The 576,716-nt window shown below is 44.5% G+C and overlaps 4 protein-coding genes and 2 non-coding genes across 10 annotated transcripts; 4 read left to right on the top strand and 2 right to left on the bottom strand.

Annotated features, from left to right (window-relative positions):
• Positions 1-6,624: 6,624 nt before the first annotated feature.
• LOC119088120 lies at positions 6,625-35,055 on the bottom strand. Its single transcript, XM_037206487.1, has 6 exons — positions 35,012-35,055; positions 28,783-28,881; positions 28,252-28,713; positions 26,798-26,922; positions 23,200-23,294; positions 6,625-7,086 (listed from the first exon to the last, which is right to left on the bottom strand). The coding sequence occupies exons 1-6, from the start codon at positions 35,053-35,055 to the stop codon at positions 6,976-6,978; spliced, it is 936 nt and encodes a 311-aa protein (XP_037062382.1). The 3' UTR covers positions 6,625-6,975.
• On the top strand, positions 28,109-54,666 carry Tram1 (translocation associated membrane protein 1). The gene is made up of 11 exons (XM_028864595.2): positions 28,109-28,400; positions 37,341-37,404; positions 38,701-38,822; positions 38,947-39,063; positions 40,335-40,393; positions 42,260-42,344; positions 46,386-46,456; positions 46,554-46,658; positions 47,644-47,787; positions 48,121-48,281; positions 53,163-54,666. Exons 1-11 carry the CDS (start codon positions 28,278-28,280, stop codon positions 53,234-53,236), a joined length of 1,125 nt encoding a protein of 374 aa, XP_028720428.1. The 5' UTR covers positions 28,109-28,277; the 3' UTR covers positions 53,237-54,666.
• Positions 54,667-260,077: 205,411 nt separating this feature from the next.
• Ncoa2 (nuclear receptor coactivator 2) lies at positions 260,078-526,893 on the top strand. Of its 5 annotated transcripts, none has more exons than XM_028864589.2 (23): positions 260,078-260,174; positions 354,041-354,097; positions 428,330-428,434; positions 430,895-431,067; positions 469,581-469,684; positions 472,909-473,086; positions 475,404-475,592; positions 478,519-478,620; positions 479,688-479,831; positions 483,018-483,165; positions 484,847-486,116; positions 494,940-495,150; positions 496,897-497,103; positions 499,907-500,122; positions 502,358-502,487; positions 507,530-507,695; positions 511,253-511,531; positions 512,065-512,142; positions 513,311-513,545; positions 515,250-515,427; positions 515,940-516,138; positions 517,614-517,703; positions 523,162-526,885. In XM_028864589.2, exons 3-23 carry the CDS (start codon positions 428,349-428,351, stop codon positions 523,171-523,173), a joined length of 4,395 nt encoding a protein of 1,464 aa, XP_028720422.1. In that variant the 5' UTR covers positions 260,078-260,174; positions 354,041-354,097; positions 428,330-428,348; the 3' UTR covers positions 523,174-526,885. The 5 variants fall into 5 exon arrangements, with proteins under 5 accessions (XP_028720422.1, XP_028720426.1, XP_028720423.1 ...); XM_028864590.2 differs by lacking the exon at positions 260,078-260,174 and adding an exon at positions 260,458-260,564 and having other exon boundaries at positions 523,162-526,893; XM_028864591.2 differs by lacking the exon at positions 260,078-260,174 and adding an exon at positions 261,784-261,889.
• On the bottom strand, positions 292,076-292,182 carry LOC114690150. The gene has a single exon (XR_003734037.1). It is a non-coding gene; the product is annotated as a U6 spliceosomal RNA (small nuclear RNA).
• On the top strand, positions 303,265-303,367 carry LOC114690151. Its single transcript, XR_003734038.1, has one exon. It is a non-coding gene; the product is annotated as a U6 spliceosomal RNA (small nuclear RNA).
• An 18,139-nt stretch (positions 526,894-545,032) lies between the features above and the next one.
• Prdm14 (PR/SET domain 14) lies at positions 545,033-558,413 on the top strand. Its single transcript, XM_028864645.1, has 7 exons — positions 545,033-545,711; positions 546,317-546,370; positions 546,464-546,621; positions 548,111-548,378; positions 552,427-552,629; positions 554,461-554,562; positions 558,186-558,413. The coding sequence occupies exons 1-7, from the start codon at positions 545,033-545,035 to the stop codon at positions 558,411-558,413; spliced, it is 1,692 nt and encodes a 563-aa protein (XP_028720478.1).
• The last annotated feature ends 18,303 nt before the right edge of the window (positions 558,414-576,716 follow it).

The raw sequence follows: 576,716 nt of genomic DNA, 5'->3' as shown, positions 1-576,716 counted from the left end.
AAGAACAGAGAGGGAGAACAAGGAATAAAAGACCACGGTAAATGAAGACCACATGAGAATAGGAAGAAGCAAAGTGCTAGAGAGGTCCACAGAAATCCACAAAGATAACTCCACAATAGACTACTGGCAATGGCCGAGAGACAGACAGGACTGACCTACTCTGGTGATGGGATGGCCAAACACCCTAATAGTCATACCAGAAACCCCATCCAACGACTGAGGGATCTGGATGCAGAGATCCACGGCCAGGCCCCAGGTGGAGCTCCAGGAGTTCAGTTGGCAAGAAAGAGGAAGGTTTGTATGAGTGAGAATTGTTGAGACCAAGATTGGAAAAAGCACAGGGACAAATAGCCAAACGAATGGAAACACATGAACTATGAACCAGCTGAGGAGCCCCCAACTGGATCAGGCCCTCTGGATAAGTGAGACAGTTGATTAGTTTGATCTGTTTGGGAGGCATCCAGGCAGTGGGACCAGGACCTGTCCTTAGTGCATGAGCTGCCTGTTTGGAACCTGGGGCTTATACAGGGACACTTTGCTCAGCCTGGGAGGAGGGGACTGGACCTGCCTGGACTGAATCTACCAGGTTGAGCTGAATCCCCAGGGGAGTCTTTGTCCTGGAGGAGATGGGAATGGGGGGTGGGTTGTAGGGAAGGCGGATGGGGGGGCGGGAGGGGAGAGGACAAGGGAATCCATGGCTGATATGTTAAATTATAAAATACAAAAAAAAAAATACAAAAAAAAAAAAGAAGAAAATGGAATTACTGTATCATTGAGCATTCTACTTGGAGAATCCTTCCAAAAAGCTGACTTAAACAGATATCTGTGGGGCTGACAGAAAAACATCTTAACAACAAAAGAAAATTTGACATACGCTCATCATGCATGAATTCCAAAGGCATAACACTAAGTGAAACAAGACACTAAAAAACAGATACTGTGATTCTCCTTGCATGGAAAACACACAGCAGCTAAGTTCATAGAGACAGAAGGTAGAATGGAGAATGCAGTGATCTGGAAGAAAAGGAATGGAGAATTACTCATTTCAGTAAGGGACAACATAAAAAGTTCTGGGCATGAATGGTGAAACCGAGTGGTATGCCTAAAATGATTAGTAATAATCATAAGTGTCCCCCATAATACCACCACAAAAAAAAATGTGAATGCATATCAATACTCTTTAGGCTAAGAGACTATAATTTTATTGGTATGTGAATAATTAGCTTACCTGTTACCTTGCTTTTTTCCCAGAGGATTAAATACAAATACCATTCAATTGATTAGATCAGAAAGGAAAAAAATCAGTCTCGGTTTGCCTCCGTCCCTCATGTCCCACTCTTCCTAGTCTACCTCCCGAATTCATCACTCTTACCAATCAGTGCTGCTTAGTCCTGGCCATCATCCTTTCTTCCTGGATCAGTAAAATGCCTGCTCACTTTTAGCTCCTCCTTCCATTTTTGAAAGAGGTTGGGGAAGAAGATGAAAAGGGCATTCTGAGTTGAGGAAATCTCATTTAAAAATCCATACAATTGTTACATTGCCCTAGCACACTTCACATACTGCACATTGCAATTAGATCTTTTCAAAGTCGGGGAAGGATGGGAAGCTACTAAACTATCAGTCATTAGAGAGCCTAGCAGAGCTCTAACAAAAGCAGTGACATACGAAATGCTCTGTGCTCGGGACTGTGCCAGATACCAAGGAGACAAAGGTGAACAGAACAGCATCTGGACTCTCAGAGTGAGCTCATCATCTTGTTGTCAAGACAATGTAAGTAGTGTTAGGTTTGTTTGAAGCAAAGGAAGAATATCTAACCTGTTGGGCTATAGAAAGCTGCTAATGGAAGGCTGAGCTCAGGCTATACAAAGGAAGTGGTAGCCATGTGAAAATGCAGTACTTGTTTAGATGAGAAAAATCGTTCCAGTTGGAATAAACTGTGTGTGCACATAAACAGAAAAAGGCATCCTGTGTTTGAACTAACTTATATAACCAGAATATATGGTATTTGTAATGGAGACTACAGTAGACTACAGTACTCTAGCTGTAGGGAATACATTCCAACACCTCTAGTGGATATCAGGTGATACCACAGATGGTATTGAAACACACACACACACACACACACACACACACACACACACACACACACACCCCTACAATAAAGTTTGATTTATAAAAGACAGTAAGAGGTTCACAACAATGACTAGTAATGCAGTGGAGCTGTACCAGTGTAGTATAATAAAGATAGGTGCACAGCCAAGCGTGGTGACACATGCCTTTGATCCCAGCACTTGGGGGGCAAAGGCACATGGAGTTCTATGTGTTTGAGGATACCCCTAGAGCTCCAGATCAGCCAGGGCTGCATATTGAGACCCTCTTCAAAAAGAAAAGAAAAAGCTAAGTCCCCTCCTCCAAGTATCTCACTGTATTTTCTCTGAAAAGCAGCTCTCTCCATCCTCTCTGGGCCTCATCTGAGTCGCCAGCATCACTACTTTTACTTTGAACGTGAGTAAGTAAAATAAAGGTTACCTATACACAGGCACCGATCGCAATCCTGTGGAGATCTGACATTCTCCGGAGCCACTGAGTGACTAACAGTCATGGCACAGACAGTGCCCATGATGGGATCAAGGATGATTCATGTCCGGAGCCGCTCCGAACAGGACAATGTGAGGTTTCACCTCATTACTCAGAACAGCATGCAGCTCAGGTTCCAGGGCCTAGCATGATTAGTATAATCATCTAGTATTATTTTGCCTCAGGAGCCAACTGCCATTATAGTCACGCCGTCCCTGGTTCTAGTACTTTCCTCCCCAGTCAGCACACCCAGGAGCCTTGGATTACTCACCTGCTACTTCCTCATGTTCTGTTTATTCAAGTTTTTTTTCCTTTTATTTATTTTATTTTACAATACTATTCAGTTCTATATAACAGCCACAGATTCCCTTGTTCCCCCCCCTTCCTGCCCCCCTCCCTTCCCCCCAGCCCACCCCTTTCAGCACCTCGGCCTGCTCTCTACTCTAACCTCAGGTTGTTTGCAACTGAGTAGCTCTTCATGTCTCACACAGAACCCAGAGGAATACCTAGACAGATAATTATTTTAGTTCTTCTCATGTTCTCTCATATGTTACTGGCCAGCCTTTTGATACCTGTTCCAAACAGCCATCTGGCCCAGAACCTTATAAACAGAGGCACTGGGCAGGGTGAAGTTTGGAGATTGGATTTTGCAATGCAGAATGTGAAGGACAAAAGCAGAGAAGGATTTCAGAGGAACAGAGGACAGCAGGTATGAGTGCTACTTAAAAGGAGAAATAACACCCAGAGGAGTTGGGAGCATGGCTCAGTGGCAAAGCATGAAAACCTTGAGTTTGGATCCCCAGCGCCCACTCAAAAAGCCAGGCATGGTGGTAATTACAAGGTGCACCTGTAACCCCAGCATCAGAGAGGCAAACGCTGAGGATCCTTAGTCTGTTGGCTAGCCTGTCTATCCAGTCAGTGAGGTTTGAGTTCCGTGAGAGACCCTGTCTGAGAAATAAGATGGAGAAGAGATCGATGAGGACACCCACCATCAACCTCCAGCCTCCACACACAACCAGATGACCCCAGGTACACACTTTTAAAAAAGAAAAGAAAGAAGAGAAACAGTACCCAAATGGATGTTTAATCTCTGAGAATGGGAGTCAGGTAGAAAGAAGTCTTGAGACAGCTGGGATGTCTGACTTGGCACTGCGTAGATGTAGATAAGCAGTGGAAAGGCTGTAAGGCGCTGGTCCGCTACACACTGCATGGAAAAGAAAAGCTGAATTTCCTTCTAGAGACACCCAGCCAGAAGACAGAAGCGGAGCTAAACAGATGAGGTATATTTTGTTCTCAACTGGAAGCTCTTGTGCTCAGGCAAAAGGCTGGTCAGTGCAGGTAACTGAGCATCGGGAACGAGAGGGAGCCAGGCTTGAGAACAGGAATCTCTCTTACCTTCCCATCTAGTTTGCAGATCAAAGACTCCAGGTGGACTGGCTTACCCACAGGATGGGGGACTTGGCCATGGGCAGCTCAGAGCTGTTGCCCTGCCCAGCAGGAATAGCTGGTTCTTCCAGCTGTGCTATGGAAGGTCTTAGGGAAAAGATTCAGTGATTTCTACAGGCTCACTACCCTGACTTCGGGTGGTGCTGCCTTTGGCCCCAGGTTAGTGGCATGGCCTCCCCTGATGGCTGGAGTGAGGAAGCCACATTCCCAGAAACAGTGTCACAGGAAGACTGTGGACAGACACCGTTTGCTTACTGCATAGGTCTCCTTTCTGAATGTGTGAGCGATACTTCATAAGTCAGTTGTATGCTGCAGCTCAGAGGCTGAGCAACCTGAGTCTTTTTTAAGACAGGGTCACTTATGTAACCCAAGCTGACCTTGAACTCTCCATGTAGCCCAGGCTGGCCTGAAACTGATCTTCAGGCCTCACTCAATCTCTGAGTACGGGAACTGCAAGCTTATGCTACCATGCCTGGCTCTGCAACCCAACTCGTGTGTGTGTGTGTGTGTGTGTGTGTGTGTGTGTGTGTGTGTGTGTGTGTGTGTGTATGTGTGTATGTGTGTGTGTGTGTTTTTCTGGGAACTTTGAGCCTTTTTATCTCTAGGTTGTCACTTCAGGGAAAAGTTTGTGAAATGGCTAAGAGTGGAAAACTAGAATTCTGAAAAAAGCGAGAAAAAATTCATGTGCTAAGATTCTGAATTCTGTCAGTTACCAGCGCCCCCTCCCTCCAAGTCTACATGTTTATCAGGGGGACAAATTACAGTGAAACTTGCCACCAAATTTTGAAGAGTAATATTCTCATCGCTGTCGGTCTTTCTACCCTATTCTGTTTTTAAAGTGTTGGAATGTTTCGTTTTAGTTGGGAAACAAAGTTCAGAATTTGAAGTACTAACCAAGAAAATCAGTTCTACCTCTGGGCTGGAGAGACGGCTCAATGGTTACTTGCTCTAGCTGCTCTCACAGAGGACTGGGTTTGATTCCTAGCACCCACATGGTGGCTCACAACCATTTGTAACTCCAGTTCCAGATGAGATGCCCCCTTGTGGCCTTTGCAGGCACTGCACACATGTGGTACACAGACATATGTGCAAACACCCATGCATAACCATAAATAAAAATAAATAAATCTTTAAAAAAGAAAGATCAGTTCTTCCTGTATGAGTAGACAAATTCAGAATGAAAATGAGAACCTGTGAGGGATACATACATATGTGTATTTGTTTTGTTTTGTCTTTGAGATAGGGTGTGGTGATATTGTGTTCCCCAATATATCATGCACCCTAATAAATTTATCTGGGGTCAGAGAACAGAACAGCCACTAGATAGACATAGAGGCCAGAAAATGGTGGCACTCACACCTTTAATCCTAGCATTCCTAGGGCAGAGATCCACTCAGATCTCTGTGAGTTCAAAGTCACACTGAAAACAGCCAGGCATGGTGACTCACGCCTTTAATCCTAGGAAGTAAAGGCAGGAAGAAAGGTATATAAGGCGTGAGGACCAGGAACTAGAGCTAGTTAAGCTTTTAGGCTTCTGAGCAGCAGTTCGGCTGAGATTCATTCTGGATGAGGACTCAGAGGCTTCCAGTCTGAGGAAACAGGACCAGCTGGGGGATTGGCAAGGTGAGGAAGCTCTGGCTTGTTCTGCTTCTCTGATCTTCCAGCAGTCACCCCAATACCTGGCTCCCGGGTTTGTTTTTATTAATAAGACCTTTTAAGATTCGTGCTACAATGGGGTCTTGTGTAACCCAGGTAGCCTAGAACTTACTGTGTAGCTGAAGGTGACCTTGAACTTCTGGTCCTCCTGCCTTTACCTCCCAAACGTTGGAATTAGATGTCTCAGGTGCCACACTAGTTTTATGCTGTGCTGGGGATGGGACCCAGGGCCTCATGCATGCATGCATGACAAATGCATTTGCTTCTATATGAATACTGTCTTGGGGAAAATACCCAAAATATCAAGAAAACAATAGCATTGCTTACATCTCAGTAGAACTTACAGGTGGCTACAAGAAAAGAGAGAGCTCTGGAAACTTTATAGTATACACTTATTTATCATTCTGAAATTTTAATTGTTTTAATGTGTTTTATATTTAAGATATAAATGATAGAACATTTTAATCAAAATAAAAGGCCCATGCAGGTATAAGGACTACTTCCCATAATCCCAGTACTCCAGTGGCTGAGGAAGGAGGTGCACAAGCGTGGCTAGCGTGAGCTATTACAAGCTGGCCCACACCAGCTCTGTGACTCTAGTGAGAAAATCCACATCCCACAACAGCGGAGAAGCATAGGACCTGTGGGAAATGGAACATACCAGCCTCGGGTATTGAGAAGCTCATGGAAGAGGTCTGGATCAGAGATGGAGTGGGAAGTCCAGGCTGAGACTGCAATTAAAGGAATGGGCAAGTGTGTGTAGCCAGCCTTGGATGGCTGCACTGCAAACACTGTTGGGAGACTTAGAAAGACCTAACAGGGGCAGTCACTGGGCAGTGGTGCCACAGCAAGGGGTACCAGGTGTCTAAAAAAGGAAGATCAATGTAGATGAAGCACTGTTCCTTGGAAATTTTATTTTATTTTATTTTTTTTTTTTGCTACTGGTTATTTATAATAGATTGGCCACATGCTTATCATTACTCCTTTCCAAGATCCATTTTTTAAAAAAAAACAGTAAATAGGGCTTTAGCTATAGTCCAGCGGCAAAGCATTCAAGCGTGCCTGAGGCTCTGGGATCAGTCCCAAACACCACAAAACAAAACAACAACAAAAACAGCAAGTACATAGAGGTATGTATAAAAGCAGAAGTAAAAATTACAAGCCTGTGTGTTAGTTTCCCATCACTGTAACTAACACCTAAGGTAGTCAAATTAAAAGAAGAAACAGCCTGGGTTTTACCGTTTTCAGCCCATGGTCATTTGGTCTGTTTCGTTGTGGCTGTGGCGAGGTGGTACTTTATGGAGGGAGCACATGGTAGAGGAAACTGCTTACCTTCCTTCCACAAGACCCCAGCTCATAAAGGTTCCAGCACCTCTCCAGAGGCTGATGAGCTTCTAGCACCTGGACCTGTGGGGGAATTTCATCCTCAGACCATCACAGCATGCCCAGAGTCATCCAGATTAAAGCAAGAGGAAGGGGTTTCCAAGAGAGATCTCCAAGGGGTCAGGAAGTGGACTATAGGTTACCTATTTGAACATGCAAGGGAAAGCAGTGATGGTCATACAGAAGCCATGCTAAGCATCTGAAACTGGTGGTGAATTCATAGAAAGCCAGACTGGTAGATAAAATGAAGCAATTATTGATCCCAAGAAACAAGTTATGCAAGAAAGGAAATAAATATAAAATGATTCCTCTGCATTTTTATGGGCAAGTATAAATAGACTACAATTTTTACCATAAAATAACAAGATTAATGAAGTGGGGTTTCAAAGTTCTTTATTATCTCCTATGATAGCAGAGAGTCTGAAATTGGCAAATAGAGCCAAGAAATGGCTGTATAGGGTTGGAAAGATGGCTCGTTGGGGTAGAACCGCCACGATTAAATCACGAAGAATTTGTAGCAAGTGAGAGAGACCAGGAGAAAGAGAGACACACACAGCACCTTGCCATGTAATGTCCAGTCCTGGCTTTAAACTCTGCTAGCAAGGAGGATCTGTACCTCCAGAACAATGAGTCAAATAAACCTCTTTTCTGTGTATCTCTCTACACTGTTAATTTTGTGCCAACTTGGCACAAGCTAAGGTGAGTCATCAGCAGGGAGGCAACCTCAATTGAGAAAATGCCACTATGAGATCAGCCTGCATGAGCTGGAGAGATGGCTCAGTGGTTAAGAACACTGGCTGCTCTTCCAGAGGTCCTGAGTTCAATTCCCAGCAACCACATGGTGGCTTACAACCATCCACAATGAGATCTGGTGACCTCTTCTGACCTGCAAGCATATATGTAGGCAGAACACTGTATACATAATAAATAAATAGATCTTTAAAAAAAAAAAATCAGCCTGCAGGCAGTCCTGTAAGGGCACTTTCTTAGTGATTGATGGAGGGCCCAGCCCATGGTGGGTAGGGTCACCCCAGGAAGGTAGTCCTGGGTTCTATAAGCAGACTGAGCAAGCCAGTAAGCAGCACCCCTCCATGGCCTCTGCATCAGCTCCTAACTCCAGGTCCTTGCCCTGCTAGAGTTCCTGTCCTGGCTTCCTTCAATGATGGACTACAATGTGGAAGTATAAGCCAAATGAACCCTTTCCTCCCCAATTTGCTTTTTGGTCATGGTGTTTTTGTCAGAACAATAGAAACCCTAACAAAGACACTCATCCAGTCTATGAAATTGTGCCGGCAGCAAAAAACAAAAAACAAAAAACAAAAAAAAACTTTACATAAATTTAAAAAATTATATTTCCTCTGTCTTCTTCCCTAGGCTAATGCTCAGTTCCCAACTAAAATAAACTACTAATCAGTATTTCTGCATGTGGCCTTTTTGTGTTTCTGCTGGTCGTGGTAGTTCATCTGTCCAGGCAACTCCTCCCCTGTACAGAACAACAGCAGCACCTCCTTCAACAACCGGTTGTCAGAGTGATTCGCTGTGTTTAGTGCAGGGGGTTGGTACCTAACAATTCTTAGTCTCTTGCATTTTGTTATCATTCACAGTATTTTATTATTTCCATTTCAGTTGGAGCTAAGTGCCACAATGTGACAGATTTAGTCTTCACATTTAGTCCTCCACATTTTATGAAATAAAATTTACATTCCTCATACTGAAAACTTAATACAACAGTTTTCAGACCTTACACGAGTGGTTTTCCTTAGCCTGTCTCCTCACTTGGAATGGGCAAAACACCTTCTGTATTGATAATAAGGTTAAAACTAATGATGTGTGTGAACTGTGCTTCAAGGAGATGCGTGTGCTTTAATTTATCCCCTTGTGCTGTGAGCTCTGTCCGAGAGCCCATGGGCTGATGCAGACAAGGGAAGAGCTCCAATAGTCCTCGGCCACGCTGCCAAGGCCTTGCTTCTACTAGGCACTGAGCCATGTACCATCTTTTGATGATTACAGGATATCTGCTTCATTCCATCACTCATAAATTCCAGAGGCACAACTCCCTCTCACTGTGGAGGCAGTTTAGGGCCGCACTCTGCTGAGATGATGCACTTCATGCTCATTGGGACCCCCTAGGTAGCCTCCCTGGCCGAAACTGAAGCATCCTCAGAAGCTGCTGCTGCCTCCAGCATGTGCCAGCCTTCCCAGGAAGCAGTCACCTACCACCATGTTCCTGTTCTATTCAGGAGAGCCAGGGCTTTCTTAAAAGCAAATCAAATCCAACTACGTCTCTCTGTGATGGCCCACTGTCTTGCAGACCCACCCTGCCACATACGACCTCCCTTGGCCATTTTCCTCATATCTGAGTTGTTCCGTACTTCTTTCGCTTACTCGTGTTCATGTTACAGCAACGTTTTTATCCCGCGTCTCACTGTCCCTTTCCTCTAGAACCCTTCATCCTGTTCTGAGACACCTGGAGTGTCTTGTTGTTTGCCCAACACAGCTTCCTCTGTGTTTTACTGATTGGGCAAAGCACATGACCAGGACGGACCCCAGTACGTGACCCAGTTATCCCTGTTTCAGACGAGGTGGGGTTCGTTCAGGCTGGGATGGCCATAGACTATTATCACTGTTTCAAACAAGAACACAGGCTCAGTGAAATCCCTTGTTCAAGGTCTAACAACTATTACATTAACTTTTAACTTCCATCATGAAGACTGTGAATTTTGTGAAAGTCAGTAGGATTTTACTAAAGGGTGGGTATTGTAGTTTGTGGCAGTTAACTGCGGAGGTTAAAGTATCATAAAGGAATATGTGAATGTCCTGTTAACAATGTAACTACAACATCTGATGCCTGTGCTAAGCACCTGAAACCACCTATGTAATGCACGTCACTGAGTAAGGTCAGTCAGCTTCTCATCACGGCAACACCGTGCCTGAGATGAACAACTTTAAGAGGTAAAGGCTCCACATTGGCGTCAGGTTTCAGCCAAAGGGGACCTTAGCTGCTCAACTGCTTAGTCCTGTGGTAATTTTCTCTGTAAATCGGGCTAAAGGCAGCCAGTAATATCCTTGGTTGGGTCTGAATGCTGTGATACTTTTAAATTTCCTTGGTTCACTTTCAAACCCTGCCTCGCAGTGTCTCTGGCTATGGACGACAGGTGAGTTCTTTGCCAGTACAGCCAGAATGGCCTACTCCAGTTCCCAGTGGAGTTCATTTCCATCCGACACTCAGGATCACTCTCACCATTTGAAGTCCTGCTAGCGGTGTGTTCTGAGCTCACACCAGAGTTACCCAACCACCCTTGCTTACTACAGTTTTAGATTTTTTTCTAGCCAGCTTCTCCAGACTTCTCCAAATTCCTTCCACAAACCAGTTCTAAAATCTCCCGACCCACATAGTCACTCAATAGTCACGGCAGTGATCCGACTGCTCGGCACCAACTTCCTGTCAGTTTTCCTTGCAACTACAAATACCCGAGAAAACTAGTTTAAAGGAGGACACATTTATCTTGGTCCACGGTCTCAAAGGTTTCAGTCCATGGTGGCTCAGTGACGTCACTGTCTGTGGACCGGTGCTGAGGCAGAAGGGAAGTGAGAAGCAGAGAGGAGAGGTTTATCTTAGGACAGCCGGGACACAGGAAAGCAGGGCACGAGACCAGAAGCAAGCTATACCTTCCTGCAGAGGCACAGCCCAGTTCATACTTCCTCCAAGTGGATCACATAGTCTAATGAACTTCCCATAGCACTGGACCATCTGGGGACAACCCAGGAAGCCTTTTGAGGGATACTTCATATCCAAACCACAATAATATGTAACTAGTCCTTTTCAACAAACGGGTTGATTGACCAGATAATGTTACTAAACTGTTACCACCATTACCATGATAAAGAGAAACAGGGACAGGGGACATAAAGAGAAACCAGTTACAGAAGTCCAATTAATCATTGGGGGATATGTTATAAGACCTCCATGTATACCTGTAACCATGGGTAATCTGAAGTGCTGTGATTTAATTCCTTTTCCATCCTAACTAAGTACTTATCACACATTATAGCCATATTTTTGTGGCTAAGGTAACCCAGCCAAGCTGGCATAAATTTCTTTTTCAGGGATAAAAGCAGTCTGGGGCTTTCTTTAATTTATCTAAATTTCCAGCATTCATTATTCACACAAAATGCAGCCATTAGAAAATAAAGTTGGGGTTACTTGAACACAAGTTCTGATGATCTGATAACCAAAATAGCTAAGACAGATGGGTAGTGTATACTGCATGGAAACACTGCATAAAAGATAATTGACACCCTGTCAGGGATAGTGTAGAACAGCATGATGTTACATCAAGTTAGCTGGAATGGATCCTATTTAAAACTTATGAGTTATTTCTGGAATTTTCCATGTAGTAGTTTCAAACTGTGGTTGACATCAGATAGTTGAAACCACAGAAAGTAAAGATGCAACTAACAGGTGGACTACTAAAGTAGTAGTCTGTTTTAGTAAGGGTCCCCAGTATTGGAGCTTTTTGAAAAGCAAAGGCAACTGGTTAGTTTAATCTCAAAAAAAAAAAAAAAAAAAAAAAATCATGTTCTCGGAGGACAACTTTTAGGAGTTAGTCCTCTCTACCATGTGAGTTCCAGAGACTGAGCTCAAGTTGTGAGGTATGGCAGCAAGCACCCTCACCTGCTGAGACGTCGTCCAGCTACCTCCAAGATTTCGGTTTTAAGCATACCGGGTTTCCCCATGCTTGTGTCTGATTTTAGAAGACAACCAAATAAAGGGTCCCCGTAGAGAGCAGAAGCCGCAGGCCCCAGCCGGGCTGATGAATCATTCCTGGACGGCACACAGGTGGAAATGGCTCAGCCCGGCAGGAAGAGTCAACACCACTAAAAATGAAAAGCAGCAGCTCTCCGAGGTGGCGAATGCAATAAAGAGGAGCAACAAACTGAGCGAGCGCATCCATGTCATCGAGGCTGATGGGGGGAGGGGGTGCTTAATTATGTAGATGGCACTTGAATGGCAGTTACTTTCAAACAATAGATTCTTCCGGATCTCCAAGAGTCTGGATGATGAAGCTTTGTAAAGCTCATACTAGCCTTTCATGCTAGAACCCTAACAACTGCTTTATTCTGGGCTCAGCTGCCATTGTGCCGAGTTAATCTAAGTTATAGCCTCTGAATCTGAAATGTATTAAAGACACACTGAATAAGTCAAGTAGTAAATGGGAAGAAGAAAAGGATAATAATTATATTAAAGGACTTAATCCAAAGGGGAAAAAATGTGCTAGAAGACTAGCTTCTGTGAAGCCAGGGCCAAAAGTGACAGCGTACATCAACTAGATGGTGTTCCAATCAATCCCAGCCCAGGGCAACCAAGTGCAGGTCTCATCTTCAAATGTCTGATAGCGCTCGAAAGTGATCACATTTTCTGTTATGTAAATAAAATCTATTTACGCCGGGCGTGGTGGCGCATGCCTTTAATCAACCAGCACCAGGGAGGCAGAGGCAGGCGGATCTCTGTGAGTTCGAGGCCAGCCTGGTCTATAGAGTGAGTTCCAGGACAGGCTCCAAAGCTACAGAGAAACCCTGTCTCAAAAAAACAAACAAAAAACAACAACAACAACAAAACCTATTTACAACAGAGAAAAATGAAGCCACGTAGGAGAGAGACACAGAAGAGAGCCCGTGAGGTCAAATGTAGAGTTCCAATTTAAGATCCACAATACATCCTGGCTCCTGCAGCTTTGGTCCAATATATGCCCTCTGTAGTCATTTACAACTAAAGGGATCACAAGGAATATAACCTAGGCCATTAAAAGGAGAAAACTGTCTCCTCCCCCCCCCCCCTCCAGTGCACCAAAACTTGCTTCCAACAAGCTGCTGCTTCTGTGTCCTGGACCTCCAGTGGCCTCCTTCACCCCTGTTAAATGAACACTGGTCCTGATCTTGAGGTCTTCCTGTCTGGAGTATGGCTGACAGATTCCGCCATCTCCAAAACATCCTCTGATCTCGGTACTGGACCACTCCAGCCCTGCAGCCTCCTTCCTTCCCCCTTCTTCCTATCTCTCTTTTTTTTACTCTACCAGAATAGTTCTTGGGAGGCCATTCAGCTGAGACGGCTCCAGCCACCCCTGAAGTTCCTGCGGAAACAAACCAGGAACCCAACTTTAGGCAACACTAAGATGCAGCGTAAGCTTAACCACTTAAAAACTGCCAGCTAACCTCGGGCTAGGGGCTGTACGCTGACTGCCACAGTGCAGATGGGCAGATCAGAAGAGGGCCTGTGGAGTCGGCGATCTCCTTTAGGTGGGTTCTGGGAAGTGAACTTGCGCCTCCAGGTTTGTGTGGCAAGCTCCTTTACACACTGAGCCATCTTACCTGCCCAAAGACAAACTTCTTAAAAACACTGCCTACACTTCCTGTTTTCCTTTCTCTGTTACCCATCGCTTTCTGAAGATGATCTCTCTTTCATCAGAGAAACATTAACTCGGGCTCTGAGGTGCTTCATACTAGTAAGGTTAAAAAAAAAACCAACTCCATTTTGAGTTCATAAGGTTCCTTAGGCCCCAGGGTCTCAGACGACCCAGAGGAGTTGGGGGGGGGGCACATGACTCTCATGATCGTAACCAGCCAATGGGCTTGTTCAATTGTTGGGTCCCCCTCTAAGTGTGTGTCACCCCTGGCAGTCTGACATGCGTAAACTGCAGAATACTTACTCCAGGAAATTATGTCATTTCAAAGGCAATGGAGTGGTTTGCTTCCTCAGAGAAACGATTTCTATGAGTTTAATTTTACACGGTTACTAGTTATAATGATAACATGTGAGCAGATACATAACCTGCTTTCTAAAAAAAAAAAAAAAACAATCTTGTGAGGGCAAAAAGCAATTTCCTGAATGGGTTAGGAATGAAATAAGATTAAGAATAACTGTAGCAAATGAAACCCAGAGGACTATTTATTTGCATGGACTAAGAATTAGTTCGAAGCCAGGCAGAGGCAGTGGTGGCACCCACCTTTAATCCCAGCACTCAAGAGGTGGAGGCAGGCAGATCTCTGTGAGTTCGAGGCCAGCCTGGTCTACAGAGCAAGTTCCAGAACAGCCAAGGCTACACAGAGAAATTCTGTCTTGGGGGGCGGGGGGGGGGGTAAAAGTTTGATAGAAAAGCATGTTTCTAGCCCTATTATCTTGGGCAAGTGTCTTTCTGAACCTGTTTCCCCCATTTTTAAAACACTTTACTGTGTATGTGTGTTGTGTGTATTTGCCATGAGAGAGAGAGAGAGAGAGAGAGAGAGAGAGAGAGAGAGAGAGAGAGAGAGAGAGCCCAGAGAGGCCAGAAGGAGGACCAGGACTACCTGGAGCTGGAGTTACAGGTGACTGTAAGCCCTGGCCATGGGGCTGGGAACTAAACTCACTCGTCTGGAAGAGCGGACAGGCGTTTACCGAGCATCTCTCTGACCTCCTGTTCTCGGTTATTTTTATGGGCGCTTTTTCCGCACTTACTATCACATCATCTCAGAAGTACTTGTCTGCTCTTCCGTCTGTCTCTTCCAGCTTGAGTGTGTGATGTTGCCCCACAAGCTCAGGTATTTGAAGGCTTAATTCCCGACACTGGTCCCAGGCCTGCTTTAGAAGGCTGTGGAACTAAGGAGATAGGATCTAGCTGGAGGAAGTGGTTCACTGGTGGGCAAATCGGAGGGTCATAGTTCAAGCTTGCTTCCCACCAGCTCTCTGCTGCTCTTTGGTCCACTGAGATATGAACAAGCCACACGTTACATTCCCCACCGCCATAAATGGGAGCCACCATGAATCCCTTCATGCCTTCTCCATCATAATGGACGGTAGCCTTCTCCATCATGATGGACTGTAGCCTTCTCCATCATGATGGACTGTATCCTCTCTAACTATAGGTTAAAAGCAAGCCTCCCCTAAGCTGCTTCTTTTGGGCATTCATCACAGTGACAAGGACAGAAACTAAAGCAGCATCGCATATAGCCAGGTAGACCTAACTTCTCTGTGTCAGGTATTTTGTTACAGCGACTGAAAGGTAACTAATACAGCCACCTTTCCTTATACACTTCTTATGAAGATGCTCTTTAAAAAAGAAGCTAAAATTAGAAGTCATTCAGTTCCCAGTAAGGCCACAGCTAATTCCACCACGCTCAAAACCCTTCCTACCTGTAGAAGTTCTCAGTATCAAGTAAAGTCAACCATGTTGAACCCTAACAAGATGGCGCTGAGCGACCATGAAAAGGAGGCCTCTCTCATACACATGTGCCTATGGTGGAACCTACGCAAAGAACTCCTCCTCAGAGCTGCAGTATCCAAGGTGGCTAGCACAAGGATACTGACTAACCGTGACTGTCTCTGCTAACGCCACCTCCTGCAGCCCCCCTTGGAAGCAATGTTGCCTGAAGGTAGCTTGGGTAGACCTCTTTCTGTCTTTTGTCGCCTCAAGTGTGCCTGCTCCACCAGAGCAGTGTATCCCGGATTTCAGTCCCCTGCTCTCCCATGTAAGTGCTATGCAGTGGAGAGTCAGTCTCTCACACGTGCATTTGGGGTTGATACACCTTCCTCATGTCCGAGGTCAAACCTCTTGTGTCACCCGGTATCACCACATTCTCTCCTACATGGTTCTGTTCATCCCTCTGACTTCAGCTCAAAGTCCCTTCTCTGTCTCCAAACCTTCCCGCGGCGTCCCCCAGGGTGTGCCACCAGCAAAGTCCTTCAGAAGCCCTTTCTGGACATTTTCTTCATTGTCTTTCTTAGAAGTCAGGCTACGGCCCTAACTGGAAACCGAAACCTGTTTTCCCTAGAGCATTCTCAAGAAGCGGTTGTTTTCCCCCCTCCCACGCCCCACATACCACAGAGCCCAGGGGCAGAGCAAGTGTCCTTCATGGCCCCCATTGCTGCTGACAGACAGTTCTTCTCCAGCTGAAAAACCCCAGTTCTTCTGAAAACCCACACCCTCAAATTCCACCACCCACTCAGCCCCGAGGCAGTCATCTGCCAGCCTCCTCTTCCTGGTGCACGGCAGACGTTAGTGTCTGGCTCACGAGCTGCCTCCCTTTCCATCCCGCTCTTTCCGACATTCTCTGTGGCTTAGTGGCCACCTAAAATGTGTGCCAGGCGGTTAGTCTCCTCACCTCCACTGCTCTCTCCTCCTCGACCCACCTCAACCACCACCACCCCCACCTCCTCCTGTAATCCTGCCCAGTCAATCTCATGCTCAGGGGGCAGCGTCTGCAAACATGTCCAGCATCCCCAGCTCTGGCCATGCCCTCCCAAAGAACCCACAACGGCTCCTCAGCCTCACAGGCGCCGCCTATCTAAAAGGCCCAACACCAATTCTCTAGGCCGCCGTCTCTTGTCAAAGAAATGGCATGGAAAAGATGACCCACACCCAACGACTTGAGTGGAGTTTCGTGAAGGGCTTGTTCACATAGACCAAGGGACCCAGAAGAGATGATGGAGTGTTGAGAAACAAGGCACGTGGTGCGCCGTTGCCACCAACAGCCTGAACAGGAGAGGAGGAGGTCACTGGACTCCAGGGATTGCTGAGTGAGGGGGGGTTGACAAGAGAATCATCCCGGAAGCACAGTAAGCGGAGGACATATGGAAGGGAAGTACATACCCCACTCCCTTTGACTTCCGGTTCTACCCAGCTGGAGGCCAAGAGCCGAGAGCCCCAGTGATGCAAATGTTTGTCTTTCACCACAGTGAACACTGTGAGGTCGTGGAAATGGGACGTGGTGTTAAAAACTATGGCCACTCCTCTGCGGCCCTTGCTTCATCGTCCCCGTCCTCATCTGCATACATATTTAATATCCTTGCTCCTGTCACACCGGCCTGACAAAAACATTCCTACCTCCTCTACACCTGTATGCAGGCAGGAAAGTGTGGCTACAGAAAAACTATGTGTATCTGCTTATGAGTTCACTTTCATTGCATATCCAAAACTCTCAAGAAGGCCCAGCTGTCTGGTTATGTTCCTCTAATCCACTCACCCTCCCATGAGTTTTCCAGTTCTCTTCCCAAATACCATGACATTGACTCTGGGCCTAGTACTTTTCCTGAGAAAACAGAAACCATCAAGGAAAGAAAACTGCATCTGGGCATTGCCGTATCCCTCTAAGGTATGGTGCAGGCGCATCCTTGTCATCACAGGTGAGTGACTGGATGTCATCACCTTTGACCCACTCAAGGGCTTTTCTCCTGCAGTCACTTGGGTAGAAGAATGACTTCCTCGTAGGCCATTCCACCGGGATCCATGATGTCATACTACAGAATAAACAAAAAGAAAAGCAAAACCTGCCTTCGGTCCTCATGAGCTTCTGGCTCACTCCTCTGCTTCGTCTTCCAGAAGAGAAGCCCTCACTGACTTCTTAGACTCGTGCCTCCATCACTTCCCACTCTAGCCAGCCGTGTGTGTCTACTGTTCCTGAGAAACCATGATCTTGGTATCAGTTAGGTTGCTACCAGGAACAGGCTAGCATTCAAATCGATGATTTGGGCAAATTTCATAAATGGTATGGGCAGGGGGAAAGGAAGCCATACGGGATAATGCAACGTCTGAGCCTTCTGACATGTACAGAAGGGACAGAGGCAGAAATGGCAAAGAGGTCTCCTGACAGAAGCAAGTCTGCGGCAGATGGCTGGCCGCAGGGCTGCGTGGAACCTTCAGTCTTTAACTGGGGACAGCAGGAGCCCAGTGACTGACCATCTCTTGCAGGGTGGGACTTCTCCAGATGCTCTCCCCGGGCTGGCTGCAACTCCTTCGGCCTCACCTCCGTCTGAAGTCCTTCCTGCCTTTCCCGAATCACGGTCAGAAAGCTTTCCCTGCTGACCCTGCTGCCCACTACAGCTGCCATAAATGATACCACCACCAAGCTAGGCGTCTAAATCAGGGATGCTGACTGGTGACAAACAGATGACCCAAACTGACATTCCATCTTGCCGAACCCCAAAACCATTTAAAGTGTTGTTTTTGTGTGTGTGTGTGCTGAAATGTGATTTTATTTGTATGTTAATAAATAAAGTTGCCTGGGGGTCAGAGCTAATAGCAAGCCATAGCAGAAGCCAGGCGGTGGTGGCGGCGCACGCCTCCATTTAAAGTCTTTTGACTAATCAGATGTGGTATGTTGAAGCAACTGAAGTAAAAGCAGCATGGGGTATTTTCTCGGAAATACAAGGGTAAACATAAGTACATTTCAAGTTGGTACAACTGAGTTCCTAACTTAACGAACGCAAAGTCAAAGCAAGCACAGCCCAGTAGATAAAGGGCAGAGGAAGGATTGCCTACGACAGGTAAGGAGAGCACAGGAGGAAGGCAGGGACTTTATTCAGGAAGCGTGTGCATGCGTGCGTGCGTGCGTGCACACGCGCATGTCTTAGTAAGGGTTTCTTTTGCTGTGGAGAGACACCATGACCATAGCAACTCTTATAAGGGTAACATTTAACGGGGTGACTACAGTTGCAGAAGTTTAGTCCCTTATCATGGTGGGACATGGTGGCATACAGGCAGACATGGTGCTGGAGCTGAGAGTTCTCCATCTTGATCAGCAAGCAACCAGAAGTGAACTGTCTCACTGGGCATGGCTTCAGCATGTATGAGACTTCAAGGCCCACCTCCACAGTGACACACTTCTGACAACAAGATCACACCCACTCCAACAAGGCCACACCCTTTGGGGGCCATTTTCTTTCAAACCAAGGTATTCCTCTCCCAGGCCCACAAAGGTTAGGAGTCATGTCATAATGCAAAAATGCATTTAGTCCAACTTCAGAAGTCCCCATAGTCTCCAACAATCTCAAACTTATTTAAATGACTAAAGTTCAAAGTCTCTTCTGACATTCATGCAATCTCTTAACCGAAATCCCCTATAAAATAAAAATGAAAAAACAGATCACATATTTCTAATATATAATGGCACAGAATATCCATTACCATTCCAAAACATAAGGAAGGGAGCATAGCGAGGAAACATTGGACCAAAGCAAGACCAAAAACCAGCTGGGCAGACTCCAAACTCTGCATCCCCATGTCTGATATCAAAATGTTCTTCAGATCTCCAACTCCTTTCAGTTTTGATGAACACAACACACGTCGTTCTCTTGGGCTGGTTCCACGCCTTGTTCAGCAGCTTTCCTCTCCAGGTGTCCCATGGCTCTGGCATCTCCAAAATCTTGGGGTCTCCTAGCCAATCCAGGCTTCAACTTCACAGCTTCATGAAATGGACTCTCTAGTTCTTCATTCGGCTTTACTTAGGTGCAGAGGCAAATTCCATAACCTCTTTCTTCTACCCTTAACTCTAAAGCCAGGACCACGTGGCCAAAGCTGCCAAGTTCTGCTGTTTGCTGGGGCTGGAACATGGCCACATTGCTCAGTTACATCTTCACCAGATTTCTGGTGTTGATGGTTACTTTCGCTGCCTAAGCTTGGCTGTCCTGGAACTCATTCTGTAGACCTCAAACTCAGAGATCTGCCAGCTTCTGCCTTCCAAGTGCTGGGATTAAAGGCATGAGCCGTCACTGTCCAGTTTTTATTCCATTTCTTAATCTGTTTATCTCCTTGAACACAGGACTTAGGTCTTAGCTCCATTCCACTTTCTGATGTTCCTTTTCTCCTCAAATTTTACATTTTGTAATTGAGCCCGCTCAGCTTGCTCCTTTTCAATATAAATCTTCGTTAGAGTTCCCACCAATAACCACACAGCAGAGTCTATACTAGGCTATTTGGAGATTTCCTCTGCCAAGAGAATTAATCCAAAACTCTCTAATTTAGCCTCTGGTAGACTTTGCAGATAAGGGCAAAACGCAGCCACGTTCTTCACCAAAATATCCCAAGAACAATCTCTAGGCAACAGACTAAAATTCTTCTCCTCTGAAACCTCTTGAGCTAGCCTCTGGCAGTTCAAATAACTCTTAGCACCACTGTCTTCCATGTTCCTAATAGTATGACCCATTAAGTAGCACTTAAAGCATCCCACTGCTTTCCTAACTCAAAGTACCAAAGTCCTAATTCCTCCAAACAAAACCATGGCCAGGTCTATCACAGTAATACCCCAGTCCCTGGTACCAACTTATGTCTTTGTTAGAGTTTCTAGTGCTGTGACCAAGCACTGTGATCAAAAAGGAAAGGGTTTATTTGGCTTACAGTTCCATATTGCACTTCATTACTGAAGGGAGTCAGGACAGGAACTCAAGCAGGGCAGGATCCTGGAGGCAGGAGCTGATGCAGAGGCCATGGAGGGGAGCTTCTTACTGGCTTGTTCCCATGGCTTGCTCAGTCTGCTTTCTTATGGAACCCAGGACCACCAGCTAGAGATAGCACCACCTACCATGGGCTGGGCCCTCCCCTATTGATCACTAATTGAGAAAATGCCTTACAGCTGAATTTCATGGAGGCATTTCCTCAACTGAGGCTCCTTCCTCTCTGATGACTCTAACTTGTGTCAAGTTGACACACAAAACCAGCCAGTACAGCATACACACACACACACACACACACACACACACACACACACACACACACACATATACGTGTGTGTATGAGCAAGATGAAAGGAAGCTATATGGGATACTCCAATATATATACACACACCTATAGGAAAGCATTGTTAAGCATTGCCACATCCTTGAGCATGCTCAGTTAAGAAGTACATTTCCAAGCCCAGCAGTGGTGGCCCATGCCTTTAATCCCAGCACTGAGAAGGTAGAGGCGGATGCTAGAGGTTAGCCTTGTCTACAGAGAGAGTTCCAGGACAGTCAGGGCTACACAGAGAAACCCTGTCTTGGAAAAAAATGTACATTTCTGAGAATGCTCAGCTTAAGGTCATACTTGAAGACTGATGCATATTTTGACATGCTTTGCTCCAGGTCATGGAGCATATTTGTAAGGCTGTTAACATTTTAGGCAGGAATGCTTCTGGGCATAGTCGGCTTGCACTGTAACGTTTTAGCTGAAAATAAAGAACACTGATGTAGAAGTCTGTCCACGATGGCTCCTGCCTCGCACAGCAGGTGGTAGAAAGATGGTTAACAGTTTGAAAGAACAAGCACCAGCTTTAAAACCAGTGTCAGTAGAATGGCTACCCTTTCACTTTGCACTGACCCTTGGAGAGCACCCAGCCTGTTAGCAATGACTTAACCATCACTGTCAACTTGCAGAGACTAGGGATCACCAAGGAGACACATCTCCAAGGCTATCTCAGGGAGTTTTCAGAGTTTAGCTGAGGGAAGACCTACCTTGAATGTGGGCGGCACCAATCATGAGGCTGGGATCCCCGATGAAATAAAAGGGACAAGAGCGGAGCCAGCAGCATACCAGCATTCGCCTCTCTCTGCTTATTGCCTGTGGACGTGCCAGGACCGGCCACCTCAAGTTCCCACAGCCACACACCTTCCTTGTCGTGACGGACTCTGTCCTCTCCACTCGGGTGCCTAAATAACCCCTTTCCTCCAATAGCTTTAGTCAAGTATTCTATCACAGCGAGGACAAAAGTAAAAAGCTACAGAAAACCCGCCCAGAAGTAGGGCTGTGGTCGGGACTGTTGACCGTATGTTTGTAGGCCTTTGGGACTGGTTTGAGAGAGAAAATGACGGTACGGACCTGTGGGTCTCAACCTGTGGGTCTCGACCCCACTGGGAGGTCAAATGACCCTTTCACAGGGGTCACATACCAGATATCCTGCACATCAGACATTTACACAAAGATTCATAACAGCAGCAAAACTACAGTTATAAAGTAACAATGAGAATGATTGTATGGTTGGGGGTCACCACACACAAGGAATGGTATTACAGGGTCGCAGCGTCGGGAAGGGTGAGAACCACTGCTGTGTAGTGTTATAAGCAGAGCTGAATGGGTTGTGCTGATGGGAGTGTGGGAGAGTAGGTCAGAATGCCAACAGAAAGTTTAGACACTACGATTCTGGCTCATGAGGCTTCAGAGAGTAACAGGGACTGTATTGGAAACTGGACTAGAGGCTATTCGTGACATTCGGGCAAGGAATACGACTGCAGCCCGCCTGTGTCCTGAGAACTCAAATGAGACTGAATTCAAGTGGTCAGCCCTGAGATCGTATACATCCAGCTAACATTATACAGACTGAGCAGGTTATATTTATGTACTTAGGAATACGTATATGTAGACAGGTAACAACGAAAGAAGAGAGGCCAGGACTTTCCGAGACAGAGGAGAGGGCTTAGAGGGAGGAAAGAGAATACAGGAAATTATGTAATTATGGTTAAAAAATGAAAAAAATTATTAAAAAGGTAACGAACGAATTTGTTTGGCAGAAGAAATTCCAAGACAGCATAGGACTCAGGCTATGATATGGCTATGGTTCACTACTACTTAAAAAGATGCCTTTTTAATTGTGTGTGTGTGTGTGTGTGTGTGTGTGTGTGTGTGTGTGTGTGTGTGTGAGGGTACATGCATTTGAGTACAAGCACCTGCCAAGGCAAAAGGTTAGAAGCCACATGCTGTGGGGATGGTAGCCAGACTCCGGTCTCCTAAAAGAGCAGTCCAGTTCTTAACTGCTGAGCCGTATCTCCAGCTAAATCACTGCTTTTACTTACGTTTTCTATAAGAAAAAGCAGCGAGCAGAGCCAGAAGGTGAGAGGGTGGGGGAGGGGTACGGGGGGAGGGGCGCCAGGGGGAAGGGGAGTACAATTTGGCAAGAAAAGGAGTATCTTAGTTACTTTTCTATTGCCATGATAAAACACAATGACCAAGGCAACTTAAAAAAGAATGTGTTTAATCTGGGCTCCTGTTTTCAGAGGGTGAGAGTCCATGATGGCATGGCAGCAGGGACAGCTGAGGTCTCACTGCTTGATCAGAGAGTAGGAGAGAGAGAATGAGTCACTGGGGACGGCAGGCAGCGCATGTCCTTTGAAACCCTAGAGCCCCTCCCCTGTAACACACCTCCTCCAGTGAGGCCACACCTCTAACCCTTCCCAAACAGTTCCACCAAACAGGGACCAGCATATGAGGAGCCCAAAAAGTCATTCTCATTTAACCCACCACCAGGGGCTGCAACACGTTTACAGTTGCACACGAGGTAGGTGCCAGGAAAGGAGCTCTAATGGCTGGCATGGTGCTGGGGGCTGATCTCAACTGTCTACTTGATAAGATCTGGACTCACCGGGGAGATTGCGCTTCTGAGCATGCCTTTGTAGGCGTTATCTTCATCAGGCTGTGGGAAGACACACCTGCTCGGGGTGGCACACATTCCCTGAACTGTGTGAAAAGAAGAAAGTGAGCTGAGCACAGGCATTAATCTTTCTCTGTTTCTTGGATATTTGTTTTATGTTTGTTTGTTTGTTTGTTTGGTTGGTTGGTTTGGTTCTGGTTTTTTGAGACAGGGTTTCTCTGTGTAGCTCTGGCTGTCTTGGAACTCACTATGTGGACCAGGCAGGCCTTGAACTCACAGAGATTCACCTGCCTCTGCCTCCCCAGTGCTGGGATCAAAGGTGTATGTTACCACCGCCCAGTGACTGTGGATGTTTGTAGCCAGCTTCTGCAAACTCAAACTGCAAGCCATAGCCCTTCCTTCCTTCTTTAAGGTGCTTTAGTCAGAGTATTTTATCACAGTAACAAAAAAATCAACTAAGACAGGTGCCCTGGAGCAGGACCACCCTGGAAGCTCCAACCTGTAAAACTGCCCATCAGTGTGAAAGGAAAGAGACTGGAGACAACAGCTGGAGGGGCCCCTGCTTGAAAACAAGCACCCAGAGGAACGTTTCCAGTGTTCGGTCACCACGGTGGAAAGAGGCCAGTAGTACTACAGTAGAAGGTGCCAGAGCCGGAGCACAGCTTAAGCTGGCAAAGGAGCCTGGCAGCACAGTCACGGGGTGCTGCTTTTGCAATTGTGCAAAACTCAAGAATTACAGGGTCATGAGGGCTTGCATCAAGGTTCCAGAACAGTGGCCAAGAACTGGCAATGTGTGGCGGGCTTGGACTTCCTGCCAGGACTCCTTGAGAGGAGGCAGAAGTAGGCAGATGTCTGTGAGTTCAAAGGCATCCAGAGCAGCGTAAGTGAGATCCCGTCTAAAAGCAAAGCCACTTGACAAGACAGTGCCAAACCTTAGGAGACGCAATGAAAAGATGCCATGTTCCTTTGGATCACTGGTCTAGCGGGAAGGCAGATTTTCGATTAGAATACAGCACGCCACTTCATAAAAACGAGTATGCTAACCAGCTTCCTGTCATTGTAGCAAACAGCTGGCATAGACAACTTCGCCTCCATTCCAGTTTCGGGAGTTCCGGTCTGTGATTGCTTGGCCTCATCACGTCTGCCTCGTGCTGATGTGGGACACAGGGGGTGGGGTGGAGCAAAGCCTCTTATCTCAGAAGAGAGAGGACAGGAAGAGGAGGAAAAAGAGGGAGAGGGACAGACTGAGACCTGGATGTGGTGGTATTGTGTTCCCCAAAATATTGTGCACTCTAATAAATTTATCTGGGGTCAGAGAAAAAAAAAAGTCTTCAGGGAACCATGACCACACCTAACAGTGACTTTGAAATCTTCAAAAGGATGACAGGATCCCACAGTGATGATTCCACATGGACTATGGTAAAGCCATTAAGCTGATTAACATCATAGAAAGACTGCTCAGGACAATTTCGAGATGACTAGCTGAGATGATCCCACCTAAAAGACTACTCGAACAAGGACTTGTGACAAATGATACAGGACTTGACAATTAGCCTAATTTTTTTCTTTTCAAGATTCCCTAAAGATATCTTCACCCCTCGGGGGAAAAAAAGAAAATATAGACATGAGATCGATCATCAAATCTACTCTGAGAAAAATAAAAAAATATAATAGGATAAATAGGTAGATCACTGAATCTACACTAAAAAAAGGGAAAAGATATAAAAATAACAAAAGGTAGACTACTGAATCCATTATAAAAAAAAGAGAGAATATGGTCATGATAAAATAAAAAGAGAGATTATAACATCTACTTTTAAAAAGGAGCTACTTGTTTTAAATAAGATAAGTAATAAAAATTTTTTGTCTGAGTTTATCAAATGCTATTGGACTGGACATTGTAATATATATAATAGAATTTATCTGAATCTGTCAAATGTTAATGGACTAGACATCATTAATGTAATCTTGACTGTGTATATTGTATATACTTATTGGACATAATTTTTCTTGTATTAGTTATAAGCTTTTTTTAATTCTAGACAAAAAAGGGGAAATGTGGTGGTATTGTGATCCCCAAAATACTGTGCACCCTAATAAATTTATCTGGGGTCAGAGAACAGACAGCCACTAGATACAGAGGCTAGAAAATGGTGGCACTCACCCCTTTAGTCCCAGCATTCCAGAGATAGAAATCCCTCTGGATCTCTGTGAGTTCAAGGCCACATTGGAAATGGCCAGGCATGGTGACACATGCCTTTAATGCCAGAAAGCGAGCCTTTAATCCTAGGGAGTGGTGGTAGAAAGCAAAAAGGTATATAAGGCGTGAGGACCAGAAATTAAAGCATTTGGCTGGTTAAGCTTCAGGCTTTTGAGCAGCAGTTCAGCTGAGAGCCATTGGGATGAGTACACAGAAGCTTCCAGTCTGAGGAAAAAAGACCAGCTGAGAAGTTGGCCAGGTGAGGTGGGCTGTGGTTTGTTTTGTCTCTCTGGTCTTCCAGAATTCACCCCAGCCACAGGTTTGATTTTATTAATAAGACTCTTTAAGATTCCCTGGAGGGAAAGGAAGCAGGGACTTGGGAAGGGCAGCCCCATGCTCTCCACCAACCGGGTTTGGTGGTTCATGCCTATAATCAGCATTCAGGAGGATAAGGCAGGAAGGCTGCAGTGGCTTTGAGGTCAGCCAAGGCTATAGAGTTTGAAGCCAACTTGTGTTAAAGAGTGAGACCCAGTCTAAAATACAAAACAAAAGCCACAAAAATAGGAATCTCCCCATGACATACTTCTTCCAACCAGGCCTCCCCTCTCAGGGTTTCTATTGCCTCCTAATAGCCCCAGCAGCCCTGGGCGAAACTTTTAGCACACAGCTTTAGGGGGCATTTATCATCAACACCAAAACATTGGTAATCTGCACAAGGTTACTTTCAAAGATTTTATATATATATTCTAAAATTAAGTTATGGTGACAGTTGTGCAATTCTGTAAATATACAATAAACCAATCAGATTATACACCCCAAATAAGTGACTTCTATAACTTTTATATCCAAGCTCCTTTAGAATACAGCTGAATCAGAAGATAAGGTTCGTTATGTCAGCCATGAAATCTGTGAAAGTTTTCAAAAATGTCACTCATCAGCTAGACTTGAAGGCACCACAAACTCTGCTAAGTAGAAAAGACAAGCAAATGTTCCAGACAAAGAGAGGAGCCCACACAAAGGCAGAAGGGAGCTTGGGAAAGCATGCCATGGCTTCTTAGTATGAGTATTCAGCAATGCAGGTCAAAGAGACAGGGGTCACAGGGTGTGAAGGACAAGACCACGCCTGTTTGGTAGGCAGGACCAGTCATGAAGGCAGATTTAGTCAAGCTGGCTTTCCACAAGGAAAAGGCGGAAACAGTGAAGAATAGTGCTTTCTCAAAGAACATTCTAGAGGGGGAAAAAATTGAAAGGTGGGAATCCCTGGAGGGAAGTGAAACGCATGGTTTTAACCAGAAAGGAAAATAATAATAACAGCCTCTCTACTAAGCACTTCCCTTGAAGGTAGCACCTTTAATTGCTAGAGCGAGCCTCCCAACAGAGGAAACTCACCTGCTTTGTTTCCTCTGCTGGTCTTGGGGAAATACAGCTTCTGCATGCCCTGGTCCTTGTTTTTCTCCGGTGCTTCAGCTCCATTTAACGTTCCGCCTTCAAAATCCTTTTTAAAGATTCTCTCTCTGCACGAGAATGAAAGCCCGTAAAAATAGGTTAGTTTGAAATTTTCCTTCAGTTCTGAATCCTCAAGTTAAGTTCCTGGTACTGGGTCGACTCCCAGTCCATACTTTTTGAGTAAATGGATACATCAATAAGGAAGTTGAGTCTCATTGAAGTAACTTATCTGTGAAAATGCAGATAATAAATTGAGCATTGGTTCAACAACCACCTTTTTAAAACCACTATGAATACACCAGAGATGTAACATTCCAGGCCAGGTCCCCTCCTGGGACTTCTGAGAGTGGCGATAGGGGAGACCGAATTGCCTTGGTTTAGTGCTGGAATGGATGTCGAAGGATAATAAAAAGATGCAACATAAATTGATTTTGGCTTCTAGAGTGGGTAAGTAGTGCAGCTTTTCAGGAAAAATAAAGACCCGGGGTTCAACAGAAGCAGGAAAAAGGAGGATGTGGCTGGGAACCTTTTTTTCCCTCACAATTTCCTAAATAGCATAAATACCATGGAACAAGTAAACGTAAACTCCCGGTGGAGTGGAGGGTGGAAAGTCACAAAAGAGCTGGAGGCAAGCACGAGTTTAAACCCGGTCTTTTTTTTTTTTTTTTTTTTTTTTTTTTCCTACTTCCAAACAAGATGTTGCTCTGTAGCCCTGGATGGTAGTAAACTCGCAGCGCTTCTCCTGCCTCAGCCTCGCAAACCTTGGGATTACAGCAGCCAGCCACAATCCCTGGCTGGACCGCTGCAACATCTGAAGGCGGATGCTCACACTATCGAAAGAAAAACCCTTAAATGGGCAGGCTACTTCGTTTTTCCAGGTTTTCTGGGCAGCGACTGTGGCTTACACAACTGCCCATCCGTGCGGAAGGACGCCGTAGCCGCCCCGGCCAGGGTGGGCCAGGAGGGGCGCGAAGGCACCCCGGCGGGCGGGCGGCGGTGCAGACCGCGGCGCACGCGACCGCGGGGACCCTGCCCAGGACACGCTCGCGCCCGCGCGCGCGCGCGCTCCAAACGACTCCCAACCCCGGCCGGGCGCGCCACCCTGGCCTCGTGGCCTCCAGCCCGCGGGGGGCGCTGTGGGCCGCCGGGCGCGGCCACGGCGCGAGGAGCGCGCGGCCTCTCCGCGGTGCGCATGCTCGGCTCCGCTGCGGGCTGGCTTTTTTTTTTTTTTTTTTTTTTTTTCCGGGCCGCCCCGGCGGCTGCGTACTGGCCGTGGGATGGGAAGTGAAGCCCCAGCGAGCGGCTGCGGCGGCGGGGCTGTGCGGAGCAGCCAGCGGGAGGCGGCGGCGGCGCGGCGGTGAGCAGCCGAGAGCGCGGAGCCCGGAGGAGGGGAGCACCTGCAGGTCCAGGCGGCGGCTCCACCATGGCGATTCGCAAGAAGAGCAACAAGAACCCGCCGCTGCTGAGCCACGAATTCGTGCTGCAGAATCACGCGGACATCGTCTCCTGCCTGGCGATGCTCTTCCTGCTGGGGCTCATGTTCGAGGTGAGCCCTCCGTCCCGGCCCCCCCCGAAACCCCCGGGCCCCGGCCGAGGCAGGCGACCCCGGAGGAACCGACCAGCGCCGCGCAACCCCCCGCAACGCCCCGCGGCCCTGCGGCCCCGGCCCGGCCCGCCGCCCCCTCCCGCGCCGCGCAGTTCCTGCTTCCCGCGAAGGGTTACGTGGCAGCCGGCGAGGGGCCGACGGGGGCGGCGGGCGCGGTCGTGGCGCTGGCCCTGCGCGGTGGGCGGACCCGGGGCCGGGGCAGCAGGGCCGGGTGACGGACAGGGACCCCCCGACCCACCCCGGCGGCTGCCGCCTGCGCGGAGGGCGGGGACGGGGTGCCCACCACCCGGTGGCCCCCCTCGCCCCGCCGACGGCCACTCACCCAACTTTCCGCCTTGCCTCTCGGTTCCCCGAGGAGGATCGGGTCTGATCCCGACCGCGGCTCGCAACAGCTGTGTTGAGGAGTTGAGCGCTTTCGTTTCTCGAAGCAGAGGCGACGAGACTGTCAGGAGTGTGTAAATTCTCTTCCCACAGATCTCAGTATTTTGATGACTTATTTAACAGCTGTTGAATGTGGGTAATGAAGTTTGCAAGGTGAACCTGTAACATCCTACGGGTTTTTTCCACCCTCCTCGGTACATCCGCCCACTCCCCCCCCACGTCTAATTTTTTTTTATCTGTAAGCCTGAGTTTCATTAAATATATTGATGATTACCATTTTGTCTCCTCTCCCCTTGGCATGTAACCTAGTGAGGATATTTTATTATTCATTTTTACTAGTTTTTTTTTTTTTCTACTGTCGAGAATAAAGCTTAAAAGATGTGAGTGAAAGCGAGAAACTAATGGAATTGGGTTTTGGTTTTCCATTGAGCCCATTTGTGTGTGTGTGTGTGTGTGTGTGTGTGTGTGTGTGTGTGTGTGTGTGTGTGTGTGATCATTAGATAACTTTATGTTATGCTTGCTTCTCTTCTAATAGACTTTTCTGAATCTACATATGGGCACTACTTACAGTGTCACATGGAGTTGTAGCCACTACTGAGGGGGTGACAGAGTGAAGGGAAAGTAGAACCACCTTGTCAAAAAGCTTACTAGCAACCCCAACCTGAGACGTAATTTGTCTCCCCTAACAAACGAGGTAGAAATCACTTGCACAGGCCACACAGCTGTTGTTGAAGAGTCGATCAGATAATGTGGCTTGTGGAAGTCTGACAGTATTATATGATTGGGTGGTATTTAAAATGGGGGGGTTGGTGCGCGCCCTGTGGTCAAATGCCTGCTTTAGTTATTTATTCAATCTTGAACCCAGGGCTGGTGCAGGTTGGGCAGGAGCTCTAGACCTGACCTGTACCCCCAGTCCCTGGTGCTTGCTTGTTTCTGCGTGTGTCAGAAGTATGGCTCTGGGCTCAGTATCAGCCACACACGATGCTAAATGTTTGTAATCTCTGAATTTATGACATTTTTTTTCCTGCTATGATATTAAAAGTAATACATCAAAGTAGTTGGTAGATGCTTGTCATGAGTCTGAGGCAGAAGAGTTGTGAATTCCGAGTCCCTCCCTGTCTTAAAAATAATAGTAATAAAAATAAAATGCAATCCTTTCTTGTGCACAGTGTGCACAGCCGTTTGTTATGACTGGCCATCTCCAACTCCTCATGGTAACAATTCCTAACTTGAGAGGCATAGTTTAGGGCTGTGATGATCTGTAGAACATATTTGCAATGCTTTAAGTGAAGTGAAGTATAAACCAGAAATTTGGACACCACAAGCTCTGTTTTTATGTAAACTGCTTGGTATTCTTTTGCCACATTTTTTAGGGAAAGTCACTCTTATGTTGATGATTATTTGGGGAGGGGAGACAGCGTCTTTCCGTGTAGCCCTAGCTGTCCTGGAATTTGCTATGTAGACCAGGCTGGGCTCGAACTCACAAGAACCACCTGCCTCTGCCTCCCAAGTGCTGGGACTAAAGGTTAAACAGTAAGTGGATTGTTTTAATACTACATAGCTTTTAAAATCACTCCCAAAAGGAGTGAGTGCTAAAATGGTAAACAGAACAGAGCATTTGTGCAAGTCATTCATTTTCCTTAACCATATGTTAAAGATTTAGGTTTTGAAGGCACATTATTTATACGCAGGAGAAGCTGGCTGGATGGGTTTTTGCTGTTTGACTTTTAAAATAATTACCGCTAAATCTCAGTCAATCTAATTATAGAAGTACAGTATGCATGCTGAAATAATTGGAAGGCTGCTATTTTACAGAACTGTTAAGCCTTTTGTGGAAGAATATTGAGGAAATATTAGGGGATTTATGGTGAAACCAGGAAGAACTGACATGGTGTGTTACTAGCCAAACCGACAGGCACACAGGAATCCTCCAGAAGTCTGCATTCTGCAGCTAATTCAAGTTAGGGACTATCAGAACTTAAGAGTCCTTATCTAGAAATGGGTTATTCCAAGACTTAAATTACCTATTATATGTAGTGCCTCACTCAATGTTTGACTTATAAGAAGGTAGCTATGGTAATTCCTTAGAAATTCATCCAGGTTGGAAAACAGATGGCTGAGTAAAAACAGAAGTCTCTCTCTCTCTCCCTTTCCCTTTCTCTCTCTCTCTCTCTCTCTCTCTCTCTCTCTCTCTCTCTCTCTCTCTCTCTCTCTCTCTCAAGATTGAGGAAGAAGTAATCTAAGGGAAATGTTTAATTGTAGGACCTTTTTATTATACAAATCTTGTAAATAATAATGTTTTCTTTTTACAGCCGTTGTTGATCTACAGAATGCAAATACTGTTAGTGATTTTGTATTTAAGGTAGGGAAAAGGGAACAGTATAAAAGGATGTAAGGCTTCTTTGGAAGCTTCCTGGAAGGGATACTAAGGAAGAGTAAAGGGCTCCACAGAACCCTTGAGAGGCTAGACCTTGAAGATGGGCGGTCAGGGATCCATAGGCTATTTGGCTGTTTGTACCTGATAGGTTTGTGGATATTGATATTTACAGTTATCATGGGACAGTATTAAAGGATCACTTAATTTATTTCTAGATTTATTGATGCATTGTGTGCGCATGCACACACAAGTCTTTGTACCACAGCACATGTGTAGAGATGAGAGGACACCTTTGTATTTGGTTTTAGATTTTTTACATGTAAGGATGTTTTGCCTGCATGCATGTCTATGTACTACTTGTATGCCTGGTGCCCTTGGAGACCAGAAGAGGGTGTCAGATCCCCTGGAATTGAAGTTAGTTGTGAGCTTTGTAGATGCTGGGAATAGAACCTGGATCCTCTGGAAAAAACAGCAAGTGCTATTAACCACTAAGCCGTCTATACAGTCCCACAAGTTTTTATTTATTTATTTATGGATAGGGTTTCTCTGTGTAGCCCTGGCTGTCCTAGAGCTCACTCTGTAGACCAGGCTGGCCTCCAACTCAAGAGATCTGCCTGCCTCTGCCTCCTGAGTGCTGGGATTAAAGGTGTGCGCCACCACCCGGCCAGGTTTTATTTGTAAACATAGCTTGCTTTAATGGCATTACCCCATCTTTTAAAAAACAATTGTATATAAACAATGGAGAAGTAGAATTTGATAGTCAGAAATTCACATGGCTTTAGGAATCCCGTGTGTACAGTAATCATGCCTACCTCTAACAGTACAGAATAGTTCTCTTTATAATATAAAGACACCAAGCCCCTACTGATAGCCACTCAAAAAAACCACTGAAATCTTATGACTTTGCATATGTAGACTTGGATCTCTCATTAGATTGTGGTAACCTATGTAAGATAGATCTAAATTAATTTAACTTTTTTTCTTATAAGTGGATAGTAGTATAAATGTCCAAAACGGCCATCTTTACTATTTAAGTCATAAGCACCAAGGTGGCATGTTTATACTCTACATCTTCCTGCCAGCTTGCTGAAGCAGTGCTGGATGGGATGTGAAGTTTAGGAAGCCGGAAGTGGCAACAGATGACTTCCACTGGACATTTTTGGTGGGTAGAGCCCTTATTTTTCCCTCTTGCCTAATATCCCATGCTAAGCCAGCTGGAAGCCAGATCTTAATTTTATTTAGAAGCCTTGCATAAAAGGATAATCTAATTTTTGTTGTGTTTGGAGTTTGGTACTATATTTATCTTTGAAGACTTACATTTGCCATGTATAATGGAAAACAAAGTTTTCTCTAGCTGTGGTATTGATGACCTCATATTAGAAACTGAAAATGGGGGCCATGGAGGCAGCAGAAGAGACAGAGGATAGATATTGTGCACGTATACGTGCCCAAATACCCAGCGCACGTGTGTCGGGGCCAGAGGACAGCTGTGCAGAATCGGTTCTCTCCTTTCATTGTATGTGTTCAGAGAATCAAAGTTGTCAGCCTTGAACCTCTAAGCCATCTTGCTGGCCCCACCAGATCTCATTTTATTTTAAATCTTTTTTTAGCCTTGTATTGAGAGAGACAGACAGACAGACAGAATGAGAATGTTGGGGAGGTGTCAGAAGGTGACTGGCAAGAGCCGGTTTTCTCCTTCTAGCATAGGCATCCCAAAGATTGAACTCAATGTCAATCTTGGCAACCAGCAGTGCCCCCCCCCCAGCCGCCTCCCCAGGTTTTAATGCTCTCCCTTCGTTAGCTCTTGTCTTCATAGCCTCCCCGCTCAGTAACTCACTTTAGTGACCATATTCTAGACGGGTTTGTTTTGTTTCGTTTTAATCATAGGCCTGAGTTATCTCTAGATCATGAGTCCTAGGGTAGCAGAGTTCAGACACAGCCCACACAGTGTTTACTGCCCCACGCCCCCATCCCCCATCCTTCTGCCAACTCTAGCTGGTCCACGCTGCTGGAGTCACCTTGCCTCTTCCTTTCCTCCCGTGTCTTAGCTCTTGCTGCTTCATTTTTCTTCCTGTAAACTTAGCTAAAGGACACCCGCTGCACCCTCTCCACAGGGCAGTGGTAGAACCCCAGGGATGCCTGCAGCCTCATCTTTTACTGTACTGTGGGTTCCGTGAGTTTGCTATATGCAATATCTGTGATGGTTTAATAAGCCGAGTGTGATGAAAGATTAACAACAGTAATAAGATAGAACAATTACACTCTAATACCAGTTACAGGGAGGCGGCCTCTCGTTATCCTCTTAGGTTGTGTCCACCCTTCTGAGGTGAGGTGAGATGAAATGAGGTGGATGATGCACGTGTCAGGCTACGGTGTCAAGGTCACCGGGCACGAGCCCTGCCCTGAGTTCATCCAGGAGCCACAACAGCCATAGCAGGCCAGCAGTGCCTGCATGGTGAATGCACTGGACGGAGGTGGTTGATGGCCTGGGTTAGACAGTGAGACAGCACAGGACTCACCACACTGCTAGGATAACACAGGTTAAAACTGACCTCCTGTCAGTCTCCGTGTCTTCAAGGCTGCTATTGACCACAGATACCTGAGAGCCGTGCCTAGGCGGGGACTGCTGGTCCTTGCTGTGCCTTGCCTTTTCCTCCGTCTTCTCCCCCTTTTCCTGTGTAACGCAGGCTGGCCTTGGGTTTGTAATCCTTCTGCTATACCTGAGTCCTGGGATTGCAGCCTGCACCACATAACCCAGCTATTTCTGCCTTTTACATGCATCTCACTTTACATTGTTGAGGGGTTCTAGAAACAGTCATGCACGTGTTGATATCACAGAATTTTGCCTCAGACATGATCTGCCATCTTGTGCTTGTCCTGGCCAGGCAGCATTGCATTATATATACCCCCACGCCCCTGCTTGCAAGTAAAACAAGTTTTATCAGATGTCAGCTGCTGTGGTAGTACAGCCTTGTAATGCTAGGGCTGGGGAGGCTGAGGAATGATTTTAGTTCTGAGGTAGCCTTAGCTGCATGTCAAATACCGGAGCAGCCTACCTCGTGTGTGTGTGTGTGTGTGTGTGTGTGTGTGTGTGTGTGTGTGTGTGTGTGTGTGTAAGGCGATGGGTGTGTGTGTGTGTGTGTGTGTGTGTGGCGATGGGTGTGGGTGTGTGTGGAGAGATACAGATACACAGAGACTGGGTGGGCTGATGGGTGGATCCTCGTTCATTCATTCTCCCTTCACTCCCTTGAATATAAATTTCTTCAGTTCACTTAAGTAAGACAATAAGTCCACCCCTGACTCATGACAAATTAGAGGCAAACACAGGGTCCACCCCATATACGGTATATAAGAAACATGAAGGAATTCCGTGCTTAGAGCTGAGTCCCATCTGCAAAATATCCCGTGGCATTTACGCAGACACCCCAGAATGTAAAAACAAAAAGCCAAATTGCTACTGATCTCAGGCATGTGGATAAGGGAGACTTAGCCTGTGCTACCGTCACAGCTGAGGAGGAAGCAGGCAGGAGAACTCTGCTTGTAGTTCTCTTCCTAACACATCTTCCCACTGTTTTCCTCTTTGTATTTAATTCCTCCTTTTCCCCAGGGAACTGTCCTTTGGCACAAACTTATTATCTGTCCACTCCTAAAAACAGCATCGTCGTGACTGTCAGCTAAGAGAATCTGGTGCCATCTTGTCACACTTAGGCTTCCAGTCCACTGCAGTTTGACGTCTCCGAATCCTTCACTGACATCTCGAAAGCTGTGACCTGTGAGGACTTCCTTATCTCACCTTTCGGAAACGTGACTCTGTAACTCCTCCGTTTTTTCAGACATTCTCTTCCAGGTTTTGGGGATGTTCACTTTCTGTCACTGACGTTTCTTTTTAGGTTAGGAGACCGCTGGCTTTCCCATGATGTCACAGTGTGGGAAGTCGGGCCGTCCTGAGGTGACCCAACTGCTCTGGGTCTGTAGTGGAGTGAACACCGGACGGAGCAGCAGCTGTTCACATCCTGACCGAGAAGCAGGAGACAGGGGACAGTGGCGCCTCACGGGCCAGGTGACCAGGAAAGCTCCCGCCAGACTCCACGAACTCTTGGTCCTAGTAGTCATGGGCTGAGGGCCAGGCTTTGGCACACAGGCCTTTAGGAGCCACCCACGCATAGCAGGGACTTGAGTCTTGGCGTTCTCTGTCCGCTCTACACAGTGCACACTTGTGTCGATGATGAAAATGCTCCCATAGTTCAGCTTCTGTCCAGAAATAGCAATTCCCGAGTCTTTAAGCTCACTTCTGCCCGCCGGGTTCTAGATTTGGATGTAAGTGGCCAGCAGCCATTTGCAACCATGCATCTCCCAGGAATCTCAGTTAGTTGATCAGTTTCTTCTCTTCCATTCAAAACCTGCTCTTCTTGTACTCCACGTTTTTATTAGCGTTTGCCACCGTCTTGTGCACGCTGTAGGCACTGGTAAGTAACGTGGGACCCTTTCTTTTGCTTACCAAGCATTACTTGGCCTCTTAAGTGCCTCCTCTATCCCACCCCACCGTCCTGGTGCCAACTCTACTGTCCTTCATTGGCTGTCTTGCAGAAGTCTTATACTTGGCTTGCATGTTTACTCTGTGGTGTTTCACCTTCTGTTTATCTGTCATATGGGCAACTTTCCTAGTATATTTCTAGGTCCCATGCTGTGCCCTTCTTCACCATTGCATTCATACCTTACTGTGGAGGTCAGAAGACAACCTCCAGGAGTCAGTTCTCTCCCTCTACCGTGTGGGCTGCTGGGGTTGGGTTCAGGTCGTCAGGCTTGGTGACAAGGCCCTTCCCGGCTGAGCCGCCTCTGCAGCCTCCCCATACGAGGTTCTGAGCACACAGTGACTGGGTGATGTTGGCAGGACCCCAGCTCAGACGGCACTTATTTCGTAATGGGGACGGTAGAAGTGAACGCAGTCCCGCCGTGTCGTGTGCCTGGAAGGAGAGGGGCACCCTTGGGGTGGTCTGACAGAGGAGCGCCCCGCTCTGAGAAGACAGATGTGATGGAACTGAGCTTTCACAGGAGGAGACTGGAAGGGGCCAGAAAGCAGAGGGGACCTTTGGAGACAGGGAGGCGCGTTGGCCACACTGTGCCAGGAAGGTTGTCCGCAGGTAGAGCAGGGAGCATAGTAAGATGATGGTGGTGGCGGAGGTGTGGAGAACCCAAGGGGGCATGAGACCCATGTAGGTTACAAAAGGAAAAAACACCCCTCCTTAACAATCTTGGGGTCACACTGAAGCACTTCAGTGCTGTTTGTGTTTTTCGGCCTCTGGTCTGTGTACTGTGGCCTGACCTCAGGTTTACCTTGTTTCTGCCTCTGCTGCTCTCTGCACCCCCTGTGCACCTCGGGGACGTCAGACAAGCTCTTGCCCACACCTCTGAGAAGCATTTCCTACCCCAAGGACCAGCAGAGAGCCTGGTCCTGGATCCTGAGTGTCTAGTGGAGACGGCTGGCACAGATCCTGCAGTATCGGAATAGTCTGTTTACCACCCCTGACGCAACCCAGCCTCTTGTCATGGGATTAGTTCATTCATCAGTATTTGAGCCTTTCTGGTGGGGCGCTGGCCTTGGTGCCTGTGAGTGCTGAGTAAACAGTCCATCCTGTGTTCTGACCACTTTACTTTGACCAGTAGTCAAGTTACTGAGATACCTGCTGACCAGTTAACCAGGCATGCGAGGAGGGGATGAACACATAGACCCTGCACGTGGTCCATCCTCAGTTACACAAACTCTGCTTCCTTTTATTAATTTACACGTTTTCCTTGATGGGAACTTCAGTGAGTGTTCTGTAATAGAGAATCGATATTTGAGAAATCATTATTTACTGGGTCAACTGAAGCCATTGTTTTATTTTTGAAATGTCAACAGTACACATGGGTTATGTGATCGGAATTACAGAAAAATCCTTCAATGACTTGTCCTAACTCCAGACGCTACTTGTGATCAGAAGTTCCCACTGTGTCTACCCAAGGTGCCACGGAATCGGGGGCCTTGCTTCGTGAAGCTGGGGGCAGAACCTGTGATCTTTCTGCCCTTGATGTACTCATTTGGGAGAGTGACAGCTGACGTTTCTTGTTCTTTCTGCCCCCAGATAACAGCCAAAGCAGCCATCGTCTTCGTTGCTCTTCAGTACAATGTCACTCGGCCTGCGACAGGTAGGTCTTTATGCAGACATGCCATTGAACAAATCGGGAGGTATCCATGGACACTAAAATCTATGTTAATCTCTAGTGTCTGGGCTTTCTTTTATCCTAAGCAGGGTACGAAACCTGGTTTTATGTGTTGATTGTTTCTTATATATTTTGTGCATGGTCTTGAAATTCCGTCGGAGACTTCTTTGTATTGCTTCCTCTAATCCTCTCCTGAAGGAACTCCTGAGAGTCAGTGAGCTCATGCAGGTTGTTGGGCATGCGGACTTCTCGAAGTGCGCTGTTCTGGCTCAGTTTTTCTGCCCTTTGTTATATTTTAGGCCAGGGATAATCCCTTCAGACTTACTCTTTTCATTTTTTTTTTTTTATTCTGCCTTAAGCAAGTATTTTGCCTAGAGAAAATATTAGTAAATTCTAGGAATTCTCAGAAAATTGTGTCCACGTTATGCTTTCATTTTAGAAAGGTTTGTTTCCAAGTTATGCTCTGTAAAAGTGAAGCTGCAGTGGGAAGTTGGCTGCGGCAGAGTTCTGTGGTTGGCTCTGGGAAGCAGAGAGAAGATGCCGCTGCCTTAAGGAAATGGGAATGTGTCTGCCAGGGACCTGCTCCGGGCTTTCCCACCCTGGCGGAAGACCAGAGGGACTTCAGAATCAACAGGCTGAGTTGATTCTATTGTGTGTAGTTGCACAAATGCTTGGTTGAGTGGCTGGGAAAACAAGTTGCTCGAGACTGTATGTAGTGTTGTGTGGCATTGGAGATGCCAGAATGATGTTGTCACCTAAATGCCCCTAAACAGGCCTCAAAACTCCACGAACAGATGCCAGCAACTCATAAATACGAACGTTTATTTTGAAAAACTGAAAGCAAATTCAAAAATTAACGTAACTTTTAAGTAGTAGCCGCATCTCTCTGGTGCTTGGAAACCAGAACCAAAGCAAACAAGTCAAATTACCTTCAGTGAGAATCATAATGGAGGGCCAGTGCAAGTCCAGCCGGAGGGCACGGAGGCTCTCCGGAAGATGAGAGAGTAGGCTAGGTGAAGGCCGCCAGGTAGTGGTGGCTCCCTGTGTTTGGTTTCTGGTGGCCGTGACTAACATATGTCAGGTCTTCTGTAAGTATTCCGTGGAGCTTTGGGTGGCAGATGGCCTCTTGAGCTTCCGTTCCCCATGGCTGGGGACACTCAGGAGAAACCGTGATAGCGCTGTAGAAGTTTACTCAGTTAATCTCCTTTTGTTTGTTTCCATAACTATGTTGTACCGAGTGCTGTTTTCATAATCTCACATAATATTTTTTTGTGCCTTCAGAAGAACAAGCTACTGAATCAGCGTCCCTTTATTACTATGGTTTCAAAGATTTGGCTACGGTTTTCTTCTACATGCTAGTGGCGATAATTGTTCACGCCATAATTCAGGAGTATGTGTTGGATGTAAGTATACACTCTTAGAAATCCTATTTTGTAGAGCACTGCTCATTCTCCATGCTGCATTCATGGTATGTTAGGTGTGTTGTGTGCTGTGTTCTTGAGTACTAATACCTGCCTTTGTTTTTAGAAAATTAACAGACGAATGCACTTCTCCAAGACAAAACACAGCAAGTTTAATGAGTCTGGTCAGCTTAGTGCATTCTACCTTTTTGCTTGTGTTTGGGGCACGTTCATTCTCATCTCTGTAAGTATGTCACTCGACGGTCTTAAACCTCATTCACACTAAGCCCTCTGCTCGGGAAGGAGGGTAATTAAGAGTACTTTCCCGAGAGCGGAAAGTCTGAGCTGCTGACTGGGGATGTCATCCTGAGATCTTGGCACTTGCAGATCTCCCCATTCACAAAAAGGATCCCATGTCAGCCTCAGCTTGCCGGGATTAGAAAAGCAGAAATGTTGTCAGTCAGTTCCTCCTTGAAACAGTCCGGGCGGCTCCCAAGCAACTTAAGCATATAAATGTTCAAGTAAGACGATCAGGACCTTCAGCTCTCTTTAGTGAGGAGAGGGAGGCCAGTGTCAACTTCAATGTTAAATAACAGCATCCTTCATATTCCATTATGTGGATTTCCACACTTTTGAGATTGTTAAGCACATGATTCTTTTAAATCTTCATGGTGGAGATTAATAAGAGCCAAAGTAAGATGCCTGGGATCTAGACTTAATGTCAGAGGTGTATTAAAACTCAACTTCTCAATCCAGTGTCCAGCCCGTCTCACTGATGTAATGGACATAAAGGAAATGTCAGCTTAAAACCTGTTTTATGTAAGCTTTTAGTGTAAGAATTACATTGGGCTGGGCAGTGGTGGCATGGGCTTTTAATCCTAGCACTTGGGAGGCAGAGGCAGGTGGATCTCTGAGTTCGAGGCCAGCCTGGTCTACAGAGTGAGTTCCAGAATAGTCCAGGCTACACAGAGAAACCCTGTCTTGAAAAAACAAAAAAAAAGAGTTGCACCAGGGACACATAGTCTTCTTAAAGTTGTCACTTTAGGTTTTGGAGAGTTGGGTTTTTTCGTTTTTGGGTTTTTTTGTTTTTTTTTTTGCTTTGTTTGTTGTTAATTTTTCACCAAATACATCCAGTTTTCTGAGAACAAGATTTGCAGAGCATTGTGTGCATTGCCTCATTGTGGACTTCTGTCAAGAAGCGCTGTTTTCCGTTCTCTGATTACATGGATAAAACCCATCCTCACAAAGCTGGCCCACAGCTGTCACGTTCTGTTGCTGTTCATTGCACACCGTTAGTTTGCGGTACTTCTTTCTCTCCTGTACAGCGCGAAGGATACTTGAATTCGGGTACTGTATCCTACCCGGTTTATGTCTCATACTTAGCTTAGCTAGCATAGGCCGTTCAGATCACATTGGAGAGCTACAACATTGGATTTTAGCTTGCTCTTTGGAACCTTTTGTGGGGAATTGTAAATGTTTGCATGGTACTCATAGGCCAATTTTCCTGTCTCTTAGGAAAACTATATATCAGATCCAACTATCCTGTGGAGGGCTTATCCTCATAACCTGATGACGTAAGTTATTTTTTAATCAGGCCTTTCTTAACTAAATACTGTTCCTGTCACAAACGAGCCGAACCCATTCCTGTTCCTCTCTTCCGGACTTGATGCTACTACATGGAGTGGGTGCATTCCCTGCAGCAGCAGGACAAGGGCATCACCACTGTCCTGAGGAAGAAGAGCCGCCGTGTGCTGGTCTCTGCATTACCTTTGCCAGCATGAGGCAGCTGAGCTTAACCATTCTTTTTAAAGATCATTTTATGTCTACGACTTTTTGCCTAGATGTATGTACGTGTGCCACCTGTGTGACTGGTGGAGAGGAAGTCAGAAGGCGGCTTCAGATCCCTGGAACTGGAGTTGTGGGTGGCTGTAAGCCGCCGTGGGTGTGCTGGGAATCAAGCCCGGCTCCCCTGTAAGAGCAACAAGTGCTCTGAACTGATAGGCCCTCCATCTCCCCAGGCCCTGATTTTAACCATTTCAGTTTGGTGTTCTCTTCCCTTCCTACACCCTTGTCCTTCCCATCTGCGTGGCTCCATCTTTCCGTGGTTTTCTTGGCTTTCCCGTGCCCACTCCGTCTCTTCGTTCCTTCATTTCTGTCTGTTCTGGACTGTTCCCGAGGCCGTGGTTCTCCTTTATCTTGCTGGCATCCTGCGGGTCTGTAGCTTGTTTCCGGGAGCTTAGTGGACGGGACACAGTGAGCTGTTCTTGATCTTCAAGCCTCAACCTGCCTAGTGCCCCTGCTGCACGTGGGTTCTCCTCGCTGCTGCGCCTGCAACGAGTCCCTCGTACCTCATGTTGTTCAGCTTATATTTATATAATTTAGGTTGCTCTCTGGTCATCTCACATGTGTGAGTTCTGCTTTGTGTCCAGACCCACCAAGACGGTACCTTTTCAACAGTGGAGCGCTCTCTTTCTGATGTTGTTTGTATATTCTCTCTCTGCTTAGAAAGTTCTAGGTGCTTCCCACCTGGAAAGTACTCACTGAGTACTTGGTGATCTAAAAACTAGAGAAAAATTTATGAAGGAAGGGAGTCACATGGCTGTGCGTGTATTTGAATTAAATGCAGCAGTAATATCCCCCTTACTGAGTCATTCTCTGATTTAAAAGAAATAAACTAGAGTGATGTGTTGACCTTTTGTAAGATGTAGTTATCAACATCATACTTACATGCAGCTGTATTACCTCCTGGAAATGTCTTCAGATTGGCTTTGTGGTCTCCATTTTAACGTATAGAGAGCATGAGAAGGGAGATGATCAGTCAGAAGGGCAGAGGTTTCTAATGTAAAGAGGAGCCTGTGAGTGACTGAGATGCATCTCCTGGGAACCCTCCTGCACCTCTGTCCTGCCTTTAGTTCTGCCTCAACCTCCACGTGTTTGCAGCCGGATGGAAACCATATTTCACTAAGGAAACAGCGGGGTATTTGATGCTGAGAATTGCCCGTTTCCGGTGACAGTTACTCTATGAGCCATTGCTCTGCATCAGCCCCTCCCCCTTTTGGCATGTATTTGATACAAACTAATGGGTTTCGTTGTGACGTCCGTCGGGTGGTCTCTTGCCCCATTTCCCCGTTGGTGGAGCCTTCTAGGTCTGTGGGTCAGCCGTGCCCCGGTGGATGCCCATCGCTGGCATGACCTACTCCTCAGCCTTCAGGAACTGACAGGCAGGCGGCTCTGCTCAGCGTTGCGGCAGCGGGGTGGACTGCACGGTGGGCAAACCCAGCAAGCTCGGCCGGCTGCGCAGAGATGGCTCAGCCTCGTGAAACGACAGCAAAAACATGGCTGCCTCGTCTACCCCGGGCTCTCACGCCTGTTCGTTTTGGGGTGCTTTTGTTTCGTTTTAAATACTGTACTTTAAAAGATACGTTTGCTTTCTCACACAGCTTTCAAATGAAGTTTTTCTACATCTCCCAGTTGGCATACTGGCTCCATGCGCTCCCTGAACTCTACTTCCAGAAAACCAAAAAAGTAAGCTGGCTGTGGTTTAACTTTAGGGATTGTCTTGTCGTTTCTCAAACGGAATACCCCATCCAGGGCCTCAGCCTTCTTTCTGCCGTTCCCCACCCCTTCATTCGAAAGCCAAGATTCCTAAATATTTCTTTTAAAAATCAACGATTTTGTTTAACTTTTACATTTAACATGCTGGTTGCTCACTTTTAAATTAGTGGTAACTTAAATTAAAACTTAAGCAAGATTTTAAGATGTGTTAGTTTCCTCTTACTGGTTTCTGGGTTTTGGGGATGGTGGTGGTGGTCAGCAATTTATTTCACAAGTAACTAGTTTGGTGTCCAATTAACAGTTCTATGTATAAGTCCAAAATAAGAGTTCAGTGTTGACAGAAAAGTAAACCACAGTTGAGTTTCCACCAGGGCAGCCCTTCCTGATGGGTGGGGTGGGGCAGCCCCTTTAGCCTGTGGGAAAAGGCGTTTGCTTAGAGAAATGGGTGAAGTACGGGCGCTCTTGGTGCCCCCTTTCTGGAAGCCGGCCTCCATGGCATTGCACAGTCAGGTTCCTTTATTTTAGGGACCTCTTGTTCCTCTGCCCATCATCGCTTGAAGCCAACGCCGCCGACCTGTGCTCTGGGAGGCTCCCTCTGTACCGTCTCCTCCTCTCTCTGTACGCCATGCCTTAGCCGCTACACCATATTCCCTAAGTTTATCATTGTCACGGGAGGGTTGCGCTTTCAGGATTTCCTTTTCCCCGTGATTAATCAAGTATCTTTATTTTTGTGTAGATAGATTTTTTTTAAAAAAAAAAAAAACTCTGGGATTTATTTGAAAATAATGTCAGGGAGGGATAAATCGGTAGAAATGTAGATGAGACAGACAATTTCTGTCTTTAATTAATCACTCTGAGCCTGTTCCAGCTGCACATGAGTTCATCTTACTCCTTGTTGGTTGTGTGCAGATTTATGTTTGCCACAGTTAGAAGGTTCCTGACTGATTGATCTCTGCCCTCTCATAATGCACAGGTAGTCTTTGAAAAGTGCATACCAGTCGGCCCTCTATCATCAGACTGTGCCCGCTGTCTGCTGGGATCAGGAAACAGTACCAAGTAGAGGCCATGTCCTCTGGCACATGTTGCTGTTTCTATAAGGTGGAATGCTTTTCCGGTTACTACACAGATTAGGTGTAATTGCACAGGTCTCTGCTTTTGAATGCCTAGGAATGAGTAGGCCCACAGTTTCCAGGAGCTCTTCCCTGTCTGCTGAGCTCCTTGGAGTCTTAGGTGTCCCAGCCGCACTGATCAGAATAGTAGCTGCTGGCCCCCGGTCAAATCAGTACAAACACAGTCCCGCTTCCTAGTCAGACTGGCCTTGGTGCCTTTTATCCATGTGTGGCTACCAACGACCGTGTGGGGTAGAAGGTGTACACACACACACATATTCTTTCTCTCTCTCTCTCTCTCTCTCTCTCTCTCTCTTTCTCTTTCTCTCTGTCTCACTCACTCACTCACTCTCACTCACTCACTCACTCACTCACTTTTTAAAAGATGGTTTTTCTGTGTGGCTCCAGTCTGGATAATAACTCATGATCCTCCTGCCTCGGTCTCTCCTGAGTGAGGGAAGGCGATAGGCATGTGCCACCATTTATGGCCTGCACAGAGATTTAGGGAACATTTGTGTCATTGTGGAAAGCTTTGTTGGACAACAATACTGAGAGTGTCATAGTTTCTTGATGCTTTACTGCTGGACATGGCTCAGCTGTTTGAAGCTTTCTTCGGGTGTTTGCATACCCATGAGAATAATACTTGTAGATTTCGTTATTAATCCGTGTCTGCATCTTGCTCGCTGACCCTAGTAAGTAAGAAGGAACATTTCAAACAGTTGTGCATTTTAGCCTCCAAAGCTTCTTTCTTATCAGTTCTTGCCAGATGGCATCTCTCCAGAAATGCAGTCTAGTTTTTAGGGAATAATTTGCATAACTTAGAACTTAAACTATTTTTAACACTTCCACGTGACAGTTGAAAGTAACTGTTTCAAGTAATTAGCATAATTTGAAAGTAACAGCTGCATATGTGTTAAAGAGTTTCTTAAAATTTCCTCTATGAAATGTATTTTGGGAAGAACTCTTTACTGGAAGACAGTAGTACGGTGCTTGTTGTGAACCAGTCTCCCGGGCGGATGAATAAGAAAGGAACGCAGTTAACGGGTGGAGAGGTGTGGTGGGTGGAGAGGTGTGGCGGTGGCAGAGAGCGAGCTCAGTGCCCTTGATTGGAAGAGTTCAGTCATGTAACTGGAGTGTGAACATATCTCCATTTTGCCCGGGAGGAGATTGAAAATGGCCTTTCTTAGCCAGGCATTGTAGGGTGTCCCACAGTCCCAGTTCCTGGAGGGGCTGGAGCAGGACTGCTGAGTCCAGCCCGAGCAATGTAAAAAGAGACCTCATCTCAGAGAGAGTAATTGCTTGGCTAGTTTGACCTTGCAAGATTTGAAGGAAGTCGAGAATTAGTCAAATGTTTTGTTGCTGATAATCAGACTGGCTTTGATTTTAGATAATATAATTGATTATTATTAGAATACTAGAAATGTTTCCCCATCCCTGCTTCTTGACAGCCAGAGTTGCTTTTCCAATTCCTGTCATTCACCACTAGCGCTTCCCTTTGAATTATTGCAGAGCTTTCTCATAGTCTGTCCTTAGGCCTGCATCCGGGATTTAAAGAAGCAGTGGGGGAGTATTTTAAGGCTCTGTGCCTTTCACAAATACTTCTTATTACTCAAAACCATCAGTATAGATCCCTGTAATAGGAGAGCTTTTTAAAAATGTCAGTTTAAGATGAGATCCTCGACTAACAAGTAAAAAATGTTGCTTAAAGTTATTTATAGTTTCGGAATTCATAACTTAAGCATACTAATTAGATTTTCCATGAACACTGAGATTATTCAAGTTTTGTGGCATTCCACAATTTCCTTCTCCATAGCTGCATGGACGTTAGTGCTGAGGACACACATAGCCAGATGTGGCGGCGCACACCCTGAATCACCACAAAACTTCCTCCGAAAAGTTTTTTAAAAGTAAAATGACTGGGAAATTTTATTAACTGACTCGTTGTTGTAAGTGTTTTAGTGTGTTAATCATAAGCAAAATCTTGACCGTGGCTTCTGGTGGAGAAAGGTAATCCCCACAACAGAATCATAGGACTGCGAGTGAGTCTGTGCTCAGCAGCACACCTGCTTCTCCGTTCGCCTTCGCCAGGCCTGGAGCTCCCATAGCTGGGAGGGGCCGTCCTGGGACAGCTGGCGGACCCCCAGACTGCCCAGCAAACTGGTTTGGTGAAGTCCTCCCTTCTCAGAAAGCCAAGTTCTCCCCAGTCCCCTTGCTCCTCTCCCTTCCCCCACACCCTCGGTGACTGTGAGCACCAGAGCCTGGTGCCAGACTAGCGTTTGCTTATCATCTCCAGACATGTGAGCTCCAAACCACATGGCTTCCTCCCACGGACTGCAGGATGACGGGGGAGTGTGACCCGGGACAGTACACTGAAGCCATCATTTTTTAGATAACACTGTCTCCAGTTAGTCTCACCGTTCTTACCTGGGGGGGGGGAGGGTGTTCTCCAGTGGCTCCCCGTGGTTGTGTGTGTCTCCTTGGTTCTGCTTTCTTTCATGGTGTTGGTCTGTGGGGCAGAGATGAGCTGCCTTGCCCAAGCCCACACCTATGGGAAGCGCAGAACTTGTTTTCTTAGTTACTTACGCTTTTCCTGTGGTGCTCCTTGAGGGAACAGGCCCTGCTTTGGAAATGCTTGTTTGTATGCATCTAAGGGAACTTTTACTTAGGAAGAGGTTCCTGGATAACTGGCCTTTGGAAAGCAGTTGACACCTTTTAGCAGCTTGGGGAGTTACTGGTTTCAGTGAGGGCGGGTTTCAGTGAGGGCGTTTTATCTGCCATCATTACTGACCTGTTGGTTCTAAGACACAAAGTCAGCTGGATATAAGAAGGACACAGGGTGGGCTGTGCTGTTAAAAATGAAGTGTTGCCGTGTTTTTCATCTCTGGTGCCTCTGTGCTTGCAGGAAGATATTCCTCGCCAGCTTGTCTACATTGGTCTTTACCTCTTCCACATCGCTGGGGCTTACCTTTTGAAGTGAGTTGGGGTTTGCTTGGGTCTGTGCGGAGCAGCAGATAGCGTGCTAACTTCACGGAGCTGGCAGTTAACCGTTCTTCGTGTCTTCTGTCCACAGCTTGAACCACCTGGGCCTTGTTCTTCTGGTGCTGCACTATTTTGTTGAGTTCCTTTTCCACATTTCTCGTCTGTTTTATTTTAGTGATGAGAAGTATCAGAAAGGGTAGGTACTGTCTTTTGCTTGTTCACCAGTTGTTTGAAGTCAGGGGATTGTCAAAGCCTGTGTCCTTGAATTCTACAGTTTTCTTAGTACTACCCTAAAAGAAAATGGAACCACTTGGCAATGTTCACGCTCTGTATTTTATTCTTTAAAGTGGAGTCTGTCTTGGCTGGAGAACACACATAAAGTGTGAGAAAAGAAGCAAATCCACAGAGTTTCTCTGATCTCCATACATGGGCCATGGCCTACATGGACCCCTCACCCACCCCGCACAGCATACATACAACAAATACAATTGTTAAAAAAGAAACAAAGGAATAGGTAATGTAGCCCTAAGAATATGCAAAGATTTCAATAAAGAATCAGATTGGAAAGAAAAACCCGAAAGGTGTCACTTGTTAAGAGTGTGACGCCTGTAAATGCTGAAAGGGGATTGTTGGCAGCGCCGCTCCGTCTTGGCTTCTTCCAGCATGTTTCAGCCCTTCAATGGATAAGTTCTGAAGCACATGGCAAGTATTTAACAATGAACAAAAATGTTCAGTGGTTGTCTGCTGGAGTTGTGAAAACCGAAATGAGGTCATCGATGCCATGGACCTCTGACAGTACACCATTTTTGCAGAGTAAGAAGTGCTGTTTTAGGAGGTGGAAAGAGCTTGTGTAGAGCAAGCGTGAGGACCTGGGTTCCGATCCCCAGCCTCGGGGGGGAGGGGGGAGAGGGGGGGAGCCAGGTATGGGGTGGCAACAAGAGAGGACACTGGGTCTGGGCAGGCCAGGCTGGCCAGTGGCCGAGCGACCTTGTCTCTCCCCGTCCTGAGAATGACTGAGGAAGACCCCCTCGCTGATTTCGCCCTCCACAGCAGGCTCAGCACACACGCACACTCATGACACAGACGTGCTGCTTGAATATGCATGTGCTCAGGAGGAATCCATTCCGGTAGAACCGTCTCCTCTTGATTTTCTTCCGTGACTTTGCACATTTCTCTTACAGGTTTTCCCTCTGGGCGGTTCTTTTTGTTTTGGGAAGACTTCTGACCTTAATTCTTTCAGTCCTCACTGTTGGTTTTGGCCTGGCAAGAGCAGAGAATCAGAAGCTGGATTTTAGCACTGGAAACTTCAACGTGCTGGCGGTTAGGTACAGTCCTCTCATGTCCCACCGTTACTAAACATGCCACCGCTTGGCTGTGTTAGCACATCATCACTTAAGTTCAGGGTCTCAAATCTCCACTTAACTTGAGGCTAGGAAGTCCTGGACTTGGTTTCATGCCTGCTGCAGTTCCTTTCTACATTGAATGATAGTACTAAGACCCCTTTTAACTTCTCAGATTAATTTCTCGATGGAATGATCATTTCTTAACATAATCTTGCCAACAGAGTGAAAGTGTTAGCCATAGTCATTACCGTCAAATCACAGTAGGATGCGTTCTCCTCATCTCTAATTTTTTGTCGTTTTCTGCATGCTTTTCAGGATCGCTGTTCTGGCCTCCATCTGCATCACACAGGCCTTCATGATGTGGAAGTTCATTAACTTCCAGCTTCGGCGGTGGAGGGAGCATTCTGCCTTCCAGGCCCCACCTGTGAAGAGGAAACCGGTCGTGACCAAAGGCAGGTCTTCCAGAAAAGGAACAGGTTGGTACTGACTAAGCCGTGGAAACACCTGGAAGTGAAAGCCTGGGGAGCCATAGCTACGGGGCGTTTAGTTTCCAAATCTTACAAAGACAGCTCTGTTACCTTTTGTTTTAAAAGAAGGAAAAACATGTTTATGGAGTACACTTCAAGGACAGTGGTCTAGCCAACGACAAGAGTGCCTGCCTCTCTTTATCCAGCTGGTTAACAGGACTGGAGGCAAGGTGACCCTCTGGCGTTCCTCTCCTTGAGTGAGGGGTCAGTCACTCTCAGGAGCGGTCGGCAAGCTTGAGCTGCAGCAGAGCGAGAGCCTCACTAGTGACTAGCCGAGTGGGTGTGGCTCGGTGGGTTGTCGGCATCTATCTGTTCAGGGTTTCAAATCTCCAGCCCCTTCCCGACTGTAAGGAGATCAAGTTTTTATGTACACAAAACTTCTGATTGCTTGGCGCTTTAACTCTGCACAGCCTGCATCCCCTGCTCTCTCCCGTTGGCTTGTGACTGAAACACATTGACCCTGCAAATGATATTTCCGGTGCATGTGCTTCTTGGAAGCCTAGGGAGTCGCGGCTGTAAAGACACATCCGCATTGGCTTGTTCCTGCTAAGTCCTGGCTCCCCTGGGTTCCGTGCTCCAGCTTTGTCCAGCAGTTCTTGAACCTGTGGATCTCATTCCTCTCTCTCCCCTCAAACAGCTTAGATGCTGGACTGAGCTGACATCACCTCTGTAGACGGATGTAAAGATCATTTGTATTTCAGTACATGAGTATCCTACACGCCTGCGTTACTGAGGTTATTTTGAATTACAGTGATACTTCGCAGTTCTTCTTTACAGTCATTGTGTGTGTGTGCATTTGTGCCAGAGCATGCGCAGAGGTCACAGTAGCTCCTCTCCTTCCACCATGTGGGGCCCGGGGACCAAACTCCTCAGGTCATCAGGATGGGCGGCAAGCGCTTCCACCCCTGAACCGTCTCGCTGGCCCCCAGTAATGCCTTTCAGCGGTGACTTTATTGGGATGTAACCTCCACGTCATACAGTTGGCCTTGGAAGGGTACATATCACCATTTAAAGCAGAATTGGGCATTTATCTGTTGAGCGTGTGTGCAGACTCATTGATGTCATGGAATACGTGCAGCGATCACAGGAGTACCTGGAGGTGTTGGCCATCCCCCTCCACCATGTGGGTCATCGTGATTGACAGTGGGTGCCCTCACCCTCTGAGCCATTTGGAGGAATACAAACGTTTTTAAACTATATTTGCTAGCTGGGTGTGGTGGTGCACGCCTTTAATCCCATCCCTGGGGAGGCAGAGGCTAGTGGATCCCTGAGTTCAAGGCCAGCCTGGTCTACAGAGCAAGTTCCAAGACAGCCAGGACTACCAAAGAAATCCTGCCTCAGGATGGGGGGTTGGGGGAACCACAATGTTTACAAAGTGATACGAACTGCTACCTAATTCCAAAACATGTTATAAAAGCTTCCCAGAAAGAGCCAGGTGTGGTGCTGTGGATGCCGTTAATCACAGCGCTTGGGAAGCAGAGGCAGACAGGCCGTCAGCCCAGAGAAAACGCCTGTACCTGTGGCTCCTTCCACTTCCTGCCCGAGCCCTTGGCAGCCACTGTTCAATCCTGTGTCTCAGTGGTTAGGGCCTAAGCCCTACTCAGTCTTGTGTGGATATACCATACTTTGTTTATCTGGTTGATGGACACTTGGGTTCTTTGTACTTTTAACAATAAGGTGATGTAAGCACACCTATACATGTCTTTGTCTGCACACCTGTTTCTGCCTCTTAGATATATATATGTGGGGGGGGGGGAACTGCAGGGTCATTAGGGAGAGTACTCAGACTGTTACCTCAAAGTGGCATCGTTTTAGTGAGCTGAGTCTCAGGTTTATACACAGTTATTCTTGTACTGTTTTCTGGGAAGACTAACCTCTCTCTAATGAATTTTGAAAAATCAGTCAGATCTGAGCTCCAGATTTTGCCAGATGTATTTAGGTGCCTGTCACTGTGCAGGGAGACACTGCCTTGCTTGGCATGTGGGTAGTGTACTGCCCTTTTTCTGTAGTGGGTGGGCCGCTCACTGCATTGCTTTGGTGGGTGGGCCGCTCACTGCATTGCTGTAGTGGGTGGGCCGCTCACTGCATTGCTGTGGTGGGTGGGCCGCTCACTGCATTGCTGTGGTGGGTGGGCCGCTCACTGCATTGCAGTGGTGGGTGGGCTGCTCACTGCAGTGCTGTGGTGGGTGGGCAGCTCACTACATTGCTGTCTTTCTGTGGCTTTGGAAGCTTTGTGAACGGGAGATGGAGGGTCTCCAGTTTTCTTCTTTTTCACAGTTTGGTCGTTTTAGGGGCCTAGCATTTCTGTGTGAATTTTAGGATCTGCCTTTCAGTGTCTGCAAGAAGCACCTGGAGTTTTGATTCAAATTTCCTTTAATCTGTAAATTGCCTTGGGGAGCATTAACATGGATGTCTTTTCATTTATTCTGCTCTTTAATTTCTTCCAATTAAATTTTATAGTTATCAATCTAAATGTCTAGTACGTGATTAAATTTCTTCCTAAATATTGTACTCTTTTGGATGCTGCTATAAAATAGAATCCTCTCCTTAACTCCATTTTCAAGGTGTTCCGTGTGAGTATGGAGGTGCAGTTGGTGTCTGCATGGTGCTCTGTTCCAGGTTATTGGGTGTGTATGTACAAGTGCAGTTGGTGTCTGCATGATGCTCTGTTCCAGGTTGTTGGGTGTATATGTACAAGTGCAGTTGGTGTCTGCATGGTGATCTGGATCCTGAGACTTTACTGACTGACTTTAAAAGTGCTTTAGTGGGTGTGGGTTCTTTTGGATCATCCACAAGTGAAAGTAGTTTATTCACCTTTCTGGCCAATCCAGGTGCTTTATGTTGCATTCTCTTGCTAAATTATCCTGACTTAAGAACAGGTATGGGCATGGTGCATGCATAGAGTTCAACAAGTGTAGGAGACCAGCTCCCACATTTATTTACCCCAGGGACTCTTGAGGAATGAGGGATAAGAGATTTAGATAGAAATAAAGAGGACAGAGAAACAGAGAGAAATGCAGGATAACCTCAGGTGGACCTGGATCCTTATCCACCAGCCCAGAACTTTATTCCAAAGGGCTATTTATAACAATGCCAAGGGGAGGGGCAAAGGACAGCCCCCTTACTAGATACAACCAAGTGTAGACCCTTAGAAATACCTGGTCCTCGGGTCCGTGGTCCAGTCAACCTTTTATGCAGTCCTGCTGGGCACAGCCACTAGGGAACATAGATGGGCTCCAACAGACAAAGATGCCGGTGCCTTGCTCCTTGCCTTTCTCTCTCAGATGGTCTCTTACTGAACTGGAGTGAGGTCATGACAAGCAAGCTCCACAGTTCCCTGTCTCTACCTTCTGAGTGCTGGAGTCACACGCTAGTGGAGTGTGTGGCCACGAGCAGCTTTCCTGTGGCTTCTGGAGATTTGAACTCGGGTCCTCAAGCTTGTGCAGCAAGTACCGTTGCCCACTGAGGCATCTCCCAGCCCTCCTCCTCTTGATAACAAATTGCCTTCATTCCTGGCATGCACCCACATTAGGGACGGATGATAACGCAGCTTTGCTGTGTTGGGTTTGAATTATTTGGTAGGATTTTTCCGTCTGTGTTCATAGAAAAGATTGGCCTGTAATTAGCCCTTTTTTTTTCAGTATCCTTGTCAGGTCTACTAGCCTTGTAAACAGTATTAAATAGATTTTCCCTTGGTTCCATGTCAGCATTGTTCTGTAAGTCACTGGAGGACTCCACGGTGACTCCATCTTTGTAGATTTGCACTCAAGATAATGAAATTATTAAGACTTCTGCTTAATTTCTCCCTTTCAGTAACTTGTGATTTTCAAGGAATTTATGCCTGTTTTCCTTGTCAGTCAGAACCAGCATTTAAGAGCTAAGATGTAGCTCATGGGTAGAGCACCTACAGAATGCATGAACCCCAGTGTACAATTTCTAGCACTGTTAAAAAAAAAAAGAAAACTTTTTAAATCTTGTTGTTGTTGTTGTTTTACTTTTTATTTATTTGTATGTCTTTTCTGTGTCATCAATTCCTGCTCTTGCTTCCAGGCTTCGGTCTGGTTGACTGTTTAACTGGTCTTGAGATGGCTCCTGGTCAGGGATCTTCACATCTCCTCGTGAATCACCCAGAATTCACTGCAGACTTTCTCCCTCATCCCTGTGTTGGGTAGACTCCTCAAACCTTGAACACTATTCAGTTGCAGACATTTTAGAATTGTAATTTGAGCTCTCTTTTGAACCGTGACTGTTTTGTGGGTCCATTTGATGTAGTAGATGTCTGTCATTCGGTGCTTGTCTGTCTGCTGGTGTCTGACTAAATCCCATCATGACTAAAGACGGCTCCAAAGGGTCTCCCTTCCTAAACTCTGCTGAGACTTTGATTACAGTTCAGCCTGTCCCCGGGTTCAGTGAATGCTCCTTTTACACCCCCAAAAGGACATATATTCTGCATCTACGGGGTGTGATTCACAGAAATCCACCTGCCTCTGCCTCCCCGGTGCTGCTGGACCTGGCACACCAGCAGAGTTTTAAGGAAGAGGCTGCAGTCCACCTTTAACTGGAATAGTGACCATCCCTAATGACACTTGTTCTGTGCTTTAAAGAAATACCTTAAAGGCCTGTGCCACCCAGTGGGGACAGTTGCAGACCTTGTGACCTGACAGCAGTCCTCCACCCGACCTCCTCTTCCCTTTTTCTAGTAGGGACTTTCTGTTGATTCGCTGCCCGGTTCCCGGTGTGCTCAGCCTCTGACCTGCAGATACCTCGTGCGTAGCGATTACGACTCAGTTTGCTTGTGAGACAATGATACCTGTGCTTCTCTCCTTTCAGAGAACGGTGTGAATGGAGCGGTCACATCAAATGGAGCAGACTCGCCCCGTAATAGGAAAGAGAAGTCTTCATAGTGGATCGTCAACTGATGGATTAGTGGCCCCCAAAGAATCTGCTTTCTGCTCTGTCTTTCGGCACTAGCGATTTTTCTGTTCTTGAAAATACGGTTTATGCTCTTTGATTTCTGCTGTTGTACTGTTCCTGCATTTTAAAGGGCATTTGAGGGGAGGATGATTACCGTGATTGAGAAAAGATTTTAGCTTAGACTCAGCTACCTGCCTTCAGAATAGTTTAGGGACCACCACATATTTTATTTTGCTTTTTGTCTTGAACGTTTTTTCTAATGGTTCGGGGAAAGACCATTTACAGAAACCCCGAATAACCAGTGAAAATTTTTCTTGCTCTCACCGATTTTTTATAATATTAGCAAGGTGACCTGTTCTAAGAAGGTCCTATTTTTTAAGTTGTCTTTCAGGGTAAAATGGAAATACTATAAAGTCAGATGTCAAACTTTTAATGTTTTCAGTGTTCTCTAATTTTTAGGAGTTTTTTGTAGCCTTTACACCTGGAAAAAAGATTTGTAAAATCACCAAAATAATTGTGTGCTTTATTTTCTAGGTAGTGGTTGTAGGTGTTACATCCCATAGTTATTGCAAGATTTATTACCATATATTGGAGCAGATGTCTTACTAACATAAGAGTACTTAGGAAGTGAAGTCTTGTTGTGCATTTTCAACATATGTCAACTGGCAATCAGAAAATGTTTACTGTGAAGAGGAATATCAACTTACATAGCCCTTTTTGGTATGTTTATTAATTCTTAATGGGGCTTGTAAGTTTGATAAGCATAGCATCTTAATGAAATACCATTTAACCTGCAAACCCTTTGAAAATGTAATGCCTACTTGATTTATATCTATAAAAAGGTGTCAGGTAATTATATTTGGAAAACTAATGCACTAACTTTAAAGAAATTGAAAATTCAGGTGGTTAGTCTTAACAGAAGACATGCTTTATGTTATACTATAGCTTTGGACCCATCTTTAATTGAGAAACATTTATCTGTATAAAACATATTTTTGGATAAATATATATATATATATTTGTATCTACAGAAAGGCTCTAAAAAGCATTTGAGTAAAATATTGGTTCCCTTTTCTATGGTTCTCCTTCCACCCCTTACGTTTGGTCTGTCCGCTGTCGCTCGTACAGTACACGCAGTGCTCCGTGTGGTGTCCACGTCTTGTTCCCATCTCTCATCTGTCACCAGCTGAAAACTGTTCGTGCCATTTTGAATAGAAAAGCTGCGGGGCCCCAGGCCTGTGGCTTAAGTTGCCATGCTGCTAGGAAGTTGTGCTTTCTCTTTCCAGCTGTTAGCCTAACTTCCTGGGGAAAGTAGTAGCTCTCTGTAGCATTACCAAGTGTCTGTGGAACCAAATTTCTGCCATTCAAACTGGCATTATATTGAGAAATCAATCAAAATAAAAAATTTTTACTTTCAAAAGCTGCTTCCTGTCCTTCACTGTTATGTTCATGCTATTTTGAGCATATGTTCTCATTATAATGTACTATTAAAGTCCCTGTTTTTCATACGCAAATACGCTTCCTGGTACCCAAGCAGTGGTGGCTGTCGGGAATAGTGAGTGTTCCCTCCTCGTGTAACTGGAACTTTTTTGATGTATTTGCAACACTGTGTTCAATACAGTAGACTGCGTTTCAGGACAGGAAAAAGAGGGCCTTAGTGTGTGATTAGAACTTCACAAGCCACACAGAGAGACACAGTCTAGTTGTAAATTATGCACCCTGGATCCCGGCTTCCTCAGACCCTGTAGAGGGTGCCCTTGCTGTCTTCCAGTCCTGCTGAGACTGGTGCTATCAGCTGGACAGAGTGAGCTGTGAAGCCTGATGGGAAACAGATCTGTGAACCGTGAGAGCTGCCGTTAGCTCCTAGGCTCCGAGTGGCCTTGAACTAGCCATCCTGGGATTCACTTTCTCCCTAAAAGTCTCTTGCCTGATATTAGAATGTAGTTGGGAATAGTTGGAATATTCAAGGATAAGATATTAACCACATTCTGCTAAACCTAAACAATCTCCCGAAGGAAGTCCTTAGGTTCAGAACTTGTGGGCCCAGCTTGTGTAGGAAATGGGAGGCTCTCGGTGGCAAAGCTGTGTGTGATGAGCAAGACCCTCGATCACTGTTATCTCTGGGGTGTTGTCGGGCACGTTCTCTGAAAAGGAGTTCTAATTGCCTACGAACGGACAACAGTGAACAGGTCTTTTAAGAGGAAAAATCCCGCTCACTAATCACCTGTTTGCGTATTGCGAGCCTGGGTTTAAGAAGTAACCCTGGAGAAAATTCTAGGAGATAATGCTTAAGCAGATGGCACAGGAGAGCCACATTGGCACACAGCCTGTTTCATTTGAAGAGGGACTCAGAGCAGCTTTGGAGTCGTCTTAAAGCTCCCGGCCATTTACAGAAGACGGCCCAGCCACGCACAGCTCCAGAGCACACAATGGAAACGATTTACAAAGGCAACCCGGTTCTGTTTGTTCAAGAATGAGCTGCTTTACGGAAAGTTACACCATAACCAAATGACACATTAACAAGGCTTGTTGAATGCTATTTGGGGAGAGGCTAAACCAGTTTGTCTAGCTCAACCATCTATTGAAAAGATTATTAATGTATTTATCCAACCTGCAATCAAAGTCTGAAGAGGCCAGGCCATGACGTTCACGACCATTTATAACCTAAGTAGATCATAAAAAAAAAAATCTAATAGGCTTCATATTTTAACCAATTTAAATAACCGATAAGCTCGTTAGGTTCAGCTGACTAATAGTTACACTAGTAAGATTAGTTAGCTGGCACTCGAGCCTGACTCCACTAGTCAGTTCTACAGATGTCTGTCACAGCTCTCAGTGGTAAATCCTTGACTTGGAAGTTTTCAACCTTACAGTGATTCAGAAGCTTACCCATCCAACCATTCTGTGTCTTCCTTTGGGGACAGTAATTAGTAAAGTCATATGAACTACTCAATGCTTTATTATAAAACAGGTCTTGTGTTAGGTGATTTTGCCCACCAGTAGGCTAGTGTAAAGCATTCTAAGTTAGGTGGGTTAAAATGCATTTTACTGTTTATAGATTTCCAACTTGCAGTAAGGTTATGGGGATGAGGTCCCACAAGTTGAGTAATAGTAATAGAAGCTATCCCTCTGGGTAGTTCCTGTACCCAGGTTACTGACACCCTGTCCATCAAGGGTACAGATGACTCTGCCCGTGTTCTTTAAATCTCTGCTCACCAGGTTGGGGGCCAATGTAGTGAACATTGTGAGTTGAAGTTTTACAACTTGTTGGGCATGATGCTTTGGCTTGCAACTCCAAGGTTCCACGGTGGCTGCTCTTAGACCAGTAGAGTGACCAGCTTCACAGCCAGTGGTTACAGCAAACCATTGAAATACTATGACCATGTTTAACAAACACATCTCCATAAACATCAATATCTGTCTGGAGTCTTAGAAGGATGTGACGTAATCATAAAAGCCAATTCCATGTGTAGTTTATCTAAAGATGCTGTTAAAATGGGGATATAGTTAACGAAGCCACTGTCCTATTGGCCGGTTCATAAAATGTCCTGAGTTTACTGCTGCTTGGAGTCACTGCCCTTCCTACTAGAAAGAAACTCCAGGTTAGAAGGACATGCATGATATTTTACTGAGTTTGAGCTGACCTTGGAAAATGTCCTGGAAATCACATTTCAGCAAATGGGTGAGAAGGCCTGGACGGGACAGCTTTTGTGGGATCATTCATGGTAAGAGCCCTATGAGAGCACTTAAGAATGCAGTTTAAGTGCTAAGGACACAGGTCATGGAGACATTTGTGTAGCCTCGTTGAGGAGTTCAGTCCCCAGCACCACAGGATAAAACAATGCAATTGAATTGAACTGATTTAGATCACTAATGAGCTCAAGAGCAAATAGAGTAGCCCTTTTATACATCATGCTGATGATTCAAAATCAAATAATAGTTCTTTGTAACAGGCCAGAAGGCAAAGTGTCTATGCTGTATCTACTAAACACAAGACGAATGAGAAGTAGGGTTCTGAAGAACGAATTTAGTTCTCTGGGACTGGGGTTGGAAGACTACCCAATTGGAGCGATGGGTGATTTATGTGTTTTTATACGAGGCTTTGAAAAAATGAGACTATGTATAGCTGGGTTGAACTTCATCTTCAAAGAAACCCTTTCAGAACTGTAGCATCATCAATCATTCTCAGTGGACAGAGGGCCCGTTTCAAACCTAGAAGGAATTTCTTTGTTGATACAGTACGGTGGGTCAACTTAATCTCCACACAGAAGCGCTGGTACAAGAAGAATGTGACACGGAGAGACAGCCACTTTCACAAGGGCAAAGCTTCCAGAAGAGAATGTTATAGACTGTCTGCTGGCCGTCAAATAGCAGCCTGCCCTCTCCTATAGCACAGCAACTTAATTTTGCAGGGCCTGTGGGTTTGTTTGTGTTTTTTTTTTCTCCCTCTCTTTTTTTATGAATGAAGAACTTTAAAAGCCGTCTTGTGGAATGCAGCTTCACGTTTAAGTAATCAGTGTTCTTGTTTGGCTGTTTTGATGAGCACTGTGTTCTAATTTGAGTCCAGCGGCTCTTGTTTAGAAGGCCACGCCAATCACGCCCCATTATGTATGTATTGCTGTAGAGTAAGTGCCCATCGGGGCTGCTGCAATCACCACCCTGGTTTTCCGCTCCGCTCCGTCCACGTCAGCGCCCCGGCCTCCAGAGGTGAGAGCAGCGCACTGGCTGTACTCATTAACCCAGCCGTCCTTGACATTTGTTCCTTTATTTTTCCCTAATGTCACAGATCCTCCGCTTCCAGCCTGCAGTGTTTTAGATTGATTACTTCGGCTGTTTGCTATGCAGGATCTGTGCTTCATCTCCAATCATGAGAGTCACAAGGCCAGAGAGACCCATGTTCTAAGCGCGCGTGGCCAGCATGGGGGCCAAGTTGAAAGCGCGTCAGACCTTACCTTGCTGATCTGAAAGCTTGCATTTCGGAATGATGGGAATGAGTTTCTCTTTGGTGTCCCCAGCGGCATGAACAAACAAGTTAGCGTTTGCATTTGCAATTATTTTTATTTTAAGAGGTTCTTGCTCTGTAATGCATGCCAGCCTCTAAAACCCGTGACCCACTTGCCTCAGCCACCGAAGGGCTCAGTTTGTCACCACACCTGGGAGGAACATGTTATACTCAGTCTCATTTCAGGAAAAATGCATGGCAATGGGTTCCATCCCTGATAGGCTCGCATTCCCTTTTAGCTCAGCAAGTGTCAGTTCATATCCAGACATGCTCCGGCACCATCGTTCCCGGCATGGTCACGGGAAGAAGTGGGAGAGGGACGTTCATTTTCATATCCTGTTACGTTACACAGGACCAGCCTCCTGAGAATCCCTGAAATCCCCTCCACAGCCCAAATGCCATAAACTGGGTGCCTCGTAAGCAACAGAAATTATTTCCGTCACTCTGAGCCTGGGAGCCCAGGATCAAAGCACGGCATATCTAGTGTTGCAGGGACCTCTTGCTATGGATGCTCTTACCTGGGGGAAGCAGCTCCATCGGGCCTCTGTGAGACGAGAATAATTCACTCACAGAACCCATGAGACCCAGTTATCTGCAAATTCCCCACCTCAGCACCATCACCCCGGGGGGATTCCCACGTGAGTCCGGGGTGGAGCAGAAACCACACTCAGACACAACACCAATAATATTGTTGATTCTAAAATACACTCCCTTTGTACACTGGCACATTTTTCTTGGTGGTACATAAAAGAAAGATAGTTCCGATGTTTATCTGAGTGCTCCGCCCTCACGGATGCATTTGTGTTCGTGTTACAGGAAACATATATGTTCCAGACCCTCCCTCCCCTGCCAGCTCTGCCATTTCTGCCACGTGATGATGCGGCCGGAACATTTACCAGATGGGACCCCTAGATCTTGTGCTTCCCAGTCTCTCCAACCCGGACCCAATAACTTTCTATTTATTGTGAATTACCCAACTTCACATTCTGTTAGAGCAGCATGAAATTAACAAATTCTTAAACTGTCTGAGGTAAAACAAGAATTGCTAACATTTATCGAGAGAGTTGCCAGCCTCAGCATCTCAAGTGCTAGCTAGTCCCCTCACTGACACTCTCCCTGCACCCTATGAATATGTGGCGACCATGGTCAGCCCCCTTTTCTAACTGAGGAGTCTCAGTGGTGTCAAGGGATTGGCAAGGGGTAAAACTAGGCTTTCCAGCATGCGCATGTTTGATGCTACCTCTGCCCTTCACAAGGTCCTACTTCACAAGTTATATGCTTTAGGGGGGAGACAGGGTGGGTGTGGGGGAGGGGAAGAAAGGAAAGAATCGAGAAGAGAGGGTGGGAGGGGGGCTCTCTGAAAAGCAAGTAAGCCAAGAAGCCCGGGTGAGGGTGATTTGGGCAGGAGCAGAGGGAAGAAGCATTTCTTAGAACTTAGGACAGGAAGTGCCTTGAGCCAAGGGAGGCGGCAGGGGCCAGCAGGACAAAGTCTGAGCCTGGCTTCCTGACTCCTCATGTCTATAGCCTCCCTTTGAGGTACCGTAGCAACCCCAGCATCCTTTCTTGAGGTATTCTAGCATCCCTCCTCCCACAGTGTCCAGCAGGAAGCTTAGCCAGCAGAGCCTCTACAGAGCTGAACCTAGAAAAGGAGTATATTCACCCTCCCACTACCCAGTACCATGCCGGCCCTCCACAAGACACAGGCGAGAGCGAAATCTCTTTGGACTCCCCAAGCAAAGTCTGAAAGCCTGATTGTAAAGCGCTCAGTTATTTTCCAATATGTTAAGTGAGCCTGGACACCACAGGACTAGTCCTGAGGGTATGGATATGGTCTGCATCTCTCCGAGAGGCTAAGAGGAACAGCCACTGACTTCCATGAATATGCAAGGGGGGTCACACTAAGTTTCCGAGCTCTGATTTAAAACAGTCAACTGCAGAGGACCTGTGCTCTACCTGTCCCTGCTGTGAGAAATTCTTGTCCTGTTTGTGATTCATATGCCTTCTTAAGTTTGGCTTGAGACAGGGTCTCCTTATTTGCCTTAGACTGGTCCTGATCTTGTGACTCTTTTGCCTCTGCCTCCCAAATGTTACGATTACAGGCAGACAGCATTAGCTGTGTGGATCTTTTAGATTTCATTTTCATCTACTTTGAAAAATATTTATCCATGATAGATTCATATCCTTATCTCAGTCCTCCCCCACCCTGCCCAGCAGTCTGAGGAATATTATTCTGAGCCCAAGTGGACTTCCAAAGCATCCCACTCAGGCAGCATCCAGAAGGACCTAGAAGTCAGAAGGGAGCTATCACCACCCTAGAGTCTCCCATTCAAATCCAGACTCTGAATTTCAGCCAGCAGGAGGCGTAGGTTCGGAAGCTTTGGGAGGCCAGCACACTCCCCTTGAAAGTCAGGCCTTAAACCAGCTCATGGCTTCTTTCTCCCTGAGTGAAAGCTCAACTCATGAAGTGGTAAGCCCGTAACAGCCACAGAGAGCTTGGGGATCCCCAGGATATCTTTAGAGCCACATGTCAGGTCGGCTGCTTCTCACTGTAAGACATCGAAAAAGTCTTGAGCTCACAGAGGATGATGTCTAATCTTGATTGTCAATTTAGTAGGGTTTAGAATCACCTAGAAGGCAAATCTCCGGTCTATCTGTTGGGGTGTTTCCAGTGACGTTTAACTGGGGAGGAAAGATCCATGATGACCACCAGTGGCACGTTCCGTGGGCTGAGATCCCTAACTGAATAAAGAGCAGCAAGTGAGCAGCAGGTGTCTCTCGCTGCTTCCTGACTGTGGATACAATGTGGCCAGCTGTCATGCCTTCCGCTCCACTGTGGACTGTACCCACACCGTGAGTTCACTTCCTTAAGTCTCTTTGCCAGGTATTTCACTGAAACAGTGACATGAGTAACTAACTACTATGTGTCAAACAGTAGGATCCTTCCTCACACTTTCAAAGTTCATTGCTTTTCTTTGCTGGGTACTGTATTGTTTAAGGCTCTATGAATTTAACTTAAAATTCTAGAAATGAGCCAGGTGGTGGGGGCAGAGGCAGGCTGATCTCTGAGTTCAAAGCCAGCCTGGTCTACAGAGCGAGTTCCAGGACAGCCAGGGCTACACAGAGAAACCCTGTCTTGGAAAAAAAAAAATCTAGAAATGAAAGGATACGAAAAAAATAAATTTAGTTCTCGTGTGCTCAAGTGTCTCAGCACATAAGTTTCAAAAGCCAACTTTATGAAAAAAATAAATTTAGTTCTCGTGTGCTCAAGCGTCTCAGCCCATAAGTTTCAAAAGCCAACTTTGCTCAGGTAAAATCCAGGCTACTTATCCACTTGAGAAAGACTAAAACGATTAGGTTTCTCTAAGTGGAATTCAGAGATCATAACCTAGAATCCATACTCTTTTACATTCCCCTTTAGAGTCTCGTAACAAAAATCCGCAAGACCAAGTTAGAAAATGGATGAGGTCTGTCCTATAACAATCAAATTGGACTTCAACCTCCAGTAGGCAAGGACCTCCTCTCCTCTGAGGGACTCTGAAGGAAGTGAAGTCTATGTGACCAGGCCCCAGGGAGACACCCAAAGGGGGAAAGTGCAGTCTATGGAAGAAACCACAGGCCATCACTGTTGACATGAGTCCATTTTATGAAGACTTGACCAGACCAAAGCAGCTGGGCCTGGAAACCTGCCTGGGAGCCACAGGGGAGTAAGAGAGACAGACACAAGTAACATTGCAGCTGGGATCAGGTAGGCTGTTGTTGGGGTTTTTTTTTTTTGTTGTTGTTGTTTGTTTGTTTGTTTTCACTCTTTTGCTCTTTTGAGGGGCCTGTCACCCAGCTCCCAAATAAAACACACACAGAGGTTTATTTATTCTTAATTACAAATGTCTGGTCTTAGCTTGGCTTGTTTCTTGCCAGCTTTCCTTAACTTAAATTACTCCATTTACCTTTGGCCTCTGGGCTTTTCCCATTCTCTTACTTCTGTAAATCTTATTTTTACTCTGTGGCTGGCTATGTAGCTGGGTGGCTGGCCCCTGGAGTCCTCCTCCTTCTCTGGCTTCTTCTTTCTTTTCTTCTTTTACCTTTCTCCTTCTATATATTGTCTCTACCTGCCAGCCCTGCCTATCCTTTCCCCTGCCTTGCTATTGGCCATTCAGTTCTTTATTAGACCATCAGGTGTTTTAGACAGGCACAGTAACACAGCTTCACAGAGTTAAACAAATGCAACATGAACAAAAGTAACACACCTTAAAACAATATTCTAAAATATTTCCCCCTTTTTGTCTAAACAAAAAAATGAAAAAATTTTAACTTTAACATAATAAGACTGTATACAATAAGAACAATTTTCAAGGAAAGATTACATTCACAATGTAATGAATTCCAGTTCATTTGTATCTGGCAAATTAAAGGAAAATACTCCTAATTTTACTCTCTATCATAATGAAGGAAAACTGCAACTGTAACTACCTAGTCTTCAACTCCATCAAAGACCCCAGAAGGATAATATTATTTGAGTAAACAAAAGGTGCATTGCAAACGACTTCCAAAACTCTAGAAATGATAGAGACATCTGACTCCCCGAACAGTCACCCAAAAGTTCCTCTGCAATGTTAGGACATTGATCTTCAGCCTACAGGCCCAGAGTATCTGTCAGACTTTCCAGTCAAGTAGGAATTTTGAAGGACTGTCCTGCTTTGTATTGGAAAAATTCACCAGTCACTTTCCTCTGTGTCCTGAAGAATGTTTGCCAGACTCTTCCATGAAGCAGGAATCTCAGAGGACTGTTCTGCCTTGTTTTGGCAAAGTTCAATAGTCTTTTTCCTGTGTATCCTACATGTTCAGTCTGCACAGCACATTGTAAGCAGTCAAAGGCAAGAGCAGTTTGTCTGGTGGCTAACACTACTGCAATGAAAGCAAACTCCATAAGGAGTTTCTTCAATGCCTATCATCTTCTCTGAAGTAAATTGTGCTGCCAGAAGCAGAAGTCTCATTGTTATGAAAAACCTTAAGTTAATAAAACATTTTAACTGCCATATAATATATCTATTTAACCTAGAAAATACACCTAACATATCTATAATTTTGATTGTTATAAATGACTAACTACTGACCTATGTTTCTTGATTAGTTTATAATAATAGGTTTCAAAAACTAGAACTTTACCTTACATTTTTAAATGAACTGCATAGGTACAATATATTAAACAAGAGTCGAAACAAATATACAAAATGCGGTAACAAAAACAACTTTAAATTTGTATTGATATATAAAACCCCTTTAGATGAAAGTAGAAACATATACACAGTGTAACAAAAATAACCTTAAATTTGTATCAATACTATATTCCCCTAAATTATAACAAACATCCATAACTGTCCAAATATCCATTATCAGGAGCTATTGCAGGCTGCAGGATTATGCAGTGAGAAATTCAGCTGTCATAAAAAGGTCAACCCACCAGAGCCAAGGGTATTGGCATTATTGCCTTTTGAATGAATTGGCTGTTTCTTTATTTTTGTTTTTGTTTTTCCAAGACAGGGTTTCTCTGTGTAGTTTTTGTGCCTAGAAATATTGTCCCATAAGACTGTAGATACTTAAAGGGAAGCAGATGGATTCAAGAGCTAGGCTTACACTGTTTATGACAGCTGACCTCACAGGAGCTAACTGGGATGCCCTGAGAACTCCCTTAACCCTTTCTGAGGGTGTACCATATGACCTAAGTACCCTGCACTACGTCCCCCTGTTAAACAAGTCCTGACATTCTCATCATACTGCCTCACTGGAGAGCATACTTCAAGCACATGACCTTTGGGGGACACACTGAAACCATAGGCAAACTACAGCACTTTCTTGTAGAGAAAGAGGACAACTCTTTTGGCTGGAGACTGAGAAGCGGCTTGCTTTAGGTTTCTAATCAGGTGTTTCATTTGGTGTAATTGTTGTCTTTTTATTCCCTTGCAAGTCCAGGGGGATAGGGTCTAATCACTCATTTGAGGAAGACTGAAAACTCTTCAAATGCAATAAGCTGCAATATCCCCAGGTAAGATTATTTCTATATTAACTAACTCTTTTGAGAACTACTGCTGTCTTTTAGAATCTTTTTATAACTTCTCCCAGAACAGACAACTTACATATTTGGTGGTGTCGCTGAAATACCATTTGGCAATGTTGTTCAAATAATAATGAGCCCAGGCTATGGAAAGAGAGTACAGCTCGCTCTCTCTCTCTCTTTCTCTCTCTCTCTCTCTCTCTCTCTCTCTCTCTCTCTCTCTCTCTCTCTCTCTCTCCATTATATACATTCAGAATCAAATGATGCTATGAAAATTAAAAATTGGGAAATGGGAAGGTGAGGGATAAAACCAAGAAATAGGTTTCCTATTCTTTCCTGTTTCTTTTATTCGATGTCTTAGATACTTTTCTACTGCTATAATAAAACACCCTGAAAAGCAACTTAAGGTAAAAAGCATTTACAATTACAGAGGGACACAGTCCATCATAGCAGGGAAGGCAGGGTGGTGGGGGCATGAGGTTAGCCCATCATATTGCATGGGCATCGTGGAAGCAAGGAGAGAACAGGAAGTCGGCCAGGCTGTAAAACTGCCACATCCATACCAGGTGGTATAATTCCTCCAGCAAGATTCCACCTCCTAAAGGTTCCATAACCCTCCCAAACTGCACCATATGTATGTCTGTTCACCATATGTGTGCCTGGTACCCATGGAGGCCAGAAGAGGGTGTCAGATCCTCTAGAACCAGAAATACAGATGGTTTTGAGCCACTGTGTGGCTGCTGAGAATCCAACTTGGGTCCTCTAGAAGAGCAGCCAGTGCTCTCCACTGCTGAGCCAAATCCCCAGCCCCCAAATATTACACGATTAAGAAAACCAAATACTCCCACCAAACCACAGAGCAGAGCTACAAAAGCCAAAAAGCATCCCAACCTACTGTGCCTAGAGGTTACTGTGCATCAGACTCCAACCCACAGAGTTCAGTGGCTGAGCTCTCACAGGGACTTGGAGCTGCCTTGTTCAAGCATTATTTTATTTAGCTAACTCTGGAGTACTCTCCATGCTCTAGCCATTGGCCCAGAAGCTCAGACCACAGCTGGGAACAAGGTGAAATGCCTGCTTTCTTTGTAAGTTGCCTTAACCATCTCATAGAAAAGATGGAAGGAAACGTAAGTAGGTAGGTAGATAGATGATAGATAGATAGATAGATAGATAGATAGATAGATAGATAGATAGATAGATAGATGATAGATAGATAGATGATAGATAGATAGATAGATAGATAGATAGATAGATAGATAGATAGATAGATAGATAGATAGATAGAAAAAGATGGGAGAACCAGCGCCCAACCCCGAGGATTCCAAGAGAAAATGATGTTAAAAAAACAAAACAAACAAACAAAAAAAAAACCACTACACTCTGTCAGAAGGTGATGAGGGCTGAGGGCAAATATAAAGGAAAGAGGGAGAAGGAAGGCTGTAGAGTGTGTAAGTTTTACAAATATAGTTGACAAAGTAGAATTATTAGGCTAGAAATCATAAAAATATTTTAAAGCCTGGTGATGGTGGTGCACACCTTTAATCCCAGCACTCAGGAGGCAGAGGCAGGCGGATCTCTATGAGTTCTAGGCCATCCAGGGCTACAGAGTAAGTTCCAGAGCAGACTCCAAAGCTACACAGAGAAACCCTGTCTTGAAAACCAAAAGCAAAACAAAACAAAACAAAAGTAAAAGACGTTATTCTGACTCTGATGCTGTGTACAGATGTGAGACTTAAGATATTTATTTACTTATTTATTTATTCTTATTTTTCACTTTTGGGAGAGAGGGGAATTGAAGGTGTGCACACCACATCCAGCATGAAAATAGTTTTAAAATACCAGTGTCTTACAGTGTGTTATGGTTTTAATGAGAAATGTCCCCCATAGGCTCACATATTTGAACACGTGGTGATACCACTTGGTTGGGGGATGTCGGACACAGCCTTGCTGGAGGAAATGCAGTGCAGCGTTGGGCTTTGGGAGTTCACAGCCTCCTCTCACTTCCAGTTTTACTCTCTCTGCATCTTGTATGCAGTTGAGATGTGATCTCTCAGCTTCCGGTTCCTGTTCCCATGCCTTCCCTGTCGTTCAGGCCATCTGGTCCTCCGGAACAATAAGCACATATAAATTTGTTCTTAAGTTGTCCTGATGTTTAATAATGGCAATAGACTAGCAACTAATACAGAAGTGAACTTTTTAAAAACTACTTTGAAAAGTGTTTATCCATGGGGAGTGCGTGTGTGATGGGGTATGTGTAGAATCTGTTCTCTACTACCTATCATGTGGGTTCTGGGATTAAAAACAATCAGGCCTGCAGTGAGCACCTTTACCTACCCAGCCGTTTGACTAGCACCCAGAAGGCAATACTTATACCTTTAAACAACTCAAGTATCTAGTAAGTAAGGAAAACAGAAACAAACAAACAAAAAACCCTTTGATTCGTCCTATGCATGTGTTCTGCATGCCATGCCCATCCCCCATCTCAGCATCTGCAGGGTCCCTGCTGTTCTGGGGACAGTGGCTCCCACTCATACTATCTTTTTCCCTGTATCACTGAGCGACAGTGGCCTCTGCTTGCCTTAATCCTCACACACTGTTTCAGCCTCTTCCTGGGAGTCTTTGCTCTGTGAGCATTTTGCTTTCTAGGACTCTTCCTCCATTTTGGTCCACAGAGACTCTCACCAGCTGCCCCCGTGTTGAAGTCCAGGGGAAGAGTACAGTCATACACATTGTGCCGTATGCTACGCGTCTAAACACTTTCAAGTCTACGTCAAGCTAATTGGTTGTTAAATAAAACATGCTCTACAGTCTTAGCTAGCTTGTGTACTTGTAGGCAGACAGAGACCAGGCTTGCATTTAGGATGCTTGCATGCCTTGGCATCCTTCATTTAAAGGGGTGAAGAAGAATGGTCATCTCCAGGTCCTCATGGCCTCCCGACACCCACTTTTCTTCCCATTCCTCACTGTGCCCCAGATCCAGCTCACTACATTTCTCCCCGCTACTGGGCCTACCCTGTACCAGTAGCTCCTCCTCATTCCCAGCCCGTGTGTTCCCAGCTCAGTCCAAACCATGGCACACAGCCTCCTCTTAGCTAGATGCATACCTAGAGCAGGGCTCACTTCTGGGGTGGTACACCTAATGTAGGTAGGCCCACTCTGGAATAACTCGACCAGGAATTTCAGGAGCACCAGATGCCTGAGCATGACAAAGAGAATTTCAGGAGCGCCAGATGCCTGAGCATGGCAGAGGGAATTTCAGGAGCCCCAGATGCCTGAGCATGGCAGAGAGATCAGGGAGTACAGACTCTGGGTAGTCAGTCTTTGACTAGGTGGACTCTTTATCTAGTCAGGGGTGTGGACAGAAAAGAGTAGGCCCAGGGGAGGTATCCTCTTGTCTCTGGAAAGAGCACGAAATCCAGTGCGTACAATATAGCATCTTATGCTAAAACCTGATATGATTATTATCGGTGCTGGCCAGTTGTTATTGCCATCATTGTGATCGAGAGTGGCCTGGCAGTATACACAGGTGATTTTTTGATCTCTCTATCATCAACTCAATGTCTTTCAAGTAACAGAAACCAAGCACCTACTGTGACGGTTGAGTTGAGAAATATCTAGAAGGTTTGTAAAACACACCCTGGCATGTCTCAGGGCTTTTTCTAGAGAGGATCAACTTCGGGAAGAATGGTACCTTGGATGGAGGCAGCAGCATCCTATAAACTGGTCCAGATGGAATAAGAGGGGACAAAGGAAAGTCCTCTAGAGCAGGTGTATTTTCCATCTCTGTCTGTCTCTGTCTCCCTTACTCACTGTCTCTGTCTGTCTCTCTGCTTCTCTCTGTCTTTTTCTGTCTGTCTGTCTGTCTGTCTGTCTGTCTCTCTCTCTCTCTCTCTCTCTCTCTCTCTCTCTCTCTCTCTCTCTCGGTTCTCGTCTTCTGTGAGGTGACTAGCCTGTGCCATGAATTCTGCATCACCATGGACCCATATGCAATAGCCAAGGACTATGGAGAGAGATCTCTGACACCAAGAGCTAAAATACAGCTGCCATGAGTAAGTTGTTTTTCTCAGGTATCTGTCACAGCTATGAGAAAGTAACTGATACATACTTAGCATTTCCATACTATATTTATGTAGTGTAGAGTCTTTGAATAAATTTAGCTGTAAAGTGTGAGCATGCCTGTGTACGTGTGTGTGTGTGTGTGTGTGTGTGTGTGTGTGTGTGTGTGTGTTCATGTGGGTGCATATGTGTGTATAGGAATGTGGGACCAGAGAGCAACCTCACAAGTCATTCTTCAGGGCTCATACCCACCTTATTTTTGTGGATGTCTTCATTGACTGGCCCGGAGCTTGTTGATTGGCTAGGCTAAGCCCCAGGGGTCTGCCTGTCTCCACCCATTACACCCAGCACTTACAGGTGCATGCCACCACACTCAGCCTTTTTTTCTTTTTAAACACGGGTTCTAGAGATTAATTGGCCAACAATATGCCAACTGAACTTGCCTCCTAGCCCTTTGATGTTTCACTCTGGGTGTGATTTTCTTTTCTTCATTTCATTGATTCTGTAATCTAGTTCATTGTATAATCTAGTTTGTCACTAATTAAATCCTACAAGAGAGCTGGTGAGATGTCTCAACAGGTAAAAACACTTGTCCTCAAGCCTGACAGCTTGAGTTCAATCCCCGAGTCCCACACAGTGGAAGGAGAGAAAAGATTCCCGCAAGTTGTCCTCAGACCTTCATATGTGCATCACGGCACTTACACACCTGCAACACACACGCTGAACAAATGTTATAAAAAAAGACAAGGAATTTTTCTGCTGTAAGTATATAAAGAGAAATGAGCAGGGCCAGGCGGTGGTGGCAGGCCTTTAATCCCAGCACTCAGGAGGCAGAGCCAGGTGGATCTCTGTGAGTTCAAGGCCAGCCTGGTCTACAAAGTGAGTTCCAGGACAGCCAGAGCTCTGTTGATAGATCCTGTATCAAAGAAGAGAGACATGAACAAATTATTCTGACACTACAGAGTATCTGTCTGTCTACTTTAAGTATGTGTAAGACAACGTTATTTGAAAACTCCTGAAAAACATGTCAACAAAAGTAACAACTCCCCAGAGGCTCACCACATTTGAAAAAGCAATTGTATGGAATGTGGGGAAGTTCCCACTCTCTCCCTCTGAATCCATTTCTTTTCTGTAGCTGTGATGAACAACACCATTCATCTTATAGTCCATCAGAAGACAACTCAGAACAGGAACTGAACAAAACTCATGGAGGAATGCTGCTTACAAGCTTGCTTTCCGAGGCTAACAACCCTACCCAGCTTGCTTTCCAAGGACCTCATACCCGGGGAGGCACTACCTGTGCTGGTCCTGCCCATATCAGTCATCAATCAAGAAAATTCCAAATTCCCCCACAGTCTTACCTACAGACCAATCTAATGGAAGTGTTTTCTCAGTTGAAGTTCATCTTCCCAGACGACCAAGTATGTGCCAAGTTGACCAAAAAACAACCATCACACCTTCCTAGAGAATTCCCTGGGATTCTCATAGTCTACACCCTTCCTGAATGTATTCTCAGTTTGCACAGCTATATAAAACTACAAGCGGATTCCTTTGTGTGGTTAGTTACCCAAGCTTATATCACATCGTCTGCAATTTGCCTTTTTTCCCATTTAATGACGTATTATAGTTATGTCTTCAGGTCAGTATCTATAGAAATGCTATATGGTTCTCCTAAGATGCTTAGTTTTCCCTTTGATGGATATCTGCAAAGATCACCATTTAAATCACTTCCATTGCCTGAATGCTTACAAATAATTCTGCAATGTATGCCTCCACATGCATGTGTACATAGGTATTTATACCTGTGCCTATATTCTGGTGGACTAGAGTCCAGGAAAGAGGACTGCTCATCCTTCTAGTATAATCTTTCCAACAGGAGGCGTTCTTTTGCACCCACATCAGTTAGAAATCATGTGTATTTTGAATTATTGGCAATCTGACAGGCATAAGGTACAAAAATTATCCTTTTCATTTGCATTTCTTAAATTGCAAAATTAATTACTATGTTTCTTGGCTTCTTATGGACTGAACATTTAGTGTCCTTCCAAATTCATACACTGCTGTACTCACTGCTAATTTAAAGGTGTTTAGAAGTGGGGCTCTGGGAAGTGATCAGCACGTCCAGTTGGGGCTCCCATAACTGGAGTCACTACACCCGCAGAAAAGATATGAGGAGCTACTCTTTCTCCTTCTGCTCTTCTTTTGTGGAGCCAAATAGGAAGATTTGAACAGGAAAGCAGTCTCTTACCAATACTAGATCTGCCCAGAGTCGGCCCTTGGATTTTTCATCCTTTAGAACTGTAAGAAATAAGTGTATGTTTTAAACCTAATATTATAGCAGACTGAACTAAGATAAGGCTGTGTGTGTGTGTGTGTGTGTGTGTGTGTGTGTGTGTGTGTGTGCTAGACCAGCCCTCTACCAACCATTAAGCTACATCCCTGGCCCTACTGTAAAGCTATTAATCTTGTCTTTGATATTCGTCATCAATACTGTCACCTCATTGGTTACTGATTTTCATACTTTGGTTTTGCTAAATAAAAGGTCTGTAATTTTTGAGTCTGACCTGTTGATCACCTCTACGTGGTTTCTGGGCCTCAAGCCTTAGGCAACTGTGTCCTCTTTCCTTTCTTTCTTTTAAGATGCTGTGTAGCTTGTTCCGCTGGGTTGGACATGACCGTCAACAGCTTGAATCAGAGCAGCTGCAGCCACTCTTATGAGACCCTCATGACGTTGGGTCTGTGGTGGTTTGAATAAGAATGGCCCCCATAGGCTCATGTATTTGAATGCTTAGGGAGTGGCATCATGTTGGGGTGTTCTGTGTTTCGTAAGTCAGTCGAAGAAAGAGGTCACTCCAGGGTGAAATTTTAAGGCCTCTGTAGCAGCAGGAAGGTCCTGCCTCAAACAGCCATACAAAGGCATATTTATTGATTGTTACACAAAGTTATTTTTTGGGTAAAGTATTTCATCATAATAAGGTCTCTAATCTGTTCTACGTGTTTCTCTAAAGGAAAGCATCACATACCCCATGATTTTAGTCCTTCCTGTCTGCCGTTTGCAGACTGAAGTCAAGCAAAGGCTGCACTGCCCCCTTGGAAAAACAATTCTACAAATCATGGAAAACAATCACTGTTTTTTCAAATGATTCTTCAAGGTTAAAGTACTTCTAGAAATTAATTATTTTTTTTTATGTTTACTCTAGATACAGTGATGCTGCTAGATTCCTACAACAGCATTATTTGAAATGATTAAGAGACCAGGCAGTGGTAACACATTCCTTTAATCCCAGCACTCAGGAGGCAGAGGAAGGCAGATATCTGAGTTTGAGGTCAGCCTGGTCTACAGAGTGAGTTCCAGGACAGCCAGGGCTACACAGAGAAACCCTGTCTCAAAAAAAAAAGAAAAGAAAAGAAAAAAGAAAAAAAGGAAGGCAGGAAGGATTAGTAGGTGTGGCCTTGTTGGAGGAAGTGTGTCACTGGGGGGTGGGCTTTAAGTTGTCAAAAGCCCATGCCAGTCCCAGTATCTCCCTCCTTCTTCTGCTGCCTGTGGATCTGGATGTAGAACTGTCAGCTACCATGTCTGCTTGCATGCCACCATGCTTCCCGCCATAATGAGGATAATGGACTCAGCCTCTGAAACTGTGAGCCAGCCCTAGTTAGATGTTTCCTTTATCAGAGCTGCCATGGTCATGGTGTCTCTTCACAGCAAGAGAACACTGCCTGAGACAGAAGTTGGTACCAGGAGTGAGGTGCTGCTGTGACATTGTTGGCAGAATGTGCATTTGGGGAATTTGCATTAGGAAAGCAGTTGAAGGCTTTAAGTGGGGCTTAGTGGGCAATATTAGCAGGAGTGTGAAGACAATGGTGCTGAGAACAATGTAGATCATGACGGCCTGGATCAAGAGGTTTCAAAGGAGAAGAATATTAGTAAATGGCCTTGAGACCATTCTTGTGATGCTCTGGTGAAAAATGTGCTTTCAAATTTCTGCCCTTGTCCAAAAAAAAAAAAAAAAAAAAAAAAAAATCTTCCTGAAGCTAAATTGAAGAGTTTTGGATTGATGGCATTGGCAGAGGAGATTTCAAGACAGCCTAGTATTGACTGGGTTGCTTGGTTATTAGTAGTCAACCTTCTTTTTTGTTTTATTTTTTGAGACAGGGTTTCTCTGTGTAACTGTCCTGGGACTCACTCTGTAGCTCAGGGTGGCCTCAAACTCAGAGATTCATCTGCCTCTGCCTCCTGACGGCTGAGATTAAAGTTATATGCTACCACATTCAGAAATACCCTCATTTTTTTTTTATTCATCTGCTGCTCAAAACTGGGATTGGAATAAATAAGCTCTCTTCCAAGGAACTAGACCTCTTCAAACCATGCTGCTGATCTGCCTCTCCTAAGGTGTGTATGAACCCTTTGTTTCTGCTGGCTCCTGGCACCCACCATATTTGATTCCAGATTCTAGAGTCCATCTCTTTACCTGCTGTCTATCATTCACCTCTCCTCATTTTCTTGTTTGTGCATTTTTGTTTTTGTTTTTGTTTTATTCATTCAGGGGCCACATCCCAGCACCAGGAAGCAGAGAAACATGGTAACTTCAACCATGTGGTTCTGGCTTAAAGAGTCAAGAATACAAGAAAGGGGCTGTGGAATCTTCCTCTGTAGCTAAGGAAAGCACTGAGGCCAGGTATGTGTCAGGGGTGTCCCAGAATGGAGGCCCAGAGTGGCCATTGCACGAAGCTGTGAAAGCGGAGCCTGGATTTCACTGGATACCCCAAAATGTTGGAGATGCCAGAGCTGTGGGATATCTGTTGAGAAAATTGTTAACAGGGAGTTGGAACCAGCCTAAAAGAAAGAAGTGTGTTGTAGTCAGCAAAGCTGAAAGGAATTGGAGATCTGAAGAGTGCTTTAACATCAAACATGGAGATGCAGAGTTTGGAGTTTGCCCAGCTGGATGTAAGTCTTGCTTTGGTCTGGTATTTCCTCACTATGCTCCCTTTCCTCCCTTATGGAATGGCAATGTATATCCTGTGCCATTATATATTGGAAGTATGTGACCTGCTTTTTAATTTTGATGTTACAGGGGATTACAGTTAAGAGATTGCCATGAGTCTTAGAAGAGACTTTAGACTTTTAAACAAGGTTGAGACTGTTATAGACTATGAAGACTTTTGAAGTTGGACTAAATGCATTTCTGCATTATGACATGGCTATAAGCCTTTGGAGGCCAGGGAATCAAATATGATGGTTTGAATAAGAATGGCCCCCATTGGCTCACATATTTGAATGTCTATAGAATGGCTTTATTAGAAAGTATTAAGAGGTATGGCCTTATTGGCACAGGTATGGCCTTGTTAAGATAGGTGTGGTCTTATTGGAAGAAGTGTGTCACTAGGGGTAGGCTTTGATATGTCAAAAGCCCATGCCAGTCCCAGTGTCTCTGTCTTTCTTCCCGCTGCTGTGGATCTGGAAGGAGAACTCTCAGCTACCATGTCTGCCATGCTTGCCACCATGAGCGTAGTGGACTAAACCTCTGAAGCTGTAAGCCAACCCTAATTAAATGTTTTTCCTTTGTAAGATTTGCTATGATCTTGGTGTCTCTTCACAGCAATAAAACACTGGCTAAGACAGGGTCTATTAACATTCCTTCATGAAGGACAGAGAGACAAGTGTTATAAGGTTCACAGAGCTCTGGCGTAAATTCAGGAGACTTCCTGAAATTCTCATGAGGTCCCTCCCTCACTAGGTTATCTGTATGAGAGGTAAACAAGTGAATGGGAATGGGGACTCTTCAATGGTGTAGCTGCCTGTAAGTTGTCCTTGAGGTAAGTGACTTGAGTTATCCATGCTCCCGTAAGTGACCCTAACAACTTAATCATTCACCAAGTTGGATTTGGATGGCATTCTTTCTTTGGTCTCTTGGTGACCTTGGGGTTTCTTGGTGTAGTCCTGTTATGTAGACCAGGCTGACCTTGAACTCATAGAGATCAGCCTGCCTCTGCCTCCTGGGTGCTTGGATTAAAGGTATGTGCCACTACCACCAGGCTCAGGTGCCTGTTTTCAAAATCATGTCAATAGCACTCAAACTCATGCTCAGATCATTCAAACAACACAGATGAATAATTAGTGGGATTATTTCCAGTCCTCATTCTTCCCATCTCACGTTGTCATAACCGCCATTGCTGTGGACAACATTGTCCTTGTCATCTGGGTTCACACATTATCTCCTTTCTAAAAGGATCAAGACTGTTTTCAAAGACATAAGCCACACAGAGATAGTATACATCCTAAATGCCCTAGGAGTCGGAGTTACAGAATGAGCCATGTCTGTGTTCACAAAGGAGCACACAAACCTCACACTCAGGGAAACGATTCTGAGATTGGAGATCAACGTCTTGTTTGGAGGACACACTAATGTGATGGACAAGATCCTCATGGTAATATCGGTCCGTGGTTTCCTGGAGCTTTTCTCATAACAGCATCCAGGGTCCATGGCAGTGTGCCATTTGATCAATTTAATGTGGGCCAATAGCAAACGCTCTCGGCTGGTTTCTCCTGCACAAGGCTGAATTCTGGGTGATCGGCTCTGTGACTCAGCATGAATGATGGAGGGAATCAGGGGAGAAAGCAGAAGTCAGAGCACTGCGGTCCTCCTGTTTCATAACGAGTGAGTCAATGTCATTGTTTTCATTATAATTTTGATAATTAGACAGGCTTATGAGAATGTTCATGAAATGCTTTGTAGTAACTATTAGTAAAATTAAAAACAGATCTTTCCATCCTCCAAATTATTGCAAAATACAAGAGAAAACAAAGTTCTGTTTATACTAAAAAGAAAACTAAATTTAAAAATCAAAGAAGCCAAAAGCAGAACCATAAAATTATACGGCAGTGGTCATAGCAATTATAATTAAAATTTTCTTATTAAAAAAAAGATTTATTAGAGCAAATTGGCACAGCCACTTTGTAAAGCTATTTATCAGTGCTTTCTAAAACTGAAAATATGTGTATCTTGCAATTGAGAACTTTCACTTTGATATATATTCCCAACAAAAATGTGTATGTTAGTTTACCAAAACCCATGCACAAGAGGGACGTGGCAGTGCGTGAGACTGCTCTGTACTGGACAATACACAAAAGACCATCAACAACAAATGTAAGGCTACTCAGCCTTGGAAATGAGCAAAGTACAGCTGTATCAGCCCGTGTGAATGAATCTCAGTCATGAGCTTGTGCAAGAGCACACAGACATCAGCATGCACACACTGTACAACCCCATTCACTCAAGTACCACAGAACTCGCCCATCAGTTGTTAGAAGTAGTCACTCAAGGCAAAGCCAATGACTGGAGAGAAAGAGTGAGGACTTCTGTGATGCTGAGTCCTCAGCTTTTCTTCTTTATGAAAAATCATTAAGGAATAAACTTAACAATATGTGTACTTCTCTGGATGTACACCGTTTTCAATAGAACTGCATTTTACAGGGGCAGTACTCACAAGAGCCAAAGTGAGTACTTATAGAATAAACTAAGTCTTCATCAACAGATAAATGAATAAAAATATGTGTTATACACACAATAAAGCTTTACTCACCATAAAGAATGAAATTACACAGTTGGCCAAGTAGTGGATGCAGCTGAGTATCATCATATGAAGTGGAAAAAAAAGACCCAGAAAAGGCAATTTTCTCATCTTTTCTCTCATTTGTGGCTTCTGGATTTTTTTTTCTAGTTTCTATCATGCCAGTCTTGGGGGATAATGTCTCAGATATGGGACATAAAAGCGTGGGCAACTGGGAAAGGAAGAAACTAGTGTAAGAAGACTAAAGGAAAGGACTGAGGAGGGCACTGGGGTCGACTTACGCGGATTTGACAGACACGGTGTTTGTGTAGACACTGAGACATGTCTAGGGCCTGGGGATCCACTTCAGTGGGTTGAGTGTGCTGCACAAGCACCCACGTAAAAGGTAGGCCAGCAGCATGGGAAGTAGGAGGTGGAGACATGCCAGCCCCAGAGGCTCGCTGGCCGGCCAGCCTGGCCAGACATCAAGCTCCGGGCTCGGAGAGAGACACGGTCCCAAAATAAGGTAGCAAGTGATAGAGTAAGACATCTGACCTTGACTTGTGGCTTGCATGCTGAGACATAGATTTCCTTTATATACGTCCGAAGGACAGTTTTTGACAAATGGTCGGATATTAGGGCCAAAAATAAATTCTGAAAATGAAATTTTTAGTAATTGAAAAGGCAAAACCAGGGTTACGAGTGCAGCTCGGCTGGTAAAGGACTTGTCTATCATGCACGAAGCCCTGGGTTCGAGCTCCAGCACTGCACAAAATGGGGAGAAAGCACATGCCTATCATTGCAGCACTCAGCAGGCAGAAGCAGGTAGAGCTCTGTGGGATCAGGGCTAGCCTGATCTACATTGTGAGTGCCTGCCAGAGCATATAGTGAGTCCCTGTTTCAAAAATAGAAAAGGGTTCAGGACCAGCCTGAAATGTTCATAGCAAAATGACAGATTCTGGACCAGCCTGGGATATGTGAGATTCTCTCTTAAGACAAATAAATAATAAATAAATAAATAGAATAGAGTATTCACAGAAAACATTTAATCTACACTAATAGTAATAACAACTCACATTTGAAAAATATATTCTAAGTCTCCTATCCTTAATGTAGAGTTCACAAAACTCTACTTAGAGGAGACCACATGGCTTTATAATAAAAAAGAAAGAAAGTGAACTAATAATTACTTACAAATTTTATGTAAAAATCAATAACTTTCTTTTAAACCACTATTAGACTGTTAAAAATGAAGTACAGGGGGAAAAAACACAGTCCATTACCAAAAGCAAAGTAATCAAATGTGAATGGCCGCCTAACAAGCTGTGCATGGGGTATATGAAGGCAATTATATCACCAAACAGGAGGACCTTAAGCACTGTGAACACCATAAGACTGTGAGAGGCACTCCACGGTAGCACGTATGTGATCGGTACTTCAAAGCCCTGGAGAGGGGCGTTCCATGGTAGCACGTATGTGATCAGTACTTCGAACCCCTGGATCCAATCCCAGCATTAAAAATATCCAGAAACTGAAAGACATTGTCTTAGTTATTTTTCTATTGCTCTGATGATACACCATGACCAAGGCAACTTACAGAATAAAGAGTTTATTGGGAGCTTAGAGTTTCGGAGGGTTAGAGTCCGTGACCAGTGTGACGGAGAGCATGACAGCAGGCAGGCATGGTCCTGGAGCAGTAGCTGAGAGCTCACGTCTTGATTCACAAGCACAAGCAGAGAGAGCTAACTGGGAATGGCATGGCCACCCCAGTAACACACCTCCTCCAACAAAGCCACACCTCCTAATCCTTCCCAAACAGTTCCACCAACTGGGGACCAAATATTCAAACACATGAGCCTATGGGGGCCATTCTCATTCAAACCACCACAGATATACATTTCTCAGTGTAAATGTTATAGGATTATTAATCCTCCTCACATTGATTTACAATTGCAATGTAAGTTTAGTCACATTGTCAAATAAAATGTTCAAATTAAATTAGGACTGGCAGCAAATATCTGTAGTCCTAGAACCTGGCAGGCACAGATAAGAAAATCCTAAGTTCAAGACTAGCTTAGGCTACATAGAGAGTTCCTGTCTCAAAACAAAAATGAAACAAATAGTTTTCTTTAATAATTTATTTATTATTATATGTGCATTGGTGTTTTGTCTACATGTATGTCTGTGTGAGGGTGTCAGGTCCCCTAGAAGTGGAGCTACAGACAGTTGTGAGCTGCCATGTGGGTGCTGGGAATTGAACCCGGGTCCTCCTGAAGAACAGTCAGTTAGTGCTCTTAACCACTGAGCCATCTCCCCAGCCCCAAAACAAATAGTTTTAAAAAGTCAATAAGGACCTGTGATACAGCTCAGAGATAGAATGCTAATATGTAACACGGGCAAGTCTCAGAGTTCAATCTCTAGTAACACACACACACACACACACACACACCAGTTTGGAAAAAAAATCGCCCCTCAAAAACGCCAAATGGAAATTTCTGTAGGAAAAGGGAAGGGGAGGGCAGAGATGGCACATATGAGAGAAGCTGTGGGAGGGAGGGGTGAAGAGAATTGTATGAAATTCTCAAAGACCAAACAAAATGCTTTTGAGACAGGATCTCTCTATTACAGAAAAATAAATCAAGTGTAGTTTATGGACCACATTTAAATATGAGCTGTCTGTCTTCTCTACACTCCTTTTTTCCCCCCCTTTCATTTAGAAAATTATTTATAAAAAATACTTTTACTAATTCTGTTTCCCTACGTCAGGTGGCTCACAGCTACCTGTAACTCCAATCCCAGGGCATCTGGCCTTCCTAGGCATGCACATAACACACCATACACTCACACAGACACACACACTTTCACACAGAGACACACACACACAGAGACACACACACACACACACAGAGACACACACACACACACACACACACACACACACACACACACAAAGCCAGGCATGGTGGTGCACACTGGAGGGAGTTAGGTGTATCTCTGTGAATTTGAGGCCAGGCTGGTCTGCCTAGTGAGTTCCAGGACCTCTAAAACTGCCCAGACACAGTAGGTCCTCCTTCTGTGAGCAGGAAGGGTTACTGAGAGGCGTGCTCAGACCAGCCACGTGGCCCAGCAAATGCACAGTCGGTTTGGTCTCTCTGACCTCTGCGCTGCCTGCATGCTTTGCAGGGGGCTTCGGGGGCCCAGCTTTGTGAGCTGTCCTCCGGACCAGGCCTTCAGCGCTGCTGCTCCTGACTCATTCCCGTTCCCGGAAGACCCCCCACCCCCACTCCAAGTTGCACTTTGGCATCTTGATTCCTTATCTGTGTTTATATAGTATATGTTTGATCAGCTCTCCTCAAGAACAGTGTCACACAACAGAAGGTCAGAGGCCAGCTTGTGGACAACAACTGCTCTGTCCTGCCATGTGGGTCCCAGGGACTGAACTCAGGTCAGCAGGCGTGGAGGCAGGTGACTAGACCCACTGAACCATCTTGCCTGATTTCTTCTGTCAGAAGCTACAGAAGTCAGAACGCAATGGGATCTTTAAGGTACTGAAAAAAAAAAAAAAAAAAAAAAAAAAAAAAAAAAAAAAAACGAACACAACATTCCACCTGGAACTCCATAAGCAGCAAAAATTCAAGTTGAGAGTGAAGGTGAGCGCCAGACTTACAATGCCAGCACCGGGAGGTAGCAGGCGGGATGCCCGTTCAAGGCCAGCCTGGGCTCTGTGGTACCATCCTATTTTAATGAAAATCAAAACGGTGAGTCAAAGGGACCAGTAAATACGTGGAAGTAAGTCTTAGCACTAGAAGAGCAAACTAGTGAAAAAAAATCTTGAAGATTATCTCTGGACAGACGGACGGACGGAAAGCTAGAAACGCAGGGGCAGCGGAGCACCCAGGCTGGTGCCACGTGGGTAACTCTAAAGGAGCACTGATAGCACAGAACAATAAAAGGGATGGCTTAAGAGAATCCTCACCAACAGAGAACCCCAGCCCCAGGGCCAAAACACGGACGGAGAACGTCTACAGAAACAAAGCATCCTACGGTCCCCGGCATTGCCTGAAAAGAGGTCACAGGACCAATGCACACTGGACTTTGAAAGGGAAAGACAAAAAGCTCTTCTCATTAGAGTAATTACCTAGGAACCTCAGATACCACACAAGCACACACAGAAAGGATAATTAAAGGTGGACAGTTTCTAATAGAGGGACAGAATAATGAAAGGACAGGCGAGGACCAGAAGTAATAGAACAGACAGAAAGACAATCCACTCGAGAAGAAGGTGGGTTTAGTCTCCACGAAGTAGTAACTAATTAAGTGGATGGGATACTATAATTGAAGACAAAGGCCGCCAAACTGGATATATGAGCATATATTTATAATATAATTTGATGCCATCATTTTAGATATGGGTAAATACACTCACATGCTGAATCTTTTCTTTTTATAAAATAAAAACACAGAAACACAAAGTAAAAAGGATTGTCTAAAACCCAAATTGGTTCTTTGAAAACACGTATAAAGTTAGTCAGAGGGGTCTGAGGTGGATGTCTGAAACACAGAGGTGTAGCTCGAAGAGCGGACACCTAGCCTTGAGGCTGGGAAGTCTGGAGAATGACCACTGAGGTACATGGCAGGAGAAAAAGAGGTAGAAAGGGGCATTCGAGGTCCTCTTAGGGGCCCTGGACACGGAAGGACCATCACGGTGCGTCAGAAACACGAGGGATAGCTAGACGTGGTAGCACACAACTTTTAATCCTAGCAAGGCAGAGGTGGGTGGTTTTCTGTGAGTTTGAGATCAGCCTGGTCTGCAGACCAGCCTAGGTCTAGGCTAGCCCCGGCTAATACACAGAGAGACCCTGTCTCCAAAAACAAACTAACAAAACAAAAACCACCCACCAGGGATAGACAGGAGCAGTGTCAGAGAAATGGGCAGTAAACTAGATGGCAACATGTTGGAGACATCGGAGCCAACCCTCAGCCCTCCGTGAATGTGACCACAGCAAGGTGCTGTTGCCCAGGGCACAGGAGAAAGGTCTGCTTCAGATGAAAGCTGGATGATTTGGGGGACGATGTGTGTGTGGGGGGGGGCTTAGCTGAAGTACCACCAAGGAGGAAGGAGGATGGTCCGGGTTCAACGGCACAAGGTGAGGAGAGGGTAGAGCAGAGGCAGCTGGGAGCAGCCATACTTTAGAGCAGGAATTTGAGGAGAACGTTCAGGAAGGAGGTTCAGGGATTAGGGTTTCCTGGCACCGATGGCCGGGATGAAAGGTGGCAGGGTGAGAGGTATAGACAGAATAAAGGAAGTCTGACCCACCAGGAGGATAGGAGGGAGCAGGCATCTGTGGGTTCCGGGGAATAAGGAGGTGGGGCGTGACAGAAAAAGGCAGGCCTAGGTACGGAGACCACCAGCGGCTACTTCTGGGGTTGATTTCCTCAGGAGCTAAGCTTGCTTACTTTCCTGTGTGCGGTGCCGTTCGCTCCCTTCCTTCGGGTTTTGTGTGTGGAGCTGGCTTACCCTCCTCCCCACCCTATGGTGGCTTTGCTGTGGCTACAGTGGGGCCACAGGACACCCCCCCATCTCAGCGCCAGGTCAGGAGAGACAATGGAAAGCTAAGGTCACACTGGCTGTGACAGTCTGTCCTTGCTACCCTCTGCTGCATGGGGCTCTGTCTGTGAGCTGGAGCCGCAAGCAGCAACCCCTCTTCCAACGGAGGAGCCAGGCTCTGTGGGCTTCATCCAGAGCCCCCCTCTTCCAGCGGAGGAGCCAGGGCCTGTGGGCTTCATCCAGAGCCCCCCGCTTCCAGTGGAGGAGCCAGGCTCTGTGGGCTTCATCCAGAGCCCCCGCCCCCTGCTTCCAGCGGAGGAGCCAGGCTCTGTGGGCTCCATCCAGAGCCCCCCTCTTCCAGTGGAGGAGCCAGGCTCTGTGGGCTCCATCCAGAGAGCCTGTCCTCGGCCTAGGCCTCAACAGCGCTCCTGGCAGGCTGGGGGGATGCAGTCATAGCATGCCGCTGTGTGCCCGGCGATGCCTGAGCACACGCCAAAGATTTCAAATAAATGAGGTCCCAATTTTCTCTAATAATCCTAAGAGTTTGGGAAAGGATTCTATAAGTTGCTTTAAAAAAATAAAAAAATAAAAAAATCTGAGCTCAGTCAGTAAAGTGCTTGCTACCTCAAAAGCGTATGGACCCCAGCTCCAAGCACATTAAAAAGTAAGAGAAAGCTGCGTGTGGTCGTGCCTTTAGTCCCGGGGCTGGAGAAGTGGAGCAGCCAGCCTCACCTAATCAGTCATGCCAGTGGTAGATACTGGGAAGAAAAAAAAGAATGGTTCCTGAGGACAGATGCACCAGAGATTGACCTCTGACCTCCACACCCACACTTACACACACACCCCCACACACCCCAAAAGCTATGGCTGTGGGGCAAGGGTGTAGGTGACTTGTAAATTGTAATGTTTAGCAGGTGTAAGACTCTGGCCTCCGTGCCCAGCAGCAAAGGAGAAAGAGAGAGGGAAGCTGAGCGATCCTCCAAGGACCCACCCACACTCACACACTCGTTAGTGAAATCAACAAGTGTGAGCAGCCCGCGGCGGGGGGGGGGGGGGGGGGCACGACACGACACGACACAAACGCATAGTTCAAATATGTAATCTAAAAATGCCACTGTGGAGAAAAGCAAATGAAAGCTCTACTGAAATATCATTTTAATTTGTCAGTGTCTGGCTGGTGATGATGCTGACCTACCCAGAAAAGCAGATGACTCAAAAACACATTCCACATATTTTTGGCATTTCGCGTTCCTGCATCTCTTGTTCCCTCTACATAGGGTGCCCTTTGACCCTTTGCCATTGGCAGCTGTACCCCTAACTCCAACTCATGTTTCAAAACGCTGCTCACCTCACCTCCATCAGAAACCCCTGCCCGCCGGACTGGGCTGACTAATCCATCTGTTCTTTGTTTCCACGTAATCTTTTTTTTTTTTTTTTTTTTTATAATCTGATCATATTCGTGTCGTGCTGGTTTCAGTGTTGGCGTGCTTGTCCTTCCCAGCCACCCTGCGAGAACACCGAGTCTAATTCGATTCCGCGTTCCCAAGGCCGAAATCGTTGGAAGTACTCAAAGATTCTTTGTTGGACAGATGAATGCAGAACTTGTTACTACCCCCTCGGAGAATGCGCTCGGTGGGCTTGGTGAGGCTGGGGCTGTGTGCAGCGCGCTCCGCCGGGGGGCAGTGTTGTGCAGAGAAAGGAAGGCCGGCCCCAGCAGCTTCTACCTGCCCGATGGGGGGCACACAGTCGCCAGAACACGTTAGCAAAAAACCTCTAGGAAGAGCGGGAAGATTAAAGAAAGTGCGAGCCGTTTAAGATAAAAAGCTCGTATAGTTGGTTGTTTTATCATAAGATAGGTTTTGGTTGCTTGGTTAAATAATATTAGAAACAATCACAGGAAAAGGTCCATTTCAAAGAAGTACTTGTAATTTAAGAATTGGGCTACAGAATCTCACTCTGTAGCCCAAGCTAACCTGGAACTCACTGGGCTACAGCCGAGGCAGTCTTTGAACTTGTGGCAATCCTCCAGTCTCAGCCTCCCAAGTTTGTGGGATTAAACCCTACCCAGCTTTAAGAAGTTTTTTGGGTTTTTGTTTAGTTGTTTGGGTGGGTGGGTGGGTGGTTTTGGTTTTTGAAGACAGTTTCTCTGTGTAGCCCTGGCTGTCCTGGAACTTGCTCTGTAGATCAGGCTGGCCTTGAACTCAGAGATCTGCCTGTCTCTGCCTCCAGAGTGCTGGGATTAAAGGTGTTTGCTACCACCACCCGACTCAAGAAGTATTAAGATCACTCTGCAAATGATTGGCTCTCTGAAGCTGTAGACACAATCCCCACCTCCCCCCATGTCCCTTAGAGGGTTCAAGTTTGGGTGCCAGCACTGGGCGCTCTTTTGAATTGGGTGTCCCATGGGTTCTAAGTGGGTCAAACATTTGAGGGACTCTCCTTGCCAGGCCCTGATTCAGCTCCAAGTGCATTAAATAGATGTCTGTGCACAGGCCTGGGAAACTAGCCACCATCTATAATTCTGTTTCTATGGGGAAAGGCTTTCTGTGTTCCAAACAACCAAGTTACTAATGAACTCCTGGAACACAACCTATTTGTCCATGGGACTGGCTGACTGGGTTGACATGGCTGAGCCCGCCGCCCAAGTGGCTGCACAGTGTTGATTTAATTATAATGAGTTCTCTACAGTGACTAATCTAGCTGTGGTCTCCACAACTGACATGGAATTCTGAGAAACAGAGGAGGGTTCTGTAAAGAACCACAAGGATGATTAAAGAAGTACAAGAAAACCCAGTCTGGTCTCTACAGCGAGAAGAGGCTTGTAGAGACTCATTTAATAATGGCTCTCAAACAAACAAAGGACACTTGATTCTGCACTGTGGCAAGCACGTTGGTCCTTTGCTAACTTGCCGTGGGTTTCTGCAAAAGGGATTCGGTGTTTGCTGCCATACCTGACTCTCTCCAGCAACTTCATGAGCGGTAATGAACTTTATCTTCATAGCTACCTTGCCAGATGGATGCGAGCACCTCAGCTTAACAGATAAGGAAAGTGATGGAACTAACTTGTTGAAAGAAGATTTTCTGCATGTGAGCATATGGTGTGTGTGAGTGTGTGTGCTTGTTTGCATGTGTATATAGTGTGGGTGTTGTGTAGGTGTGAGTATGCTTGTTTGCATGTGTGTTTATGGTGTGGGTGTAGGTGTTGTGTGGATGTGAGTTTGCTTGTTTGCTGGTGTGTAGGTGCATGTACGCCTGGGTGTGCACGCAAATGGAGGCCAGAAGTAGGCTTTGGTCAACTTCCTCAACCATTTTCTACCTTACTGAGGCTGGTTCTCTTAACGACTCTTGAGCTTGTCACTTTGGCCAGTCTGGTCACCAGGCTTGCCCCCAGAATCCCTGGTTTCTGTCTCCTAGGATTACAGTTGACCTCCACCCTCAGCAGCCTCTGTGTGGAGATCCTAGCTCCCGTCTTCATGTTCCCAGAGTCTCCCCTCTCCCAGCCCTGATGAAATATCTGAAAACTGCTCTTACAGGCTGTAGACTCAAGTTCAAGTCAGATGAATATCCTCTACCCAACTTTCCACAGGGTTGCTCAGCACAGTGTTGAGGGTCTGTAATTCTAGCACTGGGAGGCAGAGGCAGGAGGATCAGAAGATCAAGGCCAATCTCAAGGCCAGTGTGGTCTATGTGAGACTTTGCCTTAAATTAATCAACCCTACAAATAAATAAAAACAAGCAATCAAATAAATAAATAAAAGTTCCATCCAGCAGTCAGAGCAATTTTTCCGGACTATAGATCATCCTTTCCCTACATGAAATAGTTCCATACCATTCTCTGCTCCTGAGATGAAATTCAAGTTTGTTAACATGGCTGAGGTGGCCTCCTAGTGTTTTGGCCCCCTACCATTAGCTCCTCCCACCCTGCCTGATGCCCTGCTCAAAGATCCTGCCATTTTCCCATTCCTCCACACGCAGCCAGCCTCCAGCTATCCCACGGACAACTCCAGCCCTTGCTGCCTCAACTGCTCTCTTGGCTCACAGTTTTCTGCCCATCCTTCCTAAGGGCAGGTTTTCAGGCTCTCATTGCTTGTTACATTTACACTGTGTTTGTTTTTTTGAGACTGAGTGCATGTAGCCCTGGCAGACCTTGAACTCAGACCAGATCCGCCTGCCTCTGCCTTGAGTACTGGATTACCACCACCATGCCTGGCTTACATTTCTGTTATAGTAGCATTTATTACAGAGAATTATGCATGTATTTCAATTTTGCCAGGTGGTGGTGGCACATGCCTTTAATCCCAGAACTCTGGGAGGCAAAGGCAGGTGGATCTCTGTGAGTTCAAAGCCAGCCTGGTCTATAGAGTGAGTTCTAGGATAGCCAAGGCTACACAGTAAAACCCTGTTTTGAAAATAAGTAAATAAATAAATAATGTCACTTTAGTAATAGACATTCCCCAAACCCAGCTGCCTATTTCCCTTTAAAACTGTTAAATAAATGTAAATAATCACATCCCAAATTACTTTTACAATGAATGAAGGACTGACATAAATATTTACCTCTTCCACCCCATCCCTGGCCTGTCTAAGACGAGGAGCTGAAATTGTACCTCTGACCACATGCCTCTCACTTATCTTTGCCTGAGTTTCCTTGGTGGGAAGAGGCTTGCAGCTGCCAGGAAGATGCTGAGGATTATGGGACAGGTCAGCTTAGCAACAGGAAGTGTTCCACAGCAGGCCTCACACAGGCCATTGCCAGAAGAGCGAGCGAGTACTTTCCTTCCCCGTAAGTTTAAGAAATCCCCAGGAGGGCGCTCACCAACCTAAGACAGAGCGCCTGTATGGCCTGGGCAGGCGTCTCCATGATGGATAAGGTGACTTGCCATGTCCCACGCAACCTAAGTCAGAAGCTCATTTATTAGTAAAAGGGGGACCTGGCCCGTTTTGGGTAACTGTTGCCTTGCTTGCTGACCTTGACCTTGATGTCCTCCCTATGCTAATTCCCTGCTGGGTTCCACCCTCCTGAATGCTTAAGGGAAGCTCCTTGTCTGTGTATCCTGCATATGGGGTGTTAACAGCTTAGATGCAAGATTGTAAAACATTGGTAGCAAACTTCTGCACTCTGGGATTCTCCCATTGTGCTGTAAGCCTGTATTTAAGACCTCCTCCCTCTTTCAATAAACGACATTCAGCATTAAAAAACAAAAAAACCAAAAACAAACAAACAAAAAAAAGAACCCCCCCCCCAAAAAAAGAAAGAAACCCTCAGGAATCCACAACATTGAAATAAACGCTGTTCCTCGTAAGTATCTCCAGACACATCTCCATTCTGTCTGGTATAGGACAAACCTGGGGTCAAGAAATTACATTTTTTTTGTTTGTTTTTTTCCAAGATGGAGTTTCTCTGTGTAGCTTTGAAGCTTTGTAAACCAGGCTGGCCTTGAACTCACAGAGATCTGCCTTTCTCTGCCTCCTGAGTGCTGGGATTAAAGGTGTGCGCCACCACCACTGCCTGGCAAGAAATGACTTTTTTAACTTTATTAAGCCCATTCTTTTGGTGTCCTTGGCAACAGAGAAGGAAACAGCCATCATACTTGCAGGGCTCTTGTCAAATTCAAGTCCAACCCTAATGCTTCTTAAGTTACCCCAGAGGCACCTGACCTCTACATTCAGGGATCCCAGGTCCTCGGGCTGTTTGCTGGTCATGGAATGATAGCCGCCTTCACTCTGAAATCTCCTCATTCAGTTTCTACTGAACTGTGGAGCCTGGACCAGCCCCATCTCTCTGCCGCACAGCGCTCTGGCCAGTGCAGAGAGCACTGGAACAATTACCTCATGATGCAGACATGCTTTTCATTTGCCGCAGCTCTCTGCTTGCATTTTTTTCAGTCCACAGAACTGCAGGATTGTGACAATTCCTCCCGGTCAACTGGCGATCCACTAAAGCTATACTTTCCATTTTCCAGCCAACCGCCTTTGAGTGCTTGGCACCTCGCCTCTGAACATGCTCACTTTCGATTCCAAGTACACAACCACGAATTTTTCTATTTTTCTACAAAGCCGTATCCATTACGTCTATGGACCAGACAGCATCGCCTTCTGTGATGACTCTTGTTCTCTGAGTTTGTCCCCTTTGGTCATATCTCAGGGGTTGTGTTATTAGCCACTGGCTTCCTGGGCAAATTTCTTTTCAATCAGTGCATTAGTCAGATGGTGCTAAAATAGACTGCAGCAGGCAAATCATCCCGTACCTCAGAATCTTAAGTCATAGTTTGGGGGTGTGGCTGGGGAGTGCTGCTGTTTGTGTTTCCTTTATATTTCCCTTTCCTTTTTATGGTGTGTGTGTGTGTGTGTGTGTGTGTGTGTGTGTGTGTGTGTGTGATGAATTCATGCTGCAGGGGCCATGTCGAGGTCAAGTGACAACTTTTAGGAGTTCTTGGTTTCCCCCCTTCCACCTTGGGTTCCCAGGACGTAACTCAAATCCGCAGGCTTATGCTGCAAGGGTTTCTGTCCACTGCGCCCATGCACAGCCTTCTTACACTGAGCACCAAAGGGGCTCTGATGGTCATGTTCACTCTATCATCCAGGGTGGCAGATGGACCATCTGACATCACCGTAAGATACAAGGCTCCAAGATCCACTGCAAAAGAACAAAGGATGAAGTGAGAAGCTTTCAACCATCCATCACGTGTGGGTGTGGTACACACCATGGGTGCTAAAATTTCATCAGCCAGGACAAGTCCCATGGTTGGAATTAATCTCATAGGACGTGTGTTCCGGAGGATGGAAGAATTTGGGAGAAATCTTGGCACCCATTACTAAGACCTCCCACATCAAATGAAATTCAGATTTGCCCAAGGACAGTGATCTTGCTTTTGCTCTTGTCCTTACGTCATCCATGGGAGCAGAACACGGATTCTCAGCCCATTTTTTTCCCACACAATGTGTCCTATAAAAACAGGAGCATTTTTCTATCCTGTAGTCTAGATTGTATATGAAAACATTAGGCTAATGACCAGATTTTGCAAGAAGTTGCTAGGCAGAATGATAAAGACCAAGGCAGTGAAAACATGCCTTCTCTCTACTGATGAGAATGCCTTTTTCAATTTTCCAGCCAACTGCCTTTGAATGCTTGGCATCTTGCCTTCCAACATGTTTGCTATAGATGGCAGAATTGTGAGAAAACCAGGGTCCTCAACTTGTGAGATACATGTTTCTCATCTACAATCTATTGCTCAGCCCAGATTTACCAATACAACTGATAGCATGTTCAGCACGTTCCGATACAAGAAGGAGGTGTGACTTTCCTTGGTGGCATCTAAGTTACACAAATGCGCTGAGGTTGTCCAGGAGTAGAATGCACAGTCAGCATGTATGAGGCCCTGGATTCAACCCACAGTACCCTCACCTCCAAAAATCTGAGTTAAACCAGTCTTCAAGAGAAAAGTACTGTCTCACTTTTTTTCCCCTGTTGCCATGACAAAACATGTTAGGAAGCAGCATGAGGAAAAGCATTTATTCTGGCTCCAGGTGTCAGGGTACAGTCCATCAGTGTGGAAATCCAAGTGTCAGGGGATTGAAGCATCTGGTCATGTGGCATCAACACTCCGAAACAGAGCAATGAACACACGCCTCTGCTCCACTCTCCTGGTCTACTTAAACAGTCCAGGATCCTAGCTAGGGAAAGGTTCCACCTCAGTTAGCATCATAAAGGTAATACCCAAAGACGTGCCCACAAGCCCATCTCTCAGGTCATCCTAGATTCTGGCAAGCTGACAATTAACACTGACCCACACGGAGATGAGACCCACAGGGCAAATGCAACAGTGGCTAGGAGGCTGCCTCCCTCAGCTCCTTGGGAGCCGTGTGATGCTCCGAATGTTCTCCTGCATCATTGGAACTCAAGTGTATATGGACCATGGTTAGGCTTGGTGGGTGTTCTCCGTTCTTGGTGCCTAGCAGAAGGCCCTGAGGAGACAAACATGGCTTCTTAGCTTCACCCAGGTCTTTCAAAATCTATTCATAGCAGGCGAGGTAACATCAAAGGATGCCCTTTGGTGTGTAGTGCCTGGCCACTCTCCTTGACCTTCCCTTCTTAAGACATTTTTATCTTCAGTTCAAACCTTAGGAGCACAAAATTCAACTCATCATTTCATTCAGCCCTGACCTACTTCTGTTACTATCCACAAGTCTGATAGGTGAGCGTGCACTGATGTATTTAGTCAAGGAATCCTGTGAAACTCGGGTTTATTCGAGTCTTCCCTCTGCCGACCGGTTCATCTTCGAGCTGTGAACAGTCCTTCCTTTGCTTCCAGAGCCCTTCACCATCTGTTGCCTAGACAACCGCATCAGTCTCCCTCTAGATTAACCCGACTTGAAGTCCACTGTTCCTTGTCAGAGCCCCACCCTAGTCTTCAGTTCCAGGCTGATTTTGCTAACAACAGTAAGAACAACAACAGAAGACCTGCTAAAAATCACCTATGATTTAGTTTAAAATCTAAGATCCCTTGCATGGGGTTCAAGAGCCTTCCTAATGCCGCAGCATTTCAGGGCCGTTGGCCATTCCCTCTTCACTGGTACCCTGCCCCGCCCAATCATTCTCAGTCATTAGTTCTCACTCAACTGCTTTTTCTTGAGTTGGAGGACATTTCTGTTCATCAGTAAGACCCAGCCATTGTCCACTTTGGAAGCCTTCAGCTTCTTCTTCCAGATGGATGAGCCACTTTCCCAGGCTCCCAATGCACACCGCTCACACTCCTCCAGTACAGAGTTTATTTCTTTGTTCTACAGCGGTTTCTCTTCACCTCTATCTCCATCACTAGAGCAGAAGCAACCAGAGGGCCCAGGCAACACATGGCCAAAGCACCTAGGTGAAGACTACAAGTAACAGATGAGCATCCCACTACTCCAGGCACCCGGATCTATGAGTACAGTACAGAATATAAAGGACGGTATGAAATCCCAACATTAACACCCGAGCCGTGATCGGCATCAAGGAGAGAACAACGGTGTTCTAAGCAAGACAGTCAAAGAATGGGCAGGAAGGATGAGGGAAGGGAAGACCGACAGGAACCACCTCAGTGAGACACAGAGGAAATACTGCCCGGATCCCAGCAGCAGGCTGTGCCATCTATGGTACGAAGGCATGCTAGTGGATCTGGCAGAAAGTGACATAGGTAGGGTCTACTCACCTTAAAGTCACAGCATCGTGCCTGCTTCCCCAGAAACGCTGCCAATGTTCTTCTCTCATTACCAAATACGTTTCTTTTCTAAATGGACACACACACACACACACAGGAATCGTTTGAATTCTGAAAGCAAGGCATTTTCAATTTCAACTGCTTTTCTCTGAGCCCCTACTCAAGTACTGACATGCAATGAATCTGAAAAGGCCAAAAATATCCCTTAAAAAACAAAGAGATGAACAATTTCCAAAGGGAGGAAACTTTCCAGCTGGCTTTTCCCTGGGGTAAAGATTCCTGACAGGCTCCTTCATGCTCCTGCAGTGACCAAGACTTGGCCGTGGGTCCTCTTTGGCCAAGGGTAGGACTGCCATGAAGGATGCCTCTCTTTTACATGTTTCTCCTCCTCCTCCTCCTCCTCCTCCTCCTCCTCCTCCTCCTTTTCTTTCTCCTTCTTCTCTTCTCCTTTCCTGAGACAGAGTTTTGTTGTGGAATATCACTTTAACTATGTAAAGATGTGTTACATTTGTTTACGTTGCCTTTGTTTAATGATGTAAGGATGAGTGTTTAACTATGTAAAGATTCATTGCTGCTTCACTTTGTCTGCCTAAGGCACCTGATTGATCTAATAAAAAGCTGAATGGCCAATGGCTAGTCAGGAGAGGGATAGGAAGGGCTGCCAGGCAGAGAGAATAAATAGGAGGAGGAATCTAGGCTCGGAAAAAAGAAGAAGAGAGAGAGGAACAAGAAGGAGGAGGAGGAGAGAATGAAGGAGAAAGAGGGGCACACCCAGGACAGGAAGCCAGCCAGCCATGGGATGTGAAAGTAAAATACACAGAAGGAAAGAAAAGTAAAAATCCCCAAGGTAAAAGGTAGATAAAGAGAAACAGGTCAATTTAAGTTAAAAGAGCTAGCCAGAAACAAGCCTAAGCAAGGCCGAGCATTCATAACTAATATTAAGTCTCTGTGTCTTGATTTTGGAGCCCCAAATCATGGTTGTAGCCCCAAGAAAAAGCCTGGTACAAGGTTTCTCTGTGTAACAGCCCTGGCTGTCCTGGAACTCACTCTGTAGCCCAGGCTGGACTCCAACTCACAGAGATCATCTGCCTCTGCCTCCTAAAGTGCTGGAATCAAAGATGTGTACCACCACCTCCTGGCACCATATTTCTTATTTAAACAAACCTTAGAGAACTGTTTGATGCTGGGTGCTTAAGACCAGTTGCGCACTGCATTTTTTTCTCTCAGCATTTATGCTGCTCAGCTTACTTAACACAGAACATTAAGAGGTAGGATTGCAGATGAATGGGGATTTTGTGTGTTTACTCAAAACTGAGGCTATGAAGAAAAATATTAAAAACTTATTCAGAATAACTGATTTGTCTAGTAACAGACAGTGAACTGGCTCGTTTTATATCAGCTTAACACAGGTTAGAATCATTTACCTGTGGTGATCTTCTTAATTAATGTTTGATGTGGTAGGGACCAGCCCATTGTGGCTGGTGCTAGGGAGGAGGTCTGGGATAGTAGAAAGCAGGCTCAGCAGGCCACGGGGAGAAACCTGCAGGCAGGAGAGCTGACGGCCTCTCCTTCAGGGTCTGCCTCCAGAGTTCCTGCCCTGACTTCCCTCATAAGGGAGGCTGGCCCAAGAGCTGGGCACTGCAATAGACTCACTCCTCTCTAGGCTGCTTTTGGATATGGTGTTTATCCCAGCAATAGAAACTAACTAAGACGGACAGAAACTATACAGGAAGAAGTGACAAGTTGAAAGAAAGAAAGAAAGAAAGAAAGAAAGAAAGAAAGAAAGAAAGAAAGAAAGAAAGAAAGAAAGAAAGAAAGAAAGAAAGAAAAAGAAAGAAAGAAAAACACAAGATGACATCTATGGGACCAACAGAGCAAAAGTCAGTCAAAACTGACACCTGAGAATCAAACCAGCAGTTCATTCACAGAAAGAAGCCACCAACCGGCTCTGTGTCTTTTAACACACACACATCTGTATACATACACACATATACATACACATGCATAAATGCATACAAAACAATACATACACTTGCATATACATGCACATACATAAACACATACATACCTATACTCATACATGCATATACATTCACATACATAAACACACATATATATACAAGCACACACACACACCTGTACACATACATAAGCACACACATACACCAACACATACACCTATATACATACACCCATATACACAAATATATATAAACACATACATATACTCATCTATAGACATACATGTATATACATGTACATATATAAACACACACATATACAAACGCACATGCACACACACACACCCTACGAATAGAATTTTGTCAATTAGAACCTCATGAGAGCAGATTCCCTTTTGCTTGACATTTGAACTTTTCAGTGGTTTCAAATATAAAATCCTCAGGACTCTGGGCTAAGAATATTGTGGGCCTCGTGAGGGAAGTTAGGCCTAATCTAAAAGGCGGTAGGTGTGGTTCAGCCTGACCCACGAGGTAGCCCTCCCTTTGGACTTCAAACAGGGTCAGGAATTCCTCCTCCCTCCCTCCTTCCCTCCGAGTCTCCCCCAGTGCCTGCCCTCCACAGCGAAGGAGCAAAACGTGCAGCCCCGGAGATCACGAGACTCTTGGCAAATCAGCCTCTGCCCGGAACTGAGCTTGGTCAACAGGAACCAAAGTGTCCTTTGACCTCAGCATTTTTCCACTCTCTTTTTCAAAGACCAACTGGACTTTGGATGGGGGTGAGGTCCTGTCCTGGGTGTGGCCCCTGCCGCAGCTCCTTCACAGAGGGGGAGCAGTGGGTTCCGCAGCGGCTGGAGTTGCTGCGTTTCCTTTCCTCCACTAGGAACTTGCAGTTGTTCAAGGTGACTTATTAAAAAACCAAAACCCAAAACCAGCGTCTTTAGTATGCAAACTCCGATGAGGCCATGACGAAAGAGTACAGGCGTCTAAGGAGACGCCCACACACCCGCACGTGCACCGCACAGCACGTGCACCGCACAGCACGCACCGCACAGCGAGCCACCTTTACCGCGGTTTCTCCGCTCTCCCACGCAGCCTCCTACCTGCTGTGTTGACACGCTCAGACTGCCATCAAAATGCCAACAACCAGTGACTGCGTCAATAAAAATACTGACATTTCCTGTGCTTAATTTCTATCACTCTGAACTGTTTAAGATCCATGTGCCATCAGGGCACTCAAGACCTCTTCTTTTTAGTTTTTTTATTTTTTTAATTTTGTTGTTGTTTTTGAAACAGGGTTTCTCTGTGCAGTCTTGGCTGCTCTGGAACTCACTCTGTAGACCAGGCTGGCCTCAAACTCAGTGATCCGCCTGCCTCTGCCTCCCGGGTGCTGGGATTAAAGGCGGGCACCACCACACCCTGCTCAACCTCTTCTTACCTCCCACAACAGAGACTCTTTGCTGTTTCTTCCTCTTTTTATAAGGGCACTAATCTTATTGGATGTAGGTCCCACTCTTAAGACCTCCTTTGGCCTTAGTTACCTCCACAAAAGCCCTGTCTTCAGCCAGGTCACACTGGGAGCTGAGACTTCAACACGTGAATTCAGGAGAAATTAGTTGAGAACACCCACTCTTGCTTCCTTTCTGCTGTTTAGCAGCCTACAGCTTACCAGTTGTCTAGAGACCAGGTGGCAGGCCTGGGGTAGATACAGCTAGAAGAAGAACCAAGCAGAGTTGACCTCACAAAGAGAGGAATTTAGAGACAGGAGAGGGATTACTGAAGTGAAAGGCATCACTATGACTTTCATTCAGCAGATTGAAAGCCTAAGAATCGTTTTTCACTCATGGTAAAAGACAGGTATCATTCCATGACAACAGCCCAAGTCTCATTCTTTACAACAACACTCAGCAGAGGATGTAGCTCGGTTGGTAGAGTACTTGCTTACCACACAAGCTGCCCAGGTTCAATCCCCAGAACACAATCTGCAATCCCAGATTTTAGGAAGTGGAGGCAAGAGGATCAGAATTATAATTTATAATTATAATATATTATAAATTATAATATAATCTATAATTATAAAAGCACAGCTGATAGTTTAGGCTTGTTTCTAACTACCTCTTATAACTTAAATTAACCCATTTCTATTAATTTATTTTCTGTCTCATGGCGTTATTCCCTCATCTCTGTAGTGCCCATCCTGCTTGCTCTGTATCTTCTGGTGACTCCTCCTTCTTCCCAGCATCCTCTGTGGCTGGAAATCCTAAATTAGCAATTGGCCATTCAGTTTTTTATTAAATCAATCAGCATGACACAGCTTCACAGTGTACAAAAATTTTATTCCACAACAAAACTCTATCTCTAAACATATACATTCCATACATATATGCATGATGAAAGAATAAAATACTTATCACCATTCAGACATCTAGAAGTTGGCTGCACCTCCACTGACCCAGGCTGGCCTCCTCTGGCAGATGTGGCCCGAGTGACTCTGGTTCTTACTGTAGGACTGTGGATGACTGTCCTCCAAACCTCTCGTCTATCTCAGGAGTGGATATTGACATGATCCTTTCATGATGATGGCTGAGGTTCAACAACCAGAATGGAAACACGGAAGGTCTCCTGAGTGTCAGTCTTAGAATGGCATGCCGACATTGGTCTATGTCACAAACTGAAGCAGGCCCCCAGTCTATCACCAGGGAGGCCCCGTTGGTGTGGAACGTCACCTGTCAGCTCGGTGCAGCTCTACCAGTAAAGCAGTTCACTAGATCTGTTTCTCCTGACCAGTCAGAATGCAGGGGAAAAAGGGCAAGTGCTCAGCCCTAAAGCAGATACCCACAGAACGGCGGTTTCTCGCTGTTCATCACCCCTAACCCTCCCGCTCCCCCACCCAGCCCTTATAAGGCTCAGGGAACACTGAGGTAGAGGAGGTGGGAAGAATGTAAGAGCCAGCAGATGGGAAGGGGTGCTGTAAATCCTGTCTTCTGGATCCAACATGGCAGTTGCAGATGGCTAACTTTATCTGGACCCTGCAATAGACTCCTCACTTGGCCTTGGGTTGTCCAGTCATAATCCTGACCCCAAAGAGATCTTATAAACTCACAGATCTGTAGTACCCCTTCCCATGACTGATCTTTGTTCTGAGGTTAAAAACAAAAGTCTCTTATATGGCCAAGAAGCCCGGTGGAATCTGAGAGCCATCAGCCCTTCAGTATGGCGGTCCGTTTCCGGCCCCTCTCTGGTCTTTCTATCGGTTCTTCTAACCGCTCCGCTCCTCCCTCTTCAGGACCTGTGCAAAACCATTTTTCTGGGAGCTGGAGTCCGCCTTACTAGACACACTTCAGCTTGAACATCTTTAATGCTCCAGACCAGATCTGCCCTTTGCTTTGGAGCATTTTGGGTCACCTTCTATGACGCATTTGTGTGTTTTTATATCTTGTCATGATGCACTTGCTTGTGAGATTCTTTGCGTCTTATTTCCTAAGTCACAATAGTAAGCTCCACAAGAGGAGGACTGCTTTCTGTGTTTGCTGATCATTGCCTCTTGGGGCCCAGTGTGGTGCTTGGCAAAGGGCAGGAATTCGTTGCATTGTTACTCAGTGAATGAATGAATGAATGAATGAATGGACCAGTTCAATAAAAACGAAGACAAGCTGGGTAGTGGTGGTGAATGTCTTTAATCCCAACACTCGGGAGGCAGAGGCAGGCGAATCTCTGTGAGTTCGAGGCCAGCCTGGTCTACAGAGTGAGTTCCAGGACAGCCAAAGCTATACAAAGAAACCCTGTCTGGGGGGAAAAAAAGACTAAGACAAAACTAGATTCTCTCTCTCTTTCTCAAGAAAGAGGAAATGCACACCTTTTTAAAAACCATGATTTAGGACAGACACATTTTAAAGATTTATTTTTATTTTTTATGATTATGTGTGTGTGTGTGTGTGTGTGTGTGTGTGTGTGTGTGTGTGTGTGTGTGTATGCACACTTGAGTGCAGGTTTCCATGGAGTCCAGAAGAGGAAGTCAGATTGCCCGGAGCTAGAATTACAGGCAGTTGTGAGCTGCCGCGTTGGGGTGCTGGGAACCAAACTCAGGTCCTCTGCAAGAGCAGTACGTATTCTTAACCTTAGAGCCGTCTCTCCAGCCCCATAAATGTCCTGACAGCAGCCAGGGGTCCTCTTTAGGGGACCCACTGCCCTCTTCAGAGGATTCGCTGCCCTCCTGGTTTCCTCTGGCCTCCTGAGTACTAGGCATACACATGATCCATACACATATATGCATGCAGGTAAAACACTCATACACACAAAATAAATCAATGTATTGTTTTTTATTTTGTTTTTCAAGACAATGTTTCGCTGTGTATCCTTAGCTGTCCTGCAACTCACTCTGTAGATCAGACTGGCCTTGAACTCACAGCGGTCCACCTACCTCTGCCTCCCAAGTGCTGGGATTAAAGGTGTGTGCCATCAGTGCTCAGTGTTTAAAAAAAAAAAATAAACTAATTTAAAAAAAAAGAAAATCACAGTGTGTTCAGGTCTTTGGTTGAAGATTATTGTTACTATTTTCAGTTCTAATCAGCATTTCTTAGCACCAATGGAAGATGGATTGCATTCACTGTATGAATGTAACCCAGTTAGTGATCTCTTTGTACCATGAGTCTTCGCAAGATGACTCTGTGGTTCTTGAAGATATGGAATCTGTTTCTCTGCCTTAAACTTAGTCCTGGTATTTACTTCTACCAATACAATAAGGTACAAGTGATTATGAACCTCAAGACGCCTTTTGTAAATAGGCTTGTTGGTACACACCTGTAAGCTTAGCACACACAAAGCAGAGGCAGGAGGACCACAGATGTGAGGCCAGCGTGGGCGACATAAAGCAACCCTTCCTCAAACACAGCAGCAGAAAGCCTCTCATGACATGGATCTCCTCCCTGGACCTCTGCTCTATCACAAGAACAACTCAGAACGGGGCATAGCTTGGTGAAATGAGAGGGGCCAAGTGGAGCAATGTCAAATTCTTCTAAGCCAGGGCCATGAGGCCAGTCAGCTCCTTGCCAGTCTCCAAGCAAAGATCAGCGGAGATTTGTGCAGATTCACGTAAAGGATCAGGGGCGTTAAGCACATTCATTGTTTATGTTGGAGTGTTACATTGTAGTAGCGACATACTCAGTCTCTAGAAGAAATCAGGAGCGCTCCTGCCCGGCTTGCTCCCGTCAGACAGACAGGTATCATTTTAAATACTCTCATTTATCAACAAAACAACTTTGGGGACTTTAAAACTTGTAAGACTCAGGTTACTAACTTAGAAAACAGAGCTATTTGGAAGTGGCATGGGAGGAATCTAGTTACCTCCAATGTGTTGTCCTCTCTCCAAGTTTTAATTTAGGTCCTAAGAGTTTTAGCTGGTTAAGTAGTCACCTTCCCATGCATGTTTATGTGACCAATGAGATCAAAGGAAAACATTATGAAAACAAAAAAGCTTTCTAACAAAGCAAATACATTTTCTCTTTGAAATTTTATTTATTAAATTTTATTTAGGGAGACAAGGTCTTGCTCTTTTACCTACCCTGGCCCCAAACTGGTATGCTCAAGCCATCTTCCTGCCTCAGCCTTCTTAATATGGGGGACCACAGATCCTGGTCACCGTTCCTAGCCCTGCAGTAATTTTCCGGGCTCTTTCTTGCCTATCATCGATCCAGCAGCAAACAAGGGGAAGGAGCTTTGTGGAGGAAGGTGAGACCAGCCCACTGCTGGCCTCGGGAGGGTCGTGTGCAAAGAAAAAAACTCTCTCTTGCTTAATACTTTATTGCTTCAGGTTTCTGTTACAATTGAACCCAGTCTTGGCTAATCTAAGTAGTCTTTAGTCTTTGGTCTGGATTACCCAAAGCGATAAACACCTGGTCTTATCTTGTGTACTCAGCAAGTAAAGATGAGAGGGGAGCTGTTTTCCTTTTACTTGATGAGAAAGCAGAGGAATCTCAGTGGTTCCCTGGCCAGTGGTGATGAGACTCAGCAAGACTGCTGACGCCAGCTGAAGGCGAGGCTCGAGCTGCATGGTTTGCCTGAAACTGCAGGCCTGAGGCCCGCGACTGTTGATGCTTGCACGTTACAGACTGTCCTTCTAGGGGCCAGTGAGATGGCCCGCTGAGGAACAGTGCTTGCTGCTCAGCCTGGCACCCTGAGTTGGACTTCTGCGGCCATATGAAAGAGGAGAGGACTGACTCCCACAAACAGTCCTCAGCCTCCACACAAGTGCCGTGCGTAAGTTCTCCTGCCCCACCAAAAACATAAATAAAAATCTAATAAAATTTTTTAAGACTTTTCCGTCTCAACTCATCCCACACTAAGAAAGTTTTATTTTAGCCAGACACACGCCTTTCATCTCAGCACTCAGGAGGCAGAGGCAGGCAGATCTCTGTGAGTTCGAGGCCAGCCTGGTCTACAGAGTGAGTTCCAGGACAGCCGGGGCTACAGAGTGAAACTCTGTCTTAGGGGGAAAAAAAGGTTTATCTGCTGAGATTTGGGAGCCAGATGTACGTTAACTCTGTGAGAGTAATGCTTGCTCTGTGAAAGTCTACCTCTTCTACATAACAGCCTCTCAAATACAGCAACACACACAGGTCTTGAGCATGTTTTAAATAATCCTCATTTCCTCAGAGACACCTGAAAACTTTATTAAGAAAACATAAGCACCTATAATTGAAAGTTAATGTCATATATGTAAAATGCTATGTGTATTATGGTAATACAGTTTCTTAACAAAACATTATACATCGATACATCATTCTTGAAACATTAAAATCATTATTTCGGGTATTAGAAAGGGAAATAGTTTGTAGAATCTATTAGCACAGACCCGTGCCACTAGCTGCTTAGAACTCCCCGCTGGGAAGATCATTATTCTGAACCGTGGAATGTCAGCAAAAAGGCCTACAGAGCCTCTCCCAGCACTGCATCAAAGTTTTAAAGACAAATTTCCCTCAGAAATATGCTGAACACAGAGAAGTCATTCATAATAAGTTCCTCATGCAAAAATTCTTTTAAATTATTCTGACATTGGAGAAAGGCCTCACAGGAAAAGACTGTTCAGAGTGGACTCCGTGTCTGACAGCTATGTGTCTGTGTGACCAGGGTAACCAGCAGCCTCAGTGTAATGGGAACAAAGCTTTTGTTTCTGTTAAGGTGTTTTGCAAAAGTTAATCACAGAAGTTGGTTATGGAGGCTTTTTGATAAGCCCCATGCTATGGAAATCAACAGAAAAGTTTGCAAATAGCTGTTAAAGAAAATTGGTAATACTGCAAGAAAGCCCAGCCAGGCAGTGGTGGTACACGCCATTGATCCCAGCACTTGGGAGGCAGAGGCAGAAGGATCTCTGAGTTCGAGGCTAGCCTGGTCTACAGAGTGAGTTCCAGGATAGCCAGGGCTGCACAGAGAAACTCTGCCTGGAAAAACAAAAACAAAAAATTAAAAATGACAGAGAGAGAGAGAGAGAGAGAGAGAGAGAGAGAGAGAGAGAGAGAGAGAGAGAGCCATGCTGATGCAATGGTAGAGTATAGCAAAGGTTCCCAGGCGTTGGTGACTTACAGCCATCTGCCTAGGGAGACCCGGAAGGACTAAGAAGAATTAGTCTCGGCGAGTCTACTGGTGGGAGCAGGTGGGCGGGTTGTAGCAGCGTGAGGAATTGGACTTGCTCTTGGTAACACATGCTAGGAGATGCCAAGTAATGGTAATCATTCAGATTTGTTTGTTTGTTTGTTTTGTTTGAGACAGGTTTCTCTACATAGCCTTGGCTGTCCTGGAACTCACTCTGTAGACCAGGCTGGACTTGAACTTAGAGATCTGCCTATCTCTGCCTCCCAAGTGCTGGGATTGAAGGCATTTGCCACCACTGCCTGGCCATTTGAGGGTTTTTAATGAGAAGATGGGCTTTTTTGTTGTTTGTTTTTTGTAAGTGTGTGTGTGTGTGTGTGTGTGTGTGTGTGTGTGTATGTGTGTGTACATGTGAGAGCATGTGTGTATATGGATTCATGCATGTGAATGCAGTCTCTGAAGAGGCCAGTTGTTGGATCCCTTGGTCTAAGAGTTACAGGCCCCTGTGAGCTGTCTGCTGTGGGTTCTGGGAACTGAACCCAGGCACTCTGGAAGAGTGAAACACAATCTTAACCTGAGCCATCTCTCCAGCCAAGGAGGGTTATTATACGTTTTTTTTTTCTTTTAAGCATTTTATTTTATTTGTATAAATGAGCTTGTGTGTGTGTGTGTGTGTGTGTGTGTGTGTGTGTGTGTGTGTGACACGTTTGGTACATGCTGCGGCTGTGCATACACGTGAAAGGCCCATGGCCCTCAGATGTCATCCTCTTCACTCTCTGCCTTCTTCTTCCCTTCTCTCATAGAACTGGAAGCTGAGCAATGGCTAGGCTGGCTGGGCCCTGGAGCTCTGGAGATCTTTTTGTCTCCATCTCCCTCTCTCCCCCTGTGCTGGGGTTAGAGGCATACGAGGCTTAGCTTTTGTGGGTGCTGGGGATTTGAACTCAGGTCCACCTGCTTCCAGGGCAAATGGTTACACCCTGTGAGTGCCCCCCTAGCCCTGAACACTTACACTCACTCTTTGATCTGTGATACTAATAGGTGCTAACATAATGTGAAAACTGGAACCTTTGCACATAGCTCGAGTATAAAATCTAGTGGCCACACTGGAAAGCAATGTGGCATTCCTCAAAATTTAAAGACTTGCCACATGCTCAAGCAATAGCACTCTATGTATATACCCAAGAAAGATGTGTGTGTGTGTGTGTGTGTGTGTGTGTGTGTGTGCGCGCGCACGTGTTTATAAACAAATGCTTATCATAACTACTCATAATAACCAAAAAGTATAGGGAAACACAAAATATCCATCAGTGGATAAAAGTTGTGAGTCAGTAAAGTCACACAATGTAAAACTAGTCAGCCATAATAAAGGATGAAATATCGAGTCATATTGGAGCTGGCTGGATCTCGGAAATATTATGCTAATGAAAGATGCCAATCAGAAACACCACATCGTCTATTGCACTTATATTAAATGTCTAGACCAAGGAAATTCAAAGAGACAGAAAGTATTTAGCCATTGTCTGGGTCCGTGTGGGAGGACCAGGAGGTGACAGTTAAAGGGTGTAGTGTGGTAGGGGAGGTGAAACACACCACTTAAATCTGTGCTTGAAGGCAGGGCACGGTGGCAGTACTCAGGAGGCAGAGACAGGTAGATCTCTGAGTTCGAGGCCAGCCTGGTCTACAGAGTGAGTTCCAGGACAGCCAGGGCTACACAGAGACACCCTGTCTTGAAATACAACACAACAAAACAAACAAACAAAAATCTAAGCCGGATAAAAATGAATCATGGGCTGTAGGGTGGGGCTCAGGAAACAAGGACACTGGAAAGGAGTTCTCATATTCTACCGATCTGTCTGTCTATCACTTCTCTTCTTACTTACCGAGATAAGCCATGGCTCTGTAGCACAGGCTATCCTTGAACTCATCATCTCCCTTGTCTCAGCCTCCCCAGTTTACAGATTACAGGCTTACACTACCTTGCCTGGCTATTTTTTATTATTGAAATAACCAAATGAACAAGGTTCATTTCTCACTTGTTTAAAGTCACAACTTTAAACTGTGTTGATGTGGCAGCCCAGACTAAATAGTGAATGACTTTTTTTTCTATTTGATATTCAAGTAAAGAGATTTTAGAGTAAGAGCAGACTGTATATATATATATGCATATGTATACACACATACACATATATATATATACATACACACATATATATTACATGTTGTATCCATGTTCAAATTCACATGAGTGTATGCAGATAAGCATATACAGGTGTGTGCCAGATGTCTTCCTCAATAGCGCACCTCTTGATTTCCTGAGGCAATCTTTTACTCAACCTGAGGTTCACAGATTGGCTAGTCACTCTAGGCAGCTTGCCTCTGGGATCCCCTCCCTGCCTTCTGAGCACTGGGGTTACTGTGGGCTGCATCTCCTGGGGATCTGATCCCAGTCCTCAGGCTTGCATGGTGAGGGCTTTATCTACGGGGCAGGCCATCTTTTTGTTGTTGTTTGTTTTCTGAGACAGGGTTTCTCTGTGTAGCTTTGTGCCTTTCCTGGAACTCACTTTGTAGTCCAGGCTGGCCTTGAACTCACAGAGATCCGCCTGCTTCTGCCTCCCAAGTGCTGGGATTAAAGTTGTGTGCCACCACCGCCTGGCCAGGGGCCATCCTTTCAGCCCTCCAACAGCCTTTACGGGAGTGTTACATAAAGAAGAAATCCACTGCCTGACAAGATGGTAACAGAATCTGAAACTTGTGATAGAGGAAGAAGTACAAAAGAAAAAAAAGAATGCTCTCCATTTAACAAAACAGGAAGCCTCTGAGATGTATGATAAGCTGCCTCCAAGGAAGTACAATTGGGAAAAGGAGAGAAAAAAGAAATGGCATTGTTATGTAAAAGAATTAAGCTATTGTACCGGAGAACACAAGAGGATAAAAAGCAAACATGTATCCCATCAGACTGAAAAAAAATCATATGAATCAACCAAATCCAACAGCCATTTATGTTTGAAAGCAAATTAGGGCTACAGAAGTATTTCCTCAATTTGACTAAACAAAACTAAAAGGGAAAGTATGTGACTCAGAGGACAGAACCCTAAGGACACAAGGGGAGCACGCTGCTCCTTACCGGAAAGTTGCTAACCAAGCAGTGAAGATGAGAGAAGAGGTTAAAGGAGATAGAGAAGGACCGCAGAGACGGCTCAGTCGCTCCTGATGCTCTTCCTGAGGACCTGGGTTCGGGTTCCACCACAGGGTAGCTCCCAACCATCTGTAACTCCAGTTCCAGGAGGTCTGATGCCCTCCTTTGGCCTCCTCTGGCAGCAGGCACACATGTGGTGCGCATACATACGTGCAGGCAAAATGTTCACACACATAAAATGGAATAAAAAAATAAATCTGAAATAAAAAACATCACTGGGGAAAAAGAATAAGAAAGTGAAAAAATGGATGGAGGAAAGGGAAGAGAAGAAAAGGAAGAGGAGGAGGAGGAAGTTTTTTGGGGAGAAGATCTATCTTTGTTATCCAAAGTGTTCATTTGAAAGCATTGGCCCCACCTCCCATTCCAAATTCCGCACCTCTCAGAAAACCTGCCAAACAGCACCTGCTCCCCAAGAGCTGCTCTGTGCCTTCAGGGTATTTAGGCTCTGGTCCCTAGACCTGCCCTGGGATTTCTCCTCCTCCCTCCCCCACCTCACTTCTGGGGGTCTTGAGAGTCATCCGGGGTTGCTTTGCTCATTAAACCTGGACTTTTAATTTGGCTTGATCTGGATTATTGCATGGGCAGAGAAATCTAGTACTGGGGATCCAAAAATAGTTAGCATCTGGTGCTGAACCCAGATAGAGCTGAGTCTTTCCCGAGACCACCTGGCCATGGGAAGTCACTCTCCCTTTCATCCTGCCCTCTGCCAGACCTGATCGGCTTTTGGCTCAATAAATAACTGGTTCCAAGTCTTTGCCTCCAGAGGTCCAGGACCTCTGCTGACCCTATTTTCAGGGTACCCTGCCAGGATGTGGCCAGGCCAAGGTGTAAGGATTATGTCCTTAATTATGTCACCAGCCTGCGATGGCATCCCAGCCTAAAGAGCGGGCATGCCCTCTGTGCGTTCTCTCTTTCCACACTCTCTCCTTCCGTTCTCTCTGTTTTTCTGTTTTTTCTCTCTCTCTCTTTCTCTCTCTCTCTCTCTCTTTCTTTTTCTCTCCCTCTCTCCCAATAAAGCTCTAGAAAGGTAACTATGACTCCTGACTCTTCCGCCACCGATAAGCACTCTTCTCTGTCGGCATGGCCACGAGCGCCACCGCTTAACAGCATTGGTGCCGTAACTCGGATGGACCACTGAGGACCTACTGTGACCTCTGCTGCTTGCCACCTCCTCCCCCATCCAATGAGACCCCGAGACCACGAGCGCATGCGCGTCCCTCGACTCCGCTGGACCCCCACACAGCTTCCTCTACTGCTACCGCCGTGATTCTTCCCCACAGTGAGTCCGCCGTTCGCCGCTGTAGTCAGAGCTATATTCTTTGTGACAGACACCCCAGGGTTTGTCCTCGGGCTGTGCTGGCAACAGCAAGCACATTTTCGCTCCTGACGAGGGGGTCAATGCTGTCTCGGGTCCACCGTGGACCAACTGCAGCACAGCTGTAGCCCTTCCCATCCCTTGACAAAGAGGATGGCGAACTTGAGCTGATGCTTAGATCTCTCTTCATTCTCGGGGACGCCCAAGACTAGAGTCTGATCCCGGTTTGTTATTTTAATTTTTAATTTTTTTTCTCGGCTACAGCCATGGGACAAAGGGATGGATACGTTTAGCACTCTTGTTTCAGGATTTTTAAGTTGGTCATCTGGCATGGTTCCCCACAGAAAGTTTTGTTTGTCTTCCTGTTAAAAAAAGTCCCATCTAATTTTCTGTGTATGGATGGAAATGTATGTGGCCACTGCATGCTTGTTTCTGACTGGTCTTGGGTGCTTGAGTTTACATGTTCTGTGTATCTTGGTAACAGCTCAGTTGTTATTACAACTAGCTGCCCAGGCTCAGAATTTGACTCTGGGTTTTTTTAGCCCTGAATTTGATGTGATGACGGAGACAGTTATTTTACACTGTTCTACCTTATTTAAAAACAAAACAAAACAGCTAAGGAGTTGGGTATGGCTAAAAAATCATTAACAAAAAGTTAACTTAAAACTTTTAACTCCAAATTGGAACAGCTCTGAGAAGCAACTCATGGTCTGCCACCACCTTAATTAAGTACAGTCATGTGCGAAGCCACTATTTTGACTTAGGATGGAGAAGAGAGAGGTATGTGACTTCACTGCCATCTTAAATAAAGGTGACCACATGGAGTGGGCCTACCAAGGAGACATTAGGTCTCTGAGATATTTTGGATTAAGATAGATTTCTATATGATAATTCCTGTCCTGTCCTAAAACCTAGGTTTATGAAAGATGGGACTTAAAACAGTGCTAGTTTACTTAAATATTCAAACTACACCTCCATACATCCATGTGCAGCATCGTATCTTGTTGGCAGCCAGATTTTGTAATATAAGGGTAATTCCTTTGATAATGATTTTAGAAACACTAAATTGTTTACACTGTGAGAACTGGGTTTTGCCTTCTAGAGATGCTAAACTGCTTATACCTAACAGATAATGATCCCCTGATCCTCAAATGCTTCAGAGATCTGAGAATATGGCATTTCATAAAAAAGCTTCTCATAATAGAGACATGCCAGCTCCTGGCAGTACCCTGTGTCTCTTCCAAGGAAGACGGATGGCCGGGGAACAGCTTCCACCTGAAGCTTGCTTTAAATGTAGCAAAACCAGCCACAGAGCTGAAAACTGCCTTCTGCCTTAACTGCTGCTAACACCCTGTCCAGACTGTGGACAAGCAGGACACAGGGGGGGGGGGATTGATTGCCCCACTTTGCCAAACAAGGTAGGCCAGTCTCCCCAAATTCCTACACCACAGGAAAGTCTGTCCTTCTGGGCCTGGCAGCTGAAGACTGATGCTGACCTGGGACCTCTGTCCCCAGGGACCATGGAGGAACCTGGGGTGGCTGTCTAGGGAGCTGGAAAGCTGTGTCATTTCTGCTTACTCAGGAGAAATTTATCCTTCTCAGACCTGATGGTGTTTGAAGACTAGAGTTCTTCTGATAGAGTTACCAGTTTAACACTCTGCACTCAACCCCTCAAGGCTACAACCACCGTGGGAGCTCATTAGTTCATTAGTTTCCTGTTAAAAATACAGACAGGTTTGCCTTGTTCACAGGCTTCATAGTAAAGAATGAACAGGTTTCAGATGTAACTCCCCACTTAAGTATGTAACGATATTTCAGACTTCTGTCCCCTTTCTGTGCTATTACTACAAGGGAATTTTGGAGGTTCAGCATTGGTAAATGAAGTTTTGATGAACTGACAGAGCACTGTCTATGAGCAGTTTTCAGAAGTTCTTACATTTCTATGGATTAAGACCCAGCTTTTAGGACTGCATAGAGGCTTTTTCAGCATTACTGTATTGTCTCCAGCCACATACGGCAAAACTGCTGAAATGCCAACTCCTCCCCCTCTGAAAGAGGTTAGTATTAAAGAGGGTATGGAAGCCTGTAGGCTTGTTCAACTCCATTCCTCCCTCGCTCCTCAGCCTCTTTCCCTCCTCCTCTGCTCGCTCAACCTCTTTCATTCAGTTAGTTTCCTCTGGTTGTCTTCTAAGTATAGACTTAAAGGTGTATTTCATCAGCTAAAAACAGGCCTTAGGAAAAATGTTCATGCCTTTTAACCCAAAGCTATAGCCTTGGCTATGACACCAAGGTGTAAATCTGTTCCAGATGTTTTACAGACACCTGCATGTTCCTGGGGAAAGAGTTCTGCTACTGTATCAAGAAATCTGGCCTGGAGAAACTAATACCAGTCTCTGGAGCCCTTCTTTGACTCCACCCATGTTCCAACCCATATTTTACAGGCCCACCCCTCCTGCCAGACATGTTCCAAGGCCAACCTGCAGGACGCCCTCCAGATACACCAGCCCCTGCACCAGCTCTGAGGACTCCAATCAAGTGGTACTGGCAGGTTGACTTCATCCACATGCTCACTCATAAAAAGCTTCTTTATCTCTTAACTCTTGCTGACACCTTTACAGGATGGATGGAGGCACTCCTTACCTCCAGGGAAACAGTGGATGTGATGGCTCAGGTACTCCTGGAACACATCATCCCTCAATTTGGCTTGCCAAACCCCCACCTCTTCACAATCCCCATGAGAGGTGACTGCGGGTACCACCTCTCCAGGCTCAAGCAGGCACCTATCCAGGATAAATGGTCTGTCCAGCAATTGGAACCCTCCACCCTCTGGTTTTTCAAATGTCCCAATGAAGGGTCCTCTGGTCTTCTGCTCTTCTGTCCTGCTCATTCACCTTTGGCATTCACCCTTGCCTCTTCTCTACACCAGGGTACACTCTGTTCTATTCTTTCTGACAGTCTTCACTCTTCCCATGGCTAGCCTCGTTCATAGGGTCAATGTTAATAATCTATTTTTTTTTCTCCTTGCCTTCTCTGCTTCCTCAAGAAACAGATTCCTGGGGTAATGGCAGTTACCAGATGCCTCTTGACCCATACCTCCCACTGAGCAGCCCACTGACTCCCAATTCCCCTCCCCACATCATCCCATGCCAGCAGGAAGTAGCCAGACTTGAACCAGAGCCCATATATTCAAGAAGGTTGGAATGTTCAGTTGGAAGCTCCACTTTGGCCCCTCACCCCCATTCCAAACCCTGTCCATCTTAGAAAATCTGCCAAAGCAGCGGCTCCTCCCCAAGAGCCGCTCTGTGCCTACAGGATATTTAAGCTTGGGTCCCTAGACCTGCCCTGGGATTTCTCCTCTCCCCCCACCTCACTTCTGGGGGGCTTGAGAGTCATCCGGGGTTGCTTTGCTCATTAAACCTGGACTTTTAATTTGGCTTGATCTGGATTATTGTGTCGGCAGAGAAACCTACTTCTGGGGATCCAAAACTGCTTATCACCAAGTTGAAAGTCTTGGTCAGACATCAGAAACTTCACTCTGGACTGAATGTGATCTCTTATTCCAGTTCAAGCCCGAGAGCTCTGGTTTCTCCTATCCAGAGAGCTCCTGCTTTTGTCTCAGGAAATAATTAGGAAGCTAAGAAGAATTAAACCCAAGATTTAGGGCTTACTAAATGCTGTCTCACAAGAATGATGATTACAACATCATGATTAGGAGCTGAGGACCTTTAGCCCCCGGGAGCGCTGATTACAAAGTGATTAGCAGGGATTACCCTGAGATTAACTGTCTTTTCGGAGAAGACGACGTGATCATCGTTCCAGGCGTTAAGGGACAGGGGTGGCAGATGGCTTTGCTACACCCACAGAAACTGTAAAACGCAGAGTAAAGGACAGTCAGGCTTTCATTTTTATCCCCTTTGAAAAAGGAGAGGGCGGGGAGGAAAGCACGGATGCTTCCAATTGAGTAGGTTTCTGGCACGTCCTCAGAGTGGCGCGGCAGCAACAGCCTGTGATCGCTGCTTCCAGACAATGAAAACTTGAAGACGAGGGTGCTCGCTTGGACTTTTATACAGCAATTAAAGCCTTTGAAGAGAATTTATGATGTGACCTAACCTGCCTGGCTCACAGTTGAGGCATGCGCAGGACATGGAGACTAAATGCTTACTCTAGTACTCACATATGCAGATGACATGTTAATGATTGCACCAACTGATGCGGCTGTGAAAGCCATCTCTTGAATGTCTGAGGCTCATGTCCCAGCAGCTGGTTCTAAAATCAGCAAAGGAGCAGCTCTCTGTGGGCTAGCACAGGCAAGTGGGAGCAGGTGACTGCCCCGGAAGGACGATCGTTTCAGTGAACCAGTGGGGAGTGTAGGATTTTTTTTTCTTTTTTTTTTTGTGAGTCAAAACAGTGAAAAATCATATTGGAAATAGATGTAGCAGATAAGTTGGTGTCCTCTGGCAGATTTGGAAGCAATTTTATTGTAGGGAATGTGTTATTAATCAAAAATGTTTCTCATTGCTTTGAGCCATATGGAAGTAATTCACTATGTTTTCCTTGCTGTCCACTTGCCATGTGTTTGAGGGAACCGGCAAAGTTCCCTTAAAAAAAATAGCAACCCACTATCTTCCCAAAGTTACCTTAATGAGCCCATTGCAAGATTCTTTGCAGGGCCATGAGTGGTGTAGTTGTCTTAATTTGTATGAAGAATCCATAGAAGAAAAAAGTGACTAAACATTTTCCGCCCAAACAGTTCCGTTATCCTACAGCACACCTAGGAAGCATGCATGCTTGGGACACTAGTTAGAGTCCTTCTAGGCAGCAGTCTGTAAGCATTATTGTGTAATCTTCGGAACCCTTCAGTGTGATGGAGACTGAGCTGCAGGAGACGAACCGGCTCCAGGTGCTCTGGAGAGAAACTAGTGTAAGGGGAAGAGCCAGCACAAGGGAGTCAAGAGCCGGCATTTCTTGGATTATGTCCATAAATGCTTTCCATTCCATCTTCCCTGACTTAATTTCTTCACCCGAAAAAGCTATTAATAGTAACCGATGCATATAACAACGCTGTCTATATGTCAGACAGTGTAAACATTTCCAGCAAATTATTTCATCTTCCACAAGACTCTTGTCAATACTGCTATCATTCCTGTTTTATAGAGGGGTAAACAGAATGGTGGTAATAAAATAGATGAAATCTCTGTAATGATTTATCATAAAAATGTAAGCTGTGTCAGGTGTGGTAAGACGCACCTGTAATCAGATAGAGACTTTCCTGTTGGAGGTGGCTGGCTTCAGCTACAAAGCTAAATTCTGTCTCCCAAAAAGTAAGTTTTGTTTGGTTTTTTGCTTTTTTAATATATAATCCTGACTATAGAGTAGTTTCAGTCCTATGTAGACTAAGAACGGAGGAGCTAGCTGGATGTGGTGGAACATGCCTTTTATCCCAGCACTCTAGAGGCAGAGGCAGGTATATCTCTGTGAGTTTGAGGCCAGCCTGGTCAACATGGCAAGCTCCAGGTCAGCTGGAGCTACATAAGTGAGACCCAGTATCCAAGAAAGGAAAAATAAAAAGGAAAAGAAAGAAGGTATTAAAGTAACAGTTTCTTTCTAAACTTGGGGGAGGGGGCCATGAAAGTAGAAGCCCACTACCAGGAGGAAGAAAGGGGACCATGGGGAGAGGAAGGGGCAGGCAAGAACAATGGGAAAACACATACGATCATAGTATGCCACACCAACTCCAGTGTCGTCCGTGTGACATGAACAATTATGTCAATAATAGCGGACGGCAGATACGTGTCCCACGGGACTAAGCTCCCTGGAGGTCCCTGGCAGAGTGCCCGTGTTATGCCTCCTTCTCGAAGGAGACGTGCTTCACAGATCATGAGCTCCCTGGGCTATGGGTTCTGTATAACTGCTTTTCTGATAATGTTCTAATTAATCTATAAAACACAGCCAAAATTAATGAATGCTTGGGTTGTGAACTGTGGAGGAAAGGGGAAGCTGGACATGGACCTTATTTAGATATAGCAGAATGAACTATTCCTTAAAGACCCCAAGCCTCAAGCCGCTAGATAATAGAAAGTATAATACTTCAGGCACTTCTAGGGAATGAACACTCACCCACTAGGAATCCTTTAGGAATCCCAACTAAAGTGATTTATGGCAGAAAACATTATCTCATAGGAGGCAGATAGTGGGCCCCTCTGTTGAGGAAGTTCAGCATGGAAAACTTAAGGACTACAGCAGAACCCCTTCCCCTTACAGGTGTAAAAGTACAAGAGTCCATATTCCAGCAGGTAAAAAGATTTTATATTAAAAGAGATATATGGTAAAGAACTGAAGAAAGACTTAGGGAGGATCTGCAGCATCCAAATTGGCTAAATGGGTCATGAGAACCAGAAAAGTAAAAATGAATAATAAACTAGTGAGTGGCTGAGATAAAGATGAAGGACACAGCTGCAAGAAGCATACACAAGTCTAGGAACTGTATTAAGTTTAAAAAACAGACTGCTCTTTGGGGCATAAAGTTCTTGTGAGTGAAGGGATATGTCTAGCCCCGATTAGTAACTGTGTGCTTGATTTTTTTGAAAGATGATGTAATTGAATTATTGCCAAGCTCTTGTTGTTCCCTGTATGACTTGATAGTTTTCTTTTCTGTATATAAACTACTGATTTGCAGAAGTAAAATTGCAGCAGATTCAAACCACTTTTGAGTGTGTTGTCTGTCTGTCAGTCGCCGAATCCTTGCCTTCCTGACTACCCAAGCCCTGGTTCTCCTACGGTCGTGGTACTCCCGGTGGGCCAGTCCGTGGCAATAGTAAACTATACGCATATGTTAAAATAGCACAATAAAACCCAATACTTAGTACAATGAATTTGTGCTATGAGGAAAAAAATCACATTCTATCCCATAGATATATCTTCAACAAGACTCTTGTCAATGCTGCTATCAATCCTGTTTTATAGAGTAGTAAACAGAATGGTGGTAATAAAATAGATGAAATCTCCATAATGATTTATCATAAAAATGTAAGCTATGTCAGGTGTGGTAAGATGCAGCACCTGTAATCAGATAGAGACTTTCCCATTGGAGGTGGCCAGCTTGGGCTAGTCGGCATTCCTTGGATTATGTCCATAAATGCTTTCTATTCCATCTTCCCTGACTTCATTTCTTCACCTGAAAAAGCTATTAATAGTAACCAATGCATATAACAAGCTGTGTAAACATTTCCATAAACTTCAATAAAGAGTAGGATTTGGGGAGCAGGGGCACAGATGGTTCAGTGGGTAAGGATATTAGAGCCTCCATAGAGGGCTGGGTGTGCCACTGTACATCCACAGTCCTGGCACTAGGTGGAGACAGTAGAATTTCCTGAGGGCCAGCCAGCCTGGTGTGTGCAGTGCAGCCACGGAAACAGCACAGACCTGCTCAGCCAGGTAGAAGAGCCCACTCCTGAAAGTAGCCCTCTGACTTTCACACATGCTGGACACAATGGCACACACAAGCCTGCACTCAGACAAGTGCACACACACACACACACACACACACACACACACACACACACACTGCCATAAAGGTAAAGACTGATGAGTTGGATCGTATTAGAATGAAAAGTGATGTGTGTTAAAAGACAAGACACTAACATAATAAAAAGGAACGCCATCAAGTGGGAAAAATGAGTGATGCATACATTTCAAATGGAATCATATATATATAGTATCCAAAGCTTCCTGTAAAGCAGCGGTTCTCAACCTTCCTAATGTGACCCCCCCACACACAGGTTGGGGACCACTCTAAAGCAATAGAAAAATGCAAACAACCCAATAAAACATGGGCAAACACTTAAAAGACACTTCATCAAAAAAGATAACCACCCAGGTGATGCTGGCTCATGCCTTTAATCCCTTGGGAGGCAGAGGCGGGTGAATCTCTGAGAGTTCAAGGCCAGCCTGTTCTACAGAGTGAGTTCTAGGACAATCAGGGCTACAGAGAGAAACCCTGTCTCAAAAACCAAAAACTAAGGGAAAAACAAAAACAAAAACCCAAATAGTCGATGCAAATACAAGAAGGTGCTTAACCTTACTAATTGCCTGGAAATGCACATTAAAACCAAACTGCAAATCAAAGCTGTGGCATGTCCATTAGAATAGCCAAGATGAATTAAAAACCAGCCAACATCTTAAGTGCTGTCCAGACCATGCATCCATTTAACTTCCATGTGCTCCTGGAGGAAATGCAAATGTATACAGTTTGAGAACCTCTTTGAACATATCTGTGAGAACTGGGCACACCCAAACCCTCCAATATGTTATGGATAGCCGAGGGAAATTTACACAGACGTGTGCCAAAAGTCACTTACAAAGGTTCATAGCAGAGGATTAATAAAATCTCAGAATTCAAAACAACTCAACTATCCATCAACACTGAGTGGATATACTGCCACTGAATAAATGAGTACATTGGTCTCCTAACAATGGAGCAGTTGGAGAGACAACCGTTGCTTCATGAGATACTACATATGATCATTACTAACTTGAATGCAGAATGAAAGACAAATTAAACATCAACACATATTTGTTCTGCTTTGCTTTTGATGTTGGTGTTGAGAGAGTTACACTATGCTGTCCTGGTGGGCCTGAAATTTGCTATATAGACCAAGCGGACCTCGAACAAGCAGAATCTTCCTGCCTCTGCCTCCCAAGTGCTGGAGTTTCATTGCACCACCACACCTAGAATCCCAGAATACATATTCTTGACAAGGACGACATCTGTGAAGAAATCAGAACAATAGTGTCCTTTATAGTAAGTGATGGTGACCCATTTTCTTTTCTTCTTTGTGTGTGTTTATGCATGTGTGTGTATATGTCTGTGTGTTGTCCTCATCTGTGCTGTGTTTATTGTGTGTATGTATGTGTGCGTGCAAGGTGCCCTCATTTGTGCCTATCCATGTGAAGGCCAGAGCTGCCCTTTGGTGGTTTCCTGTATGGCTCTTCACTTTTTTTTTTTTTTTTTTTTTGGTTTTTTGAGACAGGGTTTCTCTGTGTAGCTTTGGAGCCTGCCCTGGATCTCACTCTGTAGCCCAGGCTGGCCTCGAACTCACAGAGATCCGCCTGCCTCTGCCTCCCGAGTGCTGGGATTAAAGACGTGCGCCACCACTGCCCGGTTCACCTTATTTTTGAGACAGGGTGTCTTAGGGTTTCTATTCCTCTGATAAACACCATGACCAAAAAGCCACTTGGGAAGGAAAGGACTTATTTCAGCTTACAGTTAGAGTCAAGACAAGAACTTGGAGGCAGGAACCTCCACTTTCTAAAGCCCCGGGGTCCATGTGTGCACTGGACTCTGTAAATGTTGCTTTTGATTTTCTTTTCCTTTGGCCAGCTCTTCTCACTGCTGAGTGGCAGGGGCCCTCCTCAGCTGCCCGGTGTGACTTCTCAGGACAACAGCATAGACGGTTTCTCAGTCTCCTCTGATACTGAAGGAAGGCTGGTACGTTCGGGGCAGCATTCCAAAGACCCTGATCCCTGGACCTGAGCTCAAAGGGTGGAAAGGAATCCAATTCCCAATGTTCTAAATCAAAATCCTGTTTCAGAAACTCATAGACACTAACATCAGGTTTGCCTGGAACCCTGGCTTCTGATTGTCTTACCTGAGACCTAAGGAAATCACTAGAAAACTATCCCAGAGCGGGCTCATTGTACCACAGAGAGCGTGGACTCAAAAGACCAGGCTAGTACACTTCTGCTTGATTACCATGTCTACGTGCAGGACTTCTGAGCGCGCAGGGTTTCTGAGAACTGGGGATGGCGGCTGGCCTAAGAGCTACCTCAGATCTGGTAAACAAACAAAACCTTCCCTTCTCCTAAGCACGGTTTGCTAGGAGCAACATTCTTTTTTGCGTTGGATTGGAATCTCTCCAGGGAGTAATCAAAGGTTTCTGACTTTTCAAAATTTGCCAGTGACCCGGGGCAAAACCTGTTTCCACCCACGCTGGGACTCAGATATAGCCATCCACTTTATTTTTGGATGGGAGAGGTGCGGTGCTAGGCTTTGAAACCTAGGCCTCTGGCGTGCTGGCCAGGTGTTCGAACACTGAGCCGCGTCCTTTGACCCTTGACTGTGCGTCTTCATGCCCCCCCCCCCCAGGCCCTTGGGCATATGTTAATAAGGCGACTACAAGGTGAAGCTGAAATTCCACCAGGGACTGATCTGTAGTCATCGCAGCAGCTCTACACAGGTGAAAACCCACATCATCAGATTTGAAGCCAAATGGAAAGTGGTGCGGCCTCCTTTTCCCTCTGTGCCATCCAGTTTATGTGAAGGTTGTTCCGGCCCGTGAAGTGCATGCAGGCACACAGAAGAAGCAGGAACTCCTTCGCATCTTTCTACATCCGCCCTTTCTCAGGCGCTATGAGGAACGGGATGGGATTCTGGACGCAGACTTACTCAACCTCCTCACATCTGTGCAATCTACACTGTGGGCATTGCTTTGCTTGTGCAAATGTTAACGCCTTGATACGTATTAAATGAGCTGTAAACATTCTAAGAACTTTGGGTTATTTGCCAAGTTTGAAGAGGAGAGAAGAGTTCACCATGCAAAGCTCTAAAAACAGGGATACCTTGTCCTGTCTGCACCTGCCCTACTCACACATAAGGGACTTTATGCCTGCCCCCTATACCATTCTCTTGTTACCCCATTTTAAAATTGAAGAGAGAGGACGCATGTGAGCTGGCTGTGTTCCAGCTACTAAATTTCGATGATCCTAAAAATGAATATTTTCTCATTTTTCATAATCTCTAAAATTGGAATGTATCTGACAATTGGTACCAACACACACTCACTGCCAACGTTTTAAATAAAATACATAAAATAACGACACCTCCCGGCTTTAGCCGTGACTCAGAGCCGGTCAAGCGTGGTAGAAGTAAATGAAACAGTTCCCCCAGATGCCAAACCATCTTTCCAGGAGCATCATTTAAATATGTCCTGTGACATAAACGGTGTAGATTAAATCAGCCGAAATCATGGATTTCAACTGGATTGTGATTTGAATTGTAGACTTAGCAGGGGGAGGGGCCGAAAGATTTGAATATTTCCTGGATAGTAAATGATAACAGGAAATTGTTCTTAACTTTAAAACTTGTGACCATAGTATTGAGAGGCCGGTGAAAAATCCCTTATCTTGTTTAGAACATTAAACTGAAATCATGGACGAAATGATATAATGTCTGGGTTTTATTTTTAAAATAAGGCCAGGAAGGGGTTGGGACTGGGGCATGAGGTAAAGAGATCCCCCATAGGTGGTTAACTATTAAAGCCCGCCTGTATGCTTGTTCCCCCTCTCTCTGTGGGTGCTTACAGTTTTCCACAATGAAGAGCTTTAAAGATAGTGCTGTCCAGGCTCCAGGCTGTAGGTTTTGTTTGTGTGCCTTTCCATGAAGTGCACCATATACACCCACCCCCCTCATTTTGAAATGCATTTGAATTGTCTTCCTTACTCCTCCAAAGTTCCTACCTAGAAATGACATCCCCATGAAAATGCAGTTTCAACTCCCATAACTTTTTTATTGAATGCCCATAGACACACATACTCGAATTACCTATCCCCTGGAAGTCCTAACACGCAGCTTTGTGTGCTGAAGGTGTACACAGACCGGAGTCAGGCGAGGCAGAGCACAGTGTCGCCTGTGGGCCAGATCAGCAGATAACGTCCGAGCACCTGGGGCCTCCCCCTTCTCGCCACATCCACATCGGCAAGCCATCTGACCTGAAGCAAGCCAATCAAGCCTCCGGGCTTCAGTTTCTTTTTTGTTTGGTTTGGTTTTGTTTGTTCAATTACAATAATGTGAGCAGATCTAATTGCTCTACAGGGCGTTTGGGGATCAAATAGATAGTAAATATTAAAAAAAAGTTAGAGTGCTCTTTGTCACAAGGTTACAATCTGTGGCAGTGTCAACATAGCATTTGGGGGGGAAAATAATCAGACATCTAACTGATTGCTTTGTTATGTGATACCGACCTTCAGTCACGGCTGCAGCACCGGAAGGCCAGCCTTCACCAGGCCCAGCCCTCCGCTGGGCAGCAGGCAGGCGTTGTTCTGCAAGGCTCTAGGTAGCTGCTAATTAGGCCACAGGGAAGGGTGACTGGAAGTGGGTTCCACCTTCACCTATGCAGCTGGATCCGGACTTTGAAAGCTCAGTCGCCAGGACCTCTGCGGGCAGAGTGGAAGCACTCTACCTGTGTTAGCATGTACGTGCTCGCGTGGTTCCCGGGAGTTTTAACGGTTGGCGGCTTTCTGAAATATAAGTCCTTGAAGCCTCTTTTCTTTCTTTTTCCTTCATCCCCATTTGGAAAGCATTTAGTTCAGTCTTGGCAGGAAAGCCTCCCTGGTGTGTCGCGGAGAGGTGTCCAAGTGGCTGAAACTACGAAGCGGTTTCAGCTCTACACATACAGGGAGGGTGAGGCAGTTGGAATGGAAAGACTAGGGAAACTTGAGCCCAGCCAGGTTTTTTTTCTCCCTCAAAGAAGACAACAATGTCTTCACTAAAATTCTTATATCACTGGTTGGCAAAATTCTCAGTTTTAGAGCCAAACAACTATTCTCACTCTTCATGGAATCAAGATGATACGCAGCAGAAGGGGGACTCTTTCCTTTGGATCCCCCAAACCTTGCCACCCACGTGCGCTGGGGTCACCTTCCCAATCTGTACAAAGGACAGTCACTCACCGATGCTATCGGCTTCGTGGCTTCTGAAGTTCCGCCCTCCTGCTCCTTCCCAGGCCGCCTAGGAAACAGGTGGTTTGAATGATGGTGTTTTCTTACCAACGGAGGTTTAATCCATAAATAATTTTTTCTTAAACAAATTCAAATGCCAGCAAGTTAACTCTGGCAGAATATTAGAGGGATATTAAATATCAAATCCAAGTAAAGTTTATTCCAGGAGTGCAAAAACCGGCTTGATTTTGGTAAGCACAAATCTGTGTGCCTGAGAGAAGGAACACAATTATCTTGATAAAAAGACAATGGTGAACTTCATCGTTTTTATAATTTTTAAACTAGTAACATAAGTAAACTTTATTAACATGATTATACAAATTAGTTGTAACGTCAAGCCAACCTCAGTTTTTATAATAAAAACCATCAGTGTGGTCTGTAGTCCTTGGAAGCAAAATTTTGTATATGACTTTTTCTAGAGTTTTGCATTTGTTTTTAGAAGTTTTTTTTTTTTAAACAAACTCTCAATAAAAAAGACATATCAAAATGGTCTAGCACTATTATTAATAACAAAAACAAGAAAAGCATGATTGTTGTTACTACCATGATATAATAATATACCTGAATGAGAAGATAAGCACACAACCGCTCCCAGGTACGGTGGCAGAGAAGGTTGAATTGTAGATACGAGGGAGAAAACAGCCAGAGGCATCTGCAACAGCCTGGACTGACCTGGGCCAGCAGACTGTACTGAGCCATAAGATGAGATACGGAGAGAGAGGAAGCAGAAGCCAAGAGACCAGAGATGGCCGGCCTGCTGAGGTTATGTAGGGACCAGAGCATGGGGGGGGGGAGGGAAACCCAGCCCCTGGGCTAGAGAGTTTAGGGTAGGGGGTGGGCAAAAAATGCTGGGAAGAGCCAAAGGTACTGAGTGAGAGTTGTCCAGGGTTTGGGACCTAGATATACCCAAATTCTTTTTAACACCATGAAAGAAGAGAAAGACTAGACTAGCGATTCTCAACCTTCCTAACGCTGTGACCCTTTAATCCGGTTTCTCATGTTGTGGTGACCCCCCAACTATAAATGCACTTCACTGCTACTTCATAACTGTAGTTTTTGCTACTGTTATGAATCATAATGCAAATATCTGATATGTGACCCTTGTGGGGTCTTGACCCACAGGTTGAGAACCACCGGGTTAGGCTATCCTTTTTTGAGGTAATTTGGTTGTAGGAAAGCAGCAACTAGACCAGGCATCCACACTAACTACACCCTTCTCACTTTGGGTGTTCTAGCATTTGGAGGGCTGTGTGGCCTTCACAGAAGCCAGCCAGCCTCCGTGAGAGTAACCCATCACTCCGGGAGCTGGCACATCCAGACTCCTTTCGCCTCAGTCAGTCAGGACCAAGCCTTGTCTTCACTTGGTCTTTACGTCTGCCCAGTGTAGGAGTCAGCTCATCCTCTGCAGCCCATCCACTGGTCACCCTGGGGGCTACCCTCAAGGTTTGGGCCAGGTATCTGAGAGAGTCAGAAGTCGACCTACCAGTAGATGGTAGGGATCTCCTGAGATGGGTGAGTAACAATGTTAGTGAGGAGCTTCCCTTCTGAAGCCACTTGGAAAGGAGGTGTGCCTTCCATCCAAGTGACATCCAGTATGCGATCAATAAACACTAGCTCCATATTTTAAGAGTCCATGAAATCTAAGCCAAATGGAAAGCTGTCCAACGTGGGGCTTGAACCCACAACCCTGAGATTAAGAGTCCCATGCTCTACCTACTGACCTAGCCTAACCCTACAAAAAGTCTGACTGCTCTTGGATATAGGATTTTACTAGCCTTGAAAACTGGCTAATAAATAAGAAATTAGGGACAGGTCTGCGTTAGTGGGTTAGGGATTGAGGGACTATGACTTGTTCTGAAATGTGACAATATTTTGGCCCCAGGTAATCTGGAGCCTTAGTACCTGAGAATGGCTGGGGTCATCCTAGCACTGCGTTAGAATTTTCCCCGGGAATAAGGGGAAGGGTAGCTCTGCAGAGTAGGGGAAAGAACGCTCATTTGTGCTCACACCCTGGGAAGCGCTGCAAAAAAAAAAAAAAAAAAAAAAAAAGACTAGCCAGGCATGTGTGGCTCATGTCTGTAATCCCAGCACTTGGGAGCTTGAGGCAGGAGTTCAGGTCCAAGACAGCCTAGGATATAGAGTCTAAAGGAACAAAAATGGTCGTAGTAATGAGAGTAACAATGACCTCTACTGTTACTGACAAGGTACTATGTGCCAATTTGTTTGAAGCAGAATGGGTGCACTGTATCCTCAGGTTCCATGTCTATGGCTTTTAGAACACACATTGCAGCTGGGTGGTGGTGGCACACTCCTTTAATTCCAGCACCGGAGGAGGGGGCGGCGAGGTAGGTGGATCTCAGTGAGTTCGAGGTCAGCTTGGTCTACAAAGTGAATTCCAGGACAGCCAGGAATGTTACACAGAGAAACCCTCTTCTTAACAGGTACAGATTTTTTTTTTCCTTGTCATAATTCCCCCAAGAATACAAGGCAGCAAGCACTCATAGCGCTTATTTTACACTGGATATGGGAAGTAATCTGGAGGCTGAAGAGAGGAGCACTTCTGCTCTTGCAGAGGACTCAGGTTCAGCACCCAGCCCCTACGCAATGGTTCACAGGCATCCCTAACTGTAGCTGGAGGGGATTCATGCATCCTTCTGACTCAGTCAGGCACTGGGCATACACATGGTGTGCAGATATGTGTGCCTGTAAAACACTCATGTGCATAAGATATGTAAATCTGAAAAAAAAAATGAAATGTTTTAGAGATTTAAAGTATATGGGAGAGTGTCTGTAGGTTACCCACAACACAGTACATTTCACAGCAGGGTCTTGAGCATCCACAGGCACTGGTGACATCAGAAGGTGTCCTATGTTAGAGTCCAGGGGATGACCGGATATGACGTGAATTTTCTCCTTTCATTCTCACAGAAACCCTGGGCTAGAAACTCGTGAGATTTCTAAAACCCACTGTGTCATGGCGCTTTCCATCATCATGATAAAAATACCCTAGAGACTCAATTACAATAAGAAAGCTTCCTCTGGGCTCCTGATTACACTTAAAGTCTCTCCCTAGGATTTAACTGCATTTACTAAGCCCAACTCTTAAAGAACAGTACTTTTCAATAGTGAATAGTCCAGGACTCCTGCTTTGAAAACAGGAATCTTTGGGGATATTTAAGGTCTAAACTGTAGCATTATTTGTAGGAACAGACACTGGACTTCACAGAAAATGTGAAGAACCTGCCCATGAAAATGTAGTTAATAAATGAGAGAACTGGAGTCCATGGGACATCGGCACACTCAATGTAGGCAGACTACATCTTTACTGCAGGAAGGATGAATCCAATAGCAATCCAGGAGCGGCTTCACACAGACAAAGACTAGTGGCAGAAAAGGACACAAACTTTCTGGAAACCCTCCATGATTAGCCTAACAGTCTCTGGGCACTCTATGGGCTCCACACAGCATCCTGATCTATAAGCTCTTAGGACCAGGCTTGGGTAGCTCACTTTTGGAAGGAGCAGGAGGAAGAGCTGCGTTATGTCCAGTGATTGTACAACCGCCTTCCTTAAAGGTATTTAACCTTTCTTTTCTTTACTAGAATTGTGTTGGTATTGATTAACTTAAACCTCAGACTTCTCTGAGGGCCTAGCGTGCCTCACTCTGTAGAGTCTGAATTAGGCATAGGAGCTTTGTTGATGGAATGAGCTGAGTCTTTTATACTACCATCAGGCAATCTTTGGTGACACTTGATGGTTTTGTCTCTGTGGTCCTCACCATTGATTAAACCCCCAGGCCAGGAGAAGGGGGCCTCTTCCGTACCCCTTGTTTACCAGTGTTTCATAGCAAACACTTCTGTACTGTAGACAGTGTGATCACCCAGATTCAGGCTTACGACAACTGCCAGGCATGTAATTCCAGTGCCTGGGAGACTGAGGCAGGAGGATCACTAATTTGAGGTCAACCTGGGATACATAGTGAGCCCATGTCTCCAGCAAAACCAAAAAGAGAAGACTGGGCCTGTGGCACTCAAATCTCAACATTTGAGAAGTAGAGGCTCCGTGTAAATATAAAGGAAAGAGAAGGAAGGTTTTAGAGTGGATACATTTTACAAATATACTCAATGAAGTGGATTTATTAGGCTAGAAATCTTGAAAAAAAAATTTAAGTCAGGTAGTGGTGGTGCACACCTTTAATTCCATCACCCAGAAGGCAGAGGCAGGAGGATTTCTGTGAGTTTGAAGCCAGCCTGGTCTACAGAACTAGTTCCAGGACAGTTAAGGCTACCCAAAGAAATTTTGTCTCGAGAAACTAAACCAAAACAAACAAACAAAAAACAAAAAGAAGAAAGAAAGAGAAGAAAGTAAATAATCCAATTTTTAAAATGGGGCAAAGACGCAAACTGAGAGTTCTCAAAAGATGGAACTCAGATGACTGGGAAACCAAGAAATGTCCACCATCCACAGCCATCAGGGAAACGCAAATAAAAACTACGTTGAGATTTCATCCTGCACCAGTCAGAATGGTCAAGATCAGCGAGACAAGTGACAGCTCACAATGACGAGGGTGAGGGCAAAGGGGCACTCGTCCATTGCTGGTGGGGGTGCACACTTGTACAGCCACTGTGGAAAGCAGTGTGTCGATTCCTCAGCAAGTCTGCCTCAAGACTTAGCTGTACCACACTTGGTCATATACCCCAAGGACTCCACGTCCTTACAGAGATACTTGCTCTTTCATGATGCTCTATTCTTTGTTTTTGTGCAGCCCTGGCTGTCCTGGAACTCACTCTGTAGACCAGGGTGGCCTCAGACTCCCTGATCTGACTGCCTCTGCTTCCCATGTCAGAATTTAAGACATGCACCACCACCGCTTGGCTTTGCTGTGCTATTTATAATAGCCAGAAATCAAAAACAGCCTAGATGTCCATCAAGAGATGAATGGATAATGTAAATGTGGTGCATTCACAAATGGAATATTATTCAGCTTGTTAAAAATGAAATTACATAAAGTTTTCAGTAGCTAGAAAAAAAGTCATCCAGAGTAAGGTAAGCCAGACCCCAAAATACAAATAGTATGTTTTCTCGAACATGTATATGTTAGCTTTTAAGCCCTTGATTGTCGTGATACCGTCTGTTTAACCACTGAGAAACAGTACATGGTTATGGAGAGATGGGGGAAAGACTGGAGCCCGAAGGGTAAAGAGAAAGAAGAGTGGAGAGAGGGTAAGGGAGGGGATACAGGCAGCAACAGCTAACACTAAGGGCCGTTTGGGGGTCATGTGGAGACCTGCTACTGTAGAGGCTTTTTAAGATATATACATATATGAAAGAAATCTAAATGGAGTCACCAAGTCACAGACTGACACCTGATGCTCCAACTAGGCATCTTTTGTCAACAAGTGAAACCTCCAGTGTTAGGAACTGTTTCCATCTGGTTGAGTCATTGACCAAAGAGGCCTGATGGTAACCCCTAAATTCCTCCAGCTATGACCAAAGCTGATCTCCACAAACTGATGGGGTCCACTCTCTATAGGCAATGTGAACATCATCCGGAAATCAAACAAATTCCAGTGAGGTCTTATATGCTGTTGATGGAAATGTAAACCAACCCAGCCACTTAGGAGATCTATTTGAAAGGTCCTCAAAAAAACAAAATAGGACTACAATATGATCCAGCTATACCATTCCTGGATAACTAAAGGAGTTGAATTCATCACACATTAGAGATACTCGTACACATGTGTTGATTATTGCCCTGGTTACACTGGTCAACTTACAGAATCAGCCTGGACATCTGTCAACAAATGAGTGGCCAAAGAAAATGCACAAAATTGAGTTCTGTTTAGTCAACAAGAAGAACAAAATCACTCGTGGAAATGAAGATCATTGTGTTAAACAAAACAAGCCAGACTCAACCAGAGTAATGCGCATTTACTCTAACAAGTGGACTGTAAGGAGGAACACGTATTTAGGTGAGAATTCAATTAAGGGAAGGAAGGGTGATGGGAGGGATGTAAATGAAACCAGTAAAGGGGTGAATAGGATCTAAGTATGTTTATGCATGTCTGAAAGTGTCAGAATGGAATCCATAATTCTGTACAATTACCACACAGTAATTATATACAAGTATATCTCCAAGATTTCAGGATAGAGAGTAAATCTATAAAGGTATTAAAAGAAAATGATAGAGTTATTTTTCCTTCTTAATCTCAAAGCATGGGAGATGTTGCTAAGGATGGGACAAGAACTATAAGGGGAAATATACTTGACTCTGTTTATTAAACATTTCTATGTGAAAAGTTACTAAAAATAAGGTTAAAGGCAAAGAGAAACAGAGAAAAATATAGCAGGTATAGTTCCAAAAAATGGGCTCATTTCCAACAGTCCTTGGGAAGGAAGGAAAGTATCACCAAGAGGAAGACGAAAACAAAGAATTAAGAAAGAGAGAAGGAGGAGGGGGGAAGGCAAGGTACAGTTGGCAGGGTGCTAAATGGTGTCCCAGATAAAGACATGCACATCTGTGTAAATACAGAAAACGTGCTTATCTTCAGTTGTAGTAAAGAAATACAAAACTTAACAGTAACGAAACAATCATTTTAATCAATGGAAAAGTCTTATATTACTATATCCTAGCAAAGGTGTGAGGAAATAGCCCCATGTGATACAATTAGATTACTGGGGGCATGCCCTAACAGGGCACATGGAGACCCCAGGCTCTTCCTCTGTTCCCCAGCTGCCATAAAGTAAGTAGTTTTGTAATCCCCAAATCCACAGTCACCAAAACAGTAGAGACAAGTGACCGTGGATTAACACACCTGAAATGGTGAGCCCATATGAAATTTTCCTTCTTCTGAATTGATTGTCTCAGCTATGGGAAGCCAACAAATTCAAGCATCTGTTTGGCCATCCCCAAATGGGAGATATCTCTCTTGGTTATTTTTCTATTGCTGACCAAAGCAGCTTATAGAAGAGAGTTTATTGGGGCTTTCAGATTCAGGGGGTTAGAGTCTGTGATCATCATGGTGGAGAGCATGGCATCAGTCAACAGGTGTGAACTGTGGCAGTAGTTAAGGTTTTGCATCTGATTCACAAGCATGAGGCACAGGGTGGGAGTGGGAATATTGTAGAGCATAGACTTTTGAAACCTCAAAATCTGACCCCAGTGACAGACATCCTCCAACATGGCTACAACTCCTAATCCTTGCCAAACAGTTCCACCAACTGGGGATCATATGTATTCTACATAATGAACCTATGGGGGCCACTCTCATTCAAACCACCACAGTGTCCACAATTGGTTATTCCTTGCTTGTAATGGGTCTTATATTGAAAGAATCAGATGAAACTTTAATTTAAAATATCAACATGAATCCTCTGATTTCTTCTTTCATTAGAAAATGGGATAAATGTTCACTGTGTTAAACAGTAAGTTCTTGTTAATCATAGTTTACTACTGATGTAGTTACAAGGATAAATCCCAGCAGCCTCTGGGGTACCTGTTTACAACTTTCTATTCAGAGCAAAGGAAGATGACAAAAAAGCTGAGTCAACATTCTAGGGCCTTCTGCCAGTAAGAAGGAGAGGCAGGAGAGAAACCCACAGCATTAAGTCAGGAGGCCATGCTTCTCTGCGTGATGGAAGTCACGCTTCTCTGCATAATGGAAGCCATGCTTTTCTGCATGATGGAAGTCACGCTTCTCTGCATGATGGAAGCCATGCTTCTCTGTGTGATGGAAGTCATGCTTCTCTGCATGATGGAAGTCATGCTTCTCTGCATGATGGAAGCCATGCTTCTCTGTGTGATGGAAGCCATGGTCTCTGTGTGATGGAAGCCATGCTTCTCTGCATGATGGAAGCCATGGTCTCTGTGTGATGGAAGCCATGCTTCTCAGTGTGATGGAAGCCATGCTTCTCTGCATGATGGAAGCCATGCTTCTCCATGTGAAAGAAGCCATGCTCTCCGTGTGATTTAGAAACTAGAATAAGCTCTCTTGTCCTGAGTAAGCAGTGCCTGTGTGCCGAACTGTTTTCCAGGATTACATCTCAGATCCTGTTATGACTGGCAAGTAGAAATGAGGCTCAGCCAGTCTCCAGACATGTTAATTTGCTAGTTTTCATTACAAAACATTTAGTGGCAATAGTAACAAGAGGAAAATATTTAAGTTGGTTCTTTATCAACTTTAATTTTCCATCGGGGCTTAATGGCTAACAAATTATAAAAAATGAAATTATCTTGGCCTAAGTTAATGTTTCCTTTCATTGGAGGCGGGGGTTTTGACCCCCTTGGAAACAACTGACAACTTCTGGAGGCATTTTTTTTCTTTTTTGATTTTTTTGAAGCAGGGTTTTTTGTGTAGCCCTGGCTGTTCTAGAACTAGCTTGTAGACCAGGCTGGCCTCAAACTCACAAAGATCCACCTGTCTCTGCCTTTTGAGTGCTGAAATTAAAGGTGTGTACCACCACTGCTCGGCTTCTGGAGGTATTTTGAATTGTCACAGCCAGTGGATTGTATCTAGCACTTAATGGGTGGAGATCAAAGGTGATACCAACTCTGGCCTTTGGAGGCCAGAAGAGGGTGTTATTTCCCATGGAGCTGGAGTTGGAGGTGATTGTGAGGCACCCAATATGGGTGCTGGGCACCAATATCCTGTCCTCTGGAAGAGCAGTATGTGCTCTTAACCACTGAGTCGTGCTCCAGCCTCATATTACTCTTGTTAATTTCGTGTTCCGTACAAATCTGTTTTTCTTCATGTCTCATTACATTAGTGAGTTTTCTTCTTGTTGTGACCAAGTATCTGGCAAGAAGCAGATTAAGGGAGGAAGGACTGTTGTGGCTCGCAGTCTGAAAGGTAAATAGCAGTGGCTCTCCACCTTCCTGACGCTGAGACCCTTCCTCATGCTGTGGTGACCCCGACCATACAATTATTTTCATTTTGCTACTGTTATGAATCGCAATGCAAATATCCTTGTTCTCTGATGGTCTTAGGCAATCCCTGTGGAAGGGTCATCAGACCCCAAAGGGGTCATGGCCCACAGGCTGAGAACTGCTGTTATAGACCATTTTGATGGAGAATGCTTGGTGGCAGGAAGATAGACAACTGGTCTCATTGCATTTACAGACAGGAAACAGAGAACTGACAGGATTATAAAACATCAAGGTCAGGCAGGAGGTGGTGGCACTCACCTCTAATGCCAGCACTTGGAAGGCAGAGGCAGGCAAATCTCTGTGAGTTCAAGGCCAGCTTACTCTAGAATGAGTTCCAGGACAGCCAAGCTACACAGAGAAAACCTGTCTCAAAAAACCACACACACACACACACACACACACACACACACACACACACACACAACCCACAAAATAAACAAAACAAAACAAAAGTCCATCAATGTCAGCATCTAGTGACCTACTTCCTCCAGCAAGGCTATACCTCCTGAAGGTTCCACAGCCTTCCAAAATGACAGCGCCACCTGGGGACCAAGTATTCAAACACATGCGTCTGTGAGGTACATTCCACATCCACACCACAGCGCTGGCCACAGGGAACACTTCTGCATTACTCTGGTCCCCATCACCAGGCTCCTCTCCCCTCACTGAGTCCCCTTTCTGTGTTTTCAGAGAGTCTCACAGCACACCCACAGGATCAAGGGCTGGTGAGTGGAGAAGTGGACAACTGCCTGTATATGCTCCCCAAACTGGGGTCTCGTTGCATGTGTAACACCCCATATGGAGTCTCTGGCTCATCAAGGGGGGATGATTTCAATGTTTCTCTTGAAAAAGATTAAGAAGAAAAAAATCATACCTGGAGGCTTCTCTAAAGATATTCATCTAAAAATCTAGGTTCTCATCTTGACTCAAGTTTGTCTTAATTAAATTCCTTGTGACCTAAGAAAAGCACATTCCTCAAGAAGAATTCCATTGGAAGAGTCCCTAGGAACAGTGTATTTGGTTGATCTTTCAAACCCCTGTCCCAGTAATAATATCTGGAGTAAATGTTACAATGGAGCCGGGTGATGGTGGTGCACGCCTTTAATCCCAGCACTCAGGAGGCAGGGCTAGGTGGATTTCCGTGAGTTTGAGGCCAGCCTGGTCTACAGATCAAGATCCAGGACAGGTACCAAAACTACACAGAGAAACCCTGTCTTGAAAAACCAAAAAAAAAAAAAAAAAAAAAAATTTAAGTTATGATGGTTTTACAGTTTCTAGGTAGAATGTTCTGCAGAGAGCGGTCGGGCTGCAGCTTTGGCCGGTGCGTGTGTACTTGTATTATGTCTCTATAGAGGCTTGGACTTTGTCTTTCCCTTGTCTCCTGACCACAGGTGAGCTCTTCAGCAGGTAGAGAAGACATTCAAGAACAACAAATAGTTCAAGGCTCCTGCCTCCCCGCTGACGAGCAGGGAGCACGGTTTAGATTTGGGCTCTGTCTCTTGTCCTTGGTGATGATGAATGACATCTGTGTACTTAGGTGCCTTGCAAACATGCCACAAGGATTCCATAGTTTTTAAAATCTCCACCTCCCACTCTTTACCTCTGGTTTCTTGCCACAGAGGGGAAGAGGGTTTTCTGATCGTTTTTGTGGGTTTTTTGTAGTAGTATTTTAAGTAGAAGGTGGGAATGTGCAGTGGTCTCCTGAAGTGAAGACTCCCTCTGCTTTCCCACCTCTCCAAAGCAAGTCATCATTGCTGCTAGTTTCGTTTGTCCTTCCAGATGAACACTGGGTTCTCACAGCATTTAATAAAAGAACATGTTGTCTCAGAGTCCACACTCTACGCTAAACACTCCCGGCCTAAAATCCAGTCGAAACTATATTGATACTTCCTGGCCATTTCCCACTGTTTAGATGTATTTTTAGAACAAGAGCAAGGAATAACAGTGTCATTGAAAGTCTGAATCCACTAAGTGAACGGTTTGCTTCAGAAGTGGTTTGCTTTATTTGTGGGCCTGTGACGGAAGTAGAGGACAAATAAACAAAATTGGGGGAAACATCTCCTCACACACTAATAGGTACAAACTTCTCATTTTCTGTCTGGGGCCCAGTAGTACTAAGCAAGAGTACTACCTGGTCTCCAGTCCTGTAATTCTTATAATCTGAAGCACAAACATGTGTGGGTGACGCAACTGTCCCAGGCGAAGGTCGGTGGTTTTCCAGGAAATGTCTTTGTATTGTATGTGTCCAGGAATCATGTCCTCACCTGGCTCCAGTGTCTCTGTGTGAGAGACACACTAACCAGTGTGGACATTTTAGTCTCTATTAAATGTACCCTCCTCAGTCTACCAGAGACTGAGACTTTAGCTTCCATAATAAAAATGTGTGTGAGGCTTCAGGCAGCTGGCACCAGCTCTTTCCAGTTTGCCATGCTTATTAGGTTACTTTTGCCTCCATCTTCTGCCACATTTGTGCAGCAGGGAGAAAGGATTTGTCAGCTAAATACAGCATTCGGGAACAGAGTTTGAAAAGGACGGCATGGCAGGTTTTCTCTCCTATGCAGAATCTAGATTAAACGTGCACACGTGTCTGGACCTGAATGCAGAAGGGGGGGGGCTGCTCGGGGGTGAGAAGGGCGCAGCAGAAGAGACCGCAGCGGGAGGGACTGGGTGGATAGAACGCCAAGGATAATAACAGAAGAGTGGACAGTGAGGGAAAGCTCGCGAGGCCTCAGCCCTCCACAAAGATCTAGCAGCAGCAGCCAAAAAATGCTGAGTGCAGGAGAAATAATCTTCCTGAAGAAGAGCACACCAATTGGTTATCCAGGACCAGACGGTCAGCCCTGAAAACATATACACCAGTAACATTATACAGACTGAGCAGCAGCTTATAGTTTAGGAATTCACACACACACACACACACACACACACACACACACACAACACACAACACACAACACACACACACACAGACCACACACACAAACATATACATATGCACACACCATACACAGACCACACACACAAACACATACATACACAGACCTCATGCACATATACACACATACAAACACAGACCACATATACACACAAACACACACACATACACACACAGACCACATATACACACATAAACACACACATACACACACAGACCACACACACACATACACACTTATACACACACACACACATACACACACAGACCACACACACATACATATACACATACACACACAGACCACACACACACATACTTATACACACACCACACACACATACACACTTATACACACACCACACACACATACACACACAGACCACACACATAAACACACACACATACACACACAGACCACACACACACACACACATATACACACAGACCACACACACACACACACACACACACACACACACACACCAAACACATCCACATACACCCGCACCACATACACACACATACATACACCAACAATTAAAGAGGTCATGAATTTGAAAGGTGGGGATACATAGGGGGCTAGAAGGAGGAAAGAGAAGAAATGATGTGATTACAATATAATCTCAAATTTTTTAATTGTAATTGAAAATTTAAAAGGAGTACACATGTATGAAAATGTTGTAATGGTGGATCAGAGAGATGGCTCAGTGGTCCAGAGCACTTGCTGCTCTGTTGAGGGTCCAGGTTCACAGTCCCAGAACTGACATTGAGAAGGTATCAACCTCCTGGAATTCCAGTTCCAGAGGCTGGATCTCTTTGTTTGGCCTATCAGGCCACCTGCACATATGTGGTGCTCATACATACAAGCAGGCGCGCACGCACACACACACACACACACACACACACACACACACACACACACACAGATAAGAATACATTTTAAAGATTTTAAAATATAAACAGAAAATGTCATAGTGAAGCCCATTATTTTGTATGTTAAATAAAAATTAACAAGTAAAAAGGAAAGACTATGTACATGGTATGAAGTGTATTTGGATTTTTCTCATAACAGTTATCTCTGATTTCATCAGAATCTGGAAAAATCTCACAGCTTCAAAAACATTTTCTTCCTATTTTAAATCTCATTAACTAGTTATTTGATCTTCAGAGTGCCCATGCAACCCAAGTGGAGAGAACAGCTCATTATTACCTGTCTATGCATGAAGAAGCCGGGGCCACAGAGCTAGCCAAGTGCTCCAGGATATACAAGCCAGAGATAAAATCTAGGAAAGAATTCTGGCCGCCCCCATCCCCGTTAGCAGTGCCAAGAAAACTGTATTGTGGTGTTCTTTCCTTGGCCCCTAAGCAGTTCTTCTGCGCCAACATCACACTGTCCATTTGGTTAAGTATAAACCAAGATAGGGAGGATTTGTGCCCATCCTGTCACCTGGGCCAAATGCAGGAACTAACAATAGCACATGCAGCTGCTGGGCGAGCATCCTTTACCCTAGGTTAGGTGTCTCCTGTCTTAGAAGACTTGAGAAGTTCCAGAGTGTCCTGAGGGAGTCCCACCACCCCACCCACCCCGGGATGTGTATCGTCCATTGTGTCCCGTTCCATGCTCCCCCCACACCACCACCACCATGGCTGACCTTGAGCCTTTTGCAGGCTCTCAAGTCCCAGCCCTTGCTTTGCTACAGATAAGGAGCAGGGAGAAACCAGGGCTGCTGGTGAGTTATCACGAAAATGGTGAGTGGTGAGTGTCTGGAAAACTGAAATAGGTCAGGAGAGAGGAGTGTGCGGCCTTGGGAAAGCGCCCTTCCAGCAGACTGTGTGCTCAGAGCCTGTCATCTGGCCGCTCACCGTCTTCAGACGTCATTCATCGCCTGTCTGGGGAGGAGGGCACGCGGAACTAAAGCATGGACAGCTGGAAGTTAAAGACCTCTGTAGTCAAGCAGATTCAAAAGAATTCTAGCTGTCTAAGGCCTGTTTCTGCAAGAGAACAGATCCCATAAGGAAGACATTTTCATTTCATCTGGCTTTTACCTGAAGGCACACTGAGGCTCCAGAGACCTTGACAAATTTGTCTCTCCCCAGCGATCTCCCCAAGACATCAGGCCTTCTTTAATTGAAAGACAAAGGAGAAATGTCCATAAGAGGATGGGAAAATGGTGTTATGCAATTAACTAGAACAAAAGGGATGCCATTTTCTATATAAATTAGTCAACAGTCATCCAAAATAAACTCCAAGTTTTGTTAGCCATTTCTGTTACAGAAGTACGAGTTTTCCTAACTACAGATAACTTACAAACTTCATGTGAACACGAAAGGAAACCCATTTAGTCACATCACCAGAAGGACTCGCCATGTATGTTACTGAATTTCTAATGCACCTTCTCCTAGCGCTTTCCTTGAGAAGTGCGCGTTCGTATCCCTGTGAAACAGAGATTGTGTGATGCATACCCTTTGGTAAAACACTTTTATTACTGCTCTATGTGGCACGTGTATACCATGTACTGTCTGTGGCTGTTTAAATAAGAATATCTTCCCTACAGGCTCATATGTTCGAATGCTTGGTCACCAGGGAGCGGCAATATTTGAAAGGACTAGATGTGGCCTTCTTGGAGGACGTGTATCCTCCAACTGCAGGTGGGCTTTGGGGTTTCAAAAATCCACACTAGGCCCAGTGTCTCCCCCTCTCTCTCGTCCTGCTGCCTGTGGATCCAGATGTAAACTCTCAGCTCCTTCTCCAGCACCATGCCTGCCTGCGTGCCGCCATGCTCCCCACCATGATGATAATGTGCTAACCTCTGCAAGTGTAAGCAAGCCCCAATTAAATGCTTTCTTTTATAAGAATTGTCATGCTGATGGTGTCTCTTCACAGCAATAGAACACTGACTAAGACAGTGTGTCCTTTTAAGTATCTCTTATGGGAATAAATATTTATCTATGCCATTTATTTTAGTGGCCATATAACATTTAAGTGTATGGATGTTCCTGCATTTATTTTATTAATCATTGTTATTATTACTATTATTATTATTTGGGTTTTTGAGACAGGGTTTCTCTGTGTAGCCTTGGCTGTTCTGGAACATGCTCTGTAGACCAGGCTGGCCTTGAACTTACAGAGATCCACCTGCCTCCTGAGTACTGGGGTTTAAGGTATGAGCCACCAACACCCAGCATTAATCAACATTATTACACTGGTAACTTGTAAATCCTCATTTTAGTTTCTAGTCTTGGCAGTTCAAGAGTGAAAAAGAGAAAAGCAATGTCGAAGCACTTGAGGATGCACAGGAAAAAAAATCTATACAACTAAAACACAAGAACAAAAAAGATAGGAGACATTCATGCTACCTGCTTGAGTCCATCACTCTCTTTCAACTCTTCTGGGTCCAGATTCTCAGACACCTCGGACCGGACCTCACTGTGCTCAGCCATGGAAGGAACCAGCAAACACAGACCCACCCACCAGCTGCCCAGCTCTCCAAGTGTGAAACTCCTCTGTTTGGAAAACTTCTTTGTTCTCAGCCCCAAACTTTTCAACACAATTTCATTGGCTGAACTTCCCATCTTTCCCTCACAAGTGTACAAGAAGAGAAGACAAAACATTCTTTCAAATTTCTTAGGGCTATAAAAAGTTTTGCTGGCGAGTGGTAAATTAAAGCTTTAAAAGCAGGTTACAGCCGGGCGGTGGTGGCGCATGCCTTTAATCCCAGCACTTGGGAAGCAGAGCCAGGCGGATCTCTGTGAGTTCGAGGCCAGCCTGGGCTACCAAGTGAGTTCCAGGAAAGGCGCAAAGCTACACAGAGAAACCCTGTCTCGAAAAACAAAAAAATAAAAAAATAAAAATAAAATCAGGATACACTGGTTGTAGTTATGAGAAGTTGGGGTCCCCAGAAGACCTCTGGTAGATGAAACCAAAAGCCTTTGAGTGTTCTGGGGTGATGACTATGATGAAGCCTGGACTCTCCTCAGTTAGGTTAACTTTTAGAACAACAGTTTTGCATGATTTCTCCTGAATGTTTTTTGCCTTAAACAGAAAAGTTGAGCCAGGCGGTAATAGCGCACGCCTTTAATCCCAGCACTCGGGAGACAGAAGCAGAAGGATCTCTGTGAGTTCCAGGCCAGCTTGGGCTACTGAGCAAGTTCCAGGAGAGGTGCAAAGCTACACAAAGAAACCTTGTCTCAAAAAAAAAAAAAAAATAGAGAAGTTGTCTATGAGACCAGACCAACTAAGCCACACTTCCTCATCCTTCTAATCCTTTCAGACAGTGTATTCTCTGGTGACCAAACATTCAAATATAAGCACCTATGGGGGCCATTCTTATTCAAACCTCCACTCTAGTCTAGAACTATGTAAATTCAGACCAACTTCAAACTCATGGCAATCCTCCTGTGTATCAGGCTTTCTTTTGGTCCACCAACCAGCTCCCAAATCATGCCATGGAGATGTATTGTTAGTTATGAATGCTCGGCCTTATCTTATGCTTGTCCTACTAGCTCTTATAACTTAAATTAACCTGTTTCTTTTCATCTACATTTTTGCCTTGGGGCTTTTTACCTTTCTTTCATTCTGTATTTCCTACTCTGTGTCTGGCTGGCTGGCAGCTGCCTGGCTGGCCCCGGGGATCTCCCTCTTTTTCTCCCTCATTCTCTTCCTTCTCTCCAGCATAGATTCCCCCTCCTACTTATTCTCTCTACCTGCCAGCCCTGCCTATCCCTCTACTGTCTAGCTATTGGCCATTCAGCTATTTATTGGACCAATCAGGTGCCTTAGGCAGGCAAAACAGTACATTTTTACATCATTAAATAAATGCAGCATAAACAAATGTAACATATCTTTACATCATTGAACAAATGCTGTGGGATGTCTTTCTGTATGCTGTGAAGATGTGTTGCTCCCATGGTTAATAAATAAAGCTGCATTGGCCTATGGCAAGACAGGTTATAGCCAGGCAGGAAATCCAAGCAAAGATATAGAGAGAAGAGAAGCAGAGTCGGAAAGAGGCTGAGAGCTGCCATCAGGTTGCTGCTGAAGCCCTTTGTGACCAGGGAACACGTCTCCATACCACATCTCATAATGAAAGACATGAACTAGGAAGCTGCTCTTAGCTCCATTCTAGAATCTCTCAAGTTTTCTCAGGTTTTAGGTGGGAAGTTGTGCCCCACATTGGGTGCCAGATGTTACATGAATCCTAAATGGTCTTATAATAAAAACCTGGAGCCAGATATCAGTGTGAAAGCTGAAAGATAAGAGAAACAGAGCAAGCCACAGCCACCACCTCTTACCTCACCAACTCCTCAGCCTGAAAGAGCGTAAGTTCCTGTCTCCTCCCGCCTTACATTCCTTTCTCTGCCCAGTCATATCACTTCCTGTCTCAACCTTCCTAGTGCTGGGATTTAAAGGTGTGTGATCTCAAGTGCTAGGATTAAAGGTGTGTACCATCACTGCCTGACCTCTATGGCTAACTCTGGGGCTAGTTCTGTCCTCTGATCTTCAGGCAGGCTTTATTTCCTAGATTATAAACAATATATCACTTCATTATAGTTATAGTTTTCCTTGTTAACAAATTCAGAAAAGAAACTCACTAAAGAGATGTAAAATGTGTAAGTTTGAAAGACATCAAAAGGTAGTTTTCAGTTGGTAATACAAGTTAGGATAGAAAATGAATTAGGTACAAACTTTGGACTCACCAAAATAGAACAAATAATGGAGTGTTTTCTCAGAATTTGTCAAATGTTTATGGACTAGACATTGTTAATGTAGTTCTTGACTGTATATAGTTATTGTACTTATTGTTTATAGTTTTTCTTATATTAGTTATAACTTTCTTTTATTATTTTAGACAAAAATGGGGAAATGTGGTGCTATATTGTTTGTAATCTAGGAAATAAAGCTTGCCTGATAATGAGAGGACAGAGCTACCCGCAGAGCTAGCCATAGAGGTCAGGCAGTGGTGGCACACACCTTTAATCCCAGCACTAGGAAGGTTGAGACAGGAAGTGATGTGGCTGGGCAGAAAAAGCAATATAAGGCGGGAGGAGACAGGAACTTGCTCTTTCAGGCTGAGGAGTTGGTGAGGTAAGAGGTGGTGGCTGTGGCTTGCTCTGTTTCTCTGATCTTTCAACTTTCACCCTGGTATCTGGCTCCAGGCTTTTTTATTACAAGACCATCTAGGATTTGTGCAACAAACAAATGCAGCATAAACAAATGTAAACACATCTTTGCCTAGTTTAAGTAATACTCCACAATACTCCTGCCTCTGGTCTCCCAAGTGCTAAATTTATAGGCATGAGCCATAACCCACAACTCCAGTCTAAGCTTTAAGAAGCCCTTTAGATGATGCTGATGCTGGTAAATTTGAAGGATTACTGGTCCAAAAACATGGAAGATAGCACATTTCTAAATTAAAAAGATGGCATTAGTAGCGACAGGGTGGGACAGATCTAAGGGTGGTCCAGGAAAATGGGACCCGACTTTCCAACGTACTGATGCACAATGGACAGGACCTTGATAAGTGTTTGGACATGAGATTAGAGAAACTCAACAAATGATATTTTAATGATCTTCAAATGCTTTCCTCATTCCAAGATCCCCCGTGCCTAGAATATCACAACATGAAATCTTATATGCAAAGAAAAAGTTTTGAGTGGATCAATAAAAGACTGAAAGTTCAGGTTAGATAGCTAAGGAATGGGGAATAGTCTCCAAGATGGGGGACATCTGTTCTTGGTTTTGAATAGTTGTAAATGAAGTGGGGAAAGACACACATTTACCTTCTTCTCCTGCTCTGTTGCCTGCGGTGTTTTATACTCAGGATCTTTTTTTCATCTCATGACATTGAGTTTTTTGTTTTGTTTTGTTTTGTAGACAAGCTCTCATCTGTCTCAAACTGGCCTCAAACTCCTTTATGTAGCTGAAGATGGATGACCTTGAACTTTTGATCTCCCAGGCCCTACCTCCCAAATGCTAGTTTTAAAGGCATGTTGAACAAGCGCTCTATCAACTGAGTTACATCCCCAGCCTAAGAAACTCCTGCCATCAACATTGTAACCAATTTCCTAATTATAGGAATTTATGGGGCCTGGTATGATAAGTTGGCCCATGTATAAAATGAGTAACGATCAAATTACTGCAATTAATATCCCTCCGTCTCCCAAAACACTTTTGAAAATCTGTGACTAAACCCACTAACTGCATATTCATGGGGTCTGCTGCTGTACACAACTGGGGCTCCACAAGAATAACCATGAGGTTTAGTCTAACGCAACGAGCCACAACTAACCCCACCCTGCAGAACCAGGAATCCTGGCTTGAACCCTGACCAGACTTTATAGACCAAAAAAGTCCCAGCTGATTAGAAAATGTCAGAACTTTGCAGCTTCCAAAGCATTCCATAGAATGTTTTTCTTCTTTTGTGGCAGAAGTGATGATTAAAGTCGGGATGTCATGCATGCAAGAAGACCACTCTACTGCTGAGCTGTAGCCCTAGCCCTGAATTATTTCTTTGAAGAGAGAAGGCATGAGATCGAGCAGAGAAACCAAGAAGCTTATGTCCCAGGCTCAACTTTGTCACTGCTCCTGTGCTGGCAGGCAGACAGACAGACAGACAGACACAGCATCTGTGAAACGGAGGTGAGGGGGACAGGAATGGGGCTGCTGTGAACGGCAAAGCAGAGTGCCCTGGTGGGGAGGGTTCGCTCATTTGTTTGGTCTTCGCTGGGGATTGAACCTAAGGCCATGCACATGCCAGAGTGAGCATGTCTGAGCTATAATATCCACATCCTGTTTCATGATTCTTGACACAGCTTATTGTATAAGCTCTTGTATGCGACATGACAATGGACCATACAGATCCCTAAGTTACTTAAGAACCAGAGAGATGCCGGGCGGTGGTGGCACACGCCTTTAATCCCAGCACTCGGGAGGCAGAGCCAGGCGGATCTCTGTGAGTTCGAGGCCAGCCTGGACTACCAAGTGAGTTCCAGGAAAGGCGCAAAGCTATACAGAGAAACCCTGTCTCAAAAAAACAACCAAAAAAAAAAAAAAACAGAGAGAGCCCAGTAGGTAAAGGCAGTAAGCCTGCAGAACTGAGTCTGATCCCCAGGACCCAAATAGTGGAGGGAGAGAACTGACTTTCGTGGGTTGTCCTCTGATCTCCACACATGTGTGCACCATGGCATGCATATGAACATACACACAAATAAGTAAGTGTAAAAATATTTTTTAAAAGAGAAGTCACAAGATAAATTCTTCAGCAAGTATTACATGTAGCTCACAACCATCTGGAATGGGATCTGATGCCCTCTTCTTGTGTGCATGAAGATAGAACACTGGTGTACATGAATAAATCAATCTAAAAAAAAGTCTGTAACTCTTACACTATTTCTGCTTGTTAAGTCCAACAGCAGTAGATTTGGGGTGGGAGGCAGGAGCTAAGGTCCTTGGAAGAAATGCTTTCTGGTTTCAAAGGGATGTGCTCTCCCAAAGGTAAAACCAGAGAAAGGTGGGCTTGCTAAAGAAACAAAACCATTTGCTCTGACCTCAGGCCTCTTTCCCTATACTGAGGGGCCTTAGAAGAAGCCGGGGCTACCTCTCACATTAGCAGTCCCAACACTCAGGAGGCTGAGTTGGGTGAATTCTGAGTTCAAGGCCAGGCATGACTTACCAATGAGACCCTTCTAAGAACCAACACAGGACTGGGGGGTGTAGTTCAGTGGCAAAGTGCTCACTTAGAATGTTCGAGGCCCTGAGTTAGCTCCCCCGCACTTAAAAATAAATGCGGGTATCGAGTGGAGGGTTCATGGCTTCTGCACACTTTCTGAACTTGAGTGTCACTGTTTCTGTCTATGTATTAGTTCCTTTCTCGCTGCTGTGACAACAAAGCCTGACTCCAGCACCTGAAGGAAGGAAGGGTTTACTCTGGGTCACAATTTGCAAGTCCATCCCATCATACTTGGCATAGGGATGACAGCAGGAACGTGAGGCAGCCGACCACATTGCAGCTGCAGCCGGGAAGCAGCGAGAGATGCTCGCCGGTGCTCAGGTTGATTTTCTTCTTTGTTTTCAGTCTGGGACCCCAGCCTACGGTGCCACTCACATTTAGGGAGGATGTTCCTACCTCAGAGTCGGCTAATTTAGAAAATCTCTAACAGATATGCCACAGGTTTGTCTTCTCGGTGTTCCTAGATCTTGTCAAGCTGACAATCATTAACTGTCACTTTTTTTTTTTTGAGGCGGGGTTTCACTGTGTTCTATAGTTAGCTGTCCTGGAACTCACTCTGTAAATCAGGCTGACCTCGATCTCACAGAGTTCTGTCTTTGCCTCACGAATGCTGGGACGATAGGCATGTGCCACCAGTGCCCAGCAACCTTCACATTCTTGAAGCACAAGGTCTGAGTGATGCCAGCCCCTTTATCACAGAGTGATGGGCTGTGGGATGCTGTTGCCATGGGCAGCAAATGTAACTGAGGACCAGCACGTTCTGTGAAGCATAGACACATCTGTGGGAGGTGTTCAGAGCACCAATGAAAGCAATTTAGATTGAAATTATTTTGATGCAAAGACCTTTTCCCAAGTTCTGAAATAGAATCTTCTTGCTGGCCAGGTAAGCAAAGGTTGAGTCCTCTGACCAAATAAATCTTCAACTTTCCCCAGTCAACCTTGCAGTAATGTAAGGTAAAATGAGTCACTTCCTTTTTTCCCAACAGGAACCAGAACAAATTGTGCTCTTCACTGTGTCTTGTCACACACACTGGCTTGATGTAAAGCTCAGGATTTTGTCACAAGAGTTAAGAGAACAGTAATTAGTGGTCCATTTTCCCTCTGTCGTTCAGAAGAAGGATGGATGATTTCTTTCTTTTCTTTCTTTTTTTAATTTGTGTTTTTTTGGTTTTTGTTGTTGTTTTTGGTTTCTTTCTTTCTCTCTTTCTCTCCTTCCTTCCTTCCTTCCTTCCTTCCTTCCTTCCTTCCTTCCTTCCTTCCTTCCTTCTTTCTTTCTTTCTTTCTTTCTTTCTTTTTGAGACAGGCTTTCTCTGGGTAGCTCTGGTTTTTCTGGAACTCACTCTGTAGACCAGGCTGGCCTTTAAATTTAGAGATCCAGGCCGGGCGGTAGTGGCGCACGCCTTTAATCCCAGCACTCGGGAGGCAGAGCCAGGCGGATCTCTGTGAGTTCGAGGCCAGCCTGGGCTACCAAGTGAGTTCCAGGAAAGGCGCAAAGCTACACAGAGAAACCCTGTCTCGAAAAAACAAAAACAAAACAAAACAAAAATAAACTTAGAGATCCACCTGCCTCTGCCTCCCAAGTGCTGGGATTACAGGTATGGGCCACCACTATCAGGCAATGGTGACTTCTTACTATGAAGTACCAATCCAAAGAGATTACATTTGAGAGGGGGTTATGGGGGTGTGCTTGGTCTTGGGATTAAAAAAATTTTGTTTTCTTTTTCTTTGTTTTCATTTGTTGGTGCTGGGGATGGAACTCAGGGCCTAATACATGTTATGAATGTATTCTACCACAGGGCCATACTCCGGGCTCAAGGATGACATCAAAATAGAGTTCAGGTCTCTCGTGTGTTCTTAGGATCTGCCCATCTCTTCAGGCTCTGAATCATTACCTGGGATTGCAGGAACACGCTCTCCAGATCACGCCTCTCCTTCTCAGTGATGAGCTGGAGGGAAAAGTCATGCCAGCCACCCTCATCATGATTTGCTCTCCAGCCATTCACACTTACAGCCTTTGCCAACGGCACTGTGTTGTAACTTCTGACACTTACACAGACAGTTTCTCACATGAACATATGCTGCTTTTTCCCTCGGAGGAAAAGGAGCCGAACCTCAAGCACGTCAGCGGGCTGTTATTAGTTATAATCTCCCAGCAGGAAGACTGACTATAGTGAAACAAGGGGGTAAGTAACCTCCCCTGACTAACTGCTCCCCCCTCCTCCTCCCCCCTCCTCCTCCCCCCTCCTCCTCCCCCTCCTCTTCCTCTTCTCCCTCCTCTTCTTCCTCTTCCTTCCCACTCTTCCTCCTCCTCCTCGTCTCTATCAAAGTGCCATCAAATAACTGCCCCAAACCTGTCAAACATCCTCGAGAAAATCATCCTGCGGTTCTTAAGTGAGTCCACCTGCCCCTTTGACCTGTCCACTAGTTGACAGGAACACGCCATTGAAAAGGATGGCGTCGTACTGAATGGATTTTATGTTTATCGACTGTTCCTAGCGGTGCTCTAGTGAGCCGTGTGTGCTTTGTAAAGCTTTGCACCGTGAGACATAAACACGTCTTTTGGAGCTTATTGAGTCCTGCACTTGGAAAACACTGGCAGGAGACTGGAGGTCAGGAGCTTGCTCCTGCCGCAGCATGGTCTCTATGAGGAAATAATATCTGATGCCTAGGAATAGAATCCACACACAAAGACCACTTGCATTTTCCAAATGCTCCAAAATGTCATGTTACCATTGAGTTTGAAGGAGGTTTTTTTTCTTTTTCTTTTTCTTTTTCTTTTTTTTTTTTTTTTGTTGTTGTTGTTGCTGTTCTCCTGTGTCTTGGAATTGAAATAAGAAATGAAATAAAAAAGTAATAAAATAAAATGAAGAATCTCTTGGGACCTAGTATTTTTATTCTATTGGTTTTTAGAACTGCCAGGAGATGCATAAGGCAAGCTAGAAAGAGTTTTGTAATGAGTCTAAGATTTCTTAAAATCTTAGATTTTAAGATTATTCTTATTATTATTTTAAGATTAAAATGTACACTTATCCCTTTTTGCCTGTGGGGTTAGGTCCAGGACTCATTTAGACCCAAAATCCATGTGTTCAGATCCCTTATATGAAATGACAGTGTTTTCTTCTAACCTCTGCCTTTTGAAGCATCTCTAGATGACATATAGTATCCATTGCAATGTAAATGCTGTGTGAATAGTTGTGTTCCTTTGGGGCATAATGATGAGAGAGTTTCTGCATATGCCTTGTACAGATGTAATTATTTGGGGGGGGGTTATAAACATTTTAAAAATTGTGCTTGTAAAACCTACAGATACAATCAGTTCTGTTATCTACATAATATAGCAAAAGCAAGAGAAATAGCAGATTTTACTATAATGGCAGTAGTACAATAGATGGCATCTAACATTTAGAACCTGAACTTGGTCGTAAGTCACCACAGTGCCAGCTAAGACCACTACTGTTGGTACGCAGTAGCAAACTCTGAGGAGAGGAGTCAAAATGGTGTCTACCAGTGGCTGTTGGGGGTGGGAGGGGATGGGATTATTTTTCCGTGTGTGCACAGTTATTGTGTTTTCCAGGGGGAGAAAATTATGGAGATGGTGATGGCAACAGTCCATTTTGAGAATCTAAAGTCACTGAACTGTGCTCTTGGATGGCTAAGACACCAAATGGTATGTTACATGTATTTCAGCACAATGAATTTGTTTTTAAGTGAAGTGCCATTGTTTCTGATCCCATCCATTCATTCTTGGTGTCTTATTCTTGCCTTCTGCCTACAAACCTTGTGTCCTCAGTTTTCACCCCAGACCAAGTGCTGGCCTTTAAGCCCCGAGGCTGCCCTAGAGCACAGTTTGGGGCTGCTTCCAGCCACGGTAGCCTTGCTCTTTGGAGCAAGCTTTGAGTCCTGTTTCTCATCATGGCAGTCTACTGAACTTATCCTGCTCCTCAGAGCAGGAGCCAATAACCAAGGGCTATGAGAACTAAGCCCTACCCCTCCATACAAAGACAGCAGATGTCATGGTCTGTATTCAGTTTCTCTCTCTCTCTCTCTCTCTCTCTCTCTCTCTCTCTCTCTCTCTCTCTCTCTCTCTCTCTCTTTCTCTCTCTCTTCTTTTCTTCCTTTTAATGCAGAGCTAGGGCCTCTGGCATGCTGGCCTAGAATCTCTTTACAAGGTCAAGTCCCGCGTCACTTCTCTTCTGAAATAAGTCAACTTTCAATCGTCCTGAAAGCTAAGACATGTTAGACTTTGGGTTCCATCCTCAGCAACTGACCAATGTTCAGGTAATAAATAGCATTAGTGGAAGGGAACATTTTCCGAGTGCTGTAAGATAGCAGCCCATGGGAACATTAGCTGTATTTAGCTTTGGAATATGCTTTGAAAACAGATTTCTATTTACATCTGGGTAGATTTGATCTCAAAATTAGAATAAATTAAATGGAGATGTGACTCAAGAGAGTTTGGAAGCTGCCTTGACCTCTAAGTCAGACATTGTGTCCCCAGCCCACGCCTGCCCGTGCTGGCTAGTCAAGATGCCAGTGTTCCTGGTGTCTGCAGCCTACCTGCTTCAGTGTCTGCCTCCCGAACCTTCCTGACTCATGGGCCTGTGCTGTTTTGTTTTCAATTCAAAGGGCTTCTGTTTCTAATTCCTAAATTCCATAGAGAAAGAGCTTCATAAAAATGAAAAACTGAAAAGTTGGGGTGATTTTTTTTTTAAACAACACAATGTGGATAAAAACCAAAAGTGAGTGTGGCTACAGGTGGTGTGACCTAGAGGGGCTGTGGATGGTGGGTGCTTGCACACCTGGCAGACAATCATCATGAGTGTGACCTAGGGGAGCTGTGGGTGGTGGGCGCTTGCACACCTGGCAGACAATCATCATGAGTGTGATCTAGAGGAGCTGTGGATGGTGGGTGCCTGCACACCTGGCAGACAATCATCATGAGTGTGACCTAGAGGGGCTGTGGATGGTGGGTGCTTGCACACCTGGCAGACAATCATCATGAGTGTGACCTAGAGGGGCTGTGGATGGTGGGTGCTTGCACACCTGGCAGACAGTCATCATGAGTGTGATCTAGGGGAGCTGTGGATGGTGGATACCTCCATACTGGCAGAGGATTATCATGAGAAAGAGGTTCACTTTGTGAGCTGCTGAAGACTGGCTTCCTGCTTCTACGTGGTCTTTTTTTTTTTTCCACTTTTAAATTTAATTTTGTTTTCTGATTTTTATTTATTTGTTTTATGTATATGGGTATTTGGTCTGTAGGTAAATCTAGGCACTACATTCATATCTGGTGCACGTGGGGCCAGAAGAGGATGCCAGATGCCCTGGGACTGGAGCTACAGACAGTTGTGAGCTGCTGCATGGGTGTTGGGAATTGAACCTGGGTCCTCTGGAAAGCAAACGATGGTCTTCTGGGCCATCTCTCCAGCTGCCTTTATTTGGCTTTCTTGTTTTGTTTTGCTTTTGGTGTTTTGAGACAGGATCTCACATATCCCAGACTGGTCTCAACTTGGATGTGTAGTCAGAGGTGACCTTGAATTCTTGATCACACTTCCCAAATGTTGAGATGGCAGGTTCACACCACCATCTTCAGTTTGTATAGTGATAGGATTGAGCCTAGGATTCCGTGTGTGCTAGGCGAGCGGGGTACCAACTGAGCTACATCCCCCAGGTTACAGTGCTGTAGTTAATGGAGTCAGCCAGGCCCCAGGAACACTGATATTTATAAGCTTGGGGGTTAGGGCAGTTGATACAGTGTTGGTTTTGAGCAAGACTAGTCACATCTTGATAAAGCTATTCTGAGATTAGAAATTCTAATCACGAAGAGCACAATCTGATACGTTTCATCAGTTTATAAGGTGTAGTGGCTCATTGCCATTGTTACCTCTCCTGGGTTTAAATCACCTGGGAGCTGTGTCTGTGGGCGTTTCTGGAGAGGCTTAACCGAGGAGAGAAGACCAGCACTGAGTGTGGACAACATCGTCTCATAGACTGCAGACTTGGATTGGATTTTTTAAATTCACTTTACATACCAACCACAGATTCCCCTCTCATCACTCCTCCCAGCCCCCTCTCCCCTTCCTCACCCCCATCCCCTCCTCCAAAAGTGTAAGTTCTCCTCTGGAGGGACAGCTAAGCCTGATACATTCAGTTGAGACAGGACCAAGCCCCTCCCACCTGCATCAAGGCTGTGCAAGGCATCCGACTATAGGTAATGGGCTCCAGAAAGCCAACTCATGCACCGGGGATAGATCCTGATCACACTGCCAGGGGCCCCTCAAACAGACATCTCTCTCCTGTATGTAGAGGGCCTAGTCTGGTCCCATGCAGGTTTCACAGCTGTCAGTCTAAAGTTTGTGAGTTCCCATGAGCTTGGTTCAGTAGTCTCTGTAGATTTCCCCATTATGATCTTGATCCCCCCTTGCTCATATAATCCCTCTTCCCTTCTTTGACTGGACTCCCAGAGCTTGGCTTGGTGCTTGGCTGTGGATCTTTGCATCTGCTTCCATCAGTTACTGGATGAAGGCTCTATGATGACAGTTAGGGTATTCACCAATCTGATTACCAGGGTAGGCCAGTTCAGACACCCTTACCACTATTGTTAGTAGTCTAAGCTGGGGTCATTCTTGTAGATTCCTGGGAATTTCCCTAGCACCTGGTTTCAATCTAATCCCATAATAGCTACCTCTGTCAAGCTAGGGGAGGGGTGGAGTGGGAGAGCAACGAAAGAGATATCTTGATAGAAGGACTGGATTTTTTTAAACAAAGAGAAAAGCAAGCTGAGCGCCAATCTCAACTCCTTGACTGTGGAACGTGACCAGCTGCCTCAGGCTCTGCCATGATGGCTACAGTGGTTCTCACCACAGACTTTGCCACCATGTGGACAGACCCTCCAATCTTAAGCTAAAGTGAACCCTTCCTTTTGTGTCAGGTTTATCTGTCACAAGAGGAAGATAATAAACCAGCAGACGTGGTAACGTACATTCGGGGGTGACTTTTGGGCACCAATTTTTGTGCTCTTAAGTTCAAGTGGTATTATTTTATTGTGTTTGGGAAGAAAAGCCTTTTAAATACTTTTTTTAAATTTTAGAAATAAGGGACTAGGTGGTGGTGGCTCACACCTTTAATCCCAGCAGATCTCTGTGAGTTCAAGGCCAGCTTGGTCTACAGAGTGAGTTCCAGGACAGGTTCTAAAGCTACACAGAGAAACCCTATCTCGGTAGATGGGCCCAGCAGCAGCCCGCTGAGGTAGACGTGCCCAGGGATATTCAGGCCCGGCGGCAGCCGGCAGAGACATTCAGGCCCAGCAGCGGCCCACAGAGGTAGACAGGCCCGGCGGCAGAGACAAGCAGACGCAGGTAGGCCTGCGGCGGGGGCCCGTGGAGGTAGACGGGCCCAGCAGCGGCCAGCTGAGGTAAACGGGCCCGGCGGCAAAGGCCGACAGGGACATTCAGTCCCGGCTGCAGCCTACAGAGACATTCAGGCCCGGTGGCGGCCCCCAGAGGCAGACAGACCCAGCGGCAGTTGACAGGGACATACAGGCCCGGCGGCAGACTGCAGAGGTAAACAGGCCCAGGGACGGAGACAAGCAGACGCAGCTTGGAACAGGGACGCCCCTAACCCCAACATCTGGGGAAGAAGCTATCTCGGTGGGTCAGAACCAGAACGAATCTGAACACTCCATCTGAGGACAACCCAGGGCCCAGCTGCTGATCCTGTGAAACCCAACAACTTGGAGGTGTTGGTGAGACTACCCTGCTCAGCTGAAACCCATCTGGGAGAGGATTCAGATGCCTACAGTTTAAAGTCTGAAGAAACAAGATCAGCTGAGGAGTTGACAAATGAACAAAACGTGACCTGGGAACACAGAAGAAGGCGCTACCCAGACACCAAACCAGATCACCAGAATCATAAGTATATAATTCACCGATCGAAATCAGCTGCCCCTGAAGAAATAGCCCAATAGCACCAATTTAACCAAGAACCACTACTAAACCAAGACTAAAAATTAGAACAAGAGAGGCACTCTCAGACACAGACACCACCTGCACCTCACAGAGGAAGAGATGAGTAGACGCCAGTGCAAAAATACAGGCAACAACATAAAGACCTATATGGCAACATCAGAACCTAGTGATTCTACACCTGCAAGACCTAAACATACCATGACAGAAGAAACAGAAGAAATCAACCCTAAAAATGACATTAAGAAGATGATAGAGGCCCTTAAAGAAGAAATAAAACATTCCCTCAATGAGGAAATAAAAACTTTCCTTAAAGAGGAATTGAAAAATTACCTTAAAGAGGAAATAAAAACTTTCCTTAAAGAGGAAATAAAAAACTCCCTTAAAGAGGAAATAAAAACTTCCCTTAAAGAGGAAATGAAAAACTCCATTAAAGAGGAAATAAAAAACTCCCTTAAAGAAATTGAAGAAAAAACGAACAAAAAATGGGAAGAAATCAAATCAAGCCAAGAAAAAGCAATTAAACAAATGAAAGAAACATTCCAAGATCTGAAAAATGAATTTGAGACAATAAAGAAAACACATGCTTAGGGAATGCTGGAAATAGAAATCCTGACAAAATGAACAGGAACTACAGAAACAAGCATAACCAACCGATTGCAAGAGATGGAACAGAGAATCTCTGACACTGAAGACACGATAGAGAAAATAGATTCGTCAGTCAAAGAAAACAATAAAGACAAAAAAGTCCTAACACAAAATGTCCAGGAAATTTGGGACACCATGAAAAGACCAAACCTAAGAATAATAGGGATAGAAGAAGGAGAAGAATACCAACTCAAAGGCACAGAAAATATATTCAACAAAATCATAGAAGAAAACTTTCCTAACCTAAAGAAAGAAATACCTATGAAGATACAAGAAGCTTACAGAACACCAAATAGGCTGGATCCAAAAAAAAAGTCCCCTCGCCACATAATAATCAAAACACTAAACACACAGAATAAAGAAAAAATATTAAGAGCTGCAAAGGAAAAGGACCAAGTAACATATAAAGGCAAACCCATCAGAATAACACCAGACTACTCAATAGAGACTATGAAAGCTAGAAGATCATGGACAAACCTCATGCAGACACTAAGAGACCACGGATGCCAACCCAGACTATTATACCCAGCAAAACTCTCAATCACCATAGGCGGAGTAAACAAAATATTCCAGGATAAAACCAGATTTAATCAATACCTGTCCACAAACCCAGCCCTACAGAAAGCACTAGAAGGGAAAATTCAACCCAAAGAAGCTAAACACATCCATGAAAAATCAAGCAATAGATAATCCTACACCAACATACACCACAGAAGGACAACACAACACAACCAAAAAAATAACAGGAATTAACAATCACTGGTCATTAATATCCATCAATATCAATGGTCTCAACTCACCTATAAAAAGACACAGGCTAACAGAATGGATAAGAAAACAGGACCCATCCATATGCTGCATACAAGAAACACACCTTAACTCCAAAGACAGACACTACCTCCGAGTAAAGGGCTGGGAAAAGGTTTTCCAAGCAAATGGACCTAAGAAACAAGCTGGTATAGCTATCCTAATATCTAATAAAATAGACTTCAAACTAAAATCAATCAAAAGAGACCAGGATGGACATTACATATTTATCACGGGAAAAATCCACCAAGATGAAGTCTCGATTCTAAACATTTATGCTTCAAATACAAAAGCACCCACATTCATAAAAGAAACACTACTAAAGTTTAAAACACACATCAAACCCCACACATTAGTAGTGGGAGATTTTAACACACCACTCTCACCAAAAGATAGATCTACCAGACTGAAACTTAACAAAGAAATAAAGGACCTAACAGATGTTATGACTCAAATGGACCTAATAGATATATTAGAATATTCCATCCTAACACAAAAGAATATACCTTCTTCTCAGCACCCCATGGAACCTTCTCAAAAATTGACCACATGCTTGGACACAAAACAAATCTCAACAGATACAAAAAAATTGGAATAACCTCCTGTATCTTATCAGACCACCATGCCTTAAAATTAGAACTCAATAACAACAAAAATTATAGAAAACCCACAAACTCATGGAAACTGAATAATGCCCACCTGAAACACCAATGGGTCAAGGAAGAAATAAAGACAGAAATTAAAGAGTTCCTAGAATTCAATGAAAATGAAAGTACAACATACCCAAACTTATGGGACACTATGAAAGCAGTGCTAAGAGGAAAATTCATAGCTCTAAATGCACACATAAAGAAGATGGAGCAATCCCATACCAAGGAATTAACAGCACAACTGAAAGCTCTAGAACAAAAAGAAACAAACTCACCCAGGAGAAATAGACGCCAGGAAATAATCAAATTGAGGGCTGAAATCAACGAAATAGAAAACAAGAGAACAATACAAAAAATCAATGAAACAAAGAGTTGGTTCTTTGAAAAAATCAACAAGATAGACAAACCACTAGCCAAATTAACCAAAAGGCAAAGAGAGAGCACCCAAATTCACAAAAAATCAGAAATGAAAAGGGAGACATAACAACAGACAATGAGGAAATCCAGAGAATCATCAGATCATACTTCAAAAACCTGTACTCCACAAAAATGGAAAACCAGGAAGAAATGGACAATTTTCTGGATAAATACCAAATACCAAAATTAAATCAAGACCAGATAAACCATTTAAATAGACCAATAACCCCTAAAGAAATAGAAACAGTCATCAAAAGTCTCCCAACTAAAAAAAGCCCAGGACCAGATGGTTTCAGTGCAGAATTCTACCAGACTTTCAAAGTAGAACTAATACCAATCCTCTTCAAAGTGTTCCACACAATAGAAACAGAAGGAATACTACCAAACTCTTTTTATGAGGCTACAATGACCCTGATACCCAAACCACACAAAGATGCAACAAAGAAAGAGAACTACAGACCAATCTCCCTCATGAACATTGATGCAAAAATACTCAACAAAATATTGGCAAACCGAATCCAAGAATACATCAAAACAATCATCCATCACAACCAAGTAGGATTCATCCCAGGGATGCAAGGATGGTTCAACATACGGAAATCAGTCAATGTAATACACCATATAAACAAACTGAAAGAAAAAAACCACATGATCATCTCCCTAGATGCTGAAAAAGCCTTTGACAAAATCCAACACCCCTTCATGATAAAGGTCTTAGAAAGAATAGGAATACAAGGAACATTTCTAAACATAATAAAAGCAATTTATAGTAAGCCAACAGCAAACATCAAATTAAATGGAGAGAAACTCAAAGCGATACCACTAAATTCAGGAACAAGACAAGGCTGTCCACTCTCCCCATATTTATTCAATATAGTACTAGAAGTTCTAGCTAGAGCAATAAGACAACAAAAGGAGATCAAAGGGATACAAATTGGCAAGGAAGAAGTCAAACTTTCACTATTTGCAGATGATATGATAGTATACATAAGTGACCCCAAAAACTCTACCAGGGAACTTCTACAGCTGATAAACTCCTTCAGTAAAGTGGCAGGATACAAGATCAACTCAAAAAAATCAGTAGCCCTCCTATACACAAATGATAAAAGGGCTGAGAAAGAAGTCAGAGAAACATCACCCTTTACAATAGCCACAAATAATATAAAATACCTTGGGATAACACTAACTAAACAAGTGAAAGACCTTTTTGATAAGAACTTTAAATCTCTAAAGAAAGAAATTGAAGAAGATATCAGAAAATGGAAGGATCTCCATGCTCATGGGTAGGTAGGATTAACATAGTAAAAATGGCAATCTTACCAAAAGCAATCTACAGATTCAATGCAATCCCCATCAAAATCCCAACACAATTCTTCACAGACTTGGAAAGAAAAATACTCAACTTTATATGGAAAAACAAAAGACCCAGGATAGCTAAAAGAATCCTATACGATAAAGCAACCCTTGGAGGCATCACCATCCCGGACCTCAAACTCTACTATAGAGCTATAGTAATAAAAACAGCTTGGTACTGGTATAAAAACCGACATACGGACCAATGGAATCGAATTGAAGACCCTGACATTAATCCATGCACATATGAACACCTGGTTTTTGACAAAGGAGCCAAAACTATACAATGGAACAGAGAAACCCTATCTCTAAGAATCAACAAAGAAAGAGAGAGAGAGAGAGAGAGAGAGAGAGAGAGAGAGAGAGAGAGAGAGAGAAAGGGAGGGAGGGAGGGAGGGAGGGAGGGAGGAAGAAATAAGGGCTGGAGAGATGCTCAGCAGTTTTGAGCAATGGCTGCTTTTGTAGAGGACCTGGGTTTGGTTCCTAGCATCCACATAGTGGTTCACAACTACCTGTACCTTCAGTTCCAGGGGGTCAGACACCTTCTGAAGTCAATGGACTCCAGAACATACGTGGTGCACAGACATACATCCAGACAAAACACCCATATACATAAAATAATAATAACAAAAAATATTTCAGGCTCTGGAACAATCTTTGTACACTGTAAATAAGTATCACTCTCACTGGTTAATAAAGAGCTGACTGGCCTACAGCTGGGCAGGAAGAGATTCGGAGGAAGAGCCAGACTAGGAGGATGCTGAGGAAAAGATGGGCAGGGTCTGAGGAGTCATCAGGAGACGCCTTGAGACTCAGAGTGAGCAGAATGGGAAGATCATAGATGAAATAAACAAGCCTCGGGGCAGCACACTGATTAACAGAAATGGGTTAATTTAAGTTATAAGAGCTAGCTAAAAATGACCCTAAGTCATGAACCAAGCATTTATAATTAATAATAAGTCTCTGTGTGGTTATTTGGGGAGTGGCTGGAGTGACAGGAAAAGTCCACCTACAATTTAATATGTGTGCATGTAGGGAAAGGGCGAGTGATGTGAATGCAGATACCCATGGAAACCAGAAGAGAGCAGTGGATCCGCTGGACCTGGAGTAACAGGTGGTTATGAGCCTCTCAGTGGGGGTCCTGGGAACGGAATCTGGGTGCTCTGGAAGGACAGTAGGTGCTCTTAACTGCTTAGGCATCTCTGGCTCACAGGAGAAAGGCTTTCAGACACAGCGTTACCAGTCATGTAAGTTTTGCAGGGTTAACCCCTTCTGTTCCGAGTGTGACTCATCCTTCTTTAATTGGGTGGGGCTTGGGTTCCTTCCTGGAGAGACTTCCTTGTAACACTGCCCCTTACAACCAGGAAGATGACTTTATGGCCGGGCAGCTAGCAGCTGTGCATCCAAAAGGCTTGGAGTCCGTTGAGCATATCCACACTGATTCCGCCATTGACATGGAGAGATTCCTGTGCCTGCAGCACCATCCCGCAACCCCGGGGACGGCTCCTGCTTTCACCTTGGTGACACTTTCCTTGATTGTCTGGATCCTTCTCTGGACAATCCAGTCTAGAACATCCACGACAGAACGCAGTTCCAGTACTTATTCCAACCTCTGATTTAGCTCTTAGCTCTGTGTTCTCATTTCAGTCTCTAATTATTTTACGTATTTGATTCACTTCTAATGATTTGTTTTTATTTAGGTGTGTGTGTTTGGGGGGGGGGGTCCCTTGAGGCCAGAAAGGGTGTCAGAACCCTATAGTTGGAGTTACAGGTGGTTGTGAGTCGCCCTGTGTGGGTGCTGAGGATGGAATTCTACTCTCTCAAGTGCTCTTTGCCCCGGAGCCATCACTCCAGACGCCGATGGGTTTTCCTTTTTATTTAGAGTTTTAGGTTTCAGTGGACTATGAACTGCCTGAGATCAGATCTGACGAGTGGGACCAGTTCATGAAGACCATGTCAGTGTGACATGGACGGGACGTCTGTTTTGGTGTGTTTTCTTATTGTCCCCACCATATAAGTCAACACATGAAAGAATTCGGCATGTGCTCATCACAGGACTGACCATGAGTATTCCTAGAAGGGAGTTTAGCTCAAGTGGATTTTCTCTGTGTTAGTGCTGTTGGGTAAGAATACATTTAAGATCGCAGGAAATGACCAAGACCCATCATAGTGAACGACTTGTGAAATGAGTGAAGGTGGAAGAGGAGAGTAACCTGGAGGCGGAGAGAGTGGGTGTGCAAGTCACATTGCATGGACAGCACACGAGGAGGGCACAGTGACCCCACACTCACTCAAGCCAGGGAGGTTCCCATTGCCTGTCAAGAAATTACCATCACAGTCAAAAACAATTGACGGGTAATTTAATTCAGCTCTGTTACAGCACTATCCGGTGTTTTCCGTTGAGATATTAAGGGAGTGTGACTTGCTGGTAATTGTGACTCCAAGAGTGAACATAGGTCAGGGCTAGAGGTGGCCCAGCAGTTAAGAGCATTGTTGCTTTTACAGTGATCCTAGGTTCAGTTCTGAACACCCATCAGATGGCTTGTGACCACCTGTAACTCCAGCTCCAGGAGCCTCCAGGAGCACCTGCACTCAATACACACACACACACACACACACACACACACACACACACACACACACACGCACATAAACATGCAGGAATACATAAAAGTAAATGAACTTTTTTTTCCAGAGGGCTGGACAGGTGACCCAATAGTTAGGTGAACTTGCTACTCTTCCAAAGAGCCCAGGTTTAACTCCCAGAACTCACCTCTGTAACTCCAGTTCCACGGCATCTGATATCTTCTTCTCATCTCTGAGGGCATCAGGCACACATGTGATACCCATACATACATGCAGGCAAAACGCAAACACGAGCAAAATTTAAAATTCAATGAAATTTTTAAAAGTTCTAAAAGTATATATATATATTTGTATGGTAGCAATCATTTTTGAAAATCTGGAGTGCCATGATGGTTTGAGACACATCTAGATATGGCCGAGCATTGTGGCAGCTGGTTCAAATAAAGTTGAACAGTAACCTTACGTGTTACTTTTTCTATTACTGTGGCAAAATATCTAACAAAACATTTAAGGATGAAAAGGTTGTTTTCAGCTCATAGTTTGAGTGAACAGTCCATCGTGGTAGGGAAGGTATGGTGACAGGTCATGTGACACAGCAGGCCATGTGACATCCAGTCAGGAGGCAGAGAGAGGCCAATGCTGGTGGTCTGATGAGCTTTCCTGCCTATTTCTCCTGTTATTCAGTCTAGGCACCCAAGCCCTCACTCAGGGCAGGTCTTTCCTTCCGAGCTAAATCTCCTTGGAGACTCCCTCACAGACAAGGCAGAGAGATATCTCCTGAGCGATTTCAAATCCAGTCAAACTGACAATGAACACAGATCGTCATAGCCACCCTGAGCCAATTTTTGGTAAAAGATATTTTTTGATCTGGTACCAATTTCTGTCTGTGGTGGTATTGTGTTCCCCAAAATATTGTGTACCCTAATAAATTTATCTGGGGTCAGAGAACAGATAGCCACTAGATACAAAGGCTAGAAAATGGTGGCACTCACACCTTTAATCCTAGCACTCCAGAGGTAGAAATCCCTCTGGATCTCTGTGAGTTCAAGGCCACATTGGAAACGGCCAGGCATGATGACACACACCTTTAATCCCAGAAAGCAAGTCTTTAATCCCAGGGGGTGATGGTAGAAAGCAGAAAGGTATATAAAGCGTGAGGACCAGAAACCAGAAGCATTTAGCTGGTTAAGCATTCAGGCTTCTAGCAGCACAGTTCAGCTGAGACCCATTCTGGATGAGGACACAGAGGCCTCCAGTCTGAGGAAACAAAACAAGCTGAGGATCCGGCGAGGTGAGGTAGCTGTGGCTTGTTCTAGTTCTCTGATCTTCCAGTGTTCACCCCAATAACTGGCCTCAGGTTTGATTTTTATTAATAAGAACTTTTAAGATTCATGCTACATCTGTCTTAGGGTTTCTATTGCTGTGATGAAACACCATGACCAAAGCAACTTGGGGTGGAAAAGGTTTATTTAGCTTACACTTCTGTATCATAGGTTGTCATTGAAGGAAGTCAGGACAGGAACTCAGTATGTATCAGGTCAATGTAGGTGCTGGGGATACATCAATACATAGGACAAACATTGGTAGATGAAAGATATCACAAACTATAAACACAAGCATATGTGATATACATTCATTCAGTAAAATGTCCAATGGAGTAAAAGAAATCAGGGTGTGCTGGCTAGTTTTATGTTAGCTTGACACAGATAAGGTTACCTGAAAGGAAGGAACCTCCACTAAGAAAATGCCTTCGAAAGATTAAAGGTATTTTCTTAATTAGTGATCAGTGTGGGAGGGCCCAGTCCATGGTGGGTGGTTCTATTCCTGGCCTGGTGGTCCTGGGTTCTGTGAGAAAGCAGACTGAGCAAGCCATGGGGAACAAGCCAGTAAGCAGCTCCCCTCCATGGCCTCTGCATCAGCTCCTGCCTCCCGGTTCCTGTCCTGACTTCCCTCAATGATAACCTATGATACAGAAGTGTAAGCTAAATAAACCCTTTCCACCCCAGATTGCTTTGGTCATGGTGTTTCATCACAGCAATAGAAACCCTAACTAAGACAGAAATGAGTACCAGAATTATGGGGTATTGCTGTGGCAGACCCGGGGGAGATTGCAGGACCTTGGAACTTTGGGCTAGAAGAGCCATTAAGTGTTCAAACTTTGGCCAGCTACTCTGTGGGAGCTTGGAAGACAAGAATGTTGAACAATGCACATGATGGAGGCCTAGCTTGTCAAGTTTCAGAGGGAAGTTTAAGAGTCCTTTAAAGAATCTATCAGGGCTACTTGCTATTTTGAGTTTAAAAAAAAAATCTGTGGTGCTGGTCAGCTGGGGCTGAAGAATCAGCTGTGATTAAGAAGCGATCAGCATCATTGAAATGAACTCTTCCGGGAAATGTGTCCTCAGGGTCAGCACACAAAAGTTCGGTTCCAAAGGTGGCCACAGTTGCACCTGGCACTGGCAGCCACACTTGGAAGGGGAAGAGTCATGTGGTATCGGTTTTGAAGGCATGAAGGGGTCATGGAGAGCAGCTGAGGCTTGGCATTGTGTGACTGGGCTGGAGTTCCTGAAGAGAGCCCAGGAGAAGCTATTGGTGAAAATGCAGCCCGGTTGCTGCGAGAAACCCCAGCAGTTTTGGAGATACCAAAGCCATTGGATGACCACCAAGGGCAGCAGCAGCAATGGAATGGGGCCAGCCAGAGCCTAGAAGACAATCTGTGTGCGTTGTAGAAGGCCAAGCCAAAGAAGTGACCCAGGCCCTTTAGAGGAGCCCAGATTATGAATGGAACCCAGACATTGGACATTGGATTATTTACACAGTTGGAGTTTGGTTTTGCTTTGATTTGATTACAACTGTGCTCTGGATCTTCCTTCCTGAAGTAAGAAAGTATTTAACTCATTTTTTTTTTTTATTTTATAGGGGCCCACAGTTGAGAGATACTCAATTTTAAAAGACTCTGGATTTTAAAGAGACTGGCTGTTTTAAAGAGACAGAATTTTTAAGTGTTTGAATTTTTAAAGACTGAGGGACTTCTAAAATTAGGAATGCTTATATTATGATGTTGATACTAATGTATGATCTTGGGGAAGAACAAGAAAGGAAAGGTTATGGCTTTACAGTGATATGTCTGTGTGTTAAGTTGATAAGAGCTCAATTGTGCTGGCTAGTTTTATGTCAACTTGAAACAAACTAGAGTTATCTAAAAGGAGGGAACCTCAATTAAGAAAATGTCTCCATAAGATCTGGCTGTAAGGCATTTTCTTAATAATTGATGGGGAACAGCCTACCCCATTATGGGCGGTGCCACCCTGGGCTGGTGGTCTTGGGTCTGTAGGAAAGCAGGTGTAACAAGTCATGATGAGCAAGCAAGTAAGCAGCACCCTCCATGGCTTCTGCATCAGCTCCTGTCTCTAGGTTTCTGTCCTGTTTGAGTTCCTGTCTTGACTTCCTTTGATGATGAACAGTGATGTAGAAGTGTGATCCAAAAAAAGCCTTTCCTCCCCCACCTGCTTTTGATCGTGGTGTTCCATCGCAGCAATAGAAATCCTCAATAAGACACAGGTCAAGAGCATCAAGGATGGCAAGAGACATATAACCTAATCAGCAAATATGCTGAAAGAAGGCTTCTCTGTTGAGGCAACAGCCAACAGAGACCCACCCGAGGGATATGCCTACAAAGGCAGAGGATGAGTGGGGCATGCACAGAAGACCTGCCATGCAGCTAGCACAATATGTGTGAAAACAGTGAGAAGACCTGTTTGGCTAAAGTGTGGGGAGAGGAAGGATAGTATCGTTTGGGATGCAGGTCACACAAGGCCTTATATGCAGATTGTATTCCAAGTATTTTGAAAGATTGTGGATGCCTTGAAGCATACAAGTCACCAGACTCTGTTCATTTTAGAGAAGATTCTGGCACGTGTGTGTTGCAGGGGGATTGGAAGGAGGGAGACAAGTCAAGAGACTCGTGCTATAGTCCCCATGTGATCACAATAGTATAGCTGACGTGGGAGCCACAGTAATGATGAAGATTGGTTGAATTCAGAAAACAATTTGAACATGGTAACTTTTCTGTGTGTTAGATGAGTGCCACTGAGAGAGAAAGAGGAGAATGAGGACTTCCTCACCAAAACAGAGCACGGGAGTCTGCACAACCAGGATGTGGCAACACTAATCAAGGTTAAGGTGAAAGACATGCAGTTTGTCAAAGAACAACCCACACTCAAATCAACCAAGTAGTGTGTGAACGCTATCACTAGTTGACAAATAAATGCTGGAATGAATTCTGCCATTTCTTCCAACATTTTTGTTATGTGTCCCTGCATGTTCTATCCAATCTATGGATGTGATTGTGTGGATAAATATGTTCCTCTAAAATTCATACGTTGGAACTTAAAATCCAACGTGATGGTTTTGAGAAGGCTTTGTTCTCACAAACAGAATTAGTCCTTTTGGACAAAGCCTTTAGAGTTGGCAGTGACGGGATGCATTGTGTCTTAGTGAGGGTTTCTATTGCTTTGATGAAACACCATGACCAAAAGCAAGCTGGGGAGGAAAGAGTATGGCTTACACTTCCATATTGCTGTTCATCATTGAAGGAAGTGAGGACAGGAGATAGGAGCTGATGCAGAGGTCATGGAGGGGTGCTGCTTACTGGCTTGTTCCTCATGGCTTGCTCATTCTGCTTTCTTATAGAACCCAGGACCACCAACCCAGTGATGATACCACACACAATGAATGGGGCCCTCCCATATCAATCACTAAGAAAATGTTATACAGGCTTGCCTACAGCCCAATCTTATAAAGGCATTATCTTAGTCAATGCCCTATTTCTGTGAAGAGCTGCCATGACTGTGGGCAACTCTTATAAAAGAGAACATTTAATTGGAATTGGCTTACAGTTCAGAGGTTTAGTCCATTATCAGAATGGCTGGAAGTATGTATGGCAGGACAAGGCAGACATGGTACTGGAGAAGGAGCCGAAGAGTGCTACATTTAGATCAGCAGGCAGTGGGAAGAGAGAGTGATCCAACTGGGCCTGGCTTGAGCTTCTGAAACCTCAAAGCCCACTCCCAGTTACACACTTCCTCCAACAAGGCCACACCTCCTAATAGTGCCATTCCCTGAGAGACTTTGGAAGCCATTTACATTCAAACTGCCACAGACATTTCTTCAGTTGAGGCTCCTCTTCTCTGATGACTGCAGCTTGTGTCAAGTTGACATAAAACTAGACGGTGCACATTGTAATCCCCACGCTAAAGAGGCTGAATCCAGAGGCTCTTTGTGTTTGAAGTTAGCCTAGGCTAAATAGCAAGACCTTGGCCACCCACACACACACCGATTAAAAACAAACAACTTCAGAGTGAGAGTATGTGTGTACATTAGGTCCTGTACTGATTACTTCTTGTCACTGTGATAAAACACCAGCCGCAGAAGAGATGGTTTAGTGGTGAAGAGCACTGGCTTCTGTTCCAGAGGACCTGTCCCATGACCCACAGAGTGGCTCGTCATCAATCTGTAACAATAATGCCAGGGGATATGATACCCTCTTCCGGCCTCCTGAGACACCAGACGCAGGCATGCATGCAAGCAAGGCACTCATACACGGAAAATAACTATAAATGAATTTAAACCAAAACGAAATTACATGACCCAAACCAACTTACAGAACGAAGTTTATTTTGGCGTTTGGTTCCTGAAGGAGATTTCATAATTGTGAGGGAGGCGTGGCCGCAGGCACCTGGATCGAGAAACTGAGGGCTCACATCTGCAACTGCAAACGCAAGGCAGAGAGAGTGAACAGGAAGTGGGCCGAGGTTATAAATTCTCAAAGCCTACCCACAGTGACATACTTCCTCCATGAAGCCTGCACCCGCCCCCAAAAGTCCCCAAAGACTGGGAACCAAATGTTCAGATGCCTAAGCCTGTTTAATATGAGGGACATTTCTGTTTAATACCTAAGCCTATATAGATTAGAAGCATGTCTCATTTAAACTACTGCAGACCCATTTTTGTCTTCTATAAGCTGTTTGAGAGTGTATCCATCCTTTCCAGCAACAGACACTGTTGAAGGGCAGATAACAAGCTATTGCCAGACACCGAATCTACTGATCCTGGACTTCCCGACCTCCAGCAGAGTGAGAAGTAAACTCCTGACCTTTGTCGTTGCTGGCTGTGTTCGTTACTATACTGGTGACTCTGCCCATCACTGGGACAGAACACCTGGAGTACTCAGAAGTGGTTCTAGAGCAACAGAATTATAAGGATGAACATTTTGAGTATCTGGAATAGGCTTTCCAATTTGCTGACACTTTACAGTTACTGAAGCCTCTCCTAAAAGCTGGCAGAGTATTGAAAATTCTTGGCATGAACTATTTTACAAACTTAGAGAGACAAATGAATTTGATTATCCCGATTTACCAATTGTGAGAAGCAAGGAATTTGGTGACTCGATATATAAAATTTTTGACAATTTGTGGGAAATAATGATGTAGCATCTCTAAATAAACTGACAAAGGAAAAGAATGAGCTGTGGTGAAATCAACCAACCTTTAGCATATCAGAATATGGTGGAGGAAACCAAACTCAGTGATAAAATTGACCAGCTCCAGATGTGGACAAGCGGTTCATAGGTGTCCAAGTGCGCTCTCTCCAGCAACCACAGAGCTCAAACTGCAGAAAATCAGAGCAAAGCCCTCGTTATAAGGTTGGCTGCATTGCAGTGAAAATTCAAGTCCCAGCCTAGGAAGGTGTCAGCAGTGAGAGTCAGGGCATCCATTGGTAAAGAATGGGATCCTGAACTTGGGATGGGGATGTGTGGGAGGATCCTATTGGAGCTGAGAACTTTGAACCTGCAGATTCTCAAGGGTTTATCTCACCTGAGGAAGTAGTTGCTCCACCCTCAGCAAAAGATGCACTCACACCCCTAACCCCTGAAATACTGCCTTTTCTGTCTTTGACTGAGGAAATTAATCTTCCATTGTCTGCTAAACCAGCAATGACTTTCTCTAAAGGAGATGCCAGGCAAGACAATACTGATGTCCCTCAGGCCCACCAACAGTTGCCTCTGGACCCATAACCAGACTTAAAGCAAGGCAGGCCCCCAGAGGGGAGGTGGAAAGTGCAGTCCGTGAAGAGGTGCGCTACACTACTGAAGAACTTAATGAGTTTGCTTATTCATTCAAGCAGAAGTCTGTGGGAACGTGTGTGGGAAAGGATTTAAGGTTGTGAGATAATGATGGAACATAAAACTGGATCAGGCTGAGTTTATTGATATGGGCCCTCAGAGTGGAGATTCAAGTTTTAATATGGAAGCTCACACAGTTGTTGTTTTTTTTTTTTAAGTGCCAAAAGTTTGTTTGCATGGTGAAATGAAGTATTTGCCAAAGGGGGGGTGGGGAGGCCTATGGAAAGGAGTTGGAAATACCTGGTAACCTTCGGTTTAGTGTTGATGAAGGGATTTGGGGCGGGGGGGCGGGGAGGTTTCAAGACAGGGTTTCTCTGTGTAGCTTTACGCCTTTCCTGGCACTCAATCTGTAGCTCAGGTTGGCTTCGAACTCACATAGATCCACCTGCCTCTGCAGGGATTTTAAGGCTCAGGGAAATTGCAGTGCTAGAGTGGGTAAAACCTAGTGTCAAACCTAATCCTCCACCATGGGAAGGCCCGGAAGACACGCCCTTCACTAATGCTGTAAGATGCAAAATGGTGAAAGGACACCAGCACATCTGAAGAGCTTTGTCGCCACTCTGCCTTGTGCCAGACCTTAGGGTTGGAGACACGGCCGCTCAGCTAGATGAATTAAATGCAGCGGGTTTAATTGGGCCCCAAAGTATCAGGATCCGGGTCGCAGCAGTGAATTGCCGAAGGCAAGGTGATCACGGACAGCATAGGCAAAGCAATGTCCGTAATGGCCTGACCCGTAATAGGCAGCCCGGGCAAAGTGATTTTTATGGCGGCATGACTTGTATGGACCTTTGATACTGGCTCAAATCAATCATGGTGTTTCCAGGCATGAATAGATAGGAAGCCTGCCACGTTTTTGTTTGATCTGTATAAGCATTAAGATAAACAACCTCCCTGGCTGCCCGGAAAAGCCATCTTTGCATTGCTCCCGAGTCCTGCTCTGCGCTCGCTGCAGCCACCTTTGCCTCCTGCCTCAGACTCAGGCCAGGTCCTCAAACTCCATCTCTTCCTGGCTCGCTGCATCAGATCACCACCATGTCCCAGCCTAGCAGACGTAGACACCGCCTCCAAGATCACCACCAAGAGCTTGAAGGAGAACAAGAAGCTGTGCCAGAGGCAGAGAATGGAGGAGACGCACCTGCTGATGGGAATGAGGAAAACGGGGAGCAGGAGGCTGACAACGAGGAGCATGAAGAAGAGGAAGCAGGTGGGAAGGAAAAGGAGGAGGAGGAAGGTGACGTGAGAAAGAGGATGGAGTGGACAACGAGGAAACAGGCTCCCGTGGGTGAGCAGGTGGCTGAAGATGATGACGATGATGTCGACACCAAGAAGCAGAAAACTGATGAGGATGACTAGACAGCAAAAAGGAAATGCTGGGCCCTGGGGAGATGGCTTAGAGGTTAAGAGCACTGTCTGCTCTTCCAAAGGATCCAGGTTCAATCCCCAGTACCATATTCTCAATCTTCAGTCACAGGAGCTCTGATGCCTTGTTCTGGCCTCAGTGGGCACCAGATGCCCACATGGTACACAGACATACATGCAGGCAAAACAAAATAAAAATAAATAAACATTAAAATAAAAACAAAAGCTGTAATGTAGGCATAAGGAGTCTCTACGACATTAAAAAAAAAAAAAGGAAATGCTAAACTTAGGGCCACTCTTCACCCTCCACTTCCCATGTCAGAATTTAAAGGGTCACCTTTGAGAAGCAGGCCCCGCCCACCCGTGGGCGGTGCCATCCACATGCGCTCTTCACCACCCGCCACAACCACAACCTGAACATACTACAGGGAAGGAAAAAAGAACAGAAATGTCCAAGGCCTTGCTTTTTTTTTTTTCCTTAAAAATACTTTAAAAGGAAAAGTTGTATGTATTTTTATTTACATTTTGTATTTTTGTACATGTCTGGGGTCAGTCATTTTTAATAATAACAGGTGACAAGATCGGAGCCTTCAGCGCATTCTCTGTCCTACTTCAGACTTTCCTTGTGGTGTGAGCACGTTCATTTATAATCTCAAAGGAGAAAAGCACCTTGAAAAACAAAACAACAACAACAAAAAACAACAAAAACAACCTTATTCTGACCATTCCAGTAACTTTTTTGTTTATGTACCTAGCTGTACAATAAATAGTTGGTTTGTATGAGATTGTTAAAAAGGCCAAAGATAAAAGGCTTCTTTTTTTTGGTCTATGAAGTCACTGTTTTATCATCATCATCATCATCATCATCGTCATCATCATCGTTGTTGTTGTTGTTGTTATTATTATTATTATTTATCATTATTATTTTGGCCTGCTTGATGTATGTGTGAAACAATATCCAATAATAAGCCAGCATTTTATTTTGCTGAGTTGCTCTAAAAAAAAAAAATTCTCAAACAAATAAAAGGAAGGCTACATTGTCATGGCAAAAGGGAATCCAGACCTGACAATTAATTTCTAGACTCGAGTCAGTTTGCAGACCCAGAACCCCTTGAATGAGGGGAAGGCTAGATCCTAGGAAGGACTTTCCTAAGAGTTTTCTGTAAGCCTTTCTCCAGTCCTTTCTGTGAGGGACCAAAGGCCTTTTACGAGGGAGTGTCTCAGTCACTGTTGTACTGCTGTGAAGAGACACCATGACCATTGTCATAAAGGAAAGCACTGAATTGGAGCTTGCTTACAGTTCAGGAGTTTAGTCCATAATCATCATGACGGGAAGCATGGAGGCATGCAAGTAGGCAGGGTGCTGGAGAGACAGCTGACAGTTTTACATCCTGATCAGCAGGAAGAGAACTCCACTGGGTCTGGCTTGGACTTTTGAAACCTTAAAGCCAACCCCACCTCCAATGACACACTTCTTCCAACAAAGTCACACCTCCTAGTCCTTTTCAAATAGTGCCACTCCCTGATGACTAAGCATTAGAATGTATGAACCTTGGAGGCCATTCTTATTCAAATCATCACTACAGGGAGAAGGGAAACAATCAGACTTTCCTACTCTATTGGATACTGGCTCAGAATTGATACAGACTCCAAGAAGCCGTGTGGCCCTCTGGTTAAAGTAGGAGCCCATGAAAAGACAGCCAACAGAATGGGAAAAGATCTTCACCAACCCCACATCTGACAGAGGATTGATCTCCACAATATATAAAGAACTCAAGAAACTAGACATCAAAATACTGAACAGTCCAATTAAAAAAGCTAAACAGAGAATTCACAAAACAAGAACTACAAATGCTGAAAGACATTTAAAGAAATACTCAACATCCTTAATCATCAGAGAAATGCAAATCAAAACGACTCTGAGATACCACCTTACACCTGTTAGAATGGCTACAATCAAAAACACCAATGGCAACCAATGTTGGAGAGGATGTAGAGCAAAGGGAACACTCCTCCACTGTTGGTGGGAATGTAAACTTGTACAACCACTGTGGAAATCAGTATGGCAGTTTCTCAGAAAATTAGGAATCGAACTACCTCAAGACCCAGCCATCCCACTCTTGGGCATATACCCAAGGAATGCTGATTCATACCATAAAGATACATGCTCAGCTATGTTCATAGCAGCACTATTTGTAATAGCCAGAACCTGGAAACAACCTAGATGCCTGTCAACGGAAGAATGGATTAAAAAAATGTGGTACATATACACAATGGAGTACTACTCAGCAGAGAAAAACAATGAAAGCATGAAATTTGCAGGCAAATGGATGGAACTAGAAAAAATCATCCTGAGTGAGGTAACCCAAACCCAGAAAGACAGTCATGGTATGTACTCACTCACAGGTGGATTCTAGATATAAAATAAAGAACAATCAGACCACAACCCATAGAACCATAGAGGCTATATATATAGCATGGAGGTCCCTAGGACGACTGTGGCTTATAATAAATTTCAGTTTTACTCAATTATTGAAAAAAAAACACACACTAATTGTGCTGTTGCGTCAGTCCGTGACATTCTTTATACAGCTAGGGAGATCATGACGACATAAGCAGAAGTCTATTCATCCCACTTAGGCACATCCCACTGACCATATTTTATGGTTGAAGCACATAAAAAGATAGCTTTCTCTTAAAAAAAAAAAAAAAAAAAAAAGTAGGGGCCCATGGAGGTGAGGTGAAGTCTGACTCACAGTAGGTCCAGTGGGTCCCTGAACTCACCCTATTGTCTTTCCCCAGTTCCAGAATGTGTAATTGGGATCGACATACTTTGTCAGGGTTCCTACAATAGACCTTCTTGCCTCCTCGGACTCACCTTCCTCATAATAGCCCATTTATCTATGAGCCCATCAATGAATGAACTCACTGATGAGGTTTGATCTCATGCTCCAGTCACCTCTCAAGGTGCTTTGTTATAGTGGTGCAAAGGGATTAAGACAGCAATCTCTATGTCCAAGTGGGAATCTAAAGCCGATGGATCACAGCCCAGTACTATAGAACTTTGGATAGAGATGAAAAGACTGTAACCACGTAGGTATTTCCAAGTATTTGTCTAAATCACTCTAGTTCTTTGTTTTCTCTTAGTTTGTCATTTTTATGTAAAAATACAAACACAACCATGACATTAAGACAATAACATTCGGAAGAGGAATGGTACATTACCCCTAACGACCACCTCATACAGGCCTGAACAGACCCCAGAAATTACCCACAATAGAAAGTCATGAGTAAATTGCAACTGGGCAAGAACACTGAGCATACTGTAACACCCAATAAATCTGAAGAAAGGATTCATAATAAAAAAATAATAATAACACGTAGAACCAGATGCCAACACTGAAAATGAGGAGATTACATGGCCTTGCAAGGAACCAGCAGTCAGTCCTCCTATGTGCACTGGTTTATATATATTTTAAATCAAAAGAATACTCATATGGCTTTTCAGTGCCTCTCCTTTACATAAATCAAGTTGCACAACAGAAACAGCACTTAATATTGATAATTTCAAAGAGCCCTTACAAATTATTCCTCAAAACACAGTCATGTGGAAGCTCCCAGTTTATGGATGAAAGGATGAAGACGCTAAGGCAAAGCCCGGGCTAATGTCCTGCCTGTGGCAACTGAGCAAGGCCGCATCAGAGCCAGGAAGAAACCACGGAGAAACCGGTCATTCAGCTCTATGTGGGCGAGATGAAAGAAACTCGGTCCGGTGTTACTAATGAGCTCACGCACCTAACCACTCAAGTACACTGCCCCCTTTCACACAGCATGGAGAGATAGATTTGGCTTGATTTTACCTATGTCAATGGCAGAATGAAAATATTTCATATTAATAGGTGCATCATAGACATACTACACAAACCCGAGCAATGCTGACTTAAAGAGAACCAGGTAGAACAGAAAAGGAAAGATCAATAAAACCAACAGGATCAAGAAGTAGAACTGGCTGTGGTGATGCAAACCTGTACCTACCAGTGAGGAAGAGACTGAGGCAGAAGGATTTTTAAGTTCAAGGCCAGCCCATGGTACGTATCAAGTTCAGGTTCAGGTCAGGCTGCATAGTGAGACTCTTGTCTCAAAAACATAAAAGGGACTAGAGAGAGAGCGCAGCAGTTAAGAGTGTTTACTCTTCCTCAGAGGACCTACGTTCAGTCTCCAGCACTCATGTCAGTGGCTCTCAACCACCTGGAACTGCAGCTGCAGGGGACTGATACCCTCTTCCAGTCTCTACAGGTTCCCGTAGCACATGGGCATATACATAGACACATAGATAAAGACAAAAGCTTTTCCCCCTGTTTTTCAAGACAAGGTCTCTCTGTGTAGCTCTGGCCATCATGGAACTCACTCTGTAGACCAGGCTGGCCTCTAACTCAGAGATCCACCTGCCTCTGCCTCGCGAGTACTGGGATTAAAGGCATGTGCCACCACAGCCTGGCAAAAACATTTTTAATCTAAAACAAAACAAAAAAAAAACCCAAAACAGAAAAATATATTACAGTGAAAATTTCAAAATTAATTATAGATATTTAAGTACATAAAATTTGGTGAGAGATAATGGTGGATAACACTGAGCATCTAACATTTAGGAATGATACTTTCAATGAGTCAAAAAGGGTTATAGGTACAAAAACACACACACTATCTAATACAGGGCTCAAAGAAGGATTACAACCCAAGGAAAAGGATAATTAGAAAACGAAAATATCCTCTAAAACATCTGAATGTATTTTCGGCAGGACTGTTGTCAGGGATATTGGCATATTAATGTGACATTTAAAGATTCAGAACAATCTGTTAATAAAACTGTCCGCCAAAAAGAACCATCTTAATTATACCAAAAAGACAAAACAAAAATCCAAGTCGGCGTGCAGATCCTCAAGGCCAAGACTTGAATGAAATGACAACTTCTGCTATGCTTTCCAGGTCAACCAACACCCAACAGGCTGAGGAATGACCAAAAATGGAGACAGCAGACTTTGATCAGGATGGATTAAGGCTTCCAAAAACCTATACTCTTTTTCTTCTGGTGAAACAGTGAAAAGGTTAGCCATACACACAAACTCAACTTTAAAACACTTTTGACCCAGGGCATGCAATAAGCGCCCTGCCTCTTGCCTGCCAAAACGTCTGTCAGTTCAGAGAGAGTTTGCCTCCGTAACGCCAGACATCTGTGCAAAAGCTGAAAACGCTGGTCAAGGATTTTAATGTTTTGTCGACATGGTGCCAAACATCTGGGAATTTGAAACTATCTAGATAATTGACTGATTTTTTTTTTAACTTTTCATCCAGATGTTTGGCATCAGAATAAAATACCACCTAACTATTTAAGTACATACATGATGTAAAAACTCTCACAATACACCATTAATATTTGGAAAAGTTTAAAGGCACATGTGCAGTGGGACCTGGGATTTGAAAGCAAAAACTGTGTTCATGCTCAAGAAAAGAAGTCAGACCGGAGTAGGCTGAAACTTCTCGCGGCTGCTGGGTCCCGGGGTGAGGGGATTATTACTGATCTTGATTGGGCGTGCAGTTCTCCAGCTGACAGGAGGCCCACGGCCACGCCTACCCATCTAAAGGGGACTGACAGGAGGCCCACGGCCACGCCTACCCATCTAAAGGGGACTGACAGGAGGCCCACGGCCACGCCTACCCATCTAAAGGGGGACTGACAGGAGGCCCACGGCCACGCCTACCCATCTAAAGGGGACTGACAGGAGGCCCACGGCCACGCCTACCCATCTAAAGGGGACTGACAGGAGGTCCACGGCCACGCCTACCCATCTAAAGGGACTAACAGGAGGCCCACGCCACGCCTACCCATCTAAAGGGGACTGACAGGAGGTCCACGGCCACGCCTACCCATCTAAAGGGGGACTGACAGGAGGCCCATCGACCCTCTCATTTTAAAGGTGCTGAGATGACAGCCTCAAGGAGGTTTATTGCTAGGCCTGACATTCAAGGCTAGAACATGAGCTAAAGATGTAGCTCTAAAGTAGAGCCCCTGACTATCATGCCCAAGGGTCTGGGTTCAGTCTCTAGTTCTCCAGTAAAAATAATAATAATTAAGAAAGAAAAGACTAGAACAAAAGATCTGCTCCTCATATGGAAGTCATGTCTGATCCAGTGACACCACGACTAGGTTCGCACCCCAAGCATTCCCTATCCTACTACAGAAACGCTAGTGTAGCGTGTCCATTGCTGTTCTAGTCACAACAGCAGGGGAGTGGACCCAGCCTGGACGCCCACCAACAGATGAATGAATGAAGAAGACATAGTACATCCACACAGCAAGATGTAAATAACCTGCAAAGAGAAAATGAAGTGAAATCTACAAAAAACAGATAGATTTGGAAAGCATAATACTAAGCAAGGTGAACCAAACTCAAAAAGGCAAAAGAAAAAAAAAAGCATATGCTCTCTCATATTTGGGTCCTAGCCTCCTCCCGTATATGCATATACTCATACACATATACACATATGTATACACACATAAATATAAGTATATATACACACACATATACATACTCACACATATATGTTGCAGAATAATTGTTTACACTGTGAAGCTGTGTCTTTGCCAAGGAGCCTTCTGATTGGTTTAATAAAGAGCAAAATGGCCAATAGCTAGACAGGAAGAGTTTAGGTCGGACTTCTGGGGACAGAGTAGACTCTGGAAAGAAGGGTGGAGACATGAGAAGACCTAGAGGAAGCAGGATGGGCAGTACACAACAGAATGTAGATTAAAATAAATGGGTTAATTTAAGTTATAAGAGCTAGTGGGACAAGCCTAGGCTAAGGCTGGGCTTTCATAATTAATAAGTCTCTGTATCATCATTTGTGAGCTGTCGGTCCAAAGGAAAATTCAGTTCCATATAGCATCCAACACGGAGACTCAGATATCCTCAGAGGGCCTGAGAAAGCAGTCTCTTGGGTAGGCTCAGTGTACAGAGGTGTAGCTCTTTTAAGAGGTCCTGCTGTACAGCCAGGCACTTGAGCTGCTGGCACTGGGTACAAACTCCTGCTTTAGGCAGACACAACAGATTCCCAGAGCTGGGGCAGGTAAATGTACCATAGGCTAAGCAAAGCTGCACAGTTACCCCTAGCAGTTTAAGATTTGGCTCACATGGCCAGAGGAGGCTGCAGTCATAGAAAAAAATAAATAGTTTTAAAATAATAAAGCCTTTAAAGAAAGAGTAAAGTAATATAAAAAGAATAAGCCACGTAAGGATGGGAAATACACAGGACATCTGGATCCTCTATGGTGCTTTGTTGACTTTGATTTTTTTAAATGCTAATGTACAAAAACAATAGCTGCTGAGAGATAATGGATTATGAAAACTGCTAAATTAAAACAACCTATCTATTTTTAAAATGTCTTCACTTCAGAATGGAAGTAAAAAAAAAATACGTTGTGTTGTGGGAGAAGTTATGTCTTTGTTTCCATAGGAAACAAAAAATTATGGTTCTCTTAAAAATGAATGAATATCAGATTTGACTGGGGAGGCCTCCTGAAAATCTTGACTACAGACATGAAAAAAGAAACCAAGAAAGGCTACAGGACAGATGATGTATATGCTGATCCCTCTACTATGGGAACAGCTCTGAGACTGGATGAGACATGATAAATCTTGTTGGTTATAGAGTCCTCATGATTTATTATGACATGCCATCCTTTCATATGGCATAGATAAAGGTTTGGTTATGCAGTCCAAACAGACTTATAAGTTAACAGATGCCTTTTACCTGCTCAAATATAAAACAAAAAAAATCATCTTTAACTGATTTGTACACACTGCATATTCCATACTTGTGTTCATGCAGATATATATGTTACCTTTAAAAGTTTATGTGTTTACAGAACAAAAGGTTCAAACACCAATGAAGATAAGTATCCCAGGTGATCCAGCCTCTCAGAATGACTCTGTTGCGGTTTCCTCAAAATTCTATAACCAGAACAACTTCAAAGCTGCTAGTTGAGATTGTCCAGCCTGACAAACTGTCCAGCCAAGACTTCAGATAAGCTCTACACTTTCCCATCACACAGAGACTAAACAAACAAACAAACAAAAATACAGCTAGTTCTCCCAGAACTTGGTCATTATCCCAGTTTTCTCAGGGTCCCCTAAAGATGCTGTCATCCACAGACAATAGGAAGCAGTCTAGAGAACAGGACATCTACATTCTTAAGAGGTGGGATAGGTGATTTTTTGATCATTCGGTAGGTTATGAATGTTGTCATCATTTAGAGGGGTTTGTTAAAAATTGTTATTGGTCATAGTCAGGAAAAAAGCTAAACACAGGAGATTAGATTCAGGGATCTCTTCTTGAAGAAAAAAAGGATATAGTGTAGAAATGATGGAATAAAAGAGTGAATTGTTGAGAATACTTTTGAACAACCACTAGTCTCATATATTTTACATTGGTGTGATTTTTGTATATCGATACAAATTTAAGGCTATTTTTCTTATACTGTATATGTTTCTAATCTTGTTTAAGGTATTGTACCTAAGGTTACATACCTAAGGTATATAACCAGCTCATTTAAAATTTTAACATAAAGTTCTAGTCCTTGAAAGCTATTTAGCATAATTAAGAAATACATGTTAGCAGTTAGTCATCTATAATAATCAAATTTGTAGTCATGTTAGATATGTTTTCAAGGTTAAACAGAGATCATATTTTAGATATTTATAAATAAATATAGATATAGAGGTGGTCTTCAAACACTGAAGAGACCTACAGAATATGGCATTTAAAATGTTTTAATAACCTAAGGATTTTCATGACAATAAGACACATTTGCCTTTGGCAGCACCAACTTACTTCAAAAAAGGGTGATGGACAACAAAAAAAACTCCATACAGAATTCGCCTTTATTATGGCAAAGTTAGCTGCTGAGCAAGAAACTACCCTTGACTCAACTGCTGTCCAAACTGGACAAGGAGGACACAAAAGACGATAACTGCTGAACTTTGCCAAGATAAGGTAGGACAGTCCTTCAAAATTCTGCTTCACAGAAAAGTCTGTCAGATATTCTAGGCCCATAGGCTGAAGACGGATGCCCCCAATGTTGCAGAGGAACCTTGGGGGGCCTGTCCAGGCAGCCAGCTCTTTCTGACATTTCTGTAGTTTTGGAAGTTGCTTGCTCTGCACTTCTGTTTAATTGAGTAATATCCTTTTTGGGTCTCTGATAGGGTTGGAGATGAGATAGTTATAGTTACAGTTTTCCTTGTTACCAACTTCAAAAAAGAAACTTACATAAGAGATATAAAGTTTATAAGGTTAAGAAACATAAAAGCTTAAGTTGTTTATCTAAGAAAATGTTTTGTGGTCTAAAAAAATAGTTTGGGGTTGGTAATACAAGTTAGGATAAAAAAGTGAATTTGGTACAAAACTTTGGACTCACCAAATAGGATAGATAATGGAGTGTTTTCTCTGAATTTGCCAATTGCAAATGGACTGGACATTGTAGATATAATCCTTACTTGATAATTGTTCTTATTGTATATAGTCTTAGTATATTACAGTTAAAATCTTTCCTTTTTATTAGACAAAAAGGAGGAAATGTTTCAGAATATTTGTTTATACTGTGAAGATGTGTCTCTGCTAAGGTGCCTTCTGATTGGTATAAATAAGAGCTAAATGCCTTCTGATTGGTATAAATAAGAGCTAAATGGCCAATAGCTAGGCAGCAAGAGGTTAGGCAGGACTTCTGGGGACAGAGAGGACTCTGGGAAGAAGTGTAGAGATATGAGAAGACACAGAGGGACCAGGATGGACAGTATGTGACAGAACATAGCTTAATATAAAAGGGTTAATTTAATTATTTTAACTTATAAGAGCTAGTGGGACAAGCCTAGGTTAAGGTTGAGCTTTCATAATTAATAATAAGTCTCCATGTCATTATTTGGGAACTGGCTGGCAGAACAGAGAAAGACTTGCTACACATATACACATACACACATGTACATATATTCATATGTGTATACATGCACACACATACACATATACATATATAGAGAGTGTGATTGTGTTAAAACATGAGGAGACTATAGAGAGTAAAAAAGAAGGAAACAGACTGAGAGGATGCTACAAGAGGAGATGGGGGAGGATGAGTTACTTAAACGCACTTTGCTCAAAACACCGTAATAATATCTAATAACCTTGTATGCTAATTTGAAAAACAAATAAAAAAGATCCTTCTTCCAATTCTAACTATGTTTTATTGTACAGTGCTACCACAATTATTCTAGTCTCCACACTATTTTGTTTTTAAAAGAAGAGAAAAAATTTTTACATATAAAGTGCTTTGAGATTTAAAATGTTCATTTAGCCGGGTGGTGGTGGTGGTGGCGGCGGCAGCGGCGGTGGCGGCGGCGGTGGTGGCGCACGCCTTTAATCCCAGCACTCGGGAGGCAGAGCCAGGCGGATCTCTGTGAGTTCGAGGCCAGCCTGGGCTACCAAGTGAGTTCCAGGAAAAGGCGCAAAGCTACACAGAGAAACCCTGTCTCGAAAAACCAAAATAAATAAATAAATAAATAAATAAATAAATAAATAAATAAATAAATAAAATGTTCATTTATTATTATGATTGGTGTGTATATGTGCACATGCATGATCGGTGGAGGGTGCCTGTGCCATCATGGTTGTGTTAGCTCATAACTTTGTAAAGAAGGTTCTCTTCTCCTGTTCATGGTTTGAACTCAGGTCACCAGGCTTGCAAGGCAAATGTCCTTATCTGCCGAGACATCTTGCCAGCTCCATGCTTTGGCGTTTTTAAGCTAGAAACGAAATAAAAATATAAAGTGTAATTTTTACAACCTGGCTTTTGTGTGTTTTTGTTATTGTCGCTGTTAATGTGTATTTTCTTTTTTAAGGCAAGGTTTCATATAGGCTAGGAGAGCCTCCAACTTGTTATGCAGTGGAGGATGGCGTTGAGCGCCTCATCTTCCTGCCTCTGCCCCTGACTCCGCAGACATCCACCACCACACTCCCCTCTATTAAGCAGTGCTGGCCAAGCATTGATCTATTTACATACCCAGCCCCTTTGGGGAATTTTTAAATTACATTTATTTGTGGGAGGGTGAAGGGTGAGGGGGCTCTCAGAGGACAGCGTTGGATGCAAATTCTGTGGACGCCAAGGACCGAGTTCTGGCCATCGGGCTGAGTGTGTGTTCTGCAAACTCTTCTATACAGCAGCCTCAGGGACATGAAGTCGCTCCGTGTACTCTGATGGGATCTCCTCAGCCATCTGAACCTCAGCTGCTTTGAGATGTTTAGGAAAGCAAGCGTTCAGATGTTCTAAGCAAGTCCAAATGAAGTAACGATCAAGTGGTAAAGTTATCTGGAAACTTTTGAAATGGAAAATCTGAGCTCCCTTTTAAAAGTAACAAGAATGAAGGGTGAATTGTTTTCAGCCTTTGCAGGGAGTGAAGTAACCGGAGTTCTCCGAGTCCCCACACTATCTTCAGTCTTGTTAATCTTAAAAGGCTGTTCGGTAAACAGCACTTAAAGCAAAAAAGCCAATGCTGGGCTCTTCTGTTTACTCGTAAGTCTCTCCCATGGTCTAAGGACAAAATGATGATACTGAGAAAAACCACAGGCAAACAGATCTGGGAAAACATGGCTCCCGCTCTCGGAGCAAATTTAAAGCTGTACAGCAAAATAACAAGGGTTGGTAAAGCTTTCTGTCCCTCCCCTCCTCTTTGCAGTGGGAGAGAAGAAGGAACACAATCCACAGTCGTGTCTAGGCAGAGAGCCCTGTAGTTATATGTGAACCGCTTAACTCAACGTCCAGAGCCAGACCCCAAAAAACACTTCCATATTATACAGAACGCCGCGGAACACATGCTTGGCAGCGTCTGGAGACGCACTTAACTCTTAGCACTTCCGGGTTTGTTTGCTTTTTTAAAACTATTTGCTAAAGTCATATTCGAAAAGAAGCAAGAAGTTAACGTCAAATATTCTGTCTATTCTATAGGCTTCGTGTCCTTTTCAAAGTATCTTTTCACAAACCAGAGCTTGAAGGCATACATTTCCAAGGACGTAGGCTCATTATGACCCCTCCCTGTGTAGTATTTGTGTTTTCAAAGCATTTCAACACTAAGTCTGTATCTGCTAGGTAGGATATTGGTCTTGGTGAAAAAATGATCTAACAATATGGAAAATTGTTTCTTAAAAAAAAACACTTGAAATAGAAAAAGTTTTTTTTTTCTTTTTTAGTCTGTGCTAGAGCATTCTTAGTGTTAAAGGATGCCTCTAATGTTGCTGATAAGGGGATGGATGAGGGAATTTTATCTCTTGGAATGTTTCTGCTGCTTTTCTTGTTTGGAGATGATGTTTGTATATTGGCAGTGATGGTGATACTTCGGTAGATTTTGTTTGGATTTGGCTTCTTTTTTGTTTTTCTTTAGTTTTGTTTTGACTTTTTTCAGAAAAGAAATGGGTGGTTAAATGAAGCATTTGTCAAGTGAAGGCAACCCATCAAGGCTTGAGTGCCTCAGGCTGATGGTCTAGTGCTGGCCCTGAGACAGAAGACAAGGTTTCTAGGGAGAGACAGAGGAGGGATCTAAGACTCGGAGGACAGGTTTCTCACATGAGCTCTTTGCACAATCGCTGTCTTTACATCCGGTCACTCTTCTCAAGAATCGTCCAGAGCTACAGAGCTGCCATGAGCCAGCCCAGGTTCCCGTGAATTGACTGCATTCCAAAACCTCATTATTGGCAAACTTTTCCATCTGAAGCTATATATAGAGTGTTATATAAACAGTGTATTATAGGTCAAATCCTATACCATGAATGCTAAGAGGCCATCCAATTCAGAGGTAGGGATGGAGACTGTATTAGAATTTTACAGTACCAATCAAGTGTGATTGCAATTATAGAAAACAAAGCCATTCCCCAACCCCAGTTAACGGGCAGCATATTTCTATTGTCATTAGACAGACCCAGGGTTCTTCCATGAGAGTGACTTGAAATGACATGTGACTGATTGTGTCCTTTCCACCTCACTGTTCTCAGTTCATGGACTCACCCTCAGTCCCTCAGAAGGAGTGGGCCACATGCTGTTTTGTGATGTGCTCAGAAGCTGTTTAAAGTGCCACATCCTGCAACATCTTCTATGTGTTAAGACTTCTCAACTTTGCCGTAAGGCCTCTGAGGGCAAATGGTCAACGTTACTTCTGCATGTGGTTTGGGTTGCCAAGGGAGGAGAAAATCCTTTTTAAAAGGAACTGAGAAGGGAAACGGAAGGAAAAGAGAGGCAGGGAGGAGGAAAGTCAAAGCAGACTAGACACCCTCTGGGAATGTCTCACCAGAACTTCACAGGGGTTATTCATTCACACTGACATTGATTCATTCTGTGGTATTGGGGTGTGCTTACTGGCCATGTGTGTATCCTCCCTGGAAAACTAGGAAATAACTTTGCCCATTTTAAAGTTGAGTTGTCTTTTTACTGTTGAGTTGTAAGAGTTCTTTATATGTATGGATACAAGGCATAGTATAATCTGATTAAAATAGTCTCTTTAGGATACATTTATGATGGACAGAAATTACCTGTTGGTGGTTACTCAAAATACAGGTATAAGCTGAGACTTTCTCAGCAAAATGGAAGATCATAGTTAACTTGACTATGGAGGATCTTGACTCAACAGATGGAAGAATAAATGTCATGTTGATTGTTTTCAGAGGTGGATATCAAGCCAAAAGACCTTGTGCTTGGTAGACAAGGGCTTGCTGGACCACTGAGCTACATCTCCAGCACTTGGTGGGTTAATTTTAGTAGGACAATTTAATAATCAAAGATAGATGTCTTAGGTTTCTCTTGCTGTGATAAAACACTGTAACCAAACGTAAGCTGGGGAGACGGGTTTATTCTAGCTTACAATTCTCAGGTCATATTCCGTCACCGGGAACTCAGGACAGGAACTGAATACAAGACTGAGGCCGAGGCCGTGGAGGGGTGCTGCTTCCTGGCTTGCTCAGTCTGCTTTCTTATGCTACCCAGGACTATAACCCAGGGCTGGCACCACCCCTTGTGGGATAGACTCACTCGCATCAATCATCAATCAAGAAAATGCACCTTGACCGTCCAGAAGCCAATCAGGTAGGGACATTTTCTCAGTTGAGGTTCCTTCTTCCAAAATGACTCTAGCCTATATCAAGTTGACATTTAAAAAAAAAAAAAAAAAAAAAAGTAGCCAGCACACCAGCTAATCAAACTAAGTAGCCCCCCTGTACTACCTGTATTGCTAGATGCTGTGATCAAGATGCTAAAGAAGTAAAAACAAAATCATGATCTCTCAAGCACTTTAAGAAGAGGATTAAAGGACAAAAGCATCCACAGAAACAACTGGTAAGTGGACGGCTTTGATGCCAGAGCGTCTCTTAAGGTTAAATTTAAAGTTTCCCCCGGGCTGTTTTTGGGCACTCGGTCCCCAGCTGATGATGCTGTTTAGGGAAGTTGTTGAAATGTTCAGACTTGAGTCGTAGCTGGCAGACACAGCACACTAGCAATGGGCTTTTGAGGGTGATAGCCCAATCCCACTTCTGGTCTAACCTTTCCACGTTCTGATCCTACAGGTGTGAACAAGTATTGAGCTCTCATCACCACAGAGTGCCCTGCTCCAGGCCTGTGCCTCCCCTGCCCTGACAAACTGTATTCCCTGTACCTTACACCAAAAGAAGTCCTTTCTCCTTTGAGTCGCTTCGGTCAGGAACTCATCACAGAAGTGAGAAAGGGAACTAACAAAGAGGCTTAGAAGAAGGAATTGGTTTCAGGGTGCTCAAGGAACTTCAACCTTGAAGGATGGGGGTCGTAATTAAAGAGAAATTTGTTTTAAAAAGGAGTGTTCTTCTTGACAAAAATACTGTATTCTGGGTGACTTGTAAACAACAAAAAATGTTTTATGATGTTCCATTATGACATTTTCATAAATGTACATTATATAATTTACTCCTGTTCAAATCCCACTGCTCTCTTCCCCTTCTCCCAGCTGGTCCTTTTTCTTTCCAAATGGTCCCCCATCTAGTTTTATGAGTGTGTGTGTGTGTGTGTGTGTGTGTGTGTGTGTGTGTGTGTGTTCTTATTTTAAAAACCTAGAGTCAATACAAGGGAGAAGAGATGGAATATTCATCTCGATGAGTCTGGCTTATTTAATTTAGCATGATGATCTTGGGTTCCATCCATTTTCTTTCAAATGGTCTGACTTTATTCCTTATCACTGGATAAAATATCTCTGTGCACATATTCTATTTTCTTTATCCATTCATCAGCTGGTGGGGATCCAGGTCGAGCCTGTGACCTGGCGATTGTAAGCAATGAAGCCACACAGAAGATAGGAATGCAAGTATTCTCATCTGTGTGTGCAGGGAAACATGCTGGGCAGACGCACGCGATGTGGGCATGGCAGGGATCAGTAATTCACAACCCAGATGCTGCATCCACATGGAGAGTTTGTTATAACAGAGAGATGAAGAGAAATATAGGAAATAAGAGACAGAGAGGGGGAGGGGGTTGAGAGTGTGCTCCTCCTCATGGAAGGAAAAAGTGGAAGAGAGAGAGAGGAAGGGGAGCAGTTTTCCCTTAGAATGAAGCTTTTACATCAGGACACAGGGCAGCAGCAAGGGGTGGGATTTCAAGGGGCGGATGAGAATATTCACATTCCTCCATTTTGATTATCATAAAAAGAGGTGAGTTATGGGAGCAAGTGGGGGAACAAGGGCGCTGAACTCTTGAGACTACTTCAGGCTGACAAGGGGCGAAGTTGGGGAGGGGGAACTGTGGAGGCCAGAGTGAAGAAGCATTCAGTCAGCTGTCATTGTAGAACTCTCAGGCGTGGAAATCCTAGGCATCTGTTCTTTGAGGTTGCTAGGAGAAAAAATAGATTGTTATCATTGACATTATGAGCTGGGCTAGCCGTAGGAAGAGTGATAACTGCCAGAAAGTGAAACAGAGAGGTGCCCTGATTGTACAGAAGAGGCAAGAGTGAGTGAGACGTGAGAGCAGATGTGCCTGCCCTTCATTGAGACATCTTGGAAAACTGATTCCAGTTGCTGGGCAGGTGCCCACCTGAGCCTGGAGAGGTGGTACTGCCAGTGAATTGAGGGATGATGTGTTCTTTGGGATGCAGGAGCCATCACATCTGCCATTTCTCTGGAGGTGGGGATGCATCTGTCCCAGTTGGCATTCTCGGTTGGTGGTTGGCATCCTCAGAGCTGGTGTTAGGTGGTACCAGCTGGTGCAGGAGCTGGTGTATCTGGAGAGCCCCTTGTCCCAAACAGGGAAGGAAAACTGTAAACTATGCTGGAAAAAAATAGATGTGGTCATAAATGGACTCTGGAGATTGTTAGTTTTCATCAGAACTATATTTCTTGATGCAGTAGCAAAAAAATTTCCCAGGAGCCTGTAAGTATCTGTAAAACAGCCGGAATGGATTTACGTCATGGCAAAATGGTTAAAAATCCATTTAAGGACTCTTAAGAACTCTTTGTAGTCAATGTTCTATCAGTTTATCAAAGCTGCATTTATAAATATTAAAACTTTGAACCTCTGGAGTTATGTCTGAAACCAGTCTATCCTGTACCATGAAGTCTGTGAATGAGGCATACTTGTCTGTAATTGGAGAGTGTGTGTGTGTGTGTGTGTGTGTGTGTGTGTGTGTGTATAATCTTGGGATTGGGGCTGTTAAACTGGTACCCTAGTCATCAAACATCATCAAATCTGAGAAGGATAAATTTAAGAAGTGAGACGGCTTTCCAGCTACCTAGGCAGCAACCCCAAGTCTCTCCATGCGTGTCAGGGGACAGAAGCCCCAAAGGCAGCGCTTGTTCCACTGCTAGGCCTAGAAGATCTGACAGATTTTTATCTGTGGAGTAGAAATTTGGAGAGCCTGACCCACCTTGACTTTGTAGCATGGGGCAATCGGTCCTCCACTGTTCCACTCATTCCCAGTCTGGACAGGATCTCAGCTTCTCGCTGCATGGCTGGCCTTGCCATGAACTTCCAGGTGGAAGTTCTTCTGCGGCCATCTAACTTCCTGGAGGAGATGCAGGATGCTGCCAGGAGCTGACATGTCTCTCTATCATCAAAAGCGTTTATATTAAATGCCATATTCTCAGATCTCTACAGGTGTTTGAGGACTGGGAGAACAAAATCTGTTAGATGTATTTATAATTTTGAGAGCATATATATGTATATATATATATACATATATATATATATGTATATGACTTAAATCTGAATATACAGGTTTCCCATTTAGTTACAGCTTAATGAAGTTAGCAAGGACAGGGGGACCTGAATCTATTACCATTTTTTGAGGCCCTGTAGCTGTAGTTCTGACCTTTGAGTACAGCCAGATTATAAACCTGAATGACTTATATAGAAATAATTATTTCTTAAGCTGTCTCCTGAGAAGGCAAAGAAGATTGACAGGGGAAAGATTCCAAGGCTGAATGGGAACAGGAGAAAGGGGGCTTATGAGTCAGGGTGCAGCCCAACTCTGAGAAAAGGAAAAGGACCCTCTTGGTGGACTCTGTGCCAGGGTTTCCATCCCTAACCTAGCCCTGCAGCCTGTCCTGGGAACAGGGAGCACAGGATGATGTATTCTCCATAGCTACTTCAAGCTGAAACAGGGCACAGGTGGTCAGGAGGACTCTGGCTAGTCAAAGGTAAGGAGGGAACCCAGGCATGTGGTCATCTGGCCTGGCTGTAGAGGCAGGGAACAATAACGATTGACTGGACTGGGGTCCACATCACATGGCAAAGAATCTCTGCTGACATCCGTAGCAGGGAAAGTGCTGCAGGTTGTGGTCCACACTGCTGCTCTGATGTTTCTGCCAGCGGGCTTAAATATAGACTAGAGACGGGAGTTAAAATTTATGAACTTATTTGGATCCTTTTGGCCCATGGTCTTAGTAATTGAGAAGAGCAGGAGTCCCAAGACCAGGACAGAGAAAAAATACTATCCTTAGGAATAGGCAAGTGAGAAAAAAAAATAAAAGTTTTAGATAAATTAGTATTATCAATCAGTACTGACATCCAAATCATGGAAAAGCAGGTAATGAGTAGCCAAGGAAAATTTAAAATCCTGAGCTTGTGACCCAAAGAATATCAGAATTGTACAAATGCTAAGATCTGAAATTTTAAAATCTTAATATGATGATACCACCTGCATGTGGTTCCGCTGATGCCTCAGAGGGGAGTGCATGCGTCTCTGGGCCCCACCCACAGGAGCAGCTGCAGAGGAACGCAGCAGGCCTCAACTGGACTTCTGTCCTGCCCAGAGCTTGAGAGGGGCAGCTGGGGAACACCAGGCTAAGGCCAGAGGACTTTCCCTCAGCCTGTGAAACAATGTATGGCAGGAGACGATTCTCTAACCTCCCTCTATACTGATGGCCTGAGCACTGGACGCCTGTCCCATTCTGCCCTTAGTAAAGATGGCGGTGAGGTCATATGATCTGCCTATTTTGACTTTAGCTGCAAATGGCAGCTTGACCATGTGGTTGCCCTTATTTAAGATGGTGCCTTAATCACATGATTGCCCTTATTTCAGATGGCACCACCTGATCACATGATCGCACCTATCACATATGGCACCTGACCACATGTTCATGTGGGTTGTTTTTTTTTCCAAAATAAACTGAGCAGATAAGGAACAGATATAGTGAAGCATTTAAGAGTCAGTCATAGCTGGATGGTGGTGGCACACGCCTTTAATCCCAGCACTCGGGAGGCAGAGGCAGGCGGATCTCTGTGAATTCGAGGCCAGCCTGGGCTACCAAGTGAGTTCCAGGAAAGGGGCAAAGCTACACAGAGAAACCCTGTCTCGAAAAACCAAAAAAAAAAAAAAAAAAAAAAAAAAAAAAAGTCAGTCAGAAAGAAGTATAGATGGCCATATCAATCATTTCCATTTGCACATAGGAAATAGACTTTGTGAAAGAAAGCTGGAGCAGTAGCAGTGCAGCCGGGCAGGACAGAGGGATCCCCCCAGGCTGAGGCGTGGTGAGGCATGGTGTGAGCAGCTGCAGAGGAAGGAACCCAAGGCATGGGGCGGGGGCGGGGGCATTTTTCCACAGTGTGGTATAAGACCCAGTGGACTGACCTCTGGCTCCCAGAGGGTCAGTGAGGGCCAACAATAATGGGGCAATATAGCCAATGGCCTGTCGTCACAAAGGCTGTGGGCTGTGGAATTGAGGGGGCACAGGCCATCTCCACATGATGTCACATGGGGATGGGGGCTGAGGGGCTTAGAGCCCAAAAGACACATGGTACCAGTGAGCAAAATGAGATGAATCCTCACTTGTGGGAAAATGGCCAGAAGAGGAACGAGGAATCTTATTGATCTAGTATGGTGAAGACTCCATGATGGTGCTCCAGCCTGAAAAATGGCGGGCAGTACAGGATCCCATAGCTCCTCAGACTGCCGGTAGACACGAGAGAGCAGTGGGATTGCCGGGCGATGTTGGGCACCAATGTTATGAATTATTCGCACAGGGGGTGGGGTGGGGTGGGAGACCCGGGCGGGTATCCCATGCATGCAGGAAAACATGCTGGGCAGATGCAGATGCAGTGGCGGGCTGGGCAGATGCATGCCATGGGGGCATGGCAGCGGTGGCAGCCTGTAATTCACAACTCAGAGTTTGTTATAATAGAGAGATGAAGAGAAAGATAGGAAAGAGAGAGAGAAGTCAAGGGTGCATACCTTGTGGGTGGAAAAAGTGGAAGAGAGAGAGAGGAAGGGGAGGAGTTTTTCCTTAGAATGAGGCTTTTACATCAGGACACAGGGTGTCGCCAAGGGGTGGGATTTCAAGGGGCGGATAGAATATTAATAGGTATCCGTGTTGAATGCTTTGGGTATGTGCCCAGGAGTGGCATGGCTGGTCATATGCTGACGCTAGTTTGAATGTTTTGAACAAAAGAAATGTATCGATGGCAGTTCTGGGGATTTGGAAATCTACTGTCAAGATACTGGTAAATTGGTGTCTAATGAAGACCAGTGTAGTGGGTAGCCATTCCAGCTTTGACCTGGAAGTTCCAACCCCCATTGAGGCTTCGGTAATGGTCATGCCTACAAGGCGGGGCTGAGAGAGGACGCTGAAGACCCGAGATCTGGATGTGAGGGCCAGGGAGGTAGACGGAGCAGAGTTCTCCAGAGAACTCTGCCGGACTGCGCTACACCTTTCCCAGACTCGGTTACCTATCCCTTCACTTGTAAGTTACCCCACAAAATAAACCTCCCTTTTAACTACGTGGAGTGGCCATAATAATTCCACCAATAGACCAGTTCCCTGGTGAGTAGACATCACCTTTTCTATAGTAAGGAGATGCTCAGGACTTGGCACCATCTTGCTACATGCTTACAGGGTGCTGGGCACTAGCTAATTCTCAGCTGTTTCTTAGAAGTCACTAGTTCTACTCATGAAGGCATATGCTTCATGACCTAATCAGCTCCCCTACCTTCTAATACCACTGTGTTGGGTATTTGAATATTGGAAATAGAGAGAGACACACAGACATCCAGACAAGAGCAGCTACAGCAAGTGCCCTGTGTCATGGCATCTTGGCTATTCCTATCGTGAGAGAAAGAATTGCACATCCAGTCTGTATTTCAAGGAGCGGCTCTCTTTCCCTTTCCAGTATCTGGCATTATCACCCCATTGGAGGAAAGAAAACATTTATCCATTATACTGTAGCCATGCTTTAATGCAGCAGAGCCATCACCCGGAGTCCTGACATACAGGAATACCTGTGCCTTTGCCTTGCACTCAGCCCTATCTGGACATCAGCCCTGGGGCATGCCTGCCGTACAGCCTGCAGCACTGAGCACGCCACCCCACCTGCAATCTAATAATGCCCCCCTGGAAAGGACTTCTCACCCAATTTTCAGACCCTGTGTCTGGCTCTGTACTCCTGATCTACCGTCCATGCTTCTCCAATCTCTGGCTGCTGGCCTGAGTAAACAATCACCAGGCTCTGTACTCTCCACATTGCGGCTGAGCTGTGCTCTGAGGGCCGGTATATACGCGTCCAGTGTCTCTGGTCATACAGGAAGGACATATGAGCAATTACCAGAACTTACCCCTCCAATTACCGGAACCTAGCCCTCCATTTCCCAGAACTTTTGAAATGAGTCTCTTTTGTAAAGAGACTCCCCCTGGATCATCCTGATTTGAACATACCATCTGTTTACTCTTGGGACTTCCCTTGACACAAATCCCCATAGTGCCCAAAATGTTAGTTGGTGCCAAGTGAATAGTTGTTCAATGGTTAACAAGGGGCAAACTGCGGGGCGGAGGCTGAGTCTCACCTCTATTCCTGTGAAAGTGACTTGGGCGGAGGGAGACTTCTGACAAAGGCCAGGGAACAGGTGTCTTCTCCGTCTGTGCCCAGTGTGGACATCGATTTTATCTGGGAAATTAACTTATAAAAAGACAGGTAGCGTGTCTCATTGCATGACAAACCTGACTTATTGTGTCACTATGGGAATTAAGTTATTGTTTTCTATGTACCCAAAAAAAGCATGTAAGTATGGAAACAGGGGGTGTCTTTGTTTTTTGCCACATTATTCCATGACAGCAGAATTGGAGGAATGTGGGTGCCGAGTATCACCAGGAACAGAGAAAGGCTAGTTTGTTCCTCATTTCAAAACCTCGGGCTGTTTTCTGCAATTTGTTTCTTCGTTGTTCCCACGTTTTTGTCTGTGCTGTTTGTCACACTGACCACTCCTGACCACAGCACAGCCCGGGGTGCAGAAGGACCCCGGGCGCTTTGTCTCGCCCTTTCTGATGTTGCTTGTGCGGCGTTCACTTTGATTTGTTTTATTCTATTTTGATTTGCTTATGGTGTGTGTGTGTGTGTGTGTGTGTGTGTGTGTGTGTGTGTGTGTGTGTGTAAGAGTGCAGAACATTTGAAAGAAAGAAGTTTCTGGGCTGGAGGTGTGGCACAGCTTCAGTGTGCTTCCTAGAGTGCATTGGCTCCGGGTTCAACCTTTAGCACTCATGCTGTGAGATGGAACCAATACCCGACATGGCTAAAGTGGCGGAACCTGAGACTAGGTAATTCATAGACCCGAGGAAAACCTGGTACTATTGTTCTGCTAAAAGAACACAGCAAAAAATGACTCCTAATGACATCCTGCTACACCCATAAACCAATGTCTTGCTCGGCCACATCAGAGAAGCTTCTCCTTACAGTAGGTGGCACTAACACAGAGACCCACAGCTGGACAATGTGCAGAGAGTGAGAGGCTTTGGAGTATTCAACCCTCAATGAGATGTCGTCATCAAGTCCCTTCCCTCAGGGCTCAGGGATCTATGAGAAGAGGAGGTGGAAAGATTGTAAGAGTCAGAGGCGGTGGAGTGTTGCTGGAGGGCTTCTCTCCAGGTTCCCCAAGCCCCGCAGTCCCACAATCCACTTATAAAATATTCACTCAGACGCTTATATCACTTATAAACTGTATGGCCGTGGCAGGCTTCCTGCTAACTGTTCTTTTATCTTAAATTAACCCATTTTTATAAATCTATACCTTGCCACGTGGCTGGTGGCTTACCAGAGTCTTCACATGCTGCTTGTCCTGGCGGTGGCTACAGTGTCTCTCCCCTCAGCCTTCCGCTTCCCAGAATTCTCCTCTCTCCTTGTCCCACCTACTTCCTGCCTGGCAACCTACTTCCTGCCTGGTCACTGGCCATCAGTGTTTTACTTATATAGAACAATATCCACAGCACTTCCCCTTTTTTTTCTTTTTTTAAAAAGGAAGGTTTTAACTTTAACATGGTAAAATTACATATAACAAGGGCAGTGGTGGCGCACACCTTTAATCCCAGCGCTTGGGAGGCAGAGGCAGGCAGATCTCTGTGAGTTCGAGGCCAGCCTGGACTACCAAGTGAGTTCCAGGAAAAGGCGCAAAGCTACACAGAGAAACCCTGTCTCAAAAAATTTTAAATAAATTTAAAAAAAGAAAAAAAAGAAAAAAAATTACATATAACAAAACAATTACCGAGCAAGAATTACAGTTACAATATTAAAGAAGATGTCCTATCTATCTTATATTTGTGAGTTTAAGGTTTTATATCTAACTTATCTTTTATCATAACTGAGGAAATTACAACTATCTAGTTTTCAACCACATCAAAGACCTGAGAAGGAACATAATGGTACCTGAGAAATGGTAGATGGATGCAAGCAACTTTCGGGAATCTTGTAAAAGTAGACCAAGACAGCTGGCAGCCTGGACAGTCACCTAATGTTTCTCAGCATTGTTGGTGCATTTAAATTGGCTACAGGCCTAGAGTATCTGACAGACAATTTTTAGAAGCAGAAATTCTGAGAGACCATCTTACCCTGTCTTGGCAGAGTACAGTGGTGGCTTTCCTTGTGTCCCGCTTGTCCAGGAAGGACAGCATTGTATTCGTACTGTCAGCTGTCAAGGCAAGGGCAGTTCTTTGCCCAGTAGGCCATTTTGTGCCAAGAAGACAAAATTCCAAATGGAAATGTCTTAGAAGCCAAACATTCTCTCGGGATCAATTGGTACAGCCAGGAGCAATTGTGTCTCACGTCAACAGAATTTTAAGTTATTTAAATGCCATATTCTCTAGGTCTATGAAGTGTTTGAAGATTACCTATCTATCTGAAATATATCTATGTATACCTAGAAGACTTAACTAACATGGCTACAGATATGCTTATCATAGATGACTAATTATTAATCTATTTTTTAATTATCCATTACAATTTTAAATGAGTTACATAAACATAATACCTCAAACAAGAATAGAAATATATATACAGTATAACAAAATTAACTTCAAGTTTGTATCAATAAACTAAAATTTATACCAATGTAAAACATTTTAAACATAAACTAAAATCTATATCAATGTAAAACATTTTAAGCAAGTTGTTCTTTAAAAGTAGGTTCATTAATCTACCCTTTTATCTTATCATCTCTATATCCTCCTATATATCTCTATCATATCCCCTTTTCTTTTTTAGAAAGAGATCACATTTATAATCAACCTGTTTTAAATAAAAATATTGGTTTTTCTCTGTCCCACACCAGAGGGCTCTTCTGATTTGGGACACAAGAATATCTTAACCATTTTTTTTAAAGCAATATGTCTGGGTTTAGAGGGGGAGTGAGCCAATTCCACCTCTAAAGCCAGCTTGGTATATTTGGGAGTTTGGGCGTAGCATCTCTTACTACTTCCTGCTGGAGGGGGGTGCTGTATCTTATGGTGACGCAAAGAAAATTTTAGGCCTATGGGGTAGTCTGTGAGGCTGTATTGTATGAACCAGTTGCCTTGAAACCGCTCTGGATGTTGGATCATCTGGGCCATGGTGTCATCAGAGACCTTTCAGGGGGTCTTGGCTGGTGAAACCTGATGTATCTTAATCTGGAACAAATCCACAGCCTCTGGCTTTCTGTGGAAACAACAGCAGAACCTCTTTTCCAAAGTAACATATCCTTAAATCCAAATTTTGAAGTGAAGGTACCTTTAAAATATACATTTTGGCATAACTCAACAGCTTTTGTAATCAAATGTTTTTCTTCAGTTACGAATATCAAAGAGAACATAATCCAGATTCTCTGTGTGGTAGCCATCTTTATGTGGCTTATGTTTTATATTACCTTGAGGCCTATTGCTTTAAACTGCAGCCTTCTAAGCCTGAAACGGTGCTGTGGCTGCTGGCTCCGCCCACTTCAGCTTCCCAACATGGCAGTGGTACATTTTCCACCAGCTTGAGGAACCATCAAGTCTTAGAAATAGTGGGTGTAAGCTTTTATCAAAGCAGCATGTAGTCCAGAACCTCTCTCTCTCTCTTTTTTTTAATACTAGTAAAGACTAAATCTACCACACAGCTTAATGTGCCGCTGGCAGACGCCTCATTTCCGCCATACTGCCGGTCAAACACACAGGCCAGGAACCCGCCAGTGTTCAAACCTGCGTTTTGCGGCATCTAGCTGCCCGTATGAGACAAGAAGCAGGAACCTGGTTTTGGCTCTGTTTAGAATTGGTTATTAAATATTTTTAGGTTTAAGGTGGAAACTCGAGCCGTTGGGCGCCATTTGTAGCTGGAGGGCTTCTCTCCAGGTTCCCCAAGCCCCGCAGTCCCACAATCCACTTATAAAATAATCACTCAGACGCTTATATCACTTATAAACTGTATGGCCGTGGCAGGCTTCTTGCTAACTGTTCTTTTATCTTAAATTAACCCGTTTTTATAAATCTATACCTTGCCACGTGGCTGGTGGCTTACCAGAGTCTTTACATGCTGCTTGTCCTGGTGGTGGCTTCAGTGTCTCTCCCCCTCAGCCTTCTGCTTCCCAGAATCCTCCTCTCTCCTTGTCCCACCTACTTCCTGCCTGGCAACCTACTTCCTGCCTGGTCACTGGCCATCAGTGTTTTATTTATATAGAACAATATCCACAGCAGTGGAGGACTCCAAGGAAACAGTGTCTCCAGACACAGCAGGACCGATGTACATATGAACTGGTGCAGACTGTGGCAGAATGCACAGGACCTGTACAGTCTTGAGCCAGATGGGGTTCCAGCACTGAGAGTGGACAGGGCCTCCCACCCCAACCAAGAAATTCTCTATATTTGATACCCTCTGGTAAAGGAAAAACCAGCTTTCTCCAATGAAGAGAAAACTGGGTATACCAACCACGCTCCAGGGCAGGTCCCATGCCCAGGAGCACTTGGCCAACACAAAATGAACTCAGTGGTATTTTTGTGGACTTTTTATTTAGTTTTGCTTTGTTTGGGCTTTTCTTTTCTTACGGGTCTTTTGCTTGTTTGGTTTGATTTTTGATTTGTGGTGTGTGTGTGTGTGTGTGTGTGTGTGTGTGTGTGTGTGTGTGTGTATTTCTTTCTTTTTTTTAAGAGAAAGAAAGACCATAAAGGTAGATGGGAGGGAGGCGCTAGGGAAGCTGGGAGAGGGTAAAATGTGATCAAAATAAACTGTATACATTTTTAATTAAAAAAGGGAAAAAATAGAGAGATAAATAATGAATAGAAATAAAAAGAGAGAAAGAAAGAGAAAGATTAGTCCTATGAAATTCTGTTTGCCAAGGAATTTTATTAGAAATCTGTGGATCTGGGTTAAGACCAAAGACTTAGGCCACCGTGGCAGCCTGTGGAAACAGGGCAACGGGAAGTGCAAGAGAAGCTGTAGGCTGTCTCCGCCCCAGGAGCAGGAGAGCAAGGGTGTGCGGCTCCAGAGAGCTCTTGTGGAGTGTGGTCGGTGGACTTTGAATGACTCACTGTGAACCTCTGGGATAGTTAGTTATCTGCAGGGACACAGGGGGTGTGGTCACCTCATGGGACTGCACGTGATCTCTGGGCTTCCTAAATTGGGAGCTCCCTGAAGGATCATTTTGCAAAAGTTTCTTTCAAAGGATTGCCCAGGCTTGTCATGGCTTGTCCCAAGGTCATCACACAACTGTTTCCCATGCGCTTTTCTTTTTTTTTTTTTTTTGCCACCATCCAGACATCTGACAGATGGTTTGACGAGGCCTGTGCTATGACTCTGCTCTGTGTCCTGAGAAGAAACGACAGGCCAAGAGTTTGTAGAACTAAACAGTCTCCTTCCGTGACTGCTGGAATGTTTTCATCAACTAACGGTGCCACTTTTAATCAGTTCTCAGTGATGGCCAAACAGAAATTCGGCTGTGATGATCCTGTGTGCTTGTTTTCCTCTGATCAGAAACAGTGAGTCCTGCAGTGTGCTTGAATTTCTGATTTCAAGGCAATTGAATGAATTTTTGATGAAGTCCACTTAGGGAGATCTCGTTGGAAAGCGAAGTGTTATTCAGCAGCCGGGGATGTGTTCACAGGAAAATACGGAATGTCGTGTTGCATTTCGGGCATAGCGGAGGGTGAGCACTGACCCTGGGGATTTCCAAGGAGCAAAGGTTGTAATCAATGGGACACCTGTTCTAATCTCTCTAGTGCTTGTCACCCCTATCCATATAACTCAAGGAAAAGAGCCCCTACACCAGATGGAGGAAAACAAGAGAAATAGACAGAATTCTCAGCTAGTTAGAATACATCTTAGGGATCCTCTGAGGAAAGTCAGGGAGGGGGGAAAGTGGGAAATAAGTTTGTAATAAGTTTGGAGGGGGAATGTATTCCAAACTAGGATGTATTTATCACCCAGATATGAGAACACTGTGACATGTAGCCCCAAACTATACAGTAAGAGGTGTAAATGTCAGAGAAATAACTCCGGGAAATACAGGAAGAAGCCACAGCTGTGGACAGAGTGCTCTGTGTGGTTTCTATACCATGAACTCTCAAGGCTGTGGGATCCTCACAGGTCTGGTACCTGAGGAGTCAAGGACGAAGAAGCTACCTGGGGAGCAAATCAAATTTTAGGGTCCCAGCACCGATAGATGGAGGGGTCCTGGCTGGCTTAACTTCAGAGCACGGCCGTTCTTCCAAGGCTTCCCCAGACCATGGTCCTCAAACTGAAGTGCAGCCTTCGGCACGGGGAGCAGAAATAGCAACCGGGAGGGTGGAGCCGGCTTGCCCTGAAGAGCTTTTTGTCTGGCGATTCTGTGACTAAAGATAATATTTGTTTATCTTGTATGTTTAACTTGTGTCTTGTAATCCAGGGAGCGAGGGGGAAAATGTGAAATTACAAGTAAGTTAGCGAACGAGCCCATCGTATAGGGTATAATTTCCAGGCCTGGGACAGGCTGGAAGAACACAATCAGCAGTTATGAGAGAATGTGTTTTTTTTGCACGCTCTCCAAGCCTCCAGGAGGATAACTTTAAAGTGCTGATTACACAGAGTCTTTGCTACAGGCTAGGCTGCCTGGCTCACAGAAACAACTGTACTAGAAATGCGTGCTTTCCCTCAGCACTCTAAATTCTTGCATCGTTAAATGATAACCTAAAACTGGAAAGCCTTCCAGAGTGCTCCAAAGCTGCAGAAGATGAAAGATTTGAAATCTGAATGTCATCCAGTCATCAGAACGTGATTAAGGAAGCTCTGTCACCGTGTCAGATATTAGAACGGAGATTCAAATGACCAGAAGGATGGGGGCATTTGGAGCATCATGCTTGAGCTCATTAAGGATCTAAGCTGGGCCCAGCGAGACGTTTTGTGGCCAAGTGCTGGCACATGAAAGCCCGCTGACCTTAGTGTGATCCCCAGAACTCACATAAAAAACCTAGATGTGGTGATGCGCACCTGTGATCCTTAAACTCCTACAGTGGGACAGGAGGTAAAGACAAGAGAATAATCTAGAAGCTCACAGGCCAGCTAGCCTGAGCTAGCCTGAGTATGCAGAAACCAGACAGACCCTGTCTCAAACGCAGTGGAAGGAGGAAACCAATTCCTGAGGTTGACCTCTGACCTCACATGTACACCAAGGCACTCACACATCTTTGCAGCACACTGTCTTGGTTAGGATTACTAAGTTGACATAAAAGTAGCCAGCATACACACTAATAATAATAAATAAAACTAGTTATCTCTTTATAAATTTGATGAAGGACCAAGGGGTGCATGCCTATCATCTCTGCTGTTTAGGAGTCTGGGGCAACAAGACCACGTGAGCCCAAGGGGATAAGGCAAGCCTGGGCATCACAGCCAGATCTTGCTCCCTCCAGCCAATGAGATGACTCAGTGGGTAAGGATATTTGCCACCAAGCCTGGTGATCTGAGTTCAGTCCTCGGGGATCTACACAGTGGAGAAACCAGACTCCAACAGGCGATCTGTCCGCCGACCTCCACACCCATGCCTTGGCATGCACACCCACCCACACACATAAATACATGTAATTTCAAAAGAAAGACATAGATAGAAAGAAGAGGGAAGGGAAAGGGAGACCGAAAGGTTCAGCTCAGCTGGGAGAGTGCTTGGGTGGCACACGTGAAACCCTGGGTTCAGTCCCCAGCTCCAGGGCGCAGCAGCTGTGATGGTCCATGCCTGTAATCCCAGCACCGAGGAGCTAGCTCCAGGCAGAAGGATCAGAAGTTTCAGGTCAACCTCCACTATTAGTGAGTCGGAGGCCAGCCTGGGCTACATGAGACCCTATTTCAAAACAACCACAAGAGGAAGATGGAAACAAACAAAGCCCAGGAAAATTCCAGGAAGGAAGGAAGGACTCTGCCAGCTGGGAGCTCCTTCTCCCCGCCGCTGGGTCCTCCTCCTCTTTGTGCCCCGGCTGCAGGCTCAGCTCGATAGTATTGAAGTGGAGCCAACAGCAAGTTAGCTAAGCAGCGGGGCAGCAAATTGATTATACAGTTAGCTGTGGAAAAACTGAAATTCCTTATTAAGGGAAAATGAAATCCGGTTAATTTCTGCTGCCGCGAGCCCTCCCCGCGTGCCATTTACGCCGCCGCTTCTTTGACTTTTCTGTGAGGCTGTAACTCGGCCAAAAAATGACAGAAGCTTTACTCATTTCAAAATAAGGCAGGTTTTGAGCTGCTTCGCCCCTCCTCTGCATGATGATTTTTCCAGCTACAATTACTGTAACTCACTCATTATAGAGGAGAGGATGGCAGGCAAACAGGCAAGGGGGAAAAAAAAGTGTGGTAAGACAGTTGGCAGGATGTGAACTGGAGTCTCCGCCATCGAATTTTAAGCAGTATTTATAGAGAGCACCCATAATACAGCATTCAATGTCTCGAACGTAGTCTCTTAAGTAGTAGAAACATTTACTGGAGTCATTAGTGCAGCTAATGAACCCTAATGAATGAAAAAAATTAACAGGGTCCCAAACCCCAAATTTAAAAGGCAGAATCCAGGTAGACACACCATCGTGGTGTGACTTTGAACTGTCAAATCTCAAACGGGGTTCACCTCCAGAATTTAAGATGGCGGGGATGGTTTACACAGTCAAAGAAAGGTTTTCGAAGATGTGCACTATGGGTTTTTCCTTACTAATTCTTAAAACAGCCCCCAGGTTCCTAGGCATTGCCACACTCTTTCATTTGAGAGCATTGTGAATTACCAAATAGTCATATGAAATGATGAGAAAGAGTCTGTGTGCCCTTTGCCCAGTTTCCTTGAAGGCAAGCAACATCCTGCATAATTATAGTACAAATATCACCACCAGGAAATGAGCATTGATAAAACCCAGCCGGCTCCTTCAGGTTTGTATGCACTCATCTGATTTTGTGAGCACTGTTCTGTGCAGTTTCATAACACGTGTGTGTTCACGTCAGCACCATCAGGCAAGACACACCCCAGTTCCACTCAAAGACCACTCTTGCTACCTACCATCTTAAAGCCCTGGCCACCTCTCTAGACGACTATTTCATCATTTTAATGGTGTAATATAAGTGGAATCATACATCCCAAGGCTGCCTTTCTACTCACTATCATTTTCTTGAGATCCATCAAAGTTGTTGTAGTCAGTAATTTATTCCTTTTTGTTGTTGAATAATATTCCATGAATGGCTGTACCATTTGTTTAATTACTCACCTGTTGGAGGAAACGTGGGTTATCTTCCACATTGCAATCATTACAAACGAAAAGATTGTAAGCATTTGTATATAGGTTTCTGTGTAAGCCTAAGTTTTCATTTCTATGGGGTAAATGCCCAGAACAATTACGTGTGTATGTACAAACTGTAGTAGTTTGAATGAGAAATGTCCCTCGTGGAATTCAGATATTCAAATATTTGGTCCCAAATTGGTGGCTCTGATTGGGAAGTTAAGAAATATTCAGGAGGTAGCCTTACTAGAGAAAGTATGACACTGGGGGATGGACTTTCTCAAAGTATAGCCTAACTCCACATCCAGCTGGCACTCTAGGCTTCCTGCGTGTGGCTGGTGATGGTCTCTTAATTCCCTGCTTCAGCAGCCAGCTGCCACGCCTGCCCTGACACTAGGGACTCCTTCTCTGGAGCAGGAAGCCGGAGCAAACAGTTCTTTCTAGAAGTTGCCTTGGTCCTGGTATCCTGGCACAGCAACAGAAAAGTAACAGACACACCAACTTGTACTCCTCTTGCAGAGGACCCGAGATTGGATCCTAGTACCCATGTTGGGACCTGTAACTCTAACTCCAGTGGCTTCAGCATCCTGTTCTGGCCTCCAGGTACCTGCATACAGAGAGAGAGAGAGAGAGAGAGAGAGAGAGAGAGAGAGAGAGAGAGAGAGAGAGAGAGAGAGAGAGATTTTTTAAAATCTTGGTTTAAAAGATATATAATATCCTTTTAGCAGTGAAAATATAGTATCATATGTCTTTTTGTTTGTTTGTTTGGTTGGTTGGTTGGTTGGCTTTTTCCAGACAGGGTTTCTCTGTGTAGCCCTGGCTGTCCTAGAACTCACTCTGTAGCCTAGGCTGGCCTCAAACTGGGAGATCCACCTGCCTCTGCCTCCCGAGTGCTGGGATTAAAGGTGTGCTCCACCACCAACCAGCTTAGTATCATATATCTGAATAGCAACCTATTTGACTATTTGTTAGTAACACAATGTCTGTCTTTAATTCAAATATTTGTTGGGCATCCATTACAGTGCCAGACACTGTGCCAGACAGAATACATCACAATATGGTAAATCAGGGCAATTGCCCAAAACCATATGAACTTGGGCAGCAGCAGGAAATATGTTGACTACCTAAGATTTCGAAAAAAGATACTAAAAATGGCTCACAGTAAAAGGGGCTAGGATTAGCTGCTTGGCAGCAGCGAGCCTCTAGGTACAGGCAGGATGTTCTGCATGGCACTTTCTCTCCTCTCAGTGAAGGCTGTTCAGAGAGACATGTACATCAGCCCCGTACCTGCTCAGAGCAGTCCACTCAGTCACTAAAGTGAAACATGTTTTAAGTGTCTGCCGTGTGCCAGGCATAGCATGAAGCTTTGAAAATTCACAGGTCACCAGCACACGGGCCCTGTCCTTAGAGGTCCCATCCTAGTGAAAAGGCTCTGCCGCTGAAGGATTCACACTTGGGTACCCACTGCGTGTCACAGCACTGAAGAAGTGGGACAGAATACGTGGGGACCCGAACAGGGGCTGAGGTGATGGGGTCTGCAGAGCAAAGACAACAAGGAAGAAGTCTCTTTGACAAAGGGCAGAACCGTCAGCTGGAGCTGGTCAGATGGCTACACAGTCAAGAGTACTTGTTCCCCCAGAGGACCTGAGTTCGGTTCCCAGCATCCACAATCGTCTGTAACTCCAGCTTGAAGGGATCTGGCTTGTAAAGGCACCAGCACACATGCAGCAAACACACACACACACATAAACACACAAAATAAATAAATTTAAATAGATAATCTATATGCCAAGGCTGGCCTGGTGGTACACATCTATGATCCCACAACTCAGGAGGCAGAGCCAGATAGAATTCTGAGTTCAAAACCAGCCTGGTCTACAGAGTGAGTTCTAGGACAGCCAGGGATACACAGAGAAACCCTGTCTTGGAAAAACGAAGGAAAATAAAAGCCAGTGTGGTGGCTATTGTCTATAACTGCAACACTGGGGAGGCCAAGGCAGGAGAATAACTACAAATTCAAGGCTACTCAGGGCTACCTAGTAAGATCCAGGTTAGCCAGAACAACATGAGACTATGTTGGTGGGGAGGGGGCAGTCGGCATTTTAAATTTCAGAGGCATAGCTGTGAGTGGTTTATCATTGCTGCACTTACGACGGCAGGAGAATGCCAAGATTGGGGCTAGCTTGGGCTATGTAGCAAGACTACCCCCTCTTACATACACAACACACACACACACACACACACACACACACACACACACACACACACACACCCCTAAATAAATAAAACCTGGTGTGGTGGTACAGGCCTGTAATTCCAGCACCTGGGAGATGAAGGCAGGAGGATCAAAAGTCGAAGCCATCCTGGGCTCCATAGTGAGTTTGAAGCCAGCCTGGGCTACCTGAGACCCGCCGATAAGTACATAACTAAGCAGTAAGAGGTTTTACAAAGTGGACTGTGAGCTTGCCTGAGGCCGTGGTAGGCAGGGACATAGAACATGGGTTTGGATCAGGGGCTTCTGCCGTAAGCCTGGGGGGCTTCTGCCGTAAGGCTCAGGCCTGTGTTTGGCACTTGCAGCTGGGATGATAAACGAGAGAAACCTTTTGAAGATGAGGTGAGTACAATAAAATTTTGTTAAAAGGGTTTTTTTTTTATTACATTTATTTGTGTGTGCACACATCAAAGCACACATGCGGAGGTTGGAAGACAACTTATGCTAATCAATTCTCTCCCTCCATCACACCAATTTCAGGGGTCAAACTCTGGTGTCAGGCATGACTATTCTCTAAGACAAGCAGCCTCCATCTCGGGGAGCACTCAGCTGTGCCCACTTGCAAAAGATCGCCCCAGCTGGGCGGTGGTGGCGCATGCCTTTAATCCCAGCACTCCAGCGGCAGAGCCGGGTGGATCTCTGAGTTCGAAGCCAGCCTGGTCTACAGAGTGAGTTCTAGGACAGGCACCAAAACTACACAGGGAAACCCTGTCTCGAAACCCCCCCCAAAAAAATCACCCCAGTTGGGTTGCTGATAGTTGACAAACCCTCACAGGAGGAGGAGAGGGGAGGGGAGGGAATAGCCAGCCACTGTTTGAACAATTCTGCCCTAATTGCGCAGCGGCTCAGGAAGGAGTTACAGTGAATATACAGGGGCCCTTCCGTCTATGTAGCTATGGAAAAGCTGTCATCCAGGACTGGTAGACTTTGAATTGCAACTTTGGGGGAGGCACACCTACGCTCCTGTAAGTAACCCCTTCCTTTTGCTCTGTGAGGAAACTCCTCAGTTCCCCAAAGTGAACTTTGATGGAATCATCTCTCAGTAGTTCATTGCAACCTTAGGTTTGTTTACATGTCCCTCACCCTACCTTTATCTGCCAAGCCGTCTCACTGGCCTGAAAATGTGTTTTAGAGTAATCCATCGAGTATTGTAACTTAAGCTTTTAAAATCTAACCTTGTCCAAGTAAGAAAAACTCTTTGGTGGAAAATAAAGAACTTGGAGAGCCTTAAAACTGATTGAACTCAGCCAGGCGGTGGTGTGGTGGCGTGCGCCTTTGATCCCAGCACTTGGGAAGCAGAGGCAGGCTGATCTCTGTGAGTTCGAAGTCAGCCTGGTCCACAGAGCAAATTCCAGAACAGGCAGAACTACACAGAGAAACTCTGTCTCAAAACAAAACAAAACTGGTTTAACTCATCACCTCTCCCACAGCATCCCTGGAGAAGCATCAGCTTGACTGCGGAGACGGGTCTGTGCGTAAACAGGATGACAGAGTCGAGACCTGCACAGCTGACTGGGGCAGTCAGTTAAGAGGCACAGAGCAGAGCAAAGCAATGGACTCCACGGGCCCAGCTGACTGAGCGGGGATTTCGTGGAGCTGCTCAGACTTGTACAGAACTTTGAAATAATAGCACACCAAGTCCCAAATGGAAAGCACAGAGTGCGCCCTCCAGGCATGAGGAACTTCCGCAGGAGGAGGAGGCGCTGTTGTGGGCATAGGCAGGATGGATTCAAAGCGCTCAAGGGAGTTTTGCTTGAGGCCGCGTGTTCGCGACAGTTAAGATAGAAATCAACAGAATCATGCAGAAACCACCTTTGTCTAAAGACGGCGACTACTCTAAGTTACAGGCCAAATGGAATAACATGGAAGAGCATGGGGATGCTACAAAGATGGTCGCGCTGCTAAGAGTGTGCATTGTTCTTCCAGAGGGGCAGAGTTTGATTCCCAGCAATTGGGAAGATCACAGCCTCTTGAGACCCCAGCTCCAAGGGATCTGGCCTCCACAGATACTGATGTGCAAACACACATAAACATAAATAAAATATTTTTTCAAGAGGAAGGCAGAAAAGACAGGAAGGAGGGAGGGAGGAAAGGATCAGTTTTGTGGTAGGCCATCTGCTCCACAAATGCCTACTTTTGATCTGTCCTTTATTTGGAGAACTGTAAGATAATAAAATGGGGACACAAGAGTCCTATCTGTAGTCAAAGTCCATGCTGGGAGCTGTGCTCCAGGCATGGCCATGGCTCTGAAGAAGTCTAAAGAGGAACATTCCTACCACAGGTCAAATCTGAGTCACTCCCGGCAGAGCTGACAGGGGCCCAGAGGTTTGTGAAGACTTCAGGGCAGAGGAAGAAAGCCTTCCTTCCCCAGGGCTGCAACCTTCTCTAAGTCCTTTCTGTAAGCACGCTAGTCAGTAAAAGCGTTATCATAAGAGGGCACATACTATCTAGAGGCCGAATTTCACCCTCCAGTTCACAATTAGGCGTGTGTTATTTAAATCAGAAAATTTTTCTAAGTCAAGAAATGTTTCTTCTTGTCTAAATAAAGGTTTTTCAACTTAATTATGAGCTCAGGAAGAAGTACTTCAAAAATAGTATGTGAAAGGTTAACATACAAGAGGTGTGGTAATTTCCATTTCTACTGAGGTGAGAACCAAGGTCAAAATAAGGCTTGGGATATGTTGCTTGAGGGATTCATGCGCATATACATTCAATTTAGGAATAAGAGGCTGAGCAAGGCTAGGAAATGTTCTCTCTGGTCTAGAAACAGATTTCATCTGCAGGTGTTGAATGGAGATTTCCGTGGATGTGTACAAAAGACTAGTGCGTCTCGGTGTGGAAGAGACTTTGAACCTCTTGCAAGTCCTGTGCAGATCCATATGCTATGGCATTGGGTAAGTCCAAGGCTGAGCATTCCCAGATGAGATATGGTGCCACTTCCCACGTGACAAGAAGCTGTGCTACTGTCTCAGTTGGGGTTTCTATTGGTGTGAAGAGATACCATGAGCATGGCAACTTTTATAAAGGAAACCATTTAATTGGGCCTGGTTCACAGGTTTAATCCATTATCATCATATGGCGGGAAAGCATGGTGCTGTGTAGGCAGACATGATGCTGGAGAAGGAGCTGAGAGTTCTACAACTAGATCCACCGGCATCAGGAGACTGTGTCAAACTGGCCAACTTGAGCTTATAAAACCTCAAAGCCCGCCTCCACAGTGGCACACTTCCTCCAACAAGGCCACACCTACTCCAACAAGGCTACACCTACTTCAACAAGGCTACACCTACTCCAACAAGGCCACACCTACTTCAACAAGGCCACAACTACTTCAATGAGGCCACACCTACTTTAACAAGGCCACACCTACTTCAACAAGGCCACACCTACTTCAACAAGGCCACACCTACTTCAACAAGGCTACATCTACTCCAACAAGGCCACACCTACTCCAACAAGGCTACACCTACTTCAACAAGGCTACACCTACTTCAACAAGGCTATACCTACTTCAACAAGGCCACACCTACTCCAACAAGGCACACCTAACAGTGCCACTCCCTATGGGCCAAGCATTCACACACATGAGTTTATGGGGCCATTCCTATTCCATCCACCACAATAACCAGAGGTTCTTCCAGGCCTATCTCTCTGGCAAGATTGCTCTCTTGACATAGTGTCTTAATTTTAAAATCCTGAGCACAGGGCATGCCAGGCCCTCAAATATAACCCAGATAGAAAGCCAGTAGGCTCTCTGACAAGTTAAGGAGGCCTGGAAACCAAATTATTTATGGTGACCTCATAAGCAGGCAACTCAGCCTTGACTGAGGAGGTGCCATCTTGGAGCAGCCAGCAGGAGTCTGTTTGTGGCAGAGCCTGGTGTTAAGTTGAAGTATGTCTGTGAGGTTGGAAGCCCTTCCCCCTGATCTTTATGCTACTCTGTGATTTTTTTTCTTACAGGATAGTATATACCATCTGTCTAGTGGGTCTTCCTTCCCCACTAGACAGTAGACTTCTTGAAGCAATGTTGTGTTTTCTAATGTTGTCTATTTATAGCACCCAGAACTGCCTTAGGCAGCATCTGCTGAACAACTGGATACATGAGGTATCACATTTCCGTTTGTGCTGCTCTTTCTTCTCTTAAAGCATCGCTTCCCCGTCTTGTGTGTCTAAGAAGACACAGCCTGCCACCTCTTCTGTGACTTCTTCCGGATCCTCCTCCACACTGGTCAGGTAGTAACAGCGTGATGTCACCCCTGTTTACCAGCATGGAAGGAACGCTCCTTCCGTGGTGCACCTGCCTGCTCCTTCAGACTTTTCAGGACTATTGAACGTAGTCGGGACTCTCAAGCACTTAACACGGTGGTTGGTTCATAGCACCGATGGGCTGGAAAGACTCAAGAATGATAGAGAAACCAGACAGACTCCACCTAAAGAAGGATTCAGAGGCTGGCTGGTGGTGGTGCACACCTTTAATCCCAGCACTAGGGAGGCCAAGACAGGCAGATCTCTAAGTTCGAGGCCCACCTGGGCTACAGAATGAGTTCCAGGAAAGGCGCAAAGCTACACAGAGAAACCCTGTCTCGGAAAAAAAAAAAAGAAAGAAAGAAAAGAAAAAAACAAAAAACCAAACAAAAAGGATTCACAGAAAAGATAAAGGATCGAGAGGAACTTCATTAGAGGACAATGGTGAAAGGTTTCTGGTTTCTGCACCCCGAAAAGCCTCTCCACCGATACAGCAAACCAAATCAGACCAAATTAGAAAAAGCCTAATTTAATGGGTAAAGCGTTCCCAGGTGATTCTACGGCTCCCCAGAGAGGAGACAGGAATGAGAGACCAGAAAAGCACAAGTCTGTTTTCTGGGATGCAGCTTAAATACCCTGTGGGAGTGGTCTTGAGCATCTCTGGGGAGGAGCTGAGTTTGGAGGACTTTGAGGGGGCAGGCTGGGGGAAAGAGATGGGGGAGGAGTGTTGAGGTGAGACTTCCTCCAGAACATTCTAGACTCTTTGGATATATGGATGCCAGGGTGCCAGGGGCCGAGGTGGAGCTTCCACCAGAACAATGGCACATGATCAAGAACTCAATGTGAGCTTCTCTTGGCTAGCCCCTTATATAGACAAACTCGTAGAGATTATTCATGAGTTAAGGTGGAGCCTTCCAGGAATTCTCTCCATGCTTACTCTTGATTTCTCAGAATCCTTTCTTACATGCTATGTCCTCTTTAAATCCAAACCTCCCATTTTTGATAACAAATAAGTTTTTCCAATAGCAATCTCAGAAGTCATCAGAAGGAAGATGGGGCCCCAACAACAACAACTCTACCCAATCCAGAATGATGCCATGGTAATCATCATCATACTACACTTCTTGCCAGAATTTCAGACACTCTTACCCATTACTCTAAAACTTGCTGCAGAACCTACAGTTAGTCTAACTGAGATTTAACTATCTGAGCTTTCTCACAGTACCCAACAGAGATAACACCACCCCCTAAACGGCAGGAAGCAATTCTAAGAAAACGACGCCCCTTCTCCCTTAGGTTTCATAATTCTCAGGGTTATGGATGACAGTTATAGGGTTGGGGGTGGAAGAAAATATTAACTCAGGATTGAAAAAAAAAAGGGGGGGATGGGGGAAGAAGAAATGGAACGGATAGGTATAAGATATGATGGTAAATCATTGTATATACTAGTAAACAAACTTAGTAAAATAGCAACCTTAGATAATTTGCACTGTAATTTGTACTGTTATAGAATCTTATATGTTGATACAAATGTAAACTATTTTTATACTCCTGTTTAAGATAATTTGTATATTGATACAAATACAGAACTATATTTGTTATAATGTACATATATTTCTACTCTTATTTGAAACATTTTTATATTGATACAAATGTAAATTTATATCTGTCATACGTTATATATGTTCTACTTCTGTTTAGGATATTCGGTATATTGATATATATTTAATATTATTGTCATATTGCATATCGCACTATATATTCCTACCTCTGTTATAAATATCTTGTGTATTGTCACAATTTTGAAGTCATCGTTCTTCACCATACATTTGCTTATAGACTGTTTACCTTATTTACGTGAAGCCTTAGTCCTTAGGTTATTTCGATAGATAAGGTTTATAGATTTATAGTCGCCTATGCCTGTCATCTCTATAGTTACGTTAGTTAGGTTATCCAGATTTACAGATACATAGGTTAGATGGGCAGGTAATCTTCAAACACTTCATAGACCTGGAGAATATGGCATTTAAATAACTTAGAATTCTGTTGACGTGAGACACAATTGCTCCTGGCTGCACCAATTGATCCCGAGAGAATGTTGGGCTTCTAAGACATTTCCATTTGGAAGTTTGTCTTTTGGCACAAAATGGCCTACTGGGCAAAGAACTGCCCTTGCCTTGATGGCTGACAGTACAAATGCAATGCTCTCCTTTCTGGACAAGCGGGACACAAGGAAAGCGACCACTGTACTCTGCCAAGACAGGGTAAGATGGTCTTTCAGAAATCCTGCTTCTGAAAATGGTCTGTCAGATACTCTAGGCCTGTAGCCAATTTGAATGCACCAACAATGCTGAGAAACATTAGGTGACTGTCCAGGCTGCCAGCTGTCTTGGTCTACTCTTGCAAGATTCCCAAAAGTTGCTTGCATCCATCTACCATTTCTCAGGTACCATTATGTTCCTTCTCAGGTCTTTGATAGGATTGAAGACTAGCAGTTATAGTTACAACTTAGTATATATAATATCTTAGATAGAACATATTAAGTATTAGATTCAGGTTCTTTAGGATAGGACACCTTTGAATGATCTTTATAACATGCTGTTTACCTATGCTCTATACTTCTCTGGATTTTAGTATGTGTTTCTTGCTTGATATTGTTTGCATTGGTTGTAGTTACATCTTATCTAGGTCATTATCCCTCATTATTTCTGGACAATATTTGATAACCATTCCTTTGTATATAGTCTTGTATTAGTTTAGAACCTTCTTATTTAGACAAAAAGGGGGAGATGTAGTGGGTAGCCATTCCAGCTTGGTTCTGGAAGTTCCAACCCCCATTGAGACTCTGGCAACTGTCACGCCTACGAGGCGGGGCGAGGGGAGGCGCCGGGGGACCCGAGAGCGGGATGGGCCAGCGCTCTCTCTGGGCACTCTCTCGGTGCCAGGATGCTGACTGGTGCAGATTGACTGTGCAGAGCTCCGGAGAACACCGCTGGATTGCGTTACACCTTCCCCAGACCCTGCGACCTACCCATTACTTAATTTGTGAGTTACGCCATTAAATAAATATCCTTTTAACTACGTGGAGTGGCCAAAATAATTTCTCCAATAAGGAATGCATGTGGATTTTCCAAGAGTAATCTTTATACTCTTTTGTTGTTCTCAGGTAGGGTTTTCTGAGTATGGCATGGCCTCAGATGCATGATGGGAGAGGATCATTTCCTTCAGGTTCATAACATGAGATGACGTTATAATAAGCAAACAGCAGTTAAGGGTCATCGTGGTGAGCCATACTATCCAGCCAGCCTTGGGTGGTCCTGTTTCTCTAGTGTTCTGGTGTCACATCGGGTCCTACCATCCTGAAGCTCTGGGCCGGCCTTGCACCATGGTGCCTTTGCCTCCATCCCTATGCCCACTGAGCCCTGCTGTGCCACAGTCTAGGTCTCACCGAGTAGAGCAAAAGATACACAAAATTCGAAACTCAGGTTGAAACAACTGGCTCAGCAGTTAAGAGTGTCTACTGTTCTATTAGAGAATAAGAGTTCTGTTGCCAGCACACTCCTCAGGCAGCTCACAATTGCCTGTAACTCTGGCTCCAAAGGATCGATGCCCTGGCCTCCTCAGACACTCCCCCATATACTCATACATATCCATAAGAAAAAGAAAACATCAGTATTTCATGTTGAATTAGTCCTTTTCATTAGAGGGTACTGAAGGACCTATACACGGTACCTGCCACTAGACTTTATTAATGAGGTAACTGTGACTCGATCTGTTTTTATATAAAGGTGGCCTTAGAGAAAGAACATTGGCTGTTAGAGAGGATTTAGGCAGAAGCCCAAATTTCTGAATGGAAAGAGGGTAACATAGAAAACTGTCAAAGCCCGGTCCCCACATAATGTGCTCTCTATTCAGACTTTCTGACGCATCACTGGCTGGGGCTCCAGCTCCTCATGCTGACTGATGCCTAGTCTCACACAGACTCCAGACATCAACCAAATTCTAATGCTGGAATAGAAAAGCCAAGATTGGAAGAGACCCTTGGTCCGGCTTCTACAAGGCAGTGTTATTTATTCTCAGATCAAGGCCCTTGTTTAAATGGATACCTTCTAAAATAAATGGAGCTTGAATGGCAATGAGTTCTCAATGCAGAACTCCCCAGTCAGGCCAAGCCAATCTCTTTAAAATTTTCCCAACAGTCACAATTTATAAAACATGTAAGCCAAACCCAATAAATCAAGTAAACAGCGTTGCATAATGGTGGCTTAAGTATAGAAGAAGGCAAGCCAGAAAGGTTCAATTAAGTAAATGCTGTACATATGTCTAGCTTTGGTGAGGTCAATATGATATATTGGACTATTTTAGTATAAAGCCAAATAAAAGAAGAAAATTTCATGATTAAATCAAGTAAGAAAAATAGAATAAAATGAATACTTTAGGAAAATGCAATTGATTTTTTTATTTTAAATCCTGGAACAAGTAAGAGTTTGGAATTACAATGTGCTCAACAGAAACTCTTGAATTAGAACCTAGCCGGGGGAAACGCCAAATAGAAACAAATGGGATGGCATTCTCTAAACAATTAGAGGATACTAGTATCGTTATGATTTCAAATCCTAAATTGATTTCAGATAATTTGTATGCAGCAAAAACAAATCATACATATGGAGTGTGGTTACCATAGTGATATTAAGCTATTGTAGGTGTACACAATGTAGAAACAATTGAATGAAAAGTGCATCTAGCCTCCCAGATGCTTTGTCTATGGTTGCAAAATGGTAATATTTCTGGTTATCTGGGCGATTTAATGAACTCTTTTTCCTATGAATGTTTGATCCTGGCCCCTATCTTTTGTGTATCACTGCAGTAGGAAGAGAGTGACATCAGTTACAGACAACCCATGAAGAATGTAACTATGCTGTACATAGACAATGCAATAGCCATGAGCTTATGTCTACAAGGACCATGCTGTAGAATCAATCCCGATTCACTTTTTCCTCCTACTATTACTCAATAAATGCTCATTTTGTTATTTTTTTTTTAGCAGGGGAAAGAAAACACAACAAGCTAACAGACTTCAAATGTTTCAGAAACCAACACAGTAGGACAATGTTCAGTAACAAAGTCTACCCACGGATGTATTGTTTTTACGTGGGAAAATCAAGCCGCTGCTGATTAACAAAAGGAAATGGATCTGAACAAGGTTTAACCCATCATGGTCTCTGTGGATAAACCTGAGAACGATTAGGGCTGGGGATGTGGCTCAGTTGGCAGAGTTCTTGCTTACCACAGACTAAGCCCTGGGACCCATCAGCAGCACCTTAGAAACCAGGTGTGGTGGGACAGGCCTGCAATCCTAGTGCATGAGAGATGGAGGCAGGAGATCAGGAGTCCAAAGTCATTCTCATCTACACCGCAAGTGTGAGGCCACCCTGCTTCAAAAATCAACCAAGAAAAGGTAATAAAGTTAAAAGAAATTGGGAGATTATTCCTTTAATCAAACCAGATCTGTCACCAGTATCTAAATACCTGTGTGAATGCCCATGAGTGCATGTGTGTATATATGTATACATGTGTGTATGTATCTATATGTATGTTTGCACATGTGTATTTATGTATGTACTTGCATGTGTTATGTCATGTGTTAGTATTCATGGGTAAATACACGTGTTTATGTGTTGTATGTGCTCATGTGTGTTTGCGGTGTGTGTGTGTGTGAATGCCTTTGTTTTCCTTGTATCATGTTAATTCATTCCCTCATTCCACAGTTACTTATTAAGTGTGCAGTCCGTATTAAACCCCCTGCTAGACTGCAGGTAAGCCGAGGGTGAAGAAGATGTCTTGGTATTTCCAAGGAGCCAGTGATCCACTAGAGACACTGACTGAGCAATGGTGGAATCGAGTGACACCTGTGTTCAAGGACCTGTGAGCATCCCACGGCCAGGGAGCACTTTCACATGGCCAGGGAGCACTATGTTCAAGGATTGGCAAGCACCACAGTGGCCAAGGAGCATTGTTCATAAGAGCCAAGGAGTCGGCCACGCTGCCCACCGATGAATGGATGAAGACAATGTGGATCATACACACAGTGGTAGAGTCTGCAGATAGAAAGAAAAGCACGATTATGTCACTTGCAGGAAAATAGATGGAACTGGGGATTATCATGTTAAGTGAAACAAGCCAGACTCAGAAAAACATTTATCTTTTCTTTCATTGCAGAATCTAGATTTAAAAAAAAAAAAAAAAAAAAAAAAAAGCCAGGGGCTGGAGGGATGGCTCCGCAGTTAAGAGCACTGGTTGCTCCTCCAGAGGTCCTGAGTTCAATTCCCAGCAGCCACATGGTATCTCACAACCATCTGTAATGGGGTCTGATGCCCAGAAAGGCAGAACACTCATATATATGAAATAAATAATTTTTTAAAAAAGCCATGACAGTAGAAGGAGGGTTTAGAAGAGGGTGGGAACATCAGGGTTGAGGGGTGGCAGGCGAGGGTAATGAGGGGTAGAAACAATCAAAGCACATTGAATTTGCACATGGAACATCACAATGAAACCTAGTTAAAAAAAGTGAGAGGCAAAGAAAAGCCAGGGAGGGCTCCTCTGTGAAACGACATTTGATCTGGGCTCTAAAGAAACATTTGGGAAGCCGGGCAGTGGTGGCGCATGCCTTTAATCCCAGCACTTGGGAGGCAGAGGCAGGCGGATCTCTGTGAGTTCGAGGCCAGCCTGGTCTACAGAGTGAGATCCAGGACAGGACAGGTACCAAAACTACACAAGAGAAATCCTGTCTCAGGGGGGAAAAAAAACAGAAAGAAAGGAAGAAAGAAAAAGGAAAGAAAGAAAGGAAGGAAGGAAGGAAGGAGGATTTGGAAGCTTGTATATAAAAGATGGGAGGATGAGGAGTTCAAAGCCATCCTTGACTACATCATAAGTTTGAGGCCAGCCTGAATTACATGAGTCATTGTCTCAAAAAAGAAACAAGTGAAAATCTCAGCCAACATTGTCACCATTACATTTTACAATGCATAAACCAATCTGCATATCAACTGTATTTAATTTAAAAAATGGGAATTAGTTAAATGAGATACACCTAAAAAGTTTACTCAGAGGCAACAGTGAAGTTGAGAGACTTCATTAAGTCTGGAGAGTCTGAGCTCTGAGCTATAGTTTAGTAATATCTCAGCCTTCACATTGTGGCATCCTTCCCTCAGAGACCAGCCTGGGAGGGTAATGCTCACAACTCACTAATAATGTAGGCATGTCAGCCCTGAAGTAATGTGGAGTCCATCAGCTGAAACGAGCCTAGTCCAAAATCATCTACTTTTTTTTAAAGTTATCAATTATAGACTTAGCAAAGAAAACTGTGCTTACTGCATTTTGTTTTCATTTTGTTTTAGGTAGTCCTCCGGTGACACTTAGGGAAAGGTCTAGAATGGGCTTAGTTTATGTGGCTACTTCTCTGAGTATCTAGGAGTTTTTACTAAGCTGAGTCTTAGTTGGTCTTTTCACCTCACCTGGTATTTATTTATTCATTAGACCCAATGTTGGGATTCCTGGCCACTCCCCCAGCTACATGACCACACATGCGCAGTTCGGTAGCCAAGTAAGGGGACTTATGTCTTACGTAATCCTTGCATGCATGATATTGTAATTTGTTCGCAGCATGATCCCACAATCTGCGTATGTGTGGTATAGCTCTGTGAGCCCATACGCGCATGTGCAGGGGAATCCATCAGAAGGAGGATACGGCCCCTCCCCCTTCTCCTCCTCCTCCTTTTTCTTGTCTTCTCCACCCGGTCTGCACATGTCTTCTACAGGCCTGGTCTCACTCTCTTCTATCCCTCTCCTCTCCTAATAAAGCTCTAATAGTGGGTTTTGTCATACCTCACGGCCTTTCTCGCTCGGTAACAGCGCTGCTTAATGAATAACCCAGCGCCAGCGCATTAAAACCAACACCCATAAGCGTTTATTTCATGTCCTTGCAATTTCATCCATTCCAGTGATCTTAATGACATCATGTATGTTAATGAGTCTCATTTGTTTAATGGCTGAAAGCTTGTTTCTTTATTATTATTATTATTATTATTATTATTATTATTATTATTGGTGGTGGTGGTGTGTGTGTATGTGGTATTCATATGTTGGGGACTGAATATGTAGAAGTCAGAGGACAACTTTATGGACTCTGTTGACCCCCTTCATCTTTATGAAGATTCCAAGAACTGAGCTCAGGTAGACAGGCTTGCACAGCGGGCACCTTTACCACCGAGCCACGGCACCAGACTCAGCTCTGAAATCTCTCAGCAAGCATTTCTCTTCTTTCTCCCTCCCCCAGACAGGGTCTCACTGTGTGACCCTGGCCTGGAAACTGCTGTGTAGAGCACGCTGGGTTTGAACTAATGACAAGCCTCCTCTTCCTCTTGGCCACTGTAGTCACAGGCATGTGACACCAGGTCCCTCTCCTAGCAAAACATTCTTCCTGGGTATCCCACTGCCTAGTGGACGTTCCATCCCTGGAGTCTTCAAGCCATTCACACTCAGCCCCAAAGAGAGCCATCTTCTCTCTCTAAGAGCTTCTGCTTCTCTCTTTAAAAAGTGGTATCCGGGCGGTGGTGGCGCACACCTTTAATCCCAGCTCTCGGGAGGCAGAGCCAGGCGGATCTCTGTGAGTTCGAGGCCAGCCTGGGCTACCAAGTGAGTTCCAGGAAAGGCGCAAAGCTACACAGAGAAACCCTGTCTCGAAAAATCAAAAAAAAAAAAAAAAAAAAAAAAAAAAGTGATATCCCAGCCAGGCATGATGACGCACACACGCACGCACACTTTTAATCCCAGCACTCGGGAGGCAGATGCAGCGGCATTTGAGTTCAAGGCTAGTCTGGTCCACAGAGTGAGTTTCAGGACTGCTAGGGCTACTCAGAGAAACCCTGTCTCATCTGCCCCTGACCTCCCCCCAAAGTGATATCTCTTTAAGAAATAATATCCTTTAAGAACTAGGTAGTTGCCAGGCATGGGGGCACACAACTTTAATCCCAGCACTTGGGAGGCAGAGGCAGGTAGATCTCTGTGAGTTTGAGGCCAGCCTGGTCTACAAAGTGAGTTCCAGGAGAGCCAGGGCTGTTACACAGAGAAACTCTGTCTCAAAAATAATAATAATAATAATAATAATAATAATAATAATAAATAAAAAAAAACCAAAAAAAAAAAAAAAAAAAAAAACCTGGGTAGCTTTATTCACTTCATTGTCCAGCCAAGAAACCTAGAAATCTTTGGTCATCAGTCAGCAAGCAAGCCTTGACATCTGTGATTGCTTACCTTCAAACTGCTGCTAGGAAATTCAGAGTTTCGTCACTTCTGCCTAGAACATTGTACCTGCTTTGAAAGTCTCTGCGATCTGACCTCATCGGGGACATCATCTCATGGCCACCCATTCCCTAAATCATTGAAGCTAGTAACACATTTTTAAATAGTTAATAAGAAAGCGTGTGGATTGGAGACCCGAAGGTGGCATTTATGCCCACCAGAGCCACCTTTGATACATATCTCAGATCTGTGTTCTTTGGTCTAAGTATGGATTCCACCTGAAATGGACCCCTGCCTCTCTCTCTCACGTGTCCTCTGCTTGAAAGCAAATGCATCAAAGGTGACACATCCACATCATCCCCGCAGAGGATAGACACTCAACAATATATTATACACAATCACCCATGCCTATTATTCCACCAACTCGCATGTTCCTTCTCTTGGAAATAGAATTATGTTATAAGACCACAGTATTTCTTGTCCATGTAATTTGATGGGAGGAAAGAAAAATAAACTATAAATTCAATTTACTGACTTACTTATTGAGGAAATTGAGAGATTACTAAGTAAAATACAGATATTCGGACAAGCTTTTCTCAAAGACAGATATGTAAAACTACAACTATTGCTAAAGTCAGTTTGTGACATGCTTTCTCAGTTTATTTAATAGTGTTATAGCTTGAAATCAATATATAAACAACGACATTCCCAAGTAACACATAAATCTCCCAAAGAAATACATATAAATCAACTGTTTGAGTTAAAACTTTGCTACATAAACCAAAGAATAGATTTTGAAGTTCAGAGGAAAAAAGTATACTGAATTACAGTTGCCCTTAATTTGAAGCATACTCACTAAATCAAAACTTATTGGAGGAGACACACACACACACAAAATACATACATGTATATATATATATATGTATATATATATACACATATATACATATATCTAGAGAGAGAAAGAGTTGAAATTTTTATTCAAATTTTTATTTTATTTTTATATAGTATATATTATTTATAAATTGAATTGAGTTTGTGAATTTGAAAAAAAATCCCTGTGAATTAATCCCAAGAGTTTCTAAGTGAGGTAAAAACTTTGCCTGGCTGACTGCAGCCTTGGAATGAGGGTCCTATCTTCTAAAATACCAGTCAAGTGTGATAGCTCACACCGGTAATCCTAGCACCCAGGAGGCAGAAACAGAAGGATTATTGCAAGATGGAGGCCAGTCTGGGCTACAGAGAGAGACCCTACCTTAAAAATAAAATAACATGAATAAAATAGTCATAGAAAAGATGTGCCATAGTTCTAATCACTGGCAGAGCACATCCAGGGGCCTACAAGAACACTGAGTTTTTAAATGAAAACTATCCACTTCAGAATCACCTGTTTATAATAAATTTGAAAATAATTAAGACAGCATTGCAGTATCTTTTCCAGTATTAGCTAATTTCAGTACAGCACCAGTGCAGGACTTACCCACAGGGCTACCTGCGTTCAACTCCATCAGGACACACGTATCAGAAATCACCATCTTAATAAAGCAAAAACATTGGCTGCTGGTGGTGCATGCCTTTACTCCCAGCACTTGGAAGGCTGGGACAGGAGGACTGGGGGATTTTTAGAATTGTGATTGGTTCAGAGAACACATCAGGGAATGGGTTTCAGTGTGGCTTTCCTCTGCAGTTGTGCATGTCACTGTATTTTGTTCTTAGTCGCCTTTCCGCTATCCGCCCCACCCCCTTTCCCTTTTCTCCCCGGTCCCCTGCTCCCCACAGAGTTCTTCCTGCTTTCATGACACACGTGTCTCTACCCTGCCTCCCTTTACACCTCCTCCCCTCTTCCTGCAGACCGCTTCCATATGTCACACACATGCGTATGTGTGTCTACACATATATTTACAAATTTAAGTCTCTATTCCAGGTGTGACGAGGTACTTGATTTTCCACTTAGCTGGATTTAGAGTAGTGTAGCAGACACACCTTGAACTTCAGTCCTTAAGGGTTGTGTTTCCGGAGAGGTTTAACTGAGGAAGACCCACCCTGAACGTGGGCAGCACCATCCCTTAGCCTGGGATCCCAAGTGAATAAAAAAAGAAACAGCGAAAGAAACATCAGGTTTGGTTTCGCTCTGTCTCCTGACTGGGGGGCACAGTGTGACTAGCCACGTCAAACCCACTTCGTTAGCCCCACCATGATAAACTCCACCCTTCTAATGCGAGCTGCAAACAAGCCCCTCCCACCTCCCTTAAATTGCTTTTGCCAGGGATTTTGTTACAGCAAAGAAATCTTTCCGAGTTCGGCTTATTTCACTTAACATAATGACTTCCAATTCCATCTATAACATTATTTCCTCGTCTTCTACAGTTCAGTGACACTCTGCTGTGTAAATGACCACATTTATCCATTCATCTAGTGATGGACTTCAAGGCTGGTTCTGTGTTTTAGCTGTTGTGAGTATTACAAGAAAAAACACACATGAGCAAGTATCTCTACGGTATGTTCAGAGTCCTTCAGCTAGACAGTGCTTCAGCAGGGTCATAAGTAGTTCGGTTTTTAGTTCCAGAACCTCAACACTGATTTCCACAGTGGCTGTACCAATTTTCTTTCCCACCAGACCTGTTCTTCTTTTTCTGTATCTTTGCTAGCGTTTGTTGTTGCCAATTTTTTTTTGGATACAAAGTCTCCTATAGCCCAGGCTGACCTGTAACTCACGAAGTAGCTGAGGCTGGCCTTGAATTATGCCAAGCCTACTACTTTCACCTCCCAAATGCACAACATCCAGCATTACCCTTTGGTTTGTTTTCATGATGATAGCCATTCTGAGTAGCATAAGATGAAAATTCAATGTGGTTTTAATTTGTGCTTTCCTGATAATAAGGGTGTTGAGCTCTTTTTCAAATATCTATCGGCCATTTGTATTTCTTCCTTTGGGGGCTCTCTATTAAATGGATTAGCCCATTTATCAATTGGATTTTTTTTTAAATTGGTGTTAATTTTCAAGATCCTTTATAGGTTTTAGATATCAATCACTGGCCAGCTGTAGGCTCTCTTATCCCTCTACTGACTGTTTTCTTTGCTGCATCAAATCATATTAATTTCATGCTTGATTCCCTGTAACCCAACCACCCTAAGGATCGAGAGTTTGAATCTAGCTTGGGCTACACAGTGAGTTCTACTAAGTACCAGGGCAGGCTGGGCTACACAGCCAGACAATGAGAGCTAGAGATTGACTTTGGCTCACAGCATTGGAGGTTTGTCCGTGACTGGTGGGTGGGCCTGCTTGCTTTGGGATACAGCAAGAGAGCCCATCACAACAGCAATAGCAGCAGAGGCTGGCAAGATCTTTCTTACAGTTAAGTGCAGTGACAGTCACTTGCCTAGTATGAACAAGGTCCCAGCGTCACAAAAACAAACAAACAAAAAGAAAAGCCAAATAAGGTCACCATGTGACAGGCAGTACTGTGAAAAGGAAAAGGGAGAAAAAACCAAAAAGCAAGCAAACAAACAAACAAACAAAAAAATAGGCGTGGTGGCTGGTTTAATCCCAGCACTCCCGAGGCAGAGACAGGTGGATCTCAGTGAGTTTGAGGCCAGCCTGGTCTACCAAGAGAGTTACACATAGAAACCCCTTCTGGTTAACAAAACAAAACACACACACACATACACAAAAAAAAAAAAAAAAAAAAAAAACAGAGAGAGGTCCAACAATCCCCTTGAGGTACATGCTTAGTGGCCTAAAACCTTTACCTGGGTTCCACTTAGCAAAAGTACTACTACCACCAACATCACGGGCTAGAGAATAGACTTTGAGGGAATATCTGAGATCTAAGCGACAGTGTCAACTGTGGCCATGGTCATTGACTCCTAGTTTGTTTTTCTCCTCTCTGATCTTGTGTGTTCTCTCTAAGGACAGTCTCCTACTCTGTCATTCACTACTGTGATTATGTTATACCTGGACCTTCAATCTGGTGCTGTATCCAAATTTCTCAAAAGTTATATTTCAAATATATGAATGAATTAGAAGCTACTTCTCCATCTTTTAAATATTTTTTTTCTAAGAAAAAGCCTCATGGAGGCCAGGCTGGCCTGAAACTTGCTATGTTATAGAGGATGACCTTGAACTTTTGATTTTCCTGTCTACACCAGAAAGGCTGAAATCTGAGGTGCACAACCACACTCAGTTTAATGGTGCTGAGGACAAAGCCCAGGCCTTGTGCTTGTTAGAAAAATACTGTACCAAATAGGCTATACCCACAGTCCAATTCAGTCTTTGAGATCAGAGGTGTATGAATAAAAGGCATTTGGAAAAGTATGAAATTATATTAAGTGCTGCAACATCTTCCAACTCTGTAAATAGTGACTAGAATTAATAGACCACTTGAAACATATTCTAATTAAAATTGTCATGCAAACCCAATATAAATAGACATTAAGTATGAACATTATCTAAGCATTCTCAAGCATTGAAATGCATGTTGCCTGAAGAACTCGTACTTCATTATAAAAGACTAATTTGCTGCGTGAGAGTCTGGAACAGGCATTTGCCCCTTGAGAACATTTTAGTGTAAGCGTCTTTCATTAATACTATATTTCTGTTCCTTGCTCTCTAGTGGAAGAACTTCAAAAAGCAAAAGGAAACACCTTTGTGGTAATCAATAAGTAGCATTAGAACTACATATATTAATTTCAATGGATGGAGCCCATGTTTGTTCTGTATTCCAAGGAACAGCATTTTCCTCGGGTGATGTCAAGAAGATGAAAAATGTGCTGTTTATAAAATAAAGTATTGACTTCATTTTAAGTATCACATCTTATAAAAATGCTTTCAAAAATGCAAGAACATTCCTTCAAGTTCAACAGAGCAATGTACATTGGAAAGGGATAGAAATAAATTCTTTATTATGCATAAATTATAAAACACTTATTTAATAGAAAATTAAATATAAAAATAAAAAATTCATTTTATGACATAAACCACCAAAATTGCCCAGCTATAGGGTTTTTAAAAATATTTTTAGCCATTTACTTATATGAGTACATAATTTTTATATATTCTAATTATAGGTCAGAATAAACTTATATTCTCATAAGGTACAGTGTAGATAATATTTTAATGTCTTTGCAGAAATGCAACTTAAATTATTGTTGACACAGAATTTCAGCACACAGCTTTTTGGAACAATTATCAGTGGTGATCTCCATTTTGGGTGAGGTTTTCAAAATCCCTTTATTAATTGAAGGAAGCTGATGGATGAGAGAGGAAACAACACCAATATTTATTAAAATCAGCACATCTCTTTTTTTACTTCATTTCCTGGATTCTTGGATCTGTAATCCAATTAGCATTAGGATAAGGAATATGAAAAATAATCTACAGATTGTGACTCAATTATAAGTTCCTCCTAATGACCCGTGTATCTTCCTCCTCTATTACTTTACCTTCTAGTTAAGAAATAAGACAAGATTTTAATGGCGAGAAAGAAACTAATTAGCTTAGTGATAGATTATTAAGAGCAATGCTGAACTAATGACTCCTGGCAGCCAATGAGAAAGTGGTTGCATCCCTGGAAGAGGGGTTAGAAAGAACCTAAGTGAGGAATTAAACACAGGTACATGGGGGATCAAGGGGAGGCTGTGATCGCCATCTTCATCGTGGGCTCGGTTTCATGAACATTGATCAAAACTTCTCCAAGTGCACAAATTAACCACGTGTTGTTGGTGACATGGCCGACCGTCAGCTGATAAAACTGTGAGAAATGTGGTGCTATTGTGCAGGTAATGGGACTTTTTGAAGTCCATGTGACTATCAAGTGCCTGGGATTTTGTGCTGTTTTCCTGGGGGCGGGGGGTGGGGGGTGGGAGGGGGTGGATGGGAGAGGGGGAAGGGTAGGAGGGGGGCAGTAAGAGCACTTTGCCATTTGAGTTCATTTTGCCTGTAAGAGCAATTAGAAATGTTGGGGACGCTTAGGAAAAGCAAGCACTGTCCTTTCCTTGATATTTAGCTTGCTTTGTTTTTGAGCTGAGGGCTGAAACTTACTGCCATCATTACAAAATAGAAGAACAGGGCTAAGAGGCTGAGGGTGGTGGCACATAACCTTTAATCCCAGCATGAAAGAGGCAGAGGCAGGTGGGTCTCTGTGAGTTTGAGGCCAGCCTGGTCTACAGAGTGAGTTCCAGGACAGCCAGGACTGCTACACACAGAAACCTTGTCTCAAGGAGGAGGAGGAGGAGGAGGAGGAGGAGGCGGCCAAGGCTTTAGCTTGATGCTTATTTAGCACAGCTGAGTGAGTCCCACCCCAGAAAAGCAAAGGGCCTGTGACAGTTAATCCCATTTGTCAGTTTGATAGCATCTGGACTGACCTTGTCTCCTAAGACGAGGCTCTGGGTAGGTTTGTGGGGTTCATGTAGATGATGTCAACTGAGGTTGAAGACCCCTACCTAGGGCATTGGGCTCCAGTCCATGGACAGGGCGCTCCACCAGATTGTGAAGGAGAAGGTGTGGTGAGGACAGAATTCACTACTCTGCTTCCTAACTGTGGAAACAATGTGGCCGCAAGCTCCTGTTGCTAGGACTTTGCCACACAATGGAGTGTACCTTCAAAATAAGAGCCTTGAGTTGGTTTTGTCAGGGGCTTTGTAGCAGAGAAGAGACAAGAAGCTAGTGTGAGCCTTAATAACACCTAAGAATAAGCCTTTTTAAAAAAAAAAAAAGCCTTAAAAACACTTATTGAAATCATGCATAGGTTTTTTTTGAGTATGCTAATAATAATATTTTGCTCACATCTTTATTCTGTAAACTTTAACCCTGTTGTTATTCAACTTGGTGATTATTATCTAAAAACTCCAGTTGGGCATGGTGGGTCACACTTATCATCCCAATACCTGAAGCAGGAGGATTGAGGCCAGCCTGGGCTACAGTCTAGACTATAAAATGAGTTTATAAAAAGAAAAAGAAGACAGCGTATAGGGCCTGGAGAGATGTCTTGGTGGTTAAGAACACTGGCCCATGTTTAATTCTCAGGACCTACATGTTGGCTTACAACTCCAGTTCCCGGGAATCCTATGCCTCTTCTGGCCTCTTTGAAGTACCAGGTACATACATGGCGCACAAACATACATTCAGGTGAAGCACCCAAACCCATAAAAAAAATTAAATAAAATAAAGCATTGTATTCATTATTTATAATACTCACTTGACTATTAAGTATCAATATTGCATATTTTCTCACAGTCATACATTAATGCATTTAGGTCTTTTCCCTGCATGAAAGGAGAGTGTAATTTTTTTCCTTTCCTATTCTTTCTTTTTTTTTCTAACATTCATTTATTTTATTTTGAGTGGGATGGTTGTGGTAGTCTTGAAGTTCTATGGTGGTTTAAATGAAATGTCCCCCATAGTCTCGGACATTTGAACACTTGGCCTCCAGTTGGTGGCACTGTTTGGGGAGGCGCAAACGGTGCTAGAGGAAGTGTGTCACTGAGGGTGCTCTGTGGTTTAAAAGCGCTGAGCCGATGCACTTCTCTCTGCTTCCTGCTTGCAGTTTAAACCTGAGTCTTCAGCTGTTGCTCCCGCTGCGCGCCCTCGCTGCGCGCCCTCGCTGCGCGCCCTCGCTGCGCGCCCTCGCTGCGCGCCCTCGCTGCGCGCCCTCGCTGCGCGCCCTCGCTGCGCGCCCTCGCTGCGCGCCCTCGCTGCGCGCCCTCGCTGCGCGCCCTCGCTGCGCGCCCTCAGGGGCTCTAACCCTTGGAACCATAAACCCAAATAAACCCTTCCTTCTGTAAGCTACCTTGGCCTTCATGCTTTCTTCACAGCGACAGAAAAGTAAACTAATATTGGTACCCTGGTGTGTATGTGGAGGCCAGAGGTTAATTTGTGAGTCTTGGTTCTCTCCTTCTACCATGTACATCCCAGGGATCAGTCTCAGGTCATGAAACTCCTTGGTGAACACCATTACCCACTCTGGTGGTTAGAACAGGAATGGACCCCACAGGCTTACAGATTTGAATGCTTGGTCATCAGGGAGTGGTTGGTACTATTAGGAACTGTGGCCTGTTGGAGTAGGTGTGGCTTTGTTGAAGGAAGTGTATCACTGGGGTGGACTTTGAGATTCCAAATGCTCAAGCCAGTCATTTCTCTCTACCTGCTGCCTACAGATCCAGATGTAAAAGTCTTGGCTCCTTCTCCAGCACCCATGTCTGCCTGCATGCCTGCCGCCATGCTTTCCACCATGCCGATAATGAACTAAACCTTTGAACCTGTAAGCCACCCAATTAAATGGTTTCCTTTATAAGAGTTGCCCTGGGTCCTGGTGTCTTTTCACAACAGTAGAAATCCTAACTGAGACACCCACTGAGCCATCTCAATGACTCCAAACAAGATTCTTAAGAGTGCCTTTCCAGTCCTCACAAACCCAGGATAACTTGACCCATTAGGTAGTTTTAGCCCAGAAAAGAGCATACATTTTAAAAGAAAGGGAGACAGAAGAGGTTTGCAGGAGTACCTCTCACAGAGCATGTGCTGATCCTGTACCAGGCCCAGATTAAACGCCCAACAACACCAAAAAAGGGCAAGAGGTAGGGACAGAAGGGAGGAGAGGAGAAAAGTAGATGAAACAGTACATGGGATGAAGAATGGCTTGATGGCACAACACTTGCTTAGTGCACAAAAGGCCTGGATTTTATCCAGCCCTGCATAAAAAGAAAGAAAGGTACCCATCTTGGTTACTATTCCTTCTTCTTCTTCTTCTTCTTCTTCTTCTTCTTCTTCTTCTTCTTCTTCTTCTTCTTCTTCTTCTTCTTCTTCTTCTTCTTCTTCTCCTTCTCCTTCTCCTTCTCCTTCTCCTTCTCCTTCTCCTTCTCCTTCTCCTTCTCCTTCTCCTTCTCCTTCTCCTTCTCCTTCTCCTTCTTCTTCTTCTTCTTTTCTTCTTCTTCTTCTCTTCTTCTTCTCCTCCTCTTCTTCTTCTTTTGGTGTTTTGAGACAGGGTTTCTCTGTGTGGCCCTGGCTGCCCTGGAACTCGCTCTGTAGACCAGGCTGACCTCAAATTCACAGAGATCCGCCTGCCTCTGCCTCCTGGGTGCTGGGATTAAAGGCGTGCACCACCACCACCTGGCCTTAGTTACTGTTCAATTGCTGCGACAAGACACCACGACCAAGGCAACTTATAAAAGAAAGTATTTAATTTGAGGTGCATGGTTCCAGAGAGTTAGAGACTGTGACCAGGAAGGGGGGGGGGACGGGAAGTGGGGTCAGGCTGTTAACCGCAAGCAATGCCCACTGTGACGCACTTCCTCCAGCAAGATTCCATAACCTTCCCAAACAGTGCCACCACCTGGGGACAATATTTCAAATGCAAGAGCTTGTGGTGAACATTTCACATTCAGACAACACCAACACCCAAGCATAAGGACCTGAGTCCAATTCCCAGAACTGGGGAGATGGAGGAATGAGATTCCCTGGCTTTTGTTGGTCCAAACTCTGAGTTCCAGGTCAAGTGACAGACAGACCCTATACAAAACAAGAAGAAGATGGTGAGTAGTAGAGGAAGATGCCTGTCATCGACCATGGCCTCCATTTGCACACATATGTGCACTTGTACACACACTGCACATCAACTTTCTCATAAGAACTCTGCTCCCATCACTGAATCTTGTATATTTTTATATCACTGTAATCAGAGATTTAAGTAGACTGCATTTGGGAGCTGGAGAGAAAAGTCCCAGCAGTTAAGAGCAATCACACCTATTGCAAAACACTGGAGTTGGCTTTCCAGCTTCCGTGTGGGGTGGTTCACAACTTCCTGTAACTCTAGCTCCAGGGAATCCAACACTCTCCTCAGACCTCTTCAGGAACCTGTGCGCAAGTGTACATACAAACAGACACAAAGGCACAAATACACAAACACACAAACACAATGAAAAACTTTTAAAAATGAGCATTGCATTTAAAATATCGAAGTTTCTTTTTCTCCCGTTTCACTCCAAAAGCCTTCAAACAGACAGGCTCGTGTAACTTGGGTAAACTGATGCATTACTGTGACATTTGTCTATTCCCACTTAAAATACCTCATATATCAGCTGGAAAAACCACACCATCCCAGTTATATTTGCCTGGTTTGGCTTCCTAGAAAGTGAGTGTAAGCCAGTGGTTTGGCATGGTGAGTTCTGCTTGGAATGTGGCATCAATGTAGGGCCACAGACAGCAGTACTCTCCTCCACAGCCAGCATTCAGCTTCCCACTAGTCACTTGAAAGTGGGATGTAACTATCCAGCTTCCCTAACAGCACCATTTGGAAGGGCACTTACAACATTCTAGAAGTAAGTTATTGAGCTACATGCTTTTGTTTGAGGGTATAAAATACATGCACAGTATGACACTTAATTTTGTTGAAAAGCATTCACATAAAAGAAAACTAAGGCAAGCAGTACTTGCTGGATGGTGGTACATTCAGCAAGTCCACCTCTCAGGAGCCTGAGGTAAGAAGATTGCTTCCAGTTCCAGGACAGCCTGGGCTACATGGCTACAGAGTGAAACCCCATAACAACCAAAGAAAGAGGAAGGAAGAGAAAAGGAAATTAATCTAAGTGAATTCACAGCTTTAAATAGGTGTAAGGTTAGCAGATGGAAAGAAGGTATCGTGTCTCATCCATTTGATGTGGGGAAAGCATCTGTTGAACACAACACATCACCTATATGCAGATATTAATCTTCCTCTTGAAAGCAAAAGTCATGTACTCAAAGAGTCTTCACCAGGTACGACAGTGCATGCCTGTGATTCCAGTCCTGAGAGACCAACACAGGAGGGTGACCAGAAACTGGTGGCAGCTTGTCCTACAGAGCGACTTCCAGGCCTGCCTGGACTACAGCAAGACCTATCTCAGGTTAACTTTCACTGAATTTCTCATCTCACTAACATTTTTAATGAAATGTTCTCCCCTCCTCCACTAGAAAATGAAATAGAACTATTAACTGCCAACTTTGAGGCCACCTTTAAAAATATTAGCACCTGCTCTGCCATCTAATAAAATAAGACGTCAATATGCTTTAATTTTCAGTTGTGGGAAAAATAAGAGTGTCACATTTAATTGAGCAACTATTTGGTACAATATTAGATTACCAGTGTTTTTAAAATGAGAATGTATTGCACATTGAATTTAGGGTTCCTTGGTTTAAAAACAAAACCAACTCATAGGTTTGCAGTATCTCACCACATCCATTCATTTGTTCATTAGTCATCCAACCCAGCTATATTTATTGTGCTTACTACCTGGTAGGCACAGTATTAGGAACAAAAATGTTAAAAGACAGACAAGCTGGGCACAATGGCATGTGTCCATGATCCCAAAGCTAAGATAAGAGTATATCGTCTTTTAAAATACATTTTTATTTTTATTATTTTTTAAACTATGTGTAGGCGTATGCAGCTGCGTGTGGGTATGTGCACATGAGTGAAGGTGTCTGAGGAGGCCAAAGGACTCAGACTCTCCACAGTTAGAGTTTCAGACAGTTGTGAGGCCCCTGACATGGCTGCCGGGAACTGAACTCACTCCCCCTTGAAGAACAGCAAGTGCCCTTTACCACTGAGCCATCTCTCCAGCTCCAAGAGACCCTATCAAAAAAAAAAAGAATCTAATAGGTGCATAGCAATGGAGCCTGGCCTCGAAGAATCGGGATCAAACAATATTGAATAGATTGATGAAAGAGCCACTTGCCAACGCTTTTAAGTTGATAGCACTCCAGGTACCGAAGAGGTCGTCGTTCCTAATGTTAACTTAAAGCATGACCATGTCACCTAGCCTGGCGGCGAGAGCCCACAGTTACAACTACTTGGGGAGGCTGTTGCAGGAGATGACCTGAACCCAGGACTGGAGACCAGCGGGGTGACATGGGAAACGTCTCAAAGCACAAACCACCAACATTTCCTACAGAACGTTTAGTCAATTTTTAGTCTATCTATCAATGCCCAAAATGAAATCATTGGGAACTGATTTATTCAACACAATCTCATATAGTTATAGGGATCAAATACACACTGTCTTCTCTCCGCCTAGTCATCTTACCAGTCTCTTAAAAGCAGTGATTTTCTTTCCCTTGGTTTTCTTCAGATCTGAATGTTCTCCGTGTCAACACGGTAGGATCATGTGTTGCATACACTTGCTTCTTCTGGAACAAGTCCAGTATTTTGAAGAGCATTTCAGTTAGTTCATCTTATCGTTCATGGAAGCATTCATCGGCCTCCCCAACCTGTTATTTCCCAGCAGGAAGTACTAGGTCACCGCTCTTCTTGGCCCACAAGGCATAAATTATCTAACTATGGAGAGAGGAAGGTTTGCCATGTATCTGGCTAGCATCTAATTTTTGCCCTCTGCCTCTATTTACTCTATTGGAAAAAAAAAATATATTTGAAAAGGCTCAAGCAAACGGAGATAGTTCCACGGAGGAACCGGATCTGTTTACATTCCCTCAGCAGACTGGGCCTTGGACCCTCTGCTTGGAAGAGCACATGAACCCTGGACCCAGACATGTGAGAAGCGCTCGCTCCCTGGCTTCCTCCCTCACCAGCTCTTCCAGCTGGAGCAGTGGAAGTATTCTGCAGCTTTTTGTTTCACCCCATAGTGAGCACGCACGCACGGCCTGATGGGGCCTGAGAGCCAGACAGCCTTGTGTGCCCAGAACTGACTCCTCATCGTGTTGAAGCCTCTGGCTAGTCCCGTCAGCCTCTAGGGCAGTGGTTCTCAACTTTCCTAATGCTTCGACTCTTTAATATAGTTCCTTGTTTATGTTCCATAAAATTATTTCATTGCTACTTCATAACTGTACTTTTGCTGCTGCTATGAATTGTAATGTGACTATCTGTTTTCCGATGGTCTCAACCCACAGGTTGAGAACAGCTGAACTGAAGACACCATCCAGTCAGGAGCGCTTGTGGGAATTGGGGCGGGGGAGCTGAACTCAGGCTGCTATGAGGCCTAACTTTTCTTTTTATCCCCACCCCCCCTCCTTCTTTTTTTTTTTTTTTTTTTTGCTTTTTCGAGACAGGGTTTCTCTGTATAGTTTTGCGCCTTTCCTGGAACTTCGCTTTGTAGACCAGGTTGGCCTTGAACTCACAAAGATCCGCCGGACAGTGGTGGCGCACACCTTTTTTTTTTTTTTTTTTTTTTTTAAGAAAAAGACTTTGGTGGGGCAAGGTGGCGCATGCTTTTAATCCCAGCACTCAGGAAGCAGAGGCAGGCAGATCTCTGTGAGTTGGAGGCCAGCCTGGGCTACAGAGTGAGTTCTAGGACAGCTAGGGCTACACAGAGAAACCCTGTCTCGAAAAACCAAAAAAAAAAAGAAAGAAAGAAAGCTTACAAATATTTGCTGAATCCACATGTGGACACAAGTTCCCAGAAAGCAGCGGCACTTTCAAACTGAACCTTTTCAAGGCTAGAGCTCTGGTGGTGTGGAGAATGTTGTAGTTCCCAGAGCCTGATTACAGTTTGCCTTGGGCTATCTTTTTTTTTTTTTCTGTTGTTTGGTTGGGTTTTTTTGTTTGTTGTTTGTTTGCTTTTGAGATAAAGTTTCTCTGTGTAGCCCTGACTGTCCTGGAACTCGCTCAGTAGGCCAGACTGGCCTCTAACTTACAGAGATCCACCTGCCTCTGCCTCCCAAATTCTGGGATTAAAGATGTGCACCGCCTGGCTGCCTCGGGCTATCTTTAGCCATCCCTTGCCTTCCTCTGTGTCAGAACTAACATCCCGTGACTAATAAATAGATCTTGGAAGCCGACAAAATGGCACACACTTAAAATCCCGACATGAGGGAAGCAGAGGCCGTCGGATCTCTGTGAGCCTGGTTGCATGATGAGTTCCAAGACAGCCAGAGCTACATAGAAAGACCCTGTCTCCAAAGGGAGAAGAGAGAGAGGAGCTTCTGGAACTGCATTCACTTAACAAAACAGTAGTTTCTAACAACCAATGCCCATGTCTTCAGATAGCATTTGTGCCTATAGCTGAGGCTTCTCTGGCTCGTGGTAATGGCATCCTTAACGTCTGCGCCCATCCCATTGAAAAGCACCTTGGCCGGGAGTTAGTGGCACATGCCTTTAATCCCAGCACTCGGGGAAACAGAGGCAGGCAGATCTCTGTGAGTTCGAGGCCAGCCTGGTCTACAAAGTGAGTTCCAGGAAAGGCACAAAGCTACACAGAGAAACCCTGTCTCGAAGGAAAAAAAAAAGCACTTTGATTTATGGTTTTCTTTGCTCTGTAACTATAAAAACTTTATTAAAAAGTGCTTTCCCATTGGAACATGGACTTTTGGGGCAACTTAAATCTGTGTTTCTAGGTCATGGTCACTCATATTTGGCTCCTCAACAAATTATCTCTTGGCCTTTTTGTGGTGAGAATTGTGTTTTTGCATTAACAGGTACCCCAACATGGGTACCCTCACAATAAGCCACTTCTCTCAGGAATCATGGGACTGAGGTATTGGCAATGAACCCTGTAAGGCCCAGCCATCTGGAGTTACCTCCTCCGTTGAGTTCCTTTGGCCCTCCCTGGGGTGGTGGAAAGGTCCATTTGTTTACTCTGAGGTTATTTAAGGATCCTACTTGATAGGTGCCTTTTTGTTTGGGGTTTGCTTTCAGAGTATTTGGTTGAAGGTATCTATTTTGTTTGTTTGCTTTGGAAACATTTCAGTCTAGACATTTGGTTTTGCTTGCTCCCTGTGCACAGGCCTGGGAAACCATTTTGGATTCTGAGCATTTGTTACATTTGCCAGCACTCTCCTCCACCTGCCCCCACCCCGCTTCCACCCCCTCCTTCACCTGCCCCCACCCCGCTTCCACCCCCTCCTTCACCTGCCCCCACCCCGCTTCCACCCCCTCCTTCACCTGCCCCCACCCCGCTTCTACCCCCTCCTTCACCTGCCCCCACCCCGCTTCCACCCCCTCCTTCACCTACCCCACCCCTACACTGCTTCCACCTCCTCCTTCACCTGCCCCCACCCCGCTTCCACCCCTCCTCCACCTGCCCCCACCCCGCTTCCACCCCTTCCTTCACCTGCCCCCACCCCGCTTCCACCCCCTCCTTCACCTGCCCGCACCCCGCTTCCACCCCCTCCTTCACCTGCCCCTACCCCGCTTCCACCCCCTCCTCCACCTGCCCAACACTGCATCCACCTCCTTCTCCACCTGCTCCCACCCCAACCCTGTGTCAACCTCCTCCTTCACCTGCTCCCACCCCAACACTGCTTCCACCTCCAATGTGAGGATCAGGACAGCATTTCCGGAAAACCAAACTAGCATTTTATACTCCATCCATTCTAATGTTTGATTAGTGTGTTAATTCAATTCACAAATAGGAAAAAATTCTAACAAAGTAAATTTCTTCTCCGGGGGAGCATTTACTACCTCTTTGTGTGTGTGTGTGTGTGTGTGTGTGTGTGTGTGTGTGTGTGTGTGTGTGTGTGCAATTAACTAAAAGTCTTAGATAATAGCTTTTTTGTTTTTGTTTTTTAAGAAACAAGTGGACACCCTGATTAAACTGGAATGTTAAATCATTTAAAAATGATAAGACTGGTGCTTTGCAACACTTAATAAGAACTGAATAAACTACCTCTAAGTTAGAGGAGGTCTTAAAAATAAATAAAATAGTAATTTAAAATTTTTAGAGTTTATACTGAGACCAACTTTCCTGTTCTCATCTTTGAGTTTGCATCTTCATTTTTTTAATCCTCTCATACAATACCTCCCAACTGCAATTTTCTCTCCTTCCACCCCCACCTCCCCTCTCCCCCAGATCCACTGCTCCTCCATTTCCCTTCAGAAAAGAGCAGGCCTCCCCAAGACATCAACCACACTCGACATAACAAGATGCAGTAAGTTTGGCACAAACCCTCATGTTTGGGTTGGACGAGGCAACCCACCAGGAGGAAAAGGGTCCCAAGAGCAGGCAAAGAGTCAGACACACTCCGCTCCCACTGTTAGGAGTCCCACAAGAACACCAAGCCACACAACCATTACATGTATGCAGAGGACCGAGCACAAACTCATGCGAGCTCCGTGATTGGTGCTCCAGTCTCTGGGAGCCCCACGACCCCTGCTTAGCTGATATTCTGTGGATTGTCTTCTCCTGGTGTCCTGACCCCTCTGGCTCCTAAAATCCTTCCTCACCCTCTTCTGCAGGGTTCCCAGGCTCCAAGGGGAGGGGCCGACGGAGATCTCCAATTTGGGCCCTCTCTCCCCCTACATCTTCATTCTTTATCTCTATATTAAAAAGCAATTGTGGCCTGTTTGTTTGTTTGTTTGTTTGTTTTAAATGAAAGCAAGAGTGTATTTCACAGTGGGGGGAAGAGAGAGGTAGAGAGAGAGAGAGCGCTAAAATAAAAACTTCCATTTGTAGGCCAGTGTGATGGCCCACACCTTTCATGGCAGTGTTCAGGAGGCAAAGGCAGGCATATATCTGTGAGTTTGAGGCCAGGCTGGTCTACATAGCAAGTCCCAAGTCAGCCGAGGCTCTATAATGAGACCCTGCCTCAAACCCTACCCCATCCCAAATCTCATTCCTTTAGGAAGCTATACTCAGACTTTGGGATGGTATGTCTTACTTTTTTTTTTTACCTACCTACATACAGATAAGTTAATATATCCTCATTATACAAGCTGGTTCGAAACTTCTGGTCCATTTTGAAGGTACAAGTCCCAGTTTGGCTTGAGTTGAGATCCCCAAAGCTTAGAGGACTCCTCAAGCTGATAAGGACGATCATGTGGAGTTATATCTCTGTCCCCTCACTGCTAACATAACTGGGGTTGGTGTTTATACCCACTTTCAATCATCATTGGTGGCGTTCCCTGTCTGTCCCTTAGCTGGGGTCTACTCTAAGAATGTTTGGCCTGCTGTACCGGGTTTCTGTCTGTTTTCTGGCCAGAGATCCTCTAGTGTTTGTTAAGTGCCCCTGGGACCAAAAATAACCCCCACTCTAGACTCTGGGTCAGATGGAATAATGCATGGCTTTTCTGGGGGACCTCATAAGGGCTGATAGCCCCAATGTCCTTAGCCAGCCTCCTTCCTACACCAAGAGAGAAGCCCGACACCGTGGGGAATCACTCCCTCAAAGCTGAACATTAGGAATAACTGCTGTGGTTTCTCCTAACCTGAAGCCATGAAGGCATGCTCTCCCTTGCATCCTTGGCCGTCTCCTCTACAGTCAGCAAAGCCAATAGTTTAGTCAGGGGTGGGGAGGAGGGGAGGGGTGGACACAGATCGGGGAGGGACAGGATGGGACGCACGATCCACAGAGAGGACGGAGACACAAGATACCACGACACAGGACAACACATGCGGACACTCTGCCTGCTTCCTTCCCTATGACATTCTGAAGAAAAAGCTGACTTTTAAGGTCAAACTAGACATATTTAAACTCTATACATTCTCACTTTATGAGAGGCTTGTTTTCGTTTTTAAATGTAGCCACCTGAGCATTAGTAATGACCAAAGACTAGTTGAAAGGCTGAGGGCCGATCCAATGGGGCTTAGACCAAGATAAGACACAGGCCAGCATTGCCAGATCTAAGAAGGATGCTATATTCCAGAATGGCATCGGGCCAGTAGATGAGGCTTAATCAAAAACTACACTTCTTTTATTTTTTTCCCTTTCCTTTTCCTTTTCAATACGAATACAAGCATGGGAAATAAGATGTGGCTGTAGCTAGAGTTTTCCTGTGTGGCCCACAGTCAGGACAAATCTTTGTCACCCGCCAGTCCCACAGCCGCTCAGACCCAACCAAGTAAACACAGAGACATATTGCTTACAAACTGTATGGCCGTGGTAGGCTTCTTGCTAACTGTTCTTATAGCTTAAATTAATCCATTTCCATAAATCTATACCTTGCCATGTGGCTGGTGGCTTACCGGCGTCTTCACATGCTGCTGGTCATGGCGGCGGCTGGTGGTTTCTCTGACTCAGCCTTCCACTTCCCAGAATTCTCCTCTCTCCTTGTCCCACCTACTTCCTGCCTGGCCACTGGCCAATCAGTGTTTTATTTATTGACCAATCAGAGCAATTTGACATACAGACCATCCCACAGCACTTCCCCTTTTCTTTTTTTTAAAAAGGAAGATTTTAACTTTTACACATCTTCAAAGCCAGCTTGGTATATTTGGGAATTTGGGCGTAGCTTCTCTTACTACTTCCTGCTGGAGGGGGCTGCTGTATATTATGGGACACAAAGAAAATTTTAGGATCATGGAGTAGTCCGTGAGACTGTATCGTCTAAGCCAGTTGCCTTGAAACGATTCTGGATGTTGGATCATCTGGGCCATGGTGTCATCAGGAACATTGGAGACCTTTCAGGTGGTCTTGGCTGGTCAAACCTGATGTATCTTAATCTGGAACAAATCCATAGCCTCTGGCTTTCTGTAGAAACAAAAACAGAGCCTCTTTTCCAAAGCAACATATCCTTATAGCCAAATTTTGAAGTCAAGGTACCTTTAAAATATACATTTTGGCATAACTCAACAGTTTTTGCAATCAAATGTTTTTCTTCAGTTACGAATATCAAAGAGAACATAATCCAGATTCTCTGTGTGGTAGCCATCTTTACGTGGCTTATTTTTTATATTACCTTGAGCCTATTGCTTTAAACTGCAGCTTTCTGAGCCTGAAACAGCGCTATGGCTGTTGGCTCCACCCACTTCAGCTTCCCAACATGGCTGTGGTACGTTTTCTGCCAGCTCTGGGAGCCATCAACTTTCAGAAATAGTGGGTCTATGCTTCTATCAAAGCAGCATGCAGCCAAGAAACCTCTTTTTTTTTTTAAATACTAGTAAAGACTAAATCTACCACACAGTGTTATGTGCCGCTGGCAGATGCCTCATTTCCACCATACTGCTGGTGAAATGCACAGGAACCCGCCAGTGTTCACACCTGCGTTTTGCAGCATCTAGCTGCCGGTATGAGACAAGAAGAAGGAACCTGTTTTTGGCTCTGTTTAGAATTGGTTATTAAATATTCTCAGGTTTAAGGTGGAAACTCCAGCCGTTGGGCGCCATTTGTTGCTGGAGGGCTTCTCTCCAGGTTCCCCAAGCCCCACAGTCCCACAATCTATGTATAAAATAATCACTCAGATGCTTATATTATTTATAAACTGTATGGCCGTGGCAGGCTTCTTGTTAACTGTTAATATATCTTAAATTAACCCATTTCTATAAATCTATACCTTGCCATGTGGCTGGTGGCTTACCGGCATCTTCACATGCTGCTGGTCATGGCAGCGGCTGGTGGTTTCTCTGACTCAGCCTTCCACTTCCCAGAATTCTCCTCTCTCCTTGTCCCACCTACTTCCAGCCTGGCCAATGGCCAATCAGTGTTTTATTTATTGACCAATCAGAGCAATTTGACATACAGGCCATCCCACAGCATGTGGCCTTACTATAGATTAAAAGAGCAAAAAAATTTTACCTAAAGCAACATTGAGAAAAACATTTCCTGGTAAAGCCATCTCCCCCTCAACTGTCTTTCTCTGAAAAAAAGAAAGAGCTAGTACCTTAAGTTGGCAGGAAAAACTTCACCCTTTCATCTACTAAGGCTTTCTCACATCTTAGATGGATAGGGATATGTCTTTCCTACCTTTTTCCTGCATGCACACAGATATCATGTAATGGTGTCATGTATGACTACAATGATTGTTTGAATGGATTAAGCCAAAAAATTAATAATCTGTGGCCCTTCTGTTCCTTTAGTACATTTGTGTGTGTGCCAAAATTATTATTTTTGGCAGGCCCAATTTAAAATGCACATGTGTATGTTTATAAATGTGAGCATTTTGACAATATGTCTTAAAAAGTCTGAGAAATACATGTTGCCATATAAACCTGGGTATGCTGAACATCTTAAAAACTGATATCTTTCTATTAAGTGTCCCATAAAACCTTAAAATGCTAATTGCCCATAAAAAGCAGCATTCATTAGAGTCATAAGATAAAGATTTCCTTAAGCTATAAAAATTTAATGTTATATACATAGATTTTGATAAAAATTTCCAAAACAGGCTATAAACGTACGTACACACACACACACACACACACACACACACACACACACACACACAATGTATTTATATAAAACATATGCATGCCTTGTGGTGGTTTGGTTGAGACTGTCTCCCGCAGGCCAAGGCATTTGAATACTTGGTCCCTATTTGGTGGCACTGCTTGGGGAGTTTTAGAAGGAGCAGCTTCACTGGGAGAAGTGTGTAGCCCAATGTCTAAGCGGTCTTATTAAACGAAAAACACGCAGTCAAATATAGGGGTGAAAGCCTTGGAGATCAGGGAAATAGTGAGAGCCACCAGCTAACCTTAGCTCACCATGCAATAGCTTCCAAAGAGAGCTACTTCCTGTCTACCCAGGCTTTTATTGCCTTGCTGTTCTGCCTTCTCATTGGCTCTTAGCCCAGCCACCTCACTTCCTTGTCACTGCCTGTCTGTACAGACCTCCAGGTCTCTATGGTTGGTACTGGGATTAAAGGTGTGTGTCACCACCACACTTGGCTCTGTTCCCTTCTGTGGCCTTGAACACACAGAGATCCTGCCTGTCACGTGATCAGATTAAGGGCGTGTGCTATCACTGCCTGACTTCTGTGTGGCTTGCTATTCCCTCTGATCTCCAGGCAAACTTAATTTAAACATACAAATAAAATATCACCACATTTCAGCACAAATAAAGTATCACCACAGAAATACGTCAATGGAGGTGGAGTTTGAGGTTTCAAAAGTCACACACCGTTCACAATTCACCCTCTGTGCTTCGCTTGTAATGACATGTGGGCCTTCAGCTCTCTCAGCTTCCGGCCCCAGCTGCCTCATCGGCCACCTGCTCCTCTTCTGGCTCCACCATTATGGACCCTAACCCTTTAGAACCATAAGCACAAATAGTCTCTCCCTTCTAGAAACTGCCTTGGCCATGGTGTTTTATATCTCAGCATTGGAAAAATAACACACACACATACACACTTAACTGAGTCCAAACAATGGCATTATTATGAATTTAAAACTAACAGTTTAAGAGGTCTGACAACACATTCAGATGTTTAACAAGCAATGTGACTGAACTCCATTTGTTCCAGATGTGGGTTAACTCTTATCTAAATTATACAAAAGACGTCAATCTCCAATTACAACAACATTGATACATTTATATCTTAAATACTGAATTTTCTTGATTAAATTAGTATCTAAAGTGACCTATTGTACAATTAGCTGATTTTAAAAAATAATTAAATGTCATTTACGACTTGTTGATAAAAAGGAAATGGACAAAACTACAATTTCCTCCTTCTAGAATCTCATTTTTATTTGTTTATTTCTCCACACACACACACACACACACACACCCCAACTTGGTTTTTTGGAGATAGAGTTTCTCTGTGTAGCCCTGGCTGTCCTGGAACTTGCTCTGTAGACCAGGTTGGCCTCAAACTCACAGAGACCCACTGCCTCTGCCTCCCGAGTGCTGGGATCAAAGGTGTGCACCATTGCCTGGCTCCCATTTTCATTTCTAACCATTAAAATAAAAAGTAAACTGTGATCCTTCATGCCTATGAGAATGATAACATTCTATCATCAAACGGGGCTGGTCTCTTCTTCCTAACCATGCTGTTAATATTTGGTGTAAAAAGACTGGTCTCTCCTGGAGTTCTGATCAGCCACTCCACATGTGTAAGATCAAACTGGAAAAAAATTAAGAGATAGGTTTGTTTGAATAACCCAGACATAAATAATATAGTCAAAGTTTTTCTTCCTTAGTGACTTTACCAGTATCTGGTAAAGATACTCCTCTCTCCTGGGGAATGTTGTCTTGTCTGCTACCCAGCCTCATCTACATTAGATAGTAAGAATGACCTTCTGTGTCAGAATTAACATGTGACTAACATAAAAACCTCTTGAAATGCATTCATTTAACAACACCGTAGTTGCTAGTAACCATCAGATAGCATCTGTGGCCCACAGCTGAGATTTCTCTGTTTGCTGTAATGGCAGATTTACTGTTGCCGCCAATGACGTTAAAAAGCAATGTGAGCCGGGTGGTGGTGGTACATGCCTTTAATCCCAGTACTAGGGAGGGAGTTCAAGGCCAGCCTGGTCTACAGAGTGAGTTCCAGGACAGGCTCCAAAAGCCACAGAGAGAAACCCTGTCTCAAAAAACAAAAAACAAAAACAAAAACAAAAAAGTGAAAGCAACTTGATTTATTAGCACTCATTAAATTGCTTCCCCATTGGAACATGGAGTTCGGGGTAACTGAAATCTGTGTTCCTGGGTCCTGATCACTCTTTTTGGCTCTAGAGTCGACTCTTGCCCCGTTGTGGTCTGCACACATGAACACGGAAGTCACAAGAGAGCAGTGAGCCCAAGTTCCCCACCTTTCCCACCTCTGTCGCTTCCTGAATGACAGATGGGACCCCCGTTTCTTTTTTGTTTTTGTTTTTCTCCTTTGAGACAGGATGTCACAGGCTAGACTCCAACATACTGTGTGGCTGAGGTTGCCCGGAACTGATCCTCCTCCCTCTGCCTCCCTAGCGCCGAGGTTATAGGCATTTGGGCTACTCTCAGATCTACCACCCAGCCTCCCAAAGCACTCCCTGAGGGTGTAACAAAGGAGGGAAGAGTTCGGATCGCTGCTGAGGTGTGAAGTGAGGACTTGATCTAGGTGAATGACTGTGGACAGTAACAGAGCAGTTTGCTGATCTCCATGGGTGGAAGGCTTTTGGAACTAAGGCTTGGAGCCGAGGATGCAGCTCAGTGATAGAGTGCTTGCCTAGCATGTGGGTGGCCCCGAGTTCAATCCTTAGCACTGAAATGTGGAAAGGAATTAGAAAGACGGAAGATACGAGACTGATGAGGGGCTCTGCAGTGGAGTCAGTTTATGCTTCTAAATGTGGCCAGTAGAGAGAGTAGCTGGAGAGACCTTCAGAGGAGACCAAGGAGACCAGAGTAGATTCTTAGAGACAAAGTGAGAGTGTAATGGACAAATGAGACACATTATGCTTAGTACAAAGATGCCTTTCAGAAAATAGGAGTGCTCACAGAATCAAAGCTATCTTAGGAATTCCTCACTGCCTGGTCTCCTGACATCATCTCTCCCTTTTTTCTTGCCTCCCCCCTCCCTGCCTTCCTCCTTTCCTTCCTTTGTTTCTTCTTTCCTTAGAGATATGCTGGGGGATGTCTTTCTGCTACACTGTGAATATGTGTTGCTCCCATTGGTTAATAAATAAGCTGCTTTGGCCTATGACAAGGCATCTTAAAGGCAGGTGGGAAATCCAAGAGAGAGACAGGAAGAAAAAAGGCAGAAGCGAGAAAGATGTCAGCCTGCTGCCCAAGGAGCAACATGCCAGCAGACTGGTAACAATGTGGCAAAACATAGATTAATAGAAATGGGTTAAATTGGCCGGGCGGTGGTGGCGCATGCCTTTAACCCAGCACTCCGGAGGCAGAGCCAGGTGGACCTCTGTGAGTTCAAGGCCAGCCTGGGCTACCAAGTAAGTTCCAGGAAAGGCACAAAGCTACATAGAGAAACCCTGTCTTGTGTGTGTGTGTGGGGGGGGGGGGGGATGGGTTAGTTTAAGATAAAAGAGCTAACTAGCAAGAGACCTGCCATAGGCCATACAGTTTGTAAATAATATTAAGAATCTGAATGATTATTTTATAAGTGGCTGTGGGCCCTCAGGGCCAGGCGGGACTGCAGGGGCCTGTCAAGACCAGAGAAAACTTCTGGCTCCAGACATAAGATCCAAATATGGCAGAATATTACAGAATCAACAACAGTGGAATTTAAATGTTCTCATCGCAAAGTTGTGACGATCTTGTGAGCTGGTGGAAAAGCTGTGTAACTTGATCCACTACAATTAGGGCACCACTTTACCCAGTTTATGTGTTTCTGGGGATCACACCCATGGATTTGAGCCCAGGACTTCATGCATGCTAAACAAGAACTCTTATCAACTGAGCAGCATCCCCAGCCCCCACCCCACTGACTTGATGCACATTGTAGAAAGGGGTCAGACTCAGTTAAAACCCAAGCCCTGCACTGCGCGTTTGGTTCCATGGCTCCTTCCATACAGCAGACACATACATTAGCTTTCTGAGTAGTGACTTAGGACAAGTTCTACAAAGTCATTGCATGTCGTAGAACTTCAGTCATGTTCAGTTACTTCTCCCTCTTTATGCCAAGATCTCCATGAATAACCAAATACAACTTATGGAGAGAACATTTAGCAATATAAAAAAAATATGGTGGTGATTTGAATGTCTCCACCAAAATTCATGTTGAAATTTCATGTTTAAGGTGAAGTGAGTGAGACCTTTAAGAGGTGAGCAAGTCCTGGTAGGTGACCTCATGAAGGTGCTAGTTTATTTGCATGTTGATGGGTCATACGGAGGATGGCCCTGTTATCAAGGCCAGCCCAGTGCTATCTTTTGTATATGCCATCTCATCACATGGTGCACTGTACAGCTTCAGGACTCTGCAGAATCCTATCAGCATGCAGGCCTTCACCAGACAAGGATCCTTTGTCTGGCCTTTCTAGAACCCTGGACTGTGAACTGAACAAACCTTTGCTGTGGAATAATGCTCTTGTGCACGGTAAAGATTTGTCACTCAAATTAGATTGATAAAACACTGATTGGCTGGAAGCTGGGCAGGAAGTTAGGTGGGAAATCCAAACTGAGAATTCTGGGAAGGAGGGCAGAGTCAGGAGTCACCAGCCAGATGCAGAGAAAGCAAGATGAGAATGCCGCACTGAGAAAAGTTACCAAGCCACGTGGCTAAACATAGATAAGAATTATGGGTTAATTTAAGTGTAAAAACTAGCTAGTAATAAGCCTGAGCTTCCAGCTGAGCATTTATAAGTAATATTAAGCCTCAGAGTCAATTATTTGGTAAGAAGCTGCTGAGTACTTGGGAACAGGCAGGTAGGAGAGAAACTTCCACCTACCTGTGGCATTAACATGGAGCTATTTAACATTCCTTGTGGGAGAATCTTTCATTGATATCTCTCTCTTTTTTTTTTTTTTTTTTTTTTTTTTGGTTTTTCGAGACAGGGTTTCTCTGTGTAGCTTTGTGCCTTTCCTGGAACTCACTTGGTAGTCCAGGCTGGCCTCAAACTCACAGAGATCCACCTAGCTCTTCCTCCCGAGTGCTGGGATTAAAGGCGTGTGCCACCACCGCCCAGCTGATATCTCTTAACTGGCTGAGAATTATAAGTAAGCACTGTGAAGACAAATCTTTCTCTGTCTTTTCCTTATAAAGGTATAGTGAAGTGAAGAAACAGTCTTTTAAATCAATAACTATAAGAGGCCATTCCTTAGGTAACAGAGAAGGCAAAGAAATTCTAGACTGTAGAGAACCCATTGGCTGAATCACCTTATTAACAGTTCTTAGATCTGTTAACATTCTCCATTTTTCAGATTTCTTTTTAATAAGAAATACTGGAGACTTCCAAAGGCTGGTTGATTCTTCAGTATGTTGAGCATTTAGCTGCTCCTGTATCATTTGTTCCAAGGCCTGTAGTTTCTCTGATGTTAAAGGCCATTGCTCAAACCATACAGATTTGTTCATTAACCATTTTAGAGGTAGGGCTGTTGATATCTTTGAAAGATCAGAAGCTCTTATGTCCTGTTCTTGTACAACCTGAATGGTCAGTGACTGTCTTTATAATATCTTCTAACATTTTTTCCAGAAACATATGTTAGTTTATGGTTTGTTTCTGAGATTAGAGGAATGTTAATCTATGTATTCCATTGCTGTAACAAATCATGTATACAGAAATTCATCGCAATGTTAGCTACACATGCTATGGATATCACTCTGTATAAATGAAATGCTGATTGGCCAGTAGCCAGGCAGGAAGTAAAGGTGGGACAAGCAGAGAAGAGAATTCTGGGAACAGCAAGGCTGAGTCAGGGAGATGCTGCCAGCCACCGCCATGAGTACCAACATGTAAGATACTGGTAAGCCACAAGCCATGTGGCAAGTTATAGATTTATAGAAATGGGTTTATTTAAGATATAATAACAGTTAGCAAGAAGCCTGCCATGCCCATACAGTTTATAAGTAATATAAGTCTCTGTGTGTGTACTTGGTTGGGTCTGAGTAGCTGTGGGACTGGCAGATGAGAGAGATTTATCCTGACTGTGGGCCAGGCAGGACCAGGAAAACCTATGTGGGCCAGGCAGGACCATACATACCTATGACTTTAATTTTCTTCTATGTCCTTCTGGCCCTATAGAAGGACATTTGATCCCTACATTTGATCCATCTCATGGTGTTTTACCTGAGATAACATTTCAATCCCTAAAAGCTGAACAGTTACCTCCTCAAGAGGCCATTTTGGATGACAAGATTCTGGTGCAATTATTGTTATACCCACAGCTGTATCTATAAGACCTTCAATGATGATGTCATTTATTTGTTTTGTTTTGGTTTTTTTTGTTTGTTTGTTTTTTTGGTTTTTTTTTTTTGTTTTTTTATTTTCAAGACAGGTTTTCTCCATGTGATTTTGGTGCCTGTCCTGGATCTCGCTCTGTAGATCAGGCTGGTCTCAGACTCACAGATATCTGGCTGGCTCTGCCTCCCAAGTGCTGGGATTAAAGGCATATGCCACTACCGCCTGGCATTATTTGTATTTTTAATTTTGGTCTTTGTTCATTTATAGAAGTCTGACAAAATAGTTGCTTTATTGTTTCTCCTGAATTCTTTGTTCTCTCTTCTATAGCTGTTCTGTCATCCAGAGCAGTATAGTTTCTTACAATAGGCATTAGGTTTTTTTAATTTCTCTGGGAAGGAATTTCCTTCACAATGACAAGAAACAACTGAACCAAATTTGATATGAGGGCCTGCAAGAGGCTCCTCAAGGCGTTTTTTGATGGCAATGGAAATCTGTCCCTTGTTGATATACATTTCTTAGTCCAATGCCTGTCTTCTGCATAGTCCAAAAGAGAGGGGCATTTTGTTGGGATTATTCTTAGCAAAACCATTGTTTCTAGGAATGTCGAATTTATAGTCCCTTTTTAGGTAACCTTGTTTACCACCACTGAAACATTTGACATTTCAATTTTTCTTCAAATGTATGGAAATCACCTCTCCTATCCAAGCATCATCATGGTTATGAGATTCAATATTCATTGTATCTTGGATCCATTCCTCCAAGGGTGCTGATCTTGCCTTTAACCTAATTACCCTTTTACATTGTGCATTAGCATTTTCAAAAGCCAGAAATTTAATTATTATTTGTCTAGCTTCTGAATTTGGTATCATTCTATTGACTGCTAAAGTCAATCTTTCTAAGAAATCCAGGAAGGTTTCTTTGGGACTCTGTCTGACTTTAGTAAATGACTCAATTTTCTTTCCTATTTCTTCAATTCTGTCCCAAGCATTCAAGGCTGCTGCACAGCATAAAGGCAGGGTATGATCATCATATAGAGATTGCCTTTGTACATTAGTATAATCTCCTTCTCCAAGAAGTTAGTCTTGGGAGATTTCCATACCTTTAGCACTACTTTGTTGTTCAATGGTCTTAGTCTTATCTTTACACCAGGTCCTCCACTGTAACTGAGTACCAGGTTCTAAGACTGCTCTCTCTAGTCTTGAGGGATAATTCTCTTACAAGTTGAAAATGAGCTTAACATCTGCTTCACAAAAGGTGAGTGCATGCCCTATGAGGCTTTCACTTCCTTGAATCTCTTCAACTCTAACATTTGCACAGGAGTCCATTTAGCTCTTACATAGTCTGAGGGATATGTATCATTTGGTAGTTCCTGTAAGATTACTAGATAAATTAAGGTTGGCTGTTTGAAGGCCCCAGGCTGTTCCTCTGTAATCTTATAAAGCAATGCTGAGATTGGTTCTCCTTTAAATTCCTCTGTCTGGGTCTGAATATCTCTATGCTTTGTTTTAACAAGTTTTTCTAAAACTTTTATCTTGGCACTCATATCAACCAAATTTTTTAATGATCAAACAAATAATATTTATAATTGACATTACATAAATCCCATATAAATTAATTATCCTCTCATTTAATTGCTCCATTTTCAAACCATCTAGCATATTATCAAACAGAGACCTAATTCCCTCCATTGTAAAAATGTTTCCCACTTTTTAATGTGGAAAAAACCTCTTTTTTAAAAAAAACAAAGCTAATTCCCCCCTTTAAGAAATCCAATTGATTCACCAAATCTGCTGACAATGATGATTCAGATGATGGTGAAGTGTGACAGCTACTTAGTGCGGCAGCAGCCCGAGGGGGCTTCCAGGGAAACCCACACCCCACCTGTAACACAAGAGAGGGAACAAGCCAAAGAGCCAGCCATCTGCACTGGGAACGTGCAAAAGTGACTAATTCCTGCTAACTCCGGCTTAACTCTTTGCCTGGTAGGGTAGTGACTCAGGCCGTGTGTAGCTCTGGCCTGAGCCAATGGCTGCAAAGCCACAGTCAAATGGCTTTTTAGTGAATTCATACCCCAAAAGTTGGATGCCAGATGTAGCACAAATTCCAATTGTTCTTATTAATAAAATCCTGGAGTCAGATATTGGGGGTAAAAGTGGAAAAATCAAAGAAACAGAGCAACCAGCCACTAGTTCTTACCTCTATGAAATTCTCAGTTGAAAGAGACTGAGCTCCTTTCTCCTCCCACCTTATATTCCTTTCTCTGCCCAGTCATATCACTTCCTATTTCTACCTCCCTAGTGCTGGAATTAAAGGTGTGTGTGCCTCCCAAGTGCTAGAAGCAAAGGCATGAGATCCCAAGTGCTAGGATTAAAGGTGTGTGCCACCACTGCCTGGCCTCTATGGCTAACTAGTGGTTGGCTCTGCCCTCTGATCTTCAGGCAAGCTTTATTTGTTAGAGCATATGCGAAATATCACAACCTTTGCTTTTTTTAAAATTATACATATTCTTTTGAAAGTATTTATTTAATATGTATATGTGTGCTTGTGCACATTTATGCACACCTTGACCCACGTGTGGAGGTAAGAAGACAACTTTGTGGATTTCTTCCCTTCCACTTTTATGTGGGTTCTGGGGATTGCATCCAGGTCATCAAGCTTGCATGGCAAGTGAGCCATTTCACCAGCCCCAAACATTTGCTATTTAAATGTTTAAAGACTGAATGTGTACATATGTAGGTCTATGTGTCAGTCTGTGCACATGTGAGCGCGGATGCCTGTGGAGTCTAGAAGAGGATATTGGATCTCTGCAGCTAGGGTTGTGAACCACATGATACGGCGCTGGAAAGTGAAATCAGGTTCCCAGGAAGAGCATCAGATGCTTTTAACCACTTAGTCACTGCTCTGGTCCCACCTTTGCTCCTTCTTATGTTGTTTTGTTTTGTTTTCAAGACAGGGTTTCTTTGTGTACCCCTGGCTGGCCTCGAACTCACAGAGATCCACCTGCCTCTGCCTCCTGAGTGCTGGGATTAAAGGTGCGGGCCACGGCCACTGGCCTCCACCTTTGCTTCCCATAAATTGCTATGTCTCTGACAGCAACAGAAAGTGGACACTTATCTTATGATCTCTGCATCTCAGAAGATTCAAGTAGGAAAGATGAAGAAACATTAGCATTTCCAGGGAGCCACACAGAAGCAATAAATTAGTATAGACAACAGCACACTGGAGATACAGTGAGTAACCCAAGGTAAAAGGAGGTTCATGAGTTACAAGACAATCATATAGTGAATATTGTTTAGCGATTATGAAAGGAACAGCATTTTAATAACATATAAAATAGGAAATATATTAAATAATAAGGCGTATAAAATATAATACAATAGCTTACATTATAGTATACAATATAAGCTAAATATTATTTTTAAAAAAACAACTAAGGTATAGCTCAGTGGTACCTACAAACATGAGCCATCCATTAGATTCAGCTCTACCATGGGTGTGTCCACCCATCTTCATGCTGAAACTGAGTAAACTTATTTACCCTTTTTGAGAAAACTTGCAAAGAGCACTCACTAGTTTACTTCAACTTTCAACTCTCTGATGTTTGTTTGTTTTTTCAAGACAGGGTTTCTCTGTGTGGCTTCAGAGCCTGTCCTGCATCTCACTCTGAAAACCAGGCTGGCCTTGAACTCATAATCTGCCTGGCTCTGCCTCCTGAGTGCTGGGATTAAAGGTGTGCGTCACCACCGCCCGGCCAGTTCTTTGATTTTACAGCCAAGTAAAATGACTCCTAAGCAAGCAGAGACCCACTGACAAATATGAACCACATCAGTAGCAAAGAGGCAGGGTACTGTCTGACTGAAGCTCAGTACACCTGTGCAGGCCAGTCATGTGCCATCTCTCCCAGGCTTCAGTCACAGTCACAAGCTGTTTTTAAAGTTGTAATTAAATGCAGTCATAAGTCCCAGTAATGCAAATTCTTTCAAACATTTTCCTCATCTTTGAGAAAAATGGTGTGTTTTTGTTTGTTTGTTCTATGAAAGGTGGCTAACCTACCAAGGACCAATATTCCCTAAATCTTCCCCATCTTGTATGGTGATATTTTATTTGTACTGAAATGTGATTTTAATTGTATGTTAATAAATAAAGTTGCCCTGGGGTCAGAGCTATTAGAGCCATAGCAAGAGCGTGGTGGTTAGAAGAGCTAGGTAGATTTCTGTGTGTTCAGGGATACAGCCAGTATTGGAGACACACGCCTTTAAGATTTGGAGGGCTGTACTTACAGGCAGTGACGAGGCAGTCATGTGTTTGGATTTACAACCAATGAGAAGGCAGAACAGAAAGACTAATGACAGACAAACAGGAAATAGCTCCCTCTCGGGGAAGCTAGGAGCACTGCACGAGGTAAGATTTTAGCTCTGAGCTCTGACCTCTCTGCTTTCTCTTTTACATTGGCTCTGTGTTTCTTATTTCAATAAGACAGTTGGTTACATCTACAATCTTGTAAAACTTTTATGCAAATCTCTTAATCTCCTCAACTTAGTGAAACTTGTTTATGCAAAAGCCCAGCTGTATTCTGTAACCTGATGACCTGGAGCAGTTGCCTTTCCCCTTTCATTCATTTCTTTTGTGATAATTGTGAATGAGCCAACAGCATCAGATTGTGAGGTCAAGTTCCCACCAATGGGGTGAGACACAGTCACCATCTGCATTAGAAAAGTGAACTGCCTGCTCCAACGTGCTTGCTAGCCAGGTTTGGGTTTGACCCCCAAATGTCTTTTTTGCCAGGTTATTTTTGCTTTGTTGAGATGCTCCTTTATGTGACACCTAGAATGTTCTTTTCTGAAAGTTCCAACTCTTCCTTTAAAAAGATATTTTTAACTTATGCATATGCGTATGCATTTGCTTGAGTACATGTGCACCACGTGCATGTAGGAGCCCACGGAGGCCAGAAGGCATCCGAGTCCCTGGAGCTGGCATTGTAGATGGTTGTGAGCCACCCAATGTGGGTGCTGGGAACTGAACCATGTCTTCTGCTGGAATGGCAAGAACTCTTGACTGCTAAGACATCTATCTCTCTAGCCCCCAGTTCTGACTCTTCATTTATGCTTTCCTCTTAGCATATTAGCCCAAATGTATGTCTAGTACATCTGGCCACATTTCCACCTGGAATGTATACATATATTTTAACCTTCAATTACAGAAAATTTACTTTAAACACCACGTCCTTTAGCCATGTTTCTTCTAGAGGGTCTTTGTGGAACTTCCCCTCCACTGCCATTCAGTGTGTGCTCCTCTGGGAAGCATTTTTACGAAAAGCTCAAGAAACTCAAAGGGCCCTTTTACTAGCATTTGTGGAATCTCTGACCTCATTTGAAAATTTAAAATTTAAATTCCTTCCTCTACAAAGTTTGTCTCTTTAGAGAGTGCTTATAATCTTTCCCCCTTACTTTTCTTTTAAGACAATAGATACTTTGAAGAATACCCTTCCTCTAGCCAATCCGGCCTCCCAAGGGGAGGGGTGGACTCTTTCAAACTCCTCACTCCTCTCCCCTAGCAAAGAACCTGTCAATGACAATCATTTGGGACCTCATTTCTGTGCTTGTTTTTCTAGAATGTGCCATCAGTCATTTCTGTCAGAGTCACCCAGACATTAGCACTGTGACAGAAGGGGGTGCACCTCACTTCATTTTCCAGAAATGAAGACAATGCTCCCATCTTCAGCCAAGACTGAGGCCTCTGTCTTAGTGAATGGGTTAAAATGAATGTGTTTTTCTAAGTGGGGTTTTGTTGTAAAACAAGTCTGCTTGGGAGAGTAAAAGTCCTGGCATCTGTAAAAGAAATTGTCAGTGGGAGTTGGCAGAGTAAGCATTCTTTGGACAAGATCATGGAAATCCTAAGACTAATTTTGCCCTCAAAACCTGCACTGTGTCTGCAGAAGGGATTTAGACTCAGGCCCTGAGATCTAGTAGCAAGAGGGAGAGCAGTCAGTCAATACAGCGACAAGCTCCACGTGACCCACAAAAGGGTGGATGCAGCTTTGCTTGAAGACTGAGTATGCTAAGATTAAGTCCAAGCATATTACTACTGTTCCTTTCTTTTTCTTCGGAGAGAGGGCAGGATCTCGTGTGTCCCAGGCTGGCCTTGAACTCTCTCTGTAGCTGAAGATGACCTTCAACTTTCTATCCTCTTACCACTACCTCCACTGTGGCACACTGTTCAGTTTTCTGTGGTGCAGGGGATTGAACCCAGACCTTTGCGCATGCTTGCCAAGCGTTCTACCAACTGAGCTGCTTCCACATCCTGAATAAAACTGTGTTCTTCTGTTGCATTATTCAAAAATCAGCTCCTGAGACTTCTGCCTGTCCGCCTATTTTAAGAGAGGAGCCTCACTATGCAGACCAGGCTACCTCTGAACTTGCAGCCATCCTCCTGTCTCTGAGCTTCTGGAATTACAGGCATATGCCACCATACCTTACCAAAATCAGTTTTAAAAACTAGAGTAACTTAGTGATAACGCGATCGTCTCTCATGGACAGGGCCTTGATTTGCATTCTCAGTACCCAAAAAACAACCCCAAAACTATTGTAATTCATGTTTAATGGGAAAATGAGACTCAGACAAAGACTGTAGAGGATCCACAGCAAGAGGGAAATGACTTGACACTGAGTCAAGTTAGAGCATACCTTGGGATGACAGAAGCTGGTCAACCATTGGGCAAAACAGCAAAAACTCATTTGATATATGACATGATACTTTGGATTATAGGGAAAGATATTCATTGAGTTATGTTAAAAGTAAGTAAAAAATAAGAGGAACTAATTGGAGAGTCCAACAGTGGAAAAGAAGCACTGTGTAGGGAAGAAGAAAACAGTAAAGGAACACATCATGGGCCGGGATGCAGCACAGCCACCAGAGCGCTTCTCATAGGTCTCTTCTGTATCCCAGAATCTAGTCAATATTTATATGCATAATTCAGCTATCAGCTGGTTTAAAAGGGCTTATTGGGAAATGTTATCATTTTTACTATTTTTTTTCATTCTATTTATTTATTTATTTTTCTATTATCAGCTTGATACAGTATAAATTCTTATCCTAATAGTGAAATGTTTCATTGAGGCTTGCCCAGTAATTGAGTAAAACCAAAACTTATTGTAAGCCACAGTCATCCTAGGGTCCCCCCTACTGTGTAGCCTCCCTGGTTCTGTGGGTTGCAGTCTGATTGTTCTTCTTTACTTTTTGCATTTTTTTTTTTTTTACTATTTTCTATGGAGAAAATATTTTCCAGTTTCAAATAACTCTGGACTTTGGAATTATAAACTGTTCTTATGTTTAAAAAAAAAAAAACCCAACCCATTGAAGTGGAAAATGCTGAAGGACCACTGAACTCGATGGTGTATTTACATATATCTCTATCTGTATAAAGTAATGATTATTAATGTTTGTTTAAAAAGGTTAAGTGCAAATGTGAATTTAAGAAGAAGTTGTAGATTTTCCAATACTGTACACAAACTCCTTTCTTACAAATAAATATTTATGCTTCTTAAGAAAAGAATAAAGGGTGCTTCTCTTGCATGTGTGAAGCCCTAGATCTAATCCCCAGGACCACAGAAACCAGGTAAAGCGGGACATGCTTGGAATCCCAACACTCAGAAAGTAGGATGAGAAATCAGAAGTTCAGTGTCAGGCTGGGGCAACTGCTTATCTGGTAAAACAGTAATAAACACTTAAAATCCCAGCACCAGGAAGGTAGAGGCAGGAGGATTCCCGGGGCTTGCTGGTCAACCATTCCCAGAGATGGTGTCTCAAACAAACAAACAAACAAACAAACAAACACAAGTTGAAGGCTAGGTGTGGTGGTTTTTAATCTCAGCACTCTGGAGGCAGAGGCAGGTGGATATCTGTGAGTTCCAGGCCAACCTGATAGCACAAAAACTTCCAGGCTAGTCTGGCTATGAAGTGAGATCCTATCTCAAAACAAACAAAAACCTAACATGAATAGCTCCTGAGTGTAGGCAGACTTTTCTGTCCCACCAGCCAGTTCCCAAATAAACACATAGAGACTTATTTTTTAATTATAAATGCTTGGCTGGTAGCTTAAGCTTGTTTTTAGCTAGCTGCTATAACTGAAATTAACCCATTTCTATACATCTATATGCTGCCCTGAGGCTCCTTTACCTCATGTATGTACTTCCCATCCTGCTTGCTCTGTGTCTCATGGCATCTCCACAGACTCCACCCTTCTTCTTCCCAGAATTCTCTCTGTCCCCAAAATCCTGCCTAGCTACCAGCAAATCAGCTTTTTATTAACATTGAGAGCAACATGTCTTCATAGGGTAGGAAAGATTATTTCACAGCACCTGGCTTCAGGCATGTTCCCGAGTGCTGGATGCCCCAACCCTGTGAGACCTGTCCCACACCCACATAGAGTAGTTCTAGGTCTACCTGGGAGTTTGAAGCTAACCTGGGAAATACAAGATCCTCTCAAAACTCTAAGACAAACAAACAAACAAACAAACAAACAAACAAAAAACCCAATATTGTGATTTTTAAAAAAAATCATCCTAAGCTACAGTTAAAATGCAGTCAAGAATATCATGTTATTTAAATTTTAAAACATTATGTATTTACTCAGTGTGTGTGTCTGTGTGTGTGTGTGTGTGTGTGTGTGTGTGTGTGTGTGTGTGTAGGTCAGAAGACAGCCTGCCAGAATCTATTCTCTCCTTCCACCATATGGACCTCAGGGACTGCCTCAGATCATCAGACTTTGCTTTATCTGCTGAGCCATCTCGCCAGCCTCAATATATTTAAAAGCAAGAAAACTAGTTACAAATTTTTAAGAAAATAAATTATGCATAATAGTATAGCACTTAAAAATAGATACAACCACACAGATTTTCACTGACTATTCAAAGCTTGCCATATAAAGTACATCATTTTAGATCATTAAAAACAACAACAACATTATTTTTGAAATGAACAGATCCAACATAAAAACTCCTTAAAGAATTGCAACATCGGATATGTTAAATTTAAAAAAAAAAAAAAAGAATTGCAACAATGCTCCCCCTTAACATTTAACATATAAAAAAACCTAGAAATAATAAAAAAAGAGTCAACAGTGAAATCAAGACAAATAAACTTGGACCATTTTTCCTCAGTAAAGAATATGATGTTCCTTAAAAAGAATATGAGCATCTGGTTCTTTATAAAGTTCCAGAAAATTCCATTGTACTATAGATTCTTTTTTGCAATCATGCTTGTGAGAACTGAAAACTTCTGAGCTTGGCACTGAGAGGTGGTTGTCCACACTGGTAAAAACCCGGTGTCTGTACTGTTCTCATCAGTGCGGCAGTCAGATCACGTTGCTGGTGTTGTGTTTACAAACAACGATCACTTGTGAACATTTTGCATTGTAGAGAGAATTTATGAAAACGAATACATTGCTAACAGAAGAGGGGGGTTGTTTATAAAGGAATGCTACATTTGATTGTTGTAATTGCTGTTTCATTGCAGCGTACACCTTTCTGCAAAGGGGCAGCAGTCCTTAGCAAACTCATCCGCAGTGGTAGTTTTTACTCAAGTACGGTGTGCGCAAAAGGTACATCCCTGTCCACCGTCACTGTCTGTTCCAGCTAGGGCATGCCCCTGCCCCCAGCGTTGTCCCCTTGCTCCCAAGCAGCTGGCTGATCACCAGAGCTGGCTTCCTATCTGAGGCTCGGTGGTGCCCTTCACTGTTGGCAAACTAGGACTCAGCTACGGTCTCTTCTGGTTGGGAGTTCATGTTGCCGCCATGAGCACCGAGTCCACTAGGTAAAGGTGATAGCTGGGGAAACAGGCTGTCAGTCACATCACAGAACTATCCTCCTGGTCACAGCATCCCTCTGAGGCAGGAAGTCATTTCAAGGTCAATGCTGTGCAGCAGTGAGTCCACACTCATGCAGTTCCCTGGGCTGCCTATGTTCCCCACCACCCTGAAGCAGGTAGCTTGACGGAGCAGTGACATTTCTAAGACTCAGCAACAGCACCAATTAGGTGACAATGACGCAGAGCTGGACTGAGGGGTGCTAGATCAGTGCCACCATCTGCTCCTGTTTCTCTCCTAGCCAGGATCCACAGTTCAGGACTCATGGGTGGGATTGGAATGAGTAGGATGGCACTCGCTGTTAGTTCAGATCCACTAACAAATTCATTTTCTTCCTCATCAGCAGGATGTGTGAACCACTAATCTGAGGTCTTATCACTAACCTTTTTGTTGTGAGAAAGTGCCTAGCAGAGCAACCTCGGGAAGAAAGGGTTTAGTTTGGCTCACAGTTTAAGGGTATAGTCCATCGTGGTGGGGAAATCATCACGGGAGGAGAGTGAGGTGGGTGGTCACCTTGTGTCCACAAACAGGAAGCAGCAAGTCTTTTTATTAAGTCCAAGACCCCACCCATAGTGTGACGCCACACATACTCAGGGCTTTCTCCTCGGTTAAAATTCTACACACTGTCAAATGGACAATGAAGCTTTTGTTTGTTTGTTTTTGTTGAGACAGAGTCTCGCTACAGAGCTCTGGCTGTCCTGAAACTCACTATATAGACCAGGCTGGCCTTGAAGTCGGGGAGATCCACCTGCCTCTGCCCTCTGAGTGCTGAGATTAAAGGTGGGTGCCACCATGCCTGGCTAACAAGAATTCCATTGATTCTATGAATCAGAGTTAGCATCAACTCTGAAGTATAATTGCCTCTTTAAGCATCTCAAGCTACCATACCCTGGGTTTAAAGTCCATGGTAAATTGTGGGGGACAGCCCCCACATTTATTTACCCCAGGGACTCTTGAGGAATGAGGGATAAGAGACTTAGTAAGAAATAGAGAGGGGACAACACAGGATCGACTCGGGTGGGCCTGGATCCTTACCCACTGGCCCAGAACTTTATTCCAAAGGGCTATTTATAGCAATGCCAAGGGGAGGAGCAAAAGATACAACCAAGTGTAGACCCTTACAAATACCTAGTATCCAGGCCAGTGGTCTAATCAACCTCTTATATAGTTCTGCTGGGTACAGCCACTAGGAAACCTAGTGGGCTACAACAGTAAATATAATTTATTTATTTATTTATTTATTTAGGTTTTTCTTTTCTTTCTTTCTTTTTTTTTTCCAGACAGGGTTTCTCTGTAACTTTGGAGCCTGTCCTGGACTAGCTCTGTAGCCCAGGCTGGCCTCGAACTCACAGAGATCCACCTGGCTCTGCCTCCCGAGTGCTGGGATTACAGGTGTGTGCCACCACCGCCCGGCTTATTTAGGTTTTTCAAGACAGGGTCTCTCTGTGTAGCCCTGGCTGTCCTGGATCTCACTCTGTAGACCAGGCTTGTCTAGAACTCACAGAGATCCACCTGACTATGCCTCCTGAGTGCTGGGATTAAAGGTGTGTGCCACCACTGCCTGGCTAGTAAATATAATTTAACTTAGGTACTTAGTAACAAGCCAGATTTTTCAGGAATGATGTTTGGGGTTGTCCTGGCAGGTAAAGAACTGTGAGGCGCTTCAGGGAGGTCCTTGTTGAGTAGCAGTAGTATAAACGTGGAAGAAGATGGACGTAAAAGTGAACTTCTAACACCTGGTGAGTGGCAGAATGAGGACCACAAATGCTCCAAGTATTTCTTAGTTTATTATGAGTTTCCTGCATGTGTGCATGACAAATAATTTTGTTGCTTCCTTTCTGTATCCCCTTACCATATAAAACAAGATGTATTAGTTTTGCATTGCACTTTTTAAAAGTTAGTAACCTTGTATTACAGTGTTCAAATTACAAGCCATGAAAAATTGAGAACTTCACCCAATGGTTCTACATTCTCCTCTAGGAAGGATTAGAGTATTTGTAGTTGTATGGAGAATAGCTGTTTGTGTTAGGTAGAAATGTGATCCTGCTACTGCCTTTGTTTGGAGAATATGATTTGAGGTGTTGAATGTGAATGCTAAGTTGATAAGGAGTGGACTGTTTTGGTGTGTGCATCAACTTGACTAGGCTACAGCACCCAGTTTGGTTACATGGTTGCCTAGATGTTTCCAGAACATGGGAGATGTTCAGATGTGGTTAACATTCAAATCAGTAGACTTTGGGGAAAGCATATTACTCTTCAAGATGTGGGTGTTCCTCGAGTATCGATTCATTTCTGAATGACTTGATATGCAAATCTTGGGCTTCACAGCTTGCTCATTCTCCACATATATACATGCATATTATGTATAAAATGTGTGCATATCCTATTTCTGTTTCTCTGAAGAACTCTGATAAACAAATGTTTGGGTGTTTGTCTTACCTTTTGTTTCCCTTTCTTGTTACTATAATACCACAGGTTGAGTAATTTATACAGGATACGTTTTCATTTGGCTCATGTTTCTGAAGGCTGGGAAGCACAAATTTAAATAGCCTTATAGGGTGCAGTCCTGTTTTCAAATGGAAATGCTGACGAGTCTCCTGGTGACACAGGGTATTACATGGTGAAACAGAGCAAGCTTAGCCTTCATCTGTCCCGAAACTCATCTGATCATGGGGATTTCACCTCCATGCCTCATCTAATCCTCAATGCCTTCCAAAGGCCTCTGCTCTAAATACTTTAGGCATATGACTCTAGGGATTAAGATCTCAACATATGAATTCTGTGGAACATAACCCCCCAAAATACTAGGGGTAACTGTAATCATAGGTAATATCATAAAGAATATGGGCTCGAGAGATGGTTCAGCAGTTAAGAACACTTACTGCTCTTGTAGATGATCAGGGTTTGATTTCCAATATCCACACGGGATTCCAGGAGATTCAACACCATCTTCTGGACTCTGGGTACCAGGCACACACATGGTGGATATACATGGATACAGGCAAAACTTATACACATAAAGTAAAAATAAGTAAGTATTTGTACTAACAATAAATTCATTTAAAGTATCTATGAAGATAGGATTTAAAGTGTGGTGCATGCCTTTATTCCCAGCACTTGGGAAGCAGAGCTAAGCAGATCTCTGTGAGTTTGAGGCCAGCCTGGTCTACATAGAGAGATCCAGGACAGGCATCAAAACAACACAGAGAAACCCTGTCATAAATAAATAAATAAATAAATAAATAAATAAATTAATAATAAATAAGTAAAATAAAATAAAATAAAAAGCCTCTGTTACATGAGATAAGACTGTCTCTTTTAATATGATGTCCCATGAACTGAAACAAGCCTTGGAGTTGAGATGAAGAAACCCAATGTATCTGTTGATTTCTGTTGCTGTTAAAACACCATGATCAAGGTAACTTATAGAAAGAAAAGTTTTTTGGAAGGAGCAGGAAACTGGGGGCTCACTTATTGAACTGAAAAAAAAATTACCTCTGGTAATTCCTCCAACAAGGTCATATCTCCTAAATCTCCCAGGCCATCAATTAAGAACCAAATATTTGGGTGGTAATGGTGCAAGCACTTAGGAGGCAGAGGCAGGCAGATCTGTATGAGTTCAAAGCCAGCCTGGTCTACAAAGTAAGTTCCAGGACAGCCAAGGCTACACAGAGAAACTCTGTTTCAAACCAAAACAAAACAAAAAAAAGGACCAAGTATTTAAATGTCAGAGACTATGAAGACACATTTCTCATTTAAACTATCACACCCGTAGACAGGTGTGAACGATACGAAGTAACAGCACCTGTCTCCTGACCGGTGCTCAGCAAAGTCAATGTCACCTGGGCTGCAGAAATGTTGCCATTTTGGGTCGTGACCACCCAATATTCCCACCCAGAATTACTTCATAATGAATAGAGAAAGATTTTACCTTGATTGCCCAGCCAAGTATACATTCTGCATTCCCTTTGTCAATTACATTGAATTTTATAAAACATGTGTATCATGATGTCACAGTTTCATTAGCCACAATCATTCGGTCGATGAATACTTACTGTATGCCTAGCATGTGTCATTAAGAGACGGGGGTTTTATTTGGATTAATAAATGGACAGAAACCCGTTCCAGGCCATCTGTGGTAGTTTTGTGCCTTATCTTTTGCGTCTAAGGGTTGTTGGTACACGTTGCTATTGCAAAAGCAACAAGTCCATTAGTACCTGTCATCAATGGCAAAGGCTTTCTTTTCTTTCTTTGTGAAAAGCTTTGAAGTATAGGCTACAAAACACAAGCAACTTTCTTGGTCTTATTCTACAAGTTTAGTTTTGCATTGATTGGTGGAGAGTTAGATCCTATTTCTGTATGGAAACAAAACTTTGTGAGGGGCTCAAGTCCTCAGAGCTACAGCATAAAAAATAGTGCTAAGAGCTGAGGTCTAATAGGAGCAAAGCCCTGCCTGGGTTCTATCTCAGCGCCAGAAAAGAAAGAGAGGGCAGGAGGGAGGGAGGGAGGGAGGGAGGGAGGGAGAGAGAGCGAGAGAGAGAGAGAGAGAGAGAGCGAGCATATACAATACATGACTATCCTGTGAGTACGTCTGTGGATAAGTAGAACTTGGGTGCACTTGGACAGGGACCTTGTCGAACACAGACTAGAACTGTGAGCCTCAAGGTCACATGGCTGCACTGTAGAAACAGGCTCGAACTCACCTGCTTGCAGTGTGAAAGTGTAATAGAATTGATGTGGCACAAGAGCTGAACAGAGGGCTGTTTGGGAGGAGGAGGACGACCCACAAGAGATGAACAGAAGGGGTGGAGAAGATCAGCAAAGGGGCGGGCAGGATGAGAGAAAACAAGGAGAAGGACACACACGCATGAAAAAGCCGTAAGGAAAGCCGTGACATCATGCTAACTTTAAAAAAGCTAATAAGGACAACAAAAAGAGATGGCAGGAAGGATTTCAGAGCAAGGGAAAAGCGAAGTCTTGAGCAGGTCTAATCCAGATGTGATGAAAGAAATGATTATACTGTAAACAAAACTCTCACGAAAGGAAGACGTATCTGTGTGACACACAGTAAAAGGAGGAGCAGCTAGGAAAACGTTAGACGGGGCAGAGGGGAGATTTTAGGCATAGGCAAGTTTCATTTTCTCCCTGAGCTGCTCATGCTCTAGTTCCCTCAGTGTATGTTTTCCAGTGTTCTGAGATCATAAAGCGTAAGACTCTGGTGGGAAACTGAGTCCCGGATGCGTTTAAAAATATGTCCAGAATGTTTTCATGACCAAGTTCCAGAGATGAACAGTGTAGGTGTCTGTCAAGGCACCAAATGTCTTTCCGTTGTGTGCTTGACAATGGTCACCATAGCAGATACACGCTATGTGTATTCTACTATAATTTTAAAGGTGAAAAGGCAAGCCCAAAGAAACATGTCCAAGTCATGCTACATTATGGGTCCATATTATGGCTTAGAATTTGTTCTACAAGAGGACCCACCAGGGACTGAAGAGATGGCTCAGTGGCTAAGAGTACTTGCTGGTCTTCCAGAGACCCCACCAGATGGCTTCCCTAAAACACCATCCCTCAAAAGAGCCTGCAGTTTATTCATGGCAATATCCAAAAATGTACACAGTATCAACAATTATTTAAATCCAAGTGTAATATACATAGGCAAACTAATTATCCATATGTCCTGGATGGGCCCTGCACAAAATGCCTTATAAAATGAACGTGATTGTGTGATTTTACTTAGACCTGAAGCCAGAGATTCTCAGTGGCTCTGTTCTCTCTCCTGTGCCCTCCTGGGCACCACCTGTTTCCCCCAGAGATAACGACTATCTGGATATATGTCACCATCGATTAGTCTCATCTGTCTTCGTGTGTTATGTGAATAGAACCATGGGGTAAAATCCTATGTGTCTGGCTTCTTTTATTCAAGATTATTTTTACATGACTCGTGTATTTTTGTGTGGAGTTAAAATAGTTCATTTTTATGACATATAGTATTTAGCTAAATAGGATAACTATAACTTATTTATTCATATGGTGGTTTTTTTGTTTTGTTTTTTTTTTTTTTTTGGTTTTTCGAGACAGGGTTTCTCTGTGTAGCTTTGCGCCTTTCCTGGAACTCACTTTGGAGACCAGGCTGGCCTCGAACTCACAGAGATCCTCCTGCCTCTGCCTCCCGAGTGCTGGGATTAAAGGCGTGCGCCACCACTGCCCAGCCATATGGTTAATGAATGTATACATTACATGCTTAGGAATAGAGTTATTGAGTCATCATTCATATATGCTCTGCTATAATGGATACCATATGTTTCATGCTCTAGTTGGCATCGTGAACCTGGGAGAGTGATTCTAAAAATGAGGTGGACTAAAGTCTCATGTAATAGCCAACTTTATTCAGTGCATCAGACAATTTATACTCTGAGGATTCAGAAGAATCACACGAATAAAATGTCCAATCACAAGGACAAGTTGCACAAGGCAAAAACACATTTTTCCATAGATGCATATGAATAAATAACAATATTCCGAGGACAATCTGAAGTACACTCACTCTTATCTGCCACACCCAGGAGGGGCACAAAAGCCCACTCCAGGAATAATTCTGAACTTTTGAAGATCTGAAGTCACAAGACTCTTGTCTTGTTTTCCTGGAGTTTTCTTACAAGTACTCAGAAATCTTCTCACATGACTCCATTCTTGGACTGTGTTCTAATAGACATGAACAGCTTTCCATCTTCATTTCAAAGGTTCATTTCTAATTGTTTCTAATATACCGAAATGCAATTGGCTTTTTGAATCTTGATCTATAATCCAGAGATTTTTATTAAATATAGTTTATAGATTATGTAGGATTTTTTTATGTGAACATTCATATCATCTGCATGACAATTTTATTTTTTCCATTACTGATTTAAAATAAACCTCAGCTGGGCAGTGGTGGCACACACCTTTAATCCCAGCAGAGGCAGGCAGATCTCTGTGAGTTCAAGGCCAGCCTGGGCTACAGACTTCCCTGACAGGCTCCAAAGCTACACAGTGAAACCCTGTCTCGAAAAACCAAAAACAAACAAACAAACAAACAAACAAAAAAACCAAAAAAGAAAGAATGTTCTCTTTTCTCTCTCCAGTCTGACAACTACTGTATCAACTTTTGTCACAGTATATTCACTTTGCCTACTCCTATGCTGCATGTAGGTAGGATGACAGCTATACTACTACATAAAACTTATTACTTTTTATGGTTGAGTACTAGCCCATCGTATAAATTTATTATACTTTATTCCTTTATCCCAGTTCCTGGTTCCATTTAGGTCTCCAGGTTTGCATTGTTAGGAATAAGACTTGGTTAACCTTCTGTCTGTCTGTTCTTACAAACAAGATTCCTGTGCCGGGTGGTGGCGGCACACTCCTTTAATCCCAGCACTCAGGATGTAAAGGCAGGCGGTCTCTGTGAGTTCAAGGCCAGCCTGGTCTACAGAGAGAGTTCCTGGACAGCCAGGGCTACACAGAGAAATCCTATCTCAAAAAACCAAACCAAACAAAGAAACAAACAAAAACCCGAACCAAACCAACAACAAAAACCAAACAAACAGAAAAACCAAATAAGGTTCTTGCTAATGGGTCTTTGGGTGGGAATATGTTCTCACATCTCTTTGGTAGTTGTTGAGTAGAACTACAGCTGCTGAGTTTTCTGAGGTGGCTGCAGAATCCTGCCAGTGACCAGTGAGCACTGCGGTCCCATCTGTCAGGATGTGGTATCCCCTACCAGCGCCCCAGTACTGGATGGTTCATTCTGTCAGTCTGCAGTGTTTCTAGTGGATGTGGAAACGGTAGCCAGTGTGGCTTTCATTTGCATGATTTCTCTGATGACTAATGACTTTCAGAATCTTTTCATGTATTTAATTAGCTGTTCACACACTTGAAAGTGACTTTTGAGTTTTGCCCATTTTTGTCACACGGCGGCATTTCTTATGATCAGTTCAGAGGTGTTTCTTATTCTAGATGTAGCTACCTTGCTTGGTAAGGGAATCACAAATGTGGTTTTCCAGAATGTAGACTGTTTTCTTCACCATTAGTAGCGTTTTTAATGACATGTTTATTACTTTCTGGTAAGAAATTTAATAAATACAATCTGTGTCATTTTTTCCCTTTTTGTGGACAGTGTCTTATTTTTTTTTTTTTTTTTTTTGAGGGGCTAGCTTGGTCAGTTAAGTCCCTGCCTTGTAAGCATGAAGACATGAGTTCAGATCCCCAGCATCCAGGTCAAAGCTGAATGGACCAGCCTGCTGCTGTAACCCCAGTGCTGGTGTGGACAGCTGGAGCCAATTGGCCAGCTTGCCTAGCCAAATTGAAGAGATTTGGGTTCATTGAGACACCATCCCCACCTCCACCCCACCCCGTTTCAAAAAAACTAGGTGGTAGTTGGTCCTAGTGGTGCATACCTTTAATCCCAGCATTCTAGAGGAATGAGGCAGGCAGATTTTTTTTTTTTTTTTTTTTTTTTTTTTTTACCTTTTTGCGCAGGCCTGTGGGAGAGACACGTGTGTGGAGAAGAGAGAGAGAAGAGAAGAGAGAGAACCGGGAACATGGCGCTCTGCTTAAAAACCGGCTGGGGGCGTGGCCAGGTCACGTCACTACTCCACACGTGTGCGTAGATCACATGGTCACGTTGGAGGCAGGCAGATTTTTGACAGTTCAAGGCCAGCCTGGTCTATATAGTGAGTTCTGGGACAGTCAGTGCTCCATAGTGAGACGCTGTTTTGAAAAACAAACAAACAGAAGGTGGGTCATGGTAGAGGAAGGTGCCTGATGTTGTCTTCTGACTTCTGTACAAACATGTGTGCACACTCACATTCACATGTGTGTAACACACCACACACACACACACATACATACATACACACACACACACACACACACACACACACACACACACACACACACACACAAGCATATAGACATGGTTTTCTCCTGAGTCAGACATAGTGGTACATGCCTATCTTCTCAGAAATTAGGAAGCTGGACCAGGATCACGATCACGAGCTCCACACTAGCCTGGGCTACATACTGAGTTTAGAGCCAGCCTCTGCAACAGACTGAAAAACTGGGTTTTGTTATTGTTGTTGTTTTGTGACAGGGTTCCTAAGGAGCCCTGGCTGTCCTGGAACTCACCATATAGATCAGGCTGTAGAAATCTGCCTGCCTGTCTCTGTTCCCCAAGTGCTGGGATTAAAGGCACAAGCTCCATCTGGCTATTTTTTTCCCTCAGTGCTGTGGTGAGATTATCCCATGTTTTCTTCTAGGAGCTTTATAGCTTTGACCTTAACTTAAAAATATGTTTTTGTTAATTTTTTTTTTTAGGTGTATGGGGGGCTATGAGACAAGTATTCTCTGTGTAGCCCTGGCTGTCCTGAACTCACTCTGTAGACCAGGCTGGCCTGGAACTCAGAGAGATCTGCCTGCCTCTGCCTCCTACCTCCCACACGCTGGGATTAAAGGTATGTGCCACCACTGTCCAGCTATTTTTGTTAATTTTAAGACAAGAATGTAGATGCCAGCAGAAGTCAGAGGCATCAGATCCTCCCAGAGCTGTAGCAAGCTGGTCATAGGCTTCCTGATGTGGATGCTGGGAACCGCACTCAGTCCCTTTGGAAGAGCAGTACATGATTTTACCAGCCACGGCATGTTTTAGCCAGTCCTTGACTTTAGCTTGGAAGTTAAGCTCCATCTCAAATTCTTTCTTCCTTATGGTGTGAGGTGGGAATGTTCTTTTCTCCATATTGGCCTTCCTTCCTCTCCTTTGGCAACTTTAGATAAGATCAGTTGGCTATAAAGAAAAAAAAAAGATTAGTTGGCTCTAAACTTGCTACACTCTGCATTCTGTTGCATTGATTTGCCTGTCTTCTTATACGCTGATCACTCTGCTTAGCTACTGTAAGTTTATAATAAGGATGGAAATCGGGATGTCTGTAGTTCCAATGGTACTCCTGCACACTTGTCTTGGCAATTTTAGGGAATAAATACTTTGGTATAGACTTTCAAATTGTATCAATTATCATTCAAAAAGCCTGTGAAATTCTGATTAGGATTGTGTTGGGCGAATACCCAAGATAAGTACTCGAGAAGCAAGAAAAGCTCTGTATTGGCTCTGGTTTCAGGCTTTTCGTCTTCTAGCCTCGTTGTCTCTGGGCCTGGTGAGGCCTGGCTCCTGGAAGAAGAGTGTGGTAGAGCTGAGCTGCTCTCCTCTCAGGAGCCAGCAAGCCGAGTCCCCGGAGGAGTTAGGGACAGGATACCCTTCGCAGGCAGGCATCCCTCCCAAGTGACCTACTTCCTCCAAGGAGGCCCCATGTCCCATCACCCATCCTCTCAATAACACCAACAAATTCTGACACCAGTGGATTACCCCACTGCTGGAGAGCTCTCTCAATTATTGGATCTGCCAGCTGGAGCCTCAGCCGTCAGTCAGCACAGGAGCCTTCTGGGGGACACTTCAGATCCAAACCTTGCCAGGACTGACTGTGTGGAGTAACTGGGGAAAGCTGATACCGTCACACTTAGGCAGTCACCTTGCCTATCATGAAATCGTGGGGTTTCCATCAGCAGGTTTGTTTGTTTGTTTGTTTTTTAATGTAAAGGTCTTTGTACATTTTCCAATAAATTTATTCCTAAGTGTTTGAGTTTTTTGTCCTTGTTGATAGCACTGAAAATTTCTATTTTAGATTGTTTCTTCTTCTTCTTTGTCATATACAGAAATTCAGCTGGTTTCTGAGTTTGCTCGTGTATCCAGCAACCTTCAATTCGCTTTAGTGATTTGTAGGTTCTTGTGAGTTTATGTGTATACTACCATGCCATCAGTGAATAAAGATGGTTTTATTTCTCTCTGCTTCTCCAGCCCACTGGATTGGATTTTCCGAGAGGTGGAATAACTTGTCTGCGTTTACACAGACGGTGTCAGGACTGAAACTCCTGAAGGCCTGATTCCAGAACCTTAAAATGAGTGTTAGGGTATTATAGGTATTTGTTGTTTAAGCAGCAAGAAAGAGACAAATAGAAAAAGAGGGTCATGTTGAGAAAGGTCTTAATGTAAGGTAAAGGGTTTGAATTGTATCCTATAGATAATGAAGGACTGTTAAGTGTTTTTAAGTGGGAAAGTAACAAAAGTGGGAAGATGAATCTTGTGACAGCGTGCTTCATGACTCAAAGGGAGCCAGTTCATTCATTTATTCATTTCATGAGCATCTATTGAACACGCTTTATGTTCTAGGAACTAGAAGATAAAAGGGGAGCTGGGCAGTGGTGGCTCACACCTTGAATCCCAGCACTCAGGAGGGAGGCAGAGGCAGGCGGATCTCTGTGAGTTCGAGGCCAGCCTGGGCTACAGAGTGAGTTCCAGGAAAGGCTCCAAAGCTACACAGAGAAACCCTGTGTCTCAAAAAAAAAAAAAAACAAAAAACAAAAAAACAAAAAACAAAAAAAAAGAAAGAAGAAAGAAAGAAAGAAAGGAAGAAAGAAAGAAAGAAAGAAAGAAAGAAAGAAAGAAAGAAGGAAGAAAGAAACTAACACAAGATAGTAAAGAATCTTTCATTTTTATACATGGAACAAGTGAGTACCTTGAAAGTGGAAGTGAAGGCAAACAAAAATAGAAGTGTTTGCTTGGTGTGGTGGTGTATGCTTAGAATCCCAGATCTTGGGAGGCAGAGCCAGCATTTCCAGTTAGTTTAAGACCAGCGCCTGGGGGCTGGGATATGTGAGACCTTGTTTTTTTATTTTCCGGGGTGTGGGGGGGAGGGGGCTTGTTTTGTTTTGTTTTTCAGGTCCATAAAGCAGGTGCTAGGGAGATGGCTCAGTGGTTAAAGTGCCTGCTTAAGCGTCAGGACTGGAATTTGGATCCCCAGTACGTATGGAAATACTGGGTGAGCGTGCTGGCCCTCCTGTAATTCTAGCACTTGGAAGGCAGAGCCAGATGCTTCCCTGGAGCAAACTGGCTAGCTAGACTAGACATCTATGTGGGTCTCTCACTTGAACCCAGAACTCACATGTTTAATAAGGTGGAGTGAGCTTGAGCAATTTAGCAAAACTCCTGATGTCAAACTTGGGGGTTTCCTGTGGTGATATGTTGGGTACCCCAATATATTGGGTACCCTAATAAATTTATCTGGGGATCAGAGGACAGAGGCAGCCACTAGATTAGACATAGAGGCCAGACAGTGGTGGCACACGCCATTAATCCTATCACTTTGGAGGCAGAGATCTACTTGGATCTTTGTGAGTTCAAGGCCACACTGGGAACAGAGTCAGGCAGTGGTGGCACATGCCTTTAATCCCAGGAAGTGACATGGTATATAAGGCGTGAGGAGATAGGAACTAAGCAGCAGTTCAACTGAGACCCTCAGGGGTGAGGACTCAGAGGCTTTCAGTCTGAGGATTCGTGGAAACAGGACCAGCTGAGGAGTTGGTGAGGTGAGGTTGGCTGTGGTTTGTTCTGCTTCTCTGATCTTTCAGCTTTCACCCTAATATCTGGTTCCGTTTTTTTTTTTTTCAATTAATAAGACCATTTAGCAATTTGTGTTAGTTTCCCACACATGTGCGCACCCTCACCCATGTGAACCTAAATACATGCACACATATCATATACACAAGGATATACATCTAAATAACAGGACCAGCAAGATGGCTCAGTTGGTCAATGCTCTGTGATCTGAACTCAATCCCTGGGATGATGTGGTATAAGGAGAGAACCAACTTCCAGAATCTAGTGGTCCTTGAACTCCAAACTCGTGCTATGGCGAATGCATGTCTCTTTCCCAACAACACACAATCTATACTTAAAAAAAATGCTTGTTTCACACTACTGATTTTCTTAGTGAGTCTTAAATATTTACTGTATTTTTAACTCATTTGCTGGCTTATATCACATTTAGGATTCTGCTGCTGTTTTGGGGGCGGGGCTAGGGGAATCTTTCCTTGGTTCGTCCACCCATGGCCTGTCAACTTTCTACTTCTACTAAACTTCTATGACTTCCTTCCTCTCCATGGCACACTAACTCTTTTCCTTATTGGGTTGTTCTCTCAATAATATACATGCTTCCTGTATCTCTGCTTCCCTTCCTTTGTATCTTTAAGTCAGATTATTTACTGCCTTTTTGGACTTTTCATTTTACATATTCACAGCGATGATTCACTAACAATTATAGCTAGCTTTAAAAAATATATGTTTCATTGAGAAAGGACCTTGAGTAGCTCAGGTTGGCCTCCAACTTGCCGTGTAGCCAAGGATGGCTTTGAACTCATCCTAGTGTCTGGAATTACAAATTACCACCCCCACCCCCCACCCCCGTGCTGGAATTACAAATATGTGCCACCAGGCCTACTTGATTGTAGTTAGCACTAATAAACAATTATTCTTGAGGTCTCAGAAATCTATGGTTCTTCAAAACATGGAAAACCTTTTTTTATAGGGACGTTTTATGATTCAGGCATTGGCAAATGAAGTGTGTCCAAGGACATGGGCAGTGGGACAGAGAAAGTAGTTTTTTTGCTTTTTTTCTGCAGCTTCGCTAATCCATAGTCGAGTATGATTTGAGAACATGAAGTGAAAAATTTCCTAAAACATAATTCACGACTTTACATTGCTTGCCATTCTGACTACCATGATGAAATTTTAGAACGTCTTCATCTGTTCCACTTCGAACCAAATTCATTCCTTGTGCGGCCTATCCTCACCATGTATTCTACCCACACGGAAGTCTTCTTGGCTATCAAGAAAATCTACATTTCCTTTAAACAAGATGATGAAATTACAGAGAATTATGTTTGAGAGAGCCTACATGCATTCATATAACATTGACTATAGTATAGCTGTCATTGTTTTATTGTATAAATGTCTTACTATGCCTAATATATAAACTTTATCATAGGTATTTACATAAAGAAAAATATGCATAGAATGTGGTTCCAAGTGTCACTAGAGGGGATCACAGGGGCTAGGAGCTTACAGTCTAGTGAATGACAAAGGTCAATGCGTACACAAGGTCACGTGCTATGTTTGTAAAACAGAACATACCAATACTTGTGTTTGTTGAACGTATGCACCAAGACTTACTAGACAGATACAAAAAAAGTAAATAGTCTTTGCAACCCAGAACTGTTGTACAGTATGTTGATGCATACAGGAAAGATTGTTACTCAAGGCAGCTCAAAGTGAAGATGTCTGGATAATAAGGCTGGTTCTAAGAATAAAATATAAAAATATAAAAGCAAAACAAACACCATAGCTACAACATTGGTGGGAAGTCCAGGCACTGTTTTCGAAAGCAAAAGTGACATGATTCTTCCAGGTTCAACTGGAGTAACTCAGTAACAGCTGAACATGGAACTAACTCATTATGCTACTGTAAGATTTTTTTGGTTTGTTTTATTTTTTAGCAACAGTCATGTGTCTTGAATACACAGTAAGAAGTTGTATTGAGTAATAAGGCAATGAAGCAGGGAGTCGTTTGTTTGCACAGACATCACGAGAAGTTTTTAAAGTGTTAATTCTGTTGCCACTGAGCACTGATGGACTCTGGACTTTTGCCAAAAGGGAGGAACGGAAAGAAGGCAGAGTCTTTCTTTCTTAACAGGACAGAAGAAATCTAAGTCTGGCAATGAGGGCAGTCCTCCGGTGAGCACAACCTCACTGCAAGAGTATTATGGGCTAAGAGTAGAGGAAGGCAGATCAGCACACTCTCCATTTCCTGGTTCTGTTCCCAAGCTGGTGAAGGCTTTTGAGACTTCAGGGAACATAACTCAGTTATGTTCTATTAAAAGAAAAATCTTTAAAATTTACTGTTAACATTTGGTCAAAACAAACATTCCAAACACTAGACACACCCCTCAACTACACTGGAAGTATCCCATTGTTGACCTCCTTCTTCTAAATACACTTCCCAAAGCGAGCATTTGTCACAGCTTTCCAAATATTTTCTGGCTATAGCTAAGCAGGCATATACTTTTTCCTTTGTCCTAATTGGAGTTTGAAAACACACATAAAAAGCACGTGTTTTACAATTAATGGACTCGGGCTCAAATCTTTGCCACCTTGTTTATTGTGTGATTCTACAAAAATTACTTTTTTAGACGTCAATGTTTTGTGAAGTATAAAAATAGCAATTACTTCGTAAGGTTTGAGGATTAAAATTGGAGTGTGTGTGAATCACTTAACGCAGCGCCAAGTCGTTACTGTTCAATAAACACTATTATTGTCTATGACAAGTGACCTTTCATAAGAGTTAAAATAAGGAAACGTGTTCCTGTCATATTTTGATAACTTCCGTTAAGCAAACAAACGTTGCTCACTTCTTTCCACTAAATATATCTAAGTGGAAAAAGAAGTTGCATTTCCAAAGAGTATAAAAACAAACTACATTTAAAGGGGGTTCTCTGCGATAATACTCCTCCACGTCTCCTCAATCCCAATATCCATTGAGGCTTAGATAATGGATTCTCCAATTAAAAAGCAAACCAAAACTAAACTTTCTGTCGTCTCGCGGCGTGCCGAGAACGCTTCCCCTGGTCTTTCTAAACACGGTGCAGCCTTTGCTTTGTCAAGCAATCACAGGGTGGCACCCCTGGAAGTTCGCCTCCTGCGGTCACGCCCCTCTATCCCCTCCAGAGACACTAGGGACGGCGGCAACTGGGAAGGCGTATCCTCGAAGGAACCGAGGGGACGTGGTGGCCAAGGGATGCCTCCCAGCGCAGTGGCTGGCTGCGGAGCTTGTCCGCGGTGCGCGCGAGGGGTGCGGGCTGCTGGCAACGGGGCCGGCCTGAGCGCGCGCAGGAGGCTCCTCTCGGGGCGACCCTGGCACTAGGTTCTCCGCGACCTTCCCGTAGCATCGTCTCCGCCGTCCGCGGCGCGGCGGTCCCTCGGCCTCCACTCACTCCCCGGCCCGGGCCTGTCCCCCTCGCTAGCTTTCTTTTCGGGCACTGCCCTTTGCCCTCGCATGGAGTCCTCTGTTGACTCTCCCTTCACTTGCAGTCACCCATAGGTCACGGTCCCTAGACCACAGCCACCCATCTCGTCCGACTCCCGGGGCTCTCAAGTCTCCCCAGCCGGGGAGATGCTGAGGACCCCGCGGCTGGGGTGGCCCCGGTGCGCCCGGGCCCACGCTCGGGGGCGCGGGACGCAAGTTTCCGCCCCGTCTTCTGCGCGGTGACAGCGCTCGCTCGGAGGCGGCGGCGGCGGCGGCGGCGGCGGCCGGGAGGCGGAGGGCGGGCCAGCCCGGTGGCCGAGCCCCCTCCCCTGCTCGCGAGCTCGCGCGGTCTGTGTCTCTCTCCGCAAGTGCGGAGCCGCGGAGGAGGAGGAGGAGAAGGAGGAGGAGGAGGAGGAGGAGGAGGAGGAGGAGGAGGAGGGAGCTGGGGGAGGATCTCCATTGAAATAAACAACCAGGCAGCAGTTATTAACACGGGAACATGGCGGCCGCAGCCTGGGCTCCCGCGGCGGCGGCGAAGGTCAGCGCCGACGGCAGCCGGCACCTGACGGCGTGACGGCCCCACTGGTAACTGCGCCTCCCCTGGGGGCCCGCGGGCGGCGGGTGGGTGGGGGGTGGTGGTGCCGCGTCCCCACCCGGGCCGCTGCCCTTGGTGCGCGCAGCTCGGCGGAGCCGCGCGCCGGCCGGGCAGGCTGTTGTTGTGTGCGGGCACCGCTGCCCGGGCGGGCGTGCGGAGCCCGCGACGCGCATCCTCGAGGCGCGGCCGAGCCGGGGACTCGGCTCTTGGGGGAGGGTGTGTGTGAGTGTGTGTGTGTGTGTGTGCGTGTGGGGAGGGCGGGAAGACGCGGAGTCCCCGGGAGAGAAAGGAGGCGCTCGGGCGCCGGGCGAGAGAGCTCGGGAGACGAGCCCCGGAGCGCGAGGCGGGCGGAGGCTGCAGCCCGAGGCGCCGGCCGAGAGGTGAGCACCAGGCCGGGGAGCAGCGGTTTGCCGCGGGCCCCGGCTCGGGGCCCCCTCGGGGCTGCGCGGCGGAGCCCCGGGAGGCGGCTCCCCGGGCTGGCGGGGGGGAAGCCCGGGGCCGGCGGGCGCAGCCGCGGCCGGTGCTTTCTTCCCGGGAGGCGTGCGGCGGCGGCGGCGGCTGCTGCACGGGTGGGAGCCGCTCGGGCGGGCGAGAGAAGGCAGGACCGGGGAAGTGCCGGGGGTGTGTGTGAAGGTGACGCGGCTGGCAGGGGCGGCGGCGGCGGCGGCGGGGGCTCGGGCGTCTGGGGGACCGCGGGCCTGGGTGGCTGCGGGGCGGCAGCGCTCGGGCCGCGCAGGCCGGGCCGCGGTGGGGGCGGGGAGCCGGGGTCGGGCGGCGGCGGCGCCGCGCCGGGCTCGCCCCTGACTTAACTTTCTGGGTGCGGGCATGTGTGCCGGAGGCGCGCTGGGGCCGCGGCCGGGGCGGGAGGCGGGCCGCGGGGCCGGGAGGTTCCGGGTTGGCTCGCCAGCGCCCCCTTCTCGGCCCCCCCTCTCCCCTCCTGCGGCCCCTGCAGGGGACAGGCCCTCGGGGGGCCCCCCGCGGGAAGCGGGAGGGGTCCTGGCGGCAGGCGCGCCCGGGTCACGCCCTGGACCGGGGACCCTCCTCTCCGGGCCCCTGGCGGCTCCCGGGGGAGGCGGCCGGGGTCGGCGGCGCCGCGGGCTGGCGTGCCCGCACCCCGCCCCTCGGGGGAGTCCTGGAGGCGCCGCGGCCGCGCTCGCTCGCTCGCTCGCTCGGGGGTGGCTCGGTCCCTGCTTTCCATGGTCCCTCCCTTCCCCCTCCCCCAAGTGGCTTCCGGGGCCTGCGGACCGAGGGGCGGGAATCGGGGACCCGAGCCCCCCAGTCGCCGGCGGCGGCGCCGGGCCTCACGCCTCCGAGAGCCTGTCACCGGCAGGGGAAACTTTCCCAAACCCGAGCCGGAGCCCGAGCACCCTCCTCCGCCACCTCGTCCTCTAATCCCACTCCCACTCCACCGCCTCCGACTCCTTCCCCTCCCACCGACCCGAATCTTGCCGTGCCTGACGGACGGGGCAGTGAGCCAATAGGCGGCGGGAGCTGACCTGCCGGGTATCGGTAAGCCAATGGTGGGGGCCAGAGGCAGGAAGGGGGCGGGGCTTCTCCCGACCAGTGAGGGTTGAGTTGCTCGCGGGGCGGGGGAGTCATGGAGACGCCGCGAGCCGTCCACTCTGGCGCGTCCCTTGGTCGCCCGCCGCTCAGCTTGTGGAATAGTGTCACTCACGGGACCTGTGACCTGGGGAGCCCTGCCGAGGTGCGCGAAGAAGATACTGGTTTTCTCTGGTGCCGCGAGAGGCGTTGGTTTAGACGTGACAAAGTCTAAAAGCCACTTCAGGATGTGGCAGTCCCTGCGAGGCCCGGTTTTAAAATGGCATATGTTGGTAGTGACCGTGTTCTGGACCTCGGCGCCAGGTGTACGTGCTAGGGAGCTTTGAAGGTCTGCGTTAGTTTTACTAGGCTTCTGTCCAGCATCGGGACGATGAGATTGAAAGGGCACCCTGAGTGTGAAGGGGTAGCTCACGTCGGGTGATTATTAGAAATGCTAATGCAGCCTTGTTTGGAATGGCTTCACTGGCACCCTGTTTAATCAGACCACCAAATCCCAACGTGTACTCTTTAAGTTTTGTGTTTGGTCTGGGTGTGACATTTTACAAAGTTTCGGTTTATGCTGTTCGATTTTTTTTTTTCTCTTGCTCCTGGGTAAACAAAATTAAGTTATCAACCAAAGCATCACTGAGACACTAAGCGTGGGTATTTAAAGCACAAAACTAGCCAAAGAATACTTGTCTGCAGGAAAAAAAAAAAAAAAAAAAAAGGACGGCGGGGCGTGGGGTGGGGAGTAGCTTTCCAGGTTACTCCCATACAAAAGATTCTTAACAATTTCTACTTTTCTTAAACACAGATGAATTTCACAGTGTGTGGCTACTTCTGATGTGTAAGAGGTCAAGAGCTAGCTTTGATTGTTTTAACTGTTCGGGTCCAGTGAAGTGACTTTCTTGACTCCTTCCTGCCTTTCAGGAACGAGGGTGGGGTGGGGGATGGGGTGGGGTTCCCTGGGAAGATCCCAGGTTGCTCAGCAGGAATTGCGGTCTGTTAAAAAGACAGCAGCTGCCCGCAGTGCTCTCTCTGTGTGTGCATGCTCTCCTGTTCTTTGTTGGTGAGGTTAGCCCATCTGACAGAGACAACATTCCTTCCCCCCCGACTGGAATCTGTAGGATCTTTGGGAGTTCAAAGAAGGAGTCGTGGTAAACCAAGAATCCATCCAGTTTTGGAATCTGTCACCCGTGAATTTAATTTTGGGATTTAGAAAATATCGTATGGGCATGATACTTATGTTTCCATACTGGGTTCTCCAGCTTTTATTACTATTGGGTTACCAAGAAAGAATTTGAGAGAGACTGTACTGTAAGGAAACAGTAGTCTGTAATATGTGACTTTCGAATTTATAGGGTAGCTTCCCAATGCAGTGTAATTTTGAGCATTCTTGTAGAAATAAATTCCATTTTGCTGTAGCTTTTGAAGTGTTATTTTGGTGATAAATGCGTCAAGCCAAAGATAAAACAGGCATTTATTTCGACTGACAGAAGTAGGGAGTATTGTAAATTAATGTTCAGAATCCAGCAGCGTCCAGACACTCCCACCATTAGTTAATTTGGTTAGAGGGCCACTCTGCTCCAGGCCCCTTTCTCTTTCCTATTATTTTACTTCCTTCTCTTGAAAACGTTGGTAGATTCTTGGTGGCAGAGAGTAGCAAGTCCTCTAATGCCTGGCTAGGGAAAAACCTCTCAGGCATATGGAGACGTCTAGAAAAAGATGTGCATTGTCAGCGGTGATTCCATTGTGTGCTCTCATGCTGGAGCTGAGCCCTCTTCCTCCTGGGAATTTCTCTCTTAAAAGAGAGGATTTCTTTGACTTTTAGATGTCAGGGTACAGAGGCCCAGGCTTCAAGGCAGCTCAGCAGTCATTGATGTGAGTTTAATGCTTTTGGGGTACTCAATAATTTTTTTAAAAAAATTAACCCTTCATTGGTTAAATATAATTTAGATGACTTTCAATGTGAGGGACCTTTTACTGGAAATATAAAAGAGGGGGTCTTGGGATTGCATAAAGGATTGATGCATCTTACTCCCCCACCCCCACCCCACCCCATAGTTGTATCGTATTAAATTTGAGTCTCTGGAACCCAGGGTCTCTGTTCAGGGTTCCATTTTACATGTTGAAGTTAAGGACTCTGCCTTAGCTGTTGCAGATATTAGCAGTTGCTATGTGACCCATACTTTTGACAGCTTAGGTCTCTAAGAATTGTTTTTGTCCTATTGGGTACAAAAGACATTCTTTGAAGCAGCCCTTATACTGGAGAGAAAAAGAAGAGAGAGTGGCCTTTTAAAGCATTTTTTTTTTAAATATAAGGTTAACTTTCTGAAATGCACAGGTGTCTTTGATATCGTGACCATTGTGTCGCTCTGACAAAACCAGTGTTTCAGATGTTAGCTTTTTACTGTCTTCTAGTTACTAGTTTTGTTTGGTATTATTATATGCTTCACTGATTTTTAGAAAAGATTTATTTTTATTTTATGTGTATGAGTGTTTTGCCTGCATGTATGTCTGTGTACCACACGTGTGCCTGGTACTCACAGAGGCCGGAATCCCTTGGAACTGGAGGTAGAGATGTTTGTGAGTTGCATGTGGATGCTGGGAACAATATCCTGGTCCTCTGGAAGAGCACCCAGTGCTCTTAACTGCTGAGCCATCTCTCCAGACCTGCTATATTGATTCATTATCATTAGGATTATAATTATAATAATAATTATTTGTTTTTTCAAGGCAGGGTTTCTCTGGGTAGTCCTGGCTGACCTGGAACTCGCTCTGTAGACCAGGCTGGCCTTGAACACACAGAGATCACCTGCCTCTGCCTTCTGAGTGCTGGGATTAGAGGCGTGCACCACCACCGCCACCACCACCACCTGGCTGCTGTATTGATTTTAAATGAAGAAATAGAGGGAGGAAGGAACTGCTTACTACTTTGACATATTGGCCATCATGAACTCAGAGCAAATCAGGGACTTTCCCCCAGTGGAATGATACCTGTTTACATAGTAATAACAAAAGCCATGGAAGGGAAAAGAAAACATTTAGTTTTTCACCCTTTCCTATCACAAACTCCTTTTCTCTCTTGTGTCCCTTCTAAATGGAAAGAGGCTCTTAGTGTTTATGCGCTTATTTCTTTTTTTGTTTTCTACTTCTTGAAGGGCTTAGGATTTACAAAGGAGGGAAGGGACACCATTGTCACACCACTCTCTAAAGCCTCTTAAAGAGTGCCATCTGGAAAAGCTGCAGCGTGCAGTCCAGTGTCACAGACCCGTAATTTAGACAGCACGAGGAGAAGATGCACTTCATGGGTCGTGGATGCTACTTTCAGGATAGAGGTGACAGTGGGACTTCTGTGGCTGTTTTAGAAGTCCATATACTTTCCCTAGTTGTCGTAAAAATGATAATAGTAAGACTGGTTAGCTGGTCTCCAGGTGGAGCACAGGGATTTTGGCTCCTAGAGCGAAGAGTCTCTGTTTACCAGTTCACGTCGATCACTCACCACATTTCTGGCTTCAGTGGCTATGGCGATATAATAGGGTTTATTTTAGGACAGTGTTCAGTTGGTTCCCTGGTTGGAAATTTCTAGCAAACGTAAATGAGCATAGGACCTATGGTAATGCTCCACTTAGTTGCTTTGGAGGCTTTTGGACATAGTGTCAGTAATCAGGAGGAAGCCACAAATAGGTAGATGTTGCTAACAACTACTTAAATGTACTACAAACCTTCATCTAGGTGGCAATTGACAGAAGGAAAATTGAAATTAGCTGTTAATTCTGGAGGAATTTATGCCCCAAGCCAGCAAATTCTTCTCTGTTCCGGTCCTGTGTTCAGCAGAACTTTACTTTGGGTTTTGTATGTAGCCCTTCTCCTCATTCCTTCCTGCTTTGGCCATCGTTTCATTCATTTATCCACATAGCCATTTGATGGAGACCTCATTGTTCTGACCTTGACAGTGTATTTGGTAGTAAAAGTTGTGAGTTACAGAATCAGTGCCTGCAGAGGGACCAGAAACTGGGTGGTGGTCTCCTTCCTCCTCCTTTCTTTCCCTTACATCTTCCAGGTAGAGAAGGAAACATTTGCCTTAGTTTCAACTTGATTTCAACGTGCATATCAGTCTTTTCTTTTGTATGTATATGTAGTTTCAAGTATATACTATCTATCAAATTCTGCTTTGATTTGGGATAGTGTTATCTTTTTCTTGATAAAAATTTTATGTTTTATGTTTAGAATAAAAAAGTTGTGGGGCTTGGGGGACCCCTCAGCCGTAATGTGTCTACACTGCAAGCTTGAAGACCTGAGTGGATTTCTAGTACCCATGTGAAGTCTGGCTCGTTACATCTGTAATCTTAGTGCTTGGGAGCAGAGACAGGGCCGATCCCTGGAGCTCACTAACCAGCCAGTCTAGTCACCTGGGCTTTGGGATCAGGGAGAAACCCTGTCTAAAAAAAAAATGAGATTGGAGAAGAAAGTGGAAGGCACCCAGTGTTGAGCTCTGGCCTTCACATGCACACATATGTATGCACACATAAATACATATGCTCACATACCACCTCCAAGTTGTTTAAATATCCCCTTGATGGGACCACAATGCCTGTAGTGAGAGCATAGCAGGGCAGTGCCATTCACCTCCTAGGCTTTTTGATGAGTGTTTCCTTCTTTGGATTCTGGCCACAAGCACATAAATAGATGTTGTTATCCTTGTGTTCCAGCAGGTTGGAGTTCAAGAGGGATTAATCTGTTAAGGGGGAGTCTGACGATGGCTTCCCATTAGGAACCTAGGATACAGCAAATGTCCATAGGACTCTCCTCTAGTTGTAAGTCCATAATATGAAGAAATGGATATGAATAGTGGAAGTTCTGCAGATGCTGCCAGCAGGTATCTCTGTGACCTTGGACAGAGAGGTCATGACCTGTAAGTCATGTCCAACCTATGCCTCAGCTAGTCTCAAAATTTTAAGAGCCTCTAGTCTTTTAAATGTCAAGAAGTAGGAAAAGGAATGAAGTAAAATGATGGCGTTTACTAAACGTTTGCTGAAATGGCTCTGGAGTGAGGGGCCTGTGTTGATGCATTGGCTTTCTAACTTAGGTGCTGGGAAGCAGTTGTTCACTTTGTAGCGTCCCTCTCTTGCTGCCCAGGAAGGAAATGGATACACAGCTGTCCAGTAACTTCCAGGGTCACACAGTCAAGCTATTGAAGTGCATTGGAACCCAGGCAGCTCTGCTTTGGGCCTGCTTAGCTGGGGTTGGCTGCAAGGCTCATACTCAGAGCTTTGTTAAGACAACACCAATCCATCTATTTTGTAAAAGCATATTCTTGTCTGTTCTCTCGATGGAAAACTCGTGTGCAGGGGATAGGTAGAAAATGGATCGAGGGAACACTTCCAGGGATATAGGTTTAGAAAAAGATAAGGGGTTGACCTAGATATTTGCTTTCTTATTTCTTCAAAATAGATAGTGTTGTATCTTTAACTGTGTGATGACTTTTGGTGAGTGTTGTGTTCTCCATGTAGCACCGATGACTGTGTTGAGATACCATAGACCCAAAAGAAGGCTGCTAATATATTCAGTCATCTGACTTCTGCTATGCTATTTGTGGAATTCTTCTGTCTGCTCAATTGTTTGCAGGGAGCAGGCGCGCTCTCAGGAAACTCTCCTGTGCTCTGCCAGGATCTGCACACACCGCTTGTAATGCTCCAGCTGCCAGGACCCAGGGCCTGTTGTCAGAGGGCAACACGATGCATGGGATTTTCTGGTAGTCGCTTATGTCTATAGAAAATGCTGCCCCTGACCTCCAAAGGCTTCACTTGTAGTGTGAGTTCTAGAGCTTGCTGCTGCTCACTGCCCTCTGCCCACTGCAGGCCACAGCTGAGTGAGGGTGGGTTCTCCAGTAGGCTCCATCTTGCTTATGTAATCTGCTCACGGGGCATCATGAACGGACGTCCTCTGCCTTTGTGTCACAGCTGCTTTTGTAAGAACATTTGATAGTTATCCCCAAATTTCTAATTCCCTTGTTAATATGCTTAAAATCATTTTGAAAATGTAAGTTAGAGTATTGAATTGTGCCGGGCGTGGTGGTGCATGCCTTTAATCCCAACATTAGGGAGGTAAAGGCAGGGGATCTCTGATTTTGAGACCAGCCTCATCTATGTAGTGAGTTCCAGGATAGCCAGGGCTGTGTAGAGAGATGCTGTATCAAAAACCAACCAAACAACAACAATAAATATGTATATGTGCATTAAATTGTGGTCTGAGGATGTTGCGTAGTGCTGGACTGCTTGCCTAGCATTCTGAGTTCAAGCTCAGGAACACCACCTCCCAGTGTAATGGTGTCTTTTCAGGGATCCTTCATCTTACTTCCTCATTTCTAGGCCATCTTTAGAGTCTGTCCAAATGGAGAATTTAGGTAGTTATGTGAGTAATAGTTTTTAAAGTACTTTTATTTTGTGTGTATGAGTGTTTGCCTGCGTGTTTGTCCATGCACCATGTACATGTCTGGTGCCCATAGAAGCCAGAAGAATGCATTGGATCCCCTAGGACTGGAGCTATAGATGGTTATGAACCACTATGTAGGTGCTGGGAATCGAACCCAGGGAATTCTGAAAGAGCAGCCAGTGCTTTTAACCACTGAACCATCTTTTTGGCCTAAGGAACAAAATTTTAATATATTAAGATATGTGTTTGTGGTATTATTCTCTACTGTTGTATTTTATTCGTATATATTTTATGGTGTTGTGCATCAAACCTAGGCCTCCAGTGTGCTAAGCCCTAGAGCCATATTACAAGTACAAGCTTAACATGTATATAAATAGTTAGAATTCTTCATAACTGTATCATTCATTTAACACACAATCGCTTTTGAGTAGTTATTGTTGGGATGTGAGAAGGAAATTGTTCCACATGTACTCATTAGGTTCCTGAGGAAGGAATGGAGAAGTTCACTAAAATTCAGAATGGGAATTTCTGCAGATTTAACAGTCCTGAGGTTGCTGTCTTGGCCTGGGTATTAATGGAGGCACAGGGGGACTTGCCTGCTCTAGAGGATTCTTCTGCCTGTCCCTGCTGCCTGTGTTGCAAGGGGCTGTGTGTAGAGGAGGAGGCTGAGTGAGGCACCCACCAGTCGCTGGCCACTCCCTTGCGGTGGAGGTGGAATGGCGGGAACAGCCTGCTTCCCACTGTGTCCGCCAGGGGTGGGCTCTGTGCACTTTCTCCCCAAGTCAAATTGGAGCCATGGAGACAGAAGCTGGGCAGGGGTAAAGACAATGCAGAGTGATGGGGGAAGTCTGTTACTGTCCCGAAGAGTTTCATGTGAATGACATGGCAGGTAGTGGCCCTTTTTAGTGGGTAGGTCTAACCTGTTCACAGCACTTAGGTCTGACCTGTTCACAGCACTTAGGTCTAACCTGTTCACAGCACTTAGGTCTAACCTGTTCACAGCACTTAGGTCTAACCTGTTCACAGCACTTAGGTCTAACCTGTTCACAGCACTTAGGTCTAACCTGTTCACAGCACTTAGCGAGGCAGCTGGCTCTCTGCTAAGAATATGATGTTTAAAACCTTTTGGCCCAGCCACAGCGGTTACTAACTGATTGGTTAGAGATCAGTTGGGTGTTGGCCAGCGTCGTGCCAGCAGTGGGGCGCTGAGTGTGTTGTTTAGTTGGGTTGTTATAGTCCACACCTGTATGTGTTTTTCTGCTTTAAGGATATTATTGCAAACTCCACAATGTTAGGTGACCCAAATGGTTCACATGTTATGATTGAAAATACTGAAGTGAATTAAGATTGCTCAAAACTGTAACCAAATGTTTAAGAATGCTTGCCTCAATTTTTTTTTTGCCCAGTATAATGGCACACGCCTTTAATCAGTGCATTCAGAAGGCACAGCCAGTTTGATCTCTGTGAGTTCAAGGCCAGCCTGGCTTACATAGTATGTTTCCAGGCTAGCCAAGGCTGCAAAAATGAGACCCCGTCTAAAATAAATACATAGATACATGGGAAAGAATTCAGAGAAAGAGAAATAATGCTTGCTTGTGAGGGCTGACAGTGTTGCTCAGTGGGTAGTGTTGGCCTAGCATGCACAAGGCCCTATTTTCAGTGCCCTGCAACCAGTGGACCAAGTGTTCTGGCACACACCTGTGAGACTAGCACTCAGGAGTAGCTGGAGTCTGTGTGTGTTTGGGGGATGGTCAAGTGTTCAAGGTTATCCTCAGCTACACAGTGAGTTTAAGGTTAGTCAGGGCTGTGTGACTCTCCCGTCCACTCCTTCCTTTCCCAGAGGGAAAGAATTATTTTCTGTAATTCCATTTTGAGCCTTGTTTTAATCAGTGTATGTTCTTACTGCTGTCTTAAGGTGTATTACTGTCTTGATTCCTTAAGGCTGTTCCATTCAAGGGTGATGGAAAAATTCCCTGGAAATGTTCGTTTTTATAGGCACCACCATCAGAATCTTTGCAAGGTAAACAGGTGGTACAAAGACTAGAAGAAGGTAGTGAAGGCAGTGGAAGTCTCGGAAAGCTTGGTGCTATACCGTGTACCTTTATCTTAAGCAAGTGGCACATGTAATTATGAATTGAAGCAGAATGGAAGACTGAGATATTAGATGTGATGCAAGAAAATAGCAGTAGTCACTGTGGACTGAAAATATGTAGTGACGGGTAAGCCCTCCCCTCAGAAACCCAACATTGTGCTTGGACATTGAAGTAGATTGACAGCAGAGCTGGAGCTGGAGCTCTCCAGCGGGGTGGGCACAGCTGGGCTGGCCGGACCCTGGTCCTTCCAGATCATGACCCCACCACTGAGAGGCCTCCTGCTGTGTGTGAGGGAGCTACCGGAGGATGCAGTAGGGAGCAAGGGGGGAGGAGGGCTGACCCTTGGTCCATGGGAGATGGGGGCAGTTCCCTGATGGTCACTTGACGGATGGTCACTTGATAGCGCCCTCACAGCCTAGCAGCTGTCTGCATCTGGATCTCCCTCCAGGAGCCGACCTGGGCTACTCTCCTCATTCTGATGTGCTAGCACATGGAAACACCAGTGTAAAGAGGGGATGTAAAATAACCAAGGCAGAGGAAAGCAAGAATAGTGTGTCCATCTCCTTGCATCTTAAGAGATTTTAAAGGATGTATTAGTACTTCACTAAGTTATCAAAAGTACTGGTGAGTGGTGGTGTTGCTAGTCAAAGGGAAGAATGAACTGCAAGTACATGACTGATGAGAGGAGAGCACAGAGGAGCAGATCCAGACAATTTCAATATGTAGTCCTTGAAAGACCATGAACTCAAAGTCTTTGATTCATCTGGTAAGACAGTTTGTCCATTGTGTCCTGTAAATATACCTAAAGTGTGTATGTCTGAATGATTCAAGAACTTATATTGCTTTCTCATTGGTTCAGAACACGTGTGTATGTGTGTGTGTGCATGCACACATATGCCATGTGTACACATATGTGCTATACACATACTCTGTACATATACCCATATGCTACACATGTGCACACACTGTATGTATATGCACGCTACACGTATGCATATGGTCTTAGTTAGGGTTTCTATTGCTGTGAAGAGGCGCCATGACCACGGCAACCCTTATAAAAGAAAACATTTAATTGAGGTGGTGGCTTACAGTTTCAGACATTCAGTCCGTTATCATCATGGTGGGGAGCATGGCAGCACTCAGGCAGACACGGTGCTGGAGAAGGAGCTGCTACATGTTGATATGCAGGCCACAGGAAGTAGACTCTCTCTCTCCCTGGGCATGGCTTGAGCATATACGAGGCCTCCCTCAAAGCCTGCCTCCACATCAACACACCTCCAACAAGACCATACCTCCTAATAGTGCCACTTCCTTTGGGGTCATTTTTTTTAAACTACTGTGCATATGTATGTGTGTGTGCTTTTACTCTAGACTGTAGAACAGCTGAGCAGCATAAAGACTCTATTTTTGACTGACACTTAAATCCCCTTCTCTGCTGCAAGTCATTAATAGATTGATCTTCCCACGATATTCTTTTCCTAATAATGTAATTTCCCACTCATTATAGAACGTTATCTCCAAACACTTACCTTTGAGTCTTTCTATTTCTGCTGTGTGCAGTAAGTAACCTTTGTTCCTAGGAGTGTGTTCTTCCTGTGAGCACATGTTGTGGTGTAACCTCATGTTCTCTTGATCTGCCTAGAGAAAGTAGATGAGCTATTCTACAATTTAGGAAGCATGCCTTTGACATAAAGATTATTTTAGGAATTCCTATTGCTAATCTTAACACTGAAATAATGAACCTGAACAAAAGGAGGAGTCCAAAAATATTCCAAAGTCATTACTAAGTTGCTTAATGAACCAATTATAGATTAAAATTGTCCTACAGGAACGGAAGCAAACCCACTGTGTTCACCTCAGAAACAATTAAAACATTTTTGCTTTGTCACTCTGATAAAGCCTGACTTTCTTTATGCCAGGATTTATTGGATTTTCCTTTGCAGAGTATTTGACACTCCAGAGACAAGAGGGATTAATAATCTCAGTTTCTAGTGGAGAGGAGAAAGAAAAGGTGCAGGGAACTGGAGGTACACAAAGATGGCATGCCAGGGGTGGTACCACTTCCGCTGAAGAAGCAATAACAAGAACGGAAGTGTCACTTGAGGGGTTAATGCCCCAAGAGATATTGAATTTCTACAGTTAGCCGAAGAGCCTAGCTCTTAGAGTCCACACATTATATATACTGTGATAACACTTGTGGAAATACTCTGATTCTCCAAGTTTTACTTACATAAAAATGTATTTTTATTATTTTTAACTGTGTGTGTGAGCAGCTATAAGCCACCTCACTTTGGTCCTCTGGAAGAGCAGTGTGTGCTCTTGACCCTTGAACCATCTCCATCCCCTAAACCCCAGTTTGAGTTGTTTTTTTGTTTGTTTTGAGACAGGATCTCATTGTGTAGTCCTGGAACTCTCTCTATGTAGACTAGGCTGGCCTCATAATCACCGAAATCCTCCTGTCTCTGCCTTTCAAATGTTGGGACTAAAGGCATGTACCACCACTCCTGGCTGTAGTTCTAACCAGGATTCCTCAATTGAATTTGCAGAGTAAGTCAGAAGACTGTCTGTCATCTGTTAATTTTGGGTCATCCGCCACTGGCACATGTTAGATACAGCAGTCCAGCCCCATGGAGGAGACTTTTGGCACTTGGTGACAGTGTCACATGTCTGTCTTGTTCTTAGCTCCATAAAGTATCTCAAGAACAACTTTTAAGATAAGTTGCTCTAAAGCTTTATGTTTTCCTGAAAGGAAAAGTTTCAAACTACAAAAATTATTGGAGCAGGGGCTGTCCTCACGATTCTCTCTCTCCTCATCTTTTCATTGTGAAAAGTTACATTCAGGAAGATGGGAAGGGTAGTGAAGCGAGTCCTGTGTGAATTTTTGCACAGGTAGGTCACGCATAGGTTTACTGTCCCCTCCCACTGTCTCTCAGTGCAGATAGCATCCTTCACCTATAAAGAAAGCCTTAAAACACCCAAGGTGCTGTACTCACCCATCAGAATGGATGCCTGATCTCCTCCCTGTCAGTTCCCCCAGTCATCTTCAAATACTCCATTAAGCTTTGGGTTTCAAAGCTGAACCTAATCCAGTTCAGAATCTAACCCAGTCCACTCACTACATCTCCTTTCCTGGCTTTAATTCCTTTGACTGTCCTCCAGCACCCATAGTTTGTTTCTAAGAGTCCAAGTCAGTTGTCCCAAGTGGGTGGGCTTGTTCTGTCAGTTTTGGGATGTCTTCTCTTGCATGTTGATTGAAGTTCACCCAGAAGAATTAGGAAGTTGTTAGATGAGGGAGTGAGCTTGATCCTGGCCCGAGAAGCACCCTTGAGACCTTACTGCTCCATGGAGTGACCCCTTGGGACGTTTCTGCTGAGTCCTGCAGCCTGTTTAGGTTGTGCCTACACAAACCATACTGTGATCATAAGGAAAGACAAACAGAAGGGTCACAGCTGATTTGCTGGATGGACATTTGCCATCCACTAAATGGGAGGTATATTTTAACCTCCAGGAAGAAGGAGATTTTTGTTTCAGGCACAGACTGGAGAGGAGTGAGGCTGAGGCATTAACTTTATAGTCGCCTTTGTTTCAATACTCAACACACGTTTCTTGCTCTTTGTTGGGGAGCGGTAACTTGTGTTTCCCCGCATACTTAACTGAACTCATTCTGAACATTTCTGTTTCTCTATTTTCTTTACACTCTTCATTTGTTCTCTCTGACTTTTCCAATCCCCAAATTCTTCCTATGTCTTTAGTTTCTCCTTAACCTGTCTTTTCTCTTTGCTACTTCCGAACTGTCCGGAATGTATGGTGCAGCCCTCTTTCCCCACAGCTCACTGTTGGTATGGGAGCTTCTTTCTCACCTTGACGAAAGGACTGTAAAGGTGAGGGTCATTCACAGGGATGTAATACAACAACCAGTGCTGTCTGCTTGTACCCACCCATCCAATCTGGTGTAGAAATAGTAGTTATCCATAGGTATCATTGTTTACTTTTAGTCAGGGTATTATTTAATGCTTAAGCCACAGCACAAATCTGTGTATGAATAACTGCTTATATCACAGAAGTCCCAGCTTGTAACAGCAGTAGTTTGAGCGCCAATAACCACAAGCAAATTACACTTGATTGTCAATGCAGTTTCGCCTGATTTCATATACAGGAAATGAACTCTTCCCAATTCTGATGACATGGGAAACAGTAAGTCTACTTTTAATGTAAGGCTACAAACTTCAGTATAAGAAATGTGAGTCAGAAAGACACTAGCACCCAAGAAAGCAAGAGATAGCCTAAGGATATCAAGAACCCCAGAGGAAAGCTTAGTTTGAATATAAGATCAGAAAAAATCCCAAATGCCCAAACCAAGATTCTCTCTTCTGATTCAGTGTTGTATTGTTGGAGGCTGGGCATTCCTTGACTAATGGCTTTGAATCAGGCCTGTACCATTTTCAAGGGCACTCCCACTCCAGATAAGAAATGCTACCCAGGAATAAGGGGAGTCATTTTTTTTATTATATTAATAGTTGCTATTTAAATTAGTAAAGAATGTACTTAGGAGACCAGAGGTATCGAGAAAGGAAAGAAGTATGAGAATGATGACCAGACTCCATACTTAACAGGGCAAGGTAATTTTATAAGACGTTAGTCTCAAATGACAAGTAACAGAGATACTCACTTTTTAATTTATTTTGTAGGACTTTCCAGAAGTGTCTTATTGGCATATTACAGGATAATCTAGTTGTACTTGTCATTTTGTATTGTGATATATACATATATATTTAAATATTCCCCCCCCCCATAACACCAGGGGTTAAACCTGTGTCTTGGACATGCTAGGCAAGCACTCTACTGACTACATCCCAGCTAGAGTGTGAGCCCTTTGAAAATGGACTTTTGTGTATGTGTATTTTAAATAACAATTACCCTTTTCTAATTTTCTACATCTTATCTGCTGTGGATTTGGAGTCCAGATAACAAGGTTAGTTTTGTTTATTCAGCAAAAATTTAATGAGTGCCTTTTATATGCCAGGCACAGTAATACAGTGTAAAAGGAAAAGAAATGGCCCTGTCATGGAAGCCTTTACAGTTTAGGAAAAGGAAGAGATTTAATGACTGTGCAAATGCGTTAGAATGGAGAATAGCATCCGAGGACTTACGAATACTTGTAACAAACAGTACGGTTTATTTGATGTAGGGACTGGAAAGACTATGCCTTATTTTGAATTGAGCTGCAGACACCCCTTGCCAGGAAGACTTCCTGGGTGGCATCAGCATATAGAAAGACGCATTCTAAAGAGTGGCATTGCATAAGATGTAGATGGGAACGTGACTGTGTGTTTCGGGCTCTCATTTGATGAGCACTTTTATTAAGAACAACATGAGAACTGGGGGCTTTCCCATACAAGCACCTTTCTGTGTTTGTCTTGCTGTGGCTGCCACTTGAAACTTGTGTCGTCGTGGGAGTAAGAATTAGAAAGGTAAGATGAACATGACTTCCGGGTGCCACGACAGCTGGATCTCAGCTAGGAAGCTTCCGAGCCAGGCCTGGTGCAGGTCCGTGGTAAAATCTAATCTGGGGTTCTAGGCTAGACTCCCAGAGCACATCCTCCCCACAGCCTTGGCAGCTGGGATTAACAAACAGTTGTCTTAAGGAAGCTGTGTTTCTCTTTGTAACAGCCTCAGGAGTTGTGGAGTCACTTATTCCTGTGCTGTGAGCCTCCTGAGATGGAGTCCAGTGGGGCAGCATAGACGAACAGGGGAGGCTGGAAGCTGTGGTCATCTTGGGAGCTGTGTCTAGACAGGCTAGTAGTGGACAACTGAAATATTTCTACAGAGGGTATTGTTTGAGATACAGGTGATCAGTAGGAGATCAAGCAGATATATTTTAGTTCACAAAGGCCGGAGTCTTGATGCTACTCCATCCGTGCACGGGGTATTATAGTAAGAGAGGAACTTTTTGATAAATGTTCATTGCCCCTCCCCCCTTTCCTAGGGAATTTGTTTTAAAAGGAAGTTTGATAATGACTAAGTATATATTGTGCTCACTAATCATTTAATAATGGTTAAGAATATTTTGCTTCTGGTCAGATGGTGGTGGTATACACCTTTAATCTCAGCGCCCTGGATGCAGAGGCAGGCAGATTTCTGAGTTCAAGGCCAGCCTGGTCTACAGAGTGAATTCCAGGACAGCCAGGGCTACACAGAGAAACCCTGTCTCAAAAACACAAACAAAAAACCAAATCCAAACCAAAACAAAAAGAATATTTTGCTTCTGGCTAGACTAATTCCTTTGGGCAAGTGTTTTAATGTTTCTGAGTCCCAGTTTCCTTGGTCTTTTTGAGACAGGGCTTGCTATGCTTTGGATGGCCTGGTACTCATTAGCCTGGGGTTGGCCTCCAGCTCCTGGACATGCTCCTGCCTTAGTTTCTCAGTTTGAGGATTAAAGGAATGTATAACCCCACCTGCTTCCAAATCCTTTTTTGTTGAATGGTGCTAATAGTTAAGATAATTTTTATTATTAATGAATTGTAATGAATTAGGAATCTGGTTTTAAAATAAATCTGTTCCAGATTCCTAGTTTATCACAAATGAGAATTGAAACATTAGTCTTTCTAAAACTTACTTTTTAAATTCTTTAAAAAAATCAAGACAAGTATGTTTTGTTTTACAGCTTAGGGATATATCTTGCACAACTCTGCGTTGTTTGTTGAGACAAGGTCTTGCTATGTCTGTCCTGGAACTTATGATCCTGCATTAGCCTCCCGAGTACTGGGATTACAGGTGTATAGCACTGTTTCATTGTGTGGAACTCTTGATTGACTCTAACCAGAACTCTGTCCAGAGCAGTAGCCCTGAAAGCCACTCAGGTGTTGAGTAATAATTAACCAGATACCGCTGAAAGCCTGGTGGTTTTACCGGGGAGATCCTACAAGCCTGGGTGACACATTGTCTCCGTTCCAAGAACTAGCAAATGTTAGAGTGTATTAGTTATCTACTTTGCCTATCAAATTCCAAGGTCTTATTTGTAGAGACGTAGAGAAAATATGGGTGGGTCTAGAACTGGACAGTTAAAGGAGACTCTTCAAGTGGCCCTTGATAGATGTGGTGGGCTGTGATCTGTGATGAACCTTTGGGCTGAGTGCCACCAGGCATCCAATTATAGGCAGAGCCCTGGTCTACAGTGCATAAGGATGTGAGGCCCTGGGTTTGGTTCCCAGCACCGAGCCTGGAATGGATCCCAGTGACCTGGGAAGTACGGGGTAGTAGTCATTGTGAGGCTGGCCAGAGAAGACTGTACAATCCTTGAGCTCACTCTTTGTTAAGAAATCTCTCATGCAGGCTTTGATGACACAAGCCTGTAATCCCAATTGCTTGGGAGGGAGGCTGAGGAAGGAGGATTTCAAATTCAAGGCTAGATTACCAATTTAGTGAAACCCTGTCTCAAACTAAATAATAAGCAAGCAAGCAAACAAACAGTGTACTCAGTGGTGTAGTATATTACTAGTAAGGCCCTAGGTTCAGTCCCCAGCACTGTCGGGGCAAATGCAGTAGCAGAGGCCTAGGAAGACTGGTGTGCAGGAGTGGCTGGTATCCTGTGCCCCACCACTTTCAAACTTGCCTCCGGAAAAGGCATTTAAACTGCAAGGATCAAACAAGATCTTGCCATGAGGTTTTTCTTTTAGATACTCTTAGGAGGTGATGTCATGAACGCAGAGTATAAAACCTTGCTTAGAGAATCAGAAACGTTGTGGGATATCCTTTTGGAAGATGTTAATACCAAGTTCCGGCAAAATTTGGAGTTCTTTGAATGCAGTAGTTTGTTTGCTGTGCAAGTCTGTGAGAGCAGTTTGGTGGACACTGCCTGCTGTCTGGTGCTGTATCTGTACACGGTGACCTCGTGTCCTGATTTCTTTAAATGTGTCCTAGCATCATCATTACGTTTACCGTTACCACTGCCTGTGATCAGTATTGACATGTGTTAGAGTTCTGTCAGTCTTCACTATGTCTTTGAGATTTTAACTTAAAGTCGATTGTTTTAATATTTTAAATGAGAATCTTCCAAAGGGCTGTCTAGGAATTCAGGCCCGAAGAGAACTCCCTCATGGCCCAGGTTTTAGTTAGCCTTCCTTCTTTGCAGCTAAGGCAGTGTCCAGGAGTGCACAGGGTCACACTGCACTCCTGTTTGAGCCTGTGAGAAGCCATTTGGAATGTTCTGTGTCAACTGTTTAGAGTAAATATGCTCCCATTTTGTTAGATTAGAGGATGGCTTCTATTATCTGTTAGCACCCAGTAGGTTTAATTTTGTGCTTCTCTTCTATTTTGGTTGTGAGCCTAGCCTTTAACGGCTGAGCCATCTCTCCAGCCCAATTTTGTGCTTCTCGACAGGCAGATTATTTGATGTATTGGCTGGTTATGGAATTTCTGTCCCTTTGTGTCCTGTGGTTCCATGTAGTCACTGATGCAGCTGACAGTTGTGTTTTATACAGAGATTGAGAACAGGGTGACTTAAATCAGTAAAGTATCTGACTTTTAAGGAAAAAAAGTAGTTATTTTAACTACTTGGAAGTGATAGAACGTTTAAATTATATTGAAGCTATCTGAAGAATAAAGTACCTAGAATTCACATTTCATTAACCTGGGAGATCGTCTGCTTGTTTGACATATGTAAGTGTTGGTCTTCGAAGCAGACAGTGTTATTCTCCACAGAGAGATTACACTTAGATTTGACAGAGAGAGATCTAATGGGAACTCAATGTTCAAATCACTTGGCTGGTTTGATTATAATTTAAAATAAAACTCCTTTTCTTTTGGGAAAATTAATGCATGAGACTAGATGTTACTTTTGACTAGTTCAATCTGTGACTTATTCTTCAATAATTTTCTCAGGAAAAAAAAAGGCAGCTCTTGCTAAGAATGGTGGGACTACTTCACCAACATCAGGGCCTTTTTTGGGGTTGGAAGAGATAGCCTTGTAAATAGATGCTTCAGAATCCTGTGATCACAAAGTCCTTCATCGCTGTCCTTCTGAACTGGGCTTCATCAGACAGCTTAATTAATTCTGATCATTAGCAGTTTTGGGGGAGGGATAAATTGACTATCTGAATTTTTCACTACGTAGCAAATAAAAATCTGTGTTTCACTGATGATGACATTGGATGCATGCAGTCAGGTGTATTAGCCTATGTTTACCTGGTGAATGGAATGTACTTATTTACTCAGAAGTGATGGAAAAGTTCATATGTCAGATTCCTTGGTGGGGACTCTCCAGATCTGCAGGGAAAGAGAATCAAAGTTCACAGGAACCGATGCCTTCTGTGGTTAGTGAGGTACTAGAAGAGCATTTATGAATATCACTGAAAAATTTCTATGGTGATTTTGGTGTGTGCTTCTTAAAACAAACTCTTTAGAAAATGTTGGATTCCCGACAGTCATATTTAAATATGACCAATAGCCCAGGAGTGCTACTGTGCCTCAGACAGACGTCCATACGCCTCACTTCCAGCTGCACTTGTGACTTGTGAGGAATGACTGGTGAGATGTTGCATACTCATGGAGGGAAGAGCATCACCCCGGCGCCCTGCCGTGCTTGCTTGTTGCCCCTGAAGCTTGGGGGGTTTGCTGTCATGCCTGAAGTGCGCGCATGCGCACAGTGCTTGCAGGAGCCAGGCTGTGCTTTGGATGCTGTATTGATTTAGCCTTGTAGGTAGATGCCGCATGTGAAATTCACTATCTTTTTTTTTTTTTTCATTTTGCTTAGTTTTCCATAGTTGTTTTTAGATCTTGAGCTAGGAATATGTATTAGTGAGTCAAATGAGCTCTTAGTCGGAGCTGTGGAGACTGTAGAGGGCCATCTGTGTAGTTCGTGATGTGCCATATCAACTCACATTTGAGCTTTTAGCAGGAGAGAGAAAGTTGCGAAGCCTTATTAACACAGCTGATCGATCCTACAGTGAGTCAGGGCGAGAGGAGAATGGGTAAAAGACCGCCTTTCCAGCACATCTTATTAATCCAAAAGATGTGATAACAGTTCATTGAAAGGAATTAGTATGTTATCAAAGAAGCATTCATGCTCTGTCTCGGATAGATTAAAACCAAGCAGAACAAAACACTGGGGATAGGTGCATGGTCTCTTCCATCCCTGGTTCCCCTTCTAGACGTCCTGAGCACAATGCTTCCTAGGGACAGGCCTACAGCAGCACATACTCAGCCTTTTCCAACACTTAGAAGTGTGGGGACTGAGTCCTGTTAGTCTCCTTTAATCTCTGTGGACATAAAGTGTTAGATACAGTCTTCTATGTGCTTTTATGATCCTTTGTTTTAGCTAGTTGAGCTGTTGTTAGAAACATGGAAATTTCATGGTTGGAAAAGTTCCTCAGAGACAGAACGCCACTGTTGTTTCCCTGTGTCAGGTGGCCTCTCCGGGGCTTGGGTGACACCCAGAGAGCCTTCTGAGGAAACTCCTAATGGCCTCGCTCATCGATGGCTTTCTCCTGATTGCCATGGGCACTCACTTCCCAGAGCATGCTGGCCTCACAGAAGCTTTGTCTCCTTCTTTCTGTGTGTAGTGGGGTTTTTGTGTTGTTAATAAAACAGTAATACCTTCAGGAGAAGGAAGAGGCTTTGGAGTTAGAGGATGCTTCAAGTTTGGCAATAGGCAGAATTCTTGTATGATAATACTAGTCACATGATCTAGGCATGTGATCTTGTGAAGAAAACAAGATATTTTAACCTGCAAGAAGCCATTTGCTGGGCATGGTGGCACATGCTTTTATTCCAAGCACTCAGAGAGGCAGAGGCCAGAGCCTAGTCCACATATCGAACTCAAGGACAGCCAGGACTACATAGAGAGACCCAGTCTCAAAACACCAAGGTGTATGTCGGGATGCCTGTTCACTCTGCCCAGTCCTTGACCAGTTGTTGATTTAAATGAGGAATTCTGAGATTCTTGGGAAATTGTAAATCCAATCTACTATAGTCTCGGTCTATTAGTTTTGGTCTCAATGTCATGAACTTCATTATTTCAAATTCAATTTTGCATATAAACTTGACTGACATCACAAAATGGTTTTTTTTTTTTTTTTTTGGTTTTTCAAGACAGGGTTTCTGTGTGTAGCTCTTTGCGCCTTTCCTGGAACTCACTTGGTAGCCTAGGCTGGCCTCGAACTCACAAAGATCCGCCTGCCTCTGCCTCCTGAGTGCTGGGATTAAAGGCGTGCGCCACCACCGCCCGGCACAAAATGGTTTTATATTTGGTAATTATGACATTACAACTGCATGAGTGTTAGTGTCTGTCAAGTGTTAGCATCATGCTTTAGGATTCATTGTAACTTCTCTCATCACACAATCGCAGTTTGAATGGGAAGTTAGAATTTAAAGTCAGTTAAAGAGACAGTTGAGCGGGATGCCTCTTGTTTCTGGAAAGCCTCCTGAAATTCTTGAGAGTTTCTAGTGCTGACTCAAAGTCTTTCTACAGGATTTTGTCTTGTTTTTCATTCATTTTTGTTTTGTTGTTGTTGTGTTTTGTTTGTTTTTGTTCTTAATTCTTATGGAGGCAGGAGCATGCCTGTAACCAAGGACCCGGGGGTGAAGATAAGCAGCAGATAGGCTGGGTGAGCAGGACCTGAGGTCAGTCTCTACTCTATACCTGCTCCATGCCAGCTTGAGCTAGGAGACTAACTAGGAGCAAGCAAGCAAGCAACCCCAAACAAACAAACAAAACCAAAACAACAACAAAATTATTATGGAAAAGTCTTTTAGGAAGTAGGATAATAAAACAGACTTTTATAAACCTACTTATCTAGACCTTTACCACCCCCAACTATTTTGAAGCAAATTCCAGATATCATTTCACTCTGTAGGTGTTAAGAAAGAGGCCTGCTGTGGCAGTGCTCACCTATAATCCCAGCACTCAGGAGGAAAGGCAGGTAGATCTCCGAGTTCAAGGACAGCCTGGTCTACATAGTCAGTTCTAGGGTAGCCAAAGGGTACACAGTGAGACTCTGTCTCAACAAACAGAATTTCCTACAAATGGAAACTGAAGAAACTGTCTTGGTTCACAGCCCTTCACAGTGCTGTGTGCTCAGTCACAGAACGTTGTTGTTGGGTGATGTGCTGTGGGGATGCTTTCCTCCTGATGGGTGGTGCCAATGGAGCCTGTGGTGGAGGAGGCACAGACATTTAACTAGAGAATCACACGAAATTCTAGACCCTGGTGTCAGAATCCTGCCTTTTTGCCTAGTATGATACCCGGAACACCATAATGTAAAGGATAAAATTAGCTGAAGTGGGACTCCTGTGAAGATGGTCTGGAGAGTGATTGATGCCGTTGGGACTTGGGAAAGTGAGTTGGGGTGGAGAGACAGCCCAGGAGCTAAGAGCACCGGCTGCTCTGAGGAGGCCCTGAGTGCAGTTCTTATCACTCATCTGGCGGGTCACAGCCTCCAACTGAGGGTGAGCTGATACCTCCTTCCCTCCAAGGGCACTAGGCATGCATGTGATGTGCATATATGCGTGCAGGCAGAATAAAAATTACTCATATAAACAGAATAAGTAAGTTAATGAATTAAAAAAACAAAAAGAAAATGAATTAAGAACTCCAGTGCCAGGAAGTGGTGGTGCATGACTTTAGTTCCTGCACTCTGGAGACAGAGGCAGCAGATCTCAGAGTTCGAGGCCAGCCTGGTCTACATAGTGAGATCCAGGATGGCCAGGGTTACACAGAGAAACCCTCTCTCAAAACCAAACCAACCAAACTATCCCCCTAAACAAACAAGCAGACAGACAGACAAACCCTGCTTGACATTATTTCTGTCTTATTTATAAAAGGCAGGCTGTGCCTTAAGTAGTCATGTTTGCATATTCAAACACTGAAAAGAATCTACCTTTTCTTGAATCAGAGTGAGCTTTGTAATCATTGACACTTATATCCTCAGTGGGAAAATTCTGTGGAAAGAAGACAGTATTTCAGTGCATAACTAGCTGTTCGTCATCTTTGTATGCATTTTAGGTTGGCAAGCAAGCCAATAATAAAACCATTGTCAGAGACAGGTGATAGAAATTTAGTTACTCAAAGTTTTATGTTGGAAAAGGCAAAGTACTATTTTCTTGGTGTCTTTTATATTCACATAACAAACCTTTGAATGAACACAAGGGTAGACCCTGCTTTGGGGTATGCTGTGTCTAAACTACATGGAGATATTTTCTTTGAGAAGGGCTTTTGTGTGGGTGTTCATGCTGACTTTAACTCACTGCAGTGGAGGCTATCCTTGAAGTGCTGATCCTGCCTCCACCGACTAGGTTCTGAGATGACCACCGTGAAATGTTTACTTGGCCAGAGTTCCTTTCTCTCTGCTGCTGCAGTCTCCAGTGAACTACAGTTATGGCAGAAAGTGTTGTCGTTGACAGCATGAGCTACTTACTGATAGGCAGAGAGCTCGACACCTTTGTCAGGCAATGATGTGTTTGTCTGGACCCATTCTTGGAAAAGGAGGCTGCCAAGGACCTGGGAATGTTGTGTACAACCACATGATAATTATTTTTCAGTGATCTCAAGAGGCTTGAATCTCTATTCTCTTGTCATGTGCTAAATGCATTTAATTAATATTTCCAAGACACTGGATTTCTCCTGCACTTCTCAAAATATGATTAAAGTGGAAGATGGTAGCTGTCTAGACAGGAGGTGGGTAGAAAGCTTTCAGTTTACCCAAATCTTCTGGAAGCCGGGTAATTGTTCTAACTATTTCTGGGAATTTAGTCTTGCATGCTATTATATTTTAGCTAAAATAAGGAGAATAGGGTTGGTAAGATGGCTCAGGAGTTAAACCCAGCCTGACAACTGAGTTCCATCCCCAGGACCCACATGGTGGAAGGAGAGAATGACAAATGTAAATTATCCTCTGTCCTCTGACCTCCACATGTGTGCATTCTCCCCGCCCCCTACACACACACACACACACACACACACACACACACACACGAATTACCATATAGTATTTCTTTTCTAAATGCTACTTAAAACATTAAGAGACTTATAAAAGACTCCCCACATTGTGTACTCTTATCTGTTAACTGGCCCTGTGAGAGGAATGTAGCATGCTTACTAGATAAGGGCGCACAGACTGGGAACCATGCTTCCTGCCTTGAATCCCAGCTCAGCTCCTGAGGAGCTCTGTAGAGCAGACTAAGCTGGTCTGACTGTATTAACCAAGCCGCTGACGACAGTCACAGCCGACGCCATCAGCTGCTTCTAGCAAAGCTTACTTAAATAACAGTCTGTTCATTTGATGTTGTCTTTACAGTATGGTAAGTATAAGAGCTGGGCCTCAGCTCCAGGAAGTTGTTTTCTTTGTCACTACTTCACTAATTGTGGATCTTGGGAAAAGCATTCTAAATTTAGGAGACCTCAGCCTCTTTATTTGTTTTTTTAAATTTAATTTTATTTAAGTAACATTTTTTTCATTTATTTTACATACTGGCCACAGTTTCCCCTTCCTCCTCTCCCCCCTTCTTTATTTTTGAATAGTATATCATAGACTTATGGTAAGAAATCAGTGAGATTGTTTTTTGAATTGTCAGACTCCTTTGAAAAACCACAAACCATCTTCCTTAAAAATTTCCCCTCTTGCCCCAGCCCTGATTTTGCATAGTTAGGCCTGTGGAAAGACATGTGGGTTGCCTACTTTATAGTGGTTGTTGGGAGGTGCTTGCCATCCCTCAACCTGGAGGTAAACTTCTGTCATCTTTTAACTTTTAGAAAAAGTTTTATATAGCACCTAAATGCTTAGAATAACATTTTAAAATGCATTGCAGTGACAGGTCTGAGTAAATAGATGCATGTCTAGTTGTTAATGCAAACCATTTGTGTGACCGTTGTATTCAAGGCCCTAGACGTGAGGTGGATACAGTGTCTGTTAGGCTGTGTCACTGACCCAGATCTTCCAGGAAATAGATACCAAGGAATCAATCCGTTTTAGTTGATCACCTGTGGTCCAACTTAGGGAGAAATTTTCTGCTTCTTCCCAGAGACCCTGTTGCCTGGGCCAGCGTCAGTCTGCAGAACAAGAGGCAAACCCCCCAGTGTTAGTTGTGAGATGGAAGCATCATCAGACCTGTTATTTTCCTGGCAAACAAAACCCTGCACTTGCCTGCCCGTTTAATTTGAGTTTATCAGCTCCAATGGTAGCAGCTGCCTCATTTTTAGACTTTGTGCAAGAACTGACAAAATTTTGGTTCTTAATGTGCTGCTGCTTTTTTTTTTTTTATAACTTTTTATCTAAATGAATGATTCTGCCCATGAACTAATTTACATATTTCTATTTGTACTGCTGTAAAAATGGGAACCATTCTTTTCAACTCAGTGCCTGGAATTCTAGACTGAAATTCCATTTCATCAGGCAGAAGCATGAAAGTGTGTGTGTGTGTGTGTGTGTGTAACTATGCTAAAGCTTTGGACTTTTTTCCCCCCTGTTTAAGCAGTTCAGCTTATTTTGCATGGTAAGATGGCTGGCTCAAAACTGCCAAACTAAGTAAAGGCATGAGAAGTGCAAAGATTTCATTTTTGTAATGAATGTTTTGGGTAATGCTGATGAATGTAACATAATAAATATTAAATTTTGATGTATTTATACCTAATTAGATTCACTGTTGGCTACTGTTTCCTTTTTTATCTTAAAGAAGCATAAATGTGTTAGATTTGGAGATCAGAAATAAGATTTTCTTTGAAAGATAGGCCCATCTTTATAGTTTCTGTGAAATCAAGGTGTTAAGAATACATATCTACAAAAGAAGAACTATTAGAGACCCTTCATTAGTGGTGTTTGTTTGCTTGTTTTGGTTTCTCACTCATTGAGAGAGTTTTGATTTCTGAGTCTTAAGAATAACCGCCTACAGCATGTTTTTCATTCCCGAGTTGGTCATTGTCACGGTGTACAGAGCATAGCATTGTGTGAGTCCATTTGCCGCAGAACGCCATCACACCATCAGTGGAAAATCAATGTGTAGTTTTGAAAATGTAGATTGATGAGTGTGTGCTGCTGGTGTCTGCTGGAGCTGGGGGCTGCTTCCGGGGTCAGGAGCAGGCCAGCCCAGCTTCTGCATCACAGATAGCCAAGGTGGGCTCTGAGACGGCTCTTCCCAGCATGAGCCCCGAGCTTCCCTGAGGAAGGTGAAGGATGCACCTGAGGAAGATTTTGACAGGAAATGGCATTAGATTAGTGTTGGACTGATCTGCACCCTAACACTACCACCTTGGGCTAAAGTGAATAGATTTTGCCTGTCAACTAAAATTGAAGTTCATTGTCCTATTTTTTATGGAAGTTTAGTGTAAAGTAAACCACCCAACCATAATCCTTTAAAATAATGTTACATTTGTATTGGTTTCATAACCTCGAAGAATTCAGAGATGGTCCATCCATTCACCTCCTTTCTCTCTCGTTTCTTTAGTAGGATTTTTTTTTTTTCCAAACTGAATTTTGTAACTCGTTAGTAAGCCCTGAGCTCACTTTAGCTGTTGGTAGCCAGTATAAAACTAAAACAAAACTAATGAATATAAAAGAAAAATTCGGAGTGGAATGCACAGAGTTGAGGTAAATGCAAAGCTAAACGCACAGGCTTGTGTGTGTGTGTGTGTGTGTGTGTGTGTGTGTGTGTACACGTGTGTGTGTGTGTGCGCGCGTGTGTACGTGTGTATGTGTGTGTGTGTGTACATGTGTGTACATTTCCCACCACAGGATTGTTAAGAGTAGTAAAATGGTAAAGTTTGCCAAGCTTGCTTAAGCCCCTATGCATACCCTCTGCCCTCCTGTGAATGTTTTCTCTCTGACTGGTTGACTCTTCAGATAGGGAGCCTTCTGGTATAAAAAGCTTACTGCGGTATCACTATTTCGTGGTTCTCTAAGGGCAGGGTTCCTAACAGAAGTTCTGTGACTTCAGGTAGTGTGATATCTGAGCGTGTCTGAGGATGCCCCTGGGTATGTAGACATAAAAGGCCCACTGTTAGTTTTCCATCAGCTCTCAGGTCTAAACAGTATTAGAATGTGACCTAAGCACCAATGGCATCATGACAGTCAGTTCAGATGTTTATTTCACAGCACCATTACAGTATTAACATGTAGGCCTTCATTTTCTAAAACTCATTTTAATTGTGTTTTAATTCTCAGTTCTGCAAGGGGTTTGCTGAAATACCATATTCTGCTTCCTTCTGATTTCCAAGCATATCCCCTGTAGTATATGTACATGTGTGTGCACACCTGCATGGAAGCCAGAGGTCAGTGTTGGTTGCTCTGAACCTGGAGCTGGCTCATTGCTAGGACTAGGCTGGTTGGTCCATGGCCTATGGGGATTCACCTGTTGCGTCTGCCATTCTAGTGCTGGGATTACAGATACGGGGCCCAGTTTGTTTTTCCTGGGAGCTGAGGACTGAACCCAGGGCCTTGCACTTGATAGACAAGTGCTCTACCACTGAGCTAAATCCCCAACCCCATGTGGCCCAGTTTTTATGTGGATGCTGAGGGTCTGAACTTGGGTCAGCTTGCACTGAGTGAGCGTTCTCCCCAGCCTGTGAATCCTTTTTGAGTTTTTAAAAGAGCTCTCTCACCCGATGACATAAGCAAATTACTAGCCAAGCAGAAAACTTTTAATTAATTCAAAATTCCAATAACAGATCTTGTATTTTTGATATAATGGAGTTGCATAGTTGTATCACTCCATTTCCTTTGTTGTAACAAGATACTTGAAGCTGAGTGCTTTATAAAGCAAAGAGAGAAGCTGATGAGATGGCTCGGTGGTTAGAGTACTTGTTGCTTTTCCAGGGGACCCAGGCTTGATTCCTCGCAGCACATGGTAGCTCACAACTGTTCATATGTGTAGTTCCAGGGGATCTGATACCCTCTTGGTTTCCACAAGGATGCAAGTGGTGCCCATGCAGGCAGAACACCCATGTACAAAATAACAAAAGATTCTTCAATTTATAGTTCTGCAGTCTGGAAGTCCAAGGTCTGTGCTGTTGCTGAGAACCTGTGGCTGATGGCCTCATAGTAGTGGAAATGTGTGCTTGAGGCGTTGTTTGCCCGGGAGTCAGGAAGCCAGAGAATTTAGAGGCTACCCTTGTTGTTTTATAATATCTGCTTTTGTGAGGACTAACTCATTCTAAGAAATCTGGCCTCAAACTCAGAGACTCACATGCCTCTGCTCCCGAGTGCTAGGATTAAAGCTATGTCCCCAAACCTAGGCACATATAGATTATAGATTATTTTTTATTGATGATTTCTTGTCTTTTTTTTATGAGGGTGCTGGAGAGTCTTTTTATTTTTTAATTTTTTTATGAGCATCAATGTTTTGCCTGAATGTAAGTCTGTGCGAGGGTGTCGGGTCCCCTGGAACTGGAATTACAGACAGTTGTGAACCACCATGTGTGTGCTGGGAGTTGAACCTGGGTCCTCTGGAAGAGCAGTCGGTACTCTTAACCACGGAGCATCTCTCCAGCTCCTGATGAATTTTTCTGAAATACACAAATGAACCTTGTCTTCTTGACCTTTTACCCCCCCTAAATGTCTCATAGACCTACATAGAAAAACTAAAATATGAAAGCTTTGGAAAAAGATAATATGACTTGGGCATAGGCAAGGATTTGTTGGAATGCCAAAGGACTAATTATGAAAAAATGATGACTAGGACTTCACAATTAAAGCTGTCTAAGGACACTGTTAAAATGAAAACAAAGGCCACAGTTTGGGAGAAAAAATATTCATAGCAAACAAAACAAAACAACATGTAAATTCTAATGAGGAGCCGAGTGTGTGTGGTGACACATTCCTGTGACCCCAGCCCTGGGTGAGACAGGAGGATTGCAAGTTAACTGCCAGTCTGGGCCTCAGGTGAGTTCAAGACCCCCTTGAGCAACATAGTGAGACCCTGTCTAAAAAAAGAGAAACAGCAAAGCAAAAGCATAAACAAACCAACCTACCATATCAAAACCAACCAACCAAAACCAAAACCACCCCACAAAAAACAAAACAAAAAAAAAAGAAAGAAGGAAATGAAGGAACCCTTACACTTTAATAATCAATCCGGTTTTTAAAATGTTTGAAAAACTGGACAGGTCACTCACAGAAGACTTATAAAAATGCTGGGATATATCGTAAGAGAGCTCCGTGTCTGGAACCATTTCATCGTAGCTTAAATGGACATAGAATAGTCAAAGAGGAAAAGACCATACCCAGTGCAGGGACGAGAGGCCACCAAAAGCAGGGACATGCCTGGGAGGCTGGCAGTTCCTTAGAAAGCGTCTGGTAGTGGAAGGCACTTGGCGTGTCCCTCGGCGTTTCTCCCGGATGTAAGCACGCGTCCTGGAGTCTTGGTGTGTGGATGTCTGTAGTGGCTCATTCCTGCGGCTGGGCACTGGAGAAGCTCGGCGTCCACCCAAGGACCAGGTCAGGCATGGGAAGACGATTTAGCTGTAAGAAGCAGCCACCAGTGAGTGCTAAAGGTACCAGTCCCGCGGACGGATGTCAGACCACACTCTGCCTTTTTCTGTGAGGCTCTGGAGCAGGAACAAGTGAGATGAGATGCAGCAACAGAAATCAGGCAAATGTTGCCTATGGTTGGAGTGGGGACTGACTGTAAAGCGAACCTTCTGGAATGGTGGAGTAGCCTGTATGTTGTGGCAGTACCACCTGTTTGGTGTGCATCTGTTGTCTGGTGATGGATCTGCCTTGTGAGCAAGCGTGCTATATGCCGGTGTTGGTCGCTTCATGTAAGAAGGAAGGCCTCTCTTGGTGGATCCTGTCCCCAGCAGCATATACATGTGGCCCCACTTAAATCATAAAGTTATCTAAAATTAGTATTTGTGGCACTTCCTTTGGGGGTGTTTCTGGAACCTGATCAGATATACTTACTCTGCATAAGCTCAAACTGATCTTAGCAGTTTCGGTTGCTAAGTGCTCCGGTCTAACTTTTGTGCTAATACACTATTCTGTCCCCTCTCTTAACAACAGAGAGGACTTTGGTAGCTGCTGTCCTTTGTGGGTAGGTGACCTTTGAGCTCTGAGAATTTTAGACCAGATTCTGGTTTCCAGAATCATTATTTTAAGTTCAGTTTGGAATTTTTTTTTCCCTGTGGGGTTTCAATGAATGCACTCATATGTCTGGGTTATAGTTTCTGTTGTTTTGTTTTTCTTGCCCCTTCATTCAGTATCTGATCAGTGATTTTCTACTTTGGTTTGGTTGACTTACAGTTAATGTGATTTAGTCTGATATTTTTCGTAGTACTTTAATATTAAACATTTATGTGGATACACAGTAAATTTTGTAAAGGAATGGATTTTACTTGTTTACTATTAATCGACTCTACTGTTTAAAAGTGATTCCTGAGAAGTTCAGCTTCTAGAATAGACTCCCTCAGGTGCCTGTGGTGATGACAGAAAGATACAGGGGTTTCCTGTCTTGAGCTCTGGTCTGGCATGGAGGCCGTGCAGGGCTCTCCTGCCTGGCCGTGGGACTGAAGTGTCACAGCACTTGTGATTAGCTGCTTAAAAACCAAAACAATAGGAGGTTTATCTCCCCCACATCAGGGTTTTCCTTGATAGTAGCGCATACTTTTTAATGCACATCAGAAGTTTCTGTAAGCTTTAGTCCCCGCTGTTCATTTGATAGTGCTGTTTTAAGTGTATTTTGAAGAATTCTAGATTGTTCTGCGCCTCTATTATGTATTTTTAAATTGTATATAACACAGAATACATGTCAATTTATCATCTCACCACTTTCAAGGATCTAGGTTACTAGCATATGTACATGGTTATGCTTACCCTTATTTTTGGTGCAATAACGTAACATAATTATTACTTAACACGACAGAGGTTATGCATACTTATTTAGCTTTTTTTTCCTTTTTTGTTTTGTTTTTGAGACAAGGTCTCAGTCTATAACTGTAGCTGGCCTAGAACTTGCTTTGTAGACAAAGTGGGGCCTGGAACTCACAGAGCTGCTGCCTCTGCCTCTCAACACTTTCTTTTCTTGTGTGGCCTTTACACATGCTAGCAAAGCCCTCTACCCTGGATAGATTGGTTTTTAACTGTAACACACTTGTCAGTCACTGTTGTTGCTGGTAAGATCTCCTGCATTGTTGGACTCTCACACCTCCCTTTTCTTGCTGTCATAGGCTTCTTACAGCTTGGTGTAGACTCCATCCACACCCTTCCCCTTTCTCCCATTCCAGTAGATTCTGCCTATGTGGTTTTGAGATGGTCTCATGTATTCCGGTCTGGCTCCTTTCCCTGTGCCGGCCTTGGACGTCTGATGCTTTTGCTTCTACCTCCCACGTGCTGGGATTACAAGTGTGTACCACCGTGCTTTCTTGACAGTGAGATCCTTACTTAGTCATACATTGAAGGTGTTTATGTCACGGTTGTTGCTATTTGGGATGTAGCCCTTTCACATAGCGAGGAAATAATTTAGGTTACAGGAAAGGAAGCCTGGAATTTCCTGACAGGTCGTCTTCATTCGTCTCCTGTTCTCTGCACTATTCTCATCTTCTCTGTGTCATGTGATCGGAGATAGCCAGAATCCTGAAAAAGCACTGGGACGGTTGTGCCTGTACTCTGTAGCTTCTTAGTTCACTTTAGGCAAGCACAGAATAATAGGGCCTGAGAGCCAGACAGCCTTGTGTACCCAGAACTGACTCCTAATCTTATTGGAGCCTCTGGCTAGTCCCGTCAGCCTTGAGGGCAGTGGTTCTCAACCTTTCTAATGTTGCCCCCTTTTAATACAGTTCCTCGTGTTTATGTTCCATAAAATTATTTCTTTTTTTTCCAGAAGTAGCTTTTATTTATTTCCATAAAAATATGGAACGCTTCACGAATTTGCGTGTCATCCTTGCGCAGGGGCCATGCTGATCTTCTCTGTATCGTTCCAATTTTAGTCTATGTGCTGCCGAAGCGAGCACCCATAAAATTACTTCATTGCTACTTCATATCTAATTTTTCTGCTGTTGTGAATTGTAACACAAATATCTGTGTTTTCTAATGGTCTTTAGGCAACTCCTGGAAGAGGGTCATTGCCCCACCCCCAAGGGGTCACGACCCACACGTTGAGAACCACTGCTCTAGTGTATGCCCTTCCCTGGGGAGTGGTTGGCAGCACTCAGCCTAATCACGGATGATGGTAAAGGTTTTATGTCCTCTGCCTTTGTCTTCAATAGCCACCCAGGGTGCAAGATCCAAGTGAATCACATTGTGCCTTAGTTGGAAGTATGACTTCCTAATCTCAAACCTGAGCTCCACTAAATCACACTTCTCTGATCCAGTCTCATATGAGTCATTGTTGGTACCATGTTTATAATAAGGTTTTTTGTTTGTAGCAGACAAACAAAATTTTTGATTTTGAGATGGGGTCTGGCTGTGTAGCCCAGAGATACACATACAATTGGCCATCCTCCTGCCTCAGTCTCTGGAGTGCTGGGATTTCAGGTCCACATCATCTCACCTGGCCTTTAAAGCAGTTTTGATAGAACTGTCAGAGAAGAGCAAACGTTAAGCAAATCTCGACTTAGAAACCCAGATTAACCAAGACTGACTTATTCATTATGTTGGTGTATGTTCGATTTTATACACTCAGTTACACATTCAATTTTATCAAAGAACCAGTTGTACTAAGGCTTTCTTAAATGAGTATTTTCCAAACTATGTTTAAACTGTTTGAGTTACAAAAATTGAATTTGTGTATAATCTTTCAGTGTGTCTAATGAGCTGTGAGTTTCCAGGAAATCTATCATTTTGTTAATGATTGAAATATTACAACGTGTTTAAACTGTTACCTAAGCTTATTATTTTAGTAATACTGCCAAATATGAAGAACTGTAAAGAAAGTGGTAAATGCAGAATGAGCAAACAGTTAATGTGATAGGATCCGGAAGTGTAAATAAAGAGCATACAGCTTTTGCTCTTCCCTGGACGACGGTCACCGTAGTTTTTGGAAGATACCTAACAAGTCACTATTTTAGTTCAGTAGTCATTATAGCAGAGATGCTGATTTCATTCTTACCTGGTAAATTTGCAGGATACATAAAAAAAATAGAATTACCAGCTTAGGGATGTAGCTCAGTTGGTAGAGTGTTTGCTTATCATTCGAGAGGCCTTAGGGTTGATAAACCAGCAACTCATAAACTAGGTATGGTGGCATGTGCCTATAATCCCAGCACTCAGAAGTGGGGAGGAGGCAGATCAGGATTATCCTTTGTTGTTATTAATAGCTAGTTCAAGACCAGCTTGGGTTATGTGAAACCCTATAGGAAAAAATAAGAATATAAAAAAAAGAAAGAAAAAGAAACCAGACTTTGCCACAGGGAGTGTTTGGGGAGGGTCACTGACTAGGAAGCAACTTCACTCAGTTCAGTGCACTCTGGCATTTTCCTTTTGAACGCTTCAGGCCAGTGACTACTGTCCTAATTATCATAGTAGTGACCCCTGAACCCAGCGAAAGATTGTAGTAAACCATCAGAACCTTGCCTGCACCAGACTCTTAGCCAACATTTTAAGAAAAATAGATGACTTTCAGGGGTATTGTAGTGGATTGCTTTAGCGTCAGTAGCAGATTTTTAGAAGGAATAAATTAATAAAAGCCATTAGACAGAGAGAGCGTGTGTGTGTGTGTGTGTGTGTGTGTGTGTGTGTGTTCGTGCCTTTGTCTGTCTGGTATTGGAATGCCAGATCAGAGGATAACCTGATGGCACTCAGTTCCAGAGGCTTGGTGGCCAGTGTCTTTAACCCTTTACCTGCTGAGTCATCTTGCAGGCCCAGATCTTCATTGGTATACAGGCCATGGCTGTGTTGTTCTCTCTTTCACTTCTTTTGGGGTGGTCTACTTTTTCTGCCCTTGGAGATGATGTTTCTGAAAACTTCACCCTGTTTGTCTGTGAGTAGCAGCCAGCATAGCACTTCGTCAAACTTCACTCATTGAACTAACTCCCTTACGGAGGGCACTCTGTCTAGAATGATCTGTCTAGGCCTTGCTCATGCTTCACAGTGAGGAGAGTAACCCTGTGTGGCTTGAATCATTGTTGCTAACTCACTGGACTTCCCATTCCATGTCAAAGCTGTCAGGCTTTGCATTGTCCTGCAGCACTATGAACCTTTGAACAATCCGCCTTATTTCCCAGTCCTCATTTGGAAATGGAGCAAGATCAGAGGCCGACCATCTTCCACTTCCAAGTCTCTAGTAATGTTCAGAGTGTCTCCTTAATGTATTTGAACGTGAGAAATCCTGAGGAGCGCTCACACAGCCCCGGGATCTAAGCTAGAGTTGCTGCTCAACCGTCTTAGACTTGAGGACACTTTTGTGGACTTCTTCATTTGACCCAAGGTGTCTTCCTGAAGGCACAGCTTAGATGGGCTTACTGTTATTCTTCGGGCTGCTTTTATGTCAGCGGGTCTTCCTGTAGTAGGTTTTTTTTTTTTAAACTTAAAAAAAAAAACTAGCTCTTAAAACATCTTTAGCATTTAGATTCATACTTATTATACTAAGAATTTTCCAACATTTTGAATGGTACCATTTAATACATGGAAACTGATAATCAAACATTTAAATTGAAACTGTTTGTGCCAGGAGCTAGTTTTTACTAAAAGCCACAGTACTGTGATTATTGGTCCCTATATGCAGCTATTCCACAATTGGTGTTACACTCTCAGCAGTCATATTTATATATGTTTTTGGTGTAACTATTACTCTGTTGGTAGCCTTTTACTGTATCTGGAAATGCAGTCCACCTCCTGAGGACAAAAGAGAAGAAACAGTAGCAATTAATGCCATTATTCCCACAGTGCTTCAGAAATTGGCATACAAGTTTTCACGTTAATCTCACAAATGCTGTTATTTTGAATTTGTTTCATTTCAAAACAATGTTGAGTGTCTCTAACGAGCCACAGCAGCTGAAACAAGGTGGGCGTGATAGGAGAGAATTCTGAGAGGGAGCTCGGGGCTTCATCTAAAGGAGGTGGCAGTGGTGGGGGAGCCTGGGTTTTGGTCCCGTGGATTTTTAAAGCTTCCCTTTCCGAGCACGGTTAGGGTGTCTGAGGGCAGTCAAATATGGGTGGCTGTCCCTGTCCTCCTGTAGGAGCACCCTGGAGACTCCTGCAGTGTTTGCCAGGAGGAGGTCCCTGTAGATTTGGGGGATGCCCCCTTCTGGAAGTCTTCAGGAGTCTGCCTTTAGGAGCAGTCAGCGTTTCTAGGGGTAGAAGTCCTCTTGTGTCAGAAGTATAGAGTCTGTTTTACTAGCCTCTGCAAAATATGTCAGCTAGGGTTACTTAGGGTTTCCTGGGAATCTTATCTTTGCCTAAAACTCTGAATTCTAGAACAATAATAGTTTAGTAAGTACACCAAGCTTTCAAATAACCTTTTTGTTTGTTTGTTTTCTAGTACTGGAGATGGGACCCAGGGTCTGGTGCATGCACCACCAAGCACCATCCCAGCCTGCTTTTTACTTCTTTTCAGACAGGGTCTGTCTAAGCTGCTCACTTGGGATCCCAGGCAGCCTTTGACCTTGAGCCCCTCTGTCATCCATGCACCTTGCAGGACAAGCCCGTGCCACAGGTTTGTTTGAAAGCAAACAAAGGCTACATAACTTTGAAGCTTTTTGTACTCTTTTTTTTTTTTAAACAAATATGTATCTACATAATTCTGAATAGAGTACTTAAGAAAAAAGCCAAAAATAATAAAGAATTGAAACATTTTAGGTAAAAAAGCCATTTGTAACTTTCAGGTTGACAGTGATGAATATATACACATACTCATATTCACTGCCTTTCCCCCAAAGCCCATGAGATTTTTTTTTAATTTGAGTATTTTCTTACTAGATTGTGATTAAGAATGGAGCCAGTTCACACAGAAACACTTAATATCCTCGTTATCATTATTTCTTCCTTTTTTCTTTATTTCACACGCATTCGTGTTTTGCCTGCACGTATAAATCTGTGTGAAGGTGTCAGATTTCCTGAAACTAGAGTTTCAAGCAGTTATGATTTGCCATGTGGGTGCTGGGAAGTGTCCCAGGTCCTCTGAAAGAGCAGCCCCTGCTCCCAACTGCTTTTCCAGCCTCATTTTTCTTTTCCTTCCTTCCTTCCTTCCTTCCTTCCTTCCTTCCTTCCTTCCTTCCTTCCTTCCTTCCTTCCTTCCTTCCTTCCTTCCTTGTCTCCCTCCTCCCTCCCTCCCTCCCTCCCTCCCTCCCTCCCTCCCTCTTTCTTTCTTTTTTCTTTCCAAGACAGGGTTTCTCCTTGTAGTTTTGGTGCCTGTCCTGGATCTCACTCTGTAGACCAGCCTGGCCTCGAAGTCACAGAGATCTGCCTGCCTCTGCCTCCCGAGTGCTGGGATTAAAGGCATGCGCCACCACTGTCAGGCCCCATTATTTCTTAAGATTCATAATTTGTTCAGTACCATTAGTTCCCCTCTTTATTTTTTATTTTATTTTATTTTTTTTTATTTTTTGGTTTTTTGAGACAGGGTTTCTCTGTGTAGCTTTGTGCCTTTCCTGGTACTCACTTGGTAGTCCAAGCTGGCCTCGAACTCACAGAGATCCGCCTGCCTCTGCCTCCCGAGTGCTGGGATTAAAGGCGTGCGCCACCACCACCCGGCCCTCTTTATTTTTAAAACCCTACTTTCACCAACCTGTGCCCGTCCTCAGTCCTCACACCTCACTGCTAGTGTTGATGCTGCTTTTCCCACTTCGTGTCCCAGGAGCACCATGTTAAGAGGCTCTCATAGGATCTTTGGGATCTGCCTAGATTCAACTTGGAAGCCAGAAATGGGTCTTGTGGCACTTGAGGCCAGGTATGGACAGTGTGGGCGATGGTGGGTGGAGCACCTTCCTCTTGGCTCTGTGTTGCTGAGATCTCCCAACTGGAGGTGAAGAGGACTAATTGGGCACTTCAGGATCATTTTGTTTTGTCTCCCCTTGTTCCTTGGGTCCATCATTGATGTGAAGGTACCTGCTGGCCTGGGGGGTTCAGGGCCTATGTAGCCCTTTACCCATGGATTTGCTGGATCATTTTTTCCCTATCCTTTTCATTGGCTTTTGTTGCTATTATTCACCCTCCTCCCAGCTCGTCCTTTTCTTTCTTTCTTTTCTTATTTTGATGGAAAACTTAAATGTTTATGTGTCACCACTGGTGTGGCTTCTGTCCCCTTGTGGAACATGCATCACAATTTGGAGACATTTGCTTAGGATTTCAAAGGGTGCTGTGGAAAACTGAACTTTAATGGTGAACATTCAGGGAACACACAGAAACTTGGGGCATCTCTTCTGAAAGAATACCTGTGGTTTCCGTAAAGATGAAGCTGAAAGGAAGAGTGTGGTGTCAAGTTTGGCCTTGAATGACAGGGTTAGAAGAAGGGTTATGTTATGTTAGAAGAAGTCCTGGATTGCTCAGGCCTGTCTACAGTATTGTGTCTGCTCATACATATGTATTAGGTTGAAATGAATGTACTTTTTCCAGTTGTTTGGAAAGCAACTATTATCTATCTCTACCAAATACCGATTTGTCTCAAATGTGTTAAAATGGAAGCACAAGGCTAGAAAGGCTCAGGGCAGCTCCCAGAGTTGCTGAATGACTGCATCATCTGGCTTTTGTCTGAAACCTTTCTAGACTTGCACAGACGGCAATGGTAATACCCACCCAGAGTTCCCACACTGTCGGCAGGGACAGACTGAAACACAGCTGTCAGCTTCATAGGACCTGCCTGCTGTTTCAGAAGAGTGCCTGGTCCCTTCAGCACACTGACTAGTGTTCATTGGGTGCTGTCACCAGGAACTAGAAGAGGAGAGTGCTGGAGAGACTGTCCCCTCCTCTATTTAGGGCCTGTGACTGTAGTCATCTGTGGGATTAACTGACTAGCTAAAAGATTCTCCTGCTCATTAGCATAGAGGGGTGTAACTAGTCACACTTTACAGTTACAGACTTCAGTATTCGTCATCTGATTTGGTTCTCCCAAGATCCATCCCGCATGGTGGCCCACACCTTTAATCCTAGTGCTTGGGAAGCAGAGGCAGGTGGATATCTGGGAATTCAAAGGCCAGCCTGGTCACAAATCCAGTTTTAGGACAGCCAGAGCTACATAAAACAGAGACTGTGTCTCAAAGAACAAAGTCCATTTATTCTGTTCTATTTTCAACTTAATATGGTTTCACTTTGAAAAAATTAATTTCCTTAAAAAGTCAGAATTACTGTTCTCAAATTAATCCCTTCAGTGTCTCAATGCTTATTTTTTTTGCACTGGGTCATTTACTGTCTCCTCCATTTTCTGCCCCCTCCCCACCTGCAGACTGTCCTTCCTGCCCCCTCCACCTGCAGACTGTCCTTCCTGCCCCTCCCCACCTGCAGACTGTCCTTCCTGCCCCTCCCCACCTGCAGACTGTCCTTCCTGCCCCTCCCCACCTGCAGACTGTCCTTCCTGCCCCTCCACCTGCAGACTGTCCTTCCTGCCCCTCCCCACCTGCAGACTGTCCTTCCTGCCCCTCCCCACCTGCAGACTGTCCTTCCTGCCCCTCCCCACCTGCAGACTGTCCTTCCTGCCCCTCCCCACCTGCAGACTGTCCTTCCTGCCCCTCCCACCTGCAGACTGTCCTTCCTGCCCCTCCCCACCTGCAGACTGTCCTTCCTGCCCCTCCCCACCTGCAGACTGTCCTTCCTGCCCCTCCACCTGCAGACTGTCCTTCCTGCCCCTCCCCACCTGCAGACTGTCCTTCCTGCCCCCCCTGCCTGCCCCCTCCACCTGCAGACTGTCCTTCCTGCCCCTCCCCACCTGCAGACTGTCCTTCCTGCCCCCTCCACCTGCAGACTGTCCTTCCTGCCCCTCCACCTGCAGACTGTCCTTCCTGCCCCCTCCCCACCTGCAGACTGTCCTTCCTGCCCCTCCCCACCTGCAGACTGTCCTTCCTGCCCCTCCACCTGCAGATTGTCCTTCCTGCCCCTCCCCACCTGCAGACTGTCCTTCCTGCCCCTCCCCACCTGCAGACTGCCCCCTCCACCTGCAGACTGTCCTTCCTGCCCCTCCCCACCTGCAGACTGTCCTTCCTGCCCCTCCACCTGCAGACTGTCCTTCCTGCCCCCTCCACCTGCAGACTGTCCTTCCTGCCCCTCCCCACCTGCAGACTGTCCTTCCTGCCCCTCCCCACCTGCAGACTGCCCCCCTCCACCTGCAGACTGTCCTTCCTGCCCCTCCCCACCTGCAGACTGTCCTTCCTGCCCCTCCTCACCTGCAGACTGTCCTTCCTGCCCCTCCCCACCTGCAGACTGTCCTTCCTGCCCCTCCACCTGCAGACTGTCCTTCCTGCCCCTCCACCTGCAGACTGTCCTTCCTGCCCCCTCCACCTGCAGACTGTCCTTCCTGCCCCTCCCCACCTGCAGACTGTCCTTCCTGCCCCTCCCCACCTGCAGACTGCCCCCTCCACCTGCAGACTGTCCTTCCTGCCCCCTCCACCTGCAGACTGTCCTTCCTGCCCCTCCCCACCTGCAGACTGTCCCCTCCACCTGCAGACTGTCCTTCCTGCCCCTCCCCACCTGCAGACTGCCCCCTCCACCTGCAGACTGTCCTTCCTGCCCCTCCCCACCTGCAGACTGTCCTTCCTGCCCCTCCTCACCTGCAGACTGTCCTTCCTGCCCCTCCCCACCTGCAGACTGTCCTTCCTGCCCCTCCACCTGCAGACTGTCCTTCCTGCCCCTCCACCTGCAGACTGTCCTTCCTGCCCCCTCCACCTGCAGACTGTCCTTCCTGCCCCTCCCCACCTGCAGACTGTCCTTCCTGCCCCTCCCCACCTGCAGACTGCCCCCTCCACCTGCAGACTGTCCTTCCTGCCCCTCCCCACCTGCAGACTGTCCTTCCTGCCCCTCCCCACCTGCAGACTGTCCTTCCTGCCCCTCCCCACCTGCAGACTGTCCTTCCTGCCCCTCCACCTGCAGACTGTCCTTCCTGCCCCTCCCCACCTGCAGACTGTCCTTCCTGCCCCTCCCCACCTGCAGACTGTCCTTCCTGCCCCTCCACCTGCAGACTGTCCTTCCTGCCCCTCCCCACCTGCAGACTGCCCCCTCCACCTGCAGACTGTCCTTCCTGCCCCTCCACCTGCAGACTGTCCTTCCTGCCCCTCCCCACCTGCAGACTGTCCTTCCTGCCCCTCCCCACCTGCAGACTGCCCCCTCCACCTGCAGACTGTCCTTCCTGCCCCTCCACCTGCAGACTGTCCTTCCTGCCCCTCCCCACCTGCAGACTACTTCCTGCCCCTCCCCACCTGCAGACTGTCCTTCCTGCCCCTCCACCTGCAGACTGTCCTTCCTGCCCCTCCCCACCTGCAGACTGTCCTTCCTGCCCCCTCCACCTGCAGACTGTCCTTCCTGCCCCTCCCCACCTGCAGACTGTCCTTCCTGCCCCCTCCACCTGCAGACTGTCCTTCCTGCCCCTCCCCACCTGCAGACTGTCCTTCCTGCCCCTCCACCTGCAGACTGTCCTTCCTGCCCCCTCCACCTGCAGACTGTCCTTCCTGCCCCCTCCACCTGCAGACTACTTCCTGCCCCTCCCCACCTGCAGACTGTTTTTGGAGTGTGTAGTTTTGCCCTCAGATACAGCACGTCTTCCCTTCTTTAGTCCTACCTATAAAACTTGAATGTTTTAGGCAAAAACTCTTTTTCATGGTGTTCTCGGATTAATAGCTAGGATAATCTCCGTGTGTGTGTGTGTGTGTGTGTGTGTGTGTGTGTGTGTGTGTGTGTCCTTCCGTCTGTCCGTGTCCGTGTTTTCCCTGGTCTTAGAGATTTCAGCTGCATGTACTTTGCATCCTGTCCTCCAGGTGGAGGGCTGTGTGTCATGTAGCGCGCTCTCCCTTATTTTCATACTACTCTTGGAGTCTTCTCTACCTGTGTTTCTCTAGTTCTTAGATCCACCAGTACTTACATTGTATCAGTACATTGTATTGGAGAAACATTTTATTCTTTGTTTGTTTGATTTTTAAGACAATCTCCATATATAGCGGTGGCTGGCTTGTTATGTAGACCAGGCTGGCTTCAGACTCACAGATCTGCTGTTCCCTACCTTTGCCAGAGTGCCGGAATTAAATGCGTAAACTGCCACACCTAGCTCTTAAACATCATTTTATAGTAAGATAAAGAACATTTTGTTTCTGGAATACCCCCGAGATAACCAGCATTTCTTTAACTTTGTTTTGAGCATTAGAAATAAATTTTGTGTGTGTGTGTGTGTGTGTGTGTGTGTGTGTGTGTATCTCCACCTTTCTAAATATAAAATTGCAAGCTTTGACAAATGTTTATAATGAGATATATAGATACAAATGTATATGATTAGAAAATTTACTGTATTTTTAAATCACCTCCTGCTGTCACATCTAGACTGGCAACCATGATGTGTTCTCTTTATGGTGTGAATGGAGTTGCACATCTTTGCACCTGGCTGTTTAGTGTCAGTTTATGCTTTCTCATTGTAGACAGTACTCCAGAACGCAGTCACACCCCAGCCTGTTCATCCACTCACCAGGTAAAGGAGGTTTGGCCTGCGTCCAGATTCTGGTCTCTGCAGGAAAGCTGCCAGGAGCTCTTACATGCTCTGGTGGCTTGAATGAGAAACGTCCTGTTGAGGCTCAGGCCTTAGAACAGTTGCTCATCAGCCGGGGAGGCCGGGATGGTTGAGCCTTGCTGGAAGAGGTATGCCACTGGAGGGCTTTGAGATTAAAAAGGCTCACGGAGTTCCCATGTGCTTGCTCTCTTCGATTCTGTTAAGGGAAGGGAACTCTCAGCATTTTGTTCCAGCTTACATGCCTGCCTCTTGCTGCCTCTCTGGAGCTGTAAGCCAAAACAAACTCTTCTTTGTCTCTGTTGTTTTATCACAGTAACAGACAAGAAAGTAACTAGTGTCTGTTACAGGGCTGACCGGCAACTTTCGCTTCACATAGGGTGAATACTTAGGAATGGACTTGTGATACATTTTAACTTGTTTACTTAACTTGTTCAACAAACTGCGAAGTTTGTAAAGAAACTTAAACTAAGCACCCAGTACCTTTCCCTAGAACGCCTCTAAATACCTTGTCTGCACTGATGACAAGTTACAGTTTCCACCCGCAGCAGCTTTCCGAGACTCTCCCTAACTCACACACTCACCCCACCCCTTCCTTATTTACTTTTAAAATTAGATCCTTTCAGGCAATATAGTAAATATGTGCTAAAAACTCAGCCCTTTCCTATGAGTGCTTAATGGGCATTGAAAAAGAGCAGCTGCATGCATCTTGAGACTCTGTTGCCTGTCACCTGATGTGCAGGTACGGAAGGTGGGAGCTTTAGGCTGGACCACATGGCTTGTTAAAACTGGGTATGTTCTGGGGTTTGGTTTAAAATTCTTGGAATTTTGCAGAGTTACTGCTTCCTTTGGTTCTTCCTAGGGGGCTGAGTTTCTGATTTCCATTAACCCCTACTTGACTGTCACACAGTCTCAGAATTGACTTACTGTGCTTGATTAGATAAAGGATTACATTTCCTAAATATTGGCATTCTGTTTGGACATCTAGAACTGTGTTTACTCATAACTAAACTGTTTCAGATTTTGTAATAATGGAAGGTTTGGTTTGGTTTTAAGATCTGTAAGATAGATTAGTAAAGAAAACTAGACACAGAATCTACTGCTTTTGAACAATAAGAGATGATTTTAATTTTTCCTTAAGAAGTTAAACAGGTACACACAATTTAAAGTCAATTAAGCCTCCCTACTTCCCACCTCAGCAGATGCCTGAGTCCAGGCTTTGGTTAGTGTTCTACCACTGAGCTAAATCAAATCCTTAACCCCAAATTAAATTTTTATAACCACAATTTTATTTAAAATGTGTTTAAATTTTTATATCTAGTCATTTTCTTGAAGCTACAATTTTCATGTAAACATTTCTTCTATAGACAAAGTCTTGTACAGATTGAGAACTTAAGGTCAGGGTCTTAAATTACAGAGAGGAGTTTTAGACAATTTTGATTCACCTTATTTTTTAAATTTGGCCCTTTGGGAACACATATATTAAAACTAGAACAAAACAGAGGAGACTAGCATGGCCCCTTCTCAAGGATGACATGCAAATTCGTGAAGCATTCCATACTTTTTTTCAAAAAATGTTAATCTTTATTACTTAAATGATATGTTTGGCCTGAGTGCACATCAGGATAGTACTCCACAAATAATATTTTAATTGGCAGAGATACTTAATCCTCTGTTCATATGGAGAGGGAATAAAAAACAAAACCAACAATCCGACTTTACAGGTGTGTGGCTGGGGATGCTCTGGGTTGGGATGACCAGGAGCATCAAGGCTTCCAGTGGCCTCTTAAAGATGTGTAATGAGCTGCCCTTAGACGCAAGGGCTCTGTTTGCACTACTAATTAAATTCACACTGAAGACTGGGAGGGCAGCTTGCTATTTATGTGTTTTGTCTTGGGACTTCAGTAACTTAAAAGGTGAGATGAAGGGATAAATAGAGCATTTTCAGTAAATTGTACCAGAAAAACATGTGCTAACTTCTCAGCCATAACTAATTGGTCTGAAGACTAATGGCTGCAGAGCACACATCTTAGTTTGTTTCCTTGCTCCTCGATGCAGTTTTAGCTCGGGGCCCTGCTCTACTCCTTGGTCCTAAGCTGACTTTGGAGACATTACAAATGTACTAAGATCTGCTTGGTGATTCTAGATGGATCAGTTTGGGAAGAGTGGGCTGCTGCTGCTGAATACGCAGTGGGTTTCCCCACAACCCCAGCTCCAGGTGGGGGCACCCACCATTTCTGGGGTGGTTTTGTCATCGTCTTAATACTGTCTTTTGCACTTTTAATTTTGAAAGTTCAAGTTGACCTTGATGTTGCTTTTAGTGCTGTGTGCGAGATGGCAAAGGCTCAGCTGTGTTTTCAGTCCTTACAGGTAGGTATTTCTGTATTTGATGTGAGCTAGGGTTCAGTTCTGTGCTTTTCCATGTGACTGTTGAATGGCCCGTCCTGTTGGTGTGGTGCTCTCGGTCTGTAGTCCAGTACAGCTGTTTTGATGGTGGTATCTTGGTGCAGTTGTAAGTTTGAAAAGGGCAGGTCTCTCAGCATTGCTCCCTTACACGGTTGTCTTGATTAGTTTGGGCTCTGGCCTCTCCACATGAATTTACGGATTCTTTCTCCACTTCTATACAAAAGGAAGGAGCTACATTGACTGTCTAGTTGATTTGGGGTGTTTGTCATGTTAACGGTGTCCTGGTGTTCCCCCTTGCAGTCTGGGGTTCCTGTCAGTGGCAGGCCCTGGTTTTCAGTGCCATCCTCACCTCCTGACCAGAGGCCCCAGCCCTGTAGTCTGTTATATTGTTTATAGCTGCCACACAGAAGCATGGCCCAACCTTCAAACTGTTTGTTGTACACTGGCAGAAGAGGTCATTTAAAACACATGTTAAAAGACAGGAATTTGATCGCAGAAATACACAACAAGCATGTTTCAAGGAAAGGAAACCCACTCAGTGTTCTGCCTTCAGCACCCTCAGAACAAGAGGCAGAGCTGTAGGCACTCGGAAAGCAGGGAGAGAGCTGTGTGAGGGAGACCAGCCCTGAGGACCCCAGAGAAGACACTGATGTTGGAGTGCTGGGCCATGGCCAAGGCAAGATGACTGTGGACCACACCAGTGATGCTCCTGGTTTAGTGAACACAGCCAGTGTGGTATTGTGTTCCCCCAAATATTGTGCATGCTAATAAACTTATCTGGGGTCAGAGACAGAACAGCCACAATATTAAATATAAAGGATAGGCAGTGGTAGCACACGCCTTTAATCCTAGCATTCCAGAGGCAGAAATCCATGTGTTCAAGGATACAGCCAAGCATGGTGATTCACGCCTTTAATCCCAGAAAACCATCCTTTAATCCCAGGGAGTGATGGTAGAAAGCAGAAAAGTATATAAGGCGTGAGGACCAGAAACTAGAAGCATTTGGCCTGGTTAAGCATTTGGCTGGTTAAGCTTTCAGGCTTCTAGCAGCAGTTCAGCTGAGACCCATTCTGGATGAGGACTCAGAGACCTCCAGTCTGAGGAAACAAGACTAGCTGAGGATCCGGCAAGGTGAGGTAGCTGTTCTGGTTCTCTGATCTTCCAGTTCACCCCAATACATGGCTCAGGTTTGATCTTATTAATAAGAACTTTTAAGATTATTGCCACAAGCCAGTGTTTGTAGTGGCTCCATCAGATGTTTCACAGTGCAGTGATGGGTTGTGAATCCTAAAGCCTCACAAGGGACTAGGGTGAAAAGGCCCTTGTGTACCCTTTCCAGGAGAAGCAGGCAACTGATAGGGAACTTTCTTAAGTTTCTGCTGGTTTCAAGATGTTAACCAGCCAGAATTGATAACTAGCTTGCTTTTAGGAAGAAAAGTATTTACTGACAGCAATAAAACACATCTTTGATATTGAAATATGTAATGTTTGAAAATTTCTAGGCATTATTCTTTCTCCTCCAATTTTAAGTCTGGACAGGGGTCTCTATACAGTTTTTAGTTTGTAAGTGGTGTTTTCCTGGGAGGTCTTGGGGTCTTCTAAACCATAAGGTAGGTAGATGTTCTTACTTAGTTAGGTTCTGTGATCGTCCACTTCTGTTCCCAGAGGGAAGCCACCTGCAACAGATGGACTTAGAGGCCGATAGAATCCTGAGAGAATGGTTCCTCGGAGTCAGGATGGCAAACCTGTCAGGTCCCACTGCCGCTCTCTGTTGAGCACACCCCTGTCACACGCTGCTCTCCCATTATCCCCTCTCATTATCTTACTCATTGCTTGGTCTCCGGGACTCAGGATAGTGTTTGGTATGGAGTAGAGCCTCAGTAAATAAATAGGGATTGAATGTGTCTTAGAAAGTGCCCTTGGAAACTCCATCTTTGCTTTATGTTTAAAGTTACCCCCTTGAGAGGAGCGCTGTGTGATTTTACTAGTGTAGGTCAGGAAATGGCCCCTTGTTTGGGGTATTTCTTGATGTTCTTCATATTGATCATAGCTGATTTGGCTATGTGCCATACATACAGCTGACACAGTAATAGAGATATAAGTACATTGGATAGCTCAGTCAGCATTCACTTCCCAATGTATAATAGCTTAATTTTGTCGGATTTGCATTTACAATATTATAGACGGTATGCTAATTGCCGCAGTGTCAGTATGGATTAGACAGCTGACAAGCAAGCATTTGAGGACCAACATCTGTGCCAAACACCTTTAATTATAGCAGACTTTGATCGCCTTTATTTGTCCCATAAATAAATTCATTATATCAGAACTTCTCAAATTTCTGAGAGCAGTCATCCATTCTTCTGAATCTGCTACACATAGAGTGCACATCTTCTACTCTGCATCAGACTGCTGTGATTTTTCTTAAAAGTCTACCTTTATTTATTTACGTGTGTGTGTGTGTGTGTGTGTGTGTGTGTGTGTGTGTGTGTGTGTGTGTGTTGTGGTTAGAGAACAACTTGCAGGAATCAGTTCCCTCCTGTCTTCATGGTCCCAGGATAAGACTTAGGTTATCAGGAGCAGCCATCTTTAGCCCCGAGACATCTCAGCAGTACAAGTTCTATTATTTTTAAAGACTGCTGTTATGCAAACATATTCTTCATAGGATAACATAGCAGATGAAGCTTGTTTTCATTATCCTTAGCATTGAACTCTTTATGAGTAACTGAGAGATGCACATAATTCGCCGACTGACACCATTGTCTAGATTTGTACTTGAAGTTTAGGAACACTGTGTTAAATTTCCTTCTTTTCTGGTTTTTGTATTTGTGAGACAGGGTCTCATGTAGCCCAGACTGGCTGGCTTTTAAGTTTGCTTGGTAGCTGAGGATGACGCTGAACTTTTTTTTCCCCGAGACAGATTTCTCTGTGTAGCTTTGGCACCTTTCCTGGAACTCACTCTGTAGACCAGGCTGGCCTCGAACTCACAGAGATTGGCCTGCCTATGCCTCCCAAATGCTGGGATTAAAGGCTTGGGCCACTACCGCCCGGCTGACCCTGAACTTCTGATACTCCTATATCCAACCTCCTAAATTCTGAGATTAGAGATGTGTGCAACCTCCTAAATTCTGAGATTAGAGATGTGTGCCACCACACTTGGTTCGTGTGGTGCTGCTGGGGATTGGATTCAGGGCTTCATGAATGGAAGGCAAGCACTCTGTCTGCTGAACTACAGCCCCATTTCCTTCCTGTTTCTTCCCCCCTTCTTTTAATTACATCATTTACAGAGAGAGAGACAGACAGACTGTTTTGGAAAGCCTGCTTGCTGAGGAACTCCTTGGTTACTGTGACCGCCCTAAAGGGGAAGGATTCACAGCACAGGGTACTTTTCTGATTCCCTCTTGTGAGAACTACCTTGGAAGAGGTACAGGTGTCTAATTGAGTATGATTTAGTGTTTTAAAGTGTCACATGGTTATATAGTGAATGATTTTATTCAAAAACAATTTCAGTCATTTAAATACTCCACACAATCTAAAAAAAGAAAAGTGATGTGTATTTTTGTATTGCTGGTGGTGCTTTGGCATGGGTGTGGAATTATAGCTGAAGGTAGACTGGCACAATAAAAACAATAATTTCTTCTTTTAGAGGAGAATGGTTCTCATCTGATGTTATAGTGTGTGTGGTGGGATCCAGAGTGAGAGTTCGGTAGGCAGTGTGTGAAATGAAGATTACAAATGAAACTGATGTTCAGGTAGTTGTGTGCATACACTTATATTTAGCCAGTGTGTTTATAAGCACACCTGAAGGTCATTGGAGAGATGAAGTGTTCCCCCGGAAGTGATTAGACTACAGCGCACAGGGTCATGGAATCATGCACTCAAGTTGTAGAGCTCACACTGCAATGACCTTGGCCTTCTGGGTAAGGGGGAGATTGGAGCTGGCTGCTGGCACTGATACTCAAACTGTGGGCAGTCGGAGGCCACCAGGCTGACAGGCTCCAGTCCAGCTTCTCCCTCAGACCGGCATGACTGGCAGTTCACCTTCACTCCAAACCTTCAGTGTGCTGTTCTTTTGGCTCGTTGGCTGTGTTCAGATTGAGCACAGACTTGCACACGTCTCTGTGCAAGCCTTCTACCCCTGACCTGCACCCCTCATCCTGTAGACCTTTGAGTTCTTTGCTTTTGAATGACTGTATGTGAATTATTTAATAGGTCTCTTCCACCTATTCTGCCAGAAGAGGTTTTCCAGATTATAAACCAACATTCTTTTTAAAACTTGCTGCTAATCATAACATTTAAAGATGAGTTTGGTTTCTTCAAACACCAAGGTGGTTGGTTTTCCTAATTACTGGTGATAAACTCTTCTCTGATCTCAACCTTATGTCAGATTGCTGCAGTTGTCAAAAATAGTTTGCATTAATAATTTGGGCCCAACAACTTAATGTTTTCTAATGGAAGAAATAGAGGCCTTCAAAAGTAAATACAGCTGGGCGGTGGTGGCCCAAGCCTTTAATCCCAGCACTCAGGAGGCAGAGCCAGGTGGATCTCTGTGAGTTCAAGGCCAGCCTGGGCTACAGAGTGAGTTCCAGGAAAGGCGCAAAGCTACACAGAGAAACCCTGTCTCGAAAAACCAAAAACAACAACAACAACAACAAAAAAAAAAAAAACCAAAAAAACCCATATGATTAAACATGAGGGCATTTCAGTGGAGGGTGGTTTCAATGATCTGTAATACTCCATTATGTGCAGAAGGAAAACCTGCCTCCTGGTGCCATCCCACTGTGAACGCTTCATCTTTATAAGGTAGCCAGACTGCATCAGAAACAAAGTCCACACTTCATCTGGAGAGCCTGTTTGATCAGGGCAATATTGTGAAATAATATTGGCGACCATTTGTGAAATAATTAGGTCATAACAAGCATTTAGAGAAATGTAGAAAAGAATAGAAAATAGGAGAGTGTATTCCCTATAGTGACAATAATTACTCTTTGGGGGAAGCTTGGGCTTCAGTTATTATGTGCATTGGTCAAGATTAAGATGGATTTCTTCCTTAACTATTCCCATCTTTACTGTGAACACCTAGTGTACTTAATAGTTCATTCAAAGTAATAGGCAGGAAATAAGTGTTTAATTATATAAAAATTAGTAGAGTTATACTGGCGGGGGGGACCCCACACAGTTTTGGAAGAGTGGGATACTACAATTTAGAAAAATCCAAAGAGTTGACATGTCGTAATGGGTACCTTCCTGAGGGTAGGGAGATTGCTTCATTTAGTTTATATCAGGGTGCATGGTGAGAGAGAGAGCCTTGGTTTTAGAGACAGAAAGACTGGTTCCAATCTCAAATCTTGATCCACATAAACTTGGGAAGCATTGGTGATCTTTTCAACAAATTGAGCTCCAACTTCCTCATTTAAAAAGGGAAGAATTACTACTAACCTCATGATGAGAAATATTACTGTAAGCACCTAGTACTTTGGAATATAGTAGATGTTTAGAAATGCTTATTAAATAAGTTAAAAGGGTGTTAAACCACACCAGACTAGTAGTGACTATTTAAAGCACTTTGAGTATTCTGTTAAAAAAAATGATAAAGTTAATTGGATCACATGCATGAGAGATTCCTTGTGACACTTTAAGAACTTAAAGGAGCTGCAATTACAGAGGAATGCGTCGTTGGTGATGTGCATGTGCATGTTTGTGATTGGAGGTGCTTGTGCTCATGTGTAAACTGTGTGCTGGCCAGAGGCCAGCCACCTCAGGCATTGTTCCTTGGGGTCCTTCACTTGCTTTGAGGCAGAATTTCTCACTGCCTTGGAATGGGCTGATTAGGCCAGCCTGGCTGCCAGAAAGTCCCGGGAATCCTGGTTTGGTTTCTTTCTTCTCTCTCTTCTTTCCCTGTCCCCTTTCCTTTCCATTCTTTTCCCTCCCTCCCTCCCTCCCTCCCTCTCTCTTTCTTTCTTTTCTTTTTTCTTTTTTGTTTGTTTTTCAAGATAGGGTCTCTCTGTGTAGTTTTGGTGCCTGTCCTGGATCTTACTCTGTAGACCAGGCTGGCCTCGAACTCATAGAGATCTGCCTGGCTCTGCCTCCCAAGTGCTGGGATTAAAGGCATGCGCCACCACCGCCTGGCTCTTTTCTTTTTTCCTTTCTTTCTTTCCCTCCTTCTTCTTTGGTGGTATTTTATTTTATTTATTATTTTATATTTATTTTTAGTGTTTCAAGACAGTTTTTCTCTGTAGCCTTGGCTATCCTGGAACTCACTCTGTTGATTTTATTTTTCAAGTGAGTTTTTAGGGTTGAACTCTTGTCCTTGGGTTTCCGTACAAGGCAGGCAGCCTAGGAACTACTCTTTTTTGATATAAGCCAAACATGGATCAAATAAGAAATTGAAATATGCAAGATACAAACTAGAGAATAAGTAGACCAAAATGAAATCAGTGAGTCACTTGCAAAGACTTAAAATTACTCTGAATAAATCCTCTGAAGAAATAAACCCAGGAGAGGATTCCTTTGACTTGGTTGATGTTCATGTGTAAATTATATCCACTCAGGTATGAAAAATAGGACTAAGCTCACTTGAGGTTTTTGTCTAAATTTCTTCTTATATTTACTAGCAGAAAAATGTTGAAAATATTCTGTTCTGAATGTTCTGCTTCAATTAGCAGAGCTAATGGCTGAATGTCCAGCCTGACCCCTTTCTTCTTTAGGAGCTGTGCTCATAGAGTAATGGGCTGTCACAATATGCTTTGTCCTAAGTTTTCAGAGAACTCATTGAAGAATCATGTGTTGGTTAGTCTTGCTACATTTCAAGAAATTTTGAATGAAAAATAATGGACTCATAAAAGCAAAACTCTTTATGAGAACACTCTAGATGCTCAGTCTTGTGATGCTACTGGACTCAGTAGGCCCGGGCTGGTGCTGAAGGCATGGAGGATCCCTGGAGAGCTGCTGGTCTTCAGTTCATGATGGAATATCAAGAATCTGGTCCTGATGGCAGTAGAGGATGGCATAGGACCAGCAACCACGTAGAGACGCTCACCAGTGAAGAGTGAAGGCAGTTTCCTGCTGGGATTGTGACTGAGGAAAGAGTGATTTCATAAATGTTAGTTTGGGGATAAAGAGCCCCTATGCATTGGAGTGTAAACTTGTAGAAATCATCCTGTTCTGTGTATAGATGTCAAAGAGGTTCATGATGACATGTCCATAGTAGAGCGTTAGAGAGGTAGTGAACAAGACTGTGGTAGGATTGTGTTCCTCAAAATATTGTGCACCCTAATAAACTTATCTGGGGTCAGAGACAGAACAGCCACAATATTAAACATAAAGGATAGGCAGTGGTAGCACATGCCTTTAATCCGAGCTTCCACAGGTAGAAATCCCTCTGGATCTCTGTGAGTTCAAGGCTACATTCGAAATGGCCAGGCATGGTGACACATGCCTTTAATCCCAGGGAGTGGTGGTAGAAAGCAGAAAGATATATAAGGCGTGAAGATCAGAAACTAGAAGCATTTGGCTGGTTAAGATTCAGGCTTTCGAGCACCAGTTCAGCTGAGAGCCTTTGGGATGAGGACACAGAAGCATCCAGTCTGAGGAAACAGGATCAGCTGAGAAGTTGTCCAGGTGAGGTAGCTGTGGCTTGTTCTGGTTCTCTGATCTCCCAGAATTCACCCCAATACCTGGTCCGGGTTTGATCTTATTAATAAGACTCTTTAAGATTCCCGCTACACAAGACTTTCTTCTCATTTGTAAGATGATGGGAAGGGTTCCCCAGTGTCAGAATTCATCATCTCCTGAACTAAAACTCGGGCAGTACAGTTGGGACCACCCTTCCCTTGTATCAGCTGAAGTCCCTTTCTGAACCTTTGCTAGTCCTTCTTTTTCCTCTGATGAGCTGCTGTTGATGTGCCATTTACTTTACCTGTAGATGATCTCAGGTAAACCTGTTTTTATGGTTATTAGATGTTTGCAGTTTATTACTGAGGCAGTTTCAACAACCGACTTCTCTACAGCATCTTCTATGCGCATCATTTTCAAGTGTCAGCTTCAAGTTTTCTGTAATATTCTTTGTTGTTGTCTCTGCAGTTCCTGTGACTCTAATTATGCCCTCCCAGAGTTCTTTTTACAGCTGCCCCCCTCAAGGTCTCCCCCATGCTAGGCAAGAGCTTTGTCATTGTGCTGCATCCCCAGCCCCTTTGATTGCCTTGACTGGACACGTCTTCTATCTACTGTTGCTCTTTTACTGTTCTCACTGTGATCCAGCCTCGGACCCTGTGCACACTAGGCAAGCACTCTCCCATTAAGCCAAACACTCAACTCAGCATCACGTGTGTAATGTAATGTTTTGCCCCCAGCATAGTGCTCATGGCCACCGGGTCCCTGAGGAACTCTCAACTGAGCTGAGCTTCGTCTTGGCTTAACTCAGTGTCTCTGGCTGGTTGTCCATGGCTGTGGCTTCCTTCACCCCTCAGTCATGTTACAATGATTTTTCCTCTCTATCCTGCCAATATGCTGCTTTTCAAGTGATTTTATTCACCTCAGACGTTTGTTACCACCTCTGAGTAGCTTGCAGACCTACAGAGCCCAGCATGATCTTTCCTGAAGCTGACTGCTTGCTCTTCTGTCTGGTATCTTGCTCACCTCAGGTGTCACTCACCAGACTGAAACCAATCGCTTCCCCCACCCAAACCAGTTCTTCCCCGGGCTCCTGGTTTCTGTGCTCTGGCACTGCCACACACCTATTGGACAGATCATCTTGCTGCTTTCTGCACATCTCTGTCTGGGCTCACCTGCCCTCCTCATGCAGCCCATTTCCCAGCCCCTCCCAGATGTCGAGTTTGACCCATTGTGTCCCTTCAGCGCCAGCATGCCCAGACCCTCCCTTGGGACTTGGTGCCCTGACTGAAATAAGCAGGAAGCTCGTACTTTTGCCTGGTCTTTTATAACACTGGCCAGGCACACCTGTGTGGTTTTGCTGGTCCCTTCTGACCTCACTGGTACTGTGATCCAGCTTAAGAATTTGTGCTCTGTTCTGCCTTCTCCCAGGTTCAGCTTCTCAGGGAACCCCACTGCCCACATCTCTGCTGTGGAAAGGAGTCAGGGGTTCTCTCCTGCAGCCTCTGCAAACCCCACAGACTCTGTGCCTTTGTAGGTGGCTCATGTCAGTTCTGTGCTGTGCAGGTGGCTGTCCGAAACTGTTCTCCTCAGCTGTTGTTTAGCATCTGTGTGTGGCTCCTACTGGACAGAACCATCTCTTACTCATCCTTTTCTTTCTTGTTGTCTAAGCAGTTAGCACAGACCAGAAATACTGATTGAGAAGAATTAAACCGATGCAGTTGGGTTTAGTTTCTTTCAATGAAACTTCCAACCAACCACTTTCTTTCTAAGAATCCTAATCACCCTGCCATCTTGAAGGGCAGCAACTTACCCATGCCAGTGACACGCCCTCCTCCCCCTCCTCCCCCTCCCCCTCTCCTCCTCCCCCTCTCTTCCTCCCCCTCCTCCCCCTCCTCTCTCCACAGGGTTTCTCTGTATAACTTTTCAGCCCTGGCTGTCCTGAAACTCACTCTATAGACCAGGCTGGCCTCGAACTCATAGAGATCTGCCTGCCTCTGCCTCTCAAGTGCTGGGATTAAAGGCGTGTGCCACCACCACCTGACACAGCCGATTCTGTGCAGCCCGGCTCCTGGTGACCAGCATCCACTGGCTGTTTTCTTTTTCTTAATGGTATAGTAAGGCTTTGACTTGAAGTGGGCCTTCACTGATTATGCTCTAGCAGACCTAACTTTTATATATTTTCCTCCTTTAAAAGAATTCACCTGTCAGTGATGGTGCACACCTTTAATCCCAGCACTCGGGAGGCAGAGGCAGTCGAACTTCTGAGTTTGAGACCAGCGTGTTCTACAGAGGAAATTCCACGATGGCCAGGGCTACACGAGAAACCCTATTTCGAAAAATAAAAGAATTCTCTTTGGTACAGTATCTTAACAACTCATGACGCTATTATAAAATTTAACATAAGAGCTCTTGTGTGTGAATTGAGTACAGATCTGTAAATATCAGAAGCAAACCCCACTGTTCTCATCTGTTCCTCCACCTGTGGAACAGATGATTCAGAGAGCTGTGATCCGTTGTTCTATTTTCATCAAAGAAAGCCTTTTGGGCCACCTGACTGTGAATCTGCCATTGCATCTTATGCTGATGGTGTTTGCAATGATTAAGTGGCTTTGAAGGGAAACCCCCCTTAGCCTGTCCCTTAGCCTGTCCCTTAGCCTGTCAGCAGTCTGAGCCTCCTGAGGGCTCACCCTGTTCAAACAGTTGGGAATAACTGAGAGTGGATACACGGGACATCACCGTCGGCAGTAACTGGGCACCGCGTCTAACCTTTGTTTCTCCTCAGCCTGACAGCTTGAATGCTGAGGTGGACGTCTTCCTTCCTAACTTCCGCCCTCCTCCCCCATGGCCTGCCTCGCACTGGCATTTTCTGGTGTTCTATGGTGGAGGCACTAGCTGGGCCCTGCAGTCCAGGGGCAGGCTGTGGGCCTTTTGTGATAACACAGCGTCCTAATTTTGTGAAAGGAAACAGCTTGTTGTGTTGGCATTTTTAAAAGGGAAGAGGCAGCCAGCTCAGGTTCACATTGATAGTCATTCAGTGATAATGGGAAATTCCAGCTTTAGCAGGTATAACAATACTGTGCTCCTTCCAGACCCAGGCCTGGACCTCATTCTGCCCGTCTCTGTCAACAGGGATGGTGCAAGAAGAAATAATTATCACCCAGCAACCACTTTGATACTTACACCCAGTGGCTGTAAACAGTTATTAAAAGCTATGACACAGGTCAGAATGGCAGAGCCAGGCGAGGCCCAGAAAAGCAGGCTTCTTTGCAGCTTTGAATCCTCAGGAAAATGTGGCACGCCTGTTGAAATGTTGTGTGATTAAAGTGGTAAGTGTTAAGATTCTGTCTGTAGCTGGCCATGGTGGTGCATGCCTTAGTCCCAGCAGAGGCAGGTGGATCTCTGTTAGTTGGAAGCTAGCTTGGTCTACATAGTGAGTTCCAGGACAGTCAGAGCTACATAGTGAGAGTCTGTCTCAAAAACAAAAAACTAAACAAACAAACAAACAGAAAGACTTGGTTTTTGCACATCAGAAAGCATATCAGGTAACCCACTTCTGATCACAGTAGGATACATACAGTGTTGTAGACTCTAGTTCCTTGAGGGAAGGCCGTGTCAAGGGAAGCAGCCTGTGCTGCATGGCTTTGGTGGTATGAGGCAGCCTTGCAGTGTGGTGGGAGATGGTTGGGCCTCGGGCCCTGGTTTGACGGCTTGGTTAGTTCTCAGCTCTGCTTCCTCCATCTGTTTGAATTTGCAGTTCCCCTTTGCGCTCTCTTGCTGTGTGTGTGTGTGTGTGTGTGTGTGTGTGTGTGTGTGAGAGAGAGAGAGAGAGAGAGAGAGAGAGAGAGAGAGAGAGAGAGAGAGAATGGGTGGGCATGAAAACTACCTTGTGCTTTGGAAGAGCATTGGCAGAGAACATTAGGCACATAAAAGTTCGTGAGAAAACCTGTGCTGCATTTAAGGTTTTTATAGCTAGAACAAATCTGAATTAAGAGTGAATCTTCATATTAACAGACCTTCAGAAGGTACCTGGGTGGAGTAGGGCCAGGTGTGTGTATTTCTTCTAGAAGTCGAATTTGCTTGCATCTGACCTCGAAGAATTGTTTTGTAGCCCCTGAGTGAATGGTTCTGCGTGTTCCTGTGTCCCTTCAGAGTTTTTGAGTACCCTGGAGAGAGAGGTCATGCACATGGTCTCTGGCTGGGTGGCAAAGCTACAGTGTACTTCCTTAAAAATGCTTTGAAATTTTATCTAACTGAAAAATGACATTTCAGAATTTGAAGAACACTCTGGGCTGAGGAGAACTTTACAAGCCATGTGTGACACATTTATAAATTCTTTGATAAAACTGCTTATGAGGGCCTTGGAGGCGATTAGCCCTGTGTCCCCCTGTGTCCCTCCTGCCTTTTTACTCCAGTTGGTGATCTTTTGGAGCTGTATGAAATGATAATTTAACTTTCAGATGTGGTTAATCTTCAGGCCTCACTTCTAACTACTAACATCCATGGCGTGACAGGCTTAAACGTTTCCAGGTGCGGCTGAAGGGAGCGCTTGGCCGTGAATTGACTTGTAGAGTACCTGGCCGCTGCATTCACTGCACACTGGCGGTCTGGCGTGGGCATTGAACGGAGCGTGTTAGTTAGCATCAACTTCACTTGAGACAGCTTTTACATTAAATAAATGAACGGTCTTCTTGAGACAGTTCAGTGTTTATTATCTTTTATAATGATGTTTAGGGCTGTGTTTTATCTTCGGAATTCTTAAAGTTTTGTTATAAACAGGCCTTGACACACATAATCCTGACTCCTCCACCTCCTCTGTTTTCCTTCCTTGTCCTGCTTTGATCCCTGCCTGGGTCCAGAGAGAAGCCCCCCCCCCCCCCGTCTGTCCGTCCGTCCGTCCGTCCGTCCGCCCGTCCGCCTGCCTATCTTTTCCCACTCTCCACTGCTCTGTTGTTGGTGTCAGCGTAAAAACTTGAGCTTTGTTGGACCTGTGGATGGAGACAGCTGAGAGGCGTCGTGTGGTTTTGTCCGCCTTGCTAGAAGTGGGCAGAATCTGGGCAGCGTTGGCCGGAGAACTCGAGGGCCGACCCTGTGTGGAATGGCGGCTGAGGGGACTGAGGTCCCAGCACTCACTGTCTGCAGCCCAGGTCTGTCTTCCTGACCCGCCCTCACACTGGTGTGCTGGTGTTCTGTCTTACCCAGCCGCTGACCACACCCCTGCCTGCCACCTTCCCTGCAACCCACTTTCCATCTCCAGGGGGTCTCAGGACCTCAGCCTCATGGGGGGGGGGCATCTCCTCACTGTCTCACTTCAGCATGTGGTCTTTTGTGTGGGAGGGGTGGGAGTGGAATCCTGGCAACATTAACTGGGGTTCTGTTGTTTTTTGGTTTTTCAAGCAGGGTTTCTCTGTGGATCCTTGACTGACCTGGATCTCATTCTGTAGACCAGGCTGGCCTTGAACTCACAAATCAGCCTCCTCTGCCTCCCAAGTGCTGGGATTAAAGGCATGAGCTACCACTGCCCGGCGTATTTTCCTGTAGAGTTTATATTGGCTATTTTCTTTTCAGTTTTCTCTTAACCCTGAAGTGGAATGATTCAGTTAAAGGAAAGTGGGTAGGGGTTTTGTCCTCTGGGTTTTGTCACCCCCTCTCTGTTAAAGTGCTGTGACTCCGTACTGACTGGAGGGTCTAAGTCACCTTTGAAATGGCGACGGATTTAGAACGGGTGGTCCAGAATTTTAGTGAGTTTTTAATGGTATTTTGGGAAGGATGTTAAGAATGCCAGAGTAAAACTTTAGGGAAAGGCATAAGTAGAATTTTTTTTTAATCAATTTCATTGATAAAATCATGTTTTAAAGGATTATTTGAATAAATCAGTTCTTCTCGTAGTTTTGCGTCTTAGAAGTTTTTTTTTGTTTTTTTTTTTTACCACCAGTTTACAGAGGGTGCTGAATGTTTACTTACATGGAGTAAGGCAGGATATAAAGTAACAGTTAATGGCTGAGATGCTATCTGCATGTCACCTGTCCCATGATGTCATTTATATTTTGTGTTAAACATCTTTGGAATCTACAATAAGAATAAATCAGTGCCATAAAGTGTATCTAGTGCATTCTAAAAATGCCTAAGTTGTCAGGAAGTCAGCCCGAGAGAATGTGGGGAAGCACACCAGTTTCGTGTAAGGATGACCAAGCAAAAATTGTGGAAATAGACTGAGTTATTTGTAGTTCCTTCAGAATAATGATACTGCAGTCTTAAACTGAAAGTGTCTTAACATTGCTGGTTTTATTTGAATTGGACAAATGTTAGGAAGAACTAGAAATCCTCATGCTTTAAACTGAGGAAAATATTGGTCAGATTATTTCAGGTTTTATAAAAGCTAAAACATTTACCAATAAAAGTTAGTTATTAAGGGAGTATGATGTGTCTGGGCCTGAAGGGCGATCATAGGTGTTTCCAGTGTGTTTTGCTAGTTTCTGTTCAATCAGTTTTCAGGATCCTGAAATTGATTGCCTAATGTAGTAAACTTAAAAAAAAAAAATCCAGATACTTTGAATTTTAAAGCTACAAGGAAACTCAGTTAAATGCCATTCATTTGTCAAAATACATAGGTCATCTACAAATGGCTGGTGTATTACATAATTTCATGTAAAGTGAGGTTGGCTGTTTTGTAGCAATGATAACAGATTTTAAACAATACTTCAAATTCTGGCAGCATTTCAAAAAAGTTTTCCCTTTTTTTCTTTTAGAGGAGAGAATCCCAAGAGGGTCTTAAATCCTTTACATTCAGAAGCTAAAGTGAAGCTAAAGTCTGTTGAGATAAAGGCTTCTTCGTGTGATTGAAATGTGGCATTTGTACTAAACACATGCAGGGGCAACACACACGTCAATGAGGGTGCTGGGTAAGCAGGGCTAAGGTTGCCCTTGTAGCTGCCGCCATCCTCTGGGAGCTCAGTAAGCTTATTCCTGCATGTGGTTATACAGAAGTTAGTTTACTAATTAAAAAATGTGTGAGGGAGCTGGAGAGATGGCTCAGCTGTTAAGAGCACTGACTGCTCTTTCAGAGGACCTGGGTTCAATTCCCATCACCCACAGGGCACCTCACAACTGTCTATAGTTCCAAGATCTGACACCCTCACACAGACATATGCAGGCAAAACACCAATGTACATAAGATAAAAATAAGTTTTTAAAAATGTGTGAGGCCAGCAGGTGACAGTGTTCAATACAACTGTTTGTGAGTTTTATCTGTTTTATTTGTACCAGAAAGTCCATTAGTAATTCACACAGTCAAAGCCATTGTTGGGGAGGACATGCATCATCGCACGAGTTGTACTGTCTACTTGTAGATAATGAAGTTTGTGTTCTAGGTGTGTGTGTCAAGGAATAGGACAGCTAAGCGTTGTCTGATCCTGGGATGTAGCTAGCTTAAAGTTTCTGCTCATGGAGGCCCTGCATCCTAGCTGCAGCTCCAGAAACAAAGCAAACAGTCTCTGAATTTGTCTGAGGCACCGAGTATCATTAACTGCATTTATAGTTTGCCCATTCTTGAAGAACTTTAAGCTACCTATTTATTTCTTTCATAGAAAACTGTACAGTAGGCAGAGGCAGGTGGATCTCTGAGTTCGAGGCCAGCCTGGTCTACAGAGTGAGATCCAGGACAGCCAGGGCTACACAGAGAAACCCTGTCTTGAAAACCAAACAAACAAAAAAGCTGCACAGTGGTCCCCACAGCCAGACTGTCGCTGTGGTTGGTCGTGGTTACTGGTCTTCGCTGAGAGCCCGCGGCAGTATTGGATATTAGATCGTGGTCTTTGCCCTTTACAGACGGCACCCAGAGGTCGGGGACCTGACTGCTGAAGTTCTCCCCACTGACTAGTGGAGAAGCCTCTTCAAATCCCAGTTTCTTGGATCTGGGATCCCGAGCACGTTGTTCTGCTGCCTGTCCAGGAAGATTGCCTGTTTTGTGACTGACCCCTTCCGCTCAAGGTCTCGCTGAGCTCCTGGGCTCCTGGGAGGTACAAGTTGGCAGTGACTTTACAGTGGTGGGCTTCTCCTGGCCGTGAGTTCGACAGTGTGGCTGTGGCAGCTTCTGACACTGGACCCTGATTGGCTTCAGGAAAGGCCCTGACAAACCCCGTTCCGCAGTAGAGACTGTCCTGTGTATAGGGTAAAGAAGGAGACATTTGTGGTAGAAGCTCAGCTAGAGAATGCTGCAGTGTGCATGTGCTGTCTCTCCGAAGGCCCAGATGCTGAAGGCTTGTTCTTCAGTGCAGTGCTGTTGCCATGGAAACATTGGGTGGGGCCGAGTGCAAGGCTATCTTCTGGGCATTGGGAATGTACCCTGGAGGGTGGTTGTATGCCTGGCCCACCCCTCACCCCTACTTTTGCCCCAGTGTCTCAGCTGTGAAGTAAGCAAGTTTGTTCCACACACTTAGGCACACAAAATAAAACAAGTCTAAAAGGGATACCTAGTCAGCTCTGTAGAGGCACAGTGAAGAAGGCTGGTTGCCAGTGGCTAGGAGCAGGGTGTAGGAGGGGCGAGGAGTTCAGTGCCTAGTTTCAGTTTTGCAAGATGAAGACAGTGGGTGGAGATTGGTGGTTTAACAATGCACTGGACAGACGCAGGCAGCAGTGTTGAACTCTCACTTTAAAATGGTCGAGATGGTAACTTTACGGTGTGTGTATTTTGGGCCCTTGGGTCTGGTGTGAATCTGTTCAGCTTGTCTAGTGTTGCTCTAACTGAGTCACGTACTTGTTAGTCACCCTTGCTCCGTGGCTGAGAGCAGCTATCTGTGTTGTGCTTTCTAGGGACCGTTCCGGTATGCCTGCCAATGTCTCTATATCTGTTTACGAAGAACTCATGGTGGATGTTAAGAGAAGGGATAGGGCAGAGGCCATGGTGACAGGGACGATGGTACCGATGTTCCAGATGACTGAAAGCTGTGGACTCCAGATGAGGAGGTGGCTGACACAGCCCTACCTCTCCATCATGGCTTTTGTCAGTCTGCTTCCATTTTATGTCTCATCCAATTATCACGACTATTTGGTGGCCTATACTAAGGATCGAGATGTCATTGTCCCATAGAATCATCGGGAACGCTGCCATAAGGTGTTAGGATTGTTATGTGTTGATTTCTCACCCAGAGACCACTTATCTGATATGCTTTGGCCTAGAACTGGGTTGGATTTTGAAGATTTGCATAGACATGAAATTCATTAATGCTTTTTTTATGTGTGTGACTTATATATACATGGCCTGATGTGGATGGATTTTTCTTTGGGCTGACAGTTTACAAAAAACAACAAAGATTTATTAATTATAAAAGCTCGGCCTTAGCTTAGGTTTGTTTCTAAATCACTCTTACAACTTAACGAACCCATATTTTTTAATCCACTTTCTTTGACACACTCGTTACCTCATCTCCGTTATTCCCATCCTGGCTGGTGACTCCACCTTTCTTCTTCCCAGAGCTCTCTCTGACCAGAAGTCCTGCCTATACCTCCTGCCTAGTTGTTGGCCATTTAGCTTTTTATTAAGCCAATCACAATGACACAGTGTAGTCAAATACCTCGCAACAGCTTAAAGGTGATTTTGTCCAATGTTTTAAATAATTTTGTGCTTGAATTTTATTTTTTGAGACAAGGTTGTGCTGGTATTGTGTTCCCCAAAATATTGTGTACCCTAATGAACTTATCTGGGGTCAGAGACAGAACAGCCACAATATTAAACATAGAAGTTAGGTAGTGGTAGCACACGCCTTTAATCCTAGCATTCCAGAGTCAGAAATCCATGAGTTCAAGGATACAGCCAAGCATGGTGACTCATGCCTTTAATCCCAGGGAGTGGTGGTAGAAAGCAGAAAGGTATATAAGGCGTGAGGACCAGAAACTTGAAGCATTTGGCTGGTTAAGCTTTCAGGCTTTGGAGCAACACAGTTCAGCTGAGATTCATTCTGGATGAGGACTCAGAGGCTTCCAGTCTGAGGAAACAGGACCAGCTGAGGAATTGGCAAGGTGAGAGAGTTGTGGCTTAGTTCTGCATCTGATCTACCAGCATTCACCCCAATACCTGGCTCAGGTTTGTTTCAGAGAAACCCTGTCTCGAAAAACAAAACAAAAAAACAAAACAAAACAAAACAAAAGATTCCTGTTACACAAAGTCTTACTGGCCAGTCTGGAACTGACTGTATGAACCAGGTAGGCCTCCAGCTCACAGAGATCCTCCTACCTCTGCCTTCCCAACATGCCTGGCATGAAGCAAAGTTTTGTGGTATGAAATTGTCTAATTCGATTCTCAAATGGTCATTTTGGTCTACTTCAGACTTTAAAGTTTCAAAGTAAAGGTGTTTGGAGTGTAGAGTTGGGTGGAGAGGATTTAGTGTCGTGTTGAAGAGTTTGGACCTCTTCATCCCCATTGGATGTGTTGAAGTATGGGGCTGATACGTACTGAGGTCTCCTGATGTTGGAAAGCATGGTGAGCAAAAGGTGGCTCAGCCTTGTGTGTGTGTGTTCAATGTGAATCTGAGCTGATGGTTCTGATCCGTCTGGAGAGGAAAATGAGCTGAGGCAAGTCAGTATGAAGGTGCAAACTGTCCTGAAAAGCAAGGGCTGTTTTCATGAGTCAGGTCTACAGCTAAGAGCCACTGAGAGGTCTGAGAGGGTCAGATACGACATTTTGGTTGTACCATCTCTCCAGGCAGGCTTGGACATGCTAAGGACTATTTTCAAACTTGCTGGATAACAAATTATGTGGATAGAAAGTTATTGGATGAATGGAGGCCTGGTCAAACACCCGTGAAAAGCGAGAAGACTGAGTTATGTTGCAGTGGTGCAGGAGGGACAGGAACAGTTAGCAGGTATGCTCCATGTGCAGAGTGTTTCCATGGCTGTGTCCCGCCCATGTCACCCACTGTTAGCAGACAGTCTTCTTGTGCCTTCAGGAGGCTGCCGCAGCCGCCCCTCTGCTGGAACCTCTTGGCTGGAGCGAGGTGACAGGATCTGTTCTGAGAACCGTGGCAGTGACAGCACAGAGTCTGGGGATCACCAGTGTGTCCTGACTCCGCTGGCTGTACCCACAGACACGCCAGACCTTTTGTCCCCAGCTGCCATGCCTCTGCACACTGGTGTGAATTACATACCCTGAGGTCTTGAAAGGTTTTGTAAACTGTCGTCCATAGTCCAGCGGTTTCTGGAGGCGGCTGCAGCACCTCAGGTCACTCGTCATGGTGTTGAGCAGGGCAGTGATGGTTGTTACTGAGAAAGAGGCCCAGAGTCTCAGGCCCATGCCCAGCAGTGCTCAGTGCTGGCTCTCCGGAGCTCGGGAGCTCGGGAGTGTGAGGGGTGTGCAGCCGATGCTGTACTAGTGCTGCCACAGTTGACTCCAGACTGGGACTGGAATGCACACCAGTGGATGGGTGAGTGTTTCAGATTACTCTGGACTTGGTTGGCTTTGATTTAGTTCATTCATTCAGGTCTGTAAATATACAGTCCTTTGAATACAGCCTGTAAGCTCTTGTAAGAAGAGTAGTCCAGCCAGCCCTTTGTTAAATGATGCAGTTAGATATCGGGGTAAGTGAAGGTAGGGTAAGGGGTGGAGTTAAGAGTAGGAAACCGGGTTGGTTCTTGGCTTTGGCCCAACAGAGAGCCTTAGATGGTGGGAGCATGTAGTCCACAGACGTGCTCTGATGACTTGGGCTAATGTTTAATGTTCTCTGTCATAAAAATAATGCAGTTTTCACCTCTCCGTGCTTTAGTTTCCTCTCTGTATGAAGCAACCCCCTCCACACTTGCACAAGGCATGTGGTCTGCTGAACTGTGGACTCCTGGAGTTTGATCTTTCCAGATTAAATAGGCTCAGAGCCACCAGGGAAGAAAGGAAGGGCGTGGCCACTTTGAGCTTTTTAAAAGGGGAACCGTTTCATTTGAGGTACACATTAAGATCTGTGGGTAGGTATGTTTACATAGTGACATATCTTGTATACGTTCACTCACACTGCGAAGTGTCCACCTTACCTCAGAAGAACAGCTCCAGCGTTTGTGCCTCACATCGTCAAGGGTAGGCTGACCTGTCTGTCAACTTCCCCAGAAGGGGACCCGCCTTCATAGAGTTAGGGGCAAGAAGTTTCCTTGTGACCAGTACTCAAGATAGGGACTCAGAAATACGTGCCCCTGGAATGTAGTGTCCCAACTAATCAAATGTTGGTTTTCTTTTTAGTATCAAGCATAGTTTGAAACCTGCTTGTAAATGTAGCCGTTTGAATTCACAGTGGACTGAACTTGGCACAGACACCCCGAAAACACACTGTAGTTGTTTCACTGAGAACATGGACTCTTCAAAATTCCTAGACATTTGACAAATGTAGAACAAGGCCTCTCTCCTGTTGTAGCTCCAGGCAGTTGTGCTGGCTTCTCCTCAGCCCCTCTAATTGCAGTCACTGTGGACAGTTGATTTACAGGGCTCAGTGGCTCACTGAGGGCCTGCTTTTCTAAAGAACAGTGTTTGGAAACCTTAGTAAAGGAGTTCAGGGGACGTGGATATGAAAAGGAATTGGGGCTGGAGAGATGGCTCAGTGGCTAAGAGCCATTGCTACTCTTGCCGAGGACCAGCTTTGGATCCTAGCACCCACGGCACGTGGCTTACAGCTCCATTTCCAACCTTCTTCTAGGTACCGTGGGTACCTGCACTCACGTGTGTGTTAGCGCGCACGCACACACACACACACACACACACACACACAAAATTAAAAATAATGAATCTTTGAAAAACAAAAGAATTGTCTTTGAGGGGCTTGCAGGCTAACATTTTTGTGTCTTAATGTGAGTCATGGCTTGCTGTTTAACTGGGGTTTGTCTGTGTCCGTGAAAACTGCATTGAGTCTTAACACCTTTGCCAGGTTTCTGACATCACAATGCTCTTATCTGGTTCATAAGATTTGGTTGCCACTTTACTGAATAATGAGAATTTTGCAGTACAAAAGTGTAAGCATTTAAAAGTAAAGCTTAAGTCACGCACATGCCTGAAATCCTGGGAAGTGGGAGCCTGGAGCAGAGGATGGAAGTTCAAGGCCATTGAGAGACTGTTCCTCAGAAAGACCAAAACGAAAGCAAAAGGACAACAAAGACGTAAAACCTGGTGCCGGGCAGAGCTCAGCTTAAGAGGCTCGTGGCTCAACCGGAGTCTCTTGTGGCTTTTCTGGGGGGTGTCCAGCTTAAGGCCTGAGAAATGTGTCTCTGAAGTCGCATCAGAATCTTGTGCTTTAAAGCTTGGCACAAAGTGCTATGTGGCAATGGTTTTAGACATGTTAGCTTAGAGAAGGGGTAGCTCGATCACCTGTTGCTCTTAGCTGTGAATTCTTAGTAAACGGAAGAAGACTGTAAGAGGAAACTGCCTTGCATAATTGACAAGGTTGGGGTTGTACTATTAGATTTTCAAGTGACTTTTCTTTCTTGGTAAGATTTTGTATTCTATCCGGACTAGAATTTTGAATGACAGTGAATTAAGATACAAAAGCTGATGTTAAGATTGAAACGTAAAGGTCATATTGTGGTCTTGTGTGCTATGCTCTGTTGTCTTGGCTCTAACCTTTTTAAGGTAATATTTAGGTTCATTAGGAGTCAGTCAAGTAGCATTAGAGTTTTTTGTTTTGTGTATCTTTTTTCTGTTAAGAGATCTGAATAGTTTTACTTTGAAGCGCTGTTATCTAAAGAGTCATGAATAGCATTGTAGAGAGTGCATAACTGAAGTTGTGAACCTCGAGTTTGCTTCCCGTGGCTAAAAGCTTTACAGTACAGGCACTTCTGTGAACTCCCTGCTGGTGTTAGAACTTCCTTTCCATGCTGAGGGGCCTTACATCAGAGAGAACTCTTCAAACAAACTAGCTAAGTAACAGTATTTAAGAGAGGGGAAAATCACTGTATTCTTTTTTTCTCACCGTGTAGCCCAGGCTGGCCTAGAACTTGGGATCCTCCTGCCTCAGTCTCTGGAGTATTGGTATTACAGGTGTTTGTCACAACAGCTGGCTAGCTTTTTTAATCTATTATTCTGCACAGCTGTCTTCTCTAACTAGCTGAAGATAACCCCCACTCCAGTGTTAGAATTGCTTTTAGAACCACTTCAAAGAGAAGTTCGGTTTCTAAGTGCGTTGCGTTCAGCCTTTTCAGATTACGCAAGTTGAATTATTTTTTTCTTGTGACGTGAGGAAACACACCCATGGTTTTTGCTGCTCTGTTGAGCATTTTACTCTTAGACTAAGACATCAGACTTGGCCGAGATTTGCTCTTAGACTAAGACATCAGACTTGGACGGGACTTGTGTTTCTGTTTCTGAGTTGTACTCATAATTCTCAGCTGTTGCTTTCTATTGCTGGCATCCAAACACCCTGTTGTCTCCATGCTCTGTGTGGTGCAGAAATGAAACCAGGTAATAAAAACGCCCACTTGTTGTGTGGTTTGCAATCTCATTATCAACTCTGTCTCAAAAGGGTCATCCTCAACATGTAGAGAAAGAGTCAGGCAGAGACGTTCCAGATAGCTTGCTGAAGTCTGGAAGTGAAGAGGGGATACAGTGTAGATGGGTGTTTCCAGAGTAATGAGTCTGCCTGCAGTGAGTACATAGACACCGCCTAGACCCGGACACGGGACATTTCCAAAGCTCAAAAACTTCCTCTTCTGCCTCTTCCAATTAGTACCCGAGACAACCGCCACCAGGACATTGTTCCTCCTAGACATGTCTCTGTCCCTTGGGGATTAGTTTTATCAGGTTTTTTTTTGTTTTTTTTTTTTGTTTTTTTTGAGACAGGGTTTCTCTGTAGACCGGGCTGGCCTGGAACTCACAGATATCCACCTGCTTCTGCCTCCTGAGTGCTAAGATTAAAGGCGTATGACACCACACTGCTCGGCCTGTTTTTTGGTCAGTCTTTTAACTTCATAAAGATAGAATCATGCAGGGTACATTGTTTTTGTGTCCATCTTCTTTTCAGAGTTTCAAGTCTGTGAGATGCATATCCAGTTTTTCCTGTTAGGAATAAAGTTACTATGCAGATTACTGTCTATGTTGCTAGTGGGATATACATTTTCCATACTTGTTTATTCTTATAAATAATGTGTATCGAGCTATTATATAGTAAGCGTGAGCTAGGTCTTAGCTGCTACCCTGTTGCTGTGATACAACGCCCTGACAAGTAATTTACGGAAGCAGTGTTTGTCTTGCCTGGGTTCGCAGATGGAGCCCTCCTGGTGGAGGCAGCTTTTCATAGGGCGTCTGCATCAGGAGGCAGGACAGGATGAGTGCTGGCACTCAGCTCTCCTTCTTTTTATGTAGTCTAGCTTCCCAACCCAAGAAATGAAGCCGCCTGCACTGGGTGGCTGGTCTTCCCACCTCAGTTACCCTAATCAAGATAATCTCCACAGACATGCCCAGAGACCTGTCTCCCAGGTGATTCCAGAATCATCTAGTTGACAATTGAGGTATCATGGCCAGCTTTCTGTATGTACAGGTCCTACCAAATGAATTGAAAATATGTGAAATGAAAAATAACATATTGTGCTGAGTGTATTCAAATTTATTACTTACACAGCATTTATATTATGTTGAGTATTGTAAGTAATCTAGAGATGCTTTTGTGTATTCGGAAGGAGTTGGTGCAAACATAAATTGGCTTTGTACAAGAACCTGACCGGCTACAGGGCTTTGTATTCACAGGAGTCATGTGTTCACACCCCTTGCACACTCAGGGACAGCTGTACCACCAGTTTTCCAGGGCTGACACATTTCTCATCAGCAGTGCAGGAGGGGCCCTGGAACTGCACGGCTTCCTGACTTTTTGAAAATATTGCCAGGCCTATTTTCCCTGTTCTTTATATTTTAATTTTTTTGGCAAGAAATCTAATTTGATACCAAGGAATGAAAATTATAAATTATATTTTAAAAATAAAAATACTTAATATGTAAAGTATACTCTTATTCATGCATAGAGATTAATGGGTCTTTGAGTATTGATGATTTTTTTTCTCCCAGTATATTTTTTTTCTCTCGCTCTCCTTTTTTTTTTTGTTATTTCCCAGTATGTTTTTATTGTTTTGTTCTGGTGTATGTTGTAGATATATGTTCATGTGTGTGCAGTGTGTATGGAGGCCAGATTGTCATCTTCCGTCACTTTTCTACCTTGTCCTTTGAGACAGGCTCTCTTACTGAACATGGAGCTCATTAATTCAGCTAGGCCGGCTGGCCAGCCAGTCAGCTCCAGGGAGCTGCATCCCAGGTTTTACACAGGACTTCAAACTCAGGTCTGTAACACTTGTGTGGCATGTGTTACCCGCTCTAGCTGACCCCTCGCCCCCTAGTCATCCATTCCCTGTTTTTATAAGCCAGTCTCGATTGCTTATTGATCACTGATGTTAAACAGAGGTCTTCCTCTGCTATTGTATGGGAATAGAAAATATTCCTCAATCTTCTAGAAACTTTAGTTTAGATTTGGGTGATGGGGAGTGAGTCCGTGTCCAGGCTGGCCTGTAGCTCACTGTGTAGCTGTGGTTACAAGTATGCCACCAGGAACAGCTATTTTAGAATTTTATTGAAGAAGATAAAATGATGACTCTACCCCCACTCCCATCCTTTGCAGCAGCAGATCTCATGGAACTTGTAGCCTTGAACATTTTGGGCAAGTTCTCTCTACCATGATAAAGATCTTTATCCAAGGAATCAATTTTTCAAAAGAGATTTATTTATTTTTATGTTAATGAGTGTTTTGCATGTACGTATGTTTGTGCACCGTGTGCTTGCTTGGTGCCTGTGGAGGTCAGAAGAGGGCACCCGATCTTATGGGACTAGAGTTACTGGTGGTTGTGAGCTGCCATGTAGGTGCTGGGAATCGAACCTAGGTCTTCTGCAAGAGCAGCTGCTGCTCTTAACCAATGAGACATCTCTTATGCCCCCAAGGTGTTAAGTTTTAAATGATGCATACAAAGATGGCTTGGAGAGGACTTGAAAAATTATATCCAGGAATATCACAAATTATAACTAAAGGTGTAAAATTGCCTTATAAAAGAAGGCAGTACAGACCTTTATAGCTGGGAAAATGAAATGTAGTCTTTTGTTTGCTTTTTTACTTTCTTTGGGACAGAAGTCTAGCAGTTACTTAGAATGTTTGGGACTTTATCAGTTTCATCAGATGACTTACCTGGTCTCATTTACTCTGTTCAAACTTGGTTGAATTGATTAGTTCTTATTGTCCCAAGTGCAACACAAGCCACATATGTTCCAGTTTTCTGTGTCCCAGGTATGCTAATTAGTCAGGCGGTCTCATCAGAAACCAAGGAAGGTATAATAGTGCTAAGTTGTACAACTTGCCTTACCAGTTTTACAGGGTTTTTGTTTTGCTCCAAGTAGATGAAAGGTTTATTTAAGTGTGGCCACACTGGTACTGCATTCCTGGTGATCTTGGAGGGTTAATGACAATCTTTGTCATAGAAATCAGGAAATGTGGGTTGAGCCTCTGGGATGCACTAAGCTAGTTCATTAACATGCTCCTTCCCAAAGGACTGGGGCTTGTTGGAGTTTCCTGGTGGTAGGCTATGCAGCTTCAAAAACCTTTCATCTGTCTGTCAGCCACCTATTTGTCATCTGTCTTTCGATCCATCCTTCTGTTGTCCATCTGTCCATCTATCCTCTTTTTATCTTCATCTTGTTGTTTTAAACTCTCTTAACACAACAGTGTTTGAGTAAATTGCCCACTGGATGACTGCTTTCTCTAGCAAGACTGAGACTGCTTTGGAAATCCAGGTAGGTTTTGTTCTATAGTAAGCAGTTTGTTTTCATTGGATTGTTTGCGTGGCTGTGAAGACAGTCATGTCGGGAGATCATAGGCTGCTTTGTTGAAGTTGTTGGCTTTTAGCTGAGTTAACTATCAGCCACTGCTGTGATTTATGCCTCTGTTTTTTAGTCATGTAGGATGGATGGAAGAGTTCTTAAAGTGGTATCTGTGAGATACTGTTAGGCAGAGCAGCTTTTGTATTTAGCAAGCCTCCAGGTGTCCTTGAGGAGTATCCTGATGGATTCTGGTTCCTGCCAGTTGTGTGAAATGCCCAGGCTTCTCACAACTGCTGTGTAGGAGAGCACGCAGGAGACGGGCACACACCGTTTTGTGTCTGTTACAGGGTGTACTGCATTATTTCAGGTAGATTCCTTCCTGACACGATTATTCCAGATGTAACCGAACACAAAGCTGTGGTTCCTGTGCGGACTGTTGATGTCTAAGATGCAGGCAGGATGCGTTAATCTCCTTGAGCAGGCTACAAGACTATGCCGCCTTGTCACAGGAGTGGAAACCTTTGAAATTCAGCAAGGCCTTCCGCAAAGGAGGTGGGGTGGGCTAGTCACTGTTGAGTTACTGATTATCCCATCTGGAGCCGTAGAGAAACCCAGTGAGTAAGTTACTGGTTAGAACCGCTGATGTACCGAGATCTTTCCTTTAAGGGCACTCTTGCTTTTTTGTGAGTTAGGGTTTAGGAACTACTGATGCTAATCTTCAGTGTTCAGCCTGTGAAGGGTAAATACTGCTCTCCTTTTTATCTCCATTGTGAGGGTTGGAGGGGAGTTTAGATCTGAGAGCTCCAGTCAGCATATTCGGGATTGAGTCTGCACCTCCCTCCACAGGTGGACTTTTCAGCACCTTGGTTCCAGAGGCTCTAAGGCTGTGACCAGCAAGCTTAGTTATTCTTTATACATAAGTAACAGAAGAGATTAAAACTGTTAAATTTAGTATATTAAGAAAAAAGTTAGCTAGGTATGGTAGTTTATGCCTTGAATCCCAACTCATGGGAGGCAGAGGCAGGTGGTTGTGTGAGTATCAGGGCAGCTAGGTTACACAGTGAGACCCTGCCTCAAATAAGCAATACACACATAATACATGCATACATACATGCATACATACATACATACATGCATGCATGCATACATACATACATACATTTTAAAAACTGAAAACGTGTCAGTTTTCCTCACGTCAAGCTTCCTTGTTGCGTATTTTATGAACAGAGCATCCTCCAATTTAAGGTCTGTGTATAAGACTTAAGAATCAAAATTCTAGGGGAGGGGGCAGCAGAGGCAGCTGAAATCACCTTCCCTGGCTTATCTGTATTGGTTTTTGTGTTTTGTTTTTTTGGCTATTGTTGCTTTCAACTAACAGCAGGGAAGTGGTTGTGTCCTTTTCACATGTCTGTGGGAAACTGTCAGTAGGAAGGTGAGCCTGTTTTCTGCGCTTGGCTGTATGCACAGACTCAGTTTATGCTGTGAGTAGTAGTAGCTAGCTAATTGAAAAGAATACATGGAGCTGTGTGAAGGTAGCAGGAAGAACTGAAAGGAAGTGTCCTTAAGAACTAGGAGTTTCGGGGGAAGTCTGTGAAACCCTAACTGGGTGTTTGGCTTGTCTTGCCAGTTGCGGGGAGGTGGGGAGTAACCTGGGCTGGTTTCCTGGTGGCTCCTTCTGGACTCTCTGTTGCTGGCATGGTAGGCGTGTCCCAGTGAGGACAGTCAGCTGCTTATGCCCTGGTAATGGCCTCAGTTTATGAGATGGGGAGGCAGCAGGAACTGAGCTTTGGCCAGAAAGACCAAAATGCAAGACCAAGTTGGTTAGTGGGCCACCTATGTCATCTATTGGGGGTGGACAGAGTCCCTTCTGGTGTTTATAAAGAATAGAGCCTTAAATGAAGTTAGCAGTTAGCGTGGTATTTTCTATTGAATTATCAAATGACTGATAAAGGAAGGGGAGACTGCCTTTTATTAGGGTTGTCATCAAAACAGTGCTTTCAGAAACGACTCCAGTGTAAATTGATTTCATTTTTCTGAAAATCACTGTGGTCTGGTAATCAAAACCTTTACAATTGATCTCTGCTGGCCGGAGCATACTTTGATGCAAAGTCTTCCAACCTACAATGGGGGCAGGTCTGTGAAACTGGAGAGCCAGTTAGGTGAAAGGTGCCATAGTCACCAACAGCCACATCAGTGCTTAGGGAGAGTAGTGAATCCTAGGAGTTACAAGGAATTATGTTCAGCTCTGCTAAAGATACCATGAAACATCTGAAAAAGCCAGTGAGCAGAACATTCTTTAAAATATGACAGAAGTGGCCTCATGGTGGGGAACAGTGGACATTTTCCCTTCCGATTTTACTTTTCTTCATTTTCCATCCTGACTCTACTTGTTCTGTAATTTCTAAAACTGAAAAAAACAAATAGACAAAAACCAAACAAACCAACACAAACCCATTGTGACCTAAGGGAGAAAGAGAAACCTGGCCAGATCACAAGGCCGCAGGAAGCAAGGTTCAGGGATAGCAGCATGGTTTGGGGATGAGTAAGAAAGAGGGCTGCTTTTTAACTCCTAGGTGTTGATTTCTAAAGTACATCTATGTGGGAAAGGAACCATTGATGCAGCATGTCTTTTCTAAAGTACATCTATGTGGGAAAGGAACCATTGATGCAGCATGTCTATATCTCTGGCACCCAGCGCTTGATAACTTCATCGAAGAGCGGGCGAATGAATGAATGAATGAATGAATGAATGTTGCACACATTGACAAGATCACCTTGGCCATACCTATGCACTTGTCAATGATGGTGTGCTTGCTGTTGAGGTGAAATAGTGACCGGCGGCGGCTCCTTTGGAGTGTTGAGTCCTGAGAATATGTGTCCTTGAGTGTGCGTGCCAGTCTTGGGAAGTAGACCCCCTTGCTACTGACTGAGCATCTGGAGAGGAAGAGAGAGGTGGAGATGGAGCCAGTCAGGGTGAATCTGGGCTGGCTGTGGGCATGGCTAGGCTTAGGTCGCAAAATTCCAGCCTATTCCTCCCGCTGGAGATCAGGATTGCCTTGGAAGTACTGAGCCAATTGACTGTGTAGTGTCAAATAGTTGTATATACACATGGTTATTATTGTTTGAATATTGAACTCTTTTAGGGGTCTACTTTATTTTACCTTTACCAAAAATTATTTTATACCCCTCCAAGTTAAACTCATGTGGTCATGTCAAGTGACAAATTTTTTGTTTGTTTGTTTGTTTGTTTTTGGTTTTTCGAGACAGGGTTTCTCTGTGTAGCTTTGTGCCTTTCCTGGGACTCACTTGGTAGCCCAGGCTGGCCTCGAACTCACAGAGATCCGCCTGCCTCTGCCTCCCGAGTGCTGGGATTAAAGGCGTGCGCCACCACTGCCTGGCAACAAAAATTTAAAGGTAGTTTAAGTCATGACATTTTTGAGTGGGACGATGTTACAGCTATATATTTGGTAATATGATGTCCCCATCGTTTGTAGAAACAGGGACACTACCACTACCACAGGATGGAGTACTAAGAACTTAATGCATCACATGCTTATTTAAAAGCTTATATTACATTTCCTCAGTACTCATTCACTCTGTTAGCAGTAACCTTTTTGAAGTTGGCTATTTTTGTTATTTTCCTACTCCTGGTAATTTTTGCCTTTTTTATTGTGAAAATTGTTTCATCCAACACTGATACGCTTTCTTACAGTCGACACACATGTTATCTGAATTTTAATTTGTATTTATAGCTGCCACTGTGAGTACTCATTATATTCTCCCCTCTTTTTAGTTTTTTTCTCAACTTGTGTGTGTGTGTATGTGTGTGTGTCACACACTAAGCTTGTACTTGACTACGAAGCTCCCTCCCAGCCCCACTCTTTTTTTAAAACAACAAAACTCAGTGACTCAAATCTTTTTAAGCTTACCCTATTTGTTCCACAGCAGCTCCCATGTTGACTAACTGTGATACTAAAGGATAGTGTGTTTTCTTACCATTTCCTTTGTGTCCATGTCCTTCAGAGTAAAGAGTTTTGAGAACTGGTTTGTGTTTGATCATAGAGGAGTGTGCCAGGTTTCCAGTCCACAGCGCTGTGCTCCATGGACTCTGCCACTGACTAGCTATTGAAGATTGCAGCATGCTCCCAGGGTGTTTGGAGTAGCCTGAGTAGTTTCTGTGTGAGCTCCATCTGAGTCAGGAGTTGGCAGGCTGGCCTCCACATAATAATGGGATGCCTGCGTCAAGGTGGCACCTGACGAGCCTCCTGCCAGTCTAACTCACATAGAGCAAGAGGCCACTTGGACTCTGTCAGCCCCAGAAAGACAAGTCGGAAATCATCTTGATTTTCATTTTTTCTTTTGATGCTGGGAATTGAAGCCAGGGACTCATGCATGCTAAAACACGTGTTCTGCCCTCTAGTCATATCTCAGTCCCTACAAACATTTGAAAGATCAACTCTGTGGAATATTTCCAAAGGTCCTGGGCATTTTACTTACCTGGCTTTTGGAGTAGAAGTTGGTTCATCCATGTGACTGTGACAGTATTGTAATTGGTATCATTATTTCCCACCCATTCTGTATGACTGAGACTCCTCCTCTGTGGATGTTTCATGTACACTTCCTTATTTATTCTTTTAACAATTGAGATTACAAATGAAGTGACTCGGGCTAGGGAGATGAATTTGCTTAGTCAGAATCACACATGCAGCACGTAGCAGATGTCATCATTTGGAGTTGTGGTTTTTCAGGTCCCAAACCTGTGTGAATTTTTGGTAAGTTTAGGGGAGAGGATCCTGGAAGAAGAACTGTATTAAAAGCACAAGTTGGTTACTAACTTAGGGCAAACTCTTCTATCTTTCTTTCTTTCTTCTTCTTTTTTTTTTTTAAAGCTTTTTTGAAGCCCTGGCTATTCTAGAACTCACTGTGTAAACCAGGCTGGCTTGTAACTCACAGAAATCCGCCTGCTTCTGCCTCCCGAGTGCTGGAATTAAAGTCGTGCACCACCCGGCAAACACTATTGCCTTAGTTCACAACATTTATCTGAGCTCTGTGCATTTCACAATGTCTGCTGTTTCTTTAAGCATCAGTAAATCTTTATAATAGGAATGAGTTCCTATTAATAATGTTGACTAAGACCCACAGACAAGTACGGAGATGTTAGAAAGAGCTGTGTTGGAAGCATGAGCTGCAGGCCGGGAGAGTCCCAGGATTGCTAGTGCTGAGTTTAGATGATTGGTGAAGAAGTAGCTTCCGGCAGCTGTAGATAGTTTTATTTGCCAAGTCATTTAACCAAAATACAAAGTAAAAAATAATCCTCAAAGCTTTACTTTGTCATTGAGGGAAGTGTTTCTAGGAACCAAATTTATGAGGTATACCCTAGCTGAGAAAGGTTTCTTCTTTGATGGAAGAATCAAGTATTTCCAAGCTCTCTGGAACCAAAGATACTGGCACATGGCTGTAATTCTAGCGCTGAGAAGGTTAGGGAAAGCTGAGTCAGGAGGATTGCAAACTCCAGAGGAGCCGGTACTACATTAAAAAACCTGCCTCAAAATAAAACCAGACAAACCCAGACTGAGTTTATAAGAAAAGCTGCAGTTTTGCTCCTGGTTGATGAAGAGTAGCTTTAGTAAGACACTCAGCTCTCCGGGGAAGGAAATGAGTATCCTGTCCTTTACCCCTCAGGCACCTGCTCTGGTCACCTTTGCATTAGGAGTTTCATACATATGCTTCATGTATCTTATATCACTTGTGAACCTTTTCTCTTGACCCATCACATGTATTTTCCTTGTACTATATACAGATGACGTGTGTGTTATTGTTGAGAGTTGAACCCAGGTTTCATACATGCAAAACAAGTGGGCTGTACCCCCGGCCTCTTTTTCTCTGGTTATATTGGCAATATACAATTATGTATATCTGTGGGGAACAAAGTAACCCGGGCCAGTGATACAATACAGAATTGCTAAATCAAAATCACGAAGGGATCTGTCACCTCAAAAATCTTACCTGCTTATGCAGGGACGCTTGGCTCAGCCTGGGAGGAGGGGACTGGACCTGCCTGGACTGAGTCTACCAGGTTGATCTCAGTCCTCGGGGGAGGCTTTGCCCTGGAGGAGGTGGGAATGGAGGGTGGGCTGGGGGAAGGGGAGGGGGGCGGGAGGGGAGAGAACAAGGGAATCCGTGGCTGATATGTAGAACTAAATTATATTGTAAAATTAAATTAAATTAAATTAAAAAAAATCTTACCTGCTTTATGGTAAGAACACAGAGTTTACTCTTGACAACTTTGAAATGAACAGCACATGGTGACTAGCTCTGTCCATCATGCTGTGCCGTTCTCCAAAGACAACCAACCCATAAGGCATCTTCCTCCTGGCTGGGATTTGGTACCCTGTGACCATCTTCTCCCCATTGCCTATGTCCTTGGCCTCCGGAACCACTATTCACTCTGACTCCCATGTTCCATTGTTTCTGATTCTGTGTATGGATGAGATCATGTAGCGTTTTTTCTGTGGTTGGCTTATTTCACTTAGAACAGTTCATCCCAGATTCCCTCCATGTTGTCACAAATGACAGTCTGGTTTGAAGGCAGAAGGTCTGCTATTGTGTACATATGCCATGTTGTTTTTTTATCCACTAGGTTGATTCTGTGACCCAGCTCTGTGACTAGTGCTGCAGTGAATGTGGGGGAACAGCTATCTCCCTTAAAAATATTTTTATTTTATGGGTCTGACTGTTTTTTCTGCATGTATGTCTGTGAATCATGTGCTTGCCTGGTGCCTGCCAAGGCCAGAAGAAGGTGTCAGATCCCCTGAGACTGGGGTTCTAGGTGCTTCTCAGCCACCATGCTCCTAACCACTGAGCCATCTCTCCAGCCCCCCTGCGGATATCTCTTGACAAGTTGATTTCAAATCTTTTGGTAAATAACTAGGATTGGAATTTGGGGGTCTGGAAGGTATTTCTTGAGTGATCTGGAAACCAAACCAGAGTGCTGCTTTTCCTTGGGGGTTGACAAGTGCTGTTTGAGATTGGGTTGGAAGGTGTCTTGCTTCATGGAGTTGTACTGTGTAGTTTCATGAGACACACCCAGGGCTTGGTAAAATTGTGTGCCTTTAAAACAGCTCATTAAACAAGCTTGAGCCCTTGTAAACAGTTCAGTCCTCTGGCAATCTAAGACGACTTCTTTTTAAAACCTTAGGTGCTTTGATTTGGGGGAGGATACTAACTAATCTCTTACGTTCATGTGTGTGGAGTTTACCAAGAGTAGGCATGTCCTTGAAACCATGTGTGAAGGTGCTGTCATGCCCGTGGGTGACTGCTACCTGGAACAGGTGCTTTCTTAGGATCTTTGGACAAGTTACTATTCTGCTTTTTACTGCTTTTGAGCAGTATAATATTTCATCCCAGTAGCACAGTATTTCATCAGCCAGGGTGGGGTCCAGCACAGTCCCAGTTCCTGTTCATTTCTCTTGTAGTCTTGGCTCCTAACTGGATGCTTTGCCAGCTGCCAGATGTGTGGCCTGGTGGAAGGCACTGGGCTTTGGTTGAGGCTTGTGGCAGGAACGTGGGTTTACCCTGGGAGTGTTGCAACATCACTTCTCATGGAGATATCACACTTTTCCTTGGCCTCCTATGGTTTGGTTTTAGATTATTTGTCTTGTGGTTTGGTTTGTGAATGTGCTCATGACTTTCTCTTCCTTTATTTCTTTCCCCTGCTTCACACAGACATGAGAGAAGGGAGTAATCCCAAGATAGCTTTGTGCTTGATTACAGTGTTCAGTTTGGTCAGCCCCTTTCTTTTAAAATCTCTTATAGAGAGATCTGAGCCAACTAGATACATAGAACCATTAGTTTAACTCATTTTCCCAATGTTTCCCATGTTATTTTGGCATTTAATGTGACTGATAATAATGTTAATAATTTAATGTGGACATTGAAGAGTGTGCCCGCAATGGTGCCATCCTTACACACCCACTTTGGGTGTTTAGTGTGTTTTCTCTCAGCCAGCTAAGAGAGCTCTGTTTGTTTTGTTCCTTAAGTGCTCTTACTACTGGGATCGCCTCTCAAAGGTTGGAATTTTACTTTGCTTTTGCAACCTTTTCTTTCCCTGAGAGGCATTGGGTACCAGGCGGGTGCACCAACAAGGGGAGTCAACATGGAAGAGACTGGGCACAGTTGTGTGCTCAGCGATCATGGCTGGTGTGAAGGGCCCTCCTGGGACTGTGAGGCAGTCAGGACTTGTAGATTTGTAGTTATTCCTTCATTTATTTCTCTCAAGGGGGTCCATTAGAACATGAAGTTTGGGTAGCTCTACCTTTTCAATTCAAACTTCCAAAGACCGGACTTTGTTCTTACTTCCTCAAGTGAATTTAGACTTGCATTATCGCTAAGCTAACACTCCTCTATAGCACTTTAAAATGTATTTACCTTCCCATAGTTCTACACTCCATATTTCAACTGTGTAAATAAATACTTGGAAAGGCTCAGGTTGTAAAGGTGACTGGAGTCAGGGCATGTCACTGTCTTTCAGGAAGGCACTGGCCTTTGACCCCTAGGAGAAGGCCAGTAAGAAATGGCTTTGTTCTCAAAAGTTGAAAGGGGAATGCTTACTGCTCTTGCAGAGAAGAGGGCTCAGTTCCCAGCACCCACATGGTGGCTCATAACTGCCTGAAACTCCAGCTCCGGGGTATCTGATGCCCTCTTCTGACCTCTTCGGGCTCGTGCGTGAATGTGGTACACATACACGCACACAAAATGTTTTTTTTTTTTTTTTAAAGTTGAAAGGCACACCATTTATTTCACTGCTAAAAAGGTAGCATCCCCCCCCCCCTTTTTTTTTTTGAGACAAACTTTCTCTATGTATCCCTGGCTGTCCTGGAACTCACTTTGGCCTTGAAATTAGGGATCCTCCTGCCTCTGCCTTCCCAGTGCTGGGATTAAAGGTGTGGGCTGGGGTTGGGGATTTAGCTCAGTGGTAGAGCACTTGCCTAGCAAGTGCAAGGCCCTGGGTTCGTTCCTCAGCTCTGGGGGAAAAATAATAAATAAATAAATAGATAGATAAATAGATAGATAGATAAACAAACAAACAAACAACAATAAATAAATAAATAAAGGCGGGAGCCACCAGACCCAGCTAAAGGTAGCATTTTTTACATTTTAATGATTATTTTTTAAAGCAGCTTAACTATTGATGAGAAACAGTTTCAGAATCTTTATATATAATTTTTTCCCATTTGACTTCTTTTTAAAATTACATTTTGCATTTTGTAGTGAATGCTGTTAGGTGTCTTGCTTAAAGAATGTTCTAGAACCCCTCAGGCCGGTTTTCCTTGAAATGAGCTGACACTGAAGAAATGTTTCAGGGTGTGTATTATGTGTTCCAGTTTAACAGTCTGCAGAGCGTAGTTTTATTTCTTGGGTTATTTCTCTCATTGATACCAGTAGGGATGTCATGGATTTTGGGGTAGTTGTATCATCTTATTGTGACCTCTCAAAAGATACTTAAGTCACTGCTGTCTCAAATAGCTCTAGGTTTATCACTTGCAGAGTGGTGGCTTTCTAGAATTTTCCTTCTTGTCAGGAAATGGATCACTGCAGGTTGGTGACGTGTGCTATACTCGGTGGTGTCTTTCCAGGAGTCTTTTTGTGGATGCTGTGCTTTATGTTAAAAGAGGACTTACTTGCTTATTATTACTTACTTACTTATTTGTGGAGAACAGTGTTGCTATTGAAGTGTACTTTGAACCTCCAAATGTTTATGGTCTGTTGGCAGAATCACCTTCTCAGTTCTAAAATGGATATGATGGGTGAGGGTGGGAGACTGCCATGGGTTTGTGTTTAAGGACGAGGAAGTTCCTGGAATGTCTCAAGTCTTGTAGCCAGCACAGACGGGTTCTGTTTCTCGGAATACTTTTTATGTCTTTAGAAACAAATACATACCTATTTTGCTGTGGCCCCTCCTCCTTTAAAAGCAGAAATTTGTGTATTATATAAACCTTTATATGTGTGTGTGTGTGTGTGTGTGTGTGTGTGTGTGTGTGTGTAATTTTGAGATTTAGAATCCACAATCTTACTGTAGTTCTTTAGCTTCTAAGGCACAACATTACCAAATAGCAAGTCATGTCTTTTGTCCTGAAGTGGTAAAGACACTGTTCCTAAAAACAGTTTCGAAGGTGCTTCCATTTTCAAAAGCTTTTGGAGTATTGGGAGACTTTCCAATCACTATTAGGTGGATATGTGTTTGGTTCGTTTGTCTTGGGAGCTCATGGTTGTCTGAAAGAAGGGTTAGAAGTGTTTGGTTTCTCTGGGAATTGAATAAATTCATCTAGTATTATATAATTCAGATTCGTTAATTAGCCTTTTGCCTTGGCGTTTTCTCTTTTATAAATAGGGCAAACCCCACATTTGTCAGGACATCTGTGACAGAGCCTGTGCCTAAGTCTTACCTGTGGATGCTGGCTCCAGGTCCAAACACAGCACCATGGATGCTTAAGATGGGCCTCGGGGTCGCACCCTGAGGACATCCATCCCCCACTACCTTCCTTCTGTGCTGCTGTTTGCTAAGTGTGCGTGGGTCTTTGGGCCGAGTGTGGCTCGGGTTCCTCAGCATCGGGTCTGGGGTTCGTTTAGCACCAGGAGCTATTGCAGTGCCTTGTCATGGCTGTCAGTCCTTGCACCCTTGCAGTCCGGGGGATTTTAGTGTTTTCTTAGAGGTTGCTTTCGACAGCACTGTGACCAACCTTTCGGGGAAGCAAGGAGAAGCATGCATTCTTAAAGGTGGAAACTGCAAAGTTACACGCTTTTAATACAGTTGTAAAATGTATGTTTTTAGGAAGTAAGTGTAAGCCAACTGTTGGGGTGTTTATTTATTTTGGGATGGTGAGGGGTGTCTCACTACACAGTCCAAGCTGGCCTTGAACTCAGAGATCTCCTAACTGCTGCATCAAAGGTGTGTGCCACCACACCTGACTGGTTTCATTCATTATTTAGGAAATAATGATCTTTTAAAAATGTGAGTAATTGTTTTCTAAGATGCCTAACAAAAGGGCTCTAGAACGATGGTTGGTGTTTTCAAAAACTGCAATGTATGTTGATCAACACAATTATAAAATGCTGTATTAAACTAAAATGCTTATGTGCATTGTTACATTAAAAACACCCAAATTCACTGCAAGACATCAGTTACTGATGAATCTTGGTGAACACACCAAATTCTCCAAGAATGACATCCCTTATTAACACTTTTTAACTTAGTAACTCTCTTCAATTTTCATGTACCTGGAATCTTGAAAATAATTTTGAGACATAAAAACCTAAAACTGAGCTATTTCAGGAAATTGAAGATACAACATTGCACACTCATTTAATCTCAGCACTCAGGCAGATCTCTGTGAGTTCGAGGCCAGCCTGGTCTACAGAGGAATTCCAGGACAGCCAGGGCTGCTACACAGAAAAACCCTGTCTAGAAATAACAACAAAACTCAAAAACAAACGAACAAAAAGATACAATATTCCAACTTAAAGAAGCAATGAATCCATTAAATTGTGATGTTTTTCTTACTGCTATGAAATTCATTTTATAGCTCTTGTGGATTTGCAAATGACTTTTTCTAGAAATTTCTTGTGAGCACTAAGCTAAGAGTCAGAAGAGCTAAATTCTAGACCTCTGTTGTCTGAGTGACTTCTCTTTCCAGTATTTGAATGGTTGCATGGTGATGACGTCACACATGCGCTCACTTCTCTCACTTGCCTGTCCTTGTTCCTACGGTCCTGTCATGTCATGTGTGTTTATAGTATGTGTGCATATGTATATACTGTGGCTGAGTGGCTTTAGTCACATCCAAGGACATCACAGCACCTCTCTTTTGGCATTTGCTGACCGTCATTACAGGTTCATCATACCTCCCAGAGCTACAAGCTGCAATGAAAAAGTAAGAGGAAGGCTATCAAGTGTTTAGTGTAAGATTAGAAAAATAATTTTTACCTTTTAATTAAACAAACGAAGTGGGTACCTTAAATATATTGTTAAAAGGAGTGGCTCTTCATTTGGGGACTGTGAGTTGTTGTTGTTGTTGTTGTTTTTTAAGTGAAACAGGAGTTTGAAAATCCTTTCATTCTTTTGTCACTGATGAAGCTGAGGCCTAGAGATGCTAAGTGCTGCCCTGGTCCAGGAAGCCCAGAGCATTGCTGGGTGTCTGGCCCCTTGAGAAGAGAGGACCCCCAGTCTTGTGTTCTCAGGCTCCAGGGGCACCTCTTCTAGATGGTGATAATCTTTGCTTTTAATTTTTACTAAGTTTCGGTGTGTGTTGGTGTGCACACTTGTGCCACAGCACGCATGTAGAAGTCAGAGGACAACTCGAGGGAGTAATTTCTCTCCTTCCACCATGTAGGTCCCAGGGTTCAGACTCGGGTGATAAGGCTTGGTACCTCACATCTTGCCTGGCCGAACTGTCTCAGTGGCCCCAGCTGTGACTCCTGATAGTTGGAGGCTACTGTTGGCAAGCTTAGCTTATGGCTCAGAACTCTATTTTATAGACTTTTACAGTGTTTTGAACAAGCTATTAATAAGCTAACAGTTAATGAGAAATTTTCTCTTGAATTATGTTTTAATAAGGAAATTGACATAACACCAAGTATTGTACTAAAACTGAAATTAGAAGAGGTAGGTCACCAGTCTGAGCACCATGGCAAGATCCCATCTCTTTGGCAGGTGGGGGGGGGGGGGGGAGGAAAGAAAGAAAAAAAAAAAAGCGGGGAGCTAGACATGCTGTGGTCTTTCCCCTGGAGACTGTAGTTCCCTGCTGAGTGTTTTGTCCTTTCACAACACGGGATCAAGAAGTTTCTTAGGTTTAAAAATACTTTGTAGAATATTGACTCTTCTTTGTGTTCCCTTTGGCATCATAGGACATTGGAGGAGAGAAAGCTACAAATAGAAAAATGTGTGAATAATTTTAGAACCTAGAGAGTAGTATTATGAAAGGTTACATTGTCTGTGCCTTAATAAAAGAAGCGGTTAAATTATTTTAGTCCGTGGAATAGTGTGTTTGTTTAAACTGTAGCATGCCTAGACAGAAATAAATCCGGCTCGAGCGGCCGGCTGCTCACTGCGGACTTGTTTGCCCGTTCTGGGTCCTGGAGTTGCAGCTGCAGTAACAGGGGATTCTCTTAGCCCGTGTGTAATGTATCTTAAAAGGGTCTCTCAGCTAATGCTCAGTGAGGAAAAAAGAAAAAGGATTAGTTACGCATGCCATGGATTTATAGCCTGAAATAAGAACCCAAACATTTTACTGTATAGTGCAGTTAATGAAAGCATGGGTAATTCTGCAAACTGAATGTGACCTTTTGTGGGGTTTTGATTCCATCTTCACTTCCTCTCAGACTCTGGGTGACACTGAAATTGGTCCGTGTTTTGATTTGATCACATTGGGTTATGTTCCTTGTGGCTAGCTGTTTTTGTGAGGGGGGTAATTAAAATATACAGGAAGACATTATGAATCACACTTTGAATTTAAGTATAGGAAGACATCATGAAGCATACTTCAAATTTAAAGTCAGGTGTTCTGAAATTGTGTGTGTGTGTGTGTGTGTGTGTGTGTGTGTGTGTGTATGTATGTGTGTGTGTGGTGTGTGTGTGTGTGTTGGAGTTAGAGGTGGTTGCAAACTGCCTGATGTGAGTGCTGGGAATTGAACCCAGGTCTTCTGCATAAACAGTGTGCACTCTTAAATTGTTGAACCATCTCTCCAGCTCCAGTTCTGAAAGAGTTTCAACCATCACAGATGGTTCAAGAATACAATAGTCGGACCTCTTGAGTTGGTGGTTTTATGACGGTGTCCAGTGAACTATGTGATGAACATGAGGCTGGCTTCTGACTTTGAATTAGGTAGGATCTTCCTCAGGTTGCTTCCAGGTGGTGTGATTGGTTCATGACATTGGGCAGGGCTGCCCAGTGCCAAAGAGCCACAGTCAGAAGCAGGAACATCAGGTAGTACACAGCCACTGTGCTGCTCAGCTGTGAGGTGTGGGAGGTCAGGTGTAGGGTTTGTCTGCACAGAGCCCCAGTGTAAGATGGTGAATCCCCACGTATCTTCAGAGCCTATCACTGTAAATAAATGACAGATAAATGATCCTCAGTCAGCATGGGCCTTTCTTGTGTTTGATGCCATTCCTGCTGGCTTCTCTCAGATCCTGGGAAATGTTTTTGGTTTTTTGACTCTAAAGCCCTTACTATAAAACTAGATGTACAGGTTGTTAGTTTTTATTCTGTTATGTGTATTTTGTCCTGTCTCATGATTCTGTGTTAGGAAGTTGGACAGGGCAGAGCACATGGACAGCTGGAGCCTGGCTCAGCAGTTGCATATTTTTGCACATGGCCTCCATGCCTCACTGCCTTGGACATCATCGTCAGCAGAGTGCTGCCAGAGGCCGTGGGTAGCTCAGGACACTGACACCAAGGACACAGGGGTCTCAGGCATCACCATATCAGTGGTATTGCCAGTTGAGCGTTTGGCTAAGGCTGTCCAGTTTCCCGGGGAGGGCAGTTAACCCCTAATTGCAGGGGAGACACAGCAAAGGCAGTTGCCATCTTCAGTCTCCCACAGTCCCGTACAGGGATCGTGGCCTTTGTGTATCACTTGGCCTTGTCAGTGACATTATCAGGATTGCCACCGATTCAGGGTGAGTACAGACTTCTCAGCGTGGAGGGCTTGAAGATGGTTTCTGTCACTGTTCTGTGGCTGTGGCTGCCTGCTGTACTTGCTGTTCTTGGTGTACTTAGAGGGTGGGTGTTGAGCACCTTACCTGCCTGCGGATGTGGGCCCAACATGAACTTGCCCTGTAGAGATGGTGTCTCCCCAGGGAGTGTTTGCATCTGTGACTTGGGCATCCCATCGCTTCATAGGCCAGTGGTGCCCGGATCTGTCGTTTCAGATGCTATCAGAATGGTCTGTAAACCCCCAGAAAACTGAAAAGGATGATCAGATTGGTGTTTTGACATTGTATGAAAACAGGAGCATGGAAGAGCAGTTAAGGCCACAAGACAGTAAGCTTTCCACCTAACAATAAAGGCAGAGCCTTCAAATTGAATAAAATTGGCCTTTGTAGAAGGCATGACGTTTTGTTTTCGCTCATTTAAGTTAAACTACAGCAACTTTGTTCTTTCTTACACCCTACGGCTGAGGGCGCCATTTTGACCTTCCTTTGGAGTGTCATCTAAGTTTTTGAAAAAAACCCTTGCATGAATAATGTTTTTTAACTGCACATTGTATAGCCATGTTTATTTTTGTGAATAACGAAATTTAACTTGTATAGTAGCTTCTGTGAAAAGCAGCCAGTTTAGTGTGTTACTCGATTCCCTTGACTGCAGAGTTAATTTTCAGTAGGATCCACGATAAAAAGCCAAACCAATAATTAAACACAAATGAGGAGACCGAAGTATGAAATAGAGGTAGACATTCCAAAAATTGCTTGGTCATCTGCAGGGCTCAGGCTCTGTTGAATTCAGTATGTACTCCTGTATTTGTTTATTTATTTATTTTTTTAATTAATTAATTTATTTTTGAGAGTTTCCTGCATGTGTAACATATTTACACCATTTCCACTCTAACCCCACCCCTCCCCAGGACTACTTTTAGTACATGCTGTATTTCCAACTTCCCCGCTTGTCTTTACCTAACAGTATAGAGAACTTTATCCCCCAAGACTTGATATCAAAGAGATGAAAATAACACCAATGTTTGTTAAGTACAATGCAAAGCCTGAGATTGAATAGGATTGGCTCTTGGCTGTACAATGGTCACCATCGGACAGCAGTTCTCAACCTGTGGGTCACAGCTATTGGAAAACACATATTTCCGATGGTCTTAGGAACCCCCCACCATAAATTTATTTTTGTTGCTACTTTATAACTAATTTTGCTACTGAGTGGTGCCTCAGTTCCCGAGACCACTGGAAACTCGTGTTTTCCTATGGTTATGACCCACAGGTTTGACCAGAGGTTGCGGACCGCTCAACTAGGACTTAGCATATCTGTCTGTTGCTCATTTTACATTTGCATCTAAATCAAAGTATGGGACCACACTAAAACCCATCCTGGATATCAGGTGACTGTGTGCATTCTGCATCCCAGCATTCTCTGGTTTCGGGGAAGAACTGAGCAATGCTCGGTTATTTTCCGTCACTTCCTTTCTACATCAGGTTTTAGAATTGTTTCACTTTCTTTTTAAGCACCGTGTCCTGTGTCTGATAAAGTCTTTGTTTTTGTTGGCTCTCTGCATTTTTCTTCACTCCTGTTTATCTCACAGCATGGCGTTTCTTCTCTTTGCTTTCATTGGCATAAGCAGTTGAGTGATCTTGTTAGTAGGACACTTTGCAATCCCTTGTTAGGTAGCTGCTGGCGGCTGTGTGAGGCCAGGCTTACAAAGCATCATTCTGATGTTCAGCTGGGTCTTCTGAGGGGAGAGATGGGCAGCAGGAAGCTCTCTTGTCCTCTCACTGTAATGTGAGGGAGTCACGTAATGCTTCCATTGTAGTTTGTTGGCACTCATAGGTACCTGTCTGTGGCAAGTATTTACAATAATTCATGTAAAAGTTACGGCAGAGCCACTGGCAGCTGCTCATCAGAAGACTGTAGCTCCTGTGTCTTGATGTCTGGATAGTAAAGGCCATTTTCTTTACCTGACCTGTTCGGTATCTTGGAATCAATCATTGTGAATGTTGCTGCAGTGGACACAGGAAGGCACATATCTTGTGTCACACTGATTTATTTTCCTTTGGACATAGCACATAGGATTGGTGTGACAGGGATGAGCCCAGAGGACATTATGTTATGTAGAGTAAGTCAGACACAGAAGGACAAATACCGTATGTTCTCATTTATGTGTGGTAATTTCAAACTTGATCTCATAGACCTGGATAATAGGATAGTGGTTCCTGGAAGGGACAGCTACTGGTTACAGTGGATGGGAAGAATAAATTCTGCCTTTCTATAGCACTGGAGGATTGCTGTGTTTGGTCATTGCTGTCGATTTCAAAATAGCTTGGAAAGAAGATGTTGATGTATTCCCGGTACAAATTAATGATAAATGTTTGAGATGCTGGATTTGCCAGTGGCCCTGATTTCAGGTCTGCCCATTTATTGTATGCATGTACTGAGATGCCACACTGCTCTCCATAGCTGTGTACTATTATCCCATGCCAATTCAGAACTATTAGGAAAAGCAGCTCCTGTGTGTTCAAATGCTAGACCAGCCATTTCCAGTCTGAGTTGTGCTTTGTATTGTTAGGTAACTTTATCTAATAATTCTAGATTTCAAGCCTTCATACCTTTTTGAAAGTATTAGACCCACCCAGGATAGCAGTTGGTTAAGATATGATCTTTAGACCAAAGATTTTAGGATTTATTGTTCTTGGGTTCATAGAAACTTTTATTCAGGATGAGTGGAGAAATATGTCACCCACAGGACAGCATGTGCACCTGGAATCCAGAGGGTTGGGGAGGAGGAAGGGAAGGGATAGTCCACTTCTTCATCTAATGCCCTCCGAGAGGGGGGGGGGCTTCCGCTTATTATATTGAAATGGTGGTCTCAGTGTGATGACAGTGTTATTATTTGACAGAGTGTGACCATTGGTAGACAGATGTCCACTGCTCATTGAGCCTGTGTTGGGGGGTTACAGATTGTCCCTGCCCTGTATGGACAGATCAGTAGTTTGAATGTTACTTTTGGTTCAATTTCTTTGCTGCTTCATTATCTAAAGATAGCCTGTAGTTATGGGCAGTCTTGAAGTATCTTACAGGCTTGACTACCTTAAACTCAAGAATATAAAAGGAAGGATAAAGGGTTCATTTATTTTTCAGTGCCATTGATTTCATCAACAATAATTAGGAATTAAAAAAAAACCTAAGGGATGGTGATTGTCTAAAGGGAGTTTATAAATTGAGATTGTTCACATGATTGATCTAAAGACAGTAAACTTAGCTGTATTGTTTTGGTGCCTTTCACTTGAGAGAATGGTTGGTGTGGGTGTCCATGTGGCATGTTCTAGTCATGGTGGGAGGCAAGCCTGAGCCTTGTGATTAGGTTTCAGAGTGCTTTAAAGCCCCAGAGCTCCCCAGGCTGCCCTGCTCAAAGATGGCTCATGCCCTGCTCCCTGCCCTCACAGCACTCCCATGTGGATAGGAAGAGAAAGCTGAAGGTCATGATACTGGTCATTTGCACATGCTGTGCTCAAAGCCTTATTTCCTGCTCACTGTCAGCGCTTCAGCCTTCTCCGATCTATTTATCTTTCTCTCTTTGTGGAAATGTTCTTTTAAAGGGACCAGTACTTTCTGGTTACTGAATCAGGTAGGAACTTTAATTTTCTAAGCCCACGGAATGAATGACGTACATCTCCTCCTCTTGCATGTCCCGCCCTGACTTTGCTGGCCTTCCACCTGCTAGCCCTTTATGTTTTTTGTTTTTTTGTTTTCTGGTGTTGGTCTCTGGACCCACCCTTGCCTCAGAAGGTCGTAACTCTTACTGATTTAGATTTTCAGAGTAGACCTCCTCTTGTAAATCTGAACCCCATACATTCAACAAGTGGATGAACTTTTGCTGTCACTAGGCAAGAATATCAAGCCTTAGTGACATAATGTGTGCCCGTCGGCCAGGCACCTCAGGAGGCTGAGGCAGGAGATGATATAAACTAGAGACCAGCAGAGGCAGCTGTCCACCACCATTCCCCACCCCCTGTCCTAGGCAAAGGGTGGACCATGGAGCTATGTTCCTAGTCCCTACGATGAACATTGATTTTTTCTATTCACTGAAACTTACACTACTCTATATTTTAGGATATATTTGTGTTACTTATATAGTTATATAATCTCTATCTCTCAATCACAAATATGTATATATGGGGAGGGAGGGAGGGATTATCTTGTTTTGAAGGCATGACTTTGTGATTTGAAGCATACTAAACTGAAATCTGACTTTATCTTTATTTGTGTTTCTAATAAAAAAAGTGACTGTACTGACTGCCCATCACAGGCTGTGGGCGTATATTGGACTGAAGCTGTTGAAGGATTTGAAGAGTCCTTCTGCAGCGTCCTCTGTCCTGTGTGTCCTCAGCCTTTGCCAGCCTACCTGCCTGGCTTGATGACTGGGGAGGGGATAGCTTCACGGGCCAGTCTCAGATCCCCTGTGGGAGCATGCAGGCTGGCAGTCGCATGGCTCCCTCTGGCCAGTCAGTCTCTCATCTCTTCGCAGTAGCGAGTGTTGGCTACTCTGGTATATGTCAAAAATGCAGGAAGTTGGCCCAGTGGGCCAGTGTGTTTTCACCCATGCACTACTCTGTTGTATAGGAAATGACTTCTTTTGGTTGGTGGCAACTTTGAGAAAATGACATGGCGCAGGACTCAGGAAAATAACATAGCGCCACAATCTATTCACAGTATGGAGACCGTGTGCATTCGCTGTTCTCATTAGTATGGAATCAGAAGTCACAAGGCAGTTTTCAGGGGGTCAAATCTCTGCCTTCTGTTAAGTTAGCAAAAAACGATAGCATTATAAAAACAGTGACCTTCTGTGAACACCCCACAGGTGGGACAGCCGTGCACTGTGGATCTGGCCAGCCCTGTCAGCCATGAGCTCTGCAGCTGCACCTTGGTCCCTGTGCGTGCTCTTGGACAGCATGGACATGGAGCAGAGCGCCTGCCTTAGGGGTGTGCAGACTGGACTGGGAACAGCCAGTAAGCTTCCAGGGAATGATGGCTGCTGGCGCTGTCAGTGTTTTCTTTTGACCCGGAAATGAAGTGTGGTCCCTTTTCCCTCTCCAGGCAAGTTAGAATGCCCTTCAGTCAGCGTTACCGCTGCCACTTCATTCTGTTCCCCAACTTACTTTGCTTCCCCCAGATCTGTTTGTAATCACCTAGTAACAAAATGAAAGACGCTGCTGTTCCCCACCTGTCGCTAGTGGACTCAGTCCTGGTGTTTGACCTGCAAACTGATGATCTACTGGCAAGGTGCACACCACCATCTGAATTAGAACTACCTTTCTTAGCTGCCGTCATACTCGAACAGGGACAGAAAACACACCTGTGGAGATGGTTCACTTTGGGTGTGTTGTGTGTGTGTGGGGGATCACTTAACAACTTTAGTGTTTTTACAAAATTGAGATGGGAACTGGAGAGCTAGCTCGGCATCTGAGAGCACTTGCTGTATACCCACGAGGACCCGAGCTTGGCTCATAGTACCTATGTAACAAGCTGGGATGCTTCTGTCTGTGTAGCCCCAGCCTTGGTGGTGGTGGGTGGAGGGGCTGGCTGCCAGCCTAGCTGAGAAGCAGGAGCCTCGGTGCCTCACCTCAAAGGAATAAGGCAAGGAACGACAAAGATCTCTGACATACTTCTGTGGCTACCTTGCACATGCGTGTGTGCACTATACACACACACATACACAAGGGGTGGGTGTATATGCTTCTTCTAAGAAATTAGGTTAGTGGGCTGGAGAGATGGCCCTGCAGTTAGGAGCACCTGCTGTTTTGCAGCGGCCTGGAGTTCAGATGCCAGCACCCATCAAGTGTCTCACAACCGCCTGTGACTCCAGCTCCAAGGGACCCAGCGCCTCTGTGGTTACCTGCATATACATGGCATGGACATGCACGCACGCACGCGCGCGCGCACACACACACACACGCATTCATTATTTTACAAGCTCCTTTTTAATGATTTACTTTTATCTTACGCACATGAATGTTTTACTTGCATGCATGTATGCATGTATGTCACCATGTATCTGTCTGGGGCCTGTGGAGGTCAGAAGAGGGCATTACATCTCCTGGAACTGTAGTTCGGGATAATTGTGAGCTGCCTTGTGTGTGCTGGGTCCCAGGGTCTAACTCCTGGGCCATCTGTCCAGCCCCACATGTAAGTTTTCCAAATTGTTTTTAAAAACTAAGTTAACTATCTTATTAATTCTTATTAATGAGTGATAGGAGCTCCTTGTGTTGTCTAGACACAAGCCCCTTTTCAGGTGGGTATTTAGCTCTTTGTATACCAACTTTGTGTCTTCTTAGGTGACTTTATGAATACTTTCTTCCAGTTGGAGGATTGGGTTTTTGTTGTTTGTTTGGTTTGGTTTTTTTTTTGTTTTGTTTTTTGTTTTTTGTTTTTCCAGACAGGGTTTCTCTGTGTAGCTTTGCGCCTTTCCTAGAACTTGCTTTATAGTCCAGGCTGGCCTTGAACTCACAGAGATCCGCCTGGCTCTGCCACCCGAGTGCTGTGATTAAAGGCGTGCGCCACCACCGTCCGGCTATCTGTTTCTTTTATGGACTGTAGTTGTCACATCTCAAAATATCACTGAGCCAGTGACTTGGCTATTTTAAGAGTGTGTGCATGTGTACAGTTATATGTCTGTCGGTCGGTCTGTCTGTGTGATATTGGGCCTTGAACCTCGGTCCTCAGACATGCTAAGCAGCGGGTTCTGTCCTTGAGCGAGGTCCCTGCCCTGTGTTGCGTTTTTTCTTGAGGTCAGGGCTGCACTCCTTTTCAGGTGGTCTTTGCACATGGTGCTCTGGGGTTCTCTTTGCAGTTGTGTACCAGTCTGGGGTGCCATTTCTGCAAAGACTGCCCTTTCCTCGTTGAATTACTTTGACCTCTTTTGTTTAGTGTGAACCGACACAGAAGTCAGTTCCTGGACTCAGCTTTGTTCTACTGCTTGACTTACATGAATACCATTGCTCTGATTCCTGTGACTTTCCAGTAAGTCTGGAGTGGGTCATTCCTTTAACTTGGTGTAATTTTAAAGTAGCTTTGGTTCAAAACTGCATAGTATTCCCTGTCTTCATCATTCAGGAGGGTTCAAGGGCAGACTTGTGAGGACACACTAGGGAAAACTAGGTGTACTTTGTTGGGGGTGGGTGGGCCTGAGCTTCTGTGTCTTTGATTGAATCGTCTTTCATAGCCGACACTGTGTTACAGGATCATAGTTATAATTCTGCAGTGTATTAGGTGCTTTGTGTAATTGTCTCTCTACTTCTTTCAAGATTCCACAAAGGGCCAGCCTGGGCTACAGAGTGAGTTCCAGGAAAGGCGCAAAGCTACACAGAGAAACCCTGTCTCAAAAAACAAAACAAAACAAAACAAAACAATAATTCCACAGAGGGCCTTGTTATTCTCATCTCATAATGGAGTCTGTGATGAATGTGCTAGGTTGTATACCTAGCCTCATGGCAATTGTAATAGTATAAGTAGTCTTTGTGTGGTTGAGTCAGAATTGGAGACCTAGTCTGTGCAGGGAGGCTGACTAACCCTGACTGCCTTTGTGGACCTTCCTCGGCAGCACCTGGAAATGGAGTGCTACTTGAGAGAGAACCCACAGTGCTGCCCTTCTTGCCAGCCTCTGTCTGATCTTGGCACTCTGTCAATCCCAGGCCAGTCTCCTTCTTCCTCCCTTTTTTGTAAAACACCCGAAAGGGGAACTTCAGAACCAGGAAGACTAAGGGAAGAGGAGTGAGATGATTTCTCTCTCTCTCTCTCTCTCTCTCTCTCTCTCTCTCTCTCTCTCTCTCTCTATCTCTGGAGCTGAGGATCAAACCCAGGGCCTTGCGCTTGTTACGCAAGCGCTCTACCACTGAGCTAAATCCCCAACCCGAGATGATTTCTTAGTACATGCCATGTGCTGTTACTTTTAAGTGGTGTTATTTTAAGGAGTGTATAAACTTAAACATTATTTATAGTTTATTAATTTTCTGTTTAGAACTTACACTGTGAATATCTGGAAATGTATTGGTCTCTACATCTTTCTTTAATTGGAGTGATTGATAGTTGTCTTGGGCTGTTTTGATATCTTAATAAAGCTTACTGAATAATAGAGAGCAAGCAATTAGTGCCCTATCAGTACCACAAGCTTTAGCTCATAGTTGTCACATGTGTGATGTCCTTGAGCAGTGGATGGTGTGGCGTTATGAGTGGCATGCATAGGCCAGCGTAATGAGTAGTTTGAAATCTACCGTGTCTTGCTAAGAGGATGGAGGACTCCTCCCTGGCCGCCCATTGCTTACTGACGCTGACTGCCACCTGAGCAGAACCCATTCATTTACTGTGATAGCTTATGTGCACATAAATTTTTGTTATTTTCATTGAATTGTTTCTGATAACCATGTTGCATTTTATCACAGAATTTCAAAACTACATCCTGCTGAAAGTGAAAATGCATCTTTCTCAATGTCCCTCCTCTAGACCTTGTAGATTATGAAATCAAATGTTTCCAGTGTCCTAGAAAAAATAGTAACTTGCATATTAATTTGGTACTAACTTCTTCTTCTTCTTCCTGTTTTCTATTCTAAAAAGTAAAAAGCTTTAAAAGAATTAACACTGTTTTAAGTTTGGTAACCGATCCAAAGCGTGAGTTATTACAGATTGATATCACGTGAAGGAAAAGAAACCCTCACGGCTCAGTTATAAACGCCTTCCTTGAAGCATCATTAATGCTCGTCCAGAAGGCCACAGTTTCAGTACTGTTACCAGTAATGAGCACTCGTTTTTCCTCGCATCCATAAAATGCACAATTAATCTAGATAAACATTGGTCTAGCTAAAATAACATAAGCATGCATCTCCCGTCTTGTGTTTCTTAGTGTGCATCTGGAAACACACTTGTGTGGTGAGGTGGCAGGATCAAAGTAAAGGCACCCGCCGCCCTGCTTCACGGCCTTTGTTCTCAGAGATAGACCCTGAGGAGGCTTGAGGGGCTGCCTCATTAGTGAAGTGTGCGCCTCTCCCTTTGCTTGTGTGTTCCTCACTAGCAAATTGTGATGGCTGTCACACAGTGTACTCCGTACTCCAATAGACTTCTTCAGATAGCAAATGGATGCGTCATTTTTGTATGCTTCTAAACACTTACCACATAGATTTTTGTTTTATTTTAGTAATTTCAAACTGTTCAATGATTCTGTCTTGGCAAACTCTAAGCATGGCACATTAGTTACTATGTAAATTTTATTTGATTACTCAGAAAAATGTACTGCAGTATGTTACAGTGTTCAGGCCGTGTGCTGGTCCTAGAACTACAGAGTGGCAATGGGTAGCTGGGGCTACCTCTGCTATGACCATCTGCAACCTTGTGGGGAGAGCTGGCCATTGACTAGCAGTTGAAATGCAGCTGTGAGAACTCAGAATCTTGTAGGTGCCCCGTCATTCATAGTGAAGTGCTCCCGGGACATTTGTACTGTGCTATCCACAGAGAAGGGATGCCACAGTCACTCGGCCGCTGGCTCCTGTGCAGTTCAGGGCAGTGCTATCTCTAGTGAATGTTACCTGTGCACTGGGAGCATGAACAAGCATTAGCTATGTATTGATTGTAAAAGTTTTACCTGTTCTGAAGAGCCCAGCAAGATTCTGTGTCTTCATTAATGATTGTTTGTTTGTTCATTCGTATTGCAGATTCCTCTTGGATTTGGCTACAGATGAACAGATCTTCTGCACTGTGTACAGGCACAGGTGAGTTGATGCTTGAATCTTTTATGCTGTAATATGTTGATTATTAGTAAGGTTAAGTATTTAAAATTATCTGATACATTTGAAAAGTAATAAGTAAATAAGATGAATGTAAACACAAAGAGAATAAATCTTAGCTATTTCCCTGCATATTTTTGATGTGAAAATTCTTTATGAATGTATTGAAATAGCATTTGAAGGTGAAACACCATGTGTGTTTATTGGTGCTCAGTTTCCAGTTGGAAAGAGTCGTAAGTGTGCTTGCTAAGACAAACTGATGAGTAAATTCATTACATTTTAACTTTAGAGCCTGAAAGAATGGTTTTGCTTATTTTTATTTGTAAAATACTTGAGTAGTAATATTGTTTACTTGTTATTAAACTGCTATAATGTAGAAGAAAAGAAGAATTGCTGTAGCTTTTGGCATCAAATCTCAGTCTTAGTGGTAGGTGCAGTGAAATGCTGCTCTTGGCCTTTTTCTGCCAGTGACTCTCATTACACATCCATAGTGTATGCTGGTGGTATTCATTAACCCTTGATATACCCTTTACTTCCTCATCTGTAACTTCCCTTCTGAGAACTTAAGCTTCCTTAACATTGGGACTGGTCGTTGGGTGTAGCATCCTTAGTCCTTAGAACAGCTAAGGCTGAATGAAGCCTGTTAAATAATTGAGTGTGCATATCTAAAGTGCACTTAGATTCAGAGTCTTCAAACTGTGCATCTGTAAGTACAAAGTAGAAATGAAAATAATCCATACAGTGTGCATAAGGCTCTTACATGTTATGAAGAGTTAACATGTTTATTCAAAGATGGTTGACCAGGGTAAAATCCAGAGGATAAGGCCTCTGATTCCCACTTACTCTGACAGTGCTCTGTGGTTCTTAGGATGAAGTATACACACCTTGAATGGGTGTTATCTTCTTAATCACTTTAACATCTTGGGTGTGTTTTGTGATATCAAATTTTGATCTCTGAAAATCAGGTAAGTTCAATCTTTTCTACTATCTGTCACTGGATTTAGACTACTTCATTTACTGTTCCCAGCTTGGGAAGTTTGTTTGTTCATTTTCCTGCCTTGTGTATTAATGTTGGCACTCGTTGTCGTTGTCAATGGCTGTTGATGTAACAGTATAAGTTGATGCCTGTTTCCTCATGCCCATGGCACTTTTCTTTAAGTGTTCTAGATATCACTTGTTTATCTTGGGTTCTTGTCTCTTGTTTTAGTTAATTGTTACTACACTTACTTATTTACTGTGTGATGGTGTGCATGTGCTGCAGTGGACGTGTGTGGGAATCCGAAGATACCTGCAGGAGTTGGTTCTTGCTCCCATCAGGAGGGTCCCAGGACTCCCATCTGCTCATCAGGATTAGCAGCAACCCCCTTAGCTGCTGAGCCTTCTTGATGACCCCTGGTTTGCTTTTGCTTTGTCTGCACGCAGTATCTGCCTCTGCTCCTGCAGGGTTATTTTTCCTCTTATGAGAAGAGCCAAGTATGGCCTTTAGTGTCACTTTTTGTTAGATGAAATAGTAGGTGTTGTGCCCCTCCTTCTGGTTCATACCTCCTTCGGTGAGTCTGTCAGCAGCTCTGTGACACTCTCTCCAGGCATCTGCAACTGCCTTCTGCTTATATTTGGATTAGCAGATAAGGAATCTCCACAGGTTAAGTGACTTGTCCAAGGACTTACTGTGATCTTAACTATGGAGTTCCATTTCTGCCTAAACAGCTCTGGTGATTCTCATACTTGCAGCAATAAGTGTAATATATGAAAATTTTATTCATATTTGAGGGCTTAAAACGTTAATTTGAAAATCAGATATTAACTTACATTTTATTAACTAGTCCTAAGTTTTAACCTGTACCCTTTATTTCACACCGTGAATCATGATGGCCTACTTGAGAATTAATGACTGCATTAGTGAGAAAAGTCTTACTCTGGGGCTTTGATTTCAGACTTTCTGGGGAGCTGGGGACATGGGCTGCAGCTATGGTATGTTAGGCACTGGCGTTCGGTCATCCTTAGACACTTTAGATTATAGGTGCATCTGTGCTTCACTGGCTACACTGCCTTCCTACCAGGTGGAGCAAAGCAGGTGGGCATGGTGGTACATGTCTACAACATCTTCTAGGGGTGGAGAAGTATGAGGGGGTGTAGGGACTAGAAGCAGAGGAAGGATCTGGAGTTCAAAGCCATCTTTAGCTGCATGAGGTCAAGGCTGGTCTCTGTACTTGACTCTTTCTCAAAAAATAAAAAATAAAATAAAAATCCCAAGCACACAAAAGAAATACATGTGAGTGTACAAACACATGTACAAACAAAAATGTATGCAAGTACTCACAATAGCTGGAGATGTAGCTCAGTGGTAATTTTTATGTCTATGTAATATAGTGTATACATAATTTTTAAAATATATGAGATATAGTGACTAAAATTCTTTAGAACCTTTGCCTTAAAACATGTAGAGGGGGAGCTGCTTGCCATTTCAGGACCAAGGGAAATAAAACCCCAGGTGAGTGTGAGCATTTACCTGTCCCATTAGTAAGTGGCAGTTATCTCCAACACATTGACCAATGCTCACTGACAAGCTTACAGGTTAAACCTGATGGACCACCTGTATATGCAGTCATTTTTCAGATTGGTCAGGATAGTATTTAATTCCTGTTGTCGATGGGTATTCAGCCTCCAGAGGTGGTGAGTTTCTCTCACTGCTTGGCTTGGAGGGCAGATTACACATTAGTCTTCTTGAAGATTCAGTTCTTGCTATTAAAAAACGTAAGATAAAATGGTTGCCTTTCAACAAGGGACGAGGGCTTGGGTTCAATTAAACAAGCCAACACACAAGCATGCACTGCGCTCTGCACTCACACCACTCACAGGTCAGCCACACTCTGTCCTATGGAATTACTGAAATGATTGCTCTGATGGTGTTGACACAGTCAGTTGGGAACTGTGAAAAGCTGGTTTCCTCGTTGTCACCGTATGGTGCTGAGGCTGAGTGCTCTCTAGTCCCCGAATTCTCTGTTCAGGACCAGTCAAAGTCTTGATCACTACATGAGTGAAGGCAACTGCCCACCACGGTGTGCTCATCGAGCTTGCCGAGTGAGCGCCTCTGAGGCCACCTGCTTCTTAAGCTGTCGTTTGCTACTTGGGGTGGAGTAGGAAGGGCAATGTGGGGGCTCAACATTTCCATGTGGATAGAGTAGAAAGGTGTGGATATACAGAGTACATTGATAAAAGTATGCCAAAAATATAGAAAAGCCAGGTGTTAATGGTGAATTTAAATTCAGGAAAGATAAATTTTAGAGTAACAGAATTTTAAAACACATTTTTATTTATTTTTTTAAAAATACATTTATTTGCATATATCTGTATGTACGTATATACATATGTGTGTGGAGGTCAGAGGACAGCTTTTGGGAGCCAGTGCTCAGGTCCTGGGAATAAACTCAGGTCCCCAGTCTTGATGGCAGGTGCCTTAAGCTTCTGAGCCATCTCACCAGCCCCCAGTCTCATTAAGAGTGCGTAAGGTAGTTGTTTTTTGGAGTAGAAGAAAACTTAATTTCACTTTAGAGACACTTTTAACGGTGAGGACAGCTTTTTAAACCGGTATTGTGTAACCATGGCTTTTGTTGGTGGAGCTGGTGTGCTTTAGATAAATAAAGGGGGGCAGCATGTGCATGTGCTGTGTGCATTTGGGGGTTGGACTTGGACATCTGAGGAACGTGCCCTGCGGTTCTTCCCAGCGGTGAGCTGGAGCTGTTCTGTCTTGGAGTGGTCGCAGGTGGCCGACTGAAAGGCTCCTTCCTCACCTTTCCTGCCTTTGTGGTCTTCGAGTTTCAGTCTGCACGAGTATCTGTCCTTGCCACGATGTTCTCGCCTCTAAGGAAACCTGTGGGAACTCCTGTCACGGCACCATGCAGTCTCCCACACCTTGACCTATGGTCTGGGCCCGCGAGTAGGATGCGTGCTTGCTTTTTCAGGCAGATTCCTCCTTTTTGTGTGTTTTTTCAGGACAGTGCCCCAGGCTGTCCTGAAACTCACCATACAGCCCAGGATGGCCTCAGGTCAGCACCGCTCCTGCTCATCCTCCCTGCAGCTGAGATTAGAGGAGTGGGCTCCTAGGCCTGGCTCAGTTAGGATTTTTAGCTATACTGTTCCCTTTCCCCTTGGAAGGAGCGTGTCACATGCACAGTTTCCCAGCAGGAGGTCAGCTGACCTTTCTAGACTCCATAAAGATAAAACCGTTTCAACCAGGCTTCTTCTATTGAACACCTCCTTGTTTACATTTGAGGCTCAAGTCCATTCATGCTAGCTTGAACTGCTTACACCACCTAATTTAAAGGAGAAATTAATCATTTCTTCATACAGTTCTCTATAAGGCTAAGTGGATGTATATGATTAGTTATGATTCTTTGGCATTAGATATAACTGCTTCCATTTCCATTCCTGCCACTATCTTGAGACCCTCTATTCTGAGGAAATCACAGGGGTTAATAGGAAGCCTTGAAAGTGTGTTTTTTCAACTAAGTTCAAGAGAGTAGGTTGTCTGGGGTTGTTAGCTGTTTACTAATTTTTTGGGTGGTACATGGGTGTCTGGAATCAGTGCACATGTAGACATGTAACTTTTTTTTCCTAATCATAGCTATACATCTCCATTCTCATGGTAGGGGTGTACAGAAGGGAGAAAGCAGGAAGTGGACAGCACTGAGTGAATGTGTGGTTGTTGCCAACTGGAAGGTGACCGTGTTTAAATGCTGAGTACAGGTTGAAGGGTCTCATAGCAGCATGCTTCTGAGCAGGCTGCTGGCTAGTACCAGAGTCTACAGAATTGCTTATCTCAACTACTTCTTAAAATAAGTTGAATTGACTAATTTGAGGATTTTGTGTCCTTCAATTCAACAGTCTTAGCATTGAGTGCTATTTAGATAAATGTCTCACAAGAAGCCAGTCATTGACAGTTGTGTGGTCTCAGCATAAGGGACTGAAGTGTCACAGACTCCTCCCAGCCTGTTTTCTGTGAATGGACCGGGGCAGCCTGGACAACGGCCTGGGTGATGTCAGCAGGAGCATGTGCAGGAAGCCTGTGGCAAACCTGCCTGCACTGCCCACTGCCCGAAAGCACTGAGACTTTTCTCCTTCATCGTAACTCTGCAAGCTTGGCTTGAGGAAGTGACATGGTCGTAATGGTGGACTTTTGGTGCCTTTGCAAGGAGAGTGGAGGCTCGGGATCCTCTGTCTCTCCGTTTCCCTCTCATTAAGAAAGCTACTTGATTTGGGTTAGTAATTCTCTAATCTGGCAGTTTTATGAGTTCAGGAAAAAAATTGTTTCCTGGATTATAAAATGGAATATGAAAATAGAAGATAGTCTTGAACTGTAATTTAAAACTATTTTAGTGACTTACGTTATTATGTTTGAAAAGAACAGAACTATGCAACTTCTTTGATTTAAAGTTAGGTGTATACTAGACACAATTAATTTCATTAATGTCTTATTAGTATACAGTAGTAGATTTTGCCTCACTAACCCAGCAGGGCTGGGTGTTCTTTGTAATGTTCAGGTCAGTTCAGTTTTTCTTTATTGTACATCTTAGTTATTTAATGGGGCTGCTGCTTTAAAATATAGATAAAACTTCACAAAATATTCCTCATTTAACACTGTAATTACTACTGTTTGAACTTGTTCACGGAGACATGTATTATATATCCAAGGGTTTTATTTTGAGACAAGGTCTCACTGTATAGACTAGACTGGCCTTGAATTCACAGAAACCTGCCTGTCTCTACCTCCTGAGTTCTGAGGAAAAGCGTGTGTCACCACATCCAGGCAGGTTCTAACTTTTAAAAATATCTTTAGAAAATACGACTTATGAGATAATGTTGTCATCTTTCAAATACACTTGTAAGAGCTCCCAAGGGCCAGTTCCTTCCTGCCCTAACCCATAGCACATATTTGGTTTGCTTACTTCTGACGGTCTGCTTTCCTTGCTTCTTAGTGAAAAGCAAAATGAAACCCTTCTGTTGGCACAGTGGCTTCCCTCAGTCCCAGAGTGAGAGGACTGTTCATCAAAAGCTGATGTTCTGACCTGACCTCTTGATCCTTTCTTGCCTGGGGAGGGAGGTAATGTATGAGAGATGCGTAGACACATATGTCATGATTCTAACTAATGTTGTGTCTTTGCCTCATGCTATCTCTAGCTTGGGTTCCTTTTTAAGTTGAGTCATTATTTTCACAGACATCTCTGCCGATAAAGCCCCTTATTTTCTTCAGGGTCCCAAGGACTGCTGGTGGGAATAACATACCTGGCGAGTTTATAGATCTCTGTGAGGTTTCCAGGGGTACTTAGAGTGTTCACAGATGGTTTGAAGCAGAGACAGATAAAGGCCACATAGAAAGACAGAAAAGAGAAAACAAGCGTTTACTGTTCCTTTTGGCAAGCTTCTGCTCTTGGCCTTCACATGTGCTGTGTCAACTTCAACTGGATAATTCTGTGTGTCAGAGTGTGAAGTGTGTTTGGAGTCTATCTGAATCTCCTTTGAAGCGGAGGCTGAACTACGTGATTGGAGGACACTCATGCTTTACATCCTGGGAGGCAGCTTAGGTGGCCAAGTTGCAGAATTGTTTGTCCTGCACTTTGTCTGCATCAGATTAATCTTGTAACAATTACAGAGATGCTTTGTGCCTTGTGCTACAAGTTTGAGAATGACTGGGAATGTGAAGGGACTTGAGTGAAAGCATGTGAATTCCTTGACTATTTCTATATAGAACAGTATGTCCTTGAAGATCTGCCCTCTCCTTGCTTATTTATGGAGCATTATTATTACAGCTGCCCACATAAGCATGCATAGCCTTAGTTGTTCGTCTCCTTGGATATAATATTTTATCTAAAATAACATTACTGTATTGTAATAGATTAATAATGGCAGCCCCGGTAGTAGGATATGAGTACAAACTAACACGTGTATGCTGAAGTTACTTAAATGTGTATTTTCTTATGTTTGATAGTTTGTCAGAACCGTCAACACTGTAGTTTCAGTGCAGAGACATGAAGAGAAGGCACGTATTAGCAATGGAGTGCTGGTCTGTTCCACTCAGGGTGCAGTGGAGTAGAGAGTCTGCGCACACTGAACCAGACAGATAGTGTCCTCAAGCCTTCTCATATCAGCTCAGACCATCAGAAGAGGCAAGCCACTGAGGTCACTATTCTGATCGGATAGTTTTGTTTTGTTTTTGAGACAGAACTTCCTATGTATCCCTGGCTGGCCTGGAACTTGATATATAAACCAGATTGGCCTTGAATTCATGGAGATCTGCCTGCCTTTGCTTCCTAAACACTGGGATTAATTGGCCAATGACCACATTTTAAAGTGAGAAAATGAAGTATCTGGCAGATTAAATGACCGTCCAGTGAATGACCATCCAGTGATGTACCCAAGTTCACTAGCTACTTAGAGGATGAATTGAGATTATTTTGAGGTGTTTGGCTCCTTTGAGCAGAAACAAAACAGCAAACTCAGGCCATTTCCTGTGAGGGGCATAGCAGATGGGGGGGGGGGTACCTACCTGGTATTGTGGCAGATGACCTGGGATCAACCTCTGGAACCCATGGAAAGGTAGATAGAAAGAGCTGGCTTTGTGTTCTTCTGTTTACAGACAACTTTAGGACTAGGGACTTAGGCGAGATAAAACTATATATAGGTTATATAGCTTAGTTGGTGGACTGTTTGCCTAGCATGCACAAGCCTCACGTTTGGTTCCCAACTCTTCATAAATTGGGTGGTGGCACGGCTTTAATCCTATTACTCAGGAAATGGAGACAGGAAGATCAAGAGTTCAGGATCATCTTCCGAGTGATAGTTCACGGCCAGTCTAGCTACATGAGACTTTGTCTCACAACAAAGTGAAACATGTTTTTTTTTTTTTTTTCTCAGTATCAGAGCTTTATTTGGGGTGGGGGTGGGGTGGGATGGGACAGAAGAGAGTGACCAGGCCTGTGAAAGACATGTGGGGGGGGGAGCAGAGGAGAGGGGAGGAGTCTGTGACTGGCTTTTTAAGGATTCCCCTGCACATGCGCAGGTGGGCTTCTGGAGCTACACCAAGCACGCGCAGATTGCGTGCTGCGTAATAAGACCCAAGACCCCTTCCTTAGCTACTGAGCTGCGCATGTGTGGTCATGCAGCTGGAGGAGAGAGCAGAATCCTAACATTCTGCACTGACCATTGTTTGCTGGGTGCCTTTTCAGACCCCTTCCTTTGATTCTGCTAGTGATTCCATTTTTAAAATGCAGCTGCACTTTGGAAAGAAAAGACCACACACTCTCATTCCACTTGGGTGAGAAAGTCTACAGACTGAGGAGTAGAGGGCATAAGCTGGTAGGTTCAAATGACGTGATCAGGTGGAGCCCTTGATCCTTGTGGAAAGACACACCAGGGCTCCCTGCTGTCCCCCACTCCCACAGTGCCCGCAAGAAGAGTGGAGCCAGCGCCATGGTTCAACAAGATGGCGGCCTCCAAGGATGGAGAAGCAGCTTCTCCAGAGACCAGCAGCAAGGCTCCTCCCTAAGGTTTGACCACCTTACCTACCTACGGAGCTTCATTCAGTCTTTTCTCGTCTGGCCAGCTCAGAGCATCGAGACTTCTCTTCAGGCTCCAATTCCATTTCTTTTTTTTTTTTTTTTTTTTTTTTTGTGATTTCCATCTTTACATGGTTTATTTTTTATATTACTTTTACTGTCTCTTTAAGGACCTTATTTTTTTTTTTGTGATATATATTTTTTATTTTACAATACCATTCAGTTCTACATATCAGCCATGGGTTCCCCTATTCTCTCCCCTCCCACGCCCTCCCCTTACCCCCAGCCCACCCTCCATTCCCACCTCCTCCAGGACAAGTCCTCCCCCGAGGACTGTGATCAACTTGGTAGACTCAGTCCAGGGAGGTCCAGTCCCTTCCTCCCAGACTAAGCCAAGTGTCCCTGCATAAGTTCCTGGTTTCAAACAGCCAATTCATGCAATGAGCACAGGACTTGGTCCCACTGCCTAGATGCCTCCCAAACTGATCAAACCAATCAACTGTCTCACCTATTCAGAGGGCCTGATCCAGCTGGGAGCCCCTCAGCCTTTGGTTCATAGTTCATGTGTTTCCATTCATTTGGCTATTTTTTTTTTTCAATAATTGAGTAAAACTGAAATTTATTATATGCCACAGTAGTCCTAGGGACCTCCATGCTATATATATATAGCCTTTATGGTTCTATGGGTTGTGGTCTGATTGTTCATTTTATATCTAGAATCCACCAATGAGTGAGTACATACCATAACTGTCTTTCTGGGTTTGGGTTACCTCACTCAGGATGATTTTTTCTAGTTCCATCCATTTGCCTGCAAATTTCATGCTTTCATTGTTTTTCTCTGCTGAGTAGAACTCCATTGTGTATATGTACCACATTTTTTTCATCCATTCTTCCGTTGATGGGCATCTAGGTTGTTTCCAGGTTCTGGCTATTACAAATAGTGCTGCTATGAACATAGCTGAGCATGTATCTTTATGGTATGTATCAGCATTCTTTGGGTATATGCCCAAGAGTGGTATGGCTGGGTCTTGAGGTAGTTCGATTCCTAATTTTCTGAGAAACCGCCATACTGATTTCCACAGTGGTTGTACAAGTTTACATTCCCACCAACAGTGGAGGAGTGTTCCCTTTGCTCCACATCCTCTCCAACATTGGTTGTCATTGGTGTTTTTGATCTTAGCCATTCTAACGGGTGTAAGGTGGTATCTCAGAGTCGTTTTGATTTGCATTTCTCTGATGATTAAGGATGTTGAGCATTTCTTTAAATGTCTTTCAGCCATTTGTAGTTCTTGTTTTGTGAATTCTCTGTTTAGCTCTTTAGCCCATTTTTTAATTGGACTGTTCAGTGCTTTGATGTCTAGTTTCTTGAGTTCTTTATATATTGTGGAGATCAATCCTCTGTCAGATGTGGGGTTGGTGAAGATCTTTTCCCAATCTGTTGGCTGTCTTTTTGTCTTATTGACTGTGTCTTTTGCCCTGCAAAAGCTTCTCAGTTTTGAGAGGTCCATTTATTAATGGTTGTGCTCAGGGTCTGTGCTGTCGGTGTTTTATTTAGGAAATGGTCTCCAGTGCCAATGCGTTCAAGAGTGCTTCCTATTTTCTTTTCTATTAAGTTTAGTGTAACTGGATTTATGTTTAGGTCTTTGATCCACTTGGACTTGAGTTTTGTGCATGGTGACAGATATGGATCTATTTGTAATCTTTTACATATTGACATCCAGTTATGCCAGCACCATTTGTTGAAGATACTTTCTTTGTTCCATTGTATAGTTTTGGCTCCTTTGTCAAAAACCAGGTGTTCATATGTGCATGGATTAATGTCAGGGTCTTCAATTCGATTCCATTGGTCCGTATGTCGGTTTTTGTACCAGTACCAAGCTGTTTTTATTACTATAGCTCTATAGTAGAGTTTGAGGTCCGGGATGGTGATGTCTCCAAGGGTTGCTTTATCGTATAGGATTCTTTTAGCTATCCTGGGTCTTTTGTTTTTCCATATAAAGTTGAGTATTTTTCTTTCCAAGTCTGTGAAGAATTGTGTTGGGATTTTGATGGGGATTGCATTGAATCTGTAGATTGCTTTTGGTAAGATTGCCATTTTTACTATGTTAATCCTACCTATCCATGAGCATGGGAGATCCTTCCATTTTCTGATATCTTCTTGAAACATGTTTTTACTTGATAAGAAATGCTGTAAAGGAATGACTTAGAATTCATATAATCAGAAACCTACTGGTTCCTGCACAGAGAAGGAAGTCCTCGATTCAAAAACAGATTGCAGCTTTTCGTTTAATTGTTACATTCTTAGGCCTGGCAAGGTGGCTGGGCTGGTAAAGCCTCCTGCTGCTGGTCTGTTAACCTCCCCTTCCGAGAATCCTCCTAGCAAGAGAAGAGAACCTAGTCCTGCAAGTTGTCCCGTGCCTGTGCAAGTTGTCATGCTCGTGTGTGTGTACATGCCAACATGTGTGTACACACATGTGCTAAAAGTGAAAAATAGTACTTACATTCTCAGGATAACTGGAGAATCTTTCAGTTAATTTGAAAAGCATAAATTAATTTATGTTAACATTTTATATTATGATGTCCTAACAGACGTGGCTTTTACACTGGATGAGAAATTAGGCCATTCTTCTGTTTCTTGAGTTGGTCTGTCCAGTGCAGAGTGGTTGGGCCACAGATAGAGCTGGGGTATAACCCCGGTATTCATCACAGACACACAGGCTGCCTTCACTTCCCACCTGAATTTCTGTCTCTTTTTTTTCTTTAAAAACCATTTTCAAGAAGATTAAGTTGTAATCTTATCAGTGCTATCAAATGTTCTAGTGTCTCAATAATTCATGCCATTTCTGAAGTCACTGGTTGGCTCTAACTTTACAATTTTGACTTCGAATCCTTATATTGTAATTCATGGTAGGTAGATCTCGTGTCCTTTGAAAACAGTTGAATTGCTTTATAAATGAGAACATAAAGTTTATTAATCAGCTGCAGGTGACATACTTGTGGAGCTGACTGGTTCAGGGGGCTCAGTGACTGGGCAGGAAGCTGACAAGGTGTTTTGCAAATGGAGCTGCTTGCATCAGGCACTGGCCATGTCCCCTGGGATGAGGAGGGAAGTGCGCTTTGGTTGACCATCCCTGGGACAGTGACCTCCTGGCCCCATTATCTGTGACACCAACTTTAGGCTGGCCTTCCTGGTCATAGCCCACTTCTCTGTTCACCCAGGTATCTACTCTTTATTGCTCATGGTGTGGGTCTTTTGTATTGAGAGAAGTCATATGGAACATATAGACCAGCACATAGATTTTTGTCTTTCTTCTCCTCTAGTCCCCCCCTCCCCCCCCGTCCCCCGTCCCCGTCCCCCGTCCCCGTCCCCGTCCTCCTCAGGTACTTCAGTTTCTCACTTCAATTCTTATTCCAAGTCTAGGTTATATATATTTCAAAAGGTTCAGATAATGCCTCCGTAGTAGGTCCTAGCTCAGCTCTACCTGTTAGGCAAGGAGTTATACTTAATCCTCCCCCTCCCGCCACCGCCCCTCATTGGTTGTATTAACTGGGCTGTCGGGCTGAGACAAACTTCTTTCTAGAGTAGCAACCTAATAACACTTAGCAGCAGCCTTTGTTGACCAACACCTCCATCCTTGCCTGTCATCACTTAAGGAAGAGTACTGGTATGTCAGCTGCAGATTCAGCCTCAGTGATCTGGTCAGAGACAAAAGGGAGGAGACGGGACAGGGTGGCTGAGAGAGCTGTGGTCCCTTCACAGGAAATTCTTTCCTTCCAAACCTCTTAAGAACTGATGAAATGTGAGAGCCACAGACCTTCAGAGTGTGCTTCTAACCCGAAAAACCAGTTCTGGGCTTGCTTTCTCAAGAGGCACTGAGTATGTCTCCTTTAATATCTAGATCTTTGTGACTTCTCTCCTCTGCCTGTGTATCTCTGGGCACACCTCTTTATTGTAAACAAGCAGAAATAAGAAAGCAACAAAGAAAAGCATGTTTAAATTTGTACCTACCTAAGGTTAATACAGAGTCTCACTTGAAAGCAGCATATTCTCTAGGTTCTGAGAGGGACTGTAAGGTCCCTTGAAGATCCAGTAGGTGGCCATTTGTATTACAGGACCTATTTTTATAAGCTTTCTGATGGTCCTGTGTAATAAGAGATAAATCAGTCTTGATAGATACCCAGTAGGGATGATAGTCACCATGTAGGGGTGATAGTCACCTGGTAGGGATGATAGTCACCATGTAGGGGTGATAGTCACCATGTAGGGGTGATAGTCACCATGTAGGGGTGATAGTCACCATGTAGGGGTGATAGTCACCATGTAGGGGTGATAGTCACCATGTAGGGGTGATAGTCACCATGTAGGGGTGATAGTCACCCGGTAGGGGTGATAGTCACCCGGTAGGGGTGATAGTCACCTGGTAGGGATGATAGTCTTCTGGTAGGTTGGGTGTAGCAGAGAGCACTGTGGCTCCTTCTCTCTCTTTTTTTTTCTTTGTTTGTTTGTCTGGTTTTTCGAGACAGGGTTTCTCTGTGTAGCATTGCACCTTTCCTGGATCTCGCTCTGTAGCCCAGGCTGGCCTTGAACTCACAGAGATCCGCCTGCCTCTGCCTCCCGAGTCCTGGGATTAAAGGCGTGCACCACTACAGTCCGGGGATGGTTTTGGACTTTCTTCTTTCTAAATTTGGGATAGTAATCTTTGGTATGAAGAATAAAAATCAAATACCAGACAATGTATTTGTTATCACCTGTTTGCATGTTGTCATTTGGCACATTACCAGCACGTACTGTTGAGGAGCAGTGCGTTCTTTAAACATCTGCCAGTTAGACAGTGGGGAGTCTCTTGATGACTCTTTGACTGGTGGGTACCAATTGGTATAGTACATAGAATTCAAGGCCCAGATCTCTTTGTTTCCTCCTGGAAAGGGCATGGGTGAGCCAAACCTACATAGGAGCCACTAAAAGTTCAACCAGCTCAGTCTCAGGCTGGTGGCTATGAAATCTTGTGCGGGTGGTGCTTTTTTGCCTGACAAGTGTGTCAGAATCTGAAATACAGCATTGATAATACACCGTGACTCTACACTTGTTCTAAAAACTCATCAGTGACCATTTCAGATGACTCATTCTGTCAGAACAAGTAAACATGTCTGCTTAAGAGTGGAGTATATAAAGAATGATGTAACAATCTGTCATCTCCCTAAAGATGATCCACATGTGTGCAGAGTTTAAGTTCTCTGGTAGTCTTGTCTTTGACCTCAGATCTTTGGGAAGCCTTCTCTTGGTTTTGTGGATGAATTAGGAGTAAGACATCAGTATTGACTCTGAGTCAAAGTGTGGTTGGTCACTCAAAAAAACGTTGGTGGATCCCAGGAACCAGGACCCTTCAGGGAAGCTGGTCTGCCTTCCCCAATTTATTCTCAGTGTCCAGCCTTTCTTGGGAGCTGTCAGCACTCAGAAACTGAGATTTCAAAGAACTTCAGAGCTTTAAATTAAGGATACTAGCCCTATAAAGTCTATGCAAATATTCCAAATAAAACAGGAGGCAGAGAGATGGATCAGCAATTAAAAATACTTGTTATTAGCTGGGCGGTGGTGGTGCAGGTGGTGTAAGCCTTTAATCCCAGCACTTGGGAGGCAGAGGCAGGCGGATCTCAGTGAGTTCCAGGCCAGCCTGGTCTACAAAGAGAGTTCTAGAACAGCGAGACTGTTATACAGAAAAACCATGTCTCATAAGACCAAAATCAAAAAAAAAAAAAAATCCTTGTTACTTATGTTTAGAGGACCTGAGTTTGGTTCCCAGCACTTACATCAAGTGACTTAGAACTGCCTATTATTGCTAGAATGGTAGCATTGAATTCAAGGGATTTCATGCCCTTTTCTGGACTCTGCCCCCAAACGACCCCCCCCACACACACACATGCATACATACATACATGTAAATGAAAAGAATTGTTTAAAACACAAAACAAGAGCTCTCTGAAATCTTAAACGTCGTCCCAAGCATGTCAGATATGGGCACTTGTTCTGTACGGACTTATTGGTGTTTGTAACTGAGTTGTGTCTGTTTCGTGGGCATGAACCCTGCACTGAGATACTCAATCAAGTGGTGTTTTTTTCTTGTATTACTTTTCTTTTTGGAAAATACTTAATTTTTGCCAGCTGGTGGTGGCTCATGCCTTTAATCCCAGCACTTAGGAGGCAGAGGCTGGTGGATCTCTGTGAGTTCAAGGCCAGCCTGGTCTACAGAGTGAGTTCTAGGATAGCTAGGGCTGTTACACAGAGAAATGCTGTCTCAAAACAAAAAAACAACTTTATTTTTTTTTTATGTCTATCTGTTTTATCAGAATGTATGTCTGTATATCACGTGTATTCATGGCCACTGACGTCAGAGAGGACATCAGATTCCCTGAGAGTGGGGTTTCAGGTGGTCATGAGCACTGCACAGGCACTAAGAATTGAATCCAGGTCCTGTGGAAGAGCAGCCGAGCTGCCTCTCTCCAGCTACCATTGTCTCATGGAGAAAAGCTAGGAAACAAACAGATTTGTACTCAGTCATGTTTGTGATGAGCATTCCGTATGCCCTCCTAACCCATACAGCCTCGTTGTAGCTTAGATTATCGTATATTCAGAATCAGACCTGAGGATTCTGTCCTCAAGTCATAGAGAAATATGAAATCATCTTTAGAATGTTCAACTTAGCAAGATAGGAGATTATGGTAATTTATTTTTGGATGGCTTCACATAATAAAATAATATAAGTGATGTAATAACTTAAAGAATAAGATGTAAGTAAAAAGTGAGCTATGACTTTTTGTATCAAAGCCCGCTGATTGCAGGGCTCTGCGGTGTGCTGTGTCAGTTGACAATCTCAGATTGAAAGCTCGGTGCTTTGCAACCTGTGCTGTAGTGACGGTGGCAGTGGACGGCCACAAGGTGAAAGGCAAGCCGGAGGAAGGCGCAGTGATGGCCCTTGGTGTGTCAGCCTCTGCTGCTGTCACCTGTCAGAGCTGGGATGACCACGTCTCTGGTGACACACCCTGGCGGCCCGCACTCCCTCCTTCTTCCTGACCTGCAGCCCTGGTACTGCCTCCCACACCGGCAGCTCTTAGAACGCAGGAGCGCAAGAGAGCCTCAGCACCCACAAGTCTTTGTGCCTGGATTTCTAATCATTTTTCCAAGTTTAAGTGCTGACTCATGATGACTAGTAGCATCTTTCTTAGAAGTTTTCAGCCCCAGGACCCCAGCACATAGGCCAATTCTACTCCTGCTTCCTCCCCCTGAAATACTTTCCTCTTGGGTGGTTGCCCTTCCACCTGATCATACTGACTGGCCCTCCATTTTCTGGTACACCCCCGCCCCCCACCCCTGTGCAGTGAAAAGCCACTAACTGCTAATGCAGAAGCGTTGTTTAGGAAAAGGAGTCTGGAAGTCAGGGTTGGGAAGGTGTCTGTGCAGAATAACTAAGTGAAGGAAAACCCTGAGGCTGTGCAGTCTGGATGCTGCACGCAAGTTGGTTTTTTGATTGTTCATCTTCCCATCCATCCCACTCGTGTGTACCAGTCACCCAGGGCACAGAATTATCTCCACTTCATTGGTTTTTTTTTTTTGGAAAGACATTCAGCTTAGATAAATCCTAAATAACAACCCACTTAGAATTTATTTATTTAGTAAAACTAATTCTGCCCTGTTTTCTTCACCCATAAGGGAGTGGTTAATGTATTGAGGCTGAGCCAGTTTTCATACAGCTTGAGGTACAATTGGGAAGAATTCAATATACCAGACTTCACCCTTCAACCAAACTGATTACCTAGAAAACAAAGACATCCTTGTTTACCTGTAATTGTGTAGGTAGTTTTCTTTTCAAGTGTCTGAAGATGTAGGTAGGGCATGCATTCTCATGGCCTCCTAGAGACTCTCAGTGTCATGGTCTTCTCAGTTATAAATACTGATGCTGGATTTTGTTATTTTTCCCATTACGGGAGAAAGCTTTAGGTGTATCATTAGAATATATAGCTTCTATGCTGTGGTATGTGGAAATGGTACCTGGAAGACAGGTACGCTCACTGTGATGCTAGTTATGGATTAAAAATGCATAGATTGTGGGTATTCCTGCCTTCTTCAGGGTTGCCAGCATTATAAGCCCAAGTCTGACACGCCATCTCATGAGCCATGCCATCCCATCCCACAGTGGAAGTTCACCCACATTGTAGAAGAGTAGCCACGGTTAATGTTTATGTTTTGTTTCCTTGCCAGTAATAATTTTCAATCCTAGCAACTCACAGGAGCTCTTCAGGTTCCTACATCCTCATGATGAGCATTTCCTCATCAGTTCAGACAGCCCTTGGCATGTGAAGCATCCATGGAAGGAAGTATGCATCAGACAGGAGAAGGGCATGTGAATGGGCCCCGTTGTGAGGGACAACAAGGCCTTTGCAACAATTAAGAGTGTGTGTCTCGCGCACCCTTGTTTTTACTCCAAGCCTTGTTATGTAGCTTAGGGTATTTTGAACTCATGACAATCCTCCTGCCTCAGGTTCTCAAATGGTAGGATTATATAGAATTATGGTTTATGAACCACCATGCCTAGCATAATATGTGTATGTATGCCACACAAGTATGTGAGTTTGGAGAGGTTAGTGGGATCAAGGGCTATCTTCTTGCTAAGACAATTTCATCCTGATACATGGAATCCACTGAAGCGTTGCAGGAAGGGAACGTCTAAAACACTTATTTTAGGCTGAATACCCTACAGATTGGCCAGAGGGGGACACGGTTTAAGGCTGGGGGAGATTATCCTTCTGAAGTCTTGAGGTCACGGTGATAGGAACTGAGAGGACAGGTGTAGGGTGTGGTGTCAGGGTGCAGGTGTGCTCAAAGTGGGTTGAGGTGAGTTAGATGTAAATGCTTAGGCTGGCAGGTGATCGTTCCACGTCCTGTGAAATGTCTGACTTTGTGTCCTGTGACTGTTTACTTTCTTGTGGTCTACATCAGCACACCCTCCAAACCTATTTTTCTATCTTGACAAAGATATTGTGGTAATGTTCATAGTAGCATTGCTCATAATAACTCCAAAGTGAAAAGAATTCAGATATCCACTGGCTGAAGAATAGATAAATATAATGTGCTACAAACATCAGTGGAATATTATTCAGCAATAAAAAAGAAATAATGATACATGCTATTAGATGGATAAGACTCAAAAGCATTATATGTACTAATGAAGCCAGTCATGAAAGTCGTATGTTTGGTGATAATTCCATTTATTACAAAATGCCCAGGGAGGGCAAACCTGTGCTAGAGAAAGTAGTGTAATGGTTGCCCGGGGCTGAAATGGTGCTGATGGCATGGGATATCTTCTGTTATATTGGAGGTGCTGGAAAATTGTCTGTGGAGTCAGTTGCATAAAACCCGCTGAATTGTGCATTTTAAATGGCAAATTGTATGGCATGTGTGTTATATATCAGTGAAGTTGTTACAAAAATAAGAATGTGGAAGCAAAGTCACCTTTGGTTTATTTAGGGGGGAAGCCCCTGCATGGTAGAATCCCACATATAGAGCCTGTCAGAATGTCAGTGAGGAAATAATGAAAGTACCCAGATGTAAGCAGTGAGAGAAAAGGGAAGTTGTGACATAGTCATTTAAAAGGCAATATCTCCTGATATTAACACAGCCACATAAAATATTTATCACTTAGAGATGTAGCCTAAAAATAGCATTTGTGGGAGCACTTGGGATATCAAGTGTTTTTATTCAGTTCTCTAGCCTGCAGCTCCGGTTAATGTTACCAAGGAATGCCACCCGAAACCATGGATTTTAGAATGAAAATTTTAATATATTTTTCAACATTTAAACAAAATTTGAGATTAGTTTTATTTAACTGAACAATTTAGACAATTGGCTATCTTTACGGAACAAAACAAGAATTTTTAAACTGATTTTGAAGGTTAGATAAGAGGGGAAAGAGATTATTCATCAATTGGAACAACAGAAAAGGTGATGTTATGTGGATATAACAAGGCTTCAAAAGTGACTCAGTCCAGAGTCGCCCAGCTCTTACGTGACTCTTGTGGGCATGCACTATTCACCATTTGCTCACCCTTTGTCTCATTTGGTTTTATGCTGTGACTGATCCATTGAGAAAAAGCAGATTTGTTCTAGAGAAAAGGGCAGAAATAAGGAGTGAGTTTGCCTCTTGTTGACTGGGGTAGAGGAGGCCGAGCAGATGGTGCCGTGCCCGCTGTGTTACAACTCAAGAGGAGACAGGCTTGTTTTACTGTTTAATAAGTTTCACTCTGTCGGGGAAGTCATGATGGAGCCTGAGCCAGGGCAACAGGAGTGTGTGGCCGAGGCTCCTCATGGCCAAGGAACCAGGGGTGATGCCAGAGCCAGAGACCAGGTTATTAGCCTTCAGAGGCCCAGCCCTCCTGATTTACTTCCTCTAGCTAGGCCCCACTTCCCCAAGGGTTCTACAGGTTTCTAAAACAGAAATACCTGTTAGGAAACAGTTACTCAAAATAAGAGTCTATGGGGGGGTCCTTCATCTCCAAACCACAATGTCCTGCCCCTGTGGCCAAGGTATGGCCATCTCATAATGCAAAATGCATTTAGTTCAGCTTGAAGACCCTCACAGCCTTCGTAACTCCAGCACTGTTCAGGAGTTCAGAGGTCAAAGTCTCCTCCCGTGATACTTGGAGTAATTTGTAATTAAAAAAAAAATCACTATTCAGTATATAGTGGTGGTGTTACCATTTCGATCCTACATAGAAAAACAGGAAGATAGCAAAGAAACTTTGGGCCAAACCAAGACAAAAACCCATCACATCAAGATGAACATTACGTTCAGTAATTCTGAGCTCTGATGAGCTTGGGAAACCCCGCAGTAGTCACCTGCAGCGTGCACAGCTTCTCTCTTAACATGGCTTCACTTGCCTCCTGAAGCTTTCCTTGGTAAACACCCATGTTTGGGCATCTTCAGCCTCCTGAGGTCTCTATTACTACTTCAGCTCCACCCTCAAAGTTTCAGGTGTACCCCACAGTTTTCTCTGAGGAATGTGACCCTAGTGTCCATTGCCTAGCCTCCCAGGCTTTTCCTCAAAAGCTTTGTGCAAGCACATTGCGTGCTTGACAAACCAGCACCACTTGTATGACACCGAGTTCTGTTGTCAGCTTAGGAAATCGTCAGGCTGCACTGGACCACAGCAACTACAGTCACTGAGTGCGTGAATGGCTCAACTTGGAAAACCACTTTCCTGTGGCCCTTTTCTAGCAGGGTACCACAGTGGCAGTCCCTTTTCAGTTTTCAGTTTTCTGTTGTACCACTTTAGAGGGTGCTCTCTTGCCACTTCCTGAAGTAGCCATGAAACACCTTACCTGCTGTCCCAGTGCAAAGTTCCTGGCTTCATATGTGTTGCTAATCTCTTTAATAGTGACAGCTGCTGGCCCTTACCTGCTTTATCAGAAATTTTAAATGTGCTCACTTTCTTTCCCTGGCCAACCTACAATAACCATAACAGCCGGAATCCTGGGCTGTCTTTGAAATTTTTTCCACCCGACTAATTAATCTATTACTTTTGAATTATGCTGCACAGATTTTCAGGATTGGGGAAGAACATAGATTTTTTTTTTCTTTTAGATTGTAACGAGTAGCTTCTATCGAGTCATTGTTCCCATCTGAGTTCTCAGGAGCATAGTCTTTACTGTCTGCATTTATATTGATATGCGGCCTTCTGAACTCCCAGCAGATCACCCATTGAACTCTGCTTCCTGCATCCTATGGTTTTGTAGCCTGTATCTCCAGAGTAGGGCAAGTCCTTTCCATAAACCTTTTTGAAAGGACAGGTCAGGCTTAACCATAGCAACCACCCAACTCCTGGTACCAGTTTTCTGCGTGAGCTTTTGCATCAGTATAACAAGACAACTTAAGAGAGAACGAGCTGCTTGGGCTCCTGATGTGAGAGCTTTCCCTTCATCCTTGGGAAGGACATGGCAGAGCTCACGGCAAAAGAAGTGTGTGGTGAAGGCCCTCACGTCACTCATGGTCAGGAAGCAGAGAGGGCATGTGAACCATGGGCTAGGTCCAAATCTCCCGATATTTAAACAACTCATTCCCGCTAGGATATACCTGCTAGAGGTTTTAGAACCTCCCAGAATAACAGCACCAGTTAGGAAGCAAGCATTGAAAATGTGATGCTTCAGATTCAGACATAGCACCCTCTAAGGTCTGCTTATGAAGAAACTTAGGAAGCTTAGAAAGTGTTTTTAAGACAGTGTTTTGGCTTTAGTTTAATTTATGTTTTATTATTTGCTTTCAATTTTAAGGTTATTTTGCTTGCAAAATGAGACAGCAAAGTGTGAGGTAATAAAATTTAACAGAAAAATCAAAAACTTCATGGAGTAGACGTAGATAATGCCTGTGGGTTTTACAAAAGTTATTATTGTTGAATGTCTGTATGCATGGTGTCTATGTGGATGGGAGGTTGTGCATGCCTGGTGTGAGTGTAGAGGTCAGAGGACAATTTTGTGAAGACATTTCTAAACTTAAGTTACCAGACTTGGGCCCTCTCGCTTCCTTGACCTGCTTTTTAAAGATCTGTTTATTAGAATTGGAGAGAATTGCTCAGTGACTGGAGAGTTTGCTTGTGTTTACATCTGCTGTTCTGAAGTCTTGGCTGCAGTGTTTTGATTTTGTGTTTTAAACCCCTTTGGTTTGCTGTTCTTTACAACTAACCCTCCCCAGTCTCCCTGCCAGTCCCTCAACTCAAAGGCTGGAGGATATATTTGTGTTTCCTGAGAATTTCCTTTCCTCATTCTTTTAATTGCAATGCTGTTATGGGTCCTGTCCTAAATTTCTTTCTTAATTCCTTTCTCCCTTCTCATTTAATTTAGGTATACCCCTTTCACAGGAGCAAGCTGTCTCCTGGCAGAAGAAGCAGGTGTTATTTGAGTACATCGTGAAATTCTTCCATTAAAGTTAGCGTAACTGCTAAACTGTGTCTCTGACAATTAGAAATAGCGACAGAGCTCTCTTCAGTCAGTATTTTACCCTGTATTTTAGGTTGATGCAAAGTTCAGCTATTTTGCACAGAGTTGGCGTATTTTTTTTTTTGACAGAATATTTCAGAAATACCAGTAGCCACACAACAAATATCAAAAGTTTTGCTGTTTAAACATTGGATCATAGTGTGTCTCCCAGGCAGGTTCTCTGTGGGTTTTTCATCGCAGAACACACATGCTGCTGTTACTAGCACCAACACCATAGTAGTTCTCAACAACTGCCACTTAGGATCTAGTCTCTGTGTTGTGGATCCAGTTAATTGGTAAGGGAAACTTCGCCTTAAGTCTGTGTGCTTCCTAATCAGAAATTTAGAACATTCTTTGAACTTTTCTTGATCTCCTCTGCTGAACTTGCTCTTTGGCTAGCCTGCTTTTTTTCTTAACTTAGCCTGATGCTCTGTGGAGCTAACCTCCATATCACTACGTACAATTCATATCACTACGTACAATTCAAAGTAGACACTGGTCATGTATATTGCTCAGGAATACCCAGCCTATTGAGAAGACTGCAGCGTCCTTTTACGTAATGAACTTTCCCTTGTGCATTGAAACTAAGGCTCAAGTTCATTCCAGCGGAGTGTGTGCTTAGGAAAGCACTTGGTAAGTCCAGCTCTGACTCCAGCAGAGTACGCTCCTCTTCTTGTGAGCACTGTTTTCCCTCGGATGCCGTCCGTTAGTCCTCCAGATTTATGGCGGGCGGCAATTTCATTTTACTGGAAATTTCCTGTGAATGATGGTTTGGCAAGTGGAGTTTGACAACTGCAAATGAAAGAAATAAAACTGGAATAAGAGGATTTTAGAAAATGGCATATTTATACGTATGTGGATTTAAAATCATTAAGACTACAAGTTAACTACCTGTGGGTAAAAATGCCTGTTTGTTTAGACAGTCTAGGCTTTTATTCTTCTTCCTGAGACAGGGTCTCTCTGTGTAGCCTAGGCATGACTGGGACTCTCTATGTAGACCAGGCAGGCTGGCCTCAAACTCACTTGGCCTCAACTCCCTCTGCCTCCTGACTACTGGGACTAAGGTATGCACCTGCCTCATCCCGGGCTTTTTTTTTGGGGGGGGGGGGTCGGGGGGTTGAGACAGAGTTTCTCTGTGTAGTTTTGGTGCCTGTCCTGGATCTCCATCTGTAGACCAGGCTGGCCTCGAACTCAGAGATCTGCCTGTCTCTGCCTCCTGAGTGCTGAAAATAAAGGCATGTGCCACTGTGCCCAGCATTGGATTTTATAATACATGGAAGTTTTTATTTTCATAACTGATTCCATCTCTTTGGTCTGGGGGATGTCATACCCACACTCACCAGCCCAAATCTGAATCAGGGTACCTGGTGCCCCAATGCTGGCCTAGAGCTGATTAACTCAGGGAATACTGGCAGGCTGTCAGTCAGGAGCAGGCTGGGCCCGCAGATAACACATTTCCAACCTCGTGTTCTGTGGATTGTTGGATTAAAGCAAATCTTAGAGAACTTATTCTATTAAGAATCAGGGTTTAGTTGAGGATGATTTGGAGGGAATTTCTCGTTTGTGCCAAACATCGAATTATATTAAAAGTTAGATCCATGTACAGGTGTGACATGGACTGCAGCTTAGGGCTAGTTGAGTAAATTTACAAACAGACCCTGAAGTTGTTCAGAGAAAATTTTAAAGATGGCATGGAGGAAAATGAATGTTGTGGCTGTTAATTAGCTGAAAAAATAATGTAAACTTTTGGTCTTACCTCGAGGAAAGAGAAAACCACCAAGTGGCGCTGTGCAGGGATCTGCAGGAGGTGCTGTGCAGGGATCTGCAGGAGGTGCTGTGCAGGGATCTGCAGGAGGTGCTGTGCAGGGATCTGCAGGAGGTGCTGTGTAGGGCATCATCTACAGGAGGTGCTGTGTAGGGATCTACAGGAGGTGCTGTGTAGGGCATCATCTACAGGAGGTGCTGTGCAGGGATCTGCAGGAGGTGCTGTGCAGGGCATCATCTACAGGAGGTGCTGTGCAGGGATCTACAGGAGGTGCTGTGCAGGGCATCATCTACAGGAGGTGCTGTGTAGGGCATCTGCCAGAGGCAGGTTCAGCGAGCAGTGGTCTTGATATTCAATGGTTACCGGCAGCTTACATTCTGACTGCTGGAAACTGCTCTTTCAGTGGGGTGACGTTGGATCTGGGTTCTTTTTCAGGAGGTTTTAAGGAAAAGAAAAGAAGAATAATGGTGTTTTACAAGATTTTATTGTTTCATGAATCAAATGCTTCCCTGATAAGTTGTTTTTGGCACAAACTTACAAGTTACAACTATTTACTCTAAGACTTCTGAGATGTATTCCGACCGCCCTAAGCCACTCTTACCGTCATTTAAAAACCAGAATTCCTTTTTATTGTCCATTGAAAGTCTTTGATTTATGAACACACTCAAAGGCAGTTCACAGATCAGTTTTAAAAATTTGAATTACCAAAGATAAAGTTATTATCTTAATGAAAAGCAAAAGTAGTAGCGTACAGTATTTAATTTGATTTGTAATTAACAGATTTCACTGTTATTATTTCTGATGGAGTTGAAATAACTTCTTAAAGACCGTGGGGTCATGCAGTGTTTGCTTTTTTCATTGCAAATGTTAAATTATTACCTTATGCGTTATTAATTCATTTCTGTAGCTTGAATAATAAATAAATGATTATTGTATAGCTCCAAAGAAAATGCATTTGGGAAAGTTCCTTTGTGAACATCTACATTCATTTTCGTGTTCTAACATGGTATTCTTTTGTCCACCTTGTGTCATATGAAGTCTTGCAGCGACCTCATCACCCACTTTGTCTTTTCCTTGGTCCCTCATCTGGCGGGTGAAATCTGACCCTTGTGGCAGATGTCAGGTGGCAGAAGGAAGGGCCTCTCTGCCTGTAGACCAGTCACTTAGGCGACTGCTGCGTTAAATCTGTGGTCAGGGGGAGATTGCTGTAGCCTTGTGAAATTACTCTTATCAAAGGGGGAAACGATGATGTAAACAGAAAGCTGACGGAAGAGTGAAGGGAGCGCCGTAGTGTAAACGTGAAGGTGAACTGGCCTCTGCTGGTGAAGTCTGGAGCAGGGCAGGGTTTTTGTGCCGAAGCCTGTGCTTTACTTTGACAGAATCTGCCTGAATTTCTGTAAACATCCCTCCTTCTAGCATGAATCAGTGCATTTCAGCCGTGTCTGTGCCTGTAGCACAGCGCTGGTGTTGGAGGTTTAAGGCCATTTAAAGATGGGAGGGAAGTGAAGAGGCCTAGTGTTTGAGAGATGCCGAAGAGAGCACGGGAACACACTTCAGACCTAGACAGGGCTAGTCTGTGGGGATGCCCACGTGTGGCAAGCAGTTGATCACAGATAGATAGCTCTGTCCTGTCTGGTCTCTCCTCTGTCAGTGAGTATGTTTGTGCAGAATCCCCACACTCTTCTCGTTCCTTACCTCAGCTTGCTAAAACTCTTACTTTCTTTTTCCTTACAGAAAGTATTTTCAGTGCAAAATGAAAGGTTGTGGCTCAGAGCGTCCATCCCTAGGCAGTGCCATTCAGGAACAGGGGACAAGTCAGCTGGTCTGATGTGCATTGTTCTGGCCTTGGCAAACACGGGGTTGTGGGCATGGAAGGCACTTGGCTCAGAGGCACGTGACCCATGAGGCCTTGCTCCTTTGTGAATGTGTATCTGTTTGCAGCAGCAGCAGCAGTTAGGCCCTGGCCACTCTGCTGGGACTTGAGGCTCTTCCTGCATTGGATGTAGAAGGCACTAACTTCTAAGTTCCGAGAAGCATTTAATCACAGTAGTTTCTAGAAAACTCAACCAAATCCGCCTGCAATAGTCTTTAGTAATTTACCACTCTGAAAATGGTTCCCTCAAACTCTTTGTTTATTAAAGCTTTTGTTTTGTTTTTGCTATGCTGCAGATTGAGCCTAGGCCTACAGGCATACTTTGTAAATCCCCTTCTTCCACTGAGCTATATTCCTCGTCCTTAAATAATTTAATTAAAAAAAAAAGAAAGAACCTCTCAGTGTCCCCATTAGCAAACACAAAGGAAAAAGAGAGTAGAAACTGACAGCCTATCACACAGCTTCCCATAAGCACAATATCATAGGTTTGTGCCAGGGTGCACATTAGGGAGATGCCAGTCAGCTGGAACATGGGAAACTAATAGTGATAAGCATAGTGTTCTCTGTAGTGCTCTGGCGATGGGCTCATCTTGCCCCCATTTCTTTGATTTTATTATTTTCTGTTAAATGAAAGACATGACAGATCTGCCACACACTGTACTTCATCTTGGCTCGAATCAGTGTGTTTGGAAGAGTCAAACACACTGTGCTTTCAGAATTTTAAAAGCATCTTCATGTGTTGTTTCTTTAATGAGGCAAAAATCTATTTCCAACATGTATCTTCTCTATTGAAGATGACCAACAAGCATAAATAACAGAATTAGGTTCCTAGAGTACAGTCACAAGTCTTTCAGTTGCTAATTTAATGTGCTTTGAAAACTCAAAGCAATTCTCTACTTTCAATAAATATGGGGTAGTAATTCAACATTGTTGTCTTTATCTTTAAAGTAATTGCTCACAGGTATGTGTTCAAACTAAATGAATCTAAGCATGATTCCGAGTGGCATTATTTTATTAACTGTGGGAGTGTGTTTATTGGAGCAGACACTGTTGATTAGGAAGATAGCAAAATAGGCTTCTGTATGTATCAGAAAATCAAGTGTAGGTCTTCTCATGTGCACTTTCAATTCATTTTAATTATGTCACTTTAGGAAAGGTTCAGGGAACCAGGTTGGAAAAAACCACAAAACCAAGCAAGTGGGCACAGACAGGGACAGTTCTGAACCTAATCTCAGGCATTAGGATGTGACAGCCACCAGAGTCCTGGGTCCCATGGCAGCGATGGTCCTGTCATCTGTGCCTTTTAGCATCTTTGTTCTAGAGCTGGGAAGCTCTAGAGATCTCTGTACTTTAACGTGGGTCTCAGGCTGTCAGGGAGCAGTAGATACTGCTGGGACTCGAGTCCAGGTTCTGGCTTTCTGTGGCTCCTTTTAGTAAGCCATGCTGTTTCCCTAACTGCTTTTATAAATAAAACATTTTTGTTAATTGCTAGTAGCCAATAAAAATGATAGGTATTGAATCTGACACAATTAGTGACTGAGTTTCAGTGAATGCGTGTACATGTATTTTTTAAATCTGCTAACCTATAGTATCCTAAAGCTGTTACATAGAAGTTTCCATAGAGACACAGGAATGAACCTTAGCTTAACTTGTCATTAAATTGCAATGTAAGTTGTTATTTTCTGTATTTGTTGAGGCTAATTGTTTCAATTTTAAGACAGGGTCTTTTGACATAGTTCACATTGGCCTTGAACTCCCCTCCTGCCTCCACCTCCTAACTGTTAGGTTTATATGGATGTGTGTGTTACCATGTCTGGTGTGGGGTTAACAAGTGTGTGCTGTCATGCCTGGGGTGGGATTGCAGGTATGTGCTGCTGTGCCCTGTGTGTGGTTAAAAGGTGTGTGCTACCATGCCCAATGTCAGATTACAAGTGTGTGCTACTGTGCCTGGTGGAAATCCTCTTTGAATATTAACATTTAAGCTGAAGCTATAACTTTATTCAGTAATATTTCATGTTTATGAGTATGGTATGTACTCCATCATTGTTTCGGGGATTCTTAACACTAAAAAGATGGCGGTATGATTGCTGAAAATAATCTGCACCCCATGTTGTAGATGGTATCAAAACAAAAGGATAACAACAAATATTTGATTATATAAGGCATGTGAGATGGTTCAGCAGGCATAGGTATTTGCTGTAAGTGTGCCAATTTGAGTTTGATTCCCCAGGACACACATGGTGGAAGCAGAGAACTGGCTCCTGTGAATTGTCCTCTGACCTCCATACATATGCCATCTTACACACACACACACACACACACACACACACACACACACACACACACACACTAAATAAGCAAATGTAAAAATTAGAGTGTAAAGTTGTATTGAGAGGCCTTAACCAGACTTGCATGGTGTACTTTAAGTTAGCTTTTGTGGGGTGTAACTCAGGAGACAAATGTGGGCTTCCCAGGTCGCTGAAACCACAGAGACATAATGAAGATCTGTGGCTCTGTGATGGCCACTGCATGTTAAGAGAGAAGTGCTGGGTGGCGGTGGCACTCGCCTTTAATCCCAGCACTTAGGAGGCAGAGAAGGGAAATCTCTGTGAGTTCAAGGCCAGCCTGGTCTATAGAGCAAGTTCTTAGATAGCCAGGGATAAAAAGAAAAACCCTGTCTCAAAAAGCCAAAAAGTTATGAGCTGCAGAAATGGCTCTGTGGTTGAGAGCACTGGCTGTTCCGCCAGAGGACCTGAGTTCAATTCCCAGCACCCACATGGCAGCTCACAGCTGTCTGTAACTCCAGTTCCAGAGGATCTGACACCCTCACACAGACACACATGCAGGAAAAACACCAATGCACATAAAAAGGGAGGAAGAGGTGCAGAGTGTCTTAGGAAGAGCTCCAGAGTACAGCCAGTTCAGATCGACTCCAAAGTGTGGAAACCACCTTTAAGAGCATCCTAGATGCTCCAGTAGCAAGAGTAGCAAGGCCTCCACTTGGGTAGACCGTCTCCCGAGAAGCTGGATGAACCAAGCGGCTGGCTCCTCATGAATGCCTTCCTTTCTGTCTCACTCCAACTGGAGGGCCAATGGTTTGGTGGAAGAAGAAATGAACAATTTTTTACATTATTCTAACTAGCAATTTTGTTAACTTTCCTATTTTTTCCTCTAAATTTTTAAAACATTTAGGTATTTACATATTGGGTATGTATGTATGTATGTATGTATGTATGTATGTATGTATGTATTTGGTGTGTTTTGTGTATGTGTAGTATGTGAGGACACCTGTTCAGAAGTCAGAGTTCAACCTGTGGGAAAAGTTCCCTCCTTCCACCATATGGGTTCTTCAAATAGTCAGGCCTGGGGACAAGTGCATTTATTTCCTGATGAGCCATCTCCTCAGCCCTCTACTCAGTGTGTCATAAATAGAATAGAGACAGTTTAGAAGTTAAATGATGGAGTGGTGTGCAGAGATAACCATTTCGCGTATAGTTAAGGGGCTAGGGAAGTGGCTCAGGAGTTAAGAGCCCTTGCTGCTCTTTCAGAGGCCCTGAGTTCGGTTCTTAGCACCTGAACCATTTGGAACTCTTGTTCTAGGGGATTTGATCTGGACTCTATGGGTACTGCACTCAACATGGTACACATACTTACATGTAGGTAAAATACTCATACACATAAAGTAAACACAAACAATTAAAATACCTTAACTAAGGTACCTTCCGGGGCCACTCATGTTCATTTATTAGGCAAAAGCAGCATTCCTATCACTTTGCAAGAAGAGCGTGGGTTTTTTTTTTTTTTATATAAGGAGCTTGGCATCTTTTGAGAACAACCTTGTAAACATCTGTTCGGTAATGAACAAGTTCTGGGCATTCTTCTAGTGTAGTGACATGCATCTTTTCCTAATTCACCTGTTCCTCATTACAGCCACGAAAGTCTTGTCAGAAGACATAATGATTCTCATTCTATTGGAATGGGATCATATGGTCAGTGATGGTCCATGGTGGAGCCCCAGTTCCACACAGACATTCTGACTCCAAGTCTATTGTTCTATTGTGTCGATCTATACATTACAAGAAAGTGTATGTATTCAAAAGCTCAAAGGAAAGACTTTAAGCTGCTTATTACTGTATGCTTTTATTATGCATTTAAACAGAGAATATTTATTGAATCCTGACTACTTACGAACTAGTGTTTAAGACATTTGTGATATGCATTTAAAATCGACATGCACAGCAACAAGAAGACAAAAGGAACATTTAATTCATGTGTGTTATATATAGACATTCTCCAGGTACCTCCTGAATTATGTCCTGTGCTGGACATCCATTAAGTGTTCGTTGAGTAAGTGAGTAAGTCAAAATTAAGATGAAGAGTTAGGTTAAGAGGAAGTTTGATGTATATAAAAAAGAGGGAGACTTGGCCTTGGCAGAACAATGCAACTGAGTCTCAGAGGAAGGTGGTACTAAAAAAGGTGGCATTTGAAGCAAGAAGCACAACATGACCACAGGGTGGGAGTGAGCAAAGCAGTGTGCCGAGAGGGAGCCATTTTTATAGAGTTGATGAGCTGCAGCTTGGAGCTAGGCTTTGGGGCCTTTTAATTTGGGATGAAGAAGATTTTTATTGTACTCTACAGCTTGTGGATGCCATCTAATATTTAAATCCCAGGAGCTGACAAGTGACATTACCCAAGTGATATTTTATGAAGATTAATTGCTCTAGATGTACAGGGTAGAGTTGGGAAATGGAAAGGAAAAAACAGAGGTAAGGAGACTGGTACAGTGTGGCTTTAGAGCAGATGAGATGGCCTTCTAAACAGACCGAGTCCCTGGGTGAGGAAGAAGGCCGGAGCCTGTTACTGATTGGTTTGGAGAAGGGAGATTTACTATATGTGTATTAAATAACTATGTAAGCATAACTATTGTAGAAGTCAAAGTGTATTAATACATAAAATACATACTTATTTATATGTGAGTGTACACACACACACACATCTATATATACACACACATAAAACACAAACTGGATGCTCGTCTAGTTAATCAAGAGCCACCGTCTTTCATTGTATTTGGATTGAGAGCTGCTGAAGTGTATAACACTTAGCCTGGATTTGTTTGTTCCATTTTAACCTCCTCTACCTTCAAATACCATCACAGACAGTGTCGGGATTTTAACTTGTGCAGACTGGGGTCTAGACAGTCATATGAATTTTTTCAACCCCTTTTTCTGTGGATTACTTATCCTTACTTAATACCATTCTCTTTTCTTCCTTTCTCAGAAGTACCTGCCATCTTGTATTTGTTGTTCAGTGTAACAAGGCCTTAAACAGTTCCATGCATTGTGTGTCTATTCGTTCATGCCATTCGGTATCTGTTTTAAAGTCTCACTCGCTGTACTGTTTTGTAACTTGCTTGTTTCCTGTAATACTTTTCAAGATAAATACATCATGTATTTGGATGTTGGCCAGTGCTGTGCCCTGCATGTTGTGACTACATACTTCATTTGCCTTTGCTCCTCATTAGGGTGATCTCTTGCTTTATGACAAAGGGCCTCATCTGTCTGATACCTCATGAACCCAGGAGAAGTTCCTTGGCCATTGCCTAGGAGACTAACACTCTGGGGCTAGGTTGTAGAAATTTTCCCTTGCAGCCTGAAGTACAGGTTTACATTTGGTGTTTTAGGGCAGTTTTATAGAGACTCCGGCAGTGGTGAGAGCGTGAAACAGTAGCTTGTAGATGGTAGATTACCGCCAAGATTGCACGGGAGCCATTTTCTTTCTTCTTTGGAACTGTTAATAATATATTTTGTATATGTTTTTAGTTTTTATGGATGTTGATATATTTTAGATGTTTCAGGATGGAATTTTGAGCTTTGGTTAACTCTGTACCTATTCTTTTGATTTCTATACTTTTAACTCTGCCTATTCCAGCATAATTCTAGGAAACTGCAGTAAAAATGGCCATTATCAACTACACCCTGAGGAAAGATTAAATGGGATGTTAATACCTGATTGGGGGGTCCCCAGATTTGGTCTCCCCAAAGGAAATAAGGGCTTCCCTCAATAGGACCTTGACATGTTGCCATTACTAAGAACTTGTTAAAGGGCATAGACTTTCATGGACCAGATCTACCTGGACATCACCTGCTCCCACCCACTGCAGACTCACCTGCCTCTGACTACATTGCTGCTTGAATAGGCACAAGGTTTAGCGAATGCTCCCCTGGAGACGGTGCTGGGGTGGCCTGTGATAGGTGTCGTGAGTCTGCTTGTTGTGTTACACCTAACATTACCCGCAGCCATGCTGCACTTAAAATGACCTGAGAAGTCCTAAGAAGTTAGCTTCTGAGGCCTCGGAGATGGAATATGGAGTAAGTGCTTACTACTGTACCAGCGTGTGGACCTGACTTTGGTCCCGAATCTACATAAAACCATGGATAGAAGCGCATAGCTGCAATCTCAGAACTGGAGAGAGAGGGGTAGGCCATTCCCAAGGACTTTCTGGCCAACCAGTATGGCTGAATTGGTGATCTCCAGGTTCACTGAAAGACCCTGTCTCAGAAAAATAAGGTCAAGGAAGACACCCCAAAGTTGACCTCTGTCTTCAACACATGTGCACACATATAAGAATTCTCTTCTGGTCTGGGGGTTGTGGCCCAGTGATCGAGCCCTTGTTTATCCCGTTCGAGGCCCTGGCTTCCACTACCAGCCCAGCAAAACAAGTGCACACCTCCCTCCCTCCCTCCCTCCCAATATGTAGGATATTTCTTCATTTTCATCCAGTGAATCTTACAGGACAGTTTCTATGTCCTGATATACAACCACAGTCATCGACAGTGGGCTGTTAAGGGAACAGGGGAGTCCCTTAAGTCATAATTTATGTCTATTACACTTTGTTAGGTGCTAAATTGCCGGAGTGAATAGGTGTAACCAGTTAGACATCTGACATTCTCCAGCCCTTCTGTGAGCATTTTGGGTTGCGTTTGATCTTCAGAAGTTGTGGACTTGGGCCAGTGCGCCTTGTTTGACTACCCTGTTGGGGTAGATACTTCTTTCCCTTAGATTTTCAGCACAGCCCTTTAATGGTTTTCTCATCTTTCCTGGAATCATATTTCTCTGATAAGTAATTTGACATGAACATAGAACATAGTACTTATATGTAGATGAATTTAGGAGCATATGTTTATTTTGAGATATGAGTATATACTATTCACTGTATCATATAGTAATGTAAACATAAGTATATTTTTATTCTGTTGGAAAGTTACTTAATCTGGCTTTTTTTTTAAACCCATGCTATTTTGAAGTTGTGCATTCAGTGACATTAAATATATTCATGTTGTGTAGCTTTATCTCCAGCTACCTCTAGAGCTCATCTTCCCGAGCTGGAACTCTTATCAAATGACTTAACTTCTTAGCCCTTTTCTGCCCACTGTTGGCTGATGACCCGGGCACTTGTTTGTGCCCCATCTTAGAGCAGTAGCAAGCATGTCCCCATGTGGCAGGAATTCAAGAACTGCATTGAGGCTGTCCCTGCTTTCCTGTGTCGAGGGCTGTTACCGCCCTGTGCCTGCTCTCTCGCCGTGTGACGGTCCTGTTTCTCCTGGATGGGAGGAACATATCCCGGGGATATGCTCGATGATAAAGTTACATGCATGCTAGTTGAGTGGATGTCATAGTGTTGAGAGAACCGAGTAGGACTCTGGGTTTAAAACCACGCTGACAATTTCTGCTATTAAACACAGTCATTTAAATATCTGCTCTGTGGGTTGTTACTAATGAGATATATGTAAAGTACTTCACACCAGGCTTAGCACATACTGAGCACTCAGTAAATACTGGCTATTTTCAAACTAATGTCAAGCCATGATATGTAGGTATTAAAATCTAGAGTACTGTTAATTTGTGTTATGATAGTTATTTTCATACCATCTGCTATATGCACTGACATTTTTAGAATGAAATCTTGACTTTGGATGGTTTACTAAATGAGGATTTTTTCTCTGCAGTACTATCATCTTCATTATTTGCTATACCCTGACTGTGTCTGGATTGGACACATGATTCTGTTATTGTTCTGTCAAAGCACATTGTCGTGAAAGCAAGGGATGGGGTTAACTTTGAAGAGTCACCTTTCGTGTGCTGTGCTGTTTTATCTGCGTCATCCCCTTTCCTTGTGTCATTCCCAGTAAGATGTCTGCTTGGCTTGTTCTTCTCGAAGAAGCTATTTGTGAACACTTTTAGTTGGTAATCATTTTTAGGTAGAAACGTCATTTACACATCTGTCTCTGATGGGTGCATGCAAGCCTGGGGGTGGGGGCTGGGGAGTCCTGGGAATGGATACCCAGGGCTTTATGGCTGCTAGACCAGTGCTCTCCCACATCCCCCGCAGCAGATCTGCTTTTTAAAGAATAGGTGCCCTCTCAAAATAGACTTAAAGAAAACCAATTGACAGCCTGCAGTGTCTGAAGAACAGGATAGAGAGTCTAGTGTGCTGTTTCCCAGATTGAGTTGATTGTGTGATTGTGCTTGTGATATTTAACACTGGAAGTTGTGCTGTTTATTTATAACAGCATTGAGTATACTGAGCAGAGATGGCCTGGCTCTTCATTCAACTCTGTCCTGCTGAGTCACAGTTAACACTGATTTGAAAGTTCTCCTTCCAAAGGCTGAAAGGATGCTATACACACATAATCCCACCGTGAGGGGAGGGTGAGGGTGGAGAGGGCTAAGGCAGGATTATGAGTATCAAGCATTAATTACACAGTAAGACTGTCAAAAAACCCAAACCCTCTTGCGATGCTAAGACCTGCCTTAGGCTTCTGAACATTTCCCATGTGTCTACACTACTGCACACTGGCCTTTGTTTGCCTTTCTGTTTGATGGCTGTGCTTGGGGGGGGTTTGAGCCCTTTATTGGGGTCGATGTCTTGAGTTCAAGGGGCGAGCCAGAGCTGTTTCCTGTCTGCTTGTCTCGACACTGTCTCGGACTCATCCCTCAGATGGGCAAACCTATGTATAGCACCCGATCAGGGACCTGGTGCAGCCAGCGCACAGGTTCTCTTCATGTTAATTTGTGTTTGTCCATGTCCTAGTAACTGCTGTCGGGACTTTGAGGCATGTTTGTAGTAGTGGGCAGTACAAGTACCAGGTTTCCTTGAGTATCTCTCACTTAGTTGTTGCTTTATTGAGTTCCTTAGAATCTGTTTGGGTGTCAATATCTAAAACTTGAAATTGCTGGGCGGCGGTGGCCCATGCCTTTAATCCCAGCAACTCAGGAGGCAGAGCCAGGTGGATCTCTGTGAGTTCAAGGCTACTGGGCGAGATCCAGGACAGGCACAAAAACTACACAGAGAAACCCTGTCTCGAAAAAAAAAAAAAAAACCTCGAAATTCTGTTCCTAGTTTTATATACTTCAATTATAGCAGATTTGATCACAAAATTGCTTTAGAATTATTTTTCATCTAGAAGTTTACAAATAGTAGTTCTTTCTCTCATATTTCTTTTACCAATAGGTAATCTTTCCTATGGAAAATTTAAGATTCTCTGTAATAAAATGTGACTGCTATCACATTGGAGTTCTGTTTTGTAGTGTTGCTGTCAAAATCCAAAGATGAGTAACACAGAGTCTCTGACATACACCGTGGTGGTCCACAGTCACGATTGAGAGTAAAATAAGTGCATAGACAGTAACAGTAACAGCCACTAGCTGGGCATGGTGGCGCATGCCTTTAATCTCAGCACTTGGGAGGCAGAGGCATGTGGATCTCTGAGTTCGAGGCCAGCCTGGTCTACAAAGAGAGTTCCAGGACAGCTAGAGCTGTTACACAGAAAAACCACATCTTGAAAATAAATAAATAAATGAATAAATAAATAAATATAACAAAAATAACAACCACAATACAACAGAAATAGTGCTTGACTTCTGTTATATTTCAAGACAGTCTTTACCACCATAAGGGAGAGATACTTTTGCCTTGGCTGCTGGGCTCAGGTCTGAAGAAAGGGAACTATCTCACTGGTGTGAGGGAGGACTCCTTAGATAGTGGTTGTGGGGATGATAAACCTTATAGGACCAGCAAATATAGTCTAGGCATAGGATGACCAGGAGGAGGCCATTAGAGCGGAAGTGGGTAGAAAGTGCCAGTTAGCCAGGCCATGTTGATCTCTGTTTGATGGACACAGCTAGAAAACTGGAAGATCGCTATAGTACCCTCTGCGGTCCTTTTCATCCTGTGTTGAACACGAGGTATCTGAGGCGTTCATAATTTGTAACAACTGCAGCTTGAACCAAGGTTCGAGGAGTGAGTGCCAGTCCACCCAGTGGTCAGGAGAAGAAACATTGAAGATGGCGCTCTGCCATGGCAGCCGGAAGACACTGTTGTGTGGGCATTGCTTTGAGAGAGACACTGGAGAAGGCAAGCCTGGTAACTGTGGAGGAATCTGTATGGAGATGGTGTTATCAAGAGAATCTAAAAAGACCCTGAAGGTCAAGATGTAGAATCTAGAGATCTTGCAGAGTGGTTGGGTTTCAGGATTGAGAGAGAAAAGCAGTTTTGTAGAAGATTGTCAACTGATGGAGTGAGGAGCAGCAGACACCAGAAGCTTCCCTGGAAAGTCAACGAGATCTATTTTGAACACATCTAGTGAGAGAGAAAAATGTTCATGAGATGTTGAAAGTCAGTACTGGAGCTTAAGGTGATACCTTGAAGCTTGAAGTGTAAATTGGGTCTTATTTGCATAGATACGATCACTGAAACCCCATCAGCATGTAGATTTCAAGGGGTGGCATTGGAGTGGGAAGAAGAAACAGGCTGCGTTTTCCGGTGGAGGGTGTGAGGGGCAGGTGTCATCCAGAGGTCAAGGAGGAGAACCATTGAAGGCAGTGCTCTCTGCCTTTGCAGCCACAAGACACTGCTGACAGTTCCGACTGAGCTGGGCTGAGCATGTTTGAGAGATGGCCAAGGAGCCATGCTTATTCTGTGGTCCTCCAGGAGCCAGTGGAATATGGGGTGGGGGTGGGGGGCTAGAACCGTGTTGCTTGGCTGATGGTCTGGGAGAGAGAGGGTGTGTCCGTTAAACACACGTGTGCAAGCACAAACGCATGCACCAGCCACCCTTTCTCCTGGTGTTACAACTGGTTCTCAACCATCTTATCATCTCTAAGATTTTCAGGTGAGGAGGACAGAGACTTTATCTCTTGTTGTATGCAAAGCCTAGGCAGTTCCCCTTACTTAGTGAGTGTTGATGGATGAATACATGGAAATAACAGTGATTTTCATGTCTGTCTTTTCTTGCTCAGCCCACTTCAAACATGTTCTGTGGAGTCCAGTCGTTGAAAGCTGAAGTGTAAACTTGACAACCATAAAAGAAAACACTGGAGATTGGGGATTCAGTCAGTCTGAGTCTGAATTTCTGTTCGTGCAAATCTGACCCTAATTGAACTTCCAACATCTTCAAATCTTCCTTGTCTCTCTATATATATATCTGTGGTGTAGAAGAATTCAGTCCTGATGTCTTGGCTGTTGAGAGGACCGAAGAGGTACTGCGTGTCAGAGTAGCTGGCCCTGTGCTCACCCCCAGTCTTTCTTGCTGTGTAGCTTTGAGTCGGTCACTTCACTGAGGCTTAGGTTTTCATCTCTAAAAGGGGTGACGGAGCTCATTAGGTTGCAGAGGAAGCACTTAGCCAGAGTATGCAGAGCACCTGGCTACTGTCCTTTTTCATGCTAGGCAGGTAAGTGCAAGCCACCGTGTTCTCTGGGCAGTGGCTAAGGGGCAGCTCTTCCCGGAAGGCTGACTAACGGCCCCAAGTCTCTGTCCCGGAGTTTTCTTGTCTGTAAACGGATGAAGTGTTAGTGCCCGCTCCACGTGTCAGTCAGCACCAAGTGTGCTCCTGTTTCCCTCCTCCTCCTCCTCCTCCTCCTCCTCCTCCTCCTCCTCTCTTTTGGAGGTGATTGGAACTGGTGGAACAGCAAGGACGAGCTAGGTGTAAAGCAGGCTCTTTTCTAATGAAGTTGGCCATGTTTAAGGGGGAAATGTAATCAAACCACAGAAACCCTCGGGGGTTGACCTGCGGAGGGTTGCTGCAGCCCAGCCTTCCGTGCACAGCAATGGGAAAGACTCCGGTCTGGCCTCCATGCCGGCCAGGGTTCACTCTCCAGCAATGGCAGTCTGCAGCAGTCCGACTCCATATCCCAGCCCTCTCAGCCTGCCAGCCGGTCCCTAGGAAGTGCTGGGAATGTGGAGCATGGAGAGGCCAGGGGGGACGAAATGGCGAAGGGACAGGTGGCCCGTAACTTTCCAATCTGGATCTCCTCTGCCAGGGAAAGGCTTGGTTAACTAAACTCTCCTATCAAGGACGAGAGCTCTAACTACAGAGCCCCGTTGATGGCATCTGGGAGCACATGGCTGAAGCACTGAGAGGAGGAGCTCCTGCTGTCTCCTTGCACCCCTGTAGCAAGCTACCCCACCAGCAGAGGCTCTGTGCATCCCCTGTGAAGTTCCTGGTGAGCCCAGCTCTGGCTTCTTACCTCTGGGGCCAGCTTCATGTGATCACAGTGATTGCCTGGAGTGCTGTGTGAGGGAACTGAGAAGCCACAGACAGGCTCTGAGAATAACTGAGTAGCCCAGTCTTCTGTGGAAAGAAGTGTGGAGGGTGAGCATGTGGCCTGAGTCAGCCTGGCCTGAAGGATTCCATGGAGGGACACAGCTCGGAGACATAAAGCCTCGTTTTGTGCCTGCTGTTTCTGTATCTTTGAATGAGTCTCATTTTTTTCCATGGTAAAAATAAAAATAAGTTTGGAGTCATCTCTTGAGTTGGCTCATATAAAAATTACCTATATTTATTTACTCAAAGTTACTCTTTGTTCTGTGGCTTCTGAGATAAAACTGCTCTCTGAACTTTTCATGAGTTTCTCCTGCTTAGTTGGTACATGGTTCTGATCCTTTTCTAGAAAGTTAAGCAGAAAATACAAATTGTGAGTAATTTCACTTATTTTTTAATTTTTAAACGGTATGTATTTATTTATTTTATATGTGTGTGTTTTGCATTCATACACACACACACACACACACACACACACACACACACACACACGTTTCCTGGGTGCCCTTGGAGGGTCAGAAGAGGGCATCATCATATATTCTGGAACTGGAGTAATATATGCTTGTGAGCCACCATGTGGGTGCTGGAAACCTAACCCAGGTCCTCTGGAAGAGCAGCAAGTCCTCTTAACTGCCAAGCCATCTCTCCAGCCCCAATATTTCACTTCTTAAATGGCCACTAAGTCGCTTGAAACTTGGGAAATGGCTGTAATAGATTTTGTTGTACAGTGTGTTGCCTTTGGGCCTCTCAGATAGATCGTGACAATTCCTTAGTCTGAAAATTCTTCTTCCCAAGATATTTTGTTTGTAGCAATTCCTATATTAATAACTGGAAAGAAACATTTCCACTCAGGCAGTAGTGTTGAAAATAAATGAAGCTTTAAGTAAGAGAACATTTAAGAATGTATGTATTAGATTTGTAAAGTATAGGACATAACCTGAGATGAGCATTGTAACCACTTTTTTGTGTACAGGTTTGTGGCATTCAGCACATCCTCATTGTTGTTCAGCCATGTGAGGTCTTTGGAGCTGTCTATCCCCTAACTAAGTACATAGTGAACAGTCCCCAGTCCCCTCCCCTTAGCTGCTGCCAGCCACACTCTATTCTGCCCCTGTGGGTTTGCCTGTTCTCAATGTAAGAGACAGTATACAGTGTTTGTGGATTTTTCCATTGGCTTGTTCCACTTAGCACAGTGTCTTTAAAGATAATTCTCCTTTCTGTAGCTGACTTTGATTACATCTGCGCACACCCTGCCCTCATCTCTACTGCGCATAACCACAGTAGAGCAGTTGGATTCGGGGGAGGGGGAGAGGGAGGAGAGGACCACCATCCCATTTCTCTCAGCGGCTGCCTCATTTTACACAGCATAGCAATGCACAAGGGATCCACCTTCTAGATCCTCACTATTACATCTTGGCCTCTAGTCTTTTGATAGCCATTCTTAGGGGCGGATGGTGGTGCCTCACTGTGCTCTGGCTTGCACTTCTGTGGTGCTTAGTGGTGTTGAAGGAGAACTATTTGAACAAGTCTACTTCCTGTTGAACAGCACAACACCTTTGTCACAATCATTTGGATGGACACACACACATGCATGAGTAGGATTCTGTGTGTGAGGCTTATTTCTGGGCTGACTGAAGCATGTGGTGTGCCCTGGTTTTTACTGCTTTGGCTCCCCGACTCTTCTCTATAACTTGAGTATCATTCTACAAGCATCTGTGTGATGACATTCCTCGTGTTTTGTGAGTCTTAACTTGTTTGCTGCTTGTCCTGGAGAATTGGCACCTTAAACCTACCTGGTACAGTGCTAATGCTTGTGGGATGAAGTTAATTAACTTAGATATGAAAAGGCAGAACTGGGAGGCTCAAGGCTGGGGATCAGAAATGTTTCTTTGCAGGGTTAGCACTGTTGCTGGGTTCCCTGGGCCTGGAGGGAAGGTTTCTTTGCTCCACTGGTGGCATGTGTCCCCCCCCCCCCTTGTAGACTAGCTGCTGTGATTGCAGCTCTTCCTACCTCTTCCTAACAGTGATGACGAGGACTTTTAGAGGAAGAAGAGAATGCAGGGAAAGGGAGAGAAACTCACTTTCTCAAAAAGTGTTAGCAAGTGATGCTTAAAGTAGAGTCAGAACTGGCTCAGGGCGCTAAGACTCCTTGCTCTGCCCAGGGAGGCACAGTCTGCAGACAGCACAAGACACAGGCTTCTTAGCACCTTTTGTCACAAGTGCCACTGGGGCCTGCAGAGGTTTGGGAAAGATGAATAATCATTTGCCTCTGAATAAATTTAGTTCCCACAAAGAGTAGCTGTTTGATCTTTGATGAGTCTGTTCATATATCCAATTTGTGAACAAAGAAAAAGAGGTCTTTGTTAAAACAGCTTGTCAACAAAAAATCAGTAGTTGCTCAGTCCACAAGGCTGGATGTCTCAGCTGGTCTTCAGTAGACAGTGGAATCCTGAGAAGTAGGCATGGACTTGCTAGGAAGGTGAGAGCAAGCAGGCAAGAGCAAAAGCTTCCGCCTTCCATGTCCTTATAGAGCAGTGGTTCTCAACCTTCCTAATGATGCAGCATTTTCACCCAGTTCTCATGTTGTGAACCCTCAACCATAAAATTCTTTTGTTTCTACTTCATAACTAAAATTTTGCTACTGTTATAAATTGTAATATAAATTTCTGAAGTGCAGGATATCTGATATCCAACCCTCCAAAGGGTGGAGACCCATTGGTTGAGAATCCCTGGTAAATAGACTTCAGCAGACAGTGTGGCCCAGATTAAATCTGGATTAAAGGTGAGTCTTCCTAACTCAAAGATCTGGATTAGAAGTAGATCTTTCCACTTCAAGTTAAGCAGAAATCTATTACAGGTATGCCTTGGGGGTTTAGTTAATTCCACATGTAGTCAAGTTGACAACCAAGAATGACCTGAATAACTAGGGATGTGAGGAATTTTGAAAGGTGTAGGTAGGCCACAGAGTCAGAGGTTTGTGTCTACGTCTGCCATCTTGACTCCTCATATCTTGGTGATGAGGTATGGACTAGTCTCTCTCACCTTTGCTTGTTTTGAATTCTCAGGAACAATTTGGGAGGTTGTTATCTTTAGTTCATATCTAAATATTTCTCAAGCTAGGTACTGGAAAACTCTGTCTGAGGCTGGAACTGCCCCGGCCTGGGGATTTGCACTGAGTGACCAAGGACTAGCTAGATGGCATCTTTGTTGCCCAACAGTTTGCAGTTCTATTTAGTCACAGAAACTGGCAGGCATCTCAGGGAACAATGCCAATCGCAGAGGGCTGGGTTAATCAATGAATCCAATTCTTGTGGTGTAGAATCATTTCTGAACCTTGGTCATTTTTATGAGCACAAGGTATAGAAGGTTTAATTCCTCCTACACTACTAACGTTTTCATTAATTCTGGCTAATGGGTCACTTAATTTTGATTTTTAGTTGTGTAATTTTGAAAAATAAATTCACCTTAAAGGAGCTCTAGAGTGTTGACAGCCACACTAGCGGGAAGAGCCTGGTGCTGTGGTTTGGATGGGCATCGTGCTCTCTGGGTACGATTTCATTTGTCCAGTGTGACTTGGCAGCAGCATCTTTAGAAGCACTTGCTGTCGGCAGGCCTTCTGCTTGGTCCCCCTTTGTGCAGCGGAGTCCAGACATTTATGCACCGCTCTTTACATGAGCTATTACTGGAAATAACCCAAGAAACTAGTAGTTTCTACTCAGAATCCTGTTAGCCTTAGAAAGAAGGAAACCCTAGTCAGTGTTCATAGAGTAGTCTACAAGCAGAAGCAGAATGTTCAGGAGGCGGGCCTCTCACTCGCTCACGTAGAGGACGGAGGTTGGAGGCCCAGGGGCCTGGCTCTGTGCACTTCCACACCTGCTATATAAACAGGAACTTAAACCCCATTCTTACTCTGTTACAGGTTAATTCTTTGTGAAGCTGTTCACTGCATGGTAAATAGATTTAACAGGTAGTTATACCGTGACAATTTAAGTGTTTTAAAATCTAATATTTAACAATAACAATAGAGTTTCAGTGGTAATGGTTATGAGTATATATTATACAAGACTTCAGAGTTTGTCCACATTCTGCAACTTGTTAATCATGTCACCTTCAAAGCTTACCTCATTCCTAATCACACAAATGTGTGGTCACAAATGGAATATTTCTAGATTAGGATTTTCTAACTCTGAGGTATAGTAAAATCATGTTTGTTTTTTTTTTGTTTGTGTTTTTGTTTTTGAGACAGTCTCTCTGTATATTCCTGGCTATCTTGGAAAACTATATGTAGACCAGACTGACCTTGAACTCACAGAGTTCTCCCTGACTCTGCCTCCCGGGTGCTGGGATTAAAGGTGTGTGCCACTATGCCTGTTTTGTTTTGTTTTTTGTTTTTGTTGTTTTTTGGGGTTTTTTTTTGCCATTTGTATCACAGAAGTTGAGAAGAGTATAACTCTCCATGTTCCTATCATCCATTAAGAAGTCATAGACATTCTTCTACATGTATAAGTGATAAAAACAATACTAGAATTACAGAGTTTAGAATGTGAAGGCTATAGAGTCCTAGATATATTGGCCCAGTTCATTTTACACATGCACTTCCTTTTTTTTTTTTTTCCTTACAATTCTGAAGCCCAAATACTGCTTTTCTTTCTCCTTCTGTTGAGTATGGTCTCAGTTAGGGTTACTATGGATGTGATCAAACACCGGATGAAAGCAGCTTGAGGAAGAAAGGTGTGGCTAATTCTCACATCACAGTTTGGCATAAAGGAAGCCAGGACAGAAACTCAAGCAGCAGGATCCTGGAGGCAGGAGCTAATGCCAAGGCCATGGATGAGTGTCACTTACTGGCCTGCTTCTCATGGCTTGCTCAGCCTGCTTTCTTATAGAACCCAGGACCACCAGCCCAGGGATGGCACCACCCACAATCAATCACTAAGAAAAGGCTTTGTATGCTTGCCTACACCTTGACCTTAGGGAGGCATTTTCTCAGTTCAAACTCCCTCCTCTCTGATGACTGAAACTTGTGTCAAGTTGACATAAAACCAGCCAGTACACTTGTCAACCTAAGAAATCGTAGTTGCCATCATTAATTGTTTGAGTATCAGACCCAGGCCATTTATTCTACGTGTAAGCGGCAGCTTTGTACCGGTAGCCTTATAGATAGGACACATAAGATGCAGAGAGTGAGCACACTGCTTGGGCATCTCCATATCCAGCATATGAACTCAAAGGCCATACTCTTTTGTCCCTAGAAAGAGGCTTCTTCAAAAGCATTTTCCCCTCTTGTTGGGTAATCACTTTTTTAAGGAAAAGGAAATGTTTGTATGAATAAAACACAGAAGCAGCAGCAAGGTGGGTACTGCTCTAGAAAGGGCTGAGAAGTGTACTCCCTGCCCCTAGGTGCCTGTGCTCTGCTCTGAGGAGCCAAATTCTCAGATGGACTAGCAAGGAAGCCTAGTGGTTAGCTTAGACCCACCCACATTTCCCCATCCTAAAGCTACGGTGTCACATAACATAAATTGGTGACTATGGTAAAAAAAAAAAAAAAAAAATCAGTCCTAAGTTAAGTCCTAGGCATTGTTAAGGATATGCACATGAGAGAGTGGAGAATATTGACAAACCATTTTAGAATTCTTGTATAACAAGCTTTCCCTTTGGAAATGGCTCGTGTCCCTCTCCAGGAACAAACAGGATGCTTACATGACGGGATACTCTGCAATGAATAGGAACACAGTAGTTAATATATGCAGTACCATGAATGAGTTGTAGAAACTCAAGTTGTAGAACCTCATTCAAAGCTGAAAGAAGCCAAAGAATAGTTGCCATGCGATTGTATTCATTTGAAGTCTCAGAAAAAGCAAAACTGTCTGTAGTAACAGAAAAGCAGGATGTTAGCACTGTGTGTGTGGATGAGGAAGTGGCACTTGCCACAGCATGAGCCCAAGAGAACTGTACAGGAGAAAGTGTTCTAGCTTCATAGAACCTGGGTCTGCCACACCTTTGCTGATTTCAACTCCTGAACCACATGCCTGAGCTCTGTAGATTACAGCAAGTATAAATTATATCTCAGTTTACAAACTAGAACATTATTTCGATAAGTCCTTTTACTCTTCATCAGGCTCTCGGATTCAGACCTGAGCCTCAATGACACATTACCATCAGTTATACTTTACCCCCGTTATAGATGTGAACACCAGAAGCAGCTTCACAAATTTTCTCATCTGATTCTTCTGTAAACATGGCTGCCTTGGTGAAAAAAGTTTAAAATTGCCAACGATAAAATCTGTTGTAGTCACCCTCTACATTCAAGAGGGAGCTTAGAAGAGTTTACCAATTTGAGCACGACAGCAGAAAGCGTGGCAGAGGGACAGATTTGCTAACAGTGATACAACTTGAAGTGTAAGCACAGAATCTGATGAAGACATTTTACTGAGATGGGTTTGGCAGGAGACAGTTTCTTCCTGCAGTTGATCTGATCTGAGAACACAGTGTTCTGCTGCTGCCTCTGGTCTAGCTGAGAACAATCTGCAAAAACTCGGTCATTGTGGTTAAGAAAGAATATGTCATATTAATGTTGGTTATTTGTGACCTCGCCCTACCTCTATGGAAATGATCTGCAAAATCACTAAAAATTGTAAGCTGAAACTGAGCCCATTCAGGTAGACCAGATGTCACCAATGCTGTGTAGCTGGTTTTCCCTCCTATTTTCTAGCCATTTCATTAATCCCATGGTGTCTAGGCTCATTGTTGATGTTAGAGTCTAAGTGTGTAATGCAAGTGCTTAAGTAGTTATTACAATCATGACTTTGAAAGGTTCTTTAACTCTTAGTCCAGTTATCTTCTATAATTCTGAATGGTTTCTGACTTTTTTTTAAAAGATTTATTTTTTTATGTATCTTATGCATATGAGTGCTCCATTTGCATGATGGAGAGGGCATCAGACAGAAGAGGGCATCAGCTCCTGTTACAGATGGTTGTGAGCCACCATGTGGGTGCTGGGAGTTGAACTCAGGACCTCTGGAAAAGCAGACAGTGCCCTTAACCACTGAGCCATCTCTCCAGCCCGGTTTCTGACTTTTTAATTGTAAGGTGTTACTATGGGCTGGCATTTTGAATTTTTGAATTTTATTTTCCCAGTCTCTGACACATGTTATATGATAATTGAATTTCTTTGTTCAGGTTGTTGATTCTGCAAACCTGTGTCCCTGGCACTAACCTCACCATCATTTCAGATGCTTACTTGTGAGGGCTGTCTTCCCGAATGGCCATGCTCCCTTGACTCAGAGAGAATTAGTAAACACCCACTACGTCCACTGGAGTGTATGTTGAGTGGCTAATATAATTAAAGTGATCCAGAAGTAAAACTGTCAATTTTTTGAATTCTGAGAAATCAGTGTTTTGTACAGATAAGTACTACTTGATAATGATAATAATCCCTTTTTTTGAGTAGTTTCTGTAAAATTTCTGGGTTTTCTGTATTAAAGTACCCAACTTTGGCTTGGTTTATTTATGAATAACACAGAATATGTAAAGTGATTTGTGAGAAACTGTCTTGATCTAGCGTAATATTCTTTAAAATACTGCACGTGGAAGGACAAATATGGTATGGCCTCACTCACAAGAGTGAGCAATCAACTCTGTAAAAAAAGAAAGTGGAATGGTGGCTTCTAATGCTGGGAAGGAGGAAATGGAGAGCTTTTGAGGGCTCTGAAGTTTCAGTTTTGCAAAATGAAACAGATCCATTACACAGCAGTCTGAAAACACTGACTACTACTGAATTTAAGATGGTTAACATAGTGGGTATAATGGCTCATGCCTGTAATCTATACTAAGTACTCAACATATACGCAAACCAAAACATTATGCCCCATAAATATGTACAAATGTATGTCCGGAAAAAAATAAAGATGAGCCAGAGAACTGGCTCAGCAATTAGGAGCACTCAATGGTTTTGCCAAAGACCTGAATTTAGTTCCCAGGAGATCTGATCCATACACACTTGAACACTTGTGACTACTACAGACACACACAACACAGACACACACACAGACACACACACACACACACACACACACACACACTTTCATGCTTTGAGCAGCAGCAGAAAGAAAGAATTTGGTTATAAGGGTCTCTCTTTCACAGATTTATCCCAGGATTCAGTGCCAGGCAGTGATGTCAGGAGCCTTAATGGCCCTGGCGGCAAGTCTGTCTATGGGAAACGTGAGGATGAAAACTTCATCCTGAAGCAAGTGTTGGTATCTTGTCCTTGGCAAGTGCTGAAGCCAGCACCCATTCTTCCCAGGCATGGGCAATCCTGAGTGGCTGCATGGCAAGCCTGTGGACTTTGGGCAGATGAAAGTGGCGTTGGGCATCGATGAAGTCACAGAGCACTTTGAGTTGAGGAACAGCAAGGCCAGCAAGATGCCCACTGGCACCTTAGCCATCAGACCAGTCCTTCAGGAGCGCCCACCCACCCCACTTGTCTGCGTACAGTCCCCTGATGGAGAGCACGTGTCTCTTGATGCTTCCACGCACTCCTGCTTTCCTTGTTCCCCTCCAAGTCTAGCTGGTTTGGAGAGTTCAGTGTAACTGAATAAAGAGTAAGTGAGGAGAAGGAAAGAAGAGGTAGTAAAGGAGCCTGCGAGCACAGAGGAAAGAGCACAAGGCATTCCCGCCACCTCCCTTCTAATACTGCCGTCAGGGGCATTCAGAAAGTTAAACCACCACCAGTTATCAGTCCCTGTTATTATCAGCTGGCATTTCATACACATCTTCAGAGCTCAAAGTCTTATTATTCTTAATTCTTACTCTTCGTCGAATAGATCACATTGACTAATGAAAGGAACTTTCTCTATTTTTAAGATTGCGTTAGCCATGGAAGTACTTTTCTTCTTGGAGCAACTTACAAATTACTTACTAAGGATAAATTCCTGGTAAGGGTACATTTTGGTATTAGTGTGCTATGAGTATTTTACTAATACAGGGAATTCATTCCCAGCATGTGAGTAGCTGTAATATCCCCAAAGTGCTCATCATGCAAGATTTGACAGATTTATGTCATTGGGGGCAAAGCTCGAGAGAGGAGCAGGGAGGGCGTGCATGTTTCCTTGTAAATGTCCCGCCTTCTCCTGGCATTGTGGTTCCTAGGATGCCTTTAGCATGCCACATCTACAGAAAGGAAAGCCTGAGTCAAAATGCTTGCCTTGAACAGTTATTTTTAGTAGCAAATCTATCTAGAAACCATATTTTTTTTTCTTTATGCCAAGCATTCTAAGGAGAATAATGTTATACAGGTATGTAAGTGTCTGTCTGTATATCATGCATGCATATGTGTGCTTGTGTGAGAGCGTGATCCTGAGTTAGAGACTGTGTATGAGAAGGGGGGTGGTGGCGAGGTGGGGGAGAAGACGTCTCCTAATAGCAGGAGGGGTAGAGGCTTGCTCAGTCTGTTATCATAAAGCCCTGTTAATGTAGCTTCTGCATCATGTGACTGAAGAAAAAGCTATTATCTCAATGAAAGGAAAGCCGGGTTTTAGAGCAAGCGATAGAATAGAAGCAGGAAGAATTTTCGAGTGTTCCACCATGCTGGATTGTCAAAGGGGGGATCTGTCTGGTCAGCAGCTGAAGAAGGATCCATGAGGCTAGTTTGTCAGCTCTCTCTGAGGAGGAGACAGGAGGAGCTGAGCGGCAGGGTGCTCAGCATGTGCTTCAGTTTACATTTAGGTAAGATGTGGGCTGGGCTGGGCCGATGGAGGAGATTTATGTGAGCAACGCTTGTTCACTGCTAATCCAGAGAGGGGTTATTGGGAAGAGTGCTGTGTAGTGTGTGTGTACATCCCCGGTGAAGGTACAGAGACCGGCTGTGCTCTGCGGCGATCGCAGAGGCTGTGGGCAATTACCAGGTGTGTTTCGGAAGTGCTCTGACTTGATATTTGCTAATGTTCCCGGAATTCTGTGTGCTCCAGGCTTGGTGTACTTGTGGAAGGGAGAATTGAGCACAACCAGATAGTGACAGTGTTCTTAGGAACAAATACAGTGTGACCCGATTGATTCTACAGTCCTTATTCTTTTGTGTTTATTTAATGTTTAAAGATTACTTGCAGATTTACTTGTTTAGAGGAAGTATTTTGGTAAGCATTTTCTGAGATTCAGACTAATCTTAAATCTTTAAGATGCAAATCTTAATTATTGAGATGAATGTCATTATCATATGCTTTATGCTTGTGTCTCTTTTTTCATTATCCTTTTGTAATTTTAAGCTCAAAAAATATTTTTTCAGTGAATTTTAAATCAGTCAATTGATTAGGTAACAAATCAAGCTTTCTAATTTTGGCTGGAGCTCCCGTTGGATGATTTCTGTTACATAGTACTCTACTTTCTCTGTTTGGTCCTTATGCTTTTATATGCAAAAAAACTAAATAGCATCCACCTACTCAATCTTCAGAGCAAACTTGCCCATGTTTAATGCTATTAGTTCTCTTGGTAATAGTATGTGCCTTCCTCTTAACCCAGAAGGCTAGTACTCAAAACTCCAGCTGGTAAGAGAGAATTGCAGGTGTCATCTGAAAAGTTAACTGCCACACGGGTTAGCCCAGGAACTGATTGGCTAGTTTCTTCATTTGTTTTCTAGAGTAAGGATTCTCAGTTTCAAGCAGGTGTGTGTGTGTGTCCAAATCACATTTGCATGTGAAACTAAGTGTTGATTTATACCATTCCCTTTAAAAATTGACATCCAAGGAGGTGAGAAATCAATCAGGATATTCATGCAATGTGTAGACAGTTTAACAAATGATTACTTCTTTGACCTTTTCCCAATAAAAGCAACTCGGACCTAATTTTTAATTGTACTGAGTCAAGGACATTTTCCTTCCTTACATGATCTACAAACCATACACTTGTATGATTGAGTTGGATCTGATCTTCATGCACAAGCTTTGCTCTTGGGGTCAGTGGCATTGTCATTCAGCTCAGTCTGGACTGCATAAGATAGTTTGATTCGTAAGATAAGTAAATGAGGCTTTTATCATTCTGGATTAAAAAACTACTACAGAAATCTCTCACATTTTTAAAGTATTGAGGTTTCAGCCCAAAAGATAACAGCTATATATGTTAAATATTTTGATAGTAAAAAAAAAAAAAAAAAAACTGAAGCTAAATTGTATGGGCAATCAATGTTTTTCATTGTTTTGCTGTTTAATTTATAATTTATTTATTGTGTTTTTCATGTGAAATCTTCAAATAGCTTGAGCAGTTTGGAGTAATGAAAGTTGGTTTCATTGAGCACTGATATTATCAGCAGTAGCCACAGTAGTGTTACTATTATTAGACTCTGAAAGTCTGGGCTGGGGGAGAAGGGGGCAAATGAGATATTTAATCCAGTGAGATAACTTAGTAGCTGGCATTGGAGCCAAGCTTCATGAATGTGATTTTCCTCAATATTCAGTGGCTTTTAAGTGGTGGAAGGAATTTTATGCAAACATTTCTGTCTCCGAGCGCACTTTCCCGGTGGCTTTGCGCATGGCTGTCCGGAGACAGGGCAGCTCTGGATGATAGTGTGGAGTAGGGCACACTGGGTCCATCTTCTCTGCATCACAACCATGGCTGTCCGCAGACGGGCAGCTCTGGATGATAGTGTGGAGTAGGGCACGCTGGGCCCATCTTCTCTGCATCACAACGGTGTTCCTTGGAGGGCCGGGATGTCTCAGGGACCTGGAAGTGATCATTTTACTGCCCCCCAACAGAGGAGTGATTGAACATGAGGCCTCAGAGGGTACTCTACCTTCACTCTGTAGTACTCTCACAAACAAATTACTGTGTTGTGTTATCTAAAAATGTCTACTTATGGGTGTTGGAAGCAAAGAAAGCCCTCGGCTTCACTGAGCAAAGAGCAAGTTTTGACATCAGGATAGTGTCCAAACAGGCTAGACAACCAGCCTGCCAGTGCTGCTGCGCTTCAGTATTTAGCCACAGTAATTAACCACAAATATTACAACCAGGCCTGATCTTGTCAGGCTGGGGGCTTCATTTTGTGGAGTCGTGTTTAATTTGTGGGGAAGAGGGACAGGGAGAACTGGAGCTGAGCGACACCAGTGCTGTGAGACTCTGCAATGGCCACAGGACCTCTGCCGGGATTGGGTCAGAATGAAAGGACTGTGTGTGTTTTAAACAGTGCTTAGCTTGCAGGAAGCCCGGGGAGTATAAAATTCATGGAGTGCAGGAGTCGCTGCAGCCAGCATGGTTCCTCAAGGCAGTTAGTCTTCAGGATTGAGAACACGGTTGAGGCCCAAGAGCAAGGGCTTACCTGTTATCACTGATGTGACGGTCTGTCCTGGACGGGAGCTAGCTGGAGCATTTCTCATGTTTCCAGCTTGTAGAGCTTAATCAGCAACATTATAGCAGAAACAGTGTGTGCTGTATTTTAATTGTTAAAAAAGGAACTAAGTCCTCACTTTTTGCGTTTTATCAGTGATTTTGTATGAAACAACTAAATTCTGTACTTGCCTTTTAATGAAGTAATTCTTACTGGAACACCGATGCAATTGAATGTTACCTAGAGCTAGAAGCTAGTGTTTGGTTTCATCATCTTGGATGCCAGCTCAGAGTGGTAGATTAATTGGCTAGCATAAGTAAGGGCTGGTGGAAGGATGCCACAAAGCTTCTGGTCAAATGTGGACGTCATTAAAATTTAGCTGAAATGAATGATAAATCTTGCACCGAGACTTCAGATAGCAAGAACTTTTGAAATAATGTTTATTAACTGGCCTTTTTCAATTTTGCTTTCTTTTTTTATATATATTGAAAATACCCATTATGTCATTTTTATGAATGCTTTTAAAAATAGTGTTTCGTGGGCTTTCTTTTCTTCATATATGAGGAGAAAGAGTACATTGGCCAAGCTCTATTCTCCATGGAGCTTCCCTGGCCTTCATTGAACCAAGGTGTCCATTGGCTCAGTCCTTACATCCCTGTCCTATGCCTGTCTTACAGTTGAGCAAACACACACAAAGAGATCTGTCCAAACATAGGTAAGAGGATTTATACTCCGATTATTTGACTCCAGCATCCCTGATCTTAAGTTGCTGTATACTGAGGTCAGGTGGTGTGGATGGCTTGTTCCAGATTAATAAGGACAGGATGAGCATAGGGACAAGGAGAGGGCCGAGGGCCCAGGGACGGGGGAAGGAGGAGTTCTGTTTGACATGTTTGTGCACTCCATGAACTTGACTTCTGCCTGACTTCACGTATATCAAGAGGGAAGCACTTCAGAAAGGATGTTTAGTCTGCATTGAAAAGAACTATTTTCTCATGGATATGACTTCACAGCTCGTGCAGAAATGTCACAGGCAGGAGATCTGATGGAGTGTCCCTGTGGGCTGGCACGAATGCCATGAGATTGACAGGTGGTGAAGCCCTGGAGGTGTGGGGTCTGGCAGAGGTTTGTACCTGTGTGCCCTCCTCTTGGCTTGTTCTCAAGGTCCTCTACCCACTGTAGTGTTGTTTGATTTAGGTAGAAACCACAGAGGAGCCACATGAAACTGCTTGCTTTCAGACAATGGAATGCAAACCACTTACTAAGATTTGTTGTAAGTCCTTTACATCCATGCAGATTCCCTGGAGATGAGTTCTGTTTGCGTATTCTTTCAGATGGGGATCTCTTGCACTTTGTCACACTTTTAATGGTCTATAGTTTTGTTAGTCACTTTCTCATGGCTTTGACAAAATGCTGAAGTCAAATTAGCTTTGTAAAGAAAAGAGCTTTATTTTGGCTCCTAATTTAGAGGATCCAAAATTTAAGTCGGTGGTTTTAGAGTCACATGATGGTACAGAGCATGTGTTATGTCTATGTGTGTCTGATCCCTCTTCTTCCTATAAAGCCACAAGGATTCCATCGATGGGATTCTACCCCAAAGCCTTTATCCACTTTCCAAAGAGTGCACCTCTCCACACCACAGATTGTTCTGCCTCTTGTTGTTGTTGACACGTGACACTAGGAATTCATATCTGCGTGTGGCATGGAGAGTGTTCAGACATCAGCAGCTGTGCATTCTCTTCCTGGTCATGTCATCCTTGCTGGTAGCCAGTGTTATCCTTGCTCTAAATTCTGGGAGTGACGGGGAAGCAAACTAGATGTAACTTCACTTGTCTTCTCTTAGGGCCTCCAGGAGGCTGGCTTATTTCCCAAATGCAGAAGTAACCACAGTTGGTTCCATTCTGCAATCCTCTAACTGATTGAGCAACTGTTGGCTGTAAAATGTTGTCGGGCGCTCCACGAGGACAGAAGAGCCACTGCCTCTTCTGGGAATGAGAAGCTGGGCTGGAAGGAGCGGCTCCTCCGGGTGCTGCCTGGCGATCCCAGGCCCTGTGCAGTGTGCGCAGGCTTGCCTGCCCTGCGGGGGGTTACCAGCTACAGGTGGCGTTTGAAATGTGACTGCTTCCAGGATGAGTGTTAGCACAGCCAGATGATGGACACATTGATTGCACACTGAGATGTCCATCTATTGACTGCCCACATTGTATTCAAAGTGATGGGTTCACTTTCCCGTTTCTTTTGACTTTTAGCAGGGCCCCTGGGCACTTGTGGCTCACGGTGCCTTTATTTTGCTAGTGCTGTTCATTGCTGAAAGGACAGAGGTTGAACAGTAGTTTTTACTGGAGCTACATTTCTGCACCAGACATCAGGCGTGTAGTAAGCGACAGGAAAGTGACTGTAGGACCTTCCTAAGTCCATGGTGACGTTTTCTGGTGGGCCCTGAAGGATTGTGGCCAAGATCTACCCTTCCATCTCCATGTCCCAAACCTTCTCCTCGGCTCTCTTTACCTTTAGTTTACAATAGTCTGTTCTTGTCAGTGGCAGGAGTTGCATTCTATTACATCCTAACCCTGAGTTGCATCTCTCTAGGTAACAGTGAGCTTATGTCTACTGGCCTGGAACTGCCAGCTGAACAAGGCTAATGTCTGTCTTCCCTTAGGGCACATCACAGCCCTCCCGTGCTTAGGAATGCTGCACAACTCAGTACCAACACAATGTGGGCCGTTTTAAACAACAGGACAACAGCATGAAAGGAGGAGATGCTAGATAGATGGAAAGGATTCGTGGTTTATCACAGAAGAGGGAAGAAGGCGGTGCCTCTGTTCAGATGGAATGCTTGCCATGGGGCCCAGTACTTCGATAATAACCGCAATAGTGATGGTGGCTAATTTGTGCACAACAGACTGTACACTTTCTTTCTTTTTATTTTATTTTTTTTTTTTTTTTGGTTTTTCGAGACAGGGTTTCTCTGTGTAGCTTTGCACCTTTCCTGGAACTCACTTGGTAGCCCAGGCTGGCCTCGAACTCACAGAGATCCGCCTGGCTCTGCCTCCCGACTGCTGGGATTAAAGGCGTGCGCCACCACCGCCCAGCAGACTGTACACTTTCATCTCATTTAACTTTCATACACACTGTGCAGTGAATGTTGTTTCCAAATCTTATAGAGGTAGGAACTGAGGCTACACGGGTAAGTTCCTTTCTCAAAGGGATTTCAGCTACCGATTGATACAAGCCGGTCACTACTTCAAAGCCCACGGTTATCTGGAGCGTGTCAGCTCTCTAGCAACTGGAGTGACAGGTAGTTGGAAGCCTGCTAAAGTGGGTACTGGGAACTGAACTGAGGTCCTCTACTAGAGAAGTAACCACTCTTAACCACTGAACCATCTCTCCAGCCCCAGATTATCACACTGTCATCGTCTTTTTTTTTTTTTTTAATGTGTATGGACATTTTGCTTGCATATATGTCTGTGTGTCATGTGAATGCCTGCTACCTGCAGAGGCCAGAAGAGGGTATGATTCCCTGGAACATGTGGATGCTGGGAATCAAACCCCGGTCTTCTGGAAGAACAGCCAGTGCTCTTAAGTGCTGAGTCCTCTCTACCACTGCTCTGCCCCAGATTCTAAAGCATCTAGGGAACTAGTGGGAGGAAATACTTGCTGGAGAAGAGATCTGCACACCAGGGAGGCAGAGAGCAGTCGCAGTGTGCTGGCGGGGTAGGCGCATGCCCCAAGCGGGACAGTGCAGGAAGACCCCATCTACTTCCTGTTGCCTTTGGCTGACCTTAGATGTGTTCTGTCACTTTTCCGAGCTTCAGAGAATGATGTTAATAATTACCTCATAGGGGTCATTGTGGTGTCCAATTTATAAATACAGGTGGACTTCTAAAACTTGGAAAAAGTTCAGTGATCTTACCTGTTTGGGCCTAACTAGTTTTAAATGCTGTGGTGATTGTGAAGCGATCCTGAGCATTAAGTATCTTTGTGTCACACATGCTGATAAGGACATACGATAGAAAAGAAAGGACAACACGTCGTTTTCTGCCTTGAAGGTCGTTAAAATGTGCCAGTGCCAAAATGCAGGAGAGAGCAATGATGATGTGTCACTCACAAGCTGTTAGTGGACAGAAGAGGGGTCTGAGCTAGGTCTTAAAGGATGAGTGAGAATGGGCTGCCAGGAGAGATACTGGGCTGGTTTCATACAAGGATCAGCAAAAAGAAGGTGAGGAGCCCTGTGTACTTTTCAGTCCTGAGGCAAACAGAAAAAAACAAATAAGCCCAGTGTGCTGGATAGTTGACAACAACTTGACATAGAATCTTCAGAGGAGGGAGCCTCAGTTGAGACAATGTCTCCATAAGATCAGCCTGTGGAAGAGCCTATAAGGGCACTTTCTTAATTGGTAATTAATGGGGAGGGCCTAGCCCACTGTGGGTGGTGCTATCCCTGGGCAGCTGGTCCTGGGTTCCATAAGAAAGCAGGCTGAACCAGCCATGGGAAGCAAGCACTCCTGTGGCCTCTGCCTCAGCTCTTGCCTCCAGGTTCCTGCCTTCAGTTCCGGTTCCTGCCCTACTGCTTTTGATGATGAACTGTTTATATGGAACTGTGGGGGTGGGGGTGGGGGCACTCTCCTCCCCAAGTTGCTTTTGGTCATGGTGCTTCGGCACACCATAGAAACCGTAACTAAGACACCCAGAGACACAGGCGAGAGCTAGGTTGTGAGGGGCCTTGCCATGCATTCCAGAAGTCGTCTGACTGCCCGGGAACTTACGTTGGGTACTCGGGGTGAGGAAGATGAAGTGCTGAGAGAGAAGCTGTGACAGAGTCACCATATTGACAATTGTTAGATCGCAGGAGTCTACGGTGGATGTTCAGGCCAACATCATTCTCGGGCTGGGGACAAGAAAAGGGTGAGTTCTGTTACTGAGGAGACATTTTGTGGTGAAAGGTTTGAGAGGTAAGGTTGGAAGAAAGATTTGGAGGAAACCAAAGGAATAGATTGTGCCACCAAAGATGCCACCCACGTTACCTGGAAAGCTTAAAGACAAATAGTGATGGCTAAACTACCCTTCTATAATCTGGTTGCATAGCTCTAGAAGTGCCCTTGTTTTGTTCGTCTATTTACATTTTTGTTTTGTCTTGTTTTAGTATTTTGTTGCAGCAAGTTACATGTAACATACAATCGATTATTTCACCTCTTTTTAAGTGAGTGATTCAGTAACATTATACACGCACAGGATTGTGTAGTCATTGTTAGTGTACATTTCCAGAATTCCATCATCCCAAGTAGAAACTGCACACATCCGTCACTCCCCTCTCCTCTCCCAAGCGCCGATACCTGCCTCTCTTCTGCGGCCTGTCTTCATGTGTGTGGCTGCTCTAAGCTCTGGCATAGGTGGGGTTGTAGTCAGTGTCTTTCCACCTGCGTTCCTGTGCGGTTGCAGATTCTGTGTTCTGTCCATGTCTGAGACTGTGCCGATGCTTCATTCCTTTTTATGGTTGCACAACTGTTGTGTGTATCTGTCTGTGCATTCTCTGAATCATTCATTCGTTGGTGGACATCTGAGTTGTTACCACCTTATGGCTACTGCCAGTGCTACTTTGGTTGTGGTGTATGTATTATTGTCTGTTAAGATCCTGCTTTGGTTGTGGTGTATATATTGTCTGTTAAGATCCTGCTTTGGTTGTGGTGTATGTATTGTCTGTTAGATCCTGGTACATATTGTCTATTAAGATGCTGCTTTGGTTGTGGTGTATATATTGTCTGTTAGATCCTGCTTTGGTTGTGGTGTATATATTGTCTGTTAGATCCTGCTTTGGTTGTGGTGTATGTATTATTGTCTGTTAGATCCTGCTTTGGTTGTGGTGTATGTATTATTGTCTGTTAAGATCCTGCTTTGGTTGTAGTGTATATATTGTCTGTTAAGATCCTGCTTTGGTTGTGGTGTATGTATTGTCTGTTAGATCCTGCTTTGGTTGTGGTGTATATATTGTCTGTTAGATCCTGCTTTGGTTGTGGTGTATGTATTATTGTCTGTTAAGATCCTGCTTTGGTTGTAGTGTATATATTGTCTGTTAAGATCCTGCTTTGGTTGTGGTGTATGTATTGTCTGTTAGATCCTGCTTTGGTTGTGGTGTATATATTGTCTGTTAGATCCTGCTTTGGTTGTGGTGTATGTATTGTCTGTTAGATCCTGCTTTGGTTGTGGTGTATATATTGTCTGTTAGATCCTGCTTTGGTTGTGGTGTATATATTGTCTGTTAGATCCTGCTTTGGTTGTGGTATATGTATTATTGTCTGTTAGATCCTGCTTTGGTTGTGGTATATGTATTATTGTCTGTTAAGATCCTGCTTTGGTTGTAGTGTATATATTGTCTGTTAAGATCCTGCTTTGGTTGTGGTGTATATATTTTCTGTTAAGATCCTGCTTTGGTTGTGGTGTATGTATTATTGTCTGTTAGATCCTGCTTTGGTTGTGGTGTATGTATTATTGTCTGTTAGATCCTGCTTTGGTTGTGGTGTATGTATTATTGTCTGTTAGATCCTGCTTTGGTTGTGGTGTATGTATTATTGTCTGTTAGATCCTGCTTTGGTTGTGGTGTATATATTGTCTGTTAGATCCTGCTTTGGTTGTGGTGTATGTATTATTGTCTGTTAGATCCTGCTTTGGTTGTGGTGTATGTATTATTGTCTGTTAGATCCTGCTTTGGTTGTGGTGTATAGATTGTCTGTTAAGATCCTGCTTTGGTTCTTTGGGGCATGGCTCTAGAAGTGAGATTGATTGTTGGATCAATGTCCTAAAGGTTCCCCTAGTGACTTACAAATAAGCAATGATAGCTGAAAAAAACTATGCTGTAAAACAAGGATCTTAAATCTGCATGGCTCAGAAATAGTATAATGAGTTGGTGACTTCAGGAGAATTTGTATTATTTTGCATATTTATGCTTTTACTTTACAGCTTTGATTAGTTTCTCAGAGATGTACATAAACCTAAAAGCAACACTGACTCATTAGGAAATCTTTTTAAATTAATTAATAATTTTTTGCTTGTTGGGGATAAAAACCTCGTGAGCTATAGGACATCATTTTTAAGATGAGCCAGTGATTCCAAAAGATACATCTCCAAAGAAGATATGTAAATAGCCAAATTATCACATGAAGCCATGCTCAGTATCACCAAGTGGCTGAGGAAATTTCAGTCAAAGGTACACTGAGCCATACTTAGAATGGCTGGAATATTGAAAGAAGTGGAACACAACTGTTGGCAAAGGGGTGCTGACATCGGAGTGTTACTGAGTTGCTAGCTGAAAACTCAAGTAGTCACTTGAGCATCTGTTTACATCTTCAGGGCCTCTTGAACACGGGCTCCCAGCACGATGCACTAACTTCTTTCTCAACTGTACATCCAGGAGAACTGGAAGGGACAGTATTTATAGTACCCCCAAAACAGAACCAAGCAAGTATCTATCCCTGATGCATGTTGTAGAACCTTGAGAGTATTGTACCAACGAAAATAAATGAGACACAAAAGTCCACATGCAAGGTGACTGCATTTATTTAAGATGTCCAGACTAAGCAGATCACTGGAGACAGAAGACCAATCATTGGCTGCCAGTAGCTGAGTTGAGTAGGGAGCAAAAAGTAGCTGCAAGTTAGGTATGGATTTTCTTTCTGAAGATGGGAATGCTGTGGAGTTAGGTAGGGCAGTGGTTATATAAGCAAACAGACTGAAAACACTTTTTAATATATTAGGAGGAGAGAAATCTAGGAGAGCTCCTGGGCTTAGGGGATGTAATTATGAATATTACACTGTAGTAGAAGAGCTTACCACTAAATGTCCAGATGTCTATGAGTTTGGCATCTTAGAGCTTGTTTCTAGGCTGGGTTCTAGCCAGCCGCTCAGCTGATATGCCCTTGACTGAAGATTGGTCCTCCTCTGTTTGGGGAAGGTCATCTTCTTTTACCCAGTGCCCTTAAGGAAGGCATATGCATATGGAAGGAGAGAGGAAGGGGGCACCTGCCTAGCCAGCTAGATCAACCCTGGTAATCAAAGGGTGACCGATGTTGCAGAATGTCCCAGAAGACCGGAGAGGAAGGATTGATGGAAGAAAGGTCAGCTTTGGACTGCGGACTTAGTGGAGGGTAGCACTAGGCCGTAGGCGTGCATCCCCTTATTTGGGTCTCAGAATGCAACAAATTCTGAAAATGGAAAGATTTTCTAATTTTTTTGCCATAAAGTCTGACCTAAATGAGTGTGAGATGATTTATATCTTCGTTTGTCCTGCTTGGTGTGAATATTCGTGTATTTCTTTGCCGAGATAGCACCGAATTTGATTACAGAACACTTCTGTAGATCCCTCCTGGAGGTGCTACAAAATAAGCTGTCTTCCAAGTGTTCTATTGAGGGCAGGCAAGAGAGAGGAACAACGCTAAAGCACAAGTCGATGGCCCCAGACTTGAGGTGAGGAAAGTTGTAACCCTGGCTTTGGGCAGGTGTGAACGGCAAGGAAAAGCATGAACAGGAATTGGTAGCCCCTAGAGAGGGACTCAGACTCATGGGACTTTTTTTTCTTTTCGAGGACAGGGGAAATGGCCTGAGTGTGCCTGGCATTATAGGTTAAGAGGAAGAGGTAGAAAATGCCCCTCCACCCCCCCACACACACATACTGCTTTTACAGTGAGGTCTGGGAGAACACGAGGATGGGAAGGAGAAGTGGGTTTGGATTGCATTGGAGAAGTCAGGCATCCTCTGAGATACGGGTAACGTTGAAGACCACGATGACTATCTTCCTAAGAAGACACAGCCGAGACTGAGGAATGCTGCACTTCCTGGAGTAGTGAAAGCTGGAAATAACAGTTGAGGGAAGTAGATGGGGCTGACCTGAGGAGGAAGTAGTTTGTGGGCAGGACTAAGAGCAGTTCACAAACCATGACATGTCTGTGGGACTCTTCCCCACCCCCCAACCATGTGACACTCTCCATCAGTCCCCAGCTGTCCCCTGCTAGGAGTAGAGGGCTGCAGATTTGCAGGATAAATCCTGTGAGAAGAGGCATGAAGGGAAAGTTCTGAAAGTGAGGGCAACTGTTAATGAAGGAGAGCAAATGAGAAAGGTTCTCCACACTGGAGACGGTCATACAGAAAAGGCTGCAGGGAAAGCAGTCTGTCTCTTCAGAGGCCAGGGGAACATTTGAAGGATGAGTAGAGGTGACCATGACTGAAGTAAAATGGAAATGTCAGGACCTGTGGGGACAGGAAGTACTACCTCAGGGTACTGACCAGATTTTAGCTAGAGAGGAAGAACTAATCAGAAGCCCAAATCTTTAGTAATGTAGAGGATTGTGTGGGAGAGTAAATGGGATGCTGGCAACTCCCTGGGGAAGGGAGGTAGACAGACAGGGGTGTTTTGTTTATAGTCCTGCCCCATCGTGAAAGGAATTCCATACATAGCAGGAACCCGGCCAGAGGCAGGAACTGATGCACAGACCATTGAAGAAGGCTGCTTACCTGGTCTCTCCTCATTGCGTGTTGAGCCTCCTCTCTTACACCCAAGACCACCTGCCGAGGGGTAGCAGCATCACCCACAGCGGTCTGGACCCTTCCGCGACAGTCATTAGTCAAGCAGATGTCCCACAGGCTTAGATACAGGCCACTTGGATGAGGGCATTTCCTCAGTTGAGGTTCCCTTCTCAGATGACTCTAGCTTGAGTTGACAAAAACAAAACGGAACAAAAAGCCAACCGACTTAGAAGGTGTCTCACGTTGTGGGTGGAGCTGGGTATTTAAACAAAGCAGCTCTAGTTGGGCCGTGAGGAGCCTCCAGCTCCTCTGCCTACTTACTGTATATATGTATGTATGCTGAGAAACCAGCAACTCTAGGGCTCTGGCTACAGGGGAGAAGTAGCCTGTCAGGAAAGCCAAAATGAACCAGTATTTGATTGACACAGAGTATTATTGCATTAGCCTTAACTCCTCACTCCCATTATTGCCTTGACCAGTAGTGCTAGTTAGTCAGTTAAGTCTTTCTGTTCCCTGGTCCTCACCCCAGGCATTCTCTTGTAATTGGTCTGGAGTGGAGCCAGGAAGTCTGGTGGTTACCTTAGTGTCCAGGTTTGAGAACCTCTAGGAAACTAGTTTTTAAGATTTACTTTATGTGTGTGATTGTCTGTGCGTGTGTGCGTGTGCCGTACACATGCCTGGTGTCCACAGAGGTCAGAAGAGGGCATTGGGTCCCCTGGAACTGGAGTTAAGGATGTCTGTGAGCCACCATGTGGGTGCTGAGAACTGAACCTGGGTCCTGGAGGAGCAGCAAGTGCTGTTAACATCTGGACCATCTCTCCAGTGCCAGACTGCCATCTTGCTTTCATCACACAGTAGCACATGATATCTAGCTGACTTCTGTTTACTGCAGCTACAATATTCCCGTGGTCAACATCCCTCCATTGTGTGAAAATAAAGCGCTGTAAATGCCTCAGAGACACTGGTTACTGGTGATCAGAATGTAAAGCAGAATTGTACCATGATTTTTTTTTTTTTTAAATCAGCAAAACTCCTGGTGCCATTCTCAGTGTTGGCTGGGAGACGTGAGCTCCTGCAAGAGTGTCAGTTGATGCAGGGCCACACTTTGTGGCCTAGTCCTTATAGTCTAAAGATAGACAGATGTGGACTGAGTTACATAAAATGAACTCACTGTACTGTTACTCATAAGGAAAATGGAAAATGGTTAAATATTTATGGTTTACTCATAATGACATATTATAGAACCATTAAAAGTTAACCTCTATCCTGGTGGTGGTGGCAGCTCACACTTTTAGTCCCAGCAATCAGGAGGCAGAGACAGGTGTATCTGAGTTCGAGACCAACCTGTTCTACAAAGTGAATTCCAGGACAGCCAGGGGGCTACACAGTGAAACCCTGTCTCAAACAACCAAGAAAAAAAGTTATGCTCATACAGGCATTGACATAGAAAATTTAGTAGCTTATATTAAGAAAAAAGAGCAAATGTAAAATTAGATGATACTGTGCATGCACATGCATTTTAAACACTAAGCGGGAATCTCAAAGTTAGTGATGAGCATGTATGCTATCTTATTCTTTAATACTTAATTTGCTAAACTCTACCAGGAACATGTAGTTTATTGAGTAAAAAAAATATAAAAGTGTAAATTCTTGCTCAAGTCTCAGGGAAAGAATAGACTGTACATTTCAATGAGACCTTTTTTTTAAGACCTTCCAACTTATAATAATCCTAGCGTGCTCCCAGCCCCTGCATGATGCCTGTTTCTCTCTGACACAGCTTTACCATGTTACCACATTCAAACTTAATAGCTTATGGGTGTTACTGTTTTCTGAGGGTTTTTTGTTGTTTGTTTTGAATAATGGGTTTTTAAAACTTGGACTCATACACCATAAAATTCAGCCTCTTCAAGTATAGAGTTTAGAAGCATCCCATGTTCTTTCAAATTGTATAGCCATCACCCTTGTCCAGTTTGGGAATGGGGGGGGTGCAGGGGTTGAGACAGGATTTCTCTGTGTAGCCCTAGCTTTCCTTGAACTTGCTCTGTAGCACAGGCTGGCCTTGAACTCACGAGAGATCCGCCTGCCTCTGCCTCCCGAGTGTTGGGATTAAAGGTGTGTGCCACCACTGCCTGGCCCTTGTCCAGTTTTGGGCATCTCATCAATGCAGAAAGCAACCCTGATCTCATTAGCAGTCATGCTCCATTTCCCTTCGAGTCCCCACCAGCCAGGCATCCTCTTTCTGCTTCTGTGGGTTTGCTGATGCTGGGTATTTTGTCCCGTTAGCTTGACTTCCACCCTCTCCCCACTGTGCCAGAACCATCAACCATGCTACCACCAGGCTCTGCAGCATCCCCAGCACCCTGGCCTGTACCTCGTATCTTGCCATGTTTTATTAACAAGAACTATCGGTGGGGCACTTCACTATCTAGTAAGTTAAAGGACTGAATGAATGTGATGCCCCTGCCTTCTGTCTCCCTGCTTTCTCCCTCGGAGAGGAAGGCTCTGCAGTAGTTAGATGTAGGGATCATTGATAGGTCAGGGAACTCTCTGAAGTTTAGGTTCTTCAGCTCAGCAAAGGTATGGCAGGCCGAAGGCTATTCCCTCTGTAGTTTGTCATGGGAAATCTAGCCTAGAGCCAGCTCACTTTCCCAGGGGTGCTCAGGCCCCTGCCCTACCCAGACACCATCCACAGCTTCTTCAGATGGCCTCACTTCTCCTTGGAGCCCAGCAGCCCCTAGCCTCTCCTGGGGAATCCCATCTGCTCCCCAAAACCCATTCCAACCGAGTCTTGTAGGCTCATAGGTGCAGGGATGCTGTCCTCTACCCTTTATGTGACTTGTGTGCTCTGCATCCATCTTCCTTTCCCTGACAAGTTCCAGCTCTTCCAGGACAGTTCCTTCAAGGTGGCCATTGTGTTACTCAGTGATCAGGACAGTTGAACTAAGCAATGGAAGGCAAGAAATGGAAACAGATTTCAGGTTAAAAGCCTGTCACTGGTTCAGTGTTTAATACCAAAATGAAGCTTGGTTTGTTTGAATGATAATCAAGTCTTCTGAATTTAATTGTCCAAAGAGATGTAAAAGTCATTGGTTCAGAAGAAAATACCAAACTAAAATCATTTGTGGTGTGTCACATTATCTCTGAGAGCTTAGCCCTCTCCACATTGCCTAGCCCAACTGGAAGCGAGCTTGAATTTCAGCAGAATGAATCATGATCCCTTTGATTTTGGTATCAGGCAGGAGAAATATAATACTGTTGGCTGTTTCTGTGGTGTCAAACAATTATCTTAAGTCCTTTCGAGGTTCGTTACATGCTTGGTACTTGCCTGATGTGGCTAAATAAAATGCATCAGCCTTATAGATCGTTATCCATAGGTGGGGCTTTTACAGAAAGTGGTTTCTTAGTCTCTTGGTGCAGAAATATCTTACTGTCATCAAAAAGCTGTGAGTAGTACGTAACACAGGATGAGTTTGTTTTCACCTTCTTAATTCCAGACTACTCTTTCTTAGTCCATCCGTTTGTCATTTGTAGCATCGTTTGAGTTCATGTGGGTCTGAGTTCAGCTTTACAACCACAGGTAATTCGAGACTGTTGTTCATTCTGTACAGCACAGCGGCCCCCATCTGGAGCTGTGAACCAGCCCTGTGCTGTTCCCTGCTTCCTACAACTAGAGGTCGTGTTGCGCAGTCCCGGTTAGAGCAGAGAGAGCATGCATCCGCGGACAGCTGTTTGTGTCCCAGCTGTGAAACTGGAACTGAAAATTGCTCAAACAAACCTACAGTGTGGTTAATTTGGTGGGGGGCCTTACTGGGAATTGAAGGCCCCACCTATGCTAGGCAAGGGATGGACCCCTGTGCTGCCTCCTAGTGCCTTTAGTTTGGAAGGACACAAAAATGATCCAGTTCAGCTTTTTGACTCATATTTTTTTTTTTGTTGAGATAATTTGAAAATTCTTTGAGGTTATGCATTTTATGGATAAGTGTTAAATTGTGTTAATTCTTAGTTAGCCATTCTCTAGGTTTGTGTTATTTGAAAATAAACATTTTTCCTGTAAGACCAAATTGGATGAGGGTGAGGGGAGGGGCGAGGCCGCTGCTCCAGAATTGCCTTATTTGTGTTACTGATTAATTTATTCATAGTCCACATTGACTCCAAACTCTGGACTCTCCTGCCTCAGCCTCTTGAATACAAATGCTGCCCTCAGGCCTTGTTCCTTTTCCTTTGTAAAGGCAATCACTGCCTTGTAAGTGCTGTTGAGGTTTGTTGTGATGATGCCATGAGAAGAAAGTTGGTAGGGTTTTTTTTTGTTTGTTTGTTTTGTTTTTTGAGAGAAAATGAGTCTAGGGACCTCAAAGCATTAGGCTTTTTGTTGTTGGTTTTTGTTTGTTTGTTTGTTTGTTTGTTTTTAAGTGGGGGCGCTGTTCATTTTACTCTTGTAGGAAACGATCGTTTCCTACACAAGTTTTACCAGGAAGGAAAGAGCGCTTGCTCTCCTTTGGATCCTGTGCTTTCCCTATAGCATGCTTGAATTCTGTTCTTGTTTGATTAGAGGTGAAGAACCAGGCAGAGGAGTTGGAGATGAATGAATTGTGATAGAGTGGAGGGAAATGGGGTAGAGGCAGTAATGTGGGTCCATCTGTGGCCCAGCAGGGCTGTCTTTGGGGGGTGGGGTGCCAGGCAGGTGCCCTAGACCCTGATGCAGAGAAGGACATGTGTCTTAGTCACTGTTGCTGTGAAGAGACACCACGGCCCAGGCCGCTCTCACAAGAGAAAGCATTTAGTTGGGGCTTACTTACAGTTCCTGAGGGGGGTGGAGGGAGAGAATGAGAAGGAGTGACTGATGTGTGTGTGTGTGTGTACAAAATCTGTACATGCTTGCCGCAGTATGCACGTGGAGGTCAGAGGCCTAGTAGTCTCCCTGCTCAGCTGACTTTCATTCGTGGCAAGCTGACAGTGAAACCAACCATCCCAAGCAGGTTCTTCCGTCCACCCTCACGCACATGGCTCTGGGAATCAAAACCAGGTCGACAGCCCGTGTGACCGGCACCTTCACTCTTTGAGCCATCCCACTGGTTCTTCCTTTTTTTTTTTTTTTTTAAATTTTGAACATGTAGTAATGAGAATAAAGTTTAAAATATAAAAACTAAATTATATCCATAGTCCCATCAAAAAAATTGATAGCTAATATTGGAGTAACTTTTCTTATTTCTTACTGTAAATTAATTTTCTTCTCCAGCTATCTTTACTAACACCATAGACAATTTCATAAATATTTGCATGCTATTAAATTCCAATATTTTATATTTATTAAGAACCCTCTCAGGGTGCCAGACCTCTTTCCATCTCATACCCTGACCCAATAGAGAATGTCTGTATGATCCCAAACGCAGAGGCTAAGGTTCAAAGAGGCTAATTAATTAACTTCCCAGGTCACGAAGACATGGCATTTAGGGATTTGAAAGCAGGACAAATACGCAGGGTGCGCTCTGAGCCACAGCATAATGCGATATTCAACAGCTGTGTAAGACAGTCTGCTCCCGAGTTCAGTGTTCTTCCAGAAAGCCCGGCTCCCGTGCTGTCCATCAGGACCCCAGTCCCCCCCTCCACTCTTAGCTCCCTCACACCTGTCCACTTCTCCCCCACCCCCTCTGAGTACAGTGGGAGGCGTGGACTTGGTCTCTTGGCCCCTCCTCTCTCTCCAACCCAGAACCACGAAAGCGTGTCAGAGATGCCGTGGAGCAGCCGAGTGTAAACTCTGGACGTCCTAACCTCCAGTGCATTAGTAGAGCAGACGCCTCCATGCCCTGTGGCCCCTGCTGTGGATCCCAGCCACCCTCTGAGTTGGTGGCAACTCTAGGACACCCTCTCCTCTGCTCCCAGTGATGATGTCTTGGGACCACCAAAAGCCAAATTCCTGTTTCCAACCAGTTTATGCCAGTTGTACTTGTTAGCTGTAATTGCAGAATTATATAAATGTTGTGTTCCTGATTGCATATGAATTTGAAAACATGTGTTTGTTTCAATTAAAACTAAGACAAGTCATGTGGACAAAATTTCCTGCTAAATGGGAACATGTAAGACATCTATAATAGAATGGGAAAGTGATTTTTTTTTTTTTAAGCAAAGAGTTAAGAAGCACTTTTAAGGGTTCAGCTGGGTGGGTGTAAACATACATGCCTGGATTCAGTGCTATGGAGCCTGAAGCAGAGGGAACTGAGTTGAAGGCTAGGTCTCTCATACCTTTAATACCAGTACTCAGGAGGCAGAGGCAGACAGATCTAATGATCTCAAGGCCAGGGCTACATAGTAAGACCTGGCACGGGGGGGGGGGGGGGGGGGGGGGGTGGGTCCTTAAGTCTTTGTAAGTGAACAATAATTGGAAGTCATAGCCTCTTCACTGTAGGTTTGATTTATGCAGGGAAGCGCTGATACAGCAGTAGAGACTGATATTAAAGCCTGTACATTTAGAGTGCAATGGTTAAAGTGGCAGGTATCATTCTCTGTAATTATCCTTAATAAATGGCTTCTTCATCAGCCTGTTACTATTGCTGATTATACGGGGAAGGCGCTTTCTGTTTGGAACGAAGCTGAGCTGTCCTGGTGTGCTGGGGAGGATGCCTAGCGACCTCCTTACTTTGGGAACTTCATACTGAAAGCAGTAGAGCAGCAGTGCTGGCCTTCTCTTCAGCTCAACCGCGAAGACGTGTTGCGGGACGGACTGTAGTCTTCCCTATGCTGCCTCTAGCTCCCTGTCTGTCTTCAACAGTGGTGGCGTTTGGTGTGTTTACTGATTGGGTAGTTCTAAAGTATGTGTGGTTTTGACACAATGAAAAAAGAAAGGTCCTATCCAATTATGAAGTCACTCTTTTACTAAGTTTGATTAAAACACAATAATATAACATATTCAAGTTTATAAATTTCTCTTTTCAATGAAATCATTATGCTCACATTACAGTGATGAGAATTGAGGGACTATGGGATTTTCTCTCCCCCTCCCTCCCTCCTTCCCTCCCTCCCTCCCTCCCTCCCTCCCTCTCTCCCTCTCTCCCTCTTTCCCTCTCCCCCGCCTTTGAGACAGGATCTCAGTGTGTAGCCCTGGTTGGCATGGTAACCCACAGACTTCTCCTACCTCTCTCTCCTGAGTGCTGGGTTTAAAAATTAGTGCCACCACTCCTGACTGGATTCACTGTTGAACTCGAAAACTTGCTCAGGCTGCCTGAGCTCTCCTGTGCCTCAGTTTCTTCATCTGTGAAGTGGAGGTAAGCATCTGTTCTCATAGGAGCTTACACAGGAGAAGAATGTAAAGAAGTTCAAACAAATGCCAGTCCCTGGAATCACACCCGAGTTCGATTCCAGCCTGCCATTTGGGCACTTCGTGTGTAACCCCTTTCGGAGTAAATCAGCAAAGTTAGATGACCTACAGGTGTATATACATCCGTCTCAAGAATGCATTAGTAGACAAAGTGAGGTTGTGTGGTTTGAAAGAAAAGGGCCACCAAAGGACAGTCATTTCTTTCCTGTTGCCTTTAAGATGTAGCACTCTCAGCTCCAGCACCATGTCTGCTGCACACAGCCATGCTTCACGCCATGATCATAATGGACTGAACCTCTGAAACTGTAAATGAGCCACCACAATTAAATGTTTTCCCTTATAAGAGTTGCCATGGTCATGGTGTCTCTTCACAGCAATAGAAACCCTAACTAAGACAAAGATGTGTATACAAAGTATCTCTGCAACCTGCACACTCCTAAATGAGTGTCAACCAAAAAGATAGAAGGAGAGAACATGTAGGAGGAGAGAGGAACTCCATCCAGCTCAGTAACAATGCTCTTAGTATTGCTTCAGACTGCTTTCCCTTGTCATTTTAGCCAGTTTCTCACAGAACTTAGGAAGGCTTGTAAGTCTCCTAAAGAAATTGTAAATGATGTGAAGAGTAAAGGAAGATAGTTGATTTTACCTTGGACAAGTTATGAAAGTCCAGCAAATCCTCCACTTCAGGTCTTGGTTTGCTGATGTCTTTCCAGAGTGCATACTTAAGCTTTCAGAGCAAGTTTGAGTCTAAAATGTTAACTGGAGACAGGGCTTATGGGATGCAGGGAATGATGCTCTTTCCTGTTTCCTCACCTGAGGCCTTGTTAAAAACCTCATCTTGCTGTTTTGGCCAGATTAGCTCTTCTGACCTGCTGGATTCAAGGAGCCCAGTGACTGCCTGCACTGAAGAACTTCAACTGAGGACTCAGACAGCAGAAACTGACACTGACGTCACACTAGATCCCCCCACCCCACCCCACCCAACCCCAAGCTCCGCACTATATATTCTGCAATCAGTTTTGCCATTGAAACCTAGGGAAGATTTCTTTCCCCCTCCCCTTTACGAAAGATGTAGACAATGGAAATGTCACACTGAGATATTTGTGTCGCCAGTGAATATGAGTCAAGCCATTCATTTGTTTATCATGGTGTACGTTAAAGAGCCACCTCCCGTTTGCAGCCTAATGTGTTTATTACTGTCTTCCCAATGGCATCTTGAAGTGTCTTTCACTAAAAAATTCATGAGTAGTATTGGCTTTCAGTCAGAAAGTACAATATGTCTTCTAGTTACTGTCTAATAGACCACTTTAAGGCCATTATACAAAAGTAAATCTAAGAGCAAAGCATATTGAGGAGGAATTTTTAGCTTAAACATTTGTTTACACAGTATTCTTACTGTTGCATGAAAGAGGACCTAGCCTGCAGAAGGTGGTTGCTGAAGCCATCTCCTTGGAGTGTAGTTGTAGGATGTGGTGTTTTCTTTGGTTCTGGAAAATGCCGGTGGTGTAGTTTGGAAGTCATTTTCTAACGAGGCTGGTGTGTGCCTGACTTGCCATGTCACTTATAAAGGCAAATGTACCATGTGTTGCTGTGAACCAGTTAAGTTTCACTGAGACTTCGTTCCTAAAGATGTCTTTCATCCCGAATTCATTCAAAGTGACTCCTCAACCTTTGCAAGCCAGCAGTTGTCACTGCATGCATTGGTGTGGAGTTTTGTGAGTCTGAACATGTAGGTAAACTGTGACATCCTAGGTAAATTAAAATTTTATATGAAATCTGAGAAGTACCATATGTTGTATGATATGAGGTTAAAAGTATGCTGCAATAAAGAGTAATACCCCTTGCAGGAAAATAATACAGCATTTTACTAGCTAAAATAGTTTGAAATATTATATGGTGTTCTCTTTCCCTCTGCCCCAAGTGGAAGAAAAAGTGTGGTTTTTCTGTGTGCTTTCACCCCACATCGAGCACATGTCCAGTTCTGCTTCAGTTTGATTTGCGTATATCATGTTGCTTGATTTGTATGAATCAAAAAATATTTTTGCATAATCTGCATATTTACTATATTGAGTTAATGTTTATTTAACTGTTGGTAAAAGTTGGTGTCTTACCAGAAGGGTTTTGCTTGGGATAATTTGACCAACGAACACTCCATTGGAAGCAGGTATTTCCAAAATGTTTGTCCTTTCTCTCCTCTGCCTTTCCCAGTATCCACAGCCCAAAAGGATGTTTTGTTCTTTCTAGTATTAGATACTGTGTTTCCTTAGATGTATCAGCGAAAGCCCAAGGATTCTGAGTTTGTCTAATATGGAGATCCTCCTCCCTAGAACCTAGTAGATAGAACCCAGGGGAGGACCTGTTGGGAGTTGAGTCAGCTGTTTTCACATGATTTGATAACTAGGGAAGTGCAGTGAGTTTCCACACCATGGGATCTCTGAAGAGTTGGGATGGAGACATGCTGGCTTACACGTGCGCATGTAATGCTTGAACATTTCTTTAGTCTTCAGAAAATTTGTTCCCAGCTCTCAGGAGACAGCAGCAGGACAACCCTGTCTCAGAAAACCGAGGGCTGGTGCTTGCCTACCACTCACAAAGCCCTGGATTTGGTCCCAACATTAAAATTTGTGCAGAATACAACTGCTGTTACACAACAGTTTCATTGATCTTTTTAAGTGAGACCAGAAAGATTGGAAAGACCTTTTGGTGGAAAGACCTTTCCAGCGTGGTGGCACATGCCTTTGATCCCGGCACTCCAGAGGCAGAGGCGAGCAGATCTCTATGAGTTCAAAGCCTGCCTTGTCTACATAGTGAGTTGCAAAACAGGGTTACACAGAGAAACCCTGTCTGGAAAAACAAAATAGATTGGAAAGATCTTGTAGGCCAAGGAAGCCTTCCTGGACTGGTGTGAGCCGGCCCTCCTCTTACAGTCAATGGTAAAAGGAGTTGCTTTGCTTCTCTGTGTATATCATCTCTGCCCCAGGAAAAATTCCTTGTGAATTCCATCTCAAAGTCAGGGACCTAATAATGGCCCAACTCTAAAACTATTTCTTTTTAGAGCTAAGAAGAGTCTTGGTGCTTGATCATGTTATTCTGTGTGGATTTAAGCAAGGATATTATCCTTACTTATCCTTTAACTGAATTTGTTGAGCATGTAATAAATCTGACAGTTTTACAGGCCTTGTTTGGAAGATGGCCTGGGCTGATAAGAGGTAAAGTGCACATTATCGCTTGCATGTATGCTGGATGATTAACTAGCTCCAACGCAGCGAGGCTGTTTTGCAAGCAACAGCTTTGCTGCCTTCTTAGTTCGATGGATGAGTTCCATGAAAAAAGAGTGCAGCATTCTCTAATTGAATTGAGATTTGACATTTTACATTGCTTTTTGTCATTTGCCGAGAACTTGACTGTGGGCATTGTTCATCCCTCCCAGAATATTGCTACTTTAAAAAAAAAAAAAAAAAAGAAGCTTGCTGAATTTTGTGGCTCTTTCTTCTTCTATCAAGTACATTCAAGCTGCTATCAAGAGATGGGAGGAAGGGCCTTCTGCACAGTGAAAGCACTGTTGTTGTGTGGCTATTGATAACAAGAATGGACAAATAGCAACTTCTTCTCCAGGCTTGTCCTTCACAGCGCCTTTCCTCTGGTAGAAACCGGTTTGCTCTGGCTCACTGTAATTATCTTCAGCTACCTTGAGTTTGACTTGTGTCATGATCAGTTTCTGTGATTTACATTGAACAGTCTCAGAGTGACATACTCCAGAGCTTGAATTTCATGGGAATGTTGGAAACATGTAGAAATGTGCAGGGTGTTTGCTTACCCACTTGTAGAATGTGCCTGGAGAATTTTCCACCTCCTGCTTCTATATTGCAAATTAATTTTTGCCTTTGATCTACAAAAATATATTCAAACTCGTCTATGTAGTTTATTTTGCTTTAGGTCTTCTTCTGTAAGTCTGGAGTCAGCGATTCTATCTATGTCATCTGCCTGTGGCATTCCTGCCCTGCCCAGCACCTTGAGTGCTGAGGAAAACAGTGAACTCACCTGGCCCTGCCACATTCTACAGGTGAAATGTTGGCACTCGGGCCAAAGACACCTCCTATGGGGCATGGAAAATGACAGCGTCCCCTGGTTGAGAGACCACAGAGCTGTTCTAGACCCTCACTATTGAAGCTTGCTCATTTGTCTAGCCCACTAAAGAGCAGATCACAAACCTGTATGCTCCAGGACAGCAGCCAAGCCTGTCACCCTCCTCCGTGCCCTCCTCCCTTCTTGCTCCAGCCTGAAACTACCCTACCTCCTTGGGGTAGGGCTCCTTAGCCCTGCCTTCTTTTTATTTACCTCAGTGATTGGCAGTGATTTGGGTGGGCCACTGTGGCTTGTCCCTCTCGATAGAGCATGGTCAGGTTCCCTTCCTTGACTTGCTGCCTTCACCTTCTGTGATGTGAAGGCTGGTGGATGTGTGTACTTGAGAGATGTAACCTAGGAAAATTACCTGGAAAAAATGATGTATGAGCCAGACTTAAAAATAAGGAAACCATTGTGTTCAAAAAGTAGAAACTTTTATATGTTGAGGAAATAGATTAAAGGAACCATCATCTAATAAAAAAGGAAAACTTGCCATGTAAATGAGTTCAGGAGGAAATAATGTTCTAATGGTTCAAATAGAGTGTTTTTAAATTAATCTGGAGAATGTACAAGTAAGATATTGAAGTATGCTCCATGGGTTTTACTGTTCCTGGGCCAGAATGCACACACTCTTGGTCTGCTCTGCCCCCTAAGACCTCTTGTGGAAATATGTGAGTGCTGGCTCCTCATGGACACTCAGTTGTTATTGTGTGTGGATTTAAGGTCGGTGACACTAAAGGCAGAGTCCTCTGTCACCAGCACTTATTCTAACGGTGTGAGTCAGTAGACGGGGTGATAGTTAGATAAGTTTTATCTTCAATAAAATATCACCTCTATCTACCATATGTGGGGCTTGTTTTGGTTTTGTTTTGAGAGGGGTTGTTTTTGCTATCTAGTGAAGGTTGTACTGTATGATTTAATCATACTTGTATTTTTATGACCTGTTGACAGCCGATTCTAGGGGAAAATTCCCTGGATCATTTGTTGGAAGATTACTAGATGTGAAGCTTTTTCTTGCATGGTCCTGAGTGAAATCTTGGGAATTACTGTTCAGAAAAGAATTAGTAAAAATGAATGTTTGTAGCATGTTGTCCCTTCTGCCTCCTGTAGTGGCCTGGGTCCCCAGCCCTCTGTTGAAGGTCATCCATTCCACCTTCATCCCAGCCGGAACATCTGTCTCTGGGCTCTCGGGACAGGAGCACACCGCAGTGTGGGAAGGGCAGTTCGTATGTGTCGAAGTGTTGCCTGTCTGAATTCGTCTCCTTTTGCCCGGTTTCTGTCTGGAGCACTCTGTTCCCCACCAAGTCCATCTGCAGTGGCAGGAAAGCAGGCTTTGTATAGTGAAAGATCCCCTCCTTCTCCACGGGCCTCTGCCTGTGGTGAGCGAAGAACAACTCACAGCTGACAGACAAGGCAGGGAAGAGCCTCAGCAGTGGCGTTCTAGTGAAGAGCCCGGGTCCCCTTCCCCTTTCACTTGGAAACCTGTGCTATGGGTGCCAGAGGCAACTCCATTTTGCAGAACATCGTTAATGAGCAAGTAGAAAGTCTGAAGGTCACATGGCTAACCAAGTGGTGAGGCTGGGGCCTACATGTTAGCCCGTGGCCGCCTGGTAACTAACACAGGTTTCCTAGGTGGGCTTTGAATCTGTAAATTGGCTTTAGTACATAGCATATGTACTAAATGAATATCAACTAAATACAGTACTTATTATTTGGCAAAAAACTAAGCACAGAAGTAGACCTTGAGACTTGGTTACATTCCTCCTGCCCACAGGAAGCTCGGGCATCAGTTCTCAGATTGTACCTTCCATGTGACCTCCTGAATTGAATGTACCATTGGTGCCACCTTCCTTTTGCTGATGCGGCATTTCTTCATTTTGACTCCCTAAAAACAATTGGTTCTGTAAAACACATGACTCTCAGAGAGAGAGAGAAAACAGTCGGCCCCACTGCCCACTTGGATCAGAACAGTGGTCAGAGGAGTAACTGTGGGGCCACTGAGACTGAGGTCCGGGATTACACCCAAGGAGACTGCAGACAGTTGGACTGGTAGGTGGCCGTGATGCCTAGTCGTTCTCCACTGACTTCTTAACCCACCTTGCTGTTTTTCCTCACTCTTGATGGTGTCTTTCTGAGGTTCCTCTTCTTCTCACTGTCTTTTCCTAATGTAGAGAGGAGGAGAAGCCACTACTGAGAGTAAAGGAGGGCAGTAGTCACTGGATGAAATAGAAAGAGCATAAAATTGGGTTCCTAGGAAGGTGTAAAGACTGACTTCTGAGCTCATGTGCCTGTGCTGTTTTCCCTTTGCCAAGTAGACGCTAAGCCCTGTAAGGAACTCTTAAGTTCCCCTTTGTCTCTTTGAGAACTGTCATTTTCTTCTTGTATACCTAAGTCACATAGTGGTGGCCGTGTGAGAATACTTCTTGTGTGTCCTCCTTCTTTGCTCGTCAAAGGGAATTGGGTAAGCAGAATTATCAGGTCCTCCTCCCACAGTCTTCGGAAGACCCTTGGTGACAGCTGCTAGACTGGCTGAGTGAAGGAGAGCCAGTCTAGCAGGATGTGAGGAGCCGAAGAGGGAGGTGGACTGCCTCCACAGAAGAAGAGGGAGGAGCTGGAAGGTAGAGCCCAGTCTTGAGCCTCGAGGGAGGCAGGAAGAGCCGCCATTTGAGAGGCACTGTTAGAAGCCTTGGGCAAGACCACTACAAGGGTGGCAGATTTACCAGGCTAAATTTGGAACCCTTTATAGTGCCCTGGCCTTCCCACTTCCCCAGACTGTCGTGAGTGAGCTACTGCAGCTCACACTCCACATTGGCCAACCCAAAGCAGAGGCTTGGAGGAAGCCCTTACAACACCTGTCATCTCCATGGTGCAGGAGCACCCTCGAACCGGAGGCTGTAGCCTGACCCAGGCAGGCAGAGAACAGCTCATGCTGCTGTAGAGTCTCTGTCTAAAGAGCCTGGGCTCAGTGAAGTAGGAGGGTTTATTTCTTACGTTAACCTTTCCATTATGCATATCTATCAAAACAGTGTGTTAATAACTGTTTTCAAATTTCTGATTGAAGGCAAAGTTTCTTAAGTGTTGGCAAAACGATGAGATATTTTATTGTAGTCTTCATATCTTTTCCCCCTGTTTTCTGTTGTAGTTGCTGATATGTGTTCAAGATGAGTGGGATGGGAGAAAACACCTCTGACCCGGCGAGGGCAGAGACAAGGAAACGCAAGGAATGTCCTGACCAGCTTGGACCCAGGTCAGACTGTTGTTTGCAGAAATGCTAGTGAAGCGGTGTGCGTGCTTCTTTGGCTTTACTCTCAATTCAAATATTGTGCTTGGCTTTTCTTATCAGCAATGAAAATTTTACATATATAGTAGCTTAAATTTTGAATATGTGGATTATTTACAGATTCTAATCTTTTTTAAAAGAAAAGGAAACTTCCCCCATATACTTGTTTACTGTCCTTTGTGTATTTTACTTTTATAATCAGTTGTTGTTATAACCTTTGAGTGTTCCATATTTTCTTTTCTATTAGGTCACAGAATGTTTTAACCAGTAAATTCTGTAATGAAAAGATTTGCTCTTAGTTTGCTGAGTTCTTGTCTTTTTTTTTTTTTTTAATATGACATGTAGTGTTAAATCCAGTTATTTTTGAGTTAAAAACATTGTGGTTCTTCATTGGATAAAACAAACAATGTCAAAACAAGCTGTGCCTCTTGCCATGTGTGGTCGCATCACTAGGCCAAATACAGCCTAATCTGTCAATATCACAGTTACAAATACGTGTCCTCTTTGAATGGCAAGTCTCATGCCAGGAATTTCCTCGCGATATCATCTGTGTATGCAGAATGCTGGAGGTGTAAGGTTACTCATTTGCACCCTTGCTTAGATTCATAAAAGATTAGGAAAAACTCTTTGCAGAGAACATTTTAAGATGATGGTATATGCCCTAGAACACAGTGCAATTGTGATAAACAATGAGGTTAGTATTTTTAGAAGCCTTCTAAAAAATTTGGGGCACAGAGACAGTTGTGGTGGTATACCCCAAAGTCTGAGGCAGGAGGAATGCAAGACCAAGCTGGACTACATACGAGCTGGAAGCTGACCTAGGCTATATACATTGTTAGGTCCTATCCCAAAAGATGTGAGAGAAGAGAGCAAGTGCAGCAAATGTTTATAGAGGACACTAATTTTGAAAAGGAGAATTGGAAGAGGGGAAGCTTCTGCATTTGTGTTACAGGGTAACCAGGAAACAGTAATTCTTGCACCCACCTTGGATTAGAGCCAGGCAAAAAGGAAGCAAAGATGAAAGAGTGTTCTGGTGAAGAAACACCACAACCAAAAGCATTATGTAAGCCATCTGATGCCTTCAATTCCAGAGGACCAAGAGTCCATCCTGGCAGGGAGGCAGAGCAGCAGGCAGCAGCAGCAGGCCTGGCCGAAAGTGCAGGAAGCTGAGGGCACGTCCTCATCCACAAACATGAAGCAGAGAGAGCAAACTACAAGTAGAGCCCAGCTCTTCCTTCTGAAAGGCCATCCCCAGGGACACACTTCCTCTAGCAAGGTCCCCAAACAGTGCCACCAACTGGGGTCAGGTATTCAAATGCCTGAGCCCATGGGGGAGGGGCATTTCTCATTTAAACCACCACAAACAGAGATTTTTCAGACTTTTGGTTTTTCAAGACAGGGTTTCTCTGTGTAGCTTTGGAGCGTTTCCTGGAACTCACTTGGTAGCCCAGGCTGGCCTCGAAGTCACAGAGATCCGCCTGGCTTTGCCTCCCGAGTGCTGGGATTCAAGGCATGCACCGCCACCGCTGCTGCTGCTGCCGCTGCCGCCACCACCACCACCACCACCACCACCACCAGCTGAATTTGCAAATTTTTAAATTAATGTTCTATACAAATAATTACACACTAAAATACAGAAAGTTGTTAATTACAGAACAATGAACAACTCAAATTTCTGCCCTTTGGTATTGATTTGGAGGTCATTTAATGAACTTTTCTACTGCACTTAAACAAGTAATTGTATCGTTTTCAAGAGGAACTTTGGGGTTTTGCTATTTTGTCAGATTCAAATGAGAAGATTTTGCCAATTTTGATTTTTTTCTCCATCTATTTAAATTCAGTTGAACTCTGGCCATTTGTTTGCATATTGCCAGTCATTTGGTCTGTGCAGTTCACGTGGAGCCCTGGATCGCTGGACTTGTTATACCACCTGATTGGATCATACTCTAAAGAAATCTAGGGATTATAAAGACTTGTTTTTATTACCCTTTATGTTTATAAAAAAAAGGTATTGAAATCCATTTATTCCCATTATAATTAGGTTAATTAGCTTTGATTTCTCCCTTTTTAATCGTATCTTAAGTAGAATTTGAATTTCTATCAACATGACCCCCCTTTCTTAGCTTTTCAGAGCCCCCTTTCTTGTCCGGCTCCTGTGAGGCGCTATTCTAGGCACTGCAATGGTAGATGATCCTGACCTTGTTCGGGTGAGGCTGGGCAGTGAAGCATATCTGTGAACTAACCCCACAGCACAAAAAGAATCACACACTGGTGAAATGTGCATTCTCAGAAACACGACCCTGGTCTTACCTGCTTTAGTTAACAGGCAACTTCTGTTGTCTGGATTCATGTTAAAAGTAGTTTAGCATGTGTATCATTCTTATAACAGCTTTTTCAAATAAATAATAATGCCATATTCCTTCTTAGCCCCAAAAGAAGCACTGAGAAACGTAATCGTGAGCAGGAAAATAAGTACATAGAAGAACTTGCAGAGCTAATTTTTGCAAATTTTAATGATATCGACAACTTCAACTTCAAACCTGACAAATGTGCAATCTTAAAAGAAACTGTGAAGCAGATTCGCCAGATCAAAGAGCAAGGTAAGAGACTGGGGTGATTTCTGTTCTTCCGCGTAGATGAAGTTCCTTCAGAGTCCCTTGAATCTATTTCTTAAACCTAAATTATTAACGAGATGATGTCACATTACGAGATGAATGCAAGTATCACTTGCAGGGGTTTATAAATAGGCTTTATGTAAAATTCAGCCATTCCCTGAAGACTGAGGAGACGGGAGGTGAGCCAGTGATGGAACTTTTCATCTGGTGAACTCAGCTTGGTGCCCCCTGGCTCCCCCCACACCCCAGAGTTTTCTCAGCTTGCACAGCAAGTGATTGGCATAATTGCAAGTGAGGAGCCAGTGTGAGATGTAATCCCCCAAGTAAGGAAGCAGAAAATGCCTCCTGTTTCAGCCAGCCAGCATATTTGATGAAGTCACAGCCTCCACTGGCCATGCTTCTGGATTAGAATTTCACATCCTGAGTGATGGAGGCTTGAAAGGCTCTAATCACCAGTCAAGAGTCCTTTGTGAAGTCAAACACATCACGTGACAGCTTTCTTCCTGCGGTTTTCTTTTCCCTGAGATTGTTTTATGCTTTTCTTTTGATATTTTGCCTACAGAAAACAAATTAAGAAAATAATATTTTTAAAAACACATTTGACTTTGTAGTGCCAAAAATAAATCCGAGGCATGTATGAACAGTGCCTTGGTGCTCAGGGCTGGTGCATGCTCTGAAGTGTCCACATGCTGCCTTCCTTCAGGGCCAGAGATGATTACCTCTTGAAATGCTTTTGATGCATCTGCCTGAAACTTTATTTTTTAAAAATGCATTTTATCTAATGGTTGAAAAAACCAATTTCAGGAAAATAATGTCTTTGTCTTTATAGATGTTCAAGTCTCAAACTGTTTCCCCTTATGAATTATAAAACCTTCCCTCTTAGCATACTATCATTGTGGCATTTTCCATTACTAACTATTGGACTCAGTTATACAAATATATAGTTCTTTCTTCTGAGAACTTAAAAGTATACATAAAGCATACACATTTCTAATATCAGCCCACTGAAAAATGTCATCATTCTGGTCTGTCCTGCTGCAGATTGAAGCAGTGTGGAGCTTCTTGTCTCAGTGACCGTCACAACCCCCATCTCTCGGGTTTCCTTTACTCTCATTTTGGTACCTTCTTTATTTTCGATGTCAGCTAATGGATCAAATGATATTCCTAGAACTCTTGGGGGAAAATGTTGGTTGAAGTACAGTGGATTTTGTGCTTTTGGTTGCTGATGCCATTATAGAAAATGTCAGCTTGCTGTTTCAGGTTTCTAAGAATTTTGAATAGTTCAATTTTGTGAGCAATTTCATGTTGGTAGTTTTATGTTTTAAAACAACCATACACATATTTTCAACCACTGTGAAGGTCTTGCACAACCTTGGTAAATCCCCCTTCCAACCAGAAAACATGTTAAGATGTGTCATGCTGGGCCTGTGCCATGCCTTACCTGCAGTGTTAATCATCATGCACACGCCACAGCCACCCAAGAAGCGGTGATACTGTAAACACCCTGCCACATTCTAGTCTCAAAGCAGTACTCCCGCAATTGGAAAGGTAATGGGTTTCAAAAGGGGAAGCCAAAGTTAAGTGCCAAATACACAAAAGTTAAATACCAAGAACACAAATAGGCTTTTAAGTTCTCAACTAATTTAATGCCTTAAGAACATTTCTACTTTAGCCGGGCGGTGGTGGCGCACGCCTTTAATCCCAGCACTCGGGAGGCAGAGCCAGGCGAATCTCTGTGAGTTCGAGGCCAGCCTGGACTACAAAGTGAGTTCCAGGAAAAAGGCGCAAAGCTACACAGAGAAACCCTGTCTCAAAAAAAAAAAAAAAAGAACATTTCTACTTCAATAGTTTTTAATAGTCACATCAGATTGAAAGAAGGTAGCTGTTCACCAGTGTCATGGAAGGGTTCTTTGAACCTATGCGGAAGTTTTTTCTCTCTGCAAGTCTCCTCAAACAGACTTGAGCAGTGACCATACCTGGGGCACAGGGCTGCTGAAGAAATGTGGTTTGTGTCAGCTCCCATCACAGCAAGTGTTTAGTAGATGGAGTTTTCTTTCCCACATTGAACACTTTTTTAAAGCCTGGCCTAAGCTCTTTAAACAGCTACTTCTCCCTCCAGAGGGAGAATGGCAGGAAGGTAACCGGTGGTCATTAACACCTGTTTCCAGTGCCCTTTAAAGAATTCAAAGTTGAAAAAGTGTCTTCTAGGGTCAGAGAACTCTCTGGGGATGGATCTGTCCGGGCCATTTGATTTCTGTATGCAGCTGACAGCCAGCCAAGGTTCAAAAGCAGCACATAGTCAGGCTTGAACCCTTTCCTCTTACTGTGTCTTCTCGGTCCCAAACTGTTCCCCCACCAGTCAGCATCAGTGAAACTCAGCTACCAGCTTTCCACCATTTTCCAAACTTGTATTTCAGTCATACTATCAGCCTAAATAAAATTAACTGAGGAGCTGAGGAGAAAATATCCACGAAAATATCCATGTAAGCCTGCATGTTTGGCTCAGAGAAATTAAACTGGGTGTGAGGTACCGTGCGAAAGAACACTAAGACACCAGGAGAGCAGGGCCCATCTTGAGAGAATGCTTCCCAGATAAATGCATCAGCCCAATAACATGGACTCTTCCCCTCAACTCTTCATACACCTTGTGAATTGAGGAAAGTGGAAAGGCATTTTAAAATGGCCAACAGGACAGGAGTTTGGAGGGAGGGTTAGCAGATTTTCAAATTAACAAGCATTGTATCAGACGTACAACTTTATGAGGCCCACCTGTGTCAGAGACTATACTCTGGCCAGATGTGGTAACACTTGGAAGGCAGAGGCAGGAGGATCACAAGTTCAAGGCCAAAACCTGCTTTACATAGAGTTCTAGGCCAGCCAGAGCTACATAATGAAACCCTGTCTCAATGACACAAACATCCAAGAGCAGACACTCTGGAAGCACCTGTAGAAACAGAGTGGGCTTTGAGCAGAAGGGTTTGAGGCTGCTGGTGTGATCACTGTGAAATTTGGAATACATTTGCGTCAATGGTCTTCTGTAGGCACACATCCATAGAGCCTTAGTTATTAACAAAGTTGCTAACTAAGTAATTGAGACCTTATGCTGTGACTAAATTCTCTTGGAGAGTTTTCAATAGCAGCTAATACTTACTGTGTGCTGGGCTCTCTGTTATATACGTGGATTTGGCTACCTATTTAATATGCCAAACAGCCATAGAAAACAGCAGTTTTATTGTTTCCCCCTTTCCAGGTAAGAAACCTGAGACATGGAATGGTTAAATATAGCAAAATCTCATGCCCTAAGGGAAAGCAGGGGTGAAATCCCAGCAGCCTAGTCCTACAGCCACCCTTGGCCATTACAGCACATGTTAGTATTGTCATATGGTGTTTCTTTGTATTCTGGTGTGGTGATGTTTAAAGTCCCTGCCTTCCCTCCATGACTTAGAAAGGGTTGTCTTTAGTAACACATATCCACTTTCCTTGGGGGTTTGGGGGAGAAGCGCTGTTGCTAGATTCCACAGAATTCCAAATAAGAGGAAAAATACAGTCTATGATTTTGGACTACTGTGTCCAATATCATTCCATTTAGCAGAAAACTTAAATATTATGTAGAAAATACATAGTAATTCCTATTTATGTTTTAAAACTATAATCAAAGTATAGAATGGATAGAAAATTTTAGAATTTTAAAATTAAGCACATTTCTGCTGTCCTGTTTAGAGTAATATCTTCTCTTTTACTCCGAAGTAGTCACACGTTTCTTTTTTTCTTCTCAAATAATTAAAAGTGAGTTTTATTATTTGAAAATTATATTAGTCTGTGGGCATGGTAGTGCAGGCCTGTAGTCACTGGGAGTTAGAGGCTGGGGAATCAGATGTCCACATGTTCATAGTGTAGCTGAGACCAGCCTGGGCTATATGAGACACTGTCTTAAAAAAAATCATAATTGAAATCCTATTTGTTACATTATATTTGGATTTATTTATTAGTAGAGAATTGGTTTCAAACTTTTGTCTAAATTAGTTTTGGTGAATATCAACAAAAATGAAAAGGCACATATTAAATATTCAAGAATATATTTCAAAAGTATCTGTATATATATATGGGTCATTTAAATTTTTCATTACAGTTATATAGTGATAACATTTTAATATTTGTTGCTAACATGACAATTTGGAATTCTAGATTGCTTCAAACATGTGAATTTTCTCTAATAGGATAGCATCACAAAGTGAAGAAGTATCTGGAGTTGGGAGGGGGGTGGCAATGGCTTGTTGGAGTCAGTAAAGCCAGGCGTAGTGGTACACACCTTTAATCCCAGCACTCTGGAGCCAGAGAAGCAGGTGGATCTCTGTGAGTTCGAGGCCAGCGCAGTCCCCATTGTGAGTTCTAGGACAACCAAGGCCCTGTCTCAAAAAAAAATGTTTTTTTCTTTAATTAAGCAAGCCAATCATTAATAACCATATGTATGTGGAGGATAATGTAACAAGCAAAAGTAAAGAAATGACATTCAAGATTTCTTATCCTTGCTGCACTGCACTGTGATGTGCACTGAAGGTTGTGCCTCGTGCCTACATGGCTCAAGTCCTGTCTAGTGGTGCCTACTGTACACCAGACTCAAGGCTAGGGGTGTGACAGAGTTAGAGCGAAGTCCACCATGAGGACAATATTCCTACCACAGGTCTGGGACACTAAACTTTGTGTGATTTATTGGTGGCTGTCACTCTAGACTTAACAGTAAAGGAGAGGATGTTCCAACATTTTAACTATATTGGTGATATATATCAAAAGGTGTTATACGGCAGAAAAGCCATTCATGGATCACCAGTTACATTTATGGGTATGGTACAACCATTAGTTCTCCTGTCTTACTCATTCATTTAAATGGAAACTAACCAACATCCATACTCCCTCATCAGCTGTAATCAGAGAGTAGCTGCAGTACAGGAATTTGGCAAAAATCAATGGAAACATTCTCTGAGAGTCAAATGGCTACATGATATTTATAAAAATGAGAGTTGTATATGTTATTCACATTTGTAAATTATGCACTACATACCTGTTGTGCTAATGAAACATTGTGATGCACCCCACACACTCAAAGAGCTGGCTTTAAGTATTTGATAGTCTGCCATTGAGAGGGAAATGTAGGTAAATCAAAGTGGAAATCATGAACTGACAGAATTTCTAAAACTTGGAGGAAGTAGTAATGGAAATGACCCACCTGTAGCATTTACAAGCAAAGTGCAGCACTGTTACACTTCCACTTCCCTGTTCATCTGCCCCTCTCTCCCTGCCCCGGGTTTAAAAGCTCTTACTTGGAGCCCGCGCAGTCATTGCCACCGCTGTCCCCAAACAGCGTGAGCAAAGGAGCTGATGGCAAAGCCCTTCCAGCAGTGGGGCTGTCTGTGAGTCAGGCTTGGTGCTGAGGCTTCGTGGTGTGACTTACAGTCCATGTGATGAAACCCCAGAGTGATGGGCAAGTGTCCGCTGGGAGGGCTGGCTTGCTGGACTTGACACGTAGTTGGCATGCACCTGGGGGTACTCAGACTAAGGCTCAGTGGTTTGGACATCTGTCAGACATGACACTACAAAGACCTTGGTATTTGGAGAGTGACAGGAGACTGCAGTGATATGTACTCTTAACTTTCCTTTTAAACAGAAATCTCTTTTATACCACATACAGTTCAAGTCTCAATTGCTAGCTTTTTTATCCTGCCAACTCTTAAATACTGGTGATCTTTTAAGTGGTCCAAGTCAGCCAGATGCCAACAGAGAATATTGTGTAAACAGACCAGCTTACTCCCCAGATCTAATTGGTTGCATAGACTGAAATCATCGATATAATGTACCCATTAAGAAAAAGGACTTTATTTAAAATCCAATAAATCTATTATCTCTCCTTACCAGACCACATGCAGCTTTGTTAACATCTTGGGGTCTTTATTTCAAAATCTATTGCAAGAGGATAATAATGCCTGCTTCATAAAGCTCTTGTGAAGGGTAGGCTTATAAAGGTTTACCTAGTGCTTGGCACGTTGGATGATTTCATTGGCAGTAATTTCATATTCCACCAGTGTGTCTGACATTTATACTTGCAGGATCTAGTAAATATATATTTTCTTTCAAAGACCTCCATATAGATAAGGAAACAAGTAACTCTTATATCTTCCATGTGTTACCATTTTAAGATTTAATATTCATAGCATGTTTTTTGTCTTAATACAGAAATAACTAAATCGAAACTGTGCCAGGGTTCAGTCAGAGATAGAAATCAAACTGTGTCACTTAGTCTTGCTGCCTTGACCACTTGCCAACAGCTGCTTCTGCTACTGGGCAGTTCCTGCATCTGCCTTGCCTGGGTGACAGTCACAGGAATTGTGCTTTAGGAAGGTCTAGGGTGTTGGCAGTTTTCACTTAGCATGGAAAACATTCTGGCCCCTTGATTACCTTTAAAGATCAGAAACTGTTGTGTTTCTTGTCTCCAGGAAGCAGGTCAGTTTTATTCCTTTGGTCATTTAACCAGTGTCGACAGTGTGTCCCTGACGCTGCAGCTGCTAATGAAGACGAGGCGTTTCCCCTGCATTGTACATGGTTCACGTTCATGCTTGCACATGGATCAGTGGCTCACGTTATTCATGAGGTCTTTAAAATTAGTGAGCTAGGGCTAAAATTCTTACCCTCCTTTCTTCATAGACCCCCTCCCATTATTTTATCTCTTAAGTACATGAAAGGTAGCTTTGGTTTAATAGCTTTTAGGTAAGGAAGATTTAAATCATTCAGTCCACCCTAATGCTTTAGGATTTTAACACTTTAGGACATGAGCTTTCAATCAAGATATCAGCTGGCTCTAGCAGAAAGAAGACTTCCTTGTTTCCATGGTTACCTTCTACTAGTGTGAAAGGAAGTTAACTCTGATACCTCATTTTATATGGATGGATGGATGGATGGATGGATGGATGGATGGATGGATGGATGGATGGATGGATGGATAGGTAGATAGATAGATAGATAGATAGATAGATAGATAGATAGATAGATAGATAGGTGATAGATAGATAGATATTGTCCAGTTACAAACACTCATTCCATAAGATTTTATTGAGTAAATATTCTGAAGGCATGCTCCTCACTGAGGACAAACCAATAATACAGAGGTATAGAGTTCTTTTCCTTGGCTCTTTCACTCATTTAGTGGGGAAGAGCTGTGAACAATTAGCTGTGGGACCATTAAGGACAGTGGAGATGATAAAGCTGGAGCAGCCTTCCAAGACAAGCCTGCGCCTGTTTTAGGCGAGGATTTCAGTGAGCAGGAAACTGTAAGCGTGGTACAGGAACAGACATTGTAAACAGGGCAGAGAGTAACCTGAACAAGGCACAGGGACTCGTAGTGACATACAGTAAAGTGTAATGAAAGCATTTACTATTGAAAATGACATTGGAGGTCAGAGCTGGACTTGTGTCTTTTGCAGAAGTGGCTTGAGGTTGCCTCCCATGCTCTCTGGATCTATATAGAGTACTAAGAATAGGCGATGGTTAGGCTTTATTGAAAGCTTGGACGTATAGGAACACATAACTAACAAAACAAAGTTAACAAATCATAAAATGTATTTACCTATAATAAGAAATGATGAATGCTGTTTTACTAAAACAGCCTTTCAAGCCATATATGGTGGCTCACGTCCAAAAATCCAGGCTACTTGGAAAGCTAGGGCAAGGGAATTGTGATTTCAAAACCAGCCTGGGCTACATAACAAGACCTTGGCTTAATAATAGTAATAGTAACAACAGTAACAGCTGATTTGAGTATATTTTCATAGTGTGTGAATTGGGTCTTAGAAGAATGAGGAGGGTATTGTAGGGTTAGTAATGGCAGCTGTAAGAATAGCAGTCAGACAGACATACAAGGACAGGCGCACAGTGAGAAAGACAGAAGACAGGACCAGAGCACCTACGTGTACATTCAAACTGTGACTTAAAGATATGAAATCTAGGCCTGGAGAGATGGCTCAGAGGTTAAGAGCACTGACTGCTCTTCCAAAGGTCCCGAGTTCAATTACCAGCAACCACATAGTGGCTCACAACCATCTGTAATGAGATCTGGTGCCCTCTTCTGGTGTGCAGACATACATACAAACAGAACACTGTATACATAATAAATAAATCTTTTAAAAATATATGAAATCTGAGATTTTTTTTTACTTACATTTGATTTGTCACTAATGACTTCATGTGAGAATTACAAGCACACATAGAAAGAAGAATGTTGGGCTTAACCTCCTCATTGCCAACCCTCCTCTCAGAACTGAGCCACCACAGCTTTGTGATGAGTGTGCACGTATTTCCTGACTTCATCCCACTAGTGTGCCCATCAAGGACCTGAATCAGTATGGCATCCATTCCTGTTGCTTCTGTTGCCTGAGCTGAGAGATAGTGGCATCACCATTGTGCACCAGGAAGGGGTCCTATGCCTAAGAGAAGAGTCCTGAACCCAAGGGAAGAATCTTGTGCCCCAGGGAGGGGGTCATTCCCTAACTCCCCTGCCCACCCAGTGATCCAGACTGATGATTCCGCTGTGGTCCCGCTGACTGTCAGGGTAGCTATGGCAGGAGTTCAGATAAGAGCCATCACACAGCACAGGTAGGTCTGCCATCTGCCTCTAGCCAGCTCCTTATACATCCCCAGGTCTGTGTACAGACTGACCCCTAGTCTTCTTTCTGCCTGAAATGCTTGCCTCTCCTTCCCTTGCTGCTAACCTTGAGTAGGCTGTTAACTGGAGGGTTGCATCACTGTATTATGAGCACAGTGACTGCACAGAGGATGAGTGACCATGGAAGCCTTCCCCAGGATCCTGGAGCCCGGGTCTGAGCAGTGTGACCAGCTTGCGTGGTGGCTTCCTGGCATTGCCGCAGAGTGCTTGCTGCCCTAAGAGCAGTTCTCTAGGCCAGCGCTGCTGCCAGCAGGGCCTCATTGTGCCTTGTCGTTTTTGACGCTCTTTCCTACCTACCGGGAATACCTGTTTCCTGATTCTGTCCTACTGTTCATTTTCAGTTTTATGTAAAACCTATGTTAATCACCTAAACAAGATAAGCTCGCCTCCATTGGCAGCTCATGCCATTTCTGTACGGTCAACCCTTACTTCCTCTGATTTTGTGTTTCTCTGTTTTTTTTTCTTCCAGTTGGTTGGTTGACCTAATTTCTTGGTGGCATCTGTCGTAGTTTTAAGTGTAATGTTTGTTGTGGTTTATGTGAAATAAGTATTTGTCAAATTATTCTGATGCCTAGCCTTAGGTGACGATGTCATTGGCTATAAATTTCAGGATTGGAGTACCTTCGTTCTTGTACAAGAATTACCAATTTCAGCTTTACATGACAAATATTTAAGTATTTTAGATTTCCTCTTAGAAGCAAATTAGTGTCTTTTAAAAACAATATGAGACAAACTGCTAACTTCCTTAGACTCCTGACAAATTTAGCCATGGAACCCTCATTATTAACTAGCTTATCAACTACAGTATACCTTGAAATGCTAGAGAAAGAAATGTTTCATAACTATATTGTGATTTTTAACATGTGACATTTCATATTAGTTTATAATATATGACAGAAAGGAGATTCATACTTAATATTAGTGCTCTATAGATATTAATACTAATTTCTACTATTTTTCCAGGAATGTCTATATTTTAATGACTTAAGTTTACATGAAAGCTGGGCATAGGCAGGCAGGAAGGTCACAAGTTGGAGGCCAACTTGGGCTACATAGCCAAGCCTTGTCAAATAAATAAGTAAGTAAGTAAATAAGTAAATAAATAAATAAATAGTTTACATTTGATTTTGTTTGCTGTTTGTTAGTTTGAGGCAGAGTATCACTATGTGGCCCTGGCTAGCCTGGAACTTATTGTGTAGACCAGGCTGGCTTTGAACTCATAGTAGTCCACCTACCCCTGCCTGCAGAGTGCTGGGATTAAAAGGGCATGCCACCATGCCAGGCTTAAGATGCAGTTTTTTGAAAAATAGACTAACTATTTTGGATATGCCAATGAAAGGAGAATGAGAATTTCAAATTGCATTGGAATTCATTGGCATGCATACTATTCAATGAGTTAATACCAGAAATAGCATAATATGATCAGCTGTATATATAGTGATTTAAGTAGAGGAGAAGGCATGAGGGGGGCTCCCATAACCCAGTTGCTCTTTTCCTTATCCCTTTGGTATGTTTAGCCTTAAAGTACATTTTCTTCTTAAGTGTATGGACTTTTGTTTCCTTTTTAGCAGGTGAGAACACCTTGTTCTACACCATGCTGTTCTCTTAGAACAAGAGAGAGGGGATGTGACTCTTAGGACTTAAACCTTAAACTTAACTTTCTTACTGAGATGAGATAACTTATCCAGCAATAATGACAACTATCTTAACTAGTCCTCCCAAGGAGATATTTTGGTGGGGAGACAAATGGAAGGGGAGCACTCCACATACATTTTTCTGTCTTAAGAAACTGTGGGTGTTCCTGGTAGTGTTGTTGGCAGTGAAGGTTGTTTTACAGCAGCCTGCAGATTCGTTTCCTGGGGCAGGATTGCAGCGCAGGACCTGCTGAACAGACCGCACCCTGACCTCCCCCTCCCTCCCCAGCCTGTCACAGAATTCCATTTGTGCTCTGTTCGTTGAAGCTGGACTATTGTACAGCATTTGTCTTTAGTGAGGGCTTATTTCACCTACCATACTGTCTTCAAAGTCATCTGTGTTAAGATGTGTGACAGGATTTCCTTGTTTCTAAGGACAGTGTTCTGCTGTTTGCATATGTCATTTTTTCCTTTATGAAGCTGTGGCTCCACCCTATGACTTTTTGTATGTGAGGCAGACACTCTGCTGAGCTACCTACCCAGTCCTTGGTTTATTTTAAGACAGGGACTGACTTGAAATCACTGTGAGGCCCACTCACACTTGTCAGTGTCCTGCCGCCACATTCTTGCTGCTGGGATCATGGGCATGCACCTCAGTATCTGCATGGCAGGTCTATCTTAGCTGCTCACGTGGGGATGGACATGGGAGCTGCTGCCATATCTTAGAGTTATGATGCTGCAGTGGACATGGGTGTGCAGATGTCTCTTTAAGATACTATCTCACTTATTCTGACTGTATATGCATGATAATTCTATTGTAATTCTTTAAGGAAGCCCATAGTACTTTCCATAGCAGCTACACCATTTCACAATTTCACCAGCAATGAGTATAAATTCCACTTTCTTTATGTCTATACTCTTATCACCCCTTATTGTTTGGACTGAGTATACGTGCGACGATAATCATCCTGTGGGTCAGAGGATCATATTCCATTGTGAAATTGCATTTTTCCAAGGGTTAATAATGTTGAACTTACTTTCCAAGAGAGCATTTCGAAAGTGAGAACTTCCACGCTACAGCACAGAAGGTCTGTGTAGTCAGGTAACTTAGTATCATGCCTGCTGACTGCCCAGTGGCTGGGGCGGCCGGACTGGACTGCAGAGAGGGTGTTCTGAAGTGTAGGATGGAAGTACATCTGTTGTCAGCAGGGCAGGGAGAGAAAACCACAACGGTGCTGAGTCCTTTCTTCTGGGCAGTGGGCCTCCTTCTGAAGAGTTCCTTCCGGGAGCTTTTCCTTGCATAGACTGCTGGGGGTCTGGAGGGACCCCACTGCTTTTAGACCGCACTGTCTCATCTCTGGTGTTAGGGGTGGAAGGATGGGCCCCATCACCTCGATTCTTTACTCCTTCCTAAGTATTTTCACTCACTTCTGCTTAGAAGATGCTCACTTCTTACTAATGACTGGGCATTTCTGTTATGCACTGGAACACCTTTTTGCTGCCCCTAAAAGTGTTTTTAAGGTAATAAGTCTAGGGAAACAATAAAAGTGTTTTGCTTTATTTTTTAATTCCAACTTTGTTCCTAGAAAATGAGACTCACATAACTTGCTCTTTCCATGGGTGTGAAGTATACTGAAAATTTACCTTTGGTGGTTTTACCCTTTGAAATCACAATTGTTGGATTTTCAACTCCAGATTTTACTCCAGAGTCTCTATCAGTACTTCAGATCTTGAGTCTCTTTGGTTACAGGTTTTCTAAGACCTTGCAGGTGTTTGAGCGTATTACAAGAACTGTACTTCTCTTAACACTTATTGATTAGAGACTCTAGATATCAATTAACTTCCCCTAAGAATTGGTTTTAATTTGATTTTTTATTATAATATGTATATGTGCTATAATAGTGACCACTTTTAAGTATATAGTTCAGTGACAGTAAGTAAATTCACATTATTGTACGGCCATTAGCAGTACTTACTAGCACATCGTGTAAGTGGAATAGAAATTACTTGACTTTCTCTGGCAGATTGATTTCATTTAGCACGAAGTCCTTGAGTTTTGTGCATGCTCTCACATTTGTTACCCTTGGTGCTGACTCCTGAGTAAGTCGTCCTGAGTCAAAACTGTCCATTCATGGTGTCAGGTAGAAAATCCCTTTGTGAATGTCTCTTTGCTGAGTGTCTAGAGGGGTGGGGCAGCTCTCTGATGGGCTTAGAGTCCAATGGGAGCAAAAACTGCCCATGGGAGAGTAAATGTCACTGCAAAGGGGTGTGTGTGTGTGTGTGTGTGTGTGTGTGTGTGTGTGTGTGTGTGTGTTTACACAGGGGCTTACTGTGCAACCCTAGCTGCCCTGGAACGTTAAGAGATCTGCTTGCCTCTGCCTCCTGAGTGCTAGGGAAAAGGCTACTTCCAGGCCATACCACTTTATACCACACCCAGCAAGGGAATTAATGCAGGTGTTCTTTGGCTTTTTAGTTAGAAGTGAAAATAGAAGCCCATAAGCCCTAAACAAACACATATATATACAGTGTATAGACATACATATAATGGTATGTGCATGCAACTAAATGAAAAGAGAGAGGTTGTTTTGAATACATTATAGACCTGTTAAAAACACTGACAGGGACCTAGAGAAAAGGCTCAGTAGACAGGATCATTGGCTATGTAAGCATAGGGCCTGAGTTAAATCCCTAGCACCTGACCCACGTCAAAAGCCCGATGTGGTTGTGCCTGTTAACCCCAGCAGTGTTGAGGTGCTAGAGACAAGAGACTGTCTGGGGGTTGCTGGCCACCAGTTCAGCTCCGGGTCCAGTGAAAGGCACCGTCTCAAGGGAATAAAGGTGAAAAGTGCACCTTATTCCTGTGGCCTCCACACTCATATGGATGCACATACACTCACCACTCACAAGCAGAAGGGAAAAGCCTGATCGAGTGAGATATAAAAGCAGCTCTTTTGCCTACTAGGTTCTTTGTGAATGCAATTAGCCTTACTGCTAATAAAAAGCAAGTCGGGAGATCTCTCAGCCTGAGAGGACCAAGAGCAATTCAGGTTCTACTATTTTCTGATGATGGCCTTCTCACTGTGTCCTGCATTCTTGCTTTACTGACGAATCCCCTGCAAAAGGAAGTTATGCTCACGATAATCGGGTGTCTGGGATCGGGCCTGCGTGCCCCTTGTCCTCACTTAGAGCACTGTGAAGCCTCTGCTCTGCCTTTGTCCTGCTGCATAGCCACCTTGTCTCTGGGAGCCGTGCATCTGTTGACCAGCACCCCTCAACCCTTCCTCTCTTGCTCTGTTCTCCATGTGTCCTCCTCCTCCTCCTCCTCCAGCCCAGCCCTTGTGTTCTTCCTCACTCTTTTCTCCCTTAATCGGTGCTATCTGCCCTCCATCTCAGGTCTGTGCTCACTGCTGCCAACACCTCTGTCCTTGACCTTTCCCACACTCAGGAGCCCCTTTCCAGGTCCCACACCCAGTCTTGCCATTCATCTAGACTCACATGCACGGGGATGCCCCATAGACACATAATTTATGTGTCCCTCTGACCCTCTTCTCCTGCCTCCCAGTAGATACTCTTCTTTATCCTGTGCTTAGTCTTAGTGCCTGCCATCACTACGCACTGAACGCCTGCTTTGTGCGTCCCCGGGCTAGACACCCAAGCCCTGGCTACGTCCCCCTGACTCTGCCGCTTCCTCCCGCTGTCTCTGGCTCACTGATGACAACTCCCTTGCCCTGTTCTCACCTTTGGTGTCCTGAGACGGCCTCTCCCATTAACTTCCTCTGCCTCTGCTTCTATACTCCATCCCCTTCCTAACCAATATTACAACCTAAAGTCTAGTAGGTTTGCAATCCCTGTTTGGGGGACCTGGCTGAGGCGCCCTGGCTGTGGGAAAAGGTAATACGTCTTTTTGTGGCGTTCAAGGCCTTCCCCGTCTTGTCTGAGCATGTTTGAGCTCAGCCTACTGCCCTTTCTCTCTGGCCACCCTATCTCTAAGGCAGTCTTTAGCCTTAATGAGTGCAGAGCCTATGGCTGCACAGCTTGAGTGCCCCTGTATGATGAAAGTCGGCACTGAAAAGGAAACTGCACCAAGTGACTCCCTTCTGCCCTAGCTCAGGGCACAGTTTATTAATTCCTGTGTCCTTCCCTTCTGTCTTTCTTACACAGAGGGATACGCAGGGCTCAGAGAAAATACCTACAGAACCAGGAAGTCGGTGTTTTCTTCATTCTAAAGATGTGAAGAGCACAAGACTAGCAGCTTTTAAGCATCATTATTTCCTTGTCAATCTGAAATAAATTCCTGGGTCATTGTCTGGGAATGACCAGGAGCTTCCTTAAACACAGTGGCTTCTCATTTATCCACACTCAGACAGAGATGGCCTCTGCGCCACGTGCTGTGATAGGCTTCAGGAACATGAAAAGAAACAGCGCAGTAGCCCTCCCAACCAGAGGTGGGTTGTCTGCCTCAGACAGTCCCATGGGAAGATGTTTTCCATCGCAGTTCATCCTCTGTCCCGGTTTGCAAGCTCACCCCAGTGCACCCTGGGACTATCATTTAGTAAGTGATGAAGCCGATGTTTGGGCTGAGTAAAGGAAATAGAGTCACAACAACGCATAAGTGGGAAGCGAGCAGACTGGAGGGATAAGGAAGAAAGAAATAGAACTTTTTTTAAAGATTTATTTTATCTTATGCGTATGATGAGTGCCTTGCCTACATATATGTCTGTTCACCATGTATGTGCCTGGTGCCTGAGGAGGTCAGAAGAGGGTGTTGAATACCCTGGGACTAGAGTTCTGGACAGTGGTAAGACTCTGTGCAGATGCTAGAAATCAAATTCAGACTCCTATAAGAAGAACAATGCTCTTACTGCTGAGTCATCTCACCAGCCCCTAAGGATATGTTTTTATTTACACTATAAAAGACTGTTGTAGGAACATTCAAACATACGGTTCTTTGTTCCCTCTTTCTTTCTGGGAAACCTGCTGTGGTCTCCGCTGGGTGTAAGTGCTAGCTCCAGCTGTGGTGCCCCTTCAGGCTTGGTGCCTTCCCTGTGTGGTGGTAATGAGACTGACACCCCAAAACACTAAGCAGATGGAGGGCTTCAAACCGAAAGGGACAAGGTAGAATGCAGACCCCAGTCTCCTGGTTCCTGCAAAGCCTGTGCACTCTCTACCGCGTTCCCGCACCTGCCTCTGAGAATCGTGGTCAAAAAGCAGGTTTGGGGAGGAGAGGAATGTGATGAGGCCTTTCAGAAGGAAGGCACAGACATGTGGCCAGGGAGGTGGGAAGTGGGGTATACCTAACTACCAGGGTTCTTCTCTAGGTGACACAGCACTTCGTGTGACCATTTATATTTAGGGGATATAGAGATATTGGAAACTTTGGTGGCACAATTGATCACTAAATCAAGATTTGATCACTAAATCAAGATTTGATCACTAAAATAAGATACAGTACATAAAATATAATGGATAGTATCAGCAAGAGGTACTTTCATGACATTAAAAAAAAAGGACTGCCTCCTTGCCAATAATGGCGCTTAAGCGGCAGGGCCTCCACTCACGCAGGCCCCCACCAGTGTGGGGTTACAGGCTGTTCTGGAAACAGAAGCCACATTTCAATCAGGAAACACTTGGTAAGTGTTTCAGATAACTATCTACAGAGACCTCAGAAGACATGTTCAAGTTGTCAGAGCTTTAGTGATGAACTGCTGTTTCTTTTCTCATCCTGTGTAAATAACCAACTTTTATACTTGTACTAAAGTGAGCCTTTTCCTCTAATTATATGGGTTTTGTACCCTATGAAATGTAGGTCTGTCTTTATCCTATATGGAAATTCTCTAACTACCTGTCTAGGTAAAGATCAGCTGCCACCATGGAGGTGGGAGGCCATACTGACAGAGGGCTGACTTTGTCCTAGGCACAGCTGTGTGTACACCTTGTCCCCTTTCATCTGTACAATGCCCCTGTAGAGGAAGTCTGCTTAGTCTCTCAGTCTCACAGGAGACAGACTCGCGGTTAGGGCTATGCTTGTCTAAAGCTACGCAGATGAGAGACAGAACCAGGACTCAGATTCTGAATCTCTACCCAGTTCCCACGCCTGTGTCTGCAGTGAAGGCTAGTGAGCCATCATCCAGCTCTGGTCTTGTGGCTTTGTCTGCCCCTTGGAGGAAGTTGTTCTGAGGGAATTGGGTAAGTGTGGAATCAGCTGTTACTTAGGATGCTCCAATTACTTAGAAGAATATTTCTTATAGATCTCTGTTTTAAAGGATGGTATACGTGTTCAAGGCAGGTCAGATTTTCAAATAAGACACAAGAATACATACACACATATGATTTTAAAAATCCCAAGAAGTAGAAGGCTATGTATGGGGAGGCAGGGGGACTTGCTGATAATTAGCAAAAAAAAAAAAAAAAAAAAAAAAAAAAGTTGCGTTCCAAGCTTGTTTTAGAGTATTTGTCAGGCTGGAGTTCTGTTGTCTCCTTGTTTTATCCATCTTACTAGTGCAGACTCAGAGCAGGTCTGGCCTTATCAGAAGGCATATTTCAGGAAATAGATTGGGGACAGTGCAGATTTTGCTGACAATCACTGTGACCACCCCAGTAGATTGCCTTATTGGCCAAAAGACTGCATGTGAGGTCCAAGATTGGGTCACTGTCTACCAGACCATAATGTGCAGTAACTTCTAAAGTACCACCTAGAAAATGGCACGGTGAGCTGGGCGGTGGTGGCGCACGCCTTTAATCCCAGCACTCAGGAGGCAGAGCCAGGCGGATCTCTGTGAGTTCGAGGCCAGCCTGGGCTACCAAGTGAGTTCCAGGAGAGGCGCAAAGCTACACAGAGAAACCCTGTCTCGAAAAACCAAAAAAAAAAAAAAAAAAAGAAAAGAAAATGGCACGGTGAGATTTCAGGTGTTGATGCTTAAATTTTCAGTGTCTGTACAGCATGGAGTGGTGCCTTTCTGTGCCCGCGTTTCTCTCTCTTGTCATTGTGTCGGAAAGAAAGCCTCTATTTAGCATAGTTGCACAATGGAAGTACATTGACTAGCCAGGAGAGAAGTGGCTCACAGCCCGCTCTTCAGACTGCCCTTCTGAGCACCTCGCACAGGCTCAGCGTTCTGCTGCACCCGGTCATTGCACAAGTGCTTATCGTGTGTAGATGACAAAATAAACAAATACTGCCTGCTGGCATGGCACCCTCCCTGTGCCTTCCCAGTCGTGGCCAGTGGTGGACTTTTCTGAAGCCATTTCTGGGTGTGTTTACCCCACTCCCTAGGCCTGAAGAGACTCTCTCTCGTACAGCAATGATTCTTTGTTTATGCCTGTCTACACAGACAGACATGTGCAGGTCACTGCATTTTGTAAGATACCAAATGTTATAATTAGCTCATTACATCTGATGGGGGGGGGGGGTTAGACCTTTCATAATTGACATGATTATTCTAAACCATTCTGAATTAAGCTTACCACCTTAAAATCCTTTTCCTTTGACAGACCGTCTTCAATTTGAAGATGTTTTATGTCTGATCAGGAAAGGAAAATAGAGGGATTTCTGTTTGAAATAATATTAGGGAGCTTAAATTAGGAGAGATAAGAAGAAATGAAGTGTGTTTGTTTCTTAGATTGTATGAAAGTAATATCATGTCTGATTGAATTGGTGAGTCTCTTTTCCCTTCCTGTCGTACTTTCTTAACTCACTGGCAGTCTTCAGCCTAAAAACTGTTTCTTCCTAAGAAACTAATAGTTTGAAACAGAAGGTATTTTCGAACAAAACAATGCAGTGGGTTTGTTGTTGTTTGTTTGTTTTGTTTTGGGGGGATTTATGTGTGATTAGGTTATTCCTGGACCCATTCCCTAAATTGTTATCACCAGTAAGGCTTCTGCCTGCAGCGTCCTCCTTCTCTGAGGAGTAAGTATGTACAGATGTAAGCAAAATGCACACTGTTTCAGAGGCCTTTCCAAGTTTACAATGACCACTCTTCCGCTGTGTCTAGTCTAGGTGTGAGCCTGTGGGCCTCCACTTATCAGTGTTTGAAAGAACCTTTGTACCCTCAAAAGTGGACCCGCTTCCTGATGTTTGTTATAGAGTCATGGGCATGAAAGGCTAATCCATCAGCACATCCTTGTAGTTCCTAGGAAGAAGTGTCCTGGCTTTCCAGAGAGGCCTGAGCAATGGCGTCTTTCTTTCGGCCCTGCTTTTGGTTCCATCTGGGCTTCCACTTGCCACACAGCACTAGTTGAGACTCTTCAGAAAGGCAAGTGGTAGTAAGGTCCAGACCTGGGATGTTATCAGCGTGGAGACCAGCGGTACCATGAATACAGATACAGTCTTGACAACAGCAGACCTGCACTCCTGGACCAATGACATTTCTTCAGTTTAGGCTAACTACTTCCCTTCTGGAAATTCCTTATTCTTTAGTCCATCACATGCACCAAATTCAGGTTTTGATGCGCCCTTGTCCTCAAGCAAATGCTCAACTCTTTTTGTAGTTTTTCAAGGATTGTTACCCCTAGTGAGAAGGAAAGGAAAATTTAACATGTAAAATCAGAAGGAAAAGCCAGACTTTGAGGCAGTCTTCAGGCCTTGCCGTGAGTTCCTCTCCAGATGCCCTCTGAAATGTAAGTGAAGCACAGTCTGGCCTTGGTCTACATGCTGTCCTTCCTCTTCAGAAACTCCCAATGTCCTTCTTTTATCGCAGTAGACCTGTCTGTGGCCTTCCACTTCCTATAAAGACTTACTGGCTGGAACGTTCTCAGTGCTCTGCCCTCCCCACTCCTCCCCATTCTCTTAGGTGGTTTCTCTCTCTGTTTGTTTTTAAGTTTTCAGAGGGGTGGGGTTGAGACAACGTTCTGTTATGTAGCTTTGGCTGGCCTGGAACTCACTGTGTAGCCCCAGGCTGGCCTTAAACCTACAATCCTCCTGTGGGCCTCCCAAGTTGCTGGGATTACAGGCATGCACCACCTTGCCCAGCTTTCTTTCCTTAGGTTCTACTGAAGGAGAGTCCCAGTAAGTCCTAGATTACATGAAGAATTATAAGAAAGGGCAATCTGTTTTCTGTAGCTGGAGGGCTTCTCTCCAGGTTCCCCAAGCCCCGCAGTCCCACAATCCACTTATAAAATAATCACTCAGACGCTTATATCACTTATAAACTGTATGGCCATGGCAGGCTTCTTGCTAACTGCTCTTTTATCTTAAATTAACCCATTTCTATAAATCTATACCTTGCCACGTGGCTGGTGGCTTCCCGGCGTCTTTACATGCTCCTCTCCTGGCGGTGGCTGCAGTGTCTCTCCCCCAGCCTTCCGCTTCCCAGAATTCTTCTCTCTCCTTGTCCCACCTACCTCCTGCCTGGTCATTGGCCATCAGTGTTTTATTTACATAGAGTGATATCCACAGCACTTCCCCTTTCTTCTTTTTTTAAAAAGGAAGGTTTTAACTTTAACATGGTAAAATTACATATAACAAAACAATTACCGAGCAAGAATTATAGTTACAATATTAAAGAAGATGTCCTATCTATCTTATATTTGTGAGTTTAAGGTTTTATAGCTAACTTATCTTTTATCATAACTGAGGAAAATACGACTATCTAGCCTTCAACCACATCAAAGACCTGAGAAGGAACATAATGGTACCTGAGAAATGGTAGACGGATGCAAGCAACTTCGGGAATCTTGCAAGAGTAGACCAAGACAGCTGGCAGCCTGGACAGTCACCTGATGTTTCTCAGCATTGTTGGTGCATTCAAATTGGCTACAGGCCTAGAGTATCTGACAGACCATTTTCAGAAGCAGGAATTCTGAGAGACCATCTTACCCTGTCTTGGCAGAGTACATTGGTCGCTTTCCTTGTGTCCCGCTTGTCCAGAAAGGACAGCATTGCATTTGTACTGTCAGCCGTCAAGGCAAGGGCAGTTCTTTGCCCAGTAGGCCATTTTGTGCCAAAAAGACAAACTTCCAAATGGAAATGTCTTAGAAGCCCAACATTCTCTCGGGATCAAATTGGTGCAGCCAGGAGCAATTGTGTCTCACGTCAACAGAATTCTAAGTTATTTAAATGCCATATTCTCCAGGTCTATGAAGTGTTTGAAGATTACCTATCTATCTGAAATATATCTATGTATACCTAGAAGACTTAACTAACATGGCTACAAATATGATTATCATAGATGACTTATTATTAATCTATTTTTAATTATCCATTACAATTTTAAATGAGTTAAACATAATACCTCAAACAAGAATAGAAATATATATATACAGTATAACAAAATTAACTTTAAGTTTGTATTAATAAACTAAAATTTTTACCAATGTAAAACATTTTAAACATAAACTAAAATCTATACCAATGTAAAACATTTTAAACAAGTTGTTCTTTAAAAGTAGGTTCATTAATCTACCCTTTTATCTTATCATCTCCATATCCTCCTATATATCTATATTATATCCCCTTTTCTTTTTTAGAAAGAGATCACATTTATAATCAACCTGTTTTAAATAAAAATATTGGTTTTTCTCTGTCCCACACCAGAGGGCTCTTCTGATTTGGGACACAAGAATCTTTTAACCATTTTTTTTTTTAAAGCAATATGTCTGGGTTTAGAGGGGGAGTGAGCCAATTCCACCTCTAAAGCCAGCTTGGTATATTTGGGAATTTGGGCGTAGCATCTCTTGCTACTTCCTGCTGGAGGGGGGCGCTGTATCTTATGGGGATACAAAGAAAATTTTAGACCTATGGGGTAGTCCGTGAGGCTGTATTGTGTGAACCAGTTGCCTTGAAACCGGTCTGGATGTTGGATCATCTGGGCCATGGTGTCATCGGAGACCTTTCAGGGGGTCTTGGCTGGTGAAACCTGATGTATCTTAATCTGGAACAAGTCCACAGCCTCTGGCTTTCTGTGGAGACAAAAGCAGAACTTCTTTTCCAAAGTGACATATCCGTATATCCAAATTTTGAAGTCAAGGTACTTTTAAAATATACATATTGGTTTAATTCAACATCTTTTTTGATCAAATGTTTTTTTGCAGTTAAAAATCCCAAAGACAACACAATCCAGATTGTCTGTGTAATATTCATCTTTACGTGTCTTTTTACATTAATTTTTTGTCTCTTTCAAGCCTACGTATATTTTACACACATTGTAAACGATGTTATCTGAATCAGTCTTTTTGTGAGCCTATTGTTTTAAACTGCATCCTTCTAAGCCTGAAACAGCGCTGTGGCTGCTGGCTCCGCCCACTTCAGCTTCCCAACATGGCAGTGGTACGTTTTTCGCCAGCTCTGGGAGTCATCAAGTCTCAGAAATAGTGGGTCTAAGCTTTTATCAAAGCAGCATGTAGCCCAGAAACCTTTTTTTAAAAAAATACTAGTAAAGACTAAATCTACTACACAGCATAATGTGCCTCTGGCAGACCCCTCATTCCCGCCATACTGCCGGTCAAACGCACTCGCCAGGAACCCGCCAGTGTTCAAACCTGCGTTTTGCGGCGTCTAGCTGCTCATATGAGACAAGAAGCAGGAACCTGGTTTTGGCTCTGTTTAGAATTGGTTATTAAATATTCTCAGGTTTAAGGTGGAAACTCGAGCCGTTGGGCGCCATTTGTAGCTGGAGGGCTTCTCTCCAGGTTCCCCAAGCCCCGCAGTCCCACAATCCACTTATAAAATAATCACTCAGACGCTTATATCACTTATAAACTGTATGGCCATGGCAGGCTTCTTGCTAACTGCTCTTTTATCTTAAATTAACCCATTTCTATAAATCTATACCTTGCCACGTGGCTGGTGGCTTCCCGGCGTCTTTACATGCTCCTCTCCTGGCGGTGGCTGCAGTGTCTCTCCCCCAGCCTTCCGCTTCCCAGAATTCTTCTCTCTCCTTGTCCCACCTACCTCCTGCCTGGTCATTGGCCATCAGTGTTTTATTTACATAGAGTGATATCCACAGCAGTTTTCGAAGGCAACTCAGGCTTATTTCTTGGGAGTTCTCTGGGCTTGGGAGTGTGGAGGGAGCCTCTGCAGTCTGAGGGCTATGGAGGAATCTTCTGTCTTTCCAACCGGTCTTCTGGTACTGAAGGATATACACACTACCCGACTGCAGTGGACATTGACGTTTAGAAAGTCAATCCCTTAGTGTTTCCAAAGCCTGGCAATTTTACCTCTGACATCTGTCTATTCACCATAATAGGTGATAGTGTGTTTAGTGTCTATTCTCAGCCTGTAGGACATGACAGAGCTATTTCCATATATTTTAAATATACCAGTTGTGAACAATTTCATTGTTATTTGTTTCTTTCTTAAAATGATCTCCTGGGTGGAGGGGTGGAGTTGTGTGTGGATTGAGTGTGCAGACCTGCAGCCCCAGACATGCCTCCATGACCTCCTCAGCTACTTCCCCTTCTCTGAGTCTTTAGCAGCATTGCCAGATTGTCATTTCCTTTAGACGCCCCACCCCATTCTCATCTTTTATCCTGAACTAGTCAGGTCGCGTGTCCTTCTTCTCCCGGGTCCTCAGCTCTTCTTCCTGTAGGGGGACGGTGGTAAGAGCCCCTCTTCCATGTGCTCTGCATCAGTCAGCCCTTTCAGAGTGTCCACGGAGCCTAAAACCAACTCCTGAAGATCGAGATTTCAAATGCGTTCCCAGCTCCCATGTTAGAATACACTCCAAAAGTAGGAAATAGTATTTTTTGTAATGGAAATTACAAAATCAAATTCCGCAGCTGATTTGTGTGATTGGATTTAATGTTGCTCTTACAGCCAGCCCAGCCCAGGTGAAGAAGTCTGTCCTGTTGTTTTTCCAGACCGCATCCCCTCCCTTTCCTTGAGTGTTTACATGGTCAGCAGTTGTGGCGGGGGCAGGGGCTCGAAGATGGAGAACCAGTGTCTGGTTCTGGGACTTGACAGACCTTGGGGGCCTCCAGTACTATCCGGATTCAACTAGATGGCTTCCCCGTGGCATAACAAGTGCCCTCAGCCTGTAGGGAAGTGCAGAGGGAAACCAGCGTGGGTTTTTTTTTTTTTAAGATTTCCTGGAGGAAATGGGACCAGCTGAATCAAAAATGCTGTTTCCCCATCCACGGAAGACAGTGGCGCCTGACCCCTCCATGTTGGAACTGTAGCCCCTCAGTTGGACAGTTGAAGGAGACTTTGATTACACTTGTCCAGAGGAAAAGGGACCGACAGGGTTTCCCCCCTAAGACACATGATATTACTCAAAAGCACCGTTGTTATGATGTTTTAAAGAGGAACTTAGGGGCTAGTGATACAGCTTAGCAGGTAAAAGCTCTTGTTGGACCAGCCTGAGTTCCCAGGACCCCCGTGGTAGGAGAGAACCCGCCCACAAGAACCCTATGATGTCCACATGTCTCTCACACACAATATTACAAGTTCTTTCCTTTTAAAAGAAAATTACCTTCAGTAAAGTATTCCTGTATTGTCCCAGGATTTGCTAGAACAAATTTATATATTCAAGATTACTATTGATAACTAAAGAAAAGACAAGTTATTGTTTTCCTGACTTTCACTTTAAATTTATTCATAGAACAACTATAGAAATATTATAATAATAGTAGTATCTCAAAATAATTCTGATAAAATGTGCTTCTGATTCAGTTCCTATCTTATCATGGGGTATATAATATTCATTCTCTCTAGAAGAAGCATGTCTATATCCTCAGTGGCATAGAATTAATAATCTGTCCATTCCATTTTTAAGCCTGAATAGTTTCAAAATTTGCCATAAAATTTTACCTTTATGTTTGGGAGTTTCTTTTTATTTGTAGCTTGTGAACAGCTCCTTTAGAGACTGTAATTATCCATGCAGGACAGTACTGCTTGGCACCTGTCTTCTGTAGAGCCCAGAGTGTCCACATGCATTATTTCATGGAGCCTGACGACGCCCCTGTGGAGCAGGGCCGTTTGGCAAGCGATTAGGGGTTGCTTTGCGGCGTCAGCAGCGCCTTACAGCATTATGGTAAGCTAGAAAAGATTGAGGTCAGGTACTAACTTGCTCTTGGGGAAACCCTGTGCAACCAAATATTTTCCTTGGCGATTCAAAGCTGACAACTACCTCTGTTCTCTTTTCTCCGAAGCACACTGCTCACTAATGTGATTTTAAAAGACAACAACAAACATCACATTTTGAAGAAGCCTATCTGAGACAGTGTGGTTTTGAGAGTCAGGTGAACTCAAGGGACAGGAGCCCAGCATCTGCAGTCTAGGCTGGAAATGTGCAGAGAAAGGCTGCCTCCTGCTCCCCCACAGGGCCTCTCACCACTGGATCTTTCTACCCTGTCTGTCATATCTTCAGCCATGTTGTCTGCCTCACCTGCAAGCTATCCCCTGGTAGGCAGCATTTCCAAACAGGTTTCTTCTTTTCAAACGGTCCACCTTTGCTGAGGCTACACTGATTTCAAAATGCCATTGGTTAGAATTTTTTTTAAAGTCTAGATGATAGTGTTACATGCAGTCATCAAGCATTTGGAAGCTTAAGATTACTGAGATTCAAAGGAAGAATGCATTTGATGCAGATTTCTTTTTTATTTCATTATTAAAGTGGTTGTACTTTGTTGAGGAAACATCTCTTGTGGCCAACATATGTAAAGCAAAACTGTCTTTTAGTTCATTTAAGCATATTAATTTACTAGGGACAGCTTCATTTACTGGGGCATGTTTTCCTGTTCATGGCCACTGAACTGTGATGTGTTCCATGGCCTCTCACCTTCTGAGAGATTGTCTTAACCATCAGATAACCAGGATATATATATGACCTATACACCTGCCACAGTGTAAACTTCCCTAGAGACCAAATTGTCACGCTTTAAGACAGTTGTTCTGATTTCCTGCAAGTAGATGTGGCTGCTTGAACAGTCCTTGTATTTTACATCATAAAACCATTGTAAAACCCGAGGGAATTACCAGGATGCAGTATTTTTCCCTCGAACTTTCAAAGGTTGCTGGAGAATGGCATACATATGAAAAGGAAAGGATACATTTATAGAAAAGTAGTGATGACCCTAATTCAGGAACCTTTGTAAAGGGACCTTAATTTCATTTGACCTCAGTGTGCAAATTGTGGCAACTTCTTTGCCTGTAGTTTTGCTGGGTTCTGAAATATGCAGGTACCGTCCAGTCCTCTCTGCTTCTGCCACCGGGTTGAAACATGGTAGTCTCCAAGTCAAGCTGGCCACTGGCTTGCTTTGTATAGCTGTGAATTGTCAAGCGCCTGCTGCTTTCAGTAGTTGTGGGCATTTGTGATGACTGGGTCACTGTCCTCCTTTGTCAGTTACAGGAGGACAGAACTCATGCCATCAAAGGGTCACCCCTGATTTCAGTGCACCCTGTTTGTCTTCTGTGTGGAGCCTTAGTAGAACTTCTTCTTCCTAAGATGTCCAGGGAGTGGGGGTCCATTGACAGTGGTTAAGGAAACATCCACTCTTAGCCAATCCAGAAGACCCACGTGGACATTATTTCCATGCCGCTTCCCATCTTTCCTCTCCACACTGTTTTTCCTTGTCTCTTATTCAGTGTAGTGATGTTCTCTGCAACCACAGTGTGAGCATACTTCTCAAAACCCACAGATACAAAGCAGGTGGTAGGGCTGCAGAGACACCGTGGGAAGGTGCTTGCTACCAAGCCCGATTCGTTTCCGATTCACCAAACCTGAGTTTGATCCCCAAAACCCACATGGTGGAAGAAGAGCCAACCCCTACAAACTGCCCCTGACTTCCACACTGTACACACATACACACATACATACATAACAAATTAAATACATAATAAATATTTTTAATTTAAAAAGACAAAAAAAGTAGAACACCTTTTCACTATTCCGCTACCCGGACTACACACTTTCCTTTGCTCCTTTCTTTCAGAAGAATAAACGTGAGGTTTTCTAGGCTGTGGTTCTCTGTAATGAAGGTGTCAATTCTTTTGTCATATCAATGTGTATGCTTGTCTGTCTGTCTGTCTGCCATCTGTTGAGTGTTAGGTAGCCTCCTTCTCATGAGTGCTTCCTAACAGGAGGTTGTTTCTTAATCTTCGCCAGCTGAGCATGGTGGCGCATGCCCTTAATCCCAGCACTCAGGAGACAGAGCCAAGTGCGTGGCTGTGAGCTGGAGGCCAGCCTGGGCTAAATGGTGAATTCCAAGGCTGCAAGAGCTTCATAGTGAGACCCTGCCTAAAAGACAGCAACATATCCCCTCCATCCCACCCCACCCCCAAAAAACAAACTTTTTTGTGAACCAGAGAGAGGAAGCGTACAGGACAGTGAGCCCTCCGTGGGGGCAACTTGGCATCCCCTGGACAGGTCACTAGGCTGTGAGCTCCACCTGTGGTCACATCTCACATCTTGATTAGGCACTAAGTTTGTCTAGGTTCTTGGTTTTTGTTTGGGTGACCACCTTGCTGAGATGAACCAGATAGAACCAGATTCCTGGCTACTGAAGATAGGGTGCTTTGTAAGAGTTTCTGGAAAACTCATTGTGGCGACTTGAACCTGTAATCCCTGATCTCAGGTGGAGTTCAGAGTTAGCCCATGCTACAATGTGTGAGATTTTCCTAGAAGAAAGCCCCTCCCCCACTGTGTGACCTGTGACCCTGGGAGCAGATTCTATGAACCCCAGTCCTCTGGTCCCCTTTCTGAGGAGCTCCGGACTTAGCCCAGAAACCTTGCCTTTGCTGTGGTGCATGGGACTGCTTAGCTCGCTCGCCGAGTGACCAAACCATTCTCTTGTCAGTGTGTGCCTTTCCTTGCTCAGATGACATGACTTGACGTAATTTGATGTTTTAGTTCTCCAGATTGGATGAGTCTGTGCTTAATTGTCAGCTTTTCTGCATTAGGGGCTTTAAATTGGGAACACCTGCTTTTTTAAATCGCTTGGTAGTGAGGTCCTCCCGTGGCTGTCTGAAGGCTGGGGTGAGAGAGCCTGGCATAGACAGCAGTAAGCGGAAGAGATGGGAGTGTCCGCACTGCAGTGTTGTTAGCACCCACTGAGGGAAGCAGTCTCCTTGGAATGGAATCCAGTGTGGGGCTGTAGAGAGAAACTAGACTGGAGATGCCCTGATGGAGAGGACAGGAGAGAAAAGTAGGCTGGTCTGAGTCATGAGCCGCAAGCAGTGGGGCTTCTTGAGGGGATGGCCCCAAAGGCAGGTTCTCAGGGCCCCAGCCCAGGGAGGCACCCCTCCAGTGGCTTCCGTTGGGTGATCTGAGGCCCCAGAAGGGAGACTCTGCTTCCTGAAGAGTGGACACTGCACTAGGTGACGGAATGGACTAGCCAGCCCTCCTTCCTCTCGTCCATGTTCTCTTCTCTGTGGCTTTGCGGACTGTGTTCATGGAGCCCAACTTTACTGTTGTCTGTGGATATAGACCCTGAGTTGAGCAACCTCTCCAGGGATCGATCAGCCCTCCTCTAGCTAAACAGATGTATTAGAGCAGTGGTTCTCAGCCTTCCTAATGCTGCAGCCCTTGAGTACAGTTCCTGGTACTGTGCTGACCCCCAACCATGAAATTATTGCTACTTCATAACTGTAATTCTGCTACTGTAATGTAAAATGTAATGTAATGTAAACATTTGTGTTTTCTGGTGGTCTTAGGAGATTCCCTGAAGGTGGTGTGACCCACAGGTTGAGTACCACTGTACTTGCTAGTTCTCATGCAGGACTGTTGCTAGAGCCCAAACCTCCTCCAGCTTTGGGAAGGACAAGAAACTGGTAATGTTGGTTTTAACACTAGATTCCCAGCAAAAATAACACTCTGTTAAACCAAAAAAAGTCTTCTTCCCGCCTTCCCCCCCTTTCCGTTCTGGGGATTAAATCTGGGGTCACGTGTTCTAAGCAGTCTACTATAGAGCCCATCCCATAGCCCAGGTTTACTTCCTTAAGAGCTGGTTTGACTAGGAAAGTCTGTTCTAGTAAGAAGCCTGTGATGCCTAAATCACTTTCTTATATATTGTGGTTTCCCAGGTGAGAATCTGGATCAATACATTTGGTTTGGTGGGATCTCACCCTCTGAAACTTAGCTATAGGATGACCTCGGGAGCCTTTCCTTCCTTAGGAGTGCTTTTCCCAGTAGCCCCACAGCCTTAGGAGTCATCTGGTCTGCCTTGCCGTCTCCACTCACTGTGATTCCACATACACACCGTCTAGCTAGTACACAGTATAGCTTTGCAAAATACATTTCTGCTGGGGCTGCAGATCCTGGCTAATCTGAATTCAACTCCGTCCCTACTGTGAACCATTCAGTGTTATCACAGTGTTGTTGAGCACTTACTGTGTGCCAGGCAGTGGACAACTGATTTCCTCAGAGCCCCCAGGAGTTGAGTGGAAGAAAGGCCTGGGATGAGTGGGGCACTGGGGTGGGGCAGCCACCAGGATAGCAAAACCAAGAGGCTCAAAGCTGTTGAAATGAAGCCTTCTGCAGCAGGGAGATGGTCCTCAGAGAAGATGCTGGGGCAGGCCTGCTATGGAGCAGTGTGGAAAACAAACCTTCTAGTGAGGCGTTTTCCATGGTGATGAGCAGGACAATGATTTGAACAAATGTTTGCAGGCTCTAGCCCTGTCTTTTCCAAGATTTTAGAAATAACTTTTTATGTAATTTCTATCTCTTCCAACAGAGCTCTTGTGACCATGTTACTTTCCATAGTGTCACCTGTTTGGAGAAGCTTTGGGGTGTTTCTAAGAGTTTCCATAAGTTTGTGGACCTTGCTTTTGAGTCAGCATGTGTCATTTAATTTTTTTTCCCCTTTATGTATGGGTGTTTTGCCTTTGTGTGTAGCTGCACACGTTTGTGCAGTTCCCTGAGAGGCCAGAAGAGGGCGTCCGATCTCCTAGAGCTAGAGTTGTTTGTGAGCCACTCTGTGGGTTCTGGGAATTGAACCTGAGCCCTCTGGAAAAGTAACCAGTAGCACGTGTATTTTAAAGAAAGTAAACATTTTTAAGGAAGGAAGTTTGCCTTTGAAATTTGGTCTTTTGAGAGGCTGCTTTTTTTCTATGTCCCTTCATCCAATTTCATCCTGCCCTTTTATCCCTTTAAACAAAAACTAGTCTTCTGTTTCTTGTTCTCCACTAATTACATTTTTATTTATTTTGAGTGCATGTGTGGGTGTAGGTGTGTGTAGCACGAATTTTATTGGTCTTGATAATAAGAACCCAGAACCACACATCAGGTTGAAAGCTGAAAGATCAGAGAAGCAGAGCAGCAGCCACTACAAAGACTTCTTACCTCTAGGAATCCTCAGGCTGAAGGGGCCGAGCGCCAGTCTCCACCCCGCCTTATCACTTCCTGTTTCCTCCTCCCAAGTGCTGGGATTAAAGTGTGTACCACCCCTGCCCGACCTCTAGTGACTAGCTTTGCACTTGGATCTCCAGGCAAGCTTTATTTGTTAGAGGTGTGTGTGTGTGTGAGCATGTGCCGGGCACACATGTGGAAGTCAGAGGACAACTTGTAGGAGTCTGTCTTTCCACCATGGGGGTCCCAGGGCTCAGACTTGAGTCAGCAGGCTCAGTGCTGATGGTGCTGAGCCATCTCCCTAGTCCCAAGTGTACCTGAAATAAGTAGTTTCCATAGGTCGTTAGCCTTTGCCTCCTGAACTCCTGCTGCAGAAGGTGAGGGTGCGGACTCGCACGTGATCACACTCCTGTGACAGATGGAGGTGCCCACGGTCCCCAGTTGTAGTGGATGAGTCCACGACAGACTGGAGGCTTGTTTGCTGCCTCTTGGTTTACTCCCTTGGAGAACCCCTAGGGCGGTGGGCGTGGGCTTCCAGTCCCAGTGTGGTTGATTGCCCACCTGACTGTCCTGGGTTTTGTTTCCTTTTTCCTTCTGTGAGGCGACTTGAAGCTCCTTCAGGGCCTGACGAGTGCAGCACAGGAATGTCACTTCTCTAACTGAGCAAATGCTAAACCCTCACAAGACTTCAATGAACTGGACCCAGTGTCCATTCACCTGTCCGTGAATCCCCACAGGTGGTGTGTGAGGTGCTAGTTAAAGTTTTATGTGCTTATAGGAGAGTGGATAGAGCTCTTGGGGACACAGGCGGGTTCTAGCCAGTTTTACCCTGAGTCCTCCTTAGTAACCATCTCTCTTGATAAGTGTACTCTGCTGTCTTAAAAGGAGTTGTACTAGCTCGTTTTATACTAACTTGACACGAAATATAGTCATCAGAGAGGAGGGAACCACAGTGGAGAAAGTGCCTTCATAACGTTAGGCTGTCGGCAAGCCTGTGTGGCATTTTCTTAATTAGCGATTGTGGGAGAGGGCCCACTGTGGATGGTGCCATCCCTGGGCTGGTGGTCTTGGGTTCTATAAGAAAACAGTCTGAACAAGCCATGAGAGCAAGCTAGTAAGCAGCTCGCCTCCATGGCCTCTGCATCAGCTCCTGCCTCCAGGTTCCTGTCCTGCTTGAGTTCCTGTCTTGACTTCCTTCAATGATGGACTACAATGTGGAAGTATAAGCCAAATGAACCCTTTCTTCCCCACCTTGCTTTTTGGTCACGGTGTTATGTCGCAGCAATAGAAACCCTAACAAAGACAGAAATGAAACCAAGTCCTCTTTCTCTGAAGATGGTGTCAGAGGATATGGTTGGCTGAAATGGCCTTGAAATTGGTTGAGTTTGCTGGGTTTGTACAGAAGGGAAACCATGATACGCTAAGTAGAAGTTCAATGTCAAAAGTGAGGGAGGCAACTTGGGGCTTAGGTTCCTCCCAGTACTAAAGAAAGTGCAGCTGCACGTTTTTTAATATGCACGGCAGGAGATTTCAGCAGCGCGATGATATATAGTGCATTAATGTTGAAAAGATAAACACATTTGGAGAGCACAGGAAGGGCCTGTGTTTTTATGTTAGCAGAATGCTTCCTAATGAATAAGAATGTGCTGCTGGCTTCACAGAGCCATATGGCAGCTTTTCTAATTTTAGTTGGGTGCAGATGCATAATTCTCTCATTTTACCTTCTAGAACCTTTAAGATGCTACATAACTTTTCTTGTACTATTTAATCTAGAGTGCTTGGCCAGACATTGCCTGTCACTGTTTCCGTGACTTCTTTCTTCTGCATGGGTCTGCACAGGTTGCTGCCCCCTGATTTAGACTCACTTCATCTGAAGCCAGCCGGGTCTTAAATGGAGCACAAGGCGGAAACTGTGCGTGTGTTCCTAGTAGATTCTTAGGGTTGCTATGGAGGTGATTAGATGCCTGTTTGACATCAGTCCGCTGAACAATTGATAGATTTCTGAGTGAGTGCTCCTACTCGTTTTAAAGCAGTGGAATTAATTATAAAACCTGTACAGTGTGTCTGCTTCATTTTAGCCAAAGATTCTGATGCTTTAAATAACTTGGATTCAGTAAAAGCAGTTACCTTCATGCTTGGCCTAACGTGAAAGTCACTGAAACTTTTAATTGGCTTCCACGTCAAGGGTGGATCTCCACAGAAATGTTTCTGTATGTGTAAATGCCTGTGGATTATCCTTCAGCAGACAACATTTTCACAGAATGGGTACTATTTGTGGAATTCTTTCTTTTTACAGCTAATGTCCATAAGATTTCTATAGCCTCTTTAGATTATTTTACTTTAAAAAAGGGAGGGAGAGAGGGAGGGAGGGAGAGAGGGAGAGAGAGAGAGAGAGAGAGACAGACAGACAGACAGACAGACAGACAGACAGACAGACAGAAAAAAAAGAAGGAAAGACAAAGAGTGAACATTGGCTTCTCAGAACCATGATAATGTACCACCCTGTCCCAGGCATAAAGTAGCACCTAGGCTTCTAAGCACTCCCTGATGACTGCCACTGCTCTGCTGGAGTTAGAACTGTCCTGTGGCTAGCCATCCAAGCCATTGCTGGCCTCCCAGTGAAGGGAGGGGCCCAGGGTTCTGGCAGTGTTTTGTGGAAAGACTGAGCTTTTATGTTCTCAGTGCACTTGGCTAATAAACAAATGCACAAAACTAATGTATAAGCACCAGTACACTACCATAGACCATAGAGGAATGTGTAAAGGTCTTTAACAAAATAAAACCACTTCATAATTCCCAAATATCTCATATATGCTTTCTTTAAAAATAAATTATTTTTTTTGGCTAGGCTATATTTCTGATTTATTGCTATTCTCACTAGAAAACTGGAATTTTACTTTCAAATTTATGCCTATACATGGCAGTGATAAAGAGCAATTTAATCCAGCCACTTCAAAGACATATTTTCCTGGTATTATTATTATTATTTCTAGAGATCAAATGCCCCACCTTTTCTTTTGTTCTCAGAGAGAGCACGAGTAATAATTACTTATGAAAAAATATGGAATTTAATATTAATGATTTTCCCCAGTTTGTGGTATGACTCATCTTAACACAGTCCCTGAAGAGATGGGATTTGTTCTTTGCTTTGAAACTGGAAATCTAATTAATTGGTATTGGATTTCTGGAGTGCAGGCAGATGGGGGAGGGAGCGGGCGGGATGTCCCCCAGCAGCCGCCCAGGAGGACAAGGGTAGTCACAAGGCGCTGGATCGGGGTGTGGGAGGGCGCTCCAGCCAGGGTTCGGCTTTTGTCAAACAGAGCTGGTAAGTAGCTGGTTCATGATTTTCAGAAATCTTTTGGCGAGCAGAGAAGAAAAGGAGAGAATACGGCCTTCTCTTGGTGTCATTCTCTCAGGTCATATTTTTATCTAAAAAGAGTGACTCGTGGCTAAGGCGCAGCAGGGAGACATGATGAACTCACAGCAGAGAGGGGACTCTGGGATTGAGATGCTGGCCTCCCCCTCTCCAGTGTTAGATGAGATTTCATAAGGTTGTGATCATGTGAAATCTGGACCCAGACTTCCACTGCTGCCTCAACCCAAGGATATTTTTATAACAATGTATTTTTATAGTTAATGGATGCAAAATATAGAAAACTAAATATAGTTCATGACCACTGAGAAAACTGCCTAATTTAAAAATATTAAACGGTATGTTTTAGTATAGTAATGCTGTACTTACAGAAGTATAAATATCTAAGGATTGAAGCTTATTTTTGCATGATTCATACAAACAGCATGCTCATCGCCACACTGTCGAGATACAGCATATGTCCAGTTTACTGCAGTTTGTCTCAGAGGACAAACTCCTGCTCCCTCCTCCAGCTACCTTCCCCCCCCTCTCCCCCCCCCCTTCCTCTGCTTCTTCCTCTCTACCTCTTCTGCTCCTCTTATTTCATGTCAAGGCTGAACTGAACATTGAACTGAAATATCCAAATACTGTAAATTCAGGACCAGTTGAATTTTGATTCCAGTCGGGTTGGTAAAGCCATGTTTCTGGGTGTTTTGTATCACTTCACAGTATTGATTATTTTCATTTTACTATTGAGAAGTGGCCCAAACATAAAATCAGTGCAGAACTGAGTAACACATAGCACATTGTCTAGAAAATGAATGTGTTCCCAACCCTCTCACGAGTGTGGGACTGAGAGGCTGGGATCCTAGCTGCTAGCTTTATTATCTGATAGCGAGCAGTGGAAAGTTCTCGCCCTCAGCATAACTTCCCTTGCCATTCCTCTGACACCTACTGGGTTTTCTTCCCAGTCATATGGTCCACTAACAGAACCTCAGCCTCATCTGGGGAAATTACTGTTTCATTTTTGTTCATCACTTGCTAGAACTCTAGGTCATTTGACAACACTTAAGAATACCTTTAATCCCAGCCTTGGGAGGCAGAGGCAGGAGGATCTCTGTGAGTTCGAGGCCAGCCTGGACTACAGAGCAAGTTCCAGGACAGTCAAGGCTACACAAAGACGACCTATGGAGGGAGGGGCAGGATTGGTTTTTCAAGGCCTGCGTGAGACTTCTGGTAGCCTGATGGCACCCATCCACGCGCACATCCTACAGAATCCAACCCAGTCTTAACACACATGAAACAAGTTCAGCGACATCTAGTCATTCCTTTCTTCTCTGAACTAAAACTGGTTCCTTGCACTCAGCTCTTCCTCATTTTCCAGTTCTGTTGAATGACACCTGTTTTGCCCTCCTGGTGGCAGTGTGGGCTCTTGGCCAGAGGGTGGTTCTCCACACTTCACCCCCTCACCTTGTCAAAGACCACTGAATGCAGCCCGGAGGTAACATCCCACTTCCTATATGGGCTGAGGTAGAACACTTGGGCTCTGATACTAGAATCACCTGCTGCCTTTTTCCTTTTCAAGGTAGAAGAAACACAGCATATTTTATTATTGTAAACAGATTTTTCTGGGTAATACTTAATTTTATCCAAGGTTTTGAGAAGTCTCCTACACAGACATTATCAGAGCTAAGTCATCTCCTGGCCCTTGTTATATCTGATTGATAATTTCCTAAAAACAAACTTCTGTGTTGACCTGCTCTTGATTCCTTGTATCTCTGTGTCTTTTCCTAAAGGTGTAAAATGCTGTGCCTGGCTGGGCGGTGGTGGCCCACGCCTTTAATCCCAGCACTCGGGAGGCAGAGCCAGGCGGATCTCTGTGAGTTCGAGGCCAGCCTGGGCTACCAAGTGAGCTCCAGGAAAGGCGCAAAGCTACACAGAGAAACCCTGTCTCGAAAAACCAAAACAAAACAAAAAAAAAAATGCTGTGCCTGAGCATGTTGCTCTAATATTTACAGCATGCAGGCATGAAGTTTATATAAATGTTGGGGGTAACTGCCTAATTGAGTTATCAGGAAAGCTGTTCAAATTACAGAAAACTACTAGTAGATGAATTTACTTCCTCCGAGCAGGTCATATCCTTTAGATACGTAACTCATGGTGTAGTGATTGCCTGAGCAGACATGATTGCCTGAGCAGACATCACGAAGATCACTAAGACGTGTTGTTTGGCCCTTAAAGTAACACTAGTACAGACCCCACAGAAAGCAATAGCTCACTCTTGTGATACCAGAACCTTATATGGTGATAGGCTTGGGGTTTCTAGCAAGCAATTTTTAAAAAACAACAGGAGAAAGAAGCTGAGCGCCCGCACTCATCTCCACTCCCGAACTGTGGAGTGTGGCCAGCTGCCTCAGGCTCCACCACTGCATCTGTGGTTCTTACCACTGCCCTATCTCCATGTGCACGGACCTTCAATTTGTGAGCTAAAGTCAACTTTCCTTTCTTGTCAAGTATTTTTGTCACAACAATGAGAAAAGTACCTAACATTCATGGTAACATAAATTTGAGGGTTATTTTCTTTGACACTAATTTTTGTAATCTTAAGTTCAAGAAGTAGTATTTTATTGTGTTTAAGGAGCAAATACTGTGTTTTTAATATTAAAACTCTTTAGGGGCTGGAGAGAAGGATTCAGAGTTAAGAGCACAGGCCGACCTCCTAGAGCTGTCAGTGATAGGCGGTGTTCCCATTCCGTGGGTAGCTGTTGCCTCATCTCACCCCCCAATATCAACTTCAGTCGGGTGTCCCTCTCCACCCCTTCTCTCCTTCCCTCCCTCTTTGACCCAGAGCCTCACATTTTACCACTAAACTGCATGTCAGATCCAGGTCCATCATTTCAAAGGAACAAGAGAGAGCTTTAACAGTGGAGGAATGGCCTGTGGGACAGAGCTGCAATGAAATTTCTATGTCCAGACAAACGATCCTCCAGAAACCCTAGCCCATGCTCCTTAGCCCTGCCCGTCTCCTCTCCTCCTGGTCTTCTGCCTGTGCCCTGAAGGGTTAGGGAAACAAAGGTGAAAATAATTTCCTATTCCCATCAACCTTCTAGTTCACTTATTCTCGATGTTCTGGGAATTAGTACCAGGGAAACTCCTGTTTGCCAGCTGGGCATCAATACTTAGTGACATTCTTAGCCTACAGTGCTGGCCATTGAGAATACAGATGTGGTTCTCTTCAAATGGGAAAGCCTTCCAGTGGGGCAGCATCCTGCTGGGGCAGTGTTCTGTTCTGTGGACTGAAGGAGACAAGAATATAGAGATAATAATTGTGTGGTGGGGGTCCCCCCACATGAGGACTGTGTTAAGGGTGGCCCATTAGGAGGGTTGAGAAGCAGTGCTCTAGAAGTGTACGGACTCGAGTGGCAAGGCAGGTCTTCCGGTGTACCCATGTCCCCTGCAGTCCGAGAGCCTCTGGGGAGGACAGGAAAGGCCACAGTGTGCTCATCCTGAGCAAGGGTCAGCAGCACCTCTGCTCTTCCACACTGGGGAAACTGAGGAAGGACTCATGGGGCCTTGGAAAGCCGCAGTGCGTACCTAGTGCCTGCGTGTTGAGCTCTAGGACTAATGAAGCATGGGAGGGTAATGTCTGGCGCGTGCAGGGGCCTCCATAAGGCGGTGATGGGTATAGGAGTGGCCCACTCCTCAGGGCTGCGCAGGGCCAGCACGACAGAGGAACGGTCAGCGCTTCAGCAGCGTGTCCCCTGAGACGTGGGTAACGGATGTGACGGCTCAGGCCCTGATCCTGTGCCTGTGGGCAGAAGAGGGGGATACTGGGTACACACAGTACAGCTCTGTGTGTGTGTTTAGGGTTACATAGCAGGAGGAGAGAGTCTGAGCAGTGATGAGCTCGTCCTCTGTCCTGCCACAGGAGAGGGTGCTGCCTGCTCTGAGGACCGTTAGGCCGACACAAAGCCTATGGAGACAGCTCTAGGGAGTCAGCAGGGAAGGGAGCAAGATGCCACAGGTGACGCCCACAGCACCACTAGAGAGGCCACCAAGGCACATCTCTGTCTGGGAGGGTGAGTCGGGAAGGTGGTCCAGCTGTCGGGGGAGGCAGGCCCGGGCGGGGCTGCTATTGGTCGGCTCTGAGGACAATGATGCTCGAGGACGCGGTGAGGAGAATGAGATGCAAGCCCTGTGGGATGGCAACAGTTGCCTTTGTAGACAGCCCTGGGTTTTTGTTTTGTTGTGTTTAAAATCCTTTGTTACATTTGTATTTATTTTGTGTGTCCATGGAGAAGGATGGAGCTCGGAAGACAGCATTATGGGAGTCGGTGCTCTCCTACCACAGGAGTCCCAAATATCAAACTCAAGTCTTTAGGCGTGGCGGCAGCTGCCTCTACCCGCCGAGCCGGCTCACCTGACCAGCTTGGTAGTTTCTAAAGTGTGTGTGTTTTCTGTGTTGTTTGCTTTGTCTGTGGCACACGCTGGGATGCTCAGGTGGCAGGCGCTGAAACAGACCCTGACCTAATAGTGGAGTACAACTTGAGCCACCTAGTCGGGCACCTTCTCTCTCTGCTGGCAGCTAATACACAGGGAGGACCCACATACTTTCTACTCATTCCTAGCTTCCATAAATGTGGCTTTAACAGATTTTCAAAATGCTGTATAAAATTGTTTTTACCCCCCAAAAAGTTATTACCATCATGAAAAAGCAAGTTGCCTGTGAATGCTAACTAGAGTTTCAGTTTATTGGTTTGGACTTTTTATTTTTTTGCATTTAGTTATAATGAAAACATGCAGTGTAAACAAGGATGAAATTTATTCAGTTTACAAGTAATTGACACCTTGCTTCTGTGTTGTTTTCTGGCAGGTTGTGGCTATGTATGTTATGCTGTAAACTGACTTTACCATCCTTGAAGGAACTCATTTTCACATGGATTGATAGCCACACATCTTTTCTCCTGTGCACTTTTTTACAAAGTGGTCTCAAGGTGATGGTGTCTTCAGCCCCGGGAATTTAAATCTAGGAGCGCTGTCCAGTGCTTCTGCACAGTCAAAGCTCAGCCGTTGGCGTTCCGCAAGCACCTGGTGGGGACGCCTCCTCCCCCTGCTTTAAGTCATTAAGTCCTTTCAACAAGTTAGGTCAAGGCTTCTGTTGTTCTTCCTCCAATGTGGAGGATGTGTCCCCTAATTTTGCTATGGAACTCTGAGCAACAGACTACCTCCCCCTCCCCCCATGCTAGTTTGGAGACTCTCCTGAATAGAAACTAACTGTGCCATAGTATACTACAGTGTCATAATCTGTATTTTTAAAATGCCTGCTAGAGACCAGCACGAAACCTCTAAACTCATGTTCTCAAAAGCCTGAAAGGAGTTCTGACGTACCTTGTGTGGAGGGAAAAGGTAGCAGCCGGCTCCTCCTTCCAGACATTGCTCTCCTCCTTCCAGACACTGCTCTGGGGCAGTTGGGATGCAGGATGCACTCTGACTCATTTATGGACGCATCTGACCCGCTGGAGAGTCTGCTGTTGTCTGCCCTTGAAGTAGCGCCACGATTTAATTTGCTCCTCCGTTTGTTGCAGAGAAAGCAGCAGCTGCCAACATAGATGAAGTGCAGAAGTCAGACGTGTCCTCCACAGGGCAGGGTGTCATCGACAAGGATGCGCTGGGGCCTATGATGCTTGAGGTACCACACACTCTTCTGTTTTGTGTTTTCAAACGTGTTCAGTATTCATGTGCTGTGTTTAATTTCAGGTGAGCATAATTTAAGGAGAAGCCACGCTCCTGTGCTCACTAATGCGTGTGTCTGTACTAGAGCTCTTGCCTCCTGCACGTGTGTGTTTGCAAGTACAACCTAGAACTCAGATGAGACCACAAGCTGGCAGGCCCTCATTGTCCATTGAGCACACCTTTTCCAGAGCTGTACTTACGCGTCCTGTTAAGTTCCGTGGGATCCATTCCTCTGGTTCAGTGTCCATGTGTGTCATGTGCCTCTGCCTGCATAGACAGCTTAAAATGTAAAAACCATAGAGGTTGATGCTTTCAGGGCTGTTACTTCAAACTAGCTCATTTGTCTCATAAAAATGAAGGTTGAAATTGGATGAAGGGACTTTTTGAAAGCGTAACGGAGTGGCTGCTCTTGGCGGCCTTAGGGCAGCTACTATCTCAAGCTTATAAAAACTTCCCTAGTTCTATTAACTAGTTAGTACTAAACACAAAGTGCTTTGCTGTCCCTCTTTCAAAATTTAAATTCTACATGTGGGATATGGTAAGATGAGGGAAAAAATAACCACTGAAGAAAGAAACCGAGATGCTGAGACATCAGTTATGCGAGTTCTCCGAGTAATTTGCTCTGCTGATGATGTGCTGAGTCGAAAGGACCACGTGGCCAGAGCTGCGGCATTGTCGTCTGGGAAGCACCGTGCCTGCTGCAGCGGCCGGCCACGTGGGAGTAAGAACTGGGATTTGTAAAACAAAGCTAGCTAGTGCTCTCTTGACCTTATTGTCCCTTTTCTCATAAGATAATTTTTGTTTCTTAGAAACCTAATTCTGTAGGAACCTGCTGTATAACTGGGGGCTAGAGATGGGAAAATAAAGCTCTCCTGACCCAGTCTTTGCATTTAAAAATAACAGAATGCATCCCCTGGGGCTGGGCCTGCTAGTGAAAAGGCTTTAAATGACCTAGGTTGGCCCTTGTGCGCGGGGAACATCACTTAATGGGATTTTCCGTACTCATCACAGCCATGGAGGAACACTTCCCATTTGGTTCTTAGAAGCAGTAAAGAAGGTTGTGACCAGGTGACTATTTAGAATTCTTTAAAAGAAGTGGGCAGCTTCCTTTGGAAAAACTTAGGAATTGCAAGCAGAAATTTACTTGGAGTTTTTCCATATACCTGTTTGTTATGTCTGGGGAGGGGAAAGAACACTGGAGACTCCTCAGACCTCTGAGGCTTCTAAAAAGAAATGCTTAGAGCAACCACAGGCTGTGGCTGAGCCCTTGAGAACAAGTTCGTTAATCGTAGAAATTGGATTGCTGGATGTCAGCGGCCCTGATCTCATAAAATCAAACCAAGATTTTTGCTGTTTGAAAATAATCTTCTGGGAATTGAGTGCATAGAGCAAGCGCCTGTATAGAATCCTATCAGAGCAGAAGGACCTGAATCTAGTGGCTCGTGGTTTAAATTGAAACCTTTATCCCTGTTTACATGTAATCATTTAAACAGGGAAAGCGTGTTCTAGTAGAGCTGTTCCTAGGTGTAGATGCACACTCATGCTTGCATCATAGCATAGTGGTTGCTAGGCAACAGAAGCAAATGTCCGCCTTTTTCATCAGAGCATATCATAGTAAGCTTTAAAAAACACAAACAGTTTTAGAAGACAGCCACTTTCATCTTTCAGTTTTACTAGGCTACAAATCAGCCTTCTTATAGGGTACCAAGCCGAAAGAAGTGGCATACCCTTCCAAAAGCCAGTGCTAGTGATTCAGGCATGAAAGCCTGAGAACGTCTGCTGAGTGTCCAGCAGAGGCAGTGAGCTGACGAGGGGCACGAGGTCTGTGATGGGCATATGCTCTTTCCTGTGCCCCTGCCCGCGCACGCTGGTGTACACTGGCTGGCGCAGACTGTGTTCGTGCCATTTACGTATTTATAGTCTTGCTTTACCCTGTATGTGGTTCGTATTGTAGAGAAAACCTGACAGAATATTTACGAAAAATCTAACCTGAGGCAGTGTTTTTGGTTTGGCTTGGTTTGGCTCTTGGCTTCATTGTTGTTTTTCTGGTTGTTATTGTGTCAAGACAGGTCTTGACATGTAGCTCAGACTTGACTTCAACTCACGCAGTTCTCCTGCCTTCGCCGCTCGGGTGCTGGGGTTGCAATGTACTCCAGCGTTCGGGCCGTCTGTATCCACTGTATGTGGGACTGGACGTGGTGCACCCGTGTTACAAGTGCGATAGACTAAGCGGAGTAAACTGACTGGCAGGGAGCTCTGAGCAGTGTCCAGCCGCAGGACTCTGGTTAGCGAGGGTCGGAAGTGTGAAAGGAGTGGCTGGACTCGGAGCCATCACTGCCAGTGCAGACAAGGAAGGTCAGGCTCCAGTTGGGTCCCCTGGATTCAGCAGCGACTCTGCTCCGGACTGTTGGAACAGAGGACACCAGAAGGACACCGTGTGCCCAGAGCAGAGTAAACATACCCCATGGCTGTCATTTATCTTCACTTCCTACGACGGTTTACCTCACCTTTCTGTAATCTAGAGTGAAGCGACACCAGAGTGAGACAGCCCATTACAGGACACATGCTACCAAAACTTAGGTAACTTAGGCGCCCATGCTGCCATCCCCATGAGTTCACCATGCCAGAGACCCTGCCCAGATCCTTCCTTACACACCAGACAATGAAGGCCGGATGTCGCTTTGAAGGTCTGAGACCATCTGCGATTTCACTTAAACCCTGGCCACTTCGAAAGTTGTAAAAATTAGGGGATTTCCCCTGGTACTTATTTTTAAACTGAGGAAAAAATGATGGCTGGCCCCTTCCCCTCACCGCATACCATACAGAGGTGTGGAACAAAGTGATGGTACACGGGCTGGTGGGCAGGGCTCTTGGGCTAGCCTTGTGGAGTCTTACTATCCTGGTCTGAAAAATAGACAAAGTCCTACATGTGTTCATTTGCCAACATGTATTTCCTGGTAGATTAACAGACACAGCGTTTATTTTTGGTTTTAACAAGAGACCCTTCTCCAGCCTCTCTTCCACTGACTAGAATGAAATCATTTCTGTTTCCCAAGAGAAAGTGTGTTAATTAAAGGGCAAGGAGACTCTGTTTCCCTTGCAGAGCTGGTCGGTCCCCTTTCTAACAGCTGCTTGGCTTTATGTTGTAGCCTTTCTAATACAGTTGGTCTTTCTCTTTAGGCCCTCGATGGGTTCTTCTTTGTAGTGAACCTGGAAGGCAACGTGGTGTTCGTATCAGAGAATGTGACACAGTACCTAAGGTATAACCAGGAAGAGCTGATGAACAAAAGTGTCTACAGCATCCTGCATGTCGGGGACCACACTGAATTCGTCAAGAACCTGCTGCCAAAGTCCATAGGTAAATGTCAGCTGATACCCCGCAGCCTCCCTTACCTTCCCACATATTTTCTTGGTGAGAGTGAGCAGATAGAACTGTGTTGTGTCATGGCCATGACAGCAACTAAGTATTCCAGTAGGAGTCATGGATGCCAATGCTGATCCTGAATGAAGGATCGTGTTGATCTTACATAGGAACTATGTGAAAATAACTCAGAAAATAATAGCAGCTATTGGCAGAGGTATTTTTTATAAGACAAGTTGAAACCCTTACCTACATCACCCACTGCCCACCAACTTGGATAGTCGGTTTTGCTATGGCCATCTGAAAAGGGGCGGTGACATGCTAAGATTTGCCTCTCGTGGAGTTCTCTGTAGAAAAGAATGTGGTATGTGTGTGATGTGCGAGTAGGGTGTTCTGAAAATGACCACTAGGGCACATGCCACAGTCTGGGGGTGTTGACCCCAGGTTTTTCATGGTAGTCTCTTGAGCAGCTCTGCAGATGTCTTCGCAGTGCGTAGCCCACCCCCCCACCCCCATCTCAAGTTTCCTGACGTCCACTTGTTTTAGACACTGCAGAAGTGCACGTGGCGCGTGTGGGCCAGCGTTAGCATTGGGTACTTCAGAGTGGTTATTTTTTAGTATTCTTACTTAGACTGTTCAGAACATCTTCACAGATAAAACGACGTACATGTCTTAGTGGGGAGTAAGGTCAGGTATGAATCTGCAGGTGTCCTTTTACTGTCTGTATGTGCTGGTCTTAAAAGTGGCCAGTAAACAGGAGTATCCCTCTACCGGCCATTACGGCCAGCCTTGCCTCATGAGGATAAACCCTTTGTTTTCCGTGACTGCAGCGGTCCCCCAAGACTGTGAGCCCTCTGTGGGGTCTCTTGTTTCAGTCACTGGTAAATGTAGAAGAACAGGTTTCATAGTTGAAATGACTAATTTTCCGATCTCATCAGTAATGTTCTGTTCCTCAAAGGACTTAATGCTTCTTAGTTTGCCTGTCTAAAGAGCCCTCCTTTTTCTTTCTCCATGCTGCGCCTTTTCCTTTAGTCTCCGCTTTCTTCCTCGCCTGGACCAAGAAGAACTTCCCCTCTTCTTTGCTGGCTCTGTGTAGTCTCCCTTATGTGACTAGCTTTCCCAAGTGCGGATAGTGAAGTGAGCCTTGTCTTCCAGGCTCTGGGAGCCGCCGGCCTCCCTCGAGAACTAGAGCAGTGGCTGCGGCCTTCTGCTCTCTGGAGTGGCTTTCCTCGCCAGCCTGGGAGCAGGTGCCGGCCTTGGGTCCGCAGTGGCTCCCACTGCCTCTGGTGTTCTCTGACTGCTGACTGCTTTCCTTTGGGGGATGCTGGTAAAGAAAGGAGGCGGAGTGAGGTAGCGTTAGGGTGATTCTACGTGAAGCTCGTCCGCTAGCTGCGTGTTTCTCTAGAGGTCAGCTTTCTCCCTTGGTCCATCGCTTGGGTCCTCTCTCTAGAAAGCCAGGTCAGTCGTGGTTTTCTTTCTTGTGTTGTGTTCTCTAATGTGTTTCAGAGAACACTGATGCCTTCCCTTCGTTCAGCGACTCTTTGTTAACATCTACAATTTTTAATTTGGAAGTGAAGTTGTTTTCACTTGACACAGTATCAGTACTTTGTCTTCAGGAATTTTCAGTCCCCCTGAGGAAGTCTACATGGAGAGATTATGAGAGGCTGTAACTGGGTCAGGAGCAGACACACTAGAAAGTACACTCTGAAGTGTCTTTAAGAAGTTTGACAGCAGTCTGTATGAGAGGAGGCCTGAGAAGCTGGGGTGTCCCTCACGGAGCACCCTGCCATGGCATGCTGTAGCTCAGGAGGGAGAGATGGCAGTGGGGACCGCAGGAACAGACCTCCCTCTGGTCCTAAGGGTGGAGTATGGGCAACCCCACCAACTGGATGGGGCGGGGCTCTCGGTGAGGTTTGGATCACAGCTTGGGATTATTTTCATGCTCCTGACTACTACAGTCCAAATCCTCTCAAAACGTGGATGCTTGGAACTGTCGGTGCCATTTGCAGTTTTGAGAAGTGTTTGCACCTCGTGAACCAGAATGCAAGCAGACTGAACTAAATTTCCAAGAAATCAAAGATAGAAACCCAAAAATAGAGTATTCGGTATTTTATTAATAAGTAGTCAAGGCATGAACTTGAAGAGAAGCAGTAGGGTGAAAGTTCAAGTTCCTGCGTTGCAAAGCACTATGGTTCAGGAAAGTGTCAAGCATGGTGGGTGTATAAAGTCCCTGTGCTTTCCTCTTGCCCTTTAAAATGGGCAGCCCTCAGCCCACTATTGCCTTGTAATCTCCCTTTTGCCTTTTGCCTCTCAGTGAATGGGGGATCTTGGTCTGGCGAACCTCCAAGGCGGAACAGCCATACCTTCAACTGTCGGATGCTGGTGAAGCCTTTACCTGATTCAGAAGAGGAAGGCCATGATAACCAGGAAGCACATCAGAAATATGAAGCTATGCAGTGCTTTGCTGTGTCTCAGCCCAAGTCCATCAAAGAAGAAGGAGAAGGTAGGCCAGACCCTGGGAGAGCGCCTGTCTGGTCACAGCCTGAGGAGTCAGAGTGGTGCTCACACAGAGGAAAGTGTGAAGCAGTTCCTTGATTCTTCCCCACTTTTACTGTTTGTATAGTTCGGATTTTTCCTCTATAACATTGGGGGGGGGGGGTTGAACTTGTGCATGCTAAGCAAGCATTGTACCTCTAAGTTGTATCTCAGTTTGAAAATGTTCTGTGCTAATGAAAGTGGCACGTCTCCATGTCCAGCGCGGCAGCCAGGAGTCACATGAAAGCAACACTTGGAACTGCAGTAGCTCCACCAGGGCCATGTGTGCCTGGTGACCATGGCACTCTGCAGCTCTGACAGTGACTGTTAAGGGGACCCTGGGTTGCCTTGAACACCAATGCAAATCTTATGCCACAGCCCCAGAAGAATGTACATGTGTATAAGCAGCATTTTCCATGCTTTGCAGGGAGTGATGGAATCTGTGTAACTTCTCTGTGGACACCACGTCTTTGATGTGGTGGAATAGCAGAGTGGACAGACAAAGGGGTTGGCAGTGGGGGGCTTCCAGGGGCGTAAGCTTACTGGGCCACTCCCTAACGAGATGCCCTCCAACCAGCTAATGCACACAGCCGAGAGCCCCCCTTAGTGTAAGATGTTGCTGCAGAGAGCACTCTGTGGGAGCAGCAGGAGGGAATGAGCTTGTGACGCACTCCAGTGCAAGGAAGGTAACCTAGAGGTAATCAGACAGGCCAACCTCTAAGTCAGCCATAGCTCTGGCTGCGGGCGAATTCCTTCACTTCTCTTTTATTATCCATTTCTTACGTGAAATTGCCAGTGCAAGTATCAAATTTAGTACAGAATGGGGATGCAGGTGTAGTTCGAGGTGGAGTGCTTAGTTGATGTGTGTGCAACCCTGGGTTCAGTTCTCACTCAGCATGTGTGCACACACGTGCATACACACAGGACTGATGATGATTGATGACCTATAGTCGCCACTGAATATTAGTTTAGTACTTGTTATTTCAAATGTGTAAGTTTTTTAATTTAAATTTTATCAGAAAGGGAGTATGAAGAGCTATTATAGAAAATATGTGGTATTTCAGAATTAGCCTTTGTTTGGGTGTGACCATCAGACAGTTTCATTCTGTTCACTTAGCAAAAGAAAGCACTGTAGATTCATCTGTGATATTCCAAAGGCATATAAGGTACAGATGTATCAACTCACTATTATGTCCTAGAGATGAGAACGTGTGGATTCTGGCTGAGGATGTAGTTCTTGGGAAAGTGCTTGTCTAGCATGCACAAACCCCTGGGTTGAGTCCCCAAACCAGGCATTGTCAGGAGACCTGTAATCCTAGCACTCAGGAGATAGGCACAGAAAAGTCAGGTCACCCTTGGCCACACACAGCAAGTTTGATGCCAGCCTAAGATGTAGCAGACTCTATCTTTAAATTAATTAACAAAATTGGATTTGAGGCAGAGTGTGGTGGTGCATACCTCTAATCCTAGCACTTAGATAAGATTCCATTTATTTAAGCTGGTATAACCATAGTAATTCTGCACTTAAGAGATAGCCAGAGGATCACTGCAAGATTGAGTCCAGATTGGTCTACAAGTGAGTTCCAGGCCAGCCAGAGGGACATAGCAAGACTCTTACATTAAAAGGAAAAAAGGCAGGGGGTGGATCGGTCTGTTCCTGAAATGTAGCATAAATGAAGGCTTCTTTTCCTTTTTTCCTCTTCCTTTTATTGTAGCTGCAATACTGAGCATTGAACTCACAGCCTTACACATTGTAGGGAGTGTTCAACCACTGAGCCACATACCCACTCCCCATGATGATTGCATTTTAATCTAAAGATACCATCTATTAATTGATATTCCCCCCCCCAAAAAAAAAAAAACCTTCCCAAGTTTACCGGTGAATGATTGCAAGTCTGTGGTGTGAGAAGATGTGAAGAGCCTGTTTTATTTCTGTAGCGGCCTTTCGTCAGCCTTTCTTCAGCTTGAAAGAGCCATACAATGGGCTCTGCATGATATAAGGTGTATAAAACATGTCACTGTTCTCCAGTATATAAAATGTGTCATGGTTCCCCAGAAGTGATCCTCCATGTAGAAAACAATGCAAGTGAGGCCTGGGGAAATGGTTCAGCAGTTAAGATCGCTGGCTGCTCTTCCAAAGGACCCATGGTCAATTCTCAGCACTCACATGGTAGCCCACAACCATCTATAAATCCAGTTTCAGGGGATCTGTCAACCTCTTCTGGACTTCACAGGCACCTGGCATGTAAGTTATACACAGACATACATGCAGGCAAAACACCTATACACATAAAAAATAAAAGTTACAAAACTTGAAGTGGAGGCAGGGCTAAACGTTCACACTGGCTGTGTGAGGAGCTCTCCATGTCAAGATGCTGAGCCATAAGGCAGCAGCGATTCTGGCGCACTTACTAGGTACAGTGGAGTCTGTGCTCGGAATCTCCATCGGGGGCAGTTTGTATTCCCTGTTTCAAATTTCACCTTCCCCCATCAGTACCTACCTGGTTTGTTAATAGTGAGCCTGAAGCTAAGCAGCAACTCCCGACCAACACTATCCGATTTTAGTTTGATCTTTTCCTTTGTTTACTTTACTGTGAATTAATTTGGTTTCCACTCAGTGACTTAGCGAGAACAGTCCCCATACTTGTCTTCACCAGGGGCGGTTTCCAGTCACCGACTCTCTAGTTTGGGTGGACTCTGACCATGTGTGCTGTGTAGCTTCGGCTCCAGCTCACCCTCACAGCAGCCTCCCACTACAGCCGGACAGAGAATTAATTCCAGGAGAAGCAGAGGGCCATGGCAACTTCCCCTGATTTACAAGGCTGTGTTGTCAGAGATAGTGTGGTCACTACAAATAATAATCTTAATGTGATAAACAACTGTGTCTGTTTAAGATTTGCAGTCCTGCTTGATTTGCGTGGCGCGCAGAGTCCCCATGAAGGAAAGGCCAGCCCTTCCCTCATCAGAAAGCTTTACCACCCGCCAGGACCTCCAAGGTAAGTCCTGGTCAAAGAAGACCAAAGCAGTCATTTCAGAACACCTGGGCGTCTGAATACAAGACTGTCTGTGGGGGCTGGAGAGATGGCTCGGTGGTTAAGAGCACTGACTACTCTTCCAGAGGACCCGGGTTCAATTCCCAGCACCCACATGGCAGCTCACAACTGTCTGTAACTCCAAGATTTGACACCCTCACACAGGTAAAATATCAATATACATAAAATAAGAATAAAAACGTGGGCGATGGCAGCACATGCCTTTAATCCCAGCACTCTGGAGGCAGAGCCAGGCGGATTTCTGTGAGTTTGAGGTCAGCCTGGTCTACAGAGTTCCTAGAAAGCTACACAGAGAAACCCTGTCTCGAAAAACAAAACAAAAAAGTATTTAATTAAAAAAAAAAAACAAAAAAGACTGTGAGCCCCTCCAGGTGCTGAGAAGTTGTGGTGGCCAGGACTGCTGGGCTGGAAGTGCTGAGGGCAGAGGCTCGAGGGAGGCGGAGGCTGGCTGTCTTCTCCAGGTGTCTTCTGGAGGTGTGTTTGTGCGGCCGGCTCCAAACGGCGGGTTCCCACTCTGCAGGTCTCTCGCCGAGGTCCACCAACCCCAGATCAAAATGAGTCTGTTGTCAAAACATGTCTGTGTGATCGCTGCCCTGTGTAGAATATAACATTAATTAGAGGTCATTCAATGATTAGGGGAGAGGGAAGCTAGGCGTGAATGATAGCACGTCCCTGAGACCCATCCCACATTTAGGAGGTAAGGCAGAAATGCTCTGAAGTTCAAGGCCAGCCCAAGCTGGAGAATGTATTCCAAATTAGAATGGACTATATAAGAAGAATAAATAAATAAGGTTAATAAAATAAAAAATATACAGGAAGATAGGGGTCATATGTATATCCTGTACCATTTTACATGAGAAGCTTTAGTGCCCAGGCATTTTAGTACCATGGAGTCTCAGATTAATCCCCCACAGATTCAGGCAGTGACTCTGAATAAGTGTATGTATTCCTAAATTTTCATTGTTTCTCTAGAAAATAGAGGTTGTAAATGTAATGCCGTTATCTCGTAGGCAAGATCACGTCTCTGGACACGAGCACCATGAGAGCCGCCATGAAGCCAGGCTGGGAGGATCTGGTGAGAAGATGCATTCAGAAGTTCCACACACAGCATGAAGGGGAGTCTCTGTCATACGCCAAGAGGCATCATCATGAAGGTAGGACTCTGCACACTACTCTGTAGGGAGTTTCTTGAGTTGTTTCCTATAGGGATGTTCCGCCCAGGAGAGATTCCAGAAGTTCACCTCACGGAGCTTCTGATTCCTGTGCTGGTGCTGCCTGGCCCAATAAGCTACCTGAGAAAATAAAGCAGACGGTGTTACTGTCCCAAAGACGGACAGAAAGGGGGAGGTCATTTTCTGTAATCCTCACACTTCTAGATGTATGACAAGACAGCCAAGTTCTGTGTAAGCTAAGGAAACAAGAGCCAGTTCATAAGGGCAGTCCGGAAGGAGGAACAGATGAAATCTGCAAGAGTGAATAAATCCAAGCTCTCCTTCAAGGTACAAACAGCAGACTCCAGATGTTTGCAGATGCCCAGAGAGGCAACCTGACCTGGTCTGCATCACAGACTAACACTTCAGCCATCTCTCAGTACATCCCAGTCCTTAATGAACACTGCCTTTGAATGGCCTTGTCCTTCTTTGTCATCTCATTGACCCCCACACCCAGCCAGTGAGGTGGAGACCCAGGCAGGGGAAGTGCCTGGCTCCTGAGCATTCACACAGTATCAACTGATGACATCTGCAAGCCACAAACCCACCCTGGTTGTCACGCTGCCACGTTCTCCCAAAGTCACTTTTTCTCAAGCAAAATTTGATTTTCTCTTTAAACAACTGAAAACAGAACAGAATCTTTTTGCTTTACCAAGTGCTGAGTGGGAAAGGAGGCCTGGCCAGCATGCAGTTGGTTAGCGTGGGCTCCACAGCACGTGAGGGACTCAACGGCAGAGCAATGCATCTCAGACCTCAGCATGGGCAATTGTCCGCCTCTGCCGAAGAGAATCTAACTAATTTGTGGAAAATGGAGCTGTAGTTTGTCATCCATTTAGTGCACATCTGTGACCTTGGCTTTTTAACTAGTAAGGTTTGTATATTAAGCTGTATGCTTTTGAGGCCACTTAATGAAGAAGCACAGACATGGTGAATGTACTCTTAATTCCATTTGCTCCCACACATGTATCTTACTCATCCTTACTTCTTCAAAATTAAGCAAGTAATCAAACATTGTGTACCTTCCAATATTATTCTTACTGTTAGAGTAAAGGCAAATACAGATGGTGTATTGGACAGAAATCAGTATTTAACCTACCGTTTCACCAGATAATAGCTTGGAATCAAAGCAGAAATTAAAGAGCTACCCTTGGCAAGCGTGTTCAGTGTCCCTGGATCCTGAATGCCCTGCGTTTAATTCCCAGCTCCCTGGTTCCTCACAAGAGAGTTCCGATCAATATGCCAGGTGCTAGTCTAGGTATAGAGAGATGGGACCACAGGAGGAAAACTGCACTTCGACATACAAATGGGGGATGCCAGAGCCGGGGAGGTCGGAAGAAAACTGCACTTCGACATACAAATGGGGGATGCCAGAGCCGGGGAGGTCGCTCAGTGGGTACGTACGAGTGCTTGCCAGTCAGTCATGAGGACCTGAGTTCAGCTATGGTTATATGCTCACCTGTAACACCTGCCCTGTGGAAGGTAAGTCAGGATTGCTGGGGCTTTCTAGGCACACACAGGTGCACACAACACGCACCATATGTATACACTCATACAAAAATGAATATATAAATAATAATTCTTTAAAGAAACAGGTAACCCCAGAAGTTTCCACCTGCATCAAGTACAAGAAATATGCTAGGTCTTCTTTGAGTTGGGGGGCGTCCTGAATATTCGGTGTGCTCATTAGTATACAGACCAAATGGAAATGGAAAACCTTCAGCGGTCACAGCCAAGGTCAGAGGAACTCTGAAATTATAAGCCACTGAGAATGTGAGTCCTTTGCACAGTTGTGTTTCTGCTACCTATAGACCCGTGCCTATTTCGCAGGGTACCACTCACATAGAACAGTGACTGATTCCCAGCACGGCCACTTCAGAGTCCATGCAGGCAGTGGTTGATAGCAGACACACGTGTCCCAATGCTGTGTCTGACTGCACTGTGGAGGGAGCTGACAATCCAAGAAGGAAGCTGTACAGGAAATCAGAGTCCTCCCTTGCTGCCGTTCTCTGACTTGGTGAATGTGCTTGGTCCTTTGGGGGCTGCTTGTTCAGCCCACAAAATTTGTCCTAACAATTATGTACTAGAAACATGATAGTCTTCTTAAAATTATTTAAGAAGCAACTCAGTTTTACCACTATTTTTTTCCGAATTGAGATCATTTTTTTATATGAAATATTCATTATAAAATGCAATTCTAAAGAATTAAAATTAAAAAATACAGTTCAATGAGACCACAAATCTCAAGGTTATTATAAGAGAAATTACATTAAGCCAGTTGATTTGCTTTGTATTTCTTGTCTTCAAATAGAAGTATCTGCCTTTATCTGGAAGGTAAAGTGATCACTCTGGCTAAGGTCTGCGCATGGGTTTCAGTTTTGTTTGCCTTTTCTTCTGACAGATCTTTACCTTTCCTTCCTATCGTTCTAAGCATGGGCATACCACTTCCTGCAGTGTCACCTCAAGATGAGTATTCAGACACCAGTGTCCACGCTGCAAAGGGAATCGAAGGCAGATCACACTTGGAGAGTCCATGTTTGGGGTTATATGCTGTTGCGGTGTTTTCTGATATCGTTCAGAAGTTAGAGAACGGCTTATTTTGACCTGATAAACTGTTTACACTCACTTTGCCCCATAATAATGATTTAAGAAAGAGCAGTTTAGGGGGCTGGAGAGATGGCCCAGAGAGAGGTTAAGAGCACTGGCTGCTCTTCTAGAGGACCCAGGTTCGGTTCCTAGCACCTACATGATGGCTTATAACAGTCTGTAACTCCAGTTCCACTTTCATATATTTGGGCAAAATACTCATATGCATAAATAAAAATTAAAGTAAAAATAAAAACAAATCTTAGAAAATAAAGGGCAGTTTGAGTTTTCAAGCTGTTAGTCTTTATCATACAAAAAAATCCATTGTTTGTTGGTATTTTGAGTGAAAAGTAAATGAATGTTTTAATATCATGGTATTTTATGACCTGTAACTTTTTAACAGGCTGGTAGGAAACCTAATGGAATTTTCCATTATTATTATGTCTTGACGGTCCTCCCTTGCTCCTCCTCCCTGATTTTCTTTTTCTTTCTTTCTTTTTTAGTTTTTTTTTTTCTAAACATGCCTTGTTTCCCTTTCTGCTGCAGTTCTGAGACAAGGATTGGCGTTCAGTCAGATCTATCGTTTTTCTTTGTCCGATGGCACTCTTGTTGCTGCACAGACGAAAAGCAAACTCATCCGTTCTCAGACGACTAACGAGCCTCAGCTTGTAATATCCTTACACATGCTTCACAGGTAATCGCGCACTAGGCCTCAGTTTCCCTCCTCTGTTGAGGGAAACATTACAAGAGCAATATGACACCCTGTAGCTTCTCAGGGTCCACAGACTCCTGTTCTTTGACTATATGGCGTTCTAAACTGTGAATGAGATTGCTGTTACACACTCTTGGCTAGAAACCACCTCACTGGACCCACAAAGTCAGGCTGCCCTTTGCATTTTATATTGAACATTTAAAAACATAAGAATTTTGCTGCCATACTTGGGAGGCAGAGGCAGGTGGATCTCTGAGAGTTCAAGGCCAGCCTGGTCTATATAGCAAGCTCCAGGACAGCCAGGAATACATAGAAAGACCCTGTCTCAAACAAAAGAATACAGGACTTGGCTTCACCCTCCTGTTACACTTGAGAAGGGAAATTCAGGGGATAACACAGGCAAGAGCAGGAAAAGTGAAGCCAAGGCTAAGGTTTCTAATCCTGTGTGCTTAAACTTTTCAGTGTATATTCTTAGGTTAGTTCTTGGGTTTAAATTTCCTCACATTAGACTTTAAATTGAATGGTAATAACCATTTCTATAGTAAAAGAAAGAAAATTGAATGTTGATTTTTAAATAAATGTCATAGAGCATATTGTTTAAGATACTCATTTAGGAAAATGATTGAATTTCAGAATCTATAAATGTTTATGTATATGCTGAGGGGAACTTTATGAGGTACTGCCAGGATATATATACAGTTGCTCTGCTTAAAGAGTCCCAGTTTATTGCATTTCTCAATTATTTTGCTTTCTAGTACAGGAATTAAAAAATCAGGCAGCCCTAGTTTCCAACTGTTAGTAAACCTGACCTCCGATTGAAACTGTTTGAGAGCGATTATAGAGGTGGCGCACCCCCCCCTCCCCCAGCTAAAGCTGGTGTTTAACGAACATGTTTGGTAACTCATAAGCGACTGCCAGGCTGAAACAGAAGCGCATGGGGCTCGGGAGACCTGCTTGTAAGCATCAGTTAAGGAGGGGGATCGGCGTTTTCCTGGAATGGGGGCAGGTTAAACTCACAGACTGTGTCACCCCAGATCCTCCCCCACCCATTCTGTCTTCCTCTGGCCTGCAGTGACTGCGGAGAGGAGAGGGACTCTGTTCCACACGGTAGCTAACACCCGTCAGAATAACTCCTACTGCCTCTGATGGAACTGGCCATCACTAACAGCTCAGGGCAAGGCTTTCCCCACCAAGGCCTCTAGCCACCAAGTGCCATCTATAAGAATCTCTAGGCATACAGATGTGCCCACTGTCGGAACAGAAATTTGTGGCAAATGATTGAATCAAGTAGTACTTACTTGGGTCATCTCTTTCAGGCTGTACAAGCTCTCAGTTGCTCATGAGGGAGATACATGATTGGAATCTTTCTAATGTCCTGCTTACTTACTGAAATTTCAATATGGAAGTAGTCAAATTTAACCCCTCACACTTCAGTAAAACCACAGACATCTTGATGAGTTGCCTGAAAAACATCCCTCTTGGTCCAGAACTGTACATGTTCAGTCTAGTCTGTAATTGCAGGTGTTTTCATCCCAGTCTTGCCTATCCCTTAGATGTAGTCTGCTTTTGTAAAGAAAAGAGACCCTACCATTTTTCAAATTAATAACAATTGACTGGGTATTTTTCCTTTTATCTTATATATGTTTCTTTCCTCATTGTACAGAGAGCAGAATGTATGTGTAATGAATCCGGATCTGACTGGACAAGCGATGGGGAAGCCATTGAATCCAATTAGCTCTAGCAGCCCTGCCCATCAGGCCATGTGCAGTGGGAACCCAGGTCAGGACATGACCCTCGGTAGCAATATAAACTTTCCCATGAATGGCCCAAAGGAACAAATGGGCATGCCTATGGGCAGGTTTGGTGGTTCTGGGGGCATGAACCATGTATCAGGCATGCAAGCAACCACTCCTCAGGGTAGTAACTATGCACTCAAAATGAACAGTCCCTCACAAAGCAGCCCCGGCATGAACCCAGGGCAACCCACCTCCATGCTCTCACCAAGGCATCGCATGAGCCCCGGCGTGGCTGGCAGTCCTCGCATCCCACCCAGTCAGTTTTCCCCTGCAGGAAGCTTGCATTCCCCTGTGGGAGTTTGCAGCAGCACAGGAAATAGCCATAGTTATACCAACAGTTCCCTCAATGCACTGCAAGCCCTCAGCGAGGGCCATGGGGTCTCATTAGGGTCATCGTTGGCTTCACCGGACCTAAAAATGGGCAATTTGCAAAACTCCCCAGTTAATATGAATCCTCCCCCACTCAGCAAGATGGGAAGCTTGGACTCCAAAGACTGTTTTGGACTTTATGGGGAGCCATCAGAAGGTACAACTGGACAAGCAGAGACCAGCTGCCATCCTGGAGAACAAAAGGAGCCCAATGATTCCAGCCTGCCCCCGGCAGCCAGCGGGGAGAGGGCCGAGGGCCACAGCCGGCTGCATGACAGCAAAGGGCAGACCAAACTCCTCCAGCTGCTGACCACCAAGTCCGACCAGATGGAGCCCTCCCCCTTGCCCAGCTCGCTGTCAGACACAAATAAGGACCCTGCAGGGAGCCTGCCTGGGCCTGGCTCCACGCACGGCACCTCTCTCAAGGAGAAGCATAAGATTTTGCACAGACTCTTACAGGACAGCAGCTCCCCTGTGGACTTGGCCAAGCTGACAGCAGAAGCCACGGGCAAAGAGCTGAGCCAGGAGTCCAGCAGCACAGCACCTGGGTCAGAAGTGGCCGTCAAACCGGAGCCAGTGAGCCCCAAGAAGAAAGAGAATGCACTACTTCGCTATTTGCTCGATAAAGATGATACTAAAGATATCGGTTTACCGGAAATAACCCCCAAACTTGAGCGACTGGACAGTAAGACAGATCCTGCCAGTAATACAAAACTAATAGCTATGAAAACTGTGAAAGAGGAGATGAGCTTTGAGCCCAGTGACCAGGTGAGTTTTCTAATGACTTCTCCCAGGTGTGCTCATCTGTATCACAGATTTTCCTCCAAGGGGACAATCTGACTCAGTAAAAACAGTGTTTTTGTTCGTGGTCTGTATCTTGTAATAGTTAATTTGCATGAAACTGTATTCCACATTATGGATATGGATCACCAGGTATTGCTGCCTGCGGGGCCGGCCTCCAGCAGCACAGGGTCAAAGGGACATCCACAGAGTCCACGGTACTAGACTTTTCTATCTGAGGGGCTAAGGGGAAAAGACATTCACACCCTCTTCAGTTTCTTTCTACTGTATACCTTTTTCTTTAGCTTATATACCCCAACATTTGTCAGGCTGGACAGGAATTACAGTGTGGTTATATTCTATTTCTTAAGTGAATGAATCTTGAAAGGTAACCATATAAGGAATCTGAAAGGAATCACAAACCTAAACTTTTTTGTTTGTTTGTTTTTTGTTTTTGTTTTTTTCGGGGCAGGGTTTCTCTGTGTAGTTTTGGTGCCTGCCCTGGATCTCGCTCTGTAGCCCAGGCTGGCCTCCAACTCACAGAGATCCGCCTGGCTCTGCCTCCCAGTGCTGGGATTAAAAGCGTGGGCCACCACTGCCCGGCAAACCTAAACTTTTATACATGAAAAACAATCAGTCAACTCTCCTTTAAATCTTTGGGGTACATACCACTCATCAATAGTTTCTTATATCAGGAGACTGAGGGCAGAAATGGGTACAAAGTATTAGTCATCACCTTTGGTCATCAACCAATCCTAGCAAGAAAAGTGCATCAGCTAGTAATAATTGGGCTGCTTTATTCTTGTCCCCTGACCTTAAAGAGGTCTACATTTCAACTATGTGCCTTTCTAAAACTTCAGATTATCTTCTTGGGTTTTTCACCTCAAAGCTATTTGACAAAAACCGTCTTAGTCTGTATTTTCTTTCTTTTTTTTTTCCTTCGAGACAGGGTTTCTCTGTGTAGTTCTGGTGCCTGCCCTGGATCTCTCTCTGTAGACCAGGCTGGTCTCGAACTCACAAAGATCTGCCTGCCTCTGCCTCCCGAGTGCTGGGATTAAAGGCGTGCACCACCACTTTCTGGCCCTAACTTTATTTTCAAAGCTTTGTTTCAGCTGTGATGCACTCCGAAACCTACGAACACATCTGCCAAAATTTAGGACAAAAGAATTGTAACCTAAGCTACAGTCTGTGTGGCTCCTCAGTAGAAACTCATATGCTGTAGCTGTGACACACGTCCTTTTTTATTTTTATTCATCAAAACTCTGTATAAAGTAACATTGTTATCAATCAGACAGTACAGCTTAGGAAAGAATCATCTTCAGAATAATCCACAGGTTAAAGTGCCCAGTAGATCGGGATGTTTCCATGAGATAAACACTACATTACAGGCAGTGGGGATCTCCCCACACCCATCCACACCATGCAGATCCCAGAGAAAGATGGCAGCAGCAAACATGTAAAGGCACAGCAGAAACAAAAGACATTCCGGGGTCTGGTCTCAGGGCCCTGCCTATCCAAGATTCACCAATCAGGGAGTTGCCTCCTAGTGGGCTGACATCTTGAACTTCAGTTGCCACCTGCTGCTCCTCCAACACACCCCCAGCAAAGAGAAAGCAGCGTAGCTTACCTGTCAGACAGTCAACCCTGCCACTGTAGGCCAGAGCAGCTGTGGACACAGGAAGTGTGGAAGTGTGGTTGTGCTCTAGTACAGTTTTACTTACAGTCCCTGAAGTAGACAGTTGAAATGAACACAAAGTATTTTTTAGATTTTTTTTCCTGTGTGTGTGGGGGGTGTGGGGAGGTGTGGGGGGGTATCATTGTTCTTACTGTGAGCAAGGTAAATTCATTCTTAGGTCATAGATCATACATACACTGACAGGAGTCGGCAGGATGAACTGCAGGCTAGCATAGATAGCTGAATCCTAAACTGGCAGCAGCCAACTTCCTTAGTTCGGGCTTTGTCAGAGCAGACTTAAGTATCTATTTACCTCTCTCTGACTGTGATCGGAATTTAGCTGGTTCTCCAGTGAAGATCCTTCTGCCTCTCTTCTCTTTCCATGAACACTTCTGAGCAATGTAGAAGAATCTCATTGACCGTTAGTTAAAAAAACACATAAGAGAAAATGGATGGGAGGAGAGAGTTACCAAGGCCATATGTATTGATTCAAAACCAGAATAATGGGTTGCTTTCTCTCCTGTGCTTCTCTCAAAAGTTAACATCTTGAAAACAATCCAGGGTACCTAAAGTAATGTTCAGAATCATCTTCTTTTTTTTCTTTTTTTAACAAAAAGCAGTCCTCATAATATATAATATGCGCCACTGTAGAATACCACTGTCAGACTAATTAACACATCACATCGTGTGCTGGTCATTTTGTGATACAAATACTTTGCTCTTCGATACGTATTTGTTACTGTTTTCCACCACCTTGTACAACAGATCTCTGGAATGTTTTCCTCCAAACGGAAATTTTGGTACCTCTCGAACATTTCCACCCTGGCCCCTCAGTCATTTTAAACAGTACTCTGGTGAGAATTTCCCCACAGTGAGAGGCAAACCATTGATTTTATCACTTACTTCAAGAAGCAAGTGATAGCCCATTGCAGCTGGAATGGTGGAGTCCCTGACTGACGGAGGTTAGTGGCCCAGCCTAGCCTTCCTGAACATGTCCCGTCTGGCAGATCTTTTTGAGTCGTGATGGGTTCTGCAGTGAGGAAATCACAGGGCTTCTCTACTTAACATGGCCTGTAGTTTGCCATGGGAAGTTGAGTGGCAAGTCAGGAGGTGGTGTGTCACCTGCCTCAAAAGAGCCACCCCTGTCCCAGGCTGTGCCTGTGAGCCCCCTGATCCACAGAGGCTGCACATTGGTGGCCGTCAGGTGACAGAGGCCACTCTTCCGGTCAGTTCCCGCCAGCCACGCAGGCTCTGAGTGGTTGACCTCTTCTCTCACTCTGATGTCCATGGCTGCTGCTGATCACACGGGAAGCAGACTTAAGTTGTATTAACATTATTAGTGATGAATCCTAAACATGGGACACCAGCGCGAGGTCCGTACTGCAGCTGTTTTATAATGCTGTGAAACTGTGAGCTGGGGGCCTGAGGACAGCAGAAAGTTAACAGCAGTGTCTTGTGTGATTGAAATGGAAAGCCTTATTGACGCCGGAGTTTCCATCTTTCGAGATATACTGGATTAGATAGCACAGAAGTGGTGGCCATTGGGATGGCAGGCACAGGCAGCGTCACTTAGGTGACTCAGCACGCTAGAGGGCGGCTTCCTGACTCAGGAGACCCTCGGAAGCTCAGTGAAGAGCATGGCTGCCCCTCTCTCCATAAACAGTAGTTCTCTCTCAGGCCTCAGACCCTGAGGGCTTAGAGGGACAGTGAAAGGGATCAATATTTGTCATTACTTTGTGTAAATGATTTCACAAACGTCAGGCAAGAAAAGTTTTGGGATTTTTTGTTTGTTTGTGGGTTTTTGGTTTGTTTTTTGGTTTTTTGTTTTGAGTTTTTTTATTTAGGAGAAATAATTTTCTAATCAACATTATCTGAGAAACAAAGACTAGTGTGTAATCAATATAAATCTCTTTGAAGATTACTAAGAGCAGGGTCCACAGGCATGTGCGCCACAGGCAGGCACACACACACACACACAGGCACGGGATTTGTATTTTCTGTGATGTAATCTAGCCCCATGCTTGAGCACATCCTTGCTCCTCTCTCCCAAACACCATTTAAAATACAGCCTCCCAGAACCATTTCAGATCAAAAACACAGCATCGAGAAAAGTTACCACAGGAAGTGTGCTTTACCTAAATTTAGATCACAGTTGGCATGAGGGAAAAAACAATGGTTCTCTCACCTCCTGCTCGCCTTCCTTGTTCCCTCAGGAGGCGCTCTCCCGCCACCTGCTGTCCAGGTTCTTCAGGCTTCCATTTCAGGGGATGCAGTAGTTACTTAGTAAGCAAAAGCAGATAGTAAGCCTGGATCGAAATTGACTGTCTTGTTGAAAAATTAACTGAGTGTGCGTTTAACGTATTACCAGCTTTTGAAAGTCAGGAAGTGCTTTGGTGGTGCATATTATTATACCTAAATTAGCATAGTTTTAGTGGGTAGAGCATTTAAACAAGATGCTTCTACGACATTTCCTAGCAAACAGGAAGCAGAAACTGACAGAAACATTTCCAGCGTGTTTGCTGCCCTAACTCGTGTGCTTATTTACACAATGGAGCACAGACCCTTGACTCCTGGTTCTTCCTGATGATCTGCTCCTAGTGAGGGCCTGGAGAGGCTTGACTCTGTTAGAAAGGCAAACCACATTTTAAACTGGGAGTGTCCAGGGAGTTTCCCTCCAGACACAGTAGAATTCCGTCACAGTTCTGTGCTAAGCAAATGGTATGAAACTGTGTTTTGTTTTGTTTTTAATACTTTTTTTTTTTTTTGGTTTTTCAAGACAGGATTTCTCTGTGTAGCTTTGTGCCTTTCCTGGAACTCACTTAGTAGACCAGGCTGGCCTTGAACTCACAGAGATCTGCCTGCCTCTGCCTCCCCACCGCCCGGCTTAATACTGTTTTTTAAAACTAGTTTAAAATAGTTTCATTAGGTACTTTGTAATTCATGAGAATGCTTATGTCATTAACTCATGTGTTCCTTTATTTCCTTCAGAGAACGAGTTGATTTGACACACAAAAAAATCATAAAACCAGAAAAATGAAAAGTTAAATTCAAGTCTATTTTTCATTTGTAGAATTTTATAAAAAATCTTTCTGACTCACTTTCTGCCAGAAATAGTTGAAACTAACAAATTGATGGGGCTGATTTGAGCATTCAAATAGATGCCTGAGCGAAACTTGGAAGTGTCTCGAAGGCATTTTAAAGGAAGGCATTGAAATCTTTGTCTTGCAAAGAAAAGTGTGCCTAACAACGTGGGTAGGGTCTAAAAGAACCTCTGTGAGGTATAAACTAAAAACTGTAGAAGAAATTTTCTCTCAGAGACACCATGTGACCACATTTCAGCCCTTCAGATCTTACATGAACACTGACTTAAGTGCTGAAGTGAGTCTGCCAGGGAGAGGACACTCTGAAATCTATCTCCTTTAAGAATACTTAAAGTGGGGTTGAGGATTTAGCTGAGTTCGGTCCTCAGCTCCGGAAGAGAGAGAGAGAGAGAGAGAGAGAGAGAGAGAGAGAGAGAGAGAGAGAGAATACTTAAAGTACGCTTACAGCCAGGCATGATGGTGTGCTTCTAGAATCCCAACACTCGAAGAGCTTAGACAGGAGGATTGTAAATTCAAGATCAACCTCATATCAGAGGGGGAAAATTTAAACTTGTAACAAATTAATATTAAATGCATATTCCAAAAATTGACAAGGAGTAAAAACTTAGGCAAAGCAATGTCTCTAAAAATTTGTGATGTGTCTTGAAATGTTAGCCTGAATGAATTCAGATAGTGTCCAGAGCTGTGAATCTGTAGAACGAGACCGGTTCGTATGAACCACAGGAGGAAACCCTACAGTGTAGCTGAAGTTTCATCTACACTACGGAGCTCTCCAGTGTGTTGTTTCTCCAGTCAGCTAGGCTACTGTTAACTCCCTCCTCCCGTCCTCCCTCTCCCTCCTTCCCTTCCTTTCTTCCTTTCCTATGTTGGAAAGTGAACCTAGGGCCTCCTGTACGAGCTTTACCACTGAGTTACACTCATACTCACATAGATGATTGATGAACTCATAAATGGGAAAGATCAAAACTTGCAAGTTGGTTTAATTTTTTTTTTTTCCTTCGAGACATGGTTTCTCTGTGTAGCTTTGTGCCTTTCCTGGAACTCACTCTGTAGACCAGGCTGGCCTCGAACTCATGGAGATCCGCCTGTCTCTGCCTCCCGAGTGCTGGGATTAAAGGCGTGTGCCACTACGACCCGGCACGAGTTGGTTTAATTTTAATACATATCTTTTAAAAAATAAAACTTAGAGGTGAGGGGGTAGCTCAGCTCATATCACACAAAGCTGGTTTGGACCCCAGCACTGCATGAATACAAATATATATATATATATATAATGGATATGGGATTTTAGTTATAAATTATTTGAGATAAGTTATATCTGTAATCCCAGCACCTAGAAGATGGAGGAGGGGGATCAAGAATTAAAAGCCAGTCTCCACTACATAGGGGGTTAAAGACCAGATTGGGCTATGTGAGACCCTGTCTCGAATTCTTCTTTTTGAAATAAATTGATTTTAGTTACTCAAAACTATATCTTAGCATGTGTACATATAACAGTATATGTGCCTGTGATATAAAATTCAAGTATTTACATTCATATACACTTAGCATATTACACAGAAATAGATTACAAAAGAAGATGGTCAGCATGGTAGCACATGCCTTTAACCCCAGCACTCAAGAGGCAAAGGAGGCAGCCTGGTCTATAGAGAGAGTTCCAGGACAGCCAGGGCTACACCGAGCAGCAGAAAACACAGATGTTTACATTACAATTCATAACAGTAGGAAAATTATAGTCAGGAAGTAGAAACGAAGATGATTTTATGCTGGGCAGTGTGGCCAGCACTCAGATCTCTGTGACTTCAAGACCAGCCTGGTCTGCAAAGTGAGTTCCAGGACAGCCAGGACTACACAGAAACGCTGTCTTGAAAAAAAAAAAAAAAAGAGCCGTGGGCCATGGTTCTTGTCACTTGAACTCTTTGTAGGCTAGACATGATGCAGTGTGCCTCAGGAGGCAGAGTTCCACGCTCCTAGTTTAAGGCCTACCTGGGCTACATAGTGACCTCTGTCTCAAAAAAAACAAAACAAAACAAAAACAAAAGTTCTTATTCTGTTTAAGGTGGTTTATAATTTAGTTTGTGTGGAAGAGGAGAAGGCAAGAAGGAGAAATAGGAGGTGAGCCCTAGCTGTTGTAGTCTGTAACAGGAAAAGCATCCTGCCGTGGCTCTGATGAGGGGAAAACTCAAGTGCATCTATTAAGAAAACGATATACATGCTTCTGGTTTTGTTTACATGAGCCTATTTTGGATAATTCTCATCGGGACAATCTGGCAAGCTTTTTCAGAGACAGTTTATCACTAATTTCAGCCCTCTCCCTCACCCATACACCGTGCTTTAAAAGCACTCAGGGGAAGTCATGTTGTCATGGGACACTGCTTCAGACAAGAGAGATGTCTCCTCGGAGCCTCGTCCTCTTCTGTGCTCCATATATAGACAAAACTACGCAGAGAGTTATCAAAGATGCACAGGAAACACTTTCTGAGCAGTCAGTGGAAGTTGTAGGAATTTCTGTTACAGTTATATTTTAATGGTGAAAAGAATTCATCTTGTTGACTGAGTGCTCCACACACCCGGCCCCACCACACGCATTGCTGTCAGTAGGGAAGGGACCTGTCAGTGAAGTAACAAAGGAGCGCCGCTCCAAGGGGAAGCTGGGCTGACGGGGCCACGCGCAGTGCGTCCCTTCCTCGGGAGCTCTCGGGCACATCACCTGTCTGTGACTCCCAGAGAAAGAGCTCGTCCTTCTGCTGGAACTGGCTGACCCAAAAATGGTCTTCTAGCTGTTCTAACGATACATGAGGAGTCCTGGGAAAGGAGTTGCTAAGTTTATTCTTTAGTGACTGTCTCTGAAAAGAATCAAATAAATGTCACTTCAGCCCAGGAGCTTCCTAATATGACATGTGTCCAGTCAAAAGATACCCTACGACCAGCAAGAAGGGTCCTGTGTGTAGATCCTGTCTTTGCCATAAGTGACAAAAGTCTTAGCACTCCAGCTCCCATGTAGCGGGCAGGATTTGTACATGAGCGGCTCCACGAGAAGTGCATGCCGGCATCAGATTGACTCAGACACTCTGTTCAGTTTGGGAGCAATCTCACTTTAGCCCAGGCTGGCCTGTGGCTCCCTGTGTAGCCCAGGCTGACTTTAGCCTCAGGTGCCGGGATTCAGACATGGTCACACTGGCTTCATCCCCTTTCCTGTGTGACTGCAATCTCTGATTTTAAAAACTAGCACCCTGATAGGTTCCTCTTAAAAGAACGTCTATGCAATCGTTTTAGTGTCTTGGAAGAAAGCAGTCCATATAAATAATGGTCATACCTACATTAATCAATATTGGCAATGGAAATTGAATTCAAGACGGGGATCAGGAACTCTAAGAAACATGTAGTTTCTGTAAAATCAAGTTAGTAAGTGCTGTGTTTGGTCATCAGCAGCTTCTGTATATCTTGTCACCTAAGCTGGTAAATGAGAAAACCACTGTCATTCAAAACCTAAAATAAAAGCAAACAAAATCGAAATTCAAATTGAAAAGGCAAGACTTAGCTAGTTCCTGAGTGCTTTAAGCATATTTTACACCACCATCCCCCAAGGCAAATAGCCATTGTTATTTGGACCCCATTCTTACCAGCTTCATAGTGGTTATTTCTTAGGAAAACTTCACCAAACCTAGATCCAAACTGTAAGTCATCATCCAACTATAATTGGAGATGTACATGTTCATAATTAATGGGGTGGTTTGTATACAGTAAAGGGAATATATAAACTGTCAGAGTCACAAGGTGGGAAACAGCTTTCTTTCCAATTCAGCTGTGCCTGCTTTCTAGGTGAGGGGTCAGGGTTCAGAGGTTAGATTACAAGTGCTTGGTGAACTCAGGTATGAAAGATGGTTCATTGTTAGGCTTGACGTTTGCACATGCCTGCTTTTTTCGCTTGGCGGCATGCCTTGTGATGGTTAGATCTGTGGCTGCCAATGGTGGGGGCTGGGATCCCCACTGGCAGCATGGGCCTGGATGTATACTTCTGTTTGTTAACTGCAGCCTGGCAGCGAGCTGGACAACTTGGAAGAGATTTTGGATGATTTGCAAAATAGTCAGTTACCACAGCTCTTCCCAGACACCAGGCCAGGAGCCCCTGCTGGGTCAGTCGACAAGCAAGCCATCATCAATGACCTCATGCAGCTCACGGCGGACAGCAGTCCTGTCACTCCTGCTGGAGCCCAGAAAGCAGCGCTGCGCATGTCACAGAGCAGTGAGTATGCCCTCTCTCCAGATTTGCTGAGGGATTTCCCACCTCACCCCATCGGAAACAGGTTATCAAAGTCTGCCTCTGTACAGTTCCTTGGAGGGTTTTTCATGATAAAACAGCACCATCTACTGTCCTGGTCTGTCGGTGTTCGGAATGGATTCTGGTCCTGCTGAGGTTCCTCTGCTGTCTGTTAATACTTTCTAGAGAGAGGAAGGTTCAAGCCAGGCGTGGTACTGCATGCCTATAATCCCAGGCATGTGGCTAAGACAGGAGGATGGTGGGTTCAGGGCCAACCTGAGCTACATAGTGAGACCCTGTCTCAAAAAAGAAACTAGATTATTTTCAAAATTTAATTGTTGTTCATGCAAAGGCTGCTCACAGTCAAATGCCTTGCTGTCATTTAGGAATTTTATTTTAAATTTATTTGAGCTAAGTAAAAAATGCCATTCACTCTGGTTGCATAGATTACAAACTTGATCCTGGATGAAGTCTTCAGTTTTGTGTGAGAGAGCAGAAAGACAACCTCTTCAGTGCTGGTAAACACCATGACTGTTTCCACCTCAGGTGGTTTGAGCCAGTGCCTAGCACTGTTCTCAAGTCTGAAAAGGCAAGTGTCAGCCAAATAGAGAATGACTACCTTTAAAAACTAAATCCTTTCTTGGATGGTCCCTAACCGTTCTGGAAAGGGAAAAAGGAAAGAAAGGTGAATTTTTGTTTGGCCAGGGTGATCAGAAAGCTGAAGAATTAAGAGAATAAGGTAAGAAACATACAAGATGCTACTCGTTAACCCAAAGAACGTGTGGGAGCCCATAGCTCCCACTCTCTCTGGAGCTCCCAGTGGGACTTGGATTAGTGAATGGAGGCCGGGTAATGGACCCCAGGAGGGCAGGACTCAGTGTGGTATGTAATGTCTGGTCCCAGCCTTCGTTTTTCCTGGATGTTTTATTTCTACCATGGATTATGAAGTCCCCCTCCTCTAAACTGTGCTAATGCAATCTGTGTTTATAAAATTAAAAGAAATCAAAGTGCTTGGTGTTACCTAATAAATTAGCTCTGTAAATTATGCTATATAATACCTGAGTGTTGCAGTAACGTTGTTATAAAATTACAGGTCATCTACTTGAAACTGCTCAGGACACAGTCAGTTCTTATGAACTAACCATAAAAATCATTTCAGATCTAAATATGTGCCCAGAATTAAAGAGGCCACACTGATAGTGGCAGCCTTTAATGGAGGTTTGCTTCCGGTAACACAGTGTACACTCAAAGATCTTAACTTCTAGTAAAAATACCCACTTTGAATTCATCCTAAACCTTGAAAGCCCAGTTAAGAAATAATATCCTGACATCCAAACCATATGTGTGTAGCTTTGTTACTGCATGTAATAATGAGAAAAAGAAAAAGACCACTATGCCAAAGTTTGAATAATATAACATGAACAATATCATATTGATGCTTTATTTAGCAAAAGCTTTCAGTATTAAAACTACTAGAAAGAAAAATACGGTATATGTTTCACATTCCCTTTTCCTAAGGCCATTGAAAGTTAGATCAGAGACCTGTTAATAATAATCATATGGGGTGCTGCATATGTTTTCTGTGTGTGACTTGTCCTCCATGTAGGTAGTTGGTCCCTGGTGTACGTCTTTGTCATTTTACAGGTGACATTTTCCCTAAACACTACTATTGTTAATATTCCTTTTCATTGACCTTTATTAACCTTCAATTTTCATTTGTTTTCTCCTTAGCTTTTAATAACCCACGACCAGGGCAACTGGGCAGGTTATTGCCAAACCAGAATTTACCACTTGACATCACATTGCAAAGCCCAACTGGTGCTGGACCTTTCCCACCAATCAGAAACAATAGTCCCTACTCAGTGATACCTCAGCCAGGAATGATGGGTAACCAAGGGATGCTAGGAAGCCAAGGAAACTTAGGGAACAATAGCACAGGTAAGGGCTCAACGAGGCACTGCTGCTGATGGGGGGTTGTGGGAGTGAACAGTGTGTCCTGCATCAGGAGAGTGGACTGCAGCAGACGCTTGGTAGAAGCTGTCCGTGTCAGTGCGGAAACCATGCCCATTCTCTGAGCCTGGCGTGTGGGACGCCACGCCAGCGAGTGACCAGGTCATCCTGCAGCTGCTGCTTTGATGAGGTTTTGAACTCGGTCTTCTTGTCCAGACTTACTTCAGTTCCATCCCAGCTATGGGGGGTCTGAACATGGAAGGGTCTATGCAAAATAGCTGGTGCTTGTTAGCATCCAGTGATAATCTGCTGATACCCCAAAAGATATATTAATGTGTTTGGAATATTTCAGAACGGAAGTTTCAAATTCCACCAGTCTCCACAATTGTAGGTCCTGATTTCACTCAGGAAAAATAAATAAATCAGTTGAAAGTGCAGGTCTTTTTGCCTGTCTCACTGCATTTTCATTGTAGACTTAGCTGTGCAGGAGGCTGAAGCTGGAGGATGACTTGAACCATAGATTTTTGTGTGTTTTGCTTTATTTTATTGGCTTTTTGTCTTCTTAACTTTTAATGCATTTTAATAGCTTCAGGTTAGGACAAAATTAAATGAGCACATTGTTTGAGACCACAGCGTGGCCCATTTCAAAACTATCATAACACTAACGACTTTAAGTAGTGGTGTGACCAGCCCAACAAAAACCTCCAGCCCCAATTCAGGGAGGCTTCCTGGAGCCTGGAGAGGTTGCCTGTGATCTGGCCGGACCTTGACCTGCTGTAGTTTTCCAGCATCCAGCACATTCTCCAGGCACGTTTCCTCAGTGGTCCCTGCTTCTGCTGCCGCTGCCGTAGAATTCAGGCCTGAACTCACAGCGCCTCCAGCCTTGGAACAGCATTTGTTATGGATCTAAAAGGATGCTGGCTCCCTAATGAAGAGCTGCTCAGAATCTATAGCTTCTCCCTTTGTCTCAATGACATATTAGACACTTGGGCATAGAAATAAGTAGATATTATAGAAAGAACTTACAGTCGTGGGTGTTGTAGTTCTTGCTATTTTTAGCTCAGTCTGTAATCCCTGTACATTGCCATTTTAGTTAACCCAAGATCAGAGTTCTATTTAAGGGGAAATGATGGATGTTTTACTTCCTATTACTGAGATAGAATTCATGGGAAGCATGAGCTGTACTGTTGTCACTTTATTCATTCAACAAATATTGACTGCTTACTAATGTGCCATGCACTGGCTACCTCGTGAAATTATAGATTCATAAAAACAGTGCCATTTTCACTGTGTCACTCTTAAGTACTGATTTAGAGAAAAGTGGCTGATGATTCACTAGGGGTAGCTCCCTACCAGGGAGTAAAAGACGTTCTGTGTTGTTGGAGGACTCTTTCTTATACAGGACCCTAGGGCCATGAGGATGGGCGTACCTGAACTTGGGCATCCCTGGACCTACTGGTACCCGAGCTGTAACAACCAGCTCTCTCTGCTTCTAAAAACAAACACACACCCAAAGGAATAACATCCATCTCATTGCACTAATACTGTTGAGTTACAGATAGTTTCCCTCCTACTGTCTGTAATCTTGTTAGGCTATTTATGTAGGAGATTATTTTGAAAAACAAACTACCTATTCTCCCATAACATGTTTGTATAGACTAAATATAATATAATATGCTTGATGTGTGTGTTAATATCATCACAGTTTTCAACTCTAATTTCCCTCGTTCTTCATCATCCCCATTTCACAAGTGAGGAAAGACCCACGTTCTATCCGTGTGTTAATTAGACCAAATTTGTAGTTGCTTAACCCAAATAAAGTCAGTGAAAGCAAGCTGTATATTTGAAAGACTGTCCTTATATTCCCTGGATCAAATATTTCAAAGTAAAGAGATGTCATTTCTGAGGCTTCCCTTTCAGCAGCAGGTCTTAGCCACTGCTTGGCCATTGCCAACATCCAGGGCTGAGACACTAACAGCCCCTGAATCCTGCTTGGTGATGTTGACTGCTCATTGTTCATGTGATCAGTGGCCAGTGTAGGCTTCTCACGCACTCTGCATCTGCGCAGTCAGGAATGCAATGGTCCAGGAACCTGGAATCCCCTCAGCCTTGAGGACTGTGTCAAAAAGGTCTTACTAGGTTCCCCTAGTACCTAGAGACTGCCCTTGGTAAATTTTGAAGTTTACCCAGGGTTTTTTTTTAATGGAAGTTGTTACTGAAGTGTCTTGTGCACAAAGAAATATGCCTGTGGTGTGACAGCCTAGCGTACAGTCAGACGGTGAACATGCCTGCATATCTCCAGAAGTTTCGCAGCAGCTCTGACAAACCGGAAGAAATGTCAGGATGTTTAAGTCGTCTGTAGTCTTTGGGGATGCTCTCTGATTGGGGTTGATAATTATGGGATTGATTGTCAGTTCTTCCCTTGTCCTCCTCACCTCACGTTCTTTTTGGAAAGTAAGGCTCTGACGTGTATGTCAGCTAATGTGATTCACTTCCTGAGGAAGGAAGTTGGGGTTATCCACTTGCCGCAGCACCTGTTCTGAGTACATATGGGAACAGTTTTAGCAGCTCTTCTGAACATACAGAGTAGCAGATTCGTGTCATGAAAACGGTAGTAATTGCCAAACCGTATTTCTTAGCCAAGGGCCCCGTCTGCCCCAGGGAGGGTGTTTGCTGTTGGCCGACGGCAGTTTACAGTCATGGTTTGAGTCTTAGTAGGTAGGTAGGCCTGGTGTTTTCGTGTGCTGTTTTCGATGTCTGCATCTCTCAGCGTCCTCTGCCTTGCATGCAGGAATGATTGGCAGTAGCACCTCTCGGCCCACCATGCCTTCTGGGGAATGGGCACCACAGAGTTCGGCTGTGAGAGTCACTTGTGCTGCTACCACTGGTGCCATGAACCGGCCAATCCAAGGAGGCATGATCCGGAACCCAACAGCCAGCATCCCCATGCGAGCCAACAGCCAGCCCGGCCAAAGACAGATGCTCCAGTCTCAGGTCATGAACTTAGGTAAGGCGGTGCACTGCCTGCTCTCTCCTTGTGCTTTCTTGAGATGGAGGGTCAGACTTGAAGTGGGTCCTTCCAGACTTGCTTCTGGCTTGGAGCCTAGGTAACCCTCTGTTGTGAAGCTATCTGAATGGGATTTTGCTAGAACCTTGTAGAGTCATAAAGCAATTGCATAATTGTAATTTGGAGGCAAAACGCATTAGAATGTCACATTGTGAATGCTATACACATACATGCTTAATCATTCATATGATAGTGTAAAGGTAAAGGCATAGTTGAGTGGTGTAGCTGTAATGTTGAACTCTACACAGTCATCCTGGTCCTCCAGAGCCCTCAAACCAGACTGTGAAGTCAGACTCTTCCCTAAGCCTCACTGATGACGTGCCCTCTTGTACAACATCACACAGCACTTGAGGATCTCTAGCATTCTATTTAGAGACTGTTGACATTATTAAAGTGAATTTTTGCACTCATTCCACAAAACCTCTATGTGATATATTCGTCATAGACTATCCTGGTTGCCTAGTGCTAAAGGCCTGGAAGGATGTGGGAAGTGACTCCAGCGACAGGATTTCTTTTGGGGCAGATGAAAATGTGCCAGTGTTGATGTGGTGGGTGGTTGTACACCTGAAATATTGATACCTACTTCATGGTACACTTGAAAATTATCTCAGGAAACCTGTTATATTAAAATATTCATGTGCACACCTATAATCCCAACACCGTGGAGGCAGGAGGACCAGAAATCTATCATCCTCAGAAACATAGCAGATTTGAGGTCTGCTTGAGCTAATGAGACCCTGTCTCCAGGGAAAAAAGATCAGTAGTTTATACAGCTCCTACTTGAGACTGTTAGTTTTAACCACAGACATAGGACCTTCCTCTGATACTGTACATTAGCTCAATTCTGAAAAGTCTGTGTTTATAAACTTTCATGTTAGTTATTGTACAGGAAGTACTAATTTATTCACAGGAAAATGCAAGATTGTTTTGACAGAGTATCAGGTTTCTGACTCTGACATTAGGTCTCTTCCATAGGTATTGAATTGCTGTGTGCTTTTTGACTCAATATTCTGAGAGTGACATTTATGATTACATTTTTGCATATGTACTCAAAGTAGTTAGTGGTTCCCAAACTTAAATTTGTGTCATTTGAAAATGCTAAATATAAAAAAATGTTAAATATAAACCCAAATTTCTATGAAAAATTTAACTGAGACAATTTTAAGACGCTTATGAAAGTCATAGTAAGGAGTCTTATATAGAGAAATTTTTGATTTTTTTTTTTCTGAGACAGGATTTCTCTATGTAGCTCTGACTGTCCTGGAACTCACCCTAGACTAGGCTGGCCTTGAACTCACAGAGATCTGCCTACCTTTGGCTCCTGAGTGCTGGGATTAAAGGTGTGTGCCACCACCACCTGGAGTATATAGAAATTTAATTTATTCCTGGCCCTTGCTGAAGGGCATCTCACTTTTGGAACTTCCAGTATATCTCTGTAAGGCTTAGCTTGTAGCTAAATTTCCCTAGTTGTGAATAAACTCAACAAAGCCATGAATTCAGCCCAACAGAAAGTTGTCTGCCCCAGTGGAGGTCAGATTGGTGGATAATAGAGTGTACACTCATGCTGCTTTAACCATGGAAACCTCAGGGAAGGAAGTGTGTCTGAGTGTGTGCCCTACTGTGGAAGAGCTAACCGAAGTACGACGAGTGTTCCCCAGTGCCTTGCAGGGTGTCTGTGAGGCCTAACCCGGGTCCTCTGCATTCCGATCTCTGCAGGCACCCAGTGGAGTCTGGCAGGAGACTTGCACTGTAGGATGCAGTGTGGAAGTGAGTTGGAAGTTGTGTTAGTTAGTTACCCCCTCCCATGTACAAGCTATTGCACAAATGTTAAACCGTGCAATGAAAATCATAATTATGTTAATATATACTTACTAATTTTTATGGTATTTTAAAAATGAGTTAGCATTGTCTGTATGTGCCATACAGACAAAAGCTTTAAGTAAGAGACTAGGGATTCCTGCTGTTACTGCTGATCTGGACATGCCCCCGGGTAGATGGCATTGGCCTTGGTGTTCACTGCTTTCATTTGTACTTCACACCAGCATATATGGTCTTATTTCCACCTGTTACCGCCTCTGCCTTCTCATTTTCCTTGCTGGTATACAATAAACGTGTGCTTTCTAAACTGTAAGATACGAGATTTGAGGTGTTTCTTTTTTCTTTCCCCTCTTTTAGGGCCTTCTGAACTTGAGATGAACATGGGGGGACCTCAGTATAATCAACAGCAAGCTCCTCCAAATCAAACTGCCCCGTGGCCTGAGAGCATCCTGCCTATAGACCAGGCATCTTTTGCCAGCCAAAACAGGTGAGTCTGGGTACCAGCAAAGTTGGGAGAGCATCAGCTCATGGCTCATGGGTTTCATTAGTTGTTCCAGACCTGCATCTGGATGAATTCCCTCTGAATGGGTGATGCTTCCCAGCTATCATTTCTTCAGACCAAGTCATCCACTAGGCAGGGAAAAGAAGATGCAAAAATCAGCAGGACCTAGACCGCCTTTAAACGCCTGACAATCTGTTGGGGAAAATGATGTGCTTATGCTTCTAAGTGTAATTGGGCAGTGGCACACAGTGTGGATGCCTTGAGAGGAATAACCATGTTTCAGTAGCTCGTCCAACGAGGCTGACAGAGAAGGTTTCAGAATCTTGGAAAAGCTCATGGGGCAGAGTAGCCCAGTGCATGGCAGAGCAGCATCCTGTCGTCTCAGGGGTTCTATGGTATGTGTAGAGTAACAGGAAATGATCTCATTTTGTGTTGTGTGTATTTTACCACAATTAACAAAAGAAAGGGGGCACCCACCTCCTCTCTAGGTCTCGCTAGATCAGTGTAGTCCTCACCCCTCCTCATTGCCACAGCTAGAGACCATTACAGAAAACCATAACCAATCAAAATGCAGCTTCGGAGCCAGGCCCCGTGGCTCTATCTGCAAAACAGCCCCCCTCCTACGGGTCAAGAGACGCTGTGAAGGAGAAGACCGGACAGTTGGAAGAGCCAGAGGGTCGGGGGTTTGCTGTGAGAGCGTGTGTCCTGATAGTATCAGAAGGCTGCACCCATGAAGTCTCACCAGCATGACTACCTAAACATGAGCTAGACAAGGACATTCCGCCCCCCCGCCAGGCCTCAACCCTACACAAAGAACTACAGACGACTAAGGAAGGCTGAGTGGGAAAAACAGTCTTCCCCAGGGAAGAGCACACCAGCTAGTATCCAATACCCAGTGGTCAGCCCTGGAAACATACACACAAGGGACACTGTACAGACTAAGCAGGTTATATTTAGGAATATATACGTATTTACAGATGCACATATACATGTAACCACTAATGAGAAAAGAAGCTGTGGATTTGAAATGAGCAAGAGTCTGGGAGGGTTTGAAGGGAGAAAGGAGATTATTGAAATCGGAGCCCGTAAGACAATACAGTTGGGGACGTCGTGCTTGCTGCACGAACATGAAGACCTGAGTTCGGAGTCCAGAACGCACTGAACAAGCCAGTTGTAGCGACATGCACTTGTAGTCCCCGCACTGGGGAGGCAGAGACAGGAGGGACCGTGGAGCCCAGTGGCCAGCTAGTCCCAGGCCCCAGTGAGAGACCTTGTCTCAAAAAAAAAAAAAAAAGGAAAGAAAACCTGATGTTGACCTCTGGCTTCCACATGTAAAAACAAAACACAACAATAACTTTTTTTTTTTTTTTTTTTGCATAAGTACATGTTTAACTTGGGTGAACATGTGTGTCTGTTTCCTGTTGTAAGTACTTGGTTGCTTCAGGGTTAGGAGGTCATTCTCAGGAAGGATGAGGCTGAGCCTCCCCAACTCCCTGGCTAGCTTCAGTGGATAAAGATTGGCAAGTCTGCTGATGCAGGTTCCACATAGTCTGCCACGGTTAGATTTCATATAGCCTGTCATTCACTGGGGAGGAGTCTGGGGAGGAGTGTTGTTTTGCGGCACAGCTTCTCACAGAAGTGGACAGCTGTTAACACAGCTGAACAGAGGTTGTGCTGGTTATGGTTGTCATTGCTTTGAAACACCAGGACCAAAAGCAAGTTGGGGGGGAAGGGGTTTATTTGGCGTACACTTCCACAACATTGAAGGAAATCAGGACAGGAACTCAGACAGGCAGGAACCTGGAGGCAGAGCTGATGCAGAGGCCATGGAGGGTGCTGCTTTCTGACTTGCTCTCCATGGCTTGCTCAACCTGCTTTCTCGTAGAACCCAGGACCGCCAACCCAGGGGATGGCACCACACACAATGGCTGGTCCCTCCCCCATGAATTACTAATTAAGAAAATGCCCTGCAGGCTTGACTATAGCCTGACCTTCGGGAGGCATCTTCTCAAGTGAGGTTCCTCCTCTCAGATGACTGTAGTTTGTGTCAAGTTGACATCAAACTAGTCAGCACAGAGGCAATACTTCACTGCCTCGCTAGGTAGCTTCCCAGGCCTGAGGGGATGTGATCTAGAGCCCACACCAGCTCTTGACCACTAGAACTTCCTGTGAGCCCCACTCTGCCCAGTTGTTGGCACTCATATGGGGGGGTCTCCTAATGCCCCGCCCAGACGTGCAGTTGTGTGGTTTCTTCCTCACATTCACATTTCTGTGACTATTTCTTCTTTCAGTTTCTGAAAGGAGGAGAGAGCTAATCACATTTGTGTTTGGAAGATTAATTGAGGGAGTATGGACCGAGGAAAAAAGTAGGTGGCACATTTTGAACATGTCCAGTGCAAGCAAGCTGTTCTTCCTCAAGCCTCTTAGTGACTAGAGGAGCGAGGGTAGTGATACATACAGTACATGCACTTTACACACACGCACTCTTGATACATACAGTACATGCACCTTATACACACGCACTCTTGATACATACAATACATGCACCTTACATATACACGCACTCTTGATACATACAGTACATGCACCTTACACACACGCACTCTTGATACATACAGTACATGCACCTTACATACACATGCACTCTTGATACATACAGTACATGCACCTTACACACACGCACTCTTGATACATACAGTACATGCACCTTATACACACGCACTCTTGATACATACAGTACATGCACCTTATACACACGCACTCTTGATACATACAGTACATGCACCTTATACACACGCACTCTTGATACATACAGTACACGCACCTTATACACACACGCACTCTTGATACATACAGTACATGCACCTTATACACACACGCACTCTTGATACATACAGTACACGCACCTTATACACACACGCACTCTTGATACATACAGTACATGCACCTTATACACACGCACTCTTGATACATACAGTACATGCACCTTATACACACGCACTCTTGATACATACAGTACATGCACCTTATACACACGCACTCTTGATACATACAGTACATGCACCTTATACACACGCACTCTTGATACATACAGTACATGCACCTTATACACACGCACTCTTGATACATACAGTACATGCACCTTATACACACGCACTCTTGATACATACAGTACATGCACCTTATACACACACGCACTCTTGATACATACAGTACATGCACCCTATACACACGCACTCTTGATACATACAGTACATGCGCCCTATACACGCACTCTTGATACATACAGTACATGCACCTTATACACACGCACTCTTGATACATATAATACATGCACCTTATACACACGCACTCTTGATACATACAATACATGCACCTTATACACACGCACTCTTGATACATACAGTACATGCACCTTATACACACGCACTCTTGATACATACAATACATGCACCTTATACACACGCACTCTTGATACATACAATACATGCACCTTATACACACGCACTCTTGATACATACAGTACATGCACCTTATACACACACGCACTCTTGGCTGACAGTATATGCGCCCGTATGTATGTATTTGTATATAATATGTGCTCTTGGCTGATAATACATATATATACCCCTTATATGTACAACCTGGGCTGATAATACATACATCCTTATATATACACTCTTAGCTGATAATACACACACACACACACACACACACAATCTTGGCTGGCAGTACACACACCCCTTATAAATACACTCTTGGCTAACAATACATACACCCGTATATACACATACATACATACATATGCACAATGCTAATAGTATATGTACCCTCATATATACCCTCTTGGCTGACAGTGGCCTCTCAGTCAGCTTACCATGGCTCAGAAGCAGTGGGACTATGACATGCAACAGGGACAGCGAGTGAGAAGAGCCGTCAAAGGGACACTCAACTGGGTCATTTACTCTTAAAAGTAGGACCAGGTGGGGAATATAGACTGCAGTTGATACACTCTACTGTCACTGTTTGAAATTAATTGTTGGTTTCAGTGCTCAGCAGGACCCCATATTAACATAATTATATTATAGTTCTAAGTCAAAATAACATATTAGACTGCCTGAGAAAACACAGCAGACTGAACGGGGCCAGACAACTTCATCCTTTGATAAGTTTATTCTCACTTGTTTTAAGAATGAGTTTTCTGGGCTGAGGCAAAGCTTTCCTGGCACACATGATGCCCTGGGTTCAATTTTCCAGTATCACACACAGTAAAAAGTAAGTTAGCTTACCTATAAACTTCTGTTTTCTCCCCAGTACTCTATAGTACAAAATAGAATTTGATAAAGTATAAGTATCATTCCCTCTCTTAGGGTCACAGTGACGCAGAGCTCCTCGAATTCATTCAGTAATTTAATTATAATTTTTATATACCATAGAAATGGCAGTTTAGTGTCCAGATGCTATTCTTGAGTTTCAATAAATGCTTGCAAATTCTGCTTCTGCATAAATACGCAGTTTCCTAGTAGCTCAGGCAAGTTGACTCAAGCCCAGATTTAATTCAAGTGAGTGAGTGTAGCTTTTATGCTGATAAGTTGCCGCCCTCTCCTCTGTGGTCGCCGTGGCCTCCTGTAGAAAATGACAATAGCACACAGCACTGCTTAGTACCAAAAGCTCCAGAATATTTCATCCTGTCCGTGCGGAGTAGCTTTGCCCTTGAGGCCAGTGGAGGTTGTGGAAGAAGGTAGGCAGGTGGGTCCTGAACATGGAGCTCCAAGTAGCTCTTATGGTGGTGCCTCGGGGACTTCCTACAGGTGTGGGTACCCAGCTATAAAGCGAGAGGGCATAGAAGCAAAACTGCTTCAGTTTATGCCTGGCCTCTGTCAGCACTGAATAAAGCAGATTTGCAGGTGCATATTCTCCAAAGTCTTTGTTTTGTTCAGTGTTTGGCTGGTGTGCGAGTTCTCTGCAGCGACCCTGGACGTCAGCTGGCATTTCCATCACCCATGGTGAAGTTTGTCTCTTTGCAGGCAGCCGTTCGGCAGCTCCCCTGATGACCTGCTGTGTCCACATCCTGCAGCAGAGTCTCCAAGTGATGAGGGCGCTCTTCTAGACCAGCTGTATCTGGCCTTGCGGAACTTCGATGGCCTCGAGGAGATTGACAGAGCGCTGGGGATCCCAGAACTGGTCAGCCAGGTAGGCCAGAGCGCTGCAGGGGCCACGTGCTCCATAGGCAGGAGGAGGTGTCTCTAGAAAGGCCTCCCCCCTCCCTGCCCCTGCCCCTCCACTACTCACATAAACTGTGGACAAGACGCAAACACTTGGGAATGACATAATGAATTAGAGCAGAAAAGCAGAAGCTAGGGGCCTGGAGAGATGGCTCAGGGGTTAAGAGCACTGACTGCTCTTCCAGAGGTCATGAGTTCAATTCCCAGCAACCACATGGTGGCTCACAGCCATCTGTAATGAGATCTGGTGCCCTCTTCTGTATACATAATAAATAAATAAATCTTTAAAGAAAGAGAGAGAGAGAAAGAAAGGAAAGAAAGAAGGAAGGAAGGGAGAGAGAGAGAGACAGAGACAGAGAGACAGAGACAGGAGCTAAAGGCCCACTGGCCTCTTGTCCCCTTACTGATGGGCAGATGAAGAAGAGGTCAAACACAGGACACTGTCCTGGTGGCCCTGCCCCTAGAAGAGGAGACGGTCTAAGCAGAGGTCTCAGTCCCGCTCGCTCGCCTGTGCACCAGGACAGGCAGCGCTACTTCAGGTCTGCCTCACACATCGGGAGCAGAAGTCAGCCCTTAGGTGCGTGTCGCCCAGAACAATTTTAAGAATATTTGAACAAATAGGAATATCGAAACTGTCCATCACCTCATGAGTCTGGTTAACTCTCTTCTTCCCAGTTAACTGAAGAAGTGACAGACTTGTAACTCTATTTCTTTCATCTGAGAAGACCCGGGAGGGAGGCTACGTAAATCCCCAGCGTCTCTCCTGAGGCAGCGCCTGAGCGGCCCTGCAGCTGCTTTCTGTGAAGCAGCAGCGCCTGGCTTTGCTGCAGGAGGAGGAGGGGCCTACAAAAGCCTCACAGCCTTCGATCCCATGGCTCATCTTTCTGTCACAAGTCCGGCCCAAGGCCAGGCTCCTCGGACTCCAGCATGTCGCTGTGTCTGTGAGGAAGGTGACATGAGTGGTTGAAGACTTTCTCTGAAACATAAAAACGGTCTTGTCATAATCCCCACAGTGGTGCAGACACAAGCAGGAGCTGAGGCCTGTCCATTCATACTGAAAACAGCACAGTGGAAAGAAATGACTGGAGGGTGCACAGTACCCTGAGTGGAGCCCGAAAGGAAGTGGCGTGACTGCTTCCTGTGGAACTGCTCGCCTGTGCCTGAGCATCAGCTAGACCTTCGCTTCTCTGAGTTTATGTATCCCAGTGACATTGTTAAATGTCCTTGGACTTTCTGAGTGACCTGTGACACTTTGACAGGTTTTCAAGGGATTTTTATTTTCAGAGATTATTTCAACTATAGCCCAGCCTAGCCTTAGATTTATGGCAACTTACCTGTCTTGGCCTCCAAAAAATTGTAATACTTTTTAAAAAATTAAAACCAGTGTCCTGTCCTCGCCCTAGTGTTACTCCCCTTTTTCAGCTGTATTGTTTCTAACGTCTCCTCAGCCGTGGGGACTGAGTTGCTGAAGGCCTGTTTAGGTAGGATGAGGGAGATGTGGCGTGTGTAGCCAGAATTGCATACAGCGTTTGAAAATGGAAATTACTGGCTGAAGAGACAGCAGTCAATAAAGCGCTTGTTTCACAAATATCTCTAGAGCCCAAGAAAAAATACCAGGCCGAGTGGTACACACTTGTCTTCCCGGCAGGGGGTTAGGGTGTCGGGAGGACAGCAAGGTCCTGGGCCAAACTACCAGCCAACCTAGTGTAACCCATGAGTTCTGAACTAATGAAAGACCCTGTCTCACGAATTCAATAGCTGAACATAGAAGTAATCTCACTAGGTTTTTCTATTAAGAATGAGCAAATACAAAGTTCTGAGCTATTTCAACAGTGAACGGCCTCCCTGCTGGTAATCCATGCACACTTTTTAAAGTGTTGTGTGGGGAGGGGTAGGATGCTGTAGCTGTCAGGTGACCGCAGGTAGTGTGGATCTGCTCCAGGATGCTGTATAGCTCTAGGATGACTTGGAGTGACTGAGGCAAGGCTGGGAGACGCTGAACTGAAGGAGGCCTGAGATTTTTATTGCTGATGGGGTCTTGCCCTTCCAAAGACCATCAGATTTGTAGCATGGCTTCTAGAAGGAGAGGGCTTGGCCAGGTCTACCTTCCCATGGACACTCGGGCTGCACCGGTTTGAGACATTCTCCCTGAGAAAGCTCCAGATTTCCTCTGTGTGGAACCGGACAGTCAGCCAGAAGCTTGTATATACAGTTCAGTGGCAGAAATGAGGAGAGACCTGGCCTCAGAAACAGGGTGAACCACAAAGAGAAGAGAACCATCCTGAGAAGTCCTCTGTGGTACCTGTGTGCGTTTTTTCTCTCCCTTTGTCAGAGAGAGAGAGAGAGAGAGGTGTTTTGAAAACTGCAGAGCTAATACAAGATGCAGCTGGAATTATGCAGCTCTCTCTGTAAAGTGCATCTCAACTGGGCATAGTTGCGCACACCTTTGATGCCAGTACTCACTGAGACAGGCTGTCGAGTGAGTTTCAGGACAGCCAGGGCTGTATAATGAAACCTGTGTTGAGTTGGGGTGGGGGGACACTCTCAGACAATCAAATTAACCAGATACATAATAACCGGTCTTACAGACATATCTGCCAGATAGCAATCAAGGCACGGGGAGGATGTGCTGAACATCTTTACACCTTCCTTTCCTCCTGTAGGTCTTTGGTGGGAGAAGCAGCTATTTAAAAAACAAACGACAAGTATACTGAACATGTCTAGCATGTAGTAAGTGAATGGTGGCAAAGTGTGGGCGTGTGAGAAATTCTGCCAGCCATAGAAAACAGCTGAGTAAACAGTAGGCAGTGTAAGTGTGGTTCTGCCCTGTTACCTAGCTTAGGAAGTAGAGGCCAGCGGCCCATGGCTGAAACCCAGCATGGACTGCATAGCAAGTCAGAGGCCAGCTTGAGCATGTGAGACCCCGTATCAAATGGCTCCCGCCCCAAACATAATGGGCAGTAGTATATCGCCCCACTGAGGATCTCAAGTCCACGTCACAGTGTGGACCACCACCTACCATGTCTTAGCTGGAAAGACTTCCTGAAGTCCGCTTCATGTCCCCACATCTGTTTTGTTATCTGCAGAATAAGGACAGTGGAGGCTAGTTCCCCAACACTGCTAATTCTGGCTAAGGCAATCACTGAATTAAAATGACTGATAGAGGTTTGTGCATTCAGTCAAAAGAGCTAACACTTGCAGATGTCTGCTTATTGAAGCCCATGCCAGGTTCTGACTGGGGAAAGATAGAGCACTACATAATCACAGCCCCTCTCTCCCGCCCTCCCCCTTGAAGGAAGTGCTGTGGGGAGGCGGCCTTGACCCTTCTTCCCCTGGGTAAATGGATCTATTAAGCAAAGAGGCATTGTGTGGCGGGAGAAGTAGAGCCAACCTGATAATACCTTGAATAATTGGTACAGCATTTGTAAAGCATCAGATAGAAGAGGGAGAGAAAGCTGCCGCCTTATATTTAGTACGATGTTTTTAGTGGCTTTATTCATGTGCTGCTTTGGGGCTTCTTTTCAGAGCCAGGCTGTGGATCCGGAACAGTTCTCAAGTCAAGAGTCTAACATGATGCTGGAGCAGAAGGCCCCTGTTTTCCCACAGCAGTATGCATCTCAGGCACAGATGGCCCAGGGTAGCTATAATCCCATGCAAGATCCAAACTTTCACACCATGGGACAGCGGCCTAATTACACCACACTCCGTATGCAGCCCCGACCAGGCCTCAGGCCCACAGGCCTCGTGCAGAACCAGCCAAACCAACTGAGACTTCAACTTCAGCATCGCCTCCAAGCACAGCAGGTTAGTTTTCCATGGGACCTTCAGTCTGGGGGCTCAGGAAGGTTAATAGGGATTGGTGTAGCAGTGAAGCATTAGAATTGGGCTAGGAGCTGGGTGGTGGTAGCGCACACCTCTAATCCCAGCACTTGAGAGGCAGAGATGGGCAGATCTCTGAGTTTGAGGCCAGCTTGGTCTACAGAGCGAGTTCCAAGGCAGGCTCCAAAGCTACAAAAAAAAACCCTGTCTCAAAAAAAAAAAAAAAATTGGGCTGGGAGCACTGCTAATTGGACAAGGTGATTTGAAGTAATATTTTCTGTTTTGTAAAATGCGTTGAGCTGGGATTGGCTACATAGCCCTCTAATCCTAGCACTTGGCAGGAAGATTGAGAATTCTAGGCCTTGAACTGGACATGGTAGCTCATGCCTTTAATCCCAGCACTTGGGAGGCAGAGGCAGGTAGATCTCTGAGTTCGAGGTCAGCCTGGGCTACATAGAAAGACCCTGTCTCAACTCACTGTCCTCCCAAAATATTGATTCCTATTTGTTTGTTTTTAGAATCGCCAGCCGCTTATGAATCAAATCAGCAATGTTTCAAATGTGAACTTGACTCTGAGGCCTGGAGTGCCAACGCAGGTGAGGAGCCAGCAGCTGTCTGTGTCTCCGTGTCTCCTCCCACCCTCCTTCCTCCCGCCCTCCTCCCTCCCATCTGCACCCCCAGGCCTGTCAGCCTGTCAGCCGACACCATGCTTTGGTTCTCTGTACCATCTTTATCGCCAGGCTCCGTTGACTCTTGTTGTACAATAACAAGAGTTATTTCTGTTGCAGACAGCCCCAACCAGTCCTGATTCAAGTGCTGGCTGATGTTCCCAAGAACATGGGCTTACGGTCCTACAGGCCTTAGGTCACGACATTGTTCATAGCACATCAGTGCATAACCTTGTTTTTATGGAGTTTCTCTTTGAAGATATTTTCCCTGAGTGTAATTTACTCATTAACATTAAACTCACAGTCGATAGACTGTCTCAGAGCCAAACAAACCTCACCTAACACGTGTACTTTCTCCATTAAGCACATCTGCCCCTTACGTGGGAACACTAGACAGTGCTACCCCAGCAGAAAGCCCTGCTAGGTTCTATTGGACCGTATAAGAAACCTCCATACTGTTAGGAGCTGAAGCAAGAAGGCCAAGTGTCCTTCACATGCTCCCCTTGGCTGGAAATGTGCATGCTGAGCATCTGAAATCCTTCGCTACTATACTCAGGTTCAGAAATGGCCATGATGAGGGATTATAAATAAACTTTAGAATAGGCAGCCTCACAGATGGCCAGGATATGCCCTTACAGAACAGTACACAGCTTTATTATTGTTTACTTAGAGCAAGCCCAGGATCCCAGTTCTGCATCCATCTTACTTACATAACCTGGCCTCACCAGGAGAGTACAGCTGTGTACCTCAGTCATCTGTGACTCCATTCCCTGTGATTGGACGCCCTCTTCTGGTGCTCACAAGCACTGCACACACATGGTGCATGACACATACAAATAAACACAGAGCCTCCTGCAGGAAGGAAGGCCTGTGCTCTTTTGAAGTCCTTTGATTGACTGTATTCTCACAAAATGAGTTAGTTAGTTAGTGTCAGGGGGTTGCAGAGTCATCACAAAGGTTGAGCTTGGAAACTCACTGGGTACTTCCTTTCGTGTAATTTTATATTATTCCAAATGAATTTACATGGAGCATGCCGTGGGTATCCTGTCTAACCTATCTGCCGTTGGTTTTCCTTCATGTTTGCCCTCCCTTTCAGGCTCCTATTAATGCACAGATGCTGGCCCAGAGGCAGAGGGAAATCCTCAACCAGCATCTTCGGCAGAGACAAATGCATCAGCAGCAGCAGGTGCAGCAGCGAACTCTGATGATGAGAGGACAGGGGTTGAATATGACCCCAAGCATGGTGGCTCCTAGCGGCATCCCAGCAGCCATGAGCAATCCCCGGATCCCCCAGGCCAATGCCCAGCAGTTTCCGTTTCCTCCAAACTACGGTACTGGACCCCACCTTTCAGCAGTCCTTTCTCCTCCTCGATGCCCTCAGTCCTGGCTAACCAGAGTGATAGGAAACCTGGGAGGACAGTTGGGGCCTGGCAGAAGTCCCCAAGGCCAGCACAGTGCCATGCGTCTCTTAGCTCTGGGCCCTCCTGTTCTCTGGTTCAGGTCTTGCTTTAATTTAAGGATGACTGAAGTTAAGTGTGTTTGTGTCTCTGGATGTGTGGGTGTGCATGAGTGTATCTGCCCAGGTCAGCGTCTGTGAATGTAATACACACACACACACACACACACACACACACACACACACACACACTGCTACTTACATTTCAATGTTTCTGACACAAAGAAATCAATAACTAGATACAAAGTGTCAGAAGATATAACTCAATTTAAATATTACAGATACTCTATAGCTTTTGAAAAATGCTTTGTTACTGGCAACACTTATGAAAAAAGAAAAGCTTTAAAGACTATACCAGATTTTTACTGAATAGGCAATTCTTGAAGTGTTATAAGAGAGCCAAGGTGGGAGACCCCTTTCCATCATACTGCTTTGTTCTTTAATGTCGGTCTGAGATGAGACACCAAGGATGTGTGTCGTGTGCAATTAATAGTTTGATTATTAATAACTGTCAGTGCTTACATGGTCATTCAGTGTTCCAAATGGCTCTCCTTTACCAAACTGTCTGAGTGATCTATAAGTAATGATAAAAGTCTTTGTGTTGCCTAAATACAGAAGTCCTATCTCTTTAAGGAACAAAGATAGTGTAGCCCAGGCGTGGTGGTGCACGCCTTTAATCCCAGCACTCGGGAGGCAGAGGCAGGTGGATCTCTGTGAGTTCCAGACCAGCCTGGGCTACAGAGTGAGTTCCAGCACAGCCAGGGCTACACAGAGAAACCCTGACTCAAACAAAACGAAAAGAGCAAAGCTAGTGTATTGTTTTTCCTGTTGGATATAAACTTTTCTTCTGGGCTCCTTTACGTGCTGCACAAATACTGAGCAAACATGCTTACTCCATCCCTGAAATGCCCTTCTCCCCACCTACCTTTCCCTCTGCTGTGTTTCCTTTCTGATCATGAGAGTTCCTTCCTTTTCCTGTGAATTCTTTTACCCTGAAATCAAACAAGAAGCACACTGGTCCCTGATTACTAATCCTACCAGCACTCGGGTACCACAAGCCCTTTCCAAAAACAAAACGAGGCAATGTGAATGCAGTTACATATTTTCTAAAATACATTATCTCATCATGGGGTGATGTAATTTAGTTTAAAGAAAAGTTATTTATATGTTGACTTTCAGAATATAGCTAAATTTAATGAGCCTAATCTAAATTGAAACAATACAATAACGGTGATACTTACCTTTTTTTTGAAAAATGTTGACCATTTCCGATAAAAATGATATAGACACAGTTAGTATATACATACAAACTCTTGGTTTGGAGGAGGGTTAAGGAAAGGGTGTCATTTCTCTAACTCTAGGCGGGATGTTTAATGTGTGTCCTGGTGCGGACCCCGTGACAGTTGTAGAGACTTCAAGTATGGAGACTTTTCCCCCATGCACTTCTATCTCAGCTTGACTCTTTCTAAATGTCTGGAATTAATTGTATATAATCAAGTATTTGGAAATAATGTATGCTTAATTTAGAATATTCTCTATGATATAGCCAACAATCTCCTTTGGACTGTTTTGTTTTTAGGAATAAGTCAGCAGCCTGATCCTGGCTTTACAGGGGCTACGACTCCCCAGAGTCCGTTAATGTCCCCCCGGATGGCGCACACCCAGAGTCCCATGATGCAGCAGTCTCAAGCCAACCCAGCCTACCAGCCCCCCTCAGACATGAACGGATGGGCACAGGGGAGCATGGGCGGAAACAGGTAACATCACATTGCTGAGTCCGATATAAATGATCCCTCTAGGAAGCTTTCTACAGACTAGCCGTCCCTTTCATTCATATTTTCAAAATGTATTTGTTTGAGCAAGCAATAGCAAATGAATCGCTAAATAAGTCGGTTTACTCTTTAGCAAAAATCAACAGAATTTGACAGAAGCCTGACACACCACCTCTCTTTGGAGTTGAAAGCAATCCCTGTAAGCGGGTTCCGTTGCTGACACGAGAACTCCTGTGGGAGGCAGGGGCACGGAGCCAGCTTTATCGGTGTGTATGATAAGTGCAAACAGAACGCATCCAGCAGCTGAGCAAGTGGGCAGATGTGTGTCCTCAATAACATCTGCACGGGAGAAAGCTTGATGTTTCTGTCCCAGTGTCGCAGGGCAGGCCGGCCTGTGACGCATTTATGCCATTTAAATTCACTGGTCTAGAACAGGTGCTCCAGACTGCTAGCCTCAGTTTACCATCAGGCTCTAACACCTTTTCACTGTGTTCCAGCATGTTTTCACAACAGTCACCACCACACTTTGGACAACAAGCAAACACCAGCATGTACAATAACAACATGAACATCAACGTGTCCATGGCAACCAACACAGGTGGCTTGAGCAACATGAACCAGATGACAGGACAGATCAGCATGACCTCAGTGACCTCCGTGCCTACGTCGGGGCTGTCCTCCATGGGTCCCGAGCAGGTAAGTGCCACAGAGAAGCAACTCCAAGTTTTCTAGTCTTAGAGTTTTGTCTGTTTATGCCCTCGAGTCCCAATCTATTTTGAAAAGTGTTTTTTCACCTTATTTTCACCTGTGCCAGTGATATTTAACAAAGATGCTTTTTAATGGTAAACCATTGGGAAGGATTCCTGACTGCTAAAGAGTTGGGATTTTTGTATTTGTTTTATTGGGGTTTTTTTTTTCCTTAGTTTTCACATCATTGACATTTTTTATGATTTGGGAATTTAGGGATGGAGTGGTAAGTGCTATTAAGTTTTAGAACTAGCTTTGCCAAATGTGATAGCACACACCTTTAATCCCAGCACTCGGAAGGCAGAGGCAGGCTGATCTCTGAGTTGGAGGCCAGTCTGGTCTACAGAGTGAGTTCCAGGACAGCCAAGACTACACAGGGAAAACTTGTCTTAAAAAACTAGCTTTTTTGTAAAAGTAGATGGAGAGCCAGGGCCACACTACCTGCTGCCCAGTGACTCCCAGTGCCACTGCTCACATGGAAGGCTGGCTGCCCGTGCTCTTCCTCTCAGCTGCTGCAGTGCAGGCACCATAGACTGTTTTCAGTCTGTGTCTGTGATCCCAGCACTTCAGTTCAAGGCTAACCTGGACCACATGAGACTACATCACAGAAAGGAAGAGAAGAGGGGAGAAGAGAGAAGAAATGTCAGGATGATGATGAATGTCCCACACACATGGACACCAGTGGTTTCTGAGCTGCCCTGTCAGGCATGCATGCAGAGTCCGGCATGCAGTGATACAGCAGTAGAGCACAGTCATAGGCCAGCCTACCCAGGAACAGCTTGATGCATTTAGTAACTCAGACCATTTGAAATGTGCATGTGGATTCCAATACTTTGACTATCAGACTCAGTATAATAATAACCCAGAAGCCACCAAGCCTTGCAATCTGAATTGGACCCGCAGGACTCACATACTAGAGAGGACTGACTTCTACCTCCACACACATGCCGTGGCATACATACACCCACCACACACAAAGTAAAGGTAATAAAAGGGGCTAACGAGTAGTTTATTTGACCAGAGTCTATTCACGAAAGCCAGCACTGTTTTGGGTCTTCACACATTGCTCTTGCTAATTAATAACTTGCCTGAGTAGCAAAGGTGTCAGGAGCATCTCAGGTGCTTCACAGTCACGGGGTTGAGTCACCAGTCTGAGACACACACACACACACACACACACACACACACACGCACACGCACACACACACGGGGGGGGGGGGTGTAACTGAAAAAGTGTAAATAAAATTTACTTGGAAGGCAAGTGGTGCACTGTCATACTATCAGTATGGTTTCAGCCTCCCCTGTACTGCCCCCAAAATGTGCACAGGGAAGAGCAGCTAGGTTCATGAAGTCATGTGATGGGGTCGTCTCCCCAGGGACATAAAACTAATAATGGCAAATGTGTCATGTGTTGTCACCCTCAGGTAAATGACCCTGCTCTGAGGGGAGGCAACCTTTTCCCAAACCAACTGCCTGGAATGGACATGATCAAGCAGGAGGGAGATGCATCTCGGGTAAGCAGCTGGGCCAAGGGTGCAGCCAAGGTGACTAGTCCTATTCTGTAGGCCAGAAAGGACATAAATGCACTGTTAAATCAGTGGATTAGAAATAGCTGTAAAGCATTTCATAATTTCCTTTGGCATAGAGGGCCTTTTGCGTAAATAGTTTTTGTTTTGTTTTTGCAAGGTGGGGGTATTGTTTTTTGTTTGTTTGTTTTTTGTTTTCAGATAGGGTAATGTGTAGCCCAGGCTGGTCTTAAATGCACTCTATAGCTGACCTTGAACCCCTGATTCTCCTGTCTCTGCCTTTTAAGTACTATTATTACAGGCATGTACCATCATGCTGGTGGTTGTTCTTGTTTGTTTTGTTTAAGACTGGGTCTGCTAGGGATACAGTCCCATTGGTAGAGGACTTGCCTAAAATGCATGAGTGAGGTCCTTCATGAATCCCAGTACCATAAAAAAAATAGTCAGGAAGCTGGTACCCACCCGCCTTCCCTCCCTCCTACTCTCTCCCCTGACACTCCCCCTCACCTAAGGGATAAAAACTGGTTTGTTTTTCTGAGACAGGAGCCCACTTTGTAGCCCTGGCTGTCCTGGAACTTGGTATGTTCACCATGTGGGCCTCACAGAGATCTGCCTATCTCAGCCTACTGAATGCTAGGATCAGAAGAGTGCACTACCACACCCAACTCTTAAAACATTTTATCCCATCACATAGAGACAGGAAGTAAATAAATAACCTTTCAGGCCCACCCAGGGATACCCAAAAAAACAAACCAATAGCTTGATCCCAATGAAGAAAATGGAGTACTAAATGAGTGCTGAGTTTCCTTCATCCTGGATGCTGTAGTGTGAGTCATCGGGTTAGAATAAACCCCGCCCACAGTTAGTGATAGGGCGTATTTGCTTGCCCACTGTAGACTTTCTGGTTTCACAGCCATAATTGTGGACTTCACAGATACTGACCGTGTGTAGGAGTCCTAGAGATGTTCCTGATACGTATCCAGATAATGGGATGGTTAGGTACACAAAAACTTACTCTATCTGTATTTTCAAAGCTTTGACCAGTAAGGCAGTCAAACACTGGAAGAGAATCCATATTGACCATGGGTTTCATCGGGTTCACCAGTTTGGGGGAGAGGGGTGCTGATGCTTCTCCTGAAGCCACAGTTTTCACAGGAAGCAAGTGCCCAGAGCTCAGGGTGACTTACATGCAAAAGCTGAGGCCTGGAACCTGCCCTACACTTCCCTGGGCACAGTAAGCAGGTGACAAGCAGGCTCTCAGAGGACAGCCCATTTTAACTGAAAAGTGCCAGGGGGGAGCCTCGCTGCAGAACACACCATACCTCTGAGGACATGTGAGTGTGGCACAGTACAACTCAACCTTTCTCACCTCAGCATGTGACTGGCGGGCCTGGACCCGCTGTCCTTTGAACAAGCTATCTGGATAAAGCCCTCTCCCAGCCAGGTCCAGGTCCTCAGAAGTACAGGGCCCGGGCTTCAGCTTTCTCTCAGGAGTACTCAGAATTGGCCCTGCCTTGTGTCTTCTGTGGCTCCAGAAGGAGGAGGAGAAGGAAGAACTTATGTCCTATAAAACAGACATGGTAGCCCACCCATATTATGCCCTTGAAAACTGCAGAAGCAGCCAAGCACAGTAGCACATGCAAGAGGTTTGCTACAGGACAGCCTGATCTACGTGGAGAGTTCTAGGCCAGGCAGGGCTATGTAGTGAGACCAACCCTGTCTCAAAAAAATGAAGGGAAGGAAAGAAAAAAGACAAAGAAAATTGTGGTCCGGGTGTGGTGGTGCATACCTTTTATCCCAGCACTTGGGAGGGAGAGGCAAGTGGATCTGAGTTCTAAGTCTAGCCTGGTCTACAAAACAAATTCTGGGACAGCCAGGACTGTTACACAGAGAAGCTCTGTCTCGAAAAACCAAAAAGAAAAAGAAAATCGTATGAGCAGCTAACAAGTCACAGTCTGTTGCTCACTTATTTGACACCACACTGTCTGGTACAAGGGCTGCCTTAAGAATCGAATGATTTGCTGGCAGTGATGGCGCACACCTTTAATCCCAGCACTCAGGAGGTAAAGGCACGCAGATCTGTGAGTTTGAGGCTAACCTGGTCTACAGAGTGAGTTCCAGGACAGACAGGGACTACACAGTGAACTTTGTCTCAAAACAAACAAACAAAAACTTTAATGACTTGCCCAAGGTCTGGAGGGATCAGAAAGCAAGCCCAAACAAACTGACCTCTGAATGTCCATTCTTAACCTGGCCCCACGGTCCACTCCCCAGAGAGAGCGCGGGGTTCTCCAGAGTTTTCTAAGGGTTTGTTGTAATGATATGGTTGGTGCACAGGGGCCCTGGCTGGCTGGGGCAGATTCGGTGACGGGCTGCAGCGTCTGGAAAGTCTCTCACAGCCCAGGCACTGCATCCACGTGGAAAGACGGATTATTATAATGGGGAGATAAAGAGAAAGATGGGGAGAGGGGAACAGAAAGAAAGAGAAGGGAGGGAAAGCAGAGGTGTGCACACCTCATGGTGGGGGAGGAAGGGAGGGGAAGAGAGAGCAAAAAAGGAAGGAGTTTTCTTCTTAAAGGGAAAGTAGTCGGGCAGGTCCCCAAGGGGTGGGTCAGAATATTAACATTCCTCTGTTTTGATTATTATAAAGGGTGAGTTATTGATAGCAAGTGGGGGAGGGTAGTTCTTGAGACTACTTCACACTGACAAGGGGCGGAGTGGGGAGGGGGAAGTTGGAGGTCCAGTGTCACACAGTTGAAAGAAAATAGATTGTTATCATTGGCCTTATGAGCTGGGCTAGCCATGGAAAGAATGATAACTACCAGAAAGAATGGAACAGACAAGTGCCCTGGTTGTACAGAAGAGGCAAGGATGAATGAGTGAGACGTGAGAGCAGATGTGCCCTTTATTCAGACATCTTGGAAAACCAGGTTCCAGTTGCTGGGCAGGTGCCCACCTGAGCCTGGAGAGGTGGTACTGCCAGTGAATTGAGGGATGATGTGTTCTTTGGGATGCAGGAGCCATCACATCTGCCATTTCTCTGGAGGTGGGGATGCATCTGTCCCAGTTGGCATCCTCGGTTGGGGGTTGGCATCCTCGGAGCTTGTGCCAGCTGGTGCAGGGGATGATGTATCTGGAGAGCCCCTTGGTCCAGGCAGGAGGAGGGAAACTTCAAAATATGCTGGAAAATGTATGAGGTCAAAATGGTTTCTGGAGACTGTTAAGTTTTTATCAGACCAGATTTCTTGATACAGTAGCAGAACTTTTCCCAGAAGCCTGCAGGTATCTGTAAGACAGCTGGAATTGATTTACATCATAGCAAAAGGTTTAAAAATCCATAGAAATTTAAGGACTCTTAAGAACTGTTTGTAGTCAATGCTGTATCAGTTTATCAAAACTGCATTTATCATTCTTAACACCTTGAACCTCTGGAGTTACATCTGAAACAAGTCTCTCCTGTATCTTGAAGTCTGTGAATGAGGCATACTTGTCTGTATTTTTGAGTTATCAAGGTGCTTGTAGTCTTGGGATTGGGGCTGTTAAACTGGTACTCTAGTCATCAAACATCATCAGATCTGAGAAGGATAAATTTAAGAAGTGAGACGGCTTTCCAGCTACCTAGGCAGCAACCCCAAGTCTCTCTGTGGTTGTTGGGGGACAGAAGCCCCAAAGGCAGCACTTGTTCAGCTGAGACTCCCAGACGAGCTGACAGGTTTTTAGATGAAAACAACGCAGTGTCCATCACAGAACACAAAATGCTAGTTTATTCTAGATAATACGAATCTCGAAGACCACACAAACGAAGCAGGTGGGGGTCATGGTGGCAGTGTGACCATTGTAGCCCAGACAGGCCTTAACCTTGATGTCCTGTGCCTGCGCCTCCTGAGTGCTGGGTGTTTAGGTGGAAGCCCTGCCGGAGCCATATACCCAAGGAGTCTGGGGTGATTGGGTGGAAGCCGCACCTCTCTCCCCATACCCTGCCCCTAAGAAAGCCTTCCGGGAGTCAGCCCTTCCCAGGGCTGCTCAAGACCACGACTACAGGCTGCTTGAGAATGGTTGCCAGAATGGATGGAACTAGAAAAAATCATCCTGAGTGAGGTAACCCAAACCCAGAAAGACAGTCATGGTATGTACTCACTCATAAGTGGATTCTAGATATAAAATAAAGAACAATCAGACCACAACCCATAGAACCATGGAGGCTATATATATAGCATGGAGGTCCCTAGGACGACTGCGGCTTATAATAAATTTCGGTTTTACTCAATTATTGGAAAAAAAAATAGCCAAATGAATGGAAACACATGAAATATGAGTCAAAGGCTGAGGGGCCCCCAGCTGGATCAGGCCCTCTGAATAGGTGAGACAGTTGATTGGCTTGATCAGTTTGGGAGGCATCCAGGCAGTGGGACCAAGTCCTGTGCTCATTGCATGAGTTGACTGTTTGAAACCTGGAACTTATGCAGGGACGCTTGGCTCAGTCTGGGAGGAAGGGACTGGACCTGCCTGGACTGAGTCTACCAGGTTGATCTCAGTCCTCAGGGGAGGATTTGCCCTGGAGGAGGTGGGAATGGGGGAGGGGGGAGAATAGGGGAACCCGTGGCTGATATGTAGAACTGAATGGTATTGTAAAATAAAATAAAATAAAAAGAATGGTTGCCAGGGCTGGAGAGATGTCTCAGAGTTTAAGAACACTGGCTGCTCTCCCAAAGGTCGAGTTTAATTCCCAGCAACCACATGGTAGCTCATAAACATATATAATGAGATTTGGTGCCCTCTTCTGGCCTGCAGACAGAACACTGTATACATGATAAATAAGTCTTTAAAAAAAAAAAAAAAAAAAAAAAAAAAGACTAGTCGCCATTCCTGCAGTGTGTCTTCTGTCCTCTTCCCTCCCTTCCGAGAGTCACCGGGAGGTGCTTTGCTCTGCTCATAGACTGGATTTATTAACTCGGCTTGATTGGCCTGTTACATCGGCAGCAGAGGATACCCAATAACTGGGGGTCCAAACTTATCCCTGGGATTTTAGGCTTGTGCCACCATGCCTGGCTGGAGATGTGAAGTCATTCAGGAGAGACTGATGTCCACCCCTTGACCTGTAAGCTGCAAGAAGCTTCGCACTGTTGTTTGTAAATGTTACATTCAGTTAGGAACAGAACCATCTGCCTTCCCACATCAGAAACACAGCTGCTCATTAAATGTGTGCTCTTCGAGATTCATATTATCTAGAATAAGCTAGCGTTCTGTGTTTTGTGACGGACATTGCATTGTTTTCATTTTAAAAAAAAAAACAAAAACAAAGTACTTGCTGTTGCAGTAGCACACATTTGGGAGACTGGTGTAAGGTGGTGGAGAGTGTGAGATAGGCCAGGGCTGCAACAGAAATAACCAACCAAGCGTCAAGAGCCCGCTGCCTTCACAGCCCTCTCTGTCTGTTTCCCTGCAGAAGTACTGCTGACCCTGCTGGAGGGAGCTGGTTGCCTCTGTCTTCAGCCCTCGGGCTTACTTGCTCAAAACCCTGACCAGTCTGCGGAGCTGCGTCTCTTTGTTCTGACCCACCTGACCTGCCACCGGTTCTCCCAGGACACGATCAGCAGACAGTTGGGCCCCGGCCCCAGCATAGAGTGTGCTGGCCTGGCTGCCACTGGGAGAGCGGCCTCTCCTGACAGCCTGAAGCTCGCCTCCAGACCATCTCGCAGTCTGTTCACTGCATTCACCTTAGTGCAACTTAGATCTCTCCTGCAAAGTCAATGTCGACAGGCAAACTTCATACCCATTCAGATTGAATGTATTTAAATGTATGTATCTAAGGAGAACCATGCTCTTGTTCTGTTCCTGTTCGGTTCCACACACTGGTTTCTTGCTTTGTTTTCCTTGGCTAATCAGTCTAGTACAAAAGAGTATGATCCTATCTAGAGGAAAGAAAGGAATTTTTTAACAAAGTCAAACACAAGGTGTTGTAAGCGGAAGCCTGCATTTGGGATGGAAGCAGGGCAGACACTGGACGACGTTCCCGGTGAGTGACAGTCAACACAGCTGAGTGTGTCCTGCAGAGAGCTGGCCACCGTGTCGGAAGGAGGGTCCGGTTTGAACAGATGAGAAGGCGCCTGAAAGAGGGCTGTTCACATTAACAAGGATCTGTTTTCCTCTGTCTGAAAACCAAACCAGTTCCCCTAAATCAGGAGTAAAAGGAAGTATTTATTTCTAAGTTAACTGTTTTTAGATGCATCGGGTGGTTTGAATTGGCGTCTCCTCCCCGTCTCCTCCGGTCTCCGACCCTGACCCCTCCCCTCCCTGCCTTCTCTGTCCACTTCTATTCTTTAAATAAAACAACAGCAACAGCCTGAGCTGTAGAAACCAGGTTAGCCGTTCATGCTGTCAGGGTCTGCCAGCCACTCAGCAGCAGCTTACCGTCGGAAATGCGTTTCCTGTCGAGGAGAGGAACAAAGTGGAGATCCAGTCAGGCCGCGACACCTGCGGGGGAAGGCCTAGGCTGCCGCCCCCGCCCGGCCCCGAATCGAGAGCACTGATGAGATCACAGCAGACAGCACCACAGATCTGACCTCTGCCATGGGTTTTTTATTTTGTTTTTTAGCAGTGCTGACAAAGCCGAAGTTTTGTAAGGTACATAAAAATCCAATTTATATGTAAACAAGCAATAATTTAAGTTCAGAACTTAAGTGTTTTAATTGTATAATTTTGTGAGGTATACATATTGTGGGATTGACTCAAAAATGAGGTACTTCAGTATTAAATTAGATATCTCATAGCAGTGTCTCCTAAAGGTGTTTTGTAAAGGCTGCCGATGCCTTGATTAGACCTGATTTGTAGACTTAAGACCTTTCGTTTTCTAACCTTGAGATCTGCTCATGAATCATGTATCTAATCTATATGATATGCAGCCGCCGTAGGAACCACTTCTTGATTTTATATGTTTCTATTCTTTCTTAATAAACCCTAGAAAGACTACATGTTACTAAGCAGCGCACTTTTATGGTTGTTTTTCTTGCCCACTCTGTCAGGGGATAACCTTTGTTAATTGGTATCAGTTTCTGACAACTGCAGTACCCAGAACTAGGACCTTTTCAATTCTCCCCAACCCCTGATATACATACTTTCTTACCTAAATTTCAGAATGATATCTTTTTTGATGTCTAAAAACAAAGCATTTTATAATATCTCATTAGCCAAGCTTTCTAGGAACAGAGAAGTTTTTCCTTGAAATTTAATTGTTTATTCCTGGCAGGGTGAAAACATATAAACTACCCTATTTATATTTATATCTCTCTATATATCTACAGATTGTGGAAATATAGAAAGAGATATGACCCAAAGACAAATGGTAAATCATCTGAAAGTGTTGCTCCATGCTAAAGAACTTTCTGGAAATTTGCATTTCGATACCTTTTTCCACTTTGAGAGGAATGTCAGTGCAGGGAGGTGGCCAAGGAACAGCACTTCCCAGTGGCCACCAGTTCATGTGTCTGCCCAAGGCTCCACTGTTCTCCACCAAACCATTGGGTTGCACAGCCATGCTGGCAAAAGGGAGCAGATGTAGGCCCAGAAGGCTAGGACTTCACCCCAGTAATGAGGCTCATGTGGTACACTCCTGAATGTGCCCCGTTGTCAGAAATATGTGAGGTAGGACAACCTTTAACTTCACACGACACAGGAGAAAATGGAGTTTAAAACAGCTTTGTTTTGTTTTGAATTTTAAATCCCATTTCACTCTAACACCAGCCACGATATCTCTCTTTCAACATTCATCCAATCTACCCCTTTTTTTCTAATGTCAGTCCCAACCAGGCAAGTGTGTAAAGCCGGCAGGCAGAATAACCCGTGATCATGACGTGAGGAAGAGAGTCAATTCTCTCGCGGTTCCGAGCAGCAATGCAGTGTATTTGACATCTGAGGAGAAGGAAGTAAGGGAAGGAGTCCTCTGATCACGTTCTCACAGAAGCCAACGCCAAATCGGCTCCTGTCGTCAGCATTTCTCATGCTGGACACAAATCTGTACTTGGTTTTTGTTTAACAGAACATATTATCAGTGTTTTCTTATATTACTCAATGTGAAAAACATAATGTGAAAAGTGTACACACCGTAACTCCGGTTGTAAAACCCATTTGAGTGTTCATGTAACGTGGTAAGTTCTCAAAGTGAAGTGAGCTGCATTACGACAGATTCCATTGACGCGAAGATTAGAACAGCCCCCACGTGTATCTCTTACGACCTGTGATCATTGAAAGCAATGGTTGTGTGCAGTTTAAGATGCCGTTTTTAATCTGTGTTTTAAAATGGAGTTCATATGGGTGTGACACACGAACTGGGAGGCACAGATCCACTTGCAGAACCCAAAGATACACAATCAATTTTGAAATGCAACTTAAGCCATTAATTGTTGGTGTGGATTTAAAATTTTCTAGTGTTTGTATGGTAGTCTGCTGCCTAAGAGCAAAGCATTCTCTGCACAAAAGAAAATTACTCTAGTGGCTTCGACTTTAATTAGAATTTTCTCCCTGGTCTTTCTTTATAGACTAAAAATCTTTTAAGTTTCTTACTACAGGTAAAAGCTATGTGCAAGAACCTCAAAATGCTAAAACCTAGCATAATGCCTTAGATCTGTTTTTAAGTCTTGTATATTCCTACATAGCTGTCCAATGTATTATATTTGTATAGTGAATTGTGTACAATTTTTGAATAAGTGCATCATCACTTAACCTTATGTTATTGAACAGTGATGATGATCCATTTCTTCAAACATTTAACTGTCATTTTTTTTCTTTGTCATTCGTGGGTTTTATTTGTACAGTTCCTCATGAAGTTGCATCTGAGATATGTGTATATGAAAAGATTATACAAGGGTAAAATTAAGCAATATATTAACTATGGTTCTTCAGGAGAAAGCTTACAGTGTTTCAGGTTGTGATTTCTTTTCAAAGCAGAGTTGACTCTGAACATCACTTTGTTCATCTGCATTGATGTGTGTATTTCTAGTGTGAGCAGTTTATGCAAAGGTAGATATATTCAGAGAAATTTTAAATACATTTATGCAAGTTACTATTGCTTTGCTGATGCTATTTGCTTATTTGATGTTAAATAATGCTATTGTAAATAAAGAATCTGTTGTTACTGCATCATTTAATAAATTTTAATGCCTTCGGGTTTTACATGGCTTTAGAGATTTTAATGTGGTTATAGCGTATCTTCTTTGTGATTTAAATTGAAAAATACCTGAGAACTACTGGCTCAGTGGTTAAGAGCACTGGCTGCTCTTCCAGAAGACCCAGGTTTGATTCCCAGCACCCACATGTCATCTCAGAACTATCTGGAATTCCAGTTCCAGAGGATTCAGCCCCTTTTGGCTTCCACAGGCATCAGGCCCACACCTGGTGCACAGATATACATGGAAACAAGACACCTATAGACATAAACTCAAAAAAAAAAGAGTTATAGACTTTGTCTTTTAAATTTTTCTTGTGAGCTGGAGAGGTGGCTCAGTGATTAAGAATGCTTAATGCATTTCAACAGAACCTGAGTTCAGTTCTCAGCACCCAGGTCAGGAGGCTCACAACTGCCTGTAACTCCAACTCCAGGGGGATCTGGTGCACTCTTCTGGTCCCTACAGGCACTGCACATGTCCACACATTCCAGAAACACCCATATACTTAATTAAAAATAAATCCTTAACAAGAACTTACTTTGACAGGGCAGTCAGTGATGATCACAACACTCTGATGTCTCATCCTCCCAGGGAAGCTAGGGAAGTGTATCCTAATTGAGATTACCTAACACTTTGTGGCAGGCATAGGCCACATCTATTCACCTCAATCCAAATATTGCTGCAGTCCCAAGTCTGAGACCTGAACTCACAGAGATCCACCAGCCTCTGGGTGCTGGAATTAAAGGCGTGCACCATTACCACCCAGCAAACTTTATTTTTATACTTATGTGTATGTTCACAATAGCTGAGGTACACCTGTAGAGAGAGGTCAGCTCTCAGGAGTTGGTTCTCTCCCTCCACCGTGAGTCCTACCTAGCAAGGCCACATATCGGCAGCAAGCACATCTAAGTTAGCCCAAGCAAGCAGTCTGCAGCCCCATCCACTTCTGGATACTGGTCAGGCTGAAGCAAACTCTCCAGCACTTTCCTGAAGCCACCCTAACCCCACTGCATACAGGTTTTCAGCACCATCCTCCTCTTCCAGCAGCATCCAAAACTCACTGTGTAGCCCAGGCTGGCCTTGAACCACACACACACACACACACACTGCATCAGTCTCCTATGTGTTGAGATTGTTGGTGTACCCCGTCACACCCAGGCTATGTGCTCTCTGAGAAATACTGCTAGCATGTTCCCGGACCCTGGACAAGACAGAACCCCTAACCACAAACATAAATCATCCATGTGTCCATAAGTGACTGCTGAGAATTGGGTTCTGTTGGACCCGACAAGGTGTACCCAGGAACTGATGATGGGGAACGAGGGAAAACAATGTTCAACGGAGGAGAGAGCTAACAGCCAGCTGAACCACTGCAGCCCAGTGGTACGTGCTCAGCAGCAGCATACAACAGAAAGGTATGCCATGCTCGCCCCTGGGCCAGCAAAGACACTTGACCAAGCCTGACAACCCGAGTTCAAACTCCTGGAGCAACGTGGCCGCAGAACTGTCTCTTGCTGGTTGCCCTCTCTCTTAGTTGGGGTTACTATTGCTCTGATGAAACACCATGACCAAAGCAACTTTGAGAGGAAAGGGTTTATTCAGCTTGTGATTTCATATCACAGTTCATCATCAAAAGAAGTCAGGGCAGGAACTCAAGCAGGCCAGGAACCTGGATGCAGAGGTCACGGAGGGGTGCTGCTCACTGGCTTGCTCTCCGTGGCGTGCTCAGCCTGCTTTTTTTTTGTTTTTGTTTTTGTTTTTTCGAGACAGGGTTTCTCTGTGTAGCTTTGCACCTTTCCTGGAACTCACACTGTAGCCCAGGCTGGCCTTGAACTCACAGAGATCCACCTGGCTCTGCCTCCCAAATGCTGGGATTAAAGGCGTGCGGCACTACCACCCAGCTCAGCCTGCTTTCTTACAGAACTCAGGACCACCAGCCCAGGGGTAGCCCTACCCACAATGCCCTGGGACCCCCCCACACCCCATCAATCACTAATTAAGAAAATGCCCTACAGTCTTGACTACAGCCCTATCTTACAGAGGCATTTTTTCAATTGAAGCTCCCTCCTCTGATGACTCTAGCTTGTATCAAGTTGACAAAACATTAGTCCATCCTCTGACTGCCATACATGTGCCAGTGTGGGGCACTTCCTCCGGCCAAAATGAATAAATGGAAAAAATAAATGGGGGGGGGACCAAAAACCTCCTCACAAGAGCCAAAAATATTAGCAGAAAGTTGTGTGAGCAGGTGGGGGCCGCAGATGGGCCAGTGTTCATGGTGTGGCTCCCTGCACAGCCTTACTGAGGGATCTGGAGACCTGCTAAAGAGCAAAGCCAAGCATGGTGGACGCACTAGTCTGCTCAGTTCACACGTCCCGATGAAGGGGCCATCAGGTACCCTGAGAGAAAGCCATCTTCCCAAAGGAGGTGGTGCAAGAAAGATATAAGGAGCTATACAATCTCACTTCAAGGAAAGATGGCCTAAACTGAGTGTAAATTCCTCGCCCAGACTAGTTACTCACATGTATAATCAATACTCCGAAGGCTGAAACAGGAGGATTAACAGGAATTTGAGGCCAGCCTCACCTGGCAGAGTGAGTTCCGGGCTAGTCTGTGCTGGGAGTGTGAGGCTATTTGAGGGGGTGGCCAGTGGTCAGACCGTCTGCTCAGAGGAGAAAGCCGACCTGGGCACACTATGGAAAGTGTGTGTACAGGCTGAGCACTCCGGACGGAGTGGCACTTTCCTGCAAACATCCAGCACAGCAACAGCACCCACACAGCCAAGGAGACACAAGAGCTGACTAGCTGACACAGGCCGGGGTTCCTCGGACAAGGTCCGTGCGCAAACCCGTGGTGAGGCTTTTCACTGAGCAAGGCAGATCTCTCTTCGGCCACTCCGACTGCCCCAGGTTTAAAGCTTAGTATACACAGTCTAGAACGGCAGCAAACCCAGAGAGACAGCGGAACTCTTGCCCACTGGGGGGCCCCAAACACTAAGATAAGTAAGCATCAGATGGTGACCAGAAGAGGGAGTGGAGTAGCCGGGCTGGCCAGGGGAGCCTGGAGCAGAATGCTCGCTCACTCGCAGTATCCGGGCCGGGTTCGTCCTTTAAATGCTGCCGTTGGCCCTAGCCCGGTCAGGGATGTCTACTTGATTTGCTAGGGACATGCCCTTCACCCTCTAGTAACACGCTCTCGTCCGGGGGACTTCTCACCGAGGAAAATTCTAGCCAGCTCTGAATAAAAGGATCTCTCCTCGTCTTTTGTTCTTTCTTCCCTCCCCTCCCCCAGCGCTGGCCGCTCTCCTCTGCTTCTGTTGCCGCCATAAAACATTGACCAAAGGGAACCTGGGCGTGGGGGATGATCTGCCTTCCGTTTCCAGGTGACCATTCATCACTGAGCAAAGTGAGGGCAGGCAGAGTCCAAGGAGCAAGCCAGTGCACAGGCTAGCTCTTGCTGGCTGCCTCAGCTGCCCTCTCCAGACAACTCTGGACCACCAGTTCAGGGCCGGCACCACTGCCCTGGGCTGGGCCCTCCCACATCCATCATTAGTCAAGAAATGTTCCCACAGATACGCCCTCAGGCCAGTCTGATGCAGGCCATTCCTCAACTGAGGTCCCCTCTTAGAGGTGACTCTGTCCAGCTGTGTCAAAAAAATGAGCCAGCACTATGGACAAACATCACAATTAAACCCTCACCTTCCTTATCACCAAGCTCTCATGTAAACGGCACAATATAAAACAGTATAACTATAAAAAGTCCCACAGTCTTTAAAAAAAAAAAAAAAATTACAACACTTAAGCCAGGCATTTTGGCCCAAACCATTGGTCCCTGAGAGAGAGTGAGAGAGACCTATCCAAAAAAAAAATAAAAAAAAATCCAGTTGAAGTTCTCTGAAATTATCATTCTGTAGAGCTCCTCATGTCCAGTACACAATACCTTGTCACCTTGACTTTCCAGACTCACGCCAGTGAAGCCAAGACATCCATCCTCTCATTGTTTACTTGGAACTGAGATTGTCCCAAAACAACAGCCAGGGTGGTGCATGAATGCAATCCTAGCACTCGGGAGACAGAAGCAAATGGAGAAGATGGTTAGGGCCAGCCTTGGCTACGGGAGACCACAACTCAAAAAAAAAAGTCAGTCACTGGGCGGCAGCCAGGCCCCAGTACATACCGGTGCCGTCTGGTACTCATTGGCAGGTGGCCAGGCAAAGCCTCGTCCAGTTACTAGATCTCGCTATGACAGTGACTAAGGTCCTTCCGTTTTGTTGTTGGTTTGGTTTTGTGTTTTTCGTTGTTTGTTTTGTGTGTGTATTTGTTTTGTTGTTGTTGTTTGTTTGGGGGGGTTGTTTTGTTTTTGGAAGCAGGATGCCTCAATATAGCCTTGGCTGTCCTGGAACTCATTTTGGAGACCAGGCTGGCCTCGAACTCAGAGAGATCCGCCTGCCTCTGCCTCCCTAGAGCTGAGATTAAAGTCCACCACACCCAGCAACTCTTCTGTTTCTTATTCCAGCCAGATATATGGGTCTTACCCTACTCAGGGCAACTGAAGTATGAAATCTTAGGAGTCCCCGTGGCCTGAAGCCACTGAAGGAGCCTTGGAGGTTGGCTTAAGCAAGCTCCCTGCCTGGGGCAGACGCCTCCTGGTCCTGGGCAAGTCCTGCCAGCAGTCTTTCCTCCAGTGAGTAACCAGCTGAGCTGTACTCTGGAGTCTTCAGGCTTCCGAGGAGAACAGGACCGTCTAGGCGCAGCTCTTGGCCAGCCTCATGCTCTAATGTCTTGCTTCTCAGCAGGCTCCTGTGGTGTTCTACCACCTTCTATGGGCTGAAGACTGGATTTATAGGGTGCCAGCTGGGCCCAGTGGGACCCTGATTGACTGAATGTGGATGTGCCAACAAGGTTAAAAAAAAAAAAAAAAAAAAAAAAAAAACACAAGCAAACAAACAAAAAGACCGATCTGATCTGCTGCTCCTGCATCATTAGCTCAGGAGGCCACTCTGCTTACCCTTTGCCCTTCAGCCTGCCTGCAGTCGGAAGGCTGTCAGAAAGTTTCGTGTCCGGTGGGGGAGGGGTGGAAGAGGACGACACCTATACCTAACGCCAGGGTCACACAGGAACTAGTCTGTGGGGTTCCTGTAGCGGGAGTCAGGAGTTTGGGGGAAATCCAGACATGACCCTGAAGCATGGCAAGCCTAGCCTGGAAGGGAGTAGAAAGGGAGTGCCCCCTGGGAGCTCTGTTTGTGCATGCTAAGCAACATCCTCAGCCTTCACACGAACACCTTCTAACACGCAGGAGCAAGTGAACTGAGAGCAGACAGCAGTGTGTGTTCTCACTTTCTGGAGACGGTAAAACTTGAACCGGCTAACGTAGTAACCGATAGAATGTGGCCCTAGCGGGTAGTTCCAGCACTCCGGAGGCTGAGGCAGCAGAATCAGGAGTTGAAGACCCAGCTGATCTTCAAAGTGAGACCTGGTCTCAAAAAACGAGTAAGATGGGTAGTGGCACACACCTTGAATCCCAGCCCTCAAAAGACAGAGACAGGTGGATCTCTGTGAGTTTGAGGCCAGCCAAGGCCACATAGAGAAGCCCTGTCTTGAAAAACCAAAATAATAACAATAATAATAATAATAATAATAATAATAATAATAAGTCGGGTGGTGGCAGCAGCGGCAGCAGCAGCGGTGGCACACACCTTTAATCCCAGCACTTGGGAGGCAGAGCCAGTCAGATCTCTGTGAGTTTGAGGCCAGCCTGGTCTACAGAGTGAGATCCAGGAAAGGTGCAAAGCTACACAGAGCAACCCTGTCTCGAAAAACAAAAACAACAATAACAATAATAATAATAATGAAAACAGATGTTGGTGCACATCAGTAACCCTGGCACCCGGGAGCAGAGGCAGCAAGTCCTCAAGTTGTAGGTGACTCAGGACTACACAGCAAGCCCCTGTCTTGGAAAACAAGCAACAACAAAAACCCAGTCAAATATTATTTAATAGAAATGAATTCCAGGGCTGGAGAGATGGCTCAGAGGTTAAGAGCATGGGCTGCTCTTCCAGAGGTCCCGAGTTCAATTCCCAGCAACTGCATGGTGGCTCATAACAATCTGTAATGAGATCTGCATACATAATAATAAATATTAATACATATTTTTTAAAAAAGGAAATTAATTCCAATGCTGGGCGGTGGTGGCACACGCCTTTAATCCCAGCACTCGACTCGGGAGGCAGAGGCAGGCGGATCTCTGTGAGTTTGAGGTCAGCCTGGGCTACAGAGTGAGTTCCATGAAAGGCGCAAAGCTACACAGAGAAACCCTGTCTCGAAAAAAAAAACAAAACAAAAAAAAAATTAAAAAGAAAAAGAAAGAAAAGAAATGAATTGCAAATTTACATTACTCATTTTTTTAAGAATAGAAACTAAAGTATATCTGAAAGAATAAAGGCCTGGGTTTAATACCTGTTGGAATTTATACTATTTATCAATTTATTTTTTTCCTATTTGCCTGCTTTGGGGATGAATCTAGGCCCTTGCCGTGATTTGCCTGCTGGTACTGACTTATTACCAATAGAGGGCGCTAGAGAGATTGCAGTAAGTAGGTTGGGAGCCTTAGGCTTCCGGGGAACATCTTCCTGTAAACAGCTTTCCAAGTATGCCAGAGAATACTCTCGAAGCACCTGCCCCAGAGTAACCCGGCAGTAACTGGTCTGTCATTCGGTAGCCATAGCTGAGCTTTCAACAAGGTCCAGATCTCAGCCCACCGAGTGTGGAGTGGCTAATAGATAAATTATCATAGGACATTATATTAGGCGATCACACATTATATCTACTGTCCCCATGATCTTGAGGGTTCAGTTCTTAGTGACCAATCCACACTTCTTTGAGTTACTTTTTTTTTTTTTTTTTTGTGCAAATCTGGTTTCTTTCTTGCACCTGGCCATCACCGGATATGAACTTTTAAACAAACCTGTCCTTTCTGTGGCTATCCAGCATAGCAAAGAGGGACTGCTCCTTGAGCTAACACATTGCACATGCGAGCAACTTAGTGTGTGCTAATAGATTATCCAAGGAGCTGGAAAGATGAGTTAGCAGTTGAGCACACTGCCTGTTCTTGCGAAGGACCCAGGTTCGGTTCCCGGCAGCCACATGGAGGCTCATGACTGTCTGTAACTCCAATTCCAGGGGATCCAGTGGTCCCATCTGACCTCTATAGGCACTAGGTACACACATGCACATCCGTACACATAAGCAAAACATTTGTACATCTAAAAATAAATGAATTACTCGAACTCCAAAAAACGAAGGAAGTGATTGACAAACCCTGGTCTCTAACAAAAACTAGAAACACACATCTTGAGTTTCCAGAACGAAAAGAGAACTAGGGTCAGAGGAAGACAGTGTGCCCTGATGCCGGAGGGGTGGCGGAGCAGTGGAGTACATATGCCCTTGCAGGGGACCCAAGTTCCCAACACCCATAGGCTCACAGCCACCTGTCAACTCCAGCTCCAGGGGTACGTTCTCTTCAATTATTTTTTTTTTAATAAATGTATTTATTCTTTAGGTACACTGGCGTTTTGCCAAGGTGTTGGGTCCCCTGGAACTGGAGTTACAAACAGTTGTTAGCTGCCATGTGGTTGATGGGAATTGAACCCAGGCCCACTGGAAGAGCAGTCAGTGCTCTTAACCACTGGGCCATCTCTCCAGCCCCAATTATTATTTTTTTAAAGTGTCCTAAAAGAACTAGACAGGATGATAGAGCTAACCATATTCAGGATTGCTGTTTATGGTGCCAGGAATCAAACCCGGGGCTTGATGTACATGGGCTGGCACTCTACCAACTAAGCTGGACTCCCAGTATCCCCCCCACCCATTGTTTATTTATTTTTTGTTGTTGTTACTGTTTTGTTTGTTTCTTTGTTTGTTTTTGTCTATTTGTTTGTTTTTTTTCATTTTTTCCAGACAGGGTTTCTCTGTGTAGATCTGGCTCTCCTGGAACTCTCTCTGTAGACCAGGCTGGCCTTGAACTCACAGAGATCCACCTGGCTCTGCCTCCCTGAATGCTGGGATTAAAGGCGTGCGCCACCACCGCCGCTGCCGCCGCCGCCACCGCCGCTATTCCCAGTAGTTCTGCTTTTGGGTCTGTTTGGCTCATTAGCCCATTTATTGGCTTGTGATCTTCAATTTTTACTGTTCTTCATATAGTCTATATCAGTGGTTCTCAATCTGTGACTCATGACTCCTTTGGGGCTTAAATGACCCTTTCACGGGGGTCACGTGTCAGATATCCTGCATATCAGATATTTATTTACGTTACGATTCATAACAGGAGCGAAGTTACAGTTATGAAGTAGCAGTGAAAATAATTTGATGATTAAAGGGTTGTAGAGCTAGGAAGGTTGAGAACCACGGTTATAGATTAATAATGCCTTGTTTGATGTACAATTGGCAAAGATTTTTTTTTTCCATTCGGTAGATTGTTTCTTCATTCTGTGATTGTTTCCTTGGCTGTGCAGAAGTTTTTTAGTTTTGTATGTTCCCTGTGTCAGTCAGTTATTGGCGTTATTCCCATGCCATTAGTGCCTTGCACTTGTCTGTATCTTGAAGTCTTCTATCTGTGATTTCCTGTAGTAGTTTCAGGTTCTTGTCTTGTGTTTGTTTTGTTTTGAAACAGATTTATATAGCCCAGGCTTGCCTCAAATTTGTTCTGTAGCCAAAAATAGTCTTGAACTCATGATCCTCCTGCTTCTGCCTCACAAATAATGGCATTGTAGAGATGTACCACCATGCCCAAGTTAAAATTTGAATTCCTTTTTTAAAAATTTATTTATTTATTCTATTAAGAAGGGGAGGAGCTTGGGGAGGCCAAGGACAACCTTCCCCTTGCTTCTTCTTTTTCTTTCTTTCTTTCTTTTCTTTCTTTTTTCCTTTTTTCTTTTCTTTCTTTCTTTTTTTTTTTTTTTTTTTTTTTTTTTTGGTTTTTCAAGACAGGATTTCTCTGTGTAGTTTTGGAGCCCGTCCTGAAACTCACTCTGTAGCCCAGGCTGGCCTCAAACTGACAGAGATCCACCTGCCTCTGCCTCCCAACTGCTGGGATTAAAGGTGTGCACCACTGCCACCTGGCTTCCTTTTTTTTTTAATTTTAGTTTTTATACTAAGCCTCGGCTAGATAAGACCTTGTCTCAAAACATAAACACAATCCAAGTCCTGTAAACAAACAAAACCTATACTGGACAATCCAGCTGGAAGCTGGGAGTATAGCCCGGGGGTCTTAGGGTTTCTGTTGCTGTGATAACACCCTAACCAAAAGCAACTCGGGGAGGAAAGGATTTATTTCAGCTTATAACTCCCGGGTCACACTCTGTCACTGAAGGAAGTCAGAGCAGGAACACAAACAGGGCAGGAACCTGGAAGCTGAAACCGATGCGGAGGCCGTGGAGGAGGGCTGTTTACTGGCTTGCTCCCTGTGGCTTGCTCAGCAGACTTTCTTACCTCACCCAGACCACCAGCCCAGGAAAGACCCCAATCCACATTAGGCCGACTCATCCCACATCAATCCCTAATTAAGAAAATGCACTAGACTGCTGGAGGCATTTTCTCAGTTGAGGTGCCCTCTTCCAAAACAACGCCAGCCTGTGTCAAGGTGACATAAAAACTAGCCAACACACGCAGTGACGAAGTATATATTTAGTATGCACAAGAGCTCGAGTTCAATTCCCAATACCTCCCCAAATAAAGGGGGAAAATTAGAAACTCATTAAAAATAAATTTTGTGTTTTAGCACAAAAGGCTGCGAATGTCCCCCAAAACCTTGCAATTCTCTCAAAGGCTTATTTTCTGGAATATTCTTTGACTCGGGCTAACCCGACACTGAAACACAAATGCTGGACCTGAAGGGATTCTCGACCACAGCCTCCCAACTGAAGGCTCTGAAGCCACCGCCTTGGAGACCTGACTCCGTGGCAGAAGAGCCTTCTAGGAAGGTAAGCATAAGCAGGCATCTGACACTCTGGAACTGCATCTCCAACAACTCTCTGCTCTCCGTCCTTCCGAGTCTCACTAAAACTGGATTTGTTCGCAAATGATCTAACCTATCCAAGTCTTTGGGGTTTCAACATAGGTACTAGAATATCTCCTCCCACTCAGCTCCCACCCCTCTCCAGGAACAAAAGATTTATTTACCCTGCCTGAGGCAGTAGCAGCTGTCACCTCAGGAAAGATTCTGCACCTTTGGAACCTTCCCTGCGTCCAACCTATATAACTGCAGCAGCTTAATGAACTAAAGTTTATTTGTAGTTGAGCTAACTTAGATACTACAGATTCTTCTTTTTCACTTACACCTCTCTCTACTCATCCATGTAGTTCTTTCAACAGTGTGATATTCCTTTTCGAAAACAGAAAATGCCAAGCTGGAATATGTCTAATGGTCATTCCCTATCTATGCATGCTCACCAAAAAAAAATTGTCTTTGTTTTGTTTTGCTTTGTTTGGGGGGGGGGTGTTGACACAGAATCTCTGTGTAACCTTGGCTGTCCTAGAACTAGCTCTGTAGACCATTCTGTCCTCTGCCTCCTGAGTGCTGGGAGTAAGGGCGAGTTCCACCATACCTGGAGGAGGTACCATTCTTATCATCCCAAGGCTGCCACTCCAGACACTGAGGCTGTGGCTAAGAATGTCTTACCTGCTGTCCCCTCACTCCGGGGAGAGCATGCCATTCAGGGTTGCCATTCAGGGTTGGTGTGGGCCCAGAGCAAGCCCTCTAGGCTCATTCCTACCTGAGATTAAACTCTGGGCTTCACGGATTCAGAAAAACTTCTCCCTATGAAAGAACTAGTAAGACTTTGGCAGTTCACTAAAGCATACCTACTGTCTTGCCATGGTGAATGAGAAAAGGAAAAGAAATATGATTAGTCCTGGGGATGGTAGAGGAGAAGATTTATTATAGATATGTGGGAGAGTAGCCAGAACCAGGGACATCTGGGCGAGTCCAGAGTGGTCATGACCCTGAGCCATGTGAGGAGAGGGGGAGGGGAAGAGAGAGGGGAGAGAAGGAAACCAGATGCAGCAGCCAGGAGGCCCAAAGGTACAAAGAGGGCGGGTAACCAAAATGGGCGAGTTGTGTAAAGGAAGACCAGCCCAGCCCCAGAGCTGAACAAATAGGGTAGTGGGTGGGGTATGCCAGTCAGGAGGGCCCCGGTAACAGGTAGGTACTGAGGGATTCAGGGAGTATCTGGCGGCCAGGTCCGCTTTGATATGTTAAATAGACACTTCAGCCATTACTCGCAGGTTTGAAAACTAATGCTTGGTACCTCGCTCCATTATTCCCAGCACTTGAGAGGCAGAGGCTGGCGGATCTCCGAATTAGAGGCCAGCCTGGTCTACAGAGCGAGTTCAGGACAGCCAGGTCCATACAGAGAAACTCTTGGAGAGAGAGAGAGAGAGAGAGAGAGAGAGAGAGAGAGAGAGAGAGAGAGCGCTTACTGTCTGATGTCTTTTGTATGAAGGAGAATGAGGGGGGGTCGACAACATCTGTCAGTGGGGAAAGAAGAAAACACAGAGCTCTTGGTGGAGAGGAGGCCAGGATTACTGGGGAAGGGACTTAAAGGACTTTCTAGTCAACTTTTTCCCCAGGCTGTTCTCACACAGCCATCCTTTTGCCTTGGCCTCCAGAGTGCTAGGTTACAAGTATGGGCCACCACAACCATGTTATAATTTTTTTTAATAAGATTTTATTGATTATGTATACAGTGTTCTGTCTGCAGGCCAGAAGAGGGCACCAGATCTCATTACAGATGGTTGTGAGCCACCATGTGGTTGCTGGGAATTGAATTCAGTTTCTCTGGAAGAGCAACCAGTGCTCTTAACCTCTGAGCCATCTCTCCAGCGCCCCCCCCCCCATGTTATAATCTGTATTTTCTTTCCTTTTCTTTTCTTTTCTTTTTTTTTTTTTTGGTTTTTTGAGACAGGGTTTCCCTGTGTAGCTTTGCGCCTTTCCTGGAACTCACTCTGTAGACCAGGCTGGCCTGGAACTCACAGAGATCTGCCTGCCTCTGCCTCCCGAGTGCTGGGATTAAAGGCGTGCGCCACCACCGCCCGGCCTATAATCTGTATTTTCATAGGCATGGTTTTGTGCAGTTGTCAAAGTCCTTGGTACAGTGAGGATGTATGTATGTCGTGATAGGTCAATGTTTCTTTCAAACAATCAACTCCATCCCAAGGCAATGGCTCAGGTGCTTGCCACATCATGAGAATGGAGAATACTAACAGTTTGGCTCCTTAGAAAACCACAGAACATGTGGCAGAGACCGGGGATCCACACTGGAGACGTAGCAAATAGAGAATCAGAAGTTCAAAGTCATCCTGAACTGTATACTCACTTCAAAGTTGCCTAGGCCACACAAGTCCTTTTATCAGAACGGATAGACAACAGCAGCGTTAGGAGGGTCGAGAACCACCACAGTAGATGGTGATAAACACAGAGATGCACAACTGGCCCAGATGAAGAAAAGAGCCTGAGAATGCTCAGTCCTATAGAATACTGCACCCCCTCTTCCCAAGGGTCTTGGGGAAGATGGAGCGGAAAGAGTCTAAGGATCAGAGGCTATTTTCTGGCACAGCACGGTGGCTGGACATTTGAATTCACAGCTTTGGTGGCCGCTTGCACACTAACTGGAAGCCCAAGCCAGAACAAATCCCAGCATGGAGAGGGGACCACAGCTCCTGGAAAGTCACCAAGGTCCAGTGGAAGGCCAGGCAGTCAAGAATATTTGGGCAGAACAAATTGACCTTGTTTTTTATTTTGTTTTGTGGTTGTTTTTGTTTTTGAAACAAGGTTTCCCTAGCTGTCCTGGATCTCAGATATCTGCCTGCTTCTGCCTCCTGAGTGCTGGGATTAAAGATGAGTACCACCAAGCCTGGCTTTGTTTTTGTTTTTAAATACAACTTTGGATGGATGGGGAAGGAGGGTGAATATGATCAAAACACACTGTACAAAATTCTCTGAAAGCTAATAAAAATTATAAAATTATAAAAGTAAAAGCTCGGCGTGGAACTGGGTAAGCCAGCAGTTTTATGTCTAGGAATTGCTTCAAGGCTGGCTGGGAAGTATACACACTGATACTGGTATAAGTGTTCCTAGAAACTGCTTCGCACATTGTGAAAACGGCAACCGTTTAACTACCACACAGCTGGCAGCAGGATTAATATTGGTCCTGATCTTCTCACGAGGAATGGTTACAAGATGTTCAGAAAAACTGCAGCCGGGCTGGAGAGCTGGCTCAGTGGTTAGGAGCACTGACTGCTCTTCCAGAGGTCATGAGTTCAATTCCCAGCAACCACATGGCAGCTCACACCTGTCTGTAACTCCAGTTCCAGAGGACCCGACACCCATGGCAAAACACCAATGCACAGGAAATAAATTAATTAAAAAGAAAAAGTACAGCAAAGTGCAAGTAGGAGCTGACGGGAGGGGTGGCTTCTTGAATAAGAGAGCTAGCTGCTCTTCCAGAAGACCGGCATTCTGTTTCCAGAGCCTACACAAGTGGCTACAACCATCTGTAACTCCACTTCCAGGGAATTCAATGTCCTCTTCTAGACTCCCTAGGCATCAGGTGCCGGGCAAAACACCCACACACATAAAATACATTTTAAAGTCCCTTTTTTTTTTTTTTTTTTTTTTTTTGGTTTTTTTGAGAAAGCGTTTCCAGGGTTTCTCTGTGTAGCCCTGGCTGTCCTGGAACTAGCTCTGTAGCTCTGTAGACCAGGCTGGCCTTGGAACTGACAGAGATCTGCCTGCCTCTCTACCTCCCCAGTGCTGGGATTAAGGAAATGTGCCACCACCACCCGGCTCACCATCCAACAATTTTTAAAGTCATAAAAAATAAAGTATAATTCTGTTTTACTTTTTAAAAATTGCAAATGCTGTATGGTAGTGTACACCTCTAACCCTAGCAATTGGAAGACCAAAGCAGGAGGATTGGGAATTGGAGATAAGTATGGGTTACAGAGTGAGACCAGCTGAAAAAAATGGGGAGGCTAACCAAACTGTTCTTCAGGATTGCTTTCAGAATGGACGGAGCAGAGCTGGGGACCTGCTTTTTGTGGGTTTTTGTTTGTTTGTTTGTTTTGATGAGGTCTCTCTATATAGCTTTGGCTAGCCTAGGGCTCCCTATGTAGATCGAGTTGACTTTGAACTCAGAGATTCACCTGCCTCTGCCTCTCTAGTCCTAGGAATAAAGGCATGCTTTTTTTTTTTTTTTTTTTTTTTTTTTTTTTGGTTTTATTTTTTTGGTTTTTTCGAGACAGAGTTTCTCTGTGTAGCTTTGCACCTTTCCTGGAACTCACTTGGTAGCCCAGGCTGGCCTCGAACTCACAGAGATCCGCCTGGCTCTGCCTCCCGAGTGCTGGGATTAAAGGCGTGCGCCACCACCGCCCGGCAAGGTGTGCTTTTTATAGTGCTGTGCCATGCAAGGCTTGATCCCCAGAGGATGGCTCTGATGACCTCTCCATGCACCATGACTCCTGCCCACCCCAGCACTCACTCACACACACACACACACACACACACACACACACACACTCACAAACATATCAAACACAATAATAATGTTTTGTTTAATTTTTTAAGTCTTACAATGAAATGATTTCAAGTTTAACAAATTTAATTGTTTACAGAGCAAGTCTCTAAGGTAAGGTTTCTGTTGCTTCTGCTAATGTAAGTTATAAGACTTGAGCCAGGTGGTGGTGGCAGACGCCTTTAATCCCAGCACTTGGGAGGCAGAGGCAGGTGTGAGTTCGAGGCCAACCTGGTCTACAAAGCGAGTTCCAGGAAAGGCACAAAGCAACACAGAGAAACCCTGTCTCGAAAGAACAAAACAAAAAAGAAAGAAAGGAAGGAAGGAAGGAGGAGGAAGGAAGGAAGGAAGGAAGGAAGGAAGGAAGGAAGGAAGGAAGGAAGGAAGGAAGGAAGGAAGAAAGAAAGAAAGAAAGAAAGAAAGAAAGAAAGAAAGAAAGAAAGAAAGAAAGAAAGAAATACTTTACCTCGTGTTGACCTAACACCTATGGGCCACCTCTTTGGCCCCACAGAAGTTATTTAAACCCCAATGAGAAGGTAATGCAGGCGCTCTGGAGGATGCACCCTCTGCAGAACTTCTATTTCTTCTACTAAACGACCCTCCCCCAGAGGTGCCTGGCGGTTAGGACACACTGACCTGTACTATGTGCGGATCTATTTGCCACAAGGGTCCTCTCGTGGAAACAGCGGGACCCTGCGTTTCTAGTCATTCCCACTTCGTATGAGAAAATAAAGCGCTGCCTCACACTTCGGATCTGTCCTGCAACTGTGAACCGATTGTGGATGTGAACCTTTGTGGGCCAAGGAGACCGCGTTTGATGCGCGCGTTTAGGGACTCAGTCCCAGAGCAGAGCGCTGCCCTTACGAGCCTGCAGAGCCTTAAAGTCGAGGACCTTCCCGTTCTCCTCACTCACTGCCTCACCAGGGACACAGGCCACAGTATCAGTTCACCCAGACCCTGAAGGGACCCAGAGCACTACACACACACACACACACACACACACACACACACACACACACACACCCATTCTCCGATAGCTTTAGGAACTCGGGACGTGTCACCCAGGCAGTAGATGCTTCCCACTTAACCTCGCCCAGTGAATAGTAATCCAAACACTGTCAGTCCGGAGGTGAGAGTTTGCGTCTCCTCCACCCCACCCCATCCCCACCCCTCTTCACAGCTGAGGCGGGTGCCTGACACTGTTCCTCAAGGAAAGGCACCTGGATTGCTGAGGAACGTGGCCAAGGTCACCAGCTTCCCCGCGGTTTTCTCCACCCTGGGTGCGTTGATCTGCACATATGAATGGGATTAAGCGCTCCTTTCACTCTATTCATCACTGTCAAGGGGAATAAAAAGGCAGTCGTTGAACACAAGGTGCAGGTCTAGACCTACGTTCTTAGAGCCTCGGGTCAAGGTCGCGATTCGTCTTTTGCTGAAGGGTCAGCTGGGAAGGTGTGGTGTGGGGAGGTTGGCTTTTGGTCACCAAGAAGTAAAAGCCGCAAAAGGACCCCACCCCACCTCACCCCCCACCCCTGGCGTCAGGAACACAGGGCTAACCCAGCTCAGGAGCCCGGACTCCGAACTCACAAGGCGCCCGCTGAAAGCTGACAAGTGTGTTGCCCACAGTCACACACACACACACACACACACACACACACACACACACACACCTCGCAGAGCCCAGCCTGCTCTTGGTCAAATTTGCCCTTGTCACCTGCTGAGGAGTTGGGCGCTATCCTAGAGGCCAGGTAGTGGCCGGTGCCAGTCCAGGGTGTGGTGAGGTGACTGTGTGTAAGTGTCTTTAGGGGTTGTTCTGGGCTTCCTGCCTCTGTTTGGGGTGTAGGGTGTGTGGCTGGGCCCCTGGGTAAGGCTTGTTCGGATCTCACGAGGCCAGTTCAGTGTGTGTGTGTGTGTGTGTGTGTGTGTGTGTGTGTGTGTGTGTTCGCGCACACGTGTGTGCGCACAGAAGGGCTTATTGTGGACCCTGGGCAACATTTGCCACATTCTGGCCCTGGGCAACATTTGCCACACTCTGGCTCCCTGACACCGCTAGCCTGGAGCAGCAACAGCGCCTGCCAGAGCAAGATGGGCAATCGCACTTCACAGGATTCCAGGGAACCGTCCAGAGAACTGTTGAGTTAAGAGCGTGATCTCCGGGGGCTAAGGGCGAATCGAGCGCCGGCCAATGGCTGTAATGGGCGTGGAGAAGACTATCGGGATCTTCGTGGGTCCGATCTCGTCTACTGCTCTCCAAATGACCCGAGGCCCTGTCTGCACACTTCCTCTTTAAGCTGGAGCAGCCCTCGGGGGCTTTCGGAAGTCTAGGGTCCTGAGACCCAGAAGGTGCCGCCCTATCAGTGCCGGCGGTAGGTGCGTGGCGCCTGCGCGGAGGGACCCCTAAGAGCTACAGGCTTCCAACAGGGCCGGGAAAGGTGAGCTGCAATCGCTATCGAAGTTCGTTTTGCAGTTGGATTTTTTGTTTGTTTCTTTGTTTTTGTTTTGTGTTTTGCGTTGTTTTGATGTTGTTTGGTTTTTTTAACTTTATAATGCAATTTTTTGCTTGCATTGGAGTTGGAGCCCGGCGACTTCCGAGGCTCAGGGGAGATAGACAGAGACCTGCGTGGCGACTGACCTCTCCTCCTGACCCCATGTTCTTTAACTTCTGAGTCACGACCCTGGGTGGCTTCTTATTGGACTCATTGATCTTGTCTTTGAGTCCCGCTCACCCTGATGGGACTTACCTCCCCAGCCTTGGCGAATTCGTTCCGTGGCCACTAAGATAGACGGATTTCAGGGCTGGGGCCGCAGCGGCGGAGGGAGGGAGGGTCAGGAACCGCCGAGGCATCTATCTGCTACCTGACCTAGGACTAGTCATTGTTGGGTTCCCAGGGGCGACCTGGCTTGAGAGGGCTGGGGTTACCGAGAGTCTTGAGATGTGGCGAGAGGGGGCATTGGACGTGGATCTCTAGAGGGGCAAAGCGTGCCGCTCCTCTCCCTGCTGCCCGGAGCTGCTGGGGTCTCGCCGAACGCCTGGAGCTCCGAATCCGCTCGGAACCCCGTCTGCAGATTCCCACCCAGAGCCCATACCCCCTCTGTCTCTGCAGGGGACTCGAGCTCGTGAAGCCACCGCCTGCTCCGAAACGGGTGCACGGCCTTGCCCTAGTTATCTGGGTAAAGAAGGGTCTAGAGACCCTGGGGGAGCCGTTTGTTAAACTGAGGAGTAGAAGGGAGGGGCAATTGAAACGCGTTTTGCAGGAGCCGGGTTGGGGGAATCGGGTGGACATCAGGCATTGGAAACTAGCAGTCCCTAGCCAAGGCGTTTCCGGAGCAAAGGAGAAGGCGACCCGAGGCAGCACCTTCCAGTTGAGCGAGATTGAGGCAGAATTTCGTTAGAGTTTTGATGCGTTTGGTTTTTTTGTGCCTTTTGCGTTGTTTTTGCGAGTTAGGCTTGGCGGGATCGAATTGGGAAGTTTGCCCATTAACTTTGACCTGGGGCTGGCTGGGGTGGGAAAAAGAAAATAGGTAAGACCACCTAGGACCCTGCACTCAGCGGTCTCGGTTTCCCGCAGATCCGTGGAGCTCAGCCTGCGATGGCCCTACGTCCGCCTCTGGGTGACAGCAAGTCCCAGGACAAGGCGAACAATCTGCCCCAAAGTAGCTCCCAGCACCTGGCTGCCTACTACACGTCTCTCCCGGGCTACAACCACTACAGGAACCTCGCCGCCACCACCGAGGAGGATTTTCAGCCTTTCGGGAAGCTGGCGGAGGCAATTCCTGCGTCCCAGGCCATGGCCCCGCTCAATGCGTTTCGGGTGGCTCCTCCCTTGCTGAACCCGGGTCTGGCTGTGCCGAGCGAGCCACTCTATAATCTGCCCTGGTACAACAAGCTGTCGCCATGGTACCCAATTCCTCACTTTACTCCCGAGGTACCACGATTTCTAGACAGCCCTGAGTACACGCGCAGCGCTTCCAGCAGCCAAAATTTGGTCCCCATTGGCGGCCAAAGCAACGGAGGCCAGTGGTGGGGAGCTGAAAATCTACTTCTGCCACCCCCGGTGATTGCTTCCCTATTACCTGATGGTCTGAAGACCTCCCAGTCAATATCGGTCCCTCAAACCCTGAGCCAAGAGGGGAAGCTGCCTCTTCCTAGCTTCAACTTCTCCGAGGAGGAACTGCGCTTCGTTCTGTATGGGGTCATTGCAAGTCCCGGGCACCCAACCGGCCTACACCATGCAATTTCAGGCATCCTGGTTCCCACAGACAGCTCTGGTAAGGAAATCTACATCCAGGGTCTGGGTGAGGTAGAACAGGTTTGTCAAAGTGGATCTGAGTTGAAGAGGCCGTCCCTCAGAACCTCCTGCTCTAGGCTGGCTTCTTGGGTCCTCCCTGATTAACTGTGCAATTTCTGAGGTTGGTTTTAGTGAGCTCTGAAGACTAGGAGCAAAACGGTTTCACTCGGTGGTTCTGGTGGATGTACAAAGTATCTGCATAATAGCCTCCAGAAATTCATAACGGGTAGCTTCCCTTCAGAACTGAGGACCAAACCCAGGCCCTGGCCTTGCGTTTGAGCAAGTGCTCTACCACTGAGCTGAATCTCCAACCCCAACCTGGCAGCTTTTGACTTCAGAAAAGCATTGTCTCTGATTCTCAAGTTTGCAAAAGGGAATCAGTTCCCCACAAAACCTTGCCCAAAGAATGTTCTGAGTGACAAATGAGCAATGGTGTACAAAAAGGCTGTATCAAAGGAGCAAGAAAAACAATGAAGGTTAGGTACACATCAAATCAAATGCAAAATAAGGAACCCACTCAGGAAGGCAACTAACTCACCATACATTGATTTCTCCTTTGAATAATTTAAGGCTGTCTTTTTCTAGGGTCTAATCGTCTTCCTAAAACTCTGGACAAAGCCTCCCTTCAGCTTCCAGAAGGTAGGCTGCTCTCCTTGCCTGCGTTTATTTCCCAGAACTAATTAATACTGAAACACTGGCTCATTCCCCTTCCTCTGTGCCTTGGGTTCCTAGGTCTCTGCCTCCTGCAGACAGAGTTTGGGGATGTCCCACACTTTGGCGTGTTCTGTAGTAACTTCATTGCCAAAGGAGTGCGATTTGGACCCTTTCAAGGTAAAGTGGTCAATGCCAGCGAAGTCAAGACACACAGGGACAACTCCAGGATGTGGGAGGTAAGTGCGTTTCTGGTGGGTCTGCGGAAATTGAGGAGGGTGACCTGAGGTCCGGAGGTGCCCGTACCCTTAAAGGCCTTTGCTCCCTGCTGAGAGACAATGGAGGTTCACTCCAGCAGGACACCAGTCTGTTTTGCAGTGGGTGATTTTAATCTGTACAGAACAGCCACGGAATGCACATTTAAAGAATTACTATGCTATGTTATATTTATGCATGTATGTTATATTTATATTAAATCTGGTGCTTTAAATATGAGAGAGCGCTAAGAGTATGCTATGGAAAAGAAAAGTAAATTGTAGGCCTTCATATAAAATTAGCCAAGGATTAACAAAACAAGCAGACTGGTCACTTCCCACGTTAGTGACTGTCTAAGGGAGGCTGGTGGGAAATCAGCGGCATTCCGTTTATAGAAACCATTCGTCAGGATAACCAGATAACGTAAAACCTCCTCAATACCTTGACCCTGAGCTTCCCTGGAATACAGTTTAGGAAGATAATTTGAAGTTCAGGCAATGTGGAAGACGGGAATCAAACCGTGGAGTCCAGCGAACTAGGAGAGGTGCTGAGGCTGCTGTCCTGGGAGAGCGAAACTGCAGCTCCATCCCGAGGCCTGCACACTGCGCACTGCACACTGCACACTGCACAGAAGAGAATTCATCAGCACCCTTAAGAGCTGGGGTTAAATAAAACCTATTTACGTCCTTTACCCTTGCTTACAAAATTAACATATGCTAACCATATGGGATAAAGGCAAAAAAAGCGGGGGGTGGGGGGGTGGGGGGGTGGGGGGGGTGGATAAAGGCATGAATCCTTTTTGTTGTTGTTTTGAGATAGCGTTTTTTTCTCTGTGTAGCCCTAGCCGTCCTAGAACTCACTTTGTAGACCAGGCTGGTCTTGAACTCACAGAGATCCCCTGCTTCTGCCTCCCGAGTGCTGGAATTAAATGTGTGTGCCACCATACATATATCTTTAAGGTATGTTATTATATAATCTATGGAGGGACTAGAGAGCATGCGTGCCTGGAATACATAAAAATGCTTGGTTCGGTCCCCAGCACTGAGGCACACAGCGGCACTCCAGAGGTGGTAGCTGGTGGATTAGCAGTTCAAGTTCATCCTTGACTATATTTTAAATTCAAGTCCCACCAGGGCTACATGAGACCCTGTCCAAAAAAGAAATGCTGACTTAAGCTTAAGGAGATTTATTTATATGCATCTTCCGATATGGAAATCTGATTTATGGAACTGTGTTCTGTAATAGGAACTTTGGTTATAAAGTTTAAATGTATTGTATAGATCAGGCCAAAAGTAAACAAGTAGAAATCAGAAGTCCATGCCTCGCTGGGAATGGCAGTGTGCTCCTACAGTCCCTGAACTCAGGCAGCTGTGGCAGAGGCACGGGTTTGAGGCCAGCCTCGGGTGCACAGCAAGATGCTGTCTCAAAACAAAATGACCACAGAGAGCAGACGCCGTGTCTTACTTCATTTAGATCTTTGAAGATGGCAGCCTGAGCCACTTTATCGACGGAAAGGGCTCCGGGAACTGGATGTCCTATGTCAACTGTGCCCGCTTCCCCAAGGAGCAGAACCTGGTTGCAGTACAACACCAAGGGCAGATATTTTATGAGAGCTGCAAAGAGATCCACCAGAACCAGGAGCTGCTGGTGTGGTACGGAAACTGCTATGAGAAGTTTCTGGAAATTCCCATGAGCCTCCAGGTCACTGAGCAAGGCAAGCAGGTGTCTGAGCCCTCTGAGGGTGAGTGTCTTCCTCTGTCCAAAGAGAATCTGCTAGTGTAAGAACTGGGTTCTTTCCCTAAAGATTCCCAGCCGAAATCGAGGAGACCAAGTAAAGGGGATTTGTAAGAATGAGACCCCACTCAGTAGAGGTGGGACATCGCCATCTCTCTGCAGTTATCTCTCTCCCCAACCCCCATCCTTTCTTGAGAATAAAAGTAAAATAAATGAATATGTGCCGGTGTACTGTGAGTAAGCCAGCTTTCTCAAATGGTGGGCTGCAGTAACTTAGTAGGGTAGAAAATCAATTTAGTGATTGAGAGCAGCATTAAAGAAAAAAAAAAGAAATTGGAATAGAAAAATATTGATGAAAATCACTTAAGAAATACTAAGCGTTGTTAAGCTTTTGTTTGATATAAGTACATTATGTGAAGCAGGGTGTCCAGTTAAAACTGTTTTTCTTAGGCTGAGGCCTCCTGCATCCTATATAAATACTCTATGATTAAGAGTTACATATACTTCCAGCCCCTAAACTGGTGTGGCTACACAGCCTTTAATCCCTGCTCTTGGGAGACAGAGGCAGGCAGGTCTCTGAGTCTGAGGCCAGCCTCATCTAAGTAGTATGAGTGACAGTCTAGTCAGAATCACATTGTGAGACTATGTCTCAAACAAAACAAAGCAACAAAAATAAAAACCTCACCACTTCCAGCACCTAAGATGAATTTTAATCGTGGTAAATTTGAAAAATAATCGTCTAGACTTCAGCTTTCAACTCTCTCTCTCTCTCTCTCTCTCTCTCTCTCTCTCTCTCTCTCTCTCTCTCTCTCTCTCTCTCCCTCTCTCCCTCTCTCCCTCCCTCCCTCCCTCTCTCTCCCTCTCTCATTTTTATTTTTGTTTTTGTTTTCTTCTTGAAACAGTCTTACTATGTAGCACAGATTGACTTTGAACTCAGAACCTTCTGCCTCAGCTTCCCAAGTGTTGGAAATTTAGGGGTGCTCCTGACTGTTAAGCTTTGGGGTGTGTGTGTGTGTGTGTGTGTGTGTGTGTGTGTGTGTGTGTGTGTGTGCTTGAAGATCTTGTAGAGATGCTAGCTAGTTCTGAGACTCTCTGCTTCTTGCTCAGTTTCCAGAGGAAGCTGCTGGTCCCTGGATCACCTCTGAGTGGCAAGGAGACAGAGGACCAGCAGCCCGAATCTGCTGTTTTCGGAAGAGCGGTGCTGAGTCCTCAGACTAATGCTCCTCAGGTGCTGTGCCACTGAGCTGATTTCCAGGCTCCAATTTGAGTTTGGCCTGAGACAGGGTCTCATGCAGTCCAGGATGGCTGAACTGGTCTTCCCACCTCCACCCCCGGTGGTAGGATTATAGGCATGTAAAGTCATGCCCAGCTTTGAACTTTTTATTTGTTTATTTTAGTTCTCTGATACAAGGCCTCACTAAGTAGCTCTGGCTGTCCTGGAACTCACTATGTAGACCAGGCTAACCTCAAACTCTTGAGTTTGAGGCTTCTGCCTTGAGGATGCTGGGATTTAAAGTGTGTGCCACCACACTCAGCTTGAAAGTTATTCCTGAATAGCACCTGTCCGACTCTTGTGTTGTTATACACAAGAGTTTGGAAACCACAACCTACTAGGTGGGGGCAAATGTAAAGTACTGTATGTATAATAAGACAGCCTCACTATAGTTTAATAAATAGCCCAAAGAGCAGGTAAAACAACATGTAAACTGTGTCTGTCACACTACGGTAATGATCAACATGTCTGTATTCCTGCTAGACCTATGCCCTCCCGTGCTGGGAAGGCCCATAAATTCCTAAATTTCCCAGGATCCTGCTCTCAGTGTGTACAGATTGAAGGAAAAGGACAGTGTAACTGGATTAGGAAACGCTGCTTAGGAATGAGAGTGAAATAAGGGATCCATAGGGCAGAGGGAGAGAGAAGGTGGCTCAGACTCTGGGCCAGGGAGAACAGGAGACCTCTACGGGGGGGGGGGGGGGTGACTAGGCAGGAAGTGATGGACAGGCCCTCCCATAGTCGGAATGAAGAAGCCTGAGGATGTGGGAGAGGGTGAGGCCTCCGTCAACTTCTCCAGCAGGTGCACAGAGCAGGACTGCAGAAGATGGAGCAATTGATTCTCTGTGGTCTGTGGAGATCCAAATTCTCTCATCCTCAGCACCAAACCAACAAAGTCTGTCTCTGTCACTTCCAGAAAATACTTCAACTGTTTTTGACATAGAAGTAAAAAATGGAATTTAGAAAAATATGTATATAATGAATGGTTTCTCTGTGGGAAATTGGGGGGGAAAAAAAGTCACTGTGGCGATTCATGCCTGTAATCCTAGTTGAGACAGGGGGATTATTACAAGTGTGAGGCCAGTCTGGCCTGCAGAGGGGACCCTGTCTCAAAAGAACAAAAACAAGAGGTCTGCCTGCTTCTCTCTCCTGATTAAATGATTAAATGAATGATTAAATGTGTGCGCCGCCACACCCAGCCCGTGGCACACATTTGGACACTGTGTAGACGGTAGCTCTTCACGATTAGTTTATTGAGAAGTCTTACAGGTGACTTCCTGCGTTTTCTGTTAATGTGACTCTGTTTTGGTTCCACTGCTGTGATGGGGTTTGAACCAAACCCAAGGCTGAAGGACGCTCTATCTCTGCTCCACACCCCAGCCCACGATCCATGTTTTTACAGATTAATAGTACACGAAAGAGTTGGGCACAGTGGTGCACATCCTGTGATCATCAGACTAAGAGGTGTCCCAAACAAAAATTAAATCCCTGGGGCTGGAGAGATGGCTCAGCTAAGAGTTCAGAGCCTTGGCTGTTCTTCTAGAGGACCTGCGTTCAATTCCCAGCACCCACATGACAGTTTACAACTGCCTGTAACTCTGCCTCCAGGGGACCTGACACCCTCACACAGACATACATGCAGGCAAAACACCAATGCACATAAAAGAAAAATAAGAAAATCAAATTCCTTTTTTAGGTATGTTGGTGGGGTTGGTGGGCGCCTTCCCACATAAAGTTGGAAAGGCATACACTCTGAGTTATCGGAAGTGGGCTATTTGAATAGCCTGGAGATGGAACAGAAATTACTCAAAGACCGGCTGCATCACCAAGCCCGCCCCAGCATGGGAACATGCACCACAAAGCTGGGATCCTGGAGCACACTGCAGCCTGCAGGCGGCTCAGCAGGGTGGAGAGTGTCCTTTCCAGGTGCCTGGGTTGGTCTAAAGCTCTTCCAGGCAGCTGGTCTGCTCTTAGTTCTTTGCTGCTCCGCTTTCCTTGTTGCTGAGGGGCCTCCGGCTTTTACTGTTTCTTCTAGCAGAGGTGGGGGAGGGGCGCACTAGTGAATCTGGTCAGATTCAGGGATTCCTGAGTCTAATTTGATTTTTTTTTTTTTTTTGGTTGTTTATTTCTTTGAGATAGGGTTTCTGTATGTTGCCTTGGCTGTCCTGGACCTTACTTTGTAGACCAGTAATCACCTGCCTCTACCTCTTTCCCCACAGTGCTGGGATTAAAGGCATGCTTTTCCTGCCGATTCTTGCTTATGCTCATTCTTGGCTCCCTAGAGGGCAGACAGTACTGGTGCTAGAATCCAGGGCGTCTTAAGTGGTACTTTTGGAGATGCTCTCTTGCCTCTCCCCAACACATTCACACCTCTTGTTTGTTTGGGGTTTGAGTTGTCTTTGTTTGGAGCTACAGTTACTGTAGCTTGCCTGACCTGAAAACCTTGATCTTCGTGACTCTGGTGATGACATCATTCCTAGCACCGACAACCTGGATCTGACACTTAGCCTCTAACTTCTGCCCTCTTCCTTTCTTCTCCATTGACAACACCAGATTTACCCTTCTGGGCTTGTCTGTCTATCACTCTGTGACCTATCTCTCCTGTGGATAAGACTCGGTAAGTGTGAATTCACGAGACCCGCCTCTGCTCCCAAGCGCTGGAATTTAAAGGCGTGCACCGCCATGCCCAGCTGTTTATGGCTTTTCGAATCCTGTTTGAGGAACTGAAGAGGAGGAAGGTGGGTAACACACCCTCCAGCTCTTACGTCCCTATCTTTGACAGAGTCTACCGAAGGTTACAGATGTGAACGCTGCGGCAAGGTGTTCACCTACAAATACTACAGAGATAAGCACCTCAAGTACACTCCCTGTGTGGACAAGGGGGATAGGAAGTTTCCATGTTCTCTCTGCCAGCGATCCTTCGAGAAGCGCGACCGACTCCGGATCCACATTCTTCACGTCCATGAGAGGCACCGGCCCTACCTGGTGAGCGGTTGGTTTGATGTTCATCTTCATAATCTACTTTCACACACCCCTATCCTGAATACATGGAGAGGGGCTCTCGGGACTGATTGGAGGAGTCCAGGTCTGCCTCACCATGGTGCTGTGGGAGAGGCAGGTGTTTGAGCTTGAGCCTGGGTCAGTAGTTGTACCCAGGACAGAAGGAGAAACAGGTAGGCATAGGCTGCTGGGTTAGGAAAGGTGCCCAAGAAGAGGAGAGCAGTCAGCCTTTCTTCGCCTGCCAGCCCCCAGATAATGGCACGGAGACTTATTAATTATGAAAAGGTGGCCTTTAGCTTAGGTTTGTTCCCAACTAGCTCTTATAACTTAATTAGCCTGTCTTTGTTAATCTACATTCTGCCACATGACTTTTACCTCTCTTCTGTTCTGTGGTCCAACTTGCTCTGCATCTTGCTGGCGTCTCCCAAGCGCACAGGTTCATCCCAAGTTCCTCCCTCCCTGGAAGTCCCGCCCGTTGTCCCCTGCCAGCTATTGGCCATTCAGCTCTGTATTAAGCCAATCAAAAGCAATTTAGGTAGAGACACATCTTTACAGTGTACAAAAAGATTATCCCACAACAGAGGGGGCTTGGGGCTAAGTCCAGAACAGAAGGGCTGTGATTTGTACTGGAGGCTGAGGAGGGATTCAGCAACTGTACATTTTTTTTCATACCCAGTCAGGCATTAGGTAGTCACTGCTATGGAGGAAGCATTGGAATGGTCCAAAGAAAGGAAAACCATGATCCCAGACCACGGTCTTTGTAAGGATGAGAAGCAGTAATGATGCCCGGGAGTCCTTCTCTGTCATCCCAAACACCTATGGCTCCACCAGGCTTGGTCCAAAGGACAAAATCAACTTCATCCTTAAAGAAAGGATGGAGCTACATGTTCTTGTTACAGTGTTTTTTTAATTCTGTGTATATGTGTCGGTTTGCGCTTGTGAATACAGTTCCTGAGAGATAAGAGGCCATCGAGGCCCCTGGAATTGGAGTTACAGATGGTTGTGAGCCATAACGTTGGTGCTAGAAACTGAGCTTGGTCTTCTGCAAGGGCGTTCATGCTCTTAACCAAGCCAACTCTCCAGTCTCTTGCAATAGTATTTTATAAGGCATTTTATACTAAGACTAAGGTTTGTAGTTTTCCACATTTTAATATTTCTGGATTGGACTGTGTTCTGCAACTGGACCATAGTTTTAAATTATTTTTTTGTTTTGTTTTAATTTTTTTTTGTATCAGTGTTTTGCCTGTATGTATGTGTATCTTGTACACATATATGTGTATATATGTGTATTCTGTAAGCATTCAGTTGCTTACAGAAACCAGAAAAGGGCTTCAGATCCCCTGGAACTAGAATGATAACTGACAGCCAGGTGTGAATCACCATGTGGATGCTGGGACCCAAACTGTAGGTCCTCAGCTAGACTAGCAAGTGCTCCTCATCAAAGCCAGCTCTCTAGGCCCTAAATTCTGGGTTGTTTGTTTGAGTTGTTGTTTAATTTGTGGTGTGTGTGTGTGTGGGGGGGGGTGTGCACCTATTTGGAGTCTACTTCTCATTTATCACTTCCTGCTGTAGTCTTCTGGGAAAGGGTCTTTCAGTGAACCTGGAGCTATGCAGATCTCTGTGAGTTTGAGGCATGCCTGGTCTACATAAGGAGAGTTCCAGGACAGCCAGGGTTACATAGAAAGATCCTTTCTTTAAACAAATAAATAAGTAACCCATTTTTAAAACTTCTCTTGCCTCCAGAAAAACATGATGTTGAGACAGAATTGTTGGGGGGGAGATGAAATTTCAACTCTAATTTTTGTTTCCTTCTTAGTGTTCAACATGTGGGAAGAGCTTCTCACAGTCTTCCAGCCTGAACAAGCACATGCGCGTGCACTCCGGAGACAGGCCATACCAGTGTGTGTATTGTACAAAGGTAGGTGAGACCTCGTCTGTTGTCGGCCGTCTGTAACTGGAAGCATGAAACCTGACTTATAATTCATCTTGGGTAAATAGTTGATTACCAGCCAGCACACATTTCAAGTGAATTCTAGGCCATCTAGGACTACAAAGTGAGACCATGTCTCAAAAAGATAAAGTAAGCCTGGCGGTGGTGGCGCACACCTTTAATCCCAGCCAGCACTCGGGAGGCAGAGCCAGACAGATCTCTGTGAGTTGGAGGCCAGCCTGGGCTACAGAGTGAGTTCCAGAAACTGCGCAAAGCTACACAGAGAAACCCTGTCTTGAAAAACAAACAAACAAAAACAACAACAACAACAACAAAACCCAACAACAACAACCTTACATCCGGACTAATTATAACCACTGAAGTGTTGGCTCCTGATACTGCTGCTGATCATTCTAGATGGACGTTGCAGGGGGTGACATCTGATGTTTGCATCACAGAACATCAAGCAATAACGGTAGAGAGGGATTAAGGGTTTGGATTCTGGAATGGACAATGGTTTGAGCATGTTTTAGGAATATTATAAAGCGTTTTAATTGGCAGTGTGCATCTGTGTTGTGCAGTGTGTAGCTGATCTTCTCCCTATGTGGGTGTTTGAGGGCACAGACGTGAAAACACCCAGGCACAGTGGAGCCCGTCTGCAATCTCTGGTTGCGGTGGAGTGATTATGGGTTCAAGGCCAGCCTAGACTACACAGCAAGAAAGAAAACAACGACAAAAAGAAGGGGAAATAAGTAGGAAATGTCCTCCCTGGTTTCACTAGCAAGCTTGAAGTGCCCAGAAGCCACAGGTATAAGGTGGACAGTACATCCACAGAGCACAGTCCCACTGGAGAGTGGCACTCTAGGCTCATTTCTGTCCTTTGCATTTTCAGGTCCTACAATAATGCTATAAAGGAAAAGAGGGTGTCTTAGTTAGGGTTTTAGTGCTGTGGAGAGACACCATGACCATGGCAACTCTTATGAAGGAAAAACATTTAATTGGGGTGGCTTATACTTTCCGAGGTTTAGTCCATTATCATCATGGTGCGACATGGTAGTGTACAGGCAGACAGTGCTGGAGAAGGAGCCAAGAGTTCTACATCTTGACTTGCAGGCAACAGGAAGTGGTCTGTCTCACTGGGCATGGCTTGATCATACACGAGACCTCAACGTCGGCCTCCTCAGTGACACACTTCCTCCAACAAGGCCATACCTACTCCAACAAAGCCACACCTTAATAGTGCCACTCTCTTTGAAGGCCATTTTCTTTCAAACCACCACAAGGGTGGTCTTAGAGAGACTGTCACATTACAATTAATCCACATGAGTCTATTAAATGGGTAATAGAATTTATTAAGATATAAATTGAGGAGATACACTCTTGAATACAGAACGGAGTAGACAGGGGAAGTTGTCCTTTGATCTGACCGGAGTGAATCCACCTCACAGGCAGGAACAGGGAGAAGGGGCATGTGACCCTTCTCCAATCCCTCATAAGAGGTCACTTTGGGCCGATAGCCCAAGGTCATGGGCGGAGCAAATACCACTACACTGCCAAACTTCCCAGAGGGGAGCAAGGCATTCAGTCTAAGCCAGGACACGCCTGCAACCCCAACATGTAAGGGTCAGGCATGAAAAGGGAAAGGTGCCTCTTGCCAAGTCTGACAACCTGAGCTTGACCCCCCAGGGCCCACGTGGTGGAAGAGGAGAACCAACGTGCATATCTTTTGTTTAACCTACACCCCCCATAATAAACAAACATAAAACATAGTCTCACCCTAGGCTTTTTGAGACCCCCCCCCCAACTCAAATAACAACAAAGAAACATCATGGCCCCAATCTGGAGACAAGCCTGATGTCCAGTGTCAGATGTGACAGTCTGGGATGTATCCACTCACTGCTGCATATCACACAAGGAAAGAATAGTGGAACCATTGAAAAACATAACTTTGATGGTTATTTGGGAGCTGTGCTGGGTGGGAAAAATGAGTCCTGGAAGATCGCATTACATGATCCATGCGTGTCAAGATTTTGAGACCTGAGAACACATCTGTGGTTGTCACAGCCTAAGGAAGGAGAAAAGGAGGGTATCCCTGTGGCTGCAAAAGGGAATGGGGGGGATTCTTGGACTAAAATGTAGTCTTGTTTGGTTGTTTGGTTTGGTTTTTTGAGACAGGATTTCTCTGTGTAGTTTTGGTGCCTGTCCTGGAGACCAGGCTGGCCCTGAACTCACAGAGATCCACCTGGCTCTGCCTCCCAAGTAAAGGTGTGCACCACCACCACCCTTGCACATTTTACAATTTACTGCAAACCTACAATCAAAGTTTAAATTTCGGTGGTACACACCTGTAATCTCAGGGCTGAGGAGGCAACCACAGGAAGATAATGAGTTCAAAGCCAGCCTTGGCACCACAGAGAGACCTTATCTCAGCACCACCAACAGTATCAAAGACTGAATCAAAAAGAAGGAAACCGATTAGAAACCGTTGGGTGCAAAGATACTAAGCAACATTAGCCTTTTCCTCAGCAACACCGCTCTTCAAGTACACTCAGAGCTGCTTGTTTAGAGTAGGCATAATGACACAGGCCTCTAATCTCAGCACTTGGGAGACAGAGGATTGCCCATGAGTTCAAGGCCAGCCTGAGCTACATAGTTAGACCCTATTGTGCCCTTTCCAGTCTCCAAAACAGAAGTGCTTGCTTCCACGCTGCTTTCAGATCATACCTTAGATTCTTTTGGGTCACACTGTCTAGGGTTAAGGTTTACAGTGTGCTCCCCTCCCCCCTTTATGATGCTGGAGATCAAACCCAGGGACTCAAAACTGCAAGGCAAGCATCCTATCACTGAGCTAACCCAGCCCAACAACCTGCATCTTTACCTAGCAGTCCTGGTGAAGAAGCTCTGAAGATGCGTTGTTTTAATGTGTGGTACTCAAACTGGCCAGGGCGAAAAAGCTGTCCTTTTAAAATTACATTCAGATTATTTAGTGTTGTGTATACATGGAGGAGGGGAGACAGGTGCCATGATGGGAGATCAGAGCACAACTTTGGGGAGTCAGTTCTTTCCTTCTATGTGTGGGTCCCAGGGATCAAACATAGGTCATCAGACTTGGGGGCAGGCTCCTTTACCTGCTGAGCCATCTCACATGCCCAGTCCAGTCCTTTCTTTATTAAGGTCACTGCTCTGGACGTCACACAAATGTTCTATATAGACAGAAAATCAGAGTCTCTCTCTCCTCTCTCTCTCTCTCTCTCTCTCTCTCTCTCTCTCTCTCTCTCTCTGTCTGTCTGTCTCTCTCTCTCTCTCTCTTCTTCCCTTTCCTTTGTTTGGTTTTGAGACAAGATTTCTCTGTGCATCCCCAGCTGTCCTGGAACTCACACTGTAGACCAAACTGACCCCGAATTCACAGCGATCCACCTACCTCTGCCTCCAAAGTGCTGGGGTTAAAGGTATGCACCACCACCACCACCACCACCAGGCAAAATCAGTTTCTCATTAAAAACATAAATAAATAAAAAGCGCCGATGTGTCCGTTACAATGAAGTGAGCCCCTCTGTTGTGTTGTCCAGCCCACGGAAGTTGGCTTTTCCTTCTGTTTCCGCCCTCTGCAGAAGTTCACTGCTTCCAGCATCCTCCGCACACACATCAGACAGCACTCGGGCGAGAAGCCCTTCAAGTGCCGGCACTGTGGTAAGCCTTTTGCATCCCACGCTGCCCACGACAGCCATGTCCGGCGCTCACACAAGGAGGACGACCATGGCTCCTGCAGCATTTGTGGGCAAGGCTTCCTGGATCAAGAAGCTTTCTATGCCCACATGAAGCTTCACAAAGACTGCTAGCCCTCCGAGAGCAGAGCCAGGCGAAGACCAAGGACTCCGACTCTCAATTCCGGATCTGCCTGTGGCACGGAACAGATGCTCGGGCTGTTCCACGAGAATCAGGAAAACGGAATGGTTAGTCTGAAACGAGGAACCTCAAAGTGTGCTGTGGAAGTCCGGCAGCTCAGGACTGGGAATAAAGGGTCCTGGATCTTGTGATAAAAGAAAAGAAGGACATTCCTCTCCTGTTTGCGGGATTCCCAGTTATACGGTGTCTGTAGTCATTAACCGTTTTCTTCAGAGCAACAACAACAAAAAAACTGTTTTGTTTTAAAGATTTAATTTTATTTTATGTGCATGAGTATTTTGCCTCGTGTATGTATGGGTACTGCATGCCTAGTGCGCATGGAGGCCAGAGGAAAACATGGGATCCTCTGGAACTGTATTTATGGATGATTGTGAGCCGCCCTGTGGGTACTGGGAATTGAACCCAAGTCCTCTCTGCAAGAGTAGCCAATGCTCTTAGCTGCTGAGCATCTCTCCAGGCCCTGGTTTTGTTATTGTTGTTTTGTTGTTGTTGTTTTGGTGATGTTGTTGTTTTGTTTTGTTTTTCTTTGTTTTTTTGAGATCACCCTAGCTGGCTTTGAACTTGTGGTGTAGCTGGTGGTGACCTGGAACTCCTGCCCTTCCTTCCTTTTTACCTCCTGAGTGCTGGGATTACAGGAGTGAGTTACGATACCCAAGCAAGTTCACTCTAGCTAGATAAATGCGTTAGAATTGAGTCTTCTGGTATGTGTAGCGTTCCATTACCATTTAGGCTCCCTTCTCCCCTCACTGATCACATGACAAATGCCAGGTAATGCATCTAGCACCCGACAAAGTCACTTCCAGGGCATGCACGCACACACACACATACACAACGCACAAATGGTAATTCTTGTTGACATCTAATCTTTTTTTTTTTTTTTTTTACTTAATTTTTTTAAAGGTTTACTTGTTTATTTAAAGTTTATTTTTCATTTTACATATCGCCCACTGTTCTCCCCTCCCTCTTCTTCTCCTACTCCCCGACATTTATCTTTAACAGTTGGGAAAGGAAAATTATATCCAGTGAAGAAAGGCTGAAAAATAAACATTTGTTACTCTTGTTTTGAACCGGATTCCTTTTTCTCTCTTTTTTCTTTCCTTCTTAAAAGCTTTTATTTCCATATTAGGTTTTGTTTGTTTGTTTGTTTTTGATGAACAAAGTATATTTCCCCAACTCTTTCTAATTAATTGGGTGGCTCCTGATCACACAGGGAGCAACAAGTGAAAAGGAAAGACGCAGCTGAAAAGTAAGCCATGCTTAGCCAGGTGTGGTAACTCACACCCGTAATTCTGGCCCTTTGGAAACCGAGGCAGGAGAATCACCTTGACCTAAGGCCAAAGAAAAGAAAAACGGACAAGGTGTCTCCTTGTGATGTGAGTGAGCAGTCAACTTTGCTAATGTGGAGATGGACCTGTCTCACGTAGGCGATCGTAGCCCACCCATATTGAGCCTTACGCATTTAAAACGGTATCACTGTGTCTGCCCCACTACAGAAGGGACCGAAGTTGAGAGATGACAATGGTGGGCAGTCACGTGCCTCTGAGAGATAAAGTCTGCCCCTCCAAAGACTAAACCCCTAGCAAAGTACGAATCCACTGCTGGGCCCTGCTCAGGGGCCTTTCCCTACTAACCACTCCCTCATCCCTTTGCGACCACAAACTTACGTTAATATTCATACAGCCAGTCTGAGACCAGAACAGCAAGGTGGATGTGTCCCCTGGACAACCCTAACCACCAGGGATGTGTCCTCCCCTCCTCAGGGCTCTATTGACTGCCTGGGCACGAGCTCCGCCTCTGCCCATGACACACGCCCATGAGTGCAGCAAATCCAATACGGAGCAGATGTGTTTGCAGAAGGTTCCAGGCTGTGGCGCGGCCCCCCAGCAATAGATGTCTCACAGGTGAACAGCAGTGACCGATTTCCCTCCGGGGAATTCGTGGCCGCCTTGACTAGGGCTGAGTAATTGACCCTAATGGGAATGTGCCCCGATGTTTTCATTCATGTTAATTAACTCAGAACAATGGTCTTTTGAGAAGGTCCTGGAGTCATCATGTAATGAAGCAGCCTTCCTTGACTGCTAGCTCCAAATATACTGCTTGAAACATTTTCTTACTGTTTAGGGGGGTTTCAACATTTTTAAATCAAACTAAGACAACTCCGTGGTCTTCATTGAATAAATCAAATGAGGTATTTTGTTTTTTGAACTTGAATAGCAACAAACAGAAAGGAGTTTATTCTTGTGTCGTTTCTAATTGTCACTGTGTACCAAACATACTGGGTTATATGATAATGCATCCCACACTAACTGGGAATTTTAGGGACCATTTCTTTCAGTCTGGCTTCTCTGTGAAGTTTTTGGTTGGGGATGTAGTCAGTTTCTTGAGTTGATTACCTCAAACACTTAGGTCTGCCTCTTCAGAAGGTAGACTTCACTCACTTATTCTGATGGTGAGTTGAGCCGGCTAATAACAATGAAAAGACTAAGAACAGAAAACAAAAGCATCTCATAGAAAATAGAACTTAAAAAGTCGAATGGAGTTACAACCGTGAGCAAATACAGTACCAATAGCTTCATAATATGGACTTTAGAGATGGGCAAACTTACACTGTTCACCACCTCCTCAGTGTATAGTGCAGGGCAAGAGGTTTCATGTCTGAGGCTCAATGTCTTCCCCTTTAGTACTATGCAGTAATTATGTCATCAAATATTAGAAGACTTTAACTATAGGGTATGTGTGCTGGATTATATTTGGTAAAGTTTTCCCTTAAGCCTGTTGAAAGCAAAAGAAAGACAATTATATAAATTGTATTGATGATACAGATTTTATTAATGATTCTCAAAAGCATAGTTCCTTGACTATCAACATCGCCTGGGAACTTGTTTAGAATGAGTACTCTCAAAATATATAAATAGAAATAAACGTGTTCTCTTCTAATCAGAAACTCTAGAGATAGACAAAGCAATCTGTGTTGTTTGAGAACCTCTATTTTGAATCTTCTCAGTTTATAATAAAGCCGTGGGTGAAGTTCAGTAGCAAGGTGGCTGAGAAACCGCACAGCTACTCATTAGAGGCAAGCGTCAGAATGCAGAGTGCCCTTGCTGAGGATTACAGATCCCAGGGTTGCTTTGCTGTGGGAGACTGGAGACACCATGGCGGTGGAGCCTTCCTTCTCTGGGGTGGAACTGGCAGACAGTGCCACATCAGCTTCTCTGCTCATACTTCTTCTCCGTACCTGAGCTAAATATCTGCTCATTCAGTAGAGGCTTTTTGTTTTGTTTTAGTATAAAAAAGACATTTGGAACTCTGGAGAAATACAGCTCACAGTAGACTGGCATCCACGATATGATATTAGTGGGTCTTTGGGGTATCCTAGAACTTGAATCTGGCAGTTGCAGGGAGCAGAGCTGTCAAAGTAGACAGATGCATGGGACCTCAATGTTCCTACAGTAGGTGTGGTAAGTATTGTGACCTCAACTTAGTCAAAATCCAGGGTGTGTTCCAAAACTTTGATGAGGGGTTGGGGATTTAGCTCAGTGGTAGAGCACTTGCCTAGCAAGCTCAAAGCCCTGGGTTCGATCCTCAGATATCCCCACACACACACACCAAAAGAACTGTGATGAACAGCATCACATAGCAGAACCACAAATACTGTCCTAGACCCTCTTTTGATTTAGGAGTCCAGTGTTAGCATGATAGCTTGACATGCTTTTAGAATTGCTTGTGGCATGGTGGGGGGGGGCATAATTACATTGAACTTTTACAAACTCTACCCAAAGTTTATGGGATCATACTACGAACAGATGCTAGGGTCTGTGCAAAAATTTTGTAAATGATACTGGATATCGTATATATTAGCATAGAAAAGCTTTATTAATATATGAACATCCAGAATTATTTTAAAAGAAAAAGGACCTCCCTTCCTTATTTATAGTGGAATATAAAGTATGGGAATTTCACAAAACAATAGTAGAGATTTCAATATTCAGAAAATATATGATGTCCCTCTTGCATTTTTTTAGAGAGAGCCTGAAGCTCCCTAAGTAATGAGTTATACTAACCTTCAACTTCTGATCCTCCTGCCTCTACCTGCCCTGAGTGCTGAAATCACAGGTGTAGTACCTAGCAGGGTCTACAGGGTCCTGGGAGTTGAACCCAGGGCCTCAAGCATGCCAGGCAAGCAAGATACTAACTGAGCAACATTCCCAGCCCTCCAAGGTAAGAATTGAAGCAAACAGTCTTCACCTTGTTGATTTGTTTGCTTAAAGGAGCTTAAACCAAGCAACAGTATTTGTTGAGCTGCTCAGTCTTAGCCTCTAAGACAGTTAGTTATAGGCAGACAGCGTTCTAGTTCTGCATATGATATGCCCTCCAAGAAAACACTGTTCGCTGTCCTCCACTGTAACCTTGTCTGGATTCTTGAGATAAACTGGATGTGTGTGTTAATGCTATGCAAAGTCTTTCCAGAGATTTGTAGTTTGTTCTGGATTTCCTGTTAGCATGGTACTTTGGGTTGAAAGCTCGCTCCGTTGGCACCCCGTTTCCGACTTTTACAACTTGCTTGCATGTTACATATCCCTCCCGGCTTTCTCGTGTGTTCTGCTTGACAACTGTACATCTTGTCAGTTATCCACGAGTGCTAATAAAACACAGAGTAAGACTTTAATGGAGCATGCGATTTTTCACATTCTGCAGAAACGTTCCCCTCTGTCGTGCATGACTGTGGTCCTAGACCTCAGGGCCTGAGTCCAAGGCTACCCTGGGCTACACACAAATCAAGATCCAGGGCAGAGTAGGCTTTGAGACTATCTCAAAAAGCGTAACCAATTGGGACATGGTGGCTCACATCTATTATTTGACACTCAAGAGGCAGAGGTAAAATAGTAGCCATAAAATTGAGGCTAGCCTGGTCTTTGTAGGGAATTCTAGCTACGTAGTGTAACTTTCCAGAAATAAAACTTCACCTTGAGCTTGTTTCCAGCATAGTCAGATGGTGTATTTATAGTTTTTTATTTGTTTGTTTTTTATTTTGTTTGTTTTTTGTTTTTCAAGATAGAGTTTCTCTGTGTAAGAGTCCTGGATGTCCTGAAACTCACTTTGTAGACCAGGCTGGCCTCGAACTCACAGAGATTGACCTGCCTCTGCCTCCCTGATGAGATAAAAGGCGTGCGTCACCATAGCCCATTATGTCTCAGTTTTTTTCTTTTTCTTTTTCTTTTTTTTCTTTCTTTCTTTCTTTTTTTTTGTTTTTTTTTTGTTTTGTTTTGTTTTGTTTTGTTTTGTTTTGTTTTTTCAAGACAGGGTTTCTCTGTGTAGCTTTGTGCCTTTCCTGGAACTCACTTGGTAGCCCAGGCTGGACTCAAACTCACAGAGATCTGCCTAGCTCTGCCTCCCGAGTGCTGGGATTAGAGGCGTGCGCCACCAACGCCCGGCATGTCTCAGTCTTAAAATGGAAAATCTTCCCTGCTTACTGGATGGCCCTTGAGCAACCTGTGCATGCTAGTGATGACATAAATTTGACCTCTTCCTCCCACTGTTCACAAGCTCACATCACAAGTTGGCAAGGGGCCATCTAGAGCCAGATCTTAGAACAGGACCCTTGAGCCTGGCAAAGCAGCGACTGTCACTTTCCAATCTCAAAGGTTTCTCTTGACTCACTGCATGTCAGACCCCAGAAGAGAGCATCTCCTGGGACTGAGTCACAGACTGCTGTTTACCGCCACGTGGGTGAGAGTGAGCCCTGGAAGGACACCAGTGCCCTTAACTGCTGAGCCGTCTCTCCAGCCTCCTGGCTCCTAACTTTCTAATAAATGGGTAGCAAATTGGGCATCTGTATACAGAAAGAAATAAAACCAGCCATTCATTTATCAAGATTTAAACTCTAAAAGAAAGGGCGTGTTCATAAAGGAGCTCTGGGAAGCTGGCCTCATGGCATTCTGCAATTTCAGCACAGACTCCACCAAATTTTGTCAAACCCTGTGGGAGGTGAAGGCCTCAGAATAATAAAACAAAATAATGCAGGATTTGGTTGAGAGACACAGGTCTGTCATCCCAGCATTTGAGGGTTAGAGGTGGTAGGACTTCAAAGTCATCCTTGACTGCAAAATGAGTTGGAGGCTAGCCTGGGACACATGAGATCTTATGGCAAAACAAGAACAAAACCCAAAATAAATAATTTAAATAGTTAGTCAGGAAAGTTTTTTTGGGGGGTGGGTCTTGGTGGCTCAAGAAATTACTATCTAGGAAGGATGGGTTTGGTAAATTTGGCATCAGAAAAATGAGATCACAAAAATGAGAAAAAAAATTAAAACTTTTTTTTTGGACTAAAAAAGTTATGTGTGTATTTACGCCATGTATGTGCAGGTGCCCTCAGAGGCCTGATGAGAGAGTGTTGGGGACTCCTGGGGAGGGCCTCGGGACCCTCTCTCCCCTTCTCCAAGAGGAGATATAAACAGGCCCATTTTCTTAGACCTACCTATCGCTCTGTGGGCCTGGTTTCTCTGTTTTTGTGAGACTGGGGACCAGATCAGTAAAAATACAGCGGAAGCAGGGCTGGGAGCAGGCTGGGAGCGGGGTGGGAGCAGGGTGGTGGTGGTATTGTTTAATGGGTACAGAGCTGCCATTTTGCAAGATGAAAACATCTATAGGGATGGCTGCTTAATGTAATCAAACTATTTAATTAAAAATAGTGTAAGAAGGGCAGGGTGCGGTGGTGGTGCACGCCTTTACCCAGGTGGATCTCTGTGATTTCAAGGAGGCCTTGCTTACAGGGTGAGTTCCAAACAGCCAGGGCTACATAGTGAGACCCTGTCTCAAAACACAAGAAACAAAACCAGAACGTAAAAGAAGAGTGTGGTGGCTGAAGCCTGCAATGCCAGCACTCAGGAGGCAGAGGCAGGAGGATTGCCACGAGTTTAAGGTCAGTCTGGGCTACCCAGTGTAGCACGAATCTTAAAAGTTCTTATTAGAAACAAACCCAGAGCCAGGTATTGGGGTGAACGCTAGAAGATCAGAGAAGCAGAACAAGCCACAGCCACCTCACCTCGCCAGTTCCTCAGCTGATCCTATTTCCTCAGACTGGAAGCTTCTGAGTCCTTATCCAAATGAATCTCAGTTGAACTGCTGCTCTAAAGCCAAAAATCGCGCCTTTAATCCTAGCCTGGCTGTTTCCAGTGTGGCTTTGAATTCACAGAGATTGGGGCAGATCTCTGCCTTTGAAAGGCTAGGATTAAAGGTGTGTGCCACCATTTTCTGGCCTCTATGTCTCTCTAGTGGCTGTTCTGTCCTCTGACCCCAGTGGCTGTTCTGTCCTCTGACCCCAGATAAGTTTATTAGGGTGCACAATATTTTGGGGAACCCACTATCACCACGACCTAGTTAGTTCCATGCCAGACAGTAGCACAGACTCAGACCAAACACACACACACACACACACACACACACACACACACACACACACACACCAAACAAACCCAACAACAATAAAAACAAACATCAAGTCATGGAACCATTTCCTTTATAAAACTACTTTATATTGTAAATTTCATCTACACCTCCCCCCACTTTTGAGAAAGAGGGTCTCACTAAGTAACCCTGTACCACATTGCCTATTTTTTTGTTTGTGTTTGTTTTGCTTTTGTTTTTTTGAGATAGGATGTCTCTGTGTTGCCCTGGCTGTCCTAGAACTCACCATGTAGACTAGGCTGGCCTTGAACTCACAGAGATCTACCTGCCCCTGCCTCCCGAGTGCTGGGATTAAAGGCAAGCGCCACCACCGCCTGGCGGGTTGGTAGCTTTTTAAAACTGTATTTACTTCGGGTATATGTGTGCTATGGCATATGTGTGGAGGTCATATGACATGTGGAAACCAGCTCCTTCTCTCTACCTAGTGGGTCCCGGTAATTGAGTTTAGGTTACAGCAAGTATCTTTTGCTGCCAATCAATCCCACAGGTCAATGTTTTGATATTCATCTATTGAGATGGGGGTCTAATGTGGCCAGGCCTCAAGCTCACTGTTGAGCTGAGGCTAGCCTTGCACTCCTTCACCTCCTGCCTCACCTCTTCTATAATTACAGGTGTGTACACACCTTCTTTTTAATAGTTTATTTTTATCGTTTTAAATTATGTGTATGTGTGTAGGGGTGTGTGTATGCATGTGATGCAGTGCCCAAGAAGAGGGCCCTGGATCCCCTGGAGCTGGAGTAATACATGGTAACGTGATGTGGATGCTGGGAATCAAACTCCGGTCCTTGTCAAGTACAGGAAGAGCTCTTAATGGCCGAGCCATTTCTTTGGCTGTGTGTGTGTGTGTGTGTGTATACCTTAAGACTGTTTCTGCTTTTTAAAAACTGAGACTTGTGTAAACGGTAGGAGTGGACAAAGTGGCTGAATTCCGGGGTCCTAAAGAGGGTGCCTAGCTGGACGCCTGTGCTGAGTGGGGTGGGCAGCTTGTCTCCTCCTTCCTAGCTCCTCCTGCCTGTGGCTGCAGTGGGGGGGGGGAGGTGGGACTGGGCACTCCCCGGGAGGGAACCTCACTTCTCAGAGTGTTTACACTAGCCCCTCTCCAAGTGGCTAGCTGTCCACTTTCATTTCTGCTTTGTCCTTCTTAGAGAACTGCTGACCACCGATGACATAGTACCTGGAATCGATTCCCTAAGAGCCACGGAGGTGAAGAGAAAGACTCTTCTGAGGTGGCCCTGAGCTCTTAGCTGAGTGGGATCGTAAACGCGCCCATAAAAGGTTTCATTCAATAACCATCTTTGCCAAAGCAAATGGGTCTCAGTCGCCTGCCCACACGCCGGATCCAGGCCTTGTCATCAGGGCTGTGCGTAGTCAGTCTCCATGTTCTGCAGTGGTTCCTTTATTGAAAATCTGCACTCCTCAGGACATAAAACACCCTAGGAGAGTCTATTCATTTGGCTATTGTACACATTAGTGTATTTATGTCTAATGCTGCCGTCAGCATTCCCTGAGTTTAGTGTTAACTCAATTAATAATTGGTTGATAAATGGCTAAGAAGCCGATAGACTGAAATGAGCTTACTCTCTATAATACAGAGTTTGCATTTTTCTCATTCCCAACAGATTCAAATTATCCGTGTTATGCAGAGCACTTTCTATTTACTTAAGAGTGCATAGAGATTTTTTTTCCAACTACCTTCTTAGGAACTAAACATCTTGTCATTTTCATTCCCCCACCCCCGCCCCTTAGGTAGAAGACTCACACTGTACCTCAGGCTGTCCTAGAACTCTTTCTGAGCCAAGACTGACCTTGAGTTGATCCTCGTGTGTGCTACTTCAACTGGCTAAGTTTCTTTTTTATTGTTGTGAGACAGGGTCTCACTATGCAGTCCTGGCTGGCCTGGGACTTGAACTCATTGTGATTCCCCTGTATCAGCCCCCTGAGTGTTGGGATTAAAGGCGAGTGCCACCATGCCTGCCTGGCTAAGTTTCTTAAAGTAGAGCTTCACCAAATTGTGGGCTCCTCACAAGAAAGGTCAACTGCAGTCTATGTTGGAGAGGATGTGGAGCAAGGGGAACACTCCTCCACTGTTGGCGGGAATGCAAACTTGTACAACCACTGTGGAAATCAGTATGGTGGTTTCTTAGAAAATTGGGAATTGATCTACCTCAAGACCCAGCTATACCACTCTTGGGCATATACCCAAGGAATGCTCAATCATATCACAAAGATACACACTCAACGATGTTTATAGCAGCACTATTCGCAATAGCCAGAACCTGGAAACAACCTAGATGCCCATCAACTGAAGAATGGGTTAAGAAAGTGTGGGAATATACACAATGGAGTACTACTCAGCAGAGAAAAACAATGACAGCATGAAATTTGCAGGCAAATGGATGCTTCTTCTTCTCCTCCCTGTGTCCTCTCATAAATGATCATATAACATATAACTTGAACTGTCCCAGTCATCTGTGACTTGCATAGCTGGGTCAGGGTGAGTGGCAGGATCAGTTTTGCCAGGCAAACTTTAGGATTTAGGTGGGAACAGTAATTCACAAGACAACTCAGAGAATGGAGGTGTTAGGGCCACTGTGTTTACTGAAATTTGACTCCTTATTTCTCTGTGTTTCATTCTAGGGAGGATTTGATACCCTCTTCTGGCCACTGAGGGCACTGTATCCAGGTATACAAGTACACACACACACACACACACACACACACACACACACACACAAATTAAAAATAAAATTCAAATCTTTTAAAGATGAGTGTAGTGGTAAATGCCTTTAATCCCAGCACTTGGGAGGCAGAGGCAGGTGGATCTCTGTGAGCTTGAGGCCAGCCTGGTCTACAGAGTGAGTTCCAGGACATCCAGGGTCACATATTGAGACCCTGACCCCCCCCCAAAATACAAGTAAGTAAATAAATCAAGGGATGGCCCCATGCCACACCCTTTGTCTCCATTGAAATGATAATGCAGTAGGAAGCTGAGAGGAATGAGAACCTCAAGAAAGGTTGGTGTTTTTGTCTGGTTTTCCTTGTCCCTAGCAAACAATTGAGACAGAATTGCAGGCTGGGGTGTCTCAGTTCGGGGGTGCAGGACAACACATCGTGGCTCCCAGGGAATGGCTATGTTAGGAGCTGGCAGTCCACAGCCAGAACACCCTCTCAGAGCCGCGTTCCAGAGGCCAGCAGCCATCTTGGGCTCACTTCTCAGCTTTCTGGTCTCCAGGGGGAGTCATCTACTGTCCGCTTCAAGGATGTCCTTCACCACAAGCTTCAGCCCACCAGTAGAAGCAGCTGCACGGCCCTCTCCCATGCTCAGTGAGAGCCATGCAAGACTTCTGTGTAGGGGACAGCGAAAGGTCACCATAGAGGAGCCCCCTAGGGACGAAGGGGCCATTTGGAACATTTCAGGCATCACCAGAGCTCTAAGTCGGAGGACATTTAATTGGCCTTGTAGTTTCTGATCGATCCTCGAATTCAACGCACTTTAGAGCACACAAGCCTGTGAGTCCGAGGTCCGCCTGGAGGGGACAGATGCCAATGGACCAGCTGTGCTCCTCGGAGGTGACAGGAACAGCTCCTCCCTGGTTGGTTGCTTTCCCCCCTCCCTGGGTGTTTTTTAGACAGTCCTCCAGCGCCCTTTGCTTTTGAGAGGCATCAGTGGGTTTCTGAGGTGTGTCTGGAAGTCCATATGTAGCCCAGGCTAGCTTGGAACTTTTTTTTTAATTTTTAAAAAATTTTATAATTAATTTAATTTAACATATCAGCCACAGATTCCCCTGTCCTCCCTCCTCCCCCCCCCTGCTTTCCCCCCCAATCTGTCCCCCATTCCCACTTCCTCCAAGGCAAGGTCTCCCCTGGGGAGTCAGCCCAGCCTGGTAGATTCAGTTGAGGCAGGTCCAGTCCCCTCCTCCCTACACCAAGGCTGTGCAAAGTGTCTCAGCATAGGCCCTACGTTCCAAAGAGCCAGCTCATGCACCAAGGACAGGATCCTCTTGTCTTTGTCTGCTGAGTGCTGGAATTAAAGGTGTGTGTCTCCATATCTGGTTCTAGTTCTTTTTTATTTTATCTCAGAATTTTGATTTGCATTCTTTTAAAGCCAGAATTGTAAAAGCTCCCCATGTTTGGGGTGACCATTTTCTGTGAATTTTCCCTCCTCATTTCTCCCCTCATCCATTGGATTGTTTATGTTGCCCAGGCTGGCCTGGAACTTGTAAACTCAGTTCATCTTCTCCCCCAGCCTAACAAATAGAGAAGATTAGAGACAGGACTTGTTGGTAGGTGGTTCTTCATTAGTATTCTCCCCATAAAATCCCTTCAAATGTGTTTTACATTTCACGTACAATATTACTGAGATTTAAAATCAACTGCCAGTTAGTCACGTTGGAAGCTTCCCGTTTTCAATGTTACAAATAGCTGTGTTAAACACCCATGTAGGAAACATTTGCCTATAGCCTGATGGCTTTTCATTTCAGTACATTCATTCCCTGATCATAAATGTAACTAGCACAGGTCAGAATGAAAGATGTGAGCCCAGCAGTGTGTAGATGGAGCTCCGGTGCCAGCTGAGGGCCAGAGTCAATGATGGCTGTTTTCTACTTTCCCCTCCTGCTTCTCTCCTGCTCCCCTGAAGATTACGGATAGCCTCCTGAGTCAAGTGGGTGTGATTCTTTAAAAAAAAAAAATGCTGCACTTTGAGAGTTTTCTGTGGTAGGAAACGTTAGCCCACAGAGCTGGTGGGACTCATGGAGTTAGGCATGGCTGCTGCTCCGAGCTGATACCCAGGCCAAACCACTCCCCACCCCACGAATGGTGTGACCAGGGATTTGCCCCAGACAGTGATGGCAGGTGACACTCTTCCAAATCTCCCTTCTGCTTCCTTCTCTTACTCACTTGAGAACGGTAGCTTCCCACTTCTGGTGAGCATGGGGTGTAGACCTCACCACATCACCCGCAGCTCGCTGGGGCAGCTCAATCCCAGAGGCTCTGCTCCTTCCCCCTGTTTATAGGCATTCTGGAACCACCCAGACTTGCTCTGAACCACAGCCCACCAACCCAACCCCCCCCACCCCCGCCACTCCGTAGACAGTCCAGCTCTGTCCAACCTCTGTAAGTGCTGAGGATACAGCTACAGATCGGCCCTTTGAGGACCTGTCCACATGCCTGGACAGTAAACTGGAACGTTTGGGTGGGGCTTGTTTCCCAGGAATGAGGGCAGCCATAGAGTGGAGTTCCTGGGAACAAGTGTGGCAGGATTGCTCCATCGGTCTGAGTTACTAGAGCACAGTGATGCAGAACACTTACCCGGCAGCATTTCAAGATGGGTTCTAGTATTCCTTCTCCCCTTTAGCTCTTTCCTTTTTCCTCCTGAGACAGGATCACTAATCCTAGGCTGGCCTCCAACTAGCAGTTGCCTCAGCCTCTGAGTTTATAGGCATGGGCCACCACACTGGCTTGGTGATGGTTTGGCTACCACTTTCCCTAAACCCAATTCCCTAGTATCTATCCTTCACCACTGCATGAGCTTCTTGAATGCAAAAACTTGCTCTTAATTGTATGTCCCTGCTGTGGAGTACATGGCCGTGCGTTTATAGATAAAATATATAACGTGGGTTTGGTTGGAGACATGGCTTAGCCGTTAAGAGTGTGCACTGCTCTTACACAGGACCTAAATTTTGTCCCCAGCACCTGTGAGTGGATCACAACACCTAAAACCCTAGCTCCAGGGTAACTGACACCTTCTTCTGGCCGCCTAGGGCACCTGCACTAAATGTATGCTCTCGGGTGAACACGTGAAATTGATAAAGCCCATCAAATGTTTCAAAAATATTGCACCAAGTTCTCATGTACTGTTCTCCTCATTTCCTCCAATGATAAAATTGTACCTACCCATAGAACAATCAAAGTTAGGCTTGGCGGCTACAGAGGAACAGTGTGACTAGAGCATGTGTCCAGCCCTGGGTTCTATCCCTAGTCTGGACATTGAGTGACATGTGTACATGGATAATTATGCTCACAAGCAGCCCATTGGAACCTTACTTTTTTTTGGCTTTTCGTGGTACTGTTGATCAAACCTAGGACCTGGAGCACGTTGGTGCTCGAAAGCTGAGCCATGATCTTCATCCCCCACTTCCCAGCAGCTTATTTGAAATCAGTGTAAAAAAAAAAATTCTGTTGTTCTGGGACTATAACTCAGTGATAGAATGTTTGCCCTCCATGTGTAGAAAAAAAATTAAAGTATTACAAAATCTGCACTGAAGGCATGGCTCCAGGGTGGTTACAAGCACTCCTTGCTCTGGCAGAGGACCTGGATTTGGTTCCCAGCATCCACGTGCTGCTCACAGTGGTCTGTAACTCTAGTTCCAGGGGCTCCAGAATACTTTCAGATCTCCTCAGCACTAGCCATGCACATATGCAGACTTATATGTAGGTAAACATTTCTATCCAAAAAATAAAAATAAATCTTTAAAAGACCCATGCCCAAATCTATTCATACTCATTAGTTCAGGCTATACGTAAGGATAAAACCATCTACACACTTCCACGTTATATTGGTATTTATTTCTTTTTATTATTGCTATTATTTGGGGGGCAGTCTCTCATGCAGATCAGGCTGGCCTCAACTTCTCCCTCTATCAGAGGAGGATGGCCTTGAACTTCTGATCTTCTTCTGTTCCCTGAATGCTGGGATTATAGACATATGTTACCACTCCCAGTTTATGGGGTTCTGGGGTTCAAACCCAAGGGTCCTGGAATGCTAGGCAAGTAAGTAGTCTACCACTAAGCTCCACCCCCAGCCCATATTTATTTCTACTGTTCAGACTGAGTCACCTCTCTTAGTCTAGGTATCATGCTCCCACACTGCTGGGGTGGGGATACAGCTCAGTGCGGAGCCTTTCCTGGGCATCTGGGAGGCCCTTTCTATGATTTACTTGCGCTGTTTTCACCATATTTAGTTAGTTTTTTCAGATAGGGTCTTGTAGTTGGAAGTTTTCCTGTGTCCTGCCCAGTCTGCAGCTTCCCAGACCCAAATAAACACACAGAGGCTTATATTAATTATGAACTGTATGGCCATTAGCTCAGGCTTATTACTGACTAGCTCTTACTAAGCCATAATTCTTATCTATGTATAGCCACGAGGATTGGTACCTTTTCTCAGTTCTGCCTTGTTATCTTGCTTCCTTTGTGTCTGGCTGGTGATTCCTGACTCAGCCTTCCTCTTCCCAGAATTCTCCTTGTCTGCTTGCCCTGCCTATACTTCCTGCCTGGCTACTGGTCAATCATCATTTTATTTATCAACCAAATCAGAGCAACACATATCCACAGCATACAGAATGATATCCCATAGCAGGGTCTCTCTATCTAATCCTGGCTCTCCTGGAACTATATGAACCAGGCTGGCCTTGAATGCACAACAAATCTGCATGCCTCTGAACCCCAAGTGCTGGGATTAAAGGTGTTTCCACTATGCCTGGCTTTACCATATTCAAATTTCAAATGATATTTCTCTCATTTGTTTTCCCTTTTATTTTAGACATTTCCCTTGTCCCTTCTTTAAAATCACGACTAACATCAGCCTTACTGATTAATTCATTTCTCTAGGCCAAACACATAGGAATAATTTACTTAAACAGGAAACAAAAAAGAATTTTGTATGGAAAAGTGGTTGATTTCTTGACTTCTTTCCTTCCTCCCTTCCCTTCCCTCCCTCTCTCTCTCTCCCTCCCTCCCTCCTCCTTCCCTCTCTTCCCTCCCTCCTTCTCTCTCTCTCTCTCTCTCTCTCTCTCTCTCTCTCTCTCTCTCTCTCTCTTTCTTTCATTCTTTCGACAGAATCCCAAGGTCCTTACATAGTCCTGGCTGGCCTAGAACTTACTATGTAACCCAGACTGGTCTCTAACTTTGCAATCCTTATCTATCAGCCTCTGGCGTGCTGATAAAGATGTGAGCCAACTTTCGCCGGCTTAGAGATTTGATGGTACAAAACAGTTTGGTAAGCTGGGCGGTGGTGGTGCACGCCTTTAATCCCAGCACCTGGGAGGCAGAGGCAGGCGGATCTCTGTGAGTTCGAGGCCAGCCTGGGCTACCAAGAGAGTCCCAGGAAAGGCACAAAGCTACATAGAAAAACCCTGTCTCGAAAAATCAAAAAAAAAAAAAAAAAGAAAAAGAAAGAAAAAAGAAAAAAAAAAAACAGTTTGGTAGAGATGCTAATTTCGTTTGTTTTGTTTTGTTCTTCGAGACAGGGTTTCTCTATGTAACAGTTCTGGCTCTCCTGGAACTCACTTTGTAGAGTAGGCTGGCCTCAAACTCACTGAGATCTGCCTGCCTCTGCTTCACTGAGTGCTGGGATTAAAGGTGTGTGCCACCAGCGCCTGGTGCAAAGCTAATTTTTAAATTTTGATTTGGGGCCTAAATTCTGAAAGGACATGCCACTTTAACTTGTTTTTTAAAAATAACTTATTTAACTTTTTATTCCATGTGCATTAGTGTGAGGGTGTTGGATCCCCTAGAACTGGAGTTATAGACAGTTGTGAGCTGCTATGTGGGTGCTGGGAATTGAACCCCAGTCCTCTGGAAGAGAAGATAGTGTACCTAACTGATGAGCCATTTCTTCAGCTCCTAACCTTTTTTTTTTTTTTTTAAATAAAAGAAAGAGCCGGGCGATGGTGGCGCACGCCTTTAATCCCAGCACTTCAGAGGCAGAGGCAGGCAGATCTTTGTGAGTTCAAGGCCAGTCTGGGCTACAGAGTGAGATCCAGGACAGGCACCAAAACTACACGGAGAAGCCCTGTCTCGAAAAACAAAACAAAACAAAAAAACAAACCAAAAAAAAAAAAAAAAAGAAAGAAAAAAAAAGAAAGAAAGAAAGAAAAAGAAAGACAGAAAGACATTAATACTTTAATTTTCTAGCTTTCTGAACAGACCCTGGGTACTGACTGAATACTTGCACTAGCTCTTGCAAAAGGCTTCTTACTAGAAATTGATTTGTTGCTTTTCAAAATGCCTCTTAGGATCAAAATTCCCACTCCATTCATATTGGAAAAAGAAGTGATATGAGTAATGGCTTCATCAGAATGTCTGTGCACATGCACAGCTTTCTGCAGTCATCGTATTGAACTGCCTCATCTTCAGAGAATGACCTTGAAGTGTCATTGTGTTAGGAAACACGGACTGGTAGGAACATCCATTATGTCCTAAAACAAATGCTGCAGCAGACTCCCCAGGGGCCACGAGGATTTTACTGGTCCCTGGGCACAGGAATCCATTTGTTGACGCATAAGCTGAGTGTGATGAGCTGTAAAATGAAGCTGATTTCTGTTCCCAGCCAAACTCGTGAAAGACTGGCTTCCTACCTCTCTCTAGGAACAATACCTGCCGTTTTTCAAATACTGTCACACATATGTTCTGTTCACTTGATGAAACCACAGAGAACCATATAAGCTGGAGGCAAATTAGATGGTCAAAGCTGAAACCACTCCCAAAGTGACAGAGATACACTTGACATTAAGTCCTATCTATGTTGACGGAGGAGATAAGATATTTGCACAAGTCTCCTGAGCTGGGGGAGATAAGGTTGAAGTTAGTGTAGGTGTAGAGACACCATGTAGAAGTTCTAAGAAAGGCCAGGTCTCTTGCATAACCTTAGCCAGCAGTATCAGAGACCCTGGGAGTGAGGCCCGGGGATTCAGATATAACCTCAAAGAGCTGGAGCCCTGAACACCAGCTACCTGGCTAGTACAGTAGCCACTAACTAAATGGAGTCATCCCGTTCAGAAATGTGACTAGTCATAATTTAGATGAGCTGAAAATATAAAATATATACCCCATTTCCAAGCTTTAGTGTAGGAAAAGGAAGCACACTAGTTCATTACTAATTTTATTAGGTTGCATATTACAATGATAATATTTTTGATAGGTCATGATTATATAGAGTATACTATTTAAGTTCATTTTACTTGATAACAATAATAAGAAATAATAATTATTAAAATATTAAATATATAAAATATAGGATGATGATTATGGTGCTGGGGATTCGACCCAGGGTCTTATGCATGCTAGGCAAGTATTCTACTGCTTAGCTACGCCTCCAGCCTAAGCTTTAATTTTAAAATGTGACTGTTAGGGGCTAGAGAGATAACTCAATGGTTAAGAGCACTTACTGCCCTATGCAGAGGACACAAGTTCAGTTTCCTGTGTGAATCTCTATGAGTTCGAGGCCAGCCTGATCTACAGAGCAAGATCCAGGATAGGCTCCAAAGCTATACAGAGAAACCCTATCTTAAAGAAAAAAACAAACAAACAAACAACCCATTAGAATTTATTTACTTATATTAGACAAGGTTTCAGCTACTCCAGGCTCACCTTGAACAACTTGCTAAGTAGTCAAGGATCATTCACTGCTCTTTCTGCCCCCACTTCCTGGTTGCTGGGGTTATAGGCATACATCAGCATGTCCCAGCTTGATTCATTTTGAGACAGGATCTCACTGTGTAGCCCTGGCTGGCCTAGAACTCGTTATGTAGACCAAGCTGGCCTCAAAGAGATGCACCTGCCTATGCCCAGCTTTGAGTTTTTTAGGTAGTTCCATTGGAGAGGACTGGTCTAGAATATCAATATGGAAATAGCCTCTCGATGTTGGTGAACTTCGTTCTGGGGTACAAACAAATAGGGGACTATTAGAATGTGTTTATTTGCTTTGAGAAAATCTCAGCTGGCCTTCAACAACTTGCTGTTATGTGTTTTGTTTATCACAGACAGTCATCCTT

The sequence above is a fragment of the Peromyscus leucopus genome, chromosome 5, assembly GCF_004664715.2.
Source record: "Peromyscus leucopus breed LL Stock chromosome 5, UCI_PerLeu_2.1, whole genome shotgun sequence".
NCBI classification, from domain to species: Eukaryota; Metazoa; Chordata; class Mammalia; order Rodentia; family Cricetidae; genus Peromyscus; species Peromyscus leucopus.
This window is presented reverse-complemented; position numbering and strand designations above follow the sequence as displayed.

What these genes read in the sequence shown, in the direction of transcription:
- Tram1 (XM_028864595.2), top strand. Translation starts at nt 28,278, where the DNA reads ATGGCGATTCGCAAGAAGAGCAACAAGAACCCGCCGCTGCTGAGCCAC. An exon ending in ACTTCCAGAAAACCAAAAAA is followed by an intron (nt 42,345 to 46,385) that starts GTAAGCTGGCTG and finishes CTGTGCTTGCAG; the next exon opens with GAAGATATTCCTCGCCAGCT. An exon ending in GCTGGGGCTTACCTTTTGAA is followed by an intron (nt 46,457 to 46,553) that starts GTGAGTTGGGGT and finishes TTCTGTCCACAG; the next exon opens with CTTGAACCACCTGGGCCTTG.
- LOC119088120 (XM_037206487.1), bottom strand. Translation starts at nt 35,055, where the DNA reads ATGTCTGAAAAAACGGAGGAGTTACAGAGTCACGTTTCCGAAAG. An exon ending in CAGAGTCACGTTTCCGAAAG is followed by an intron (nt 28,882 to 35,011) that starts GTGAGATAAGGA and finishes CTCTGCTTCGAG; the next exon opens with AAACGAAAGCGCTCAACTCC. An exon ending in TCAGAAGCGCAATCTCCCCG is followed by an intron (nt 7,087 to 23,199) that starts GTGAGTCCAGAT and finishes ATTCCCCCACAG; the next exon opens with GTCCAGGTGCTAGAAGCTCA.
- Ncoa2 (XM_028864590.2), top strand. Translation starts at nt 428,349, where the DNA reads ATGAGTGGGATGGGAGAAAACACCTCTGACCCGGCGAGGGCAGAGACA. An exon ending in CCTGCTGCCAAAGTCCATAG is followed by an intron (nt 473,087 to 475,403) that starts GTAAATGTCAGC and finishes TTTGCCTCTCAG; the next exon opens with TGAATGGGGGATCTTGGTCT. An exon ending in CACCCGCCAGGACCTCCAAG is followed by an intron (nt 478,621 to 479,687) that starts GTAAGTCCTGGT and finishes GTTATCTCGTAG; the next exon opens with GCAAGATCACGTCTCTGGAC.
- Prdm14 (XM_028864645.1), top strand. Translation starts at nt 545,033, where the DNA reads ATGGCCCTACGTCCGCCTCTGGGTGACAGCAAGTCCCAGGACAAGGCG. An exon ending in AGAGGCACCGGCCCTACCTG is followed by an intron (nt 552,630 to 554,460) that starts GTGAGCGGTTGG and finishes TTTCCTTCTTAG; the next exon opens with TGTTCAACATGTGGGAAGAG. An exon ending in AGTGTGTGTATTGTACAAAG is followed by an intron (nt 554,563 to 558,185) that starts GTAGGTGAGACC and finishes CGCCCTCTGCAG; the next exon opens with AAGTTCACTGCTTCCAGCAT.